The sequence below is a fragment of the Ctenopharyngodon idella genome, chromosome 23 (assembly GCF_019924925.1).
Source record: "Ctenopharyngodon idella isolate HZGC_01 chromosome 23, HZGC01, whole genome shotgun sequence".
Taxonomy (NCBI): domain Eukaryota; kingdom Metazoa; phylum Chordata; class Actinopteri; order Cypriniformes; family Xenocyprididae; genus Ctenopharyngodon; species Ctenopharyngodon idella.
The window spans coordinates 12,904,760-13,401,899 of record NC_067242.1 but is presented as its reverse complement, the minus strand read 5'-3'; the positions used below and the strand labels follow the sequence as shown (position 1 = coordinate 13,401,899).

At 36.7% G+C, this 497,140-nt stretch overlaps 18 protein-coding genes, 2 long non-coding RNA genes and 1 pseudogene across 48 annotated transcripts in view; 9 read left to right on the top strand and 12 right to left on the bottom strand.

Annotated features, from left to right (window-relative positions):
* Window positions 1-965, top strand: part of si:ch211-230g15.5 (polyhomeotic-like protein 3) — an 18,786-nt gene extending 17,821 nt beyond the window's left edge. For all 5 annotated transcript variants that reach the window (XM_051881966.1, XM_051881969.1, XM_051881967.1 and 2 more), the window contains one exon: window positions 1-965. This exon is cut by the window's left edge and continues 99 nt beyond it. In XM_051881966.1, the coding sequence (XP_051737926.1) occupies window positions 1-62 (62 nt within the window). In that variant the 3' untranslated portion in view covers window positions 63-965.
* Window positions 966-1,696: 731 nt separating this feature from the next.
* On the top strand, window positions 1,697-5,648 carry cldn11b (claudin 11b). The gene is made up of 3 exons (XM_051881964.1): window positions 1,697-2,208; window positions 2,445-2,609; window positions 4,520-5,648. The coding sequence occupies exons 1-3, from the start codon at window positions 1,983-1,985 to the stop codon at window positions 4,777-4,779; spliced, it is 651 nt and encodes a 216-aa protein (XP_051737924.1). The 5' UTR covers window positions 1,697-1,982; the 3' UTR covers window positions 4,780-5,648.
* slc7a14b (solute carrier family 7 member 14b) lies at window positions 5,586-13,194 on the bottom strand. Its single transcript, XM_051881963.1, is given in 8 exon segments — window positions 5,586-6,922; window positions 9,005-9,855; window positions 10,606-10,814; window positions 11,372-11,518; window positions 11,632-11,769; window positions 11,771-11,850; window positions 11,948-12,184; window positions 12,723-13,194. Coding segments are annotated over 8 exon segments (2,274 nt in total). The 5' UTR covers window positions 13,021-13,194; the 3' UTR covers window positions 5,586-6,608.
* A 9,754-nt stretch (window positions 13,195-22,948) lies between these two features.
* rpl22l1 (ribosomal protein L22-like 1) lies at window positions 22,949-24,328 on the bottom strand. The gene is made up of 4 exons (XM_051882643.1): window positions 24,200-24,328; window positions 23,756-23,860; window positions 23,284-23,405; window positions 22,949-23,212 (listed from the first exon to the last, which is right to left on the bottom strand). Exons 1-4 carry the CDS (start codon window positions 24,206-24,208, stop codon window positions 23,068-23,070), a joined length of 381 nt encoding a protein of 126 aa, XP_051738603.1. The 5' UTR covers window positions 24,209-24,328; the 3' UTR covers window positions 22,949-23,067.
* Window positions 24,329-26,033: 1,705 nt separating this feature from the next.
* On the bottom strand, window positions 26,034-29,381 carry eif5a (eukaryotic translation initiation factor 5A). Its single transcript, XM_051882642.1, has 5 exons — window positions 29,302-29,381; window positions 28,027-28,217; window positions 27,834-27,938; window positions 27,114-27,245; window positions 26,034-27,026 (listed from the first exon to the last, which is right to left on the bottom strand). Exons 2-5 carry the CDS (start codon window positions 28,192-28,194, stop codon window positions 26,964-26,966), a joined length of 468 nt encoding a protein of 155 aa, XP_051738602.1. The 5' UTR covers window positions 28,195-28,217; window positions 29,302-29,381; the 3' UTR covers window positions 26,034-26,963.
* Window positions 29,382-30,144: 763 nt separating this feature from the next.
* Window positions 30,145-96,007, bottom strand: tnikb (TRAF2 and NCK interacting kinase b). Of its 13 annotated transcripts, none has more exons than XM_051882627.1 (34): window positions 95,652-96,007; window positions 85,336-85,401; window positions 69,357-69,413; window positions 68,716-68,841; window positions 66,682-66,792; window positions 66,482-66,572; window positions 65,050-65,180; window positions 64,874-64,928; window positions 63,820-63,898; window positions 63,531-63,706; window positions 61,843-61,909; window positions 61,550-61,748; window positions 60,427-60,543; window positions 57,139-57,225; window positions 56,545-56,748; window positions 55,489-55,848; window positions 52,693-52,857; window positions 52,367-52,612; window positions 51,419-51,528; window positions 51,110-51,228; window positions 50,924-51,021; window positions 50,370-50,393; window positions 46,691-46,872; window positions 45,542-45,650; window positions 45,086-45,232; window positions 43,819-43,912; window positions 43,405-43,593; window positions 43,121-43,264; window positions 42,862-42,996; window positions 41,657-41,757; window positions 41,249-41,398; window positions 37,945-38,104; window positions 36,043-36,182; window positions 30,145-34,684 (listed from the first exon to the last, which is right to left on the bottom strand). In XM_051882627.1, exons 1-34 carry the CDS (start codon window positions 95,706-95,708, stop codon window positions 34,601-34,603), a joined length of 4,380 nt encoding a protein of 1,459 aa, XP_051738587.1. In that variant the 5' UTR covers window positions 95,709-96,007; the 3' UTR covers window positions 30,145-34,600. The 13 variants fall into 13 exon arrangements, with proteins under 13 accessions (XP_051738587.1, XP_051738588.1, XP_051738594.1 ...); XM_051882628.1 differs by having other exon boundaries at window positions 56,560-56,748; XM_051882634.1 differs by lacking the exon at window positions 37,945-38,104.
* A 4,522-nt stretch (window positions 96,008-100,529) lies between these two features.
* Window positions 100,530-131,484, bottom strand: pld1b (phospholipase D1b). Of its 2 annotated transcripts, none has more exons than XM_051881740.1 (26): window positions 131,338-131,484; window positions 119,009-119,185; window positions 118,215-118,381; window positions 117,442-117,584; window positions 116,567-116,678; window positions 116,424-116,489; window positions 116,262-116,320; window positions 116,058-116,150; window positions 115,787-115,939; window positions 115,535-115,684; window positions 114,247-114,330; window positions 112,501-112,582; window positions 112,194-112,304; window positions 109,675-109,863; window positions 109,065-109,281; window positions 108,009-108,137; window positions 107,474-107,592; window positions 107,022-107,135; window positions 106,832-106,942; window positions 106,557-106,645; window positions 106,149-106,262; window positions 105,282-105,331; window positions 102,837-102,971; window positions 102,225-102,378; window positions 102,011-102,128; window positions 100,530-101,909 (listed from the first exon to the last, which is right to left on the bottom strand). In XM_051881740.1, exons 2-26 carry the CDS (start codon window positions 119,151-119,153, stop codon window positions 101,685-101,687), a joined length of 3,129 nt encoding a protein of 1,042 aa, XP_051737700.1. In that variant the 5' UTR covers window positions 119,154-119,185; window positions 131,338-131,484; the 3' UTR covers window positions 100,530-101,684. The 2 variants fall into 2 exon arrangements, with proteins under 2 accessions (XP_051737700.1, XP_051737699.1); XM_051881739.1 differs by lacking the exon at window positions 131,338-131,484 and adding an exon at window positions 125,402-125,563.
* Window positions 131,485-138,067: 6,583 nt separating this feature from the next.
* Window positions 138,068-141,927, top strand: ghsrb (growth hormone secretagogue receptor b). Its single transcript, XM_051881738.1, has 2 exons — window positions 138,068-139,466; window positions 140,620-141,927. The coding sequence occupies exons 1-2, from the start codon at window positions 138,674-138,676 to the stop codon at window positions 140,925-140,927; spliced, it is 1,101 nt and encodes a 366-aa protein (XP_051737698.1). The 5' UTR covers window positions 138,068-138,673; the 3' UTR covers window positions 140,928-141,927.
* Window positions 141,928-144,096: 2,169 nt separating this feature from the next.
* On the bottom strand, window positions 144,097-212,017 carry fndc3bb (fibronectin type III domain containing 3Bb). Its single transcript, XM_051881737.1, has 26 exons — window positions 211,856-212,017; window positions 197,955-198,086; window positions 197,619-197,694; window positions 180,146-180,222; window positions 177,947-178,178; window positions 176,507-176,791; window positions 174,335-174,393; window positions 170,111-170,253; window positions 169,054-169,113; window positions 168,515-168,653; window positions 167,711-167,764; window positions 166,193-166,317; window positions 165,371-165,545; window positions 163,329-163,415; window positions 162,485-162,620; window positions 162,311-162,382; window positions 160,956-161,083; window positions 160,750-160,855; window positions 158,515-158,693; window positions 157,473-157,586; window positions 156,710-156,859; window positions 155,088-155,374; window positions 152,309-152,518; window positions 150,212-150,378; window positions 149,105-149,232; window positions 144,097-146,131 (listed from the first exon to the last, which is right to left on the bottom strand). The coding sequence occupies exons 2-26, from the start codon at window positions 198,060-198,062 to the stop codon at window positions 145,832-145,834; spliced, it is 3,597 nt and encodes a 1,198-aa protein (XP_051737697.1). The 5' UTR covers window positions 198,063-198,086; window positions 211,856-212,017; the 3' UTR covers window positions 144,097-145,831.
* A 1,825-nt stretch (window positions 212,018-213,842) lies between these two features.
* LOC127506143 (neutral cholesterol ester hydrolase 1-like) lies at window positions 213,843-218,844 on the top strand. The gene is made up of 5 exons (XM_051882288.1): window positions 213,843-214,093; window positions 215,177-215,408; window positions 215,512-215,581; window positions 215,684-215,855; window positions 217,873-218,844. Exons 1-5 carry the CDS (start codon window positions 213,953-213,955, stop codon window positions 218,491-218,493), a joined length of 1,236 nt encoding a protein of 411 aa, XP_051738248.1. The 5' UTR covers window positions 213,843-213,952; the 3' UTR covers window positions 218,494-218,844.
* A 558-nt stretch (window positions 218,845-219,402) lies between these two features.
* Window positions 219,403-225,613, top strand: LOC127506144 (neutral cholesterol ester hydrolase 1-like; annotated as a pseudogene).
* Window positions 225,614-234,274: 8,661 nt separating this feature from the next.
* Window positions 234,275-238,064, bottom strand: LOC127506010 (uncharacterized). Of its 3 annotated transcripts, XR_007927877.1 has the most exons (4): window positions 237,926-238,064; window positions 236,561-236,730; window positions 236,260-236,464; window positions 234,275-236,068 (listed from the first exon to the last, which is right to left on the bottom strand). It is a non-coding gene; the product is annotated as an uncharacterized LOC127506010 (long non-coding RNA). The 3 variants fall into 3 exon arrangements; XR_007927876.1 differs by lacking the exon at window positions 237,926-238,064 and having other exon boundaries at window positions 236,537-237,432; XR_007927875.1 differs by lacking the exon at window positions 237,926-238,064 and having other exon boundaries at window positions 236,561-237,432.
* Window positions 236,330-240,808, top strand: tnfsf10 (TNF superfamily member 10). The gene is made up of 5 exons (XM_051882065.1): window positions 236,330-236,521; window positions 237,439-237,585; window positions 237,815-237,860; window positions 237,943-238,062; window positions 238,594-240,808. The coding sequence occupies exons 1-5, from the start codon at window positions 236,330-236,332 to the stop codon at window positions 239,055-239,057; spliced, it is 969 nt and encodes a 322-aa protein (XP_051738025.1). The 3' UTR covers window positions 239,058-240,808.
* A 781-nt stretch (window positions 240,809-241,589) lies between these two features.
* On the bottom strand, window positions 241,590-246,348 carry msl2b (MSL complex subunit 2b). Of its 2 annotated transcripts, none has more exons than XM_051882062.1 (2): window positions 245,209-246,348; window positions 241,590-244,038 (listed from the first exon to the last, which is right to left on the bottom strand). In XM_051882062.1, the coding sequence occupies exons 1-2, from the start codon at window positions 245,348-245,350 to the stop codon at window positions 242,378-242,380; spliced, it is 1,803 nt and encodes a 600-aa protein (XP_051738022.1). In that variant the 5' UTR covers window positions 245,351-246,348; the 3' UTR covers window positions 241,590-242,377. The 2 variants fall into 2 exon arrangements, with proteins under 2 accessions (XP_051738022.1, XP_051738024.1); XM_051882064.1 differs by lacking the exon at window positions 245,209-246,348 and adding an exon at window positions 244,154-244,461.
* Window positions 246,349-247,864: 1,516 nt separating this feature from the next.
* stag1b (stromal antigen 1b) lies at window positions 247,865-270,063 on the bottom strand. The gene is made up of 34 exons (XM_051882216.1): window positions 269,869-270,063; window positions 261,629-261,767; window positions 261,429-261,546; window positions 261,195-261,332; window positions 261,006-261,102; window positions 260,511-260,587; window positions 260,225-260,429; window positions 259,714-259,865; window positions 259,544-259,617; window positions 259,231-259,354; window positions 259,005-259,103; window positions 258,794-258,873; window positions 258,325-258,432; window positions 258,119-258,233; window positions 256,584-256,701; window positions 256,382-256,485; window positions 256,199-256,291; window positions 254,581-254,670; window positions 254,264-254,467; window positions 254,089-254,159; window positions 253,904-253,991; window positions 253,507-253,587; window positions 253,305-253,397; window positions 252,983-253,157; window positions 252,306-252,445; window positions 252,124-252,225; window positions 251,881-252,029; window positions 251,597-251,725; window positions 250,974-251,182; window positions 250,619-250,793; window positions 250,307-250,420; window positions 249,361-249,475; window positions 249,117-249,197; window positions 247,865-248,932 (listed from the first exon to the last, which is right to left on the bottom strand). Exons 2-34 carry the CDS (start codon window positions 261,655-261,657, stop codon window positions 248,909-248,911), a joined length of 3,771 nt encoding a protein of 1,256 aa, XP_051738176.1. The 5' UTR covers window positions 261,658-261,767; window positions 269,869-270,063; the 3' UTR covers window positions 247,865-248,908.
* Window positions 270,064-271,824: 1,761 nt separating this feature from the next.
* On the top strand, window positions 271,825-288,887 carry larp4b (La ribonucleoprotein 4B). Of its 3 annotated transcripts, none has more exons than XM_051882293.1 (17): window positions 271,825-272,288; window positions 274,923-275,061; window positions 279,613-279,760; window positions 279,858-280,013; window positions 280,178-280,256; window positions 281,415-281,551; window positions 281,685-281,788; window positions 281,881-281,991; window positions 282,114-282,167; window positions 282,292-282,498; window positions 282,582-282,691; window positions 282,940-283,185; window positions 283,371-283,416; window positions 284,317-284,499; window positions 284,858-285,042; window positions 285,701-285,806; window positions 286,532-288,887. In XM_051882293.1, exons 2-17 carry the CDS (start codon window positions 274,975-274,977, stop codon window positions 286,793-286,795), a joined length of 2,223 nt encoding a protein of 740 aa, XP_051738253.1. In that variant the 5' UTR covers window positions 271,825-272,288; window positions 274,923-274,974; the 3' UTR covers window positions 286,796-288,887. The 3 variants fall into 3 exon arrangements, with proteins under 3 accessions (XP_051738253.1, XP_051738254.1, XP_051738252.1); XM_051882294.1 differs by having other exon boundaries at window positions 283,368-283,416; window positions 285,701-285,800; XM_051882292.1 differs by having other exon boundaries at window positions 283,368-283,416.
* Window positions 288,888-290,429: 1,542 nt separating this feature from the next.
* Window positions 290,430-407,523, top strand: dip2ca (disco-interacting protein 2 homolog Ca). The gene is given in 39 exon segments (XM_051881541.1): window positions 290,430-290,802; window positions 345,779-345,850; window positions 351,577-351,687; window positions 353,285-353,410; window positions 355,394-355,639; window positions 364,076-364,210; window positions 365,066-365,185; window positions 365,521-365,718; window positions 368,491-368,582; window positions 369,279-369,389; window positions 371,112-371,235; window positions 372,022-372,131; window positions 373,617-373,719; window positions 373,826-373,890; window positions 373,980-374,073; window positions 375,019-375,138; window positions 378,024-378,138; window positions 379,548-379,687; window positions 379,874-380,010; window positions 381,592-381,800; window positions 383,962-384,076; window positions 384,540-384,741; window positions 384,855-384,964; window positions 388,714-388,794; window positions 389,655-389,778; window positions 390,454-390,575; window positions 390,665-390,776; window positions 390,863-390,972; window positions 391,466-391,596; window positions 393,226-393,394; window positions 395,627-395,797; window positions 398,016-398,045; window positions 401,638-401,699; window positions 403,239-403,296; window positions 403,385-403,459; window positions 403,551-403,676; window positions 403,678-403,726; window positions 403,808-403,931; window positions 405,125-407,523. Coding segments are annotated over 39 exon segments (4,731 nt in total). The 5' UTR covers window positions 290,430-290,723; the 3' UTR covers window positions 405,378-407,523.
* Window positions 407,524-407,644: 121 nt separating this feature from the next.
* zmynd11 (zinc finger, MYND-type containing 11) lies at window positions 407,645-422,482 on the bottom strand. Of its 6 annotated transcripts, none has more exons than XM_051881542.1 (17): window positions 422,302-422,482; window positions 419,975-420,106; window positions 419,400-419,559; window positions 418,146-418,169; window positions 417,765-417,797; window positions 416,276-416,437; window positions 414,497-414,574; window positions 414,271-414,363; window positions 414,094-414,181; window positions 413,936-413,991; window positions 413,693-413,770; window positions 413,492-413,610; window positions 412,743-412,986; window positions 412,580-412,648; window positions 412,205-412,498; window positions 411,870-412,055; window positions 407,645-409,652 (listed from the first exon to the last, which is right to left on the bottom strand). In XM_051881542.1, exons 2-17 carry the CDS (start codon window positions 420,088-420,090, stop codon window positions 409,530-409,532), a joined length of 1,923 nt encoding a protein of 640 aa, XP_051737502.1. In that variant the 5' UTR covers window positions 420,091-420,106; window positions 422,302-422,482; the 3' UTR covers window positions 407,645-409,529. The 6 variants fall into 6 exon arrangements, 5 of the variants coding, with proteins under 5 accessions (XP_051737502.1, XP_051737503.1, XP_051737504.1 ...); XM_051881543.1 differs by lacking the exon at window positions 422,302-422,482 and adding an exon at window positions 422,136-422,253; XR_007927801.1 differs by having other exon boundaries at window positions 409,404-409,652; window positions 411,870-412,123.
* A 6,335-nt stretch (window positions 422,483-428,817) lies between these two features.
* Window positions 428,818-465,514, top strand: vipr2 (vasoactive intestinal peptide receptor 2). Of its 2 annotated transcripts, XM_051882390.1 has the most exons (15): window positions 429,025-429,057; window positions 436,714-436,816; window positions 439,044-439,140; window positions 440,810-440,917; window positions 446,045-446,139; window positions 454,140-454,237; window positions 454,603-454,738; window positions 456,455-456,605; window positions 459,096-459,156; window positions 459,329-459,398; window positions 460,672-460,763; window positions 461,282-461,417; window positions 461,674-461,715; window positions 463,588-463,757; window positions 463,849-465,514. In XM_051882390.1, exons 4-15 carry the CDS (start codon window positions 440,821-440,823, stop codon window positions 463,883-463,885), a joined length of 1,185 nt encoding a protein of 394 aa, XP_051738350.1. In that variant the 5' UTR covers window positions 429,025-429,057; window positions 436,714-436,816; window positions 439,044-439,140; window positions 440,810-440,820; the 3' UTR covers window positions 463,886-465,514. The 2 variants fall into 2 exon arrangements, with proteins under 2 accessions (XP_051738349.1, XP_051738350.1); XM_051882389.1 differs by lacking the exon at window positions 439,044-439,140 and having other exon boundaries at window positions 428,818-429,057; window positions 463,588-463,755.
* On the bottom strand, window positions 448,415-471,089 carry LOC127506184 (uncharacterized). The gene is made up of 2 exons (XR_007927932.1): window positions 468,802-471,089; window positions 448,415-452,340 (listed from the first exon to the last, which is right to left on the bottom strand). It is a non-coding gene; the product is annotated as an uncharacterized LOC127506184 (long non-coding RNA).
* Window positions 471,090-484,961: 13,872 nt separating this feature from the next.
* LOC127506405 (uncharacterized) lies at window positions 484,962-487,927 on the bottom strand. The gene is made up of 6 exons (XM_051882861.1): window positions 487,733-487,927; window positions 486,689-486,744; window positions 486,278-486,568; window positions 486,136-486,168; window positions 485,931-485,972; window positions 484,962-485,836 (listed from the first exon to the last, which is right to left on the bottom strand). The coding sequence occupies exons 1-6, from the start codon at window positions 487,735-487,737 to the stop codon at window positions 485,625-485,627; spliced, it is 639 nt and encodes a 212-aa protein (XP_051738821.1). The 5' UTR covers window positions 487,738-487,927; the 3' UTR covers window positions 484,962-485,624.
* Window positions 487,928-497,140: the final 9,213 nt, after the last annotated feature.

Below are 497,140 nucleotides of genomic sequence, written 5' to 3'. Positions count from 1 at the left end.
AACTCGGCCCTGCTCTCAAAATATGCGCCCGCATCAACTCCCTGAAAGAAGGAGGAAGATAAAGAGAATGAAACAGAGACACAAAAGAAGCTAGGTATATCCTTGTGGACCATAAGAGCACTTGCCAATAGAATAGAGCCATTTTGTGCACTTTAATCTTCAGAGATTTATGCGATAATTTCATTGTTATGAGAAAGCTTACATGTATTTGCTTGAACTAAACTAGCAAAACCTTACAGTTCTTGTAAACTTAGCCTCTGTCTGAAAGCATGGTAGCAATATAATGGTCTCAGTCTGTGAGCGTTTTACAGGATGTATATTTAATCACAGTAGGAGGGAACTTCTAGCATCTCCTTTTTTTGTATGGGTAATCATGATCAGGGTCAATGATTTTATATTTTTGACTGAGAACAAAGGAGATCACTTCCTGTGTCAGCGCGGAGAGGTTCGACAAGGACGGAAGTGCTGTTATTGTGTGCATGTCCCATTGTATATATTTTCCTATCGTATTCCATACCATGTATACATGTATAACAATGCAGTGTTCTGTGTGTATAAATTTAAAAAAAAAAAATGTTTTGTGAAGGATTTGTAATATTTAATATATTTGTCTTCTAAGGCTCTAGAAAGTACAAATGCGAATCATTTCAAGTTTATAAACATTTTTAAAGGACGTTTGAGATACTGACATAAATGACATTTTGTGAAATATCCGCAGTGGTACTGTGTAAATCAGACAAACTGTCAAAGATTAAGACAAGAAGAAGGTACCCAAAGGCAATCGTTTTCAATCAAGGCAGTGAAAAGGTGCCTTTTTTATGAGACCTTATGAAACTACTGTAGGCATTTTGCTGAGGCAAACTATGTACTAGATTGTGTCATCAAGTGTTGTTTCTCATTGTTACATTACCTTTCTTGTGCCACTTTTGATTATTTAATTAAACCAACTACATTTTGTTATGAAACCTTGAATTGGTCATTTATTGTACTTTTTTTTTATTTAATTTTTTTCCCCCTCTTTTTGTGCTTTTTTAGGTGGCAATGTGGCTTAACCAACTTTGTGGGTTACCTTGATATGTTCACTACCATTCAAAAGTTTGGGGCCAGTAAGATTTATTATTTTTTTAATAAATTAATACTTTTATTCAGCAAAGGCACATTAAATTGATTACAAATGACAGTAAAGACTTCTATATTGTTACAAAAAAAACTATTTGAAATAAATTTTGTTCTTTTTACCTTTTTTTATATTTATCAAAGAATCCTGGGAAAAAAAAATGTATCATATATATATTAAATTTAAAACATCTTACTGACCCCAAACTAGTATGTATATGATGTATGTACATGATATTGTAGATCAAATATTCAAGCTGTATGTTTTCTCTGATTTAGTAAGGGCAGTTTCATTGAGCTTGGTATGCCATATAAAGCGCCCAGATATGTTCCTGATGTCAAAAATTTGTAATACCATTTAACCCGCTAGATGGCATCCACAACCAAAATGCTAATTTCATACTTCATCAGAAAGCGTCTTTTAGTTTTGATTGGCACAAAGTTCTGTTGTATTTTGTAAAATATTATCACGATTATTTAATTTGGGAATATGCCGAATAACTATAATACTGGGGGGGGGGGGGGGGGGGGGGGGGATATGAGCAGAAGAGACATATTAATGCTGTAATAAATCAAAGGATGTTATTCTCCAGGTTTTAAGGGAAGGCCATTGTGACGTATCTACCAAGGCTTTCTTCTGATTGGCTGAAAGCTCTGTTGGGCACGTCCACTATAAAAAGTAAATTTACCAAATGGATTGTTTTACAGTCCATACTCAAACTGTTAGTTTGCTAATCTTCTCCAGAATGCGTTTTATATAGGCTCCGTGATCTTTAAATAACTATTTATGTGTTTGTATGTTTTTGATTTGAAGAGTATATTTTAGTAAACACTTTCTTTGCGAACACATTTTACATTCAGTCAGAATGTCTCATAGCTGTCGTCTGCTTTGTGGTTTTTTAATGAGCTGCATCGGCTGGACTGGTATTATAATAGCGACCTCAACAAACGATTGGGTGGTGACCTGTAAGTACAACATGCACACCTGCAGGAAGATGGATGAGCTGGAGACCAAGGGCTTGTGGACAGAGTGCGTCATCTCTACTGCTCTCTATCACTGCATCTCACTCAACCAAATCCTCGATATACCAGGTGAGAACGAGTTCAACATTTTTTTTTTTTTTTTTAATCATTATTTTGTATGCAACATCACTCATGAATTAAAAACAATTCAACGTTTAGTTTAGTTGTTTTTCAAAAAATTTTTTACTGTTTTCCCAGAATATTATTTCTGGTATTTATAGTATTTTTAGTTATGTCGCATGAATTTTTAAAACAATGTAAAAGTTCGTGAATGATATTTTGATATTATGATATTTTGATTCAAGCTTACATCCAGACGTCTCGCGCTCTGATGGTCTCCGCCTCTCTGCTCGGACTGCCCGCTCTGGCGCTCGTGCTGTTGGCGATGCCCTGCGTCAAACTGAGCCAAGAGACCGAAGACACCAAACACAGACGAGCAGTCCTGGGAGGACTACTTATACTGTTCATATGTGAGTCTCTGTCTGTCTGCCTGCCTGTTTAAACAACTATTGGAATTTCAATGGCTATTTCTTAAAGGGATAGGTCACTCAAAACAATAATGTGCTGGTTGCTCTTGTATGAATGTGGACTGAGGGACTCAAGATTGGAAAGGAAACAAAACCAGCATAAAATATGAAATATAAAATTATCTTAAAAGTAGTTCACACGGTTTGTGCGCTGTATGCCAAGTCTTCTGGAATTATTGGATAACTTTCTTTGACGAATAGACCAAAAGTTATTATATATCCCACCTCTATTGGAATCGTTGAGTCAGTGAGTGAACTTGAGAACTGGATCGGTCCAATTGTGAAAAAATGAAGTAAATCAATTGATTCATTTAAAAAAAAAAAAAAAAAAGTCACTCACAAGAATGATTCATTCATGATATCACTACTTTGCTAATAAACTCTAATGCAAATACCAATTAATTAGGATTTCCAATTAATGGGGCATACATAAATAGTGTACTTTCATTTGGAAGTGAACTTTATTTTTTAAATATGTGGATTCAACATTTTAAACTATTTCCCATCAGTGACACTAAGCCTACACTTTTACAAAATAAATGTTGTATGCTTTCATAAAGAACCTTTAAAGGGTGAAAATTAAATTAAATTTCTGTCATTAATTACTCACCCTCACGTCATCCCAAACCCGCAAGACCTTCGTTCATCTTCGGAACACAAATTAAGATATTTTTGATGAAATCCAAGAGGTTTTTTATTCTCCATAGAAAGCAACAAAATTACCATATTCAAAGTCTTGAGAAATAGTAAAGATATGGTTAAAATAGTCGACGTGACTACAGTGGTTCAACCTTAACGTTATATAGGGACGAGATTACTTTTTGTGCACCAAAACAAAACTTCTGCGGCAACTACGCAACAGACTAACAGGGAAGAGGAAAAATTGTTGAATAAAGTCATTATTTTTGTTTTGCACACAAAAAGCATTCTCTTCGCTTCATAACATTAAGATTGAACCACTGTAGTCACATGGATTATTTTAACCATGTCTTTACTGCTTTTCTGGACCTTGAATGTGGTAATTTCATTGCTTTCTATGGGATATAAAAAATCTCATGGATTTCATCAAAAAATATCTTAATTTATGTTCCGAAGATGAACAAAGGTCTTATGGGTTTGGTACGACATGAGGATGAGTAATTAATGACAGAAATTTCATTTTTGTGTGAACTAACCCTTTAACATCCAAAGGTTCTTTATAGGAAAAAAAAAAAAAAAAACGTGCTTCAAATAATTAAAATGCACTTTCACTGAAAGGTTGTTGGGTTTTGGGGGTTTTTTTTTCAAAATTGTTCTTCTGTGGCTTTCCTGAAGAAAAAAAAAAAACTTAAACTTAACTTGTGTAAATTACTACACTTATTCAACCCCATCATTGTAAATGTAGCTTTTACCAAAACACATTTAACCGATTACAATTGTGTACCATTCCTAGTATAGTCATCATGACACATTCAAATGATCCAATTTCCTGTAAAGAACCCACTGGTGTATTACTCCAGAATCTAAAATGCAGTCATTCATTAAACTCTTGAAAATTTAGCAGTTCTAAGCAAAATTCTAGATGTTGTCCTGTGGTTGCTCACATCCTCCCTGAAATCATGCTTTCAACATACAGGGCTGAAAATGTCCTTGACTGAAGTAACTATAAAACATCCAGATTTCCTACATCCTGTTAGAGTGGGAAGAGCCAGTCATGGTCAACTGTCTGGTCCATTTTTACAGGTGTTTTGGGCTGGTTTGCAATTCTGCAAACAAAAAATAAAACTCCTAATCTTATGCTTGTAAGTCAGTCTCTCCATGATTACGGTGCTGTCATTATGAAGATCATTATAGTGTCTTTCCTTTCGTTTCAGCTCTGTGCGGGATAGTGTCAACGGTATGGTTCCCCATTGGAGTGCTACATGAGGACGGCCTGATGTCATTTGGATTCTCCCTGTATGCTGGCTGGGTCGGTTCAGCCCTCTGTTTTTTTGGCAGCTCGATGATGATTTGTTGCTCAAGGGGTGACAGCCCAACTCAGAATCCTGAAAACCGCTACTACTACTCAAAACACAGTGGAGTAACCAACTCCGGCCCTCCTATTAACAGCCATGCCAAGAGCGCACATGTGTGAGACACACTGGATAAGACGAGCTTACCTCAAGATTTGGACACACACACACACACATATGCAAGCTCACACACACCAATGAAATATGTGAAGAATTTGTTTTCCACTGCCATGGTTTGACTGCAAACATGTGATTTGGAGGAAGCAGAGAATTCAGTGGAAACTTGTGCTCGCAGACGTTTGAACATTATAGGCTTTGTTTGAACAGACATGAAATTAATCCAAAGGGAAACAGTTCTTTCTTCCCTAGGCATGTTTTTTCATAGATGGTTGTGATTCAAACTATTCACACAGTATTCATTTTGCTCCTATATTGTATTTGTGACATTATTTTAACATGTTCTTTACTTCATAAGTTTATAAGCTTATACTGTAAGTTCATGCAGACATTTAGGAAAGCATGTACACCCAGATAGACAGATGGACAGGAAACCTGTGTGGTAAAATGACCAGATGTCATCTGCACTGTTTTCCTGGAGAGCATCTCAGCATCCTGCACACAACCTCCTAGGAAATCACCATTTGAAGTTTGAGAAAAAATATATGCAACAGGAAACAGGAGTCATTTTTCAGACCTCATATCGTCGGTGATTGATTTATTGTGATAATGTATTATTTTATGCGTTCTTTGGGAGTTTGAGGACGTAATATTTCCACTATGTTATGCATGCTGAGTTTGTTGAGTGATTTGTTCAAAATCATCATGCCGTCTCCTGATTTAATGTGTCTGAATGAAAACATGAACCCACAAAATATTCTTTTTAAAATGCAAATCATTATTGGCAGATGATGACACAAAAAAGACATCATTTGTGCTTGTAAAATATATTTTTTAATATTTCATTTTAAATATATTTGTATATTCTCCTCAATCATTTAACTCTTGATCTCTGTGTATATACATGTGTTCTGAATCAGAATGATTTTACACACATAGCTGTAGGGAAGAAATGTAAATATCCCTGTGCAAACCTAAACAAGGGTGAAACCACAAGAGCAAGACATTTCTACAAACCAACATAGAAAGAATTTGATATCGATGTCGCAAAATATTTTGAGAACTATTAAGCTTTCACAGGGAGCCAATCATAATATTTCCCCTTGAAATTCAAGGGAGTGCTTGAGATTTTAGATCAAACACAGCTGTGAAGATGATGTAAGGTGAAAAGTCCACTCAATGCATCTTTAGGAGGGTTTCTGCTCATGTAGTAACAACTTGCATTGGTTTTTGCTTTAAAGAGATTTTTTATATGGAGAGCAAGTAATATCTCAAAGTAAAAGAGTACTGTACGAATTTAAATCCAACACTGAAACGGCAGCTCACATCGGAAAAGACATTATATTTAATTTTAGAAGTATAACATTAAGAAGGGGTTATTTAAAGGCACTTATGAAGCCTCAAAAAACTGGTCTAAACATCCCTCTAGATAAGTCACTTATCTATCACAAGGTGCAAATGCATTTAACAACCTGTTTAAAAACAAATATTTTTCACAAAGAAATACACTCAAAAACTAGTGAGACATGATTAACAACACTATCAATCCTAGAAAATCCATCAGTGACTGATTTTGTCAAGTAGAATGTGTTCCTGGATTACAATATCAGGGTACTAACCCTAACCGTTTAACTACCCAACCAGTTTCATGAGTTGTTTTACACCAGCATCACTTGTTTAGCATTAGTTTTGTCTTTTTGGACAAAAATATTTTTTACATTTATTTTGTCATGTTATACTTATTTACATTTTGATCCAGGAACATATTCTGTTTGGAAAAATCATGGTCACCCAAATCCAACCTCTATTGCAACAACAGTTTAGTCTATATTGCTCACTCCGGTGAATACTCTTCATTGACCAGCTCCTCAAAGCCTTTATTGGTCCTGCCTTTGCTTCTGTAATTGTTACTGTTGGATGGTCTCTGTTCATCATGCTGCTGGTAATGATAGCCACGTTCCTCAGCCGCCCAGCCCTGGTACTGTCCCTCCTCTTCATCCTCATGAGGAGGGAGCTCTTCATCAACATTGAAGCTGTCATCGACCTCTGTGTCATACCTCTGGTAAGAGCTGGCATGAGCCGCTTCCTCTCTAGCGCTGAGTTCCAGGGAGCTGTTCCACATCCCATAGCTAAAATAGATCAGCACACCTGTAGGGCCAAGAGATAGGATAAGGTAAGGCCTGTTTACAACAAGGACAAGAACTAGAATGATAAATTTTAACTATTATTCTGATTATATGAGAATAGCGAAGACCAGGGCTTGACATTAACACCCGCCAACCCGCCAAATGCGGGTGGATTTTAGAAGTGGCGTGTAAGGCAGTCACACCTACTAGCCGAGCTGAATTTTTAAACTAGCATCTGAAATAATAAACTACGTACAGTGTAGTGTTGTCAAAAATATCGATTTTTCGATACATATCGATACTGAAATTTCTGAAACGCTTCCAATACTCATTTTCCGCAGAATAGATACACGATACCAGCTGCGCTTTCTCGCTCTCTCATCTCTCTGACAGCGAGTTGACACACAACTCCGCCTTCCCTCACTCACTAGTTTCATTTGCTCCGATGAATATTGTTGGTGTTATAGGGCTTGAATTTTGACGTGGGATTGCACGTTTACTGCTTTTAAACAGTCAAATACACACAAAATAACATCAAAATGCTAGTCTTGGCAAATATTCACGTAAACACAGTCAGTTAAGTGAACATAAAAAGCATGTGTAACAACCCCGCTAAGAATTTTACATTTTCAGAACATCCCCACTGGTGTTTATATTTTGAAGACTTTTGTCATCATGCAGAAATTATTCAGACAGCATCATGTAAACACACACAGACATCAAGATTCAGTGTATGAACCTCAACAATGGTGACAAAATTTTCAGATAAATTCTGAGCATCACAAAACAAGCTACTAAAAATGTTCTGGTTTTTTGTCACCATTGTTGAGGTTCATATGCTGATTCATGATGTCTGCGTGAGTCTGAAGACTCTGCTCAAAACTCTGTATAATGAACTTTAAAAAAAAGAAAAACTCACAATAAAAGAAAAAACAAGTTAACACACTCAGACTCCGGAGAGAATCAGTGATTCTGGACACTCCATGATGATTGAATCACCATCATTAAACAAACAAACTCATCTGATAAAAATTTTTCTTACAATTTTTGCTGTAACAAGCAGGTTTTGGAAACACAGATGAAGCTGCCAGAGAAAATCTAACATTAAAATATCAAGAACCAAGAGCTCATCTAAAGCAAACACTCACCTCCATAACGGTGACTTCAAACTTTATTATTTTCTTTATTATTTTCCCAGAATGTTCAGAGACGGTCACGATGTGGAGTTCTTTTAAGGGTTGGGGGACATTATTTGCTGGACCTTCAGGGAACATTCAGGACGTTCTGGGAATGTTTAGGCAACTATTTTTATAGGACGTTCTGTTAACTTCCAAATGTCCTCTTTGTAACGTTCTCACACAACCATAAAATAACCAAAATAGAACGTCCCCCTAAAGTCATATCTGAAACGTTACTCAATGACCAACAGGGAACCGTGTGGGAACATTCTGTTAATGTCCCAAATGCCCTCTTTGTAACGTTCTTATGTGACCATAAAATAACCAAAATCGAACGTCCCCCTAAAGTCATATAAGGAACCTTGAACTGCAGCACTTTCATTACCAGAAGAGGACGTTTTTGGAACGTCCCGAATGTTCTGTAAAGGTTCGGAATTTTCGTCACCTTTTAGAGAACCTAATATGCCTGCTGCCAAATTGTGAGATAATATTAAAAACATCTATATTCCAGTTTTTCCCCATGGTATCAATGTAAAAATTGTGGCCAGTAAAAATGCTGAGTGGCTAGTAACTTTGGAAAACCACTAGCCACAGTGGCTGGTGAGCAAAACAGTTAATGTCAAGCCCTGGCGGTAACGATAATGGCACAGAGGAGCGATATCGTTGGAATCACTTTTCTTCCAGATGATGAATAATAAAAACATTAACAGTCAATTGGAATCCATTCGACTTTAAAGAGCTTGAGCATTTAAAGCAGCAGATGAGATATCTTCAGTATGTGGTTATTATAAACAGTATCATATATTGGTGTGGATGCTAATATAGTTATCGTTATAGTTATCTTTATAGTCATCGTTCTTGGTTTGAATTGGCCTTTACAGATGATTGGGAATATATGGAGTATATGAAGAGAAGACCTGGCCTACCTAGTGAGCACCACACCACAAAGCGCACCCAGGTGATGCTGGATAGTTTGAGCATGAGGTAAATGTTCACCAGCATGGCAGCTATGGGCACAAAGGGCACACAGGGCGCCATGTAAGGCAGCTTTTTAGGGTTCTCAGGTTGCCGAAGAATAATAACAACCAAAGTAACCATGAGGATAATTATAGTCATTATAAAAGGCAATATTGCCCAGCGGGCTCCTCCTGAAACTCGTTCGAAGCCATAGATGACGAGCGTCCATAGAAAGAAGGTCAAGATGAAGAAAAGGAGGACGCAGGAAGTAACAGTACGTCCTGTTGCAGGAGTGGGCTTATCGCCCACGTTCGGCAGGCCCAATCGCATCCGTATAGTGTAATACTGAGACCCCAATACGCGTTTCAAGAGACTATCGGAGTCGTCCGCCTCGATGCCATTCTCTCCAACGCCGAAGCCAGAACTGTCCGACTGGTACCCCCCAGAATCTGACTTTTCGATCAGCGTTTCATCGTCTCCTTTGGAGGGAAGGTTCTTGGCCCCACAGGGGTTGTCGGCATACCCTTCTCCACAAGGTGAGTTCATGTACTTCTCACTAGCTGCCATCATTTCCTCTTTCCTCTTCCGTTCTTCCTCTTCCTCCTCTGTGAGGAAACTGGTGAAGCCATCTCTATCGGGCTGATATCGCAGAAGCAGCACACACACTGACACCAGCGTGTAGGCCAGCAGCGTGCCGATGGACATCATCTCAATCAGGTCTCTCAGACTCACCAGGAGAGCCAACAGAGCAGCCAGAGACCCAGATACAGCACAGGCCACCATGGGGGTCTCTGTGTGGGGACTCACAAAGGACAGGAACCTGGCATACACACAAGCAAACTTGGGATGAAATTCCAGTAAAAATAAGCATATGAGCATAACAAGAAGAAAAGAAAGGACTGCACACATATTAAAGACTTTATATTACCCAAGATGGTGCAAGTGGGAGAAACTGTAACATGCAATATGGCGGCTCTAGTAATAGAAGTCCCACCTTCTAAATAAAACAGGCAATTGCCAATAGAGTGCATTAGTGAGGTGTTCGTTCCAGAATAATATTTTCCATTCTCTTTCCCATAAGTCTTTTTTAAAGCATTATAAGCCATTAACCAAGCCAACGAGCTATGAGGTAAATGGCGATTCCAAGTTTCTGTTCGTTTTGTTGTTCGTGTTAACCCCGCCCCCAGCCCCTGACGCAAGCGGTTCTTACTTTTAGACTAGTAATGTTTTGGTGCTACTTACAAACCACTTTTTTCTGGTTCAGAGCTGGTTCTTTGGGTGTCGAAAGACAAAGAACTGATTTGAAACTAGGCTCTGGCTCTGAACCAGCACTCAAACTGCCTTGGTGGAAAAGTGTACACAACAACATAGTGTCGGCTCAGATCCGGCCCACATCTGGTACATGTGGATTACACGCGGACCAAATGTGGGCCGGATCTGGGCCGACACTATGTTGCTGTCAGGGTAGGAGTTGGATGGGATAGGCCTTGCATGCCTGAAGTAACTGCACGGAGGCATTGCAAATATGGCTGCCGAGTGAACTGACTTCCCTTGAAAGGGACTCATGTACCTGAAGAGCAGACCATCTCCCGCCATGGCGTAGATGACTCTGGGCATTGGGAACAGAGATCCCAGCAGGCTGACAGTGAGTCCTGCAACAGCACCCATGGCTACAATATACTTCCCTGCCAGGAAGCCATGATCGGCAAACATTTCCATGAGCGGGGCATCTCCATCAATCAGGTTAAATGGCACTAACAATGTCAGAATCACACTCACCTAAGACATATAAACAGGAAAAATGGTTATTATTTGGCAGTTTGTCAAAACAATACATGAAATGTCCTCTAGAAAACATTCTCATTCCAGATTTCATTTATAGGTGTGGCTGTGGATGGATGCTGTAGGATGATTCATCCAATTCCATTGTACAGTAAGAAAACACATGTGACTCGTTGAATCTGTCTCGGGAGGGTAAAAGAAAATCACTTTCAGATTAATATTTGAAAAAGGATGAGCTCTAGGGATAAGGACTGGGCCTCTGGAGTGAGAAGACTTAAATAAATTACAGTCCAGCTCTGAAGTGCTTGAATGATTCATTGAATTGTGTGAATGTGCAATGTAAGCTGGAATACTCGCATGCAGTGTCTGTCCTTTAAATATTCCATATAGCAAATATCTATCTATCTATCTAGATACAGTACAAATATCATAGAACAGTAACAATATCATATTTGGTAAACTTGTTAAAAATTTATGACTGTGTTAAACATAATGAATTAACATCCTAAATTCACAGTTTAGTACTGGTGTATGAGAGGAGTCACTGTACTCACAGAGACGTATGCCGTGAGGCAGGTGATGAGAGAGGCTGTTATGGCATATGGAATGGAAGTGTCCGGACTCTTGGCCTCTTCTCCTGTGGTGGCGATAATATCAAAGCCAATGAAGGCGTAGAAACAGGTTGCAGCTCCTTGCATGACCTACAGAGTGCACAATATTTGTTGATCTCTATAGTAGGTAATTTTGCCAAACATCACATTCAATAAAGACAAATAGAGTAATGCATTTTCTCCCCTACAGTTGAGATTCTTACCCCTGACCAGCCATAGGGCAGAAACCTCCCATCCTCCCAGTTGGCTCCAGAAAGGAAAAACAGTCCGGCAATCACCATGAAGACCCACACGATCAAGTTAATAACATTCAGCACATTATTGAAGCTCACAGAGTTTTTTCACCCCTAAACCCACAATCACCGTCACCACCATAGCGATCAGTAAAGCTAGCAGGTCTGGATAAGATTCCTCTCCTTTACCTGATATGAGATGCATGGAGAAACAAATGAGCTGTATGATGAACATCAACCACACAGGCAAATTGTTCAACATCACATTACTATGAAAGACACTCACCCAGGCCATTCAACGTTCCAAGATGGTTGATCATGTAGCGGCTGATGGTGTGATTGGCTAAAGAGTCAAACATGCTGCTCAGTGCACTGGCCCCTGCTGCTGTACCAATCAGATACTCCAAAATGAGATTCCAGCCAATGAAAAAGGCCACAAATTCTCCCACTGTGACATAACTGTACGTGTAGGCAGAGCCTGTTGTTTTAGGCACTCTCACTCCAAATTCGGCATAGCAGACCCCTGTGTGAAAATCTGAAATTAGCTGTTTGACAAGTACATTATAGAGCAATAGACTTAAAGAAGTAACGATTTTTGAATTTTGATTTTTTTTTGGACATGACTTTTGGACAAGATTTGATTCAGATGGACCTGTTTTTTGCACTGACAAGTCTCAGTCTTGGGGTTAGGATCTGGTCTAGAACTGGGTCTTCATGGGTCTGGTTAACTTTTAATGATCAATTTTTTTAAATAAAATACTTTGTCAAATCACAACTGCTAAAGGCCAGCTGAGAGACCCCATAAAGCTGTGAGTTCATGAACTTTAGACTTACATGTAAAGAATTTGATCTAAATAAAGCAATGAAAACCTCAACACAGCTGCCTGTCATTACAGACAGAGGTGGGGTCATCTCACAGCCATCAGGGCACATATGAAAAAACATAAAATATATTCAATTGTAAAGGTGACTGGAAAGATGAGAGGCCTATTTATATTAGAGCACCAGCAGTGATTTTTTGACACTCTAAACTGCATAAATTGCTAGCCATAAAGTCTCACCTGACAGAATGGACGCCAAAGCTGCAATGATGAAGGACAAGATCACTCCAGGTCCTGCCATTTCCTTAGCAACAAGCCCAGCAACCACATACATGCCAGTGCCCACGCAGCTGCCCACCCCGAGTGACACCAGATCCACTGTAGTGAGCACACGGGCAAGTCTGGTGCCATGCAAGTCATCTGGGCCCTCCTGCATGGAGTCCACAGGTTTAGTGCGCAGGATTCGTGAGTGGAGTCCATACCAGGACGACTCCCACTCAATTCTCCTGGGGTCCAGTTTAGCAAAAACAGCACTCATCCTCCACAACAGGAAGACTCGGATGAAAGAAGGGTGAGGTTTGTCCTCTCTTATGTGACAGTGTCACCTCCCAAATCTCTCGTTCCAGGTGTTTCCTCTAAACTTGTCTTGTACGACTGTCTCCTGCTTTATTCTTTGCTCCCTTCTCTCTTTCTCTCTCTCTCTTTCTCTCTCTCTCTCTCTCTCGCACAGTCTCAGAGAGGATCCATGAGCCGATCAATCAACATAGTGCTCTATATTGAATCAGCAATGACTTCCTACAAAAAAGAAAAGCATGCAAATCACATATCATCCACGGATAATGAAACTAAGAAAACACAGTGACATCAGGTTGGGTTTAATACGGCAGAGAAACATGTATAATAGTCGAACAATAGAAAGTGTCCCTGCATTCATTTAGGTGAAATGTTGCTATGGTGGCACATCTCATTAAACTTGCAGATTAGCATATGAAGAGGATCAGATTTCCAGTGGACATTGATATACTAATAGAGAGAACAATGTGAGCAGAATGTCATATTTCAGCCAGGAGAAACAGTGCAGAAGTCTGTAAATAGAATAAAATTGTTGCTTTAGGATATAAATGTTGATATAAGATTGACAGTTCACTGTTACTGGAACAGACAAGCATGTAAAAACAATTGTTTAAAATGTTGCCAGCTAATATAATGATCAAAACAGTTCTTTCCTAAAATATAATAGAAGATATATAATTTTAAATGATATACTTGTACTGCAATATACTGTATATATACAATGTTGGGGAAAGTTACTTTTAAAAGTAATGCATTAAAATATTGCGTTACTCCCTCAAAAAGTAACTAATTGTGTTAGTTACTTTTTCCTTTTATGGAAAGTATACTACTTTTGCGTTACTTTTTCTCATCTGGGCTAGGCTGCTTGTTTGTTTGTTTTATAACAACAAAAAAGTGCTATTTGGGCAAATGTAAAGGCCTTTTGCACTTACTCCCGATTTCTCTCACATGCGGACAGGAGAGCTGTCAGTCAATAAATAGTAAAATTAAGTAACTTGCGTTACTTATTAGAAAAAGTAACTCAGATATTTTATTGTAAATTTAAAAGTAATGCATTACTTACCTAGTTACTTGAAAAAAAGTAATCTGATTACGTAACTTGCAGTAGGCTACTTGTAATGCGTTACCCCAACACTGTATAGACCTTATGCGCCAGAGAAACGTGCGCGCAGCCATCTTTAGAAATTTGCCTTTGAACTTCCGTTTTTGCGGTAGCTCTGTATATTTCTATTGCATTGCTGTCAAAAAATAATTAGCTGGTGAACTGGATTTACTTATTGTAGAGTTAACAAAAGTTATTATGAACATTGTAATGTTTAAAGCATATGTCTTAACAAATATAAGTAGACCAGGAAGATTGTAAAACAAACAGTTCATTCATAAATACGAAAGATCGCTGTGGAAATATATACAGTCAAAAGACAACGAGCGCAGCGCTGAAAAGGGGTTAAATACAGTAGATATCAATATAATATCAAATTTGGTATATGTGTCAGAAAATTTAGTGTTAAACAATATTTAAGATGAGCCTCAAATATCCCACTGTTTTGGAAATCCGTGTTCCCAATAACATATTTTAGAGATTAGCATAATACTAAAATGTGGATTTACTTTAGAAATGGTCATGAGTTTTTCCATTTTTCCATAACTACAGTTTTTTCTAATGTTTGTTTCCTAACATTTCCATTACTGTCATCATTTCACCATACTACTTTCTGTCGTCTATCTGCATGAAGCCATTTCATGAACCGTCATATTTGATGTTAATCTCACCATCTACTTCTATCCACCATGTACCTCAAGGCCTTCTTTTGTTTTTCCCTGCACTGATAGCATCACCACACAGTGCTATCTTGTTTCTTTCAATCTAATGCAGGCCTGCCGCTCACTGAGACAAGCTACAGTTGCCATCACAGATCTGCTGGATCTGCCTGTTGGTAATTACCAGTCCCACTGCTCTGTCAGAGCCTGCAGGCTCTGTTTCATACAACCTGACAATATCTCAGCTGTTATCAAAACACACGGCGAACTGACACACAGCTGACAGTGATTTACCAGATGATGTCAGATATATACGGAGGGAAGTTATATCCACATTATCTGTGAAGTTTGATAGAGAGAGAATGAGAGTGAGAGACCAGACGTAAAACACTCTCAGGAGTCTCCGTAATAGTGCCATATAATAATAGACATTATAATTATATTGTGGTCTGAGTAACCCATTCACTTTCCTGTTTCTGTTTCACCTTCCGGAATTGAGTCAATAACTGGAAATTGAATATAAGATATAAAATAGAATGAATGCCAGGTCATAAAAGACAGATATATCTACCCAATCAACATTTCTGAACACAAATATAAACTATATTGTAAACATACAAAACAATACATACCCAATATGGCCACAGCTTATAGACAAATATAAAAGATAAAGGCCGGCTCTCATCTTCTCTGTGTGGAAATGATTCACAAAGTCTTGAAAGGGATCTGTGATTACATTTGGTCCTGACAAAAGAACTGATGTCATCAGACTCCAGAGCAAAGGATTTAAATAGATTATGAGGAAGAGGTGAGATGAATGGCATTATATATATGGAGAGAAGCCAGACATCAGTGCAGTCACAGTTTCACAAAGCTTCAGCTAAACACTGTTCCCTAAAACATAAACAATACTGATGTCAAAGTTGTGCCGAATTTCGACCCCCTGCCAGATTATTAACCCCGTAGTATTGGTAGGTTTAGGAGAAGGTGGGTGTGTGTGGGGGGGGGGGGGGGGGGCCTGTCACTCGAAAGTGAAAATTTGTCGTCAAATTGAAGAAATAGTAAAGCACTTCATATGAATCGCATATGGAGTTTAGCTTTTTGGTGCTGATGTGTAAATCATACCCTAAAAAGACTAAAGACTAAAGCTGCACGTTGCTTTTCAGTCGGGCGTTTTTACTGCATTTTTTTGTGAAAGTGGCTAATGACACTTAACCTCTGTGGAAAAAGACATAAACAAACTACAGAAGATTTAGCATACGTAAAACACTATTAAAGCAGCTATAGATGATTAAATACAGGCATACGTTAGAACGAAATAATCAATGATAATGCAGTATGCAAATAAATGCAAGAAAGCAGACCAATTGTAACTCAATATGCAAATGTTGATGGTGCCGATGGATGTCAGCTAGATTTTACATTCTAAACAATGTCAAATGTAATTCCTGAGAGATTTTGAAACTTAAAGGGATAGTTCACCCAAAAATGAAAAATTCTGTCATCATTTACTCATTCTCAAGTTGTTCTAAACCTGTATAAATTTCTTTGTACTGCTGTACACAAATGAAAGATATTTGGAATATTGGAGTATTTTCCTACTATGGTTGACTACCATAGTAGAAAAAAAATACTAAAAATACTACGAGATCTGTTTGGTTACAAACATTCTTCTAAATATCTTCTTTTGTGTTCAGCAGAACAAAGAAATTTATACAGGTTTGGAACAACTTGAGTGGGAGTAAATGATGACAGAATTTTCATTTTTGTGTGAACTATCCCTTTAAATCTTTGAATTTCTTAAAGCTTGTAAAGTCTCAAATTGTGCACGTTAAGCATTTGAGCTGAATTTATGCCTTATATAAGCACTGAAATTAAATTTGTTTATCCTGGCTGTTTTTTCAGCACCTTGGTCAGTTCCATTGTCGTACAGCTATCGTGACAACGTGCAATGACGCTCCTAATAATAGTAAAGTATGGTTCCCTTAGCCTCAGCTTACTGGAATAAAATCTGGGATAATGCACTTAAAGTACAGATTTAACATTAACATTTACCTCTAAAATAATCCTCAGATTTATTATTTCCCTCTTGCTGTTTCTCTTAATCCAAAATATCTAGAGTATGCATGATCTAATTTGGATCCACTAAGTTATTTAAGTTGTGCAACCTGTAACCTTTCCATATATAATATTGATGAGTCTTCTGTGGATTGTCAAGGGAGAGCTGAAAGTGCTATACTGAGCTGAGCCATAAATGAATTGCTCTTAAAACAGACATAGCAAATACAACTCTCTCCAACCCGAGCCAAAGTAAAGCCTGCAACTACTCTGTCCACTCTAAAACAAATATCTCTAGAGTTCTCTTGCTCTGTGAAACAGAAATACAGGTGTCCAGTTTCAAATCAAAAACATTTTTTCCTTGGCAGAAAAGGAGCAAAAACTCACCAGTGGGGATTTTACACTGTATGCTCCATTATATCCATGCAGTGGTACAGGAGGAATCCAGGCAAAGCTTGTAGAGACAGCCAGGGACATAATGCGGAGACATTGTGAATTATTTAGGCTCTTCTCCGTGTGATCAGAGGAGAGTTCATTATTAAAAGATGTGTCCGCCATTCAACAGCTGCCTATAATGGAGCTCCCCGGACCCTTTTAGATTGTCATATCCTGTTAGGTCAATGTGGGGTACACACTTTACATTTCCCTGATGAGATTGATGGTATTACAATAAATATATAAAGATAAATATAAGATACATTCCAATGTGGGTCATGATGGTGCACAAAAGCACAAGATGATTCACAAAATAAGGAAAGCAGGGATTTTTAAACATTAGAAACATTACTGGACATCATACTGATCCACAAAATCAGAGAACAGACAGCCTGTATACTATACAGTTAATCAAATAAACTTGTTGCAGCACATTCATTGTTGTCTGAGAAGTAAATAAGAGCACTGACAAATTCAGCTGTTGGCAGACTGAATAGCATTTCCAAAAAGACATGTGTTCTGAAAAGACACAAAGCCATCAGTTTCATTATTATTGTAGTATTGCATGTCTATTGCATTTAATTCATTTTTAATTGCTCTGCCACTCAACTTCAATGGCTGAGGTTCAAGTGGATCTCAGGTTCCGCGGGAAACAAAAGTATCGTCATGGCGACTGAATGCCAGAATGCAGCAAGTGTTTGCTACGGTCGCAGCTCTCAGTGCAACAGTAACACCATATTTCCCATGCGAATTAATGTCAAACTTAGTTTCTAAGCATAAGATTTGTCACCAGAATTAGTCATAAATGCAATGAAATTCCATTAAATGCATGTTGGCTATATGTAACTCTTTTAGTTCACTGACAAAAATGTGTTGGAATCACACAGTTTATTTATGTACAGGTTTCACATTGAATCAGGCCAGAAATAGGCTACTTAATGCACGTGCGTGAACGCTGCCATGTAAGCACGTTTCCGTTCGGGTTCCCCCCCAATGCAACGACGCGCGAAAAAGGCATATAAAACTTAAAGGGATAGTTCACCCAAAAATGAAAATTCTGTCATCATTTATTCACCCTCAAGTTGTTCCAAACATGTATGATTTTTTTTTTCTTCTACTGAACACAAAAGAAGATATTTTGAAGAATGTCGATAACCATTGACTTCCAACTTTGGTTACCCATATTCTTCAAAATATCTTATTTTGTGTTCAGCAGAAGAAAAAATCATACAGGTTTGGAACAACCTGGGTGAACTATGCCTTTAAGCCTTCTGTCATTATGCTTCTACTAGACTCATCTCTTCAATTTGCAAACTAATTCAACTTGCATTAAAGAGCAAACTGTGAAGTATGGTTGCAAGAAATATTCAAAGAGGTCTTACTATATGAGTCATCGGTGCTATAACTATTGCTCAACTAACTACATCATAACCAAAATGCATACCAAATGCACTATGCACTAATGGGATGTCAAAGAACATATTCCACCTGATAAGAATGAAAGAACACACATTTCTTCTGAAAACAATTATGGCTTTGGTACGAATGTATCTGCAAAGAAAATACAAAAAGAGATTACACTATCAAATAACCTTATTTTCTTTCCTTCTTATTTAGCTAATTTGTCATGAGACAGAAACATATAACAATACAAAATCATTGAGTTAGAACATACTTGACTCCCCCCAAAAAACATTGTGCTCTGTAAAATGTGACAAAATTGGTTTTGGCTGTGCAATATTTTCTTTCAAATATTTCCTTTACATGGCCTTCACTCCCACATCCAAACCTTGTCAGATGTGAATTTAGACACATTTTATAGCTTCTGCACTCTGACTTGTTGACACACAGCAGTATCTGCTATTCCACAATTTCTGTGAAAACTGCAGGATCACAGAGATAACATTTTTAGTGGCTGGATTTTCCCCCCTTAGAAAAACTTCTGAAGAATGGCTCTTGCATGGCATTTCTTTAGAACAAACCTGAATCTTTGCCCACTAGGCCAGGTCAGTGGAACAATACTTTGGGGAAATGATTATTGTTGACACTAACTCAACTTGTCAGAGTTTATTTAACTTTGAAAGGAGACAAAAAGCGCCTGTTTAAACGTTTTTTTAAAAAAAAAAAAAAACGTGCACAGCGGTACAGTTAACTTTAAATTTAGACAAACCAAATAGATCTTTGATGACATCTGGTGGATATAAACGGATATGTTAAGTGTGAACGAGTATGTGGCTTTCCAACGAGACGAATCCTGAGCATTGACTGTAAAAATCAGGGTGCGAATTTTGGGGGAGTTGACCGCCCTAAAGAAGGCTTGATCCCCCTGAAGGACGTCAAAACAAGATGTCGGGGGTCATAGAAAGTCTTACTGTAAAATGAAGCTTTACCTCCCTTAAGAAAATTAACCATGGTTTTTACGGAAAAAACAAACAAACATGGCTTTTGTAATTATTCCATGGTAACCACGAACTAACCATGGTTTAACTACAAAAACCATAGTTTAACTATGGTTTTGTTGTGATTATACAAATGGTAGTCAATAGGCCTATGCCAAAAAAAAAAAAACATGGTTAATTTTCGTAAGGGTTGTAACTATGAAGATAGCTCTGATCGGTTTTAAATCGTATTTTTTCCCCACAGAAAACAACGTAAAAGAGGCGTAATGCAGAGGTGTGCTAAGAAATATTCGGGATATAGGCATATAGTGCACCCCCGACCCCCTCTGATGACCATAATTCACACCCTAGTAAAAAGTAAGAATCGACTCATGAATATTAATTAATCAGGTTACGTGACTGGACACTCTATGAAGTTTCCAATCAACGTCAACATACGCTAATTAACATTCATGGGCTACAAGGAACGCTGTGAATCTATTAAGCTGAATCCTCATGTTTTCATCAAATCATATATGTGACACATCTGAACAAAATACAAAATGAATGGCAGTATTTGCCATGCTTTGGAAATCGCTCGCGAGCAGCGAACTGTTGCTATGGTTGCCTCCTCAGACTAACTCGATTTCTGACTAATCAAATTTTATATCGTAAACGAAACGTTTAAGATACCTGTTGTATATGTATAACGTACTTTTAAGACTTTTGTTTATTCTGACTCTAAGATTTAACCTGAAAAAAAAAAATACAAAAAGTGTTTTGTAAACAATGGTTAAGCGATTTTATTAGGATACACGTACCCTCTTGTAGCTAAGCTTAGGAAACGATGAAGTTTTCATATATTTTGCATTTTCGTTCTGACATAATTTCACCATTTTAAGCTTTCTCACAAAGAAAACTGATGATAACATACATGCCACATAATGTGATTTAATCACAGAGGAAAAGACTGCTGAGGTGTTTTACATGCACTGTTTAATCACATTGAACGATATAACAGATAAATTAGTTTTCTCACATCCATCATGTCTTTAATTTGCAGCTATTTATCACATTGCATATTAGTTTCAGTGAAAAAACTCCATCAACACTGCTTGGTTGCACATGATCAGATTGGTCCAAGCAGCTATCTGTCTCATTGTAAGGTTTTATAAATTTAGATGCCTTTTCAAAGTTTGTTTGCTGTGCAACTCACATCTTCTTTGTTTCTCTGCAGATATGTGGACTGAAAAGAATAAAAGGATGGTTTGTTTTTGTGTAAGGAGCTGGTGCGGTGCATGCCTCTCTTTGGCCGTGAGGGCATCCCTCCATCTCTCGGTGAAGCAGTATGACTGTGGCATTGAACTCGGGCCCGTTTCAAAATGATCTCCTCGCGTTTGTGCTTCTCAAAGTGCATGTTCCTGCCCAAAGAATTGGTGTGTTTTCTGAGTAAGCTGGATGATAAATAGGTGGATTTTGCAAGGCAGCATGAATGTTCTGAAACCTTCCAGGGACGAGCCAAGCCCGGCCTCAACGAGGAGCTTGTAGAGCTTCCAGACAAATGTCTTCCATTCTTTTTCCTGTTATTCTGGGGGCTGTGTGGCGCATATAGGGGACTTTGCAAGGCCACGGCATGCAGTGGACTGGGATAGCGATACACTTCCATGCCCTGGTGACCTGGAAGGTCAGAACGGTAAGTGGGTTGCAGGACCACTTTGGGCTGAAGTATGTCTGAAACATCTGGCCAGTGTGAGTCTGGATACAGATCCGCCACAGATCGGAAACCATCCTCAGGAATCGCCTCATCGGAGAAATGGGATTGAACTCCTCTATGCTCTTGCAATAAAATAGGACGGTGCCTCAGAGTTTCCCCACCTGTGAAACATTCTCTCTCTCCAAAAGAGCTGTATTTTAAGGAGGCCAAAGAGGCGGAGAGGGAGCTGACAGTATCGTCACTGTCAGAGGGGGTAAAAACATCCCCAAAATTGCTGTCACAAAAACCCGAGCTTGCTCTTGACTGACTTTCCATGTGTGAGTGAAGTTCTTGGTGATGCCAGCTGCTTTTCATCAGGCACTGGTGATGAAGCAGGTCCTCAGATGAATGACTGGAACATGACCAAAGTCCTCTGGATTTTCCAGCCTCATGAACGGCCTCCTCCGAAAAACTGCGCCTGAGCTTTAGTCGGAAAGAGTCTTTATCCACCCAGTAATGATGTTGTCCTTGCTGGATATTTGTTGAAGTTGAATCTTCAGAATCAGCTTCGGTTTTTCCCAGGGCCGTCTCCACCATTGCTTTATGTCTGACTCTCAGAACCTCCAACTCCAGCAGCCCTGCCAAAGTAGCACGAAATCGCTCTCTGATACGTTTCCTCCCTGTGCTGGTCCATGGCGTCACTTCAGGCTCTTCTCTGTGCAGAGCGGTGGTTAACATCCTGGCTGAAGGCTCCAAATCAGGCTGCCTTTCACAGTGTAGGTCTTTATAGTAAAGTCGCTCATATCAATGCAAATACATTTAATTCCAGACCTTTCTATTGGTCTACCTCTGTCTATTGATAAGATTTTCACTAACCTTTGACCTTAGGTGAAGAATATGTTCGAGATAAAACTTAATGCTATCAATGTGAGATTAAACTTTAGAAGGTGACAAGTTTAACTGCCAACTAAGGTTAACTAAGATCAATATCACTGCAAGTGATAGCTGTGGCTTTTTGTTAATATTTTTGTCACTGTGAGTACTTTTGCTGTCCATGTATTATGTAAAATTAATTTAATATTTAATTTTGTAACACATTTAAAGAGGTCAAATGAGAAATCATATTTAAAATATTTTAACGCAGCACACAACTCATATAACCAAAAATGCTTTTTGATAAATCAGTTTTTGTATATATTATGTTTTGTATATATTGCTTTCTTCTACCTATAGTTAAATCAATCAGTTGAAAATGGCCTGTAATCCTATTCCTAAAGATTAAAGTAACAGTACGTTGTTTCACCATTTCCTGATGCTATTAAAAATGAAAACATCAAGGTGCTCTGTAGTCTTTAACTTCTAATACTGTTGTTGTATCTCTTTATTCATTCAAATACACTCAAGGGATTGTTACTACTGTAATTATTAACAAGTAGTTTAATCATCATTGCACTCTACTTTATCAAACACCACCAGCTTGTTAATAAATCTTATTTAATGCTTACACTTGCTCCACCTTGATTTACAATCAAGCCCATTACATACAATTGAAAAAACAAGACACTCAATTTCTGTGTGTATCTTTTTATTTACAATCAGATATCAAAACATGTAATCCTGCATTTGAAGATGTGACAGCTTATACAGGACCTTGATACACCCATCAAACATATTTCAAGACAGAGCTTTATTCATCGGCATCAGATTCTTCATCATCTTGGCTGATCTGGAAGTAGCGCAGCTCATAGCTTTCCTTATCAGAAGCCACCACCCTCAGCCAGTCTCGCAGGTTGTTCTTCTTCAAGTACTTCTTTGTGAGGTACTTAAGATACCTGAGGAACATGGGGTTGTTAGTATATAGACAATAATAAACAACAGAATCTGTTGATGTAACAAATCTCACCTTTTAGAGAACTGCTTCTCTGATGTGACATTGATCTTGTTCTTCTGACGCACAATTTGCACTACATTTCCCAGGTTGCCTGTTTTGCCATTAACCTTCACCTTCTCTTTCAGAAAGGTTTCCTGTTAGTAATAAAACAGCATGACCACTAGGGAAGAGAACCCTAGGCATTTAACTAGGGAAGGGAACCCTAGTTATGACACACCATTAGTGATGAAACTACCTGCACACAATTTATTATATTTATAATATTGTTTTAATTTAAGTATGCAAGGTTAAAGGATATTTGGATCAGAAATTAATAGATTTTAAATAAATGTAATTGAAGTGTACAGATCTAACAGAAACAAGTAAAACATTAAGTTGATCATCTAGCCAAAAATACATTGAGTATAATAAGTCTTTTACATGCCCATAAGAACCCTGACAATCACATAAGTTGTGTTTATTATTTTTTTTTAATACAACTTACAAAGTTGGCAGAGTCGAGAATCCCATCCTCCACAGGGTGAGTACAGTCCAGGGTGAACTTCCAGCAAGCACCCTTTTTATTCTTTTTCACAACAGTCTGCCTTTTCTAAAGAAACATATGAATACATTTTATAAATAAAGTTGAACTTAATGTTAACATTTGCTTTATAAACTCAGTCGTGAATTAACACATTATGAAATGCACTACTGTAATTCTCTGTCATAATCAAATACATTTATGTTTGAATTCATGTCATGCTAAAGTGCTCATCCACGTGTCTGCCAATAGTACGTCAAAATAATGAATGAATATATTATTCCATTGCAAAAACTAACTCTGGGTGACATATTACATTCAAATTTAACATATCTGATATTTTGTTCACACAAAACAAAAAATAAAATGCATTTAACACTAAAAAACCGGTCTCCGATCAACACATACCGGTGCCATCTTGGTGAGGTTGGCTTGAAAGAGGAAGTGCCTTGTGTCCGCGCAAGAGTTCACGAAATTTCTCGTATTTGATTGGCTGCCGGTTTGGTGCAGGTCCTCAAATTACTTTTAATAGGTACTCTCTTTAGAGCCTGATTACAATTCATATAAAATCATGTTACGATAAATGCTGTTTGAACTACGTTATAATGACCATAATGTCTGTATCAGTTAGCGTATGTACTAGCATAGCCGATTAGCGACATCCAATTTGTGAACGATCGTTCTTTAGAGTCGGATCTTTTGAATTAATCAGGCTGAACCGCTTCACAAAACCGATCTGAACAATTCGAAATGAACTGGTCTGACTTTCACTCTCTGAGCGGTTCTCGAGTCAAGTAAAACCATTTGATGTGAACCGAGGATTTTACTTTATTAGCACATGTATTATATATGCCACACTGGGGAAGTAATAACATAATTTTGTCTGACGGAAAAGAATCAGTTTTTTGGAACCGGTTCTTTGAAACGAACTGTTCGATTCGCATGGAAAGAGTTAATGTTTTTCCAATATCTTAAAATTATTGTATACAAAACGACTATAAGATTTTAATAATATATTGCTATTCCGTTTCAACATGCAAATCACTTACCATTTAATCGAGTTGATTTTATTTCGGCTTCTATTTCGTGCAATCTCTAGTAGTATTGATTATACGTAGGCTACCTACTTCATGGCTCTGTAGTCATTAATGTATTTGGACAATCCCGTTTAACATACAATGAACATGCAATATATCTTGCATGCTTTGTTTTGGTGATTTCCCCATCTGACTTTCATTATTTAAACATTTCCCATGTATACCCACTCAAGAGTTAGAAGGCAGAGACTGGCCTACTAAGAAATCATGACTCATCCTTACATCATTGTGCAGACATATCAAGACAAACTTGGGTGAGGCCTCAGCAGACACAATGGGTACAACCTGATTTGCCAGTTATTAGGCAGATTTCAAATCTTGAACAAACTTAAATAGTCACATAAAGATTCCTGTTTGTTTGGTTAAATTTTTAATGTCACTCAGCTACACGACAGCAAAATTTGAAATTAATCCATTTGAAAAATTCATGTAAATACATAACTGAACATATGAGAAAGCGCTCACTAGGAGCCAGTTGATTGATGAAGTTTGTGTGTTTGAATATACTGCAATGCCACATGTCTCCAAGACTTAAGTGCAACACTTTCATTGAGTCAGTGTTGTCTGGGCATCCAGCCATGAGTGGGAAATGAGCGTTTGGCTCCACCCATGCAGAGGATTTGGCAGCCCAACCCAACAAAGCTTTGTCTTTCCTTCCCAGTTATGGTCCATGTCCTCACTTTCTAAAATTATGTCCCATGCCATTTATATAAGTTCTTAAACCTTAAATTTAGCATTTAAAACCATACAACAGACATTAAGGAATACACATAATATATACACATGAATGTATATTATTGTACTGTCTTAGTTCAAGAACATAAACATCGCATGTTGTGCTACTGAACACTTAGGTGATGTACCTAAAAATCATACTTCAAAACAGACACTTTCTGAATAAAGTATAATATCTGTACCTTAGTAAATGAAGTCGTCCCAAATGACCAGACAGGTTAGACTAAGTAACTTTTAAACACAAGGATATTCATTCTCCAGAGACTGAGAAATAAAAGAGCTCACGTTAAATATTACCAAAAGAAAAATCAGCTGTATATATGAAGCGGCACCTTAACCAGCATTCAGGAACTTCTTTCAGTACTGATGAAGTGCTTCATAAAAAAAATAAAAAAATAATAATGAAAAGGTAATCTATTAGGTTTTTATTTTTTGCTCTCTCCAGTCAGGTGACAAAGGCCTCGAGTGAACAAAGGAAGATTAGAACTCGCATGAAAGATTCAGTCCTTAAGAGCCTGAGCTCATTCTGGGGCATTCTGATAAGAGCCTACCTGGAGACAAATACAGGCTTCAACACTTTATTTAATGTCATCACTGACAGCCAAAATCAAGCTGGCTGCTATATTGGGTTACAGAGGTATTCGCACATGGCCATCACATCCTTTCTACTTCTGTACAATTAGAGACTGGCATTTAAGAGGACATTTCACTGGAGTTTATTTCTTGGTCATAGCGGTTTTTACTTGAGAAGGTACTCAAAGTACTGCAAGAACAAGGAAGTGCCAACTACCAGTGTGCATCTCACTTTGGGAGGGGGGAAAAAGGCATTCAATTGAGAGAAATTAACCATAGTGCCAGCAATGGCATTGATTATGTAAGGAGAAAAGTAAGAGTATGGCACCCACAGAGGGAGAGGAAAAAAAATAAAGTTCAGTGTCAGTTGGGGGTTTCCTCTCTTCGCAACATGTTGCATAAATCCTGCACACTAGTTACTATTAAGAAATTCAAGAATACAAAAAAATGAAAAATGGATCCCATTATTTAACATTCAGGAATGTAACTGGTAAAAACTTGAGGGGGAGAAAAAAAAAAAAAAAAGTGGAATGGGGGAGGTCGAGGGGTAAACACTGACAATAATAAACTTCTTACCCGAGAGAATGCCAACTGACCCGACAAGTCCAGCACAGTATTGGGAGGAGAAAAAAGGAATACAATCACAACAAAAATGTGAGGTTGTTTGTGAAGGCCATAGCTTTGGTGACAAATAAAACCAAAAAAACAAATGCAAGAGATTTGTTAAAGTGTAGCATGTTGCAGCCTGAGCAGCCCAGTCTCTCTTCCTATTTGGTCATGGGTTTGACAGCCACTGCAGATTCTTCGCCCATAGCTGAAAGCACAGTAACCTGTGAAACAAAAAACAATGAGCGCTTTACATTGACAAGCAGCAGCTAAAAAAAACTAAATGCATTCTTTCAAAAAGGGGCACTTACCAACATCTCTTCACCAGCTGCAAATTTGCTTTCGATTTCTTTGCCCAGGTCACCGTCTGGCACGCGCAGGTCCTCGCGCACGTCACCGTTGTCCATCATAAGAGAGAGGAACCCCTCACTGATGTCAACCAGCTGGAAAAAACAAGAACACTGTTCTTTTAAAAGGGAAGAAATGGTTTTGCATAACAAGAATATCTAGACATCTAAGAAAAGCTAAAGCATTGCTGTGTTGTTGCTCTGGTGGAAAAGATTCACCTCAGGCAACCAATTAAGTTGAAAACTTAAAAGTATGAAATACAAAATATCAGCTGTGCACTGAACCAATAATGCTCTAGAAAGTAAATTGAAAAGAAAACAAACCTAGAGAGATACTGACAATTTCAGTTTGGGACATATGAACATTAAGAGCTCAAGAAGTCTTTAATTTTGCTCCAAAAGCAATGCAAAACATGCCAATAATTTCAGCACACCTACAACCAGCACATTAAATTTGTGTCCAACTAGTTAAAATGACCACTGCTCAATGCACTTAGTAACAAGTAATAATAGAAAGTATGGTGAATTCTGAATAAATCTGACAAACTCACTACATTGGAGATTGTAAAAAGTTCACCTTTATTGCACAAAACTTGGGCTACAGGTAATTTTAATTGAAGGTACATAAGTCACACGTACTCCCTCTAAAAAATCTTTAATTTCATAAAGCCATGCATGCCTCACCTGGTAGTCATTTCTTTTGGTGTTAGGCACATCCATGTTGTGGGTGGAGGGGCAGATATCTTCATACTTCTTATTTGTGAATATGTCAATTCCAACCAAGTGAACCTGCAAAGAGAAACTCGAGTACTTAATACGAACACTCGCAGGTTAAAAACAGCCTAAGCCATGCAAAAGAGCGATATCCAAATATTACCTTTGCATGACCATGCTTGCCAGTCTTAGAGGTGGACATTTCAACAATTTTGCAGGGGCGACCCTTCAGCACCACGAATCCGTTCTTGCGCAGGGCGCTGCACTGCATGGGGTAGGTGGCAGAAGCCCCGGCATCTCCGCTGGTGAAATCAAGATCTGGATCTGCCATGATGGGGATCTAAACAAGGGGCACTGGAGAGGAAAAAAAAAAAAAAAAAAAAAAAAAAAAAGGACAAGGACAAGGGGAAATTAGTACGTTTTAACTTTCTCACAAAAGAACATCATAGTTAAGTCACGTGCGAATGAGTCAGGTTTCCACTGCACGAGATAGCTACAGTCAGGCATTAGGGCTGCCTTACACACTTAATAGCTCATAGCAGTTATATATTAACCATCTGACAAAAAGTTAAGGAGCTATTTTATAGCTAAATCACTAATAAAACGACTTATTTATTAGCACTCAAACCCGCCCCATCTTGCTGCTCTAATTTCACCACGTATCGAATACAAACCAAATAAACGTCAAAACTTGATTCAACTTCAGCTAACAGTTGTTTCTATTGACAAACGTGTCGTTTAAATACTTAACGAGCCACAATTGACACTTTACGGTCGTTATTTTGGACGCAATGAACACAATGACCACGCCGAACAGGCCAGATGGACTCTCAGAAGGCTATACATGCTAACTAGCTTAAATTATAACGCCTTCACCATAAAGGCTCACGAACAAGAATCAACGGAGTAACTCGACAAGTCGTTGATTCAACGTCACCGTTTACAGAAAAGCGAACAGTAAACCGCGCGAAACGTGTCTGATTCGCGTGGCGCACGTCAACGTGGTTTCGCCGCTGATCAATGATTCGGCTAAGAGGCTAACGCCCCATCCTTCCGTGTAACAGAGCAATTGAAACATACATAAATAGAACAACGACAGGTAAACTGTAACTTAACTAACAAAAGCGGGGGAAAAAACAGGTCTCGTGCGGGTTAGCTAAAGTTTCTCACGCGTCTCTTTTTCAGTTAAGTCACTGCGCGCGCGGGGAAAGGCCTCGCGCGTGCGGCGCTGTGTGTGCTTGCGGCCTGCGAACTAGAGAGCCCCTCCACAAGCCGCAATAAAGAACCACAGTAACACGTTTTCTCACGACGATCCGGTTACGTTCACCACCAAGATGCACACGTTCAAGTCTAACAGCATTTAAAACAAAACATAAAGATAGGAAAGTTCTGTGCAATTTTTCGTCACAGTTCAAACACGCTTCCATGCAGCACTTACTTCCAAGAAAAAAAGGAACGTCAACGCGCAAGCGCGGCCAATTTTAATGCGGCATCCGTACAGTGGGCGGGATTCCTCTTCTTCTGCAGAAATGAGGCTGAATTGGGCGTGAAGCTTATGCTTAGTGCCTCTTAGCGCTTAGGATCAGTGGATTGAACTTCATGAATGGTGCCAGCTTCCATATATAGCCTATATAAACACACACGGTGATTGGGACACTTTTTACCATTATATATACATCAAAATTGACCATCTACTTTTTTTTAAATGGAATATTGCAGTATTTCTTAACATGGATATGACAAAACAGTCTATGCATATTATTATTAATATAAAAATATATCATATAATTGTTTATTATTAAAAAATAAGTCAAACAGCACACATGGTCTGGTTTGATGTGTCAATTTATTAAAAAAAAAAAAAAAAGGCAAAGAAAATGTCTGTTTTGGGTGACAAGTGAACACATTGGGTAAGTTTCCAAAATCAGAAATATTTCCATGATGATTCCATCTATTTGAATAAAACGCCATGTCATGTGAAGGACTTCAAGTCTATTAATGGCCGATTCTGCAATTAGAGGCATTTTCAAGTACATTAAATCATAAAAAAGTTCTTCAAATGGTTTCATACAATATTAATTTAACTTTCCAATAGAAAGAATGTGACAGTTGTGTGCTTGTTCTTAAAAAAATATTTTGTGAAAAAAGTTTTTGTGAATCAAAATTCCGGTAATGACACCTAATAATTTGAGTGTGGCGGTAATGACTGGTATTGGAGAAAAATATATCTTTATATTTATATAATTGTTTATTATTAAAATAAGTCAAACAGCACACATAGTCTGGTTTGATGTGTCAATTTATTTAAAAAAAAAAAAAAAAAAAGGCAAAGAAAATGTCTGTTTTGGGTGACAAGTGAACACATTGGGTGAGTTTCCAAAATCTGAAATATTTCCATTTATCCATTTCACATTCTCCTCATTCAGAAACACTTGACTCCATCTGAATAAGACCAAAAACTTGAGTTTCCGTCAAAGTAGAAAAGAGTCTAACATGAAGACTGACAAAATCAGTAATGCTCATTATTGCTAACAGCTTTTCTAGACCGATCAACCAACCTGCTTTGATATGCAGTCTTCAGGGTTTCCTCTTAAACATAAACACACTGAGTATTGATTAACAAGACTAGAACAGATCCACAAACAACCCTCTAATATTCAAACATATTTGCAGTTATCAGGGGTGAATTTATTTAATACAGAAAGGGCACTGAACAATACTGCATTAAAATAAAAAATAAAAAACCAACAACTTATAAAAAAAGTAAAAGTAAAAATTGTTGTAAAATAAAGCACTCATATTAAAGCATCTCTGACACTATGTCATAGTTCTTAGACAAACTAATTCAGAATACAGCTAAAGAAAATCCCTCATAATAAAAAACAGCAATACTACTGCTGCTTTCTAAATACAAGATTTAAGCACTGTACAAAACAATAAATAAAAGGGATCAGAATATCAAGCAAAACTGGATTGTTAAAAGTTTTATGACCATAAAATATTCAGTTTAGCTCTTTTGTGGGTTGAATTACACAAAGGAGATTTTGGTGATTTAGTTTGATTTACACCATAAATTGTAAGCAATAAAATATAACACCCACTACATGGACTAGGCACAAATTTGATGAGATCACCATCTCTTAAAAGTCCGGGCTACATTTAAAGTTACATTTGGAACAAATCTCTAGTTTAATAGCCTTAAAAATCTATTTATAAAATATTACAGCCTGCATTTTTTTGTGAACAAAACATCACATATGCCCAGTTTCAGCTTCAAATGTCTATATCAGAAGGCTTGTAATCTTGAAATCTCACCATTTCTCATTTTAGTGTCAGTATGCTTGTACTACGCATCTAATAGGTGGTTTTACAAGCTTAAAAACATAAAAACGGCATGTTTAAATCAAACACACACACACACACTCAATCACACATCCATACACTGGAGCAACCATAATAAAATAACAGCCAATATCCAGAATGCTCGGTTGTGCTATAAATCTCAGTTTAATACACGCAAAAAATTAAGAGAAATACAGAAATCAAACAACAACTCGCTCAGCCCGAATATAAAGGATGTACTTACAGTATTAATGTCCATATTAAGAAAGAAAATGAGGTCAAGCACACATCAAAAGACTTTCCACACAAAGCAACCACACTGAAGGTGGTGCGTGAGAGAGGATGAAGAAGTCAACCGACCTCACAGTTTACATCTGTGTTGATAATATGGATGGGAAGACCCCATAAGTACTTCAAACCTGCACACACATCCACTCAGTTCACAGTTTGATGGATAAAAAACATGAAGTCTCAAAAGATCCTAGTTGTGTCAAGTGAATTTCACACTCTATTGCCCTTACAGAACAGTAATTAAAATATATAAAAGTACATAAAGGACTCGATGATTCCACCTATTTGAATAAAATGCCATGTCGTTTGGAAGGACTTCAAGTCTATTAATGGGCGATTCTGCAATTAGAGGCATTTTTGAGTACATGAAATCACGACAAAATGTTCTTCAAATGGTTTCATACAATATTTATGACATTTTTTTTTTAAACTTTCAAGTAGAAATAATGTGTCAGTTCTTAAAAAAAATGTTTTGTGAAAACAATTTTGTGAATCAAAATTCCGGTAATGACACCTAATAATCTGATGGTGCTTGGTGTGGCGGTAATGACTGGTATTGGGGAAAAAGACTGCTATAAAAAAATAATAAAACTGTACAAATAATCAAAATAAACTGAATTTATTATTAGGATAAAATAGAGACAAAATAACAGCAATTAATCCCCCTTAATGCCACCCTAGGGTACTGAAAAACTCCTCTAATTGAAGAATCACCCTAATATGAAGTGTAGGCTTGATTTGGCTGTTGCACAAGACATTGCACCATGAATTATTATTATTTTTTTGTTAAAAAAAGCTTCCATTTCTGAAAATTTCTGTCTGGCGCTCTACACTTAAATCACCTCTGAATCTACATGTAATGACAACATAACCTTCTTTAACATTAGTCAATTTACAACATACTTAATCGCCAATTATAATTTAATAAACGTGAAAATTCACTGATCTACTGGTTGCATTTCAAAAAGACATAATTCCCCCTGGAGAATAAATACTTGCCTCTTCAAACTACGATATTGCGTCACTTATGGCATCAATAGTCATTACCGACATAGAAAACTGAACCGGTCCAACAGGTGAACAGAAACGAGGTAGCCTAAAAGGAAGCTCTATAAAACACTACCCTTCGTTCACTGATTCATGTGATTCACACAGAAGAGGAGATGGATCAGAACCACATACAGCATCGCACATTTCTGTCACACCCTCACAGTTCCTATGCATTCGTTTCAGAGGCAGGACTCTTTTCCAGAAAGAAAGTGGATATTTACAGAGGGCGGTAGTGAAAGTCCCCCTAGAAACAGCTGGAGATTATATATCCATCTTGAGGAGAGGTGAGCAATTGACTCACCAGGCTCGATTCCCTTGGCCTTTATTGCACTTTGCTGAAAGTCATGATAAAACAAACTTAAAAATACAAAACTGCAGCACATTCTTATCCTAATGACATGTGGAGGTGTGTTACTCCTGATATGAAAACAATTGCTGGTTTGTTAATGGAAATATATCTACCGTTTTTTTGTACTGTTGGTGGAAAGCGTTACATTTCATCACTCATTCACATATACACACTCTTACACAGCAACTTTCATACTCTAACAGAATAGCAGAATCTTAATGTACTTTTTTATGTTTCAATACAAAGCTCTGTAGTATTTACCAATCAGCTGAAGTATTCAGACTTTCTTAGAACTGATCATATTCAATCCATGTGAAAATTTCTATTCATAGGGCTAGTAAAAAAGGAAGTTCACCCAGAAATGAAAATTTTGTCATTTACTCACCCTATTGTCTTTCAAAACTCAATGTCTCAATGTCCAGGCTGTTATTTTTCCATACAATGTAAGTGAATGGTGACCAGGGATGTCGAGTAAGATTTTCATGATTCATTAGTAAATGATGACTTACATTTGAACCTCTTCCTCACAGAAAACATATGGCTTCAGAGACTAGAAATACAGTGCATAAGTTGTATGGACTACTTTTATTATGCTTTTTTTTTTTTGGGGTCATCTTAATTATATGGAAGAGAGCAGCTTGGACATTCTGTTAAATGTCTCTTTTTTGTGTATGTGTGACTGAAGAGAGTCAGTCCTTTTGAAATGACATGAAGGCGAATAAATGAGAACAGAATTTGAATTTTAAGATTAACTATCCCTTTAACCCACAATATGCATAAATAAGTTGCAGAGACAATAGAAATAAACTGAAAAAAAGTTCTGGTTTACAGCACAATCTCCCTGAGAACAAGGAAAACAGTGCAAATCACAGGCTCCAAATGTGATGTGAATACTATAGAGCTTTGGCTAAAACAAGGAATGCACAGTATGAATATTCAGGATCACTTATATTCCCATTATATGTCCATATCAGCAGGCATCAATTTCCATCCAAAAAATGAGCATGTTCCCTTTCCTTACAGAAAAATGCATAAACATCATTATGGACTTAAAAAATAAAAACGAGCAGCTTTGCAAATTCATTTTTAAGGCATTCTGTGGCCAGCCCGAAGTGTGTCTGCTCCAACATAATGTTTAAAGTATGATACAGGTCTTAAATATCAGTTTCAATTCACACATTAGAGTGATTTTCACATGACACAAACATCTGTGTGCATTCCAAGCTGAAACATAAAAAAGAAAAAGGGGATCACACAAATCAGGCTCAATGGATTCATCCCGCAAGGGAGGTTCACCGACGTTCAGCGCAACCGTGATAAATTATTGTGTCAAAAAGTGTCTTAACAGTACAAATATTCACTCTACTCTGTGGGTCTTATTTCCCATATTTCCAGTCTTCACCTCCAGAAGAATCTAGATACATATTTGTAAGGACAAAAACATCAGAACCCCACATATGTTAATGAAAGAGCCATAAGAAACAACGCAGACCGGTGGTTCTCCTCCGGCACCCCTTGCTGTTTGTGGGGGCGTGTGGATTTTGGGTTTGTCTGACTCTTCTGAGAAGGACCCAGCAAGGTTTGGTCTTTTTGCCATCTGCCAGATTATCCAGAGCACCTGGATTTTCCTGTCTTTCCTTTATTCACACTTTTCAATAAAGTTGAAAAGGTCCACAGATACAATGCAGGGGAGGGCGGGAATGAATTACCAATTCATCATGGAGTTTCTGTTCAAGGTCATAAAGAAAACTTGGCTGCTGCCTCCTGATCTGACCGAGGCAAAGAACACCTGCAGGAAAGAGTCCAGACGGAGGAACGGACGTCATTATATTGGCTCTTATTCACACAAATGAGCAAACTGTTACAATCTACTGCCTTATGTGATTGTCTACATTCAGTTTTGGTTTGTTATCAGTTAAGAGTTATTATATTGAACTAACGCTAAAAATCATACAAAAAAAATCATGAACTGAATAAACATGAACTGAAATAAATAAAATATATAAAAACTTATTTTGGCTAGTTGCCAAGGCAACATGTTTTATTTTCATTTAGTTTAACTTAATGTACTAAAACAACAAATTAAAACAGAGATAAAATAAAAACTATAGACAATATAGCTATAAAAAAAACTAATAAAAATGACAAATAAAAAAATAAATTAAATGAAAAATATAAAAATAAAAACTAATGTAAAATATTAATAAAAACTATGATACTAAAACACTAAATCAATTGACACGACATCCATGATAAAAAAAAAGAAAAATCTTTTGAAAATATTGTTTAAAACAAACAAATTTCACAAATATGCTCTGTGTATTTATGTAGGTTTATAGTTTTGAATAAATTTTATACTATTTACATTTTTTTTTTTTTTTAAATGTAATGACAGCTAAAGGTTTATTCGCCATGTATAAAAATCATGTAAAATGTAATAACGTGTTCCTTATTTTAATTATATATATTTTTTATTTATAGTATTAAAGATTAAAGGTAAAAAAAATAAGGATTTTTTTTTTAAATACTATCAAAATGTATAAATATATATAAAAATATATAGATATACTAATTAGATATATTACTTATAAATAATATTTGATAAATAGTTTTTAAATAATAATAAAAGGTTATGCCAAAATACAAAATGCAAGCTGACATAAAAAAAATATTATAATAATTATAAAAACATATATAATAAAGTTATACATTTATAATAAAATTATACATTTTATTTCTGTTTTAATTTGATATATATATATATATATATATATATAAATAAATAAATAAATAAGAGTTTTAAATCAGAAATGAATTTTATTATATTTTTGAATAAATTATAAATAAAACAAACTGAGCAGCATGTAATTGGCCCACATAAAGACTAATTTAAAAGTGACTTGTGTAATTTTTAAATATTGTTTAATGTACCCCAAAAAAAGGAAATTAAAAGTCAATTATATATGTTAATAACATCTTACAGTTACTGAACAGAACTGAATCAACACTGAACTGACCTTAGCTGAACAATGACACTACTGAGTTGAACTTTGTATCACTTAATCATTATTTTCCTGTTTATTCCTGTAAAGCTGCTTTGAAACAATCTATTATATAAAGCGCTAAAGGTGACTTGACTTGACATACTTTATCGTTTCTCTCCGAAAGGAACTTCAGTCGCTGTGCTCGCTTGTGCATGAAAACTCCGTCGAGGTGTCCCGTTTCCACGGAGCGGATCTCAATGGCTTTCTCTCCCCAGCCCATGATCTGGTTGGAGTGGATGTAGGCTGCAGAAGGGGAGGGGGGGGAAGGTAACGAACATATACAAAAGACAAAAGAAACATGTGACAGGAGAGCGCTGACACCAAATGCAGTACATCATCAGAGCACCCCGTTCCTCAACGACTTCTGACGTCCAACAGCAACTTGAAACTAGCCCAGATCCAATGAAAACAAGCCTGCCAAAGCCACCCCACATCATCAGGAGGTCATTATTGCAGCAGTTTCTGAGCATCACAAATTAAAGCATGATTGAAGTACCAGTAATTATGGTTATTATTGGTCTTTTATTTTGAAACTGATGGCATAAGAGTACAAGGAACTAGCATCCAAATCCAGAGCTCTTTGGATACTCATGAACTAACATCAACTCTCTCCGAGGACTTCCTGTGCCCTTCATAGAGATAGTAATGATCTGGTTGTTTTGACTTCCTTTGCTGCTGATATCTTGTGTAGAAAATGCATGAGTTATGAATTTTAATTTGTTATTATGAATGCAGAATCACTGAAGAGTTGAACATAATTTGGATGAAACATTAATTTGTTCAGAACTGAGGGGGTGGGCGGCTGCTGGTCTACATCTGAACCCTCAGTATCAGACAACAAATGACAAAAGACATCCAACTAAATCATAACATTAACATTCTTCATGGATGAGAGACGAACACACATATACAAACAAACATTAAAGCTGGAAATTAATTTTAGAGACACATGGCACAATATCTGATGCATGATAGTAGTAAAGCAAGAGCTGAAAGACACCAATATCTATACAGACAACAAGAGTTACATCGAAACTGATGATGGTCTCTTTGTCCTGGTTAATGTATAAAAAAAAATAAAAATCAATTTAAATATGTTGAATATATATAATTTTTTAGTTTGGGGTAAATCTCATGAAAACGGGTCACATTTCACTCCAAAATCAAGAGAATGTTTTTTATATATTTTTTTTTTGCATGAAGAAAATCAAGCGTATTTTAGGACCAAGATTTTTTTGAAATGTGAAATGTGAATTTTTTTTTTATGACTGTCCCATTTGCATATGGACATAGTAATGGACCTAAAATAGGCTCTAATAGTTTTCTTAAAGCAAAATCGAGCATATTTTAGATCAAGATTTTTTTAATTTGTGATTTTTTTTTTCATGATAATTAAACAATTTGCATATGCAAACGAAATAGCAAAACATCAAAGCATAATATGAATGTAATCCTAATATAATACAAATGTCTTGTCTCTTTATTTTGATTTTAAGGTGAAATATGACCAAGACATGTTTTCTGACATTCACCCAAGTACGAAAATAGCATAAAAATAAGATCCAAGGTCAAATCAGAATGTTTTTTGGGCTTTTGCTCAGAAAGGAAATCAGATTAAGTGGTTATTAATAACAAATATAAATATATATATATATATATATATATATTGGGTTAACAGTGTGAACAAAACAGTACACAAGATGTGCCAGACATACAGACAAAACATTGCACTCAGTGTCAGGGTTTAGTCTAGGTGGGCCGAGGTGGGGTGGGGCGGCATAGGGCAAATTATATGGGCAGAAAAGCGGTCTAGTTAAGTGAGGGACAGGAAAGACAGAAGAGCAATGAGTGGACAGAGACATGCGTGTTTGTGTGTGAGGACTGATTCAGAGAGGCTTCATTCTGAGGGGTGACGGGGACGGTCGGGTGCACTCGCACAGACCGGCATCAGGGCTCTAGAAGGAGAACAGGAGCGTTTTGTGTGAAATAAACAACCAAAACCTACCAACAGAGGTGGGCATCTCTCCCCACTGGAGCACCACGTCTTTAGTGATTCTGCCGTATGTGTTCACATAGACTCCCTCATCTTCATAACACAGAAGCATCTCCATGCCGTCGGTCTTGGGAAGCACCACAATGGCGTGAGGGGTAACACTGCCCTGAATCTGGGAAGGGAGGGGTGGGCGCAGATGAGCCTTGGGGTGACAAAAACGAGCCGTAGTGCAAAACATTCCCCCCACTAGGTGACGCTCTCCCCCCTCCCCCGGGCCGGCCCTGTCAATCATGTTTTCTGCTCCACTGTCTCGTGCTGTGGGTGGCCAGAGCTTCTCCCTTCGAGAAACTGCTGCAACAATCGAGACTCCTGCACTTTCTCTCCACCACACCTGACGCCTGAGCCCAAAAGCGCCCTGCTAACGGGCTACCATGGGGCATTGGAACGGTTTGGCTGCATTGGTTCGTGTACGTTTGGTTTGTCAAAGGTCGTAGATCGGGGACATGTTTTCCTCTTATAGTGGAGATGCTTTTCTATCACACTTGATAATATTCGAACAATACTTACAATATCATGAAATCTGTTTTAGTCAACTTCATAACCATTCATCTACACACAGAACATTCATACGTGCCGCTCTAAACTGTGTAATCAGGGTCCAAAAATCACTTTCTGCCAAACCAGGTGATTTCAGGTCAATTTAAGACCTTGAAATTGCATTTTTCATATTTTTTTTTTAATTAATAATATACAACTATATTAATATATTAGTTAAGGAATACTTTTATGTATTACTTATAATATGATTTAGCCGTTTTCTTTTATGATATATATGTGACAAAAATTATTGGTCATTGTGGTAGCATCATATACAGGTGCTGGTCATATAATTAGAATATCATCAAAAAGTTGATTTATTTCACTAATTCCATTCAAAAAGTGAAACTTGTATATTATATTCATTCATTACACACAGACTGATATATTTTAAATGTTTATTTCTTTTAATTTTGATGATTATAACTGACAACTAAAAAAAAACAAAAAAACAAATTCAGTATCTCAGAAAATCAGAATATTGTAAAAGGTTCAATATTGAAGACACCTGGTGCCACACTCTACTCAGCTAATTAACTCAAAACACCTGCAAAGGCCTTTAAATGGTCTCTCAGTCTAGTTCTGTAGGCTACACAATCATGGGGAAGACTGCTGACTTGACAGTTGTCCAAAAGACGACCATTGACACCTGCAAGACACAAAAGGTCATTGCAAAAGAGGCTCATTAATAGCCTTTTGGCTTTTGGCTCTATTAATGTGCTCAGAGCACATTAATAGAGAGGCGAAGGGAAGGAAAAGATGTGGTAGAAAAAAGTGCAATAGGGATAGGGATAGCAATAGGGATAACAATAGGGATAACCGCACCCTGGAGAGGAAACCCATTCAAAAATGTGGGGGAGATTCACAAAGAGTGGACTGCAGCTGGAGTCAGTGCTTCAAGAACCACTACGCACAGACGTATGCAAGACATGGGTTTCAGCTGTCGCATTCCTTGTGTCAAGCCACTCTTGAACAACAGACAGCGTCAGAAGCGTCTCGCCTGGGCTAAAGACAAAAAGGACTGGACTGCTGCTGAGTGGTCCAAAGTTATGTTCTCTGATGAAAGTAAATTTTGCATTTCCTTTGGAAATCAAGGTTCCAGAGTCTGGAGGAAGAGAGGAGAGGCACACAATCCACGTTGCTTGAGGTCCAGTGTAAAGTTTCCACAGTAAGTGATGGTTTGGGGTGCCATGTCATCTGCTGGTGTTGGTCCACTGTGTTTTCTGAGGTCCAAGGTCAACGCTGCTGACCAACTTTATGGAGATGCAGATTTCATTTTCCAACAGGACTTGGCACCTGCACGCAGTGCCAAAGCTACCAGTACCTGGTTTAAGGACCATGGTATCCCTGTTCTTAATTGGCCAGCAAACTCGCCTGACCTTAACCCCATAGAAAATCTATGGGGTATTGTGAAGAGGAAGATGTGATATGCCAGACCCAACAATGCAGAAGAGCTGAAAGCCACTATCAGAGCAACCTGGGCTCTTATAACACCTGAGCAGTGCCACAGACTGATCGACTCCATGCCACGCCGCATTGCTGCAGTAATTCAGGCAGAAGGAGCCCCAACTAAGTATTGAGTACTGTACATGCTCATACTTTTCATGTTCATACTTTTCAGTTGGCCAAGATTTCTAAAAATCCTTTCTTTGTCTTGGTCTTAAGTAATATTCTAATTTTCTGAGATACTGAATTTGGGATTTTCCTTAGTTGTTATAATCATCAAAATTAAAAGAAATAAACATTTGAAATATATCAGTCTGTGTGTAATGAATGAATATAATATACAAGTTTCACTTTTTGAATGGAATTAGTTAAATAAATCAACTTTTTGATGATATTCTTATTATATGACCAGCACCTATATAAGAGATCCAGTCTCCGACTTTCTGTGAAAAAGAAAACACATTTTTTGAGTTTTCCTATATTTTAGGCATATATTTTTGATCTTGTATGTTTTTAAAAACATAAAAAACAACACCTATGTAGTTTATTAAGTTAATAAAAAGTTAGTAAGATATATACTGATAATAAATGATGCTGATAAACTTATGATACATTTCTCATTGAGGATCAATTTGTTAGAAGACATAAGTTGCGCCAGATGTCTTTAATAAATGTCTTATATATATTAAAAAATTAAGTTTTGATTTAACTAGTAAGGGTCCGACTTATGTCAGACAATTAATACGTATACCCTCGGTTCCACAGACAAGGCTTAAGCCTAGTCCCAGACTAAAATGCATGTTTGAGCTATTTTAACTGAAAGCAACTTGCACTGATGTAACTTAAAATATGTCAGTGCCAGTAATTTGTCTCAAGATGCACACCAGTAATATTTTTTCCTAAGGCATATTTATAAAAGCTACTTAAAAGCCCTAATTGAACTAAAGCCTAATCCTGGCTTAATCTAAACCCTGTCTGTGAAACTGGGCCATTATGTATTAAACAAAATCATGTATTTTTTTTGCAGTCCCTAAAAAGTTACCAGCCAACTGGAAAGGGTTTTACTTTTCTCACCAAAGCCATTTTTTTAACTTGCATTTGGTTTGAGTGTTAAATTTGGACCCTGTCTGTAATTAAAAGACACATATGTGATACAGACATCAACACTACAGTGCATGCCAGTGTCCCTGGGGAGGAGTCGTCCTATTTAAAGTCCCTTGGAATCAGGGTAAGGAGGGGAGAGCTGCCTCCGCTCAGGCCTGTCGTCACTTACGTGGGATGGAATGTAGATATCGTATGGATTCCCAGAGTCGACATCTATCACGTGAAAACCAACGCTGGAGCCATAGATAACCTTTAACCTCTGACCCTCCTCCACCGTCAGGTCCACAAGCAGAGGCTTGTGCTGAAGATCTGTGAAAGACTTTGGAGAGACAGAAAAGAAACTGAAAACATGACAAACAAGCTACTGAGGGACTACATTTACAACGAAATATGCTCTGTGCAGGAGTACTCTGAACGCTCTCACACTCACTAGGCACTATAGTACTAAAATAGCTACTTAATTTGCACATTTCGTGCTCTGCATTCTAAAGGCCTATTTTCTTATAAAGTAATGCAGTTTAGATGCTCTTTCTTAAAGGGGTAAAGGGGGTCTCTCTGGACTGGACATTTGTCTCACCTTGAAAGCCATGAATTTGTGGTATGGTTTGGGAGCCCAGGCATAAATCTCCACTGCATTCTTCAATGCAATCACCAAGAACTTAATCCTCTCATATTTGACTGTTGAACAACAAATACATGTGAAAATATTAGGATTTTTAAAAAGAAATTGGAATATACCAGACATACAGACAGACGGATAGATAGTCGGAAAGACAGACAGGCAGAAAGACAGAACGATAGATATATAGACAGAATGACAGACAGACAGACAGAACGACAGAGACAGACAGATAGATACTGACAGACAGAACGACAGACAGAACAATAGATAGACAGAACGACAGACAGATAGACAGATACACTGATAGATAGACAGATAGACATACAGATACACCGATAGATAGACAGATAGATAGACGGACAGACAAAACGACAGACAGACAGACAGACAGAACGAATGATAGACAGACAGACAGACAGACTGACAGATAGACATACAAAACGGCAGACAGACAAAACGGCAGACAGACAAAACGGCAGACAGACAGAAAGAATGACAGACAGAACGACAGACAGACAGAACGACAGACAGACAGAAAGAACGACAGACGGACGGACAGACAGACAGACAGACAGAACGACAGACAGACAGAACGACAGACAGACAGAAAGAAAGAACGACAGAAAGAAAGAACGACAGAAAGAAAGAACGACAGACAGATAGACAGATACACTGATAGATAGACAGATAGACATACAGATACACCGATAGACAGATAGATAGACGGACAGACAAAACGACAGACAGACAGACAGAACGAATGATAGACAGACAGACAGACAGACAGACTGACAGAACAACAGACAGACACACCGATAGATAGACCGATAGATAGACAGACAAAACGACAGACAGACAAAACGGCAGACAGACAGACAGAAAGAACGACAGACAGACAGACAGACAGAAAGAACGACAGACAGACAGACAGAATGGACGACAGACAGACAGACAGAATGAACGACAGACAGACAGACAGAATGAACGACAGACAGACAGACAGAATGAACGACAGACAGACAGAAAGAAAGAACGACAGACAGACGGACAGATGGATAGATAGACATACTGACAGATATATAAATAGACAGATGGATGGTTGGATAAAGTAAATTTAGATATAAAAACAATTATTTGGCCAAATTGACCAAAGGACATACCGACTTTATAATGGACACAACCCTCTAGTTCACCAACAGTAATCCATCCTTGTTTTTTTTCTACCTCAGGGTCATTGTGAAGTATCCTGTTTCTGAGCCATGACAGATAATAGACCCTCAGTTTATTCTTTTTGCCTGTGAAAAAAGAGGAATTATAAACCTCTAATTACATACAGATAATACAGAGATCTAACAAAACTAACTGAATAAACAAAACAGATCTTTGTCCAGTCAACTGGAGAGTTGATAATGAACTCACCTGATATGGTGACCAGGACATTGAGACCCTCCAGAACGTCCATCTGTTGAAAGCGCCTGCGGTTGATCAGATTGTAGACTTTGCCCTGACCACTGCGATCTAGTAACATGAGTCCATTTTCTGTTCCTACCAGCAGGTTCACTCCTATAATGATCAAAAACAAGCGTACAAACAATCTGTAGTTCATAATATGGATCTGAAGTGATATGAAGGCATTTATGCTACTCTCAATTAGGAACAGATGTAGAGTATAAAGTCATATAAAAGTTTGAGTTTGGACTCACCCCACAGTGCAGCACACAGGATCTCAGAGTTGAAGCGCTTCTTGTACTTGCGGATTTCCGGTGTGTCGCTGTGTGGCCGAATATTGGTGGGATTGACATTAACAACAGAAATTTTCCGAGCCTCATTCAGTCGAGCTTGTTCCTGTTCCTGTTCCTGCTCCTGTCGCAAGCGCTCGTCTGCAAAATGAGCTGCGTGGCCAAATAAAAAACATTATAATCACGGACTGCTTTTCTTTGCAGTAGGATTTTGGTGAGTGCTCTTCATATCATGTATGTGAAACTTTAGCACCCCCCTTTTTTTTTTTTAAATCAACAATAGGCCAATGCCAGAGCTGGCGCTCCATTCTGAGCATTTCCACTAATGAAAAGTACAACATTTCAGTGAAAAAGGTGCATAAGAGGTGGATAAGTCACCTGAAGCAGGGTTGTCCTCATCCTCTGTGGGGGAGGTCTGATACACTCGTGGGTCCACAAAAGGAGTGAAGGAGGCTTTAGATCCACTCCCAAACTGCAAACAAGGAGAATCAGGATGTGAGAAACAAGCATTCACAAACCATATAAACTGTCTCATCTAATGACTGACTGTAGACCACAACCGAAAAGTTTCCAACATGAACTAAATGCAACATTTGCACAGTTTTGTCTGCAGTTAGAAAAGTCCATTTACCGTAAAATGTTAGCAGGAAAAGCAAGCACTGCAAAAGTTTTTCAACTAATCAGTATTGTATGTGTGTTTATTTTCTTACAGATTTATTTCAAGATTGTCCAAAAGTTTAGGATGTGTAAGAATTTTATTTTTATGAAAGAAATTAATACTTTTATTCAGCAAGAACACATTAATTTGATCAAAAGGGACAGTAAAGATTATAAAATGCTGTCTATTTATCAAAGTATCTTGAATAAAAAGCAATACTGTTTATAAAAGTTAATACTGTTTCCAACTGTTTTCAACATTGATAATAATAAGAAAGTTTTGTGAGCACCAAATCAGCATATCAGAATGATTTCTGAAGGATCATGTGACACTGAAGACTGGAATTATTCACAGGAATAAATTACTTTTTAAAATATATTAACATAGAAAATAGCTATTTTAAATGTAATATTTCACAATATTACCGTTTTTACTTTATTTATGATCAAATAAATGCAGCCTTGATGAACATAAGAGATTTCTTTCAAAATCATTAAAAATCTTACCAACCCAACCAACTTTTAAACGGTTGTGTATTTGTGTAAATATTACACATTTTTTCCGAGTGAATTAATCTTGTTGACATGACGTTTAGATATTTTCACTGAAAAATAAGAAAAACACTGATTAATAAAACATTTTTGCAGTAAAAGCACAAAATCAGGCCACTTACGAGAAGGGAAAATGGGGCAAAAGGGAGAAAGCATCTTATTGACAGGCCACTGTCCTACATGTTTAAATGTTTCAAAAATGTAAGCTTAAAATGATAGCAAATGAAATAAAGAGAATAAATATGAACCAAACAAACAAACAAACAAAATAAAACCAAGGAAAGGAACATGAGTTATGACGAGATCTGGGCTTCAGTGAATCTACAACCAGATAAACATGTGCATCTGAATTGAATGGGGATTGATTAGATGTGTCGGGTTAGAAATTTGAGGGTTGGAGTGCAGGGTGGCTCTAACAGGCTTGTCCGTCACCTACTTCAGCCACAGAGTCCAGGTCCAGCCCACTAGAATGCCGCCCAGGGCCCTCGCCAGGCGAGTGGCTTTCCTGCACTAGATCGGGCAGATTGGAGTTACCGGGGAAACCATTGCTCTCGGCATGACCGAGCTTTCTTTCCCCAAACGTCTGCAGAGAGGAACAGAAAGAGGAGTAGGGCTACACTACTGCAGGCCCCTTGCATGGCTAAGCCATCTTGCAGAGATATTTGGGAAATGCACGGAGAGTGCCTCTGTCAGCAAGTGTGCGACAAGCTTGATCAGAAATTTTGTTGGAGAAATCAGAAGAAAGTGAAAGAAATACCAAAACATAACCCAATAAAACAAGGCTTAACCAAGGCAAAAATAAACATGAGTTGGTAAACTAAAAGAGAAATAAAACTGACACACTAGAGGAATGAGTGTAGGGAAAGGAACCGGTCTAGGCAGGTACACATACCTCTCGCATCATTAGGGTGCCGTCTTGTGAATTTTTGCCAAATGAATCATTGGCATGAGAATCCTCCTGGTTGCCCATTGAATCAGTGCCACCCTGGCCAGCAGAAGGCCTGTTGGGAGAATAGGACAAAAAAAATACACATAAATGATGAAGCTTTCTTTAAGATATTTTGTCAGAATCAAAAACCAAAACCAAAATCAGTTTTGTTTATTGAAATATATATATAATATAAAATATATATATATATATATATATATAAAATATATAATATATATATATATATATATATATATATATATATATATATATATATATATATATATATATATATATTTTAGATGAAAAGCTTAAAGGAACACTCTACTTTTTTTGAAAATAGGCTCATTTTCCAACTCCCCAAGAGTTAAACAGTTGAGTTTTACCATTTTCGAATCCATTCAGCTGATCTCCGGGTCTGGCGGTGCCACTTTTAGCATAGCTTAGCATAGTTCATTGAATCTGATTAGACCGTTAGCATCTCGTTAAAAAATTACCAAAGAGTTTCGATATTTTTCCTATTTAAAACTTGACTCTTCTGTAGTTACATCGTGTACTAAGACCGACGGAAAATGAAAAGTTGTGATTTTCTAGGCCGATATGACTAGGAACTATACTCTCATTCCGGTGTAATAATCAAGGAACTTTGCTTCTCGTCATTTTTTAACGAGATGCTAACGGTCTAATCAGATTCAATGAACTATGCTAAGCTATGCTAAAAGAGGTACCGCCAGACCTGGAGATCGGCTGAATGGATTAGAAAACGGTAAAACTCAACTGTTTAACTCTAGGGGAGTTGGAAAATGAGCTTATTTTCAAAAAAAGTGGAGTGTTCCTTTAAACTTAAATTAGAAATGTTGCCTTGGGTACTAAATAAAATAAGCTGAAGTTGAAGCACTAAAATTTCTAAAATAAAAATAAATTAAAAAGATAAAAAAACTACAATATAAAAATGACAAAAGCACAAATTTACTAAAATTATAAAAAATAAAAGCTAATTCAAAATATTAATAAATAATAGTATACAAATAATACTAAAATAAAACTATCTGACAGACTAAAAGAAGAAGAAGAAAAAAAAAAAAAAGAAATCAACAGTTTTGGTGCACTCACATAATGCGTGGAATATCACTAACAGGCACCGTTCCATCATGAGCCCCGCCTTCTCCATCCTCCTCCTCACTACTTTCTGATTCCTCACTGGATGAGGAATAATCCGTCACTTTAATGGGAGGCCGGTTGGTGTCGTCATTGGGTCGCAGCTCTCGGAGTTCTTTGGCCAGAGCAGTGAGGTCCTTTGGGGCAGGGAATGACGGGTCAGGTCGGAGAAGGGAGAGGAAGACAAAAAAATGGTGTATTTATCTGTAACATTACAGATAAGCATACCAAGTAAAACATTTTATAAAGCTTTACAACAAATCAACTCTGAAGGTGGGATAAAACATCTGCCATCATTTCGGAGAATGATGCACAACTGTATAAACCATCACGTGCACAAGTCAGAGAAATAATAGACCAGAACACATTGAAGAACTGAAACAGAACTAGGGGTTGTTCCTGAGGCCTGTGCCCTGCATGCAGAAGGTTAGTAGGAATCAGTAGCTCCTGCTCTGTGCCCGTCTTACCAGCTCCTCCTGTTGACAGGCCACCAGGCAGCCAGATAGAGAGAAAACATCACTGAGAAACCGGAAGTCAACTCTTGGGCTCTTATATTTAAACAATGATGCTTGAAAGAGATGCTAATTTCCAATTTTGACTGAATGTACAACCTGTACACCTGGAATATGACTCTGTAAACAATCCAGAGCATTTAAAGATGCCATGTTTCATTTGACACAAATGAAAACAAGCTTGAGGAATAGAAGTACAGTACATTCAATATGTTGTACTGTTGATTACCTGAGCAGCTGACGAAAATGTCTATCCAGTAGGGCTGGGACAATACAATGATTCTCGATACAAAGAATCTGATGCAATTGTATCGCGATTCTCTCTCAAATAGATTCTGAGCTTAGTTTTTAACAGCAAATGGCACTACGTGCTTTAGAAACAGCTGTACTCTGCTTGCTTCCAGTTCCTTTACACACACGACTTAAACTTAAAATAATCATTCATACATTTTGAAAAGGTTGAAGTGAATTACAAGGGTGTTCGCAGTGGGCTGTTTACGTTAATCTCACGTCATAAAAGCATTCTGAGCCGAGATGCAAGTATATTTAACCACTTATATGACTCATCCGAACACATGATCACTCTCCAGCACTCTTCTTCATGAGCATTTGAGTGTGCGGTTAAAAACTAGCCTAGAGCGCCATCTGCTGTTAAAACTAAGCTCTGAATTGATTCGAGAGAGAAAATATCAGAATCGATCCAGAATCATTGTATCGCAAATTGCAAATCGATGTATTGTCCCAGCTCTACTATCCAGTAGTCACAGAACCCAGGAAACATGGTACGCGACCAATTGTACGTCATCTAATACCAAAATGATATTGTATCTGACTCATGAAACATGAGCTTAACCAATTTCTGTGCAAACTAAATCATTCTTATGTAAATTGATGCATTGAATGTAATGTGACAAATATGTAAAAATGGGTTTACGAATAAATTTGTTGTAATAATCTGATCTGTATGCTATAATTTATGTAAGAATAGTTTTATAAAATAATTGAAAGAAGTTCATTCTGTTCTTGCTCGCACTTTAATGCATCAATATGCAAGAACATTTTTTCGAACACTTTAAATGACTTTCGATTAGCTTGTTTCGCTCGCAAAGACATCGCAACAATTTACACAAGAACGATTCAAGAAATTCATCAATTTACATAATAGTTTTGTAGTGATTTTCAAAGAAACTTTTAGATTGCATTAATTTGAATGCGACAATTTACGTAAGAATGGTTTTACAAATAATTTACACAAATTGTCTGACACTTTGTATGAATGATAGGGCTACCCTCGACTAAAGATTTTTCTAGTCGACTAGTAGTCAATATTTGTTTTAGATTTGAATCGGTTCATTTAAAAGTAGATATTTCAAGCTTTCCATAGATATATTTCTCATGTCTGTGAGGCAAGTATCTGCTATATTATATTATATTATATTATATTATATTTCTTATGTCTGTAAGGCAAGTATATGAGTTTCAGTTCATTTTTATGACACGCTCAAGTTCACAGAGACGGCAGAAAGCGCATCCTGTTTTCATTCTTTTACGAAAGTACAAGGTTTTGTTATTGTGAATTTACAGAAATAAAAGCAAACCATTTACAGTTTCAAATGTTGGATTATTCTTATCTGTATGACCAAAAATGGAGTATTTTAATCTCAATGTCATGCAGTAAGCGCGCTCTCCACACAAACACTTGGATATGCGCCAAATAATGGAGCACGTTTATCTAGATTAATGTTAGAGAGTTAGACTAGCCTACTTATAAGTTTCAAGTGATAAGCTATATTTGAGGACGATGAATCATGAAAGATAGGCAAATGTTTGGATTTCCTGCCATTAACGATCTGTCTGTGACAGACTGTGTGATTTTGTCACTTCCTGTGGAGTATTTTTTCTTTCTGCGACTAACCAACTAATGCCAATTTTGTTTGACTAAGCCTCTTCTTGTCGACTATTAGGGGGCAGCCCTAATGATAATTACAGTTTACGCAAAAAAAAAAGCTTCAGAAACCATTGAATGCTCTGTACTTCTATCCCTCACTGCTTTGTTTTTGTTTCATGTCAAATTAAATGAAAGGTTTTACTGATTAAGGTCAATTAAAGTTAATATTCTTAAAAAGCTACACAATTAAATACCCTCAATAAGGCCCCGTCCACAAAAATTTTGTATCATATAGGCGTTTCGTCCAGACGAATCCGACGTTTTCAGAAGGTGAAACCGCAATTTTTTCAAACCAGTCCCAGAGTGGATAAATCTGAAAACGACACCCTTGCGTTTTCGTGTACAGCCAATCCGTATATTTTGAGAAACGATGATGTCATCACCCCACGTGTCGACCCTAGTCTGACACCGCTAACAGCACGAAACAGCAACAACAACAACAATAGCGTACTACATGCTTGTGTTCGTGCTGCAGAAGCTACCGAAATTAAAATAAAGCTTTATTTCGAAGCTTTACTAAAGTTTGTATACAGCGTGCAAGGTATAAAAGCGCATGCTCCAAGTCTTATTCTTTGTTTTTAGTGTATCTCTATTGCAGAATTACTGCGCCACAAACTGATCTGGCATGTATACTACATCGTTTCGAGTCGTTTCAGTGGTTTCGTGTGTACGCAGATATTTCTTAAGACAAGGGAAAAAAAAAAAAAAAGATAGGATAGGGTAAGCTCTGGCTTCATGTGGACGTAGCCTAAGATACATAATTGCAGTGTAATTGCATAATTGGGTCCTTTTTTAAACAAAAAACATAACATTACATCTAAACAAAATCCATTTTCCTTGGCCTAGGACAGCTGTTGCCTAGGTAACAGTGAAAACTCTGAGATGGAGTCAAGGATTACTGACACTGTGAACGACTGTGACAAATTGGTGCGATGGAGAAATGTGCAGCTAATGATGGTGACTGACACGGCGTCTGAAGCTGTGAAGAAGACCGACAGACAGAAAGATTGGTGGGGAGTTAAGGAATGAGAGGTGGCATGAAATATTGATGAGAGAAGGATTGAAGACTTGAGGGCGAGTGACAGAAATAGATGAGACAGGCAGCGAACGAGTGCTTGAATGTAAGGAGCACGAAAATGGGCAGAGAGAGATGAAGTGAGAAGATGTCACTAACCTCATCTACGGCTTTCTTATAACTCTGGAGAATTGACAATAGAAAACCACGGGTGGAGGAACAATTGAGCGGATTAGACAAAATGTTAAATGAGAAAATGGTTAGTAACACAAAGCGGCACAGTCTTTATACCTCTGAGACAAATGTGAACATCTACATATCTAAGCTAGCTGAAGGTTATCGAAAGGTTATGAGTAGGTTAGCTCAAATGAGATTTGATTTACTGGTGATATATTAAAGACCCCATAAAATTGCTTGACAAGTTTTATTTGCTGCGTTGACATACTTTCTGCTGGCTTACATCTAGCATATAGATATGGATTAACAGCCACAACACTTTAATTTTGATTTAATGGAGTCTTTAATTGATGGTAAAGACACATTTGGAAAGAACATCAATTGGGAAAACAGTGCAGATCTTAAAGAGATAGTTAGTTTAGGGTTAGATATTTTCATTTTAGGCTTATCCTGGTCTTGGAAACCAGCCCTGTCAGAGCAAAAACATTTGAAGCAGTTACACTTTGATGATACATTTTAGGAAATGTGTTTCTCACCGCTGGTCGGCTGGGTCTGGTCACCTCCCTGTTCTCCTCCTGGTTTTTGGCCTTGGATTCTTGGGACACTGCTGGGGATCCCTCAGGTTTACTGGAGCCTGTGGGGACAACTGAATGTCAAGACATTGTGTGCAGAGGCCAAGTGTATGTGCTCAGGCTGAGAGAATAATCCAGAGGGTCTCTCACCTCCCACCCGGTTCCTCTCACTGGAGCCGCCCTGAGAGCTGGGCGTGCTAGAACTGGAAGAACTCCCACTGCTGGTTCTCTGGAGAGCCGACTCCATGGAAATCCGCAGGTCTGGGTTACTGTGGCAATGGTAGGACACAAGGAAGACGTGGAGTTTATCATTTCGATCATAGAAGACTGATTAACTTACTACTAGCAGTTAGAGTTAAAGGGGTTAAAGTGTCAAGATAAATAAATAAATAAATAAATAAAATAAACATACAGTATATATGTATGTAAGTTAGTGAAAAGTGTGTGGGATGTATAGACCTGGCTCGAATCACATGTGCTCCGGTTCTTGGTCCCAGTCCACCTGGCCCATTCCCTGGAGAATTTTTTCTCACCAGCGCAGGGGATATGGAAGTGGTCCTTTGGGGCACCTGAAGCAAGTTAACAGATGTTACTTTACTAAGATGCACTTTAGAAAAACAGATTTTTAAAAATATAGGCTTAGTTTTTTTATATCCTATATCACATGACATGCACTCTGTAGCAGTGGATCTCAACTGGTTTTGGTTCAGGTTTTCACATTGGGACATCAAGTGATGATTCAACACAGCACTAAACAGATCAGGTTACTCGTATAATGGTAAATAAAAATGTCCTTAAAGGGTTAGTTCACCCAAAAATGAAATTTCTGGAACGACACGAAGGCGAGTAATTAATGACAGGAATTTAATTTTTGGGTGAACTAACCCTTTAAAATAAAACTGAAATTATATTTGCCAAAAACTGCATAAGTTGTGCTAATTATTATTTAAATAAGAAAGGATGAATGACACAAACTAAGAAAATAAAATATGGTACAAAATAATAAATATGGTACAATCCAATGGAACCCACGTTTATTGTAGTTAAACATTTTCTTATATTTTTACAATATTTGTGCCAAAATACTGTAGAGTTTGATTGGATGCACAGCCTTTGACAAAAGATATAGAAGGTGTTTCTCCTCCCTTTTTAAAGTTGACAAGCGTATTAAATTTGCATAGTCCTAACTATCCTCGATTATATGGTCAGTTACATTTGATTATTATTCATATTCAGCAAGGTTTTTTGCTTTCTGGGACCTAATCAGAAAAGACCTGTAATCCACCAGTTGAGACCCACTGCTTCAGAGTGGGAAGAAAAAAAAAAAAAAAGAAAAAAAAAAAGGAATATTACTATTAATATCATTGGATTACAAGGAAAACCACACATTTCATCCCAGATTATCACCTTTGGAGGGACATCATCTTCCTGTCTCAGCCAAGAGCTGCGGTCAAACTTTTCATCTCGGCTGGTGATGCGAGGTGGTGGGGCCGGGGTTTCTGACGTAGGGTCAGAGTTCTGGCGAGGCATTGGAGGTCGGTGAGGTGACAGACCCTCTTGGAAGGCTGAGACGCCCTGAGAGGACTGATCATGCAGCGACTGGGATCCTGTCATGGAGGAGCCATGGGACTTCACCGAAACTAGGTGCGCCATCTGAATTAAGAACTTTGGGGTCAGTGTTTTTCACAACACATCTGAACTCTGTTAAGACAAATCAGGAGGTCAAGAAGTACCTGAGGCTCTACCGGGCGATGCATGGGAGGCGTCCGGGCCTGCTGTATGCCTCCACTGCTGAAGGACTCTGAGCGGGGAGGCAGGGAGGGATCAGAAATACGATTGGCCACTTTGTGCTGGAGAGCCGGAGAGCTCTGGCGGTTCTGCTTGGAACGTTCCTCAACCTGACAGACAGAGAGGATGTTAAGTGTCCATGCAGTTCTTCACAACCAATCTGTTTCCTCTTTGCTTGGGAGTCAGAAAGGACTGCGAAACTACAAAGTACAGTGGCTAATATGAGACAACACAGGATCTACACTAGGCTGTTATTATTCTAACTGCTATATTATTATTATTATTATTATTATTATTATTATTATTATTATTATTATTATTATTATTATTATTATTATAATATTGTGACCTGTAGCACTTTGAGGTGGTTGTACAGAGACTTCTCTCTGGCAATCTTATTCATCTTTAGCATTCACATAATCACCCAAGATTGTTTTTCAATCTTTGTCAAAATCCGCCTGTCCCAAATTCAAGAGATGGCCTCATTACAAGACATTTTAGATATTTTTAGACCTGTTCCCTGAGCTTGAATGAAGATAATCTTTTGTTCACTTCCGCAAGCCCAATTGAAATGACTCAATAAGCAAAGAGGAAACATACAACCAAATGACAGAAAAAGAAAAATCATCAAGTTAAAGACAGAAAGGAAACATATAGTCGATTATGTCCAGTATATTAAAGGAGATGCTGAAAAGTAGCTGTTTCTGAACAGCTGTCTCAAATTCAAACAACAAGCCTCAAAACTGTCATGCACCATTCACAAGCATTTCCAGACATGAAAAGAATCGTTTATAGCCAATCTAGAAGTCAAGTGTCCAATGAGACAGAAAAAGACATGTTAGTGAGAAAACCATGTTCATTTCTTCTCTGAGAATGGGAGGGAGGTTTGGATCTGAAATGACTCAGAGTCTTCAGAGCACAATTTATCTACAAGTAACACACAACCCCTTATCAACAATCCTTTAACTGTAACAATGTCTAAAGCACAGGTTCTCAACCAGGGGGCCAAGACTCACTAGGGGGTCTCAGCACACTTCAAGGGCGAAGCAAATGAATTAAAAATATAAAAAAAAAAAAAAAAAGACAAAAAGTTTACAATGATCTAAAACAGCTAAAAATAAAGATTTAAGCATAAATCACTGTTCATATTAGGGCTGCACAACATCGCTTTAGCATCGATGCCGCGATAGTCAGATCGCAGGATGTGCGATGTCAAGTATTGGGAGCGTAGTTGATCCATATGGATCAGACACCACGGTTCAAAACGCATGTGATTCTCGGATTAATTGCAAAGTTTAATCATCATAGAGAGAAAGTTTAGCATTTCCACAGGTTTTTTTTGTCCTGTCAGTTTAAACATTCAAGTGATTTTAAACCATTTGAGTGAGAAAGCACAAAAAAAACCTCAATTTGGATCTCGCACGCTGTTTTCTGTGTGCACCCACAGCACACGAACACCGAACACTGTTCCCCTCCACGTCTATTTGTGCTTGAACAACAAATTATGTGAAAATGTCTCGGTGAGTATCCTCGTAAACACGGTCGCTTATGGCTTACGTGAACAAACAATTGAGAAAGAAAACGGATGCGTATCGTTATATTAGATCCGTGCATTCTGTCTTAAAGTGACAGTAGCCTAATATTCCTGTTGTCGGCTGTGCCATTAATGTTAGTCAAACAACAAAATACAAAGAGAAAATCACTTTTCTAGCTGTAAAAAAGATTAATTATGTTTAATTTATACAGTGAAGACTATGCAGTGTTATTTTACATTTGATTATTCAATTTCTGTACTGAATACTGTTAGACTTAACTGAAAAACAAAGCACTGTTTATTTCATTTGTATCGTCTATTGTATTTATTGTATGTATTTGTATCTACTTGTAATTTGTTTATTATTTTCTATGCAGATTCACTCCCTACAAAATCACCCTAATAATTCTAGAATGATTAATTCTTTCCAAGCTATTTCATGTCATCTGGTGATTTTTTATTTTATTTTTTAAAATCGCAGAATTTCTCCCCCAGTTTTCCCCCCAAAATCAGTGTTTGCCAATATCATGCAGCCCTAGTTCCCATTTCAATTTGTTCACCCAACAAATACCATTTTTATTTAAAATGAGGGTCATCATGAAATATAAAATAACTTAAATATAAGAACTGGCTCATAAGAGTCATTTGATTGTGAATTGCTTTGTAGTTTTTGCATGAGGTCCACAAAAACAACTAAACAAAGACAGAGTCATGGAAATTAAAAAAATTGTGATTATGGAATTTAATGGATTCAAATCGTCTTTGATAACGGAAGTTGTTAGAGTCAAATAGGTTGAGAACCACTGGTCTAAAGCTACTTTTATAGCCCAACACATCCAAACCTCTCTCATCTTTGCCCCACAAACCCCTGCTCCTCTGTCATCAAATTTCTGTGAGAAGAAAAGGAGCGATAGGTGAGATCAAAGAGAAGATTACTGAAGATTATGGAAAATTAGAACAAGACGACAGCAAGAGCAGAAGCTGTCTTAGGAAAATCCACCAAACTAACTAGGAGACAGGAACACGTTCACCCGGAGAACAAGAGGAAAACAGAGACAAGGCATTCCAGAAGTGATCATCCAAATGCCCCGATAGAAATTTGGGAAAAATATATTTTCCCCCATAAATTTTTTGATAATACACCATGACCAGATCGGTAAGCGTATAGGTCATGATGAAAAAAGGAGTCATGCTAGCGGAGGCAGACCTTTGAGACATGTAAGTCTCTCTCAATATCAGCCCCTTTGCTGGAGGGACCTGAACTGCGGGCCCGGGACTCTTGCTCATGCTGCGGCTGGACCATCCTGAGCAGCTGGGATGGATCTGGCTCACAAGACACACGGATTCTAGGAACGTTCGGCCCACTGACTATCCTGAGCTGAGGCTCGACCAGCTCCATCTCTCTCGAGTGGGAGGCTGCTGGGTAGGAGGGGGGCCTTGTGGGCTGATTAGAGGGGTTCTGGTCAAGAGGGAGGAGGTGGCCGACACGTTTTTCTCCAGGACTGTTAAACGAATGGTGCTTCTTGGGAGGGATTCGAGGGGAGTTACTCTTAGTTCTCTCCATCACCTGTATTCAGATAAGCACAATAAAACCGTTCAGATTATGACCCACAAAACTGAGGATGCAAGGAGGGCCGCTTCAGAGCATGATAACCAAAAAGCATCCAGTGGATTCTGAAACCAATGGAAAAGTTATTCACAGGAAGCAAGATACATCATGTGGGCAATTAGTGGATTAAATGAAGCCATTAGTAAGAACAAATGACATATAAATCTCTGATAATGTCTATAATCAATAACTGTAGAATCTTGATAAAGAGCACTAGGGCTGGGTATCGATACAGATTCCTGGTTCAGTTTGTTTCGGATTCATAAGCTCTCGATGCAGTGCTAAAAAAAAATGTATTTGATTCGGATTCATTTGAATATATTTCACTAAAAAGAACTAAATCACAAGGAGTCCCTTGTTTTGTGAATTGGGCTACGCTAATGTGGTGTAGGTTTTTGATTCACTAAAAAGAACCAATTCATAAGAGTCATTTGATCGTGAATTGCTTCGTAGTTTTTGCATGAAGTCCACGAAGACAACTAAACAAAGACATTTCTTGCCATTATTTCAGTGGTATATTTACTTTTAATTGCAAACTCACATTCAGGATTTTATAACACAATATTGGGATCATTAAAAAGAAGATTGCGATTAATCAGAAAACATAAATTTTCACACAACCTTACATAGTACTAATAAAGTAAGAGTCCTAACCAGATGCATTTGTACCTCTTTGGCCCAGGCCGGTTTGTCACTAGGGTTGACAGAGTCTTTGTAGTGGTACAGTTGTTTTTTGTCAGCAGGCCGTGGCTCTTGTTGCTGTTGCTGCAGCGAGACCAGGTAGGCCCTCTCCTGCTGCAGCTGCCGCTGCAACCGTTCAGCCTGACGCTGCTCCTCCAGCTGCTTCCGTTTATATTCCTAGACACAACGGAGAACGAGAATGAGGTGAAAAGAGCAAGATTTGAGGGACATATGAAGCAGATGCTCCACATGAGACAAAATAATGCTAACAGGGCAAGACTTTTGTACTCCTAAAAATAACTGGAGGCTATCAGAGGTTAGAAAGATCTCAACAGATCTATAAGCTAATCCCACCGATGGCCTGATAGCCATGGATCCTGAGTCTAATATCCCAGAGAACTGAGCAATAACAAAAAGAGCTGCCACAAACCCCAAACACCCCAGATCAATTCGCACAATCGATACTCTCTCTGAGTACACTGGGGACCGACAGATGCCATAAGTGCAGAAGATGAAAACAAAGGAAGTGCAAGTACTTTAAAGGTGATAGTTGAAACGTTAGTTTACCAGCAGAAGAGCTTGTTCTTGGAGAAGCTGCTGTTGAAGAATCTCCAGCTGCCTTTGCTCTTCTTCTAACTGCCGACGGATATATTCCTAACCCCATAGCGCAGCACATCAGAGCGAGAGCGAGAAAGAAAGAGATGAAAAAGAGATGACAGGGCCTTCAAAGAGTTTAAAAGTGAAACAATGAAAGATTAATCAAGCAAATCTGAAGGTAAGAAACCCTGATAATAACTTGCTGCCCTGCATAGATCCCTTGTGACCTTGTGTGGGATAAGCTCACTACCCAGAAGTCATTGGTTTAAACCATGGAATGAGCCATCCATGCACTGGGGAGTTACTTAGTACCCTGATCCTAATTTTCCAGAGCAGGGCAATTAACCCCAGACTGCTCCAGGGGAATGTCACACCAAAGAAAACGTTGCTTTGGAATAAATCCACGTCTGTTAAAATGACAGTGCAGCACAGAAACTAATTCAATGTGCTTTTATTGTCTTCTAAACAGTGGGTGCATAACAGACAGAGATGCCATGGGATGTTGATGGTAATATTTCTAATAATACCTTTAGCAGTAAGTTAATAATTTTTAGATTTAGATGATATTTTATCATCTACTGCAGGTGATAGATCTGTAGGGTGGTAACATACATTTACAGTACAGTTCGAAAAATGTTTTTGAAGTAAATTAAAACCTTTAATCAGCAAGGCTGCATTATGTTGATAAAAAGTGACAATAAGACTTATGTTACTAAGATTTCAATTTCAAATAAATGCTGTTCTCTTGAACTTTCTATTCAAATAGTCTTAAAAGAATCGTAGCACGGTTTCCACAAAAATATTAAACAGCAAACACTGTCTTCAACAGTTTGATATAATAACCAAATCAGCATATTAGAATGATTTATGAAGGATCATGTGACCCTGAAGACTGGAGTAATGATGCTGAAAATTCAGCTTTGTCATCACAGGAATAAATTATATTTTAATATAGTACTGTTTAACATAATATTCAATAGTATTGTTTTTACTGTATTTTTCATCAATAAATGCAGCGTTGGTGAGCATAAGAGACTTCTTTCAAAAACACTTAAAAACTTTACAGACCCCAAACTTTTGAACAGTAGTGTACAGAGCAAAACAGGTTTGTGGCAGTGTACTTGGACAGGAAAAACAAGCAGAAAGACTTTACAAAAAGGTATATGGAGAGAAAAAAGTGTGTTAAAAGAAAGAATCCTTTTTTGAAAGGATGTCTAGGAAAAGATTTTGAAAACAGAGACATCTGGATTATATGTCCCTAAACTGAGACATTGTGGAAGACACTTTCACTGTCATTTGCAACGAAACTACGAAATGATTCATGACAGCAAAAAAATGCTGTGTTTTGTTGCTTTAAAGGCACTTGAAGCCTTGATTTTTAGAGAATGTGGAGAATATCTATTTCCTGGCACATATTACTGAATTAGTTGTCTCAAGTGAGTGCGGGACTTTGAGGTGCTTTTTGTCAGTTTAATCATTTCGCAAATTCACAAGGCAGTCCATATATGTATAGCAAGCTAACAGTGAGATCAGCTTCATGAGCAGCTGTTGCTTTCTCCCTTAATCTCTCATTACAGTGGTTTCAACAGGATCTTTGAAGGGTGGAGTTTGAGGAAAGGGGCATGTCTAATTAAAATTAAGTTACAGAACTGCTAAATCTCTTATAATGCTTAACTTTTGGCATGAATGAGAGCTGGTGAATCTTCACTGTCATTAATAGCTCAGTCATTCTTATTTGCCTCTACACAGACTCTCACACACGGCCCCTGAGATGTCCTCATTCACTACTGAACAGGGCTCAAGCGGCCCAACTGCATTTGAAAGGGTGGATGAGTGCTTTAAATATGCATACCAGCCAGCAGAACATTTCCCTCCCTGAAGGAAGTGAGTCATAGACTGGAGAGAATGCTTTAAATAAGGGACTGAGGCAGACAGTTACCGTTGAGAACAAAGTGCATGTCTGATTACATATGATTAACAGAGGGTTTTGCATGGATAGATACGCTGTCTTCGTGCACGTCTGCTTTAGAAAGTCTGCATATGCCCTCACGTATTCCTAGCAGTAATGTGTGTTTACATGGCGAGACAGATCAAAAATAATTTTTTTCCACCACCTTATTTGACCTAAATATAAAATCTTTTTCTCATTGTAAATTCTTTTTCAACAATATTGTTTTTTTTGTACTAAAATATTCATCAATATTGTGTTTTTAAAAAAAAAAATGCATTTCAATAACGATTATTTGGTTGTCACGGCTATCTAACATAAAAAGAAGAAATAAAACTAAATAAAAATTGGTTCTGCATATCAGTTATTCTGCATATTTGCATAAAATGTTGCATAGTGTTCATGATAATATTAATCAATTTTTAGCGCTGTCAAAAATGCTGTCAAAGCATCCAAAATAAGTTTGTGTTTACATAACATGTGTGTACTGTGTATATTTATTATGTATATATAAACAGACACACATACATACATGTATATATTTAAAAAATATACACACACATATATACACATACATACATATATATATATATATATATATATATATATATTTTTTTTTTTTTTTTTTGTTAATTATATGCGTGTGTGTGTCTATATAGACATAATAAATATACACAGTACACACATATTATGTAAACAATTTTTATGTGTGTTTTTAAGGGCATTTTCTGATAAACAACTTTGATTCTGTGTTGGGTAATGACTTGATATTTAATCTGGGATCATTCAAAATGAAAGAAAATGCTGAAAAAAAAAGCATAAAATAAAATATAATAAAACAAAATAATTAAATAAAACATTAGTTATTGAACACTTGAATACTAATTGGTATCTGTCATAAAAAATAAATATAGTGATCAACCTAATTATATACACATGTGCCATTTATGAACATAAAGTGCATCTCTGTAGTGGTGAATCACTGGGAGTTTGTTAGCGCGGTGTTAGTGTGGAGTGTAAATGTGTGTAAAGCTGCTATGTCACTTCATTTCTTCTCTTCCTGTTCATAAGTGTGCAGTTGTCAGTTCTGGCATGGTTTAGCACCCCTATCTCTTTTTGCATAGTGGATTATGGGTTAGTTTTTAGTGATAGATCTATATATAACAGCCTGAACAATTGTACATTTTCAGTCCTGAAATATTCTCCAAATCATTTCTTGCCTTCTTTCTATTTTATTAATAAGAGCGGCCCAAAAATATTGGTCAACCACAATAAGCCATGTATGACTGTGGATGTGTGTACATATGTACCTGCTCCCTCTCAGCATGCCTCCTCTCCTCCTCTCTGCGGAGCTGCTCCATCTCTTCATAGCGCCTCCTCTGCTCTCTCTCCTGCTGTTTTCGGAGCTCTCTCTCCCGTCGCTGTTGCTGTGAGATTATAAACACAAGTCCTCATTAACAAAACTCCCATTCCTATATATAAATCTCAGTGCTGACTCCAACTTTCGGCCTCGATTCACACTAACATATGCAGTTCCTTTTTTTTACCACTAGGTGGCGGTGTAAAGGACCATGCATTTGGAGCACGCAGCCATGCTGAATGGTCTTTCCCCAGCAGGGGCTGCTGACAGGAGCTGTGCTGAAACGAGGCGGTCTGACAGTGGACCAGCGGGAGATAGATGTATTGAATGAGAGGTTGACGCCCAGCCGGGCCACCTGATTCATCCCCACAGGTTCTCTGCTCACTCCCCTACTGAGAAAACCCTACATCACATAACTCAGGAATATCTCTACCGGCTCAATGATCTTCGTCTTTCTTTGTCTCCTGTTTGAAGAATTCCTAAGATGTCGGGTAACCTTCCTTTGGACTGATCATAGCTCAGTGACATTAAAAAGTGGCAGTCATCTCATGAGCCAAAATAGAATACAGGAAGTATGTGACTGAGTGTAACCGAAATGATAGCAAAGCATATTGTCTGTTTGTTCCGGTATGGTTGCAAGGACAAACAATGCTAAATGCAAATAATAAAATTCAACTAAGCATAAAATCATGCAGGATAGCAGAAGAAAATGCTTCCTATATTTTGTTGTTGTTCATCTGTCACCTGGACATATGGTGAATGCTAAAAAACATGTTTGATCCATGTCTCTGCTGTTGTTGTTGTTAATAATTTTGCATATTGTTTATGATATTATTACTAAATCCCAATGAATTTACAGACATTTTTTGATAAACAACTTTGGTTTTGTGTTGGGTCATAACTTGATGTTTAATGTAATCAGGGTACACACAAAGCCAGTTGAGAACCACTAGTTTAGGATGTTTTGGAAGAGAAGTAAATAAAATAAATGTAATATCACTCTAATGCTGAAGATTTTAGAAACATGGCTGCAAACCCAGTCTTTAAATTGTATTACATCCCTCTCGTCTTACCTCCTCTAGTCTCCTCCTTTGCTCCTTTTGTTCCTCAATGCGTTTCTGTCTCTCGGCCAGTAGTTGGCGCTTGTGTTCCTCGTTCTGCTGCTGTTCTAGCTGTTGTCTTCTCAGGGCTTCGGAGCGCTCCTTATTGGCCAACTGCAGACGCAGGAAGTCCCGCCTCAGGGTCGACTCACCAGGGATGTTTATGATGGAGCTGTAAGGAAGACATTAAATAATCAAGACGTTAAGTAAATCCACTATAGCCACATATACGTGCTTGTGTGTGCGAGCGTAAAAGGTTTACCTACCTCGGTTCTCCTATGTCTCGCTCTTCCTCCTCCTCTTCACTTCCACTGTACTCGTATTCAGTCTCATCTGAAAAAAAAAGAAAGAAAAAAAAACATAAAAAAAAAAAAAAATCACACAACATTGTAAGATGCAGGTTTTTAGAAATGAAACATTTAAGATTAAAGACAAGGAATGTTGTGAGAAAAATGGTCACATATCCTAAAATATCCATATCCACATTTGGATAAAACAAAAAGGTTTTTGTTAAATAGTGGTCAACTCTCACTAATAATAATAATAATAATAATAATAATAATAATAATAATAAATAATAATAAAAAATAAATAAATAAAATGCATTTTAAATGATTAATAATAATGAAAGAATTACAATAAGTTAACAAAATACAGTTATAATTCTTAATGTTCTACAGAAACCAGGGCTGGGTATTGACATTAATCGATTTGATTCTGATTCACAAGCTCTTGATTCAATTTGATTTCAATCTCGATTCGATATTGATTCATTTGGTTATATCTCAAGTACAGAACATGCCAATTTTTCTTAAAGGTGCAGTAAGCAATTTCTGAGAAACGCTGTTTAAAGTGGATCGAACCGAGCACCAAAACACACTTGTAGCCAATCAGCAGTAAGGGGTGTGTCCATTCATGAGGGGGAGGTGCCTGTGTTGCATAGCGTGTTTATGAATTTGGAGGTGGAGCTATCAAGGTAGGGGTGTGATCCTTTTGGGTATAGGGGCATTTGTTTTGGTGATTTCAAATATCAAGCGTTTCTAAGAAATTGCTTACTGCACCTTTAAGGAGAAAAAAAAAAAAAATCTCTCTCAACTAAAGCTGTAATGTACCACAATTGGTCCATTACTATATTAAAGGTTAAAGTGAACAACAGAGTCCAAACTATTATTAAATTACAAATTACACTCAAATAAATAAAAGGAGTTGTAAATAAATTGCTTTTAAATTGCATTAAGGCATTTTTTATATAATCTTCTTCAACGAATTGAAGTAAAAATATAATTTTATCATTTTTTAAAAAAAAATAAACATTTAAATGGTGGCTATAAATATATTTATATAAATACACATTTATATAAGTCACGTACAGGTAAAAATATAACAAATATGTAATATAGTGTATATATTTAGCAAAATGCTCCTCTGTAGAGTTTTTTTTTCCCCTAACTAATGAGCTATGGACATTGAAGTTGTTTTATTGATGTCTTTCCACAGTTGAAACTCTGACTAACTAATTACATGAGCCATGACACATTTCAGTAAGTTGTACTGTTTCTTTCAACACCTTCTGTTGTTCATTCAGGTTTATTTCTTGCTATAACTAAAGAGGAAGAAATGTTTAGTTCACATGTCACTTGAACTGAGACGCTACAGCGATCTGTGATGCCACATTAAAGAACTTCAAAACGAGATGTGTTGTTTGAAATTCAAGATAAAATTGACCGAATTTGAAAGCTGAGACTTTTCAAATCATATCAAAAGTAACAAAGCACAAAGTTTACTGTGCTTATTGGATGGGAGTTGTGCTACAAATAATGTTTGGTGAAGTTCTGTTCTTGCTTAAACAGAAAACAGCATAGACTAAAAGATTGAGCTTGGGATTTAAGAATCAATATGGGTTCATTAAAATGAAGATTGATTAAAATCAATTAAATCAATATTGTAAACTCACCCCTCTCTCCTCTCTTCTTTTTGGTCCGGTCAATGTGGTCTTTGAGCTGAATTCGGACCTGTCTCTCATTGGGGAGGTCTTTGATGAAGGGATGTTTGATGAGCTGTTCAGTGCTTGGTCTCTGATTGTGATTCTTCACTAAACAGCTTTCAATGAATGACTGGAACTTTTTAGACCTACAGAGAATGACAAACCAGTGAGTTTCCTCCGTTTTGACGCTCAGGCCTTTTTATTATCATCAGGCAGTGTATATTCAAAATGATGTGGCGTTCAGGCATGTTTGACTCACCACTTCTTGGACTTGAGTCGGGGTGCTGGGTTTCTGGGTATGAGGAAAAGCGCTCGCATTGGATGCATATCACACAGCGCTAGGAAAACAGCCAAGCGTGTGCATTTAGCGATCACAGTGTTCATATTAAATGTCATATCAAATACACCATCATGTGTTTGAAGTGCCCCTATTATGCTTTTCCAGATATTACCTTTCATGTTGTGTGAAATATAGCTGCTTTGTGAATGTAAAAGTTCTGCAAACTGAACACTAAATGGGGTTATTGTCTCCCAAAAGAAAGAACCGAAGAGTCCAGGAGACGTGTGTGTCACGTTCTTTAACGGTCCGCCTGGAAACAAAGATGCCTGATGCCAAACCCCCTCATGGAAAAAGATCACAGTCGTGTTTACATCTGTGACAATAAGCGCTTATCAGGCTCAACTAAACGCTGGATTTTCAAAAGTATGAGAAATATGTAAAGTTCGTGGCACAGAATCTGTAAAATATTTGGAAAATACGGTTTTACACACCGGTCTGTTATTGTACGGACTTCGATGTTACATTTTCACGCCCCTAAACATGACGCGGGAACAAAACAAACTGTGATTGGTTGCTTTACATGTCAGTCAGATGGCCTCTGGGCAGTCCTTGGCTGCTATGGAGTCCAGACCTTCTGACGTCAGTCTGAAGGTCTGGCTACGCGAGAAAACTGATGGTAAAACTGATTTGTTCATATCACTGTGTATACATATGCTGAGAAAGCCTCCAGAGCTGAAATTCAGATATGGCTTTTCATTTCAGTCATGCGCTGTAAATGGTAGACCAATCACAACAGACTGGGCCATCTGACCAATCAGAGCAGAGTAGGCTCTTGGAGAGACTAAATCCTTTATCAAACCCTTTCAGACACTGTGAGAAAAGAGGCGATGCTGCAATGTATATTATGAGAAAGTGTTTTTTGACCTTGGATGCATGTAAACCTATTGCAGGAGACCTCCAAAACAAAATTAAGAACCTGTAAAATAGCATAATAGGGGCACTTTAACATCATATTACATTGTGTTGGACTTACGAGGGGCTCCTTCTGCCATCTCAATAGCCGTAATTCCCAGCGACCACAGATCACTCTGTAACAAAAAGGTGTTTTAGGTGCCTTTATGTGCCTTAAGCCAAACAAGACCCTCGCACAAAAGCAATCAGGTTCTGTGAGAAGAAAGTGACAGTGTAATTAAGAATCGCTTGAAATACCTTGAAGTCATATGTGGCGTCTGGGTTCTCATCACAGGCTATGACCTCTGGAGCCATCCAATATGGTGTGCCAATAAAAGTGTTCCTCCTACCGACGGTGCGGTCCAACTGTGCACTCACACCAAAATCAACTGTTGAAAACACACGCAATCACACACACACACACACACACAAACACCGGGAAGATTTGGCCTTAATGTGTCTGCGTGCAGTAACGAGCGGAGAGGTCTTTGATGAAGTGCATGCTGCCATCTGCCTCTGTGCCACTCTTCCCTCATCACCGCAGGCAGCGTTGTCATAGCAACCAGCCTGAACTGTCTCCCAAACTCAAGCAACTCAATGACAAGCCCTAATAACTCCAGAGGGTCACAGGTTCCTCAACATACACAGATTGGACCAATTAAAAAAAAAAAAAAAAAAAAAAAAAAAAACACTAATGTTGAAGGAGTTACGAGCTTCTCATAATTTAAAGTACTTACTGATAAAATAGTTAATAGTATCTACACTGAATATCTTGACTATTATAAAATTGTCTTTTTATAATAAAAGTACTAAAGACGTTGTTAAAACAGTCGACGTGACTGCAGTGGTTCAACCTTAATGTTATGAAGCGACGAGAATACTTTTTGTGCGCAAAAAAACAAAACAAAAATAATGACTTTGTTCAACAAACTCATCTCTTCCCTGTCATTATCCTTACGCAGTAAGCACAGGGAAGGCTTCCGTGTTTACGTCAGAAAGCCGGCTCAGTATTGGCAAAAGCTGCACACGTGAGCAGCATGCGTGTGACGCTGACGCAGGAGCTGGCCAATAGTGAGTCGGCATTCTGACGTTGAACCTGGAAGCGCTGGATGTAAACAACGTATGAGAATGACACAGAAGAGACGAGACTGTTGAATAAAGTCATTATTTTTGTTTTGTTTTTGTGCACAAAAAGTATTCTCGTTGCTTCATAAAATTAAGGTTGAACCACTGCAGTCACGTCGACTGTTTTAATGTTTTAACCTTTCTGGACCTTGAAAGTTTTGATTATATTGCTCTCTACGGACGAGTCACATACCTCTCGGATTTCATTAAAAATATCTTAATTTGTGTTCCGAAGATCAACGAAGGTCTTACAGGTGTGGAACGACATGAGGGTGAGTGATTAATGACAGAATTTTCATTTTTGGGTGAACTAACCCTTTAAATACTCAGATGATGCACTTATTTAACTGAAAAAACGAACTGTGGAATGTTGGACACTTACTGCACTTAACTTTCCCAGCTTCCCATCCATAGCGGAGGGGGAGTGGCTATCAGACTGCGATGTTAAATAACAAAATAACTTTCTAACATCTTTACACTAGACAGCATAGTACATAGTGATTAGTATAAGTGCAGAATGTACATTGTGTTATTTGTGTTATAGCTCTCAGGGGTGTGAACTCACCAAGTTTGACTTCTGCATTTTCTGTGAGCAAAACGTTTTGACCTTTGATATCACGATGGATGACTTTATGTTGATGCAAGTGGGTCAGACCCTATCAAAACCAGATGAAGAGGTGAAACTCAACTGGAGAAGGTCATCAGAAATAACACATCTGGAAGCTAATGACATTTTCTAGTGGTCCATAATATACACAAACTCACCCTGAGGATCTCTCTGCAGATGTAAGCTGTCCACTCCTCCTTTAGAGAGTTCCCTTTGGTGTTCTTTATCAGGTCCGTCACTGAACCAGCGCCACAAAACTCCATCACCAACTACAGACACACAATGTCAACCAAATTAGGATAAAACCTAACAAACCACATGAATGATACAATGATAATTTAGAGAACTACATTGGCGCTGTCACACATACAGACTTTGTCGTAAATGTAACAGCATTAGAGGTCATGCGTGAACAGGACCTGATGTTGAAATGCTGGCTAATCAGCTCCAGCAATTAGCTGGTTTAAGGAGCTGTAACATGAAAAGTTGCTGTTTAAAAATAATATAAATCTGAAGACCTAAAGCAAGCGTGTCAAATACCATTGAGGAGTTCAATCCAGCCTTTGAGGAACAAAAAATTAAAAGTAAAAAATAACAAATTTGATTTAAAAAAAGATCTATAATGTTTTTTTTTATTATTTTTTTTTTTTTTTTTTAACTACAGCAGCTCACAAGTGGCAGAACCTGTATTTTATTTAGACGCCACATTCAACACTCACACTCACGAATTTCACCTTTTCAGCTGAAACTAGATCTGTAAGTGACAACTGTCCCAGGGCAACTTCATTTTCCCACTTCGAGTTTTGAAGAGGTTTAAATGACAAGACAGAAGGGTACAATAAAAAGTATTAGTGGTTAAAAAAAGGGGGAATTTCACAGTTGTTTCCAGAGAAAAGAGTCCAAAGAGTAAAGATTTGACACAATAAAATAACTTCAAGCCAAGCAGTTTCTTTTTTCCCCCTTCAGCTCTACCTTTGCGTTAATACAGAGTTTTAGTAAGTGGCAGTGACATGCAAACTTCTAAACCCAGTTGTGTTTTTACTTCTTTGCCTTTACATTTTTACCCAGGACATTCATAAAAAGAGCCCTATTCTCATTAGGGGCCCCTGGGGCACAATAAAAGTCAATAAATGTAATTCATGAGCAGAATATGATGTTATTTCTGAAACACTGATTGGTTTTGAATGCTCTCTTGAGCTAGCCCTCAGATGGGTCTAAATATGTTTGGCCTCTGGGACTCTCCAAAGTCACGACTGCTGAGTTGGCAATGTTTTTATTTTTTTCCTCTAAGGGAAATCCTTCTTGCAAAGACCCCAATGGAGGCTGGTTGTGCTGACAGAGGCTCTAGTGCAAGTAAATGTCTTCAGTGTGTCACTTATCTTTATGTTGCTGGGCAAAGAGAACGACAAAGCTCACCACAGAGGAAATGAGGCTGGCAGTCTACGTTCAAAGCAAGAAGGTGAAAACAACAAGGCCTGGGCAACTCTGTATAGAGTGTGATCACTGCATTTCTGAGTGAGAAATCAGCAAATGTTGGAAAGTGTTACATTCCCAGTGTTGAGGAAGCTATTTTGAGGCAATAGCTTTAAACTACAACATACATTAAAAATATTTTAATGTGCATTTCTGGTCTTATTGGTTATCGGTGCATGTTATTCCAAAGTAAAAATTTATTGTCTTCATAATTTGTAATCAAAATGTAATCCTGACACTTTTCTGATTATGTTACTTAGGCCGATAGCCTTGTGGGCAGCACTCCGACATGTAGCAATTTCGAGTCCCGGCTCGCAGACCCTAAATGACTAAAACTAAAACAAATAAAAAATAAATGAAACCTAAAGAACTACAAAAGCACGTAACAAAATTACAAATTCTTAAAATTAAATACCAGAATTAAATTAAATTCCTCAAATTATGGAAATCAAAAAAAAGTTATGCTATAGTCAAAAGTAAGTTTCATGTGCTATGACTAAAAAAAACCCCAATAATATATGGTAGCATTTTGTCATGCTACACCACCTCTGAATGAAAAATCGACATTGTTTTGAAAACAGCTGAACTACTGGCACACTACTGAAAATGTATTTATCTATCTACTCCCTAACACCGCATTGTACTACACACAAAAACAAGGAAACAATCACAAACTAAATAACCCTGATTCTTTTCGCCTACTACTGGTGAAGACTGACCCAGAGCTGGTCATCCATGCCGGGTGGGTTCTTCTTGATGAAGGCACCATAGTAGGTGGCGATGTTTCGATGGTGGGAGTATTTTTTCAGCATGTTGATCTCAGCTTTGATCTCCTCCTCCTCATCCTGTCAAATAAAACAGACAACACTTGAGACCGAGCCGGAAAATATTGTGTATCTTGGTCTATGAGCGAGTCATTGTCAGGAAATGGCCCCATGTGTTTTAGTTGTACAGTGTGAACAGTAAAAGTACAACTTATATTACTTTTATTTTTTAAGGTGAAGTGTGTCAATTCTGTGCCACTAGCAACAACAAAATTGGGGATAAAATGATTGTTTTCAAACAGGTTTTCCCAAACACTCCCAGAATGCCCCGCCCCAAACTCATGCCATTGGTTGAGTCTGTTGCTATGTCAGGCTGGTTGTAAAACTCAGATAAATGGTTTTTCTATGGTGGTTACAGCTGTGGTACTTTGTTTCATGGAAGTTCTCTCATTTTAAAAAAGGTACAAGTGGCACTGAGAATAACCCATGCATGTTTGTGTGTATGCTTAAATTACATCATGCACAAAGGAAAGTGAGAAAGTGTAAAAGTCAAACAGACAGGAAACTCTTACGGCCTGCCCTGCTTCCACACTTACCCCTGTGACATCCATGACCTTGATTGCAGCGAGCTGGCCCGTTTTAACATGGCGTCCCTGAAGAGAGAAAGATAGGAGAGAGGAAATATCATTTACGAGTATCATACAAAACATCATGCCAGCGTTATTGAACGTGTGGTAATGAGATCTATCTGTGGCAGAAGAATAGGCTGACGTAAGCCTCTCTGGCAGGCACCATCATTACGTAACAGCATAGAAAAAAAAAAAAAAAAAAAGACACTCACTTCCTAAAATGATTGAAACAGACCCAAAAACCTGTGTGAATGATCTCGGGATCTTGGCTGTACCATTTCATGTTTGTGAATGTGTGTGTGTCACAATGCCACCAGATGACAACTCCGTTTGGATTGGATGAACCTCCAAAAGCGTTACGCAAGCTGGACTGTTGCACTGTTATGGAGGAACCGAAGGAATGTGGAAATGGAAATCACTGTCCCAGGTCTCCCCCAATTCCCTCCTGTTTACCTGTTAAGTTCCTCCCTTCCCCTGAGCTCAATTTCATTTCATAACCAGAATGAGGGAAACAGACACCGCGGACACAGATCATCTGCACGCACAGCAGGTCCCGTGTTTCGGGACAATAGCAGGAGATCCCGCAGCAGATCTGAGCAGAAGTGCATTCATCTGAACGGCAGAATCACCCAGTGTGTGCTCTTCAGAATGAATTATGCACACTTCATCTCCTCACCCAACACACTCCCACCGCTTTGATTCTGAGCAGAGGAGATGTTTCGGCGAGAGAAGGAGGGAAGGAGTGAAAAAAAGGTGGGAAACAGAAAGAAGGACATGAGAAGAGAGCATCACACAAGTCCCATCAGTGCTCATTAACAACTTCAACCGCTACTGGAAAGTATTAATGAGTGGAGAAACCCAGACAAACCCCATGGCTATATAAAAATAAGAAAATCACTATGTAGTGAACTTTCGACATATTCAATCAAACCATGGAGCCATGGCGTGATGTGCACAGAGTTCGAATACAGCTCATGTCACTTCTTGATCCCAATATGAGCATCTAATAACTAGATTTTTACTAGTGGTTGACTGCTATATCGCCACATTTAAATTATTAGCATTGACCGATAATTGTCGGAATCGTGACTTAGTAGTATAGTATAAATCTGTTTATTATACAGGCTTATTTTTCCGAATTCAAATTAATTTAGTAAATGTTACACAAAATATAAATTGAACTGCAGCATGTGTTATTTACTATCTTTAAATTAAAAAGTGTAATATCTTATATACCAGCTTTATATCAGCCACCCTGCTCTCTAAAACGGGGCAAAGGCGGAGTTTGTGAGAAGCAGCATTTACTGTGAAACGAGCCACTCTGAAAACACAGTGTTATTTGAGTGTATTTCAGTTTTATTTTGATTTGTGCAGCCCTATTTGTATATTTTAATGTTACATTAGATTTAAAGGCACAATATGTAATTTTTCATCACTAGAGGTCACCTATTCAAAGACGTAGCTTGATGACGTCGAGATTAATCATGGGAGTTGTAATCTTCACCTCACAACCGGTGGAAAAGAATCTGATGGGACTCGAGCAGAAATCATGTTCATAGATGAGATTATTAACGTTACTGTAGTATGAAGCAGAGCAGGGCCGAGTGATGTGAGAGCAGAACGAGGCCACTGGAGAGACTTAATGAGAGACAAGCGCGACACGCAGCTCGAGAGCAGCGGAGCATTTATTATGCCACAGTCGCCGCTTCCGTTTCTTCCAGTCAAGCGTATATGTGGGGTAACACAGCACTGTTTTATCATTAGATACATTTGAGTGTGTTGAAAATGATGTTATAACGTTACTCTGTGCATTCGCTCAGTGGCTGCTATGAGACACTTCTGGCACACTGCAGTAAGCTAGATCGATATAACGCTGCATTCACACAGAGCGTCGGTGTTAACGCTTCTCATTTACTCTGAATGGGTGACATCATGCCAATAGCGCAAACGTTAGCCACTACTTAAAATTATTTCTCTAGATTTAAACATTCTTGGAAACATCTGGGATAATGTATGTACACAAGTCAACAAAATATATAACACTTGTCTGGTGGTTTTTGGATATTTTAATCCAAGAGTCTTACGTATTGTGCCTTTAATTATTAGCTTTATCAACTCACGAACCCCCTGAAGTTCCCTCACAAACCCCCAGGGGGGTCACTGGTGATTGCCATGCTATGTGTTTTAAGTGGTTGCCAGGGTGTTGCTATGCAGTTGCTAGGGTGTTGGCTTTGATATGGCTTGGAAGGGAGCTTGTGAAATGGAAAGACATGTTGACTGGACTAAAATGTGGGCTAATTTGAATACATCTCTGACAGAACACATGAGCCAATCATCATAATAATCCAATCGGCTAATCGTAATAAATTATGCTGGCATATTAATGAATCAGATGTGTGGAAATGGTGAATGGGTGCATGTGTGATGGATTTGCACCCTAAAGCTCCACGTCTTTCCTGATGAGAAGATTCACATGGCCAACTGCTAACTGGAAAAACCATCTGGCATCCTGACAGAGATTAACTGAAAAGTTCTGGATCCTTGACGTATAAGATAAGACTGTCCTCAACTGCCATGAGCCATAAAAAAAGCAAGGCACAAATGTGCCAACGGTGCAATATTAGTGATAAATAACTACAGTATGTTCAGAATGGAATATTAACATACTGCATTAACGTATATGCTGTATACCGTCCACTATTTTTAGAAACAAAATGCAAAACAGTACGCAAAACAGTATGCAACAAAAACTGTTTCAAACGGCTGTTACATGACTTCTTTACATCACGTTACATTTTGAAAATAAATATGGTTATTTTGATAAATATATACAGCAATTTTGCAATTTTATGTTGCTGTTAGAGCACAAACAACATCTGCAAAGATACAACGATCAAAGTTCAATGCAAAGGGAGATTTTCTTTTAAAGAATTCTGTTTAAGGACTACAACAAATGTCTGGTAGAGACTACAACAAGCTTCTTCCTGGGTTTGTGACATCACTAACCCTAAAATTTACATAAACCCTGCCCCTGGGAACATGAAACAAAGTGGTGAGGCCATGTTGGGCTGCTTCAGAGAAGAGGAGGAGTTGTTGTAGTAGAGTGTTGTTGCCATGCCGTCATTTTACGTCGGACTGCTTCACAAACGAGGATCAATTCAACGCTGGATTTGCACAAAAGGTTAACATGATGGCACATGCTAGTCGATGAGTTGAATCAACTCCACAGCAACTACATAAATTTATTCACTAACCATTCAGAAATGTCCAGTTGCATTCTAAGAGTTGTAACTTCTTGCTGAGTCTCTCCATCAGTTTCCGACTCCGGTTTGAACAATGTAAGGCTGAACACCGTTACTGACAATCGTCATTTTGGCTGCGTGAGATTCTCCAGCTTTTTTGTTGTTGAGAAGCGCGAGCTGTTAAAGCTCCTCCCTCTTCTAGAAAGCGGCCAGGAGCAGCAGCTCATTAGCATTAAAGGGACACACACAAAAACAGCATGTTTTTGCTCAAACCCAAATAGGGGCAAATTTGACAAGCTATAATAAATGATCTGTGGGGTATTTTGAGCTTAAACTTCACAGACACATTTTGTGGACACCAGAGACTCATCTTGTAAAAGGGGCATTATAGGTCCCCTTTAAGTAAAATAGGTATTTGAGATTTTAATGCCATGTCAGCAACTGATGCTATTCTCATGGCAATAGTTGTTGATAAAAGATTAAGAACACAGAACGTGTTTTTGCTTTAAAAACATGAGATGCGGGCAGTAAAATGAGTCAAGAGATGCGTTTTTTTAAAAGTTGAACTGATTTTAATTTGAGCAGCACATTTTTAGAACGCCGTGTCATACATGTCCGTCTAGCACGTTTACATAGAAAAACAATGGAAAAGTAGTGCATTGGAATGGAAAAAAGCATTCAGTGTATACGGCCCCTAATGTATATAGTGCACATCTGCAGGAGGTAATCTGGGTTTTTAATACAGAAAAAATATGCATACTGTATTTATTGTACTGCATTACACAGTTTAAAAACATAGGATGTTTTATACTTAAAAAGATTAGCTTTTTCATACTTATCTGCAGACAGTTTTTATAGCCTATGTGTGATGGATGTAAATGCTTTTACAAGCCAAACAGATAAGCACACTATGTGGTCACAGAATCCTTCTAATCTAGAATGGCAGCTGAAATGCATACTGAGGTCTGTTCCTATTATATCTGAAATGACTGTAAATGGCTATCGGAGAGCTTGCGGTATAATGCATTGTAACTGTAGCCGCAAAATGTTGTCAGGAAGACATTGCTGTGCGGTTTCATCATCACAGAACAATCCAATCATGAGAACTAAGACGGTATCTGCAGGAAGGTAGGGAAGCCAAACAACAGCAATGACAGTCATATATATTGTAGAAGTTGTGAAAACGGAACAGTTATTATTGTACAATCAGGATCAGGAAGTCATTTGTCACTGCGGGACTGGTGTATGTTTGTACCGCTTAACGGTAGACACAGGGTGCCAGTGCAAAAAAAAAAAAAAAAAAAAAAAAAGCACAACGCACCACTTCCTCTCCGTAGCCTAGCAACAGGCCTGGAAGGCGGAGGAGGTTTGTGATTTTCACACTCTTCTACAGACAGCTCCTCTTGTTCCTGAGACATGTGACCTAGCATGACCCTCTCAGCTCAGTCTCTGAGAGAGCTTTGGAGGGGCCAGAATCTCTTCACTCATCTTCCATTCAGAGAACAGTCTTCAAAAGACCACATGCCCTGCAGTCACTTATGGAATGCAGGAAGTTGGTGTTTTATTTAGAGCCTCATTGTGGAAGCTTCCTTATTTAACCGTAAGCTCTGTGTTTATCTCATAATGCATGGGTGAGAAGAACATGCTAAGGCATCACTGAAAACGTGGAACCAGATGTTTGGGTACTTTAACTTTGCAAATTTGCTGCTACAAAGCTAGGGTGTTGTGGGTGCTTGCCAGGGAGTTGGTATGTAGTTGCTAAGATGTTTTGAGTTAGAGATGTGCAAAACTACATATATCAAGTCAGTAGGCTGCCTGAAGACTAGGGCTGGGTTATTAAAAAAAAAAAAAAAAAAAAAAAAAAAAATGATCTCGATTTGAATTGATTCACATTTTAAAGAACCGATATTGAATATTGATTCTTAAATCCCAAGAATCGATCTTTCAGATGCTGATTTCAGTTGATTAATGAACAAAACTTTGTTGCGTGCCTCCCATAAATCGCAATAAGCTTCGTGCTTTGTTACTTCTGAAATGAAACAGTCTCAGCTTTCAAATTCTGCATGTCAAAAGTCAAAGGTGGCAGCGTGGTGACCATGTGAAATGTTCATCTCTTCCTCTTTACTACAGCACAAAATAAACACGATTGAACATGTTGAAATATATAGTACAACTTACCGAAATACGTATCATGTCTCTTGTAATTGTGTCATTAGTGTTTCAACCGCAGAAAGACGTCAATAAAACAGCTTGTAAACTAATGTTATGTAATATTACATTTACCACAGAAAAGCCATTCAATGTCCAAAAACTAGTTTTATCAGGTATAAATTAGCTTTAGAGAGTAGCATTTTGCTAAATATACACACTATTGCGTATTCATTGTATTTTTACTTAACCTGTTCCTTAATATTTAATGTTTGAAGAAATCTATCATGTTTTTATTACAGCCACCTATTAAAACGTTGCAACCCCTTCAGCCGTGACTTATTCACGATACAGCACTAGCCTCGAGTACTTTATTGCTTTTATAAAACGGTTACCACACAATACAAATATTAAAGCCAAAAATATGTTTTTATGAAGTAAACTTTCAATAAAAGCCTTCTTTCTGCCGGAAAAAATAGTCCCTGACCGTGAACAGCAACAGAAGTTACATTATTACACCATTAGATGGCGGCAAAGACTGTCTTTATGAGTGTGGCACTCAGTAGCGAAGACTTTTACATTGAAAAGACTGAATTGTTGTGAACACGGAACAAGTCGCAACTGACAAATGCTTTGACTAGCGCTGTCAGTCACGGGAAAACCCCTTACCTGTTAAAAGGACAAGATAATACATCAGACATTTAAACAGATTTTTTATTATGAACATATGACTGACCTGAAGGAAAAGGCTAAATCTGAATGCAAGTAATAAACTCGCTCACCTTAAACTTTTTCTCATAATACTCATCTACATAATACAGTAAGCTTCAATGAACAATATCAATTGAGAACATACAGTTTACGTTGCTAAGAGTGGTTGCTAAGGGTGTTGTGTAGTGATACACAGAACCGTTCGGTAAAGCGGTCTATTGACCAATCAGAATCAAAGACAGGAACTAATCGTTTTATAATTGTCATTAAAAACTTATAACTCTAATATTATTATTATAAAAATTTCACTATGTGTAATTTAAATGCAAGTAGCCTACAAATCAGTTAATTGTAACCATTAATATTATAGTGATGTACCAACTGGAGTTCACTGTATAGTTTACTGGATTAGTTGGGATTGAGTTTTCTTTTTTCCCTTGAGGAAATTTGCCATGTACTGTACCTGATAAGCCACATCACGTGCCCATCACGTGATTTTCTGTGAAATCTGTCATCTCAAACTTGCAGACTGGTTCTGATTTTCGGCAACTAGTGCCAACTTGTCTACACTGTAAATAGAGGCAAAAATCTGGGCAAAATCTGGTGTATTCAAGCCTGAAAGGGAGCACAACAAAATTGAATAGAATGCAGGGGGTCTTGAGACACATTTAAAAGTTAAACTATTTTTAACTTGACATGCCGTCTCAAAAATGCAATGCTCAAAGGCCAAAGATGTCCTTGTTAATGTGTGTGGCTGTAGTGATGGTGCTTTAAAGGGGATGAACTTAAAATATTTTTTAGAGGGGGTTTTACAGTGTAAGCTGTCTAAAACACAGCTATCTAAAGCACTACTGCTAAAAACAATCAAAAAAGAAATCTAGATGAAACTGTCACCTCGGCCACCTCGTCAACAAGTCGCATAATCTAAGGTATCATTCAAGTTACATGTCAAAATTCAAAGGAATAATTCATATTGAAATAATTCTGTCATCATATACTCATACTCATGTCTTTTTTGAAAACTTTATGACTTTTTTCTTCCAGGAAAAAAAAAATGTTTTGCTGAATGTCAGAGCTGCTCTATTCTAATACACGTGACTTAAATTTCAGTTTGTTCCTCACACAAAGCTCATCATATGTTTTCAGAAGATTTTAAATATATCGACCAATTTTATAATGCTTTGATTATGCATTTTGTAGCTTGACAGCCCCTAAAATCTTAAAAAGTGTGAAAAGAAAACTCAGAAGCTTTAATAAAAAAAAGTGTCTTTATTTCCATCTTTCTCCTTCATAGCAGATTTCTCTCAAAAGCAGTGTCATGTGAGTGGGAGATGAGCGCTCCCAACACAGCACATCCTGACCCAGAACCTATTTCTTCTAATACAGGGCACGTTTTTAATGGCTTTCTGGATCTCCCAAGATGGCGCCCCACCGGAGAAAGGGCTGTGTGGGACTTTTTGCAGGGACTCAGAGCAAATCAAACTCCTGAATTTCCTTTAAAGTCAGCATGAAATTAAGTTTTCTAAATGTATATTATAGACAAAAAAAAAAAAAAAAAAATCTAACTTCAAAATGTCAACTGGACCTTCTGGTGAAAACACCAGACTTATTTCTGTTGATGTATGCAGGACTTTTTCAGTCATTTAATCTGATTAAACCTTATCTCTGCAAGCTCATCTTCATCTGCCTCCACTTTTCAGTGCAACAGACACATTTAAAAAAGTCCAATCAACGACGATAGATAGAATTAAGTCCCCACACTACATTTTTTCTTTTCCGATAATCCATTACGCTGTGATGTACGTCAAAAATTAATAAAAATCTGTCACTACTTCAGTTTCATTGTGACTAATGATTGGTTTACCTGCATCTAGTCAAATATAATGATCAGTACTTCTCAGATGCTGATCTGTTCTTGCAGGCCAGTGAGGCCATAACCCATGACCCTTGGACTAATTAAACCGCCTGCCAGCAACGCAGGAGTCCAAGAGTTCAAAGAACCCCTGTTAATAAGAATAAGAACACTCAGCAACCATCTCTCTTTCAAAGTTGACCCAAATTGACAGATCTGGAGGCTGAGTAATAATGTGAATATGAGGCCCTGTTTCCAGAATCTAAATTAAAGTACAAAAAGTACCATGTTAAGATGAACTCTGCAAACTCCAACAGAGATGTGGAAACATGCTGCTACAGACCTACAGAGTGAGGACATCTGTTTAACAAGACTGACTAAAAAAAGAAAAAGGTTTTGCTATGGACCAGCAAATCTGAGCTTCTAAGCAACTTAGTTCTAAAGAAATTACCCTCAATTTATCCATGATGCTTCAGACACCGTGAAATTGGTGTAGGGTAGTGCAGTTGATTTAGCCAACTAATTCTGTACTGATGGAAGCCTGAGGACCTTTTCTGTAGTATTTGGCATTGTTTAGTTATTGTAAAATGTGTGTTGTTCATGTTCACACGTCAATAGGGTCAAAATATGCTTTTAATATTAAATAAAAATAAAAATAAAAAAAAAACACTAACAAAAAAAAACAGTTAAAGGGGACCAGTCAGTTCTCACCACAGTTTTAAAAAAATGCTGCAAAAGTGGAGGGGGAAGAGGGGAGTCTGACCACAGAGCTTCCCACAAATGCACTCTGCAAATTACCATTACACACGACACAATATATGCAATGGTTTTGTAAGCTCACCAAATTACACAAATACACACATATCCTGTGACAGCTATAATTTAATGCACAAATAAATGCACAGCATTTATTCTGCAAGGAAAATATATATGAACACGCGGTTGCATCTCTAACAACCTTTGAGGCTTATTTTTATAAGCCGTTTGATCGGTTAAAGGGTTACACTCACATTGTTGATGAATCATGTTTGTGTAGAAGACTCAGGATCTATTGAAGAGAACTTGTGACGTAGAAACTCTTACAAACACTAATTTTTGATCTATTAATGCATCTCTCACTTACTGTATGAGATCTCACTGTTCGAAGGGCCTGTCATAGGAAATGAATGCATGCTGTTGTGAATAATTAAGCGAGGCGTCTTCTCATAGGATAAGGACACGCAGTCTCATGAATAATTATGAGACACCGATGAGTCATCGATTTACTATAGCGCAAGAAAATGTCAGGCACGAAGACGAATTTAACCCTTAAGTTAAAAATGATTAAAATGAACTAGTCTTCTCCTACAATCAAAACTAACAGATGGTAACATTGTCTTCTATGATGTTCAACACACATAACTCAAAATTTGGTTTAGGGTTTCATGACCCTTTAATATTTTCCTTTTCCTTTAGTGTGTAATGTATCCGTTTGTATACGATCTGCAAAGTTACAGAGCTCACTGTCCCACAAAGTGAGTGAAAAATGGTAATATTGTGATATTAAAATTTATTTGAAATTGTACATTTTTAAAAATTACATAAAATAAAATTACAATTAAAAAAAAAAAAAAAAAAGTATTCTGTGATGGCAAAAACTCTCAGAAATCATTCTAATATGCTAATTTGGTGCTCATTTTTGTGAAAAATGTGATACATTTTGTTAGGATTCTTTGATGAACAGAAACATTTTTTGAGATAGAAATCTTTTGTAACTATCAATCTCTTCACTGTCGTCACTTTTGATCAATGCAATACATCCATTGAACTGAATAAAAGTGTTACAAAAAAATCGTACTGACTTTTGAAAGATAAAGTATATTTTTATTTATTAAATAAATATGAACAAACTTTTATAATCAGTGACTGCAGGAAAAAAAATGAAAATATATGTCTGAACTGACATTACAAATCCACTAGTACACTGAATTAGCATAAACAAATTTTGTATTCCACTTAGCCCATAATATTCACAAAGATAAATAATGACTGATTTCACATTAACAAGAAAACGAATAGGAGTTATAAACCAAGTATTCACATAATGAAGCAATTCAAATCAATAGCCTGACTCAAAGGGGGAGGCTTGTCATCTCATATCAAAAGTCAAAAAAAAAAAGAAAAAGAAAAACTATTCATCAATGCATAAATACCACGATTCGTAATTTCACTGACTCTATTCTTTCTTTTACACTAAACATTCAGTCAATCATGGCTGATTGTGACCTGAATGTGACTTCACCAAAGCCACCAGTGTCATCTACAGAATGTCTAATTTGGTTCAAAAAACTACTCTGATTACACATATATGCCTGCTGTTCTAAATAATATCTGAATTATGAAAGATGACAGGAGGATGCTCTTGTGCTTTTTAAAAACTCCCACACGTAAATGAGCAAGTGTGTTTTATATTCATTTTTATATATATTTGAACTGATTAGCCCACGCAAATCCGGTGCACGAACACTACAGACTGTGCTTTCTTGTTGGCTTACCAGACACATAAATGTACCTTTACAAGGTAAAATAAAAACTAATGCTAACTAAACTAAGCCATTTATAGTGGCTCTATTACAAAATGTGAACCTCTGTTAATTTGGGCTCAGACTACCCCTTTGTCCAAACTATGGTAACTAGGAGGAAGGACAGAGGGAATGTTTGGGAAACATGTTTGCCAAGGAAAGCATGACTATTACTATTGCTATTGCTCACACTATTGCTAAGTGTTAATATTCGGTGAGTAACTCATCCTGTACAGTTTGTGTTACAGATATGAATTATACCTCCAATTGTGTGGCTTGTTAGAGGTGCACTATTACTTCTGATTTGCGATAAACAGGAAAACAATAAAAATGGGAAAGAAATTCCATAGATTTACATTAAAGAAGGTTTGGACATCAAGCAAACACCCAGTAAACACTCAGCTAATACTCAACTAATAGCAACACACAAGCAACCATATTTCTTTGAATAAGCAAGCGCCATTCTAAAAAAATTTTTTTGGTTTATTTTCCAATTCGGTTTGGTGGCGTTAATGGTGTAGACGTGACACACTTTAGCGTGAATTCACGAGACAAGCACAGTTTTCATTTCTGTACTGACATATTTCCTTTTGAAACAGGACAGATCACAGGGCTTCTTTTTTACTTTATTAGTGATTTGCACTGTGTATATCGCCACCTACTGGACTGGACTAATTTTCTCTTTGTTTATTTCCTTTTTTTCTTTCTCTTCCCAAAATTTATTTGCCTTTTTTAGTAGCCAACAGGGGTATAATGGTACACAAAAATGATGGTTTAGTACGTACCTCGGTTTTGAAGTCATGGTTCGGTACGGGTTCGGTACAGCAGGGTGAGAAAACAATTTTTTTCTCTTTTTTGTAAACAATATTTGACTGAACAAACTGTGTCTGTCTTTAAATTTATTCAGTTATAATTAATTTTCTTAGGGATAATAAAAAAAAAAAATAATAAAAAAATAAAAAAAAATCTCTCTCTGCTAATGCTGTACACTATTAGGGAGCCCCTACTTGCACATTACTATAATAAAGGTTGCAATCAACAACAGAGCCCAAAGTATTAAATTCAGTTGCTATTTATTTTTGGATATAATCATCAACACTCAAATACTAATAAAAAAAAATGCATGTATTGTAAACATGTAAATTAAAGATTTTGCATTAACGTCTGTTTCTCCGATTCGTTGTTGAAATATAATCATTTACACAGTGGCTGTCATGACTTGTTTTCATGAAGTATTTATTTAGGCCTTACTTAACTTAAATAACAGGTTAAGTAAAATATAGGCTACTATAGTGCATACATTTAGCAAAACAGTTCATTTCTCTAGTGAACTAACAAGCTGTTGACATTGAATGGCTTTTCTGAGGTAAATGTAATACTACGTGACATTGTTTACAAACTGTTTTACTGACATCTTTCAGCGGCTGTTTTACTTTGAGCAATTACACAAGATATGATACGTTTCAGTAAGTTGTACTGTATCTATCAACATACCTTCATGTTCATTCTGTAGTAGTGAAGAGAAAGGGATGATCGCGTTCACTCGCGCTCCGCACTACCGTTTGAACTGAGGCGCTTATACAGCGATCTGTCACGCCACATCAAAAAGTGTAAAAACGGCATTTATCGTTTGAATTTCGTGATAAAATGGACAGAATTTGAAAGATGGCACTTTGTTTCTTATCGAAAGTAACAAAACACAGAACTTATTACGATTATTGGTGGTTAATGCTGGTTAAAAGCGGTTAGGCTAAAAAGCATTATTGTGCGCGCCCCCTTCTGGATTGTAGTGTGGATCGCCTGTGATTGACTATATTCGTCGTCTAACTGCATGAACCGAACCTTGACGTCCGTACCGTGGAGGTTCGGGATGAATACATGTACCATTACACCCCAGTAGCCAATAGGCTTTACTTACTTTAGAGTGCAGGATGAGTCATAAATATATTTGTCTCCAGAACAGAAGGATTGGTTTTTAAAATGCATATATCTGCTAAAAAAGTGTAAACGTCTAGAAGATACTATGCTATGCTAGATATGCTATGCTTTTATGCTAGATACTATAGCATAAAAATTGACTTAAAGCTAACATATCTGTCGCAAAACTTTTTGATAAACACCAAGATTCTAAAACAACTCTGAAATTACACTGAAAATATGGTTTATGAGCAGAGGAGTTCTTGGTAACGGTATGAGAACACGCGTCTTAAACGGCACATTAATAAAGAAAGAAAGTACAGTGAAGCTGTGATTCAGCTGACAGTTTAGCGAATTCCACTGCCTCACATGATTTTTCATTTTTCTTCTTTTCTTCACGCCGTTTCTCTTTCACTCTCATTAACACATGCTAACTATACACGAAGGGTGCCCGTTCGATTAACTGAGTTAATCTTTTTCTGTCTTGCATCAGTCTCATTTTTTGTCACAACAATCCATTCATGGGAGACTACAGGAAAACAAATCTAGCACCTGATAGGATCTGACCCCTCCATACAGCTTCACAAGTGGGCGACACCTCAGAATCACACCTCCTACAGGTTTTCTCAGTATACTGACTGCACTCACACAGAGATCTCAATGTCAACCCCAAAAAACTTCTGCAAACTGTGGCTTTTATCCGAGGACTCTAACATGACTATTACAACCACATCCTCTTTCACTTTTTACATTTGTCCAATAACTCAATATGTATGTGTAATAAATTCTTATTCAAAAGCAATGTTTATCTAAAACTAAAGAAGTCTGCCATAATTTACTCACTCTCATATTGTCTCAATCCTGTATGACTTCAGTGGAACACAACTGGAGAAGTTTGGAAAAATATTCTGCTACATACACTTCAAAATCATTGAAAACTTTGGGGCCGGTAAATTAAAAAAAAAAAAAAAAAAAAGGAATTAAAAGCTGTTCTCTTGAACTTTATTCATCAATGACATGTTTCTTGAGCACCAAATCAGCATATTAGAATGTTTTCCGAAGGATCGTGTGACTGAAGACTGGAGCAATGATGTTGAAAATTCAGCTTTGCCATCACAGGAATAATAATAATTCAATAATTCAAATAGGAAAGATAAATTTAAATTGTAAGAAAAATCGAAAAGAGAACTAAACACAATTACAGAATGGTAAAGAACTGCATACTACTAGTGCACTGTATTTGAAATTGTCCGAAGCAATATTATAGCCTTCTGCAAGGTACGTGTGTATAAGTGCATAAGTTGTGTGCAGCATCTATCATTTTCTATCTATCATTTTCACAGCATCAGTTTGCATTTGTTTTCAAAAAGAAAGGAGCAGCATGAATATTCTACCATTTCCTTTTGTGTTTCACAGAAGAAAGAAAGTCATACAGGTTTTAAAATGACGAGGATGAGTAAATGATGACAGGATTTTCATTTATTTGGGTAAACTAATCCTTTAAAAGTACTGCATTATGACACTGGGTGAGACTGACAGACTGCTTAACTGCTCCAGGCATTAGTTTTTGATTGAATCTTTGATCAGTGATCTCTTCATTTCAAAAAACAGATCAATAGTATTTTCCTTTTGGCATGCATCAGTCATACCCGAATTAGCAGTCTGATCACTGTGGATGAAGACCAAAGGAATGTCTTTTCACCTTCAAAACAAAAAAAGAAACACCAAACCAAAGAACTTAAAAGTTCAAGCATTCCAACCTGTTCTGAGTGTATCAAACTGTACAACCCAACACAATGACCGTCTGCAACTTAAACCTAATATTTTCATTCATGTTATTTGCATACCTAAACCTTACAAATCACCCCGTTCAAAAATTCACCTAAAGGTTGGCCCACACTAAAAGATTTTAAAAATCTTATCAGATTTTCAAAATGAGACCACAAACATAACGATTAAAAAAAAAAAAAAAAAAAAATCATAGATTTAACAGTTTTGTTCACACACTGACAGATTCCATTCACAAACATAGAAGTGTGAACATAGGAAATCTCACAAAATCTCTCACGGTCAAACGTGACTTTAGAGTAAACAAATATGGCGGACAACGGGCAAGACCAATTGGCGATAAAAGTGTTTGGACTGCTTTTCACAGAAAATTCAAGGAAAAAAGAAGAAAAAGAGTGCATGCGTGTTTGTCCTTGGGGTTCCCCTCACACAACAGGATTTAAAGGGTTAGTTCACCCAAAAATGAAAATTCTGTCATTTATTACTCATCCTCATGTCGTTCCACACCCGTAAGACCTTCGTTCATCTTCAGAACACAAATTAAGATATTTTTGATCAAATCCGATGGCTCAGTGAGGCCTGCATTGAAAGCAAGTTAATTAACTTTTTTTTTTTTGCTAATTTACACACCCAGAAAGCTACTAAAGTTATATTTAAAACAGTTCATGTGACTACAGTGGTTCAACCTTAATGGTATGCAGCAATGAGAATATTTTTTGTGCACCAAAAAACAAAAAGACTTTATTCAAAAATATTTAGTGATGGGCGATTTCAAAACACTGCTTAATGAAGCTTCGAAGCTTTACGAATCTTATGTTTCGAATCAGTGGTTCGGAGCGCGTATCAAACTGCCAAAGTCACGTGAGCCATTAAAATTCCAAAACACTTATGATGTAACGAAGCCTTGTTTACTGAAATCACATGACTTTGGTGCTCCGAACCACTGATTCAAAAAAAAAAAAAAGATTCATAAAGCTCCAAAGCTTCATGAAGCAGTATTTTGAAATTGCCCATAACTAGATATTGTTAAATAAAGTCGGAATTTTGTTTTTTGCCACAGAAAAAGTATTCTCGTCGCTTCATAACATTGATTGAACAAGATTGAACCACTTTACTAACATGAACTGTTTTAAATATAACTTTAGTACCTTTCTGGCCGTTTGAAAGTGTAAATTAAGTTGCTTTCAATGTAGGCGTCACTGAGCCATCGGATTTTATCAAAAATATCTTAATATATGTTCCAAAGATGAACGAAGGTCTTATGGGTGTGAAACAACATGAGGGTGAGTAATTAATGACATTTATCACGCCTCACACCACAGGAAAATCTGATAAGATAATCTGTAGAACCATCAAGATAATCGGGACTTTACCTAGGACTGTCAGAAGGGGAGAATTGGGCCCAAAATCGGCCTGATTATCTTGTAGAGTGTGGGTGCCTTAAATCTCTTTTCAATTGAAAAATCTGACTCACACACACTAGTTTTTGAGCAGGTAATGGAAGTGGGCGAAGGATCTTTCAGAGAAATGGCAAGAAGTATTAAGAAAACACATGAGTCTTGACATGCCTGGACATACCACACGTATGACGCAAAAGCTGCTGAGGCACTAACAGGTAAGTACAGATCTTTGAACCGAGGGAGAGGGAAAACATCTTTTTGAGACTGAACTGGATATATCCACCCAATCACACATATCATATCTTACTAATAGTAAAACATCATTACCTTATATACTTGTCCATAGGTCCCATTTCCCACAAGCTCCACCAGCTCAAATATGCCCGCAGGGTCCTGAGGGAGGAAAAAAAATAATAGAAGAGGAGATTAGCTTGCATTATCCTGTCATTGAACATCAAGGACAATCACACATACTGTATACACTGAGGTCATCATAAAGGCTGATACTGCAGCCATTAGACCTAACAAAGCGTGTCAATTAAAGTTAAATATCTGTTTACACACTGAACATAAAAGCCTATTAAGGTCTCTAGTGAGCCAAAACCAGAAAATGTTTTGAAACAAACTCTGAGGTTAACTTGGAACCGATTTCCTGCAAACCAAAACAACTTAATTTCTTTTTTTTCTATAATTTTCAAATCTCAAAAGCACATAAAGTTACCGGTTACCAGTGTGCTGTAATGCATGAAAATTCTGCCTTATTGGAAATGTCTGCAATCATGACTGACTTTGAAATTATTAAAGATATTATTAGCACAAGAACCAATAATAATAATATCTACCTGACTGTGCCGTTTCTATTAAAAGTGATGCAGGAGTGGGAATATAAAAAGCCAACAAGACTGAAATCAAATCACTCTGACGTGTCATTTTCATTTAATAACTCTAAAGCAGTTATCAAAGCTGTCAGAGTTCAGTTCAGCTCCAACAAGCACAAAATAAGCACAACCAATAAATAATGCAATACACCTGGTACAATAAGCAAGACATGTTGCCATGGTAATCTGACAAAAGCTGCCATTCATGTCACCAGAGGGGTAATTTATGAAATATGGTTCAGTGAATTCACAGAAAATACACATAACCGCTAAAAACAAAATGAGGGAATGAAGCTAGTGGAAAATGAAGTTTGAATTCAGGTTGATTTAGATGAATGTAGATGGATTCAGGTTTATTTAGATAAGTTACTGAATGGGATATTCAGAAAGGACAAGGTGGCATGTAATAAAAATACAGTCGTAACACTATGTTTTTGGGATACTACCATGACTCTTGAAGAAGGGCTGTAATCTACAAAAGGTATAATTGGACAAAAGGTCCATTTTGTCAACCCTCATCAGCGACCCTGTCTTGGGGTGCCATAAAGGCACACTCGACCAATGAGAATCTTAGTGAGGCGGGTCCAAATGTACTTTGTGAAATCCAATTCACTGTATTCCCACTAACTGTCAAACACTCCATCATAGTCTCTTATAAGTACTCTAAATGCCATGGTATGAATAATATGATAGTCATATTACAATATAGTAGGATATATCAAATGTGCAATTATCACCTTCTGATCAAATGGTATTCCAGTAAAAATATCTAATCATTCACACAACAAGATAAACTTAGAACATTTCTGATAATATATCATGAATTAAGTTCAGTTTTTATACTCAATTGACCCTTCGCCAGGAGTTTGATTGACAGGCGATCTAACCAATCATAACGTCGAATCCGCCATTTTGACCGACAAAGCAGTCAGGGGGGTTAGCAGATTAATGTTCTTTTTGTACCATTTCTTTTCTTAGGTTTCTTTTCTTATAGTTTAAATACTCTAGAATCAAAAGACTCAAACTGACAGGTGCATTATGAATTGCAGCCAGAAGGAAGTATGCTGCCTTGGAATAGTCTGAAATAAACATGAATTTACAGTGAATTAAAGGCAAGCGGGTGCAGGCTAAAAGTAGAATGACACAGTAGGAGTCAGTTATAGTCAGCTCAGATTCTTTAAAACCAAGCGTGACTTCTAACACCCAGCCACAGAGTCAGTGTGGGAAGAATGAGGTCAGCACAGCACTCAGCGTTCGGACAGAGACCTTATACTCGACGTCACTGCTGCTAGTTTCGAGCAGAAACCTCAATTTCTCCACTGCTCTGAAACATGACCTTCCCGAAATGACACAACTGCACTGTCACTGTACCTTCTTCCTTTAAAAAATAAAAAATTATACACTCACATTTCCATCTTACTTAACTCTTCTTCACTGCATGTGCCTGAACCTGCATGGTACTTTGTTCCTGACATAAGACCACAAACACACATTCTTTACAAAGCAATGTATAATTCACACACTGGGAAGAAAGAGGGTACAGTATATGCCCATGCTCACCATCTATTTTAGGAATGTTGTGAGACGTTTGCCCTCTCGAACAGAATGTTTTGCCTCCAAAACACAATTCATACAGATGGACAGGCATGAGGAAGAAACTGCTGACCAAAATGAGACCCCCACATTCTGCTTACGGATGTAAAGATGGAAGAAGTGGCGCATGTTTCTCCGAGCATTCAGCAGTTTTAAATGATACACCATTACTTCTGCCAATTCAACTATTACAGGGAAATAACACAATGAGTCAGACTGTTTTTCAAGAAGCAAGTTCACATTTCTCATTGAAACGACACCTCAGGCATCAGACTAACACTGACAGAGCACACCGGCGGTCCACAGCAGTGGAAATGTAGCACCCTGTTTTTATTATATATATATACACGTATATTTCCCCCCATTCATTTTTTCTATAGGGATTTAAAAAAAAAAAAAAAAAAAAAAAAACAGAGCACCGAGGTGATTCACATTACTGATGATTAACAAAAATGTATATGAAAATCTGAGAAAATTGCAAATTGTAAATACTTTAACTGAATAAAACAAACATTACAATATAAAATCCACAAAAGAATATAATAGACAATGTATTTCATTTCATAAAACGGTTAGTTCCTGTCCTTGATTCTGATAGGTCAATAGCTGTTTTATTCACAATAAAAAAACGGCTATGACCGCTTCACCCAACGGTTCTGTGCATCACTAAACAATACCCTTAGCAACGTAAACTGTATGTTCTCAATTGATATTGTTCATTGAAGCTTACTGTATTATGTAGAAGAGTATTATGAGAAAGAGATCGAGTGAGCGAGTTTATTACCTGCATTCAGATTTAGCATTTTCCTTCAGGTCAGTCTTATGTTCATAATAAAAAATCTGTTTAAATGTCCGATGTATTATCTTGTCCTTTTAACAGTTAAGGGGTCTTCCCGTGACTGACAGCGCTAGTCAAAGCATTCGAAGGGGTTGCAGGCACTCCGCTCCGAACAACACCCTTCAGCCGTGACTTATTCATAATACAGCACAGCCTCTCGTACCTTATTGCTTACATATGTTTTATTTAAAAAATTATAATTTATTAGTTTATTACCAACATAAAATAATATTTTAATGTTTATGAATGCAGCTTGACAAGTCTTCAGTGTCACATGATCTTTCAGAAATCATTCTAATATGCTAATTTGGTGCGAGAAACATTTATTACTAACAACAGTTGTGATGTCCAAAAGATGTCCATTTACAACGTTTTTGAAGCCAATCACAGACATTTCTGTTGAGTGTGTGAACACAATGGCCAATCAGAGGTGTTTAAGAATCCGCTCAACAGCGCTTAAAATGCTAGTGGGGAATGCTGGTATTGTCACATTTTTAAAATTGGAGTACCAACTTGGTACCGAAGTCGGCACTTTTGACAACACTATATTAAACCAGTGTTTAGATTATTCAGGTAAATTCTATAAATGTGTAAACAACATTTTAACATTTTATTTTTTTAAATGTTGCTCCGCCATGTTCTGTAGTGGTGTAGTTTTGAGGATAAGGTACCATGGTAATATTATGGAAATGCCATGGTATACTCAACGGTATCAAAGTATGCTTTAATCACACTGTTGCTTTAAACCCCACCTGTGACATTAGCATGTTGGCAGGTTCAATCCCATAAGGGCCATGAATTAAGTGGTCCACTTTTTGAGTGGAGGCCCATTCACTTGATCTCTTGAAAACACCACTAAGGAAGGGGCCCATCTGCAAAGATTCCCATCTACTGTGCTAAATGTTAAGCTTTTAATTAGATGTACTGGTGAAAAACACTTTGTTTGTGCAATGCACGTTTTGCTAAAAAGGACATTACAAGATTTATAGCAAGTGAAAACCTGTGGGCTTTGTATGAACACTTTGTACATGTGGGCTTTATGTGAATGTAATGAAAGAAAAAAAAAAAAAAAAAAAAAAAAAAAACAGGAATACACAAATTACAGCAAAATGGCTGAAAAAAATAGACTAGGACAAAGCCCTGAACCTTATTTACTGCTAGTAAACTGTGAGCAGTCATAAATTTAAACTAAACTAATCTGAGCTCTCCAATGCAGATATTCCATATAAATAAACCCTTATAGTGCAAAGCCATGTGACCGTGCTGTTTGTATTAGAACTCAAAGCCATCTTCAAAGGATCTTCTGAAAGACCATTGGAGACCAGAGCATGTTTAGACATGCCAAGCTGAATGACAGCAAACTGCAGCTCTGCACAGCAAAGAACAGAACGCCTGATAAACAATATACCGGAGAGGGGAAGTTGAACCTGTTGACCGGGGCAATACAGTAATGCAACACTAGTAATTACATTTCTTGTTAATCCTCACTCAGTTAATCACTGGCTATAAGAAAAGCTAGGCATAAAGGGATAATTCACCCAAAAAAGAAAATTCAGTCACCATTTACTCACCACCATGTTTTTCCAAACCTGTATTCCATTCTTTTTTTCCGCAAAACATAAAACAAGCTGCTTTGTTCTATTTAGTGAAAGATCATGGCTCAAAAAAGACCATAGATGTCAATACACAAGTAGCAGCCATGCCCTATTTTCTCTGTTTTCTGAAGTCAAACAATAGCTTTATGAGAAGAACAAAGTGAAATTTCAAGTCATTATTCAATAAAAAAAAGTGTCCCTCTCAAATCTGACGTCAATGATGCCACATGCTATTCGTTTGTGCATGTCACGTGACCCAATGCAGCGGAGAGGCATGAAAAACGACTTAAAGGGGAGCTATAATTCCCCTTTTACAAGATGTAATGTAAGTCTCTGGTGTCCCCAGAATGTGTCTGTGAAGTTTCAGCTCAAAATACCCACAGATCATTTATTATAGCTTATCAAATTTGCCCCTATTTGGGTGTGAGCAAACACACCATTTTTGTGTGTGTTGCTTTAAATGCAAATGAGCTGCTGCTCCCAACCCCTTTCCAGAAGAGGGTGGAGCTTTAACAGCTCGTGCTTCAGTTGCTCAACAACAACAAAGCTGGAGAATCTCACGCAGCCAAAATGACAATTGTCAGTAACGGTGTTCAGTCCTTACATTGTTCAAACCGGAGTCGGACACTGATGGAGAGACTCAGGAAGAAGTTATAACTTTTAGAATGCAACTGGACGTTTCTGAATGGTTAGTGGATAAATTTATAGTTGCTGTGGTTGTTAATTCAATTCATCGACTAGCATGTGCCGTCATGTTAATCTTTTGTGTAAATCCAGCGTTGAATTGACCCTCGTTTGTGAAGCAGTCCGGCGTAAAATGGTAACAACACTCTACTACAACAACTCTTCCTCTTCTCTAAAGCAGCCCAACATGGCCTCACCCCCTTTGTTGCATGTTCTCGGGGACAAGGTTTATGTAAATTTTAGGGTTAGTGATGTCACAAACCCAGGAAGAAGCTTGTTGTAGTCCCTACCACCCATTTGTTGTAGTCCTTAAACAAGAAAATATCTTCCTTTGCATTGAACTTTGAGCGTCGTAACTTTGCAGATGTTGTTTATGCTCTAACAGCAACATTACACACTAACTAAAGTTAAGAAAGTGAAATCATAATCAACCACCCATTTAAAGTTCAACCTGCTCCTCACAAAAAAACTTTTTTTGGCTTCAGAAGATTTGGATATTTTTATGGTCATTTTTTGGAGCTTGACAGCCTGTAGTCACCACTTTATCATAATATGAAAACAGCAACGTCAACATTCTGCAAAACATCTTTTACGGAGAAAAAAAAAAAAAAAAAAAATCATGGGTTTGGAACAATATAAGTGTGAGTAAAGGATGACAATTTTCATTTTTGGTGAAGTATTACTACAAGATACCACAGATATTTCCAAGCATCAACAGGAAAATAGAGACCAAAACAAAGACGTATTATCTTTCCGTACCGAACGAAACCAGTATAACACAAAACCACTGGGTTTACTGGTGCATAAAACATGCTGAATCTAGGAAAAACATTGCAAAAATTTCCATTAATGGAAACTTCTCCCACATATAAACACATCTGGCAGGACCTCCAATGCTCAAATAATCACAGAACCTCATTAGTGCTTCATTACAGTGATTCATTACTCTTGACAGTGCTCCAGTTATCATCCCAAATCCAGGAATCCCCTTACAACCACATCTCTCCCACATTTACTCAGAGGTGAGGAGGTTATGATGAACGTTTGCTCTTTGGTGATAACAGTCCTGATAATCTTCCAACACGTGGGAGGGCGAATATTAGCTTTTCATCTGCGCTTTTATTGAGTAACACTGTCCTGGAGCGCAAGAGGCAGATGTTGCTGACCAGAATTATAAAACAAGGAAAAGACGAAAAACACTGGCTGACATCTACAGCTGGGACTCCCTCCGCCCCCTTGACATGACTCTGGGATGTAACAGTCCTTTACCCATTAATTATTCACTGGGAAACACATGAGGCAGGAACTATACATTATATGCTAGCTCTTCCATGCTGGCAAAACAGGTTGAGCATACACACACACTTCTGTGGCAGGAACATGCAAATGGAAACATGGAATGTTCCCATAATGCACTGCACAAAGCCACCAGCTATTGTGGTTCAGAGAAAAATGGCACATGACATATTCAACAAGACATTTAAACCCAATGGACGATGATAAGTGTTATTTTTCAACGCATATTTTATATTCCACAGAACAAAAGAAAATCATACAGGTTTGGAACGACATGAAGGTGATTAAATGATAGAAGAAGGTACATAAATGTTGAACATGATGTGGTTAACGTGATGTAAGTTCAGTACAACCATCCGCTGGGACTCGTGCACTATATATGTAAGCACCAAACACATTGACCAGATCTGTGTCAGCGAAACATAAAGCATACACTTCCCCTGTGAGGCAAGACCATGCGCACTGTACTGGGTGACCTAATTTTTTAAGCACAAAAGATCCTGAGAGAGTGGCGAGCTCGTGAGCAGACATGAGGAAAATAGCTTTGCCCATGGGTAGCAGAGAGGGAAAAAAAAGCATTAAAGATATACCTCACATGGAGCGACACGGGAAAGCTAGAGAGGGCCGCTGTACTGTTTCTGAGTCTAGAGAGAGTCTCAAATGCCAAACGCCTACACAACGATGTAAACACAGACATGGACGCTCAAGACGCCAGTCAGGCATAGTTAGCGGTTTCCACAGAGCAAGCAAACCGAATTTGACATATAACACACTGACTGACTAATTCAGAGAGGAAACTTTCCATTTGTGATACACAAGTCTGAAATTGTTTTTAGTAAATCTTGAGCCATATGATGCAATGACATTGAAGACAGTAAGGTGATGCTGCTATCACAGGTTAGCTGCTATCTAAACCGCACTACATTACAATATATAGTAAAACCCCTCTCAGCTTCCCACCATCAACTGATTACCTCACAAATCATGTCCAGACGTGACTCAAGCTGCGCAGGTAAGATCATGTTGCATAACTAACATGCCTACAGTCAGGGTCTGTCATCTCACTCAACGGATCTGACACAAGCCCACAGTAGGAACACATTGTGCGTGAGGAATATCACTGATGCAGCCTGAGCGTTCAGGATTCACAGACTCCTAGAGCTTCCAAAACAAAAAGACCAAAGCAAGAATCTCTCTCAGAAGAGGCCAGTCTTGAGAAATGAATGATGATATAGCCAGACAACATAGTGCATTACTGAATTTTGTTTACAAGTTTTGGAAACATGTTATAATGTCCAAAGTTATTTAAAAAACAGAAGCAGCGTTAGGTCTTTTCTTCTGTACTGTGATGTACATCCGAGTATAACGGCTTATCGGAAAAAAATGTAGGGTGGTGACTTCTAATAATCAGTTGTTGACTGGATGTGGGCGTTGCAATTAAAAATGGAGGCAGATGAATGTGAGTTTTGAGGGGTGGGGCCATTTACGTGACATCGTTTTCAATAAAAAATGGAAAACTTTGTGTTTTGGACATTCATTTACACGACAACTGTGTTTCGGTGGCCTGTTAATGCAAACTTTTGAAAACGGGTTTAAAATGGCAAGGTTTTGAAAACAATACCTGTTATCGTCTACATGTAAACTACAAAACTGCAAATTTGCGAAAATGGTGACGTCGCGCGTATATATATGATGTGTTCAGTCTAGGCGTGTAGTTTTTCCTTTACAAAGTGACATCGCCAACTACTGGCCTGGCAGCATAATACAGCGTTTTTAATCGTTTTGGTGGATCCATGTGAAGGGGGACCGTTTTGACAGCGTTGTCATCTCTACGCGAAAAACTCAAAGGAACAACATTTCTGTTTTTGTTGTACACGACTGTTGTCATGTAAACATACGCTAAATGATTGAAGAAGTCCTACATAGTGTCGTTTTTAAATCTATAACATGGATTTAGAAAATGGTGAATTTTCAGTTCATGCTAACTTTAAGCTTAATTTAACATTGTTATATCAGAAATGAGAAAACAAAAAGTGCAAACACAACATACAGGATGTCATGTCGGGCATTTACAGTGTAATTATTCACTGATCCTAATGAGAGCGGTCTTAATTTGTTTGCGTAAAGTGGTGGTCACACTACACTTTTCGTTTCATTCACTTACATTCATATGTACGTGAAGAATTTTCAAATTTCACTGTGTTCAAAGTTTGGTCATGCAAATTAATTTCATGTGTGACCAACAGAAGATTGATAAGTCATGGCGTGAACACTTGGCTGGATTAAAAGAGCACAAACAGTGTTGCAGGAAAGTGGAGGAGACTGTATGTTTTTATATTTTGGATTTATTATTATTGTTATATGCTGAATATCTCGACCACTGAAGTGTCCGAAGAAATTTTCCATGGTCAAAGTCTAGTGTGACCGCCTCATAAGTCTTGCCAGAATCAGATGAATTTAAAATTGTACTTTATCTCGACTCCTGACCCTCATACTTTTCACATTTATCATTGTTTGGCAAAATTACGCTGGCAAAATCCAGTCATTCCAATAGGAATCTTTTCTGAGAGATCTGGAGTTTTAAATGAGGGTGAAAAAGCTCCCCGCTCAGATTCCGTCAATTTTCAAGTTGGTAGTATGAATTTGCCACACTGACCAACAGAAAGCTGCTTGTCTTGAAAGTGACTTCTGTGTGAGCTGTGCTTTATACATCACTACACTATTGACAAAAGCTAATGAATGTTTTTTGCCTGTAAAATTTAGCTAATGTGACCGCACCTTAAGCCTTGTCAGATTCAGAAATTTTAGAATTGTACTTTATCCCACATCCCGGCCCTTGAACATTAGCAATTCCCGGTTTGAGTCCAGCAGGTTTTAAGGGCCAGTGATTTTTACTGTTGTTGGGAAAGGGAGTACCCATCAAGCAGAGCAAAAAAAAAGGGAACTCAGAGTAGCCCGGCACACACCGCTCTGTCCACCCAGTCAGAGGATGTCACAGAGAAATTATCTCAAACAGAGCGAACAAAAGAAAGTCAGACAGAAGCTACAAATTCAACACAATGCCGTGCACATGTTTAGCACGGAACATCTTGATAGTATATCATTAACATATAATGGCGGGGACAAGAAGTGAAGCTGTCTGCAATTTTTATAGGCCTCATACAGCATAGGGCATTTCAGTCGGATGAATACAAGATACAGTCAATGTGTATCAGTGTAAAATATCCAACTATAATTTCCCTCAAGTCTACGCAAAATGCGGATGACGCAAAAAAAAAAAATGCTCACAGTATACAGTGCGAAATTATTATCATAAACACTTGGTAGTGCAGTCATAAAATGAACGCTTAATGGTGACTTGTGTCTATTGAATAGGCTGTTTTAGTATTATCATTCACATATCCATGTCGCATAACCAGGAGCTCAACACGAATTGTGTATTCATAAAAGCATTATTTAGATGCTCGAGGACAAGCATATAGTACTGCAGCTTTGTCGTTAAAAAATATATATATATATATATAAAATATTTGCATTATTCCAAATAACAAAACATCTTTACATATCTCTAAAATGCATCTAATTTTTCTAATAATAATAATAAAACCATTCGTGCATCTCTGCTCAGTGTGTTTTTATCTCGGTCAGGTGCATGAATAACAACTCCCATATTTCCCCTCATCGTTAATGGCGAGATGCTGAACATATTTCACCCATTGTAAGTCAAAACATCTCACTGCACTGTATCCCTCCACTCACCCGCAGAGCAGACAGGTCGATCTCATCCAGACTCCTCGCAGGAGAGTCACTCGCCATGATTATGTGTTATATTCAACAATATAATGCCCGAAATATCATGAATACAGACGCCGAACTGATCCGTGTAATACACCAAACAGGCTGGATTGACTTCAATCGGACCAGATGAAGCTCCCGGATGGTGCGAAGTCGCCGTGCTTCGCAATTCCAGGTATATAAAACCGAATTAGCCGCTATATGGACGCATGTAAAGGAGACATCTCGCGCTGGTACCAATGATCTGCTGCTGCACGAGTCCAAAGCTCCAGCGAGCACGAGTGGACGTGAATCAGGGCTCGGCGGTGAAGGCGTGTCAATCACTGGGGTTTCTAGGGCGTGGTCAGGGCGAGGGGCGGGGACAAACTCACAGTAGTTTACATGGACACTTGAAAATAACTACAACTACAAGGTGCGAGTTAACATGCTTGTCAAATTGGACATTTAAAAAAAGAGAGCAAAATTCCGAAATTTACGTTGACTGTGTGTAATTTGTATATGTATTAGAGCAAAACGCGAATACCTAATGTAATTGCAACCATAGACACAGAAAATGTATTATTATTATTGTTGTTGTGATTGTATGCGTGTGTTGAGCTGCTTATGATGTGTAAGACCAATCAGAAAAAGGAAGCCATATTTCAGACAGTGAGACTGAGCCACAAACAGCATACTTCCTCTCACCTTCCGTTTATGTAAGCAGCGCGATTTATAATACACCTCCCCCCACACCACTTTCCTCTCACGTTTGTCTTGGCAGAAAACATCCTCTCTGACACACTTAGTGTGTCATAACGGCAGTCCCATTGCATGTTATGAGCTAGGCTGTATCTATCTATCTATCTATCTAACTAGTCTGTCTGTGTACATGTATGTATATATCCATTTGTCTGTCTATCTATCTGTCTCCATATCCATTTGTCTATGGGTCATTGACGAATAAGGGTTTTAAAAGTGTCAAAAAATATAATGGAGATATAATTCATTTTGAATTTTTATTAAGTGTTAACAATGAAATTATGTGGTTTTTTTTGTTTGTTTGTTTGTTTTTTTAATAATAAATTAACATTCCTTTTGTCATTTATTACAAAATGGACAAAATTGGTCACCAAAAAAGTCATTCGGTTTAACCAAAATTTTGGTTTTACCAAAAGACACTTTTGGTTACACCGAATGACGATATTTTCAAACAATGCTAACAGGCTGATATCTAGCTAGCTAGTTACCTAGCAAAAGGACAATCAAACATTTTATATTTAGTACAAGTTTTTGAAATATTACAACATTTTCCATGTTTTATAGCAGTTGTACCGAATGACCTGATATTTCGGGACATGCGTATGAGCAAGTGAAAACATGAATTTTTCAAATAGTTAAGAGAGAGTTAGTTACTTTGCTTCATGACCATGTGGTTTTTTGCAGGTGTCTGAATGATGTCACATCCTGTCACATGATACTGACCGCATGACTTGATCCAAAATGGTCCCTTTATATTGGTTACTCTGAATGACATCAATGAAATTTATTTTTCTGGGCATTCTTTCTCATAACAAAGCAACAACTTCTAGACATAATTTTAATACCATTTTGCAGTATGTTGATATATAATGATATAAAATCATGCCAGAATAAAAAATATATACATTTATTACATTTTAATCACAAATGAAATGGATTCAACCTTTTGGATTCAATAAAATAGATGAAGTTGAACTTATATACTTTGGATGGCCTTTGGACAAAAAATGACCCGTCACATCATCCATCCATCCATCCATCCATCCATCCATCCATCCATCCATCCATCCATCCATCCATCTATCTATCTATCTATCTATCTATCTATCTGTCTGTCTGTCTGTCTATTTATCTATTTACAAATGAAAGACATAGTACTACAGTGGATAGTGCTCCATCTAGCGGTTAAAGTCTGAAATAATTTAGTCATTTATGCAAGTAAATGGGGATACTAATTACTCTAAAGGCATTTTGTGCTGGATGAGGTAAAACCAAATTATACTGCTTCTTGCAGATTATGAACAAAAAAAAAAATACAGGCATAAATGTGCCTTAGAGGAATACACCTTGAAATCATACTCTGTGCCTTTTTAAAGCTTTTCCCACAACATCTTGTTTGTAAAAATCCATGTTTCCCCAGAGTGAATCCCTGTCAAGCATTCAGCCAGTGTGAAGCCTCCCTTGCGTAATAGCTTTCATCTTATCAGCACAGACTGTGCTATATGTGTGCTACATTTCTCTCATTCCTCTTCGCTTTTTGCCACAGAACATCTTTTGTTCCTCAGTGACTTTTGCTTGTAAAAACAGGCCGTTTTTGTGTATTTGAAAACCTGATTGTCTTCTTGCCCATCAAAGTGCTATCTGTTGCAACAGCACTATTAGCATTAGCATTGCCTGTGAGAAAAATGTTTTGTGCTGACAATGCAGTCAATGCCATTGCAGTGGTTTGTGCAATAGCCTGTCTTTATGATAAGATCCTTTGTATTTGTGTGGCTTAGCCTAATCACATTTCATGCCTTCAAATCAGATTTGCTCCCATTCATCATTGTCAGTGTTGTTTAGTATTTCTCTGAAGATTTGAGGAAAAGGGTAGTTATCTTTCTTCCCCTGTCCAATGGACAATGAATTAACTAATGGTGTTAGCAGAACAAAATCGTTCACACTAGTACGCATATCATTAAAGACTTCGCTAGACACGTGTATGTTCTGGGATATTTATTAGGAGTGAAACCCGTGGTTATGCAACATTTCCCCTGTGGATTCCTTTGAAGAATGAAGTAGGTTAATCAGGCCTATAGCAATAAATAGGTTCTTGAAAGAGGCTCATGTTGGATTCAATAAACAAAATAAAAAAATAGAGAAAAAAATAGGAAAATATATTAAGGAAAAGTTATTGTTAGGATATTATTAGGATGTTATTTTGAATTTAAATAAAATGTAATTTATTTTAATATATATATATATATATATATATATATATATATATATGTATGTATTTTTTATTTTTTTATTTTGCCATTTAACCATTATCTTTCTGTCTACACCCTTTCTAAGGAACCCCAGTGAGGACCTGACCCATGCTTGTGTGAAACATTGTACCACACCATCTTCCTGTGATTTACGCAAGGACACAAATCAATATATATAAACACACGGTCACTTTTTACATGATAAAAAGAGATCTCACTTTTTTAATTGTAAAAAAAAAAGCTTACTCACAGGCACATCTGAGGGTTTTAGAAACAATGTTCAGACATGCATGAGCTTGAGCACAGGATGACATGCCTTTCTAGTAATCCTGGCCTTTATCTTTCCTTCTCATTTCTTTTCCATCAGACAAAAATGACACTTTGTGTTTGGGCTTGTTCTCTACAACAACAGAGACCTGCTCAAGGCAAACTTTAGGCCAGAACATTTATATGCTAAAAGGTAGATAACTTAATATAAATTTGACAGTGAAATGTAGTATTTGTTTGTGGGATTAAGAGGCATACAAACTCACTCATCAGGTTTTATAGCTTTACAATTGCATTGATGCATTTCTCCCATGTGACGCCCCATAAAGTGATCTCGCACTATGTGAGAGGTAGGTCAAAGGTCAGGAAATTGTATCAGGGACTGTTGCTCAGCTGTAGCTCATAGACCGCAGTCTGCAGGGAACATGACAGCTGTACATATCCCAAAGAAACAAATGTACACACCACACACCCACACAAACCACTGAGACAGTAAGACAGTGTTCACACATTCAGTCATTATCAGAAACCCCAGAGACACACACACAAAGTCAGCAGAACAGACATGATGTTCCAATCAACCATTTGTGTAGTAAAGACGAGATTTAGGGGCTGTACACGACACCGTTTTCAACTAAAAACTTTTTATGCGTTTTGGCCGTTCATTTACACGACAACGGGGTTTCAGGGAACGTTTACACGACAACGATATGCTTAAAACGGAGATTTTTTTTTCCTTTGAGTTTTCCGCCTACAGACGACACCATTGTCAAAACGATCCCCATTCATACGAATCCGTGAAAATGACTAAAAACGCTGTATTCTGCTGACAGGCCATTAAATGGCGTTGAAACCCTATAACGTTAGATTGAACATGTAATGCGCATGTGCGTGACGTCATCGTTTTCACAGATTCGCGTTTGTTGTTTACACGGAGACCGTTTTCAAAAACTTGTACTACTTTGAAACCCGTTTTCAGGCCACCAAAACGCCGTTGTCGTGTAAATCAACAGCTAAAACGCATAAAAATTTTTCCGTTTTTAGTTGAAAACAATGTATGTCGTGTAAACGGCCCCTCAGTGTAAACTGAAAAAACGCGAATCTGTGAAAACGGTGACGTCATGCACATGCGTATTACGTTTAGTCTATCCACATTTTACAGTGTATTTTCTGTGAATGTGCGAGACTTCTGATTTATTAGCCGCTATAGGGAAATAACGAAAAAAAAAAAAAAAAAAAAAAAAAAAATCAAAGTGCAGTAAACTGTAAAAATAAGGTGGATAGGAATACGCGTTTGGCGCGAGTGCTCTGTAAAAGTATGTGCAGGCGCGTAGTCTTTCTTCACAAAGTGACATCGGCAACTACAGCGTTTTTAGTCATTTCGCATCGTTGTCGTGTAAACGTATCATAAGATAAGACAGCCTTATAGACAGACAAACGAACATTCAGACAGAGATAGATATAGACAGATCCACCTACAGACAGACAGATAGATACTGTAACTGTAGACAGACATGCAGAGAGATAGGCAGATAGACAAACACAAACAACAACAGAGATGATACATAGACAGACAAATCCACCTCAGTAGTGTGAAACTCATTGTTTAATCATCTGTATAACATCAATTCACATATTCCATAAACATCCCAACACATAATTTGTGTTTTTGACGATAAATATTTTGTGCAAAAATGCAATTCATGGGGAAAAGAAGATAGAAAGAGAAAAGAAATCAGTTCCTGAACTACTATAAAAGTGCAGATACACAGTCAACAGTGCAAACATTTGAGTGCTTGGCTAACAACAACTGTTAGAAGTTACTTGCTGCAAATTTATAATGCGAACACACATGCTGCGATCTTTACAGTGACATGTAAATCCTGAACAGTTTATTTAAATCTTAACACGTCTAGTTGATTTTGTACTTAAATGGAATGTATTTTGATCGATGGTTTCATTACTTTAAGAACGGTTAGTAAACTTCATTAGAGCTTCAGGCATAGCAGGTTTCTTTACAGTATACTGTACTATATGGACAAATAATTGGAATAAATCTGAATACTAATCTGTATTCTTATTAAATCAACTCAATTTGGTCATAATAGACAAATGCTTTGGTGAATTTCAGTTCATACTCAGCATGAAGTACACAGTAAACAAATAAGGCCACCAAAACATGGCAATTCGTACCATAGGAAAACAACAATTAATGGACCATGTCCACTATCACAGACCCATAAATTACCTTGAGATATAGTACACAAGGAATGTTCGCACTTCATATAGAGAAATGAGAAAAGTTACACAGACAAAGTTGGCACTTAAATGCAGAGAATAATACATATTCAGTGCGTGTTACAGGGCACAAAACCATTCACTAATGATGATGAGCAAGAATCAACATATAGCATCCTTCTCCTGCAGCATGGGTCCAAGGACACTAAAAACTTCACAAAAGCATCCATCATCTTGTGTAGGACTTGTGAGGAGAGTTCATAAAAAATAATATTAGTTTAAGTTGCATAGTGTTAGAATTTACAATCAAGCTTCGAACAGGGACAAAACAAACCAGTCTGATGTCCTTAATTCCAGGCGGGTAAACAACTGAAGGCTGACTCTCCTCCAGATCTCCTTTTCGGTCTCAGAAGTGTCCGTTATATTATAAGAAAGGTGAAGTCATTCCAGGTACATCTGCGAGATTTTCAGTTTATTTTAAGCCAGGTAATGTTGACAGGTTCTCTCACGTCCACACGTCCATGGGCACCATGGCTTCTTTTGATCCGATGGGTGGCAGAAGGTTCTGCTCACTGAGGAACTGGAGAGGGAACTGGACCAGGAAGCCCCGAATCTTCTTCAGCTCCTCTTGAGCACGGGCAGGGTCCTCCTTCTCCAAACCAGGCTTTGAGAGGTAGCCATCCAACTCCAGAATTGCCCGAACATCGCTAGATGGCAAGCAGCGGAACACCTGGAGGAAATGCGTTTCAGTCAGAACATGTGAAAAGCAACTTATTCATTTAATTATAACAGATACAGACAAACAGACAGACAAATAGATAGATGGATGACCTTCTGGTAGATGGTTGCATTCCGGGCAGCTGTGGTCATCCACACCTCCTTGTAAAACTGGTCACTGATGGGGTCCATCACGTCAATGCTGGGGTCAGTGTTGGCACCTAGAATCATCCTATTGATATCAAAGGAAAGTAGAAGACATGTTTGAACCTTATTTGCATGGGTCTAAAAATGCTAAATGCAGACTTGACTTGAACGAGTCCTGAACTTGAAACACTCCAGCCGCAGACTCAATCCGAAGCGTCCGGCCTGATACTCCTGACCATCCATGACTGACTTCACCGTCTGGATATCCTCGTAAATGACGGCCACCTCACTGTCTCTCTTACCCAGCATGCTCCGGTCATTGATATTGGCAGAACCTGATGGATGCAATAGTCAAGTCAAGTCACCTTTATTTATATAGCGCTTTTTACAATGTAGATTGTGTCAAAGCAGCTTTACATTGATAACTGGTACATTATTTGGCTGCACAGCAGCTCTTAAAAGAATAGTGTCAATGCAGGCAGATCAAAGCACTGTTGAATATCAAATGTCAAGTCAAATGTCAAGTAATATACACAATATACATTTTTGATTATGATAAAATAAAAAATTAAAAAGTGCATAAAAAATTTAAATTATTGACATTTAGAATGCAATACTACATCTCAACAGAAGGAGGAGCCATTTTTATCTGATTCCCCCCCCCCCCACATTTTTACCTCACATTCTGACCGCAGCAGTTTCATGATTGCTGCATCATTCTTACTAGCACATGTGCATAGATGATACAGTCATCATGTGTTTTTCCTGTCTGCAAATTCCTATTTTTACTCACCAATGATGACGGTGTTGTCATCTGCAATAAGCATCTTGCTGTGCACATATATCAGTTCAGTCACCAGCCTTCCCTCCAGCTCAGCATGGGTCCTCAGACCCCCAAATGAGATGTAATTCATCCAATGATCACCCACTGCAGAGACAGAGAGATAGAGAGAGCAAATGTTTTTTTCTAATTTTTTTTTTAATAAATACATGTTCCGGTTTCCTTTGATATATTTACGCAGTTTGAAGGAATAGTTCAGCCAAAAATGAAAATTCTGTCATCACTGACATTTACTTAGAACATGCAGTTTTTGTCCATACAATGCAAGTCAATGGGTCCAAAACAACACTGAACAATTTTTTTTAAACTATTTTCTTTTGTTTCACAGAAGGTTAACTAAAACTAAAACTAACGACAAACTAACAAAAATTAAAATGAAAACAGAAAATATAAAAATAAAAACTAATTCAAACTATTAATATGATACTAAACACTGGTTTAGAGTGACAAATAATGACAGAATTTGCATTTTTTGGGTGAACTATCCCTTTAAGGGTTAAGAGCATATGAAATTATTACTGTAATATTCAACAAACATCCATTTTTTATATGCTTGTATTGAAAAATATTGATTAACATCGGTTAAAATGGTCACATAAAATACACTTCAACTTTACGCCTTGTTAAAACTATTTTACACTGTCTTTAAGCAATAACTACAATAATAATGAACTTTGCAACTTCATACTTGACTTCATACAATAATAATTCCTTCCAAACAGAAGAGCATTGTGCTAACAATGCCAAGGGCATAGGTTTGATTCCCAAGGAAAACAAGAACTGCTAAAATGTGTACCTTGAATGCAATATAAGTAGCTTTGGATAAAGGTGTCTGCCAAATGCCTAATAATAATAATAATAATAATCATAATAATAATAATTAATATCCACCTATTTTTCAGAGCATAAGTCATCAAATACTCTGTAAACACCACAGGTGTCACGATTGTCACAGGCAAAGAAAGTTCGGTTTGAATTAACCAAGCTGAATCTGAAAATCACTTCATGTTTAAAGTTATATCATGTTAGTTCATTTTGACTCTGACATGACCAAATGTGGTGATGTCTAAGTGAGTTATTTGCTCTGTAATTATTCTTTCCACAAGTTTAACCCATTTGCTTTATGCCAATTTGGACATTTCCTATGTATTTTGACACCCCTAACATTCATGCCACTTCAATGAAAGTAAAAGAAACACTTCCTTCCTCTGAAACTTTATCCGTTGGTGTTACTCTTGTATAGTTTAGACACTTTAGAGTCACTTTAGAAAAATAAGTGTTTTACTTACAGTTTAATCTCATATCTTAATTCTTTTTAAAATAAATTTTATATGTAAATATATTTTTTGTATATTTTTGTATTTTCTCAACCAGTTTATTTGAGCAGGAGGATATGCAGTTACACAGCACAGAAACTCTTAACTGTGTTTATAACCGCACCAGACCAACTATGTACCCGCAATCGAGCTCCTGCATTTTCATAGAACAGCGATATGTATCTGTATCTGTGTTCGGGACACTGCGGGACTGCTCGGATCTAGTGAATCTGCAACCAAACACCAATGCTGTGCTGGATAATTCAAGCTCAAAAAGAAACTTCACTCCTTCCTCTCTCATGGCAGGGTAATAGATGCAGGCCGAATGATTGTAACACTGCAACGTGTCTGACTGCAAGTAGATATTGCAAGATAAAAAAACGCACACATTTCTACTTCACAACAAGTTCTTTCACAACAAACCACTGAGTTTGTCTTTTACTATTAATTACGTACCAAAAGAGGGCACTGTTGTGTTTTAATGTTCTTAAGGCCAGTGTCCCCTAAGGGTCCAGATTTGGCTGGTTAGTGGTCCTGTTAGCCCCTGCTGGTAGATAACTTAACTACACCATCTGACTAAAAAAAGCATCTTATTCCAATGAAGGACATACATTTTTTGAAAACTACATATAAATTGCAAATATTTTATGTTTTACAACAGCAGAGCTTCTCTAAAGTATGAAAAAGAGAGATGTAGCAAACTTGTTTGAGAATACAAGACACAAAATTATCTTTTTTAATTAATTTCAACGCAGTTTTTGGGATGAGAAGCCTAAAGGCTTTATAGGTAAAAGGTTAGCACAGCAGGAAATACTTGTTTTCTTGCTCTTGTCTGTTTGAGCCTCTCCTTTGAGACTGAAACCCATCAAACAAATCAACAAAGCCATTAATTTTTCAAACTGTGGAGACGGAAAACCACACAGGCCTTTGAGTGTCTGCACTGCATGGGTCTACCACAGGAACTTCACAGAACCCCCAGAAAGAACATCTGGTTAGGATACGAGTCAGATCATCTGAAGAATTTCAGACACACCCTATACAGATTAAACATTGATGGGTATTAATAAATCTTTGTACTCACTTTCTTTCTTCAGCTGTGAGATAATGGAGCAGTCTCCTCTAATCATGGTCCTGCACAAAGATTAGAGTATTAAAAATGACAATCATAGAGATGACCAAATTAGCAAATTCCTGCAATGGAACAGTCCCTGTTTACATGATAAATGATAACTTAATATCTTATATTTTCTTACTACTAATATTAACTAATAATATCTTACCTTTTATTGGTAAATGTAAGAATGTATTGGATTCAATTTCATTGACTCTGAAATGCCTGTGCAAACATATTGTAACTTAAAGGGGCCATATCAAATTTTTCTTGATTTTTAGAAATAAAAGAGGACTATGACATACTGTAAACTTTCAGAATTTCAGAAGAGGGAAATAATTTTGTTTATATATAAAAAATGAAATTAGTAAGATTTTGTAATATTTTTTAAAGTCTCTTATACTTGCCAAACCTGAAAAATGTGATCAAAATACTAATAAAAAGTAATATTGAGTAAAAACAATAATATTGTGAAATCTTATTACAATTTAAAATGAATGTTTTCTATTTTAATATATACTTTGAAATGTAATTTATTCCTGTGATGTCAAAGCTGAATTTTCAGCATCATTACTCCAGCCTTCAGAGTCACATGATTCTTCAGAAATCATTCTAATATGCTAATTTGGTGCTCAGAAATCAATTATTATTATTATTTTTCTTAAGGATGCTTTGATGAATAGAATGTTCTTTTGTAATTTAAATTTCTTCACTGTCACTTTTGATCTACTGCCTCCTTTACCGAATTAAGTATTTTCTATTTATGTATGTATATATATATATATATATATATATATATATATATATATATATATATATCTTAATATTTAGTGTTACCTGTAATTGAAGTGCATGACTGCCTGTATGGCACTGCCACCACCAGTGTTGATATCCCCCTCAAACCCAGGAAGAAGAGGTGTCACCACATACACACGGTACTTTTTACCATCCCTGTGAACCACACAGAAAGAACAAGATTACATGTCACTTTTGAAGAGAGATCAATATGAGAGATGCTTTGCCAAAGTAAGGCCTTATACAGTCTATTTATCATGGCTGGATATTATTTTACAAATGAAGAATATATTTTTTGTCTTTAGACAAACACTTGTCTCTGTGTCCTATTGATTTACAAGTGTTTCATTAAAGAAATAGTTTATCTTTGTGTGTTATAGGCGTGTGGACATACAAAAGATAATAGGTGGTGGACCGGATAAAAGACACAAGTTATTGACCGCAGCTCACCGATACGCTTTTATGATCCTCTTGGCGATGGCGTCTCCAATTTTATTGTGAACGACTTTGTTGTCAGCGCAGCTTATGAAGAACTGGTTCTGAAAGAGGAAATGCACAACATTATCCCAATGAAAGGCTGCTTTAGGACATCCTGTGTTATTCTGTATAGACAGAAAAGCCATAGTCTCTGTGGTTAGCAAACAATTCATCAACACTGTGACAATTAAATGGGGATAATATGAACAAATTTAGAGAATTAGAAATAAGTTCTTTGTGCCACACACCTCTATGTAGATATAGTGTTCGCTGTGTTCAATTGCGTTGACGTAAGCCGTATGAATCGACTCCTCGTGGTATTTTATACCTGCTGACCAGTCTGAGGCGGATCGTAACACCTGAGTAAAGAGAGAATTTGTATTATGAAAGCTGTATGTGGTATTTGTCTGTAGGAGGTCTATTTATATAAATTTTTACCTGGACATTAGTCTGGGTGCAGCCAGGGACCTGATACTTGATCTCATTTGCAGTAGTGTGAGATTTAGGAAGGAGGTACGGGTATGACAGGGATCTGTATTTGGGCTTCATGATCTGAAACAAGGTGGCAATGCAAATACAAACATATATTCAAAGCCATGTTTATGATATTAGCCACAGGGGTTGACACACAATATTTTTGTGAAGTTGAAATACCTTGTGGCGTGGCATGTGAAACAAAACTAATTCCTTTTAAAATATTATGCATGCAGCTTTGTACTAATATAAAAAAAGACTGTGGAATATTTGTACACTTAAAATCATTTTAAATGTCACTCACCAAAAAATGCTGGTCAAAAAATATACACTTTCCATGGACATATTCCGTGTCAACTATCCATATAAAAACTGAAAAGTTTGGTAGATGTTTTGGTCAATATTGATTTCCTCACCTTTGTGAAATTCCAGCGCTGAATAAAATGCCGTGCGACATCTCGGGCTGCTTTCCCATGAACCACTGATGCAATGTCATGCCAAGGCATTCTGGGAGTTATGTGCCTGTCAATGAAATCTGGAAAAATAGCATATTGCAAAAATAATTTAAATATAAATAATTTGAATAAAAAAAATAAAATAAAAAAATAAAATTTAATTTAAAAAATGTTAACTTTTTTTTTTTTTAAATGGTTAAATTTACACATTTTTACAAATATATATATGATTACTTATAATTTATTATTATTAAAATATATTAATTTAAATACTTACATTTTTGTTTTTTTTGCTTTTTGTTTTTTACAAATTTTACATTATGTACAAATGTACGTAATATGAATACTTATAAATTTATTATTATATATATTATATTAGTTTATTTGTGTGTATTATTTTGTATGTATTATATTTAAATGAATAAAAAAAGATTTAATATAAAAACATTAAATGTTGTAATCTTCAGAAAGCTTGACTTTAAATGCAATGATTCACCATCAAAAGGTTTATCCAACTGGATCCAGTCCTTATGTACAAAGTTGCAGTAATCTTTGCCGTGCCAGAACCGGGTGTTCCCCATCAGGCCAATAACATCCGCTTGCAGATCCTGTGCCGCTTCAGTCTCTGATAAGAGTGACACAGATAAAAGAAATTCAACAACAAATAAGGAAGAAAAATGCAACCAAGAGTAGAACTTTTTTCATAAAATCATGCATCAAACCAAAAACCACACCCAAAACAACTTTTTACAGAACACGTGAAGGAAACAATCCATGCTTTCTCACTGCTGAGTTACTACCGCATCAGTCCAAAATAATATACATGCTTGGAATCTGCAAGCATTGAATATTCTCTGTCTCACTCATCTGGAAGAGTCTGCAAGAATACAATCTGACTGTTGAATCACAGCAAACCACACAGTGCTCTGAGTGCCCCGAGTGTTTTGAGAGATTGCCTGTTCGAAATGGATGACATTTGACTTCTAATAAAATAGTTCTTTACAACAAAATCGTTCGGAATCAGAATTAGAGGCAACCTCACAGAGTGCACACCCGAAACATCTCACCCAAGCCTGATTCTTACTCACCACTTGGGCACAAGCAGGAGGGCATGGACACCCTCAGCTCAATCCATTTAAGAGGGATCAAATTTTGGTGGCTGCAAATACTATTAGAATAACCTAAAGAAAAGGGGGCATCTTTACAACCTGGACAACCCTCTTAAAACGTGTGGTGTGGAAGATATGAGTAGAAAATGATGCATTTCAACACAAATATAGATTCTAGACAAAAATTTTCATGAGCACATTTTAATATCACATCTAATCCTCAATAACTTAAGCCTCAACTAAAACCTTAATGGTTCATGTTTTTCTGCACTTATGGTAAATACTGTAAATCATTGCATAAGATGGTCAATCATATGAAACTGCTGCAACGGGCATTACAAAATCAGCTGTGCTGTGTGATAACAGCTGAATGTGGGAGTTTAGGTCAGTAACGTGTCACTAGTCTGCATTCGTGAGCGTTCCAGAGGCGGGGGCGTACTCACTTTCTTCTGAGCTCTCGATGCTGCTCACACTGTCTGCAGGCGCTAGCCCATGTTTCTGCAGGTGCCTACGGATGCTGAAACGGGCCTTCTTGGTCTTCCCATGTCCTTTTAGTTTTGGCTGGTCTAGTGTGTCCACAGGCAAACTTTTGCCGTTAATGTGCACCGCGCTGGGCCCGTTTGATGGAGCGGCCATAGCAGGAGAGGCTTCAGATGCGTTCTGTGACAAATAATAAGAAACGTGTTCAAACTAAGCATATCCCTCATATCAGATCTGCCTCCATTTAGTTATGAACGCCCCAACTTCCTATGATCTAATCAATTCCCGGCAGACAAAAAAAACCCCTGCTCTATATTTTTCTCATTCTAGAAGCCATTTCACTAGGGTATATGTCGCAATATGGAAGAAAAGACTATAGCAGCTTTTTCATGCTGACTTTAAGTTGAAGAACCAAACATAAAAATAAAATTAAAAAACTAATAAAAATGACAAAACACAACAAAATTACTAAAACTAAAATTAAAAATATCATTTAAAATATGAATAAATAATATATAAATAATACTAAAACAAAACTGTATGTCATAAAGCATAAGAATATGAGTTCCAAACCTCTGCAGACACAGGAAGAGTCCTGGTGACACTTCCTATGTCGGTCAGCCGATGCTCCCTATCATCCCAGCGTCCGTACGCCAAGTCAATGCCTCCCACGAAAGCCACCGATTGGTCAATAACTATAATCTTCTCATGATGCGCCCACAGGTACACGGAAGAGGATACGTGGTCAGGGTGCCTCATTACCTAAGAAGAAAAGTTTATTATTGGCGGGTCCTTCCTTCTCTTTGTTTCTTTAGTGTGGTGCAGTGGTTAAAGATCACAAAATGGATGCAAATGCGACAAAAACTACAATTTTGCAGCTAATCTTGTTGCCATTGGTGAGAGGAAGGAAAACTTTCTGTGTGTCCATATGCAGCTGTCAGACATCATATTATTAGAGTGCGAGTTCAATAATAAACATGATTTCTGATTTGTGAACAACTGACTCTTATGAAGCAGTTGTTTTAATGAGTCATCAAGTTTAAACTGAGTATATTCCTCATATCAGATCTGCCTCCATTTAGTTAGCAACTCCCAACTTCCTATGATCTAATCAATTCCTGGCAGACAAAATCAGTACCACTCAGTGAATCATTTAGAGCTTTACTACTGACTCCCTCACTGAACCGTCACTTATTTTCCGATTATGTCACTTTAGTGTAATTTAAAGCTGCAGTCCGTAGTTTTGCCTGTTTGTCGCCATCTCTGTTTGAAACCTGCAATTGCAGTTGTTTGCAGAATTATTATCTGTACGTGCATTGTGCCTCGGCACGGTTCCTCAGCACGGATGAATCTAACGTTTGCTGTCAATCACTGCACCGGTGTTGATACTGTACTTTGGAATCACAGATTGTAGTCTTGAAGTATGACCAACATAAGAATTTTCAAAGGAAAATGTCATCTGAACAAGTAAGTAACGTGTCTGCCACTTTTGTTCTGACCAACTGAGGAAAAAAAACAAAAAAAAAACATTACAGTGAATTGGACTGCCAATGGTGATTAAATCTAACGATCGCTTAGGTCGGATCACGTCAAACTGTGCAAATTATTATTGTTATTCTTTCTCAAATTATTAATGTTAACAACATCAGCATTGCGTGATTATGTGTAGGCTATTTAGTGTGTATTAGCGTTACCTATAGATCTAATCTCCAAGATTAATTTGTCATGCCATACAATTCGCCATCAAAATGATAAATTTAATTATTGCAGCTGCTGTGAGAAGGCTATAAATTATCTTCCTCACATGCGATGTAGTGTACTAGATGGGACTGTTCTTCATGTATACAGACGTGACGCAATGACGCAAAGACATGCTCGAATTTCCCGCGGAAACCCACCAGTACCACCCGAATTATAAAACATTATTACAAGCTTACCGTTGTGAATTGGGCTAAGGTAAGGAGATAGTTTTGAACACTGGCTAGTTTTGTACATGCTCAAAAATAGATTTTGGATAATTTTTAACCAAAAAAAAAAAAAAAGTTATGGACAGCAGCTTTAAGATAAATATTCACAACAGAGATTTGTTGTAATAAAATGGTATTCTAAAAAACACAAATATTTTACATATTTCACAAAATTAATAGCTGAATCAACTGTAAGGGAAACTTTGTTTGAGTGACCTATCAGAACCATAATCTTTACTTTTACATAATAATTTACTTTTATATAATACTTTTCATTCAAACAGGTAGAAATATTCTTTCAAAACAATTTATTTATTATTCATATTTAAATGGCACAAAAACATTCAGGATCACTAAAGCCACAGCATTAAATTGGAACTAATTTATATGAAATACAACTATTTTTACTAGTAAATTTCCATGATTTTCCCATGACTTTTTAAGATATGATTAATTTCAATGACTTTTCCCATGCCTGGAAACCACAACTTATTATTATTATTTTTTTTCATTTTTCATCCAAGTTGCGATGATTATCCCCATTCACAATGAAATTTCACTGGATCAAAGTTGTGCTCCACATACATATTAAACGCCAAATATGCCTGGATGCTCTGTAATATATATATACATATATATATTTTTTTTTTTTCCGATTTGGACAGAAAAAGCACTTGTAGTGTAATGTCTGGTAAGGACATTGGTATTCTAAAGTCAGTATGTCCAACATAGTCTCTGTTGTTTTCTGTTTTTGTCTAGAGCCCTTTCGGCAACCAAACAGCTGTAGGTTTGAACTTCATAAGAGTAGATTCTAGATTAACTCGATTAATTGCGATAATATTGCAAATGTTTTAAAGCATTTGCGTGGATAAGAGCGTGATCATAATGTAACGCTAGCCAAATTATGATTGGAAAAAAAACAAACAAAAAAAAACAAAAAACAAATGCGTTAAACATTTTTAACGGATTAAACTGAAAAATTTAATCGCATGCATTAACGCGTGAATTTTGACAGCCCTGATATATACGCATACAAACTTTTATGTCAGATGCGATTAATCGCAATTAATCGATTTGACAGCACTAGTCGATTCATGAACTGATTTTTTTTTTTTTTAATCTCACCTTGATATTGGGGTGAAGCTGTAGTAGTGTTCGTTTGCTGTATTCGCTGTTTATGCCGAGAGCCAGTTCCACCTCCTTGTACAACATCACAAATATCCGCACACCTTTTTGCTGCAAGAACAAACAGTTCTTGATGATCAGTAAAGCAAATCCACCAGGCAATATTAATATATAACCAAGAAAACAGAAAACACCCTGGAGCGTAAATTATTACATGAGAACAGTGAATGGAAAGGTTTTATTGCTGGTGCAGTAAAGCCACAGATGGATAGTTTTTCCACAGCAGCTATAGGTTGGATTAACTCACCGCTTGCCGTTTCAAAATGCAATCGAGTCGCCAGCGGTTGCCCTCGACGACAGGCCTCTTGAGGAAGATCTCAGGGCTCAGCCTGCATTGACACACAGCAGTGACCTCATGAGCAGGGGAAGCATTTGTAACATCAAATATGCATAAACGTCTAGTCTCACATCTCACTGTCGCTTACATAATTTCAAATGCATTAAGCTAGGGAAAAAAGTAGACACACACACACACGCACAGGAATGTCACACTTGCAGGATGTCTGCCGCAATGACTGAGTGATGCTGTAACACAGCACCAGGCATCTGTCTGATGAAGGTAACAGATCTGTTTGGCCATTGCTCCCAGCTGGAGGTGCCCTCTGAGAGAGTGCATACAAAGTATACAACTATCTTTCTTTCCCTCTCTTTTTTTCTACTACCTTCCTTTGGGCTTTTCTCTCAGTTTATGACCTAAATGTTATGATAGGACAAAGCAATAAAGCAATACATCTAATCTCATCCATCTGAGCTGTTGTGAATGTGACAAGCAACAATACATTGTGATAGTCACTTGTTTCAATTTTCACACTTAAACTGACCAATAAACTGTTGCAGTCATACTTACTAAGATAAGGATTTTTAAAAAAAATCTAATAAAATATATTTAAAAAATTATTAAAAAAATTATTAAAAAAAAAAAAAAAAAAAAAAAAAAAAAGAGGATGAAGGATAGGATTTTTTGAAATCTTAAATTATATCAAATTAATAAATACAAAAGAATACAAATAAAAAACAAAATTCAATAACTTAAATTAGTTTATAAATAAACAAATCAATAATAAATCTTTAAATTATTATTAAGAAATACAATTAAATAACTGTCAAGGATAAATTGAATATTATATATATTTTAAATTTCATAAGTATTAATTTTCAATGACTTTTCCATGCTTGGAAATTACAATAACCATTGCATGTTCCTCATTATCAATAAAATTTCACTGGTTTAAAATTGTCCTCCATATGCACATTAAAGGATTAGTTCACTTCAGAAATAAAATTCCTTCCGCCTACGTCACGCTTGACCTTTCCAATGTGATTGTGTAATGCGTCGTGCATCGCAGAGCAGTACAAGACTAGCATTTGTGGTTTAAAAGTATATAAATTTTTATTTTATTTTAGAAAATGACAGATCATTTTGCTAGATAAGACCCTTATTCCTCATCTGGGATTGTGTAGAGCACTTTGAAGCTGCATTGAAACTGCAATTTGGACATTCAACCCGTTATTTCCCCGTGAAGAACACTATATGGAGAAAAATCCTAGAATGTTTTCCTCAAAAACCTGAATTTCTTTTCGACTGAAGAAAGAAAGACAAACATCTTGGATCACATGAGGGTGAGTAAATTACCAGGAAATTTTAATTCTGAAGTGAACTAATTCTTTAAACATCAAATATGTGTAATTTTGAAGTTTTGTATGCACATTCATTTTCTTTTTGGACAGAAAAAGCACTTGTTGTGTGACACCTGATTAGGCCACTGATATCCTAAAGTCTGTATATCCAACACCGTCTCTGTTGTTTTCTGTGTTCAAAAAAATCCTCTAAGAAATGCTGCCTTCCTAGAACTGGGCAAGGTTATTGATTTTCACCTCCGGAATTTATTGAGGAAACATTAACCAATGCAGTTCTCTGTGCATTGTTTCTGAAATGAATCAATAGTACCAAAAGTAAAGAAGAATATATGGGAGGGGCTTTATCTCAACATACCACCAGTCAGTGATAAAGATCTCCTCCTCTGCCTCCTCCAGCGCATTTGCCACATCCTCCATGTACTGCTTCCCATTCACATACCTGAAACACACACCCAAGCAGTCAAATCAATGGGTAATGCTGATAGTCCCAAGCTCACACTCTCGCTGTTTCTAAAACTTAATTACATAATTTTCATTATTCAGGGAACAAGCATGCTAATAGGGCTTAATGCTGCAACAATGAACAACAAATCATCTGCCCAGACCAGCAGTTAAGCTGCTGCCCTAGATACTATCTCACTCCTCCACAGGGTCAAAAGAGGATGGAGTCTATGGTTACACTTTCCCTCTCATTCTCTCAAGTTACTCCTGTTAAACAGGCTTCACCCGAAGACACAGCAGCAGACAGCTGAAGCTTTCACATGTTTATCTGTTCTAGAAAACCTGAGAGTCGAGACCTGCTTCTGCTAGTTAGATTATTTATTTTTTTCTGGATAGTTCTGACAAACATCAACTGAAAATTGTGATAAAAGTCGAGAAATAAAAAAATAATATAATCACTAATATAATATAATATAATACAATTCAATAGCTAATATAATATAATTTAAGCTAAAAGTTAGCTTTAGTTTGCTTAGTAAACCTTAGCAAACTTAGTAAAATAGATAATATAATAATCATTAATATACTATACTACAATAAAATAATATTATATTATTTTTTATAAATAAATAACATAATATAATCTAAATAAATAAATGTAAAATATTATATAATAGCTAATTTAATATAAAACTAAAGATAAACGTTAGCTTTAGTTCACTTAGTAAACCCAAATTATTTCTTTTTTCAATAAATAAGTAATATAATATAAAATATAATACAAAAAATACGATACAATACAACAGCTAATATAAACTCAAACCCCAATTATTTTTTAATAAATAAATACTAATATAATAACTGCTAAATCTAAAGCTAAAAAAGCTAAAAGTTTGCTTAGTAAACCCAAATTATTATTATTATTCTTTTCAAGAAATAATATAATCAATAATGCAATATAATATAACATAAAATAATATATTATAAAACTAAAGCTAAAAGTTAGCTTTTTTACATTTCCTGAAGAAAATGTGAGTATTTCCTGCCTGAGTAAAAGTTGTTGCCACAGCGCTAAGGCTTTGTGGGGAGGTTGCCAGGGTGTTGCTAGGTAGTTGATTTTTGGCCCAAGTCAAAAGTGCCCACCACTAAGCATCTATGATGATCTTTTCAGTCATCGGATGCACGTAAAAAGCAATAATTACCATTTAGATGGGATGTTCTTCTGTTCATTGGCAAAGGAACCATAGCGGTGATCCTTAAGGAAATTGCTGCCGTACTTGCGCACAAAATCATCAACTGCCTGTCCCCACCAGCGGGCGTGACGGTAACTTGTGAACTTCAACACCAGAGTCCTTTAAGAAGCAGAAAGCTCTTTCATTTTATCAAATAAAAAATTGATGGTGCATGTCAACTGCATTTTGCCTTAATGACCACATGAGGCTCAGTTCACACACCTGGACAGACTGTCTATGCGGACACCATGCTTCGTCTCAGTGTCTTTCGTGTCCATTTTGATGCCGAACGCCTTGTCCATCAGCAGGACAAATGAGATGGCACCTGAGTCTGGCTTCATGAGGAGTAGGGAGGAGTCCTTCACCACCATCCACCTGTAAAGACCAACAGTAAAATTTTACAAGATTTCCTTAAATCATCTTTCTCCATTTTTATCTAGGGTGATTGTTTTGTGAACCTATGCAAGCGGAGAATGAATGATACCCCACTGACCGTTTGGACCAGCGGTAGCACATTTTGCTGTGGCCACAGCAGTTCAGTCCAGGAATACGGTGGCCTCCTGACCTTTTGAGAACCATACCCTCCCTAGGACGGAAACAGCGCACAATGTCAAGGATCGATTACAAAAAAAAGGCAAGAATATTATCTATTAATAATTATTAAAACATCTTTAGCCAATAAACAAAGCGTTCTTACAAGCCTTTTGGTCCTAAATCATGAATGAAGGACAGCTGACTCACATCAATGAATTCCATCTATGGCAATAGAAAAAAAAAAAAAAAGGACAAACTTATTTGTTAATGCATGTAATGTATTAAACAACTAAAAATACTGTACAAAATCCAAATATATACATACTGTTGCATGGTAGTTTCTATACATTGGCATTTTAAGCAGCTTATTCAAGTAGTCTTCAAGTTGTCTCTGTGAAGAAAACAACACTAGTTAGACACAAATCATCTGAAGATGTCAGCAGTGTACCACAGAAACAGGAAACTGACTTTTCGACTAGAGACTTGCTCTTCCCTGGCCAGTTCTTCGCCTCCTCCCCGGGGTAGACTTGGCATGTGCCGTTCAAGGTTCCTGTTTATAGTGTGCCTTCGCTCTGTGTGACTATTGCAAAGACAGAGGAAGAGATCTTAAGATTACCAGAAGATGGCAAACACACTGCATAAAGTCAACACGTAGACCAGTGGTGTTCGTGACTCAATCGCTGCCCTATAGGCGGGATAAGACATTAAATTGATGCACCCTTTTGTTGTAGTACAATTTACACTTATGTTTAGGGAAAAATATGATTACATATACACTAGCGTTCAAAAGTTTGGGGTCAGTAAGATTTTTTTGAAAAATGAATCCAGCAAAAATGCTTTAAATTGAACAAAAACATGTTACAAAAGACTATTCGTTCTATTCATAAATCCCAAAATAATGCATCTTGTTTCCACAAACATATTAAGCAGTACAGCTGTTTTCAACATTGATAATAATAAGAAATGTTTCTTAAGCAGCAAATCAGCATATTAGAATGATTTCTGGAGGATCATGTGACGCTGAAGACTGGAGAAATGATGCAAATTCAGCTTTGATGTCACAGCAATAAATTACCTTTTAAAATAGAAAACTGTTGTTTTAAATTGTAATAAAATTTCAGAATATTACTATTTTTACTGTATTTTTGACCCCAAACATTGAATATTAGTGTATATATAACAATATAATATTATATTGTATATAAAAAAAAATATATTTTCAAATATAACATAATATCATGAAATTAACTAAATGCAATCATTAATATAGTAATATAAATATATTATAAATCCTTTTTAATATATTATTTATATAATTATAATACAATTTATGATCAGGTCACCTGCGGGAGGGCAAAGGAATTCTCAGGAAGGTCTTGTAGGCACGGAGTTCCCTGTGAAGCTCCATAAAATGTTTCTCCTTCCTCTTTACCAACCAGGTGAAGTTTCCGTGCCTCATCTCTATCTTAAACACTGCCGGAAGCACCTGGATACAAGACCAGCCATCAGGGATAGCTCACCCAAAAATGAAACTCCTGTGATCATTTACTCACTGTCATGTCGTTCCAAATCTAAATGCTTTATACTGAACAACACAAAAGTAGAATTGGATGAAAATACATGTAAAACTATAATATGGCCTTAGAAGACTTGGAATATAGTGTACATATATGTCGTATGGACCACTTTGATGGTGCTTTTATGGTGTCTTTTTGGACCTTGAAAGATATGGTCTATATGGTCATTGTATGGCAGGAGCTTTCCTCAAAATTTTCAATTTTTGTGTAAAAAATAAAATAAAAGCATTTGGGTTAGAAACAACATGACGGAAAGCACATAATTAACTATTTCTTTAAGATTTCAGCTATTTAAACCTTTAACAAACTACTTCCAAAATGAGTGACGAGTGTTCATCAGATTCTTTAACAGGGCCTTTTGTCATTATTCTTCTGAAAAACAATTTTGCATGTGCTAAGTATTTTCGTATATGGTGTCCAAATCTCCAGGGCAACATGTAAATTGCCCTGGCAACCTCTAAATCTCCCGGGCAACAAATATACCTCATCAGCCCACATACTAACACTTCATGAAAGGGAACAGGAGTGGGAGATCTCACCTTAGAGACGCTTCTCTGGGTCGTGATGTTGAAGCGATCCTGGGCAGAAGTGAAGCGTTCCACCTCCAGGATTTTGGCAGTGATGGGAAGTGCAGTAAGAAACACTCGCGCCCCGGGCTCTTTAAAGCCTTTTGTTTTATACACAGCCGAGAAGGGGATGCGGTTTTCTGTGGACAAAATACTTCAAATTCATTTCTGACAAAAGCTTGGGGTCAGTAAGATTTTTTTAATGTTTTTGAAAGAAGTCTCTTAAGCTCACCATGGCTTCATTTATTCGATCATAATTACAGTAAAACAGGAATATTGTGAAATATTATTACAATTTAAAATAACCATTTTCTATTTTAACATATTTTAAAATGTAATTTATTCCTGTGATGACAAAGCCGAATTTTCAGCAAACATTACATCAGTTTTCAGTGTCACATGATCAGAAATATTCTAATATTTGGTGCTCAAGAAACATTTCTCAGTATTATCAATGCTGAAACAGTTGTGCTGCTTAATATTTTTGTGGATGTCATAATTTTCAGGATTCCTTGATGAATAGAAAATTTAAAAGAACAGCATTTATTTGAAAAAATTTTTTTTACATAAAGTTGTAAAAGTATTTACTGTCACTTTTGATCAATTTAATGTGGAGCTGCTGAATAAATATTAATTAAAAAAAAAAAAAAAAAAAAAATCTTACTGGCGCCCAAATGACAGTGTATATGAATATTATCTTAACATAACTTTTTTTCTCCTCTGTTTGGATTATTTTGTGATTTTATGTAATTCTTTATTTCTTTTACCTGCACTATTGGGGTCCCGGCCATCAAACTCCTCTTCCCCATCGCCAATGTCAAGTTCTCGTGTGTCCAAGTTCTCCATGATATCGGTCATATCATTGGCCACCAGATGCAGGGTGCTTACCGTGGGTTCTTGCTGTCGCAGCATGGCTAACAATTGGCCTGCTGGCCAGGGCGCTCCTTTGAGACACACAACACTTTTTTTAGCATGAGAAATGAGGAAGTATTAAAACTCTTTGCTCTTGACAAAAAAGCCATAAATTCATTCAAACATTCATGGGATGGTATGAGATATGATGCTCATCTTGTTCAAATATTGTATCCTCAATAAAAAAAATGGCAAACAAACGTGTGTGTGAGCATGTGTGTGTGGTTTGACTTGTGTTTGGGGGAGGAATAGGATTAGAGAAACTCATTCAGTACTGAAACAGGAGACAAGTCTCTGCTGACTGTATAAAGTTGAGGGCTAAATAGGGGACAACAGTGAGCAGTCTGCATTCTCCATCCTGTTCCTCTTTCCTCCTAATCGCTCACAAATAGGTTCAGGAAGCATTAAGACATCACATACAAAACAAAAAAAATCCCTCTTTTGTCCAGACATGCTTTAATGTCACAACAAACCTCACCTTTGCACTGTCCAGTGAAACGGACACAAATCATAGTTTCTGAGTTTAAAGATAACTTATTCTCTGTTTAAAACCAATGAAAAGGCATTTTTGTCCATAATGTGCCATAGTACACTACTGTTCAAAAGTTTGGGGTCAGAAAGACAAAAAGAAGGGAAAAAAAAAAAAATTAAAACATTTGTTCAGCAAGAATGCATTAAATAGTTAAAAAGTGAAAGTGAAGACATTTACAATGTTTCTTATAATGTTTGTATTTCAAATAAATTTTGTTCTTTTGAACTTTCTATTCCTCATAGAATCTTAAAAAAAAAAAAAAAAAAAAAAAAAAAAAAATGTATCATGGTTTCCTCAAAAAAATATTAAGAAATGATTTCCGAAGGATCATGTGACACTGAAGACTATAGTAATGGCTGCTGAAATTCAGTGTATTTAACAATATTACTGTTTTTACTGTTATTTTTATAGCCTTGGTGAGCATAAAAGACTTCTTTCAAAAACATAAAAAAAAATCTTACTGACAACAAACTTTTTTTGATCCTCTTTTACAATCATATAAAAACTTACTTTCTCATATAAAAATCTTACTTTTTCATACCCTCGTTTTTCGTTCATAAGAAACTGATCATAATGAATCATGGTTGAGATGTCACATTTGTAATTCATGACAAAATAATTCATGACTTTATGATACCTGTAACACTTTAATCCACTCTAGACTAAGCATACTGTGTATGTGAATGGGTCTGTGGCTTCCAAGTGAATGTTTCTTGTCTATAATAAAACAAGTCTTGTTAGAAAAGACGCTCTCGAAGTGAAGTTCTATTAAAGCATAACTCTTGTTTCCATGGATGTGACCTGGAGCCATCAAAGCCCATTACAATCATCACATCTTCAATGGTTCAGACACTCCTCTGCTGAATGAGCTGTTAGCTGACTTCAAGTGTGATTACGAAAAAGTGGATTTTCTTAATCACAACAGCAGAACTAAAATAGATCTGCTCCTACTTCCTTTTAGATGATTCGCTGATACAAAGGCTTTTGAAGACAAGTTCATTTTAAAGAACACAATATTGTCTCAAACCAACCTGGGTTCAAGTATGGAGACACAAGCAGTCTCTAGTCACCCTGTGGTATTTCTCTCTGAGAAAAATAATAGAATTACATTGGGAAAACTGATACGAGTCCAAAATCAATGTTGTTATCAAGAACAACACTAACAATGCCTTGACAACTAACACTTGCACTATGCACTAACAGTAAAATTCTGGCTGATATGATTAGCTGATCATTATTTTCATTTTGTAGTCAATAACCGATAAATAGTTTATATAAAAATGATATACTACTTTGTCTAAATAAATTAAAAATAAAACACTAAAAACTAAATTCAATCATTTTAAATAGTTCAACTGAATTTAGGCATCACATTATTATAATGTTCAGTATGACAAATGGATATTCATTTAGAGATTTGATAAAGATTACATTTAACAGTGTTAATAAATTATTAGCTTTTTTTTTTTTTTTTTAAATAACTTAAGCGTTAGATGACGAACAAGGTAATCTACATGTAAAAATATGGGAAATGAGCATGTACTATAAAAATCCAATATCAACCAATACTGTATATATCCAATATTAACCAATATGAACTACAATACTGAGGTGTGTTTCCAGTACAACGACTTAACTCACTGCTTAACTACCATAGTATGATGCATCGGTGAAGAAATCAACTAGCTAGTCACGACTGTTTCCTGAAACCGTACCGTCACTAATTTGTCATTCACCACCATGTTGGTTAATGATGTCATGCAGGGGGTTGAGTAATAACTTCTTTTAATTAATCCATTTAATATCGAAATAATGCTAGAATTTTGCTAATTATGGACATGGCATCTGAGGAGTAATTCTCATTTTCTCAGTTATTTTGCTATATCATAGGCTAAATGACGTAAATGACAATTGTATATATTTAAAATAAAAGATATAGATTGTACTGAATGTCAGCTTGCTTATTTTACTCAAGATAAGGATTTATTAAGCCCACGTCATGCAAACAAAAAACTATGCTTCTAATCACAGCTCGAGAGTTGTTGTTCCAACCACACACTTTGCGATGCTGTTTGCGAATGTTTCCCGAAACCATAGTTCCAACAAACATCGACCCGTTGAACTATGCTGATAACGAATGAACTTGCGACCATAGCTGGCTAACGATGCTTTCGGGAAACAAACCCCTGGCTGATATATTGCACATCCACACTAAATAGTGCTCTGGAAAAATCTTACATTCTGAAAGAGCATTGGCACTGAAGAATATCTATGTATCTATGTATTTAAATGTGTTTAAAGGAAGCTGTGAAGGGAAGATCAGAGGCTTTCGGCTGTTTGAGAGATCCATTTTCACAGAATTATTGGTTCTCGTCCACCAATTCACAAAAAGCTCAATTTGGTAAATGTGGGCTCATACAGTGATGAATTGAAACTTACTATAAACGGCCAAAAACAGGCTGCTGTGGGTAACAGAGCTGAAGAGTTAAAACAACACTTTTGCCAAAGTAACAAATCACATAGGTTTGCCATCAAGTTCTAAAGCGGAACGAGGACAAACACTAGATGTTTTTCCTAAAAATCCTCGTAAAAGCCACAGACGTGCAGACATATGCAGGTCAAAGACTTTATTCAAATATTCCTCGTTTTATGTAAATCAGACAGTCAAATAACCTTGAGTTCCAGTGTTGATACCTGTCACACACGTACACAAATGTCTCTCACAACATGAGGTACCAAAAGCAGCCTTTTACGGTTTACGTTTCAGTGTTGCATAGTCTGCAAAACACAAATTCACACATGCACCACTTCTTGTACTGCCACTGACTTTCGCTGAAAAAGTTTCACCTCCATCAGGATGTGGAAACAGTTCAGTTCTGATAAGATGAGGAATGCAAGCATGCATTCCAACAGTTCTGGAAATCTCCTTTTTTCACTGACGCACCTGCAGGTGTGAGGGCGGACAGTGATAGATTTGCTGAAAAACTGCTTCTTAAATAAAGGAGCTCGACTTCAAAGCAGCATCAAAGTCACATTCCCATCACCACAAGATAAACACCCTCAAGTTCTCAACACCCAACCTCATGCTGCTTCAAGTGTCAAACTGAAGCACACAGTTCACACTGATCAAGTCCAGAAGGTACATCATGCATTTAGTGGCCCATATCTATGTCCTAGCGTTTAAATGTATTGTGAGAAAATAATTTCACACTCTTTAGTACTCAGAGTTTGTTAAAAATCAAGCTACAAACATGACTGATACCACAAATCGTGTACTTATTTGGGAAGGGTGTGCTATTAAGCGATCAGGATTATGATTTATACCTGGCAGACAATAAACTGGATGCCAAATTCTATTAAAAAAACAAACAAACAAACAAACAAACAAAAAAAACACCCACCACCTAAGCCATGTTTCCACCGAAATTACCTAGAACAATATGTCCCAGGAACTTTTTCCCCCAGACCTGTTGCTGTCTACGTTTCCATCGCGGTCTAAAGTACACTGAAGATTAGGCAAATTAGTCCGATGATGACTTTCCAGTTCCCACTGGATTTCGTCCTCCGCATATAAGCTTAATAAAGCATGAACCTAGTCGTCAGTCCTTCGGTTGATTTTTGACGTTCCACTCAGTCTCACACTCAGTTGAGTGTGCTAGCCTTTCAAAGTATACTCTTTTGGCTGTAAGTGCGAAAAGACACATTCGGCGTGTGCTCAAATCACTCACACATGCGCTGTTGTACTCGTACCACACATGCGGACACAAAAATTGGGCTGCATGTGGACAATGCGAACATCCGCGAACCCACCTGATGACGAAAATTGTGTCACGTGGACAGTACGCAGCCAAAGTATATTCTGGGCTTTAGAGATGCCCTAACTACCATTCAGAATGCATTCAAAAACACCTTAGAACCCACAGAAAATTTTCTTGGAAATCACTTAAGAGATGCCTAGCAACCATTCAGAATTTCCCAATTAAGAACATCTTAACAACCAAATAATGTCTTGCAAACCACCAAGAGATGCCCTAGCAATCATTCATAACCCCATAGCCACTACATAAAAAAAAGGTATTGGCAACCACTCACAACACCCTGGCATTGTGACAGCAAATTTAGCAGAACCTCTCACATTCTCCTGAAATTGTATCAATCTAGTTTGGCATTTAATTATTTTGTTTCTGTTTTTTCTTCTTTTATATATGAAAACAAAATGGTAGGTTGCATTTTAATGATTAACAATATGGGCTTTTTGGTAAAAAAAAAAAAAGATTGCATGCTCATTAGCGATCCAGGAACTGCCACGAGTTACTGAGCCATGCATTGTTCCACAGGCTGCTCCAATGGGACTATATCTGTAATTAATGCACAGCCAGTAGTGCTCATTGAAAGGTATCTGTTAAACTGGCAAGTGACCAAGTCTTTTCAAACACAGAAGCAGGAAAAATGGGCACCGTAACCTTGTGTGTGTGAAGCGATGAAAAATGTCCCTCTATAACAGTAAACGGTACAGTCGGTCAAACTGGTATTGCCACAAAAACGTCACTTCCCTGCACAAGTATCCAAACAGAAACTACTACAAAAATACGTTACCCTGACGGAAAACCCACTTCCATAAAGTTTCAAATAACATGATATAAAGGATGAATGAATGAAAGGGACCTGACAATACAATATTATATTAATATTTGGGTTCAGATGCGATACTATTGTGATTATTTTGGTTTATTAGTGCATTATGTTGCAATATCTCATTCAGCAGGACTTTTTCCTAAAAATATGAATGTGAAAAATTAAAGTAATTTGAGGTGAGAATATTAGTATAGTATTGTGAGCTAAAATATGCAGTTGTCTCCAAACAAATTTCAGGCATTTCAGCCTTTTTATCAAAAGATATTTATGATCATGCAAAACAAACAAGTCAAGTGTGTCCAAACCTTTCACTGGCACGGTCTCTTACCTAAAGCCATTTTCCCAAACACCGTTGGCATGTAACCTTATTTTGATTATTGATAAAATACTATGTTCTGCACAGAGAAAAATGCTCTAACAAGCCACATTCTGATTAGTGAGAACCAAATGCAAATAGACAATGTTTTCTGTGTAAATAGCATGAGTTGGTGGGAAGTATATGGTACCAGACACAAATCAGGTAGGTGGACGGCGTTCACTGTAGGAGGAATACATCGCTCTCTACATTCCCCAAGCCTCCTGCAAACCAGGTGCTGAATTCAGATTCTGGACTTCATGTTTTCTACTCATGAAAACAAATCCAATTTAGATGACTTTAAATCAGTCAGCACTCAAATCCAATTCTGCACATATTCATCTCTGATTAATATGAAAATATGTCTGCCTATATTACATTCATTGACATGCTGCAGTGACTCATGCTCTCCCACATACATGTGCTCAAACATCTAAGAAATCACACCCTCTGTGCAAACACAGATCTTTCGGGTCACTGAGTGTGTATACATTACATGCATTTTAAACTATCAGACTAAAATCAAAAGTGACCCTTGACAGAATGAGTTTCTTCCTCATTTCTGCCTGTTTGAAATGCAATGATCTGAGAGAGAAAGAAGATCTGAAAATATGATCTAAACTCTTTCAACTATTTGTAAAGAGGTTTAAATGTTCATTAAAAAAAAAAAATATGCAAAGTTGATATGACAGGAAACTTGATTGTCCTTAAAGAATGTTCACTAACCTGCCCGCATACAGGCAGAGACGCCCCCATCATTTCGGTTATCCTCGGTTTCTTCTTCTCCCCAGAAAAGTCAAACTAACCAGAAGCGTTTAACACAGTCAAACACACACACTGATACAGCGCTCACAGGCAAACAGCAGTGTGTGCTGAAGTATATGTCCAAGGAGGGGGGTAATGGGGGCTGAAACAGTAGTCACATGTCAAGATGGGGAGGAGCCTTACTAGCCCTTCCAGAGATGCACCAACATGCTTCTTGTGTCATATGTTTTGTGTGGGATGCGTTTTTTTATCTCTCCTCTTGGAGACTGACATCTCATGCTCAGAAAAGTGCTATTTAGGTTAATATTTGCCAGAAGATTCTGTGCCAACATCTTATATAACACTACTCTTATCTTCAACATCTCCCTCCCTTATTGCCGAGTGGACTGAGTCTGCACACAAACATATAATTCATCACAGCCTTCATTTGCTTTTATTCGCATTTTAACCCATCAATCTCTAAAGGATGCACATCAGATTCTGGACTGCTAGCATAGCATTTAAAACAAAGCTGCGTTTGAGCCCCACAGTCCTTGTTGAAAGCTGTTATTAAACGTTCATCTCCTGGTAGGACTGCATGGCAGATGACATGACAGTCCATACACACCCACACGGCATACAGTCACACATAAAGAGCGCGTTCCGCCCGTGTTTGAAATGTAACACTTGTGGCTCTGTGGTGATGGAAACCTGAGATACTGCAGAAAGTAACAAAAACTGCCACCACAGATGTGATAAAGGACATAACTGTGATGTTTTTTTACGCAAAGAGAACCAATATCCGTTGAACAACTCATATTACATTGACCGAAACTTATTTACAGCCCTAAATATAACTCAGGAACACCATGGTATACAGTATATTGTATAAAAATATTGAGTAACATATTGTTGCATTTTGGGCCTGACCTATAATAATACGCATCTAGCTAGTACCATATTATTGTATTGCTTGTTTGATGATTACATTTAGAAGAAAATTCAATAATACTGTAAGAATTAGAATTACATAATAGTAAAACATCGTCGTTTAAAAGTTTGGGGTTAGTATGTTTTTTTATTATTCATCAAAGATTCTAAGAGGAAAAAAAAACAACAACTATATCCTAATTTTCAGAAAAATAAATGAAGCAGCAACTCTTTTTTGAACATTGGTAATACTAAGAAATGTTTGTTGAACAGCAAATCAGGTTAACTGACTGATTTCTGAAAGAAATTACTGTACTTTTGCCATCACAGAAATAAATTAGCTTTTAAATTAAAATATAGTAAAATAGAAAAAACATTTTACAATATTAGTTTTTTTAATCCAACAATTTCGTCTCTCCCCTGTCAGTCTCCTACGCTTTCGTCTCTCATCAGTCACTCTCCTCATAAGCAACTGTGTTTACGAGTATATTGTAAGTTTTAGGTGCATTTTGACAATTAGTTTTTTTTTGTTTTTTTTGCATGTATGTGTCCATTCAGGCACAAATAGACGCGGAAGAGAACGGCATTCGGTGTTCACGTGCATCTGCGCGGCTGTGTGTGTGTGTGCGCACAGAAAACAGCCGCATGTTCAGTATTGAGTTCTTGTTTGCGTCTTCGTGAGCTCAAATGGTTTAAAATCACTTGAATGTTCAAACTGACAGGACCTAAAATACGTTCAAATGTTAAACTTTCATTGTATGATTGTCAAACTTTGCAATTAATCCGAGAATCGAGTGTGTTTTGAACCGTAGTGTCTGGTCCACACGGATTAACGATCCCTATCCTGCGATATGACTACCGCAGATGCGCGCATCAGGAATTAGATGCTAAAATAATATATTATGCAGCGCTAGTAGTGTACATACATAACTGTTTAAAGAGTTAGTTCACCCAAAAATGAAAATGCTGTCATTAATTACTCACCCTAATTACACCCGTAAGACCTTTGTTCATCTTCAGAACACAAATGAAGATATTTTTCATAAAATCCGATGGCTCGGTGAGGCCTCCATTGACAGCAAGATAATTAACACTTTCAACGCCCAGAAAGGTACTAAAGACATTTAAAACAGTTCATGTGACTACAGTGGTTCAACCTTAATGTTATGAAGCGACGAGAATACTTTTTGAATCTTTTGTTTCGAATCAGTGGTTCGGAGCACGTATCAAAGTCCACCAAAGTCACCAAAGTCACACCCCCCCAGTGGTGAACCATTAAAATTTCGAAACACTTATCACGTAACGAAGCCTCGTTTACTGAAATCACGTGACTTTGGCAGTTTGATACACACTCCGAACCACTGATTCGAAACAAAAGATTCGTAAAGCTTCGAAGCTTCATGAAGCAGTGTTTTGAAATCGCCTATCACTAGATATTGTTAAAGTCGTTATTTTGTTTTTGTTTTCTGCGCACAAAAAGTATTCTCATCGCTTCATAACATTAAGGTTGAACCACTGTAGTCACAAGAACTGTTTTAAATATGTCTTTAGAAGCTTTCTGGGAATTGAAAGTGTTAATTGTCTTGCTGGCAATGCAGGCCTCACTGAGCCATCGGATTTTATGAAAAATATCTTAATTTGTGTTCCGAAGATGAACAAAGGTCTTACAGGTGTGGAACAACATGAGGGTGAGTAATAAATGACAGGATTTTCATTTTTGTGTGAACTAACCCTTTAATGTGTTCATTTGGTGAAACTGGAGTAAAATATTTTAATAATTAAAATTATTTTATTAAAAAAAAGTTAATCTGTTAAAATAAAATACCATTCCCCTTGAACTCTATGTAAATTCCATAATTTTTTTTAACCATCAGAGCAAAAACTATTGACAAATAATTCAAGTACTGCTGTGGACCTCCATTTTCTAAATGTACAAAACAACGTAATGCATTGTAAATCATTTATTGCCTGGATCAAGCACAGATCAGACATGAATCTTCAATTTAGAATCTAAAACAAGCCTAAGCTTTGTTCAGTACCCATTCCCACCCTTGAACAACATTAGTTGGAGACCGTGTTGATCGGTTTTAGCCAGGCACTGTGTGCTGGTCATATATTAACTGCATGTCCAATAGATTATATCCTGCCTACTGCTTTTCTAATGGGCTTATATAAAGAATTACAGAGGAGGGCTAACACGCCACTGCCAGGAATTTCCTTCCTTATTTATTTATGTTTTTATTGAACATCAATGCACAATGAAGGCATGTTACTAGCTAATGCTCAGAAAGCAGATAAATATGTCACTGCTGAGCACATCTGAAAACAATCCGAGCACATCCAAATTGACATGGCACCATCACTAGTACGATTTATCACTGCAGTTAAATTATTCAAACAAGCATCTCCATATTGTTTGGACCATCTGCAGAAATTGAATTTCATTCCTTTGGTCCCTTAATGAGATTTCTGATAGCACAAATTTCATGTTCTAAACAGTAAAAACAGAAAAAACTGGATATTGGCTATGAAAATCCACGTGTACTCAATAGAAAACACTGCAGACATAATTAAGGTTAAATCTTTGGAGTAAGCGCCCTCTAGCTGTGACCAGCACATACTACTTTTTTATTTTCCTCCTGAGCTGCAAGCAAGTGACTTAATGTTGTTAAAACTCACTGGGATTTGATTAAACACAGCTCGTGATTTAATTTCACACCAGCACTGCTAATTGCAATTCTTTCATCCCTAATAAACATTATTATGCTCATTAAACAGTGTCTCAAGACTCAGAGGACAGTGATATTCAAATGAAATTTTGAAATGGCTGAAAATCCCAAAGAATGTAAGATTTAAAGGGTTAGTTCATCCAAAAATGAAATTTGTCATTAATTACTCACCCTCATGTTGTTCTACACCCGTAAGACCTTCGTTCATCTTCGGAACACAAATTAAGATATTTTTGATGAAATCCGAGTTTTTTTTTTTTTTTTTTATCCCCCAGGGAAAGCGATGTAATCACCACATTCAAGGTCCAGAAAATTATTGAAGACATCGTTAAAATAGTCGACATGACAACAGTGGTTCAACCTTAATGTTATGAAGCGACGAGAATACTTTTTGTGTGCGAAAACAAAAAAAATAATGACTTTATTCAACAATGACGATATCTTAATTTGTGATCATTTGAATATCTTAATTTGTGTTCCGAGGATGAATGTGGGTATTACGGATTTGGAACAATATGAGTATGAGTAATGACAGAAACTTCATTTTTAGGTGATATCAGATCAGAAATTAAATGACTACCCTTTGCTGACGTGACATGCAACAGCATCTGTTTATTGTGTAAAACTGAAGACAGAGCAACTGAGCGTGTGTCTGGTCACAGGTCTTTCATTAAGCCAGCAGTCATTCCCCTCTAATTGAAAGTGGCTCACAAATGCATCTCGACAAGCATCAGGGTGCAACCACAAATCTAAAACCACTAACAAAACCACTGGCAACAGGATATCTACAGATCTGGACATTGCATTGCAACACTAGATCCACATCAATGCTAATTCTGTACGTCATTTCGTAATAAAAGAGGATCACATGAGTGGAGGTTCTAGAACAATCCCAGATACGTGAAGTATAAACACAGGATCACTATTGCTCATCCTCACTTGGTGAACACAACTTCCTGTCCCTCGAGAAAAAAATTTAATACATTTACACATAGACCACAAGCTCCGTTTCCTCTTTCCTCGAGGCTAGCACCCATGCTTGGTCACGTCACGTCACTATTATTTTATTTGCTTAGTAAAATATTAAAAAACAGAACCACTTCTCTAAGGATTGACAATAAAAGGGTTCTCAAATATACAACTACTGTACATAATAGTATCATGTGCATTGCTAAAAGGATCCAAAGTGTGATGATGCACATCAACCACAATGAGAGCAAACAACACCACCAACTTGCTCAACCTGCAAAAGTGGTAACACATCTCGTACAGCCCCCTGTGCTTAATAGAAGAGGAGGAAGGATGATATCGCTACAGGGGAAAAGTGGTTAAGCAACTCTTGTAACCTGGCAACACTTTTATAAATGTAACGTACAGCAGATATGACATGTAGATTAAGCGACTCCCCCTGTATAACATCAGCATTATCACCTGACAGCTCCGCTGTATCAATAGACCTGTCATATCTCATGATCCGTGGATGTAGTACTCAGAAACCACACCCATGGGTCTTGGAAAGTGCAGTAATACACAATCACAGACTGTCTCTATTCAAGACATACACATTATCTAAATGTCAGTTGTTGTCAGATGTGACAATTAGCCTCATTAGGGTACAAAGGGTCAAATAGCAACTCTTTACAACGGCAAACACATATCACACACCTTCCCACTAAGTCAAACAGACACTCCCATTCCGTCCCAAGATCCTTGAGGGGATCGTACTCATTTAGTCATTTTTTACACCCAAATCAAAAGAAAAAAATATATTTTCTTATGCAAAATTACATACGCAATGACTGATAAATGTGATAAACACATAGCTCTACTCTTCTGTTTGTCAGTACAGCTGTAGTAGCTTTTTGTAACTAAGAATCCGTTCAAGTCATAGAAGTTGCCCTGCAGGTACAGCAGGTTGTTTGCCATGCAAAATTAGTGGGTGTAGGCAATGATAACATAACTGCATTATTTGAAAGGTGTCATACTCATACTCTAGTTAATCTAGACAAATCAAATTAAATCCCAAACTGTCTTTTTAATAGACTCATCTGATGTGATGCAGTCCAGATGCAATATATGGCTGCCACCTTCTGTTGCCATGCGTTTCAAACATGTCACTCACTCGTTGCTGCATTAGGACACAAGTCTAGCTTTGTACAGTACCCTCATGTCATTACTTTTCGCGTGTTAAAACTTACTAGGTTAATTTCTACCCAGAGAACAGAGCGTTAGTTAGTCATAAAAGCCATGTAAACATACCTGATAAAAAAAACTGAAGGCACGTCCGCGCAGCTCTGAATCAGCTTCTCAAATATAAAGTCAGCACGAGAGGTGGTGATCGCGGATCATCTGGCTCGCGCTTCCTCTTCTGCACAGTTGGACCCGCCCATTTAAATTATGCATTTGTGTCCGCACCCGGCGAGATGTTATTAATAGTGTTCAAAATAACAATTGTCATGTTCATATGCTGGTATCTGTTTGGTCACCATCTGGTTTTGAAAATTAAGTAAAACGTACACTATGTTTATAACATTTTTAAAAAGGGGTTTAGTTAATGGTCTCGAGTTGTCACCTGTATACAATTTAATTAGCCAAAGAAGCTTTCCAAGTGTGTTGATAAAGGTTTGTATCACTCACTTTGTCTTTGTTCGGCCGCGGAGATTGTTGTTTTAAAATAAAAAGTCAGAATGCAGCTGTGCAGCATCAGAGACGGTCTTATTGGGAGATACGAGGGTCTGTCGCTGTACCGTTGGAAAAGCGTTAACGGCTAACTTGGGATCACGTGTGCCTTGATAACCAATCACATTAGGCTACAGCCTTGACATCGTTGAATTTCGTTGTCAGTCTCGTTTGCGGATAGGACACCATAGAAAAGAATGAGAAGTGCCGTAAACTGAATCGTACCTGTCCCGCAATTGTCCGTGACTCTTCTAATAAAACAGTATTTTCCCCCGGTGTAAACTCTTAAAAATAGACCACTCAAAAACGAATGTTTAAGATTAGTCGATGGGCTATTTATTAAATGATAAGCCGTTTTCCCACAAAAGCAGTTTATTAAGCATAGTGAAGCCTCTCCTCCATTGACATCCATTAAAAAAACGGCCTATTGTCTCCTTCCCTGTGTACGGCAGCGTTAGCACACGTTTACGCTTTTTCGGCTAGGTTGCAGGCATAGACTGTAAAAAAATATGGACGTAGTGTCTGTGACGTCACCCGTAGATTTCTGAAGCGAAAATGAGGCCGCTGCCATCTTAACAGCGCGTCACCGCAAGTCACTCCCGGATAACTGAAAATGGGCAAAGAGGCGGGACGTGGTTGGAACTGAGGTGCCTGGTTACTGAAACCACGCCCGCCCAGCTCGATGTGATCATGTTATCAGGATAAGGAGGTATCAATCTATCTTAGATACTATCTAAAATATTAATAAAGATACCAAGTTATATCATTTGAAAGTTCTAAATGTTTACTGTCAATATACGGTGTCTTTTTTACGATTTAGATGCTCCAGCACCAGTAATTGTAATTCATGTCGGGTTTGCTGAGCAGGGTTTGTTGATGAGTCCGCGTTCAAAGTATATTTTTTCAAAATGCAGCACTTAATATCCAAGCGGTGCTGTCGGAGTTATATATCCTCCCGCTATTGTCGCTGTAGTAACTCAGGAACAAAACTTTTAACCAATGCCACGATCCAACAACGTGTTCTGTTTATCTTCCGCATGTGTGCACATGTACACAGACGCACATCTGTCTCGAGTCTCGACCATTAACGCAGCAAGCCATATTATTTTATAATTGTATATATTATTATTTTATAATTGTATAAAATAATCTTGAAAAAAAAAGCACAAACATGGCAGAGATGCCAAATTCAGCGGCTGGGTAACATGACGGCTCACAGACAGCAGCGGCAAACCTGTCACTCAAGAGACCACGCCCTTAATTATGCAGAACTTTAAAGGGTTAGTTCACCTAAAAATTAAAATTCTGTCATTAATTACTCACCCTCGTGCTGTTTTACACCAGTAAGACCTTCGTTGATCTTCCGAACACAAATTAAGATATTTTTGTTTAAATCCGATGGCTCCGTGAGGCCTACATAGGGAGCAATGACATTTCCTCTCTAAAGATCCATAAAGGTACTAAAAACATATTTAAATCAGTCCATGTGAGTACAGTGGATCAATATTAATATTATAAAGCGACGAGAATATTTTTGGTGCGCCAAAAAAACCAAAATAACGACTTATTTGTGATGGCCGATTTCAAAACACTGCTTCAGGAAGATTCGGAGCGTAATGAATCAGCGTGTCGAATCATGATTTGGATCGCGTGTGAAACCGCCAAACTGCTGAAATCACGTGACTTTGGCGCTCCGAACTGCGGATTCGACACGCTGATTCATTATGCTCCGAAGCTTCCTGAAGCAGTGTTTTGAAATCGGCCATCACTAAATAATTTGTTATTTTGTTTTTTTTGGCACACCAAAAATATTCTCGTCGCTTTATAATATTAATACTGAACCACTGTACTCACATGAACTGATTTAAATATGTTTTTAGTACATTAATGGATCTTGAGAGAGGAAATGTCATTGCTCCCTATGCAGGCCTCACAGAGCCATCGGATTTAAACAAAAATATCTCAATTTGCGTTCCGAAGATTAACGAAGGTCTTACGGGTCTGGAACGGCATGAGGGTGAGTAATAAATGACAGAATTTTCATTTTTGGGTGAACTAACCCTTTAAGGCTTAATATAATTTAAACAGATGAGTTCACCCCCCTCAGAGTTGTCATGAAGGGTAAAATTAGCTGTATAAACCAAAACCACAATTTGATCCAGGCTGTAAACATGTTTTTTTCTGCAGATAAAGTTGGCCATTTTAACATTCTGCTCTCTTTTGGAGCCTGTTTCTAGTGGCTAGTCGATGAATCGCAGTTTAAGTCACTTCCGTATTGGTTTCAAGAGAAACTGGGGGAGGTTGCCGCTTGGTTGCAGGCTTGCCTTCAAGTGGCTTTGGCAGCGATCCCTTCTCCACAACATTGCTCGGCGTGGGTTTCTCTCAGTAAGCGTGGAGTGAGAAAACCCGTAATGGGCTCCGGTCCACTAATTTACGGAGTTCCAGGCTGGGTTTCAGTGTGTGCTCTTCTGTGGAGACATGCAAGTTGGCGAAGAACTAAACCAACTGGCCAATTTTGTTGAATATTTTCTTAAAACTTTTGTTGAATAATGAATATATTAACATATTTCAAAACACTGCTTCAGGAAGCTTCGGAGCGTATCGAATCAGCGGTTCGGAGCGCCAAAGTCACGTGATTTCAGCAGTTTGGCAGTTTGACATGCGATCCGAATCATGATTCGACACAAAAGATTCATTCTCCGAAGCTTCATGAAGCAGTGTTTTGAAATCGGCCATCACTATATAAGTCGTTATTTTGTTTTTTTGGCGCACCAAAAATATTCTCGTAGCTTTATAATATTAATATTGAACCACTGTACTCACATGAACTGATTTAAATATGTTTTTAGTACATTAATGGATCTTGAGAGAGGAAATGTCATTGCTGGCTATGCAGGCCTCACGGAGCCATCGGATTTCAACAAAAATATCTTAATTTGTGTTCCGAAGATGAACAAAGGTCTTACAGGTGTGGAACGGCATGAGGGTGAGTAATAAATGACATTATTTTCATTTTTGGGTAAACTAACCCTTTAAATAAATAAAACGGTAATTCATTTAGGGTTAGTATAAGGGTTAGACAGCTAAAAACAATGCTTTTAAGGCTACAAAATTAGTTTGCGGCAGACTTATCAACAGACCGACTGCAGCAGAGGTAACACCGCGGCTGTCTCAAAGCCCTGTGAGCTGCCTACCTATACAGCGTTCTTTAGGCATCACAGACGCCCTGATACCAAACAAAAATGGCTGCGTAGGCAGACTACTCACAAAATTTCAGCTCATGTTCTGTTTACCACGCACAGATGAGGGGTTCACCTTTTCACTTCTTTTTAAATTTCCTTATCATGCTTTTATATTGTATGTAATAATTCATATGGTTCTAAGATTATCAGGCATTTTATCACAATTAATCTTGTTTACTAAAGCACTGAATCTTATCTTGCATCAGCAGGCATGATAGTCGGGCCCCTTCATGCATGCCAAACGTGCCTATAGTGTTACTACGATTTTAAAGACACAAAGGAAGCATTTTTTCCTTCCTTGCTATTGTAAACATTCTGATGGTCAGAAGAGAGTCTGTACACATAGCAGGAATATTTTAAATTATTGACATTATTTATTTTCAGGATGGTCGTTTGTTTTCAGTAAATGTGTGGCTCCAAAGATGATAATGGCCAAAACATGTCTCAAATGTTTTAAAATATTTTGTGTGTGTGCAAATTATATACCAAACCAGATGCAACTTGCTGTCTGTCAGGGCTGTTGTTATAATCCACACCTTGAAATCCAATATAGGCCAATATATTTAACCACATAGACAAAAGAAACACAACTTTTTTTTGCTCAAATTCTTTACGTTTTCAACATTTCTTGAAATATTTTGAGCTAGGAATATGAGAGGTGTCCACATACTTAAATCACATAGATGCGGACGCACACCCCTTGTCTTTTAAATGACAATGCTGCCATCGTGTGGTGAAAATCGGAAGATTAGTGTTCCTTACCCACCTCATGTCATACATTTTTCCTTAATATAAATACACGTTTAAGAAATGTGAGTAGTTTCAGTTTATCAAAAATGCAGATATTTTAAACAGACATTTTTGAAAAGCAAACCACTTAAAATTCAAAATAAAGCCTCTGTGAAATCTGTGGCGTATGGAAGACCGTTTCATCCACATTTGAGTAAAAAATATAACTTACGTCATAATAATGAGAAAATTTCTCATATTATGACTTAGTATCTCATTATATTGAGAAACCTTCTCGTAATAATGAGAAACCTTCATAATTAATGATTTCTTAATGATAAATTGCACTTTGTAGATTACAACGTGCCATGTTTGCTGTTCTCGCATTTACAGCGATTTGACCAGCAGATGGCGCTAGCTTGCCACTCCCTTCTGATCTCCTGCTTTGCGCATGCATTAAAGTAATAGGAAGTTTCTCATCAGGTGTGTTTGACTTGAAGCTGCGCTGCGAAGACCGATCGGTGTATGACATCAAAGTACCGCTTTCGAATCACTCTCGCGGTACTCTGATGTCATACACCGACAGATGTTTGCAGCGCGGTTTCAAGTCAAACACACCTGTTATTATAAGAAACATAGGCTGTGTCCGAAATCACCTAGGCTACTATACCCTCATTCACTTCTCCCTACATTAGTCCACTAATATAGTTCATTTGTGAGAGTGTACCGGAAAGGCTGCTACTTTTGCATAGTTTGTATAATGTTTAATAATTCTTTGAAAGTTAGCAAACTGGCAGCTCCAGTAGTAAGATTTAAGATTTATCTTGAACTCTGTCATGGAAACTACCAATAAACCTTAATTAAATAATTTAATTACCAAATAAAAAGGAATTTATACCTGTATGATATTACACTGTAGCCACATTGGACCAGGAGTTTGGAAAATGGATTAATGGATGATTCAGCAGCGGGCGCCATCTTCTGGTCAGACGCGGTAATTATGTGTATTATCGGTATTCTAGCCATTGAGCGCACATCGGTTAACCATGCATTGTTGTGGTGCATTGTAGGATTGAATGAGAGCACTTGATAATGTCAGCTATGGTTTCAGACACCCCTACAAATGGCTATCCCCTCAAATATTGCCCTATTTAAGGGTATAGGGGGCGATTTCAGACACAGCCTTTGTCATTATTACTAGAAAGTTTATCATTATTACTAGAAACTAAAGGGATAGTTCACCCAAAAATGAAAATTCTGTCATTATTTAGTCACCCTCAAGTTGTTCCAAACCTTTATGAATTTCTTTCTTCTGTTGAACACAAAAGAAGATATTTTAAAGAATGTTGGTAATCAGACAGTTATCAGTTAGTCTCAGCCTCAGACGTCACGCCCATGGACCGTTGGTTGAACGTCTGATGCATATGGCACACTTAACTGGAAACACTTCAGGACTTTCGAAGTCATGGTCCGCCTGGAAACAAATGCCATGATGCCAAACCCCCACATGGAAGAAGAACGCTGTCGTGTTTACAACTGTGACAACGAGTGCTTACCAGGATCAACTTAACGCTGGATTTTCAAAAGTATGTGAAGTTCACGGTTCCATTGTTGCAGTAAACTTCTAATAAAATAATTTATTAGATGCATGCCAGTCTGTTATTGTAAAGACATCTATTTTACATTTTCTCGCCCCTTAACATGACGTGGAGCAAAACGAACTGTGACTGGTTGCGTTACATGTCAGTCAAACATCCTCTTGGGCGGTCACTGGCCAATGAAAGCTGCGAAAGAGTCCAGATCTTCTGCCGTCAGTCGGAAGGTCTAGCTACGCGAGACTAGTTGATGGTAGACATCGACTTCCATAGTGGGAAAAAAAAAAATACTATGGAAGTCAATGACTACCGTCAACTGCCTGGTTACCAACATTTTTTAAAATATCTTCTTTTATTTTCATTTTTGGGTGAACTATCCCTTAAAGGGTTAGAAGCGACAAGAATACTTTTTGTGCATCAAAAAAACAAAATAATGACTTTATTCAACAATGTCTAGTGATGGGCGATTTCAAAACACCGCTTCATAAAGCTTTGAAGCTTTATGAATCTTTTGTTCCGAATCAGTGGTTCGGAGCATGTATCAGTAAACTTAAAAATGACTTAAAGGTATAACCCTTTAAGTCATAATTATGAGGAAGTTTCTTACTATTATGAGATGTTAAGTCATTATTATGAGAAAGTTTCTCATTATTATGAGACTTTTTCCTAAATGTTATGACATTAACTCATTATTATGAGAAACGTTCTCATTATTATGACTTGAAGAATCAAGTGTGGCAGAAACGGGCTTCCATAGTAGCAGCATAAAATAGATAAGAGTAAAATCTTAGTTGAGAATCCAGCAATGTTTCATTAAGAACCCAAATATGGCCAAACAAACATCAACCACCAAACAACTTTCAGCACCCTGGACAGCAGCAGTCGCCGCTTCACTTACTATTTATACAAGCAAAACACGACGATTTATTTTTCTGTTACATATTCTTTTGTATAAGATGGTCTAGTCGCACCACCAGGTGGCATAAAATGATCAAATATTACCCATCACATTGCAATCCAATTTCAGTCACTCTATTAATGTAATGAGTATCTTATTTGTTAGAAATGTTAAAAACGCTAAGGAAAGTTGCAAACATACAAAATACACCGCACAGGAATAAATGCACAAATCTGCATTTCACAGTACAATTAGTCAAGGTATCCTACGCGCATGCGTGGAGTGGATCGTGTACCCCCCGCGCGCAGCTCAGGGCGCATCATTGACAGGTTACTCGCGTGCACTTCTCATACTGTGCACTGAACACCTGTAAGATGTGCATGGAAACAACAGCTGGGTGGAAATCATGAGGTGCCATTAAGCCCATGCAAATCCTCTGAAACTTCATCATAATGACTAATTGGACAAACGGGTCCAGTTGCCCGTTCAGCATCACTTTATGTGCTGAGGACATTATGGACAGTAATGCCACTGCTGAGGATATTGAGTACCCGGTCCATCTCTTCCCAGTCCCTATACTGACTGGCATCACAGTGACGTGCTCTTTCCTATTCCTCGTCGGAATTGCTGGGAACCTGTTGACCATTTTGGTGGTCACTAAATACAAAGACATGCGAACCACCACTAATCTTTACCTTTGCAGCATGGCACTTTCAGACCTGCTCATTTTCCTCTGCATGCCCCTCGACCTGTACCGGGTCTGGCGGTATCGACCGTGGAACTTTGGCGACGAGCTGTGCAAACTCTTTCAGTTTGTGAGTGAAAGCTGCACGTACTCCACCATCCTCAACATCACTGCCCTGAGCGTGGAAAGATACTTCGCTATCTGTTTTCCCTTCAGGGCAAAAGTCATCGTCACGCGGGGTCGGGTAAAAGGGGTGATTTTACTCCTCTGGACTGTGGCTCTGTGCAGCGCGGGACCCATATTCATTCTGGTTGGGGTCGAGCACGAGAACGGCACCAACCCCTGGGAAACAAATGAGTGTAAAGCGACCGAATATGCCATCCGGTCCGGACTGCTTACTATGATGGTTTGGGTCTCCAGTGTGTTTTTCTTCCTCCCGGTCCTCTGTTTGACAGTGTTATACAGCCTCATAGGCAGAAGGCTCTGGAGAAGAAAGGAGAATCCAGTCGGACCCATTTCTAGTCGGGATAAGAACAATAAACAAACGGTCAAAATGCTAGGTGAGCTCAACGATGCCCTGAAAAGTCTGACAAATACTTTGTATATTGTATTTGTATGTTTGAAAATCATATATATATACATATATATTATATGTTGCGTGGGTTTTATTCAGAAAATCTGACAAAAATATTTCTCTCTTTAAAATAATGATTTAATTTAATAAATATCTATTTACACCTAATTAGCACACTTGCTAATTAAATGCCACGTGCATAAAGCAATAAGCCACGAGATGTGATTTTAGGTTGATTTTGTTTTTTCCAAATATAGTGTTCTAATTTAAAACAATTTTATTTAAAAAGATTTATTTTATAATAAAATTATTGTAATGAATGTACATTGATTTATATTTTGACATTACAATTTACATTAATTATTAATCATAATCAGAATAAACTTTTGTTAATTTTGTGTACGGTTGTAAAGCAACGCAGCAAAAAAAAAAAAAAAAAAAAAAAAAAAAACGCGCCAAACGCTGCTCCTCCAATCAGACATAGGGACTATCTGTCCTGAAAATCTTCATTTTTGATGGTCTAAAATTCGTTATTTTCTGCCATAAACAATTAATACTGCCATACGCAATTAATACTTTTCATTAAACTATTGGATATTCTATATAACAACTTTATAGACCATTAACTATTACTTGGAACCAAGAACTGCATCTCCAACTTCCATTTAAAACGTTGAAATTGTTTATTATTATTATTATTATTATTATTATTAGCAGGAATCAAATGATTTTAATGAGAACACATACAGCGACTAGAAGTAACATGATTCCAAAACAAATGACTTTGTCCGGTTCTGAATCAAAACATATAGCTACCCAGCGAGTCACTCTTCGGGAATCAGATTCACTTCTCTTTAGGGAATCAAAACATACAACGTATGTAGTCCGAAACAAGAACGAATGACTCGAGTTCTTGAGCCGGTTCTTGTTAGCGAATTAGAAACACTTCAGTCGGATCGGTTAACGTTAGTGATTCTGACTCAGCCATAAGTCATTTTCTACTCGAAATAATTGTTACTAAGCATGTTTAAACTTTTTGAAAGAATATCGCATTTAATTTATTTATTATTTATATAGTGTCATTTAAAAAACTTTAAAACATAAAAAACATTAACTTTCTTTCTCTCTCCCTTTATCAGCTGTGGTGGTTCTAGCGTTTGTTCTCTGCTGGCTGCCATTTCACGTTGGTCGTTATCTCTTCTCAAAGTCGTCCGAGGCCAACTCTCCTTTCATCTCCCAAATCAGTGAATACTGCAACCTGGTCTCATTTGTGCTGTTTTACCTCAGCGCTGCGATCAACCCAATCCTCTACAACATCATGTCGAAGAAGTACAGGAGCGCGGCGTGCAAACTGTTCGGAGTGAGGCGCGCTCCCGGACGATCAGTGCAGAGCATCGTGAACGCGGAGAGTTTTTCGGTGTGGAATGAATACAGCTGGAGCACGTGACATAGGAAAAGACGTTTTGAAACGTGCACTTTTCAACACAGACTAAAAAGACGGAAAAAACTGAACGAGAATGAAAAGGACAGTCAACATTAACCTCATAATTTTGGTGATATTGAGATTATGCATTTAATTTCAACTATCCACTGAGTCATCTGATATCATACAAGCCATTGCATATTTTCAATTTAGCCTGTATATAGCAGTAAAAAATCATCAAACTGCTTAGCCCTGATCACATCGAATATATTAAAGTATTTTAATGCTGACTGAAACGTTTTTTTTTTTAAAATTATTATTATTTAAAATAATTATTAAAAATGTACTTTTTTTGATGGTTGCATTTTTACCTTTAGGTGCAACATACCTAGTGCATACACCAAATATTAATGCATTTTATGATAATGTTAATGCACAGGTATTACCATCATCAGCAAACACCAGCAGTGTGACGATTCCCTTTACCCTGGTATCCATGCAAACTGTACATATGTACACTACCCAAAATGCCTTAAACTGTGTGAAGTACTGGATGACAGAGCACTGTAGATGTAAGCACTCTAACATTGTACCCTATGTGGGAGAGATACAATGGTGCTGAATGATAACATCCCATGCCATTGAAAGCCCATCACGAAGCTTGTGTTATTGGATCATGTTTCATAAATGTAGCAGCCATAAAAAGTGCACTTATTGCAGGTTTGTGAACAATGCTGTGTTTGTAAGCTTTGTGTTTGAATTCAGCATATGTTACTTGTTGGCAATGACATTCTAATTAAAATTTTTCTGAAGATGCTTGTAAAACACTGAGAATCTTTGAGTGGAGACATGTTTTTGTTAATGAAAATATTTATGAAAGACATTTGATATATTGTGTCTATATGCTTTTTATTCACACTGTGATACGTTTTCTGGAACGTGTTATTGTGTAATATACATAAAGGTTTTGATGTCATGCAGTATTACTTTTAAAATTAAAATGGATTTTGTGGTATTAACTATACAGTTTGTCCCATATTCTTGGAAATACATATACATATATATACATACATATATATATATATATATATATATATATATATATATATATATATATATATATAATATCTTAACTTTGTTGGTTCTCGAATCTGATTGGCTGAGAGCCGTGTGATATTCTAGCACTCCCACCTTTTCCAAAATCCCTTTAAGACAAGTCATTTCACTCGGCGGCCATTTTTGAAACGCCTGTCGGGCATCCAAGTGCAGCTCCTTCTATCTCTTTGAATGGGGAAACATCAATTTCTCTAAAGCTGTTTGCCAAGCTTTCGATTAAATTTCATATTTGAAATCACCAATGAAATCTGACAACAACTGCCTCATAAATTTTGTTTCTAAACGCTCGAATCAGGACAAAAAACGGTATTTATCCGTCTGGATCAACCTAATGCGCATGCGCGTGCCTTATTTCGGAGGCGCGCATCTGACTGTTTCTATAGAAGCTCCAGGCCGTCAGCGGCCGTTCAGTGCTCGTGTACCCGCCGAGAACAGCTTCATCTCGGCCAGTGCATTTGTCCTTGTACAGTTAAGGGAATTTTCCATAACAGCGATAAAATAACGTCCTTTGTTTACAAAAGTCCCTTTCAATTTAAAAATCTCTTGCGACTGACTCATTTAATTTTGCCGCCATCTAATGGCGTATTAATGTAACTTTCACTCAATACAAATTACGCACTAATGGACCCTTTCTCAATACCAAATACAACATATTATTTATATAAAATAATACATATCAGGGCTCGAAATTAACTTTTTCACTTGGTAGCACTGGTGCTCCTAACTTCAAAACGTTAAGAGCACCACAATTATTCTTCTTCTTTTTTTTTTTTACCTTTATAAAGGCCTTTTTTTTTAATCTTATTAAATATATGCTTCATCTTTCATTTTAAATTCCTAAATTTGATCAATAAATTTGAGACACTATGGGGCTGTTACCAATTAAATTAAATAATTTACACTGAAAAAATTAAAACTGCATTAAATGATGTTATGAATTTGTTTAAAAACAAAAAAAATTATATATATATATATACACACACACACAAATAAGAAATGTTGGAAAGAATGATTCTTTCAAACATGAAACTAAACCGCCAGTAGGTGGCGGCAGGTGACCGTCTTATTGAGTGAGTCATTGAGTCATTCATTCAAACGATTCGTTCAAACGGTTGATTCATTCAAGAATGAGGCAATTGTTTATGAATGGGTCATTGAATCTTTGACTCAAACGATTCGTTCAAAACGCTAAATCATTCAGTAATGAAAACACGGCCGAGTGTTTCTGTGAGATGCGCGATGGTTTTGCTGTGATCTTTGGAGCTATTTTCGCTGCTGAAACAGAACAAAAAAGTCAATATTGCGTCTAAAATGTAAGTGATTTAATTTTAACTACTTGTTTATTCAACTAGTTGAATGAAATCAGTGTCACATTTCCAATCGTGATGGTGGAAGACAGCACTCTTCTTGGTCGTGTGATGTTGCTTAACTTAATTGGTTATGTGATAGAACGGTGGACCGGTCACTGTATCAGCTCACAGCAGGCACATTGTAATTAGCGAACGTTTTGCAGAGAAATGAAAACAGGTCGCAACGCAACGATTATTTGCACTCGCACACATGCTCCCATATATATTTTGAGGTCCCACGCATTAAATTTAGGGAGCATATGCGACTAAAATGGTCGCAATTGCGAGCCTTGCGTATTGAACAATATTTAAATTAACAACGATAGCCATTATAAATGACAATAGGAAATAATCGTACAATTCAGTCAAACATACAAAAGCAATCTACAGGATGCAAGTTAAATATAGCCTTAATATTAAATTATTAAATTACATTAAAAGTTTTTCGCCTGCGGCCTCGTGCCTATGGCCGAATCACAGCCATATCGCATGGCTAGTCATGTGATATTGCTCATATATATATATATATATATATATATATATATATATATATATATATATACACACACACACATATAACAGTCTTATATGACTCCTCAGCACAGAAAATCCAATGAAAATGTTTGTTTTGTGTCCTTCTGTAAAGATAAAATGTAAATAATAATAAAATAAAAACTAAAATATAAAAGCTAATATAACTGATGGTCAAATGAAATACAAACACCAAATTGTTTCAGAAATTTTTAAAAATTTATTGTGTATAAATATATTACATATATGCTACAGATACATAATCATCTTAAATACAAAGGGTAGTATTTTCAATATCTATACATTTAAATTGATATGGTAGTTTTTTTTAAATATAATGTCTACGATTATAATTTACATCAATAAATGTGACAGTTATGTTTAAAAAAAATGGTAATATGGAATGATTTTCATGAAAAAATATGCAAGCATGGAAAACTATGTCTAGGTCACTTATTACCTGATATCCAGCTAAATTAAAAAAAAAAAAAAAAAAAAACAATGAAATGAAAAAGAAAAAAGTCTGTTTTTCACTTAAGATTCTGGGTCTATAGTTCTTAAAGTAAAGTTAAAAAAAAAAAAAAAATTCTTCAAGTGTTTCCACTTCAAGTTTTCTAGTGTCAAGTCATTTCAACTTCTTTTAATCAGAAAACAATGGAATGTATGACAAAAAAAGTTCAGCAATACATATATAAGATGAAGAGTAGTTGAATGAAAGAAAGAAAGAAAAAAAAAAAACTAAAAATAAAAAATCCAAGATCTGGCTTAAACTTGCTGTTTGTGCAGATGAAATCACAAGGTTGATCAGATATCAACATTTTCAGAACCAAAAGCCAAAACAGAATAACAAACAATACAAATATATCTGAAATAAGACAGGTTAATGATGTTAAAATGCTGTGGTATATTTGAAAAAATAATAAAGATTTGTCATAACCCCCCTATAAAAAGACATGCTACATGAGGAAAATATTGAATATGACAGTTCTGATTCTTGTAATAAATAAATGAAGATTGCACTGTGATTTGCATTATAAAGAAAAAGTATATAGCATAAATAAATCCAACAAAAGTGTTACTGTATACCTTTTTTGCTCACTAACTTTGGTTAAGGGCTGATTGAACTGGTAAACACGATCATGTACTGTATGTGGCCAGGGTAAAGGATTAATGGAATACTGTAAGCAGCAGATCTGAAATGATTTGTCATGAAAGTTTGGAATTGCGGATTTAAAGGCACAGGTTCACATCACCTCTGGCCCTCACAAGTCCCTGAGGTACAAACACTCCAGACTTCACAACACTGTACATTGATGATTGATTGCAAAGACTGTCATTTGACTCTCTTTGGACTGACAGTTGCTGGTGTTTTTTGACTTTTTTCCTTTTTTTGTACAGAAGGCTCAAGGACCCCCCTTTTTCTTTTTTTTTTTTAAAGACAAATGAAAGAATAAAGCTTTTAAGAAGCTTTCAGACAGACTTTCCAGGGGCACAGATAAGGGGAAGAGAGCACTGGTGCTGTTTATCTGTCTAGACAGTGAATTAAAGATAATCAAAACTGACCATTAAAAAGAACATCCTCAGACTTCACTTTTGCATAACTTGAGATCCGAAATTCTGAGATCCACTTATTACTTTAGTGTTAAAAATCTCCTAAATACTAAATATAAAAATATGCTACAGCATCTTAAACAAAAAACAGGCACAGACGCCAAACAGTACGTTTCATCATTACTGATTTCTTAAAGCTGTAACTCACCTTATAGAAAAACTGTAAAAAACCTGTAATAAAAAATAATATGAAATCTGCTCAGGTGGCTGTTCTTAAGTGTATTTTGGTCAATGACCAAAAATATAATACTTGCATTAATGGTTTTGCAAGCTTTAGTTTCAAAACTCAAGTGACAGACAAGAACACAATGTTTCATGCCTCTAAATCAGAAGCTGAAGCAGGAAGGCCATTAAGACCGAGAGAGAGGCCACCCCAAATACTATGAGGCCGGCAAACTGTTCATCTGTGAGGGTTTTGCCCATGGGCGCCCTGGTGACGTCTGCTTCCACAACCAGTGTGGCATTAGAGCGCCGCAGGTTGAAATGGGCGGATGGGCTGAAGGACCCAAACAGCTCCTGGTGGGTGTCTGTGCAGCGCCTGCATGCAAACACTCGCACGCGGTAGTCTGTGTTCCACTGCAGGCCGAAGAGCTGGAAGGACGTCTCATCTCCCTTATACACCTAAGACACAGAAGGAAAGGAATGCATTAGCTCAGATCAAGTACCACAATCACAGTGCGTACTTTTGGATACTTAAAAATTAATAATAATAATAATAATAATAATAATAATAATAATATTATATACACACACACACACACATACAGTCAAACCAAAAATTATTCATTTTTGATATATTTTTACTAGTGGGTGCAGGACACTACAGTTCATTTATGTAAGTGAGGATAGCAAAATAAAGTAAACTGTGACATATTATACCCCAAAATTCTTCATACAGTGGACTACCAGTAAAACTGATAAAAATTTGGGACCACAAAAAGTGTTATCTGACATAATTAAGATTAATTTTTTCTGACACAGCTGAATAAACTGTATTAATGAATGAAATGTTCAAGGTGTCTGAATAAATTTTGGTTTGACTTTATATATATACACACACACATACATATTATATATATATATATACACACCCACACCAATTGTATTAATATACCAATTAATAAATATAAAAATGTAATATAAAAATAATGTATTACAATATACATGCAAATGTATAAGTGTAAATTATAATAAATAAATAAATAAATAAATAAATAAATAAATGGAAGGAAGGAGCTTTATAAATATCCCTAATTATAAAAATTATTATTATTATTATTATACAAGATGACTGGCATTAAATATAAAAAAGTAAATAGGTGAAGAATAAATAAATAAATAAATAACATACATACATATACACACACACATCCCAAATTAATATCCCTATTATATATATCCCAATTAATTAAAGTCTTATAGTAAATATAAAAATATAATATACATGTATACATGTAAATTATAATAAATAAATGAATGGCTGGATGGATGAATGAATGAAAGGAGCTCTGTAAATAATATATATTTATATTCTATCCCTAATTATAAAACAATAATTTAACAAAAATATATTGTTTTAGGTAGCTACAGCAAATGCTGCAAGAACAAATGAAGAATTAAACACGGCACAACAAGATTTTAGGTTCACTGGTCATCAGAAAAGAATCCAAGATGGCAATATTTACACTCTGCATCTGACCCACATATTACAAAAGATGAATCTTCAGAGCTCGGCTAATAAAGAACTTCAGTCTGCTCAAAGGGAATCTCAACAAGCCACTATAATCCTTTCATCTGGAGTGTGAGCAACACTGTCAGAATCAATATCATATGAATGACACTGTAGGGCTGTACTACTGTTTGTTCATAAAACACTGATGATTACAGAGTAACAAATGTTCTTACAAGTTCTTTCTTGATTGAAATACAAACCCTTTTTTCCCCTCTTTGTAGTGTATAAAAAAAACAACAACACTAATTTAAGAGAAATGAAACGAAAAATGAAAGAAAATTACATTTTTGCAAGGATGTTTGTATGTAACAGAACATTCTGCATGTGTCCACTGCACTAATGACCATCTGTATGTAGCACAAGTGCACTCCAAAAAAATTCAATTCACAGCAGTAAGTCAGTGTGCTCCACAGTGAGAGCACAACAAATTATCTAATACCTTTTATTGTCAAAACTAAGTATCTATAACAATAGCTCACTGAATGTGGTTGTTGACCAAAAAAGCATAAGCCATTTTTGGGAACATGCACAGAAAAACAAGAGCAAATGAAAAATAAAAACAGGCTTTTATACCTAGTAAATATTGTTGAAGACACATGTATTAAGGCGACTTTGTTCCACCTGTCACACGCAGCTCTCAGAAGGAACACAGTTTATGTCTCCATGGAAACAAAAGAGATTTTAAGCCTCTCAATGAACGGTAGCTCAGTTTTGCTGAAGTCTTGGTATTATTGCCATGAAAGACATACAATTATGTATGTATAATTAGTCTTTTGTGTTTTAAAAATCCCAATTAATTAAAGGCAAGGAAAATATTTACATAATTAATCTTGAATTCTACATGTCTTGCACTAAAAACAAGAAGAAAAAATCAAAATGAATTAAAATCACTACCTAAACACCTTCTAGTGGTAGTTGCATAAACAGGGGGATAATGGCTGCTCAGTTAAATCGTTAATTAAGCTAATATATTGCCTGGGGAACTCCACTCCTTCATTAAATCATATTTTTAATCAAAATTAATATAGCAAGGCATAAATTTAGTAGAACTGAATGAATGACTGTAAAGGCGCCCAGGCCACATTGTTGTACTTAATTTAATTTATATAAATTTTAAATGAAAAAAAAAAATAATGTAATTGTATTAAAATAATAGTCATTTTTCTCATTAAATACACAGCTGCTGGAAGATCAAAGCTACTGTTTGTTGATCTGGCCAGACTGAGCATGATTTCTCCCAATGACAAATGGTCTAGGAGAACAGAGGAGAGAGAATGTGAAGAAGAAGAGAAAAGGAGTGTGCTTTCACATTTTAATGAATAAATCCAGACAATTTCAAATGTTGTGAACTTTCATTCGATTTATCGCACCGTGGAAGTGGCGTAACAGAAGCGATTTCAAAACAAAAGCGACTGTACACACGAATGGACCCAGTCGTGCTGATAACATGTTCTCCACTCTCTGCGTGCCTTTCCGACCCCACAGCACAATTTAATGAATCCTTTGGGACTGTGTGTTCGGGGTAGCACTCAATTTCATTCAAATGTTGATTGTGATGAGTTAAAGCAGATAAAATGGAACGGAGAGCAAATGATGCAAATAGCTCGAGCCCTGTTTCCATTTCCTGTTCAAAATGAATTGTATTCATCAACAGCTGGTCTCCTGTGACTGTGGCCTTATGTAAACCTAACATAGAAAAGGACAGTGCTTCTTATGTGAAACAAAGGAAAACTACAATAAGGTATTCTTATCAAACATTTAAACAAAAGTATCAAACAATTCCAAAATGTCAAAGTTCTTGGTAACAATTTGGGGGCAACAGGTGTTTTAGGAAGTAAAAGATTAAGTATTTTAGATCTTACCTGTTTAAAATCAGATTCTCTGCCTCCTAGCACCTGTAGCACATAGCTGATTCTGTCTCCTCTCATTGGTGGAATACTCTCCCATGTGACCTCACAGGTATTTCCCTCTAGCTGACGAACTCTTGGGGCTGAGAGGATCCAGAAAAAAAAAAAAAAAAAACATTTTTTTTTTTCCTTTTTGACTTTTTTTTTGTTTTTGAATCAAAAATACAGCCAAAAAAACAGTAAGATTGTAAATATTGCAATTTAATAATTTAAGTAAATGTTTTCTATTTATATATATTTTAAAATGTAATTTACACTAGTCTTCAGTGTCACATGATCCTACAGAAATCATTCTAATATACTGATTTGATGCACTTATTATGTTGAAAACAGTTGTGCTACTCAATATTTTTGTGAAAACCATCATACATTTTTTTCAGGATTCTTTGATGAATAAAAAGGTTAAAAGAATAGCATGTATTTGAAATAGAAATATTTGTAACATTATAAATGTATTTACTGTCAATTTTGATCAATGTGTCCTTGCTGAATAAAAGTATCAATTTCTTAAAAAAAAAAAAAAAAAAAATTATATATATATATATATATATATATACATATATACATACATATATACATATATACATACACACACACACACACACACACACACACACACACACAGTCAAACCAAAATTTATTCAGACACTCTGAGCATTTCATTCATTAATACAGTTTATTCACTATAGTTTAAAAAAATGGTAATAAAATATTTCAACTGCGTCAGAAAAAATTAATCTTAATTATGTCAGATAACATTTAAGCAAAACATGGTCAGGTCAAAGTGTCTGAATAATTTGTGTTTCCAAATTTTGATCAGTTTTACTGGTAGTCCACTGTATGAAGAATTTTTGGGTATAATATGTCACAGTTTACTTTATTTTGCTATCCTCACTTACATAAATGAACTGTAGTGTCCTGCACCCACTAGTAAAAATATATCAAAAATATCAAAAATGTCTGAATAATTTTTGGTTTGACAGATATATGTATACACACACACACACACACACACACACACACATACATACATATGCATATAAAGTATAATAAATGTGGTACCTTTCAGTGTTTGTGGCAGGGATTTGGTGGTGCTGAAGGTGTACGTCTCAGAAAACGGCCCCTCGCCCGCCTCGCTCACTGCCTGGATCCGGAAACAGTACCGGCTCGATTCGCTCAGCCTCTGCAGCTTAAAAGTGTGGCTCGGACCTCGGTAAACCACCACAAACCTAACAAGATAGTGAAGGCTTGTTACAAACATGAACAAATAACATTGATTATCATTTTTAATTAATTGGCAGCCTAGTATTTTTTTAAACTGCAAAGGGAAAAAAAATGGATTGATGGCTTGAGATCATATAACACATTGCTTTAATAAATAGTATGAAGGCAGACAAGATTGCGAGGTACAGGCAGGCCTTCATTACCTCCATTCATGAGTCCAGGAGCTGGCTGCATAAACATAGCCATCATGACCCACTAGCAGTTAATCAAGGGGCATTCAGTCCTTCTTTTTGGTATCAAATTAAGCCAATCTACGTTTTTATGTAACTGATTTAAAAAAGTCATGAACAGTCTTGAAGAAAAAAATTTGATGTCTAACTTGCAAGACTACTCTTAGTGGTTTATGCAACCAGCCCCAGACTTTACTGCTTATATGGTTAAAATTTTTCAGAAGTGGAACTGAGGCTAAAAGCTCAAAACCGAGGAAAGAACAGGCCTTCATTTGCTTCTAAATGAGCCATCGGTGGGTCAGTGACGAGCGACTCTGAGAAAGCATTAAGGCAGGTGGTCTTGATAACCCTGAGTCTCCTAATCTAATTCCCAACAGCGCTTTGAGATCGAGTCTTCTCATTAACCAACTCCTCCTTAATGGACCACAAACACAAAATGCGCTTTTCAGATGATCTGCTTACATCAGAGAGAAGAACCTGCCCTACGGGTGCATGAGGGACAAATTAAAGCGAGTAAGCGCATGCATACACACATTACTATGAAAAAATTTAATATTCAAACAAAGAACACTTAGATAATCTGAGCAAAATTACCAAGCTTTTGATGATGAGTACAAGACTAATTTTATTACTTATGAACTAAGGTTATTGTTAACTAAAATAAAACCATAAAAACACTTTCTTACAATTTGCCAAGGCAACATTTCTCATTTTCATTTACTTCATGTTGAAGTACTAAAATAACAAACTAAATAAACTAAAACTAAAAACTTAATTAAAATAAAATATATAATAGTATATCCATAACAGTGTTGGGAGTAACGCATCAAAAGTAACGCGAGTTACGTAATCAGATTACTTTTTTTAAGTAACTAGTAATGCATTACTTTTAAATTTACAACAAAATATCGTTATTACTTTTTCAAAGAAGTAATGCAAGTTGCTTTGTTTTCCCATTTAATAAAGGATTAGTTCACTTTAAAATGAAAATTACCTCATGATTTACTCACCCCTTTTTGACATGCTAGGTGTATATGACTTTTTTATTTCAGACGAATACAATCAGTTATATTAATAAACACCTTGATGCTATCAAGCTTTATAATGGCCGGGGGCCGGGGGTTAATAAAGGCCTTCTGAAGTGAAGCAATGCGTTTGTGTAAGAAAAATATCCATATTTAACATGATGTAAAATAAAATAACTAGCTTCCAGCCAAACTGCCATACGGATTCTACTTACGTCTAAAGCGTAACTTACGCAACGCCATGACTTATTATGCTACACCACGATGTACTACGCGACGTCCTACGTTATACGTTGCTTAAGTTACGCTTTAGACGAAAGTAGAATCCGAGATATGTATTTAATCTCACTTTTTTAACCAATGCTGCTACTGCTATCAAAGCAGCGCTCATTTTAAGGACTATGATATGTTTGTGCAATAAAAGATTATAGATATTTAACCCATATCAGAGGAAATTTGAGTTACATTTTTTCTAGCCCTTTTTATAAAATTTTTATTTATTTTTTCTCTCTCAAATTTTCAGCAGACACCTTAAAAACAGTTTCTAAAAATACACCTAAATTAACCTAATTATAGAAGACTTCATTAAGACCAATTAGTCGTTCAGACAACTCTCAGACTACTTGATTATGAAAATATGTAGTTTCGCACATCCCTAGACCTGCTCTTTCAGTGCTAACCTCTGATTCCTGTCCTCCATCTGCAGAATGTAGGTAGTGTTGTCGGTGAGTTGACTTCGGCTGCTGAAACCCCAACGTAGTTTCAGACTCTGGGGTCCGACCGCTGCACACTCCAGCCGTGGTGGAGAGGGCGGCAGGGGCCTTGTCCTCACTGTTAGGGTCTGACTGAAGGGCCCGGGGCCAATTTCATTTTCTGCTCGAATCTGCAGGCTGAGAGGAGAAAGAAAGGGTTTAAGCAATTTAGTCTTGTTCAGTTATTAGTTCCCTTGGGTTTAAAGGCTAAGTAACTTCTATCATCAATTATCGATTCTCTTGATATGATCTCTCTTCACTTGAACGACCCTATGGACTATTCTCAGAAAAATCGGTGTCAATGATTCATTATTGGCAACTTTAAGGAAACAGATCACCCAAAAATGAAGCTCCATCCATCAACATCATATTACTAACAATTTAAGCAGATTCATCTGCAAACTAAAAGTCAGTAATTTCTGCAGCTTTGCCAAATGTGGCTTTATTCACTTTCTGTCTTGTTCCCAGTTAAACATTGCAGGTATCTTCAGCCTCTGGCTTTCTGTGACCTTTCAGCACAGATGAAAATGATCTACTCCGGCTAAAGGGGTGGTCTTGCATTCGAATGAGGATTTCTGCGAAGTTATCCACCCGATATCCAAGAATCCAATTATTGTAAGTGCACATGGGACAGAAAAACATTTCTAAATCATTTTAGCAGAAGAGCTCAGAAAAGATGGAAAGTTATTACAATACCTTTGATATATTCTAAAGATTAATCCACAAACAGACATTCTGTCTTTTACTCACCCTCATGTTGTTCTATACCTGTATGACTTTTTCTTCTGTGGAACATATATCAGTTGCACTTACACAAATGCATAAGAACCAGTTGTGTTTAGTATCATTTCTTCATTGAATAAAAAAGAGCAGCGTGAACATTCTTACAGATTTCTCTTTTTGTGTCTCATGGGGAAAAAAAAAAAAAAAAAATCATACACATTTGGAACGACTTGAGGGTGAGGAAATGATGACAGAATTTTATCATCCCCCCCCCCCAAAAAAATTTGTTTTGAACTAGTAAATCCTAGCAATACTACGTTATGGGACTAATGGAAACAGAAAATATCACGTGTGGATGTGTAAATAACCTCACGTGGCCAACTGGCTATGCACACTGTTTATGGTCTTCTATAAAAGCTTATTTACAAAACCTGAAGCTTTTTCATTTCTATTAAAAAGTCTCACACAATGTTCAAAACTTATGTTTTAAAGCACTTACCATAACTAAAATAACAGTGTGTGGGGCTTGATTCTCTGGAATTTTTTTTTTTTTTCCCAAAGACATTAGAACATGACAACAGTGTTGAAAATGGTTGTGCTGCTTAATAATTTTGTGGAAACTGAACATTTTTAAAGATTGTTTGATGAGTAGAAAGTTGAATAGGTCAGCATTTATGCATTTTATGGATGTATGAATTCAGTTGTCCTCAAATTCTTACGTGTCCTAGCAGTATCACATTAGTTATGAACATACTACCGCTCATAAAAACCCAAAAAACATTTCTAGCATTTTGAACATTTTAAAAAAATCCATACATCCATTTAAAATCACATTGACTCATGTTGGTAATTGCAAAATTGCAAAAGTTGAGCATAATTTGTTTTCAGAGACCACTTGGCTTGAAATTTAATGCCTTGAAATTCACATAATTTTTGTCCAAATACATTTTGTAACATTGGGTCATTAGGGTGAGCTGGAACATGTTATTTTTTGGACCGCTCAAGAAGGATTTTGAAATCTCTAGTTCCATTAGAGACATTATGCGTTCATGATAATCACGAGTGCATTTGCATTTGCCATATTAATTGGGGATGTGTGTCCATTACCTCATTGGAAAAGTCACTTCTGTGTGCCCATTTAATGTTGTCATTCATCCCAATTTAAAGCCTTTACCTCAGGTAACATTTAACAGACTCGCTTTCTCGAAGCCTATTAGCCCAAAGACCATTCAAAAGAGTCATTTCTTTATGCAAATGTTTTAAGAAGATCCTCCTTTCCATATATATTCCTATTTATACAAGTATGACTTGCATAACCAAAAAAGTACCATAGTACTAAACTCAGGTTCCAAAAAGATGGTTTTGCAGTGATGCCATAGAAGAATCATTTTGGTCCCCAAAGAGCTAGTGAACAGTTCTTAAAAGAACAATTTTTCTTAATTTGAAGAACATTTTAATAATCTAAGAACCTTTTTCCACTATAAAGAACCTTTTGTGCAATGGATGCTACACCTTTTTTTGACACATACTACTGTAATACAATGTTTTTTTGTTTTTTTTTGTAAACAGCATGATGCATGAATATGGCAACCATTTAGTACTATAGTATATATCCAATGTACCGTGGTATTACCATCTGATACATTCACTGTACCATGGTACCACTGTAATTTTGTATAAAAAACAAAATAATAATAATAATAAAAAAAAAAAACAGCAAATATACCCTGCTAACAACTTGCATCCACCCAGAATGCACCATTTTGCTGAACACATCTTGAGTCAGACATAAGTGGAGTCCATTTGTAGAGCTAATAACACTAATTCAGGGACCTGCTCGTGGCTCACCAGCACTCGTCTGTGTATTACAGAACCATGAGAAAATAAGGTCCCCGGTCATTGCTAATGCACAAATATATATAGAGCTGGCGATGCAGGATGGTAGAAAAAGAGATAGAAAGTCTTAAACAACATCTCCGCTCACCTGTACTCGCTGTCCGGCAGCAGGTCCCTGATAATGTGACAGGTTACGTTTCCGGTGGTGATGATGCTGTCTCCCATTGAGATGATGTAGGAGGTGATTTCTGCTCCATTACAGTGGGGCTCATCCCAGGTGAGGGCCAGACAGGTGGAGGGGGAGAAGGACTCACTTTCTGTTGTGGTCAGAGGGAGGTCAAGCAGGTAAACTCCGGATACTAAATCAGGGACTGCTGCAGGTGTCCGACACGTCACCAGATCACTGTAGGGGCCCGCCCCTGCCTGGTTCACTGCCTGAAATCAAAATGGACAATTCTTTTTTTTCCTATTCTATTCTTGAATATTGCTGCATGTTTTATAAATGATTTATCCGTGCACATCATCATTTTTTTATTTTTTATTAATGTTTCCTCTTAATCTTTAATAAAAATAACTTCCCTTCCCTCTTGCAGCAACATCTCTTCTCTTGTCTAATGACGTTTACTGGCGCAAGACCTACATTTCTTCTTGTTCGAGAAGCCGCTTCCCTCGGATATACGTCACAAATTAGGGAAGAAATGACTACCACAGCTTCTGTTTCATGCTGACTAAAGTCAAAAAGTTAATAATCAGTTTTGCTAATTATCTTTTGGCCTTTATATATGTACAATAATGCTTTTGGTTCGTCAAAAGATTTGGAAGGACACTGAGTATTGTGGAGAGTACAACAAGAAATGAATTCTCTTCATTCCAGTGTTGATAGATTGTTTTGCCTCCACAACATAACAGACACAATGATTCAGAGCCAATTAAATGTGAAGAGGAGCACTCAAAGGTTGGAACATTTCCAGAGCTAACACAGCTCCAGTCTAACATTTGAACTCTATTAATGCTTATATAATGTCTAATTGGCACAATTTGCAGGTTTATTTTTCATGCATTAAAACTAGTTTGCAAAGAGACAATGATAATACACACCAATGCTTGTAGGCTGTGTTTAATACAATAATAAAAATAAATAAATAAAAAAAAATCATATAAATTCATTGTAAACAGAAAGTGTTAATTCTCTTTACACTGTGTGATTAATGTTTTACACTCTTCTTGTTTGTTTAATTATAATGCAAGTAATGCCTGCATTTCAATGTGATTATGCTCAAAGCAATTTTATGAGCCAAATTACTTTCAGGAACAATTAGAATACTGTGTTTCCTCGAGTGAGAAATTAGGAAGATGATTGGTTACACTTTATTTTACAGTGCCGTAGTTACATTGTAATTACTTAAATAAGTACTGAGTACTATTAATTAACTACATGTACTTATTATAGTGTTACAGTTAGGGTTAGGGTTTGGTTTAGGGTTAGTTACTTGTAATTATGCATAATTTACTGTTATTGCCATAGTAATAACAGTAATTAATTGCAATTAATTGCATACTTGTCGTGAAATTAAGCATACATCATTTATCTTGTTTAACATTTCGTCATCATTTGCTATATCCAGCAAAGTAAACTATCAGGATTGAAGGGTGATTCACGACTATCATTCGTTAACGCGTTAACGTTGACTACCCTAATATTAATATGTTTGAGCAAACGTCTCATGGTCCTAACAGAAAATAGTTCACATTAAATACATCATGACCTACCTGTAGCCTGCAGCAGTAGTCTGTTGATGCCTCCAGGTTGGAGATTTGGAAGAAGGTTTCCGTTCCACTGTAAACCAGTTCAAGAGAGTCCAAATCACGCCCCCAGTCCAGCCGGTACTCAGAAATGTCTATCCCAGAGCTCTCTTTGTTCTGAGGATTGAGATCAGAGCAAGCGTTACACTCCGGGAAACCAGAGCAACAAACGCATAATCCCAGCAGTACGTGACTAATTACCTGCTTGACACGGTTTCATCAGGACAAACACAAGAGAGCTAATGCATCATACGCACCGCTAATAAATGAAACAACCTCTCAAGACAGCAAACAGAATGCAAATAACTGAAACCTTCGACATTCAGGAAACATCAAGGATAAATCACATTTATTTTCATTGTGAACAAAACACAAAAGGCCCTTTGTCATGAAAAGCAAGTGTCTTTTGAGAAGAAGAGATAGAAAGCGCCACGATTGGTGAAGAAAACATTTTGCGTGGACACAATCTGCCACCTTCACTGGAAAAAAAAAAATAAAAAATTCAATCTTCAATACTTGCTGGGTGATCGATGACGATATTATGATGTACTTTCGATAAAGCAGTTTAGATATTTCACAAATTCTTGCAATTCAACAGTTTTTTCTATGAGTCCCAAATTGATTTCTTTCTCAATGCAGCAGAAAATCATTCTCTGACCATTTTATCATATAACAGCACGATTCATCATTTACTGCATGTACGCTGTGTGAATGGCTCTTGCCAACTCACCTCCCAGGTCACATCAGCACAAGTGTGTGTTGTCACATTGATGGCAGGGGGACTACATTGTCCTGGGGGGCCAGCGGCAGTGCTTATTTCCACAGATTCAGAGTAAGGTCCATACTGGAAAAGAGGAGAGAGAGGAAGCGGCTGAGATTTAGAGTGCTTTAGCTGTCCCAAAGGTAATGAATGGCCTGGGCTCTACAATAAGGAGGGAAATCTGTTATTTCTGTGGCAGGTAAACCCAAAGCGTTACACTGTGTTAGGCATCCATCTTTGGTGATGGCTGAATTAGCTTCTTAATATCACTGCCGAGGGAGACAGCAGATCCCTTAAATTGCCCTGAGGTGATGTAAAGGGTTTGTTATAAAATGTGGATTTCATATAAGAGAGGAAAAACAATGCATTTCTATCCGAAGGGGACAAAATTATAGCTTTTTAAGATTCAACTGTCCTGATTCATTGCTTATGAAAGAGAATAAAGCAAAAATGTCTAAAATACTTGCCAAGTTCCTTTCACTCAAAATATATACTATTTATACTGTGGCACTTAGGAAGAAAAACATTCATTTGTAAAATAATGAAATAAAACCACCTGAATTTGGGAGAAATATTTTTTGAATTGGCTTATACTGGATTAGCATTAAATAGTGTAAATTTAAAACATCAAAAAATACGTCCAAGTAAAAATAATTCAGCAAAAAATATTTCCTAAGGGCCATGAAGCGGTTATTTTGCATTTAAAACAAAGGGGGAAAAAATTGTATCTGTCTCAGTATTATTTTAGTACGTTTTTATAAACTATTATAGTGTTTATAATATGATTTTGCATATATATATATATATATATATATATATATATATATATATATATATATACACACACACACACACACACATATACATATATATATATATATATATATATATATATATATATATATATATATATATATATATATATATATATATATATATAATTTTTTTTTTTTTTTTTTTTTTTTAAATTGTAGTTATTTGGTTATGTACTTTTGTGTGCAGGGTGACTTACCCCAACACTGTTGGCTGCACGAACTTGAAACCTGTAGGTGGTGCCAGGGAGCAAATTACCCACAGTGCACTCTGTTTTGGATCCACGGTACACCTCCGCCGGTTCCGAACCTTCCTCCATTGCACACATCTCCAAGCTAAACTCCACACCTTCACTCTCTTCACCACACAAAGGACCATCTGGAGAAAAGAAGAATTAAGAGTGAGTGGGAGAAATATAGAGACTGGGACAGAACAATAAGAAAGCATTTAAAAGTGCAAGTGTCAAAGCACAACCCATCACTCCAATCCAAAACATTATCACTACATTTGGACTGATTCACATCCCGAGTGGCAAATATTAATTTTGATGGCCATATTAACAGGTTATAGAAAAGTTGTTGAGCTTATTTAGACTGGTTTAAATTTATATATATTTTTTTTATTACTATTAATAATAATAATAATAATAATAATAATAATTCATAAAAGCCTAATAATAATAATTAATTAAATATATTTTAAAAATTGTGACTTGGGAGGATAATTAATAAAAGTTTATACTGCAAAGCAAATAATAATAATAATAATAATAATAATTCATAAATGCCTCAAAAAAAAAAAAAAAAAAGAATAAAATTGTGACCTGGGAGGTGAGTTGACAAGGCTTCTATGAATTATTATTATTATTATTATGAATAACTAATAGAGTGTATATTGCATCAAAAAAATTAATAAATAAATAATGCCTGTATCAATAATTCAAAAATTGTGACCTGGGAGGTGACAAGAAACATTTAATAAATTATTATAATGAATAATTCATAAAAACTTAAAAATATTTTTATAATTTGAATAATAATTGGAATTAATTATTATTATTTTTAAATATTTTATTTCAGCTCATCTGTTGTTTAAAAAAAAAAAAGATATCTATCTGGCTTGATACAAGTTCCACATGCAGACTAAAGCTAATTTTTGTAAATGTCAATTATTTACCTTCCTTTTCCTCATGTAAATGAAAATGGTAACACTTTACAATAAGGTTCATTAGTTAAACATTAGTTAAAGTATTAACTACCATGAACTAACCATGAGCAATACATTTGTTACTGTATTTACTAATCTTCGTTAACGTTAGTTAATGAAAATACAGTTGTTCATTGTTTGTTCATGTTAGTTCACAGTGCATTAACTAATGTTAACAAGATTTTAATAATGCATTAGTAAATGTTGAAATTAACATTAAAGATTAATAAATTCTGTAGAAGTGCAGTTCATTATTAGTTCGTTAACTAATGAACCTTATTGTAAAGTGTTACCATGAAAATCAAATTTGTAATAATTCACACAGCCAATAACAATTTTATGGCCATTATTATGAGAAATATTCAATGTTGCAACCCATAAATCATTTCCTGTATAGAGCTGCAGTTCTGAAACGCTGCTGGTGTAAAACCACAGTTCAATCCTACTGTCTTTACGCTCGCGTGTCCCAGACACAGACTTTATGATGACCTCAAAAGCCATCCATCTACCAGCCTCTCAAAACCAAAACACGATCTCAGTTCCCTCTTAAACTGTGGCTAACTGGCTACAGGAAGGAACCGATCAATTGCAGTGATGGAGAACATGCAGGGAAGCTCACGCCTGCTGTCTGAGCGGTGCGGAGCTCTGAGAGTCAGCATGGATGGCTGAAATCAGCACTGCTATTTCACAGTTATTTATAGATGGTGTTCAGCCTCTTAAATGAGCCCACCTTCACTCAAAAACAGTGAGTCAGGGGTATTATCGCTAACAAACAACTGCATTTTACCTCTGGCTCCCTTAAACACACACACATGGATGCAAACACAGACTCACACACTAAATAGGGTGATGTAATGTGTGAATAACACACAAAGTAGATGCATTCTAATGCATTCTGGGTGATTTGGACTTAAGGCTTCAATAGACTTCTATAAAACCTTCTGAATACTTCACCTGTTGACCTGGCAACAAACATAATTAGTCTAAAAGCAGACAAGTGTGATTCATCTTGTTGTTAACTTCAATTTCTCTTTTCAGATGGATTAAGTGATTTGTTAAACAAGGTCATATTATGGTCATGTGTTGAGTACATGAGGAAAAAAAAAACCTTTTGTGCCACAAATGCCAAACTATTTTTAGAGAATCTGTTTATTTCTTTTGAGACTTGAGGAGGCAAAGGAGAGGAGAAGAATAAAGCATATCAAAAAGAAAAAATTAAGAGCCTCACCCCACTGCAAAATCAGCTCCTTGTGTTTGACATCACCCATGATCCTTGGGGGTTGACAGCGGCCAGGGGGTGGAATATGAGTGCGCACCGTCAATTCATCTGAGCACTGCACAACCAACAACATAAGTCAATATACAACACAAGGAGTACACTGAGATCTTATGAATCAGCCTGGGAAATCACTAAATGAACTTTGCTTCTCATACCTGGCTTTGTCCGCCCACATCCACACAGCTGAGTCTCAGGGAGTAGCTTGTTGCTGGTTTTAGATCCTCGCACAAATGTTTCCTCATTGGTCCTCTATAGAGAGTCTCCCACTGTCTCTCTGCTGAACCTGTCAAAAACATATCAAAGGCATATTTCACATCAAAATCAAAACAAGGAAACCAGAAACTATATTGTTGAAAGAAAATGAAAATATTTGGGGTCAATAAGATGTTTTTTTTTTTAAAGAAGCATGAATTAAAGGGATAGTTCACCAAAAAAATGAAAATTCTGTCATCATTTACTCCCCCTCAAGTTGTTCCAAACCTGTATATATATTTCTTTGTTCTGCTGTACACAAAGGAAGATATTTGTAAGAATATTCGTAACCAAGCAGATCTCGCCCCCCATTGACTGCCATAGTATTTTTTTTCCCTACTATGGTAGTCAATGGGGGGCGAGATCTGCTTGGCTACGAACATTCTTCCAAAATATCTTCCTTTGTGTACAGCAGAACAAAAAAAATTTATACAGGTTTGGAACAACTTGAGGTTGAGTAAATGATAAAATTTTGGGGTGAACTATCCCTTTAAATTGATCAAAATTGAATATAAGACATTAACAAAAAAAAAAATCTAATTAAAATAAATGTTGTTCTTTCGAGTTTTTTATTCATCAAAGAATCCTGAAAAAAAAAAAATGTATCATGGTTTCTACAAAAATATTAAGCAGCACAACTGTTTTCAACAGTGATAATAATAAGAAATAGTTCTTGAGCACCAAATCTGCATATTTGAATGATTTCTGAAAGATTATGTGACTCTGAAGATGACTAATGATGCCATCACAGGAATAAATTACTTTTTAAAAAACATTAAAATAGAAAAGAGTTCTTTTAAACCGCAATAATATTTCACAAAATTACTGTTTTTTTCTGTATTTTTGATCAAATAAAAGCAGCCTTGGTGAGAGACTCCTTTCAAAAACAACAAAATCTTACTGACCCCAATTGTAGTATTCATTTTTTATTATTTATATTTTATTTTCATGTCAATTAATTATATTTACGACCTCAATTCACATTACTATAAAGAAAATAACATTTAAAAAAATAATGTGAAAGAATAATATATTCTTTAAACTGAAAAATTTGTAAGTTTAAAATTGAAATATAAAAGTTTTAAATTTGTTTGGTATTTTGGTACATTGTAATAATAATTGTTTGTTTGTGTGACCATGCAAAAAATATATTAACGGTACTAAAACATTTTAGCAAAATATAATATTCTTTCATTTTTAGGTTAAATGTGACATGGACATATTCATGTCAGATTCACCCGTTTGCAATCAGAAATACCTTCTGAATTCCCTTCTGATTTCTCCAGGATGTACGTCAAGTCTCCAGATCCACCGTCATCTTGTGGAGGTTCTGATTTAATTATAGGTGAAGGTTAGAATGTAATGATAAACGGACAATAAAAAAAAAAAAAAAAAAAAAAAAAACATAAAATAATAACTAAGATTTTCCTACCCCACGTCACACAGAAGCTGTGATATGTGACTGCGTTTACTGCAGGATTCACAGGGGGTCCGGGTCGGTCTGGGGTCGTCTTACACACAAGCAGAGAGCTCGGTGCACTGCGCCACTCACCGCTGCAAGTGATGAGCTGTAGAGGAGAATGAAGGAGAGAGGAGAATGAATTGGAAAAAAAAAAATCAGCCAGAATCTTTTAGAATTCTCTTTCTTGACTCATTATTTGATTTGACAGCCAAATGTATTAATTATTATTGATTAAAAATGCAGATCTATAGTTTTATATTGTATTCAGGATTCTAGTAATTTATTCCAAACATCTCTGAGAGGTCTGAGTGACCTCAGATGACATCACTGAAAAGCGGATAACCTAGGTGGTATTTAAAGATTTCAGGACACACTTTGGTGTACTAGACGACACGATTTTTGCGTCCCAATCACCTACAGCATCACAGGGGGCATCACATTTAAAATCTTGTCTGAAGTGCCTTTCTCCCCTGATAATAACACAGTGTTCTCTGCTTTCTCAGAGATTAAAGTAAAAGCCTTTAACGCACCACCACGGGAAATCAATTCACCTTCCCCCCCCAACAACAGCTGCTGGATCTGAGAAACAGCTCCAGGTTAGCAGACAAACTAAAGTTCATTAGATTATCGCTAATTGCCTGATTAGCGAAGAAGGAAACGAGGAAGCAAAAGTGCTTGAGGACCTTGTGATTTTCTAGAACCCTAGTAACACCTGTATGGATGGTTTGTTTTATGTGCATATGGTTGTGATTGTGAACAAAAGAAATAAAACTTGAAACTTATTTCATGATATGCTGGAAAAATCGTCACTCACCCTGAATTTGTACGGTGTGTTCCTTCTTAGGGACTCCAGCTTGCAGTTCAGCTCCAAACCGCTGTAAACTTCCTGGAAGTCCAGGCCCTGCAAAAAACACATCGTCCTTTAGGTGTCAGGAAGTGAAGTATGGAACAATTATTTCCAGCTTTGCTTTTAAGCCTGTTTAAATCATTGTCTTACACTTGAAAATACTGCAATGTGGCTGACAAACAGAATGAATTGAGGAAGTGTGAAATTTCTGCACCACAAGTGAAAATCAAAAGGAACTGCAAAAATAAGTGGACAACTAACAACAGAATGTGTTTTTGTCAAACTTGCTCGACCTCTGAAACAACTTTCTTGTTGTATGGCATCACCAATACCTCTTATTTTTTAATACCTTTGCTCCAATCTTGTAAGTAACACTACTGTTTACGAACCAATCAAATGCTGATGTGCAAAATAAAGTGGAGTCTTACATTTTTCTTGATTAATATCCTGTTTCACTCTGAAATATGCCCAATTACAAATGTAAAATAGGTAGATGTTGTTGCATGTTCATGACTTTAAACTGGGATAAAATATTTTATAATTAATACCATATAATTATATAAAAATCTGTTAATTATATAATTAATGTTATATAATTATACAATTAAAATTATATAGTAAAATGTAATAAAATATATTTCCCATATTTCCTAACAAATTGGTGGTTTATAATTACTCTGTATGAAAACAGCAATGAACAAGATGAAAATGAGGTTGCATTATTCAGCCTTCACTCGACGGCCATCTTTGAAACGCCTTTCGGTCATTCAAGTGCAGCTCTCATCTCTTTGAATGAGGAAACATCAAATTCGCCACAACTGTTTGCAAGCTTTTGATTAAATTTCATATTTGAAATCACCAATGAAATCTGACAACAACTGTCTCATAAATTTTGTTTCTAAACGCTCAAATCATGACAAACGGTATTTTTCAGGCTGGATCAAGCTAACGCGCTCTCGTGTCTCATTTTGGAGGCGAGCGTCCGACTGTTTCTATAGGAACCGGACCTTCTAACGGCCGCTGCAGTGACGCGATGACTTTACCAATCGGCGATTGGCTGTTATTTAGAAGGCGGGACTTATTTTGCCATATTGCGCGTTGCACTTTCTCCCATTCAAAACAATACTAGTGACGCGTTTTGTGTTATTCTAAAGTCTTTGCGGGCTTTAAGAAAACACGACAAACACATAGAATGCTATCTTAGAAGTGCCCTACTTTTTTTAAAATATCACAGGTTGTGGAGGAATTCCAGTGAGGAAAAAAAAGCCATGTCTCTTCTGAAACATGAAACAAACAAAACCGAACTATGTATTCACATGAGCACGTTTAAACTAATGGATTTATACTGTTATTAATTTGATACGCTACTCCACGTAGGAAGAACAGACATTCCAACAAGTTACTGACCTGATGCAGACTGATATACACATCGCTGAAGCGGATTGATATCGTCTTGGTCTGGAGCGAGGTTTACACAAGGTAAAGAGAAAATAAGCGGGGCAGCCTGAAATCTGCCACAACGGCTCTCAATTAGAGCGCGCTGCAGTTCCATTTTTCACCACAGATTTACATTGGGAAAACTGTGGGGCGCTGTAGAGCTGGGGAGGGCTCAGGCACCCGCTGTCGAAGCCATTCGTTAAATTTGAATATATCCTGCTCATTTTACGACTTAAAATAGTCTAGAAAATCCTAAAAATATTTGTTGCAGAATTCTGAACACGTTTACAATTTATTGTTTATTTAGTTCATACAGAGGTCTATGTTTTGGATGATATTTTCAGAATATTTTCTGCCCGAACAGACATTAGCAATCATGGATCCAGAAGTGTCCATTTACTCTGACAACTGGGGGCAAAGGTGATTAACAAGCAACCAGTGAGGTAGAAAAAAACAGCTAATAGACTTGACATCCAGCGCATTCCCTCAACACTGAGAAACCCTGTTTTCCGTGAAAATTATGACAACAGAGGGGGATTATGGGATGCAGGTGGTAGGGATGAATTCAACACCTTGGTCTCATCCTGCATCTCCAGGGTGTACGTGACCACCTCCTCAGCGCTGCAGCTGTTTGGTCGTGTCCACTCCAGCGTAACCCAGGATGGACCTGCCTGTACCAGCCGTGGAGGCAAGGAAATCTGTGGGAGACTTCCTGTGGTGTAGAAGACGACTTCTGTGCTGAATCCACTGCAGAAAAAGAAAAGATTACGGTAAACAGTAATAAATCCCATCCTTTCTCATCCTATAAAGATTATACGACATATCCGTGTCTCATCAAAGCGTGCGAGAAGCACAAAGTTATGAATTGTTTGGACTTTCTCCCCTGGTAAAATGGCACTGCAGCCACTCACAGTGAGTAGTGAGGAGAATTTTCTCATTTACCGCGCCATTAAACACAAGAACACCACAGGGCCAAAATTCTATTAAACTGCATACAACTAAAAGCACATATGCCGGTGGGTTATATATTTATAAAAATTGTTTTATGATTTACTGCAAAAAATGAATTTAAACCAATATTTCACCTACACCTCAGAAACAACCCTTAAAAAATAAGTACTCTCATGATAAATGGTGGTATCAGATGGAAATCTTACTATATTGCTGATAGATTATTATATTCATTTACCATGATATTTTGATAGTACTTCCAAGGTACTTAAAAGAACAACAGAATTATAGTGATAAATATCAAAAACACACGGTATGTGTTACTAGGTATGATTTAAAATAAAATGTCAAAAACATACAGCATGATATTACTGGTTAATTTAATTTAAATAAAAAAAAAAAAAATGTGTTTTTGTAAATGACATACAGACAAATAAACAAACCTGGCACCAATATCATTTAGCGCTGCCACTCGAAATGTGTACCCAACAGCAGGGCACAACTTCATTATTTTGCAGTGTCGCTGGTGTCCGACGTAATATTCACGGAAAATGCTGTTCTTTTTACCCTGAAAAAGCAACAAGTATAAAACGATGCAGTCAGGAATGACAAATAGGATGACAAGAACAACATAATCATCTTAAAACACAGAAAAGACCAGCAGCAGCCACACGCACGCTGTGTCAGAACAGAATACTCTTTATATGAAAAGAACAACAACAAGAACAAAATTGCTGCTGGAAGCTGTGTTAATTGTCACAACAACAGGAGTCAGAATTTAATTAAAGTTAAAGGCAGAGATATTTAGAATGAATTCTGCAGGGAGGAACTGCTGCCAGCATCTTCAGAGAGCTGCACAGCCACAGTTGAGGAGTTTTAATGAACTCTTATTGAGCTAGAAAATCTTTGAGTAAATGAAAATAACTAAAGTAGACAGACTGTGGCGTAAAGCCTTAGTCTCCTCAGGACCAACATTTCATGCCATGGGGACGGGGATTTTTTTTTTTTTTTGCAGCCATAGCAAAAAATGAAGGCAAATAATGAGGAAATTGAGAGGAAATGAGAGAGAGAGTGAGAGGGAAAAAAAAAAAAAAAAAAAAAAAAACAGAATAGTTGATTGATAGATGGCTCACACAGGATATAAGCAAATTAATTTAAAGGGTTAGTTCACCCAAAAATGAAAATAATGTCATTTATTACTTACCCTCATGTCGTTCTACACTCCTAAGACCTTCGTTCATCTTCGGAACACAAATTAAGATATTTTTGATGAAATCCGATGTCTCAGTGAGGCCTTCATTGCCAGCAATGTCACTGCACCTCTCAAGATTCATAAAGGTACTAAAAACATTTAAAACAGTTCATGTGAGTACAGTGGTTCTACCTCAATATTATGAAGCGACGATAATACTTTTTGTGCAGCAAAAAAAACAAAATAACGACTTTAACAATATCTAGTGATGGATGATTTGAAAACACTGCTTCGGAGCTTTACGAATCTTTTGTTTCGAATCAGTGATTCAGATCACGTATCAAACTGCTGAAATCATGTGACTTTGGCGCTCCGAACCACTGATTCGAAACAAAAGATTCATAAAGCTCTGAAGCAGTGTTTTGTAATTGCCCATCACTAGATATTGTTGAAAAGTCGTTATTTTATTTTTTTGGTGCACAAAAAGTATTCTCGTCGCTTTATAATATTAAGGTAGAACCACTGTAATCACATGAACTGCAGTTTTAAATATGTTTTTAGTAGCTTTATGGATCTTGAGAGGTAATGGTGACATTGCTGGCAATGCAGGCCTCACTGAGCCATCGCATTTCATCAAAAATAACTTAATTTGTGTTCCAAAGATGATTGAAGGTCTTACGGGTGTAGGACGATATGAGGGTGAGTAATAAATTACATTATTTTCATTTTTGGGTGAACTAACCCTTTAAACAGGCGATGCAGTACATACCTCATCCCATTCCAGTACATAATTGGTGATTTTTGAGCCATTGTCCAGAGGGGGCTGCAATAAAAATAAAAAATAAAAAAAAAATAAAAACAATTATATAGTGTATACACTATCATTCAAAAGTTTGAGGTAAGATTTTTTAAAAATGTTTTTAAGAGTCTCTTACAGCATGCTCACCAAAGCTGCATTTATTTGATCAAAAATAGTCAAAACAGTCATATTGTGAAACATTACAATTTAAAATAACTGTTTTCTCTCTCTTTTTTTAAATATATTAATGTAATTTATTCATTACTCTAGTCTTCAGTGTCACATGATCCTTCAGAAATCATTTTAATATGCTGATTTAGTGCTTAAGAAATATTTATTATTATTGTCAATTAATGTTAAAAACAGTTTCTGCTTAATATTTTTTATGGAAACTAATTCGAAACAGAAATCTTTTGTAACATTATAAATGTCTGTACTGTCACTATTGATCAATTTAATGCATCCTTGCTGAATAAAAGTATTAATTTATCTATTATTCAAACTAAAAAATGTAAATGCACCAATACTAAGGACACAAAGTCTAACAAAAAGGAAATATTTATGAATTATATATTATCAATTAAACAATATAATAAACAGAGTTAGTCAATATTGACTAGGGTTAATTTTTTTTATGCAACACAGAATGATCAATAAATAACTACTAATTAATAATTACTAATAGACAGCATAAACTATTCCACCATCAATTACCATAAGGTACTTAAAGATTTAACGGTTTGTAACAACTTAGCACAATAATACAGAACATACCTTCCACTGTAATGTGAGGGAGCTCTTGGTGCGATGGGACAGTCTGGGGGGTAGAGGGGTTTCAGGAGGGGCACTCTGGGTAGTGAAGGCCCTCGCATCCGAACTGGGACCCTTGACAGAGTTACACACTGTGCTTACTCTGTAAAACACACACGGTGAGAATTTCCAAATGAGGTCAAGAGTAATTCATCACGTTCAACTAACACACAGAAAAATCTGCTATTGCCATTTTAAATGAATCATTTAGTGATAATGAATGTATCTAAATGCTGTATCCACTGTAATTACAAAAAGAACACTTTGTGCCACTCCACTCCTTAGATCTGAAAAATTCACATATTTAAGTACAAATCCATTTTTTAACATTCATTATCTTTAATGTAGTCTTGTTAATCAGATATCAGGTCATTCATCTCTCTTCAGCACTCTCATGAAATTCAAAGTGCTCAGTTAATGGAGCGTTTCATCTCATTTGCAAGTCGCTCAGGTTAAAAGTGTGTGCTAGATGAATAAATGCAAATATGAAACACTATTCTTACCGGACGTGATAGTCTGTGGCTGGTCTGAGGTCAGTGAGGATGTACTGAAGTTCCTCACCACTGAAACAAAGACAAATTAAAAGTGACAATCTGTTTGTGGGAGTAGATTAATGAAGCATCAGTAAAACCTCCTTCAGCTTCATAATAGTCTTTATGATTTGCTTCGGGGACCAAAAAAAAATGAAAGCTGTAGACATGCATAAGGTTAATTTCCTAACTGCACGGGGAAGATTACAAGATTGTTATATAACTCTACTAATGAGCATAAAAAAATAGCTTTAGTGACTCAAAAATACATAAATCATAGAGCTGCACGATCCTGAATACACTGAGAATTACAATTTTTGTTTAAAATAGAAAACATGATTCTCCCACGATTCTGAATAGAAAACTAAATAAAACAGCATGTCATTTACTAGAGGAATTGCTGAAGTCTATTTAAACATTTTTGAATAATTTGAATTGTTGTTTTTTAAATCGGTTTAAATGACTCAATGACTCACACATAAAGACTTGTTTCTTCACTGGATTAATCAGCATTTCTGAACGAAACTCTTGAATAAATAATTCAATGACAAAAAAATTTTTAACAGTCACTTGTCGCCATCTACTGGTCTAACAATGTAACTGATACAACTTTTATTTGAAGTATCAAGTTACTTTTAAAAGTTGATTTGCTCTATTCTTATCACTACCGTAGACATCAGTGTTTATATCCGAACTATAAACTTTTATCCCAGTACTTCTGTGATAGTATTAATTATTGTAAGACAAAAATAATGACAGTGTGTGGTTGAAAAGACTGTAAAGCTGTTTAATATCTATATATGACAACTGCTCTCTCTGGATCATTTGAATGTTCCGCTGTGATTGACTGTACTCGTCAAAGGTTTAATAGACAGTCGAATCGTTGTCATTTAGGTATAAGATCATGTGGGTGTTTGAATCAAAATTGCGATCTTTTAACAATTAATCATGCAGATCTAATAAATCAATAAAAAATGTTGTCAAGACTTCGTGTCTGAAATGGAGTAAACAATGTTAAAAAAGGCCTTACCTGTACACAACCTTGTATTTCCCATCACGGCCCTTGTCCTTGAGCTGGAGCTCGTAACTACAGGAAGGGACCCGTCCAGATGATCCCGATACGAAAACAGAAGTCCACGACACAAGTGCGGAGTGGGACTGTACATTAGACACCTGAGGAGCCAAAATAAAGACAGATTTAAGTTTTATTATAAATCAACCACTTGATTTTGAAATTTATTTCTTTTTTATTCATACACACACACACACACACACACACACATACAGCGGCAAGAAAAAGTATGTGAACCACTTGCAGAATCTGTGAAAATGTGCAAAAGTTTAACAAAATAAAGGAGATAATACAAAATGCATGTTATTTTTTTTATTTAGTACTGTCCTGAGTTAGATATTTTACATAAAAGATGTTTACATATAATCCATAAGACAAAAAAATAGCTGAATTTATTAAAATGACCCAGTTCAAAAGTTTGTGAACCATTGATTCTTAATACTGTATGTGGTTACCTGGATGATCTACGACTGTTTTTTTGTTTTGTGATGGTTGTTCATGAGTCTCTTGTTTATTCTGAGCAGTTAAACTGAGCTCTGTTCTTCAGAAAAAATCTCCAGGTCCCAAAAATTCTTCAGTTTACCACCATCTTTTGCATATTTGAACCCTTTACAACAGTGACTGAATGATTTTGAGATCCATCTTTTCACACTGAGGACAACTGAGGGACTCGAACACAACTATTAAAAAAGGTTCAAACATTCACTGATGCTCCAGAAGGAAACACGATGCATTGAGAGTCGGGGGGTGAAAACTTTTGAACAGGATGAAGAGGTCCAAATTTTTCTTATTTCGCTTGAATATCATTTTTTTTCATTTAGTACTGCCCTTCGGAAGCAACAGACAATACTTGCATGTTTCCCGGAAGACAAATTAAATACAATTTACCTTGATCTTCAAATTCCAAAAGTTTTCACCCCCCATCTATTAATGCATCATGTTTTTTTCTGGAGCATCAGTGAATGTTTGAACCTTTTTTAATAGTTGTGTTTGAGTCCCTCAGTTGTCCTCAGTGTGAAAAGACGGATCTCAAAATCATTCAGTCACTGCTGTAAAGGGTTCAAATATGCAAAAAATGCTGGAAAACTGAAGAATCTGCAGGACCTGAAGATTTTTTCTGAAGAACAGAGCTCAGTTTAACTGCTCAGGACAAACAAGGGATTCATGAACAACCATCACAAAACAAAAAAACAGTCGTAGATCATCCAGGTAACCACACACAGTATTAAGAATCAATGGTTCACAAACTTTTGAACTGGGTCAATTTAATAAATTCAGCTATTTCTTTGTCTTGTGGATTATATGTAAACATCTTTTATGTAAAATATCTTACTCAGGACAGTACTAAATAAAAAATAACAAGCATTTTGTATTATCTCTCTTATTTTGTTAAAATTATTAACATTTTCACAGATTCTGCAAGTGGTTCACATACTTTTTCTTGCCACTGTATATATATAAACAAAAGTGAAACATTTCTGAAAACAAGCCTGAAACATCTTTTTTAGAAAAGAGTCTATAAGAACAGTCCAAAACAAAGTGCTGAACGGTAGTAGGCCCTTTCTAATTGTGAATTATTTATGATATCAGGTACATCAATAAATCGAGGCAGCTGTAAATAGTAGTTAATTCGGGTGCCAAGGCTACTGCAGACTACTGCTTGTCTTCAGTGAATGAAGCATCAGACAGCTGACGTCCTTCACAGTTGCTCGGAGCGGAGAGAGACTCCTCATTCACAAAACAAAAACATCTGTGTCTGAAGAGGCTTCAGCCATGGCATTCAAATGAAGTGATTTTGTATTAGTATAGGATGAAAGAAAGAGCTATAAGTAGTATCTTCACAAACATCTTTGAGCGTCACAGGTACGGATGAAGAAAGACACTGCAAATTGCTTCATTTATGAAATTGCAATGCCACAGCACCAATCAGGGAAGCCAGAAACAGAAAGAAGCACAACAAAAGTGGGTTACCTTGTTATCATCTAGATAACACTAAAAAAGACACTTAAATGGTAAAATGTCTCCAAAAATTATTTTGAGACTCAATCTACATTAAATAAATATACAGTAATCTCAAAAATATATTCTACAGAGTGTTTTTGCAGGGGTTAGTAGTGTAGAAATATGACAATTAAAAGCAACTAATATCTTCACAGAATTGGGGTCTTTGGCACCCCAAGTGTAAAGAATGTAAAGGGTTAAAAATGTATAAAGTAACTGCACATTAACCCATAAAACCATTAACCCATATCTGAAAACCAATAACATAAGACCTTCTATCAGAACTAACTGCATTTTTAAACCATTTTTGCAATTACTTTATACCTGCTCCAAAGGTGGACATGTGTAGTCAGTTTCCCTCAAGTTAAAACATGTGTAGTTCATCAAATCTATGAACATGTTTCACTAACATTTGAAAACATGCCCATATGGCTTAAAATCTTTATTTTGAGCAGTATATCTAGTGTTTCACAATTTAAAACCTTACATAACCTTATTGTGCTTGTGTTATATTTGTGACATTCGCTTTTTTGGACGCCTGTATGTTAACGTCACTTTTGAACCTTGAATGCATACGTAATATGTGTTTCTACTGACAGAAAAAGATTAAGATTATGAAATGAGGTAGCAGAGAGGAGAAAAACATACTTATGTGACTAATCAATGATCCGCCGAACCATTAAGTCATTCATTAACTCCTGCTGCCCCCTCGTGAACGTAAATGGAAGTGCTTCATTCTGACCACCTCAAGACAATTACAATCCTTACATTTCAGGCGTTATATCGATGCTAGATGCAGGCTGCAAGGGTGTTTTGGGTGGTTGCCAAGTCAAAAGAGCCCACCTTTCTATGACAATCCCGAGATAGGACTCAACTTAAAGGGTTAGTTCATCCAAAAATGAAAATAATGTCATTTATTACTCACCCTGAATCGAAACAAAAGATTTGAAGCAGTGTTTTGAAATCGGCCATCACTAGATATTGTTGAAAAGTCATTATTTTGTTTTTTTGCTGCACAAAAAGTATTTTAGTCGCTTTATAATATTAAGGTAGAAACACTGTAGTCAAATGAACTGTTTTAAATATGTTTTGAGTACCTTTCTAGATCTTGAGAAGTTCGGTGGCATTGCTGTCTATGCAGGTCTCACTGAGCCATCGGATTTCATCAAAAATATCATTATTGGTGTTCCGAAGATGAACGAAGGTCTTACGGGTGTAGAACGACATGAGGGTGAGTAATAAATGACATTATTTTCATTTTTGGGTGAACTAACCCTTTAAATTATGATTTCTTAACCAAATTTATTGTCCACCACACAAAAAACATACATTCAACTGCTTAGAAGGGAAACAGAACAACTCTCCTCAACAAACTGAGGAATCATGAATCATATATATGCATTATGTTATATCATGATTTTTCACATATATAATATTATATAAAATATAATATAAATGTATAATAAAAAAAAATTATATATATATATATATAAATAGTAAAATCAGGTTGATACTTCAGAAATCACTATTTAAAAAAAAAAAAAAAATCCAACCTAATCCATCCTCCATGAAAAACATTGCGTATTGGGAAACATTTTATTTTCTCACATGCTAACATTCTCTGACGTACTCACAGTAGAGGCACATTGCGGTTAGTTGTTTACTTCAGTTTGCTTTATTGTTTTTTCTACAGTGTGTTTTTGCAAAGGTCAAATTGACCTCAAACAGAATCAACAAATACTGAAAAAAATATTTTAATTAAATGATAATTAAATGAATTAAATGATAAATTAAACAAAACATCTATTTCTTCTCTGCATTTCTTAGCTTGCTTCCTAATCTAGTTGTCTAATAAACCTGGTACTATATATTACGAATATTGTTGTGTCTTTGACAAATTGTTATGTTCCTCTTTTGCAAGTCCCTTTGGATAAAAGCGTCTGCTAAATGCATAAATGTAAATCATAATACTCAGGATTTGTTCATATTTCTAATGCGAAGCACTAGTTAAGTGATGCTTACCTTGGCAAGCAATAAAATATTTACAGTGGAGCGATAATCCTGCAGGACAAATAAAGCAATCACTGGCAAAAGCGTGAAATTACGACATTAAAGTTTTTGATTCCCTGAACTGTCTGCACAAGAAGAGATTTGTGAGAAGACATGTTTTGAATCACCCACCTGGGGCTTGTCCATTCCTGATGGCACAGGCTGAACTCGTCTCGCATCCACATCATGATCTGCACAGAAAAGAGATTAAATGTAGCCGGCCGTCTCCTATCAGTCATAAATCAGAGTTTGTGTGTGTCTGTAACGTTTTCATGCTTGTTTGGAAAGAGAAAGAAACACAAAGAACATAAATTCAGTATCAGCAGACAGAGACACAGATCTGGGGCATTAGAGACATCCTGATGGATGGAGCTGTTGGAGCGGGCCTGCGCTGGGTAGGAAAGTGGCTGTCGGGCGAGTGAGGTTCATAGGTCTGGCTCTTATGGGGCCCAAGGGGCTCCTGCAATGAGTCATCACTGCGATGAAGTCATGGCAACATGACCCCACACTGACCTCCATGGTTTTCCCCCAAACAAGATGTTTGTTGGGACTGGGAGATAGAGGATGTTTTCTGTGGATTCTTTATTTTAATGGTGAGATGGGGAAAAGAGAGTGGAAAATTAGAGATTCCACTCCATGTATGGATTAAAAATGAAAAAAAAAAAAAAATAGGTCAAAGTGCTCTTGAATTACTCATTGGATTCAAATAAAGAGTCACGAAAGTGTTGGAAAATTTGAGGAGTAAATACAGTTATGCTACAAACTACATTTTTCAGTAGAAAGCTGACAAACGTTGCACATTTTTGTAATACAGTAGTGCATGTCTACCAACGGAAGCTTTTTTCCTCATAATTGCGACTATTTTAAATGTTTTCTATATTAAAGATATACAATACACTGTACATATACACATATATTTTTAAATTCTTATCATTTTCAATTCAGATATCAGTCATGTTCCATTTCAAGCAAATATCTTGATTTAAGAATGTTTAAATATTTGTCAAAACCATCCCTAAACTTTTAAACGTTAGTGTAGCTAGCCATTTTTTCCAAATGATAGCTTGACTGTACTTTAACGAGTTTAAACTATGAGTAGCTACAGCTTCAAAGTCCTTGTGACGTCATGTATTTCAGCCAGATCTGAGCATCTTCTCAGACACTCTCCACAGAAACAGATCATCTTCCCGTCTCGTTTTAATTTGCAGTGCCTTTTCCCTGTGCATTTTAACACGGACCAGCCTTGTGTTGTCACTTCAGACAGGAAGAGATCTGCGTCTAATTACGCACAGTGGTTTCACCATGGACCGACTACAGACACACACACTCCCTCTCTTTTACACACACAGACACAGAGGCATGGGAACCAAAGGTTCACAAGAACAAAGACCAGGGTAAGATAAGACATTAAAGAACAAAGAGGAAAACAGCGAGACTGAGAGAGCTGTTTTCAAAAGGAATGATGAAAGAAAAGGAAATGATGATATGGAGAATATGGAATCTACTGCATCTGATGCTACATGTGTTGCACATTCATCTACCATCTGATCCCAGAACAGCCCTGATTGGAATCCTCGGCTATGTGGAATGAAATCACAATGAAATACAAGCTTACTGTATACTACATACTGTACTTTAAATAAATACTGTATACTAAGGTTGGGAATCAAGAACCAGTTCTTCCTCAGAACATTGTTGTTGTTTTTTAATTGTTAAAGATTTTTCAGGATTCTTTGCACAGAAAGTTCAAAAGGACAGCATTTATTTGATATAGAAATCTTATGTAATATTATAAATGTCATTATTGTCACTTTTGATCAATTTAATGCATCCTTGCTGATCAGAAGTACTAATTTCTTGACCCCAAACTTTTGAACAGTAGCATACAAACTATTCCAAACACAGCCTATGCGATTCAAGTGATTGACAGTATTGCACCAGTAGTGGGCACTCTTCCACATTCCTACTTGCTTCCTGTACTATCTCTTGTTTATCCAATGTGTATGTGTCACGCCAAAGAGTAAGTGCTGACACTGATATAAAAGCTCAGAAACAAAGGCTTAGAGGAGAGGACCCATAAAGCTTCATGAGGCTTTAAAGTGAACAGATGTGGACAAGATTGTTGACTCATTTTGAAGAGTCAGCAGCTCTGACTGCTGTTATTTGAGTCCAGCTGATGTTGGAAATATCCTTTGTTTTTGCTTTCAGCTGTTTCCACATGTATGAAAACATTAGAGAGACATGAGAACAAAATCAGCAAGATGTCTCTTAAATTAGACATCTTTTAAATTCAACTTAGCCCACCTTGTGGCTCGGCGTCTGTGTGTTTGGGGCTTCCTCTGGCTCTTCGATCTGGCCTCTTGTTGCCAGGGCTTCCTCCTCCTCCTCCTCCTCCAGAGCTGCTGTGGCTCTTGCTATAGCCGTTCGCTGTGGTGGTGCAGGCCGTGCTGTTCTTGTAGCTGCTGGACAGTGAGCTGGTCACCTGACTTAGACCTGTACGCTCCACTGGCTGTTTAAGCTTCTTGGGTGGAGGTTTACAGTACTCCTCATGACCCATGAAAGTGGAGACGTTATACAGCGGGATGATCTCTGAGATAAGACAAAGATCATAATTACACTATAGAAAGTACAAAGTAAATGTCACAAAGTAAAAGTGCAGCATTGTATAAACATGAGTACAAATGTTAAAAACATTTTTATAAAATATATATTTAATATTACTAATATATTTTAAATTCAACATACAATTTATATTCTACAAGGATAATTTAAGTGTTGTATACATAGGAGCACAAAAATGTTACATGAATCAAAATGATCTTATATTTTAGCTTAATTTTGCTTTACATTTTAGTGTAGTACAGAAATTCATATATTTTAAATTTTATATATATATATATATACACACACACACACACACAGTATGTACAGTATATACAGTGTGTGTGTGTGTGTGTGTGTGTGTATATAATATTAGCATTTTATATTCAATATACAATTTATATTCTAGTCTATGAAACTAATTTTGTGCAGGATTTCATACACATGACCACAAAAATGCTAAATAAATCAAAACATACATTCTAGCTTAAATTTTGTTTTATAGAAATATCCTATATTTTTTAAATTAATTAATTTATATATATATATATATATATATATATATATATATATATATATATATATATATATATATATATATATATATATATATATATATATATATATGCACACAAAATAAATTATATATAATTTACAAAATATAATATATAATTTACAAAACTAATTTTGTGCAAGAATGTATCAACAAAAAAAACACATTTTAGTTTATTAAATTGAAAATTTAGTTTAGTAAAGAAATGCACATTTTATATATTACAATATTTTATATAAAATATAAATATATTCATATTTATATAATTATATATATATATATATATATATATATATATATATATATATATATATATTTAAAAAAAAGTTGTTGTTTTTTTCATTTAAAACAAGAAAACAAGAAAAAAGGTCCTTTAAACCATGAGAAATCAAGCATGTTCAAACTGTAATGCATCTTTGGATTGGTTGTGTTTTCATAGATTTGTGTGGTATTTTGTTTTCATGTTGAGCCTGGTTAGGACAGTGTTATGATTCAGTACAAAGTCATGGTTGCCCATCCTCACTCAAGTATGTTTAAATAACTGAGTAAGACCAGGAACTTTAAGACTGCTATGAACTATGAAGCTTTACCTTCCGGGTAGATGTGTGGCAGTCGATGCTGATAGAACTGGTGTGGGGGCACGTCACCGGGGCTGACTGGGGGGTAGTATGACGTATGTGAGGCAGGAATAAAGTGTGGGTGCGTCAGGTACGGAGGGTGAATGTGGTGGCTCGGGGACAGAGCCGGAGAGTAACTGGGGGGGAAACATTCAGAATGAGGTGTCACCACAACCCTCCGCACGCCTGTGTTGTCCTCGAGAACCTGAAAATACAAACACGCACAGACTTCAAGCCAAACAATTCCTAACTACACAGGCTCTGATGTCAGCCATTAGAACCCCACCCGACAAATAATACATCTCGTCACCGGATATAATGTGCTAACAGTTACGAGGCAACCACAGACGTTCAGTGCCACTTTAAACAAAGGGCAGGAATGCAAAAGTAAACAAGGCCTTCTAATGGAACAGGTATCCAATACATTCCAGTGGAGGAATGGAAGATGCTTACAGGAATCACAGACCTGCTGGTACAGTTCACATGGGAGAAATCAACCCACTGACAGCATCTTTTAACCCAGGGTGATCCTAAAGTCAGTTTGGTCATTCAGGGTTAGAAAGTGAGGTCAGTGACGACAGCAGAAATGAAACCAAAGTGCTCAGTTATGCTTTTACTGGAGTAAACAACTGTTTGGATCTGCAGGGCCTTGTGGGAAATCAGTATTTTCTAGGTTCAAAGAGTGAAATATTAAAACATATAATATGTGTTTCAATATTACAACTTCCCCCTGTGAAGTTCCTACTTTCTAGTTCATAAATTGATACAATGTGCATTTAAGTGATGAAATGACTGAAGATGAGTGTTTTCTGGTGAGCCTTGTAGCTATTCTTCATCAACAGAACATAAAATGCATATAAACTGTACAGCCAACATTCATAATTAAAAATTATGGCAAAAAAACAGTTAGCTTAGAGTTTGTCAAGAGAGAATAGTGACATTTTGGAAAAAAATATGCAACATTTATTTATTAAAGGGATAGTTTACAAAAAAAATGAAAATACTGTCATTAATTACCCAATGTATGTATAATTTATGTACAATACCAGTCAAAAGTTTGGGGTCAGTAAGATTTTTTTTTAAAGAAATTAATACTTTTATTCAGAATGCATTATATTGAACAAAAGTGACAGTAAAGACATTTATAATGTTACAAATGATTTCAATTTCATATAAATGTTGTTCTATTCATCAAATAATCCTAAAAAGTATCATGGTTTCCACAAAAAAATTAAGCAGCACAACTGTTTTTAACATTAATAATAATAAGAAAAGTTTCTTGAGCAGCAAATCAGCACATTAGAATGATTTCTGAAGAATCATGTGACACTGAAGACTGGAGTAATGATGCTGAAAATTTAGCTTTGCCATCACAGGAATAAATTACACTTTAAAATATATTAAAATAATAAAAAATTGTAATAATATTTCACAAAATTACTGTTTTACTGTATTTTGGTTAAATAAATGCAATCCCTGGTGAGCATAAGAGACTTTGTTTGTTCTTACTGACTCTAACAATAATGTATGTTGATTTTATATGAATTTTGTGAAGTGGTTAAGAAAAGTGATAAAGCTAACAAGAAAAAAATAGTTTACGAGGCCACATGCTTGTGCAACAAAACTACATCTCATTCTTTGTGGCAACAGAGCATCAAATACACAGCTAATGAGTATTATTATCACTTCATTTTGATGCATTCATGCTAAAAAGCTTCCATCTTGTTGGAAAGTTAAAAGAGAGAAAGAAACAGGCAGCTCACCAAACATGGGCTGGTCCTGCCCTTCACATTCGGTTGGAATTCGCTAATGAATCATATTTGCACGAATTGACCTTTGTGCCATTATAGCCCCCCCACTGATTTATTACACTCACAACTCAAACCCTTTTCCCTGCCCTCTCGGCAAGAGTTTTTTGACCTTTCTACGGAAATGTCACTGCCGCCGACCTTTAGCAAACTCTCGCCTGACACCGTTCAGTAAAGATGACTAACTTGGAATTTTGTGCATGTCCATCTGTGGTTTGTTTGGTTGCTATATACTGGACCCACACTTTGTGAGTGTGTTTCTAAGAAAGGGATATTCGCATGTGAGGAGTGAAATCACATCCTCATTGTGCGAGAAAGGCTTCGCCACCCTGACGCACAGCCCTGACCCATTCCTGCTGGTTACCTGGGAGACGTAGCCAGGAGGAACGTGGATTGGTGGAATGGAACCGTTTGGTGACATCATGGGAACTTCAGCAGGCCCTGAGGCAGAAAAAAAAAAAAAAAAAAAAAAAAAGAGAAGAGAGCTGTCAATCAAACAGTAACACAATGCTGACTCCGCCCCCTCATTCCACTACGTAATGTAAAGCTAAGCAAAGAAAATTCCAGGGGCAATGAGAAAACAGCAGAAAAACAGGAATGTATTGGTAATAAAGACATGCATATCCATAGGAGATGGAATTACGGAAGTTAATAGTGATATAATTGAGCTATGCTTTATTGTTTTCTATTCAAGCAAAATATACTATGTAGAAAATCTCAACTGCATGATTGTTTATATCGCCAAATATATAACTATATTATCACCCATATATAAAGTTGGATATATAGTTCAACTTTATCCACATACATAGAGTACACTCATGTAAAGCAATATATACACTATATAGCAAATCTCAGCTCCATGATTGTTTATATTCACGCAAAATGTAAACTATATTATCACATAGTATATTCAATTTTATCCACATACATACCGTACACTCACCTAAAGCAATATATACTGTATAGCAATTCTCAATTTCTCAAATTGTTGCAAAATGTGAAAACTGTCATTAATTACTCACCCTCATGTCATTCCAAACCCTAAGACCTTCGTTCATCTTCGGAACACAAATTAAGATATTTTTGATGAAATCCGAGAGCTCTCTCACTCCTTCATAGACAGCAATTTAACCACCACTTTCAAGGTCCAGAAAGGTACTAAAGACGTCGTTAAAATAGTCCATGTGACTGCAGTGGTTCAACCTTCCAGGTTCTACGTCAGAGCGCTGAGTCATTATTGGCCGGCTTCTGCGTCAGCATCACACACGCGTGTGTTGTGCTGCTCATGTGATCAGTGTCGGCCAATACTGACACAGAAGAGAAGAAATTGAATAAAGTCGTTATTTTTGTTTTGTTTTTGCGCACAAAAAGTATTCTCGTCGCTTCATAAAATTAAGGTTGAACCACTGCAGTCACATGGACTATTTTAACGACGTCTTTAGTACCTTTCTGGACCTTGAAAGTGGTAGTTAAATTGCTGTCTATGGAGGAGTCAGAGAGCTCTCGGATTTCATCAAAAATATCTTAATTTGTGTTCCAAAGATGAACAAAGGTCTTACGGGTTTGGAACGACATGAGGGTGAGTAATTAATGACAGAATTTTCATTTTTCATCACGATTTTCTGTAAAGCTGCTTTGAAACAATGTGTATTGTAAGAAGTGCTATACCAATAAAACTGACTTGACATGATTTTTGATCCACTATCCTGTTGGAACTCCACAGGCCTATATTTGGTACTGTGGCATTGGGTTAAACAAACAGTTTAAAGCATTGTTTATGGCTTCACCGCAGTCAACGTGGTAGAAATAGAGCCATCAGGTCCAACTGGTGCGCAGCAGGAAGAAACGGCCACCGCCGACACACAAACCCTCTGTGTTATGGCTCTCATGGGACGCCAGTGAATGAAACCCCTCCACCCACCACACCGACTGTTTATTGTCAGAATATAAAGCCTAGAGAAGCAACTCAAAGCGTGTATGCTCATCCGGGGCTCGTGTAGAGGAGGGCCACCAGCTGTTTTAGACATCGCCATCTCCCCCAGACCCTGCAGGAACCGTGGCGTGACAGCCTCCGGCGCACTAAATCAAATCACCCTGATGAATTTTACAGTTTCTCCTCAGTTTCTCCCCCATCAGTCAATACCGGGGTCAGTATCTCTCCAGCTAGCGGTCGCTGGGTTTGAATAAGACCCTGTTTGTGCTTGTATTGAAGGGGCTTCACAGGAGTTTCTTCAGCAGAGGGGACGGGGGAGGGGTGTGTGTACACAGCGATGTGTGTGGGTTGTTTCACCAGGACATGAGTGTGTACGCACGGCAGCTTAAAATAACCTTTTCACGGGGCGACGTGTACAGAGCACAACAAAATCCATTCAGATTGTTCTACGTGTGTTTGGAAAGGGTCTCGCGCAGGTATGCGGCCTGCAGACCCCCTTCTCTCTCGCTCCTGTGAAAGTGGAGGAGCTAGGTTTGAGGTTTTGGTGGTGGTGGGGTTTAGATGACTGAGTGACAGGATTGTATCACAGGCTCTTAATATGAAGGGCCCTTTCATCCTTGACCCACAAAAAGAGAGAGAGCATGAGAGAAAAGGGAAGAGAAAAGAGAGAAGGAACTCAACAAGCATTCCTCTATTTCAGTTGAAGGGGTTTAAGGGATGGATGGCATGAAGGCTAAAGGATAGAAAGACAGAACAAAGCAAAAATACTACGACCGTCAAAAAAATGCAACAAAATTAATCACACGATCAGTGTTATTAAAAATCAATTTTCATTAACTGAAATAAAGATAACAAAATCAAATATTAAATGAAAAACCTAAACGAAAATTAGAAATGTTGCCTTGGCATCTACTAAAATTGCAAAAAAATTAAACTGAAACAAAAATAAATTAAAGATAAATAGAAATATTAAAAAAAACTAATAAAGATGACCAAAAAATAATAATAATAATAATAATAAAAATCACATAAATTACTAAAATATATATATATATATATATATATATAATCTCCATATCATTGTAGTTAAGTCTATTTGACCAACAGTCCTCAGCAATTTATTTACCAATAGAGTTTGTCAGTTTTTCCGAGGTTTGGATATTAACAATAAAAATAAACTAGAAAAATTATCAAAATGTACATACAAGTCAGAGGGAATACATTTTTGTTGTTATTTTACATATTTAAAAAATATTTTTTATAATTATTAAAAATGAATTAATTGCAATAAATTAGGCTAACATGTTAAACTGGCAGCCTTAATTTTTTACATCATCTGAAGAAAAAAAAGTTAGCGCTGCTAACACTTGCAAACCCTCCGCCATGATGCTAGAGTGTCATGGGAGGTTGCTAGGGTGTTGCTAAGGTGTTCTAGGTGGTTGCTAGATGAATGCTCACTGGCTTAAGTAAAGAGAGCCGACCCTCAAGTTTGATTCTGGTCTATACGATTTTTTTTTTTTGGTTTTATCATCTGCCAGGCAAAAATCACAAGTCTGACTAAGAAAAGTAATAGCAAACATTTCCTCATCAAGCCACAATTTGAGGTATCATTCATGTCCATAACACAAAAAGTTATGCACAGATTAATAAAGGGGTTTGTTCACATCCATAACCGGAAGTGTGAGCAATTGTAAAAGAGAGACAGGCAGAGGTGGACATAAGGAAAAGGGGGGTAAAGCTGCTGGATTGCCAAGCTTCTCAGGAGGCTGTCGAGGAAGAGAGCCTCTTCAGCAGAACAAACCCCTCTTTGTGCTCCAGAGAGAAGCTCTCTCCCCCACTGCAGGGCCTGCTGGGTACTTCATAAAGTCCACTCAGTCCTGGGGGCCGCTGAGACACCACCAAAGTACGTGTGCTTGCACGTCCTCATGAATGTGTATTTTCGTTTATACTCCAGATAAACTCTCATGGAAAAGTTACCAAGTGTTGTTTTCGTTCTTTTTACAGAAACAGTGATTGACAGCATGTACATGCGCATGTGCATATACATAGATTGCAAAACGGAAGTTCAGTGTTCCACAAACTATCAGTTCCTAAGAAAGATCCACTAATTCACATTGGAGGGCTAGCTTGGCCAGACAGGGAGACGACGGGCAGAAAAGAGCAAAAGAAAGGGATGTTTCTGGAAGGAATGTGTTGCATCAATCTAAGGGCCACTGGGCAAAGAAAGAATGCTTTTTCTGCAAGGGATTGCAAATTTGATCTGTGTTTTTAAGCACGCAAGATTGGGAGGGTGTGCGCGTGTAGGACGCCATAGGAGAGGAAAATCACACTTGAGATAACTAACATCTCAGTTGTTTCTCCTAGATAACAATAAGAATACATGGATAGCAGATGGAGACTTTTGATGAGGTTTTAAATGTGTCTTGAACTTCTTGAATTGAGAATAGAACCCTAATGTTCCTAAAAAGAGATAACAAAACTCTCCAACTGCTCAGATTTGCCATGAGACCTTCATTCATTCAAAACTAGAGCTGCATGATTAATTGTTAAAAGATCGCAATCTTGATTCAAACACCCATGCAATCTTATTCCTAAATGACAACAATTCAGATATGTCTATCAAACGTTTGACGGTACGATCACAGCGAACATTCAAAACTGCGTTGGCACTGCCGCTGAGCCAGAGAGAGCAGTTGTCATAGGTATGAAACAGCTTCAAAAACAGCCTTTTCAACCACAGAGTATCATTATGTCTGTTACAATAATTAAAATTATCACAGAGGTACAAAGTTTATAGTTCGGATATAAACACTGATATCTATGATAGCGAACAAAATAGAGTAAATCACCTTTTAAAAGTAACTTGACGCTTCAAAAGTTGTATCATTTACATTGTTGCACAAGTAGGTGGTGACGAGTGACTTTGTCAGAACCTCTAGTAAATTACATGTTATTTTGTTTAGTTGTCTTTTTAGAATCGTGGGAGAATTGTGATCTCTATTATATTTTAAAAACAAATAAATAAAAAACGCAATCTCAATTTATCCAGAATTGTGCAGCTCTAATCAAAACTAAGAAATAACAGAAAAATCTATATATCTATCTATCTCTCTCATATATATATATATATATATATATATATATATATATATATATATATATATATATATATATATATATATATATATATATATATATATATAAACATAAAAACAAAAATTTTTAATTTAAATGAAGTAATTAAAGAAAAGAAAATCCATCATGGCGCATGAAAAAAAAATTCAAAATGAACTCAAACATTTCTCATCAAAATTATTAAGCCATGTTCTCCACATCTATTTTTATGGCTTCATAGTCGTACTTTGCCAACAATTGCAAAAATAATTTGAGAAAATGTTTATATTTCAACTAGATTTTTATTTTTTCTGCAGAGAATGTGAGTAAGGCCAATGCAAAACTTGCCACCACAATGCTTGGGTGTTGTAGGTGGTTGCTAGGGTGTTGCGAGACAGTTGCTAGGGTTACTAAGTGGTTCATTGTCTACAGGTCCAAGTCAAAAGAGCCCAGTCTTAAAGGGATGGTTAACCTAAAAATGAAAATTCTGTCATTTACTCACCCTCAAGTTGTTCCAAACCTGTATGAATCTATCTGCTAAACACAGAAGAAGATATTCTGAAGGATGTGGATAACCAAACAGTTGACAGTAGCCATTGACTTCCATAGTATGGAAAAAAAATACTATGGAAGTCAATGGCAACCGTCAACTGTTTGGTTACCCACATCCTTCAATATCTTCTGTGTTCAGAAGAAAGAAATATATACAAGTTTGGAACAACTTGAGGGTGAGTAAATGACAGAATTTTCATTTTTGGGTGAACTATCCCTTTAAGCCTTTATGATATTCTGGGCCTAGAAGATTTTTTTTTTTTTTTTTTACTTTTATCAAAAATAAAAGTCAAAAATTCTTAGTCTAAATGCTTACAAAGGTGGTTTAGAACAAATCCCAAACCCTAAGTGTGAGTAACAATAATAGAGACACCCCACTACTAAAAGAAAAAGTCCATTAAACCTCCTGAGCTATGAAAGAGCAACATTTCGAGCACATAAAAAACAACCCATATGAAGAACATAACATTCAGCTGCAACATATCAATTCATCTTCATAAACAACAGTGGTTTGACAAATGTTGAAAGACGCACTATAATGTGACCCATCTATCAGAATTTCTTCTGTTTTTCCTTTCAGCCAGATGAAACACCAGAATTCCAGACCTGCAGTCAATCTGATTATGTATATAGGAGATGGTAATTTTCTCTGGAGAGGGTCTGTGTGTCTCTCAGTACATGCAGTGTGTTTTCATGTGTCTGTGATTGCATGGCCCATTGTTCCTGCTGTAAACACTATCTGTCTCTCTCCATCCAACGAGGAAAATTCGCAGCTCAGGGAGCCAAAGTGTTTATCCAACACTGATCAAGGGGATGTATTTGTGTTTCACAGACCCTGGAGGCCTTCAATTTTTTCCCTACACACAATCAATCCTAATTCAAGCACCATTATATAGTTCCACGACTAAACGTTGACAAAGAATTAAATGGCATCTTGAGACATAATCATAACAAAATATGATGCAAAGATCATTTTGTTGTAACTCGCCTCTAGTGAACTCCAAACACTGTTAAATAACAGACAGTAGAGCTTTCCTCACTGCATTTACATAGGCTCGAATCACAGGGTGAAGGGTATCCCAGTCCTAAATATTTACTATGAAATGTTTGTATTCGCATTAATGAAAGTTAGTGCAGTATTCTTGGCCGAAAGCCTTGAAACACACTCCTCTGGACATGCGGACAAACACATACTCTGTTAAAGGTCCCACAGGTAGAGATCTCCGTCAAGACTGCTGGCTCGGATCTGTGAATTTTAATAACATTTATTCATAAAAAGAAAATATGTGTGTTCTTATACATCTCTGTCAAACACATACTCCACTGTCTTGGTATCCATTTTCAACTTATGGTGCTCCAGACCTCCTGACGTAAAATTGATTTCATCTGTATAAGTTTGAACTACATAATGTTTGACTAAATGTTTAAAAAAAAAATAAAAAAAAAATTGTGTCAATTATTGGCATTAATTAATTATCAATCAATCAATCAATAACTGAATAAAAAAATTACAAAAACTTTAATATGTAAGTGCTGATAAAATAAATAAATATTTTTTCTACATATAAATTAATTTTAAATACTTTACTGAAATTTAAGTGCTGGTAGAACCAATCAATCAACCAATCAATCAATCAATCAATCAATAACTGAATAAAAAAAATTACAAAAACTTTAATATGCAAGTGCTGGTAAAATAAATATTTTTCTCTACATATAAATTAATTTAAAATACTTTACTGAAATTTAAGTGTTGGTAGAATCAATCAATCAACAAATCAACAAACAAATCAATCAATCAATCAATCAATCACTGAATAAAATACAAAAACTTTAATATGTAAGTGCTGGTAGAATCAATCAAACAAATATTTTTTCTTACATATAAATTAAAATTTCAAATTAACTGAAATTTAAGTGCTGAATGAACGAACGAACGAACGAACGAACGAACGAACATTACAAATTAAAATTTCAAATACTTTACTGAAATTTAAGTGCTGGTAAAATCAATCAACAAATACATTTTTTCTTACATATAAATAAAATTTCAAATAATTAACTGAAATTTAAGTGCTGAATGAATGAATGAATGAATATTGTTTTCTACATACAAATTAAAACGTCAAATACTTTACTTATTTTACCAGCACTTAAATTTCAGTTAATACATTTTCAGATGGTTACTGAAATTTAAGTGATAGTCAAATCAAGAAAAAAAGAAAAAAATAAGATTAACAGGATACACAGATGTAGCAAGCAAATAAAGAAGCGGCCTAAGATATTAAACAAAGACATTCTCCACTGTGGATAGGGATGTGGCTGTGAACTCTTTGCTATGGGACACTTAGATGTTGATTCAACTGAATCCAAGACAAAGCCCACCTTTCAAAGCTAAAGCAAATCGTCTCATAAACTGCAATATTCCAAACAGTCTGTCTGAAGATCCACCCTGCCTTGGGAACGGTGAGCCCTGTGGATATGTAGCGCTTGGCTGTGAATTCCCAGCATGCTTGGGGTGGGAGGGTGTTGGCTTTCAGGATGTGCAATAAAAATCATCCACAGACTCATTCAGCTCCTGCATGGAGAGCGTTATGCAAACAGCCCTCCAGGAAAACGAGACGACTTCACGGCTACCCTCCAGTCGCTCCCCCTCTCTGTCACCCTTCCGCTCTCAGCAGCTGATTAGTCCCGCTATGGACGAGTCCAAGGAATGACCTGAATTACTCCCAGTGTCGTTGATAAAAGCCCATTCAGAGAATTAGACCAGGGTGTTGCTATCATGCCAGGCCATCTCTGGTTTTTCAAGGCATTGTTTTCATTTCCATGCTTCCCATCCTGAGTTAACAGGCTGAGAACTTTACCCTCTCCCCACCCAACATCCCTGAAAAAAACCCAAAAGCAACGGAAGCTCGAGTGAATCACGCAATGATAAAGACGCACTTCTGATTTATAGCTGCTGGCCAATGACTTCACTATAGCTGGCTCAGAGACACGGTTTGACCTCTGTGGGGCTGAAGGGACTCTTGTGTAGGGTGATTCCCCAGTGGAGGGGAAGGAAAAATTACGTAGGAGGCAGACTGGACCTTCCCCAGCTCCTCTCCAGCCCTGCACGCCTGATCAGCTTGTGCCTCCACTGCTGGGCTGGGCAGCATTGCCCCTTCTGAACATGGGAACAGAAAAGCCTGCGTCGAACTGTGTCTTGTTTAAAAACAAATCCACAGTAAAATGAAGCGAACAAATAATCATTGTCTTACTGATTCAATCTGACTGAAACTTCGTTAAAAATAAAGTTCATCCACGCATTCTTAAAAGGAAAATTCTGTCATTAATTACTCACCCTCGTGTCATTCAACTACTGTAAGACCTTAGTTCATCTTCAGAACACAAATGAAGATATTTTTAATGAAATCAGAGAGGTTTCGGTCTCTCCATTGAGATCCAACGCAACTACCACTTTCAAGCCCAAGAAAGGTAGTAAAAACGTCATTAAAGTAATCCATGTGACTCCAGTGGTTTAACCTCAATTTTATGAAGCGACGTGATTGCGTTGTTTGCACAAAAATGGGAATGGTTGTGAATATTTAATGGTGTTAAATATGGATATTTTTCTTCCAAAAACACATCGCCTCACTTCAGAATGCCTTTGTTAACCCTCTGGAGCTGTATGGATTATTTTTTATAATGGATGGATGAATTTTTTGAGGGGACTTTAAAATCTGACCCACCCCACCCCACCCCCTTCAGCACGGATATCCTTAAATATATCTCTGATTGTGTTCATCTGAAAGAAGATAGTCAGATATACATAGGATGGCTTGAGGGTGAACAAATCATGGGATAATTTTAATTTTTGGGTGAACTCTCCCTTTAAGGTGAATTTTGACGTTTTAAAGTTATGTATGCAAATATAAATGGGCAGAAAAAAATAGTGAGAGGAAACAAGGGAGAAACAGGAGAGTTCCATGGCAGACCTGCTCTGACACGCTCTAACTCAGGAAGGAGTTTCCTTTGCTCAGACTTGATCTACATTTCAGACTCAGAGATAGAGGGGGTGAGAGAGGAAGACATACAGAGGAAGAGAGAGATTCTTGGATCTGCCCCTTCTGGATGAAGCCTGTCACATTCATAAATGGTGCCATTGTCTGTCAAAAAATTCCTTAAAAAGCACAAAATGTGCTCACGTTACTTCAGATATAGATCAGACTCAGTGTGGCTTCTAACTTTAAATATATCCCAGGATTGAATTAAGGAGATAAAGACCAAAAAACACACCAACACAAAGACCTGATTTTAAAGGGATAGTCCACCCAAAAATGAACATTCCTTCATTATTTTCCTCACCCTCATGTTGGTCCAAAACTGTATGACTTACTTTCATCTGTTTGAGCACAACAAGCTTCAAAAAAATGGCACAAAAACAGTGTGTAACCCTTATGCACTACATTGCAAGACTTCTGAAGTTATGAGATAACATTTTGTCAGCATGTTCTTCAAAAATGTGCCACAGAATTCATGGGGGTGAGTAAAATTCTGTCATTATTTACTCACTCTCATGAATTCTGTGGAACAAAAAAGGTACGGTTTTTAAGAAAATGCATCAAGTCTTGCAATGCAGTGCATAATGGTTACACACTGCTTTTGTGCAATTTTTCTATCAGATTATGCTTTTTAACACATAAGTCTGTGATGTGGGTTTGCACAGGAGAGTAAACCAGTGGCGGGTTATGGAGTTCACTCCTGTGAAGTGCACACTCATCCTGTTCAGCGGGCCGGGCAGTGCAAACTGTGCCAGTGCGCTGGCAAGGACCAGAGGTGTCAATCTGCTGGGTTTGTTTTTATGCGAGCCCTTGTTATCCTGGAACTTGAGACTACGATTACCAAACCACTGCCCCATGAAGGCACGCAGAAAGCCTGCAGCAGGACACAGTGGTAGCTGAAAATAGTAGGTCAGCAAAAAAAGAACGGAGAGAGAAATGAGAAAGAGAAAGAGGAGGAGGAGGAAAAAAAACAAACTGGTGGAATGTTCCACTGTGTAATGTTCTGGAGAATGTGGTGGCAGTAGGTTGCAAACCAAGGAATTAGGATACGAAAACTTTTAAACAAAACAAGCGACAGAAGCTGTATGAAAGAAAAATCACAACTGAGATCTCGTTAATAGGTCTACTGTTTCTCCTAGACGACAATAAAACTAAAAGGAGAGTAAATTGAGACTTAAAGGGATAGTTTACCCAAAAATGAAAATTCTGTCATTGTTTACTCCCCTTCAAGTCGTTCCAAACCTGTATAAATGTCTTTGTTCTGCTGTACACAAAGGAAGATATTTGGAAGAATGTTTGTAACCAAGCAGATCTCGGCCCCCATTGACTACCATAGGTTTTTTTTTCCCAACTATGGAAGTTAAAAGGGACCGAGATCTTCTTGGTTACAAACATTCTTCCAAATATCTTCCTTTGTGTACAGCAGAACAAAGACATTTATACAGGTTTGGAACGACTTGAAGGGGATTAAACGATGACAGAATTTTCATTATTTTTTGTGCCATATTACTATATTTTGTTTTTATGCAATATATAGTGATTTTCCTTGAGTTTTCATAGGCCATATTCCCACTTTTTGAGCTATTCAATATTACTTTGAAATTTCTTCATTTTCAAACTTTAAAGGGTTAGTTTACCCAAAAAATTTTTTAAATATTTTTTGTAATGGATGGAAGAATTTTTTGGGGCTTCAAAATGAGCTCAATAAATGAATCGATGCTGAAACACTGGATCATGAGCTACACGAGATATTTTATGAACACTAAACACTTAGACCCACAGCACATATAACTATTCAATTAAATAGTTAACTTCGCATTTGATAATCGTATAAAACCATATTGTAATAATTTTATTTCAATATATTGTACAGCCCAAATCTATACTTTTAATTTATTAATAATCTCATGTTTCCATTTGTATCCCAAGTAATTTTTACAAGAAACATCTCAACCAGAAAAATTCAAGGAGACCAAACTAAAAATTCACAAACCATTTTACTTTCATAATGTGATGTTTTTAAGTGAAACAGGATATTCGATCAGGAAAAAAAAAAAAAAGGGCGGGACTTGATTTTTCCATCAGGAAGTGATCGCTCATAATCAGGGTACAAATCGAAAAGGGCTTGATGATGTAAGCCGAAAAGAAAAATAATTTCCGAGGTGTAGAAAGTTTGGATCACAAAGAGCGATCACAAAGACTTTTCCTCAGGAATAACGTGCACCAATGATTCATGCACAACAAGACTAGGAAAATCTATAAAGAAAACAAACAGAGTCAATTTTAATTCCATGCTGACTTTGTCTCCTGAGGTATGAAAGAGCAAGCTCTGAGCAATAAAGTTTTCCTCTGAGAGCTTTCGTTCAAAAAAAGTACCCAGTGTGCCAACGGATTCCGAAAAGACTGGCATATTCACGAACACACACTGAGAGTACACCATGAAAAGGACGTGACTGAGACACAACGCTGCCCTTTTCCTCAGACCTCTCTTTCTCTCCCTCTCTTTGCCGTTCCATGATGCACAAAAAATCCACTGTTCCTCAGCGGAGTGAGTCAGAGGAATGGAATTGAAGCTCTGCTATGATCATCTGTGCGGCAGAGGGGGTTTCCTCCACCAGGAAAGAGCGCAGACCAGATGAGAACAGTCACACACTAAACGAGGGGGGGGGAAAAAACAGCAAATGCCATAAAAAGCAAAACAGTGCAAAGAAAAACAGGAACAACAAAGAGCGAGATGTAGAAAGCAAAATAACCTGAACTTGACTTGAGTTTGAAATAAACTGCACTTTTATGAAACTAACCACCATCTGTTCCTGGAACTCCTGCTTTCTTGTTCGGGCTACTGTAGGAGGCATCAACGTCTCTCTGCACATATATAATCCACTGTGTGTGTGAATGTCGGTTTGGGTGCATGTGCAGAAAGATGTTTATCTATATAAAGTATTCTGCTGCTCTGATGCTGAACAGTACTACTACTATTATGATGCTTTCATACTACATAAGGGACCCTTTTCAAAGACTGCGATGACGAGTTTCCAAAATGATTAAAGGGTTAGTTCACCGAAAAATGAAAATTCTGTCATTAATTACTCACACTCATGTCGTTCCACACCCGTAAGATCTTCGTTCATCTTCAGAACACAAATTAAGATATTTTTGATGAAATCCGTGAACTTTCTGGTCTCTGATAGACTGCAATGTTATTACCACTTTCAATGCCCAGTAAAGACATCGTTAAAATAGTCCATGTGACTACAGCGATTCAACCTTAATGTTAAAAAATAATGACTTTATTCAACAATTTCTTCTCTTCCCTGTCAGTCTCCTACGCTGTTCACATTGTAAACACAGTGCAGCACTTCCGGGTTCTACATCATTAATTAATGACAAATTTTCATTTATTTTGGGGGGAACTAACCCTTTAACACTGTAAATATAGCAAAGTTTTTATATTTTAATTTTTAAAAAAATTAAACGTACATCTACAACACTACACTAACGCTGCCGAGTGAGTTTTTCTAATAGTTCATCTAATAAATTTTACATCTTTCTCTCTTCTGACCAGTATAATCAATGTCTCAATATTTTTTTCATCTTTTGTAAAGTCATACAAATGCTGTCATGGATTTTTTCTTTTACTATTGGAGCAAATGGGAACACAAAAATTATATTTGTTGTAGCTTCTGCTCACCACATATATATATATATATATATACATATATATATATATATATATATATATATATATATATATATATATATATATAAATAAAGTATGCATATCCAAGGTTTTTGGACGTGATTACATTGGTCAGAAGGTAAAAAGATGTCAAATTTGCCATTACTCTCTCAGCCACTGTATTAGAAACACTCACACAGCAGTGTTAATTAGTTTTCTGTTATTTAATGCCATGCATTGGATTAAATACCATGGTAAAACCATTTCTTGAACATGCCCAAAAACTGGTACAATACCCTTACAAAAAGTACTCCGACAGTACAATGGTAAAGCAAGGGTATCACAATAATACAATGTACTTTAAAATATATCATACTGCTGAAATTCATGTACTACGGTATTTACAATGTACTTCCAAAAACACCATGGTATTGGCATGGTACAAACCTAAAACATTATGATATCATGCCCAAAAACATGGTAGTACCAGTGGTAATCCCGTGGTATTCTCTAAGCACCTTGAAGTACCATTAATACTGTGGTACATGAATATAATGTATATGCTACCAGTCAAAAGTTTGGGGTTGGTCAGAATGTTTTTGAAAGAAGTCTCTTATGCTCACCAAGGCTGTATTTATTTGATCAAAAATAAAGTAAAAAAGCAATATTGTGGAAATATTATTACAATTTAAAATAATTTTTCTATTTTAATATATTTAAAAATTTATTTTTTTCTTGTGATTCTTATTATCATCAATGTAAAAAACAGCTGCGCTGCTTAATATTTTTTTGCGGAAACTGTGATACTTTTTTTTTTTTTTTTTTTTCCAGGATTCTTTGATGAATAGAAAGTTCAAAAGAACAGCATTTATTTGAAAGAACTTGTTTCGTAACATTATATGTCTTTAATGTCACTTTTGATCAATTTAATGAAAGACGGTCCACAACTCGGTTTCTCAAACTTGGCTGCAGACCTCACTCATTACATTAAGGGCATTCTGGATGTTCCACTCAGGTCCTGCAGAAGAATCCAAAACAGAGAGAAGCCAGACATAGTGCATTTTATGATGCTTTAACATCATGTTAGCAATGTGATGTTCATCAAGACCAGCACGTCCCACAGCGAGATCAAACACTTTCAAGGACTCGTACCCCCTAAGACTCAAGTTGCGTGATGACAAAAGCGTCCGAATTTTGGCTCCCCTGAGGCCGTAGGCGAGTGCTGTCTGCACAGGGTTAACCTGGAAAGAGCGAATGCCAGGTGTGATGTGTTAGCGGTGCCTGATCTCCACATGTACACATTCTTTTAGAAGTTTTCCTTTGCTTCTAAATGTCTGCCCAAGGCCTCTTGCTCTCTTGACTGTATGAAGGGAGACACATTTTTTGCATACAGTTTTTCGGGACCGTGGCCGTTAATATTAGACATCTGCCTTTTGGAGTTCTGTTTCTCGGTGCTGGAGGAAAGGGGTGAGGGATTGGGGGGGCCACAGAGAGGGGGGGGGGAGGCCTCCGAGCCACATCAACAGGAAACATATTTACGCAGTCCAAAGAAAATGAGTGAAGGAAAGAGATAGAGATATAATACAAGGACGCAGAGAGCATTTACAAGAATTCGCAAATAAATAAAGTTGAGGAGAGCACAAAAGGGTCATTATTCTGAAATTCAAGCATATGGGATATGTGTGTGTGTGTGTGTGTTTTACAGGCCTCCTAATGAGAATGAGTTGACAATATGTCTCTACGGATACTAATGCAAAGTGACGTATTTGAGCAGCAGAACATATTTTTATAACACCTCACAATATCTCTGACGGTTGCTAGGGGAGGACTGAATCGGTGTCAACCCTGTAGACATCCATCAGAAGCCCTATGCCCGGCAGGAAAGGTGATTCAGGGGAGGAAGTAGAATTCAGATGTTTTTCTGCTTCATAAACCTCTGCATGGCTGGAGAGCAAAGCCCACATGCCCCTTTTCCTCTTGGCCTGTACGTTTCCACTGAAAAACTCAGGGTTCTTACCACACAAACAACTTCACAAAAACAACATAAAAGCTAGCTCTCATAAAACTAAATCACTCACATTAAAATGAACAAAGCGGTCTACACTGCACATGCTCAGACACCCTCTTAGTGTGTGTATATATATACACACACATACACACATACATACATACATATATTAGGTTCAGTAATTTCACTTTAATGGCAATGAAAAAGGTTAGAGAGTTACTGAAATGCCTTATTTTCAAAAATGTCACTTTAGTCAATTCATTGGTATTTAACAATTTTTTTTGCACCTCTAAGTCCACCTCTTTGGACAAAAGACAGTAAAACATCTGTTTTTCTCAGTTTTACAGCAGCAAAAGGAACACTTGTGTTTACTTGTTACTCGCGAAATCCTGTCATTGCCACTGTAACGATGGACAAAACATGATAAAAACTTGCAGCTCAGCAATTGAAAGCCGCCTCATATGCACACTGTCATTCATCTTGAAATCATTTGATTTGATTCGCGTCTTCTGATTGGTTCTTCTGTGGACTTAGAGGCTTTTGCTGACAAAAGGAAGTATATCATCATCTATATTATATATATATATATATATATATATATATATATATATATATATATTATATTTTTATTCAGCAAAAATGCATTAAATTGATTACAAATGACAGCAAATAAATGTTAATAATACATGGTTTCTACAAAATTAAGCAGCACAACTATTTTCAACATTGATAATAATAAGAAATGTTTCTTGAGCACCAAATCATCATATTAGAATGATTTCTGAAGGATCATGTGACACTGAAGACTGGAGTAATGATGCTGAAAATTCAGCTTTCCATCACAGGAATAAATTACATTTTAACAAATATGTATTTTAAATTGTAATATTTATTTATATTTCACAATTTTACTGTTTTTACTGTATTTTTGATCAAATAAATTCAGGCTTGGTGAGCATAAGAGACACTTCAAAATAATAATAAAAAAATAAATGTATATTATATATATATATATATATATATATATATATATATATATATATATATATATCTCTCTTACCAACCCCAAAGTTTTTAACAGTAATGTGTGTGTACATTTATATGTTGACAATTTTCATTTTTGGGTAAAATATCCCTTCAAATCCAGCCTAATTACAGTACACATTAAACCCTAAAAACTAGTTGATTTTGAAAATATGCAATTTTGCCAATTACTGTGATTTATAAGCTTCATTTTGCACTTTCAGATGAAGGTGCTAAAGGCGCTCTGAATTACATACATAGTATGCGATACCTCTTTACAGAACTGTTTTAATAAAGATAAGCCAACTGTACACTGCCCAGCCCTGGGAAAACATTTATCAGCAAATTGTTTGCAAAAACGCAAAGTCAACATCAAAGAATAACAGGGGACTCGCCTTATCCAGCGTGGCACGGCCACCTGGCAAAGATTGAACAAACATTAGAAAATTAAACAAAGTTCTTATCCCGAACGTGCCAGAACATTACCGTGGCCTTCAACTGCATCGTCTCCACACCTGTGAGACTTTCTTTCTCTCCATCTACATTCTTTCTCACTCCTCTGTCAGCCAGCTGCCAGCTCCATCTCTACCATAAACCAAACACCCCTCTGCTGCTGATTCTGCTATTCTCATTGGACAAATTGAATTAAACAGTCATTGCAGCTCCTCTTAGCTGTGTAAACAGTGATGCGAGCACTCAGACGGTCGGAACCAGTATCCTGTGGTCTAGGCTACTGTGACTCCACATTTAATCTCTTACATACACTTGAAAAACTCTTACTGAGGGAATTCAGTGGCCTTTATTTGGTTAAAAACACATTATGAGGTCAGATGTAATTTCGTTTAAGGATTCAGTGACTGAATGCCTCTCCACTGGCCAAACACACAAGGTTTGTAGCACTATCACATGGCCTAGATCCCTTAGAGGTTTGCAAATAATTATTATGGAGAACATTTTAGGGCCGCACAATTTAGGGGGAGAAACATCTACATGTGATTTTTCCTTTAGCCTATAGAAGCTGTTTTTATCTGATTTTTTTTTCCCTGTTTTTTAATACAGCATAGAAATTTACTGTATTTTCTGTTTATATTCTAATAAAGAGAGTGAGAAATAATTATATATGGTCATTATATTACTGCTAAAACAACATCTAATGGTGGCCTAAGACTCTTGCGCAGTACTGTACTTCACGAGTTACGACAGATTGCAGATTCATCTCTGTTCTTGGATTCTCACCAAATGGCAAACCATCCAAATCATATTCCAGACTACATCTCTGAGCATGCATGAGTTTAGAAAGCAGCATTCATGCCAAACAAACAAACTGAACATGAAACAGACTTCAAACGGCACCAAAAGCTTGACTGAAAACACCCTGATTCATTTCAAAACAGGTCTGATTCATTCACATATTTCAACAGCATCATTTAGCAACAGCAATCTACTTCAAGAATACAGTGGAAAATAAATCTTCATTGGACAAACCTTGGATGCATTGCAAAGCCCCATCTTCTGTGCGGATGGTGAACGTCTCACCTGGGTTCACCTGGACCAGGATCACCTGTATAAAAAAAAAAAAAAAAAAAAAAAAAAAGTCACACATATTAATTGTGTCAAACAAGGGGCAATTCTAGGTCTTTAGCTATAGAGTTGTTTTGGCTTGGAGGAATATTTCTTGCTTTTAAAATAAAGAGGTTGAGAGATCTAATGTTTCTATCAACTGACAATTTATTAAATAAAACCAATCAATTAAAAAAAAAAAAAAAATCAATAGGCAATAGATAAACTCCCTAAATGGGATCTATAACATTATGAACTCACCTGCTGTGGTGCATCGCCATTGATCATGTGGTGCATCATGGGAACCTCGTTGCTCAATGGAAGCGGGAGGTCCAGCATTTGGTCCGTCATCATCATGGTGACGAACATTCATGGAGCCCTCCGTGCAACAGCCTGAGAGAGAGACACACTTTGTTAAAATAATATCTGACAGTATGATGAAATGGTCTCTTTAAGCCAGACCGCTCCTTAAATGAGCAATTAGCCTTAATTGAAATCAGCCATGGATGGCTAATGATGAAGACTAAAGCAGATCCTCATCTGCAAACCCATCCAGACACACACATATAAATCACACACACGCTTAAACACATGACTCAGTGAAGGGCTACTGGTCGGTTATGGAAAGGGGTGAAATCATTATGATGTCACCAATGTTTATATGATGATGTAATCTGTAAGGATGATGTAATCTGTATATAAAATGCAGTTATGGGGCGACAGTCTCTCCACCACAGCCAGGAGACTGGACTGAGGGAAAAAAAAAAAAAAAAAAAAAAACGGGATTCTTTGTCTTGCAGTAGCAAGAAACATCTCTGAAACATCATTAAATCTGCGTGCCTTTAAAAATATAAATAAATAAAATTTTATGCAGAGAGAACTGCACATTTTTGCTGAAAAATATAAGTTTTATGATTTAAATCTTTATGAGCTCCAGAAGAGCCATTTCCTTCAATATCCTCTTCTGTTTTTCTCAATTAAAAAAAAAACTTTCTTTAGCAGATTTGTTTCATATAGTACATTATCATATTGTTGTGTGTTTTGTTAGATAAAATTATACAGATTTATAATAAATTATATTTAATATTAATTATATTTATTGCCATTTGTTTGTTATTGGCCATAATATGAAAACAATTAGCAATATTACTGTAAGTTCAGTTTTTAATTTCAATGTACACTTAGCATGTGCATTTGTATGTAAGTGATAGCATCTAGCTCAATAGTTATCTTAAAATTCATTCATTCACATTTAAAAATTAATGTAGCAGCTTCCACCTTGTGTTCAAAGAACCATCAAAAATTCATATAGATATAGACTAGTATATATATAGTACAGATAATCAGGGTGCAGGCCGCAGCCTTTGAAGTACAAAACACTTGCACAACAAACCTGCAGATTAGTCAAGTAACTGCTGTGCATCTGTAAGTACCATATGGTTTCGCTTGATGTAGAAAGGCATTATGCTTCTGTCTTCAAAACAAGTGTAATATTGCACACCTCTCAGAATTTATTCACATGACACTCTTAAAACTTAAAAAACAACCAAAGTTCAGGTAGTGGGAGAAAGATCAGCAATGATAGTGTCATCTCCTCAGCTGACTGGTGCCATTTCCCTCTACGAAAGCAATAACCTGTCCCATTTAACTCCAAACACGCACGTCACCGCCAGAGGTCAAACCCAGAGCAACAAAAATCATTTATCTGATGTTCTGAAGTAGTGCAGGGAAAAAACAACAACTACGGTGATTACAGACAAAAGCCTTAAGCTACGAAAATGTACTGAGGTGGTGTACCATGAGGTCAATATATTTTTTTTACCATACCAGAATGTTCATAAAACATGTTAAAATCATGTTTTTTTTTTTTTTTTTGTTAGAATAATTTCAGCTGGCTGTTAAAAACCACAAAAATCTCTACACACCATTCTCTAAAACTTTAAGACATAAGGAGTTGTAGATGTGAGACGTCCTGTGATCTTCAGGAAAGAGGAAGATGAGAGAATAGAGATAGGGGCTTTTTATTGGGTCATAAATGCCTTCACTTCCACTGCTAAACACACACACAAATATGCAAAACACACACCACCAACAGCCAAACTGTTCACTTGGATTTGACTACAGAAAACATCCTGAAGTTAACATGAAATGGTTCTCAACCCACAATCTCTATAACATGACATATATGTAACTTACACATATTTAACTTTATTCATATATATTTTATGTATATTAACTTATATATGTACTATTATTATAACTTGATTTTACCAAAATGAACAAAACCACACAAAAAACCAAACAGAACCAAACCAAACAAAACAAAACCAAACAGAACCAAACAAAACGAACCAAACAAAACAAAACTAAACCAAACAGAACCAAACAAAACAAAACAAAAACAAACAGAACAAAAACAAACCCAAACCAAAACAAACAAAACAAAACTCAAATGTTGCAAATTTTCTTTGGACCAACATGTATCATTTCAAGGAACATCAAAAAAACAAAACAAAATAAAACTAATTAAAAAGTCACGTTTTGGAAGAATAGTCCGTTGACCATTGTGACTTATCTTTAACAATTACATGGACATCAGTTCTATATTCACCTCAATTCAAGCACTAGTAAGGCATCCTGCAGTCTTTCTCATTCTGAGCATGCTTGTTTTCCTTTCCTCAGTGCTCTTTTGCCATGGCCTGTAATTACCGCCCAACTAAAATCATTAACACTACGGCTTAACACACCAAGGCCTCTGGGGTCCAAAAACCTTCACTCTCTCCTGCCCCCCTCCTCTCCCTTTACCCCTCAAGCTCTCAGTCCATTCTTTTCTTTCTACTCTCCTCATTCCCCTCATTCCTGAGGATGGCTGGAGTCTGAACTTCTGTAGGCTTGAGGGGGGGGGGTGTTTAAGGGCTAAATCCCCTGAGAGAAAAGTTGAGAAGATGCATACAATGTCAGAGCCGAGGGGACTGGGGGGTGGGGGGTGTTGTTGGGTGTCGCACAAAGAGGCAGGACCCCCTACCTTCACGGGTCATGTTGTTGTGACCACGTCACAGCGAGTGTCAATCAAGAAAGACACAGAGAGTCCTTTCATGGCACGGCTAAGGCTCCAGTGATGTGGGGTATTCCCTAGATCACCTCCCCGTCGGCCTCACAGCCTCTCGCACACAGTCAAACAGCACGCCTTTCATAGAACCAAAATAACACTACTGAAACAATCTCAGATCTTCTATATCTCAAGACCTGAATGTATAACGGTTCAGATTTTAGAGTACATGGATCAGAGTGCAGCTTGATATATGTATTGTTTTGATAAAGATGCAACTAAATGCAGTTATTGGAAAGTAAAAAAGCCAAATTCTAAAGATTTTAAAAGGCGATCGCTATAGTATATAGTGCTAGAGTTTCAGAAGAAATCTCAAAAATGTCACAAAGGCAAGGCCGATGTTTCAGAGAAACAAAACTCAGACCTTCTTTAGTCTCCTGAGGTATGAAAGAGCACCCTTTGAGCAATAATTATATCTACAAATGAGCAGATTGCATGCAGTATTTGAAGGAAATTAATCTTAGAAAGCTCTTTTTGTTATACACTACCGTTCAAAAGATTGGAGTCAGTAAGATTTTTGTCTTTTTAAAGAAATCATTACACATTCAATTGATTGAAAGTGACAGTACAGATGTTATAACGTTTCTATTTTAAAAAATGTTGTTCTTTTGAACATTCTTCATCAAAAAATAAAAGCAACTATTACGGGTTCCACAAAAATATTAAGCTGCAAAACTGTTTTCAACAGTGATAATAATAATAATAATAAATGTTTCTTGAGCAGCAAATCGGCATATTAGAATGATTTCTGAAGGATCATGTGACACTGAAGACTGGAGTAATGATGCTGGAAATGCAGCTTTGCCATTACAGGAATAAATTACATTATATTGAAACAGAAAACAGTTATTTTAAATTGTAGTAGTATTTTACAATATTACAGTTTTTACTGTATTTTTGATTAAATAAATGCAGCCTTGATGAGCACACAAGACATTTCAAAAATATTTAAAAACGAACGGTAGTGTACAAACTGGAACTAGGGAGTCTTTCCCCCTCTAGCCAATCCAATTCAAACACTAATGACATATAAACCACAAGATATTCAGGTTTAAACAGACTTATAAAACTCCATAAAACATCAAGAGAAAAATCTACTTTGTACAGTGACATTGTGCAGCAAAAAAGTTTCAACAATGCAAATTTTTAGTAATATTTAGAAGTAAAATGTGTAATTTCTGCAAAGATAATGATTATTTTCAAACAGGTTTCCCCACACACTCATCAGCCAATAGTTGATACAACAGATAGCCCCGCCCCAAACTCACACTATTGGCTAAGCCGGTGTTGCTAATGTAAAGGACAGTCAAGATGCGCAAATAAACAAGACAACGTTTTGATAACACCACAGAGCCACAATGTTTACACTTTTCAGGGGAATCAACCTACTCTTATAGTTGTCTTTACAACTATACATTAGAAAGTTTGGAAAATCTTCACAACAGCACCCTGACACACACACACACACACACACACACACACACACACACACACACACACACACAAGACAGATTTAATTCTTTTTAGAAATCTGTTCTGGCATCTGGCAGGTTTACAATCCCAGATGTGGACCAAGTCTGGCATGGGCCTATAATCCAGCTAATGGCACATAATAACACTGAGGAAGCCGGGAAACCAAGAAAACCATCACTTTTTCCTCTCCATCTCATTCCGTTATTCTCCATTCTATCCCTTCCCTCAGCCCTGATCAGCTGAAACACACACACACACACAAAACACATGCTCAGGCTTGCACACACACATTCCCAGAGAATGAGAAACAATCTAAATGTCAAATTTTTTTCCCCCTGCAAAGTAACTCCATCTCACCTCAGAGCGCTCAGCATTTCCATCTCCCTGATGTTGACTCACGTCTGTGACTCTGATCAGCATTTACAGCCAGATGACATCACCTCTTTAAAAATATCTCGACACAAATATCTCAGCCACAATGGAACTGAAGCGATAACAGTCCAGACAAGGCACAGACAGGAAATTAAGGACACATTGCAGGAGTGTGGCAAAATAACGAACCAACTGGCAGGCCTTTATTTGCGTCTGGTCTAGTAGATTGCTTTAGTCGTGTTGCTGGCCTGGTTGAGACCTAGTAGAGTTACCTTGCATTCCTATCAAGCTAGTGCTACAAGGACGATTATCATTATTGTGATAGTTAAGTTTTAAAAATCATTCTAAATTTAAATTCCCACACCATAACAGCACAGAAGAATGATATAGTTGGAAACACTTTCAGAATAATTTTTTTCCAGCACATGAACAATATAAACATTAACAACCAATCAGAATCCACACGACTTTAAAAGACTTGAGCATTTAAAATGGCAGACGACATGACATAACTGCAGCACACACTTATAATAAACAGAATGTTACCGTCCATTAGTGTGGATGATAATATATTTATCATTATAGTTATCGCCCTTGGTTTGAATAGGTCTTTAATGACCATAAAAGACAGAAATTTAAGTCATTATTCAGAGAAATCTCATTTGTGCATGCACATATTCAGATTATTACTGAATAGTCACATATTTAAGTCTCGTCATAAAGTTATCATATGCAGGGGGTACGATATTAACAAAAATATACAGTTTCTTTGCACTGCGGTGTGGCATTTAGATGGATTTACACAGATTGTTAAATGCTGCTCAGAGGTGGCATGAATGCATTGACACTGCCAATACAGTCATAAATTTGAGACACTCGAATTTACATACTCGATCATGTCAGCTTGCACATCGCTAAAACAACAATTATGATATTATTGTACACGTCGCACACCCCTAATCATATGCATTCAGAAAACTTGTAATACAGCAGACAGAAAGTCATGCAGATTTCATACTAGGGTTGCACCAAAATGAAAATTCTGGGCCGAAACCGAAAATTGAGGATGCACTTGGCGGATAACCGAAACTGAAAATAATTATAAAAAAAATAATACTCAATTGATTAATCAAACTTATTTATTAATCAACACTCAAATAGCTAAAACTGAGCTGTATAAACATTTAAATTGCACATAATGAGGCAGTTTTTAAACTAACTTTTTTTATAACAGAATTCTAAACATTTAAACGACAATAATAACTTGTAGCTTTCTTGAGGTAAATGTAACGTACAGTAAAGTGACATTGTAAAGCCTACAAGCTGTTTTATTGATGTCTTTCCTCGGCTGAAACACTAATTGAGCGATTATTACATGAGACAGGATTCATTCTGGTAAGTTGTAATGTATCTTTCAACATACCTTCTGATGTTCACACATGTTTATTTCATGTTGTAACTAGTAGTAAAGAGGAGGTGAGATGATCGGTTCATGTGCGCTTGATCCATGATGCCGCTTGAACCGAGGTAGCCACAGTGATCTGTCACTCCGTATTACAAAGCGCCAAAATGACATGTATTGTTTGAACCATAATAAATTGACTGTATTTTAAAGCTGATACTTTGCTTCATATTAAAAGTAACAAAGCAAAAAAGCTTTTTTGATTATTTGATGGCAGATGCGCTACAAATGTTTAGTGAAGTTTTGCTCACACATCAACAGAAAAGCACAGACTACAAGATTTTAGATTTACGAAATCATATAGTTACTGATTAAAATCAAGAAATTAATATCGTCAACCCAGAGCTAGTGTCCACACAGCAGACATGTTTAACTGTTATAGCTTATCCAAGTTGTGCGCATGAATTACGCTAAACACGCTGATTTTTGGTAGCTGAAATTTTGGTGCATCCCAATTTGATACAACATGAGGGTTCATAAACAATGACTGTTTTTTTTTCTGTGAACTTTTTTAATTAAGTTCTCAAAAGTTTTTAGATTAGTATGAAGTTTCTCAGACCAAGTAATAAAGAAATAATCAAAAAATGAGTATAGAGCTATAAAATAAATGTGGATAGCCTAGACCAAATAATTTAGTTCATACTGAAATCCCTTACATTTGATTTCAGACTTTGGTATCTTGGTAATCTGAGAACAGTTTGTGACATTGTCTGCGATCTGATACTCTAGAGAGATTACTAAAGTCTATTTCTCAAGAGCAAAATATGTTCTCCAATTAATCTCATTGCTGTCTAAGACATTCATTTGTGGTATTAAATTGTTATTTTCTTTTCTTTTGGTCTATATAACAGCATCAGGACCATCTCAACGCCTCCGTCCTGTTTAAGAGATAAAGGTGTTACCCAACACTGACACCACAGACTCTGGAGCACGACCTGGTTCCTCCCTGAGGGCACAATAATGCAGTTACACACCCAGCCGAGCTCAATAAGCTGACCCTGTTTCTCCATGCACTGAAACTCCATCCACTCTCACCTTACAAAACTTACAGTAAAAGACACAAGAAGAGAGGGGACAAAAAAAATGAGGGACAGTGCAGAGAAAGAAGACACAGATTCCCAGAGATTCCCAGGATCCAAATTCAGTGTTGCATAACCCCAATATGAAATGTGATCTGGCCTCTAGGCACTAAGAAAGGAGCAGAGGAGCATCTTAACTGGGTCAAACTGAGTGAATCATATTCTCCAGTCACACGGAGGAGTTGTGCAGGGACACAGCAAAGAAATTTATACAGTCTCACACCCTTAACATCTTAATTGTGTCAAGGGGCAGAATAAAAAGGAGGTATAGATTGAGAAAGGAAGAGAATGATAGATAAATGTGAAGGACTCTGTACGTTTTTCCCAGGAAAAAAATCAAAAGGATGTGACTTGCTTAGAGATGGAGTCCACAGCACAACACACGCTCCAACACAAATATACAGCTCAACCAGTGTATAGTCCAATATCTGAATAATTCATTCTCATGAGACGGTACTTTTTTAGTGAATCAAAAACATATAGCGCAAACAGCGTAGTCCGATGCCCGAACAAATGACTCTTCTGAGCCAACCCGATCTCATGGCAATTTGTAGGTATTTTACGAGGTGGCTAATTTGTATGAATTCGCACGACCTCACTTGTACGAATGCGTACGTTTTTTTGCTAAATCGTACGTATTTTATGAGTTGCTAAATTCAAATGAATTTGTACGAATGACCTACTCCTAACCCTGCAAGTCGTACACACCTATTAATAATGTGAACAACACAGTCTGATTCCCAAACAAACAACTCTTATGTGCTTGTTCTTTGTAATGAATCAAAAGGTAGAGCATGCAGGAACAATGTAGTCCAGATCACGAAAGAATGACTTATGAGCTGGTACGTTTTAGTGAATCAAAAATATGTAGTGCAAATAGGGTAGTCCGATTCCTAAAATGACTCTTATGAACTGGTTAAAAAAAATGAGTCAAAAAATACAGCGAGAACAGTGTAGTCTGAATCACAAATGAATGATTCAGACACATACAGCTTACAAATAACTGTCATGCTGTGATACAAATGTCAATGTTGTCGCTGAGTGTTTATCACAACGTGTATTTAAAGACACACATTATGCGTTTTAGACAGTATTTCTTAAAATAAACAAATGAAACATGTTACCACATTTTTTTGTTTGTTTAGTATTGATATTTAAGCAAATTATTGGACTGCATTTATGCCGCTTACAAAAAAAAACTATTTTGAAAACTATTTTGCAAGAATTATTTTAAATTTATTTATAACTGAAATTTTTACCTAACTCATCATTTATCAAGTCGCAATGAGCATAATTTTCTTCATAAAATCTTCATAAAATCTTTTCACTGATATTAAAAAAACTTCAGTCTACAAACCTACTCCAGTCATGCCAAAGTGGGAATAAACATGTGCATGTATGTACAGAACGAATAGGCAGCAGTCTCCACCACAGTCCCTTTCCCTCCCTCTTCTTCTAAAGGTCAATAGGTCAAATTCCTTATCCTGATTTGGGCCTCAGCTATAAAGAGGCAGGCTACGTTAGTGTGTATTTGTGTTACAGGACATCTGTACCAAACATGTTACGCTTAATAGCTGTGGACAGTAGAGGTTGCAGGTAGATCACCCAATTCATGAAACATCTAATGCAAAGCATAGCTGGATCTGGCTACATAAGAGGCTCTTATGATCAAACAAGATGTGATGCTTAACAGAAGAGACAAGGACCAATATCCACTCTTCAATCCAGCCTCCAGCAACTGATGGCTGATGGGATAAAAGGGCAGGTAAAGTTTTGTCCCATCACCTAAAAATCCGTTTTGTGCATTCCAATGCACCTATGCACAAAGAGAGCAGGATAAGAAGGGAAAGAAATACAGAATTATGAAATCTGAGCTAAGAAACAGTATTAAGGTCCACCAACAAAATTATTTCAAACAAAGTAGAATAAAACACTGAATGTTTACTACATTTTTTCTTTTGTCAAATCAACTTAGATAATTAATGTGGTTCAGATAACATAATATTTTGAGTTTCTGTTGATTAAACCAATCACCTTCATTGTATTAACTCAATTTTTTAATTTCAATGAACCAAATTTTAAGGCAACCAGGTAACTTCCTTTAAGTTAAACCAACAATTCTTTTTTACAGTTTAACAATACAGTAGCGATAATAATGAATGAATCTGTGTTTTCAAACAAATTAACAGAATGCTTAAAGACGTGCTATCGGAGCTGTCTGCAATTTAAAGCCGCATACTACCGCTACAATTTCTGTCATATAAAGATACGGTAAAAATATTAAGAGCAGTAAGCCATTATGGAATTCTGAATTCAGCCATTGTTGTTCGTTTTATTCCTGAATGAATCTGTTTTATGAATAAATTTGCTGTATGAATGACTCAGTGACTCCCACAAAGACAGGTTGAATTCAAAATAGCAATCTATGAATTCATAAAAGAGTGCAACAGTGCCCACCCACTTTTTCAGTGACCTTCATTCCGGAAGTATTTTTTCCATTCATTATTTCCCATAGAGATAATTAAAAGTAGTCTTTGTTAAAGATTTATAAGCCAAGAACCAAACCAACCAGTTACGAGGTGAATTACTACATTATAAATTGATTTGAAGCAAAAAGGTATTTGATTATCGGACAAAAAAGACAAAAGGTACAAGATTGTGTACTTAACGGATTAAATGAGGGGGAAAAAACTACAATCCCATGAAGCATTGCGAATGATAACTGAATTAAAATGGAGAAATATAAAACTATTAATTTAAGGATTTTTTTTTTTTTACATGATAGATAAATAAGTAGATAGGTAGATATAGCAAGAGTAGTATAACAAATAAATAGATCAGTTGAATGACTGATTCAATGACTTGCTCAAAGACAGTCATTTTTATTCCTAAAAGAATCTGTGTTTTTGAACAAATCGATTGAATTATTCAATCACTTGTCATCACCTTCTAGCATAACAATGTAACCTGCAGAAAGAGTTGGTAAAAATCACTACGACTAATACACGGACTGGAATACTCGAACAGAGAAAAGTCCTAGTGCAGTTGGATTGTATCAAATGGAACTACTTGCTCATACTTACGGGTTTGTTTGAATCCTTAACCATAACCAAAAACAGTGGAAAGAATCCAACAGAATTTCACAGAAGGAGAGACCTGTGGGTTCTTTTGCTCAAGGGTATGATGGTGATCAGGGTTCCCAGAATTTCCTCACTTCATGAATCACCCATTCCTAAACCAGATCTTTAACCACTACCACCATCATCCTTCCCTGTGCTAAATCCTTTCCTAAATTCCTCACAAATGTACCATGAGTTTCTCATTAAAACATCTCAGTTACCCTCAGGGTAGCTGGCATTAGAAATAATTCGGCACAACCGATTCTATAACTACAACAAAGAAGTACTGACAGCTCGACAGATCATTACAATTGTTTTCAGGAAATAATAGAGACAAATAGAGCAAAACAACTGATTATCCAATGCCATTAGCACAAACGCTTAAGCATTTATGTTACAGATAACATCAGTCAAAGTAAAGAGGTAATGGACAAGGGAGAACCTAAAGAACAAACCTGTTGTACTAGACATGACAGCACAGGATGAGAATGAGCAATAGCTATACCTACGTCAACGCAGTGACAAGTAATGTCTTAAGGCCCCGATATATACTCACAGCGAAGTACTTCTTCATTCACCACTTAGGGATAAAGAGAAGTCTGAAATATCTTTTCAATGATATACCATTAGCAAACTTCCGACGCCGACCACGCAGTTGAGAACGGCATTTAGATGAATACATAAATATTTGCTGCACGCTTTCCTCTCAATAACAAAATTGAGAAAAATTACAGTGGTGCGAAAACAACAGTTAAGAAAGCATCTGATCGTAGCGACATTGATATATTTGCACCAGCTCTGCAATTCGGCAGCCCAATCAAGTCACCTTACGTTTATTTATATAGCACTTTATACAATAGACTGCTTTAAAGCAAGCAGCTTTACAGTACTGAACATGGAAAAACAGTGTCACTTTCAATTAGAACCACAACTTTAATTTCTACTATAAAGCAGCTCATGTTTTTACTCGTGTCTGACCTCGATGGACTAAACAGAAGAAATTAACTTGAGAAGATTTCCATGCCAAGAAGGCGGGAGCCTCAGAGCTCACCTAAGTAATCGCCATCGACCAATGGTAGCTCAAAGATGTTTACCAGCTGAAGCAAACTTTTCCAGAAAGTTCCGTTTTGAACTCCCGAAACGAATTCCAAATTAACTTTGTATAGGCCTGATTTTGTTTGAAATTACACCAGTTTATTCTTTGATTTCACTTGAAGTACATCGGGGGCTTTACTTGTTCATTGCAAATGTTCGCTATGCTAGTTTTTACTGAAAAAATGTGATGAAATCTACCTAAACAAATTAAGTGCAAATTGTTACTTCAATCTTCTAGGCTTGTTTTTACAGTGTACCCACAAGCACTGCATTCTTTTAATGTTTGAGTTTGGGGCCAAAGGGCTGTAGGGTTGGGAGGGGGTCAGGGTACGCCTGTGTGTTTTAATGGGGGTGTGAGATGCTGACAAATCAGTGCTCACCCTGTGGTCAGGTTACCACCACAGAAATGTGCATTTCCTTCACAGGACATCATTTAAAGCATCACTTACAATAAAACTTTAGTGCACATTAGTCTGCAAAACCCTATGTTTGACATACACCGTCTCAGATGGGGCTGAGTCTGCTGCTGTAAAGTTTAAAACCTTCACATTACAGAACATAATTTTCACTTTTTGGCTCTATAAATACAACAGCAATGACTTAAAGGAGAGAAATCAAACTTGACGCCAAGGTTGGAGTCTCTAAAGTCTACAAGGCAGCTTTCTGCACCTCAAGATTCGCTCAGGAATGTCACATGACGTCATGTATTTGGGATCGGGTTTCCTCTGACTAAAAGATCCGGTCCACAATATGATCCACAACCCATTTTTGCGTTTTCCTTAAAAACTCCAAAAACACATTTTGTGACAGTCTGTTCTTTTCTTTCACAACTGTTTACATGTGAACACTATCATTCTCAAAGGAAACAGAGTAGAACAAAGTGTCAACACTACAACAGTTGAACACTCCCCTTTTAATCAATGAAGCTATCTACTTAGGGAGTCTATGACTCATTTTGATTCAGTTCAACAAAATGATTCAGGGATTCTTTTACGACGTGACATAATTATGTCATCATGTGACACTTGTCTTTCCGGCAATAATACAAAGTTATTTCGTAAAAACAACTGTTTTGTATGTGCATTGATTAAACAGTAACATAATCAACTCATAAATATTTCCAATATATATATATAGCACACACACACACATGTAGGCTATATATTATATATACACAATTCAACATCTTTAAATGAATAGGCTAGTTTAATCTTCCTCCATCCTTTTTAATTTCACTGTCATTCGCAATGCTTCAAGGGATTGTAGTTCTTTCCTTCATTAAAGCTGTTAAGTATGCATTTATATATACATAAATGCCTAGCCTACGTGTGTGTGCAAAATCTCCTTTTTGTAATATATTTCTTAAGAACTTTACATCCCATCTGTCAAATCCTCAAAACTCCCCAAATACTGTACAGACAAGCTCTATCGTCTGTCGTTAATGTCCAAAACAGACGGTTCTCAGTTCAATGAGTTTGTGAATTTTTAAATTGAGAACCTCAGGGGCTGATCTAGTCTGATTAAAGAAAGAATCGTCCAGGGCTGCCAACAAGAAACGCAGCCCAGACTGTTTTTGTGAACAAGTTCAAGTGATTCATTTGAAAAGAATCGACTCAAAAGAACGCTATTCTACAATGCAAGTTCACACAGCTTCCTACTAGAACACGCTCCCCTGAAGTGAGTGTATGTAGACAACTTTGTTAAAGGCAATATAGACGGAACTGGATGTTATGTATATAATATAAATCATACGTCATACTCACTGAAATGACGTTAACAACCCAGCCGTTACGAAATTATATTATTCGCGTGACGCTTTAAGCAAACAACTTGTTGCTGGGAATTGACGTGTCACTTTCCAACTGTCTTTGGCATCTTTACCAGTCTTGTTCTTATGTTTCATGTGTAAGGGCAAATGAAATGCAAGATGATTATATTATACAAACAGCCCGTGTTGATTAAAAAAAAAAAAGTTTCGTAATGAATCGGTATCAAATTCCAGAATTTTCCAGGAAAGATGCAGTGGACAGAATCACAATAGCGAAGCCTCCTTTATTAATTCTCACTTGGACATTACGAACGTTGTGGAAGTGAATTTTGATAAAGCAGTGTTAATGATGACTACGAATTAGTAGCCTACTTTTTCCTGCATAAAAAAGTAAACAAGATGCACATAGGCTAGCCTAAAAATTGCAGTATTTCTAGTTACAACACAGCTGTCAAAATAAACTCACGTAAAAGTGAAGTAAATTAGCTCACGCAAAAGTTTTAAGAGTAGTTTAAAGCACTAAGTTTCGTTTAGGTTTCGTTTCGTTTTTCATTAAATTCAGGACTTCCCTTTCCCATCAAAGAGTCAACCGGCTCGCGCTTTTCTGCAACTTGAAACTTTGCGAAACAATGTCTCAGCGCGCGTCGTAAAATACATTACTTTGAACAAAAACGCGTCTACTTACCTTGGGTTCAGTAAATCTTGCTTATTAACACTTTAGTCCCTAAATGCCCGAAATAGAAAGCATGTCATTCCGTTGCTGCGAAGTCCACGGTGGACCAGACCAGACCAGAGTGGAATTCCGCCATGTCAATTATGTGGAAGCGCACATGGGGGTGTAGAAGTATTACCGTATTACACCAAATACTCTCCCGATCCATTCCTTCGGTAACCGCATCCGCACGACCGGACAAATGTCTGATGATGATGCAGATAAAGAGGAATGTTAGGAGAGATTGCCCTGTTATGATAGATTAGTCTCGACCAGGCCAGCGTGAAAGCAAAATATGTTTTATACATTTTCTTCAACTAGCTAGCTCTGTTGTGGAAATTTGACTAGCTTGAAATAAAAACAAGTTGAAGCAGACTTTTTTTTTTTTTTACCGCAATTTTTATTTTTTAGAATTTATTTATAAATTATTTTATATTATAAAATATATTATACATTAATATTTATTTATTTGATTGATTTAGGAGGCATCTTGCAACTTAATAAGGCAACTTAATAATAATAATAATACGTTTTGTTATTTCAAAATACAAAGAAGCATACAGTTAATGTAAAACATTACTGGTGTAAAAGTCATGTGCTTTATCCACAAACTTATTAAGTTCCTTTTTTGCAGGTTTCATATCCTCAAATATGATACACAGGATTTTGTTTAGGACTAAGATATCTCATAAAAAGCCACAGTAGTGGAATCTGTCTATAATTTCACTCTTCCATCATCATATTCCATGGCTACACATAATTATGACCGTGCACTGTTGAATGTTCGACTAATATTTATTGTAATATTTAGGGCTGTTCAACGATAATCGTGATTATCGTGTACAAAATAAGAGTCTGTGTTTACGTAATATATGTGTGTTTGTTCTGTGTATAATTATTATGTATATATAAATACACACACATACATGTATATATTTAAGAAATATATGCATGTATGTGTGTGTGTATATATATATATATATATATATATATATATATATATATATATATGCCCAGAACAAACACACATATATTACGTAAACACATACTCTTATTTTGTACACGATAATCACGATTATCATTGAACAGCCCTAATTATGACATTCCAAACTCATGAATCAAATTTTTTTTTTAACAATTTTTATTTGCCTGATTTGTGGGTCCAATGAAGAATCTTGCTTTACTTCTTATAATAATGCGATTGACGTTTACAGTATTAGTTAAAAGCTATGTATTTTTGGCTTTTGTTGAAATGCTATTTAATTAAGTTTTTAAAAAAAGACTATATATTTCTATAGTTATAAAGTATATAGACTAATAAGTGTGGGTAGAATGGGGGTGACCATATCATAAAGAGAAACTACAGCGCCACTTAGTGGCCATTAACATTACTGTAATCAGATCTCATATTAAAACGAGATTTGTTCACAGGCTACGATCAAACAATTGAAGCGTGATTTATCAGGACATTAACAACCACTTTAAAACGAGTAGCATTATCAAGATGACTACTAGCCTATTATACATAAATATAGGCCTATAATATCTCTATAAACAGAATCGTAGTTGTAGTAATAGCATTTGTAGTAAAAGAGTAAAAAAACATGTGTAGAGCTTTTATAGTTGGGCTGACAGACGTCTGATATACAGTACATTCCAATGTGACGTATGCAAACAACTGTTACATGATAAAGCGTGAAGAATATTTCAAAATAAAAGTCACCGTCCACAAGAAGAATACAGTGCAGAAAAAATAAAATCAACATGAGATGTCGTTTATTTAAACATTCGCGTAAATTTCGATTTATTCAACAATACATGATTGGTAAATGAATGCTAACCATCAACGAATAATATCAAATGCACAAAATTAAAAAAAACAAAAAAAGGTGGATTCAGAGTTCTCTAATACCCGAGGACTTTTAAAGTAAAATTTGCTGAGATTTCAAAACCACTGCTCTCTGGGGTCAGATGGGGTATTACAACATCATACGGTCAGTCACTATGTCAACTCTGAGACCGGTGTAGTTTTACAAGTTTTTTTGTGTTCATTTAACTTATTCCATCATAATGATGCGGTCCATTTTGTTCATGGCGATTTTAATGTCAATAGCAGCTGCTTATTATATTTATCTGCCTCTGCCCAGCACTATATCAGAGCCATGGAAACTCATGTTTATGGATGCAATATTGCGTGGTGTAATGCATGTGGTAAGCTTTTGCATTTGTTTCCATTATATAGTCTATGCAGTATATAAATAGGCGTAATTGTAATTTCAATGTGGATACATTATTTAAACAAATAAAAGAGGGATAGCTATGGCACTCATTCAGAAATAGTGTTTAATATTACATTAAAAAAATCGTAAAATGCATGAATGAAGTTTAAACACTTAAGAAGGAAAACTATATGCTATAACTATTTCTGAAAATAACTTTGGTAACAAATAAAAAATGCTACAATTTGTGTAAAAAATGAGAGAATAAAATTATTTATTTGTCTTTTCATCATATTTTTACTTCAGTTAACTGAATTTCACTTCAAAAGAGTTTGTTGCTTTATTTTTTAAATGTTGAACTCTTATGTAGGAAATGCCAAAATCACCAAACATTTTATGTGTTTAAATCTACCAACTTTTCATGCTTGGTTAATTTTAGTTAGATAATACTGTCTAATATCTCTCAATAATACAAAAAATGTGGGATTTGAGCCTGTAATGCTGCAAAAAAAAAAAAAAAGCAATTGTAAACCAAACTATCATAATCTTTAGGACCTTTCTTATGTTCCTTATGTTCCAAATGGAATTTTCTTAAAGGGATTTTCTGACCCTTACAGGGTGTATAACAATCCTGCTCTCTGATCCTTCTAATGTTTAGTCTTTTCTTCATAGAGCTTAGCTTACGATCTTGGACTGAGTCGACCTTTCAATGTTGTAAAGTACACTGAGTCATGGGATGAAATTAGATTATTTGCCGTTTCACCGTTTTACCTCAATTAACTGAATTAAAAAAAAATTTTGTCCTCTGATATGGGAATTGCCAAAACCACCAAACATTTTATGTGTTTAAATCTACCTACTTTTCATGCTTTTCATTCAATGATGCAAAATAAAAATGTGGGATTTGATCCTGTAATGCTTTTAAAAATGCATTAGTAAACTGCCATAATCTTCACGAGGACTTTATGTCCCTTCTGAAGAAATGGAATTTTCTTAAAGAGATTTGCTGACCCTTATAGGGTGTTTAACAATCCTGCTCTCTGATCCTTCTAACTTTTAGTCTTTTTTTTCATAGAGCTTTTTTGCTCACGATCTTGGACTGAGTCGACCTTTCGATGTTGCAAGGTACGCTGCGTCATGGGACGTAATACAGGGTCCACAGTCCATCCCAGCCGTCCGGGTCACAGATACTTATTTTGCAGGGGTTGAAGCACAAGTGTTTGTGCCCACTGCATCAGATCAGGAGCTGCATTTGAAAAGAGGTGTGGTCTATTTCCATGGAGGTGGATGGACGCTTGGCAGTGGAAGTAGGTGAAATGCATGTGATTCATATTAAACATGTATGTTTTAGACAGAAGCAGTGAGAAAAAATACATTGTTTATTTATTTTATTTTATTTTTCTTTAAAAGAGATGCAAACGTATTTCCTTCAGTGCAGGACTATGGCTGAACAGTTGGATGCAGTTGTAATATCAATTGAGTAAGCAATGCACGTTGTCTACTGTATAATTTTATTGCTACATCCTTAACAAACTCAATTATGGTAATTACCGGCCGTCATTTGTATAATTTGTATGTTCAGGTACAGGCTGGCTCCAGATGCACGTTTCCCAGATCAGTATAATGAAGCCATTCGGGCCTCAAAACACATCCTGACAGCCGAGGTGTTGGGTCGGTACAACATAGACACAAAAAGAGTGGCTGTGTCAGGTGACAGCGCCGGGGCCAACCTAGCCGCTGCTGTGGTGCAAGAGGTACAAGAAATCCCTGCAAATGTATTTTCACTATTGAGGAAAAGGAATCCACAACAGCGTTTTAATAATATCAAAATATTATTAAAACGCTGTTGTGGATTCCTTTTGAGCTTTTATTGTTATATTTTTAGTTTTCCTGTTCATTTTAGTTTAAGTTTTAGTCATTTCATTATGTGCTTTTGTCATTTTTTAGTTATATATTCAGTGTTGGGGTAACGCATTACAAGTAACTTGAGTTATGTAATCAGATTACTTTTTCAAGTAACTAGTATTAGTTAAAAATAACATTACTTTTAAATTTTTAGTTACTTTTTCAAAAAAGTAATGCAAGTTACTTTGTTATCCTATTTATTAACTGACAGCTCTTCTGTCCCCATGTTGAGAGAAACTGGGAGTAAGTGCAGTGGCATTGTGTGCGCTGTGTGACGATGCGTATTGTAAATGTGAGCATGCATTTACTCATCTTACTTTCACAAAAACAGATGTATCTCTGGATACATTCATACTTTCAGCATTAGCACTGTATCTACTCAAATACTCTTGAGTGTGTTGTTCTGTGCTCTGCTCAGGTAGAAGTTGAGTAAAGCATTGACTTTCTGACTCTAATTTTACAGCCACATCCTCCATTACAGCAGCTTTAGCTAGAGCAGCTTCTGCTTCCCGCTCTCTCTCCAGAGCATCCAAGGTAGCTTCTAAACTGGCCTTTTCTGCTTTTATTACAATTTCTTTCTTTGAGAACGAAGCATGAGCCAAGGCAGCCTCAGCCTTTGCATGTGCCTTGGCTGCAACCATGCTGGCATTTGAAGTGACTGGTGACTTAGTTGACCCAGTTGACTTAGTCAAATGAGATGACTTAGCTGAGCAGGAGGCAACAGATTGTACTTCTAGATCTGAGTGCTCCATATCTATCAGAAGACTCTGGAATCTCTGGTAGATGTGACGTGTGTGAAACACCTTCAAACAAGACACTTTACTCCTGTTGCCATATTCACATGGTCACAAGTCAATCAGGACATCTAGATTCTTAATTGTAGCTCTTTATTCACTATAGGGGATGCTAGCTGGAGTATTCCTCAAAATGAATAAAAGATGCAAACTCATAATATTTTGCAAACCTGCAATACTTAAATATGTTAAATTACACAAATATACTTTATGTATTTAATCTCACTTTATTAAAGGCACAATATGTAATTTTCGGCGCTAGAGGTCAAAACAAAGGTGTAGCTTGATGAGCGCAAAATCATGGGAGATGTCGTCTTGATCTCACAGCCGGTGGAAAAGAATCAGGATCAGGACAATTAGTTACTTTGTTTAGAGAGTAACACAATATTGTAATGCGTTCACATTTAAAAGTAACTTTTCCCAACACTGTATATATTGCTTTTTAGGTTTAATTTATTTTTATTTCAGTTTTAGATTTTATTTATTTCCAGTTAATAATTTTAGTGCTTCAGCTTAAATTAATTCCAATTTATTGCCAAGGCAACAATTCTAATTTTCGTTTAGTTTAAGTTTTTCAACTAATATTTATATATTTCAGCTTTATTTCAATTAAAAGAAACATTTTAAAGGGTCATGAAACCCCCGTTTTAGCCTGGTCGTTCACACCTCTGAGCTGGAAAAACTCTCTAGAAAAAAGCTCTGGAAAAGTGGGAGTGTAGAGGGGGGGTAGAGGGGACAGAACAACCAATGAAACACAGACATACGTAACACACTCATTATACAGAATAATGAATATGAGCACGGAGAAAAATGACAACAAACTCCCAAGCACAAGGGAGAAATGCGAAAGAATATTTAAAAGTAATAATACTTTCATTACGTTTACGAGCACTACAGTCTCATGATAAACGACATGTAGTTTAACACAGAAAGAATAAAGACATAGTTTAATTGTTGTCCATTTTGTCCATCAGAATAATTGTGTCATCGCGTTCAGATACACCACTGTGTTCAGTTTGCACATATATTTCATTTGAAGAAGACATTCATTTATTTATCTCTTTGTTCACAGATGGCTTTGGACAGTAGCATTCCTATTAAGTTCAAAGTTCAGGCCCTTCTCTACCCCGTGCTTCAGGCCCTGGACTTCAACACACCCTCGTACCAGCAGAACGGCAACATTCCCATCCTTCACCGTCCACTCATGGCCCGCTTTTGGTTGGAGTACCTACACGGGGATCCAAAACACGTTACATCTTTGCTGGCAAACAACCACACGGCTCTGAATCAGAACCAGGAGATGGCAGCGGCCAGAGCTAAGATCAACTGGACCAAGCTTCTTCCGGTGGCCTTTCAGAAGAACTACAAACCAGTGGTTCCGCTTCACGGCGACCCAAAGCTGGCGGAGAAGCTGCCAGGCTTGCTGGATGTGAGAGCGGCACCTTTACTAGCTGAAACAGATGTGCTGAAGGCCGTGCCGCCGGCCTACATCATGACATGTGAGCACGACATCCTGAGAGATGACGGACTCATGTACGCCACACGACTGGAAGAGGCTGGAGTCCATGTCACCGTTGATCACTATGAAGATGGTTTTCATGGATGCCTTAGTTTCGCTTTCGGGCCCTTTCGATTCTCTGTGGGGTTTCGAAGTTTTAGGAACTACATCCGTTGGTTGAAGGAGAACCTCTAGCAGAGCTAAAGTTGTTATATTAAATATATTTAGATTTTAAACCTTCTCAAATGGTTTTTAGATTTATAATGGCAAGCAACATGTCAATGCAACTGATTATTTGTGAAGAATTGAATGGAATAAAAGCGCAGTGTTCAGGCCCAAAGCTACTGAAATAATGTTTCAAAAACAGTATTCTATTGTTTCAGTAGCAGCGGGCTTAAGCTACAGTAATTTGTATTATATGGATAATGCCACATAATGCAAGATGATCCTGATTATATAAATATTATAAATAATTCTGCAGAGTGTGACAAAAAAAGACCATTTCTATTTAAAAATATATATTAAATTTTATATATATAAATTTAATAGTTAAAATGCCTTTTTCTTTTTTCCTAAGAGCAGCTGGGAAGACAAGATAGTTCATGTCTCATGTCAAGATTTGCAGTGGTGTGCATTTTTATGTTCATGCACACACAAGCATGCAATTGTGCTCTCTGCCCTAGTTTTGTGCAGCTGCATCTGGGCGTGAAGTCTGCACAGATGCACATCACCATGACTCAATGATTGTATCTTAATGGGTAGTACATTCTGAATGCATGCATTTATTTCTTTGGGAAATAATCCATCAGTATTGCTGATTTTTCACAGTGGAATCTGTGAAACAGAAAAAAAGAATCTGTAAAATGATTAAATGTAAACGATATATAAATGAATAGCATAAAACCATAAAAATCATGTGCTTTGTCCACAAAATTATTGCAGGTTCCACATTCTCAGGCATGGTTTACTGTACCCAGGACTGTTTATACTGTCAGTACAAATTTCATAATTTCACACTTCCATCACATTCTACTGTGTAAGATGGTGTGTTATATCAATGTAATATTTATTAATATAGTATATAAATGAAAATGTATGATATAATGTCCCAAGATCATTAATTAGAGTGAAGAGAAGAGACAAATCAGAAGTCTCGTCTTGTTGTTCATTTTTGGGGAAATGTAAAAGTAAAAAGCTGTATGACCAGTGTATGAACAAACAATGACTTTGCAATTCATTCATTCAAAATTAATCACAGAGGCAACAGACATTACATTGAGATTATTTCAAAATAAAAGCCTCTATGGCGAATCCAGTCAAAGACTATAGATATAGAAAGACGGTTCACTCCTATTAGTTATGAATGGGAGAAACTGCAACGCACAATATGGCGGAATACGTCCCGACTTTTAAGTAAAAGAGCCAATCGCTGATTGATAAAGTCATTGCATCACTGCAGCTGCCGTTAGAAGCTTCGGTTCCCATAGAAACCCGAGACTCCCGCTTAGGGCTGCACATGCGCGTTGGCTCGTCTAGCCTGAAAAAATAGCTTTTTTTGACGCCATTTGAGCATAAGAAGCAACATTTATGTGACAGTTCATGTCAGATTTTGTTTCTGATTTGAAATATGTTATTTAATTGTGAGTTCGCCAAGCAGTTTTTGAGATTTCAGGATTCCCCCATTCAAATAGATAGGACTTGTACAAATATGGCCGCCGAGTGAACAGACTTTCCTTGAAAGGGACTTTGATCCAGTAGACAAGGAAATAGTACATATTTTAACATTGAAAGGTCGTTTGCTCTTTAAAAAAAAAAAAAAAAAAAATTGTTATATTAGACCCACATCACCACAAAAGCTTAATATAATTGCTTTTGCAGTAGTTATATGCGCTTATAGGAGTAACTGATCTAAAAATATGTAAGGCAACAATAGTAAAACAATTAACAGAAAAAAAAGAAAAAACACAAATAAAAACTCAAAAACCACTGCAGTGAAATAAAAACTTAAGAGGACTTTTAATATAAAAAGATTTCTGTGAATTTCATAATCTCAGCTGTGTAAAATCAGGTGAAGTGTCATCCACTCCACACTGCATGACTGCACACGGTCCATTTTACTGCTCTTTTAACATTAACGTTAATTAATAATGCGGTCCATTTTGATAGGGACGATTGTACTGTCAATAGCAGTTGCTTATTATATTTATCTGCCTCTGCCCAGTACTATTTCAGAACCATGGAAACTCATGTTTATGGATGCTGTGATACGTGGCACGATGCATTTGGTAAGATTTTTCATTGAAATACGTATTTATGTAAATGCTATTACATTGGCGGATATATACAGTTGTAATGAGGTAACACAGGATTTATGGAGTTTACTAAAGAGTTCTGCTGACAAAACACAACTTTTTGAATTTATCTCGTAGAGTTTTGTCGCTCACGACCTTGGACTGTGTTCCCCGTTTGGTGCTTTAAAATACTATACGTCTTTGTCGGAGATGAAAAGTCACCAATCCAGCCCAACCATCAGGATCACAGAGGCTTACTTTGGTGGAGTGGAAGCACAAGTGTTCGAGTCCACTGCTGAAGGGCAGGAGCAGCGTTTGAAAAGAGGGGTGGTCTATTTCCATGGAGGTGGATGGACAGTCGGCAGTACAAGTAGGTGATAGTTTATGTTAAATTGCATATGATTTCACGTAAGCCAAGCCTTCTGTTGAATGCATCAGAAGTTGTAGAAGAGGTAGCGAGAAAAAGAGAATTTCTCAGCAGTCTCAATGCTCCCTCGTGTGGTATGGAAAGGAATACTCCTCAGTTTAAAGACACCATGAAATCAATTCATATCAGGGCCGTAACCACCATAGACATTGAGGGGGACAAGTCCCCCCCTCCCATAATTAGAAATGGCCAAATTGGAATATTGCTTTATTTATTATTAATTATCCCTTCATGCACATACATTTTTTAAAATTGATGTGCCCTTGTAATCTTTAATCAAACTACTTCCATCTGGAATAACTTCCATCTTGGAGCGACATCTCTTCTCTGATGAAGGGCAGGGCAACCTGTCACTCATATGACATCACAGCAATAGCAAACCACATTAGCTACATTTACATGGACATCTTTTGTGTAATGAATTCATTCCGATTGATGAATCCGAACATAGTGATTACATGAACGCTAAATAAAGTGATTGGATTGATGTGGGCGTTTATATGTCACAAGCTTCGTCAAAACAGATTTTTAGACATGCGCACACTGCACGAATATAGTTTTCTGCTGTTTGTGCTTACTAACTATTCTCCTGTATTACTTCTTTTCTTTGTTTTAAAGAGAAGACTTAAAGGGTTAGCTCACCCAAAAATGAAAATTCTGTCATTAATTACTCACCCTCATGTCGTTTCACACCCGTAAGACCTTCGTTCATCTTCGGAACACAAATTAAGATATTTTTCATAAAATCCGATGGCTCAGTGAGGCCTTCATTGCCAGCAAGACAATTAACACTTTCAATGCCCAGAAAGCTACTAAAGACATATTTAAAACAGTTCATGTGACTACAGTGGTTCAACCTTAATGTTATGAAGTGACGAGAATACTTTTTGAGAGAACTAACCCTTTAATATTTATCTATTTCGGGTCCTAATTAGGAAATGACAGGGCGTTTGTCCAAATTTCGATAGCAGCAAAACCTCTTTAATTGCTCTCTCTGTCTTTAAGAGATGGAATCATATTACCTTCAGTGCATGACGATGGCTGAAGAGCTGGATGCAGTCGTGATATCTGTCGAGTAAGCAATGTTGGACATTTTTCTAGATCTTGTATATGGTCTTTGCATTATCAAAGGCCTTAATTACCAGATTTGATTTGTATGTTTTGTTTTGTATGTTCAGGTACAGGCTGGCTCCAGATGGACGTTTCCCAGATCAGTATAATGATGTTTTTCAGGCCTCAAAACACATCCTGACAGCCGAGGTGTTGGGTCGGTACTCCATAGACCCGAAAAGAGTGGCTGTGTCAGGTGACAGCGCAGGAGGGAACCTTGCTGCTTCTGTGGCGCAACAGGTATGAAAAAAATCCCTGTATCAAATTGTCATTGTTACAAATAAACAGTAGACATATTAGTGTGCCATAGTATGTTATTAAAGATATTCATCACAAAAGATTGCTTGTATTTATTTCTTTGTTCACAGATGGCTTTGGACAGTAGCATTCCTATTAAGTTCAAAGTTCAGGCTCTGGTCTACCCTGTGCTTCAGGCCTAGACTTCAACACACCCTCGTACCAGCAGAACGCCCACATTCCCCTCTTATACAGACCACTTGCGGCCCGCTTTTGGCTGGAGTACCTAAACGGCAGTCAGAACCTTGTTTCTGCTTTGCTGGCAAACAACCACACTGCTCTGGATCAGGGCCAGGAGATGGCAGCAGCCAGAGCCAAGATCGACTGGACCAAGCTTCTTCCGGTGACCTTTCAGAAGAACTATAAACCAGTGGTTCCGCTTCACGGCGACCCAAAGCTGGTGGAGAAGCTGCCAGGTCTGCTGGATGTGAGAGCGGCGCCTTTACTTGCTGAAACAGATGTGCTGAAGGCTGTGCCGCCCGCCTACATCATGACATGTGAGCATGATGTGCTGAGAGATGATGGACTCATGTACGCCACACGACTGGAAGAAGCCGGAGTCCATGTCACCGTTGATCACTATGAAGATGGTTTTCATGGATGCCTTGGTTTTGCTTTCGGGTCCATTCAATTTTCTGTTGGAATACGAAGTTTTGGGAACTACATCCGTTGGCTGAAGGAGAACCTCTGAAGACACATACTACAGAGCAAAAATGTATGAAAATTATGTTAAACATATTTTGATTTTAATTTAAATTTAGCATGCAGCGCAATATGAAAATGCTACAAAGAAATGAACTGGCACCATTTTTGTTTGAGTATCAATGAATTATTGTTTCAGTAACAGTGGGTTCAGGGGCTGCTGTATTGGCAAATGAAATGGGTTAGGTACACATTTAAATACAGGGAATTTATTGTCAAAATGATTTATGCAATGTAGAGTTAGGGTACTTGGACTCGGACACACTCGGGTGGGCTTGTATTTGAACTTGACACGATAAGTCACAACATAAAATTAACCCCTTAACTGTTGCCCCCCTTTTTGAGAATTGGAAAATGCACTATCCAAACTCAAATGGTTGTAATTCAAGAATGCTTTGTAATATAGACTTAGGTTTGGTCTTGTTTTTAAAGAGGACATTCAGCAGATTATTGCTGAAGCACTTCAAAAAAAAATTCAAAGTATGAAAATGTTCTGAAAGTTTAAATTTTAAAACAAGTTTAAAGTTTAAAACAAACTAATTTTTACTCTAAAATTACTATAAAATCAAAGCCATATGTCTAACCAAGTTGTGTTCCAAATTTGAAGTTAATATCACAAAAATGTGAGATTTTGTTTAGGCGTTGTACCAAAAATATCCACCGGGTGTCACAGACATTCCATTAAATTTTTTTTTAAACATTCTCCTGTAACAAATTAATAAATTTCTGGCCAGATTTCACACCCATCACAAAACAGTTGCCAAATATGGAACCTTGAGACTCAGACCTTTTCAACGATATGTGTTTTGTCAAGATTAGAAAAGGTTTGATTATAAAGTAGTTAAAACGATTTTTGTAATATGAAACCTGACACCGCCCACTAGGGGAGGAGCCCGCTAAAAGAATTAGAGCACCGTTTCCATGGTAACGTAACGTCCAATTTCAAAACGGTTTTCACAGGATGAACTTTGAGTTCGTAAGCTTTCAAATGATACATAATTTATGATGATTACCAAAATATGTGATATGAACAAAGGTGTTAAATAAAAAGAGCGGGACGTGACAGTTAAGGGGTAAGATGACAAGATATTAATAAACATCTTCCTTGGTTAAGGACAAGGTGGACTCGGACCCAAACCTAATGCAGTGCTACTGGATAAACAGGTATAAATTGAACACTACACATTATTATATTAATTTGCATAAGCATAAATACTTTAAATGGACTAAATGGCACCCTAAACACTCGCGGTCTTTCTACGAGTCCGCACTCTCGTGACGTAATGCCGCTTTGACTGTCGGGAAGATGTCTGCTGCGGAGCTCTGCAAAAGTGCGCATCGAGAGCATATCGACCACAAAGGGGGCGCTCGCGAGCACCCTTCTGAAACCTAAAATTGACAAACGGGACTTAACAGACACGTGCAAGCGGCAGCCATTGTAAGTCCATAAGACCGAAAGTGCTATGAAGTGTGCCATTTGGGACAGGGCCAATAAATAATATAATTTTGGTTTTACATTTTGACAATAAAATAATTTTGGTTTGAAATTTTGACAATTAAACATTGGACTGACGCTAGTTTTGCATATACATAAACACTTGGGATTATGGGATTATGATTATAATAGTAAGAAAAAAAACAGCAATAAGTCAAGTAAAAAAACTGTATTTTTACTTTTTTTAAAAAATGTATTAATAATAATAATACTATATCATTTTGGGTTTGACAGCGCTTTCAGGGACAAATATAATTCTAGATGGATGGCATGTTCATAAAAATATGCCATAAAATCTTTTCTCAAAGCATATCAGCATGTTTACATATAACTTATGTCTGTTAAAATACAACACCACTGGGAAAATGTTTCTTACTCTGGTCTGGGAAGTGCAACTTCTTTGGCAGTTTCTTTGCTGCTGGCAGTCAGCAGTTTTGACAAAAGGGAATTTCCTAAAAACCGGCGGTGTGGTGGTTTAATGAAACACGAGCTGGAAGGGAGTATTTGAGGGAAGCTATCCGTCAGTGTTAGCGCATGGGAAACGCCGGGGGGTTCAGATAAGCGCCGTGGAATGAGCCTCTCACTGTTTTTTCTCACCTGTGAGACCTTTAACTATTATTGCACCTTTGTCTTTTTCCTCTAATTGAGAGTGTGGGGACAATAATCGATTTCTGTCTATGTTTTACAGGCACTACCATTATTCTCAGGGAAAAATGTAAAAGAATGATCTGAGAACCTATTTTTATACAGACCATCTTTGTAATACACCCATATAAATATATCTCTTCCTTTTCAGCTATTGTTGTTTTATAACCACTCTTGCATGCCAGTTTCCAAACTGACACTACTATCTTCTCTCAAGTATGTTGAGTATGTGAGTCACTGTAGGTTGTAATCATGTTTCTTTTGAAGCGGTGTAAAAATATAACAGTTGATTTTGGAACCTTCTTGACTAAGTGATTTCTTGGCTACACAATAAACCACTGACGATGACTTGCTTTGTGATTTTATGTACACAAAAGATGCCACTGTGCTCCAGCACTGAAAGAAAAATCACAAAACGCACATCTGGATCAGCAATAAGATTAAATGGAGAACAAATGAAGACTTAAATAAAAGACCTCTAAGAGATCTTGTACCATTCAGATTGTACCAAAAAAAAGATTTCAATGAACTAAAACATTTCTCATCAAATTATCTGAGCTATCCACGTTCATTTTATTACTTCATTTCAATTTTTCTTTAAATTGTTTTATTTTTTTAAGTAGTGATGTCAAATCGATGAATTGTGATAATTGCATCTAACAGAAAAGTTAAATAAAATTTTAATTTATATAAGAAGTGGTCAAATCGATTAATCGTGATAATTGCATCTAACATAAAAGTTAAGTGAAATTTTAATTTATATTAGTGATGTCAAATCGATTAATCGCAACTAATTGCATCTAACATAAAAGTTAAATGAAATTTTAATTTATATAATCAATTGTAAATATATAATATAAATGTGTATACACACAAACATACATACACAAACTGTAATGTTAAACGCGATTAATCGCGATTAATCGACTTGACAGACTAATTTTAAGTTTTATTAATTTATGTATTGTACATATTTAATTGTTTTATACAATTTGATATTTAGATCAAGTGGTAGAAAATTATCACACAAAAAAAGTCAATATAAACTTCTCATCATATTTGTAGACTAAATTATCTGAGCTATACTATAAATTTTTTATTAATATGATTTTACTTAATTTTGTATATAGTTTTATAAAACTATATATTTCTTACCAAATTATCTGAGCTAACCACATTCATTTTATTACTATATTTCAACAATGTCATTAATTTATTTATTATTTTAAATTGTGTTATATTTTAAGTTTTATTATTTTATGCATTGTATACATTTAATTTTTATAAAATTGTAATATTTAGCTCAAGTGGTAGAAAATCCTAGCTGTCCACTTTCATTTTATTACTATATTTCAACAATGACATTTCAATATAATATATATTATATACAATAAATTGTATAATATACACTATATTTCTCACAAAATTTGTCCTATACCAAATTATATCTGAACTACACTATCCCATTTTTTTTTTTAAATTAATATAATTTCACTTTCTTTTTTATATACTTTTATTTTATGTTGTTTTATGTATTTTATATATTTAATTATGTTTTATAAAATTTGCTGAAGTGGTCGAAAATTGTGCAAGTAATGCTAAGGTCGGGAATTTGATTCCCATTGAAAAACTGCTAAAAAATTATACCTTGACTGCACTGGAGGTCGCTTAGGATATGAACATCTGGCAAATGCGTACATGAACTGAAATGAGTCATAACTGAGAATAATATTGAAATATGAAGGCAAAGTCAGAGCAATAATCTTTTCTGGGTGTGTCTTTGCTGAAATCACAAAATGCAAAACAGAAAAAGTGAAAACAGAAGACTTTTTTTGTCCCATTTATTTATATAAAAAATTGGTTTATTCCAAGTTTGTTAGCTTCCTTTGAAGAGAAATTTGTGCTGTTTTTGCTTTTCAAAGATTTTCCTAAGTGACTGTGACAGAAGGATAAATTGCTAAAATGAACACAGGCAGAGTTAGCCTGCAGGCCGAACCGAGATGATCCTGCTGACTGGAATAACCTGTTATCGTTCATGCTGTGACAGAGAAACTGAAAAAAGCTGAGATGTTTTTATGTGAACCTACTCAAGAGTGTGACATGTCACGTCACATGGCCAAACTTGATCTCAAGAAGCTCGATGGCAAAGTGTGAGGCAGTTCCTGTTCCCAGCAGCTACATAACCCGATACGCGTTTTCAAACTTTGCATAATTTGCCTTCAGGAAGAATTTTTCATGCCAACGTCTCAAATCCCACCTAGATTACGATGGCACAGTAATACGAGTAGCCATTGATTAAACGCTGCGTGATTATTTCAAAGGAAAACAAAACCCAAAGAGTTCACATACCTAGAGCTTGGAGGAATGTTATCTTTCACATTGTTCATTGCTTCCTGAATTTAAGGGTAGTTGCTTGCACGAAGCCAAGCCTCATACTTCCTTGTAAAGCACTTCATTGTCAAAATTTAGAGCAATGTTCCTGAGCTGATGACAAAGAAGCCAGTTAGACACTCATTAAAATTTTTTAAAAAAATAGGGTCGTCTGTTAACTATTTGGCCAGATTTCAATTCTAACAGCTCGATAACAATAAAATAAGAAAGTTAAAGTTCTCTGGCAATGTGCACACAAATAAATACAGTTTCACTCCACTGCTTAAAGTGCCCCTATTATTCTTTTTCAGATATTACCTTTCATGTAGTGTTATATAGCTGTTTGTGAATGTAAAAGGTCTGCAATGTTTCAAAGAACAAAGTGCATGATAAATAGTGTTATTGTCTCCCAAAATTCTGAACTGCCTGAAACAAGTTGTCGGTAATTCTAGTCTTATTAAAAAAAAAAAAAAAAAAAAAATCCAGTCTTATTTCCTGCACAAGTCTACGTAGGTTTTTAACAAATTTGCATAATGCCCACCCTATGGTTTTCATTGGCTGCCCGTGAACAATGTCTACTCTGACCCGCCCTCAAACACTGTAGTTGTAGCTGAGGTCTGGAAAAGTTTGTTTCGTGTTTTTGACATGTTGAGAACATGTTTTTCTGTGCTGCAAAAGAAAATCGCTACACATGCTCTTCCAAAAGATGAGGACTCACGCTCGAATTGATATGGTAAAACCGACTCCATCGTTACTGTTATCATAGTCTATCAAATGTTGAGGAAGTCTTCAGAGCTGAAATTCAGATATGGTAATGGGCGTTTCGTTTCCGACACGAGCTGAAAGCGGTAGACCAATCACAACAGACTGGGTCATTTGACCAATCAGAGCAGAGTAGGTTCTAAAAAAGGAGGGGTTTAGAGAGACTGGATCCTGTATCAAACCATTTTAGACACCGTGAGAAAAGAGGTGATGCTGCAATATATATAATGATAAAATTAAACTGTTTTTTGACCTTGGAAGCATGTAAATCTATTGTGAAGACCTTAACTCAAAATTATCATCCTTTAAAATAGCATAATATGGGCACTTTAACTGTTTTGTAAGTTAATCAAAACCAAATTCATTGGTAAAATATGCCACATACACACTGAACAACCGCTTCCGCATTGATGATACAGAAATTTAAATTACAAATGGTTGTTTGTGAAAATATCTGAGCTCTATCCCAGAAGCCGTTTTCTGCCACACAAGAAAAAAAAATCATGCTTTGGTAAATCATAATTATGACATTCAAGTCATATTTATGAGATAAAATATTGAAATTATGCCATAAAAAGTAATAATTATGAAATTAAAATGAAATATTTCATAAATATGACTCAATTTTGACTTTTTATCTTGGTGTGTCATAATTTTGACTTTTTATTAAAATATGATTTAGTATGTCATAATTTAGACTGTTTAGACAGCACTGTCTAGTGCTGTCAAATTGATTAATTGCAATTAATTGCATCTAACAAAAGTTTGCATATGTATATATGTATAAACATATGTATATAGTGTATACTGTATACAGACACACACACACACACACACACACACACATATATATATATATATATATATACTGTATATTTACATCTAACATAAAAGTTTAATATATGTGTATACTGTATATACACATATAATTTATAATTTAAATTATATATATATATATATATATATATATAATTAATTAAATATTAATTGACATAACTATTTATAACATAACTTTTTATGTTATTTACCAAAGCTGAAGTGCTATAAGATTAACTGTAGTTTAACTCAAGGACATGAGTTTGTCCAGCATTAGCGCTCACAGTACATCGAGTGACCAAGCTTGTATAGGCGAGACATTTTGATGAAAACAGAGCCTGTTTCTTATACTTTTCTGATGACATGTCGGATTACGTGTTTGCACGCAGAGTTTAGATCATCTATCACACCCCACCCAAGAATGACCATTTGGCTTTCAAAGCTTCTTAATAGAGAAACACTGCCAAGTCTAACAGCACAAACCACCCCTCTACGTCTTAACATTTTCATCTACATAAATCAGCTAAGAAAATCTTCTCCTCCTTAGTGGTTCGTGGCAGACATTCTCAGCGATCTCTGACCTGAAGTGCATTTCAGCTTGAAAACTTCAATAAGGGGCTGTTCACACAACACCATTTTCAACTAAAAACGTAAAACTTTTTATGCGTTTTGGCCGTTCAATTACCTGTTTTGGGGCCCTGAAAATGCAAACTTTTGAAAATGGGTTTCAAAGTGCGAAAAAGATACCGTTATCATCTCAGTGTAAACTACAAAAACGTGAATTTGTGAAAACTGACATCATGCATATGCGTATTACATGTTCAGTCTACAGGCGTGTAGTGTTTCTTTACAAAGTGACATTGCCAACTACTGGCCTGGCAGAATAATACAGCGTTTTTAGTCATTTTCGCGGATCAGTGTGAACGGGGATCGTTTTGACAATGGTGTCGTCTGTATGTGATGAATGCAAAGGAAAAACTTTTCCGTTTTTAGTACATCATTGTTGTGTAAACGTACCCTTAGAATAGCATACATTAATTTAAGCTCTGATGGCTATGGACGGAGGGAGGGCAGGCCGCCCCTCAGGACAATCCTCCCACATGGCGATGTGGCAATCAACATCAAGCTCTGCCTTTTTCACCCCAGAGGGAAAACTGGGAATCTCCCTGTCTCCCTTCCCACTTACTCAGGAGTGATGTCACAGAGAAGCACAATACGCCCTTGTATCCCGGCCTATAAGTCTCTTGGCACTTTGATTGCATGGCTTAGGCATGTCAGAATATCATTTTAGCCCCCCCACCCCACCCCCTATGACTTTATAGCTCCCACAAACTATTTTACTCTTTCACCCCTTCTTAATTTCCTCCTGCTCTGTTTTCCATTTTTTGAGCATTTGACACTAACAGAAATTTTTTTCAGATGATAAAGTGGGGCCCCCCAAAATTGGGGGCCTTTTCTCTAGCCAAATTCCTGATTCCCCAAGTGCAATGGAGCATTGAATCAAGGCCTCGTAACTCTCTGTGAACCCCCCCCATGTTCTTCTCAACGGATATGATCACACATTCATCAGCGGTCTGTCAAGTCTTTACAGCCCCTGCAGCTTCGTTTAAAAACCCCTGAGGATGGAAAACCAACACTAAGGTCCTATCGTTAGTTCTCACTTTAGTTTGCTATCAGTTTGAAAAAGCACATAGTTACACAATGATATCACAGTTCAGCTCTATATAACTGCAATGAACCTAAGGCTGATATGAAACAGTCCTGAGGTTTTTGTTATGCAGAATTACATTCAAAAGTTTAAGCAGTGCTTTCCAATGCAAATTCATTGCCACTGTGTCACTGTTTCCACCTGGGAAACAGGGTTTTGGTTGATCGGATCACAAGTCACCCGTTTACACCTGGTATTTTAATCCGTCTCTTTTGTCCACTTTCAACCACTACTGTCCTTATTTCTTCACGGGTGGGCAGGTAAATGTATGGGTTTTTTTCAGATCTTTCGATCTAATTGACAAAATAACCTGGCGCAATTTACATATGAGCGCGGAGAAACATACAGGGAGCAGCAGATTTCGTTTCTGCTCTGACAGCCGCAAGACAGCCGAATGCGGTGAGTGCGTTTTAGAAGGAATGGTGGAGAGAACATTGTGATTGGTACATTTTTCGTCATCAAACCAAACTTGTCTGTCTTCAGCAGAAAAAGTTCCCGTCTGGCTAACGTGCTTTCCATAATGTTTACACATTAAGTGAGTAGGTGACATGAGCGTTTCCCCTGTTTCCATCTGGTATTAAGATTCATTTTGGTCAATCGGATCATAAGTGGACAATGCTAAATACAGGTGTAAACGAGGTGTAAAATGTTTTGAGCTTGTCCACTTTCGACCACTTCCAGAGGTAGTCGAAAACGCATTTGACCAGATTGCTTTCATAGTGTAAACGCTCACGTGGTTGAATGTGTTCGAACAACCGCAAAAGACCGCCTACTCTCCGCCTACTGACCTAATGCGTAAACATTATGGGAAGCGCGCTACCCAGAGGCGATTTAAACTTCGTCAGCTAAAGACCCAAGTTTGGTTTGAAGACGAAAAATGTACCAAGCACAATGTTCTCTCACCATTCCTGATTTTTTCACAGCGTTCGGCGTGGTATTGCGGCTGTCAGAGCAGAAACAAAAGCTAATGCTCTCTGTGTGTTTTTCTGTCATCTCCAGGCGCGTTCATATGTAAATTGTGTGAGCTTATTTTGTCCATTAGATCGAAAGATCTAAAAAAAATACATACATTTACCCGCCCATAGACCCTCCTTGAAGAAATCAGGACAGAAGTGGTTGAAAGTGGACAAAAGAGATGGATTAAAATACCAGGTGTAAACAGGTATGTGTCTCCCTCGTCCACTTGTGATCCGATCGACCAAAACGCATCTTAATACCAGGGAAACAGGGCCAGGGAAACAGGGAATTAATACCTTAATACTAGGGAAACAGGGCCAGGGAAACAGGGAATTAATACCTTAATACCAGGGAAACAAGGCCTTTGACTACCTCTAGAAGTGGTCGAAAGTGGACAAGCTCAAAACGTTTTACACCCCGTTTACATCTGTATTTAGCATTGTCCACTTGTGGATTGTCATCGTTAGGGTGTTGTGTGGATTGTTGCCAGGGCGTTGCTATGTGTTCTGGCTTGTTGCTAGTTGCTAATGCATTGCTAGTTTGTTGCTTACTGGCCCAAGTTAAAAGATCCCACCCAAAATCGTATTAATATTTGCTCCCTAGATAAAGTCTGGGATTTTTCCTCTTGCTGAAAACTGTAAGTGTGATAGTTTACCGTGAGGGAGAGAGAGCGTTCCTGTGCATTCAGGGGTTGCTTAAAAATTCAGCTCCAAGAAAAAGGGAGTCAGTGGGGGAGGATTTTCTCTCCGGTGCAGGACATCGGTCAATCATGGCGCCAGACTACAGTCATGTTTCATGGGGAGAAGAATCTCCCTCCGCTACCTCCCACACCAACACCACCCACAGACTCACACACACACACACACACACACATAAAAGACATCCTCAGATCATTCTGCTTATGTATAAATGTGGCAGGGTCACCATAAGGGATGAGTTTGTCACTCTTTGGCTGCAGCTTTTCCTGGCGTCAGCTAAAACAAACCCAGCCAAATCTACACTTTGCATTCGCTTCTGCTGGAAAATCCCAAGTTTCCGGCCCGTCCACTGGTCGCCTGCCGCTGTGTTTCTTTTTTCTCCTTCTTTGTGTTCCTCCTCCTCCCTTTCACCATGTCTGTGCCAGATATGCTCAGATCCACAGTGCCGCTTGTTGCATTGTTTAGGTTGCCTGCGATTCAGAGCAGGACATGTCAACACCGTGGCCTTCAGAGACCGCAGTCGAAACGCAGCTGGCTGACAGAGATAGAGCGAAAGAAACAGCGAAAGAGAATGGGTGTGGAAACAAAAGAAATATTTGAATTAAGAACAAGGTTCATACCAATTGTTCTACATGCAAGGACATTTTGTTTAGCTGTATAATCTCTAGCTTTGACTCTGGAGTTGCGAATCAGTCTGAACAATCACAACAACAAGTATTGTCATTCAGACTGTTTCTTCTCAATAGAACTGCTGATCCTTTATAAAGAAGCACACCCTCCATTTTCTGCTGAGCTTTACTTTTTAGGAGGAAGTCACAGTCATTGTCCCAGGAGATCACTGAAGTCTGTTTGGTCACCTCTGTTCATCTGCTGTTGATTATAGAAGCTGATCTAATCTCAGCGTGACACATCTGGCACAAACAAGTCCATGAAAAAAAAGCAATATTGGGTAACTTTGCTGACGTTTGTGAAGCGGGATGGAGCTTCAGAAGGCTCTGCTCTGCTGTGAACTCGCATAGGGAGTCGTTTTAAAAGCATCTATAAATGGTAATGTGAGAGAACATGTAAGCACCTCCAGGTTAACGAGTAAATACACTTTGCTGGAAACAGTAATGGTTTTTAAAGAGTGTTATTCATATTCATTATGTATTTAAACTTAATGATCGTACTTGTGGATGGCACAAAAGCAGCATTGTTTTTATTTAAACATTTTGAGTTTGGAAAATTTGTTCATTGGCTTGGGATTGGAGCGTAAAGACTGTGTTACGGAGCACCTGGAATGTCATAAGCAAATAACTTTGTCATGTGAAAAATATATATAGCGTATATAGGAGTTAGACATGGTTGGACAAGAAGAAGAAAACATAGCTTTTCCTTTTTAGACACTGAAATTTAGAATTGACTTTGTTTTAAAGGGGCCCACCAAAACCTGTCAGCTGAAGTTGATGGGAGTAACAGAATAGCTCTTTAAATCAGATGGCAAAAAATGGCCGGCCCTTGAGAAGCACAATACATGAAATACCCCCTAGACTTTCTAAATGGGACCAGATTGCAACCACATGTTAGAAATCAAATACAGTCAGAATTGGTCATGTTTTCTCGAACAAGAACAGCGCATTGTTACATTAGAACAATACATGAATCTTCATGAAAATAAACATGTTTTTAAATGAAAATACATCCGTTTATTAATACAAAACAACTAATTCATTTAAACCCTGTGTTTTGGAAGTTTTGCTGGTTTCTAGCTGGTCATTAGCTGATGCAAGTTGGACATTAGTTCAAGTTCTAGTCCAAGATGTTCTTCCAATTTAGACAAACTTATAGCCAACTTGGACCAGCCAATGATGATAAACTTAGGCCAGTTATAAACCAGCTACCCAAACTGAGCAAAATATACAGTTTGGTGCAGATGTTGTTATTTATATGGCCAAAAAGATAGCTTGTAAATTCAATTAGATTTTGGTAACAATATAGCACGACTTACATAAAATGCATATAATTATCAGTTGTAACTTGGTATCTCCAAATAACATGTCTTAAGCCCGGAACACACCAAGCCGATGGCGACGAACTAGTGGCGACGAAAGCAGACTGCGGGGTTGGCTCACGTCGGCAGTGTCTGGGTCCAAAGTTGTCCTGACACACCAAACCGACGCTCGACACCCGACGGTCAAGTAGCACGTCCGTTCTACGCCTGCGTAAGAAGAAATGCCTTTGTGTGCCACCAGGTGGCAGTAGCTGAATAGCCAATCAGAATGATAGGATGGCCCAACTGACCGACAAGCTCTAACGCCGATTCAAAATGTCGAATCAGCTGAAAAAAAGGACTAACTTCAGCCAACGGTGTGGAACGCACTGAGAAAACTTAGTCGGCCGATGAACAAAAACAAAAACGTCGGCTTGGTGTGTTCCGGGCTTTAGTATTATGATATTTAAATGCTTATGATCAAAGCTCTGTAGTTTTAATTTTGGTGGAAAAAATATATAATGCAAAGCAATACAATGTTGATTGCAGTGTTGCCAAGTCCTGCAGAATTGGGCTACTTTTGCCAAGGGTTGAAAGGACCCCCGATTGGGCTAGTTTTGGCCGTGATTGGCATTGAAGCCATTTGCCTACAGCTGAAAGTAGCAAAATCTGGTCGCTAAATGTTGCCAGATGACTTCATACTGGCGAGTCCACTGATCGATATTAATATAAATATAGATCAGTAAATGTGAGTCACGGAATCTAGATAAGGTTTGTCCAAGAAGTTGCTAGATTTGTCACTAGGCTGTTGAAAAAAGTCTCAAAAGGGGCAGGGAAGTCGCTAAGTGTAGCGACAAAATCGCTAAATTGGCAGCACTGGTGATTGGGCAGGTTTAGAATAGCAGTTGGGCTGGTTTTGTTACAAAAACCTGGCAACCCTGGTTGATTGAGAGATGGACAAACAAATGTTCCTCAAAAGCCATTTTTTATTTTAACACAATTGTTTCTAAAAGGAAAAAAGATGTATGGATAATCAAGTAAACACACGTTGCTTCAGACCAATAAATGTTCATCTTGAAATATTACTACCATAAGTTATTCTTACACTTACTTTATAAAAACCATTAAAGATTTAACAGCAAAAGGAGTAAGACGTGTACCACAACATGAAGGTGGACTTTTTGTACTAAAAGGATAAACAAGTATGATGTATGAAAAAAAGATTAATAAAGTAAACTATAAATCAAAGAGCAGAAGGACCATGTACAACTGCAGAATTTCGAGCTTGTTGATAATTTAGAGGCCTTATAAATGTATGTGTCAAATATGATATGAATTTAGAGACAAAATTCTGTCACTATTTATTCACCCTGATGTTTCAAATCTGTATATATCTTCCCTTTATTCCCATGAAACCCAAACAGACATCTTTACAATACAAGTGAACAGTGATTAAGGCTTGTCATTCTGCCAAATATCTTCATTTGTGTTCCATGGAAGAAACCCCTAGGGTTTGGAAAAACCTGAGGGAGTAAATGATGACAGAATTTAATTTTTGAGTGAACTGTTTCTTTAAACTGAATTTTCCAGCAGGGCAAACGATTTTATGATCAATTTAGACAGGTTTTATGCTTTATAACTACGTCTCAGACGTAATTATTTCATAAAAACTGATTACACTGATCATAAAAGCAAAAACGAAAGAGGTTCTTACATGCATTATCTTTACAGGAAAGCAAATCTTGCACTTTGTTTCCTTGATAGTCAAGCGCTGCCCCGCCTCCATGCTTTTTCATATGAAGAGAGAAGGAATTCTGCCCCAGCTTTTGTCTCGAGCTGCAGTAACACACGCAATGGTCAGCATGACAAGCTCACACACCATGCAGTATATCGGACTTCTGTTGCTGGCTGCAATTCTCCTGCAAACAATAGCAGTGGCTGTAACGTTCATATACTTCAGCAACGTCTTATCGACGGTAAGGGCCGTGTACCTTATGCGTTTTCCTGCACGTTACCTCAGAACTTCTGCAAAGTTTGTCTGGACGCCTTGTTGTGCATGTTGCGACATTGAAATGCAGTAAATGGAAGACTTTGGAGCGAATGAGTGCGTTTCTCTGTTCGTTTGCTGAGGTTTCTGACTGCATTTTGTTTAGTGGACAGCTGCCAACAGGTCGTTCAGTGGAGCCTGAAGTACAAGTTAAGCAACAGCAGACGACAATCAATGGCAATGTAAAGTTGATAAAAAAAAGTCTCTTTTAGGAGAAAAAGCTTGCATTTTATGTATGCAAAATATATCTTTTTATCATTATTATTGTATAATAAATACAAAATAAGCACTGAATGTCTTAATTTGTGCACTATGAATAGAAATGATTTCACGAAATAGCTATTTATAGAATGGATAGGCTTCATTTCGCATTTTATGGCTATGCAAAACATTGTAAGATTTCTTATTCTGTGTATACGATTTCAGTTATCTTGTGACAATATATAATATTGTAGTTATTTCATTGTATGCAAAAATGATACGATTAAAAATAGCTACAATTTGCATTTGATTATAAATACAAAATGTCTTCTACAATATATTATTTTTGGGTGCAAAAATGATCAAACAATCATCATGTAAAAATAAGCCGAAATGACTTAATTTTGCAATGTATATAAACATCATTAAAATCGCATTAAAGTAGTCATACTCATATTTTGCCTGATTCAAATAAAAACAACTACATATAATGTCATAATGTTTGCGTTTTATGTATGCAAAACAATCATTCATATTTCATGCATATGTAAAATGCTTAACTGTGACTTGTGACTTGGTCACCACGCAGAATATTTAGTTATAATTGTTAAAATCATAAGTATTAAAAACATGTTTTATTCACAGATGAAAGAAACCTTCTCCAAGAGCAGCGTGTCGTGTCTAATGCGCGCCAACCTAAGGACGATAAAGGGTCAGGAATTGAACGCTGCAGAGGGAAAAGACGACCCCTGCTGGCAGGTCACGCAACAGCTCCACTTTCTGATTGAAAAGGTATCCGCTTCAGAGGAGGCCCGTGAAGTCATAAAGCTGGCCAGTGTGCAGACAATGAGTCCATTTATGACTTGTATCGTTTTTCGTTTTTTAATTACTACAGGAATTTACTCAATTTTTGTAAGAGGAAACCCAATTTTCAGAAATAATACTGAAGAATTGGTCTATTGACAACTTTCGTTGTGAACACAGAGATTTAATCTGTTATTTTTCTTTCTTTTTTTAACAGTCAATGTCCAGTCGTTATCAGAAAGAAATCTCATCTGCCGTTAAAGGTATTTCAGAGCACATTCAGGTTAAGTTTATACTGTATGAAGGCATGAGCCACGAGTGAATTAACCTTTGGGATTTTTGCAGACGAAGTCTCGCGTGTACTTCCCTCATTGGTGATCCAAGATCAAGATGATTCTCCTCGGCCTAAGATCGCAGCGCATGTGACTGGAAGCTATATACCAGAGGCAGAAAAAGATGGAGGAGGTATGTCTTGTTCCAGCAAATACTTGATTTCGGTTTGTTGATAGCTTGATAAGTTTGACTCTTTTCAGTTTCTGTATTTGTACTGAATTATTACAACAACAACAGCAGCAGCAACTCATTATAGCTTGTTTATCTCTGGGTCATAGTCCACATTCACCTCTAAAGTACATTGAGATATGCGGACTGACTGGATAACATCCAAATCAGATATAAAACCACTTTGCTATGCAAAAATTGCACGAACAATGTTGCATCCCTGGAAATAAACATTGTTTTCATGTTAGCTTCCTGAAAAGGAAGCTCATAAAACCTTTAATGTAGGTCAGAGTACATGCCTTCCTCCTTTAAAAAACCAAACACACTGTTTCATCATATCTCTGTGGCCATTTGCCTGAAACAAAAAGCTGGTTTATAACTTGAGCCGAGTTTTTGAAACAAGCACCCCGTTCCATTCGCCTGCCAAATGCTGAAACAATGCAGCTTTTCTGTCAAACCCGACCCATAATCCTTCTCTTTGGCTTGACAATGCAGGTCTACCAAACAGGAAGGTCTACGGCCAGAAAATCCAGTCGTGGGAGTCCGAAAAAGGTCTGGCTTTCCTCCAGAACGTGGAGTTAAGTGACGGAGAATTGGTGGTACCTCAGGCTGGCCTCTATTACATCTACTCTCAAACTTACTTCAGACACTCGCTCATCGAGGAGGACGAAAGTGACCACGGGGAAGAGGATGGCACATCGGGCCAATCGGTCCGGGGGAAACCGATGTTGCAGTACGTTTATAAAAAAGTAAGCTCGTATCCAGTGCCCATCCTGCTAATGAAAAACGCCCGGACGACATGCTGGTCACGTGACACCCAATACGGCCTGTACTCCATCTACCAAGCGGGGCTTTTTCAGCTTGGAGGAGGAGACAGGGTGTTTGTGACGGTCAGCAACGTAAGCACCATCGACATGGACGAGAAGTCGAGCTTCTTCGGAGCGTTTTTGGTCAGCTAGTGATGCGCAGCCAGAAAAATCACACCTTACGGTTTGTTTTGAACTCCAAGATGAGCGACAAGACTCGGCTTGCTCGGTATTTTTACCTGAGGTTTTTTTTTGAACAGATGCCAAGTGCCTTAAAACATTTGGACGCTCTTGCCGAGATGCTCCGTCTCTTGCCAAAACAGTTAACGTTGATTGATTAGAGCTCGGAAAGGTGCAAACATTTGGCGCTTTTTTACATTCGGCCAGCGGATCTGATCGTAAATCAGTTTCTTGGTGAAATGTGTTGGAGCTCAATCCCAGCACGTCTGCCTGGAGGGGCGACGAAAAGCGAGGGGCTTGCCAGGTCATTTTGGAAGCGAGTTGTTTGGACATGGTGCGTCTGTCCAGGCAGGAAAAAGAAGGTGTGACTTTAAGCAAGACTCTTGCGCCTGCAGAAGAGCTGCGGGCTTTTACTGTGCACTTCTGTCCTCTTTGGACCTGTGATTGCATTGGCTTTTTCAAAGACAAACTGCATATTTGGGATGTAGAAATGCAGTCGGAGAGACGTACAGAATCTTCATGCCTTGACTGTATTATTGACATATTGTGATCATCAGTTTCAGCACTATTAATGTGTTTGTATGTGCGAGTGAAGGAGTGAGCGATTTTTATTACATAATTCATTCCTAAAGCATTAATTTTGCAATTCGCTCAATGTGAAAATCACTGATGGTAAATTGTTTTGTACATAATGTCTTTTGTATATACATTTATTTACCAGCGCTGAACATATACTGAGGAATGTACAGACACCTGAGATGACACTCACGTCTTTTCACCCTTCTACATTTTAGTATGTTTTTTGTAGCGTTTCAGTTTGATTATTTTTGTAACATTTAATCTGAAACAGTAACTATGTACGTTACAGTACACCGTGTTCTCCCCTTCTGGATATTTTTTTCTTATCCAGGCCATAATTTTCATATTAAATATGTACACTATACATAATTTTGGTAAAACAATCATTGGATGATTCATTATATTATATATGATTCATTTTAAGACCATGTAACTGTATTGCATTCAAGTTTGAGTTAATATAAATTTTTTTTTTAATTATTTAATAATTTATGTAAATGTGTGTGTGTGTGTATATATATATATATAATCACACACACGTTACAAAAATATTGGTGTAATACAGTACATATTATTATATCTCAAATATTTGCCACTGTCCACTGGAGCTGTCAAGTTTTTTGTATCAAGGCTATTTTTTATTGCCATTTTTTATTTAGCAAACCCATTTTACCTAGTCATCTCTTTCTTGTTATTATGGCAACGTGAATAAAATGTTTTATAGAAAATTTGATCAGATTTACTACACCCATTTCCCATGAACAAAGAAGCCATGAATATGCAAATTATTGAGGCACACACAGCATTTTATGACAATAGCAGTTCATTTTTCTCTGTATTCTGCCCACTTGTGGTAAATGTTCGTAAATACAATTACTGGGCATAGATCCAGTGCATTACTGCACCCCAAGGTTTGTTTGATTACACTATTATAGACGTTTCGGTTAACCATCTAGTGTTCTTTGGAACATGAGTGATTAAGAGTTATAATTTTAATCTCTGATGTTTCAGGTGCAGTATAGATGGTTCAAAGGTACTAGTCAAAGATGCTACACCAGTACAAATACGGATTTTATCATGGCTGAATGAACCTAAGCTATACTTTTCCTGAGCTGGAATATGAATAAAACTATGCTTACTAATTATGTCAGCCCCTGTAAAGTAATTTTTTGCACTAGAAAAGAAAAGATGCTGTGGATCTGTCTCCTACAAAATATACCCACCTTCATGTTACTTCTGGTTGACTCGGCCAGGAAAAACAACATTGCACATGTACAGTTCATTCATGGACAGCCGTACAAGTTACGCACTCACATATGGACAACATATGCAAAGTCTTGTTGTGATTGTAATACACTGTTGTAATTGTTTGCAGCACCCTGTTTAACAGCACGTCTGTGCAGCTGTGTTGAGCTTATTCCATATATATAGTCACACTAATTAATACATTTATCATTCAAACCACCTTTCTAAACTTGTCAAAATGATTTATAAAACCACCTTCAGGAAAAAAAAACTAGTAGTATGATAAAATAGGGACTTTAGGCAACGGCAATCTGGCGTTCTATTGCGCATGCGCAACTTTTACTGCTACTTCGCGACGTTACACTGTAACCGTCTACTACGGAAGAATAGCTGATTTACCGTGAGATTAATAAAGTTAATGTTATGTGGCATTGTAATTGTCTCTGTGTATCATTAAATGCCCAAAGCAACCATTCTCTTGCTTTTAAAATCACTTTTTTTTTTTTTTTTTGTATTTTGTCAAATGGTTAAATTATCCCCTACGCCGTACTCTTTACTGTTGCTTAGTGATTTTTGTGTTCTTTAGCTATGACAGTTAACCGTTTACTTCCGGCTGCCGTTCCATCAGTAGCTGTTGCTTAAAGTCCCTAATGACTTTTGAAATGAAAAACAAGAGTCGTGTTAGGATTTTTCTTTTTTTGTGGAAATATGTTACATTTATATTACAGGTATTTAAATGCCCCAAGGGAAAAAAATAACAGTTTGAGACAGCAAAAAACTAGCACAATCAGGACAACAACATAATTTAGACAGAAAAACCGTACATACTGCATCTGTGTGACTTGCATCTGTAGAAATGGTATCCAGCTGATGCCCTGGGTGGACCGTAATCTATGTTAAGTGATACCCAATAAATACTGCAAATGTTGTTAATGTAACTTACAAAATATATCATAAAATGTACTTTTTAAATTGTATTCCGTAAGTCTGTGTACAAAAACTGTTTATAAATACAACCAGTCTCTACTGATGCTGTAGGGTACCATTCATTTAACAGGTCTCATCCCCTAACCTACAAACTGAAAATCTTCCACATATGCACATAACGTGACCCACAACAATGAGGTCAGGTAAATCTTGCCAAAGATCATGCCTTATAGATCACTTGTACTAAAATATAAAAAAAAATATTGGAAAGAAAAACCTTTACCAAAAGAAACTCTTGACTTCCATTATCCCATCTCACCGCTCCTAAAGGTGTGCAAGGAAACCAAAAAGAATAGTACAAATGATTTAAAGGCACAAGCTTCAGCAATAACTAGTTTAATTGATAATGTGAACTGGAACAGAATCACAGTAGCTGCCTTTTCGCTGACTCTGCTGGCATCAGCCCCTCGGTACAGTGCCGCCACACTGAAAGCAAGCCGGTTTGGAATACAGGGCGATGTTAAAGGAGAATCATCTGGTACTCAGTCAAACCTCATGTCCAACGGTTCATCGAATCCTTTGTCTTCGTGTGGACCCGTAGCCAAGAAGGAGGCCACAGGTGAGCCAGCTGCCGTGGACACGTTAAGCATCCCACCAGTGCTGCTACCAGTGGCGTTCCGCACTGCGATGCTGGTGACGTTGATGCCAAGAGTAAGTCTTGTCTGCTCGAGTGCCTTCTCTGGCACCGCGAAGGCCTCCAGCTTCTTTTCGCCATTGGCCATGTAGGAGTTCTGGCAGCCCCTGCATATGCAGTCCAGACAGGCTTTACGGTTGGAGTAACAGGGGCATCGCTGTCCACGGCATGTAAGAACACTTGGGTTTTGAGTTGCTCTGCCGCACTTGCAGCCCTTTTTCTCTTGCGCTTTTTTGTACACCACTTTGGTGGGGCTCCCGGGAATGAGGGTGTTTGTCAGAATCCGTTCTTTCGTCTTCTCTTTCGACTTCGGAGTGCCCTGTTTGGACTTAGTGTACGCCTTTTTGGGTCCATGGTGGTCAAGGGTCTTTTTGACAGTTTTAGCAGGCACCAGTAATGTCTTGCCCACCTTAGAAAGGCCGCCACCGTTGGGCACCGCCGCCATATGGGGGACAGTCAGAGCGGGAGATTTCGGTTCGCACTTGACCGGAACAGGGGCGGAGGCGCTCAACGTGGGGCCGCGGATGAAGGTGGAAATAGGTAGGGGTTGAATCTTCTCGCTGTCGCTTTCCGACCGCGAACGCTTCCGGTTGGACCGAGGCATTTTCGGGGTCACGGCGGAACAGGATATTCCCAAATGTTGCGGATTCTTTTGGGATGTCGGGTGTTGGGGCACGAGAACTTCCTGTGAGTCATGTGGGAGCGAGGAGAGTTGTCGGGCAGAGTCAATGGAGGCAAAAGGTCCGTTTAAGTTCCCCGAAGGTTCAAGAGGCGACTGCAAGATAGCAGGACACTCATCCTGGGTGACGTGGTCTGGTTCTAGAGTCCTGAGCACTTCCTCTACACTCAAGAGGAGAGTCCCGCCATCATGTTTAATATCCTCGCCAAAGCCACAAATGTCCATGGTGCTGGTACAAAGCTCCTCGCCAGCAGCTGCCACTGCCTCACACACTGGGATCTCATTTGTGAAACTCTCTTGTTTCACTTCGTCACTCCCACTCTCCACCGAGTCTGGAACACTGGCCTCTAGTGAAGGTAAACTGGCGGTCAATTCCTCCACATTGGTCAAACCATTGCAGTCCTGGAGACCATTCAACCCTAGAGGACTAAGGCCTTGCTCCTTGATCTCTGTCGAAGGGGACTGGCCCTCGTCAGGGAGCGTTTCTGAGGTTGATGGTGTAGGGGACTGGTTTGTCAAGCTCAGGGAGAGTGACTCTTCCCCCTGCCTGCTGTCCAATGAGAGGCCCTCATTCAACAGAGCCAGGATGTCTGGGGACCCTCCCACAGTACTTGAAATGTGCTGGGCGAGAGGAGAATCTGCAATATACTCGCAGAGCTTTCTGTAGCAGTCCACCAAGATGCACAGCTGCTTATTCTCTTCAAACTGCTCATAGTCTTTACACCAGCTGCACGACGGTTTCATCATCATCTTTTTGCCTTTACACGATTTACAGACATAGTGCTGGCACGAGGAATTGGTAGGAGCGATTGGATCTTGTAGCAAATTGCCTAAATAAATAAAGAAAAAATGTTTAGACCATGAAACAACACAACAGGTATTTTGATAATATCAATATGCCTACTACTCAAATCACAGCCTAAATAGGCTGCTTGGATGTTGTACCTTTACAATGATCACTCTGATCTGTAATTAGTTTTGTAGATCACAAGCAACATAATACAAGCACTATATTGTATCACATAGGATATGGTTCTGTAACTTTCAAGAAAATATATGTCCTGATGTTTAAGGGTCATGTGATGTTGCATGATGTGGTTCATATTACATTCTCAGCAGATGGTTAACAGGGATCTCAAAGGCAAATACAAATGCATTGTTCTTATAAACACAAGCACATCGTGTAAACATGCATTGCTTAATACAAATAGTAATCAATTACTTTTGCAATTAAAAAATATGCATGGATTAACAGCAGCTATATATATATATATATATATATATATTATATATATATATATAGCAATATTTATTCCAAATAAAGCATTACTGCAAACAGGGTTCCCACACCTTTTGACCAATTAATTTGACTACAATCAATTATTTGCACTCAAAAAGAGCATTTATAGCTAATTAATTATATAAAAAAAATAATATATTTATAAATAATGATGTGCATGCCTGAAAATATCACAAAAATAATAAATTATATATATATATATATATATATATATATATATATATACACATTTAATATTTTTCAATGTTTGAAACCCTGTGGAAAATAAAAATTATTAAATGTAAAAAAAATAATAAAATTTGCAGGTATCATACACACACTATATGTATATATGTGTGTGTGTGTGTGTGTGTGTGTGTGTGTGTATATATATGCACGTTATATTTATAATATTTAAACCCCGTGAAGCAGGAATCTAAGATGTTGGAAAATCTGAATTGTCTCAAGCAGCCAGTTTTATGTGACTGTGCAGGCAAGGCATTACTATTCAGCCCCCATGTATCTATAAACACACAGCCTGTATGCACTGCTGTGTCTAAATGCCCAGGCTCCAGTTGTCATTGCAGGTCAGGAATTTGTGGACTCAATGGGGGTGTGTCATGGTCGGTGGGGCTTCGAGAGCAGCTATAAAGCATGCAGCGATAAAGCACAAGTGATCATGCAAGCATGCAGTGATGAAGCAGAATAAACGGGCTCTCACCACACACAAGGCAGGCGAGAGACTGTCTGAAAAAAGGCAAGAGCTTATAGATTTCCGCCAAAGCCTGGGGGTCCCGGGGATCGCACTGCAGCACCGACCGACAAGCTGACACGTAGAGAGTGGTCGCATTCACCGGGTTCATCTCAGCAGTGTCGTGCTAGACAGATCCAGTTCGGGGAGGAAAAAAAAAAGAAAAGGAGCGACAGTACAAGACTTCAGTCCCGCCAGCAGCCCACGTATCATCAATGTCGATGAACCTGCGCGTGCAATTCCGTCGTGTGTGAAATGCAAGGGAGATTTCAACAGATATGCTTGTCTTTACATCGCATGCATTAAAACCACTCCATCTTAACGTTTGCCCCTCTTCCACGGCACGAAATACGGCCAAATCATCATCGTCATCGGATAAAAGCCCATCCACGTTGATCCGATTGAAAACACATTCAGCGATGCATTTGCACAATTTTTTGCATTATTTTTTTTATTATTCAACAACACCACACTGGTGGCGCTCTTCACCCTACCGGGCCTTCAATTACCATCAAATTCAAACAGAGCACAGATTGCCTCCTTGTCTTATCCTGGATGAATGCAGTCCTTACTTGCAGTGTTATTCCATATGTTTATTTATTATTCTTGTCGTGCACATACGTGATCAGCCTCAGATCATAGGGGCAACACACAAGCACCGTCACTCTTGTTATTGTCCGCCGCTTTTCATGGCGCTGCCGCTGCAAAAAAAGAAAACAGGCCGCTTTTTGTGCACCAAGCCTTCCAGTGCGTTAAGGTGCCAGATATTCACCGTGCTTGCTTGCGAAGTAATTTCAGGTCGGGTGTAACAAAGCGCCGTGAGTTAAGTGCCCGTTTGATGTCAGTGTGAGCTGCGCCTCAGGAACAAAAACAGGCCGCTTCGCTTCTTTTTAGGATTTATCCTGCCGTTTTCCTTTCGTTTGAGTGCGTCGTAAGTGTTAAGCGTGATAAATATGCGAGTTTAATATCCACACCATATGCACAAATCATTCTTTGGAGAAAAACGTATAGATATATATTCAGTAGCGATATTGAAATGTGTATTTGAAAAGGCTTCTCTCCTCCCTTCCTCTCCGCATTAGAACAAGGAGGGGGCGCTGCTGTCCACATCTCGCGAGAACAAAGTAAGAACGGCTATGGGAGAGGGACGCTTCCCTGATAATGTCGCGATATTTTTCCCGGCTTGTGAGGCTGTCGTTTGGGTTCTCTTCTCGCGAGTTAAACACTAGTGTGGGCGACTGGTTCCCTTGGTTACATAAACGTTATGATGTGGGGCGTGGCCCCTCAAGAGTAAAGATGTCCAATGGTTAACAGAGGCAGAAGAAACACAACAATAAACATAACAAATAATTAGTAATTCAGACACACTAGTAGGATAGCAGTCAAATATATATATATATATATATATATATATATATATATATATACACACACACACACACACACACACACACACAGTAGTCAACATTTGAAGTGGATCAAAAAAGTTCAAAGTTGTCCTAAGAAGGTTTTAAAGGTTTTGATCCACTTCAAATGTTGACTACTAATTATTATATATATATATATATACACACACATATACACACACACACACACACACCTCAGGTAATTTGACTACACAAAAAGTTTTAATATAATTAAATATAAAAGGCGCGTCACTGCTCATAGTAAGAAGATTAATAAAAGCAATGACTAAAAGCAATACTAAAACAGTAAAATTTGTCTATCAATCTATACATACATACCTTGCTTTCTTGTCTTTCTATAACTGTCCGATACACTGAAAACGCACCACATTTGTCATTTCAACAGCGCCATCTAATGCGTGAAGCAATTTAATACCAAGCTTTAAATTTCTTCTTTCCTTTCTGCACACACAGTACATTAGGATCTCTCTTGCGCCAAACGGTTATTACAAATGTATTACAATAGCATTCGAATATTTTAACTAAACTTTAATATATATTTATATAAATATTATATTTATTATTATTATTACTTAGAATAATTAATATTATATATATATCATACAATACTATATTAAAAGTACACTGTAACTTTTGGCGCTCTAGCGGTTAATAAACAAAACTGCATGTTTTGCGGAAGAACATTGTAGCCGGAGCTACTTCTCTCTGTTTATGTCTATGACTAGTCATGATGGTACTGTAATACTCCGCAGCGGTTGGCGTCCCGCTCGGTCTAAAATAGTCCGAATATATTTTATTATTATTGGCGTACCGCAGTGATTTATGATAAGACAGAAACTCGGTTTTAAATTACATTTTTAAATTAAATAAAATGCAGTGTAGTGTTGCACTGAAAACCAGTAATATCTCCATCATGAAACTGCCTCATAGTTTAATTATGTTGGCTGGAAGCCCGTTTCCCAATAAAACCAATGTTTGTTGACACAATCCTTACTGTTCCCTTCCTACGTCTCTAAAACTTCTCTTCATATTTTGAGGAGATTGAAGAGAACGTCATTTTTATGTAGATATGCCTCACAGAATGTTAGTACCAAATTGTCTGAGAAAATTCAAAACAAATCTTGTATGTAGCAACAATTAATGTGTATTAGACAAGAATTTGGTAGGTTTCACAAAATTCTTTCGAAAATACTTGACAATACTTTTAAATACTTTTATTTAAACATTTTTTTTTTTTAAAAAAAGCAAAGTTTTAACAGTGAAAAGGTTAAAATAAATGACAATCCCACTGTTTGATCGGAGTCTGTATCTAAAAGCACCGGTCTAAACAAGGGTTCTGACATCACTCGTCAATACCACACAGGTGTTATCAAAACCTGCTCTGTGGATATTCAGATGGACCTAAAAGCCCAATAAACGATCAATAAATGTTCACAGCAATACAGTATTGTGTGAAAGCTACAATGTTTCCACAAACGCACAGTAAAAAAGGTAAATCACTGAGCAGACTCTAAACAGAGGAGGTAAACATGTCTTTAAAATGGGAAGAAACAAGTTCTTCAACAAAAGGTTTGTATAAAACACATGACCAGTGTCTGAAGTAATGAATACTTCGGTGTATTTCCTCCTCAAATATCCTCATATATTTTTACATTTTTCATTTTAAAGAGTTGTTCTGAACAAACGTGGGCTTTGCTATTATTAATCTGGTAAATCAAGTAATCTAACACCAAATTCAAGCAATAATACATGTTTAAGGCCAATAATACTTCTGAACAGACTTGAAAAGAAAATGATCACGACCATAACATGTTCCTTTCTAAATTTCACCCTGAACAAAACCAGAACATGAACGGACGATAGTCTTAAAATATCTAGAAAGCAGTGGAGTAACAAAACGTCTGTCCAAACAATGTCTGATTAAACCACATTTGCTCTAAGAAATCAATGGATGATATGAAAAATAGGAACTGATACTGCTGAGATGCTGCTGAAATCGTAACACCATTGTAAAACCAGCAGATTACAGCTTTTACAGGCTCTCTTGGTCCTTATGAACTGAGGAAATGCTGACTGACAGGAAAGGCTCACAATGGGATTATGGCCAACCACAGAACTAAGAGAGGAAGCTTACATGCTTGCGTACAGTTGTGTGAAACTGCTATTAAAAAACAAAATAAACATTTAAGATGTGATTCTTGTTGGTTGCTGGTTGTGATCACCCATAGAGGCTGAAATCTCTCTCAAAACATCTGCATTCCGAATCCCTGTTAGAGGAAGAAGTCAACAAGACAAAACAATTAGTAATTCCTTCTCAATAGCACTAAGCTGAATAAAAATAAAGGTTCAAAACCCTGTTTTAAACATGACATGCTTAATTTAGTTATCCTACAAAACAAGTTTTGTTACACCTATATCTAATTTACATATCAATCTCAGAGGCACACTTACAGAATCATCTTCCATTATGGCCGTAGAGTCAAAAAAGTCCGGTCTGAGTTCAGCTCTTTCTCTGCGGTTTCTCGACGCTGGCTAAAATGTAGAACGGACAAGAGAGCAAAAAATGACCTCAAAGATCTAATCTAACAGATGAACAGATGTTGTAATATGAAACGTAGTCTTGGCCTTCACAAAAACATTACAAATACACTAAAGAACTCAGAACGGAGCTCAGCACACATCTGTAAAATCTTACCAGATCTATCACCATGGTATCTTCGAATTCCTCGTTCATGTCCTCTAGCTGACCGCGCGAGGACATCATCACGTCCTCGAAGATGGGCTCAGCGTCATCTTCCATGAGGCCTCGCCTGAATCAAATGACTCAAGTTCAAGGAACTGATAGATTTATTTTTTTGTTTTTATATATATATATATATATATATATATATATATATATATATATATATATATACACACACACTAATAAATAATCATTATAAGTGGATTAAAGTTCACTGGCCACAATTTTGACATCGATACCATGGGGAAAAACTGCCATAAAGATATTTTTAATATTATTTTATAATTTGGCAGCAGGTATATTAGGCTGCTGTCACTTTAAGACCTGACGCACGGACCCATTATACTGTTACACATGCGTTTTCTTTCTCAACTGTTTACGATTACATAAACGCATAACTGACTGTGTTTACATGAATACTCTACAAGATTTTGACATTTTTGACATTATTTTGCGTGTATTTGACTGTTCAAGCGCAATAAGCAGCGAAAAAGAACTCAATTTAGTACTGAGACTCGGCTTTATGTGTGTGCACTTTGGGTGTGAGCACAAAATCTGTGGGAATGAGTAAAATTATGCGCAATATGCGCAATCCCACCCCGAAATTCAAGCCCTGTAACACCAACAATATTTATCCGGAGCAAATGAAACGAGTGAGTGAGGGGAGGCGGGTTTTTGTGTCAACTCGCAAAGCGCAGCTGGTATCGTGTATCTATTCTGCGGAAAATAAGTATTGGAAGCGTTTCAGATATTTCAGTATCGATTATATATATATATATATATATATATATATATATATATATATATATATATATATATATATATATATATATATATATATATCTCACACACACACACAGACACAAAAGCTTTCGGAGATGTCAGTGCGAGTACGTACACCTGCTGTCTCACTCCACCAGTGCGTGATTTCATGTAGTTCATGCCTCCTCTCTCTTTTCTGTTCACCTCCTCCATCTTCTGCTGATCCAACCATGACATCTGCATCGGAGGGCTGAAAATGAGGGAACAAAATGATGCAAGAACAATGTAAGAATTTAGCGGGAGCTCAAATTACATAAGAAAACAGTGCATTCTGAAAAATGTTTCTCCAAAATGTAACTATAAAACATTGAGGAGATCTTTAAGCATCTTTCAATGTAAAAAATATCTCTGAACTACTGCCTGTTTTTATTAGGCTATAACTCCATACTTGTGCATGTAGTCTGGTTCTGAGCCTGGTTCCGATGAGTCTTGGTCTGGGATGTGATCTGCTGCCTGTCTGGGGTTTTCTCTCAGGACAGTTGATGTGAGCTGTGGGGTGTGGAGGCCCCCTGGTGTCTGGAGAGTGTCATTACGCATCACCCACGAACCCTCAACACTCTCCTCTGTCAAATGAAAAAAAAAAAAAAAAAAAAAAAAAAAGACACTGATCAGATTCATCTTAGACGATGCCTAAAGAATAACAGTATTTTTTATACACGTTCTGTGTTAATTAAGATTAAAACATTGTGAGCTTCGTTGTTTTTTAAATTGTCTTGTATGAAATGTTAAAGGTTTTATTCTACCGTCCGGACGTCTTTTGTGCTGTGGCGGTCGGCCCCTTTTGCTGCGGACCGTGCTGGCTTTGCTGGTTGAGCTGGCGCCGGTGGTGACGGACAACCGGTCATCATCTCCTCCTGTCAGCAGGGAGTTCCTGTACGCGATGAGAGGCAGCCAGACGTCCTCTCTTCTCTCCATCATATACTCCGTCATAAACTTCTCCAGATAGGAATGACTATGAACACATTTATCAGAATCAAAAACACTGTAACAGATGCACAGATACAATACTAAAAGTCTGGACACACATGACACAGTTTTGGTAATGTTATCATTATAAATTATGGAAAATAGCAATAAAGTGAAATTTGAAAAATGTTGGTAACTAAACAGTTTCGGTTCCCTTTGACAACCATTGTATGGACAAAAAAATACAATGGAAGTCAATGGGAACCAGAACCGTTTGGCTATCAACATTCTTCAAAATATTTTAGAATAAATCACATAAGGATGAGTAAATGATGACAAGTGTCAATTGTCAATTGTTTTGTGTTAGACTATCCCTTTAATAGGGGTGTTCACATTTTTTACTAGTACTGTACATGATATTTCGCACATAAAACAGCCGCAAAGTGTTTTCCGTACTTACACAGTCTTTTTGTCCTGTCGTAGGAGTTTGGAGGAGAACTCACAGAGAACCTCCAGAAAGGCCAGATTTGGTGGTGGGTATTCTGGTCCTTTTGGATTCGGGACCTTGAAAGCGAATTCAATCCCATCCCTATAGTTGTTGTAAGACGTTAGTTCATGAAAACATTTGCACTAAACCTCCACAGCCAAATGCAACTGAAGGTCATTAAAGAAACACTTGGTCCTGCTCATAATTGCTTCTCATTCTTTAGACACAAACGGATGCTGATCTGAAGAGTTTCTTACTTGTGCAGTGTGGCCACGGCCTCTCTGGTTTTGATTTGGTCCAGCCCAAACGTGAGTGCAAAGCGACGGGCCAGTTCCTTAATGCCGCTGACATGGGAGGACGTTCGGTCCAGGTTGGGTCCTTGGTCCTGGATCAGCTCATTGAAGAGCTGCAAACAGGGAAAGTGTCCGAATTGAAAGTTGTTATAGATTTTTCATAACCAACTGTGATAATGATCTCATCCTAAAAATCACATCCCATACCTGCTGCAAGCTGAGGATAAGGGTCTTTGCGCACTGAATCTTGTCCATCTGTCTGGTCTTACTCAAGGTTTCTTTGATGATGTCTCCATAGTCATTGTAATACTGAAAAATGAACACGAACCATTTGAATCACTTGTTAACCATACAGATCAATGTCGTTTAAATGTATCAGTTTTTTATACCTTCATGTATTGTTTGAAGATGTCAGCAGCAGCAGGCATGTCCACAATGTCGTAGATGATAAGTTTGCAGAAGGCGGCTAACAGATTCCTCCTCTTGTGAAGAGCCTCGATCTTATTGGCTTCATCCTCTTCGTCACCCTCTGAAAGAAACGGCCCAGCATGGAGTTAAAATTTTAAGTTAGAGCCTGTTTAAAAAGTCTTGATGAACTTGCGTTTTGAACAAATCGGGGGAACCAATGATTCAATGGCCTATTCATAAAGAGAGCCATTTACTTCATTCATGAATGAATCAGCCGTTTGAACGAATCGAATGAATGATTCAATGACTTCCTCATTTAGACATTTACCACCACCTACTGGCAGTTTTAGTTTCTTATTTAGAGTATTCATTTAAAAAAAAGAAATCATATTCCTATTAATAAAAAACCCATTAAAAGGTATAATGTCATCATCTACTCACTCTCATTTAACACAATAATGACTTTAAATTATCTTTTGGGGGTAATGTCACAGCCATATTTGATGTGTGATTAATTCGTCATCACATTGTGTAATCGCTTGACAGCCCTAGTTTTTATATGTGCTCTATAAATAAATTCTCCAATTTCTCATTATTTTGCTGTCTTAGTCTCACGATAGTTCTGATAATGTCCAAGTGTATCGGGACAGACACACACCCATGCTCTGATTTTCATCATCCTGGTCGATAAACACATGATCCAGGACAAAATTTAGCAGTTCATTTTGCAGAGAGCTGTCTGGATTGAAGACCAGTGGCTGCAGAGCGTCTCGACCACCGTTGACCAATTGGTGACTGAAGATCATCAGGAGGTCACATAGCAACATAAAGGCCTATGGAGAGAAACCAGACAAACTCTTGAAAACATGACTCATAGTGTACACTGAAACATTTATATATGAAATTTAAGATATGCAATTAAAGAACCCTAGCAAATAGAACTGTAGTTTGTTAAGGTCACTAAAAATGCCTCCGCTCACCTGCTCTTTGACTGGAGTGTTCACATTAGACAGGCACTGTTGGCAAACTGCTAGAAAAGACTTGACCACTCTTCTTAATGCCACAAGATCATCCTGCCAAGGAAACAACTTTTATGTCACATAATTCTCAAAAAGCGCAAGTAAATAAGATTTATGTATTTGGAAAGTTTTTGGCAACTGCATATTATGGGGTCTATTGCACCTTTGATGGAAATCCTTCAGTAATTTTCACCAGCTGCCACAGGATGGAGTAATGAGAGCACTGCAGAGCCTGGACAGCGATCTGACCACAAGACAAGAGAATACAAGATTAATCATTTAACGCACTGGGTTACAAAGGGATATTTCATAATAAATATTTTACAACATCAGACATTTTGATGTAATGACATGTTCCTTGATTGAATTTTTAAAGTTAATGCAGTTTGCCAAGCAAGCACTTATTTTGGTTTGGTATGCACTACCAATTAAAAGTTTGGGGTTGGAAAGATTTTTTAAATGTTTAGCCAATGTTTTATAAGTCTGTGTTTCATGTCAATGTTCAAGTTAGTTGCACCATTGATCCCCATCCATTTTCATAGTTTAACATGTTTGTTTACCTGCTCTGGCATGGAGCCCTGTTCGATCCCCATCTTCAACAATCGATAGCAGTTTTTGAAAAGGTCCCACTTTGTAAGGTCATGTGCGCTGGAAAGCATACAAAACAAACCTGAATACTGTGTAGACGGACACAAACTCTGCATTCCCAAAACAAAAACAAAATCAGAGGGAATCGGTGTCTTACTTATGGAAAGCAGTGAGCTTCTTTAGCGTTGAAAGAACATTATAAATGTCATCGTCATCTGCTTCATCGCCCTAGAAAAAAAGCAAAAATTTAGTTTCAAATACTTAGAAGCCATTCAATAATATTCATACATGAGGAAAAGAGGAAAAGCACTGAAATGAAGCTGCTCTTTCACCTCCTGCAGCAGGTCTTCCACCGAGTGAGCGAATCTGTCCGTGAGCTCGTCAATGAGTTGGCTGCGAGCGATGTCTACGCGATTCATGATGGTGTATTCTTCACTGCACAAGATGCTGTAAGTCTTGCTACACGCCTCCAGAACATCCATCTCTGCGTGCTTCTCCACAACCACACGGATCTGCTTCAGCAGGGCATCCAGATGCTGAACACAGCAGAAAGAGACAGGGTTGAATGAGAAAACTAAACACTAGTGTAAACTGGAACACAACGAATCGGTCTAGATTTTATGTTACAGTTGTTAAAACTCCAACAGACCTTTTCCATTCGTCCTGAACTGTAGACCTCAAGATCAAAGAACTGAGGGATCTGAAGGAGGTTCGCCACCTTTTCAGCATCAGCCTGGTACTAAAGACAAAAGCAGAACAAATGTGAAGCATTTTTTTCTGTAACATTCAAAGTAATTAGATTCAGCATCTTTATACCATCACAAGCTAGCTTTGATGTATTAGTCAAAAGTTTTTCTTATTATCAATGTTGAAAACAGTTTTTGTGGTTTAATATTTTTGTGGAAATTTTTTAGGATTCTTTGATGAATAGAAAGTTCAAAAGAACAGCTTTTATTTGAAATCTATTAAAGTCCCCCTGTGGTGAAAATCAAGTTTTTAATGTTGTTTATATGTCTTTGTGGTGTTTTTAATATGTTTTGAGACAAACCATGTGCAAATTCAGTATTTTCTCGTTAAAACTGCAGTGACATAAAGACAGTTTCAAAAACGCTGTTTGAAATCACTGGTTTTTCTTACATCACAAACTACCTTGTAACCAATCATGTCAACGTGCGGACAGGCTTTAGCATGTCATTAACTATGACCGCTCTCAAGCAGTGGAGTCTCAAGAGAAGCCAGGTTATCCCGGTATATTTTTCTGTTGATATGAAAAATTGGGTAGATTTAGCAATATAGCGGGTGTATGATGTATATTACGATGTTATGATGAACTATATGCCTTTCTCCACTGACGTTCTGAGTTCAAAGCGTTTCTATGGATACTGATTCCCAGAAGGCAGCTGTCTGACTCTGAGATGAAGAACAGGAACATGGTTTGTGTAACATTATCAAACAGCTGCTAATAATGTGTTGCTAATGTAGTCAAGCAAAAGGCTAATCATATTAATTACCGTTATGTCCAAAATTGTAAAAAGCGATACCATTGTGCAGCGCTTACCTCAGTAAGTTGACTGAGTGGATCTCCGAGCTCGTGCGAGTGAGTGGAGGCGGGGCTAATTAGCATATTCATAGATCTACGTATACTAAATAAAGCAAGGGCGTAGAGTTACATTCAAGCTATTTTAAGACATGAAGAATTTTTTTTTTTCCACAGGAAAAAAAATGTTTAAATATGTAATTTTGGTGATCAAAGATGAGTTTTAAGGGACAAAATTATTGACTACAGGGGGACTTTAAAACATTATATGTAACACTATGTCTATAATAAACAATATTATAATAATAATAAATGTTTCTTCAGCACCAAATCAGCATATTAGAATGATTTACGCTTTAAAATATATTAAAACAGTTAAATTATAGTATTTATTATTTTACTTTATTTTTTATCAAATAAATGCAGCCTTGGTGAGCACAAGAAGCATAAGAGACTTCTTATTAAAAACACGTATACTTATATATTTGTAAATTATTTTATTGCAATGGAAAATAAAGTGACTGGATCAGTTTTGCAACATGACAGAAATAGGATAAGGGAAACCACCAAATGAATGTGTGCCATCATGCCACATTGAACGGCAGAAGAGCAGACAGCTTTGTTGATTATAATTAGTGCAATTTGGTTGTGATTTGCATGTAAAATTTTGAAAACTATGTTGTGAAGCCATTCTTTGGCCTCTTGACATTATTGGACCCTGGTACTTTACCTTTGAAAGTAGCATGGGCAGAGCAACAATCAAGTGCTCAGTGAGTCGATTCTTATCGTCAATCTGTGTCTTCTTCTCCTTGGCAGTGAGCACCTGAGGTGAGCAAAGAAGAACAACACACAGTCTTTAAACTCAAGAGTCTATAATGTGTCTACATTAAGGACTAATTCCAAGACAACTTACCCTCTTTCCTGTTCCTCTGCCCACAGGCGGATGAGCTTCGGCTGCCTGCCTGATGGTGCAGACCATGAGCTCGATCAGTGCGCTCTCATGCCGGTCTCCCAACACTACAACAAAACCCACAATCAGAAAGGAATAATGGGCAACACAGAAATACAGGCTAGGTTCATCCAGAAAAATCTGACATAAATGTGAGTTGCTGTACCCTCTTCCCCCTGCACAGGGTCCTCCAGCAGGAGCTCTACCATGCAGTCCCAGTCTTTCAGCAGGTCCTGCGAGCTGTCCCACAGACTGTCCACCAGGTATGCCGCATGCTCGTGAAGCTGCCACGCAAGAAGTCAGGAAGATGGTTAGATAAATAGCAATAACCTGTGTCGGGTAAATGTCAGGAGCTAAGAATTGGCTTCCTTTAATGAAATTGGAATTTTAATCCCACAGAAAGGTGAATTTTCTAGAACTGCTATTCAAAGAAATTCACAGTCATACAAAAATTGCGGCAAAACAATTCATTATTATGACTAAATAAGGAGAATTGTGAATAATGCAAGACACATAAGCAAGATTTTGAACTGATTACAAATATTTTCTTAATTAAAGGGATAGTTCATCCAAAAAATGTAAATTCTGTCATCATTTACTCACCCTCAAGTTGTTCCAAACCTGTACAAATTTCTTTCTTCTGCTGAACACAAAAGAAGACATTTTGAAGATGAAGAATATGGGTAACCAAACAGTTGATATGCCCCATTGACTTCCATAGTATGGAAAAAAATACTGTCAAAGTCAATGGGGCCCATCAACTGACATTCTTCAAAATATCTTCTTTTGTGTTCGGCAGAAAAAATAAATTCATACATGTTTGGAACAAACCGAGGGTGAGTAAATGATGACAGAATTTTCATTTTTGGGTGAACTATCCCTTTAAGTTCAAGACGGTCAAAAAAAAACAAAAAACAAAACAAAAAACAAAACAAACAGATTTTAATTTGGACAGAGTACCAAAAAAGTCCATCACATTGTTATTATACCTTAAAAAAAAAAAAAAAAAAAAAACTAATAAACTGAATATAATATAAAATTTTGTAAAATAAATAGTAAATATTGACAAAACAAATTTGCTGTGAATTAGAATAATAAATGTTCTTTTACCATAAAGTGTTACTTTTAAAGGCTACTTTCTAAAATGTATTACATTTATTAAAATAGGCATATCAAACACGAATTAATAATTTAACTTAATGTTTAGAAATTCCCCATATGTTGATTTAATGACAAAATGTTTGTAAGTCATAACAGCAGTTTGATATTTGTTTGAATTACATTTAATTCTACTTTCTTACATGCCAAATTAAATTACAATTTTGCATCCTGTTGAGTGGCACACAACCCTTTTTTAATCAAAGGCCAATTCACACTGCACCTACAGACACCGACCAATGCAGACAACCGCCAGATTACAGTACGTTACTTCTCAGACGTTCCACGACCCAACAAAAGCTGATTTAACATGTTAAATTGGTGGAAACAAGAGCCGACCAACGCCAACAGAAGCCAAAAGGGGTAACACACCGATCCGACAAAACCCGATGAAATGTCTGATGCCATCTGTTGGTTCAGTGTGATTTGGCCTTAAGGAAATGAAATTCTAAGTGAAGAGATAAGCTAATAAATTAATATGTGGTGAATACAGGCTGAGATCTGCATATAAAAACAATAAAGAAATGCATTCATTTTTCTCACTTCGCTCTCAAGGAAGAAAAGCACCAGCATTTTTATAAGGTTCCCATTGGGGCTGTTTCGACCTCGTCTCTTCGCCAAAGCCTCCTCAGCCTGAGGGTCATGCCTGCTGAACAATCTGCAGCAAGACAACAATCAAAAGATCAAAACATTAGGGAAGTTTGGCATGCTGTGATCAGGTTTGAAACAGACATGTTCATTCATCTCACTTTCTGTGAAGGAACTCTCCAGCTGCCACGGCAACAGGCCGATGAGCCGAATACACTAGATGGTAGACGTTCTCACAGTCTTCATTAGACAAAGCATCCTCACTACCGCTACAGGAGAAAAAAAAAAAAAAAAAAGACAAAAGAAAGAGACTTAAGGATGTAGAAAAAGACATAAGAAATGGTAGAAAGAGTCATACAAGAGAGATCTTATAATAAACACCAGAAAGATTATTTTAGGAACTCTTCTACAATATAAAGTATTATATTTTCCTTATGCAAATACCTACATTTGCCAAATTTTCCAGCACCCAACACTACAAACGTAGCATACTATTGTTTGAAATGTTTAAAAATGCTGTCATATTTTTACGATAAAAAAAAAATTATTGTTAAATCTTATAATACAATAATTAACACAGCCATGGAGTCAAAGAATCTTGAAAAAAGAGATTGTGTAGAAAATACTTACTGCAGAATCAAAGTGACAAGTCGTATGGCCTCTACTGCCACATCATACTCTTTATCCAGCGTCATGGATACAATACGGTCCTGAGAGAAAGGATGTGACATCATAATGCTTCCAAACTGATGCCTACTGCACTCAGGTGCATTTTAAACATTTTAATAGAGGTATAGAAAGACATAATAATAGAATCATAGAGTATTCACACATGTGTTACCTTAAATCTATTGGTGAAGAGCTCAAGCTTGGGGAAAAGCTCTCTGTTGGTGTAAAGGGTCTGAAGGGCCTTTAGACATTTGAGTCGAACTTCACCTTGCTGTAAAGGATTACATTTTACACAATTATTTAAATCTAGATTAACACCAATATATTTTTGTTACATGTGATAGTTATAAGAGATGAACACATAAAACACGCACACAGAGGAAAATATAAACACTTACTCTGTCGTGTAGTGTCCAGCCCACATACTTCAAGTAACTGTCATTGAGAAAAGCATCACTGTATAACTTCATCCAAACTCCAATCTCCTCTATGCAAATAGCTCGAATCTCTGCAATGGCATCCCTGAGAGAAAGCAAGATAACATAACATGAAAAAAACCTGTTGTCTAATGAGTTTCCAGTCCAATGAATGGATACATTTTTGATTCAGTTTGATTCCGACTGATTCACTAATATATCATTCAATCAGACTATGATTTGTGAAATGGTTTGACTTTAAACCATCACAAATGGGTTTCTACCGGCAACTTACCTGTAACGGTGAACAAAAATACCCTTGAAGATCGAATTCATCATGTTCTCAATCTCATCTTGATTTTCTTGGAGCTACAAGACGAATTAAACAAGAAAACACAATGAAAAATCTAATTTATGAGACAGTAAAACAAAAAAAAAATTGGGAAGAAAAGGAAACAATCCCACCTCTTTTCTCTTCTCCAGCAGCAGTTCCAGCTTCTCGTTGGCTCTTTTCCCTGCAACCTTATTCCGTTCAGCCTCATACTGCCTCTGTGTGTTATCCTGATTGATGCTCAGGTTCAGAGCCACATTTACCAGTGCTGTCATCAGTTTCATTGCTGCAGTAGAAACAAGACACATGACAAAACTTAATAACTCAACTGCAGTATCAGGTATAACTTAAAGGGATAGTTCACTCAAAAATGAAAATTCTGGTCATCACAACACAACACAACACAAGAATGTTTGTAACCAAACAGTTATGAGGCACCATTGACTTCCATAGTATTTTTACTGTGGAAGTCAATGGTGCCCCACAACTGTTTGGTTACCCACATTCTTCATAATATCTTCCTTTGTGCTCAACAGAACAAATAAATGTATTCAGGTTTGAAACAACTTGAGGGTGAGTAAATGATGACAGAGGTTTCATTTTTGGGTGAACTATCCATTTAAAGGTCAAAGGTGAGGGACTGACCTGCCAGCGTGCTGGTGTGTCTGAAGGCTCGGACCTGTGAGTCTGAGAGTCCAGTGAGCAGAGAAATAACCGTGTCCATCATGTATTCATCGTAGATGATGCTGTACTGGCACTGACGGATCAGAACCATGATGAACTCGCAAAAGTTATATCGGAATTTCTTCCACTGCGGTCCTGCCATTGTGAGAGGGTAGTCGCCGCTGTCCTGGATTTGACAATCAGAGGCATTTATTAACAGAATATTTAGGAAATCAGGTGGGGGGAAAAGTCAAAAGTAAGATCAAACCTCATCAAATTCCTCTGTCATCTTCCTGATAATTTCAGCATTCTGCATGTTCCTGAACATCTCGATCCTTACAGTACCTGCGATTCACATGAATACATCACATCAGTACAGTCTGATATTTGTAAAATATAAGACAAAAATATACACACAACCGTTCATACATATTTAAAAAAAAAAAAGAATACTTTTATTCAGCAAAAAAAAGAAATCCTGAAAAAAAGTCATGGTTTCCACAAAAATATTAAGCAGTACAACATTGATAATAATAAGAAATGTTTTTTGAGCACCAAATCAGCATATTTAAATGATTTTTGAAGGATCATGTGACACTGAAGACTGGAGTAATGATGCTGAAAATTCAGCTTTGCCATCACAGGAATAAATTACACTTTAAAATATATTAAAACAGAAAGTTAATATTATCTGACAATCACAGTGGGGGTGAAAAGCGGTATTCATTTGGAACTGTAATGAGACGTGAAATACAAAAATTACCTTTACAGCCAGAACACTGAATGAAAAAGTTGATTAGATCTAGGAGTGCAAGGTCTCTGTCTTGCTTGTAAGATTCAATCCAGTCATCAATGACAGACTGGAAACAAAAAGAAGCAACAGTCATTTAATACAATTACACCTCAAATGGACAGAAACAGATTGAAAGACACTTGACATGTTGTGTTTTACCTGCATGGCACTTTTGCCTTGTTTGACCACCTCGAACAGAGTGCTGGGGTCTGGCCCCTCTCCATTCTGATGGGCCACTCCATTCGGCCTCCTCCCTCCTTTATCAACCGGAGATCTTCGAGCCTTCTTATTGGCCACCTGGCAAAATTACAGATTAGAAAGAGTGGTTGACAGTCGGCATTTAAGGTTAAAATGAACGTAATCAGTTGATCTGCTCTGCAGTGGTGGTCTTACTCCTTGTTTTCCAGGCCTTCCTCTCTTTTTCTTGCCTTTTCCCTCCCCAGAGTCGTCCAGCTCACTGACGCTCATGCTCAGACTCATGGTGTCGCCTTGCCCGTCATTTGACGAGTCCCTGCACAGAGTAATGCAAATGTATATTAACACTTATATGAAAATGCATATAAGTTCCCATCAATTTAAAGTGTTTTACTTACTGCAATACAGGAAATTCTGAGTTGATCATGTTGACTCTTCTGACAAAACTAGGGGAATCTAGAGAGGAATCACCCAGTGATGCCGTGAATGTGTTCACAATTCTTCAGTTCAGGCCCAGAATGCTTCAGAACACATAACCTGAGAATTAAGAGCAAACAGAATCATATCAGGATGATGTGAAACATAATTATGTGCAGATCAATGCAAAACAAGTACAAAAAACGGACTGAGCTGTAAAGTGTGCACAATATGACATAAGCAGCTTGGCTTACTAGCCATATTATTTGAACATTTAATAGATTATGCCTCAGTAAATATTTAGACAATATTATTAATAGAGTAAATATAATTTTTTTTAACTTTATTTTATAATTTTTAACATAAATATTTAAGTTAAAAAAAGCTATATATAAGCTAAAATTGCCATTTGAAACCATTTAAATTAAATCAGTAATATCGTTCAGCCACTAGGGACAGCACAACCCATGATTTTTCAATAAAACTAAACTCCAGGATCAGGATCACAAAAATATGCAACAACTCAAAATGCAATCATAATAACCACTTATTACAGCAAACTGACATTTATCTTAATCACTTATACACGAGGCAAAAATATTACATTAAATTACATTACATTAGACAAAAGAAACACTGCCATTAGGGGGCATCCCAAGCATGACTTTTCCCTGTTGCTGTGGAAACAGCAGAAACTGAGGCAGACAGGAAGGCTAAACACATTTATGTCAAGTGGAGATAGGACGTATACGGATCTAAATTAGATCAGACTTTATCTGCGCTATTAAATAATATGAAAAGCAAATATTTTCATCCCTGACTGAATTAGACAATGCACTTGGATGCATCTTCACACATGATTTGATCTTAACCAACACAAGATGGCTCCCCACCCCCAGAGGAGACTTTCCACACCGTAGTAATAGATGTTTCAGTGGATACTGAGGATTCAAACTGCTTGTATGCAACCGTGAAGCAGACATATGGATAAAGTTCAACAGGAATGCACACTGGAATTCCCTTCATTACAAGAAACAGGGTTTTCAAGACCGAACTGCCGTCAGATGGTTTTCTAAGTGGACATAAGGAGAAAATAAAACCCCTTACTTTGCATCTTTACTGCTCCCCTCCCCCATACAGATTTGGATATCTCAGTAAATATGGCCCAGGCCGAAACTGGGCTTCTGCTCCAGAAAAAGACTATGCAGTTTTGTCAAACTCAACAGCTGACCGTTACGTAATCACACCAGAGATGGGCAACAGACACATAAGATAAACAAATACTGATTAAAATAAAATTTTTCAGGCACAAATATCTCTAGTTCAGCAGAAGTGTATACAAGCGGTTTCTCTCTGATGAGTAAGTGTTAGCCTAACTATAGTATGTACTGGGGGTACAACACAGGAAAGAAAATGTAATTTACACCTCAGCGGTGGAGGCTGGTGACAGTGAAGAGAGCTAAATCCTTTTGGGAATTCTAGAATATGAATGTCAATGTCAGCAATATACAAAGGAGGAACATTCAGCAGTACACCTTCAAATGGTTCATGGTAGTAAAAGATCATTTATTTGAAATTACTCACTACTTTCACTATAAGCAGCCAATCTGAAACTAATCTTCAGGTATTTAAAGGTGCAGTGTGAAATTTCTGTAGCATGAGATTAGAAGAACTAAACAGAATTACAGTAAAATGACTATTTCAACAAAGGTTTTTCTAAACATACAAATGCTATTGTTATTACCCCCACCCTAAACTCACACAACCAAACGTCCTTTTAAGGTAAGCCAGTCACTCGGCAGCCATCTTGGTAGCATTTCCAGTCAGGCAAGTACGGTTCCTGTCTATTTGAATATGAAAGAAACATTCAAAACAGTTTAAATGTTTTAAATCCCATTGATTTTAGATTATCATTGTCTCCTACCCATATAATATCTCATTCTGACATTAATTTTCAGTCACAATGGAACTGATGCAGATCATGCAAAAGTTTCAGTTACAGATATAATTGTAGAAATGCTCTATTCAGTCAGAAATGCTTAATTTATTCCACAGTGTCCAACAGCAGGGGTTTAAACAGGTGTTCAGCTAGTCATGTGACCTTAAATGACTGCTCTAATGAAGCTACCGACTACACGTTAAATAACTGCGCATAATTGTAAGTGCTTGTCAAACATACTATTCATTTCTGAGGGGAAAAATTACTTTTAAGATAGGAGAAATGATTTTAAAGGGATAGTTCATACAAAAATTAAACCGTCATCATTTACTCCCCCTCAAACCTGTCTTTATGTTTCTAAGAATGATCTGCTGGGTTACAAACGTTCTTTCAAATATCTTCCTTTGTGTACAGCAGAAGAAATTTATACAGGTCTGGAACAACTTGAGGGGGAGTAAATTATGACAGAATTTTCATTTTCGGGTGAACTATCCCTTTAACATTTACCTGAAAGAAACATCCATTGCTTTACTCTTCAAAACATAAACTGAAGAGATTACAGAGGGGTCAAGACAAGAGTAAATGGTTCTCACGGTAAGGTCAAATTGAAAAAAGAAGTGTTGATGTGCCAAGTAATGGCACTGGACAGAACAGCCCGTGAAAGCAACTCAATGGCTCAGTGAATGTGCTAATGGGCCTGCAGCTTCTCATCGAGCTGGTAGAGCAAGCAGCACAGATTCATTAGAGTCTGGGGACACACTATTAAATGGTTTGCACTGTATGATGACAGTGAAATGAGGCTATTCTTGGCACTGGCCGTGTGAGATGCTTTTAAATTAGACCAATTATGTCCTTTTCCCTGCATTCAAAGATGGTAACTGGCTATTTTCATGTTTGTGCACAACAGATTTCTTTCAAATCACTCTGGGCTCTTAGTTGAATCAGTAATGGGGTTAAATGTGGAAGAGACACTCTGAATCTTCAGTTTGGTTTACATCAGACCAAACTGCCCATTCTAAATGTTGTTTGCATCATGCACAAACCTCTCATATCTGCGTCTGATATCTAGCTTTAATGGTTTTGTTGGATGCAGAGTGCCTTTTCATGCTTATGTTACATAACGACCTTCAAGTTCATCTCTGCTTGCTAAAACATACATATCTTTACCTTTTCAAGCATACAAACATCACATTACCAGAAAAGATAGCTAAATTATCCGATTCACCCCACAGAAAACAATGATTTCACAAGCGTAACGTATCTTACAGTACACAATAACTAATGACATGGCGCAATAAGTAGCTGCACAGAATTACTTTCCCTGACTCAAGATTAACATCGAAAATAAAAGATATTATTGTTTGGATGCAAGTCAAATTCTTCTCAGAACAGGGTTGGATGCAAATGTCTGTCACAAAATAGTTACATTTTACATCAGTTAAAATGTTAATAAGTGAATTATCATCTGTTTCTGCAGCTCAACTACATCATAGCAGTAACAATGTAAAGGTTGTAGGTTCGATTCCCACTGCTAACATGTACAGCTTAAATGCACTGCATCCAAAATCATGAATGTAAAAACACAACCACACAAACCTGTTCACAAAACAAGGCACATTTCTAATAGAAAACCTTATGTGCACATTTCCCTTTTTCCTCAGCAATTATTTATTCTGGTGTCAAAAAGAGAGCAGTGAGAGTGACCTGCCAAACTCAGCCTTTTAATATTGTACTGTATTTGGAGATCACAGATACCTTAGTCTATACGTGCACTGGTTTAGAAGCGAAGATCGTTTATTCAGAATAAATGAGAGTTAATTTATATCTCCCTTCATCTGTTCATCTCATAAACACTAGTGTTAAGAACAGACAGCAGTCTCTAATGATCTGTGAAACACTCAAAATAGCTTGACAATTGCCCTGAGAGTCTGTGAGAAAAGCAGCATTCGCTCTCGCTTTGTCTTGCAGATGCTCGTTGCCATCTCAGTTTTAAAAGAAAACTCAATGTTTTATAGATCAAAACCTGTCTTAAGACATCAGCATAATCAAGGTCTTTTCAAGCGAGTGGGCCGCAACGAAAGGCATTACCAACACCGACTTTCTAAATGATGTAATTACATGTGGCTTGTCAATGTGGAATTTTGCCTTTAGCTAGATGACATAAAAATCTTGTAGATAAGTGTAACATTGTTTGTTTAAACCCCAACACTCTTGCTACTAAACTTGCTCATTTTTGCATCGTTTTAGATCTTAAATTAACCAGGTCTACACAGAATCAGTGCATGCCCACAGAATTTGAACAGCTGTTATTCAAAGTCTGAAACATTTCCTGCCTCTTGAATGTTTATTTATTACATATTTTGGATACCAATATGAGCACAGTACTTTTAGTTTCATTTAACTCCTTCTACTGTATTTGAAACCATTTTTAACTCCAAAATCAGCACAGAAAATGTGGAAAAACTACTAACAGCTAATTAGAAAGTGGAGGAAAATGATTCAACAAATTACAGTGCTACATATTGGAACTAAATATACACAAAATGAGAAAAAAAAAGTATATAAATGATATGATGCTTTAAGTATTTAAACAAAATTGAGTTGTGGGTGAAATCTGGCATTTTAGACTATGATCTTTCTGTGATAGCTTTGGCTTGACTAAGCTCAGATTCAGAGAAAACAGATTATGAATATGATATCAACCAATCATTAAACATGCAAGCCATTTTTCTCAGTTTCATGGTTAAAGGGTTTAGATCAAAATTGAAAATTGTGTTATTTTACCCTCATTTTGTTCCAAACCAGTATGACTTTCTCAAAATATCTTCTTTTGTGTTCCACAGAAGAAAGAAAGACATCCATGTTTGAACAATGTAAGAGTGAATAAATGTTCTGAAACTTTCTGCTGAACTATCCTTTTAATGTGTTTTGCCTTTGTAGGGCAAAAATTCAAATCTAAAGTGCACCGCAAACTCCTTATTATACTAAAATAAACATAGTCAAACCAATGTTTGCTTTATATGAGATTGTACCATAGAGCTAAATTATTCCATACAGGTTTATACTGTAAGCAAGGAAATATTTCTATAAGCATATATAAGGGATATTTAATAAGCATATAAACTTGTCATGAATATGCATGTGCACAGGAATATTAAAGACCCTTTCAACCCCATACATAAGAAAACCTTCAGATAGGGATTAATGTACAAACATCAAAAGCTCATTCACATGGTGCTATTCATACAAAAAAAAAAAAAAAAAAAAAAAAAATCTATATCCATTTCCGTAATTAGAACTATTAATTCATCCCACAGGTGATGTGATTTTTCTTTTCTCTTAAAGCAACATTCATTGATCTTCGTAACACATCCAATAAAATTCCAGGATAAGAGCATATGACCGACAGTGAGGGTGTTTCCATGGCAACAACGGCCTCCTGGAATACATGTCACGCATCTAAATTGCTTGCCAAAAACACCCGCACTCAGGAGAGGGCATAATACTACAACAGGAAGGTGAAGTCACACTAGTTTAATATTAACTATCCAGGCACCATTTAACCTAATAAACATCCGTTTCAAAATAGTTCACTTCTGAAACAAACCTGATGACAATCATAAAAATATTCACTGGAATAATAACCATATAAAAACTATTTTTTATCTTAGCATAACATACACACAAACGCTAAATAATGCAAATAGATGAATGACCAAAGCAGAAAGGTGATATCTATGCTTGTATAATGTACTAAGGGGAGCTTTTCTCTCCGTATATGTGGTTCTCCAGAGGGACAAGCCAAGGACACCAATTGCTGCGGTCTTTAATATGGGATTTCTGCCTACAGTTCAGACTATAAAGGTGAGAGATAATGAAATAAGCACACTTGAGCTGAAGCCTGCCAAGAAATGGGTTGAAAGAAAACAGACTTTAAAGAAATCACAAATTTAAGTTAGCTATCCGATGCATCTGAAGCTGGGATTTAGGTTTTGTTTTGAAGTCTATAATAAGTCCTCCAGGGATAAATCCTAGTCTATTGGGAAATCAACCATTTTACACATCACACAAAGTCTCCCTTGTCTACGCCAAGATGTATAGATGGAATTACAAAACCACAGCCTTCATTTGATGTATTTAAAAAGCCATCAGGTTCCTGGCAACAGTGCAAACAGAAACACTTAAACACAATAAGATTAATGTACTTCTAAATCCAATAATATCTTTACAAATAACGAGCTAACCCTCTGAGGTTTCTTTTAGACACTAAAACATTCAGCATTCATCACAACGATTATAAGTTACACACCTTTACGCTTTTACTAAGAAGGTGTGAGGTATGTAGATGCACTACATATCGAACACTAAAGTGTACAAAGCCTTTTTATACTAATGTGGGTTTCTTGAATCAGCACAGACCCCGTATGAATCCCTCACCACAACAGTCTCAAATCAAACGGCTTGTAGCTTTCTGGCTAAATTTGAAACTGTGTCTTGCAGAAATTCTAATGTTGTACTATTCCTCACGTCTGCCAAAATTCAATACAAGTAAACAGAAACTTGTCAAACCAAATAATGCTGATGATACATTTCTTACCAATATATTTCTGCATAAGGAAATTATTGCATAAGGACACATTCAAAATAAGATTAATTCACAAATGCATCATTCAGAATGATTCGTGAACCAGGAACAAATTTATTTAAAAGAACAATTGTGTCACAAATCAGGAAATTTTGCTCAGGGTAATTGATAGCAGATTAAGATTGTAATAAATCTCATGATTTCTTAAGATGAAAAACAAGGCCTTGATATTTTCAGGTTTTTCCCATGACAATGGGAACACATGAAGTAGCATTATATATATTGTGTGTGGAATATTGCATGTTAACCAACATAAGACTGTAAGACATTAACTGAAAACCCTCAGAAATACAACACTCAAATGATGCACAGTTGCATCCCTTAAAAGTATTTGATGTAACCACATTTCCTCAAAAAGCAACGAAGTGTAGCACTATCATGGTTCAGTGCTGAATCAAGATTTAGAAACTGCACAAACAACATTTGGATAATGCTTGTTCAGTGCCTACTCAGTGGTATGGGTGAGAATTTACAGACACCTGCCAACATATCACCTTAAAAAGCAATACAATCAAAAACAAATGTGTTCACATTAGTGCATTGGACTATAAATAGAAAACGGATTGAAGGGTAAACAAGAGCTCTCACATGATGCTAATCATTGTTCATTCAGTCTGAATAGAGGATATGAACATCTGTGACAACCTAGTTAGCCAGGTTTTTTTAAAAGTTGCATTATATTTTACAAACATGGAATGAAGCCTAAGTTTTCAAGTGGTCAGTGACCATGTTATGTTGTTCAAGATGTTAAACACAACCATAACTCTCTCTCTTTTTGTTTTTGGTCAGAATAAATATAAATAAAATATTGTGACTGGAAGTATTTCATTGCTCATATTAGCAATCAAATACCAGCTAAAGTCCTTAAAATAGCCTAAACTCCTCTTATTAAAAAAACCCCTTCATGAACTAACTACCGGCTAAACTTGGACATCAACGTTTATAAAGTGAATAAGAAGAAACAAAAACTAAACTTTGAATGATTTAACATACACAAGTAACACTCCACACAATGTTTCCTCTCAGATGTTTTACGTTACTTAACCAAGTTATGTACGTGTATGACAAAAAAGTTGTGTTGTTTATCTTTACTGACCCAAATTACTTAACCAACACCAATCTCCATCCCTTAAGTTCGTAAATAAAGCATATTATTCGTGACAACTCGGGTAAGTGTAGGAAACTGGGCAAACTTAGCAGCAAGTACACAAATCAGACATTACATTTCAAACTAGCAGCGACCTGCACGAGCGCATCAGAGAACAACAGCAGTTCAGAGTCTCGCGCGCCTGACTGACTGCCTGTCCGCGTGCATGGCGGCAGGAAGACATAATGTCACAATCGTCCCTGCAATAACACACCAAATCACATACGCTTCAGCTTATTAAGATAATATAGCCGTGAGTGAAAGGGAAGACAGTGCCACCAAGGACAGGGGGCATGAACACACACACACACTGTCCTTCGAGAATTGATCCCATCCCCCCTTCACGCACACACATATACACACGCACGCACACACACACACACTCCCTCTTGCATGTCCTCCATCTTTAATGCAAGCTCGATTTACGCAGTAAGCGCGCACCCCACAGAAAGATTCAGATTCAGTTGTTGCAAAACTAGTACAAACTCACCTCAACCGCTTAAAGGGGTCCTCCGGGACACGCGTCAGTAATAATTGGCGCGATTAATTGACCAAATAGTTTATGTTTTTATATTGTAAATTAGACCTGAAGCAGAACCGCGCCTTTCCTGAGAGAAGCAATCCTAAACTGCCATCTGGCGGCTTTTACCGCAACGAAATGGCGCGATGGGAGTCTGATCTGAGGTCGCCTCCTGGTGGACAGAGGATATTTTTACACAAAGCAAAAATAAAGCAGTGTTTGGAAGAGATAAAGAAATTAAGTTTACTGTGTTAAGATCGTAGATGGGTAATTTCACCACTTGCAAATGTTGCATTTTGTATCCCTCACGATCATATGTGTTACTTTAGACATTATCTAATAACATCAACAAAAATATAGTAAATTTACATGTATTTTTCCATCATTTTCTCCTCTTTGGCCTGTACCCTTTTCTTGAGTAATTTTCTATTATGTAAATTTTAAAAAATAAATAAATATGGAAATGAAAGCTAGCATGTTGTATTTAATCTCTCTCTATATATATTTTACATCATGTTGTTGACAATAGTTTATTAAAGTTGCAAGTATTTTAATTAAAATGTATTGCATAGTTATTGCATAAACACTTCACAAAATTCTTTGTCTTATCGAATGTTTAAAATCATAAACAAATTTACTTTAAAATTGCCTTAAAAAAATAAAAAAAATCATAGAATGTTTACAAAAAGGGAAAATAAAATTGTAACCATTTCAGCCATTTTGTTAAGACTGGTGTTCCCCTTCAATTGAACCCAATATTTTCCCCTTGAGTATTTTTTCCAATATTGAGGGCACAGAAAAACATGCTTTTCTTCTATTTATGTCAAATACTTTTATTGAATTAATTTATTTAAATAAACAACTCCATATTGGCTAAGCATTAAACAACATTTGAATATTATGAAACACAGAAACTGTATATGTCATATTAAAAACAAAATTCTTGTTCCATATGCCTATAATATATGTATTTTGGCACTTTCAGTGACATTTTTTCCTAGTTAAATTTCTGACCCTGGTTCACATCTCGTCATCTCTCACTATTATAATCTTTCACACATATCTGGGATGGTGGTTAGGTTGTAAAAGCATACGTCAACGACTGTTCTAGCACATTTTAAATACTTCAGATAAAAAGGTTTGAGAAAAACACCACCTTTAAGAGATCAGAACTCATTTTTGGCCAGTATCAGTATCCGTAGTCTCTCTCAACCAACCGAAAAATCTCGCAGATGAAACGGAAGCAAAGAATCTTTTATTACAGGCCAGACCGTCCACTCAGACACACATGAGTCACATGCTTCTCAGTGAAGATCCTGATTGGTTACATTCCTTAGCAATGAAGCAGATGTAGTGCTACCAGTGCTGCCATCTTTACAAAAACACAAACATCTTCTAATAAATTTAAAGATTTTTACATATAGGCCTATATATAGTGCAACAAATCGGTTTTTACATCAATGTTTTTTAACTGGTGGGTCGTGACTCTGATCTTTATTATTTAAATAGCCTACAGATAAGTGGGGTCGTGACCCAAACATGATCTGTTGTGATGGGGTCATTGACAAGAGGGAAAACAATGCTACATAAAATATAAAATAAAATAATAAATAAAACTTGAGCACAAGTAAAATGAAGCCATATCAACACGCATACATTTGTTGTTAGCTTGTTTATACAACATACAATCAACCAGATGGGAACTAGTGATTTACATAGCTTTAAATTTAAGCACATTATACGTTCATGCAACACCATAACTGCCAAAAAGCGAAAACTAACGTTTTAATTTTATCCACAATCTCTATGGACGCCAGACACTCACAATTCGTTGTGTTATGTCGCCCCCTATCGACAGCGCTCATTGAACTGCATGTAAACGCAGGTAGAACATACAGCCGTTGAGTTATTGAAAGGGCCGCAGTGGAGAGTGGGCGGGCTAGTCAATAAAGCGTCTCTGGGCGGGAGTTCGCGGTGCGGTTTGGCCGAGAGAGTGAAGCTCAACTCCGGACACAAATACACGGGGAGGGAAGAGACGTGCGACTCCGTTCTTTATCATATCCCAGTTTAACTAGCACGTACACTTATACTTCGTCGCATTTCTCGCACTGTGATTTAAGCCGTTTTGAATAATAACACCTTCACTCTCGTGTTGTTAACATCTCGACAACAAACGTTAGCCAGTCACTTAAACATCACCAAACAGACCTTTAAAGTTCACTATCAGGCCTGCTACCGAGGAGCTGGTGGTATTTGGAGGCTGTTGAACGCGTTGTGGTGGTTTAAAAGTTTCCTGCACGGATTCGTGGATTTGTTTTTCTAAGTTTTGTCCGTGGAAGTCAGACGCTCGGGCCCGCAAACAGTCTCCCGTGCGCGGAGAGCAGATACAGGTAAGTAGAAACTCATACGACCGGTTATTGCGCTTACTTAATCGCATATTTCATCCCTGTATAATTTCAGACAGCCATTTGATCTAAATGTCAATAGCTGGAGTGTTTATTCACCTTTTGAAGTTAGCAACTTAAGCTAACTGTTCAGGCTAGCTGTATTACTTCTCACTATCTGCCAGTCTTTAGCATGTAGGCTAACACATACACACTTATTGTTTTTCTATTTGAATTAGCTCTTTGACGGATATTTAACATTTTCTGTTTGGTGGTTAAAGCTTTTAAGAATTTAAAAGTTTGTTTTAGACATGTTCGTGTGCAGTTAACTTTATAGTTAAGGAGACTTCGACTGATTCAGCTAGCAGCTGTCTGTTGTGTTTATGGGTTTGGCCTGCAGCATTTATGTGCTTTGACATATGGATGGAGTTGATTTGACATCTTCAGTACATTTATTCCATTTTTATCATCATTTATTTTCATGTGGCTATTACATGTCGTTTTGGACCAAAGCATTTTTTGTTGTCGTTTTAGATGGTAACGCATTGATTGCATTGCGCTCATGTTTACGTATGTGTCATACTGTAAACATCCCCCATGTGTCATTTGAAAGGACTGTCTTTAGTCAGCTTTTGTGTTTGACAGATAAAAATGTATGTTTTTATTTTAGCATGATCGAGCAAATGGTAAATAAGATTACCCCCGGGCAACAGATTTGCTGTTTATATTACTGTACAGATATATTAAAGTATTTTTGAATTTCCCATGAATGCAGTCTTGCCAGTAATCAATTTCAGATATCTTGTGTTTCAGTCTTCAGCTGAGTTCCTTTTTCAGCATATTAAGTGTTTGTAGGTTTTGATGATGTTGGCTAGTTCAGAGATGCTTTCCACAGTAGTTATATTGACCAGTCAGCTCTACTGTACAGATTGAATAAAAAAAAAAAAAAAAAAAAAACCTCAGAAGGTTTGATTTCAAGCAGCCGTTGTACATTTTGTCAAAACTAGAAGTAGAAAACCAGAGATTGAGCTCTTGATGTTTGTGGAATGTGGAGTGGTTTTATGTATTTTTTTTTATTTTTTATACCTTAATATATTATTAAAATATGTTATTATAATACACACACACACACTACCATTCAGAAGTTTGGGGTTGGTAATATATATATATATATATTTTAATGTTTTTGAAAGAAGTCTCATGCTCATCAAGGACATATTTTTTTTAAATCAAAAATAGTCAAAACAGTAATATTGTGAAATATTACAATTTAAAGTAACTTGTTTTCTATTTTAATATATTTTAAAATGTAATTTATTCCTGCGATGGCAAAGCTGAATTTTCAGCATCATTACTCCAGTCTTCAGTGTCACACGATCCTTCAGAAATCATTCTAATTAATGTGAACAGTTGTGCTGTTTAATATTTCTGTGGAAATGCATTTTTTCTGCATGCTTTGAATAGAACGTTCAAACCAACAGTGTTTATTTGAATTTTTTTGTAACATTTTTACTGTCACTTTTGAGTAATTTAATGCATCCTTGCTGAATATTAAAGGATTAGTTCACTTTCAAATAAAATTTTCCTGATAATTTACTCACCCCCATGTCATCCAAGATGTCCATGTCCTTCTTTCTTCAGTCGAAAAGAAATTAAGGTTTTTGAGGAAAACATTCCAGGATTATTCTCCTTATAGTGGACTTCAATGGACACCAAACGGTTGAAGGTCAAAATTACAGTTTCAGTGCAGCTTCAAAGGGCTTTAAATGATACCAGATGAGTAATAAGGGTCTTATCTAGCGAAACAATCGGTCATTTTCGAGAAATTTAAATGTATATGCTTTATATAAACAAATGATCGCCTTCAAGTGGTTCCTCCAAAAACACACTTTCGTATTCTTCAAAAAGCTTACGCTGTATGTCCTACACCTTCCCTATTCTACTTACAGAAAAAACGGAACTGGCGCCGCGTTCGTTCCATAAGTTGAATAGGGAAGGCGTAGGAGATACAGTGTAAGCTTTTTTGAAGAATACGGAAAGCGGAAGCACTTCCAAGGCGATCATTTGTGTTTATAAAGCATATACACAGTTGTATTTTTTTTTTTTTTAGAAAATGACCGATCGTTTCGCTAGATAAGACCTTTATTCCTCGTCTGGTATCGTTTAAAGCCCTTTGAAGCTGCACTGAAACTGTCATTTTGACCTTCAACAGTTTGGAGACCATTGAAGTCCACTATAAGGAGAAAAATCCTGAAATGTTTTCATCAAAAACCTTAATTTCTTTTCGATTTGAAGGACATAAACATCTTGGATGACATGGAAGTGAGTAAATTATCAGGAAAATTTTATTTGAAAGTGGACTAATCCTTTAATTTCTTACCCCAAACTTTTGAATGGTATAGGGATTATTATAAATTATAAAGTGTAACTGGTTAGCATAGTAGTGTCAGCTTTCTTGCTTGGTGTCATTTAATGTATCGAATAATAATCAATGAATATTGTACTGTGAATATTGTTGATTCTTATAACAAATTGCTTGTGATGCTCCCCATTTGTAAGCTGCTTTGCATATATTGTCATTTGAATTGATTTAGTAAATGATTTGTAATTGATTTATGTTCTTTGTTTCGTCATCCGCAGTTCCCTGGTGGTCTGGAGAGCTCTGCGTTCGGAGCTAGAACCTGGACAGCTCATGACTTCAGACCAGGAAGGAAAAACTATCGTGGAGCCACAGGTGCAGCAGTCACAGGAAGCAAAGGAGAAAGAGATTCCCCTTTTGGTAAAGTATAAGCTACATATTGTCCGTCAGTCTTTTGAAGTGTGTTAAGTAATTGCGATTAGGGAATTAAAAACCTACTAACGAAACAGCAGAGACGCCCCGCCCAGCTTTGGGTGTTGTGAAAGGGCTTAACAGGCATTTGTGTGAACCACCCTTGTGCTTTGGGACCTTGCCAAGTTGCTGATCCCATTCATATAATGCAAGTACAGCATCCATTGAAGCACCAATCATTGGAGAGTTTGTATTTGAGTGATGGGCCCATGTGAGTCAGCTGTATAATTTTAAATGTGCTATTTTTGGTTTGGGGAGGGGGTAAGCAGCCATAGCGTGCGCCTCTGTCTCTCTTTCCCTCTCTGAGGAGCTTATGAGAGGAGCTACACAAGTTTTTGTTCATCCGTTTACATAGACGGCCTTTCATAAATTAAAATATGGGGTGTTGTTTTAGCAAAGAATTGAATCCTAACCTGGTCAGCGAGAGAACAAGTCTTCTTCAGGCGGCCATTCCTGAGGGCTCCACAGCAAAAGACGTCAAAGACTGTGCTTGGTCTGTCGCAGATCTGACCGACGTTAAGCCTTCTCAAAATGGGAACGTGAACGCTGCTTTAGATACCAGTTGTAATGCTTCCTCCACAAACTTGTCAGCAGCTCTCAACCTCATTAAAGAAGGCGGTAGCAGCATACAGGAAGGGATGGCATTTTGGGACCCACCTGTCGGCGATCCACATATCCACGAGGCTACGGTCCAGAAAGGAAATGCCAGTGAATTGGGAAGAGACCGTAGAGACAATTGCCAAATTAAGGAAACTGAAACTTTGGATTTTGTGAAACAGAGAATAGCTGAAAATGCCATAATGAGAGCAAAGTGGTTTTGTGGTGGTCAACAGTCTTGTTCCACAGATTTAACTGGAGTTGGCAAGAGCAAGAACGAAATACAAAATACACTGGGTATCAGTCCGTTATGCATTTCAAAGGATCAACACTCTGATGTCTCCATTATTGCAAAAGAGGAACAAGTTAAGACACTGTGGCATGTACAGTCAAAACCTGCGTCCACTCCAAAGCATGCCATCTCTCCATTCAATAAATGCTCTGGGAACTCGATGAATCTGGATGACTCAGAAGAGGGAAATTCTGGACTGTTGATCACTGACCGTGGCTTTAAAAAAGAACAGAGTTTCTACAGCATCTGCTTGATTGATTTAGAGGATCTCGGGAGCGAGTGTGGGCACCAATCCATGACTGAATCTGACGCAGTCAGGTACGCAAGCGCACCAGCTGTCTCTGAAAAGGCTTTGTTTGATAATTCATCACTCCCAAAGGACCACACAATATCGGGTTCAGGGCCTTCACATGAAATTACAGCAGCACAACAAACAGAAAAAGGTCCCACAGAGAGGACTCTAGTATGTTCTGAAGGTCTACGTGAAAATGTAGCACTTCCAAATGAGGAACACACCCTCCCAGATCTTCTAAATCCATTTCCTGCCCAAGAAAATGAAAAGCTTTTATCTGAAAATGACATTTCCACTTTATGTAAAGATACAGAAAACACACATTCTCCCTTTACTGCTGTAGAGGACGGCATTGATCAACTCTCCCCAGATCTGCTGCTGCGAAATGTACAGATGCCAGTGTTGAAATCAAGTACAGATACCGCATCGCCACAGGGGGAACCTGCTGACCTACTTAACAACCATGAACTTTATGGTAGCTCTGGTTACAAGGCCACAGATCTGGAAACTGGTTCTGAACTCAACATGCACAACACAGTGTTTGATGAATCAATGTTGAGACCACTTCAGCAAAAGCTCAATGGTCCTCTGGATGAAGTGGAACTGGAAAATCATGATGATTATAGAGCATCCATGGACCTAAAGGAGGAGGAGAAGAAACCGATTGTGTCAGATAAAGTTGATTACTCCATTTCTTCTCTTAGCAACACAGCAGATAGATTTCCAAACTTTGAAGTCGCTATTGAGGAATCAGATCAATGTGCTTCCAAGAAAACCCCTACTGAGAAAGTTTACAAAGAAACGCCCCAAGCTCTCTCAGCTTTCAGCACTGCTTCAGAAAAGTTAGATGATACAGAGGACCATGGATTTCCCTGTAAAGATACCTCTGAAGACATGGAAAATTTAAAGCTTTGCTTTGAAACCCCACTGGCTTCTGATAAAGAAGACAACCTGTCAAAATCACCTTCCTGTCATGGAGTTGAAGTTGAACCAAGACAAATAGCAACACGGGAGGAGGTTGTTCTGAATCCTTGCCAGTGTAATATATTGCAATGTGAAGGGCAGACAAATGAATCTGACATGTTCAAGGTTGCTCAGTGTTTGAGCAGTCCATCTCATGCAGAAAATACTTGTGTAGATTCTACTTGTAATGCTAAAGAAGACAAGTTGGACATGACTTTGAGCACACATGTCTACACTTACGGTGTTTTTCCCACTGACCAGTCAAAGATTGTGTCAGAATCTTGTGACATTCCAAACGGGGAACAGAATGTAGAACCAAATGCAAATTTTACAAATGCTGTACCATGTGACATGAGTCCATGTCAGCTTCCTACGAATGCACCTATTAACTTTGAGCAGTTTCTGGAAGTCACTCATAAATGTGAAGAAGCTGATTATCACAATGTACATTCTTCGAGTTCTTCTGTTGTTGAAGTTCACACAAACACTCCGCCTGTACCCGATTCTGTTTGTCCTCTAGAGGAAGATCTCTCCCAGGGCGATGCCACCTGGTTTGTAAAAGCATCGAACAATGATATCTGTAATAAAGGACATCCAGAAAGCGTTGCAGTGAGTTATTTAATACAAGTGGGATTGGGAAACGAATTGCCTGAAGTAGCACAAGAGCAAGTCGTGAACAGTGAAATAGGAGAGACTTGTTTACAACATGATAAGAAGACGCATATTGCCAGCGAATGCTTCAGTGAGGATGAACAAAAGGTACTGGGTGAGATTTGTTTGCTTACAGATGATGACAAAACCAAAATGTCAGAACTTGAACAGCAGGGACTCGTACCAACATTAGAGCTGCTTAATTGCTCAAATAATGGGAATAACAACAATGACTGTTTGAAATCTGTTTGTTCTGCTAGCAGTGATGTATATACACCTTCTGATCCGCCATGCAAATCTGAAGTATTGGAGACTTTTGATTGCACTTCATTGTCAATAAACTGCACAAGTGAAAGTGCTTTCCAGTACCTGGACTCTTCTTCAGAACAGCCATCCAATGACACTCAAAGATCCTCAGTTTCATCTATTCAGGTGCATGGAGACCTTCAAGATATGGGGGAAATAGGAGGAGATGTTGTCGACTGCAGCATTCCTCTTGTGACTTCAAGACTATCACTTGAAACTGGAGAGGCACAGTCATGTGCCATACAAGGCCACGGCGCCAATTATGCATCAGTTGAGAGCTCGACAACTACCATGCCTCATGTTTCCCAACTTATAACAAGCAGTCTTGGAGTTCTTGACTTTGATCAGTCTGATTTGAAAGTCATTGTTGAAGATATGAATGATAAAGCCACTTATGTAAACGCAGCAATTCCGTTACCAGTAGAGCCTGACCAGGTTGACATTTACGCCACCATGCCATCTTACGAGATACATTTTCTCAATAAAGATCTATTCACAGTTCCTGTGCAGGTGGAAAACCTTCAGGCCTCGGGCTGCACGGATGAAATGGAGGGAGAGCAAGGCATGCTGAATATGGTGTCAGACCTTCTCGGGAAATCAGAGTTGAGCGATGAGGTGGACTCTAGTCACTGCCTTCCGGCGTGGGCTAAAGAACCACATGTCCTGTTTTCTGATAACCAAATAGAGGCATGTGCGTTGGTGTCGGCATGGGACCACGCTGTCTCTGAGGCAAGCCTTGCAATGCAAAATGTTGATCAGGATACAGAATCTAACCTTGTTGTTGGCCCAGAGGATTTTCAGACCTCTATGGATTTTATAGCACCCTACCCTTATAACCTGTTAGCGACTGAAGGATCTTGTGTATGGGACTGGCAGAATGCTTTTTGTGAACTTGTGAGTACTCTCTAACCAGCTTGTTTGGCTTGGTTATACAGTGGTCCATAATTATTTGGATACTTTAGCCACACTCAGTGCATTCCATAAAAATAAATAAATAAATAAATACATTTAAAGAAAATGTATTTATTAAACAGACATTTTATTTATTAAAAAGTATTATTATTATTATTATTTTTTGTATATTTTTAAGACTTTTTATTTATTAAAGTTACTTTTATTTTATTTATTTTTTTATTTTATTTTTGTGTATTTAAGACATTTTATTTATTAAAAAGTTACTTTTATTTTTTTATTTTTTACATTTTAAAAAGGTTGTCTTTGCAAAAAGTGTTAGTTTTTCTCTGTTCTAAAAAAGTTGTAACATCATTTGTTTGCAGATGCTACTTGGTTTTTATATTTTATATAATGCAGTAAAATACATATTTAAGTGTGGCTTAAGTGGCCAGTGTTTTTGTAACGAATTGATAACCCAATTTTTTTTTGTTTGTTTTTTTTACAGGAATCCTCCAAGATCTCAGACCTCAATCCCAATGCGAAGGCATGGGCAAATTACATGCCTAAACCAGAGGCCTCTGCTACAACCTGCCCAGATTCTCAGCAGTCATGGGTAGATGCGGCCGATGACCCATCAAACTGCATCTCAGGAGGTAAACCTCCAAAAATGATTTAACTTAAGTTGTTAATTCAGTATACCGACCTTATCAGTCTGAAAAGAGGTTTGGATCTGTGTTTTGTCCATGCTAGGTTATAACAACAGTGAAGACAAAGGGAACTGGAATGAGGAACAGCAGGTATCTACCTCTGTAGAACTGCCCTTTGCAGCGCAGCCAGAATCAGTGTACATGGGAAGCTCAGCCAGTGAGAAGGGCATTGTGTCAAATCAGAACACCAGTATGAAAGGTAATATCCTTTTGGTCTTTTGTTCGCTGTCGTCAACCTACTCCTGTTTCAGTTGTTTACAGTTGTGCATGTTTGCTGACACAAGAGGTCGGAGTCATAAAGGATTCATTTCAACCATAGCATTTTTTTAAATAATTGATCATTTGATTTATTTTTTTGTGCAGGGGTGAACGATTCAGACTCTAGACAGCTTGAAGACCTTCGGGAACAACTGAAGGCAACACTGGAGTTCTGCCTCTCTAGGTAATTACTCGCATCTTCACAACTGTTCACATTTAAGTTGACTTCATGATTTTCTTAACTGGTCTTGTCAGGTGTACCGGCCTGGAGTTCAATGTTTTTCTTTTTTCTTTTTTCAAAACCTTAAATCAAGAGCAGTGGGTCTCATTCGCTAATAATTGCGTGGATTATTCGTGTTTATACACACAGGACAACTTCTTAAGAAAAAAATTGCTCTCAGCGAACATGATAGGACCACTCAGAGTATAATTTTTTTTTTTTTTTTTGCGTTTGTGTGGTTTGTTGTTCCTAAATTTTTTTTTCATAAATTTTAGAATTCAACTTAGAATGAAAGTTATTGATGAATGATGATTTGTTCATAAAAACGTTCGTATGCAGATTTCACGCACAAATCCGTGCGTACGCATGTTTCATGAACGAGACCCAATGTCTTTTAGACTTAAGTGTTAATATTTCATCAGATGTTACAGCCTTCACTTTTGCAAATGTAAACTAGGAGCGTTTGGCATTTGAATATTTACAAGAACCTAAATTTTATGGAAACTGCGTGCTAAGATGTACACTACCGTTCAAAAGTTTGGGGTCAGTTCGATTTTTAATGTCTCTTATGCTCATTAAGGTTGAATTTATTTGATCAAAAATACAGTAAATATAATATAATAATAATATTGTGAAATATCATCACAATTGTAAATAATTGTTTCCTGTTTTTCATAAATGTTAAAATGTAATTTATTTCTGTGATGGCAAAGTTGAATTTTCAGCATCATTACTCCAGTCATCAGTGTTACATGATCCTTCAGAAATCATTCTAATATGCTGATTTACCAAAGAAACCTTTCTCATTATCAATGTTGAAAACAGTTGTGCTGCTTAATATTTTTGTGGAAACCTTGATACATTGTTTTCAGGATTCTTTGATGAATAGAAAGTTTAAAAGAACAGCATTTATTTGCAAAATAAATCTTTTGTAAAATGAATTAATTGTCACTTTTGATCAATTGAATGTGTCTCTGAATAAGTGTTCATTTAAAAAAAAAAAAAAAAAAAAAAAAGTCTTACTGACCCTTTGACTTTTCAACGGTAGTGATTGTTCTTAAAAGCTTGAGGATGTTGAATCAGTGTAGGATTGATGATGACCAGAGTCTTGTCTTCTTCCAGGGAGAATCTAGCCAACGACATGTACCTCATCTCGCAAATGGACAGTGACCAGTATGTGCCAATAGTGACTTTGGCAAACCTTGATCAAATCAAGAAACTCACCACCGATGTTGATCTCATTGCAGACATCTTAAAAAGTAAGTCCGTCACTTTTATGGATCTCAGTGGTGTGTTTTTTTTTTTTTTTTTTTTTTTAAGGCTCTCAAAATGGGGTTGGTTACACGCAGCAGTTGGCTCTGACATTTATACGATGTATTTTTGATTCACCAGCGCTGCCTCTCGTCCAAGTGGACAAATGTGGAGAGAAAGTGCGGCCCAATCAGAACCGCTGCATCGTAATTCTCAGAGAGGTTCCCGAGGCCACTCCTGTGGAGGTACACATTATGCCATTTCTCTTGTTCAGTAAGATCTTTAATGCCCTTACCTTAGTTTTGATCTGTATGACATTTGGCTTTCATTTGTACAGGAAGTTGAAGCGCTCTTTAAGAGCGATAATTTGCCCAAATTCATCAATTGTGAGTTTGCCTACAATGACAACTGGTTCATCACCTTTGAATCTGAGGCAGATGCTCAACTGGTAAATGTTTTTTTTTTTTTTTTTTTTTTTTTGCCCGCAATTCAATCATTTCGATTACAGCCTCAGGATTTTTAATAAACTTGCTGCTTATTGCTAAACATTGGCATACATCACTTTTTCAGGCATACCAGTATCTCAGAGAAGAGGTGAAAACTTTTCAAGGGAAGCCGATAAAGGTAGAGTGCATTGTTGCATATGGGACAGCACTGAAGGATATTTTATTTTTTTATTTTTTTTATTTTTTTATGAATCATGGCCGTTGAAGTTTTAAATTTTTTGTCCATCAATGTTTTATTCTAGGCTAGAATAAAGGCCAAGGCCATTGCCGTCAATACCTTTGTGCCAAAGAATGGGTATCGGCCCGTGGACGTGTCTTCAAATGTCCAGCAACGCTACACCCCTTACTACATCCCACCTGTGTATGGAGCACAGCAACAGTTTCCTCTTTACAGACTTGTGACGCCTCAGGGCTGGTCAGCTACCCAGAGCTACCTGGACCCGACTCTGGTAAGTGCCTTGTGGTCTGTTTGGCTCTGAAAGTATCCGAATGGAGTACTAGAGGTAATAATCAGATTTTTTTCTATCAACAGGTTACTCCGTTTCCCAGCCCTGCATTTATTAACGGCTTTGCTGGTTCTCCGACATTTAAATCAGCAACATCTCCACTAACTGTCAGACAATATGTACCTCGAAACAACAGGTATAATATTACAGTGAAAACATCTGTTATACATTTAGACTACCATTCAAAAGTTTGCTGTAAGTAGGATTTTTAAAAAACTGTACACTTAATAAAATTAATAATAAAATTTAATTTATTCACTTTTGAACGGTAGTGTAAAGCCCACCCCGTAATATAACTGATTTGTGTCAGTGTAGTGACATTTGATCTTTTGAAGAGCTTCAACTGAGATAAAGCTGTGTATAACCATCTTTTCATCCGAACAGGAACCATAACAAAACACACATTCGACTGACAACAGACCGTGGAACCACCCTGCTGGAAAACCCTGCTGCTTTCTCTACTTTCCCTTCGGAGAGAGTCCCCAATGGGACGCGGCCTCCACAGGTTCATCACTTGGGTAGCCGGCCTCGACTACCGAGCGGTCCAGGCTATCCACGCCGGGACCAGGTGGGAAGTGGACGGATGGAAGTGAACGGGGCTGATTACTCTCTGAATGCGGGCCGTGGAAGGTAACGCTGCACATCTGTATCAGCTGTTTTTTAATTTCATACATATTGTTAATACAAAATCCTAGATGGAGGAACAATTCTTAAAGAGCTCTGTAGAGCTTCTCCCATAAGAAATTGTGGTAATTTTTTTTTTTTTTTTCTTCTCCATATTGCTTTATCTTGATTGTTTGTTTCTTTTGAAGAAGGGGCGGCTATGGATACAGGAAAAGGAGAGATGACAACAAGTTTCCAGTATGTAATTTGCTTTGTTTCAGCTAACACTACATAGATGAGTGTTTTGTGTTTAGCTTTGCTTTTGTTATGATAGAAAACTTTATATACTTCAAGTGAATTGTAATATACAGTCAATCCTGAGGGGCTGAATGTATATTATCTCACTTATTACACAGCCAAGTAAACAAACAAATGGACATGATATATTGATTTGAATAAAAAAATTCAGTAAAAGAGGCCACAGAGTGATTTGAAAGACAAACTAGCACATGCATGTAAAAACAACAACAAAAAACAGTGGGCTGCTGCAATTGACCAGAATCCAGTAATCCTGTAGTGCTGTGTAATAATGTAGGATATTGTTCTGAAATTACTGAAAACATTTCTATCACAGCAGGCAAAGGGTTAGAAATAAATGTGCCAATATGTTTACAGCAGGGGTGTCATACTCGCAGCCCAAATTAAATGCACCCTGAGGGGTATTCTAAAAGCAGTGGGTATTCCAGAAAGCAGGTTTAGTTTGTTAACCCCAGAAAAGGGTAAACTCATGGTTTTCAGTTCCTATAAAACACAAAACTAAACCTCTGGGTAAGTTACCATAGTAACTTACTCTGTGAACCTAACCTAGTCGGGAGCAGGTTTTTTTTTTTTTTTTTTTGGTAAACCCAGGGTTTCTTTCGGTCTCCTCCCCCTTTTTAAAGCACAAGCGATGTTTCGGAAAATGCCCCCCAGGTTAGCCATGTAGTGCAAGTTACCATGCTAAAAACCAATCCACCTTCTTGAGCCTGAAAAAACAAGCTAATCTGAAACTTAAACTGGGTTGCAACTGAAACTGGCTTCATGCAACAGGCCTCTTGTTTACAGGCTCAATTTGTTGTACATTTTTCAACTCATTTTCTTCACCTGTGTGTTTAACAGAGAGCAGCAACACAGTCGCCCCCTCCTGTTCAGGAGCGCACCCCTTCCCCTAGCTTTGAGCTGGGCCTGTCCAGCTTCCCTCCTCTGCCTGGAGCCGCAGGAAATCTAAAGCCTGAAGTAAAAACTGAAAACAGCCTCGACAACCGGCTGTCTGATGTTGTCACCGGAGCGGTTAAAGACAAGGTTGACTTTCATTCCTTAATACGTGTCTTTTGTGTTTAAGTGCTGCAGCATTAAACCCTCTTTTAATATTTTGAATTTCAAAAAGGAAGAGTAAAAGGCTTAAATTATAATAAATCTCAGGCTTAAATTATTTGAATTCTAGAGAAGGTAACAGATGCTCTAAACATTAACTTGCACTAAGCATGGAATGCCATGTTCGCAGCAGACCTTGCTGTCAGTCATAACCACAAGTCCTTGGGTGTTTTGAGTGCTTTAGAGTGAGTAAGTGTCTGTGTGAGTTCCTGCTGTCCAGCTGTTATGTTTGTTCATGCTGTCCTTGCCTTAGGAGTTTCACAGAGGCCCCTTTGTCTCTCCACAGCCTCTAAATAAGGATGTGGTCACCAGCCGTGTGATCTCAGGGACCTCCAAAGAATCTGTGCAGGCTGTTCCTGCTCCTGCTCCTGCTCCTGCTTCTGCTCCTGCTCCTGTTCCTGCTGCTGCTGCTGCTCCTGCTGCTCAGACCCCAGTGGACCACCAACACTCACCCTCTCCAGCCCTTGCAAAGTGGGTTTTCTTACAGATATTTATGAATAACTGATCAATAAATGTGACAAATCACTTTTCACTTAAAAATGTTGCAAATGATTTCAGATGTTAACTAATGTTCAGCTATTTTGCTCATTTTAACCACACTGTATCTTAAAAACTGTACTTTCACAAGACTCAAAATGATTCACAGACATATTACAGTATTTCTGAATGGCTTAGAAGCAAGGCCTCCTTACTACTTTGTTTTTTGTTTTTCTTCTAAAGTAAGTTTACAGCTGTCACAGTGACAGGTGTGATTTCTCAGGATTCCATCAGAATGTGGGGATATATTCATGTGGCATTCCAAAATAAATTGCTTGCAGCACTTTGAAGATTTCATTGAGAGAAACACTTGTCAACACTTATTCAATATTCAGCATTTTTTTTTTTTTTTTTTTCAGAGGTGGTGTTACTGCTTACACATAGAATGAGTTTAGCTAATCATAACAGAAAATGTATATACAGTGTTAAAGGTACAGTAGCAAAACAGCTTTAGTTGTTGGTAAAATAATCACATGAAGTTAAATTGATTTGCTGCAAATAACATAATATTAGAAGTGGAGGGGGGAAAAGTACATGTTGTAAACTGTAGAAAATGGCACTTTCTAATATATGGACCTTGTTTTTTTTACAGCCTGACAACTGTAGAAAAACCTAAAGAGATGCAGACACCTGCAGAGAAATGCTCCGATACACACGCTGCTAAAACTGCACCACTGAGCAACCCAATAACAGTAAGTGTAAGTCATTGATTGAGTCACTAAAAAACAGTACAGTACAGTCGTTCTTTATCGGAAATTCAGCAGTTACTCTATTTTTTTCACTATTGAACTCACCTGACTTGTGGCTTCCACAGAAGAATATATTATATGGAACTGTTGCGCTCCATTGCATCAGTTCCTGCAGTACTTTGTGATTAAAGTCTTTAACAGCAGATGTACACCACTATTCAAAGTTTTGGGGTCAGTAAGATTTTTATTCTATATATTAATAGTTTTATTCAGCAAGGACGCATTAAATTGATCAAAAGTGACAGTAAAGTCGGAGCCATAGCCATGTTGGCAATTGCTCTGACATAGGGTGCCACTTCGAGAGAAGTCCCAGCTCAAGGACCTTTCCCGGTCCAATTCCCCTCTCTCCCCTCCCATGATTTTCTACTACTGTTGTATAACTGTTTTCAACATTGATAATAAGAAATGTTTCTTGAGCAGCAAATCAGCTTATTAGAATGATTTCTGAAGGATCATGTGACACTGAAGACTGGAGTAATGATGCTGAAAATTCAGCTTCGCCATTACAGGAATAAATAACATTTTAAAATGTATTCAAATAAAAATAATTTTTCACAATATACTGTTTTTACTGTATTTTTGATAAATGCAGTTTTAGTGATTTACATTTCACAATGCAGCTATGCAAGATTAATTGCCTGTGTTGATTTATTTCATTTATTGCGTTTGACCAGGAGCCTCGGAAGCCGAGCTACGCAGAGATCTGTCAGAGGATAAGAGAGGCACCAACACAGCAGCCGTCAGCGGATCCCCGACCTCCCAGCTCCACCGTCGAAGACATCAAGACTCCTGACTCGGCAGAACGCAGATGCAGAGAATCAGCACCCGCACCTGCCAAATCCACAGCGACGGCTTGTCCCAGAGAGACAGTGAAATCTCATCAGAGCGCTGGGGAACGAGCGAGCGGCGGCACGACAGCTTCCTTCCACCAATCCTGAGAGTCTCCGCTTTGCTTCCAGGACCGAACAGGAACGAAAACTTTGTCAGGGCTGCTCAAAAAAAAAAAAAAGAAAGAAAGAAAAGTCCCTCTTATCTCACGGTCTCTGTGAGTGCACACACAGACAGCTTGTCACTGGAATCAGGGCCTACAGACAAAAGCACTTGTGCATAAGGGTTCTCTGAATATTTTTGTTGTCCTTTCTGTCGTTTTGTTTTTCAATTACAAGATCTTTTGTTGTTTTTTCTAAGGAAAATGGGATTAATGAACCAGCACCAGTTGGAGATTAACTATTTAAAAATGTTTTGTCAGAGCTCAACTTTATTTTGGGGTTAACTTCAAATAGTGCTGTTGGGAGGAAATACTGAATTTTTATTTTTTTTTTTTGAATAGTGCTGATCCTGAAACACTTTATTTTTTTTTTTTTTTGTGTGTGTTTTCCTTCTTCTTCTTCCTTTTTTTTTTTTTTTTTTTTTTTTTTTTTTTTTTTAACTGATATGTATATAATTTTGCTAACCTTGAGTGTCTTGGTACTGGTGCGATTCCGTACGTGAATCTCGGCGGTCCCAGCCATTACAACTGCATGAGTGAGACTTTCGTGTAAATCTGTTTTGTGTTCTGTTTTTATGTTTGGATGTTCCAGCACTGGAGTGATGTTTTTTTTTTTTTTTTTTTTTCCTTTTCTTTTGGAGCTCTGAATTATTTTTTTACATGCTAATCCTCTATCAAATTGTACTGATGTGATATTGTAGCAGGTGTATGTATACCTGTTCTTGTGTGCATGCTTTCTTTTACTTTTTTCTTTTCTTTTTAACTTTTTAATGGCACACATTGGTTTGCTGAATAATTTCTTTTCCTTTTTTTCCTATTCGCCAATTGTTTGGGAAGAATCCACTCTGATGCCTCTTCATTCGATCCTGGAAGATCTTCACACTGCAAAGTCCTCAGGTTGCGAGGGTGAAGTGTTCATGTGCCTAGTCTGCTGTGATCTAAATGATAGATGGATATATAATTTGCTTCTTAGCCTCGTTTGTTATCCTGGTGTGGTGCTATGGTTCGTCACATGGTTTCTTTGGTGCTTTTATCTATATTAAAGGAGGGAAAGTCACCAACACGCACCAACGTCTGTCGTTTGACCTTAACCGATTCGCTTTCATATCACCACGACTATATGAGTGGGATCGTGTACATTTATATAGTGACGTATACATCAAGAGCAAAAAGATCTGAGCCTTCAGCACACATGGACCAGCGTTGTTTTGTGGGGGTTCTCCTTTATGCAGACTTTGCGTTTGAGTGTCACTCTCGTTCACGCTGTTCATTAGTTCAGTTCATTGGTTCTCATCCGAGTTTGAAACCGTCTTGGGCCGAGCGAGACAGACCGTTTATTTTGTTTCGATGTCTTCCTGCAGCGTGGAGCACGTGCAGAATGCTTTGAGATGTTTGTCATGGCGTCTGTTGTTTGTTTTCTTGTATCTTCCCTGTGAGTATTTGTTTTGTTTTTTTTTCTTCCTCGGTTAATCAAAAAAAAGTTTTTGTCGATTTTTCTGACTCTTCGAATGCAACTGATCATTTTTCCATCAATAAATGAAGCATACCATGGTTGAAGTAATGGTTTCATTACATAAACCATTAAGATGTTTAAAAAAGAAACAAGCTAAAAAGAAACATCACATATAAATTAACAGTGTTTGAAAACTTGAATTTTATTTAAACTTGAAAAAAATGTCTCTGCCTTAACTTTTTAGATGACAGTTTGGAGGGTTTTTTTGTTTGTTTATTTTTTTCTTTCTTTCAATTCCCAAAGTGTAGAAAAAAGGATGATGTGGTAGAGGCGTCCGAAGCCTTCCTCACTACATTTGTGTAGCACAATACTTTTGGGATTGAGATGGGATTATTGTTTTGTTTTTTGTTCTCCTCTGTGTAAATGCTTGTAGTCTAAACTGTAGTACATGTATACATACACATATACTTGTATGTGTGTGCTTTCTCTGTACAGATGTAAATAATTGGAAAATGTTAAAAAGGTACCCTAAAATTGGTTATGAGAAACTGTATGGGAAAAAAAATAATAAATAAATGTTAATGAGAAATCCTGTGTCTAAGTAGGTCTGTTTTGTTTTGTGTACTTAAAGGGATAGTTCACCCAAAAATGAAAATTTTGTCATTTACTCACCCTCGAGTTGTTCTAAGCCTGAATAATTATTTTCTTCTGTTGAACACAAAAGAAGATATTTTAAAGAACGTCTGTAACCAAACAGTTTCTGGTCCCTGTTGACTTCCATAGTAATTTTTTCCATACTTTGGAAGTCAGTGGGGCCATCGACTGTTTGGTTACCCATATTCTTCAGAATATCTTCTTTTTTGTTCAACGGAAGAAAGAAATTCATACAGGTTTGGAACAACTTGAGGGTGAGTAATTGACAGAATTTTCATTTTTGGGTGAACTATCCCTTTAAGTCATATTTTCAATCTCAATGTTATGTTTGCTCACAATTATGACCACAAGGTGGCAGAACATAAGCGTTAATAATAGAGTTCAACCTTGTTTAAGACATCAAATGCAATAGGTTTACCACCACACGAATAAAAGAGATCTCCAGGTCTTTTCAGTATGCGGTTAAAAAACCATTTTGAGGTGTTAATGCAACCAACAGAATTATCAGTCAAATAGTCTGAGAACAACAGTTAAAATGCTTCAATGTAGCATATGTGTGTGTGTGTGAAATGTTACACTGAAAATGTACATGAATTTATTAGAATTTGGTTTGTCCCACTTTTGCTTTATTTGACAACAGCAATCAAGCTGCATGAACAATGTCAAATTTATTTGATTGGTGGCCTGAAAATAGTGCAGATTTCCTAAATATTTCTTCATTTTACATCATGACGTTTCTTTGTTTTGAAGATGTAGATTAAAAAATCCCAGATTTTCAATGTGATCACAAACTTTAGGACACTATTTCTTATATATTGCATATGGAATGGTTATTGGTGTATACACCACTGTTGAAAAGTCTACGGTTGGTAAATTTTTAAAATGTTTTTATAAGAAACCTCTTATGCTCACCAAGTCTGTGAACAGTAATACTGTGAAATATTATTATTATTACAATACATGTTTTCTATATATATATATATATATATATATATATATATATATTAAATAATGTAATTTATTCATGTGATATCAAAGATGAATTTTCAGCATCATTACTCCAGTCTTCAGTCACGTGATCCTTCACAAATCAATCTAATACGCTGATTTGCTGCTCAAAGAAACATTTCTTATTATTATCAATGTTGAAAACAGTTGTGCTGCTTAATATTTTTGTCTATTTTGTTCAGCATTCAGAAAGTTCAAAAGAACAGCATTTATAACATCATAAATCTTTTGTAACATTATAAATGTCTTTACTGTCACTTTACCGGCACTTTCAATATTTAACATTTTATTTCGTAATTTCGTGTCTGTTTGTTTATTTATAATAATAACATAAATATATATTATATAAATGTAACCTGAACAGGTATTCTCAGTATGAAATAATTATTTATGGACACATAAACAAAGGCGTTCTGTCGCCCCCTTGCGGCTGTAAAAATCACACTCGCCTTGCGTCATGAGAGAGTGACAGAGAGAAAGAGAGGGAGAGACGCACACACCGCTCCGATCTGCGAGCTTCACCGCACTGACAGTCCACATCTTACACTGCTGACTCTAACGGCGGAGCCCTTCAGATATGGCGGGGCTTCGTTGAGAGGGACAGAAAATCTCCGAGCACTATCGTTCACACAGAACAGTTTGTTTTTGGACACGCGTCTCCCCCAGCCCTCCTTATGCACCGCTGCGACGCGGAGAAACGGCAGCAGCGCTGAAAGAGTCGAAGAAAGAGGACGAGAGTGATTTTTACCCCCTTGAACGGACAATGGCGGACCGCGATGCGCTGCCCCTTCCATTGGAAGTGCGGGCCAGATTGGCTGAGCTGGAGCTGGAGTTATCCGAAGGTATGATTGACATTTTAAATGACTTATTTCGTTCGACAATATGGTTGTTGCGGAGGATACTTTAACGGCCCCCTCTCCTCCTCCTCCCACCCGAAAACCCACCACTACCTCCACCACCATACCAACACAACCAACACCAGATGTTGGAGCCAATTATTATCCCCGCAGCAGCACTGAGGTTGTGTTCGTAAAGGCGTTCTCTCGTTCGTCTGCTGTAACTCCCGCCGCATTTTTCTTTGTTACAATGTATCTATTTGACCTTGAGGAAACCATTCAAAGACTTCAGAATTGATTTTTCCGTTAGGATTTTGAAAATGCGTTTCCCTAGAGACCAGCGGTCAAAATACTGCCTTGGAATCTTCATGTACCCGTTAATATTTTTTGAATTTCTGTGGCTGCGTTGTTATTCATGCCAGTATAACGTCTTCAGTACACCAGCATTTAGGTAAACAAGCAGTTCCTCACAAATGCATCGCCATATATGCCATCTTTACACTGCAAAAGCTGCATCTGAAGCTGCATTTATACCACAAAAAGACACAGACTGTCTAATGCTGCATAAATTAATTTACACAGGATTATAATTGAAATGAACGTTTTTAATGTGAAATATAGAAACATGAAATTATGGATTCATAAAAATATGGAAACGTATGCTCTTGTCATGACAGGCAGCAACAAAGTTTAAAGCTGTTCTGATGCTGCATCCTTTGCACAGAACCAGAAATGTAAAAATATTATTTTTTCATGATTTATGCAGTGTATTTTAATGTTTAGATACAGAATAGTCATGAACAGACTTTTAATTATTGCTTTATTTCAATTTTTTCATTTCATTTTAATCGATAGCATTTATAAATAATTATTGGACTTCAACAATAAAAACATTTTTTATTCATTAATGTGACAGTGCTAATTTCCCTTCATATAAAATTCATGCATATTCATATTCGTAAAACAACAAAAAACTGGGTTTACCAATAAATCATATTAGTTAGGGAACAAACATAATGATATCAGTCATAAAGAATCAGTTATCGCCCAAACCAATTATTGGCGGCTCCATGTTTTTGTATGGCTCTTGTGCAGCATTGTGATTTTGCACAGAATTTGGAGTCGGACAGAATACAGACATGTAATATTTAAATCATTTGTCATGTTGAGAATTTTGGCATCTGACATAAGCAAACTGAATTGAGTGAACTGTTTGCTAATGCTCCTTTTTCCATTTTATTTGTAGTGCCTGGTGGTTCTTGTGTGTGTGTAATGTGTGTGTGTGGCATGTGCGATTGTCTGCTGTGTGTAGATCTGAACCATTTAAGGCGATAAGTGCTTGTGCATTTGTTAACCCTGCCTCAAATTTCCAGGCCTGTATCTCCAAATGATCCTAAAACACTGCGCCAACCTGTGTAGGGGAAACCAGCATCATTTTATACCAAACAAATCACAGTCAGTGGATTTAACGGGCCATCAGTAGATACATCTCAGATATTCTTTGTGTTTAGTGTTGAGTTTGTCTTACAGAAAGCTGAATGGGTACTAAACCCACAGTTACATGTTATGATTTAGATACTGATGGGGCGGGTATGTGTTCATTTAAACATTAGATTGTTAAAAGGTAGATTACAACCCTGCTAAAAACATCTTAAACTAGCCTAATGCAGTTTGTTGGTTTTAGCTAGTCTCTCAGTCTGGTTGGGTTGATCTGTTGGCTGGTTTTGGGTGTTTTTTTAAGCTTAGAGACCAGCTAGTTAAGCTAAAGACTAGCATGGCTAGGTTGGAAGACCAGCTGAAACTAGCTTAGAATAGCAGATCATTTTAGGCTTAAACGGGAGGGATGTTAGTGAGAAAGCGACAAACAGACGGTTGTGAAAAGTAGTCACGTTTGCCTAAGGAGGTAACCATAGTAACAGCTGCTTGAGTGCTTAGTATGGGATGGTACTTTGATAAAATATCATTATTTGTCACTTTAATATAGATTTGCATAATAAATATGTCAAAAATATCAGTGTTTTGTTTAAAATGTCTTAAGATGGTTAGCCCACAGGTTTCGCGAAAGTCATTGAATAATTCGCTCACTGCTTAAATATATATCTCTAAGTAGACAATGTAAACTAAGCATGTAGGACCACACCTTTTATAAACCAGTCATGGCTTTCATTTATGGATAGGTGTGCTGTATGTATTGTCTACAGTTATCAATTATATCGTAGGCGATGTGGAATGCAGTGCTTCCCACACGTACGTTGCATCCGAAATCACGTACTGTTGAGTAGGTACTACATTTGAATTTAAATTTACTTCACGACCGTTGAAAAAGTACGTTCTATATAGTACAAATGCGTGTAGTATGAATGAATTCGGACGTACTGCATCCTCCACGTTGTTACTGTCACATGACCTACCAGCGTCAGTTACGTCCTTTCAACTTTCAAAAATCTTCTCCCGTGGCCTTATGGGATAGTAACGTGTCCATCGTATGCACACTTCAGAATCTCACCGGAAGTAGTAAGTCATCCGGGTACTTTTCGCCTACTGTTTTTCGAATACTATGATTTCAGACATACTACTCTGTGCGCATACAGAGTTTTTTTGCGCACTATATAGTATAAAAGTATTCTTTTTCAGATGCATCTATAGACTTTGTGAACCCAGGTATATTAACGGCCTCCCAAGAATATTTGGTGACACATTTTTGCTTTTATTATTTTTATCCTCTTATACTTTTTATACAGTCGATTTATAGGCTGTTCATGTCTCATCTAAAAATGTGAAAAACGCCGGCCACTTTCTTTCTTTTCAAAATCATGAGCCGCATTCTCCATGAAGACGGAGAACTTAAAGCAAGGATAAATGTATTTCCAGCCCTTGCATTAGCTCTACTACTAGATATATTTATGGAAATGAGAAATAAAAAACCCCGCCCTGTACAGCTGTGATCAGCTGTTCGTCCATCTTGGCTAAGCTTTCGCTGTTATGGAAAGGCCGAAGCTGATTGGTTGGTTCTTGTCACATGACCTGCAGTGCACTTGCGGCATTCTGAAAAGTCAAAATCTCGCTGCAGTGTAGAGTAGATGTGCCTGGGAAAAACGAGCGCGTCGCAACACTCCGCGTTGCTCTCTATTTGAGTGCACTTGTCGCGCATTTACATTTAAAATATAACGCGATATAGGTGATAATCAAAACCAAGCAGATGTTTTGTTAGTATTTGGCAGAGTATCCGATGCAGGCAGGATAGGGCTGCGAAATAAATTTATGCTTCTCGATTTGTGGATCGATTCTGAGATTTTCTGAATGCATCGCAATTCTCTCTCGAATCAACTCTGAGCTTAGTTTTAACAGCAGATGGCACTCTAAGCTAGTATTTAACCGCGCGCTCAAATGCTCATGAAGGAGAGCGCTCGTGCATTCGGCTGAATCTGGGAAAGTACTTGCACCTCAGAATGCTTTTATGACGCAAAATTCATGTAAACAGCCCACTGCAAACACCCTTGTAATTCGCTTCAACCTTTTTGAACTTTTATGAATGATGATTTTATAGAAGGTTAAAGTGGTGTGTGTAAGAAATTGGAAGCAAGCAGAATACGGCTGTTTGTAAAGCACGCAACGCCATCTGCTGTTAAAAACTAAGCTAACTATTCGAGAGAGAATCGTGATGCATTTGGAAAATCTCAGAATCGATCCAGAATCATTTCTCGATTCGAGATTGCATCGATTTATTTTCCCATCTCTAAGGCAGGAGCTATTGAAAGAAGCCCTTCCTGGAAAGGGGGTGGGGAGCAGCAGCTCATTTGCATTTAAAGACACATGCACGAAAACAGCATGATTTTGCATGCACTCAAAATTGGGTATTTGCAACATGGTATAATAAATGATCTGTGAGGTATTTTGAGCTGAAACTTCAGAGACATTCTGGGGACACCTGAGACTTAAATTACATCTTGAAAAAAATGGGCATCCGATGTCCCCTTTAAAGATGATCACAGGCTGCTCCATCTGCAAGTGGACACGAGTATTTTTAGCTGCCCTTCAAGCTTCGTTAGCCTTAATCAGCTCGTTTTGCATTTAAACGTTTTGCCTCACTTTATGACTGCGGTGGAGGGAATATTCTGGCTCGATTCCCTCTTTCTGCAGCCCTGTATGATTCTTCTGAACCTCTGCTTGTGTTTGTGTTTGCCTTTGTAGAAATAAGATGCTCCCTTGCCATTCCAGCTTAGCTTGTGGTGCTGTTTAGCACTGCGCTCATGGAGAGGTGATTATCTCAGTGTGTTGGCACAGGATGAAAGGCCTGGAAATTACAGAACGTCTGCTCATCAGTTTGCAAAGAAAGATTTGCGTCTGTTTACTGACCTATGATGTCCTTAAGGGCAATATTGTGTTTCCTAAAGTTTGCATACAATGTAACAAAGTTATTGTGTGTTTCACTGCCTCCATTTATAAGTCAAACATGGTTTAGTTTTAAGCAACAAAGGTTTTATTTATACTACGCATCGTTTACTTACACATGAGGCTTGTTTGCGATAGAATGGTTGATTTTGATTTACGTGGCTTGGAAATCATCCCCAGATTGCTGAGAGTTTCTCTCAGTGGTCTTCTGTCTATGCTGGCAGACTCTTAATGGATACTGATTCTTCAAACTCCGTATTAGTCTCGTTCATGCCAAATAAAGAATGAATGGATCTCATTTCACCCTTAGGGTAACACTGTTAGTAAGTGAAAAGGTTAAGTTGTTAAACAGGGGTCATGCTGGTTGTGGAAGAAAAGAACCTCTTTTTGACCCCTGATTTGAGGCCTTGTCTGTTGAGAATGTCAGCACAAAGGACTATAAATGTATGTAAAGATGTTTTATTGATGTTTTGAAATTATTTTTGCACATTTGACACTAATATTCAAAGATTTATATTGTCATGGTTATGGACTCTTATTTTGATATTCTGTTTTGTTTCCTTTAGTTCCTGTTTCCCTGCTCTGTTTAGTTTCAGTTTCCTGGGTTACCACTATATATAAATAATTTCTCTTGCAGATTTGTAGTGCTATGTTAGCCTGTAAAGAAAGATGCTGGATTTTTAGTGTAAAGTATTTAGTGTTGCTATTTGGTCAGTAAAGAAGAAGATAGAGGAAGTGATGGAATGTTGTGAGGTATGTTATGGGCTCTGATAAAGGCTGACAGGGGTTGTGCAGTGGGGTCGCGACGCCACGTGTGGTGCAAGATAGCGGTGCTGAGGTTGTGTCACTGCCAGTCACCTGTGCGTGGACATGGGGAGATCATGACATTTGCTAAATGCCATAAATTATTCGTAAGCTGTGCCAGACAGACGGCATCTCACTGCTTTACCAGCAGTTTTAATGTTATTTTTGACGTTTGTTAGCTATTGGTTGATTTTTGTAAAGATTAAGTAGGACATGTATGGTTTGTTTACCTATAAGTTATTAACAGATTCTGTGGCATCTGGTATGACTGACATCATTTCCTCTCTCCGTCTCTTTAGTCTCTGTGGGAGCAAATACCATGAGTCCCGGTTTCCACCCTCTCCCAGTATTCCATAGAAAAATTAATATTAAACAGCACTTCCCTGTTCACGATATCACACCAGCAGGTTTTTTCTCTTCCTTGGACGTCTCACTTCCTCATGATGCAAATGTAGGTTAATGAGCTGAAACATGCTGTTTTTTGCCTTTTTACCTTGCCTTATATTGAGTTGTTCTAGGATGGATGAATCTCCGGAAGCTTCAAGAACATGTCCAGATCACATTTAATTTCACCCCAAATCATTAAGAAATTATATTTTGCATATTAAAAATGAGCCAGATTTTAAGACATTTTCATGATAATTAGGCACATTCCCTCATCTCATTCCCCAATTCTCATTACCATAACATGAAGAAATCATATCATATTAAACATTTAGTTGTAATTTAAAAAAAAATATATATAATGAGAACCACCAATAAAGGGGACCTATTATGCCCCTTTTCACAAGATGTACTATAATTCTCTCTGGTGTCCCTAGAATTTATCTTTGGAGTTTCAGCTAAAAATATCCCACAGATCATTTATAGCTTGTAAAATTTGCCCCTATTTGGGTGTGAGCAAAAACACGCCATTTTTGTGTGTCCCTTACACGCAAATGAGCTACTGCTCACGCTTCGGTTGCTCAACAACAACAAAGCTAGAGAATCTCACGCAGTCAAAATGATAATTGTCAGTAACGGTGTTCAGCCTTACATTGTTCAAACCGGAGTCAGACACTGATGGAGAGACTCAGGAAGAAGTTACAACTTTTAGAATGCAACTGGAGGTTTCTGAATGGTTAGTGGTTAAATGTATGTAGTTGCTGTGGAGTTGATTCAACTCATCGACTAGCATGTGCCGTCATGTTAATCTTTTGTGCAAATCCAGCGTTGAATTGACCCTCGTTTGTGAAGCAGTCCGAAGTAAAATGACGGCATGGCAACAACACTCTACTACAACAACTCTTCCTCTTCTCTAAAGCAACCCAACATGACCTCACCCCCTTTGTTGCATGTTCCCGGGGGCGGGGTTTGTGATGTCACCAACCCGGGAAGAAGCTCGTTGTAATCCCTATCAGCCGTTTGTTGTAGTCCTTATAAAGCGATTTCTGTAAAAGAAAATATCTCTCTTTGCATCGAACTTTGAGCATCGTAACTTTGCAGATGTTGTTTATGCTCTAACAGCAACATTACACACTAACTAAAGTTAAAAAAGTTAAATCGTAATCAAGGACACCTTGAAGAAAATTGACAATAATAATTTTGTAGTCGAAATTACCTTCAAAATTAGGTCACAATGCTAAATAAGGCTTAATTTACTTAATTTTGGGGTGAACCATAAACTAGACATGTTCTTGACATGTTTCATAAGGTACACTAAGAAAGCGAACTCGCACTTGCATCTTCATGAAGCGTGATAAAGGAGATCTATTACCACAAATCTCCTTTGACTGCTGTTAGCCTTGTGGGATTATGTCATCCTACTGACCTCCAAACTGCTTATCCGCCGCTTTCATCCAATCACTGTTGTCCGCTGACCCTGTGACCCCCCACTCAAAGCAGATGTTAAGATCTAATGGAGAGGATTCGTCTGACAAAGTCAGTTTTTCTTTGCCTAAACAAACATATTGTATTTCACGAGCACATACAAATTGAGATCACACGAGAGACTTCAAAATCCTGTTAGCATATATGTTTCATGTGCTCTAACTCCAAATAAGCTTTCTTAATGATATGATACTGAGACCAAAGTTATACAAGTTCTGTACATGCCTGTACACATCAGTTTTCCCACATGTTATGCATGGATTGTCATTTTTTTTCGTTGTTGTTGTTGTGACTGTTGGAAAAGTGTCATAGGATGCCTATGAGATAATCTTGTAGAAATCAGTCCAACATAGCATAACTGGAGCCATCGAAGAAGAGGGAGACGTACGGACAAGCTCTTCATACTAATCCAAGCTGGATTTTATTCATAAACACTTAATAAACGTTAAAACTTGCACCATTTACCGGTATTAGTGTAGAAGCCACTTATAGCTTTATGAAAGGCAGTAAACAATTTCACACCTTGCTGACTTGCTCTACAGCTTCAGTGAAGCTAAATCTCCTCCTGCTCTTGAAAGACATTTCTTATACAGGGAATTGAGTGCATATTTTTTGCTATATGACTGTGTTATCAGGCTGTAACTTAATGCTGCATTTGTAACCAAAGCCTCATTCGAGGACACAGCTGCCTCAGAAGAGCGCCTGCTTGGCCCGCTGACCACTCTGCAACCACATCCGGCTCACAATGACCTTTAACCCCATCACTAAGTGAAAGGTGCAAGCTTATTTCCTCCGAACCTTCTGTCTGTCCTGATTACAGAAAAATGTGCCAAGTAAATAGACAGAAAGACACCTGGTGTTTCATAATGCTGTAAATAATGCGCTACTGAAATAACATTTGCTTCTTTATCGCAGCTGAAAGTAGGGCTGGACGATTATGGCCTAAAATCAAAACCTCGATTAATTGAACATTTTACCTCGATTACGATTATTTAGTTTGTTTGTTGTTGTTGTTTTTTTGCCCTCATAGTTCACTTACAAGGTTTGTACTGTAAATTTACTTGACTATTAAAGGTGGGATATTTTTTCCTTTTGAAAGAGTGATCTGACGTAACAGCTCACTTTCAGCAGTTATTTTATCTATGGTTCGTAACATTTCTTACAGATTTCTGCTTGTTGTAAATCAGATAAAGATAAATTAGCACAATGCAGCTGCGCGAGCACGGTAGCTCGATATAATAATACACATCCGATCGTCTAAATCGCTTGAATGTCTAAACTTGCAAACCTTAAAACACATACAACTGACAAAGTTTAGTGAAGGCTCACCGCTCGCGCGCCGTCTCTGTGTTGACTCTGCGTTCACCTGCGTGTTGACTGGACGGGGCGGAGTCACATGGCTACACACACGGTAGTATGTTTTTAAGTGGGAAGTATTAATAGGATTAAAAAAACGAAATAACCGACATGGGAAAATTACGTCGTTAGAGGTTCTGAATTTCGGTTTCGATTACTTTTCGATTAATCGTCCAGCCCTAGCTGAAAGCATGTCCCAAATTTTGGGGATGTAACTCGGACATTGTTTCTATTTGAGCTAGATGAAGAAAACACTGCTAACTGGCTTGAAGTGTTTTTGCCTGGATCTTCCAATGTCTCTTACAAATAGCTCCAGCGCTAAACTTTTTTTTTTCTTGTGTTATAGGGTAACTATTCGGACTAAGAGCTCTAATTCAGCCGTTAAGCCTTGATACACTCGTAATTGGAGGTGAAAGTGGCGTTGAATGAGTTTAATAAGTGAAATATTTTACCACATTAGATTGCACATGTGTTCAGTTTGGTGTTAAAACGTAACAGATGTCTGTGTTGCCCTTAGTGAACCTTGATAACTGCATGTAGAGAAGAGGCTCGATTTGTTTCAGATGGAAATCTTGAACCCTTCTGAAGAAATCTGCAACATTCAGGTCTTAAAGCTGAAGTGTGTAATTGTTTCGTTATGTGTACTTGCTCCTATTCCAGCTTCATATACAGAGACGGCTATAAGCATGACATTCGTAGGTTGATTCCCTTTGAAAAGTATAAACATGATGTCACTATTAAAACATTGCTTTGTATGTTTGAATGTCCCGACTACAGCAACATTGACTCAACCAATGGTGTGAGTTTGGGGCCGGGATATCTGTGTATCTGATCAATGAGTGTTCCAGAAAAAGGTTTGTTTGGCAACACTAGTGCTTTAGAATTGACACTAGGGTTGGACGGAAGTACCCGCTTTTTGGCGTGTTCGCACCGCAGGAACTGGGAGTGATTTTAGTTATTGGAACGCCTTTTGGGGGACTAAATTAGCTCATACTTTAGAGTAGGGTCTAACCCAGCACAATAGGTACTACCATTGACGTAAGTGTACGCTGATTGGATAAACGCATGCTATACGAAATACCGTTTCCTTCCATTTTTGAAAAGCTTTTTACGAACACACAGTTTACATAATCTTACTCCACAAACATGGAAAACAGCGATAGATGGACCGATGGCGAAGTCCAGGCACTTCTCAACCTTTACGCTATGGACGAGTTGATATTGTGAATGCCGCGCTTAAATGACGTCGCTGTCGGTTGTCTAACGTCACAAAGTTCAGAGTTCCTACTTGTGGTGCAGATGCAACCAGGAATATGGCCCTAGGGGAAATTTTGTTCTCGGGGGATGGCCCTGGTGACAAGTTCCTATAACTAAGTTTCTATAACCACCTGGTGCAAAAACCCTTTAACTGGTGATTTTTGTTTGGAGACGATAAAATGGGTGAAAAAAAATCCCATATGTTTGCACTGAAGGAAGGACCCGAGCCACCAACCAGTCACCAACTAACAAACCTTACTAGCAAGTACCAACCATATAGCTAAGCCCTGGCAACCTCTTACAACACTCTAGCATCACGGCAGGAAGTTTTGCGTGGGCAAGCACCTCTCACATTTTCTGTCCTGACATATTAAATAGCTGACATGCTTTGAGAATGCTGTAGTCACGTGATCCTGCAACAGACAGACAGGCAGCAGGGCTGACAGACAGGCAGCGGTTGCACAGCTGGACAGCAGCAGCCGTGGCAGTTTTACTGTCCATCTCCTGTGTGTGTCTCTGAAGCTGCTATAGGAATGCAGTCATGTGGTCTCAATCAAGTCCTCTGTTTACATCACAGTGCTGCTCAGGAACAATGTGCTTGTGTTTCCAAGCCTTTAGAGACCCGTTCCTTTTCTCTTATCTGTCCGCAGCGCTTTGATTGGTATCATCTCTCATTTTTAAACATTTCGCTCACAGTGAATGTGAGGCAAAGTTAAAATAATACAGAAATGGGTGAGTTAAAGTGAGGAAAAAAACGATATGCATAGGCAGACGAATATTTTTGGTCATTATGCCGCTTTGAAGACACTGCGTCAAGTAGTGTTATTATAGTGTTATAATAGTGTTATTATATCATATCACTGAAATACAATTATTGTTTTATTAATATTTTTAATTAGAATTTATATTTTCTGTTTTCATTTTAGTTTTTGTTGTGTTTTTGTAATTTTTATTAGCTTTTTTTAAACATGTCTATAGTTTTTATAATTTTTACGTTTTAGCTGCACGGTTCTGGATAAATTGAGAATCACGATTCATAAATAAGTAAATACTTGAAGAATCTGTGTTTTTTGAATGATTCTCTTAAATGAATGATTCAATGACAGATACATTTTTTAACAGTCATTTGTCGCCACCTGGTGGTGTAACGATGTAGTCGTTACAATCGTTATTTGAAGCACCATGTTTCTTTAAAAAGTTTTTTACTCTATTTCGATCACTTCCATATACATCAGTGTTTATATCCTGGCTGTAAACTTTTATTACCATTCTTCTGTGACATTCGGTAACTTTGTAACACAGAAATAACAATACTGTGTGGTTGACTGTTTTGAAAAGACTGTTTGTGAATTTGTTTCATACCTATACCTAAAAATGAGAAATGTCGTTTTTGCAACTAGCTGAAATAAAATGTTTGTTTTTTGTTTAATTAAAATGTGTATTTTATTTCAGTTAACTTTTTTTTGTTTTTAGTTTTAGTTTACTCTAACAAGTAAACAAATGTAAAAAGTTTTAAAGGGTTAGTTCACCCAAAAATGAAAATTCTGTCATTAATTACTCACCCTCATGTCGTTTCAGAACCCGTAAGCCTTTTGTTCATCTTCTGAACACAAATGAAGATCTTTTTGATGAAATCTGAGAGCTTTCTGTTCCTCCATAGACAGCTACACTTTTGAACGGTAACACTTTGTTGTTCATGAAGAGATCGTAAAACTAATCCATATGAATAGAGCGGTTTAGTCCAAATTTTTTAAAGAGACTCAATCGCTTTATGTGATGAACAGGTTTAATTTAGGCTTATATACACATATAAATATTCACACATCAGTTGTGGTAAATGGAAGCTCAAGCATGTTTTCATGATGTATGCGAGAACCAATGAGGTTCATTCTCGTGTGTTACGCAGCACGTTTGAGCTTCTGCAAGAGGTTTGTTCTCGTACATTAAGCAGGTTTGTTTGAGCTTCTGTTTATGTTCGCTGAACAATATGTGTGAGTAAAAGCCTAAATTAAATCTATTCATCATATAAAGTGATTGTGTCTCTTCAGAAAATTTGTGTAAGTTGCGTAGCAGTCTATAGAGGGACAGAAATCTCTCAGATTTCATCAAAAATATCTTAATTTGTGTTCTGAAGATGAACAAAAATCTTACTGGTTTGGAACGACATGAGGGTGAGTAATTAATGACAGAATTTTCATTTTTGGGTTAACTAACCCTTAGAAAACGTATATTTTGTGTATCCAGAACCATTATCCATTTTTTATCCAATGTTTGCTCATTACGCAAGACAAATAAACATCAATTGCAACAACAAAGCTAGGATTTCACTTACAAATCAGTTTAGTAATGATGAAATCAGGGTCATAGTTTTTGTTTTGGGTTTTTAGTATAGACTTAAAACCTTTAAGAGATGCGTTAGTATTATGCTTAAAGACAGTATGATTTCTAATTGATTAAAGCTAGAAGGCCATTTGTTTAAACAGGACAAATGGGGTGCATATTTGATCCGTGTGGAATGGAGAATGTGCATAGATGCTAAGCCAACTGTAATTTGAAATGCCTGTCCAACCAATAAGAATAAAAGGCATTTCTGTTATTTAGACCATTTAGAACGGCACTATTCAGTGTAGTCGGTATTTGCGTGTGTTCACGGGCCCTTCCCAACCGCTACCCGCAGCTCATGGATCCAGCCCGGGCAAGCTGCCAAATATGTGACTTTGTACATTGTACAAGTTTATATATCAATGACAAATTCTGGAATATCAGCAGTGGGATGCTTTAAGTCCATATTTAAAAGAGACTCTGCTTAGGATCTCTCTACACGGACACAAAAAAAAAATAAAAGAGGCGAACTGTTGGCTAACGCTCGCTGTTTTCAATTTCACATTCCCAGCTCGGGAAAGAATGTTCTTTTGTGTTTTTGCACACTGCAGCATAGGTTGTTAAAGTTTTAGCAGCCACGGATTTTTACATTTTGTTCTGGGGCACATTTCTAGTAGTTGGACAATTGAGAAAAATGAGGCGTTGAGAGTCGGAGAGAGATGCCATGAAACTAAAGGAGAGTAAAACGGGAAATAGTGAGCTATATTGTTGTCTACTACCTACATAGACAGCTAACTAATCTCTTTAAAATCTCTTCCAGAGAAATCATAGTTTGTGTTATAATCAGCTGTGATCACTGCAAGTGATGAGTGAAAGTACATTTTGTCAATCGCTTGACCCCGCCCTTTGTGAAATCCTATTGGTCTGCTCACTTTTGACTCACTTTTGAGTTCCAATAGTTTGACATGTTGCTAATAACACAGTATTCTCATAATCATTAACATATTTTCTTAATTATTAATAATAATAAAGAAGCACAAGAATGTTTTTTATTTAAAAAAAAAAAATATTTAGCTTGTAGATGCTTTTTAAAATTGAATGAAATATAACTATATTTATAGTCCACTGATTTTAATGCACAGTACTCTCATAAGCATCAACATTTAATTTTTATTTATTATTACTTAATATTATTCAATATTTTGGTAACACTTTACAATAAGGTTCATTAGTTAACATTAGTTAACTACATTAGTTAACATGAACTAATAATGAACTGCACTTATTTATTAATCTTTGTTAATGTTAGTTTCAACATTTACTAATACATTATTAAAATCTTGTTAACATTAGTTAATGCACTGTGAACTAACATGAACAAACAATGAACAACTGTATTTTCATTAACGTTAATGAAGATTAGTAAATACAGTAACAAATGTGTTGCTCATGGTTAGTTCATGTTAGTTAATACATTAACTAATGTTTAACTAATGAACCTTATTGTAAAGTGTTACCAATATTTTTATTAAATATTATATATTATAAAACGGTTAGTTCCTGTCCTTGATTCTGATTGGTCGATAGCTGTGTGTTATTCACGATAAAACACGGCTATGACTGCTTCACCCAATGGTTCTGTGTATCACTATACAACACCCTTAGCAACCACTCTTAGCAATGTAAACTGTTTGTTCTCAATTGATATTGTATATTGAAGCTTACTGTATTATGTAGAAGAGTATTGTGAGAAAGAGATCGATTGAACGAGTTTATTACCTGCATTCAAATTTAGCATTTTCCTTCAGGTCAATCCTATGTTCATAATAAAAAACATGTTTAAATGTCCGCTGCAATATCTTGTCCTTTTAACAGTTAAGGGATTTTCCCGTGACTGACAGCGCTAGTCAAGCATTTGTCAGTTACTTCTTGTTCCGTGTTCACAACAATTCAGTCTTTTCAATATAAAAGTCTTCTCTACTGACTGACACACTCATAAAGACAGTCTTTGCCGCCATCTAATGGCGTAATAATGTAACTTCTGTTGCTGTTTACGGTCAGGGACTATTTTTTTCGGCAAAAAGAAGGCTTTACTGAAAGTTTACTTCATGAAAGTTGCGTTGATACATATTTTTGGCTTTAATATTTGTATTGTGTGGTAACCGACCGCTTCGCGTTGTGCCTAACAATGCCCTTCAGCCTTGACTTATTCACGATACAGCACAGCCTCTCGTACCTTATTGCTTACTTATTTGTTATTTATGTTATTAATTAAATATATTATTATTTTATTTAGATATAGCTTATAGATGCTTTTTGATATTGAATTTCATTAAATATCCACTTTTCTCTTACTTCATCCGCCATTTTTTTTTCTACTGAGCTTGCTGAAATTCTAGAATACTTTAGAAGTTCTAGGATTGCCTTATCTATTAACTATGTATACAATAATGCCATTGAATTTGTCTCAAGTGTGGTAGTGAGTTTGCTGCCTACCTTCGCATGTGCCAACTTGGTAGGCAACCTACTAGAATGTAGTACAGAACTATTGTGGTAGGGTAGATATTTTGTATCCTCTTCCAACAGATGCTGACAGAACACTTGGCTTGTTATCCAAACTATCAACTCGACGAGCCCCTCGCTGAAGGACTCGGGAACAATCTCATTTTACCAAGGCAAACACAATATCATGGGCGGTTAGTGCTTCTGGAATGGAGAGCGATAGAAAGAAAGAAAGAAAGATTGAGGCTCATGAGCCATAGCAGACCGCCTGCCGCTCTGCACCCTGACTCTTTCAATGCAGAACTCTTCTTTAATTATTCAGCTCCACCAGCCCAGAGGCCCTGCCTCTATGAAACCGTGGACACATTAAGGCCTGTGGATGACAATGCGCTCTATTCATAGGCCGTCTCTGAGCAGGCCTTTTTTAGAGCTCAGGAGCATGTGAAGGCTGTGGTATGAGAATGCGCTGGGCTTTGTCTCATGGGAGTGTGGGGATGTGTAGAACTGCTCTCTTTCTGGCTGTGCGTTTTTTGCCATCAGCCAGGCTTGCTACGAGTCATGAGGTTTTTTATGCTTATTCGAGCTACATCTGTGACTCACTGTGACCTAAATTCACGTTTAAAAACACCTTTGAGCTAGTACGTATCTACAGTGTGTTTTTTGGATGTCACTGTTGTGCCGTGCACCAGGTTGAAACCTCTTTCTGTCATTGTCGATAAGTCGTTGTGGCTGAGAGAGATTTTGCGAGCAGATTTTGATGTGCAGTTCTTCTCCTCTGAGGCCTGCCATGTGATGAATATTACATGATTTTGTTTGACTAGAAGTTTTTTTAGAAATGCCACCTGGACATATCTGTCTAGACCATCTCGCTGTGTTCTCAAAAGTTCATCTCGGCCATCATTGCAGTTTTAACCTTGCTGGCGTCATCCTGAGCACACACCTTCTGTAGGCAATTAAGGTGTTCATTTCAATGTGGCGTAAAATGCAGGTTCTTTCATCTGTGCTGTAATGCACTCCAGGCACTTTGAGAGAGAAACATGTGCCCAGAGATAAGACTCCAACGCTGATATCGGTCTCACCGGTATCATAGACCCCCTTACTGATGGATCTGATCCTTGCGTTATCACAAGGAAAGAATTTCAGAAGGAATCACATACTTTTCACTGTTTTTCTGCACAGTGTCAGAGGTTCTCGTGCATTTAAAGGTATAGTTCACCTAAAATTGAAAATTAATTTCTTTAATTTCATTAAGAAAAAACCTGCATGACTTTTTCTATTGTAAAACACAAACACGTTTAACAAAATGCCAGAGCTGTACTTTCCATGCATTGAAAGCATACGGTCATCAGGCACTTTTAAGCTCCAATAAGCACCATAGTAGATTGTATGAATTGTATTCCAAGCTTTCTGAAGCCATATGTTAGCTTTTTGTGAACACACCAAAAAATGAGTCAATTTAAGAATTGGCTGACTTTCATTTCATGAGTGGAATTTGAATTATATTAGCTATGCAATTTGAATCTGAATGATAAGAAAAGGAAAAGGAGATCAGGATGAGGAGATCCATCCTGATCCATCCATCCATCCAATATATAATGTACTTTGTCCATCCATCCATCCATCCAATATATAATGTACTTTGTCCATCCATCCATCCATCCATCCATCCAATATATAATGTACTTTGTCCATCCATTCATCATCCATCCATCCATCCATCCAATATAAAATGTACTTTGTCCATCCATCGCTTTCAGTGCAGACGTAAGTATCCATCCATTCATCCATCCAATATATAATGTACTTTGTTCTTCTATCCATCCATCCATCCAATATATAATGTACTTTGTCCATCCATCCATCCAATATAAAATACACTTTGTCCATCCATCCATCCATTCATCCAATATATAATGTACTTTGTCCATCCATCCATCCAATATACAATGCACTTTGTCCATCCATCCATCCATCCAATATATAATGTACTTTGTCCATCCATCATCCATCCATCCAATATATAATGTACTTTGTCCATCCATCCAATATAAAATGTACTTTGTCCATCCATCCAATATAAAATGTACTTTGTCCATCCATCCATCCATCCATCCATCCATCGCTTTCAGTGCAGACGTAAGAATCCATCCATCCGTCCAATATATAATGTACTTTGTTCTTCTATCCATCCATCCATCCAATATATAATGTACTTTGTCCATCCATCCATCCAATATAAAATGCACTTTGTCCATCCATCCATCCATCCATCTATCCAATATATAATGTACTTTGTCCATCCATCCATCCAATATAAAATGCACTTTGTCCATCCATCCATCCAATATAAAATGCACTTTGTCCATCCATCCATCCATCCAATATATAATGTACTTTGTCCATCCATCATCCATCCATCCAATATATAATGTACTTTATCCATCCATCCAATATAAAATGTACTTTGTCCATCCATCCAATATATAATGTACTTTGTCCATCCATCATCCATCCATCCAATATATAATGTACTTTGTCCATCCATCCAATATATAATGTACTTTGTCCATCCATCCATCCATCCATCGCTTTCAGTGCAGACGTAAGAATCCATCCATCCGTCCAATATATAATGTACTTTGTTCTTCTATCCATCCATCCATCCAATATATAATGTACTTTGTCCATCCATTCATCCAATATAAAATGTACTTTGTCCATCCATCATCCATCCATCCAATATATAATGTATTTTGTCCATCTATCCATCCATCCAATATATAATGTACTTTGTCTATCCATCCATCCATCCATCCATCCATCCATCCATCCATCGCTTTCAGTGCAGACGTAAGTATCCATCCATCCATCCATCCATCCATCCAATATATAATGTACTTTGTCCATTCATCCATCCATCCATCCAATATATAATGTACTTTGTCCATCCATCCATCCATCCAATATAAAATGCACTTTGTCCATCCATCCATCCATCCATCCAATATATAATGTACTTTGTCCATCTGTCCATCCATCCATCCATCCATCAAAGATATTTAAACTTGGCCTGCCAATCAGTAATGCCATTGGAGTCAAGCCTGGTGCAACATGTCTTCATGTGCAAAGATTTAAGAATTGTAGTGAACTTTCCCTTTAAAATGCTGAATTGCTTCCACTTCACCTAACACCACCTTTAAAAGGTCATCTGTGATGTTTTGTCTCCTGTAGTATGCTTTGCTCACTTCTTAACCTATTCTTGATTCTTACACACTGTAATGGAAGCTAAATGTGATGGAACGCCAATGAAGCGTTGAAGAATTTTGTTCAGGCTGCTTTTTTGGGGGTCCCAAAAGCAGTGAATCTGAATATCATTGATAGATGGTGTTTTGGCAAGGTACGGTCGACAGACGCTGGCATTTTACACCTGGCACCGTGATGCGTGAGCAGCCTGTTTTCTCAGGGGCGAGTCCACAAATCTCAACCCCTCTGCCGGTGCCTCAGAGATTCCAGTCCGCTCTCTTCAGTTAACTTGTTTTCCATGAATCCAGCTGCTCACCTCTCGCTCCACAACTGCACTTTGAAACTGTTCGCCACATCCATGTGACAGGAAGCATACCAGAACCGATCTCAGTCTGAGGGACTCTCGAAACAAGAGTCATTTCCACATGGGCCTCTCGAAATAAATCGATACCAGGCTTTAAACAAAAAGCAGAGTTTCTTTTCCGAAAGAACTTGGGGGGATACAAGTGTGGTCTTTTTTTGTTGAAGTAATCCCCTTTTTCAAACCAACAGAGAATCCGGAATCTCAAAAGAGAGACTAAGCTTCTTTAATCCTTTGTCATGGCCAATAGCCACTGCTCTTCTGCAGGACTCATATAAAAGCCTCGGAAATATGAATGTAATGGAGAGAAGCTATGAATTGTGGGAGGTGGGTGGGGGTAAAGGCATGCACAGTTCTCTGAAGTTCTGTCAAATGCGTCCACACAGTAAGTCTGTTCTGTGAAATAAGGAACGCATTGCTTATGATAATGCGATGGCTTGAACTTGGGTTGGGTTGACATTTTATTCTGTGGTTAGTCAGTCAAGCCCCCATTGGATTCCCTCACCTCAAAACAATGACCAAATGTGACTCTTGCTGCTTTGTAACATTGGGACCTCTGTTTCCTTGTGCTGAATACGTCATGACTCCTACACCTACTTGACTTGAATCATTACTTCTGTCCTTCACAAAGACGTACTATGACATTGCCATGGTTTTGTTGTCATGGTAATATCATATTAAAATACAAATGGTAATACCATATTAAAATACAAGTGTGTGTATATGTGTGTGTATATGTGTGTGTGTAATATATATATATATATATATATATGTATATGTATGTATATGTATGTGTGTATATGATAATTTTTTTTATTCTTTGTTTTTTTTTTTGGTTGTTTTTTTATGTATGACTATAAAAATAATTATTTTTTGCATTTTTATTTATTTTTTATTTAATTAGCATTTTTATTTTTGCTTAGAAATTGGGGTATTATTTTTATTTCTTATGGTACACACACATTACTATTTTTTTTAAAAATGTTTTTGAAACTCTCCAAAGCTGCATTTTATTTGATTAAAATACAGTAAAAACAGTAATATTGTGAAATATTTTTATTATTATTATCACAATTTAAAAAACAATTTGTTTTCTATTTTAATATATGTTAAATAGTTATGCCTTAAAGGGGACCTATAATGCCCCTTTTACAAGATGTAATATAAGTCACTGGTGTCCCCAGGATGTGTCTGTGAAGTTTCAGCTCAAAATATTGATTTATTATAGCAAATTTGCCCCTATTTGGGTGTGAGCAAAAAAAAAAAAATGCTGTGTGTGTCCCTTTATATGCAAATGAGCTGCTGCTCCTGCCCACTTTCCAGAAGAGGGTGGAGCTTTAACAGCTCGTGCTTCGGTTGCTCAACAACAACAAAGCTGGAGAATCTCACGCAGCCATAATGATGATTGTTAGTAATGTGTTCAGCCTTACATTCTTCAAACCGGAGTCGGACACTGATGGAGAGACTCAGGAAGAAGTTACAACTTTTAGAATACAACTGGATGTTTCTGAATGGTTAGTGGATAAATTTATGTAGTTGGTGTGGAGTTGATTCAACTCATCGACTAGCATGTGCCATCATGTTAATCTTTTGTGCAAATCCAGCATTGAATTGACCCTCGTTTATGAAGCAGTCCGAAGTAAAATGACGGCATGGCAACAACACTCTACTACAACAACTCTTCCTCTTCTCTAAAGCAGCCCAACATGGCCTCACCCCCTTTGTTGCGTGTTCTTAGGGTCAGGGTTTATGTAAATTTTAGGGTTAGTGATGTCACTAACCCGGGAAGAAGCTCGTTGTAGTCCCTGTCAGCCGTTTGTTGTAGTCCTTAAACAGAGAATTCTTTAAAAAAAAAAATATCTCCCTTTGCATTGAACTTTGAGCTTTGTAACTTTGCAGACGTTGTTTATGCTCTAACAGCAACATTACACACTAACTAAAGTTAAAAAAGTGAAATCATAATCGATCACCCCTTTAATAGCTGCATAATAGACTTGAAAGTGACCATGGTAACTGCACACATATGACACACAAACACACATACAGCTTGTCTCATGAACACGAGCCTGTTGCTCTTGTGTAATGTGTGTTAAAAGGCCTTTTTCTCTGGTGCACACAAAGCAGGAAGGTGGGATAATGTTTCTGCCCTCCTCTGCTCCTCGCTTTCTCTTTTGCTGTCCGTCTCTCTTGGTCTGTTTTTCTCCCTCGACTCGGCGCGGTCAGGCGTGGCACCTTGTTCTCTGGGTGTTATATTACTTCTCTGCAGGCCCGCTCTGTATGTATGTATGAGTGTGCTTGTGTGATTGTATGTCCACTGTGAAGAACGCGTCTTGAATTCAGCTCAAACCCCAGCCTCTCCCAGTGGCCCAAATGCTCGGGGATTAAATCGTCCTCGTGAGGGACATTTTGCAGATTTTATTCTGCGTGTCATTCATTCTCTGCAGCAATGATATGACCAGAACTTTTGAAGTGATGAATCTTATGTCCTGTGTGTGTTGATGGTAAACTTGCTCTGCTTTCTGTACTGGATTGCGTGTTTACAAAATCCAGTCAGTGCATTATTTTAGTTTTGCTCAGTTCCTTAGCCAGAGAATTAACTATGATGAGCAGCCAAATAGAGATGACTGGGTTTTTTTTTGTGTGTGTGTGTGTGTGTGTGTGTGTGTTTGTGAGTTTAGTTTTGACTCATAGAATTTAATTTTATTTCTTTTTTTCTTTTTTTTATGATTTGTTTTATGATGACTACATTTTACATCTATAACATGACATAGTAAATAAATGTCAACTAAATATTCAGCAAGAAAAGGGGTGGGACTTAATTTTTACTTGAACATCATGACTTAAAGGGATAGTTTTTCCAAAAATGAAAATTATGTCATCATTTACTCACCCTTAAGTCTTATGGGTTTGGAATGACATGAGGGTGAGTAAATGATGACAGAATTTCCATTTTTGGGTGAACTATGCCTTTGAAGGCACTTAAGGGCATCACATTATGGAAGTAAAATGACATCCACTTGTGCCATATCATCCTAAGTAAATAATTTATTTTATTTTATTCAGCATCATTCAACTTAGGCTACAGATGTTGAATAAAATAAATTATATTTGGTCATTGGTTAACATTATTTTCCCCACCACGGGGCCTAGCTGATGTCAGCTGGTGAGGCAGAGCTAGTTAAATTTTGATACGTTGTGCTAGGGCTGCACGATTATGACAAAAATCATATTTGTCGATTATTCCCTTGAAATTATAATTGCGATTATTAATTACGATTATCACAATTTACATTGAATGTTGTTTTGAATAGCTTTATACCATTGTTTGAAGCAACTGCATGCCATATATATATATATATATATATATATATATATATATATATATATAAAAAAAACAAGCTGAAAACACTGTTCCTGAAATGTTTTTATTGCTTTTCTATAGCATTAAACCTCAAATGTCAACTGTACATTGGTTTGGTTTCTTTAAATAAAAAAACAAACACACATATGGGCCATTTTCCTGTTTGCATTCGCACCACCAGTAGGAACTCTGAAGTGACGTAAACTGCACTTGTTGTTGTGACTTTTATTTTGGCGGCACTGAGAACAGCTCATCCAGAGCCTGAGCACACAGTGCTCGCATTCTCCGTCTTCATTAGTTTACGATCTGTTCAACAGTCCGTTGACTCCTGTCTAATACGCTATTAGATAGAACTGTTATACAAAGAAAGTAGACAGTATATGAAAAAATATTAGTGTTTGCCATGTGGTTGATGCCCAATGTCGCTAGCTGAGCAGATGTCGCTTGGTCTGCCCAAAGTAGCGCTGGATTTTCTTCTTAGTGTAAGGTTGAGAGATCCATCTATCACTGTTTTCCATGTTTGTAGAGTTAGTTTGTGGAGTAAATATATAGGCTGTGTACACGGCTTAGTGTTTCGCATGAGTTCGACCAATCAGCATACACTTACACTCTGAAGTAGTCCTGATTTGCCTCTCACAACGTAACATGCTCTCAATACACTTTTTTTTTTTTTTAATCGTGCCTTTGAACGATTACGAAATCGTGGCATCCGTAATCATAATCGCGGTTAGAAAATTGATTTATTGTGCAGCCCTATGTTGTACACAGAAATACCAGAAACATTCAAAAAGTAAATGAGGTCTATTTTGATTTACTTAACGGTGTTTGTGATCTTCAGCTGATCATAAGGCAGTAAAAGACTTGAGATTCCCCAAGCCCCACTCAGAACGCCCCAAGGACCCATCTTCTCCCACTGTATTGGACGTAGTTGATTACAATGGATGTCTCTGTGTCTAGGGTTATGTGCTCCACGGGGGAACATTCCTGCCCTTATTGGCTGTGTTTGCCCACAGTGGGGCTTTCATCTGCAATATGTCTTTAGAATTGACTTGTTGTAAGAGAAAAGAGATGTACTTCCCCACAGAATCACTCTGGGTGTCCCTTATTACCCATGTGCAGTGTCTTGTCCTACCCTGTATGAACAGTATTTGGAAACTTTGAGTCCTAATTGAGTCTCCTGGTGGTGTTTTCCCATTTGCACATGAAATACATTAGCTTTGACATCAATACTCGCCTTGTGCATTGCTTTAGATTTGTGAGGCTCCAAACTGGAACTCAGAGCCCTCTGGTCATTTAGCATCCTGTGTTCATTCTGCCAGGGTTTTGTGTTTTACTTACGTAAACATTGGTATCGCTTGTTTCTAGGGATGTGCAAAACGAAATACTTTCTAAATCAACTAGCCTGTGGATTGCCTGAAAAACAAAGCCTCACTGATCAACTAGATGGTTGTTGGTCGACTAGTAGTTGTCCATCACGACACATCCTTAGTTGTTTCTGAGTCATGTACAGTCATGCTTTTCTTTCTGTGACCTTATTTAGTGACCTCACTGGGACTATTGACCTCTTCATTAGGCTGTAATGGGCTTGTGTCGAGCTTACTAATTACCCCTCTTACTAGCTTTACTGGCACAGCTCTCTAGATTTAGAGGTCAGCGCGGGTGAAGTTACTGTAGATAATACCATGGTTTATTACATGTAAATACCATTGCACATGTGGATATGATAATGGATATTAACACCATGGTACTATATCAGAGCAACATGGTACCAACATTTTTTTTTTTTTTTTCTTCACGGAAGCAAGGTTCATGAATTGTGACATTATAGAGTTGATGACATAATAATACACTAATTTAATGAAATTATGTAAATGTTTTTAATTTCTGTGTTGGAACTGAGAAAAGCCACTTGATTCCATACGGCAAAAAATTGAGATTTTTTTCCCCCCAGTATATTTAAAGAGAATGTCAAAAAACATATTACTAACATAGATATTTAAATATATTTACAAATGCATATTTTTTTCTCCATGTGTTAAGAAAAGCCATTTGATTCCACACACACACACACACATATATATATATATATATATATATATATATATATATATACAGTGGGTACGGAAAGTATTTTCAGACCCCCTTAAATGTCACAGCAAAGGGTCTGAATACTTAGGACCATGTGATATTTCAGTTTTTCTTTTTTAATAAATCTGCAAAAATGTCAACAATTCTGTGTTTGTCTGTCAATATTGTGGTGCTGTGTGTACATTAATGAGGAAAAAAAATTAACTTAAATGATTTTAGCAAATGGCTGCAATATAACAAAGTGAAAAATTTAAGGGGGTCTGAATACTTTCCGTACCCACTGTATATTATTTATTAAAAGATAATGTGTATATATATATATATATATATATATATATATATATCTCAAAATATACAAAAATATATATATCTCAATATATACAAAAATATAAAATAAAAATATAAAAATAACGATTATAAAATAACAATTATAAAATAAAAATGACCAACAATATATAATCTATATAATAATAATATAGATTTTAAAAATTATTTGCAAATGCATATTTATAATTGTATTTTTTGTCCCTTGAACTACATTTTGTAACATATTTTAGTATTTGTAAGTTTAGACAAAATATATTGTGCATTTAAGCTGCTTTGTTTACATGATATAATCAAATATATTAAAAAAATGTTCTTTTTTTTGGTCACAATAAATATTTCTGCTGAAGGTGAAAGCCTAAGATTTTAAATGGCATAGTATTAATGTTTGTGGTGTAGTTTTTGCTTGTAAATAATTCATAATTTGATCATTTAATTTGATTATTCTGTTAATGGGAATATCAGAAACAAAAGCCCCTTGCATCCAGTATGTATCAAGACCCTCAAATCCTCAATTCATTAGCACATAGATGCAACATTTCTGAATGTAATTTGGAGGAAAGAGCGTGATTAGTCAGATTAATTGTGTTAATCGTATTTATGTGTGTACATGCATGCACGCATACGTGCGGACACACACACACACACACACACACACACACACACACACACACACACACACACACACACACACACACACACACACACACATGCACTCATTTCCCTCTCTCTCTCTCTCTCTCTCTTTCTCTCTCTCTCTCTCTCTCTCTCACAATTATTGCTATTAGATTTCAAATCTGAAACTGAAAATGAAAAATGGCTGCTGCTGCCTTTTTCCAAGAGCCCGGTTGCTAGGCAACTCTCTCTCTCTCTCTCTCTCTCTCTCCCTGTGAGTTGGACTTTCTTGCGGGTGGAAGATGGTTTCTCCCTGCGGAGCATGTCAGAGGGAATTCAGATGGGGATGGCGCTTGTGTGTCGTCAGCTTGGCCCAGTTTATCGCCACAGAGAGATGTGTAAAGCAAGCTGCCAGCTTTATGTCAATGTGTAAAGTTATGTCTGAATGACATGACAAAGTCAATTTTCCAGGCATGAGATTGGTTAGGAAGTCAACGAATGTGTATTTTTAATTCCGAAGACATTCTGCCTGTAGTCTAATAAATATTTGATATCTTAGAGTGGTTTATTATCATCTTTACTGACAGATTCAACTATGGGACTGACATGACAAACTATGCCAGGAGTGGCTGTGTTTAAAACCGAGTGAGCTGCCTATCTAGACAGCATAGTGAACAGTTGTTGTCTAGGTATGCAGCACGCTAGGTATTGAGACAGTGTATGTTGTACATCTGAAAACAGATGTTCTCTGTGTTATGCAATACACTAGCGGTGCAATTTCAGCTGTGATAATAGTTTTCTCTATTAGATTTTTGTTTACTTAAAGGGTGGAATCCTATTCTGTAAATCTGCCTCGGTTAGTCCGTATGGTTGTTGCATTGTACAGAGATGAAGAATCAGAGATATATATCCAGCAGCCGTGAGAAAATAACAAGCCTTTGTGTTGCATGAATGAATGCAATATAGACCATCGTCAAGGCAAACAAAGGTTTGTCTCCTTCCCCTCCCGCTTTGACCTGAATTCTGTCACATAATTCACAATAACGGATGTTAAAAGGAGGCAAATGAAATAAATGGGTGTTTCTAATCATCTCCTCATAGTGTTGTTGTTATTGACATTTATAATGGGCAATTGTCATTTAAAAAGGGGATAATCGTTTCAGGAAAAATGGCTTGTTCCTGTGCCAGAAAACATGAGGCGCAGCTAATGCTAGTAGGTTCATATTAGAGTGAAATGCTGAGGTAAATAAAACAGCTAAGTAATGTGCCGTTCCACCTAATGGGCATTAATTGTGTGAAATGTTTTTGTTGTTCTTATTAGTCAGGTCTTGTGTTCATCTTTTTGAAGATTGTGATTAGTAAAATATATTTATTTGCCTTGTTGTTTCAGCCTGAACAACAATGACAATTTAATCATTTAGTCCGATAATTATGTAGGTTATGTATTATTATGTATTATTGTCATTTTAAAAAGGACAGCCTAAATTGTTTGAATAATGCTAAGCAGTATTGTTGTTGGTAACATAAATAAGTAGCAATTTTCATTAATTGAAATAAAGCTGAAGTAAAATAAAATATTAATGTTAGATGAATAACTAAAAAATGTAAGAAGAAAAAATATTAGAAATATTTTCTAATATTTGGAAAAATATTTTCTGTTTCTTTTTTAAGAAATGTTGCTTTAGCAACTAACTAAAATTAAAATTAACTTAAAGAATTAGTTCACTTCTGAATGAAAATTTCCTGATAATTTACTAACCCCCATGTCATCCAAGATGTTTATGTCTTTCTTTCTTCAGTCGAAAAGAAATTAAGGTTTTTGAGGAAAACATTCCAGGATTTTTCTCCATATAATGGACTTCACTAGGGTTCAACAGGTTGAAGGTCCAAATTGCAGTTTCAGTACAGCTTCAAAGGGCTCTACATGATCCCAGACGAGGAATAAGGGTAAAAAAAAAGGTAAAACAATGATGTTGGACAATTTTGAAGTTGGAGGAGAAAATTAGATGAAGTTTTTTGCCCTGCTGCGGTACTTCTGCCTACGTCACGCGTGACCTTTCAACATAATCCGTGGCGCATCGCAGAGCTAGTTCAAGACGAGCATTTGTGGTTAAAAAGTATATAAATATATTTTTTTTTTAGATAAGACCCTTAGTCCTCTTCTGGGATCATGTAGAGCCCTTTGTAACTGCAATTTGGACCTTCAACCCAGTGAACCCCACTGAAGTCCACTACATGAAGAAAAATCCTGAAATGTTTTCAAAAACCTTAATTTTTTTTTTTCGACTGAAAGAAAGAAAGACATGAACATCTTGGAAGACATGGGGGTGAGTAAATTATCAGGAAATTTTCATTCAGAAGTGAACTAATCCTTTAAGTACTAAAATTACTAAAATAAAACTGGAATAAATAGAAATTATAGGTAAATGGACAAATATAAAAAAAAAAAGATAATTAAAAATATTAATAAATAATACTAACACTGATACTAAGATCTACATGTTAGAATTCATATTAGAGTAAAACGTTGAGGTAAATTAAACGCCATTGCTAAATGTATATGGTTTCAACTAAAGTATAATTGTTTTAAAGATGTGGTAGAATGAATTGATTTAGTTTAGTTGTTTTTGTCTGTAAAATATTGATTTAATAATTATTACATATGTGTGTTAGACGTTAGTTAGGTTAGGTTTTTGAGAAGATGTATTTCATCAGTTAAACTACCGCCACAACATTTTTGTAATATAATGTAAGCTTGCTGTTGTACTTCTATCCTTCAGCCTTGTTTTCATGTCAAATTAAATATTTTGCTTGGCGCTAATGCTAATAGCTTCACATTAGAATGAAAGGCTGAGCTAAATTAAACGCCAAGCTAAATGCAAACTAATGTACAGTTTCACATTTGTTTAATTATGTTACTTAGTCGGTCTTATTAGTTAATTAGGCCTTTTGTGGCTTATTTATTTGAATTAGTAATATATTTTGCTTTGTTGTTAATTCCTGTAAATTGTTAATAGTTTAATCAGTTAGGCTTAAATACGCGCTAAATTGTTTAGTGAAAAATAACTAGCTCCTGTCCCCAGCTAATGTTCGTAGCTTCATATCAGAATTTATATTAGAGTGAAATTCTGAGGTAAGTAATAACTCTGCACTAGTTCTGTACACATTTATCTAATCTTTTGTGTAATTGTGTGAAAAGCATGTCTTAGTCATTCTTTTGACAGCTCTTGTGCTTATGTTTCTTTCAGTCAGAGAAATGAAGTCTGTCATGAAAGCTAAAGAGTTTACTCACTGTTAACATATAGGGATTTGAGTGTTTAGTCAGTCTTTAAAGCTTTTCAACCAAAAATTACAACAAGGCAAAGAAAGAGGGGAGCGTGTTAACATTATTTGCGTTCTTTAACAAGAGCCCTCGGCTTTGCCAGGAGAGTGTTTATAGAGATGTTTGGTTCTCCTGGGACAGCTGGCCATTTTCAGTAACGTACACCCATCTCACCCTGAAAGGCTCATTTCATCCACTGCTAAAAATAACCAACATGTGAGGAAATACCTTATTATGTGACATACTGATCATCTGCATATATAGAAGCATTAACATTCTGTGGCACAGACACAGTGGGGAACGTATTGTGAGCTAATTTTACCCCAAAAATATGATCTCATGAATGATGAGGCGGTTCACAGGATATGTACAGTTTCCCTTTTTAGAATCCGTTTTTCTATTCCCATGGTAACGGTTTTGTTAAGGGTTCTTCGTTGCTATGAATACTGACCTGTGGCAAGAACACTGGCATGACACTCTTCCACACCCAAATCTTTTCTTCTCCTCATCTTCTACATCCACTCATTAAAAATGCATCAAGCCATCATGTTTGGATGTGACACTACTGTAGTCGATTGCTTAGTCACAGATGATAGCTGACGGCTTCTCTCTTAACGAATCATAACTGATTGCATCCTTAAAATCACTCTTTTTAGTAAAATTACATCATATTTTGTGTCATACGTAAGAACATATGTATTTGTGTAGGGCATTTGTCTCAAGCCTGGCTAAGCAATGTATTAAGTATTTATTCAAAATATATTAAATATTGTGCAAAGTTTCCTAAAAACTAGGTTTACATCAACTCACATACACACTCTTGAGTGCATATGTGCATTCTGTACAATAATTGGCGCAGTCTGCTTTATTAGTGGGTTTTTTCGTTCGCTCCGTCTGAGCTTAAATATATTTTTTACAGACATTGTTTAATGTTTTCAACTAAAAGAATACCTCAAGATATAATGTAAGATTGTTGTGTATATTGACTAAAACCTTATAAGCTTTTTCATAAGCTTGTTCAGAAATGGTGACAAAAACTTAATGACTAAAAAATAAAGTCTTTCTCATTAAACTTCATTTAAATAAACAAATAATCGAATATATCCCTTTTTATGAGCCCAAATATTCGAATACAATATTTTTGAAAAATGGCCATCCCTGATTCTTATTCGAGTAATTCTGATAGATGTAATTCTGATTTGAGTAATTCTGATTCAATTTATTCTGATTCTGATTCAAGTTATTCTGATTTGAGTAATTCTGATTCAAGTTTTTCTGATTCAAGTTATTCTGATTCTGATTCAATTTATTCTGATTCAGATTATTCTGATTCGAGTAATTCTGATTTGAGTAATTCTGATTCTGATTCTAGTTATTCTGATTCAAATTATTCTGATTTGAGTAATTCTGATTCTGATTCTAGTTATTCTGATTCAACTTATTCTGATTCGAGTAATTCTGATTCTGATTCAAGTTATTCTGATTCAGATTATTCTGATTCTGATTCAAGGTATTCTAATTCAACTTATTCTGATTCAAGTAATTCTGATTCAAGTAATTCTGATTCAAGTTATTCTGATTCAACTTATTCTGATTCGAGTAATTCTGATTCTGATTCAAGTTATTCTGATCATTTTGCATGATCACTCAAAATGTTCACCCTTTGTGTGTTTCTCATATGTTTGGTAAATTTAAAGGTAAATAATGTACATTTATATTGGGGCATATAAACATTTTTTTTTTTTATTAAATAGAAAATAATATATTGTATATTCGTCCTTGTTCATTTAGTAAAAAAAAGTATAGGAAAATAATGCCTTGATTATTTTAAACTAGATTTTTTTATGTTATATACTCTAGTAGTTAAAATAAATATAATTGGTTAGGTTGTTTTTTTGTTTTTTTTTTCAGATTGAATAAAATCACCCTTTTAATCCTTTTCAGAGCAACTGCGTACATATATCAGAGATATATATCAAAAGTCATCTAAAGGCTGAGAAATATTTAGATGCAATTGTTTTAGCTAGAACGGTGAAGGTGTCCGTATGTGTGTCTTTTTGTTTACCAGCCCGTCTGTCAGTCTCTAGGTTTCTCCATGCAGTTCTGACACGCTAGAGCTGGCATGAGGGTGTGTTTGAAGCCGTGCACAGGGCGTTGTGTCTGAGCAGCCCTCCCGTGCTCATTTAGAGCGGTCTGGCCTCTGTTGTTTCCGGCTCCGCCTTGTACGATACAGGGCGACAGGGATGACTGCTGTACCAAAGCCATCCTCTCACAGATCACCCTGCGTGTGTTCATCTCTCTCCTCAGTGTTTGGCGGGAAATAAACAGTGCGGCCATGCTTGATTTCCTCCATTTCCTCTGTCTACCTCTGATCCTCAGGCGAACCTGGATGTGGCTCGCTCTTCATGAGGGTGTCGAGGAGGAGAGGAAAAAGATTTGTCTAAGACGCTTAGTGCCGTTTCCAGCAAGACGAGGGCAGCGGTGCGTTGGCTCCTTACCAGATTGGTGATTTCAACTCTCTGCAGCCCTAAAACAACGGCTGTGGGGGAAAAACCGGCATGGGTTTACGTGTGTAGATGAAAATATTTCGAACAGCTGGTCGGGTCACCACACTCGGCTCACTCTCTCTCCGCTCAGGATGTATTTGTTGATTTGCAAAGAAAACAAAATGGCCAAATAAAGGTGAATCTTATAGAGAATAAAAAATGCATATGTCAAAACAGGAAAATGCTAGCGCAGAGCTTTAAAGTCAGAATAGACCCTATTTACTTTCTTAATAATGCACATTGCTGCTCTTGTTGTGCACGATTCATTGGCCCATATTAGGGGTGGACAATATGACCACAATCTTATTTCGCAATACAAGAAATTTTATTTCACAATATAGTTATTAAGGATGTGCGCCACGACTAATTTACTTAACGTTTAAACAGACATTTTGTAACCAATTTGCTGACTAGTCTAACAAACTCTTAGAAGTTTATGTGCAATCCTTTTGAAATAGCCTAATTAATCTATGAATCATGTGTCATGATTTTGATGTCTAAATAATATATGAATCATAATGTGTCACTTACATACCACAATATAAACAAAATACATTAAAGAAGGCATATGGAAGATATTTTTAAGCATAGAATAAAATACAGTGTCTTCTTTTATGTTCCACAGAAGAAAGAAAGTCATACAGATTTGATATAAGGCTAAGTAAATGATGACAGAACTTTCATTTTTAGGTGAACTATCCCTTTAACATAATTAAATATGTACTTTATGGACCTGAAAAGTGGACATTTGGTTGTAGCTCTTATCTAAGGTTTTTAAGCTCTGTAATAAAAAGCCTTTATGACCCAGAGTCAAGCCTAATACACGGCTTTATGTTGGTCACCACTGACCGACTCTACCGGATTAAAGTGATCCGGCTGGTGGGTATTTTTTTTGCAGCACATGACATGCGGATGGGATTGCTGGAGCAGCATATGTACATGCATAATACACGCTTGCACATATGTGCAGACTCGTATTCAGGCTGTTGCGTAAATTTGCTATGGTGGTGAATCCTAGTCCCAGTTCTTATGGAAAAAAGGCATTCTTGCATGAAACCTTGTGTTGTTTAAGCTCAGGAATTGTTATTTACATCTAGTTCAGCGAGAGTGCATTGCAAAGCGGATATGGCACTTTGAAAAAGCTATTATACCGAGCTTCAAAGACAAACTGCCAACGCAAGGACAGTCCTACAGCACTCATAGAGTCTACACCTGTGGTGGTACAGCCATCGATGACTATTCCCACAGGAGTAAGGTACTCTGTCTGTTGCTATGACGACCATTGCCCTGATTATTTTGTTCTCAGGCCCACACATTTGTGCCACGCTGGTTCCTAAGCGCACATTCAGATCCCATAATTCAGCTGGCGATGGGCTCAAAGAGGTTCTAAAAAGATCTACTGGGTATTGTGGCTGTTTGATCAATTACATCACTTCCTCTGTGACTGGAAGAGAGCTGCTCTTTCAACTATACAGGAGAGAGATGTGACAGAATAACAGCCTGGCTCATGTTCTGCACACTTTTATGACTTTTTCCTTTGTTTGGTGTTTACAATAGTCGAGTGAACGGGGATCAAATAACTTGGAGAGGTGTGTGTGTGTATATATGTATATATATAATGTTGCATATTAAAATAGACAGCCATTATATGTATCTCTAAAGAGCATGCTTGCAATATTTTAAAGGTGCAATAGGTGATTCTCTACAGAAACATTTCTTGTTATACTGGTTGAAAATCTCCTCATATCCTGATAGCAATCACTATGTTAAATGGTCTAAATGTATTTTTACAAATATATATATCATCTGTGGAAGGTGTAGGACCATAAAATGTTCATCCAATCTTTATATTCGGTCCGAATGAAATAATACGACGTTCTACCTGCCGGTCAATGTATGTTTCGCACCCTGTTCGCGCAGACATCATACGTCATCGGCGCGTTTCGTGCTATGTAGAGTTAATACAGACAGACGTCAGTCACGGAGCACCGCAAACAAACAGCAGCAACCTTTTACTGTTCCTGCCGAATCAAAACAACGAGCTTATGCTGCGTTCACTCCATAACTACCGTAATTAAGAGATGGCAACCTGTGATGTTCTAACCGGAGCTGTTGACGTCCTCAGACTCGAATTTATGTGCATCCATGTCAACAATATCAACACCGAAATGAATCTGTAGCAGTCAGGTACAAACTCTCTAAGTTGTTTATGTTCATTATTATTATAATGTTATGTGCTTTGAGACATGAGGTAGTTTAACGCCATCTCTTGTGATGCTTTGCCCAGAGCAGCTGTGTGTGTGTGTGTGTGTGTGTGTGTGTGTGTGTGTGTGTGTGTGTGTGTGTGTGTGTTCATGTGTTTTGGAGGAGGCGTGGATTTGGACAGCGATTTGCAGGGAGGGTGGGATCGTATGCTTTCAATGCTAGCAGGCTGACGTTAGCATTTCCCAGATCTCCTACTGCACCTTTAAGGGCAACTTATATATATATTTTTTTTTAATCTATATATTATTCTGTCCTATCAGTTTTGTATAAATGCTTAGTTATTCAGTCATACTATGTGACTAAAAAATAGGAAGAGAGATTTTCAGCATAAATAAGCATAAAATAAATTGAATCTTTACTTACTTGTGTGGATGTTGTTGGCATATGTGAGTCTAACTGCTGGAAACAATGTGTCAAAATACATTAACACCTTCAAATTCCCTGCGGTGTGACAGCAGTATTCTGTGCTGTGACTATGCTAAACTCTAAAACTATTTTGAAAATAGAATTATTAAAACTATTACTACTAAAACTATAACTATTTTACACCAGTATTCAATCTCAAATTAATTAAGATACTACATGGAATGTATTTTTTATAATTTTTGTATAAAACTCCATGTCAATGTAGAGTATTTAATGCTCTAACATGGTTTAAAAATGCTTTTTTGTATAAAAGCATTTTAATGCAAGAAGCACTAACAGTAATAGGCATATTTTTCACTCAGTTTTTTTTTACTAAATGCACCCAATAATTATATTTATTTTGTTATTAATATTTCATTTAACTTACTATTTTTATTATTTATATGCATAATAATTACCATCAATATTTGCCATCACATATTTATATTAAGACAAAAATATTTGAGTAAATGAATCACTTAAACTTTGATTTGAACTAATTAATTTGAACTGATTCATGGAAATGAATCAAACTTCCCAACTGATGGAGAATGGATGCTATTAAAATATCCCTGTTTTAAAAATGTCATACTTGCGAACCGTCACATGACACAAGAAAAGGGTATGAAACTAGCCCACTTGCTGACAAGAAACAGCAACTTGGTGCCCTAACTGCAACGGAGCTTTTTGGTTGAGTTACTCTTGTTGCTTTTCAGTATATAGTGAACCTGACCTAAATTTAAGGCATCAGCAGATCTCAAAGCCTGTGGTCCAGACCTCCTGTGCAAATGCAGACACAACTGTTAAAAGATTGATATCACCATAGATGAAATGGCCTAGAGTACCATCTTCTGTGCTAAAACACACAACACATAGACATGCGCATACATGTGTTATAGTTTTTCAGCTGTTGATAGTGCAGTGCCTGTATTGCTTTATTTCAGTGCTACACCTCTGATCCTGTTTTTGGGGTGCCATCCAGCATTTTGAAGCTGTATTTCACCTTAACATGTGCGACCACCGCCCATCCTACCCCAGTTCCCCTAAGATCCCCTGGACCGTGCATGTGACAAAGGGATCACAAAATCACATTTTGGGATCACAGGGTTCGCAGCCTGAGAAATGTGCCATGCTTAAATAATCCAACAGGTCAAAAAATTTCAAGTGCTGAATTATAGATGCCCGGCTGTCAGTGGGGAGATGTGTGGTGGCTGTATAAGAGCAGGGCCGTATTTGAGGCTACAGGCTCAGTGCGTAAACCAGCGGACCCTGGCGCAGGTTATCAGATGTTGCTATGGAAAAAGGAAGAAAAGCCTTCTGGGAGTTTTTATTATGGCCATTTTGTGGTAGTAAACAGCACAGAACTACGCTGAGAGGCCTGGACTTCACATCTGAGTGCTTTTGTCCTGATATCATGATATCTTCATCACTCCCTCTTTCTGGCAGTGTTTGATTTGTGTGCTGCTCAGCCGGACTCTGTCTGCAGTATTAATTGGTTCCATTAGTCTTGGCTGTCTCACAGTCGTTAGGAACACCTGTGAGTTACAGGTTAAGGTAATAACGGCAGGCCATAAAGCAAACTTAGAGCAAACTGACTTAAAGGGTTAGTTCACCCAAAAATGAAAATAATGTAATTTATTACTCACCCTCATGCCGTTCCACACCCGTAAGACCTTCGTTAATCTTCGGAATGCAAATTAAGATATTTTTGTTGAAATCCGATGGCTCAGTGAGGCCTGCATAGCCAGCAATGACATTTCCTCTCTCAAGATCCATTAATGTACTAAAAACATATTTAAATCAGTTCATGTGAGTACAGTGGTTCAATATTAATATTATAAAGCGACGACAATATTTTTGGTGCGCCAAAAATACAAAATAACGACTTGTATAGTGATGGCCGATTTCAAAACACTGCTTCATGAAGCTTCGGAGCGTTATGAATCTTGTGTGTCGAATCGGCAGTTCAGAGCGCCAAAGTCATGTGATTTCAGCAGTTTGGCGGTTTGACATGCGATCCGAATCATGATTTGACACGCTGATTCATAATGCTCCGAAGCTTAATGTGTGTGTTTGTGTGTGTGTGTGTGTGTGTATATATATATATATATATATATATATATATATATATATATATATATATATATATATATATATATATATACACACAACACGCACATTCCCAAATTTCTATATATCCTAATTATTGTTAATATGTAATTCATTTTTCCAGGATCTCTTTGCTTCTACCTTCAATTAAATTGCTAACAGTGATTGTAAATTAATTGCCTAAATTATTACATTATTAGCTAACTGCATTCTCTAAATTGTAATGATGACATGCACTCTCTGTAAAGCTGCTTTGAAACTAAATGTATTGTGAAAAGCGCTATACAAATAAATGCGAATTGAAAAAATAAAATGTGAATATATATATATATATATATATATATATATATTCACATATATATTCACATTTGTCCCACCCCTAATGTCGCCCGTGTGTGTATAGCATACAAAAGGCTGGTGTCCAGCTTTACTGCTCTTTTTAGCAGGTATGACGCTGATCATGGCGCAGGGTTTGCCTTTGCACGCTCATATTTTTGACATGCTGCATCCACATCCATCACGTCACGCAGCGTGAGGCGATTAATATTCCGTGTGCTGTGCAGATGCCGATTTCAGACGGTTGATGCAGCTCAGACTCACTCAGCCTACTTCAGAGGGAGTTAGGTAATGCTCTGATTCACCATGGATACTGAGACCCTCAGAGAGCCGAGCGTTTTCATATTCACTATGTGTTTTCACGTCGAGCGTTTGCTGTGTGTGTGAGCCGCTCAGAGGATCAGCGGGGCCTGCAGGCTTGAGCTAAAGCCTGTCAAGGTCACCCTGTAACAGTATGACAGGCTGAGACTGTCCTCCTCGCTGCAGTCAGTAAGTGAATTGAAGAGCAATCCTCTTGATTTACCGAAGCTGTTTACACCTGTTGATTGACAGCTTTCAGCGGCGTGCTGATGCGCACAGTGTAATTAAGGACTGAAAAGACTCTGTTAGCTTAATTAGCTAGCTCTGATATGACAAGATGAGGATTGTGTGTGTGTGTGTGTGTGTGTGTGTGTGTGTGTGTGTGTGTGTGTGTGTGTTTCTGACCTAGCTATATTTTGAAAAACAACATGACTTTAATTTTGGTATTAGTCTATATTGTGTTTAATTATTTGTTGTATTTTTTACATTTGATTACCTTTTCCATCGTTTAACTCTCTCTTAAAGTTAATAACATTAATTTTTTAACATATGAAATTTTATAAAAAAAAAAAGAAATAATTTAATAACACTGTTAAATGTAATCTTTTGCAGATCCATTTTTCGTACTGTACCTTATAATGTTGTGATGCCTAAATTCTTGAACTTGTAGGATTTACATGACTGATTTTAGTTTGTAGTTTTTTTTGTTTGATTCATTTAGACAAAATAGTATATAATTGTAATATTGACCATTTATTATCTACCGTAACATAAAAATTGGCTTGTCATATATGCCAAAATGTTATTATCTGTGCTTCCTTACTTGAATACTAAATTATGTCTTTTATTAAGTCAAAAATACCAGATGTTTTATTGTAAGGTTGGGATTTTTATATTTTTAAATCAAGATTGTGTTGCTTTGCTTCAATATATGATCTTTATGGACTGAGGAGGAAGTTCTGAAGCTGATACATTAAACTCTCTCTCTTTTTTTTTTTTTTGTTAAAGTTAAGCTTGAATTTGATTATTTGATCCCTTGAAGAACAATAGAGGTCAATGCAAAATCCCCATTTAAATTTGGTTAGGTGAACTTGGTATATTAAGTACCAGATCCTCCGTGGTTTCCAAAGTGTTTTGAGTAGAAGACTGTCGCCCTGATTCCAGCAGTGAAGACGGGTGAGTGCCTGTCTCACTATTCAAACCGTCACCTGATGGTCTGCTCTTGTTCATCCAGAATATATAAGAGCCAGCCGTGATAGAAGCTATCCAAGATGACAAGAGGCATCTCCATGGCAACTTGTGGAGGATTTTGATGTTGCCAGCCCTCCATCATGAAAAGACTTCGATCTCAGGAATTAGAGAGGCAGTTAGTTGTGACCCTTCTCAGATGTTCTCCTTTACTTTCCCTCTCCTAACCTTTTTGTTACTCTCTCTCACTCACGTCATGCCTTCATAAGATTCTTCAGCTAAGGGGATTTTATATCTCAGTTGTTGATTTTTATTAATACTCATTAAAAATATTTTTCAGCTATTTTGCATGAAGGTCACATTAAAACTGTCTAGACACTTTTCTCCTTGTGCCTTCATTTTTATTTTTGCTACTTTTCAAATGCTTTTATCCATATTATTTTATTAATTTACCCTTCATCTAGACCCAGACTAAAAATCATACAATCATTAAAATATTAAATATTATATTCATATCTAAACAACAAGTAAAATAAAGATTTTGTTTTTATGGTATCAAGCTGTAATTTTGTGAAATTATGCAAAAAAAAAAGTAAAAATATTATTTAATTGTGTGTATTTAAATTACATAAAATGCTAACTATGAAATTACCCTTAAGATTCGGTCACATTTACCATTGTTTAGTGAATTGTCGTTGGTGAAGTCCTGTCATTAAATTAGGAATTCATGCGATCAGGAATTTCGAGTGAGGGTGAAAGATTTGCCCCCGCAGATTTTGCAACGGGTTCAAGTTTTTCAAGCGAATTTGCCACGTTGACCAACAGAGAGCTGCTTCCCTGTGAGCTGAGCTTCGTACAATGCTACAGTATTGACAATAGCCAGTAGACATTTTTTTGGCCACAAAATTTCACTGAAATTTCAATAAGACCTCACCTTTAGACTGCAATTTTATTCCATAAAAGTTATTGACATTGTGTTTATACTTTGTTGATTATGGAACTCGCGCTGAACAAAAACTCTGCCGTTTTGAGCAGACTAATTTAAACACATCTGATTGGCCATTGTGTTCACACACTCAACAGATACGTTTGTGATTCACTACAAAGCTCAGCGCTGCAAAAACGCATTGTAAATAGGAACCTTTGACTCTCTTCACAGAGCGCTTACACAAACACACATCATCGGGTACCAGTACTGCAGAACGACAAATATTGTCATATTAAATTAACAAATAAATCGTTGGCGGGACAAAGAATCATTTTGGTGGCCTCCAAAATATTTTCAATGCAGGAAAAACCCTGGTATGGTTTACTCCTACATTTACTGACATTGTTTGTTGTTAAATTAAATAAAAGTGTGTTTTAGGGTTTAATTTCTAAAAGTCCACAGGGCCAAAGTGCTCATAGTTGAAGAATCGGCCAGTTGCCGATTCTTCGGCCACTCATCACTTCTCCCATCCTCCTCGGCCCTCCTGCCGTGAGCGAATGCCTGACCTTTTCCTCATCCCTGGCGCTCATAATGGTCCGGCTTGTCATATTATTATTTTTCTACTTTGATTAGCTTTCACCTCGCAGACCCTTCTCACTGACAGAAATATCCTCGCCTAATGTTCCCTCTCCCCATTAGAGCTCTGTTGCACTCCTGGAGTCATTTGTTTGGTGACAAAGAACGTTGGCGGGAATAAAATGAATGTTGACTTTTATCCAAATGGGGATTTGAACTCGCTAGTTTGGTGAGGGGGGTCTAGCATGCCAGACTCTATTATGACTCAGTCTGCTGAGTGTAAATAGCCATTTTATTGTTATATCTTTAATTCATAAAACAAGACCCATTCACCTGCTGTCTCTGAGGTTACATAACTAGACCATAAAAAATAAAGCTATCTTCTCTTTTGTCCTACCTTTTCAGGTCTGCATGTTTATTTGTAAGGAAGTACATATATGTCCCTGTGTTTTGATTTATTAGAAATGCATTGTTTGGCTTAAAGGGATAGTTCACCCAAAAATAAATTGATGAGATATATTTTTAAGAATGTTTGTATCCTTAAAATGAAAGTCAGTGGGGTCCAAAACCAATTTGGACCCCATTGACTTTTAATTGTATAGACAAAAAAAACTTAAAAATTGTTTTCCACAGTTGATCAAATTCGGAAGACACAAGTAAATGATTTTTGGATGAACTATCCCTTTGAAGATTATTCAAAATACAAAATTTCTTATTGATTGAGCTTGATCTATATATCTTTAATTGAAGGTGTGAAAGTTCATTTTGGATCAACAAACTCTCAAGCTGAAAACTGTTTTTTATGATCATTTTCACCTTGTAATGAGGTTTGAAAGAAGGTTTCCTCGCCTAATGCATCATGACAGACCTGCCAATAACCAGTCATGCTCTTATTTGGTCTTGTCCTGCGATCTTTAGCTCCTGTCTGCATGCACCAGATGCTCAGCTGATCTATAAGGCAACAAAATTGACATTAATGGTTTTATTACTCCTAATGGTGAATGCAATTGTTGCCCCTGTCAGGCATAGTCCTCCTAACAGACTGCTTAAGTTGAACACTTATTTATTTATTTCTCTCGACTGAAAAGAAGATTGAGCTTTTAAAGTTGTTCCCGTGAGTTTGACGAATGCAAACGCTGGAGTGAATTAATCTTCCCGGTAATGCGTTTTCATTTGATTGAATAGAATCCGGCGCACTATGGCATTCGGGGAGTCGGGTTTATCGAGGCCTGGCTAAAAGCGCATGGGTTCTCCGTGCCAGCGGACCACTCACTGACCCGGGACGGGGAGAGGGGATGTGTGGGATGGAATCCCCAAAGTGTTCGCAGTTCTCTTCTAATTGATTATGTGTCACGGCGATACGTCCAGAATAGGACCGCCTCCTTAAAAGCTTCTGGTTGTACGCCTACTGATTTACGTTGGAGCATTTGCAAAGAGAGACACAGAGATGGAATTCTAAACTAAGACCTCAAATAATGGCATGATGTGATTTGTGAATGCACTCAGTGTGATTACCTCTGTGCTGTGATAGATCCATGCAAGCTGTTGACTGCGGGTTCCAGCACAAGAGCACATGAACACATGCCGCTAGACAGTCTGTCTCCACTATATGCTGCTATGAAAACTTTATGTGCATTATATAGGCAGCATTTTTCACTTAAAATTTTTCAGCCTTAATACTTTCCCCTGTCAAATTCTGTCTTTATTACTCTAATGTTGTTCCAAACTTGTATGATTTTCTTTCTTACATAGAACACAGAATGAGGTATTTTTAAGAATCTAGTTGGTGGATCTTGTCCAAGCAATTACATTAAATTGTAAATTATAGTGTTCTGATGCCTAAATTCAACATTTTAAACAATTTATTTGACTTTTTATTGTTTTATTTTTAATGAATTTGGATCAAATAGTATAGAATTTCATTATCGGCCATTTGTAGGCATTTTGGCCATAAGATGAAAATAATTATTTTTATCAATCTATTATTGGTTTCAACCTTCAAAAACGTTGTACACTACATTCCAAATCTTCTTAAAGGGTTAGTTCACCCAAAAATGAAATTTCTGCCCTTAATTACTCACCCTCACGTTGTTCCAAACCCGTAAGACCTTCGTTTGTCCTCAAAACACAAATTAAGATATTTTTGATGAAATCCGAGGGTATCTGATCCACACATAAGCAGCAATTACACTGCATCTTTTGAGGTCTAGAAGGGTATTAAAAGACATTGATAAAATGGTCAGCGTGACTACAGTGGTTCAACCTTAATGTTATGAAGTGACGAGAACACTTTTTGTGTGCAAAAACAAAACAAAATAACGACTTTTCCAACAATATCTAGCGATGGGCGATTTCAAAACACTGCTTCATGAAGTTTTGAAGCTTTATGAATCTTTTGTTTCGATTTCAGTAGACCGAAGTCACGTGATTTCAGTAAACGAGGCATCGTTACGTCATAAGTCTTTTGAGATTTCAGGGTTTCCTGGGTTTCCTACATGCTCCGAACCACTGAATCGAAGCAAAAGATTCATAAAGCTTCGAAGCTTCACGAAGTAGTGTTTTGTGTAAGAAGGAGCTGAAATTGATAAATTTAAGTCATTTTTTCACTGAAAACCTACTTGCTTGCTGAATGTTTGATTTTGGGAACAATTGTTCTTTTTAGTGGGTTCTTTTCAATAAATCAATTGTTTTGGTTCACAAAATTAGCCTGAATGATTCATCCACAAATCTTGGTTCAACTCACTGACTCACTGATTCATTTTCACCTTAATTTAAGTCATTATTCACTAATAATTACGGAGCACCGCACATGACATGTGGAAGAAAAAAATCGATATTGTGGCCATGAATAAAGAATTTCTTCCAAGGACTTATTAATTCATGGTCAGGTTTTATTAATTTTTCTCCCTTTGTTTTAGTTAAATCATGGCCACGTAGTGGTAATTTGTTCCCTTTTTTTAATTTAGTTAAATTATGGCCAACTTATGCGAACTAATTTGTTCCCAACTAAAACGAGGGAATGAATTAATAAATTGTGGGAACAAATTATTAATTCGTGGTCACAGTATCTTTTTTTCTTCCATATATCATGTGCGAGCCTCCGTAAATAATCTACGAATAGCCAACTTAAAAAAAGACTCCACTAGAAGAGGCTTAGTCGACCAAATTTTAGTTAGAACCTCCACAGGAAGTGGCGCACGTTTTTTGTGAACTGAACTGAATCAACGGATTCATTGAAAATATCTGATTCATTCACGATTCAGACACCAGACTAAGCACATTTTCAGTGAATAAACACTTGAAATGTTTCTCACACAAAGCTATCGTATGACTTTATATATTTTAATATCACACAAGTCACTTTCATGGTATTTTTATGAAGCATTTGCATCGCAGTCCCAATTTATTGTAATTGCATAGAAAAGACTGACCAGCTACATTCAACTACAAGCAATGGCAGACAGAGAAAGAAGTTTTTTTTTTTGTTTTTTTTTGTAATTCCTTTAGATGACACTAGTGACACTGAAGTACAGACTACATCTTTAAATCAGTTGCAGTTTGTAACAAATCCAGAGATCATATGGAGGGACCTCATTCTATTCAACTGATGAGGACTTTAGAAAGTCATTTTGATTGCTGATATTGTCAAACGTGATATCATAGCAGGGGTTTATAGTTTCTCTGAACTTTCATCTGTTCTGTGGCCACAGCTGCCTGTGTAATTCACCACACAGAACAGGATTTGGATCGATTTACTTCAGAATTATTCCTGTCATCTTATCGATGTGGCAGCCATTGACATGGTTGGTCTGGAGTCTCCTCAGAGTAAAAGTGATTTTGGAAGAGCCCACCGTGGGGAGTCTGTCATTTTAACCAGCTAATCTAAATGCAAATGAGCATCAGGCATGACCCCCATCTCCGGGAAAAAAGGTAAAATGTTTACTGAGAGGAAGAGGTTTTTCTTTAAAACCAGTTCTGGAAGCAAAGAAAAAATTGCATGTGAAGTCATAGCTGACAAATGCTAAATAAAATCAATGTGGCAACTGGCATGTTTTTCTGCATGTCATGTATTTAAATGTTAATAATATTCATCCCCACTTCACTCATTCACAATCAATCAAAAGTACATGCGAAACCAAATGAGACTGACAGCCACTGACAGTTAGTGTGACACTCTTGGTTGTGTTACGCCTCTCTTTACACTTTTGTGTGTCCGGGTTCAAACGAGTTTCTTGCTCTCATCGACAGTGTTGTTGAGCCTAGGGGGCAAGCATAAAATACAGAGAACGGCTAGCTGGAATCATCTTCTGTCTATTTGAAGAGAAAAGGTTCTCGTGCAAGGTCGAGCACATCGAGATGCCAGTCTCTATTCTTCCTTCCCACGCTGTCACAGACAGATGCAAAAAAAACAGGTGGCAATATTACAGCTCTGCTGCTTTTCACTGATGAGAGATGCAAACCTGGTCTGATGATCCTTATTTGATTATTACAGTCCATATTAGTTAACAAATTGCAGCTTAAGGTCAAAGAGACGTCCTTAGTTTTAATAAGCAACTCTGAGTAAGGCTGGAGTATTCAAATAAGAGTCTACCTTGGAGTCTGATTCTAAGCTGAGTTCTTCTCCTTGACCCTGAGCTGCGTGTTAAGCTCTGATACTGAGCTGAATGGTACTGTATGTAGAATAAGAGCTTTAGGCTGTGGATTTATGCTGTAGTAGTGTGACTCAGTGGACCAAGATTTAAAAGAGCTTTACACAGAGCCAGACCACTTTATTGACCCACAAACGGCTTGCGGATCCAGCCAAACCACTTCTTTTTAAAGTATCGTAAGTGTAATATGCAAATCTCCAGCTTTTGTAGAGCCTAAATATGAGGGCTTTTGATGTTTTTGAAAAGCAGTGGATTTTAGGGTGTTTAATTGAATTGGACCTACTTACTCCCACTAATCTGTTACTCAATTTTTAATTTTCACATACGGTACCTTTAGGAGCACATTTGAAAGAGTCTGGCATGTGGGACGTGGTAAGTCTATTGGTCTTTTTTCCCTGCCACATCTGTGTTTTAGAGCTCCAACAGTGCACTGGGACTGATTGTTATTTCATCTGCCTCCGTTCCAAAGCCAGCAAATCACTCAACAGAGCGTCAGGTTGTCCAGCAGCAGGACTAATCAAGCACTGTGTCTTTATTAGTCAAGTGGACAAGGGTTTCCATCAGCACTCACTTTCAGTGATTAGCAATTCTCTTCAGGTCATCGATGTGGTGATAGTGCTTGTTCTATATGCATGGAACTTTGAGTAATGAAATTGACCCTATTTAATTTTCTTAATGTGGGTTTATGGTGCATTATAGTAATAAACATTACATGTATATAAAAAAAGTTGTTTTTAGTTTGTAGAATTTTATTTTTAATTTATTTAGGCATATAGTATAGAATTTTAGTATCAACCAGGGCTTGACATCAACACCCGCCAACCCGCCAAATGCAGGTGGATTTCAGCAGTGGCGTGTAACGCAGTCACTCCTACTAGCCACTTTGGTGGGTTAAATTTTAATTTATATATAGGCTAAATATACATTTTTTGAATTGTAGTCTTTTAATAAAAGGCATCTGAAATAATATCGATACATATAGATACTGAAATATCTGAAACGCTTCCAATACTCAATTTTCCAATACATGATACCAGCTGCGCATTCTCGCTTTCTCATCTCTCCAACAGCGAGTTGACACAAACCCGCCTCCCCTCACTCACTTGTTTCATTTGCTCCGGATGAATATTGTTGCTGTTACAGGGCTTGAATTTCAGCGTGGGATTGCATGTATTGCGCATAATTTTACTCATTCCTGCAGATTTTGTGCTCACACCGAAAGTGTGTGAGCATAAAGCCGACTTTCAGTACTAAATTGTGTTGTTTTGCGCTTCTTATAGTGCTTAAACAATCAAATACACACAAAATAATGTATTCAAAATAAGTATTCATGTAAACAGTTAGTTATGTTTTAACGCATATGTAGCAGTATAATTGTTCCATGTGTCAGGTCTTAAAGTGACAGCAGCCTAATATACCTGCTGCCAAATTATGAGATAATAAAAATATCTATAAGGCAGTTTTTCCCCATCGTATAAATGTCAAAATTGTGGCCAGTGAAAATGCTGAGTGGCTAATAACTGAAAACCACTAGCCACAGTGGCTGGTGAGCAAAAAAGTTAATGCCAAGCCCTGGTACCAACCATTTATCAGTTGTTAACAATATCGGCCAACATTTTTATTTTAGTGTTTTAATCACGATATAAGAACTTCCTCTTTCTTTTCCAGTGGTTTGCACACAGGCTAGATTCAAACTTTTTTTACCCAAATGAGCACTACTTGGTGTGAACAGTGTGTAGAGTATGAGATTTTACTATAATCTAGACAAGTTTTCAGTCTCATCACAGCACAAGGAAATTATAAAGTTAAACGACAACCTGTTCCTCTTTATAATGAATATCAGAGTATCACATTCCTGCTCCACTGAACTGCTTCATGAAATCGTGTTGGTTCAATTTCATCCGTTAACATTTAGATGGTATGAATGAAGACGTGTTCCAGAAAACAAGTCTTGCATGAGCTTTCGCTAAGGCCTCAGTGGATTCAATATTCTGTGAGACTAATGGAGAATTATCACTCTGGTGTTTGCTGACTCTTGCTTTCTCTTACAGTCACCATAGTTACCTGATCTCCCATGACTACAAGTGTTCCATCACCTCAAGGAGCGATGCGTTTATCATTATGAAAATTATACCTGAATAAACACAGTTATATATATGAGACAATTCCCTTTAATACAATAAAAAAACTGCTTTCCGACAGTCTCTCAGCCTTTATATCTATGTTTTGATATTTGTTGTATCCTCTGGATGATTGTGTGGGGAAAAACAGTCTTGATATATCTCATCAGATAAGGTCTATCGCAACTGAAACCATCCACATCGGCCTTTCCTGTCAATGTGCTGCGCTTCCTGTTATCTTTTTTTTTTTTAATGTTTGCAGTGCTTGTTGATATTGACACCTCTCTCTCACTTGTACAATGCTTGCGGCCTTATCGCCGAGCTTCTACAAAGGGGTCAAGGGAAGAGTACTTCCTCTGGGAAAGACATATTTCAATTTAAGTATGGTTTATTCATCGAGTTGCCGGGGCAAGGCTGAGCGCTAATGTACCTTCTCTGCCACAGAGAAATGAGGCTTTTACATGTCCCGAATACCTGGCCTTGCATGCATTTCAAAGATTTGAATGACCTTCATTCCCACAAGTGAATTTTTCATGTGTTTTTGTTTTATTTGAGAGATCTGTGTCAGTTGAGTAAAACTCTCATTGATGGGGAGGTTTATTACTAGCGCATTGGAGAGACCATGCCTCAGCAGTTTTCTGATATACCCCCTCCCATGAGGATTTACAGGCAAAGAAAAACATGTTGACTGCGTTGTTTCCATATCAGACAACGGTTTTAACTGTCAGAAATAGCAGTTAGCCCTTCAGGCACAACCTTTTGTTTAGTAATTTGATCCGTGTTCAGCTGTTCCGGGGGTAAAACACATAGCTCATTGTTACTTTTTAAAATGCATCATGGGATGTGTGTGGGTGAACGATGCAGTTGATGTGTAAATATAAGGAGTGATGTCATTTAGAAGGTCAAGGAGTTTGGGGTTGATGTGCTGAAAAAATGTGATTTTGACACTTTTGCAACTTAAAATTTCTGAATTTCAACTAGGGATGCACAAATAGGTATATATTTTTAATAATATTAATATTTTAATTTCTTTATTTTATTTTATATATATATATATATATATATATATATTACAGGCTGAATCAGCCTGTAATTTATTACTATATATATATATATATATATTAATTCCATAATAATATGCTCATTTAAAGGGTTAGTTCACCCAAAAATGAAAATTCTGTAATTTATTACTCACCCTCATGCCGTTCCACACCCGTAAGACCTTCGGTAATCCCACAAATTAAGATATATTTGTTGAAATCAGATTGGCTCTGTGAGGCCTCCATAGCCAGCAATGACATTTCCTCTCTCAAGATCCATTAATGTACTAAAAACATATTTAAATCAGTTCATGTGAGTACAGTCTTTCAATATTAATATTATAGTGACGAGAATATTTTTGGTGTGCCAAAAAAAAACAAAAAAAAACGACTTATATAGTGATGGCTGATTTCAAAACACTGCTTCAGGAAGCTTCGGAGCATTATGAATCAGCGTGTCGAATCAGCGGTTCGGAGCGCCAAAGTCTCGTGATTTCAGCAGTTTGGCGGTTTGACACGCGATCTGAATCATGATTCGACACGCTGATTCATAACGCTCCAAAGCTTCATGAAGCAGTGTTTTGAAATCGGCCATCACTATATAAGTCGTTATTTTGGGGTTTTTTTTCGGCACACAAAAAATATTATCGTCGCTTTATAATATTAATATTAAACCACTGTATTCACATGAATAGTACATTAATGGATCTTGAGAGAGGAAATGTCATTGCTGGCTATGGAGGCCTCACTGAGCCATCGGATTTCAACAAAAATATCTTAATTTGTGTTCCGAAGATGAACGAAGATCTTACAGGTGTGGAACGGCATGAGGGTGAGTAATAAATGACGTTATTTTCATTTTTGGGTGAACTAACCCTTTAACCTATTTTTACATTTCGATTTCCCTTGCCATCATCTAACGCTCACTTAAAATTAATCTTTAAAAACATTAATAACAATGTTTAGCAAAATTATTAGCAAATCTCAGAATAAATATCTGTACTTTTTAATGTTTTGAAATTAATTTGTTGCGATTTGATTGATTCATATTCTTTTGTGTTTTATTTTGAATTTATTTAGACAAAATTATATTTTAATACTTTAATTTTTACTAGACCATTTATCAGTTATGGGCCATAACAATTAATTATGTAAGTCGAAAATAATTATTGACTTATCAGTATTGGCCAGTATTTTAATATCTGTGCATCCCTACTTTAATCAAAATTTAAAACTCACTGATTTTTGACCCTGGACCACAAAACCAGTCATAAGTCTCACTGTTATATTAGTAGCAATAGCCACCAATACATTATATGGGTCAAAATTACCAGTTTTTCTTTTATGCGAAAAATCATTAGGATATTAAGTAAAGATCATGTTCTATGATCCATATTTTGTAAATTTTCTACCGTAAATATATCAAATTTATTTTTGTGAGCGGATATGCATTGCATTCATTTGGACAACTTTAAAGGCGATTTTCTCAATATTTTGATTTTTTTTGCACCCTCAGATTCCAGATTTTCAAATAGTTGTATCTCGACCAAATATTGTCCTATCCTAACAAACCATACATCAATGGAAAGCTTATTTATTCGGATTTCAGATGATGTATAAATCTTAATTTAAAAAAATTGACCCTTTTGACTGGTTTTGTTATCCAGGGTCACATTTGTGCAATTTCAAATGCACAAAATATCATTCCAAATGGCAACTTATTTTTTCATAACTAATTCAACTTTCCTGAGCTATTTTTGCAGTTACATTTAACCAACTGTTCCCAGCATGATTTTTAGTATGAAGTCAGTTCCTCAAGTTTACACAGGTGTCCTACCAAAATACTTTTTTACTTCTTAAAACATTATATTAATGTATCACTTAAACACAACTTAATGTGAAACGTTTTGCTTTTAAATGTGCTATCTTTCTTTAAAATAAATGCCACAGGCTTGACATTTCTTTATCTAACGCAGTGACATTCATACATTTTAAAATGTGTTTTAAGTTTCCAAAAACTTTTTGAGGACGCTGTATTTGCTGCATATTTTGCCCTTCACACTCCCTCGCACACAAACACAGGTAGATTATCCAGCACATCTGACGACTCGGCCTTTTGCCTGATTAGATCCCTGTGGAATACTCCCTCACACCAAACAGGAAACCAATGACATCACAATATCCTGTCTTTTTGGAACACAGCCCTGTGACATCATATTCCTAGCACTGCACTGTTGAAAAACCTTCATTTGAATAGAGCTAAAGATGGGTTATATTATACAAATTGATGCAAAAGCTCTGTCAGCTTTGGTGTAATGCTATAACACTAGACCCTAGCATTGCTTGTGCTCTCATAGGGCCTAAAAAGGCCTATGAAGGACTTGTAAATATTCTCCGAGCTTGTAATCCTCTTAGATAAATAGAAGAGAATTTTTGCTTGTGAGGTTGCGATTTCCATAGAGGCAGATTCTTTCCACCGAAGCCCATTATTAAGACGTTTATGTTGTGGAAGAAGCAAAAGGATGGTTTCCTGTATTCTGTGAGCCATAAGCTCCATCACCTGGAACGTGTAATTACACTGTGCGCTCGTGAAAAACGAAGAATTGTAATGTAGAACTTCTTACTGAGTGGAATGAAGCCATTTTGTTACACATTTGCGTAAGATACCATCATAGGCTCGCTCAGTGTTTTTCAGCTGAGAAGAGATTCATATACTGTAGGGTTTTTTTCAATGTAGTCACATCCAGATGTAAGCTCATCCAGAAACACATGGGGTAATAGGATCTCCTGGAGCCCGGCCTGTTTTACATTCAGCTCAGAGTCTGTTCTGAAGGAATTTCAGATGTGTGGATTTACAATCATATCCCATTCCAGTCTATAATGATGATGGTAACAAGAATAAGTCTTAAATAGAGCTGGATAATATATTGAATATTGATGATGATTTTGCTGATATATATGGGTCAATGACGTGACGGGTCATTTTTTTTGTCCAAAGGCCTTAATAATAATTAAAAAAACAAAGATATGACATCCAAAGTATGTAAGGTAGTATAACTAGATCTCTTTTATTGAATCCAAAAGGTTTTAATTACATTTTACTACATATAAAAGTATTTTAAAGATTTTGAAGTGTCAAAAGGTCATTCGGTTTAACCATCCAAAGGCCAATACAGCCATTTCATTCATGATTAAAATATCTTAAAATGTAATAAATGTATATATTTTTTATTCTGGCATGATTTTATAACATCATATATTAACATAGTGCAAAATGGTATTAAAATTATGTGTAGAAGTCGTTGCTTTGTTATGAGAAAGAATGTCCGGAAAAATGAATTTCATTGATGTCATTCGGAGTAACCAATATAAAGGGACCATTTTGGATCAAGTCATGTGGTCAGTATCATGTGGCAGGATGTGACATCATTCAGATACCTGCAAAGGACCACATGGTCATGAACAAGTAACTAACTCTCTCTTAACTATTTGATAAATTAATGTTTTCACTTGCTCATACGCATGTCCCGAAACATTAGGTCATTTGGTACAACCGCTATAAAACATGGAAAATGTTGTAATATTTTAAAAACTTGTACTAAATATAAAATGTTTGATTGTCCTTTTGTTAGCTAGCTAGTAAGCTAACTAGCTAGCTAGCTAGATATCAGCCTGTTAGCATTGTTTAAAAATATTGTCATTCAGTATAACCAAAAGTGTCATTCGGTAAAACCGAAATTTTGGTTAAACCATAACACTTCTTTAGTGACAAATTGTGTCCATCTTGTAAAAATAACAAAAGCAGTGTTAATTGATTATAAAAAAACACATAATCTCATTGTTAACACTTAATAAAACTTCAAAATTATTTATATCTCCATTATGTTTTTTTACACTTTTAAAAACCTTATCCGTCAATGACCTATATAATAAAATTAAGCAACATTGTAAATATTAGGATCTTAATGCAGTGTTAAGTTTCCTAAATTCTGTGTCATTAATATAATTTCACAGTCATTCCCTGTTGTGAGACTAGGGATGTGCACCATGAACAATTGAATTAACATTTAAACGGAAATTTTGTATCTGACTAGTCGACTAATTTAGCAAACCCCCAGTAGACAGTCAAAAAACAACAGTCTGGATAAGTGATCCATTTGAAATAGCCTACTTAATCTATGAATCACTCAAATCCCATACTGAATCCTGTTAAAAAAAATAGGCCATATACATGCAAAGTGCTTGCCTTGCATTATTAAACTTAGCATCCACTTAATCAATATTAGCCAATATAGACAGTTCAGGACCAATATGTACAAACTCAGTATTCCTAAAATAAAAGTTAGATTGCACATCCAGGTTTGAACGCGCTTCTCTTGTATGAAAAATACCTACATGACAGGTGGCAAAATCAGAAGTAAAGCTTGGCATGCACCGGCAACTTTACATTTAAGAGTATTCTATTCGTTAGGATATTGATATAGGATCTGTTGTTGTCAAGTAAGTTTCATTCATAATGTAATTCATTCATCCAGATATACACTTTTCAAAATAATGTATCATTTTAAAAATGTAACATTAACATGACAGCAATTTGAATGTGGCCTTTGTGAAAATATAAAACATAATGTGGAAAAAAAATGTATCTAAATGCCTAGTATTTCCAGTGTCTACTGGCAGCAGCAGAATTTAGTCGACTAGTTTTGCACATCCCTAGTTGTGACTCACAAATATGACAGTATTAAGGCTTAAAATGTGAAAATTCAGTACCAAAACAGTGTTAGAGTTTGATTCTTTTCAGTGAATCAGTTCAAACTGTCAGTTTTAGCAAATAGATTCAATACTATGATTCAATGATTTGTTTTCATCATTGACTTAAAAATGACCAGAGAAGTCATGTGTATAGGTCCTATTTATCAAAAATTAAGATCTATAGAAATTTTGAAGAAAATAATGAATCAGTCAAATTCATCTTTAACTTAGTTTATTTTGTGTTTTCTTTGTTGTGGCCAACACTATATGTACACACACATTATCCTATATCTTATATTTTTCCATTTGCTTTTTTTAGTGCATTTGCAACTAAATATTTAGAGAATCTTAAACTGACAGATTTCTGCTAATGAAAAGGATGCATGTGGCTATCTCCAGTAATTTGCATTGATGCCTGTGCAGAGATGTTTTGATTGCTGTGCTTTTTAACACAATTAGATAAACATTATTTAGACCCGCAGTGCTCGTCTGTCTCTCCTGTCGATCTACAGTGTGGTTGTTCTTGGCCGAGTCCTGTCTTGGACTATGTGAGATGCTTGTTGTCTTTGAAGGTGTGTGATGTTACTCACAGGAGTCCGATGTCATATAAATCTGTCAGCAGAAACATTGAAGTACATACCACTCTTTCTGCAGATCATATTGCTTGTGGAGAACAACTAAAGTTCCTCTAACACATCAGAAGTATGCCATAGCACAGTTGAACCGAGTTATGCACCGAAGTTAAATTCTTAGGATTGAGGTTTGTTCAAATCCTCAACTGTGGGTTTGAGCAATACTAATAGTAGTTGCTTTTGAAAGCACCACTAATGAGTAAAATATTATCTTTCATTCAACTCTTGATTTTGTTTGTACATCTGTTTAATTTTTCAGAAAATATGAGATTACAGCATACGCAACAAGTCTGACAGCTGCTCTTTGTTTCGTACGACATGTTTTCGGTTGGCAGCTGCCAAGTACGCGAAATATGTAGCCAACGTCACATCCCCAGCAGATTAAACAGCGGCGTGTCACACACCTGGAGGATAACTGTCCGGTAGCCGCCTGTCATTCCTGCCGCCCGCGTTTCCACTCTCTTCACGATGGAGGCTGCTGCACTCTCGTTTTCTTGCTTTTAATGGTTACAGACTTAGGCAGAGGTGTCAAAATTTATAAGGGACTCGTCCCTCAGGGAAGGACATGGAGAGAATTAGATGATGAGAGAGAGAGCGTGTGTGTGTGTGTGCGAAGCAAAGAATAAGTAAGCGAGATAAGGACAGGCAATGCTATGAATCTCCTGAGCAGAAACCACCACATAAGGCGGTTTGATTGGCGGAAAGTGGGTGTGAAGAAATGAATCATCCAGTCTCTGTTTTAAAAAAAACCTTTTCCTTTTCTTCTTCTGCGTTTTCTTTCATCCCAAAGCCCGCTTCATCCTCCTCCTCATCAAGCCTTTAGCCTCCCAGCCATTTTTATTGGGCTGTTAAAGAGGTCATTAGGGGAAACAGCCTTCACTGTCACTATTTCCTGTCCTTCCAAGGATCCAAACAGTGGTTGGTCACTAGAACACTTCATTGTAGAATGTGCAGGAACATTATTTTGTTGATTAATGTGGAATCATGGGTGAGGAGGACGAGATTAACTTTCCAAAACATACTGAGCTGCCTACCTAGACTGTATTTTAAGGCATCATCTTCTGAAAGTGGTTCCAAAAGGTAGGCAGCATAATGTTGCCTATTAAAGGGGTGGTTGATTATGATTTTACTTTTTTTAACTTTAGTTAGTGTGTAATGTTGCTGTTTGAGCATAAACAACATCTGCAAAGGTACGATGCTTGAAGTTCAATGCAAAGGGAGATATTTTCTTTGAAAGAATTTGCTGTTTAAGGACTACAGCAAATGGCTGGTAGGGACTACAATGAGCTTCTTCCCGGGTTTGTGACATCACTAACCCTAAAATTTACATAAACCCTGCCCCTGAGAACACGCAACAAAGGGGGTGAGGCCATGCTGGGCTGCTTTAGAGAAGAGGAAGAGTTGTTGTAGTAGAGTGTTGTTGCCATGCCGTCATTTTATGCCAGACTGCTTCACAAATTAAACGAGGGTCAATGATTTGCACAAAAGATTAGCATGACCGCACATGCTAGTCGATGATTTGAATCAACAGCAACTACATAAATGTATCCACTAACCATTCAGAAACGTCCAGTTGCATTCTAAAAGTTGTAACTTCTTCCTGAGTCTCTCCATCAGTGTCCGACTTCAGTTTGAACAATGTAAGGCTGAACACCGTTACTGACAATCGTCATTTTGGCTGCGTGAGATTCTCTAGCTTTGTTGTTGTTGAGCAACCGAAGCGCAAGCTGTTAAAGCTCCGCCCTCTTTTGGAAAGTGGGCCAGGAGCAGCAGCTCATTTGCATTTAAAGGGACACACAAAAAACGGAATGTTTTTGCTCACACCGAAATAGGGGCAAATTTGACAAGCTATAATACTTATGGATAACTTATAATACTTTGAGCTATTTTGAGCTGAAACTTCACAGACACATTCTGGGGACAGCAGAGACTTATATTACATCTTGTAAAAGGGCCATTATAGGTCCCCTTTAGAGGTTCAGTGTGTAAATTTTAGCAGCATCTAGTGGTGAGGTTGTGAATTGCAATATGGAGAAGCTACGGTGGCCAGCACAGGACAAAAATGTCATCGTCTGAGACAGCAGAGAGTAGCTAGTCAAGCAAACGCACTCTGTAGAGCAGTAAGGAGACCCGTGGTGTATGTAGATAGAAATGGCTCATTCTAAGGTGATAAGAACATAACAGTTCATTATGCTAGGTCTTTATACACCACTGAAAACATAGTTATGTATATTATATTGCATTTTTGTCAATAGATCCTCCAAAAATAAACACATTGCACCTTTAAAATATCTTTGGCCTTATTATATTTCAAAAACGAGTTTGAATGCATTCTTCATTGAGAATGCAATCCTAGAATCCATTGCTCAGTCAATAATGTCTGTCAGTAAGATTTTTTGAAAGAATTGAATACCTTTTATTCGACAAGAATGCATAAACTTGATTAAAACTTTTACCCCTGATTTCACAGACAAGGCTTAAGCCTAGTCCCAGACTAAAATGCATGTTTGAGCTATTTTAACTGAAAGCAACTTGCACTGACATATCTTAAAATATCAGTGCCATTGTTTTGTCTCAAGATGCGCACCAGTAATGTTTTTTTCCTAAGGCACGTTTATAAAAGCGACTTAAATGCCCTAATTTAACTAATCCTGGTGTAATCTAAACCTTGTCTGTGAAACCAGGCCTTAAATTGTTACAATGTATTTCTATTTCAAATAAATGCTTAGTTTTGCATTGTTAGCATAGCACCATGTTAACATCAAACTTCATTGGAATAATTTTTGTGTGCTGCACATGAGTGCAATTTGTGTGCTGTTCACAATTAAAAGTCTGAAATAAGTTATTTTGTTTTTTATCCTAACTTACAAGGCAGCTGTCTATGTAGACAACAGACAGCAAGGCAGCTCTCTAGGTTCTGTAACAGAACTATTGATTCATCGTTGCTCTCGCATTTAGTTATTCTGTCACTTGCCGAGTTTCCGTCGCTCTCTCATTATGCACCAGATCTTTTCTTAATTTCCACGCAAATGTGACGGCCCAGTCGCCTAATGCTTTGTGACAAGTCACAAAACCTTGTTACATTAATCATTGCAAGATGTGCTCTCTGTCACCCACACCATCCGGATGGTTTCCTCAAATATCTGCCCATAAACACCTTACTAAAAAAAAAAAAAAAATGGATATCCTGAATGAAAGAAGAGGTGTGGTGTTGGTTTAGTGTTATAATCTCCTTAAGCAAAGAGGCGATTGTGATTTGTTTGTTTTTTACATTTATGAATGCTCTTTGCACATTTTGTGATGCTCCCTTTCTCTTGCAGGCGACATCACTCAGAAAGGATATGAAAAGAAGAGGTCAAAACTGCTCGGAGCATATCTGCCACAGCCTCCAGGTAAGAGCCACAACTCTCACCTCACATTTAGAGGGTCACAGAATGCGTTTGTACCCACAGACTTGCATTTGCACGGGTTTAAGCAGCTGACTGAACCAGCTTTTCTACAGCAGATGGGCTTGCCTTTCTTTCTCTCATTTAAACCAATCCCAAAAACCTGCAATGGGAATCTGTTTCCTGTGTCCTAATATTCAAAGCCTTAAGATCTCAACAGATGGATTTCACAGTCGTTCTCTCATACATAAACAAGCATTGACTTTTGTAGGGCATCCTAGGGTGCATCACTATGCAGTTGGTAAGATATTCAGAGTGGTTAGCACACCTACATATGGATCGGGTTCCAACTTTAATACAGGCATATGGGATTTAATTTCCCATTTTATCATCTGACAAAATGATAATTGATTTCTTAAAGAACTTGTATGATTTGAAGTATCATTCATGTCTGTAGCACTTAAAGTTAGAGGTTTGTTCACATCTCTAACCTTAAGTAATAATATGAATGTTTAGATGTAGGTCATATGATCATATATCCGATTTAGAAACATATTTGAAAATGGCCCAAATCAAATGTGAAAAAATTGTCTTCTTTGAAAAAAAATCAGAATCGGTTGAAAGTGTAAATTTAGCCTTAAAGTCTGAAGTTTCAACAGCTCTATTTAGTCTTTTTACTCCTGTGAAAATCTTATTTGGAAAGCGAGGCCATCCATAACCCGGTCCGGCCCCAGACTTAATCAGTCTATTTGCCCGCTTGTTCTTCAGTGCTGCTTTAAAATGAGCTGATAAGTGACTGTGGGCACCAGAATTAAGAGGCTCCTCTAAGCTCTTCTCAAGAGCTTCATAAAAGGTGCTTAGAACTTTTTTCCTCTTTTTTCATTGAACTGAAACAACCTCCTTTTATGAATATTACTGGGAACGAAATTAAATGTTCAGTGTTGCTTTTCAATACATGGTTCCTCAGTTGATCAGCCTAGTCACCTGTTTAAGTGCACTTAAATAAATACTTTGCATTTAGACTACTGATAAAACGCAGTGTCTCCAGCTTCAGATGGCATTAGTCTTTAAAAGTGCGCCTCAATCATTAAAAGGAAGAGCTAGGTAAAGTAATTGCTTGGCGTTGAAGAACGTTTTAAGAAGAACTGCTTTTTTTCCCCAATGAGAAGATTTATTCTCTATTACAGTTATCCCAGACAGTATTCACAATATATTTAGATTAGTTTCACAATCTCTCCTTGCTTTGTGATTTACGAGTATGAGTGTGTTCCATGAATCAGTTCAAATCAATTCAAAATTCATGTGCTACATTTCTCAAAAATATCATGGAACTCTTTGTGTGACATTTTTTGTTTTTGTAAAAATATATACAGATAAATATTGCTATAATTAGTTTTATATCAGTTCATGTAAATTAAAAGAAATTACATTTTGTGCATGAATTATGTTCATTGTTAAAGTGTGGAAAATTTATTTTTAACTTTTATTTAACTTTTTTTACTTGATATTTTAAAGGGGAACTATAATGCCCCTTTAATTACAAAATGTAATATAAATCTCTGGTGTCCCCAGAATGTGTCTGTGAAGTTTCAGCTCAAAATACCCTGCAGATCATTTATTAGCTTGTCAAATTTGCCCCTATTTGGGTGTGAGCAAAAAACACGCTGTTTTTGTGTGTCCCTTTAAATGCAAATGAGCTGCTGCTCCCGGCCCCTTTTCAGAAGAGGACGGAGCTTTAACAGCTCGCGCTTCGGTTGCTCAACAACAACAAAGCTGGAGAATCTCACGCAGCCAAAATGACGATTGTCAGTAATGTGTTCAGCCTTACATTGTTCAAACCGGAGTCGGACACTGATGGAGAGACTCAGGAAGAAGTTACAACTTTTAGAATGCAACTGGACGTTTCTGAATGGTTAGTGGATAAATTTATGTAGTTGCTGTGGAGTTGATTCAACTCATCGACTAGCATGTGCCATCATGTTAATCTTTTGTGTAAATCCAGCATTGAATTGACTCTCATTTGTGAAGCAGTCCGGCGTAAAATGACGGCGACAACACTCTACTATAACAACTCTTCCTCTTCTCTAAAGCAGCCCAAAATGGCCTCACCCCCTTTGTTGCGTGTTCTCGGGGGCAGGGTTTATGTACATTTTGGGGTTTGTGATGTCACAAACCCGGGAAGAAGCTTGTTGTAGTCACTACCAGCCATTTGTTGTAGTCCTTAAAATGCAATTTCTATAAAAGAAAATATCTCTCTTTGCATTGAACTTTGAGCATCGCAACTTTTTAGATGTTGTTTATGCTCAAACAGCAACATTACGCACTAACTAAAGTAAAAAAAAAAAAAAAAAAAGTGAAATCATAATCAAGGACCCCTTTAAAGTCACCTTTTTGAAGGCAATTTGCAGGCAAATGCATAAATATCAAGATATATATTTTCAAATGGCTGAAAAAAATATTAAGATATTATATTTTAGCTATATCACTCATACCTACTTACAAAGGTAGTGCTGCTTTTAGAGTTTAGTAAGAATTTATGTAACTTTTGAAGGTCTCTGATTTGTGCTCGGCTTGTCTGGCTGCATTGTTGATTAGCAAGGCTTCTGTTGCCATAGCAACAGGCAGCCCGCATATTCCCAGTCTGGCTCCCGGCGAAAAAAAATACATGACATCATGCTCGGGCACAAAGCATGTATCGTGGCATGAAGAGCGGCATGCGCCAGACTCAACGCGACACCTCCTTTTCTGCAGGAACTCATGTTATTTAACAGTCCCGTGACGGCATGAACTAGTTTAACGATCAGTCGTTTATGTAGTGAAGCAAGGGAACGTGGCACAGTGACACCTCCCTCAGTGCCCAGCCTGATTGTGTGTGTGTGTGTGTGTGTGTGTGTGTGTGTGTGTGTGTGTGTGTGTGTGTGTGTGTGTGTGTCTCCTAGTTTTTAAGAGCATCAGGTTACTAGCACAGAGGAGAGATTGTTTCCGCCGCTGCCTTCGACTGAATGACAGGCGTACTTAGACGTTAACCCAATCAGTATTGATCGGTGACTGTTACCCTTGGCTTTTTAGTAGGAGGAAGACTGTGTTCATTGTACTTGAGTCAGAAAATCACATCCTCTGCTGCATGAGCTGGTGTATGATTCTGACTTAACCTGCTGTCTCACCTTCTGCCTTATTGAATGAATAAATCCACCGGCTGATGTCTTCGGCTATGTCAGCACGGGGCCAAAATTGATTTCTCCGGCCTGCACGCAGAGCTCTTGGCTGGAGCGCCGAGCGCAACCTGGGCCATCTCACGTGTCCTAAAATCTGCCAGGAGGAGCAGAGTGGTGCTAAGCTCTCCGCTCAGAATCCAAGACAACAAAGAACAACAGAACAGAATAGAGCTGGCTCATCACAAGAGCCACTGATATATGAGTCATTGTGGACTATTCGCTGCTGTGTGTGCCTGGAATTAAATATTTTATCTATTCTCAATTAGGGCTGCATTGGCTTAGACATTTTGGCAATATGGATTGTCTATAAATGGCCCACATGAAATCTGCAGCCACAGAACTCAGATTTCTGCAGAATGTCATTCATAAAATAAAAAAAAACAAAAAAACTCTGCTCTGCAGAATTAAAAAAAGTAAAATTTTAAATAAGTTACATAGGTCCACAATTGTTTTCATTTTGTATTTTACATTATTTTATTTTATTTTATTTTTTATTTTATTTTATTTATTTATTTTTTTTAATTATTTTATTTTATTTTATTTTATTTTGCACTTCCGCACAGGTGAAATCAAGCTTCAAAACATTACAATGTATAGTAGAAAGGTTAACTTGACTGTTTAGCACTTTTTATCTTGGCATTGAAAAAGAATATACTGTTTAAGTTAAATAAAATAAATTGGATAAAATAAGATATCTCCTTCAATAACTACAGATAATTCATATGTGTTTTTTGTGCTTTTTTGGATTGCATAGTTTTTGCTTGAGTTTGTTTGGAATTTTACGTGTCTCCTAACAAAATCTTTAATAAAACATTATAATGTACTGTAAAGGGATGCTAATGATTAATCAATGATCGATTGATTGTCGATAATATTTTAATTAATTAAACTTATTAATTTGTCGATTAAGCAAGGTCATCATTAGAGTGAATAGTTTTGAAATGCGTGCGGCTCATGCAGAAAACGTGCAGCAGACACACAAGGAACATTGAAGCGAGCACGCCTTAGTTACGTATTCTAAATGTATTATGTCTTCAAGCCATGCAATGGATTAGGTAGTCTAGCCATTTATTTCTAAACATAATTAACCAAGGGTCAACTACATCGCCACAATAAAAGTAAATAGAATAAGCAACAAGTAATAAGATCCTGGTTGATGAGTGATGATCTTCCAGTGCTGTTTCAGCTGTGTGCTCCTATTCTATGGCGCATAGTAAATCAAGACCTGTCAATCTGAGCAATCAAACAAATCCAAGCATCCGATTGGTCTCTACACATCGTCCCTACCCACTATACCCACCCACCACACAGGGATCCAGTTTCTATTGGTTACAGACAAAAACATGATGCAAAAGTATCATATGAGTACTGTTTACATGTGTGTCTGCGGAGCTTTTTCATACAAATGCTTGGTGTAGTTTGGTCTCTATCTGAAACAAATATGCTTGTAGTATTCTACTATTTCAGACCTAATGTGTCAGCAAATCTCCCCAACTTCGGATTTAAGAGGTTACAGTTAATTTAAACCACAATCGATTATGGGAATTTATGTAAATTGATATTCCTAGTACTGTATATTAGAAAAGTTAAATAATAGTTTGGCTTGTTTGTATCTTGTCATAGAAAAAAAATACTGTTATCTATAGAAGCTTGTTTCTGCCACTGAATAAAAAATAAAAAAGGTAATTGCGACTTTTTATCTCGCAATTCTGACTTTTTTTTCTCAGAATTGCAAGATATAAACTCACAATTGTGAGTTATCAAGTCAGAATTGCGAGTTATAAAGTCAGAATTCTGTGATATAGACAGAATTGAGAGATATAAACTTTTTCCCCCTCAGAATTGGCCTTTATAACTTGCAATTGCGATTCTGAGAAATCACAATTCTGAGAAAGAATTGCAATTCAGAATTGTGAGAAAATTCAGAATTGCAAGATATAAACACAATTCTGTGAAAAAGTTTATATCTTGCAATTTTGGCTTAATAACACACAATTGCAACTTTATATCGCAATTCTGACTTTAACACGCAATAGAGACTTTATATCACACAATTCTGAGGAAAAAAGTCAGAATTGCAAGATAAAAAGTTGCAATTATCCTTTATATTTTTTATTACGTGACGGAAACAAGCTTCCGTAGTTACAGTATGTATTATCTTTTTCTTATAATAAATAAAAACTCTAATACTGGCCAATGCCAATATATTGTGCATCTTAATCACTTCTGTATCAGATACTAATAAACATTTGGGTCTGAAGGAGTGAGAGATAAAGAAAAAAGGCTGACACCATGTCAGAAAGAAAAGCTACACTGAACTTAGAATAAGACAAGATAGTAAGTTGTCAATGAGAAATTGAAAGAAGACGCTGATTAAAACAAGATCAAATCAGGGTCTCTCTTAGCCTGTATATAAGAGAGAGTGTTACAGAAAGAGATCAATGTGGTGGATATGTAATAAATGAGTCTCTGGCTGAGACGTGTAATTGTCCCTCTCTTGCTCTCTCTGTTATTTAGGGCTAGAGGCATCCATGGCACACGAGCGCCGGCCGCCCATGGCGCCCTCCTCCGCTTCTCGATACCACCGTAGACGCTCCTCTGGCACCCGTGATGAACGTTACCGATCAGGTGAGTCCGCGGCAGGGCGGCAGCCGGGAGTTTATTCCAGCAGTGCAATGAGTGATCCCTCAATGATACTGTCACTGGAATGATGGGAAGTCTTGTAGCTGCCCAGAGTTCTTGTACCACAATAATAGTTATACAGCAACTAAATAAGCTGTTTCTCACTGGCTGCTTCCTAAAAAAAAAAAAAGGAGGGGGGATTAATTAATCCCCTTAAAAAGGGGATTAATTCTGTTTATTTAATTTTGAAATTATTTATCTCCACTGTGGAGTTTCAGGGTTAAAATGCCAATTTCTTTATATACTTTAAAAATAAAATCCAGATAATTTAACTATTTACAGCATATATGAGCCTGTTAAAATGTCATGTATTTAAATCATAAACAGTGTGTGTTTGTGTGTCAGATTATGGATGTTTATTCATCTCACTTTTCTCCCTATTGGCAAATATACAAATATTGATATATAATATGTGTGAGAGACAGATTTATCTGCTATGAGCTGTATATATTAAAATGATATCTATCTGGTCTCTGTGTGTTCAATAGACAGCCACACATCCAAAATATAGAGATGAAGGAATAAAAATAGGGTTTCATAGTCATGAGACTTTTATTGAGCTTTTCCTTACTGAAGGTTTTATGATTTATGGTTCATTTGAGGCAAGTTTTTCAAAATAAATTTAGTTTTTGTTTATTTGTATACATAAACAGCACTTACCCGGCCTTGACCATTGTCTAACTTTAAAGACAACATGGAATCAAAATTGACCCTACTTAATATTTACTTTCTTATTGAATGTCCCTGGTCTTATAGTGTATGATTCACCAATGCACATTCTTGGCCTCTGAAACTACTTTTCTCTTCTGCTGATAGCACACTAAGGCCTTACAGTTAAAGAAAAAAAAAAATTCTGAAAATTGAAAATTCTGTTTTAAGTTGTCTATTAGAAAAGAAAAAACAGCATCAATGCATCACTTCCTGTAAAGATCAGTTCTAGCCATTCAGTTAGAGCAATAAAAAAAAAACAATGACCTACTTTTGCATGCACAGCGTTTCCCCTATTAAGCTATATATTCTGGTTATGTCTTTATTCTGAAAAAGACATTGACATTTTCCGTTGCCATTGTGATATTGTGGTTTACATCATTTAATGAACATACACGTTCTTTTCTAGTTCCCTTTAACTGCATTTGGACAGTAATTAAATCAGAATATGACCAAATTCGCATCGGAATATTCTTGTACGTGTAAACACAGTCAGTGTGTTGATGGAATATGTTGTTCTGTATCTCATTAGAGAGTCCAAATAACAGCTTGGATTATTAGAAGCCGTGACTCTGCCAGCGTGAGGAGTTCAGCCGTGGGTACAACGTACAGTCAACCATCTCACACAGACACACACACACGCACACTGTGATGAGTCAGTATTACAAGATCACAGAAGGGCTGGAGGTGGTGGCTTGGCTCTCGTCACACACTCTCACGACCATCAGCCAGTGAGACTCATCTCATCCACGTCACTGTAAACACCAGCTTGGAGGTCAGCAGCCAGTTAATATAGATTCACTTCATTTCATTTCTCATTTTTTTTTATCCTCAGATGTCCACACAGAAGCAGTACAGGCAGCACTAGCCAAACACAAGGAGAGGAAGATGGCCGTTCCCATGCCTTCCAAACGCAGATCTCTAGTGGTACAGACGTCTATGGATGCCTACACCCCCCCAGGTGAGCTTCACACCTGATTCTAAATCATCATTCGTTTAAAGTCAACATGAAATCAAAAATAAATGGATTCTTACTTTCTTAAAAAGATGGTTCACCCAAAAATGAAGATTCTATCATCATTTATTCGCATTTATGTTGTTACAGACCTGTATGACATGATTTCTTCTGTGAAACTCAAAAGAAGACATTTGGGAAAATGATTTTATTGTTCATACAGTGAAAGTCAATGTTATTTTGCTCCTCTTCTGAAACAACTTTTTCAGCTAATGTCATTTAGGCTGTGTAGGCAGGGAAAATAGCAGTAATTAATAGCCAAATTGCTATATTGTTTTGGCTACTTCTGTATGAAGTGCAGCCTTTCTAAAATGCTCAATTGTTGAACGCCCACTTTTCATAAACTAATTAATTTACTGATTGGAAATTACGAGAATGCGAGAATGATTTGTGATAGTCTCAAAATATTCAGTTAGAATGGGTTGAAAATTACACATAAGTGTGAACTATATTATTTTCCAGAAAAAATAATTTTTATACTGTATAAACTGTATATTTTATTCTATCCTCTAACCCTAAGCCTACCTCTAAACCTACCCATCACAGAAAACTGCATTTTTTACATTTTCTAAAAACATCACCAAGTATGACTTATAAGATGTTTTTCATCATGGGGACCAAAAAATGTTCCCACAAGGACAAGGATTTCGGATATTGGCATCTTTATGGGGACATTTTGTCCCCATAACGTTGAGAATACCTGAACCCCACACACACAAATCACTATACTAGTGAAGCAATTGCATAGAGTTCTTTCTTATATTAAATTGGTAATTGTAAACAATTTAATATAATTTAATAATGTACATTTATGAATTTTATGTGAATGTATTAGGGGTGTGACAAGATCTCGCAAAATTAAAATGTGACGAGATTTCTCGTCGAGGTGAAAAGCTGTCTTGTGTTATTGCCATGACGGAGCATGAGGGTGAAATTAGCATAGAATATGCCACTGCTACGTTTACATTACGTCTACACTGTCGTTTTACTTTCTATAGAAATAAAAACCATTTAATTCAGTTGGATAACGGTCACTTCAATCCCATCCATCTCATCCAACACGAGCTGTTGTACATATTTCAGCAGGAATGGGAGTTCACTGATCACATGACGAGAGTAAGTGACGAGATGACTGACGAGACCATGGCGGAGGATTTGTTGCACAACAGAGCCTAAGAGTCTGACTAATGTCTTATCTTGTAGAATGCGCGCTCAGCACCGCTGCTTCCTGTTCACAGAGTATGCGCGTTTGCGAAAGCGAAAGTAAAGCGCGAGCGCGCATTCAAACGCGATTTCAATACCCTGCATATTTAAAGTGGCTCTCTGATACATGTAAATATCTCCCAATTTGACAGCCATCTTAGACTGGGCTGTGTAGTTGTAACCATCTCTCAGCTCTGTATCATAATGAAGAAAAATTTGCTCTCTATTTGCACTTCATGCAATTCATACTCAGAAAGTAGAACTGAAATGACATCCATTACAAGATGATTAATTAAAACATTTCAAATGCACCGGCAGACTATTTTTCTAGTCATGTATTTCGCCATTGAGGATTTTCTTAAAAATACTGTGTAAAAATCTCGTCTCGTTCTCGTGAACTCAATTTTGTGTCTCGTCTCGTGAGCTGACTGTCTCGTCACACCCATAGAATGTATGCGTTTAATAAAAATAGAAATAAATTACTTTGACACACGTAAAAACCTGTTGCTAAAATATATATATTTTAAAAACATTTATAATTTATTATTATTATTTTTAATATTTCATTACCCAATCAATTCCTTATGGATACCATTTTTGTAAATTTGTCTATTTTTCATTCTAAAATCCATCTAATGGGTTGCAAATCCCTTTTCATGTTGACTTTAATTGCACTTGTCCACTTTCTGGGCTGAGTGTTGAGTGGGTCTGAGTGACTCTCACTAGGCCTCTCCCCCCTCTCCTCTCTGCCCCCCCTGACAGACACCTCGTCCGGCTCGGAGGAGGAGGGCGGCCAGGGTGAGGGTACCCCCACCTCCAGCCAGGGCAGCGTCAGCATGGAGCACTGGATCAGCCGGGCCATCCACCAGGGTTCCACCACCTCCTCCTCCTCGTCATCAACGCAGAGTGGGGGCAGCGGAGCGGCAGGGCGCCTGGCTGACGTCCTGGCTCAAGCACATGTCGGCAAATCAGGTAACACCCCCCTCAGCAAACTTCGCTTCCACATCTATCCCTCAGCCAGTCACTCCCACAATTCCTGCCATGCTTCTAAACCCTGCCTCCCTCGCCTATGTGTGTTGTCCGCACCTTCTTTTGCTTCTTATTGTATATCTGTGCTGTCGTTGGACCACGCTTGCTGTCATTGACGTGATTCAGTGGTAATTGCCTCTGAAATTGTCTGTCGAGAGGTTTAACTGTTTAATCAGTAAATAATCATTAATCTTTGTCTGCATGGCTCAACAATAAGGATGGTCCGCAGCCAGTTTAAGAGCATTTTGGGACAGAGAACAAGACTGTCACAGTGATCACAGTTTTACATTTGTTGATCACGTGTTTGTGTTTTTATGGCTTGCTAACCCAAACATTTTCTGTGCTAATTTAGATGTCGTCGTGAATTCTGATGATTTATGTCACCAAGTTTGTGTCTTAATTGTGCAAATGATTTATGATAGTCTTGCAGCATCAGTTAGAATGGGTCAAATCATAAATCACTGTAAGCTATTTTACCTGCAAAAGTGCATTGAGTTTATACAGATATAATTTGTAACTCCATGTTATTATTGTTTAAAAACATAAATGATATATTATTGTAAATAAATTCTAAACTGTTATACATGATATAATATTGTAAATCATTTCTAAATAAAACATTATAATCAATCATTAAAAAATAATTTATATTTATTTTAAATGTTTTCTTTAGAAAACTTTACATTTCATAACAAATAAATAAATATATTACTTATAAAAGCCTGTTGCTAAAAATATACGTTTAAAATATTGTTTTAATTTGTTATCTTTTCATGACCCAATCAATTCCTTATAGATACATTTATATTCTACCCTAAAATTTCTTGTAGAATTTTCTTTTTTTTTTAAATTAACATTTAATAAAAATATATTTCTGATACATTTAAAAGCCTGTGTAATTATTATTATAATTTAATATTTACTATTTTAATATTGTAATACTATTGTAATATTTGCTATTTATTTATTAAATATTTTTCATAATATAATTTATTTCTTCTTTTTTTTTTTTTTTAATTTATATATTTTTTTTATTGTTGTTGATGTGGGGCACAACAAAAGCACAAATCTACTGGCCTGACTGGACCAGCAGAAGATCCTTATTGTTGAGCCCTGTGGTGGCAGTTCAGTCAATAAAGAGCCAGTTACACCTCCCCGTTTTGTCTGTTTAAAGTAGTCCTGACTAGCCTGTGCTGAACAGATGTTAAATCAATCCATCCAGCTGATTTTAAATGTAAACAGAGAATGTAGCAGGAAGAGGAAAGAGTTTTGTTGCCACTTTCCCCTCCTCCACTCAGAACCCAGAGAAAGAAAGACGCCTCATTTTCAAAAACCTCACGAACCCTCTGTATCCAGAGGGCTTTAAGTTGTAGACTGTGGCTAAGTGATGAACTCTGGTGTCTTAATAGAGCTATGATGTTATGTAGGAGTGCCCTGTGGAGCAGTTTAATGTCTGAAGAAGGGAACTCATCTCTTTCACACTGTCCTGTTATCTCTCTCCCTTCATCTTTTTATTTCCCCTCACGATTTGGTTCTCAGCGTTCTATCTCACTTTCCCTTTCCTGTATCAACTTTCCTCCCTGTTCTATGTTTCAAATCACTCTATCCTCATTTCTTTCCACCCTCACCATTTTGTTTCTTCTTAAAGGCATTTTACATGGTGCACAATAGGCAACAAGTTTTCTGTTTTTTTACCAGCGCTTTTCCATACACATAAGAGGTGGCAAATGTTACTGATTTAGCTCAGTGTTAGCGAGCGAAAACTGAATGAAGTGATTACTGTAAGTATTATTTTCAGTGTTTCATATAAGATCTAGATAATTAAACTACCCTGTTAAAAAAATCCAGCCTTTTTTTTTTTTGCTGGTCTTAGCAGGTTCAGGGCTGTTCACACCAAGAACGATAACTATAAAGATAACTGTAACTTCACTGGCGTCCGCACGAACAGACAGTAATGATTTGTTTGTTATAAACGCACACTGAAAGTGTATATTGACTTGGTACCGAAGTCGGTACTTTTGACAACACTAGTTACAGTTATCATTCTTGGTCTGTCAGCCTGGCTAAGCTGGTCTTAGCTGGTTTAGCTAGTCTCAACCCCTGAAAAATGCCCAAAACCTCTTTAAAACCAACTAAACAAACTAGCTTGACCAGGCCTGAAGGCCAACGCACCAATGTAGGCTGTTTTTGTTGAGCAGGAAACATAATAAAATGGGCTATAAAATAGGCTAACCATGAATAGAAATAAATGTGATTGGTGGGCAGACATTTGCCGTGTCTAAAATCACTCATTCTTTTACTCATTCACATTGTGTGGGCAGCAGGGAGCGATTTTAGACACATCAATTCTGAAAGTGACTAAAAACATTAAAACTCAATGCAGTTTGATTGGTTGGAGAATACTGACACATAAAATCTTCTGATTGGTCAATGACACATAAAATCTTGGCAAGATTTCCTTGACGCCTCCGCTCTGCCACCTTGAAAATAAACTGGGAATTTGTGGTCATCGTGTAAAAGAGCCTTTCGATTCTCTCTCTCCCTCTTCCTTTTTGTTCTCCTACATGATAATGTTGTGGTACCATCTAAAAGCAGACAACCAACCTCAAGAGACTCGGTCGTGTTCGGAGCTCTCAGAACATTGTTAGTGCATATTTAGGAACACGGCAAGGATGCTTAATGTCTCTCTGGGACGTTTTTAAACACTTTGGACCAGGAACAAAGTTCTGCAAGTGCTTCCTAGGTTTTTGCTTTTGTCCCGTTTTCCCATATTTGTCATGTACCATTGGGAGAAACATGGCAGTGTGGGTGCTCCTGTAGGAATGCTCAATCATTCCCACCTCCTCAGTTCCCCCTTCCCCTTCCCCTTCCATGCAAGATATCCAGAGTCCTCAGTACTCTGTTGGGAACATGGCACCGTCCATGCTCGGCTCATCAGTCCCCGTCCCTCCTGCCCATCCATGCCTGCGGTCAGTGAGGAAGTGGACGGCTCTCAAGGTTCTGGTTCTCCCCCTTCCTCCCTTCCCCATCCAGGGCCGATCGCTCACCTCTCGTTGAAAAGGAAAACTATGCTTGGCGTAGCAGAGAACGGAAACTCGCTGCGGCGCTCCTGTGAGTTCGGATCAGATCTTCTCTGGCCGCCACCCTTGGAGTCGGAGGGTCAGTATACTGATGCCGCACACACACACACACTTACATCATGAACTTCCCCCAATCATCCGACCATCCAGACAGTCTTTGTGTCCTCCATGTGGTTTTCTCTGGAGTCTGGGGGACGACAGGCCCCTCGGTGTGTTTGTGTTTGGAGTTGCGTGCTGTGAATTTTATGACCTGATGTGTCTGAACGTCAATTCTGCTGTGTATGTACGATTAAGTGAGCACAATTCTCTTACAACAGTTATGAGACATTGTCTGTGCTTTGAGATATGGTCTATCTGTGAGTAGTAGTGACTGTATACCTTGTGTGTTTACTCAATATTTATAGTTTTTTTTTATTAAATTATGAAGTGTGAAATGCTGTTTTTTCAGGCTTCCAGTCTGCTTTTAGATGTCCATTCTTTGTCTCTATGTGCTTATCGTTGTTGTTCATTCCCGACCTTGTGTTTTTCAAGAAATAGTTCACTCAGAATTGAAAATTTTGTCATAATTTGCTCACCCTTTTAAACTTTCCGAACATGTATGACTTTCTTTCTTCCGTGGAAAACAAAAGAAGAAATGTTTATGTTCACACTACCTTTTTCCATACAATGAAGGTGAATGGTGACCGGAGGCTACCACAAAAAAGCACCATATAATCGTAATAAAAGTAGTCCATAGAACTTTGACACAATTTTCCAAGTCTTCTGAAGCCATGTGATAACTGTGTCAGAAACAGACTAATCATGCTTGTCACCTATGGTCACCATTCACTTACACTGCATAAAAAAGAGCAGCTGAGACATTCTGCGTAATATCTTCTTTTATATTCCACGGAAGAAAGAATGTTAAACAGATTTGGAACAACATGGCGTTGAGTAAATAACAAAGTTATCTTTTTTGTGTGCGCTATTGCTTTAAATGTCAGTGTTTTGTGCTACCTATCACTACCTGTGTGTTTATTTGTTAAATATGCATGATTATTTCCCTAAATGTTGTTATCTGCATTGACATTTGAAACGTTTTTTCAACCATTGAAATCATTTCCTCATTGAAACACAGGCACATGTTTGTCATATACACTATTCAAAAGTTTGGGGTCAGTAAGATTTTTTTATTAAAGAAATTAATACTTTTTTATTCAATAATGTTACAAAAGTTTCTATTTCAAATAAATGCTGTTCTTTTGAATTTTATATTCATCAAAATATCCTGAAACAAAGTATCACAGTTGACACAGAGCATATTAAAATCTGAAAGATCATGTGACACTGAAGACCGGATTAATGGCTAGTGAAAATTCAGCTTTGCCATCACAGGAATAAATTACATTTTCAAATATATTAAAATAGAAAATGGTTCTTTTATATTATAATATTTCACAATTACTGTTTTTACCATATTCAGCCTTGGTGAATATAAGAGACTTCTTTCAAAAACATTAAAAATTCTTACTGATCCCAAACTTTTCAACTGTAGTTTATATTGGTGTTTTGATAAATTGCTTATATCACTTACTATAGGCTATATATAAAGTGTACCAAATGTTTTTGAACAGTACTTAAACCAAAACTGTTCTCATTTTAATGAATTGATGAATGAAAATTGATTATTCATTCTCATGCATCACTTCAGACTAGAAAGGTTCTGTTTGTCGGGGGTTTTCTAGTCTCAGTGACGCAGATGTGCCAGCAGGTTCCCTCACGTGACACAGGACGTCATTTTTATTTGTTCTCCTGCAAGCACCTCTGGGCTTTGAGGAAACTCCTTTTCCAGCACATTAGTGTCCGTGTCACTGAAGAGCAGAGGGGAGAGAGAGAGAGAGAGAGAGAGAGAGAGTTTAGATGTGGGTTATTTTCAGCCTGTTACGCAAGGGCTCTAGCTGCTGGGTGTTTTCTCGTACACTCATCACTGATAGAGGCAGGAGACGAGGCAGAGAGGCCAGTGATGAAGCAGGAGATGAGGTGGAATACAAGGCAGGAAGGTCAAATATGAGGCAGGAAGGGAGTCTGGAGATTAGGGCTGGAGATCGATTTCCCAGTTTCGATTCAGTTCAGATTCACAAAGATCATGTCAATTTGATTCCGGTTCTGATTTGATTAGATTCCAATTCATTTTGGTGTATTTCATTTATGATATTGATTTTGCTTACATATTCTTATAGGTGGAATAAAATCTCTCCAATAATGCTTTAAATGTTTCAGACCGGTAACTTATCTTTTTGAACTTTTCTTTAAAAGAACTGGCTTATAGAAGTTATTTGTTTCAGGAATCGGGCTCCACTGGTCATGCTGTATGTTATTGATTCATTAAAAAAGTAGCAGCTCATAAGAGTAATTTCTTCATGAACCGAACTATTCTGGTTGCGCTCTACTGTAAGTGTTTGATTCACTAAAAAAGAACCGGCTCATAAAATAATTCGTTTCTGAGTCATGCTACGCAGGTCGCATTATATGTTATTGATTCAAAAACAGCCAGCTCATAACAGCCATTTGTTCAAGAATCAGAGAATCAGTTTTGATTCACTAAAAAGTCATCTGTTTGTGAATCAGGTTACACTGATGACACTGTATGTTTTTGATTCGCAAAAAAGAACCTACTCGTTATTGTCATTAATTTGAGAATCAAGCTACACATCATACTGTATGTTTTTGATTCGCAAAAAAAAGAACCAGCTCATAAGAGTCAGTTGTTCATGATTCAGACTACACTTATCTCAGTGTATGTTTCTGAATCACTAAAAAGAACAGGCTCATAAGAGTCATTCATTCGAGAATCAAAATACACGTTGTGCTGTATGTTTTTAATAAGCTGAAAACAAACCGGCTCATAAGATTCATTTGTTTATAAATTGAGCTACACATCACACTGTATGTTTTTGAGGCACTAAAAAGAACCGCCTCATAAGAGTCAGTTATTCAAGAATGAGACTACACTGGTAATGTTGTATGTTATTGTTTTATTTGCTAAAAAAGACAAGAGTTATTTATTCAGGAATTCGGGAATGTTTTTGATTCACTAAAAAGAACCAGCTCAAAAGAGTCATTCTTTCATGATTCGAACTACCCTATTCATGCTTTATGTTTTGATTCACTAAAAAGGACCAGTTTACCAGAGTCATTTACACTGTTACCGTTGTATGTTACTGATTCGCTAAAAGGAACCGACTCCGTGTCATTTGTTCAAGAATCAGACTGGTAATGTTTTAAAAGAACAGGCTCATAAGGATCATTCAATCGTGAATTGAGCTGCACTGGTAGTCAAATCAATATTTTTACCCAGCCCTCCTGGAGATGAGAGAGAAGTAGGAGTAGAGGCACTTAGTACTGATGGTGGGTGGAAGCCCGGTCCAGGGGTCGTGCCCTTCCTTAGTCACATCCTCCATCACAATCCCCTTCTGTGCTTGGCACAATTCCTCAGACAGGAGGCATCTCGCTTAATCACGTTCATTCTGTTGACTTATCTCTACCAGATTTATGACTTGTACTTCAATTTATATTTATACGTGATAGTACTTTATATATATTTTTATGAGTCAGAAACAAAATGATTTATGAAATAGAGCTATAAATTAACTGTGCTTCTCTACTGTGTAAAGTAACGCACTGAAATACGCCTCTCTATCTAGTTTTGATATTAATGTATCATATCAGTCAGATACGAACTCAGGGTCTGCATGAGGTTTTATTACATTGCATTTGAAAACCATCTATGCTGAACTAAAGTTAAGCAGCTAAAAGCCTTGGACTGTGTCGTCCTTGATCACAGTGGACGTTTCTGTTAGGGCCATTTTGGGTGTTTTATGGTGAAGGGGAAATAGTGCTGCCTCATTGGCATTCTCCTCATTCCCGGTGTCGAAATTACACACGGACGGTTATTTCTCTCTGAGCGGCTCGATTGGAGCGCGGGATGAAATGGAAGGAAACTTGTGACACTTTATGAGCTTTTAGCGAAAGGCTCACCCACTGACTTCTGCCATTTGAAATCGTTCAAAACAGGAAAATGACATTTATTTACTCAACATTAGACCACACAAACTCTGTAGGAATATCATAATGGTAATATGTGGCAGCCAAGGGCACCGAATGTGAAAGAGACGTTTCAGGAGTGAGCTGAGGGGAATGAGAAAGAGGCCGCAGACAGCTGAGAATTTATGATCTGAGAGGGAGGGTGAACGGTGAGAGAGATGCCCAGCGGACTCACCGAGTGGAAGTAAAAGGGACTGTAATTAAGGAAAGGATGAAAAAGCTCTCCTCTGTGTCTCTTGCGTTCCATCCGTCTCTCTCTCTCTGAGACATGTGCATGTTTTCCTCAAAATCACTTCCTGTCTGCCTCCCACCCTCTTCCTTTTAATCGTAAACAATGTGCCAAGTGTGTCAGGGCTCTTTATCAAAGCCAGGTAGGACTGAAATCCTGCTAGAAAATCCAGTTCAAATGTTTTTTTGGAACATGATAGTTGGTTTAAAGCTGGCCCAAGTTGGTCATTAGCTGCAAAAACAGTTGCCAACTGGTTTATAGGTGGTTCAAGTTGGTCACTGGATTGGTTATTCAATGTATAATATAGATTGATCAGCCATTGACCAACTTCAACCAGCTGTACATTGGTTGAAAGCTGGTCCATGTTCATCAATAGCTGCAAAAAATCAGTTTCCAACTGGTTTGTAAGTGGTTCAATTTGGTTATTGGATGGTCAAGCTGGTTATTCGCTGTATAATATAGATTGATCAGCTAATGACCAACTTGAACCAGATATTAATTTTTGGAACATGATAGTTGGTTTAAAGATGGCCCAAGTTGGTCATTAGCTGCAAAAACAGTTGCCAACTGGTTTATAGGTGGTTCAAGTTGGTCATTGGATTGGTTATTCAATGTATAATATAGATTGATCAGCCAATGACCAAATTCAACCAGCTATACATTGGTTGAATGCTGCAAAAAATCAGTTTCCAACTGATTTAAAGGTAGTTCAAGTTGGTCATTGGATGGTCCAGCTGGTTATTCGCTGTATAATATTGATTGATCAGCTAATGACCATCTTAAACCAGATATAAATTTTTTGAACATGATAGTTGGTTTAAAGATGATCAAAGTTGGTCATTAGCTGCAACAAACCAGTTATCAGCTGGTTTATAGCTGTTGGTCATTTTCTTTTTAATATATATTAACACTTTCCATGCTCCAAAACAGCTTAAGCTGGAGTTTCTCATCCTGCATTTTGGTTCCTTCTCATATTCCCAAACCCAGAGAATCACTCAGCCCCTCCGGACGTCACCACCTACACCTCCGAACATCCCGTTCAGGTTGAGAGGCCACAGGTGTCCACCGTACCCCGGACCACACCCAAATATGGCAACGCCGAACTCATGGAGACCGGAGACGGTGAGGGCACAATAATGTGTGTGAAAGAAAAGAAGTGATGTTTTAGAGACAGTAATGACGTTTTCATTTCAAAAATTACAATGAGCTCTGAAAGATTTACATGAACCATTTTCCTCAATCATTTTGACAACCCATCTAGCATTTCTCTTCCACCCTAGCCTTATTTATTTTGGCAGATGGTTTTATACAGAGCAACTTTCATATAGTCCCTCTGCAGCAACCTGGGGTTAAGGACACAGTGGTGGTAGCTGGTATAAATACTGTAAAAGTATTGTTTATTGTTAGTTCATGATACTTAAAGCATTATTTACACCTACATTTTTTATCAAATGATTTTTGGTAATTGAAAGTAAAGCTGAAATACTATAAAATAAATATTACATGAAAAACTGATTAATATCTAATCCATGTACATATGCTGTGTGTATGTGTATATATATCACACAGTCTGTGATGTCTGCTCTGATTGATCCTCTGTTATGAAGCTGTGATTGAGGGCATTGATCCCACTCTTATATTAATACGCTTTAATGTGATCTCTTGGGGACGCCCCTGAAGGCTGGATTTGACTGCTTCTGTCAGAGGTATAAATCAATTTTTGTAAAATTGATTTGTTAGGGGTAAGATGAAAATTGAGGTGTTTGATACAGAAGTAAACACAACAGTGGGGAGTTGAAACATCTTCATTGTGCACATTCGGCCATCCATCTAATCTGTTTACGGCCAGTCGTTTAAACCCAGACAGCCCTGTGTGTGTGTTTATAGGCTCGTTCAGGCAGATTCAGGACATTTGGTTTATGTATGAGTGATAATATTTGTTTTGTTTTTGTTTGTTTGGTTGAATCCTCTTCATAGGAGTCCCTGTCAGCAGTCGTGTTTCAGCTAAAATCCAGCAACTTGTGAACACACTAAAGCAGCCCAGGCGACCTCCACTTCGAGAGTTTTTTGTTGATGATTTTGAAGAGCTCCTAGAAGGTGAGTATTTGACTCATCATCACAGTTTCAGAGTTATTCTTATAAACAAACACATACACATAATGATGCCTGATTCGCAAAAAAACCATTCTTTTGAATCTATTGTATTGAATCAATCAACCAAATCACCTACAGGAACTCAGCTAACTGAAAACCTTGTAATGAACATCAGTATTTAATTAAATGTCTTGACAGAAACACCAGTGATGAGTGATGATTTAAATGAACCGCTGATTCAAGGATTCCCTGTTCATTGAACCAATTTTGCTAAAATACGGATGATTTTTTGCCTCCTAAATGGCCATGTTTTGCCCCTTCCATCTTGTATCATTCAGTCCAGCAGCCTGACCCCAACCAGCCACGGCCGGAAGGCGCTCAGATGGTCGCTATTCGAGGGGAACCGCTGGGAGTGGTCACTAATTGGCCGCCATCTTTGGAAGCTGCACTGCAACGCTGGGGGACCATCTCGCCCAAAGCGCCCTGCCTGACCACCATGGACACCAACGGCAAACCACTCTACGTCCTTACTTATGGTAATATAACCATATTTAACTACAGCCATACATATAATGACAAATATCTGCATACAAACATACTGGAACAAAATAATAATATAATATTATAATATATTAGAACAGAATAATATAATATGTAATACTTTTATCATACTATAAACTCTCTCATATTTTGGAGTATTAATAAGAGTATTAATAGGGACCACACAGTCCGATACAGTGACCCCAAGTCGTGCTTAATGTATAAATGTATTTTTTTATTATTATTTTTTTTAATCATAAAATATTATTTATTTTATATTAATCAAAGTAGCACTTATTTATTTATTTATAACACTTTACAAGTCAAACCTTTCACAAGAGGAAAGTTATTTAATTTCAAATTATATAAAATATTGTTTAAAATTAAGACAAAAAATATTTGGACACTGAAGTCACGCTTAATGCACGAATGTCTTTCATTTTATTTATCATTATTATTATTTTTTATTATTTTTTTGCGTCAATAAATACAATTTTTTATCAGTGGGAAGAAATATAGCACAAACATTTGACAAAAGGGTAGTTATTCCATTTCAAATTAAAAATTTGTTTAGAAAATCTAGTTAGTTCTGAGAAAAGCATACATTTTTTGGCAAATGCCACTTGTTTTTATATTTTTTATTAATGCATTGGCATTTTTAAGTGTGACAAAAGTGTCCAGATATTTTTGGGGCTACTGAATATACTGATATATAAGAATGTTGATCTTACATTAACAGAAATACCCTTGTCTTCTTTTTTATATCTTATTTATGCTCAGTCATGAGAGGGAGATCATTATAGGGCTTGTTTTGTGTAGTGTGTGTGTGAGGTCTCAGTCTCTCAGCTGATTGTACTCGATGAGGATCCTGCCAACAGCACATCACGGGTGAGAGTGTGAGGAAGGGTTTGCAGTGTGTGTGTCTGCTGTAATGGATTGGTATTTCCTCTTTTCTTTTTTCTGAAAATTGAAAATGATCATCAAGCCACCTGAGCATAATCATTTCTTCATCTTTACAAACACACACACACACACACGTCATCAGGATTCTCAAAACCCTGACCAACAGACAACCTCCACTGCCACTCACACAGGTTGCAGTGTGAGCCAGAAAATTAATGGCAGTGGCTGTTTGTGTGGTGCTTTAACTCCCCCCCCAGAACTCACCGAGGAATATCACCCTCCTCCTCAGCTCGTTAAAAACCTCGCCCAAATCAAAAGAGTAATTAACTTTCCACAGAACGCAGCCGTGGAGCGAGATCACTATCTCATACGCACCGTTTGGCTTTCACTGGGGCTTCATATCCATGAGTTAAATCCTGATAACAGCAGGTCAAAAATTCAGCAGGACAGAGAAGATAAACTGCTGAAACGCCCTGTGTGTGACTCATCCAGATGCTTAAACTTTGAGAAATTTGGCTATTTGGTCTCAGTCCATGTTTGTCCTTCGCTTGCCCTTCAGTGTGTGGAATCTGTTCACTTTTTTCTTTTTCTTTATTTCACAGTTTCTTGAATGTAGAGATTAGTTTTCTTATGCACCATTAAAAAGTACTCCATATGACTCCGAAATCAAGTCTTCTGAAGTCATACGATAGCTTTGTGTGAGGAACAAAAGGGAACTGACTTCATTATTCACTGAAAATCTTCCTCTCTGCCTTTAGTCTCATTTGAACTTCCATATACATGTATTCAAACTGGCAGATATTGTTTGGTTATGAGATGTAACAACCAATAGCGTTTCACATTCACGTCTTCTCTACCGTTCAAAAGTTTAGGACCAGTAGGATTTTTTTTAAAAGAAATTAGTACTTGTATTCAGCAAGGATGCATTAAATTGATCAAAAATTGCATTTATAATGTTACAAATGATTTCTATTTCAAATAAATGCTGTTCTTTTAAACTTTATATTCATCAAAAAATTCATCAAGAAAATCACGGTTTCCACATTTAAAAAAATATTAAGCAGCACAACTGTTTTCAACTTCCATCAAGGAATAAATTACATTTTAAAATATTTAAAAATGGAAAACTGTTATTTTAAATTGTAATAATATTTTACAATATTACTGTTTGTACTGTTTATTGTTTAATTAAAAACAGAATTTTTAGTCTATATTGGCGCTTTTCCACTGCATGGTACTACCCGGCTTGGCACTGCTAGGTACGGCATGGCTCGGCTCGCTTTACTTTCAGTTTGCTTTTCCACTGCAGTTTAGTACCACTTCAAAGTGGGTGTGATTATAGACTGATCGTATTGTTGCGCCGCCTCTATTGCCGTGGATCTGCTCCTCGGCTACGAACGAGTCTGCACCTCGTCTACTGACCATGATACAGCCATTTCTTTTTTCAAGTTCCGTGAGACGGTCGTTTAAAGCAAGTCATTTAGCGAACAAATGATACTGTGGTGGCTGTTACTGACTATATAAATCTAGCAGGTTTGGTGTCTTGTGTTTCAAATCCATTGACGCTGGTTGTGACGATTCTTTCTGACCAATCCTTGACTTGCAGTGTTTACACGTCATATTTAGTATCGGTACGGCACACTTGGAACCTCCACTGAGGTAAGCGAGCCGTACCGTTCCGTACCGAGCCGTCCAATGCAGTGGAAAAGCGCCAAAAATTGAGCCGTACCGAACAGTACCATGCTGTGGAAAAGTGCCATATTTGAATACACTGAGATACAAACGAGGTTTGATAACTTCAAGGCATTTTTGGTGAACTGACCCCATAAAGTACAGTCATTTAGTATGTATTTCCTTCTACACAGGTAAACTTTGGTCTCGGAGCATCAAAGTAGCATACAACATCCTCCACAAACTGGGCACAAAACAAGAACCAATGGTCCGACCAGGAGACCGGGTGAGTGTGACAGAACCTCTTAAAACCAGATCACCTCATTAGAGGAAAGTTGGAAGTTCAATACAAGTTAACCTCTACATTACCACAGAGAATTGTCTTGTTCCTTCATTTTCAAATATATAAATATTGTGTGTACACTAATGCACTCTAAATGAAAGCCTATGAGGCAAGGTTTGAGTGCTAAAATACAATTTTTTTCAAAATGAACCAGTTAAATGTTAAAACTAATTAAATACTTATTTAATATGAAAAGTAACTTTTAAATCTGCCTGTATAAAATTTTTACTGTGTACTGTAAATAGTAGCCTACACTGGTAAAAGGATGATTTAGACAGCTTCACAACTTAATAACTAAAAAAAACGAATTAAAGCACTTTAAGAAAATGACACAAAATTCGAGCTGCTTTGAAACCCTCTGGAATGCCTTGCCCCATAGACTTCCATTATAAGTGAAGTATGTGCAATTTTCTGTTTTAACATACCGAGGGACGAGTCAAAATGATTGCCTGTGGTAATCGTCAACATGCTGCAGATGCTGAACATAGAACATAACTTGTTTTGAACCCAGAACATTCCTTTAATGACAGTGTGTCGTTTCCTGCTGCATGCCTCGGTTTTAAAGCATGTCCCTGTCAGATTAGCATACGCTCGTGTCTGAAGTCTGACACCTTTCCTCTCTTATCACTCCACGAGCAGGTGGCTCTTGTGTTCCCCAACAACGATCCCGCTGCCTTTATGGTCGCCTTTTACGGCTGCCTTCTGGCAGAGGTGGTGCCCGTACCTATCGAAGTGCCACTTACCCGAAAGGTGAGACTCTGAATATACCACCATGAGACTCCATGAATGTCTGTCACGTTTTCAAGCCTACGGGTCTAAATTTTTGACGCCGTAACAAGTTATAGTTCCTACCCACAATCCTCCCCTGCAGATCTTTCTTCTCAGCATGGAATCACACTAGCGAGTGCCAACCTAACAGTCTTTACAGCGCAAAATATTTATATTTATTTATTATACATGCTTAATGGTAACGTGTTACAAAGGCCTTCTGGAAACTTGACCTTGTAAATATTGCAGGCTCTCCAGTCAGCTGTCTATTTTGAGATCCATTATCTTTTCAGAATGTCAGGCTGAATGTATCAGCTCAGACCCCTCGAGGCTGAGGTATTGTCTCAGATACGTATGTCGAATTTTAATGGTTGAAGTAAAGGAGGAGACCAGCTTTGGCAAGAGTCAGCCTGATCTCTCTTCAGTCCAAACATTCCAGGAAAGGACCTGGAAACTGGCAGAACACTCTCTGGCTTCCTCTGCATGCAGTGCACTTCGGAAACCAATAAACTTCTGTCCAGTCCAATAGCAGCTGTGTGTTTTTCTGCATTTTTGGCTTATAGCACAGCAAAAGCCTTACAGAAAAACTACTGTGGGAGAACTATGATGCAATGTCTGATGATAATACCGTTTTCGTTTACATTTATGCAGCTGGCAGATTTACATTTTGACTTACATTGCATTCAAGCTACACATTTCATAAGGAAATCGAACCCATGACCTTGGCATTGCTAGTGCCATGCTTTACTGTTTGAGCTGCAGAAACACCAATGTTATGGGATTAATGATTACCATATTCAAATACCATGGTATTTGCATGGTTATTAAAGGTACTTTGTAGAATATTGTGATAATAACATGGTACATATGCAAAAAAAAAAAACATGATAATAATGTCATAGTACTTTGACTATATTCCATGGTACTTCTGAAATTATACTCCAAAAACAACTGTAATACTATATTAATGGTAGAAAAAACATGGTAGTGCCATGGTACTTCTGGGTTCTTTTTTTTTTAAAGGTACTCTGATGAAAAGTACTAAAGAGTACCATGGTTTTACCATGTTTTTTGACCAATGTAAATACCATAGACCATGGTACATGTGCAAAAATGATAGTATCATGGTACTTTGGTATATACTACAGTACTGAATGGTATTTACATCATACTTCAAAGTACTTCAAATATTACAATGGTACCAGACTTTGATATATACCATGGTTCTGAAAACGTACTCCAAAAATATCCAAAAAGCAATGGTAGTACTATGTTGACATGTCAAATAAACATGGTAGTCCCATGGTACTTTTGTCTGCTTTTTTTGTAAGGTTACTCAAAAAAAGTACTAAAAACTACCATGGTTTTTGAACATGTAGTTCTCAGTAATGTAGTAAACATGCAGTATATGAATTTCAGTATCATGTTATATTTCAAAGTAAGGTATTTTTATGTTTTACTATGTTAAAAAGGCAACATCAGCATTTGTCAGGTGGAGGTGATTTTAAAATTCTACCATCAAAGATAAAAGAGTTATTCAAGTATTACGGGTAAACATCATTTCTCAGTCTTCTGTCTGTAATAAGTAGGCCGTCACCTCCCCTGCAGTGTATTTTGCTGCTGTACTGATGATGGATGTTAGCTGGTCTTAGCCTATTTGTCTGTGTGTGTGTGTGTGTGTGTGTGTGTGTGTGTGTGTATTAGGATGCAGGAAGTCAACAGATCGGCTTTCTCCTGGGCAGTTGTGGGGTTACTGTGGCTCTGACCAGTGACGCTTGCCACAAAGGCCTTCCAAAAGGACCCACTGGGGAAATACCACAGTTCAAAGGTCAGTGCGTTAATACACAACTCCAAAAGTGATGTATAGTGGCATGTAGTCAGACTATAAGTATAAAGTCTAGTCCACTTTACAGCTTAATATGACCAAGAACCACCCAGTGAGACAGGAAGAGACCATCTGATTGACATGTAAACAACCAACCACAGTTCACATTGTTGTAACTTCCCATTCAAATCAGATTAGAGTCTGTGTACATTGATAATAATAAGAAATGTTTCTTGAGCACCAATTTAGCATATTAGAATGATTTCTGAAGTATCATGTGACACTGAAGACTGGAGTAATGATGCTGAAAATTCAGCTTTGCCATCCATCACAGGAATAAATTGCATTTTAAGATATATTAAAATAGTGAGAATCTGTGTGGATCGGCGAGCAAACATCAAGAGCATGATGGGCCGTATCATGCGTGTGATGTTATCTGAGACAGACGTGCTAGCAGTCAGCATTTTTTGCCCTGTCTAGGCCGCAGTAAGATGAGAGAAGGTATAAATAGAAAATGTAGAGGTAATGATTCTGTGATGTTGTAATGATTAAGAAGTCCCGAGAGGATAGTCATTTATTCCGAGACAGAGAAAAGTCGGACTTATTCTCATCTTGACGCACATAGTCATTTAGCCAGTCACCCTAATCACTCACTATCATTCTTTTGAACGATAATCTCCACTAATAATGGTAATGATAGTCATGGTTGACTCATTAAGCTGCATGAATATTAATATATTGGTATGAATATTCATGTGTTCTCTCTGTTTGGTCCCACCCACTCATCAGGATGGCCAAAGCTGCTATGGTTCGTCACAGAATCCAAACACCTGTCCAAGCCACCACGCGATTGGTTCCCTCACATCAAAGATGCAAATAACGACACCGCCTACATAGAGGTGAGCTTGCCCATGGAACTATGTCCATTATGGAAATATCAGTTTATTCAAATCATTTTACCGGCCGTACATGCACAAAAAAAGTGGAAACCGACAGTCTGGGATTGTTTTTCCATATGCTGCACCCCACCAGCCACTTTAATTGTTTTATGATATCTGATTGGTAGATATTCTATGTCTCGAGCCACAGAAATCAATATTTCCTATCAGCATGCCGGGCACAGCTGCCTCCATTAGAGAGTCGCTGGATAATGGATGATAAATGATTAATGTTTGTTTAATTGTGAATCAGGACTCTTGTAGGAGAAGCCGGTTGATGGAGTGGGGCTGGTCTCGTGTTATTGAACCAGTTTTGAGTGAGCTATCTCAGTGTTCCTCACCAGATCCCAGAAATCTGAGAGTCTGTGCAAAGTGGCTGGGTGTCAGATGTCCACGGTGCTGGGCCGATGTTTGCTTTCTGTCTTACTGTATGCCTTTTCAGTACAGTATGAAAAACATGTCCAATAGAAGTCAGTTCCCTACTAAAATTAAAAGAAAAATAAGAAATTATATTTTACTTAAAGAAAACCAAGCCTTTTTAGGACCATTGAGATTTTGGCATAGTGGCATTTATCTTTATGACAACAACAAATTTTCCCCATCAATTCTTATTACTGTAAAGCAAAAAAGGTCATTTTTATTTTTAATTATGTAATATGAAAGTATTATTATTAAAAGTATACAAAATTAAAGTACATTTTCCCCCAATTATCACAAAAAGAAAGAAAAGCTCATTTTTATATACATAAGATGAAAAAAAGTATTATTTTTCAAATGTAAAAAAAAAAATATTATTCAATAAAGCACATTTTTGCCTATTTATCATTACTGGGAACAAAAAAATAATATTTTAAGATAATTTTAATAACATTTTCTCTAATTATTATCAATTACAATCATCAAGCAAATTGTTTGATTATATAATATGAATAAAAGCATTATTAAAAGTAAGTAATTACATAGTATCCCTTCACACATCCCTTTAATTTATGCTTATTTTAATATTAAATTTTAAAAAATAAAATAATTTTCTCCAATTATCATTATAAATTACAATTAGCAAGCAAATTGTTTGATTATATAGTATGAAAAAAATCATATATCCCTTTAATTTATGCTGATTTTAATAATAATAAAAAAAACAATAACATACTGTACTAATATAATTTAATAATGTATTACAGTGATGAGAATCTAATAAGAATAACAAAAACCTCAAAAGTTAAATGTCTACAGGCATTATGGTAATGAGAATTGTGGGAAAGATGTCATGAAATTGTCCTGAAAGTTAAAAAATACAGAATTACTTTGACATTTTCTTCACAGGTTTCACACATTCATCCTTACAGTAGTGCGTTAACGGCCATGCAAACTGTGTTTGTAAAAGGATTTGATGCGTTAATATTTGTTAATGATTTCCCTGTATGACTGTTTATTGATTTACAGTATAAGACCTGTAAAGATGGGAGTGTTTTGGGTGTGACGGTGACACGGATCGCACTTCTTACACACTGCCAGGCCCTAACGCAGTCTTGTGGATACACAGAGGGTGAGTCCAAAGAGAACAAACGCACACCGCATTATACCTCTAGTTCAGTCCCCTGTCCTTCTCGGACAATAATATATTACATCTGTCTTCTCTCTTTGTCTTTTAGCTGAAATCATAGTGAATGTATTGGATTTTAAAAAGGATGTGGGTTTGTGGCACGGAATCCTAACTGTAAGTCATGCTTCTGAAAAAAATAATGTAAACAACAGATCATATGTTCCACATTCAGGGTGGTAATATGTCACTTCCTGTTTCCCCAGAGTGTCATGAACATGATGCATGTAATTAGCATCCCATACTCCCTGATGAAAGTCAACCCTCTGTCCTGGATCCAGAAAGTGTGTCAATATAAAGGTCTGTCAGCCAGTTTTTTTTGCACTAAATCCAAATTTCCAACAAAACTATTTCCACCTGGTCAGATATGAATAAACCATAGTAAATTATGTAGTAGATTTCTTCCACACTAAAACTGTTTTAGTACGACTAAACGACACAAAAGCATATTGTATTTGTAAGCAGTTTTTATCACCAAAAGTGTTTAGTCCAAGTCCTATATAAATAAACTAAATCAAATTTAAATGGTGTTGTCATTAAGAAAATCAACCTAGCTTCCGAATAAAAAAAGTAACAAATATTTAAAAATTTATAACAAAATATTGTTACACAAATTGTGTGAACATAATTTTTGGCCAGGCTGGCTTGAACTTTTTGTTTTTCTATGCTTTTTTTTTTTTTTTTTTTGTATAGTAAAATAAAACCTGTAGCTGAGTTTGCCTTTTTTTTATTGCCAAATAATTTTGTCAGGTAAATACCTTAACCAGGTTTAGTGTTTTGTTCTTCCCTTATATGTAAAATATTTAAAAATATGAAATATTTTCCTCATATTTTAATGGTTTAATCGAACTTGTAGGGTCATTAAAAACAAATATCCCTTCCTGGCATTACTTTTGACCACAATAAAATATTTTCGACTTTATGTGAAGGAATTTATGTGTATGCATTGTTTTGTTTTAAAATATCTTTTTTTTGGTGCTAAAAATTTAGACTTGATATGAATACACCTCATTGTTAATCTTTAATCTTGTCATTTTTCATGAAACATGAACAGGACAAAATTCTGAATAAATCTTTTGTAAAAATCTTCATTGGGACCATTTAAAAGTTTGCTCAGAAATTTGTTCTGCTCATGTTTCATGAATTAGTCATATGGAAGTGACAATGCTCTTTGATGCAGTTTTGTATGTGTCCAAGATGGCCATTGTTGTGATTTTTATAGTAAATTTGTGTGTTTGTGTATAGGTAAAGTGGCTTGTGTCAAGTCCAGGGATATGCACTGGGCTCTAGTCGCTCACCGAGATCAGAGAGACATCAACCTGAGCTCCCTGCGCATGCTGGTGGTTGCCGACGGATCCAACCCATGTGAGCTTTCTCTCTTTGTTTCCTCTCTCCTTTTAACAACTCTTCCTTTCCCTTCCACCTTCAACCTTCCTCTTACACCTGTTTGTTTCTTGAAATACTCCTCTGACTGGAAACAAGCTGAGGTTTAAGCAGCTGTTTACACACCGAGGAACCTGAAAAAAAGCTAAAAGCATCATTCATAAGTGTGTAATATAAATGTATACACTCCTATATGCCCTCTGGGATTATAACTCACAGAAGAGATGAGTCAGGCTAGATGATGCCCAGAAGCCATTTTCCTTGCATATACAGATACATAATACAAATGGATGGACGCACCGAAGGACAAAACGTTCCTTCTGCTGCCTGTTTCATCCTAATGCCAATGTAAATGCCAGTAAGATACAGTCAATGTGTTTCTGATGGAATGTTCAAGAAGTAAAACGGTTTTAAAGGGTCGTATGAGGCTTTTTCCTGGTCTTTTGAGATGAATAGATAGATGTACTGTGTAGACATAGCTGAACATTTATAACATAGGGATCCCTTTCCAGTTTTTATTTTCATTTCGGTAACTTGCAGAGATGGAGATATAAGCTTTGTCTGTCATGTGAAGGTTTTAGATTCGGTCTCTGACTTCCTTATTGTGTGGTCTCAAATGCTTCACTCTCCACTCAGGTATAAAAGCTGCTATCGGCAAGATTTGAATGATGAACTTGCACCGTTTTGATGGTGATAACATTTCAAGAATCAGATATGCAAGTAAAAACAGTTGTAATTTCCAAACAGTGTGAACGTAGCCATTGAAAAGCAGTGCATACGTAAATTGGTCGGAACAACTTGAAATATTATCGTAAATTGACTTCATTAACTTCTATGGGCTGCACAACAAAGGAAATGTAATTGACTTTGTTTTCTGCAGGAAAATGATCTCTAGTGATGTGTCTATGTTTTTAATGATTATATTGCTGGTGAAGGGTGAGAAACCTGATGAGCCGAACAATTTTTTGTCAAAGAGCCACAAGTTCCCGACCACTTCTATAGATGGACACAATTTTTACATTTTTTTTTTAGAAGAAAAAAATAGAAAATATATTTAACTTAAAGAAAATAAAGCCTATTTTTGGACTAATAATATTTTAATTATCAGTAACTATTATACTGAAACATCTCATTACTGCAACATATAATATAATTATATATTATTTAAAGGTGCAATATGTAATATTTTTACAGTAAAATATCCAAAAACCACTAGGCCAGTGTTATATATTTTGTTCACTTTATTACTTACAATATCCCGAATGTTTGTAAATCGTGAGAAAATTGCAATTTTAACCAAGGCTCCGGGACGTGTGAGGAGTCGCCTGTCAATTGTCATACCCGCGTTAACCCTCAGTCTGCCTCGGTTTCCGGTTTTATTTTGTAGAAACCATGGAAACACCAAAGACGCTTTAATATATTACACTTTTTAATAGACAAGGGAACAACTGTTTTGATATATATTTATAGACAGAAAAATAATTGTTGTTATATAGCTCAACACGTTTAGTCTTATTGTTTAAATCTAATTTTCTTGATTTTTTGCGAGTACCATGCTTTACCGCGCCTCAGAGAAAAACACTATTTTGTCAAGTAGCTAACATAGCATAATCAGATGCATCTTTATTTTTAGTAACAGTAATACAGAATTTTCTCCATCATACAATACGTTTTAAAATGAATTTTTCAACACAAGCCATCCAGCATTTAATATGATCGATCTAGCTTACTGCAGTATCTCAAACAAGTGTCTCACGGAAGCCACAGAGCGAACGCAAAGAGTAACGTTATAACATCATTTTCAACACTCTCAAATGTATCTAATATGATAAACACAGCTGCGTTACCTCATACTCATGACCGGAAAAGCGGAAGCGGCGCCGGCGACTGTGGTATAATAAAAGTTCCGCTGCTCATGAGGCGTGTGTTGTGCAATCGCTCCAGCGGCCTCGTTCAGCTCCCACAACACTCAGTCCTGCTCTGCTTCATACTACAATAATGTTAATAATCGCATCCATGAACATGATTTCTTCCCGAGTCCTATCCCTATTCTTTTGCACCGTCCGTTGAGGTGAAGACCACATGTCCCAAGATTCCGCGCTCAAACTTGGCGTCATCAAGCTACGCCTTTGTTTTGAATAGGCCTCTAGCGACCTCTAGTGGACAAATTTTTACATATTGCACCTTTAAATTTATTAAATAATTGAATTAAAGTGTATATAAATCATAGTTGTATTTGTTTAACCTAATTTGTACCTAATTTAAAAATTACATTTTTTACATTACTGTAATGAGAAATTAGATTTTTAATTTCTTAAATTTATTTTATTGTATTGAAATAATGATAGTTTTAGAAAAAATTGTGCTTAATTGTAATGAAATTAATGCCATAATGCAACACATTTAATGGTCATAAAAAATAGGCTTGATTTTCTTTATGCAAAATATAATTTCCATTTATTTCTTGTTTTAACATGAAGTATGACATTAGAACATGAACACTCAGATTTATATATTCAAATGTATTCTGTAATTTCACCCAGTGGGTAGACAAAATGTAAACAATCATAATAGAAGTTATTTACATATAGAAATCTTAAAGGTACAGTAGCAAAATCAGTATGTTTAATTCTAAGGCTGGTCATGAAAAATTGTATTTGTTGCAAGAAAGCTTAAATTAGCGTAAGTGGTCTTCAGGAGGAAATACTTTACGATATGGCCCCTTTAAACTGGGTGTTTTTTAGTGAACTGTCCCTTTAAGAGCTCTGTTCCTATTGTACCCTACAATGTTAGGATACTTCTAAAGGTGAGAACTGTTTAAATGTTAAATAAAATAGACGTCACGTTTATTCTCTCTTTCTCTGCAGGGTCCATCTCATCATGTGACGCGTTCCTCAATGTCTTCCAGAGTAAAGGTTTACGGCCAGAGGTCATCTGTCCATGTGCCAGCTCAGCTGAAGCCCTCACCGTGGCCATCAGGAGGTGGGAGGAGTGCTGACACATTGACCACTCACTCACCCTGTAACTTCAGCTTGTATCCAAACTTCCATCCAGAACATTTAGATCTTTCTGTCCCTTTTACGAGTTTGGTATTCCAAAAAATTCAGGAAAATGATGGAAATATGGACACAAACAATTTTTCTGTTGGTTAGACAGACAGATTGAAGTTAATGGTTCATCCAGAGAGCTTTACCAAAGTCTGTGTGTGTCTTCAATGCAATTTTCCAAAACCTTTTACAAGAAAATAATGTTTTTTTAGGCTGCCTCCATAATTACAGCCCTGAATAGTCCTGACATCTTTGCTTTGTGACCGAATCAAACTTGTGACAGAACGCAGAGCATATGGTTTTCATTCCACAGGATTAACTCCATCACTGGACGTTTTTACAGACCTTCTCTTTCTCAAGACAAATTTGAGGATGAGAATAGCTTGTATGAATTTGAACAAAAAGTAAAATGAATTGAAAGCTAATAAAAGAGCCTGGTGTCATAGAAGAAAACATCACTGTCTAGTGAAGTCAGAGGAAAAAGTTGTTTGAAAGGCGACCAACAAAACATAATTCCACTGTTTCTGTCATCAAAGAAGTTACGTCATTTTAAATTCGTGGATTTACCGAGCAAACTAATAGTAACCTCATTTTTCACCTTTCACCCTCATTCGGTTTGGCCCATGTGGTTCGCAGAATATTTCTCACTCTGGTAATAATTTCCTTCCTCATTATATTTCAATTTTATTTCAGAGCTCTAGATGATTGGGCCAACATTTCTGCATTTTTACTCTGTTCCAAAACTTAGACAGCATTTTAAAGAGTCAGACAGTATGCACACACCCAACATGACGGCTGTTAGAAAAAAAAGTCACCTTCTAAAATACCTCATTTTGACCGAATGTCCTTCACAGATGCAATCCCTGTATGCATTGCAACAAACTTTGTGGAAAAAGATGCTGTACAGGAAATGTTGATGATAAATATACTTGTATTATATTCGAAACTACTAAATATACAAAACAGAATGGTGAGTCAAATGCTGTTGGAACCAAGTTCCACATCAGTTTATTGTAAGGTTCCTTGGTAGGCAGCATCCTATGTAGTGTGCAGACAGCAAGGCAGCACACTAGTTTTAGAACAGAGCTATTATTTCCAGCATACTGCATCGGCACACCCAGTTTTATGTATTTTGGTCAAATAAAGCCTGCTGTACCTTGCCAAACATATCTGTTAGCTCAGACGGGTGTCTTTTAGAGGACATTATGTGTGGGTGGGGCTTAGAGCTGTCCAATAAAACTAGTTGGACCAATCAGCTTCCTCTTCAGGTTTACATTGCATTAGCATCACTGAGAAGCTTGATTCACAACCGTGATTCCATATGATCTTTATTTCTCATTTTAGGCCCACAGATGACAGTAACCAGCCGCCAGGTCGAGGAGTGCTGTCTATGCAGGGTCTGAGTTACGGTGTCATCAGAGTGGACTCCGAGGAGCGTCTGTCCGTACTCACCGTACAGGATGTGGGCACTGTGATGCCAGGAGGTACACATATGTACATGCTCGAATGGTTCTGAGAAAGTCTAAAATGTGCCTTTGTAAATATTGTTGTACGTTAAAGACGAGCCATTAAAGAAGGGCGTTTTGTAATGTGTACGCCTCTGTCTGTGTGCTGTATTTACTGCTGCATAAAATGTGTGTAATGTGTTTATTGATGTTGTGTATGTGCAGCTCTGATGTGTGTGGTCAAACCAGAGGGAGTTCCTCAGCTGTGCCGAACAGATGAGATCGGAGAGCTGTGTGTGTGTTCCATCGCCACGGGAATGTCATATTATGGGCTCTCGGGCATGACAAAAAACACCTTTGAGGTTTGTGTCCTATCAGAGTGAGATCGATTTGGCTGTAGATTCTCCTTCCCACAATCCCTAGATCTCTGCTCGAACTGATGCTAAAGTGCTCTGATCAAAGTCTTTTCTTTGGCTTGTTTGTTAAATTGCTCTGAAATAATGAATAGGGCATTTTCACACAAAGGGCCAGATTTACTAAACAGGGCAAATTTGTGTGAGAGTGCAATTCCAAAAAAACGCAGATGGGAGTGGAAAGTTCTGCGTGTGATCTACTGACAATGACCACATCCACAATGACCAACACAACCTAGCAAGAGCAACGCAAATTAGCGTCTGGTTTAAGACTCGCAAGCTGTTAGTAAATCTGGCCCAAAGTCTGATATCTGAAGCTTGATTTCACCTCATAGAGTACAGAAATAAAACAAGTGATTGTGATATAAATTATAAGAAATGAAATCACAAATGTGAAAAATAATATCACGCTATGAGATATAAATTTGCAATTACAAGAAACAGTCACAAATGTGAGAAAAAAGTCACACTTGTAAGATAAAAAGCCCCAATTGTGAGATATAATGTTGCATTTGTGAGATATAAAATCGCAATCAGAAAGTTGCAACTGTGAGATATAGCTGCGATTATAAAATATAAATTCACAATTGTGAGATACATATAATTACAGTATAATATAGTAAGATACACTATAAAGTTGCAAGAAAAATTTATTTCTCAAAATTGCAACTATTTTCTAAATTGTGTGACCAAATGACAAAAGTATAAAAATATTCACTATCCAACTATGTAGGTGGCTATTTTCTCCAAAAAAAAAAAAAAAAAAGGTTCAGACACCCAACTGAATTGTTTGGTAGCCAAATAATTAAACTTCACCCTAGCCTCCAAATAAAATAATGCCAGATCATTTAAATGCAACATTTTGGATTCGGCCAGTGATGTATGGTAAATCTTGGATATTTTTATCTAATCTTAGATTTCTGTTATTTACAAAGTGAAAATCTGTTGCATGAGCTACGTGAAGTCTATGAGTTTAAATCTAAATGTAAAGATTCAATTTTCAGTAATCGTTTCACTGTATTGTTAAATGGGAGAGGAGTGACTCTGTACAGCTCCTGCCAAAAATTGTTATATTTTATCCCACTCCCGCCCGAAAGTTTCACATTTTGTCTTGTTCCCGCCTGCAAAAACCCGTAGGAAGAAGTCTATGTGGATTTTTCAGTCCCGGTCTGGTTAGATTCTGTCTCGTTCTCGTATTTTTTCCAATTTCCACACACACACGTCACTTCAGATCTCCAGTGACAGACTTCTTCATGCTGTTATTATTGTATAATTATATTATGTGGCAGCCCACGAGTCATTTCTTTCTCCCGCTTTCCGCGCACGTATCAGTATCTTCCCTCCCGCATCCGCACTCAGCAATTCAAAACTTGTCCCACGCCACACTCTTTTGCGTCAGATCCCGTGGCCGTGCAGACCTCTACTCCATAGCCAAGATTATAAAGTGAACTTCCACATTTTTATAAAGTATTACATTTACAAATATATAGTTTGATCTACATTTTTGTCTTTTGTTTTGTTGGCTGTCAGGTTTTTCCCATGAGCAGCTCTGGGGCTCCTATCAGCGAGTACCCCTTCACTCGTACAGGGCTGCTGGGCTTCATAGGCCCGGGTGGGTTGGTGTTCGTCTCTGGAAAGATGGACGGTCTGATGGTGGTGAGTGGACGGAGACACAACGCTGATGATATTGTCGCCACCGCGCTAGCGGTGGAGCCCATGAAGTTTGTCTACAGGGGCAGGTGAGAATACATTAAAAACAAACAAGCATAGCACATTCTTCTTCGTCATCAAAGACCGGGTGGTATATATAGAGCATGAGTTTGTTTGCTTTGGACATGCTGAGTGCAAATTAAATGGATTTAACACCTGCTGGGGTGGCAAGAGCAAGAGTGTGTGCTCTGTGTGTTGTGCTAGTGTTGTTCTGTTTCAGTTGCCTTTGTGAAAGTACCTCAGGTTTTATTCATCAGTTTTCTTAAAGCTTTACGCAATGTGGTATTATACTAATAATATAATATTAGTGCTGCAGGGTTATTATCGTTAACTAAAACTAAAGCCGTAAAAATACATTTTCATTACTTAAAATATAAAAAACATTAACTGAACTAAAATAAAATATAAAATATTTGTTTAGTTCAAGTTGAAGTACTAAAATAAGTGAGGAATAATTGACGACGAGCCGTTGAATTATTAGAAAATAATGCACACCCGAGGTAGTAATGCGGCCACAATGCGAAGCTTCGGGAGTGCATTATTTTATAATAATTCAACAGACCGGAGACAATTATTCCGCTTATACTACGGTTACCACACCTCAAGACATTGTTCAGAGAAAAAGAGTATGTGTTTTCCATAATTTTGTGGCAAAAACATGGCAATAATTTGTTGTTTTTATCCTATCATTTACTATATTTATTTGCTTGGTCATTGTCGTTGTGGGTTTTGGTTCTTTTGCTGTTGTAGGCTGTAAGGATCTTTGAAATAACTGAAATCATTTGGCAAAGTGATATGTAAGCAATAAGGTACAAGACATATTGTAAGCAATAAGTCACAGCGGAAGAGGTGTCGTTTTGCGTCGTGCCTAACAACGCCCTTCAGCCGTGACTTATTCACGATACAGCTCTAGCCTTGAGTATCTTATTGCTTTTATAAAACGGTTACCATACAATACAGATATTAAAGCCAAAAATATGTGTCAATGCAATTTTCATGAACTTAACTTTCACTAAAAGCCTTCCTTCCGCCGGAAAAAATAGTCCCTGACCGTGAACAGCAACAGAAGTTACATTTTCACTGTCTTTATAAGTGTGTAAGTCAGTAGCGAAGACTTTTATATTGAAAAGACTGAATTGTTGTGAACACGGAACAAGACGCAACTGACAAATGCTTTGACTAGCGCTGTCAGTCACGGGAAAACCGTTAAACTGTTAAAAACTGTTAAAAACTGTTAAAAGGACAAGATAAAACATCGGACATTTAAACAGATTTTTTATTATGAACATAGGACTGACTTGAAAGAAAAGGCTAAATCTGAATGCAGGTAATAAACTCGCTCACTCGATCTCTTTCTCACAATACTCTTCTACATAATACAGTAAGCTTCAATGAACAATATCAACTGAGAACAAACAGTTTACGTTGCTAAGAGTGGTTGCTAAGGGTGTTGTGTAGTGATACACAGAACCGTTGGGTGAAGCGGTCATAGCTGTGTTTTATCATGAATAAAACACGGCTATTGACCAATCAGAATCAAGGACAGGAACTAACAGTTTTTTAAGGAATTATAATGTGGTCAAGACATGCCTGGAACTACTTTAGCCATGCGTTTCCCTGAAAATAATTGCACACCTTAGAACGTTCGTAAACCAATCAGATTCAAGCATTCAACAGTCCCATAGTATAACTAAAACTAAATAAACTAATACTTAATAAAAATTATATTGACATATTTGAAAAAATAATAAAAATGACAAAACACCAAAATTACTAAAACTTTAACTAAAATTAAAATAAAACAGAAAATCAAATGCAATTAAAAAACGTAATCTTTTGCAACACATCAAAAAATCCTTTTGCGACACATTTTTGTAGTAAAAAAAAAAAACATTTTTGATTAAATACTGCTGTTTATCACTTCAATTATGATTTGTGATTTGAATTCATTCTAATTCATTGTTGTAAATTATTATTATTAATCATTAATTAACTATTATTATTTTCATTATTAATCATTATAAAATAATTAATAATTGTAATTATTAAGTATTACAATTATTATATATATATTTTTTTTAAATATTTGTTTTAATAATGTTCAATTAAATTAGACTCTGGCCACTAGTTCCTGGTTCGAGATGTTTTAGGGGTCGGTCTGATATCTCCTTTCTGTATCTCCATCTTCAGGATAGCAGTATTTTCTGTGACGGTCCTGCATGATGAGAGAATTGTGGTCGTAGCCGAGCAGCGGCCGGACTCCACAGAAGAGGACAGCTTCCAGTGGATGAGCCGTGTACTGCAGGTATTTGTCCTTTTTATACCCACCCTTGCCGATCGATTCGGGCAGCGACAACTTGCTATTCCCGTCCAGTCTGACGGGAGTCACCTTAATCGCTGCGTAACCCCAGTCACCATCCAAACTGAATTAGAGATCACGCTATTGCTGACCTGTGTACTTTCTGTCAGCACTTTATGAGTCCTTACCGGCATGTAAAAATAACAAGATGCATTCAGGCACAGAGGTTGGCCTTCATTTCCACCCACCCAGACGGTTCCATTCCACTCTTTTGTTGTAGGTCATTAATCTTGCAAATATGGTATTTTTTCCTTCCACTTCCTGAATTCCTGTTTGGTAATTTGGTTCTCCCCGAGGCATCGATAAAGGTCAGCGGCTGCATCAGATCTCAGCTGGCAGCCTCTTCTCGGCTTCTTACGAACTCTATTTTTAAACCTCACCTGACAATCGAATACGTCTCTTTCTGCAGGCGATAGACAGCATCCACAACGTGGGGGTGTTTTGTTTGGCTTTGGTGCCTGCTAACACTCTTCCCAAGACTCCGCTGGGAGGGATCCACCTGTCGGAGACCAAGCAGCTGTTTTTGGAAGGCTCCCTGCATCCCTGTAACGTCCTAATGTGCCCTCACACCTGCGTCACTAACCTGCCCAAACCCAGACAGAAACAGCCAGGTCTGTCTGCGGCAAGGTCACCTCAGATGTCATACGAAATTAGAAGTGCCAGAAATGCTGTGTGTGTTGTCGCCTGCTTGTTTGTGATGTACTTCCTCTGCTCGGTCCTGTAGAGATTGGACCCGCCTCTGTGATGGTGGGAAACCTGGTCTCAGGGAAGAGGATCGCTCAGGCCAGCGGTAGAGATCTGGGCCAGATTGAAGACAATGATCAGGCAAGAAAGGTGTGTGTGTGGTACCATGGGGCCTCGATTTTCATCTGTCACTCCATTCATTCTCCCTCCCCTCTCATTCATTCCCCACCTCCAGCAAACCATCCAGTCCCATCCAGCTAAGAATATGCACAGAAATCGGCACATATTTGTCTTTAATGCCAGCGTTTCAATACATTAAACTGCCTCAGGGGGCTTTATAATTGCTTTTAGAGGAGATGTAGCACCTGAGTCCCAAACTGAGAAAAAATGCCAGGTGTGTTAGAATATTTAATAGTTAAGAAACTATATTTTACGTCTTATTTTTATTAAATATATCTATATATGTGTATATGTGTTTCAATGAATATATTTTTATCGTAAATATTTGCATGCTATATATATATATATATATGGGTCATTGACGAATAAGGTTTTTAAAAGTGTAAAAAAATGAAGAAGTTTTATTAAGTGTTAACAATGAGATTATGTGGTTTTTATAATCCGTTAACACTGCTTTTGTCATTTATTACAAGATGAACCAAAAAAGTTGTTTTACCGAATTACATGACGGTATTTTCAAACATTGCTAACAGGCTGATATCTAGCTAGCTAGCAAAAGGACAATCAAACATTTTATATTTAGTACAAGTTTTTAAAATATTACAACATTTTCCATGTTTTATAGCGGTTGTACCAAATGACCTGATGTTTCGGGACATGCGTATGAGCAAGTGAAAACATGAATTTTTCGAAGAGTCAAAAGAGAGTTAGTTATTTTGCTTCACAACCATGTGGTCCTTTGCAGGTGTCTGAATGATGTCACATCCTGTCACATGATACTGACCGCATGACTTGATCCAAAATTGTCCTTTTATATTGGTTACTCCAAATGACATCAATGAAATTCATTTTTGTCTGTAAATTTTTTCTCATAACAAAGCAACGACTTCTACACATAATTTGAATACCATTTTGCACTATGTTGATATATGATGATATAAAATCATGCCCAAATAAAAAATATATACATTTATTACATTTTAAGATATTTTAATCACAAATGAAATGGCTGTACTGGCTTTGGACGGTTAAACCGAATGACCTTTTGACACTTCAAAATCTTTAAAATACCTTTATATGTAGCAAAATATAATTAAAACCTTTTGGATTCAATAAAAGAGATCTAGTTGTACTACCTTACATACTTTGGATGTCATATCTTTGTTTTTATTATTATTAAAGGATTAGTTCACTTTCATAGAAAATTTTCCTGATAATTTACTCACCCCCATGTCATCCAAGATGTCCATGTCCTTCTTTCTTCAGTCGAAAAGAAATGAAGGTTTTTGATGAAAACATTCCAGGATTTTTCTCCTTATAGTGGACTTCAATGGACTCCAAACGGTTGAAGGTCAAAATGACAGTTTCAGTGCAGCTTCAAAGGGCTTTAAACGATACCAGACGAGGAATAAGGGTCTTATCTAGCGAAACGATCGGTCATTTTCGGAAAAAAATGTAAATGTATATGCTTTATATAAACAAATGATCGCCTTCCAAGTGCTTCTGCCAAACCGTACTTTCGTATTCTTCAAAAAGATTATGCTGTATGTCCTACACCTTCCCTATTCTACTTACGGAAAAAATTTAACTGGCGCTGCGTTCGTTCCGTAAGACATGAACATCTTGGATGACATGGGGGTGAGTAAATTATCAGGAAAATTTTATTTGAAAGTGAACTAATCCTTTAATGCCTTTGGACAAAAAAATGACCCGTCATGTCATTGACCCATATATATATATATATAATATGTTATATATATGTTATATTTATATATATATATATATATATATAACAAACATTATTTATATTTTTTATATATACTTATATTTGTATGTACTGTATATATAAGTAATAAAAAGAAATACAATTAAATATGTTTTATTATAATAAAAGTAATTTCATTAAAAAAAAAGAATAAAATTCAAACAGCACATACATATTTTTTGTTTTTTAAATCAAAATGCACGTAATAGAAATAAAAAAAGATGTATTTTTAGACAGTAGAATTCCCTTTTTTCTTTCTTAATTTATACAGTGTTTTTTTTTTTTTTTTTTTTTTCTCTGGTCATTTTCTCAGCATGAAATATATGAGATGATTCATTCTTCTGCATCTGTCACAAAAAATTTGAAGGCAGATTTTGATTTTCTTCTCTGTGTTTTCATTTTGGTGGCTTAATGTTTGGAATATTCCACACTTTTCACCACATGGATAACTTTAGGCCTCTTAATTAAACCTCTGATGGTAAATTTTCCAGGTTTCTTGACGATGGGTGATTCGCAACAGATGTTTTGTATTTAATAGCTGGTGTGGATTTGAATCGCTTGTGTCACTTACATCAGCGGGAGTCAGATAATCAATCTTACAATTCGACTTAAACATGTTGCAGCCCCTTATAAAGTTACCGGCCAACTTATTACACACATTTGGTGCTCGCCGAGCATTCGTTATGGACCCTGTGTGGCACGCAGTAATTGTCCCGACTGGATTTGTGGTAGAGGAACTGACCCCTGACGGCTTGTCAGACCTCTTCCTCTCAGCCAGAGTCGTTTCATACCCAACCCCTACAGAGAGCATTCTGGGAAACTGTTAAAACATTATGTCACCAAACCAGAACTTGACAATTTTCTGCTTCTAAAACTTTTTTGTTTTGAAAGTAAGGATTTTAAAAGCAGTTTTGTGGAAAACGTACTGGAGTACTCCATTAGAATAATTATTGCACGCTGGGCTCTGTTTGGGATGGCTGGATTGGTTGTTTTTTTTGTGCTGTTAGTGTTGAGTTGATGTCTTTGGTTTTGCTGTGCTGTCAGTCAACCACCTCGACGTGAATACAATCCATTACGCTGCCCTCTCAGGCTGAAAGATGGCAGCCATTATTCCGTCAGCCTGTCTGCTGTGCACAACACCGTAACCTTAACACACACATACACAGGAGCACAGCTGTCGGCCTCACACACAAACCACATATGCTCACACACACTCAAACAAACATGTGCACAGGCTCAAAAATGCACACACATTCACAGTACTGCAACAGTTGTTGGCTGCTGCCTCTTGCATTGCATTCCTCATCCTCTCTCTTTCGCTCATTCCTTCACACCCTTACAGCCCTGCATGGGTATGCGCTGTCTGACACCAACAAATGTTACCTCCGCCATCTGCGCTGCTCAAGGAAACACAGCCGTCCATGACTCTTTTCCATTTTTACACCTCGAAGCTTGTGTTGTTGTTTTTTTTTCGTTGCTTCCATCCATTCATGCCTATGAAAATCGGGCCCGCTGAGTGAATGGAAATAGTTTTATTTCATGCTTTTAAGAGGAGGAATGCGATCCGATGTGAGAATAACACTGGGAGTTGAGGTAACACACGACTGCATTCACTTCCAACCTTAAGATAACACCAGCACCGCTTACTAATGACTTTAATAGGTCTTGCTAATTGCAAAAAAAGCATTCTGTGTTTTAACAGGTATAGTCAAATGTCATGTTTCATTTATAATATTGCATTTGGCAAAACAATAGATTGAATCAGGTTATAATTAGACTTGTTAACACCCACCTGTTTATCCTACTCATATGTGAATATTTTAATAAAACTGTGTGTATTAATGTTTTCTGATTCAACAATTATCACATTTTGGGAATATCATGTAATCTCCCTTAAATACTTAAATCTCAGATTTTGTAATAATCATCACAGGCTTCCTTTTTCCACCCATAGTTCCTCTTCCTGTCTGAGGTGTTGCAGTGGAGAGCTCAGACCACCCCGGATCACGTGCTCTTCACCCTCCTCAGCTCAAGGGTATGACATGTAATAAGTAAGATATATAGATACTGTACATACGCTACCGTTTATAAGTTTGGGGTAAATAATATTTTTTTATGTTTTTGAAAGAAGTCTCTTATGCTCATCAAAGATGAATTTATTTGATCAAAAATACAGTAAAACATTAATATTGGAAATATATTATTACAATTTAACAGAGCTGTTTTCTATTTGTATATATTTTAAAATGTAATTTATTCCTGTGATAACAAAACTGAATTTTCAACATCGTTACTCCAGTCTTCAGTGTCACATGATCCTTCAGAAATCATTCTAATATGCTGATTTGGTGTTCAACAGCATTTATATTAAAAAGAAAAATATTCTAACATTATAAATGTCTTTACTGTCACTTTTGATCAGTTGAATGTGTCCTTGCTTTATAAAAGTATTAATTTATTAATATCTTACTGACCCCAAACTTTTGAACGGTAAATATTATTAAATAAAATATATATATATATATATATAATTTAAATGTATATTTGATTGCTTATATGATTGTTTTTGCGTTTTGTTTATATTTTATTAAAGAAAACCACTTTTTATTAAATACCACTACCATTCTGGTGCTAAACTGATGCATGAGAAAGTGTACAAAGAAATATCTCAGTTTCCCCCACTAGGGAGTAGGAATTGGTATCATAAATGATTTTGCCCTGGTTTTCAAGGGATACGTTTTTTTAATATACTAAAACTGTGACCATTTGTCATCGCAGGCTATTTTGAACACCACATGCCCTCCATAGAAGAGCTGTAATGTGATAACTCATCCTGAGCTGAGAACTGTGAGGAAACTGTGTCGTTGACATGTTTGTGTATGCATGTGTACGTAGGGAGCAGTCCTGAGCTCATTGACGTGTCTTCAGTTGCATAAGCGGGCGGAGAAGATAGCGACCATGTTGATGGAGCGAGGCCACCTGCAGGACGGTGATCACGTTGCGCTAGTGTACCCGCCTGGTAGGACACTATGAACTACAAATCTACAGCTCTAAATCTGTGATCAGTCCCACTATATTCATATTATAATACTCTAAACCAGGGGTCTCTAATTATCTTGAGGCCGCTAGCATCAGGTGAACAGTTTAGTGCAGTAAATATTATATTCCTTGACATTTTCTGAGATAGGACACCAGAAACATCACAATATGGCTTTAAAATAATGGTCAGAAATTATTTACAGAGGACCTATTATGCTTTTTTACATTTTTAACTTTCTTTAGTGTGTAATGTTGCTGTTTAAACATGAAAAAGGTCTGAAAATTTACAAAGCTCAAGGTCCACTCCAACCACAAAGTGGTTGACCAATCAGAGCACATTACGCTTTTTGGAAGGACGGTCTTCATCGAGACAGGAACTAAATAGAGTGTTACTGACAGACTGGGAAGAGAGGTGCTGCAACAATGTAAAATATGTGAAAAAATAATGTGTTATTTGAACGTTCATGCATGAAAACCTATTCTAGTAGACTCAAAAACAAAATTAAGACTTGTAATAGGGCATAATAGGTCCTCTTTAAATATGCTTGATACTTCAGAGGCCATATGAAATGATCTTGGCCGATAGTTTGAGACCTCTTATCTAGGATAAAAAATATATACTACACATATATGTATATGTGTTTATAATTTACAGGTATAGATCTGATTGCTGCCTTTTACGGATGCCTGTATGCCGGCTGTGTACCAATTACAGTTCGACCACCACACCCCCAGAACATCGCCACCACCCTGCCCACTGTGAAGATGATTGTGGAGGTGAGTTTTGACCTGAGATCCTTCCCTAGTATGTAGTATATGATTTGTGAAAAACAAAAACAATCGCTAATATATGAATTCGCATCCAGGTGAGCCGATCAGCATGTGTGATGACCTCACAGATCATATCCAAGCTTCTGAAGTCGAAGGAGGCATCTGCCGCAGTTGACGTCAGGACGTGGCCTCCTGTTCTGGACACAGGTGAGAGTGGGTCAAAGGTCAGATGGCTTCTTCAAAAAATGTGAAGTTTAAATTCACATTCATTTAATATCTAACATGTTTTCAAGATGATCTGCCAAAGAAGAAGCCCCCTCAGCTCTACAAACCCTCCAATCCAGACACGCTGGCTTACTTGGACTTCAGCGTCTCCACTACCGGGATGCTTGCAGGAGTAAAGGTGAGTATTTATTCTCTTGTTTTGTGTGAAATGAGAAACCCCTGCTCTTTACTTCCCCAATACAAAAAAAACGGAAAGAAAATGTTTGAAAACCCTCTCAGTTTACAGTAGGTGAGATCAGATGTCATGTGCACAGAGGAACTTTTCTATTTTATTGTGTAGAGATGAAAACCAGGTTTTGAACAGACGGCTGCTATTATGTCATAGGAGCCATGAGTGTTTGTGGCGTCCACCCAGTATTGTTTAGTTCTTCTGTCCTTTGACCAAGAACTGATCTATTCAGGCCCCTGGAAATCCTATACAACTCCACACTTTTATATTTGCTAGCATTTCCACTTCAAACATGGCAGCCCAGTTGCAGTCCTCACAAAATAACTCATACCTCATTGTCCCATTATGACCAAAATAAAGCACAATTGTGTTTATTTATTTGATGATAAATGCATTTAAGTCGACTAATATATAATTCTATATTTTGCATACATCTTCTCAGATGTCCCACACAGCCACCAGTGCCTTTTGCCGCTCTATTAAGCTCCAGTGTGAGTTGTATCCCTCTCGTGAGGTGGCCATCTGCCTGGATCCATACTGTGGCCTCGGCTTTGTCCTCTGGTGCCTCTGCAGGTGAGAGACCACCACGTTCACACATGAATTTACAATTTGAAAAACATGTACAACAAGATTTATACTTGAAACAATGCATCTTTATGAGCTCATTCACATTGTGTCTGTAATGTTGTTCATTGTTGATTTTAAAGGAATGGTCAGGTTTCAATACAAGTTAAGCTCAATCTACGTAGAAAATAATTTCCATATGCCTCAGTTTGTAAAAACAATTTTTACCATTAGAAAGAAAGTATATGGGTACATTTTTATTATTTCTTCATTATATTTTTTTCTTTCTCGCAATTGCGAGTTTGCATTTCACAGTTTTTACTTTTTATACAAGTCAGAATTGCATGATATAAAGTCAGAATTACTTGTTATAAAGTCAGAATTGCGAGATATAGTCGAAATTCTGATCTTTTTCTCACAATTGCAAGTTTTTATCACACAATTCTGACTTTATATCACACAATTCTGACTTTTTTCCTCAGAACTGCGTGATATAAACTCGTCTTAGCGTTTGTCTTTCACAAAATGTTCTTCTCCAAATATTGGACATTATATTTCACAAATTCTGACTATAACTCACAATTCTGACTTCATATCTAGCAATTCTGACTTTATATCTCGCAATTCCTACTTTATAACTCGCAATTCTGACTTCATATCTAGCAATTCTGACTTTATATCTCGCAATTCTGACTTTATATCAAGTCAAGTCAAGTCACCTTTATTTATATAGCGCTTTTTACAATGTAGATTGTGTCAAAGCAGCTTTACATTGATAACCGGTACATTATTTGGCTGCACAGCAGCTCTTTAAAGAATAGTGTCAGTGCAGGCAGATCAAAACACTGTTGAATATCAAATGTCAAGTCAAATGTCAAGTATATCACACAATTCTGACCATATCACACAATTCTGACTTTGCATCTCGCAATTCTGACTTTATAACTCACAATTCTGGCTTTATATCACACAATTTTGACTTTATAACATGCAATTCTGACTTTATAACTCACAATTCTGACTTTATAACTTGCAATTCTGACTTTGTATCACAATTGTGACTTTATATCTCGCAATTCTGAGGAAAAAAAGTCAGAATTGTGAGATATAAACTCGCAATTGCGAGAAAAACGGTCAGAATTGTGAGAATAAATGTCGAAATTACCTTTTTTTTTCTTTTTTTTCTTTTTTTTTTTTTCATGGGGAAAACAAGTTTCCATATTTAACAAAAGCTCCACATTTTTCCTTTTAAAGTCACAATTCAGAACAGTTCTTTTAATTATTTGGGTATCTAACAATTCAATCATCCTTGTACAGCTCAGCATCAGAGTATTTTTTTTAACACTCTGCAGGCTGATGAGCCACACAAGTACTGAACCAGTTTCTCAATAGACCGCTGCCTTTAAAAATCTTGGTTTTGTGCTGCGTTCACATGAGTGTGTGTGTGTTTTTATGCTGTGCTGTGTCTTCTCTAGCGTAAAGTGTGTACTCAGCTCCTGTCTCGCTTGACTGATGTGTTGTTTTCCCGATGTGTCTTATTTGTCAGGGTGGGCAGGTTCCTCTGCTCTCGTGTTGTGTTGTGTTGTGTTGTGTGGTGGTAATGTTGCATTCTCCTCTGTCTCTTCCTACTGGGTGAAGTGTGTATTCAGGGCATCAGTCCATCTTGATTCCCCCGTCCGAGCTGGAGGTGAACCCCGCTCTGTGGCTGCTGGCTGTCAGTCAGTTCCGGGTCAGAGACACGTTCTGTTCGTACTCCGTCATGGAGCTTTGCACCAAGGGGTTGGGCCTACAGACAGAATCCCTCAAGGTACCCGATTCTCTCTAAAGTGTCAATCATTTGCTTCCTCTCCTTCTTGAGGAAGCTCTAAAGCATTTTCCGTTAGATTTCATGTTATATTTGCAGTAGTGACAGAAGGTGATTGTTGGTGGTCTTGCGTGTGTGAGTGTTCTGTGTTCAGGAGGTGTGACTGTATAATTAACGTCTGTTCTGAGTTAGTGAAGGAAAGGCCGCCCGTGCCTCCTGGCGAGCCTGTCTTGTAAAATCTTGTTTTATTTACTCTGATTTAGTCATTGAGATTGCCATAGTTACTAAGTGCAGTCTGGAGCAGAGTACAGTTTATTAACATCACAACAATCAATGAGGAGGAAAAATGAGTCCCGACCGAAAGACATTTTTTGGTATAATGAGGTAGAACTGGGAAAATGTTTTCTCTTACCCAGACTTTGTCTTCCTGCCATCTTCAGCTTAAATGAGTGATAAAGAAAAACATTAGATATAAACTGACCCTATTTACTCTTTATTTGTTTATTAAAATTACACTATCCATTAGGACATGTTAATTATATTATATTATATTATATTATATTATATTATATTATATTATTGGTTGATTATGAATGTGAATATTAATATGATTATATGAATATTATGTGTTGAATTAATTTGATAACACATCCTTGACATCAGCAGATAATAAATAATTATTTAAAATAAATTTATATGAAATGTGTTTAAATTAATTAATTATACAATAATAAATTATTAATTAAAATATTAGATAAGTAATATATAAATAATAATTTTATCAGCTGATGTCAACAACACTGTGTGGGCTAGGAAAAATAATATCAACCAATATTATCATATTAGGGGGGTATGATAATAAATATGATTATAATATTAATATTATATCATCTATAATAATAAGACAGCCTTGACTTCATCAGCTATTAGGAAAGAATAATTATTACATTTAAATATAAATTATTCAATTTAAAAATAAAATATATTTAAAATAAATATATATTTATTTATTATGTTTTATATTATATATTTTATATATACTAAATATGTTATAGTACTTATAATATATAGTTATTAATATTATAGTTTAATAGCTGATAACATTAAGGGCACGTGGCCGGGATAAAGTAAAATCAACCAAAAATAATTAGCATCCAGAATCCAATCCTGATAGGTACAATCAATCCTGTGTTACATTATTACCCTCTGAATATTTAGTTTGACTAGGAAATGTCACAGAAGTTAAATGTGGTGCAAATACTGTTTCATGTTGCTTTTTTTTTTTTTTTTAAATGACGATAAATGTTCTTGTTGTTTTATTTAGGGCTGGACGATTATGGCCTAAAATCAAAACCTCGATTAATTGAACATTTTACCTCGATTACGATTAATGAACGATTATTTTGTTTCTGTTTTTTTTTTTTTTTTTTTTTTTTTTTTTTTTTCATATTGAAAGAGTGATCTGGCATAACAGCTCACTTTCAGCAGTTATTTTATCTATAGTTCGTAACATTTCTTACAGATTTCTGCTCGTTGTAAATCAGATAAAGATAAATTAGCAAAGTACCAGTATGAGTGATTGTGTGTGTGAATTAGTCATACTGTCTCTCTATTAATTGTGAAGCTGTGGGTTGTAAATAGTTCCTTCAAAAGTAGAAAAATATATGCTATAATAAGTTGTGAGTTTCTAAGCTACTTTAGTCGTAAATCACTGGACAGCGCTAACAACAAGTTTCTGCGTTCCTCTCTGTGCGCGCGATCTTCACGTTTTGCGCAGCTGTTTGTATGATTGTCCGTGCCACAATGCAGCTGCGTGAGCACGGTAGCTCGATATAATATACATCCAATCATCTAAAATCGCTTGAATGTCCAAACTGGCAAACCTTAAAACAAATACAACTGACAACGTTTAGTGAAGACGCAAGGCTCACCGCTCGCGCGCCATCACTATGTGTTGAACCGGGGTTCGCCTCCGTGTTGCTTTTATGCCACTGACTGGACGGGGCAGAGTCACGTGGCTACACACGCGGTAGTATGTTTTTAAGGGGGAAGTATTGACAGGATTAAAAAAACGAAATAACTGACATGGGAAAATTACGTCAGTTAGAGGTTCTGAATTTCGGTTTCGATTACTTTTCGATTAATCATCCAGCCCTAGTTTTAGCTACACTTGACAAAATTTAAAGGTTGATCACTCAGATTCAAAGTTCTCTCTCTTTCTGTCCTGTCCTTCAGTCCCGTGGACTTGACCTGTCTCGTGTGAGGACGTGTGTGGTGGTCGCTGAGGAGAGGCCCAGGATAGCCCTCACCCAGTCCTTCTCCAAACTCTTTAAAGACCTGGGCCTGCACCCGCGAGCCGTCAGCACTTCCTTTGGATGTAGAGTGAACCTGGCCATCTGCCTGCAGGTTAGTTGCATTTGACTGCGTGCGTGCCAGAGATTAATCTGGTGCTGACCAGAAAACACGAGGCAGAGATTGGGCCGTAATCCCAATCCCAGCGTTGTTTTAGCAAACCGACTGCAGCCAGGATTAGTGTTCAGGGTTTGCCGAGAGGATTTCACTGTGCCTTTTAGTTTACATTCTGAGTCAGAGTGGTGCAGCATTATAGGATGTCCTTATATTGTAGAGGTAAAATCGGGTCACCACTTATGTAAACATATATGTAGCTCACAATGTCAAAAATAGTACTAGTCAACTGATATGGGGTTTTCCAAAGCTGCTGTTGAGTAGAGTGGCCAATTGACTGGGATATTGTACGGCTCTTTAGAATACTTGATTCTGATTAGTCAGTCACAGCATTCTGTGGTCAAATACTTTTGTATAATGACTGCTAAACTGAATAATAAACCATCGTCCCAGACACATACACCACCGTTCAAAAGTTTGGGGTCAGTAAGATGTTTTTGTGAAAGAAATTAATACCTTAGTTTATATAGCAAGGACACATTATATTAATAAAATGTTACAAAAAATTCCTATTTTAAATAAATGCTATTCTTATGGACTTTCTATTCATGAAATAATCCTGAAAAAAATGTATTACAGTTTCCACAAAACAATTAAGCAGTACAATATTGATAAAAGAAATGTTTCTTGAGCAGCAAAATAATATATTAGAATGATTTCTGAAGGATCATGTGACCAGTGTTGGCAAGTCTGCATTTTTTTTCCTGCGGAATTGGTCTACTTTTACACTGTTGCCACAGGTTATTTTTCATGTCCGCAGGTTGAATCGACAAAAAAAATAACGTGATATTTAGTCCCTGGAATGCGAATTTTACCAGGGGAGCCCTGCCAAAAACGCGAATTTAACCCCCTGGAACGCGATTTTTACCGTGGGACCCCCCTGAAATGCCATTGGGCTAGTTTTGGGCTAGTTTTGAGGAGTAATTGGGCAGGTTTTGTTGTGAAAACCTGGCAACCCTGCATGTGACACTGAAGACTGGAGTAATGATGCTTGAAAATTCAGCTTTGCCATTACAGGAATAAATTACATTTTAAAATATAAGAAAACAGTTATTTTAAATTGTAGTTATATTTCACAGTGTTACTGTTTTTACTGTATTTTTGATCAAATAAATGCAGTTTTGATGAGCATAAGAGACTCTTTCAAAAAACATTAAAAAACCTTACTGACCCCAAGCTTTTAAACGGTAGTGTGCAAAATATAATAAAATAAATGATAATCAGCATTTCATGCCCATTTATTTATTTGGTAAGTATCTGTCCATTAATGTACAGTCAGACAGCCATTGTCACAAAATAAACCTTCTTATGGTAAGACTCCGCTGTGAACTCTGGAGTTTATTTTGCAATAAGAACAGTTTTAAATTGCTTTCATGAAAAAAATGTTGGATTTTTTTTTTTTTTTTTTTTTTTTTTTTTTTTTTTACAAGGCAAAAAGCACCACAACACTTTATCATACTACAGATGTTTCCATAGCTACATTCTAGAGAGATGAATTATTTTACGATTAAGAGCATAATGATCATTAAATCATAAGATACTCTAAACAACCTCACAGTTTCTTCATCATCTGGGTTGTGGGAGGGGCAGAAATTAGACTTTGAAAAGACGAGTTCAACTGAAGTCAAAATGAACCACCAAATCTTCACATATTATTATATAATATATATAATTATATTATAAATATATAATATTATATAATAATAACACAGCCTTAGTGACATCAACTGATAAGAAACAACTAAAATTTAAGGGAAAAAAAAAAAATATATATATATATATATACAGTGTATATATGTGTGTATATATATATATATATATATATATATATACAATAATATTAGATAGTGATTATTATATTTAAATATAAGAAGTAATATATAAATAATACATTTCAACCATTTTTTTTTCCTGTTGGCAAATGTCAGTAAGAGTGTGTGGGTGGGCTAAAATAATAAACAACCAATAAAATCTCCTTTTATTATCTGTATTGTTTTGACACTGCATGTTTTTTTTTCTTCTTTTGCCCCACATTGTTCTTATATCCTCCTTTTATATTGCATTTATTCCCTTTCTTTATCACATCCACAAATCTTCACCCTGTATTCCTCTTTCCTCACTCTCTCCCTGTCTCTCATCTGCTCACTGGCTGTTGTAGCCCCACAGGCTCGGGAAGCTTGCAGATCAGGTAGGGAAGTCCAAACGCTCCCCGCTCGATCTGGCATTGGGTGTGGAATGGGGTCCGACTAAGCTTTTTTTCACCCCTCGGCTGCTGGGCTCTTGATCCTTGCGGTGTGTGGCTTTTGCTAATGTAGTGGAAGCGAACGGCTGGATCCATCTGAATCAGTGTGACTAATTTATCAGACTAATGGCTGACCTAAAGGGCTGCTTAGTTTTGAACAGGAAAGACACCCTCAGAGCGGTGAGATCCAACCCTCCTCCAGTGAGATTGCCGCTCACCTGGACTTACACCGGGGTCAAGAGTTGCGTGTTATTGTGCAGCTGCAGTCATTAGTAGTGCTCCCGTAGCGTAGAGCTCTATAATCACAGCCATTAGGTGGAATCGTGCCTCCCCTCCCTTGTCCGCCACATTGTTTTACCGTGACATCACAAACACAAGGGGCTTTGTTCAGAACATGAGTGCCTACACATGAAATATCACAGACTCCGGCACTGTGTGAGTCAGTGATCTGAAATGCGTCTCTAAGGACCGTGTCTTGTCGAGAGAGCCAGTTGTTGTTCTTCAGACACAGGGAGACCTCTGCTGGCCCCGTTATGTTTGTGAACTGCAATTGCAGATATTTCCTCATTTAGATTGAGTTGGGGCATCTGAGTGCCTCATAATGAACAGTCATTGCAAGTTCAGTAATGATCAGTCATGAAAAATAATTGCGCTCATTTGATCAAGATGATGAGTGTTCATTTGTAGCTGGCACTCAAAGGCAGCAGTTGTTTGTATTTTGTCTGTTCATTTCTCATTTGTATTGTTCCATAAAGGCCATTTCAAATGACTCACGTTAACGGCCCCCAAATGCATCAAAAAAGAGCGACGCATTATGCAGCAGTTTAAATGCTGTAAAGTGATGCTCTCAGACAGTCAGTTCGCTGCTGACTAGGGGTGTAACAATATATCACAATATATCGCAATACAAAAATATGTATCGTGGATAGTGACAATATGTTTTGTGTACAGTTCACCCAGAATGAAAATTACTGAGAAAAAAATTCAAGTTTACAGAGTTTTAGTGTCAGTCTACATTAAACTACTATATATAATGTTGAATATAATGTATAATAATGCAATGGGGGAATATTTGTGCGTCCTGATAATTCCAAATGTCTTATGTTACCAGTAAACATGTATGTATTTTCAGCTTCAGAATCATGAATATTTTTATTCTGGTGTCACCATTGTCCCGTGCGTTGGGTTATCATTTCCACCCCTAGTGTAAAATCAGATTTAGCATTTTAATCAACAGTTAATTTTTTGTTAACCTTTCACCTTATGTCTTGGAGTATCACAATAATATTGTATCGTGAGTTCAGTATCGTGATATGTGTCGAATCGTGACATGAGGGTATCGTTACACCCCTACTGCTGACCTTGCAAAATATTGCCAATGATTCACCTGACATAACGAAAATCTGAACATAAAGAGAGAAAGATCCTGTACATCAAGCTGTACGATATATCGTCAAAAGCATATTATGACATTCAGAAATTGGATTATGACAAAAAAAATCAGGCATGTAAGTTTTGTTTGCTATAGGGATAAACTAATATAACTAATAAAATTCTGCTTGTGTGATCAATACTATTTTGTGTAAAAGAATTAAAAACACTAAAAACTAAAATCAATCCTAGTAAATGCTACAAGTGAATTTAGACATATTTATGTACAGTATAAAATATGGATATTCATTTAAATTACAAGTAAGTATTAGATTACGTAATCTAAATGTAAATAAGAGAAATGAACATGCCATGTCATGTCAGACAAAAGTCAGCAAGCTGTTTGTCAATTATTGCGCCTTTAGCCCCAACAATGGGGCGCTTTTTACCCCAAATATCATGCTTTTACATATTCTTTGGTTATTAAAAAAATGTTGATTTAATACTATGAACAAAATTGAAAATCATTAAAGAATTAGTTCACTTCAGAATTAAAATTTCCTGATAATTTACTCACCCCCATGTCATCCAAGATGTTTATGTCTTTCTTTCTTCAGTTGAAAAGAAATTAAGGTTTTTGAGGAAAACATCCCAGGATTTTTCTCCATATAGTGGACTTCAACAGCTAGCAATGGGTTGAAGGTCCAAATTGCAGCTTCAAAGGGCTCTAAATGATCCCAGCCAAGGAATAAGGGTCTTGTCTAGTGAAACGATAGGTCATATGTCAAGCGTGACATAGGCAGAAGTACTGCGGTAGGGCGAAAAATCTCTTTATCTCCTACAACTTCAAAATCATCCGACATCATTGTTTTACCTTTTTTTATAAAGTGCGTTTGACTTAGTCTTTGCACGTTCGCTTTGTAGACACTGAATCGGTACTTCCGCCTATGTCACACGTTACCTTTCCAACATGATTACCTAATGCGTGGCGCATTGCAGAGCTAGTGCAAGACGAGCATTTGTGGTTAAAAAGTATATAAATGTTTATTTTTTTTAGAAAATGGCCGATCATTTCGCTACTTAAGACCCTTATTCCTTGGCTGGGATCATGTAGAGCCCTTTGAAGCTGTACTGAAACTGCAATTTGGACCTTCAAACCGTTGAACCCTGTTGAAGTCCACTATATGGACTGATATGTGTTCCTTTTCGACTGAAGAAAAAAAGACAAACATTTTAGATGACATGGAGGTGAGTAAATTATCAGGAAATTTTAATTCTGAAGTGAACTAATCCTTTAACAAGACCTTTGTCTCCAAATATATTTAGTAATTTTATCAATTCTGATTTGCTACATAAATCTAAAAACATTTTAAAATTTCATCAAGTTTCTCAGTGCATAATGAACGCGACTGATCATAATGAAAGTGCTGTGATGAGTTTTTGTGCCATCTAGAGTTTTTTTTTTTTTTTTTTTTTTTTTAATCAAATGTGCTTTTATACCCTATAACATAAAGGCAAAAAGCCTCAATTTTGGCCATCTGTGACACTATCTGCAGCACTTTTCTTGTGTAGGTCAAAGCATCGCATTACGCTTGTTTTGCGAGGTGCATTGAAGCTCTGATGGGAGTCTGAAGGAGCCTTAAGGCAGACCTCAGTTTATAAAGCAGCTGGTAAATGCTCTCCCGTTCACCCATTGGAAAAAGTTCTGCAATGCCAGGGCGCTTTCACCGCAAGCAGACATTCAGATCTTTAAAGGTTCCGTCAGCTTTTATCTACGCCTGTCTTTTTCTCCACTTCACAAACACCCACACATTTGTCATCCCGGCTTCATAAACGATTCCTATTTTTCGCTCTGCTCTCTAAAACGCCTCCGTTCACAGCATCATTTATAACCATGTGCCTTTCTGGGTGATTGTTTAAATTTTGGGTTGTTTCTTCCTCAGTTTGCTGCTTGTCTCGCCCTGTTTTTTTCCCAAACCCCTCATCTTTTTCACCATTTTCAGTCTGTGATCTCTAGGCTCTGCTACTAACTAGTTAACAGCTAAAGAGGAAATTGACCAGTTGAACCCTTCCCTTAGAAAAATCACTAGCTAGTTTTCTGTACAGTATACTGTAAACTGTATTAGTGTGTGTCTCCTGGTTAATGGCTTTATGTTGTGCGTTTCAGGGGACATCGGGACCAGACCCGACTACTGTGTACGTGGACATGAGAGCTCTACGACATGACAGGTGAGAAATTTAACAAAAGTGGAGAAATCTGTAAAATACTGGTAATGGAAATTACTCGAGTTAGCTGTGATTTATGGTCAGACAATATGGGTTTAATATTGGCCAATGCTGCTGGTGATATTTAGAGAGTAGAGTGAATTATGTTTGATAAAATGCTGGAATAATGATATCATTTATCATATAATAACAAATTAGCTGTACTTTTTCTTTATACTGAGGTGTTGAATAATGAGAGAGGTTTTTTTTTGTGGTGCTGACAGACTTAGCATACATTTGTTATGAATATTTGTTATGGTTTGTGTGCATCAAGCAAAATTAAGAGGACGTACAGCATTACCACATGGTTATTGAAGTATGAACAATTTATTTGTTGAATTTCCATCAATATATAATAATTTTTTTAAATTTATTTGTTATTTTTAACTTATTTTTTGAATTTCCATCATATGTGTGTGTATATGTGTGTGTATGTGTGTGTGTGTGTGTGTGTGTGTGTATATATATATATATATATATATATATTACTTTATTACTTTGACACAGTGTATCTTTTTTTAACCCACACCTTAATTAATGTTAGTTGAATTAAACATTAAAATAAAAATCTCTTTTTTTGTTATTTTATTTCTTACTGTTAAAAATGCCTGTCAATAGAATAAAATAACCACAAATAATGTCATGATTTCTGAACTGTAATAATAATAATGAAACTATTACTGAATGAAATTCAGTAAATGTGTAAAATTTATTGTTAAACGTATTTCATTAATATCTTAACTACATTTAATGGATATCAACTAAGGCCTTTTTTGTTAAATCTTTTAAATTTTGTAATAAAATATATAATAATCAATAATTAAGTTTTTACGGACCCCCACACATGACATGAGACCAAACATATATGATTTGTGGTCACGAATTAAGAATTAATTCCCACAAATTAAGAATTTGTTCCTTCATTTTAGTAAATCACGGCCACATTGAACTAATTCATTCCCTTGTTTTGATTCACTTAAAACGAAGGAACAAATTAGTAAAACGTGCTGATGTATTAATAAGTATAAACATATTTATATACATATTTTCGCCCCATGTCATGTGTGGTGCTCTGCAAGTTTCCTACTGACAGCATTTTAAAAGATTTTTTTTTTTTTTTTAAGATTTTGGTCATGCCGCCCACTCGTAACACAAGGGGGTGCTAATACTAATGATAATCAGCCAATCTGGTGTGGGTTTTGGTCGATAAGCTCAAAATGGCCAAGTATCGAACAAGTAATCTGCATGGCTGATATTGATCATTTTCCAACTCTGGCATTAGAAAAGTTTGTTGTGTGATTGCTGTATTTGTTTGGTACTGTATGCATATGGATTTTTTTTAGTGTTATATTACTCTTACTTTGAAATATAATTTTGTGTTTATTTACTCATGAGTGTCAGGTTTTGTTCTTGAAAATGACATTAGTCATGTCTACGCTTGTGTTTATGAGCTGGTAATTGATAGTTGGCCAGGAAAGCAACAGTGTGCTTGTTTTTGCTCAGAGTGCGGCTGGTCGAGCGAGGCTCCCCACACAGTCTCCCCCTCATGGAGTCTGGAAAGGTACCTGCAAACAATTTCTCTTTGAGTCCATCTGGCTGTATATTTCTCAATTATTACATTACTGAATCTCAATTTTATCCTCTACCAGATTTTACCCGGAGTTCGAATCATCATCGCCAATCCTGAAACCAAGGGCCCGCTGGGAGACTCCCATCTAGGGGAGGTGAGTTCATATTGCAGGATTAAAGGTGAAGTCAAAATCATCTGTGGCTCTTTACGACTTCACATGTTCCTGGTCTGTTTTGTGTCACTAGATCTGGGTTCACTGTGCCCATAATGGCAGCGGTTACTTCACGGTGTATGGAGACGAGGCCCTGCAGTCCGATCACTTCAACTCACGCTTGAGCTTCGGAGATACGCAGACGGTGTGGGCGCGTACCTGGCTACCTGGGCTTCCTCCGCAGGACCGAACTCACAGATGCAAGTGGAGGTAATTATGCACCTTTGTTTATTTAATTTTTGGCTTTAATTTGAAGTCTAAGAATGATGCTAACATCCTCTGTGTATCCAGAGCGGCATGACGCTCTGTATGTAGTGGGCGCTCTGGATGAAGCCATGGAGCTGAGAGGAATGAGGTATCACCCCATCGACATAGAGACCTCTGTGATACGCACCCACAAGAGCATCATGGAATGGTACGACCTTCTCACTTCCAGTCCAAGTACCTTTTTTTTTTTTTTATTTATCTATTAGGGATGCACTGATATATACATTTTGACAATTTATTTATTTAGACATTAAAATGTATACCATTTATACTATTATGTCTAAATAAATGAAAAATAAAACACAAAACTAAATCAGTCAAATTTACTTATTTTGATATTAAAATGTATATTTTATCTAAATAAATGAAAAATAAAAAACTTAAAACTAAAATCTGTAAAATGTATTTATTTTGATGTTAAAATGTATACTATTTTATCTAAATAAATGATAAATAAAACACTTAACTGAATCAATCAAATGTATTTATTTTGATATTAAGATGTATACTATTTTATCTAAATAAATAAATATTATATATACTATTTTAACACTTCAAGCTAAATCAAATGTATTTATTTTGATAATAAAATGTATATCATTTAATCTAAATAAATTAAATATATGTATACCATTTTATCAAAATAAAACATAACTAAAATCTGTCAAATTTATTTATTTTGATAGTAAAATATATACTATTTTATCTAAATAAATGAAAAAAAAACTAAAATCTGTCAAATTGTTTTTTTAATCTGATATTAAAATGTTTATTATTTTCCTTTTTTTTCTAAATAAAGGAAAAAAGAAAACACTTCAAGCTAAAATCAAATTAATTGATGTATTTATTTAATATTAAATGTATGCTATTTATACTATTTTGTCTAAAAATTAAAACTAAAAGCTGCCATTTTACATTCTACAAATTTATTTGGCTGTGACAATATTATAATTTACAGTATGAAAAATGGTTTTTAATTTTTAGATTTGTAAAGATTACATTTAAAGGCTTTATTATATTTTTAACATCTGTATTATTTTGTATTATACATTTATATTACATATAAATGTATTATTTATTCATTTAACAGTTTTGTTCTAATCAGTTGCCACCAAAAGGCATCATAAAGCATTTTGTCAGTCAATTATTTTAATGATTTCTTGATCTGAAATCAGCAGCTGTATATTAAACATCGCTTATGTTCTGATGGGTTAAGATATATTTTGTCACCTCAAAACACCAATTGTCATTGAAAATGAATGACTTCCTGTTTTTGTTGTCAGTGTGAACGGCCCATTAGAAAGGACGTGTTTTAAATGAACTGATCTGTGTTTATTTCAGTGCGGTGTTTCCCTGGACCAACCTGTTGGTTGTGGTCGTGGAGCTGGAAGGTTCGGAACAGGAAGCTTTGGACCTGGTTCCTTTAGTGACCAACGCGGTCCTGGAGGAGCACTACCTGATCGTGGGCGTGGTGGTCGTGGTGGACATCGGCGTCATTCCCATCAACTCTCGCGGAGAGAAACAGAGGATGCACCTGCGAGACGGCTTTCTGGCCGACCAGCTGGACCCCATCTATGTGGCATATAACATGTAGCATGAGTGTATGTTTGCGTGCGTGTGTTTTGCCGACTGCACATGACCGGTCGGGCGATCTTCAGCGAATGAACACTTACTGGGAGAAACTTTAAGAAGTGTTGACAAAGCCAAACAACAAACTCTGATTGGCGGAAGAAGAATCGCCTCTGCTTCTGCTTGTGTGCGTGTCGCTTTTTCACGTGAGGTGTCGCGACATCATTCATTTTTATTCCGCCCTACATGAGCGAAGGGTATTTTTAAATATCTGCATACTGTGGCGAAATGTGCATTTTAAGTTTCCCGATTATTTGGAGTAACTTGTTGAAAGTACACGTGATATCAGACACTTTGGACACCATTTCTGTTCATTCATTTAAAAAAAAAAAAAAAAAAGGTACAACGACAACTTAGTTGCATTTGTACGTACGTTGCAGCCGTCCTTCAGCAATTTGCCGGTTTAGTTTTTCAACCTTTGTAAATGTTCTCGAGCAGCAGGAAGCAAAAAAGAAGAAAAAACATCCCCTGCTTTTTCGATTCCTCCATGTTTAATATCATTGTACAAAACTGAAGGTGAACACAAAGTCGGTTGATATTGTGTAATTATGTACAGATAATAGTTCTTATTTATTTTGCTCTTTTTAGAATTGGTGAGCGAAGACATTTGGAAATGTTTTCCTCATTAAATAATATTGCTGATATAAAACATTGTATCATCTTGAGTGAGTAGCATCACATCAAGTCTATGTAAAAATATAAATATACATACAAATATATATAAAAAAAAAAGAAATATATATATAAAATAAGATCTACGAATCACCAATGAAACATTTCTAATGCAGTACTTCCCACTTGCATGGTGTCTGTTGTAGAGAGAATCAACTGACCGATCGAACGTTACCCACACGTTTAATAATAATAATAATAATAATACCAACTTTCAAGAATTTCAAGATGATGTCAAATGTGCGGAACAAACGCTTCGTTTTTTCTAATTGAAACTAAATCGCTACGCCCTTACTGAGAGAAAAGGAACCCTAAAAATGTGCCTGGAAGTTTGTTTACATTTGCTTTACGACTCGAATCTGCACCACAGTTTGTTACGTTGTGTTTTTATTTGCTTGGATTGACTTTTTAACTTTTGTATCATTTTCTGTGGGATTTCATCATTATTTATTGACACAGGCTTTTTACACAAGTGCGTTTTTGTTGTTTACCGCTCAAACATCACAGTGTTTTCATTTATAACGTATCAGACTGTAACAGATTTTGGTATTTCCATGAAACATTTACGTTAATGACTCACACGCAGTTTACTTTCAGCCCCGATCAGCTCACGTGAAATGGATTAAAGTCTCGTTTTTAATCGGCTTATGTGGGAAATACATGCTAAATAAATGCCGGCATATTGTTGGCGCATGCAATATGGGCAAAGCATGAAACACGACCGACTGGCTATAATAATGCAAACAAAAAGTGAAGAGAGAAAGAGAACCGTGCCATTATTCTCCATTGTACCAGCTGCATTAGAAGAGACGTGTTTTCTGAACTGCTTTTCATAGCGCTGGAAATCCGTTAAATCGTCATGACAAAACTGAGTATTCAGGATTTTATTCTTTTCTTTGCCACATCCTGCCTCACCGATTGATAACACAGCAGGCGTCAGGCGATAATCGTGGAGATCTACTGCAATCAGATATTAGCACCCTCTGGCCTCATTGAGGTCGTAGTTTTAAGGCGACGTTTTATTTTATTTTTTTTGGAATCGGTGTCATAGACGTCAATACTGTGTATGGGAACTGAGTTTACACTTATTCAGAGAGTGACGATGCAATGTTCACTTTTTTTTTTCTTTTTATTTTGTCTGTTTGTTTTTAAAAATGAAGGAAAGAAGTCTTAACCTGTTTGGAAGCTTTAGTGTTGCCATTCCCATACAAGCAGAAATGTTTCCCCATTTTAAAAAGAAAGAAATGTGCACATAACTTTCAACCTGTGAAGTTATTTCCCTTTTTTGTTGGAAATCTGGACTTATGTGAGAGAGTCTGCATGGTGTATGTAAATATTGTTGGTTAGAGAGAAAAAAAGACAAAAAACAATTTATTTTGTATGGTGCAGGTGTGTTTGAAATTCTGTTTTGTACACATAATTAAAAGTATTAAATTACACTTTTATAGAAGCCTGCTTTGGCCTACGTTCACAAAATATGGTGCAATAAAGTGCTTTGATTGGTAAATTTGTCTTTTTAAATTTGAGAAACTGCAGTTCAAAAAAAAAAGCAAAACTATCACCGGTTGATATGTTTTATTTATACATAGTACTGTTACATAATGTAATGCAAGAAAGGGGAAAACGTTTACACCACATTTTAATTCGTATGCACATGAAAGACAGGTGTTTGTATAGCAGACTTGTCGCTGGGTGTCGGAAATTCTCAGTAGTCATTACTTTGTCCGCATAAATATAAGTTAAAAATAAATTTTAAAAAGGGTTACTTGCAATTACAAAGTGGCGTCAAATTACCCTAGAAAACCAAAAAGGAGACATACTGCATCACTGATGACACTCAAGAACGTAGAGCCCAAAATAAGGTACACACAACCTGGTTTCATGCACACTGGAATGGAACATATTACCGTTATATCACAAATATTTTTTTTTCTTTTACTTTATCAAATACATAGTTAATGCGCTCATGAAATGTACATATGCTAACGTGCAAACGTTATCAGTCACGGTTAGCGGCAAACAGTTATTTACATGTAGTGCAACAGTGAGGTTGGGAAGGGAGCGAGAGAGAAAGAAAAATAGGGCAGGACAGAAACTTGGATGTATTAGACGTGATTTAAGATCCAGAACTTCAGAGAGAAACAGAATACAGGTGCACGCACATATGGATCTGTGCAAAAACACAAAGAAGGACCTCACGTTCCCCTACATCCTTCAGTTGATTGATTCTCCTGGTCGACAGGCAAATTACATCTCAAAAACACTCTAAAGATAGGTCTTACCTCATTTGTACTTAAAATTTTTTATTGCAATATTTAAAAGGATAACAATTCACCTAAAAATTCAAATTTTGTCATTTACTCGGCCTCATGTCATTCCATAGGCATTTGACTGACTTTCTTGCAAAAAACACAAAAGGAGATGTTTAGCCGAGTGTTCGAGCTGCTCTTTTCCGTACAATGAAAATGGATGGAGACCAAGTTCAGCTATTTTCTTTCACACATGAGGTTTGGAACAACTTGAGGGTGAGTAAATGGTGGTTGAATTTAAATTATGTATACTATTCTTTTAACTTCTACCTCAGGTCAGAAAGTGCCATGAAAAGTCATTCTCCATGATAAAACCCTAAAGCGATAATTTCTGATTGTTTAATTTACTCTGATCACTGTACAATCTTAAATCTGATTAAACTTTGCTATTTAATGGGATCTTGACATATGAAAGCATCAGGTTTTGTTCATTCTGTCTGGTACAAGCGAATTTGCCCACGCTTATAAACCTCACTAAAGATCCCACTTGGCAAAGATTTAGTACACTTAAGGCTACAGAAATGGACCCCAAAATTAGCACATAATTTAGTTTTTTCGCTACAAATTAGAAGGCCTATTTAAAAGTGTAACCATGAACTGTGCATATTCATTAATGGAAGATTGTATCATTCAGACAGACATGACCTGCCATCTTTAAACCCTGTTCCCAACAAAAATGACCATCACAATCACTGATAAAAACCAACCGTCGATTTTAAAAGCACCAACTTCACTCAATGCAGGAGGCTGACATGATTCGCTCATATAAAAATTCAAATATCTACATAGCTTCAGATTAAGTTGTTTAAAAAGATTACTAGTACTTCACATTTCAGCTAGTCTGTATGCAAGCAAGGCTGATTTCCGTCATACAGCAAATAAAAGGGTAAAAAAAAAGGGATATGTAAAGAGATACTGTTAAAATCCAAACATAAAAGCCATCTCTACGAGGAATATGTGAAATCCCGTGCTCACTTGTCCTGTTAGCATTCACTGCAACCCAGTAAAATGTCCAGGTAAGTGTCCTAAGGAGCTGGGGTTTAAAATCCTGGCTATAAATCAAGAATCCATGATCTATCCAATAGCGTGGCTTGTAGATGGGTGGAGTCGAGAGGAGGGGCGTGGCCAGCGGCAGCTCATCTCTTCCGGCGGCAGGTACGTTTGTGATCGGCGTGCCAGTGCTCCTGCTGACATTTGATGGAGCAGTACGACGTGTTCCAGCAGCAGTGGTACATCGCCTCTTCTTCACAGTTATAACACTGAAAAATAAAATCAAGAGAATACTGAGACGCTACAAGACTTGCACACAAGAGTTGTCAAGTAAAATTCCTAATGAAACGGAACGTTTGGGTGGGACATAATCAAAGGGCTTTTCCTCTTTTAAAAAAGTAAATCGGTTTAAATTTACATCATAGCAGTGATCATGACTTGCTATGTTGTAATCTGTTGAAGGGGGAGGGACATTTTCAGTCTAGAAAGTATGAGTTGGAAAATGAGATTATTTTCAAAAAAAGGAGTGTTCCTCCAAGTATACAGTGATTTTTATTAAAGCTAGAAAAGTTATTAAAATTAAGACCATAAGTGATTCCCTCTTTTTCTTTTGTTGTTTGATTAACATTAAAGAAAGCAGCAGGTAAATTAGGCTGCTGTCACTTTAAGACAGTATTTCATGTATTAACAAACAACAGATTATCCCAACTGTTTGCGTTCACTTAACATATAAGTGTTAACACTTCATATTAACCGATTGTGTTTACGTGAATACTCGCCAAGACGGACATTATATGACAATTTTATGTGTGTGTGACAGTTTCAGCACACTATAGTTTTGAAAGACGATAGTCGCGCGCTGTGTAAAGAGCGCGCAAAAAGCTAGTCAACGTGAACGCGTGCGAGTGACGAATGCAGTCTGGAAGTTTCGTCTAAAAGTTGCGGTTGGTGGATGTACGTTTTTGACCAACGTTTTCCACATTTTGTGTCATTTCTAACTAGATATTACTATTGTGTGATTAAATATTCGCTCCATTTCTCTCTGTTTTGCTGTAGATCACTGATTACGCTGCCTCAGAATTCTGGCCGAAATTAGTTTCGTGATTTACCTTCGTGCGCAAACGCTGCCTCCAAAGTCATTGCCTGATAGGGCAGCCAGTCAACAAGATATTATCAGCACACGATGTCACATCGCTCAGAAATATATTTGTTAATAGTAACATTGCCGCACCAACAAAAGGTATGGATCCAGGGCAGGGACACTATCTACTGGACAAAATCACGGTTACCCAAACATAAGGTACTGTTTCAGAGCTTGACGGAGATCAACAAAATGGGCTGGTAATGGTAGTTTTTTTTAATAGTGTCATTATTCCGGGTAACCTACTAAATCCGACTCTACAGAATAATAACACAACCCCGCAACACAGTATTGACTCAGCCAGGCAATAATTGTTCTTCATTTCCTAATTCTGCCCTCAGAGCTGCAACATTTCCCAGAAGAGAATTTTGAAGTTCAGGTAAGTAATATGCTGGAGAACCATTTCTCATCTCCTAGCCACAGGTGAAAGCTCTAAATAGACTGTAAATACAAGGCAGGCAAATTAGGACTTCTGGGGGGAAAAAGTTCTAAGACGGAAAAATAATGAAGTTCACATACTGACACCAGGAGGAAATGCTCTTCAGCAGATCATGGGTCACATTTGAATTAATTTTGCCTGATTCAAACACTCAAGACTATTTTAGTATTAATTAGCCTAACCTACGCTTTCAAAATATGCAAACAAACACCTGACCTGGTGGAACATAAGCTTGTAAATTGATAAGCTTGTGATTGATAACTTCTCAGTTTTTGAATGTTTCAGTGTTTTTACTATACTTACCCCCCTTTTATTAATTAAAAAAAAAAAAGTTTATTTGAACTACAGAGAAACCACTGATGCAAGTCTGTTTGGAAACAGTCCAAATTTATGAAACCTACATATTGATTTTCTAACAAAACAACATCAATATTACCCTGGAATGTTAAAAAAAAATATATTTTTTTTTGCAAAACTTTCACTTGCAGATGAAAAAGATTATCATATTCATGTTTATCAACAAAATTCAGACCCCAAAGCATGTCTGAGAAATGCAAAAGAGGCAAATATATTTCACAAAAGTTTTTTTTGTTGAGGCAAATCTAACTTATAAATCAAAGTCTGAATATCATCATGTAAAGCCTCAGCTGATACCAGGGTTAAAATGGACCCAGAAGCAAAAGGCGTACGTTTTTTAATGATTAAATCTTTTAAAATACTCTTTTTAAAAAAGTTATTGATAGTCTTGACACATTTTCAAAGTTTGGTTCCCTTAATAAAAACCATGCTCTTTTTTTTTTTGTTTGTTTTGTTTTTAATTAAGAAATTTTTATGTCTCTTCTGGGTGAAAACAGACTCAAGTGCATAATTGTATCTACACTAAAGATGTTCTGAAGGTTGACTCACCCACTGCTTCTTCTTGGTCTGGGAAATAAGTTGTTTATGCTGAGCTACCATCTTCTTCATCTCCTCCATGAGCTCCTCTTTGCACTTCTCCTTCACCTGTTTACACTTTCTCTCCATCTCGGCCTGTGTGCTGGACACTGCTTTGTTCACTGCCTGCCTTTTCTCCTCTTCCATCTCACCTCGCAACTGTAAGGACGACCACATTGCTGAGTTTGCTGCGATTTTTCCCCCCTTTCCACCAACAGTGTGGCTTTCTTGGAGGAAAAGGGGTATTTTTTAAATCTGGCCACAAGAGGGAGCCAAATATAAGTCCAAAATGAAAAAACATTGCTCACCTTGTCCAGAGCCTCTTTCAGGACACGTTCAGTCTCCCGCTTGTTCTCCGCTTTCATCATTTCTTTAACATCGCTGAAGATCTTGGTGTATTTGTCATGGCACATGTTTTGGCAGTTGCCCTCGTTGACCGTCTGTGTGCCTCGGTGTACCATGCGCGGGGCTGGTGAGGAAGAGGAAGAAGGCGAGCCAGACTTTTTGGTCTGGGTGGAGACGGACATACGCTCGGGCTGATGTGGAACAGCTGTTGGGATCTCTTGGCTGGAGCTGACGGCTTCCATCTCGGGCTCTGGTTCCTGATATAGCAGCAAGGAGATTGTAAAGGTGACGTGAACTCAAAGCCACATCTCACTCAATAAACACGATGCACTACAAACCTCTTCTTTGGGCTCGGCAACTTGGGATCGGCGGCTCTTTTTAGCTTTGGGCTCTTGGTTGCCTTTTGACTGTCGCAAAAAGCACAAGATGCCAAATTAAGCAAATCCAATCTTGCTTATTTAAAGGTGAAATGTGACATTTCTGTGGCACCAAAGTGCTAACCTGCTCGTTGGATGTGGAGGAGATGCTTGACTCCGCCTCTTCCTGTCTGTCTTCTTGTCTTTCGTGCCTCTCCGACCTGTCATGCTTCTCCTCCGGCTTCCCCTTCCAGGTACGACCCTCCCTCAGGAACCGCTGGTGAAGCTCCAGCTCATCACACGCCTTTTTCCAGCCCGAGCTGCGCTTCACCTGCAGCTGCTGCACACTGACCGTGATCTCCTGGATGTTGTCAGAAGGAATCCATGCCCTGCAGCAAAACAGACATGAGCCTGCTAGTTTCACAAGCTAGTTTCCCACTATTATGTCTTGAAATTTGGAATGACATTGCTGTGTATAGGGAGATCAGAAACCTCTTGGATTTCATCACAAAAATCTTAATTTGTTCCGAATGGGTCTTATGGGTTTGGAACAACATGAGGGTGAGTAATTAATGACAGAAATTTCATTTTTGGGTGAACTAACCCTTTAAACAATTCAAGCACCACAAGACAAACGAGAACTCATGAGCACAGAAAGGCGCGCGCCAGTATCGAGTTCTCGTTCACACTTGAACAAACAACAACACACAGAATTATGCCAAAATGCCCGTTGTGTCGAGTATCCTCATAAAAGCTGTCATAAATGAGTTAAATAACATCATAAACGAACTATTAAGGAGTTGTGAGAAAATGAGATGCGTGTCAGATCTGCGTCACGTTCGGCAGCGACAGGTCTTAAAGTGACAGCAGCCTAATAAACCAGTTGAGGCTCACCTTTGGTGCTGGTGACCAAAGAACCGAACATCCACCTGGCTGCCCTCCCTCTGCATCACCTTGGCAGGCCAGTAACCAAAGCCCTTCATCCTGGCCCAAACCAGCTCATGATTCGGACTCTGATCACAGACAAATATTGTTTATACACTCACAAATCACACATAAATCTGCAGGAATGAGTGTGTGTGTGTCTGTGCTTACACATGGGTAACAGAACCAGTTGTCGGGTCGTGCATTCGAGAGATAGAAGCAGTGTCTGCACAACATTAACTCGTTCAGCTGGAACAAATAAATAATTGCACAATTCAATGTTCAAAAAGGGCGCAAAATCTTTTACACATTATTAACATAAGAATGTTGTCAAAAACCTAAACAGCAAAGCTTAAACATGTTTGTCAAGTGCATTAAACAAGCTTAAAATTCCAACTGTTTGCTCAGTCTGACCTCATGGCATGTGTCGTTGTAGAGAAGTCTCGCAATTTCAGTCTGATCGCTGTTGACTGTTGACAGAGAATGTGGAATCGGTCAAGTTGACACTTGAGTTGAGCGTACACATGCCGTTTCATAAATCACACTGATGACTGCGGTACAATAGCCCTCACCTCCGTGCAGAATGGCTGTGTTGTGAACTATAAGCTGAGCGTCAGCCCTGAACTCCTCAAAGCTCTTGTACTTCCCCTCTGAGATGTTCTGTAGGAGAACAGAAGACACATGAAAACATGCTGAGGCTGAGGGAACATGATCTTTGAATTGTTTCTACTGGTGTGTGCTCTGTGTACCTCTTGTATGTTCTCCACATCCAGAGGTGTGTGGATCAGTCTTCTGTACACGGGTTGCTTTGACTCCTTGCCTCTCTTGTGCAGGTCCACAGCCTGAAAGAAGATCAGGAGGAGGAAGAAATCTGCTTCACAACTCAATAGAAAAATGCATGTGGGGAAAAAGCTTCATTTCTACATGATTTAGAGTGAAAAGTGTGAGGCAAGAGTGAAAAAGTGTGAAACGCACCCTTTCCTTCATGCGTCCAAGAATGAACTTCAGGTATGTTGTCATTTCCTGTTTGTTCAAATTCTTCCTTTTACTGCCCTGTTAGTAAACATCACCACAAGAAACTAATGACTCAATAACCACATCATTATATACGTTAACTTACTCTTAAAACGCATTTGGGGTTTTAATGGTCATAAAACCACATAAAAAAAAAAACACATATTTCAAATTCTTGAATTTACACAAACACTATTTTTTAAAGAAGTCTCTTATGCTCTCCAAGGCTGCATTAATTTGATCAACAATACAATAAAACAGTAATATGTTGGATTATTATTACAATTTAAAGTAACTGTTTTCTGTGATGGCAAAGCTGAATTTTCAGCATCAATACTCCATTTATTTTATTTATTTATTTATTTTTTAAAACGTCACGTGTCACATGATCCTTCAGAAATCATTCTTAATATGCTGAGTTGGTGCTTAAGAAACATTTCTTATTATCATGTTGAAAACAGTTGCTTAATATTTCTGAGGAAACCGTTGATACATTTTTTCAGAGTTCTTCAATGAAATTAATATTTTTTTCAAATTGAAAACTTTAACATTATACATGTCTTTACTCTAACTTTTGATCAATATAATGCATTCTTTCTGAATAAAAGATCAATTTCTTTAAAAAAAAAAAAAAAAAAAGTTACATTTTTATGCATGACATGAAGCTATACAATTATTTGGTGAATTTTCTATGCTGATTATTACATCAATGTCATTACTATTTGGTGAAAATAAAAATATGTATTTTTAAAAAATCTGATCATTATACCCACAATAAAATAACATTTTTTTCTAGTTTTAGTAAAAATCAGAATAAAATTCTTCTATAATTATTATAATATTGTTCATTATTCTAAATATAAGCTGTAGCCAAGCAACATAACAGTCAATGGGCAAATTAATATAGCATATAAAACATAGCTAAAATGGTAGAATTTACAATCTGAACTAGCAATTTTCTAATGGTCTCTCTATACCAGAGATGCCCAAACCAGGGCCAGTGGGCCAAATTTGGCCTTTGATTTGGGCTGCCATGCCATGAGGGGAAAAATATAGCCTAGGGAAAAAACATGCCATTGAAGTAGGTGTGTGCTGGTATTCAGTAATACTGTTTATGCTCGCGGCAATAAATATTCAAAACTGTGAATAATTCTAGATAACATATTAGCATAATTGTTTTCCTTTCTCTGAACTTACAGTAGCGTAATTTCCATCAACGAGTCAAGATTCAGAATGCAATTCTAATGCAACATGCCTTTGCAACTTTTACTTTCAACCCACAGACCCCAGTTTGATTTTTGGCTCTTCACTGTAAAGTTTGGGCACCCCAGGGTTGTCAAAAGTACTGACTTCGGTAGTAAAATTTTAAAAATGTGACGATACCAGCATTTCCCCCTAGCATTCTGAGCGCTGTTGAGCGGATTCTTAAACGCCTCTGATTGGCCATTGTGTTCATGTGCTCAACAGATATGTTGTAAATAGACATCTTTGATTCTCTACACCGGACGCTTACACAGATACACACAGGAGCGTTTAAAACCAGGTATCTATCAGCGGATCCCTAATATATACACTGATAGAAGGATCTGCTGATAGACGCCTGCGTTCAAACACTCCCATGTGTATCTGTGCAAGCACTCAGTGTTTAAGAATGCTGGTACCTTCACATATTTGAAATTTCAGTAGTGACTTGGTACTGAACTCAGTACTTTTGACAACCATTCTCTGCTCTATACCCACCCTGCAGATGCCGCACTGCCAGTGAGAGGTTGTGTCCCGTGGCCGGTGGTCTTCAGACAAACATCGGAGGTGGTAGACACGGAAACAGCCGTCACACTCCAGCACGTCTCCAGGAAGGTGACACTCAAAGCAGTACCAGTCATGACTTTCTGCTTCCCAGTCCTGAAACACACAGAGTATAGTAATGCACATCCCCGCCCACCTGGGCCACCACCAAGCTCCCGGGAACAACACCACTGATCCAGAAAAGCTTTGTCTTTTCAATAACCTGCAAATAAAATCTTGGGAAATAGATTTAAGATCAGCTCTCTTACTTTGAAATGCTTTTTAAGATATAGACTTTGGAGTTTTTAAAAAATTAGTGACCAGAGCCCTGAGAGGCAAATAATAATAATAAATAATATTTAGTCTGTATACTGTGTGTATATATATATATATATATATATATATATATATATATATATATATATATAAAATCAATGTTTGAAGCTGAGAAAACAGAGTATGAAAGCTGTTCTTATATGATTAGCAGTATTTCAAAAGCACAGAGAGAGCAAAAGTATAAAACCCCCCACTCATTAGTTATAATAAAGAAATAAACATTAATCAAAAGATTGTAGGTGTTTAATATGTTTATATTATGAGAGGAACATAGGCATGTTACATTTTTGCATTATGGTTCAATTTAAATGGCCATTTTTTTATGTTTTTACAATTGAAATGAAATGTTTCTGAACAATACGTGCTTCACACAGGCTTGAATAAAGCCCGTTCAACACGGATTAAACACTTTCAAAAACTATGAAAGCTAAAGATTTAAGACAAAGAAAATACTACTGTATACTTTGTCAAATGGCTATTTAAATCAAACCTCAAATATGACAAAATATTCTTTGAAAGAAACGGTGAGCAATCACATTCTCACATGCCACGATCACATTCACCATATGTTAACACTATCCTCTAAAAATATCATTGATCTATAGTACATTTCTCAAAACACACCACCACACACCAGAGACATTCCACCATATTCACTGTTCTGGTTACAGTACAAAATCTCTAGGATTTGGCAAAAGTTTTACTTCAGAAAATGTCTGCAAATTGTCTTTATTCTTACCTTTAAAATGGGTCTAAACCAGTGTAAGACGTTAACAGGGGTTTAAAGCAAAAATGCTAAAGACAGTGACAAAAATTCCATATATTTATTTACCATTTTAGGCCTATTTATGCATAATATTTCACAAATATGAGTTGATTTAATTTCACAAGTAATAGATTTCTCATTATTCAGATCAAGAATATCATCCTTGAATGGAAAAGCTAACTTCTGACACTGGTTTTAGCCCAAGTAAACAGCTTGCTAACTCTGCAAACACAGGTCTAACTGGTTCTGACATTGAACTGTTCTTGACATTGACATTCAAATCTCGCAAAAACAAAATCTTGATTTAAAAACATGTAAGATTAATGTGTGAAGCATACGCACATCTTGAAAAAGAGCATCAGAAGGCAAAGAGGGCTAGAGAAGAGAGAAATCACTAAAAATGAGCATTCAGTGGCAAAAACAAGGCGCACAAAACCTCACACAGCACAGCACTGAAGTGACATTAAGCTTGCTGATGCCAGTATAGCTGCAGATACCAGTATAAATGGTGTGTATTATCATAATATTTAGATTGATAGTTATATAGAATGAGCATTATCGATTCAAATTTCAAATTTGGAGGCAAAAGTCTGATAAAAGCCATACACCATAGAAGCTCCTTTCAATTCAGCTGCTGTCCCATGCGCAGGTTACACATACTATTAACTAAGGGCAGATTATGTTGTTAATTAAAGAAATCACAGCAACTGGATGTGAACATACCTTGCTTCCTTCTGACATCTGCTCCTGCGATTGCAAGTGATCCAAAAAACATTGTTTAAAATCCTAATCTGAGAGCTGGGATTGGCTGAAACTAACCACAGGCGCTCCGTGTTAGGGACTCGCAGGTGGGTGTTTGGTGTGAGAAGTACCGGAATTCAGCACAGTTACAACATGAACATTAATCTACACTGCTATCATATTCATAAATATGCTGGTTTTACGTACACTTCAATTCAAAAGTTTAGGGTCAGTAAGATTATGTTTTTGAAAGTCGTTTATTATGCTCATTTGGCCAAAAATACAGTAGAAACTGTAATACTGTGAAATCTTACTACAGTTTCAAGTAACTGTTGTCTATTTTAAAATATTTCAAAAAAGTAATTTATTCCTGTTGTGACAACTTTCAGCATTATTACTCAAGTCTTCAGTGTCACATGATCCTTCAGAAATCATTCTTATATGCTGATTTGGTGCTCAAGAAACATTCTTATTATTATCGCTATTGAAAACAGTTGCTGCTTAATATTTTGGTGGAAAGTAACCATGGTACATTTTTTTCTGGATTATTTGATCAATAGAAAGTTCAAAAGAACTGCATTTATTGGAAATAAAAATGTTGTAACAATGTAAAAGTCTTTACTGTCACATTTAACCAAATTTAATTCCTCCTTTTTTAATAAAAAAAAGGTGTATTTCTTTATTAATTCAAACTTTTGAACAGTAGTGTACATGTAGGAAGGTCTTTCATGCAAATAAGCAAAGACTCAGCGATTTTTTTTTTGAATGAAGAGGACACATATGGCTGACGAAGCCTGGGACGAATGCGTATATTCCTAGCTGTAAGCCATACCCCAAAAACAAACAGTGCTTCCTTCAAACATGCTCTCTCACACAGCAGAGGAATGTCTCTATGTGCTGGTGAAGGCACTGAAACATCAGTATCTACCATTACTAGTGCATATGGAGGAAGTTTACAACTGAAAACTCACTGTTGAACATTAAAGTCATGAACTTAATCAACTGATTTTTTGGTCCATATAAGCTGAGGAACTATTCAAATATTTCTTACTGATGGACTTCAGAGGTTCATGGCTGTGTTGGAGCCAGCAGCATATCTACATTTTGAGCTCTTTATTTCATTTGATTAATGTGTAGTAAAACCAAGCCATGTTTACCTTTCACATTTTTATCTAGGAGGCGTGTAGATAAAAGTATGCTATGTTTAAAATAGACATGCTCTGTTATATGTCTCACCATCTCGTCTCCTGGGAGCCAGTATCCCTCTTGTTCGATTCCGGCTTTAGAGCCTTTGCAGCCCACTGTGAGCGTCTCCACCACAAGACCGTCTTTCACAGCCAGAACCAGCTGCCTGGCCGTGTCTTTAGGGTGCATCCCATACACACGACTTAAATATCTGCATCAAAACAAGGCCATCTCTTAAGATATTTCAAATGAATACATTAAAGGGATAGTTCACCCAAAAATGAAAATTCTGTCATCATTTACTCACCCTCAAGTTGTTCCAAACCTGTATAGATTTCTTTGTTCTGCTGAAGACAAAGGAAGATATTTTGAAGAATGTTGTTTGAAGAACAGTTGTGGGGCACCACTGACTTCCATAGTATTTTTTGGTGCCCCACAACTGTTTGGTTGCAAACATTCTTCAAAATATCTTTGTTTTTTGTTTTAGCAGAACAAAGAAATTTATACCGGTTTGAAACAACTTGAGGGTGAGTAGGCCTAAATGATAACAGAATTTTCATTTTTGTGTGAACTATCCCTTTAAAACGTGATCGTGTCAGTAAAGGGAGTGGAGTTAAAGCAATTACTTTGAGATTCTGTCCATGTTTGCGATTTGTTTCTGATTGCGGATGACTTCAATGGCCGACCAGACATATTGAACCACCTTGGGGTCCGCTTGCCTCTTCTTAACCACCCTTGACATTGTGGCCAGTTCCAACCTATAGAAAGAATACCAAAACCCTTAAACAAAAACTCACGCTTCCAACAATAAACAAAGTACAGTCTTAAGAGCTTAGGTGCTTGCATATAAAAAAGCAAAATGCAAATATTTGTTAGTTTTGTCAGAGAGCATTAAATTACACCATTTCTATAAAGAGTGCATCTCACGAATGATTACTCATTTCATCACTGTGGACAAACAATAGATCTTCTCAGAAAATGGCTCCAAAATAAACACAACTTCTTTATTAAGCCTCCATCTAAATAGACTCTAAACTCTGTTCTCTTCATAAAGAGCTCTTGCAACTAACCACATGTAAACCTAGGGTGGAAATTCTTCCAGGATCTTCATATAAAATACTGATGAGGTTAAACATTAAGCGTTCTTATAAAACTCCTCAGAACAGTGCTGTTAATGTCAAAGGATATCAAAGACAACAACAAGAAGAAAAACTAAATCTAGTCCCTTTCATCATCATTACAGAACAGCAGAGATTTACAGTCACAAAGACATGTAGAGAGCAAAACAAGTTCTATAAAAACCCTCAACAGTATTCACTCCTCAAAGTGCCGCAGTATTTTAGGTCTCCATGTGGCATGGAGAACAAATAAAAATGACTGTCACATTTATTGCTGTTGTGCATACTGTAAGTTACAGCTTCTACAATCAACTGCCAGATGGTTCTGAAACTCCTTCTGTAAGCTGCAATTTAGTAATGAAAGTGCATTCTAATGAGTTTCCAGGAATAAGAACAAGACACACTCATTAATTAAATTACGGAAATAACAGTTTTCGAGGTACAAGACATTAATCTAACAACTCTTAAACATAATGTTGCAAAGCGTTAGCTGATAAATGTTGTTTCCATTTGAATAAACAAATAATTTAATGTCTGGAAAGAACAGACGTAGAAAGATATGCAACACCATAACATTATTCATGTGGCAGAAGTAAAACTTTAAGTCATTTGCATTTTACAACATTCAAAAGTGCACTCAGTTTGTTCATGTCTAGCGCTTTTTGTTGCAGTTATACTGACTCCTATTGGCCTGGATGCATGAAGATTGAATACTAAATACTGCTGGTTCACAACACACCTGTCTGTCATTAAACTGTACACCTTGGTCAGGTCTGAAAGTGTTGTATGTAGGTAAAACGTTTACTAAATTGGGAACCACATACTAGCGTACTACTCTACTTTTACCAAATCTTTCTATGGCAGAAATAGCAAGATTAGTATGCGGTTCGGAATTCAGCAAATAATATTAAAATGACTACCAACTTGGTAATTTGCATGTCTGGTCACGTGACGTCAACATAGCAGCACCTATAAAGGGGCGACCCGCTCCATGTAGAATAAAAACGCCTTTGTAAGGCCTTCTATCTACAACCTTAATCATGCGGTTTTATAAAATTTTAATTCTATTCATTTCTTTATGTATAAACATTTTCAGTTAGAAAAAAAAAAAAAAAAAAAAAAATCACTGAGTGCAGCTTTGATGTCACAAGCAAGACCTGTCGCTTTATTGCGCAATACACATGCAGAAAGGATGGTAACCGATCGCTTCCTGATCGAATATTACCACAGCAACGTTATGTTTTTGTGACAATCTTAACTTTTATTTACACTGTTATAGTCTACAAGTGTTGCCACTGGTTTTTAAAACCCCCACAGATGGCTACAGTATCCACAACAGCTCATGTGATCTACAGCCCGAGTGCTGGAATGTATGTCGCAAAAGCATTAAGAACACAATTATATTAACGAAGCGACCAAAATAATGCAATTTTAAAAACCATGATGACTTTGACAGCTGCCTGTCACATTTGTGATCAATCAAACCCAGCGCAGATCCCGCTTTTCGGTCACAGTGCCTAAAAGAAACAACAAACGTGTCTAAGAGTCGCAAAACTACAAACATTAGGACATCGTAAACGCTCGAGCTGTTTTTGTCACGCGCTTCATATAATCAAACCGAACGGAATCACGATGAATAACCTAATGAAATTGCAAATGGAGGGAAAACCTTCATCGGTGCCTAGACATTCTTGTTGGTTGGTTGGTGAGCTACATGGACGCCATGTTGATATCCCTCCCTCGCTTCTAGACAAAACCAAGCAGTTGGGAGTGGATTTTTTGTTCTTCTTTGCTGCGAATGTCATGAAATTAAGCCGGTTTGTGCGCTTACTTACCGCTGTCCGACAGCTGATCAAACGCCTTGCCGTTCAGTCTCACTTTAGGATGTAACGCAGCGCTGGTTACATTTGTGTTTCCGGAGTTAAATGTCAGAATTGTGGTTGGTTGGAGGAGCCGGGCCACAGTTGAGAGCTCGGAGGGGGTAAACACACTCTCATACAGTCACAGGCTGTGGGAGAACTCTAGTGGTAGGACGCAGGAGTTGCGCGCTTTACTTTGCACGTCTCACCTTGAAGCTTTTTTTCTCGTACCTTACTACACTTTTTTACTAGTTTTTACGCATTCATAAATGTAAAATTCCAAGTAAAACTTCACTTTTCCTAACTTTTAGAGTTGGTAATCATTCATCTGACTTATGTTAGATGAGCACATCATCTCAAAAATGGATGCATTATTATAAATCTGCAATATATTATATGTTTTGGGACTTTGCAAGAACATATGATCAAATATATGAGCTGTTTAATTTTTCAGTTCAGTTTATATGAAGTTTGTTATTGTTAATATGGAGCATGTTTGAGTACAAAACCTTTTTCTGTTTTCTAGCAACAAAAAAAAAGTTAAATTAAAATTAAAAATATAAAAGATACATAAAATATAAAAACAAAATAAAAGGTTGCAAGTAACAGGGTTGCAAATTTAGCCTGCGGTAAATCAGGGCTGGCTATTATGGGACCAAATATTGGTTTGTCGTAGTTGATAAACATATATTTCCTATAAATTAAAGAAAAATATATTTTGTGTTATAATTTTTTTCTAAGTCTAACAACTTAGGTAACATTATTGAGCAACAAATTTGTGAAAAAATGAATAATGAATAATAATAATTTTGCAAAATGTGGGTCAACTAAATATGACTCATTTTAATAATAGAAATAAGTTCATAAATAAAGTAAAACTTCACATTGAAGTGTACTGTATGCATAAATGTGCTATAATGGGTTCTTTCCTCACTTACTTATGTAATGTTGCATAAGTTGTTATGAGCAATAAGTAATGCTACTAATAATGTATCACTAATTGCAGCTCACACAAATATATTATAAGACCTGTTATTTCTTTGGACTGGAGTGAATGGGATGGACAGATTTTCCCAAAATAATTCTCATTACCCTTAAAGGGATAGTTCACCTAAAAATAAAAAAAATATGTCCTCATTTACTCACTCTGAAGTTGTTCCAAACCTGTAGGGTGAATAAATGATAACAGAATTTTTATTTTTAGGTAAACTAGCCCTTTAAGAAGAAGCTCCAGCAGATGGTGCTAAATTAACACAGACTGACACCAAAATGTCTGCAACCTATAAACAAAGATGAATATACAGGTAACAAATACTAGTGGTTCATGTCACCTTAAACAGACAATGTCTGTTTAAAGTTGTTCTTTTCCCTTTGGGTTTTTACTGTCAATGTACATCTGTCGAGCATTAATATTTAATTCATTGCTTAACATGAACAGAACAATGTGAGTTTTGGTACTTACAAAAGTATGTTATGACAGAATGAGAGAGATATTGCGCAGTGATTGTATAGTCTGAACTAGAATTAGCCATGTTCCTATGAGCTGCTGTGTCAGAGATCTGAATGCATTTTCATAGGTAATATCCTAGAAATGTAAAGTATTCGGCTGGTTTACCATTATGAGGGCTGGACTGCAGTGAATGTTCACAGTTCTCTGTAAAAGTTTGCATAGCCAAATTTATTTGGATCCTCTTGTGCTTACATTTTCCCTCACTTTAATATCACAACAAAAAATTGAAAAGTCTAAACACATCTCAACAGTTGACAAAATGTTTGTCATTATTTCTATTACTCTGGCAAAGTCTGCTTATATGTCCTTTTTTAAAGAAAGAATTTGCCAGGAATGAGAACACTCAGAAGACACTAAATAATTCTGTTCCATTTGTATACATCACTACAGAAGTCATATATTCTTATGCAAAGGCTAGTTTTTATTGTTGATGCTCAGGCATAATGCATAAGTTACCAGCGGTTAGACATATTCTTTTCAATAATTATATATTTGTAGTATTGTACAATCTTAGGCCCCGTTTACACGAGTGCGTTTTCGTTTTAAAACGCCTAAGTTTTACTACGGTTACGCCTTTTCGAACTTCGAAAACGGAGACTTTCGAAAACGCTGCAGAGCCCGTTTTAGTTTGAAAACGCCGGGGTTTCGTGTCGGTTTAAACGGACCAAAACGGGGACTTTTGCAAACGATGGCGTGGCTGCCCAAGTTCGCTCTGTGTATCCTTGACGACCGCGTAAACAATAACATGGAGCATGAACTGCAATCTTTGCTGGCTTTGTTGTAATTTTTAGCAACCATTGTGCAGTTAGACGCTGCAGTTTTTTAATACTGCAGCTGTCTACATGTACAAGAGGCAACTGTTGTATGCGCATGCTCAATATGCATTAACGGTCATGTGACATGCGCTTTCGGCCGCGTAGTGTAGATTGAGATCGTTTCTGAAACGCCAGTGTAGACAAGGATCGTTTTCATTTTAAAACGCCGTTTTAAAACAAAAACGCATTAGTGTAAACCGGGCCTTAAAAATAAAGTTTCCAAAAGGGTTTTTTTTTTAACAGCGATGCCATAGAAGAACCATTTTTGGTTCCTCAAAGAACCTTCAGGTGAACAGTTCTTAGGCCCTGTTTACACTAGTGCATTTTCGTTTTAAAACGCATAAGATTTGTTACGGTTACGCCTGTCATTTACGCTACGACGGCATTTTCGAACCTCAAAAACGGAGACTTTCGACAACACTGCAAAGCCCGTTTTAGTTTGAAAACGCCGGGATTGCATTTCAGTATAAACAGACCAAAACGGGGACTTTTGAAAACGATGGCGTGGCTGCCCACATTCACTCTACGTAATCCTTGACGACCATGTAAACAATAACATGGAGACTGAACTGCAATCTTTGCTGGCTTTGTTGTAATTTTTAGCAGCCATTGTGCAGTTAAACTCTGCTTTTTTTAATACTGCAGCTGCCTACATGCGCAAGAGGCAACTGATTACACTTGTATGCACATGGCCAGTGTGAATGAACGGTCATGTGACACCCGTTTTCGGCCGTGTAGTGTAGACGGAGATCGTTTCTGAAACGCTGTGGAAACGTCAATGTAGACAAGGATTTAAAATGCTGTTTTAAAACAAAAATGCACTAGTGTAAATGGGGCCTTAAAATAACCTTTTTTTCTTAGGCCCCGTTTACACTTGTGCGTTTTTGTTTTAAAATGGCGTTTTAAAATGAAAATGATCCTCATCTACACTGACGTTTCCACAGCGTTTCAGAAACAATCTCCGTCTACATTACAAAACCGAAAACGCATGTCACATGACCGTTCATTCACACTGGGCATGCGCATACAAGTGTAAACAGTATTAACTGTAGTATTAAAAAAATGCAGCGTTTAACTACACAATGGCTGCTAAAAAATGACACCAAAGCCAGCAAAAATTGCAGTTCAGTGTCCATGTTATTGTTTACACGGTCATCAAGGATACGCAGAGCGAATGTGGGCAGCCATGCTATCGTTTTCAAAAGTCTCCGTTTTGGTCCGTTTAAAAGACAGGTGTAACTGTAGCCAATCTTACGTGTTTTAAAATGAAAACGCGCTAGCGTAAATGGGTCTTAGAGAACTTCTTAAACTGAAAAAACCTTTTTCCACTTTAAAGAAGCTATTGTTCGTTTTTTAGGTCCTTCATGGAACCATTGATGGCAATAAAGAACCTTTATTTTTAAGAGTGTGGCAACGTTCTTTTTGCAAGGCGGATTGTTTTGTATGATGTAATAGACTATTTTTTTTAGAACTTTAGAACAGAGTGTACATAAAAGAAAAAAAATTAAAAAAATATTTTATATTTTATATATTCAACCCATGAAATATATGAGACTATCAGTCTAATATCAGATTACAGAACCCTGTCTGAACTGAATCCCTTCATAATGACATGTCCAGGATCAGTCCACTATCTGTAGGAACTATCAGTACAGGCCTTAATCTAGACTCTATTCAGTGCACTCTTTTCATTTTTCCTTTTCAGACTTTTTGGGAAATGATAAACCATTGAATTTCCATAGAAGGAGAAATCCCGTCTGGGTTTTATTTTAATATACGCATCTGACGCAAAGTGCATTTTTGGGGAACGTAAAAGCATACGCCAGTATCAAAAGCCATAAATGATGATCAACTACATGTCAGTATTTTCTTTTGTGAAATGTTCCAGTGCAGATGGTCTGGATTTGAGAGAGTAATGTCTTCTGTTCATCTTTCTACATTGTCTATGATCATCCAGCTTACTGCAAAGTAAAACTTGCTACTCATATCTTATGGAAATGCTTTTATTCAAGCCTAATAAAATCCTGCGTAGTTTGACTGATCTCAAAATACACTGATTAAATTGTGTTTTTATCTGTCTGGCTAATGTCTGGTTTGCATTTGAATGAAATGCGTTCTCAATCATCACATTTGGGATGGTTTCATCCAAAGCTCATTATATGGCAGGATGGTTTATAATGTGTCACATTAGCCCTAGGACAACCAGAAGAGGTCACTGTCATGTCAAATCCAAGCCATGCAGCGGAATAACTATGAAGTTGTTAATGAGCAAATTCTTGTATGTATTTTTGAACATTATCCTCAAGTAAATGTATGCATGAGCTGTACTTTATAACGCCTGGCCTTATAACAATTAAGACAACTTGTATATTACTGTATTTCTGTTTGATACACTCTTCCTCCGATCAGCTCAGACAGAGGAAAACAGTCAATGGCTGCTTTTTGATTTACTTATTTCCACATCTGTCTCCAAACTCCATCACATGATGTTCACACAGTCACATTAACTGACCAAGAACAAACACAATGCGTATAAATGAGGTGATTTCCTGGAACTGCACTTTAGTGCTGAGAAAGTTGTGATTTGTTAAGCTGCCATTTAGCTCAAATGACCCACTACACACACACTGACGCCGTCATTCATAGCAGATCTTTCAAATATACATTTAGCTGTTCTGTATTTGACAGTTTTATCAATGATTAATCATAAAATGTATCAGGTCCATCAGCTTATAAAGTGTGAAACAAAGAATTGCAGTGTGAACATTGAATTCATAGTTGAAAAACAGTAAAACTAGACCGGAACAAAAAGGTTGTATGTGGTCTATATTATCTATATGAGCTACATACCTTGTGGTTTGACATTTACAGAAAGAGTCTAAGTAAGCTATTTATTCACAGGTTCGCCCACAACATTTCCTCTTTAAGAAGGTAGTTTATTTAAGTTAATGCTAAACTAATCAGCAAAGTTATTTGATGCACAATTGTTTGGAGTTGCAATAATAATTAACGAAGCAAAAAGAACCATCAAATCTTCCACTGCTTGTTAGTATCCAAGAAAGACTTCACACTTACACTCATTTTCATGCTTGTTACCCGAATGTTCTTCTCTCTAGAGTCCTAATGAATTGTGCTTTTCACACCAAGATATCAAAATGTTGTTTAGTTTCATATAGCATTGAGCTCAACGTTTATAAGGTTTAGTCAAAAGTCCACTTACACAAATATAAGAGCAGGGCTGTCCTTAGGGCAGTGCAACTGTTGTGACTGCATCAGGCCCCGTGCTTTAGGGAGCCCTGTAGCGAATGTGCACTGTAAAAAATTATTTTCAGGATTTGTTATCACAACATTTTTTCTTTTGTCAAATCGACTTAGATAATTAAAGCGGTTCAGATAACATAATATCTTGAGTTTCTGTTGATTAAACCAATCTCCTTTATTGTATTAACTCAAATTTTTAATTTCAATGAACTCAACATTTTAAGGCAACCATGTAACTTACTTTTTTAAGTTAAACCAACAATTCTTTTTTTACAGTGTGAACGTACAGTATTATTTTAAATTCTGTCTTTATGACAGGACAGGTTATTTTTCATAAATGTCAAGTTGAAGCGTATTTAATGCAATGTTTGTTGGATAAAACATTTATATTTTTGTATTTTGGATAAAATTTTTATATTTTTGTACTTTTTAAATTTTGACGTTTCATGAATTCTTTTATTATACACAATTATTTACTAAATGTTGCTGAAAAGCCTATAAAGGCCGTTTCTATTGGAACAACTTAAATTGGGGCATGTTGTCTCAAAAGCTCAGTGACCCATAAGTTTTTCCTGGGCAGTGGAAATGTTCGATCACTTTTTTTTTGTAGTCAGTGATTTAGGGTATGTGTCTATACAGAGACTGACTTTCAAAACTAAACCTACTCAGAAATATTTACTGGAGTAAAAAGTGTGACAGCTAGCCCTATTTAGCCCATAATCAACAAAATCACCCCAATTTGAGTGACCTCAAAGCAGATAAACACTCAAGTGTTTGAAATGAATGCCAGTTAAATATCTCTCCAAGTGCTGGCAGTGTAAGATGTGTGCATAAGGCGCTTATGATGATCTAGAGGAGGAGGAACAGAATCAACAGCCTCCCCTCAGTGGACAGGCGCACGCGCGCGCTCGCGCGCTCATCCATCCTACACTCTACACACGAATTTTGCGCGCTCAGAAGTGTTTTCACCGGACATCTTGGCACAAGTGGCGTGTTGTCTTCTGTCCTCCAGCATGACTTCTCGCTCTTGATATTGAGGACCGGCTGGAATTTATGCTAACGAGATATTATTTATGAAACCAGCAAGAAATGAACATGAACCTCGTGAACTGTTTGGTTCTTCTCTTAGTTTGGCACGCGCACTCGGTAAGTAACCTACCTGCACCGGTAGTTTCTCAGCCTCAGGTGCGCGTTTCAACTGTCAAAATGTTGTCATAAGGACTGTATTTCAGTAAATATGAGATTTTTGAGTGAAAAGTTCAATCACAACAAATTCGAGTTTTCTTAAGTTGTGGTTTTGTATGTGGGTTTCAAACCGAGTTAAAACACTTATCCATTACGATGTCTGTGAATTGTGTCTTCCAAACTATCATATTTTAGCTATAGCTGCTAAGTAAAAAATTGAATACATTAAAACCACGGCAAGTGGTTTCAGACAAGTGTCAACTATATAATGAAGGCACATTTAAATTAAGAGGTTGAACTATGTTCTCATAATTATAGTTTTATGCAAAGTATGAATTATAGAGATCTATTAAATAAATACATGAATGACATATCAAATGTATTTGATGCAATACAATGCTACAAAAAAACTTTTGAGCAATTTTCTGCTCTAAAATTGATGAAAGTTACAATTTAGTCAACTTACATATCAGCTTATGGTGGTCAAGCTGGTTTTAGAACATGATAGATGGTTTGTTATTGGTACAAGGTGGTCTACCAGGTTGATCTCAGCCCTGCTGGATTGCCAACTGAGCCATCATTGAGATCTTCATCATTGAGAAATGACCAGCTTGGACTAGTTAGAAACTATGTAAAAGCCAGCTACTATCAGAAGAATAACAAACAGATTTTTGCCATTTCATGAATCATTTTGTGCTTCGTAATTGTTTTAATTTTTAAAAAGCTTTATAATAGGCTGTCAAGCTATGATGTGACAACATACCCCATTACGACATCCCCACTTATTGCGACATGTCACAGAAGGACAACATGCATTCTTTTTTCTTTGGCATTTTTGGCTTTTCTGAATAGTATGTGTTTATAAAGTATAAACATACTTGAGAAATATTTACTTGAGTAAAAGTTGTGAAGCCACAGTCTCCTCTTTATGCAAAAAGTCAGATTTTATGCAATCTAAGATTACTCTGAAAATGTTATTTGCAGAGTATGCCGTCCATTAGTGTTAAAAGTGCATAATTTCTATTGTATGTAGATTTGGTTTATTGATCTTTACTTAGCATCAACCTTGAGTCATTCAGACCTTGAGCTTTCAGTTCTGTTTGTACTATACACTCTTATTCAGCTTTAAATTAAATTACAATTTAAATGAGTCTTTTAAATATGCTTAAAAGAGAACATATCACAATGTTTTGAAGAGAAGTGGGTCAGGGCTATTCTAGACGCTCTCTCTGTGGTGATTCAGGTGTTTCGCCCAAAGGGGTCTCACGAAAAGGTTCATCGGGGCACAAGCTACTCAATTTCTTGCTGTGCAGTATAAAGCTGGTGGCTTGCAGACAAGTAAAAACCTAAATGCTGTTTTCACCAGCTACAATTATAATTATTTTCGTCAAACATTTTAAGATGCGCACGCAAAAGTGCTTTAGAAGTACTTTCAATGTTGGTCTCCTAATGCACTTTTACAGTTATAAATCCGGAAGAAAAAAAGTTAAAAAAATTTAAACTGGATACATTCCAAAAAAGAAACCCTGCTGTTAGAAAGTACACAAAAATACCAAGTTCACTAATATTCAAGATACATTCTCTTATGCAGTAAAGGTAAATTCATGTTGTTTTAAGGCTGTTTAGATATTCTTTGGAAAAGGTACTAATCAAAAATAGTTTTTTTTTTTTTGCAGTGTAAATACCAATGTCAAAGATAAATAGTTTGGATATCGCAGGAAAAGCGATGCACCATAAATAAACTTATATAATCTATTGTTTACAAGCTCTGCTGTTAATCTCATTTTAAATAAGCCTAAGCTTATCTATTCAAAAGTCCATTTATCAGTTACTTATCTTGTAGATCACCGAGCATCTCTTTATGACCTTAATTAAAGTGCAACACTCTGTGTCCATATGGCTGCATCCCCAGAGGCAAAAGTACACACAAACTCAATGTTAGTAAGCTGCAGAATTTTTCAATTGTGCCATATATGTAACTGTCTTCTACAGGGATTACGATACAAGATAACTGTCCTTGATATGTTTTCTGCTCTACAGTCTCTGTCATGGATTAGTATTGAGAATGCACCTAAACGTAATTGTTTTGTGTGCAGCACTGGTTTTATTTATATAAAATAACATTTTCTTGTTGTACTACTTTTTTTAATTTGCAGTGATTTGTAAAGCTCATGCAATATCTGGCCCCAAAAGTCCCTAAAACTAGGTTTTCAATCCGTGGATCAAGAGGTATCCTCAGATACTGAAGACATATTACACAGAGATCCCATCAAAGCTCTGAGAGGAAGTTGTGTGTGGTTGTGCTCTATTACAATTCAATCCATTCAATCCCTGACCAATTTCATACAGCAACATTTAATGTCATTTTTTTCCCTTTACTCCTCATCCTCCTGGGGTTTGATGGCATTTTATTGTATTTCGATGACAGGCTTTTGCTGTTCTGAAATGTTTTAGTGGCAGAAAGAACAGTTTTTTTGTTCAGATTAAACTTTTTTCCCCCCAACCTGTGCTAAACAAAAATGACAATAATCCAGAAGATCTTTTTCTACTAAATACTTTGAGTAATCAGACAAAAAAAATAGTCTAATATCCTTTTTTTAATGAATTCCCATTGTTTATGATAGTAATAACACAGCTTTTTGTGTGGAGCGCAACTGTTTAAACAAAGCAATAAAATCTCAGAACGCTTTTGACCTTTAAATGCATTTCTTATTCTTGTTAATTACTTCTAAAACAATGTTTTATGCTCTAGTGTGAGAAATGGAAAGTTGGCTTGCAAACTGATAACAGTTGCACAACTGTTTTTTGCCGTCAACACGAGACCACACGTTCTCAGATAATCAGATGATGACATTTGCAAAGTTTCATGCTTTCCAGCTGACCCACCTCAGTTCAGTAAAGGACTGCCAGAATCCAGATTCACCTCTTGCAGCTTAAATCACCTGACTGTGTCAGAAGAGAAACATAGTAGCACGAAAACAAGATGTTTATCATGTTAGGTTTAAACTTGAACAGTCACACCACTTTTGTGTGTAACGTTTTAGAGAGTTTTAACCACCCGCAATCTAATTTAACCAGATGCTATCTGTGCTGTGCTTTGCCATTGTTTTCGGTGAAAATAAATTACCAGTGACTACATTTTATTTGAAGTAAATTTCCCCCATAACCTTCAAATAAATCGTCAGTCCTAAAACAACTTATGGAAATGAGTTTGTGGTGGCAGTTACTCCAGTGGGGTTTAAACATGAGCGAGCAGGAAAGTGTGTCACACATGCACAGCAGTACAGCAGGGTGCAGAAGGATATTGCAAACAGAATAGGGTGACTGAGTGACATTACTGACACTGAAATTAAAGATCACCTTTATTTAAAGGGTTAGTTCACCCAAAAAGGAAATTTCTGTCATTAATTACTCACCTTCATGTCGTTCCAAACCTGTAAGACCTTCGTTCATCTTCGGAACACAAATTAAGATATTTTTGATGAAATCCATGTTTTTTTTATTTATCCCCCATAGAAAGCAATGTAATTACCATCATTCAAAGTCCAGAAAGGTATTAAAGACATTGTTAAAATAGTCAACGTGACTACAGTGGTTCAATTTTAATGTTATGAAGTGACGAGAATACTTTTTGTGCCCAAAAACAAAACAAAAATAACGACTTTATTCGTAAATAACGAATTACTTCTCTACCCTGTCAGACTCGTACGCAGTTGACGCAGTGAACGCAGTTCAGCCCTTCTGTGTTTACGTCCGTGAATAAAGTAATTATTTTTGTGTTGTTTTTGCACATAAAAAGTATTCTCTTCGCTTCATAACATTAAGGTTGAACCACTGTAGTCACGTTGACTATTTTAATGATGTTTTTACTACTTTTCTGGACCTTGAATGTGTTAATTTCGTTGCTTTCTATTGAGGATAAAAAAACCTCTTGGATTTCACCAAAAATATCTTAATTTGTGTTCCGAAGATTAACATAGGTCTTATGGGTTTGGAACGACATGGGTTATTAATGACAGAAATTAAATTTTTTGGTGAACTAACCCGTTAAAGATGAAAATGCACTGGATATGCTGCTGCTCCAGCTTCTGCCTATTTATATGAGACCGGGGCAAATCACAAGAGCTATAACTCATAGTAATAGAGTCAAGAGTCAAATACACATTTTTGTTTTCTCTAGTAGTTTTGTTTGTTAGTTTCAAATCTCTAAAAATCCTCAGGTTGGGGGAAGTTGTCACATTTTTAGAAAGTAAATTTGTATATTGCATATATACAACTTAAATTGTCTTATGTCTTATTATGTCATTATGTCTTATGGCTTTTTTTTTTTAATCAATTACAATATTTGTTGGTCAAAACAAATAGTTTGATATTTATGGATGTTATGTTTTGCTATTTCATTTATTGCTTTAAGTTTCATAAATGTTTTACTTTTTAATATTGCTGAAAAACCAGTAATAGGCTGTTTATGTTATAACTTACTCCGTATAGCTAGGACGTGGTGTGTTGTTACAAAATGTCAACTTATGACCATTTTTATAGAATAAGGATAAAAGAAATTCATATTTTATTCAGCAAGGACACATTAAATTGATCAAAAGGGATAGTAAAGACTTACATTGTTAAAAAAAACCTTTAATTTTCAAATAAACTCTGTTCTATTGGACGGCTATTCATCAAAGAATCCTGTCACAATTTCCACAAAATATTAGGCAGAACAACAGTGATAATAATAAGAAATGTCTCTTAAGCACCAAATCAGTATATTAGAATGATTTCTGAAGGATCATGTGACACTGAGACTGGAGTAATGATGCTGAAAATTCAGCTTTGCCATCACAGGAAAAAATAAAACTTTAAAATATATTAAAATGTAAAACACTTATTTTTTAATTGTAATGATATTTCACAATACAATTTTTACTGTATTTTTGAAACAAATGCAGCCTTGGTGAGCAAACCTTTGAACTGTAAATGCCTATATAGAAATTATCTTTAAAAAATAAATAAATAAACTTACAGTCTTGCCTGTATGGTATTTAAAATGACCTTTTCAGGTAAATGTTGGTAATATTTACTTGAAACATCCTTTCAACTCTGATAAGTGTCATTTATCTGATCATCTCAAATATTCATCTCATTTTGACATTTTTTGCATCCCTGTCACTTAGTTTACTTTTAGAAAGCATCAATCTCAGGTGGAGCTGTTTTACATGTTTATTGCACCAGATGCTCCCCTTTCAACTACAAAGCCTCTATTCGTTTTCTCAACAAATTATTTTTCGAAAAACATGTCAATTCCCATGAAGCAGAAGGATGAGTCATATATGTGCCCTGGCGACCGGCTGCTGACGAGACTCAGTCTGCTAAACCGGGACAACAGACTATCAGGACTGATACATGTGATGCACTTTTCTCACAAATGTCATTAAGATATGCAAAAGGAACACTCTTGAAGCTCATTTGGATATTTTTAGTAATGCTGAGATGTTTGGATTCAGAGTTTAGGTAATCCACATACTAAATCCATTCTCCCTTTGGAAGCTGAGAAAGCTAAAAAAAAAAAAAAAAAAAGTGAGAATGTCAAATCTGTTTTCGACTTGGCTATAATTGCTCTCAGCCTGAGTTAATCTCAACCAGCGTGCGTTTGCTCTGACAGTAATGATCCAGAATAATCCTGATACAATCATTCATATCATTAGTGTGTGTGGCGATCGTTCTAGCTGTGATACATAATGGGAAGCTCTGCTCAGCTGAGTACTGAGATGTAGCTCAAGATTTTGAAAGAGATGAGCAATGACAGACTTAAAGTGTAGGCTTATGTCCTGTTCTGATCCGAGCTGATTTGTCTCTGTGCTGTTCATTTGGAAAAACCAGAAGCCAAAGTGACTAAGAGTTCACACGCAGCGCAAACGCGCGTACGGTGAACTTGTGTTTCAAACATTTGGGTTTCTTTTTTTTTTTTGTAAACTTTCTTACGGTCTTTGATGTCTTTGAATACTTGCATTTTAAAAATTCAGATTTTAAATTCTGACAGCCTGTGCTTTTAGAATGATTTTGTAGCATTTTCCCCCCACATTTATAAAGCAAAAATCCATGACTAAGCACCAAGTGATGAGATCTTTAACCGAAGACTTCATGTGACTCTGGTTAATTCCTTTGATATCATTACAGTTCTTATAATAGAGGAGTTTTAGTCCATCAGTTGAACAGGCTTTGTGGCGGCTCTTTGATCACGCTAGCTTTGAGTCCAACTGTGTTGATCAGTCATTTTGGATGATGTCACCAGCAAGCCGTCTTAACTGAGTTAGCAATTCAGCACTGCTTTACTTTAAACCCTGCCTTCAGGTGACAAACCTCATGATGTTTATGTAGATCCCAATAAGCTGCAGGGTGCATGCCTGTGCAGATATGCATTGTTACTGAAACCAGGGTTATTACAGTTTACTAAATCCATAAAAAATTTTTTTTATCATATTCATTTAGTTTAATTTGATGCACAAAAATAACTTAAAGGATTAGTTCACTTTAAAATGAAAATTACCCCAAGCTTTACTCACCTTCAAGCCATCCTAGGTGTATATGACTTTCTTCTTTCTGATGAACACAATCTGAGTTATATTAATAACGTATTCCGTATTCAACTTACGAAGAAAGTGTAACGCCTCTCGCAGTTCAAAAAGCTTATGTTACGTCCTACGCCTTCCGTATTCAACTTATGAAAAAATTGAATACAGAAGGCGGTCTGGCGGAAGCTAGATATTTTACTTTATAATGTTAAATATGGATATTTTTCTTACACAAATGCATTGCTTCACTTCAGAAGGCCTTTATTAACCCCCTGGAGCCATGTGGGGTACGTTTATGATGGGTGGATGCACTTATTTGAGCTTCATACTCGTTGGTCCCGTTCACTGCCATTATAAAGCTTGGATGCGTCAGGATATTTATTATTATAACTCCGATTGTGTCATATACACATATAAGATGGCTTGAGGGTAGTAAAGCTTGGGGTAATTTTCATTTTAAAGTGAATTAATCCTTTAAACTGAAAAAAAAATTACTAAAAACTATATAGACTTTAAAAAACACATTTTTTGTAAAGTATGTGTATGTGTGTTTGTGTGTGTCTATATATATATATTATGACTTACTACTTTTAAGTGATTTAATTTTTTTTTTATTTAATAATTGCAAGATTTGTTGTCCAAAACAAATAGTTTAATATTTTTTGTATGTTACCTTTTGATGTTTCATTTAATTTTTTTATGTTTCATAAATGATTTACTGTTTAAATATTGCTGAAAAACCTATAATCGGCTGTTTAATATAGCAGGTTTCATTGTGACAACTTACCCATGTATTGATCCCTAAAACTGTATATAGACTTAAAAAAAAAAAAAAAAAAATTAATAAAAATAGCAAAAACACAACTAAATTACTAAAACTTTAAAAGTGAAATGAAAATGCAAAATAATTATTTATAAATATTTAAAAAAAACTATAATAGTATCTCAATGATACAAAAACAACACTGACTGAGACATTTTTCACTACTTTTTGGGTGGCAGTAGCATTGAGATCATGCGGTTGATTTTCTTTTCTTTGCCCCTGAAGGTCAGCGGGAGACATGCAAACTGTCACTTTCTGTATGAGCTGCAGATGGCCGAGAAGGAATGTTTGGGCGTTCTGGCAGATGAGTTTTCTCCGCACACCAAAGGTACTGTATTAGTGTGTGTATTTGTGCACACGCACGTTACATCATCTTCTAAATCCACTTACAGCATCTGTTGTGCTGTATGGCCAGAATGTGAAACAGCATTTCACTAGTAGGCAAACACTGTATGATGTGTAGTGTTGTGTGTGTTTGTGTTATGTTTCCCACACACATTACAGTGAAAGAAATCTCTTGCCGCAGTGTTTGTCCCACATAATCAGTTAATGTCTCATTGTTTTTCTGTTGGTGTGTAGCAATGCTCTGGCAGATGTAGAATCACATTTACTGTTGGCTGATAGTCGTTGAGTTGCTTTTGGCTCCAGCTTTTAAGGTCAATGTTGAATGTGATATTTATTTTGTCTGGATTGGTGTGGTGGAGTGGTGCAGGGATGACATATTTTTCTAGGCCAAAACCCGGAAACGAGTTCCGGTTCTATCGTCCTGAAATTAATAGGTTTTTTTAATGTGTTTTTGATCTGTGGTGAACACAAGCTCAAGATATTTTCATGTTTTATTTTATGACATAAAACACACCAGTAATACCCTACTTGTGATTTTTTTTTAAGCTTTTATGTGTCTTGAAAAAGGTGGTTGCTAACAAGTGGCTAAATGGGACTACAGAGGTTGTCAAGGACATTAAACATAGTCACAACAAACAGAGTCATCTACTTGCTAGTCCGCTTACACAGCCTCGTTGTGTTTATAATTGTATATTATAACTCGAACTTTCAGGGAAAATGTTTTAAAGACTGAAAGAGTTGTCGGAAGCTTAGTGATGGTGATGTTGAAGTCATGCCAGCGTATTTCATTTACAGTAACCTTTTAAGTTATCTGTACTTAAACATTTAAGTTAATTCAATGAAAAGACCACATTAGGTCAACTCAATTAAATTGAGTTGTCAATTTCCGCATTATTCAATTGAACTGAGGGAATCACTTTCCTCAAATCATTTGAGTAGTCTCAACTTATTAGGGTTTACAGTGTACGTTTAGCTTTAGCCAATTGTATTTACGCTTCAAAATTCTTTATGATTATCACGATGAACAAAACATGTAAAAATCATAAGCTTTTGTTAGTCACAGACCTTATTTTCTGGAATTATCCGAAAGCCAATGAAAAAATCCTTTTGGGATTTTATTGAGGGAACCAGGGTGATGCTAACTTCCAGGCTGGCCTGCAAAAATATGTCATCCCTGTACCACTCTTATTGGACATGACCCACATTTCCCTCTCAGTGACTTTGTCTCACAATTGTGACTATTTCTTAACTTTCTTATTTATTCTTAACTTTATCTCACAATTATGTCATTTTTAATGTTTTTGAAAGTCTGTTATGCTCACCAAGGCTGCATTTATTTGATCAAAAATACAGTAAAACAGTAATATTGTTGAATATTATTACAAATTAAAGTAACCGTTTTCCATTTTAATATAATTTATTCCTGTGATATCAAAGCTGAATTTTCAGTATCATTACTCCAGTCTTCAGGGCCACACGATCCTTCAGAAATCTTTCTAATATGCGGATTTGATGCTCAAGAAACATTGTTAATGTTGAAAACAGTTGTGCTACTTGATGTTTTTGTGGAAACCCTGATCCTTTTTTTTTCAGGATTTTTTGATGAATAGAAAGTTCAAAAGAACAGCATTTGTTTGAAATAGAAATGTTTTGTAACATTGTAAATGTCACTTTTGATCAATTTAATGCATCCTTGCTGAATTAAAAAGTATTCGTTTATTTTCTAGGGTCATCTTACTGACCCCAAACTTTTGTATGTTTATATGTACTTCATACACTATCCTAACAAACTAAATTGATTTAAGTGAGCCTGGATGAGGTAACGGAAGATATATCACTTTCTTTTTTTTATTGGAACAGAGATACTCATAGTTTTATGATGAGAGCTCTCAGATCCTACTTTGAAGCTTTTAACAAGCCAGATGTTTTAGTGATGACTCAATGTTACTGATGCCTGTGTTTCAAAGGGCCTTTTCTTTTGCATTTTCCCAGCTCGTATCATCTCTGGTCATTGGCTGTAATCATACAACCCGCGGTCAATAATCGCCAGGGACCGTATCTGGCATTTGTTTATTTATGTGACAATTCTAATGTTAAACAGCTAAATTTAAACACAAAAAAGCCTTAATTAATGTGCAATCATAGACAATCTTTTCTTTATTTTTACATGTTGGTTTTGCATTGTTCTACATGCTTTGCATCCACTCTAGAACAAAATCAGAAGTGTGGGAACAACACTGCTTTGCTTGGGTTTGCCTTGATGACAGCTGCATGGTGTTCATCAACGGACAGATGTTCCAATTAATGGTAATTATTTGGCAATAAATACACACAGGACTTGACCGTTCGAATGGGTGAAATGAGTGACAAGTCCCTCTGGAAATGACTGCAAAAAAAAGCGGTTTGGGCCACTTAATGTATCCCACATTTCTGATGGATAAAAGGGCACAGTGGACTGACCGCTGACCAATCAGAAGCAATGTTTACTGTGTCTTAAACAATGCTTGATGAGTGACGTGTTTTCTCTTAGTTTAGATTCCTTATTTTTCCTCTGAACTGACCAGCTGTTTCAGAGAAGACGCAGCTGTTTAAAGGAATAGTTCCTAAAAATGAAAATTCTGTCATTATTTACTCGCCCTCGTGCCGTTCCAAACCTGTATGACGGACTTTCTTCTATGGAACACAAAAGCTTTTTTTACATACACACAATACTGTTTTGGGGTCATTGATTTGTTTTTAAAAGAAAATAATACTTTTATTCAACAAGGATGCATTGAATTGATCAAAAGCGATCAAAGATTTGTACATTGTTTAAAAAAAATGCTGTTCTTTTGAACTTTCTCTTCATCAAAGAATCCTAAAAAAAATGTTTTACGGTTTCCACAAAAATATTAAGCAGCACAACTGTTTTCAACATTGATAATAATAAAAAATGTTTCTTGAGCACCAAATCTGAATGATTTCTGAAGGATCATGTGACACTGAAGACTGAATGATGCTGAAAATTCAGCTTTTGCCATCACTGGAATAATTGCATTTTAAAATATATTAATATAGAAAACAGTTCTTTTAAATTGTAATATTATTTCACAATATTACTGTTTTTAATGCATTTTTGATCAAATAAATGCAGCCTTGATGAGACTATAAGACTATATCACTTCTTTCAAACATTAAAACAAATCTTACTGCCCTCAAACTTTTTAATGGTAGTATATAATGTAAAATATTTTATTCTGGTTACTCTTTTCCATATACAGAATGGGCATTTGGCCTCTCAAGTTCCAAACTGACAACATGAAAGTATTATAAAACTTATAAATATGTAACTTTACATTATATTTCAAGTTCAAGTGTGCTATATAGTATTCCACAAATGAAAGAAAGTCATACGGATTTGGATCAACATGAGGGTGTGTAAATGATGACAGAATTTTCATTTTGTTTAGGTGAAATATCCCTTTAGTACACAGAAACTAAATGCCCTCTTTGCTGTGCTGTTTATGAGAGCGTTTGGAGTTGTAGATGGATGGGGTGTGATTTCATTGTCAAACCTCTTTGACCATCTTTCTATTTATGTTCAGACCTTCACAAAACACTCATCTGACCATAGATGCTGGAATGCGTCCCGTCCCTGTGGGCTGGTCTCAAGAGATTCAATGACTTTCTCCTTTTTTGGGTTTTTTGGTTGTACTGTAGTACCTTTACTGCTAAATGAAATGCTCGAGGCATGTTTCATGCAGCGTTTGTGGTGTGTCAGCTTAAATGAGAAAACATTTACAGATACACACATAAAAGACTCTCAAGAACATTGGTAAATGAATGCGGATCTTATCTTAACCTGAATTTTCCCAGATTCCTGTCAAACACATGTCAAGTTTCTCATGTGCAGTGCTACAGTAACTTTTGTTTAAAGTTCAGCTATTTCAGCATGTTTTGAGCTTTTATTTTGTTTTCTGTGTCTACGTCCTTACAGGTTGCAGAGGGATGTGGGACAATATTTCTTGCTGGCACCATGCCGAAATTGGAGAGGTGGTCGTCAATACCTGCCCCGCTGCCCTAAAAAATTTGTTCACCAGAGATGGTAATTTTTACTTTAATATTTGCAAACTGTCATTTATCCATCTACATGATGCTGAGATCCAAAATTGACTGATAATATTGGTTGTTATAAAGTCAGAACCAAATTTTGGAGAACCACTAGATGCCCCTTTGAAGATACCTAATATATCCCATTATGTCTTTAAAGGAACTTCATTACTTCAGTATATATTTCCAAAATGTTCCCTTTTGGGGTTACGTTTGGGGCAACTTAAGGATTATTGACAGTCTTTCAAGAAGTAAGTGTAAGTTCCTCAGAGAGTTGCCTAGATTTTCTCCAAAGTGTTGTATATAGGAACCTAAAGAGGTCTTCTAATGGCATTAAGCTGTAAAACCCTATTTTGAACCTCAACGTTTTGAAGTTTATCAGCACTTGAGCTCTCATGTGCACAAAGCAAATAATGACAATAATACGCTGCTATTATTTTCAATTTGAAGCCGAGCATTATGTAAATGAATAGAGTGAATTGTGCTGATGTGATTGTGAGTGTGAGTAAATTAATGAGTAAGGGAGTAAACCGAAGGCTGGAGTGAGTGAATCATGTCTTTCCCCTTCTGCTCGGACATGCTCATTGACCCGTGGACCCAAGCCGAGGGCACAGAACCAGCACACTCGTTCTCCCCCACAGAGAAGTTGCCTGTCAAGCTCCAGAGTGTGGGAGCATACAGCCCTGATTCCCCAATCAGTCTATTTCCAGCCCTTGTGAGCTTTCTAACCTGCTGGCACAGAGAGGTCATACAGGAACACATGGTTCTGCTGGATATCTACAGAGTTAAGGAGCCAAATTAGCCCAGAACATCTGGAAACACATGCTGACCTGTGGTTTTGTAGCACATGATTATCATTTCCAATCAAGCTTTCTAATATATGGCTGAACTTTTCACAGATGAATCACTGTCATCACCATCAGCATCATTTATGCTCCATTAGCTGTTACCCCAGATATTATCAGCTGTTTTTTTTCCTGCAAAGTAGCTCTCAAAAAAGCAACGCGTTGCACTTTCTCAGCCTGGTGTTCAGAGGGGTATATTTTCAATCATTTGACAGAGGTTAATGGATTGTAAGGGGTAGAACAGATATATATATCACCTGCTTTCATTGTAATAGGTAGATTCATGTGCCTTGGGGTTGTGTGGGCAGTAAAAGGTTCAACCTCCCATTCCTCTTCCTCAGCTGAGCTCATGTACGTTACATCAGGGGTTTTCAATTTGTGGTCCAGTTTTAGAGAAAGAAAGTGCAAAAACATATGTTCATTAATTACTCACCCTCATGTCGTTCCAAACCCGTAAGACCTTCGTTCATCTTCGGAACACAAATTGAGATATTTTTGATGAAATCCAAGAAAGTTTTTTTTTTTTTACCCCCCATAGAAAACAACATAATTACCATATTCAAGGTCTAAAAAATTGTAGTAACACAGATATTTGGGAGAATGTCAGTAACCAAACAGATCTCATCCCCCATTGACTACCATAGTAGGAAAAATAAATACTATGGAAGTCAATGGGGGATGAGATCTGTTTGGTTACTGGCATTCTTCCAAATATCTTCCTTTGTGTTCAGCAGAACAAAGACATTTATATAGATTTGGAACAACCTGAGGGTGAGTAAATGATGACAGAATTTTGATTTTTTGGGTGAACTATCCCTTTAAGGTTGAACCACTGTAGTCACATGGACTATTTTAACAATGTCTTTACTACTTTTCTGGACCTTGAATGTGGTAATTATGTTGTTTTCTATGGGGGATTAAAAAAAACCTGTCGGATTTCATCAAAAATATCTTAATTTGTGTTCTGAAGATGAACAAAGGTCCTATGGATGTGGAACGACATGAAGATGAATACTTAATGACAGAAATTTCATTTTTGGGTGAACTAACCCTTTAACACTGGGGGATGTACAGCAATATTATTATTATTATTACATTTATTTATATATAATAATTAAAAAACAAAGCCCCTGCATTACATCACTGCATTACACCTGTCATTTCCACAGTAGCCTTCTGGAGGATGTACAAAATTATTCCACATGTAGCCTTCTTCCTGTCTTTGTTGCTAATGTCATGTTAGATGTGAAGGTTTTGGACTGATGTGCCATGCACGGAATGGAAAGTAGCTGTCTGTCAGGCTTCTGCCAGCACAAAGCTCTGCGCCTTTGCATTTGTGTCCCTGAATGGCAGTTAGAAGCAGCAAAGCAGTCCCGCTTTGTGCTCCCGCAAAGCACTTATGCTTCTGGACAAATACATGTTTGATTACCCTTCTGACAATCTGAATTGAAGATAAGAGCTCACATGATGACGTAAATTAGCAGATCCATGTGAATAGGACGAGTAAGGTGGACCAGGATTTCAAAGATGGGTTAGTTAGCACCTTTATAAAGCCTGAATCTGTCTGTTTGTACAGACAGACCCTTTTGTTAGGCTTGTGCGTGTGTTTGAGTGCCTGTATGCACATGTGTAAGTTCTGATCTGCATGGCTGGGTGTGTGTGAGCAAGTGTGGGTGTGTATTTGGGGGATTTGTTTCAGGCTGGACACGGACAAAAATAAATCTCCATGTTGATACATGTCAGTAGAGTTTACATTCTCTCTCTCTCACAAAGTGCTCTACAGTGATGTAGTTGTGCTCTCCCGCATATTCGGCCCCATGAAATGCAATTAAATATTCATTCTGCTTTCCTCTCAGTCCTAAAATATACATAGAACATATACACATCACAAGGAGCTCTGAAGTCTTCAGAAGTGGTTTCACTTGAAGTGTTTTTACAATCACTATTGATGTTAGTAAATATACATTATTATCTAGCTTAGTTGCTTTTAGGTCAATGATCTACTGACCGAGTCCAGTGTGTGTTGGGTTTGTGAAGTCAGGAAGAAAAGTCCTCTCTCTGTTTTTTTTTTTAATCCATTAAATTCGCATCAAAACTGAGGCCAATTTTTTGCCTTTCTCTGGAAAAAATGTTTTCACAAAAAAGAAAAAACAAAGCAAAAAATAGCTTCCAAATTAAGATGGATCGCCGTAAATTAATGTTTAGAAATTATTCATGCTAAAAATATGAGTGCGAATGGGTATTTACTCTGTAGAAGTACATTGTACATGATATTTTGTGAAAAGTGTTGGACAAATAAAATTTACCTTGATTTTTTACTTTTTTATTATTTATATAATAAATAAACATCATATATGTATATGTGTGTGTGTGTGTGTGTGTATATATATATATATTTATAATGCATTTATTATTTTTGCATTTTCGTTATGTAATAAAATAAAAAAGTAATTATATATATATATATATATATATATATAATTACTTTTTATTTTAATTATTATTTTTATTACAATTATTATTTTTGCAATTTCGTTATGGACAAATAAAATTTACCTTGATTTTTTTTTTTTTTTTTTTTTTAGTATTTATATAATAAATAAACACACACATATATATATATATATATATATATATACATAATGCATTTATTATTTTTGCAATTTTGTTATGTAATAAAATAAAAAAGTAATTATATATATATTTATATATATATATATATATATATATATATATAAAGTAACAGCAATTTATCATTATTAAAGTTATTATTTTTGCAATTTCGTTATGTAATAAAATAAAAAGTAATTATATATTTGTAATAAAATAAAAAGTAATTATATATATATATATATAATTACTTTTTATTTTATTACATAACGAAATTGCAAAAATAATAACTTTAATAATTATAATTTGCTATTATTTTATAATAATAAATAAAATAACAAATTTACATAATTTTACAATAGTTTTCAGGTAAATCAACACTCTAAAAAATGCTGGGTTGAAAATGGACAAAGCCAGCAATTGGGTTGTTTTAACCCAGCGGTTGGGTTAATTGTTTGCCCAATCTGCTGGGTAGTTTTATTTAACTCAACTATTGTTTAAAAATGACTGTATTGCTTGCTTAAAATCAACCCAAAATATGTTGGAAATTAACATTTATTAATATTTAATGAATAATAATTAAACAATAGACATTTATTAAATGTCTTATTAATAAAATTAACCTTTTGATTATTATTGTTGCCTCTAGTAATTATGTGTCTGATTTCTAATTTCCAACATATTTTGGGTTCATTTTAAGCCAGCCATATAGTAATTTTTAAACAATAGTTGGGTTAAATAAAACTGCCCAGCACGCTGGACAAACATTTAACCCAACTGCTGGGTTTGTCCATTTTCAACCCAACTTGGGTTGTTTTTAACCCAGCATGTTTTAGAGTGAACCTACAGATTGTTTACTTATAGTCTCTGCATATTCAACTGGGATAGAATAAAGTATTTTATCATGCATTATCTTTAAAGTACTTTATTCTGTTGGTCTTCACTCTATCCAGGACTATTTTTACATCAGATGTTCCAAAATGTATCTTTCAGCCCACTTATTTTCTTGTACAGGGTCTGTTGGGTGTTATAATGTTTGGTTGATGTGTAAATGTGTTCATGTATTCTTTGTTAGCCTGCCAGCTGCTCTTCTCCAGGTGTAATGGTGGTCATTGATGCAGTGCAACGTGTAGGAGGCTGTTTTCGCTACTGAGAGGATTAACAAGCCTACACGCAGATACTTTAGTGCATGAAACACAAATATACTGTATTTATACTTCACACTCAGCCTCTGCCTCTCAGCCTTGACTGAATCCATCAGTGATGTGCAAAACTATTCCATTATCACTGGTGCCATATGGATTTACAAGTATAATGAGTGAGTGCAGCCCATGGAGATGGAAATGTACAGGTAAATTGCACCTAAAGAAAAAGGCTGGACACAGAATAAAGATGTATTTCAGAGTCATTTCACATATAATCAAAAGGAAAAAGATAAGAAATCATAGCTCTCATTATCAAAATACTAATAAAAGTTCATATTCTCATTAACATAACTTAGTTATATAGTAATATAGTAATATTAGTAGTGTTTTTAGTATACTGCGATGTGCAGCGCTGCGAAGCGTTACCCACCAAAACAATCACTAATGCTCATTGTCAGACTAAATTGCCATTAATCAGTTTGATAAATTGGCTGTTAATGAAGCGATGTCTGTTTGTTCTAGGGACCATTAATAGGAACTGCACTACGGAAGGCTGGTCCGACGTGTATCCCAGCATCCACAACGTTTGCTTTGAGCCCACCCCGAATGCAACCAAGGTGAGTGACTGAATTTATGCAGTCAGATCTTTCCCAGAATTACTTATAGTCATTTGTCCTGAAAACATAATGGGACATTTGATTGTACACAGTATTTAGGATCATTGCGCTAACCATCCTGAATGAGCTACGCATGAATGACAGTGGTAAAGGAAGATATTTTTTCTGAAAGGCACTGTTGTTCCCTCTCCACATGTACTACAATAACATAAAAATCACTGTGTGTGGACGCTGAGGACATTTCAGGACCCTGAGCCTTTTAGTGCCTGCATCTATGCCAGCTGGGACTACCTTTGGGGCAGAGACCGTGTTTGTGCGCATTTGGAAATGCGAGTGCGTACATGAATGCATGTGTGTGTTCATGCGTGTGTCAGACAGAGGCAAACAGTCGTGGAAAGCACTAGAGTTTTAAAAGAAAGCAAGCAGCTGGCTCAAGTGTATTTTCATGGGCTTTCAACCAATTTGCTCTCAGTGTTATATTTCTTCCCAGGATCCCGAATTTGGAGACAAATGATTTTAGATGCGTTTGAAGTTGAAAAGAGTGCCAGAAAGCCAAAAAAAAAAAAAAAAAATGAAATAAAAATTGAGATGATAAAAGAATCAGAGCAGAGAGGTGCTTTTGTTCCTTTATGGCAGCAGAATTAAAAAAAAAAAAAAACACTATAAATGCCCAGTAACATGTAACGTTTCTCATAATAACATTAGATTCTCTCAGTCCATTAAATAGCTTGTCGTGGAACAGCAGTCGCCCGTGAAATTTACAGTTTCATCCTGTGATTGTGCTTTAGAGATATGAATAATCATGAGCTAGTGGAATGGAGAGAATCTCTGCAGGAAGTGAACCATGGCAATGCCAGTGTCAAGACAGACTGCCAGAGCGGAGGAGTGAACTGAATCATTTGGAGTTTTTCCTTGTATAATTCATATTTTTTGTATAATATCCTATTCTATTCCATAACTTTTTAAGGAACTATGACATAAAACATGATTCAGTAATTCAATCTAATTGTCAGAATTACAGGCTGACCCCCACTGATGTAAGTCGTTAGTTATTCAAATCAAATCATGTAATAAAGAAAACATCTGTCATGATGTACATAATCTAAAGCTTCCTAAAAAGTTTTTTTTCTCCATATAGTGACACATAAGCACAATGTTCCTCAGACTAAACCACCAAATTGAAATATTATGAACAAAACAGATAAATATACAATGTGCAAAAATATAGACACTACTGTTCAAAAGTTTGGGGTCAGTAAGATTTCACTTATCCACACAAAAATGCAGTAAAAACAGTAATATTGTGAAATATTTTTACATTTAAAATAACCCTTTTTAATATATTTTAAAATGTAATTTATTCCTGTGATGCAAAGCTGAATTTTTAGCAGCCATTACTCCAGTCTTCAGTGCCTTCAGAAATCATATAGTATGCTGATTTGGGGCTCAAGAAACATTTCTTATTATTATCAATGTTGAAAAAAAGTTGTGCTGCTTAAAAGATTAGTTCACTTTCAAATGAAAATTACCCCAAGCTTTACTCACCCTCAAGCCATCCTAGGTGTATATGACTTTCTTCTTTCTGATTAGCACAATCGGAGATACATTAATAAATATCCTGACGCATCCGAGCTTTATAATGGCAGTGAGCGATACCAAGTATGAAGCTGAAGAAACTGCATCCATCCACATCCATCCATCATAAACGTACTCCACACAGCTCCGGGGGGTTAATAAAGGCCTTCAGAAGTGAAGCGATGTGTTTGTGTAAAAAAAAAATCCATATTTAACAAGTTATAAAGTAAAATATCTAGCTTCCACCTTCTGTATTCAAGTTACGAAAAAAACGGAACTGGCGTCGCGTCAGTTATGCTTTTTCCGTAAGTTGAATAGGGAAGGCGTAGGCTTTTTGAACTGGGAGAGGCGTTGCACTTTCTTCCTAAGTTGAATACGGAAGGCGGTCTGGCAGAAGCTAGATATTTTACTTCATAACTTGTTAAATATGGATATTTTTTTACACAAACGCATCACTTTGCTTTAGAAGGCCTTTATTAAACCCCCTGGAGCCGTGTGGAGTACGTTTATGGTGGATGGAAGCACTTTGTTCAGCTCATACTCGTTGGTATCGCTCACTGTCATTATAAAGCTCGGATGTGTCAGGATATTTATTAATATAACTCTGATTGTGTCATATACTTCTAGGATGGCTTGAGGGTGAGTAAAGCTTGGGGTAATTTTCATTTGAAAGTGAACTAATCCTTTAATATTTTTGTTGAAACCATGATACATATTTTCAGGATCCTCTGATTAATATAATGTTATTATGCTCTCTCTTCATTGCCATTGCAGTGGCATCAGGGAACATCCCATAAACTCTCCCTACCCTAATAAGAATGAAAAATGAAACATTTAATCCCCATCTTATTTTTGTAACTTTTAGTCAAACGAAAGTTGTGAGATATTTTTAACTCATACCCATGATCTGTTTTACCATAAGATTTGTAGCATCGTTAAGTCTTCATGGCATTGTTTATTAAATAAATGCTCTTAATAGTTCTGTGCTATTTTATAAGGGTAGGGAGCCTTGGGAATGCAGGGAACGATAGGAACGTTGGAAACCTTAAGCTTAAGTCACGTATGTTGTTGTCTCCATAAGTATGTTGGAGGCCATATGGAGAAACTGTCATTTTGACAAAAAGGAAACATCTCCAACATAATCAGATGAAACCTCCCCTGCATTCTAACTTAAACAGCCGTCTGAGGGAAAGAAGAGCATTTAACACAAAAACCAAATATGGATTTAAATGCAAATGTTAAATATCTTATACTCTTTTTAAGTAATTATGACAAATAAATGTCCTATTAAGTATTAAAATGTCCCAGATTAACATAAGTCAGTTGGCAAGAGCGAAAGTTCAGCCAAAGCATTTTGAGTGTAAGATTGTACAATTTAATAAATTAAAGGTGTCTGAAGCGTCTAGTCTCGGTAATACACCAAACTGACATTAAACTGCACCGGGAGGAATACTCTATTTCAGAGAAAACGAATACTTCAAGATGACAGAGCTCAAATCTACTTTAACTTGAAAAAGTTGAAACGAAATCCACTTTTATTAGAGGGATTTTCTATAAAAACGTCAACACATGTGTTGTGTGTTTTATATTGCCTTACTCTGTCATGACCGTGTGGTTTTGAGCGTTTGTGGACAAGCGTCGTCTCCAGCAGCGAGGGCAAATGCCTCGTATGGCTGGATAATCAGCCCTCTGAAGCGCAGTGAGTTGTCAGTGCGACTTGAGGTGATACCAAGGATCAGAGCAGACATGCTGACACATCGGCCTGCTCTGATTGGCTAAATGTTGAAAGGAGATGCATGCAATGACTGAAGCAGCCTTGAAATGGTGCAAATCAGCCTGTCTGAGGCTATAGACACAAAAACGGGATGATCCAGCATATAAATTGGATTTAAACTGGATTTCATTAGAACCTGTTTGACATCTAAGCAATTATTTGCTTCACGTATATAGTAGACTGAAGTGGAAATGGGTTTCAGCCAAAAAAAAAAAAAAAGTAAAAAAATAAATAAAACATGATAATTTTTTTCACCCTTTTTCTAAACCATAAAGTTAAACGGGCACTTTTAACACTGTATGCACATTAGCTCTGTTATCATTGGCTAACCTCTTTCATGTGATAAACAGCCTCATTTATCAAAGTGGGCCATGTAATCACTTCCATTTCAAAAGAGTTAGGAAAATCCTGTTTTATTGTACTTGCGTATTGTTCTTTAATGTTTAGAGAGACAGTACATCTCCCTAGAAATGTTTTCCATCACAACTATCGTCAATGGACTTTTGACATCACCCAGAGTTCAGCACGTGCTCCGCAGTAAGATGGTTGGCAGCCGTGTGGTTTGGGATGGTGCCCAGTTGACTCTGCGCTGCTCGTTTGAGCGATGAGGGGACAGTTCGCTGTTTTTCCTGCTTATCCTGTGTCGGGGGAAATGAAACATTAAAGCAATTTCCTGAAGGGTAGAGAGACAGAAGCAGAGGGCACATTCCCATCCTCACAGAGTTCTCTCGTGGAAATTAGCAGAGATGACTGAAGTCGTCCTCCTTAAGGCGTTAATAAGAACACTGATCGACCTTGAGTCAAACCTGTCTGAAACCTGATTTGTTGAGCCCCATCCTGCTTCGCTTCAAAGAAGTGTGCTCCGGGCCACTTCAGAGAAATTAAAACAAGCCCATTGATGAATTAAATCAGACATTGATCTTTTAACCTTGGGGTATTGACTCTCTTTAAAAGGACACCTGATATTCATTTTAGGGTTCACTGCAAGCGCTATTGTCTAATGGATGTACAGATATGGTAGATAGACCAGTTTGTCTTTAATACTTAAATAAGCACTTTAGAGTGAAGGATGTATTTAAATTCAATCATTTATTAATCGCTTCAGAGGAGCTTATAATAGCTTCTGGCTTTGATTTGCTGTGCAATTTCTGCATCGCTTTTTAAAATGATGATAATTAAAGAATTTAAGTAAAGAATTTTTAAATTAATGACTGTTTTCAAACTGGTTTTTCAAACATCATCTGCTGTTGGTCAGAAAATCGGATAATCCCGCCCCTGAAACTCGTGTCATTGGTTGAGCCAGCATTGCAATGTCGGATTAAATATTGCAGAACACTTTTCAAGATAATCAACCTATTATTTTAACATAAAAGTGACACACATCACCTTAAAGTCTAAATAGACTACTTAGACATTGTCTAAATAATGCTTACCTTTTCCTAGCCCTTGTGCCGCATGTTGAGGTCCAAGTGCCATATTAGTGTCACTTTTAATCTGAAGTTCTCCAGAAGTTTTCCATGGGCATTCCCTGAAACACATACCGCATCCAACAATAAATAAGAAATTGTCTGAAGAAGGAAACAATCCCTCATCTCATCTAAAGCCAGCACAGAGGCTGGTTTCTGTCTCTTCCTTTTAACTGCTACAGCTCAGTTAACCTGCACATCACTTAGTTGTTTATGGATGATGTATTACAGCAGACCTAGTATTAAATATACATCTTAAAGACAGCAAAATAAAATAAAAATTCAACCAATGGATTTACTTCTGTGTGTTGATATGGGTGTTTTTTCCCCCCGGCCCTTTTTTTTTTTTAACAGATTAAATTTTTTATTTTTTTTTATTTAAAACTCTCCTGGATTATTTATATGCATTATGACTTTTTTGCGACGTGAATAAATCAAGAAAAAAAGTAAATATTATTTATTATTACTATATTTTGCCAAATTATTCAAAAAGTGTGAGCTTTTTAATTGTGTTTATTTATGATACATAAAATGCTAACTACGAACTTAATATGGAAGTCAGAATTGCGAGAAAAAAAGTTTCACACAATTGTGAGTTTATATCTCACAATTGTGTGAAAAGTCATAATTGCGAAAAAAAAGTCAGAATTGTGACTTTATATCACGCAATTGCGAGTTTATATCTCCGAATTCTGACTTTATAACTCGCAATTGTGTGAAAAAAGTCAGAATTGCGAAAAAAAAGTCAGAATTGTGACTTTATATCATGCAATTGCGAGTTTATATCAGAATTCTGACTTTTTTCTCACAATTGCGAGTTATAAAGTCAGAATTGTGACTTTATATCATGCAATTGCAAGTTTATATCTCGCAATACTGACTTTATAGCTCGCAATTGTGAGAAAAAAAGTCAGAATTTTGAGATAAAAAGTCACAATTACTGTTTTTTTTTTTTTTTTTTTTTAGTGGCGGAAACGGGCTTCCATAACTTAGCCCATAGCAAGACAAATACTATACATACTGTTTTATTTTTGTAATTTAATGTCATACAAAGACGAATGTTTCATGTCAAAATGCTCTGAAACCACAGACACACAGACAAAAACCTTCTTAACGTACAGATTAACCAAAAGTTGTAAAATATTCATCTCACGCCAAATTCGTGAGTATTTCTGTCAGCTTTATGTTTAAATAGTGCAGAAGGAATGTTCCTGGTGTTGTTGAGTAGGTGCTGTGGATCCAGTGTGCCAGGTAGTAAGTCAGACTGAAAGAATGCTGTTTATGGGGGATGAGTCTGTCTGAGCTTCATCACGCTCTTCCACCACCAAGCAGCCGTCTGTCCAGCAAGCCGTTTCCATGGTTATTGGTCATCCTGTGATCCTTGATCTATGAGGGAACTCACATTTAGCTTGTGAAAATTATTTCATCACATTTAAAACATGGAACAGAGCTTAAGCACAATGCATGTATTGCTGATTGGTGTAAATGTAAATGAAATGTTTTATTTTTCAGACTTATTTTGTGCTGTTCTCTTTAGTATAGAAACAGTGCTATTGACATCATAATGCAATAATGTTTTTGTGTATAATCAGTACTTTTTTAAAATGTCATGTATAATTTTGGTTTATGTTAATCTGTATATCTTAAATTGTATCTAAACATATGTTAGAGAAAATGACATGAGTTTGAACAGATAGTACAGTTTTTGAGAAAGTGGGATAAATATGTGACTTTTTTTAATCGCTTTTTTCTTTGATTGAAAGAAAGGGATATACGAAAGTTGCTGGTACATGTCCATGCTACAGCCACTGGATTTGTCCAAAAAACATGGTATTGCTCTGGCACTGTTACAGATAGTCTGTGTTTGTTTGAGTTTTACACTGAGTTAAACACTGCTCTGTTTTCAGTTTCCTTTGTTCCTTTTTTCCGCTTCTAGTTAGTCTCCTAGGTTACTCATTGTTTGATTATTGTTTGCACCTGATGTTCATTTAGTTGATTGGTTTGTTCAGTGTATTTAAGCTCTGTTTCCTTCTGTTCATTATCAGTTCTTGTTGCATGTTAACTTGGTTGTTCTGTTCCTGAGTTCTTTTGTTAAATAAACTAAAATTGCTGCATTTTTAGATCCTTTTTTCCTCCATTTCAACCTTTTTGTGATTGTTCGAGGGGCTTCATAATTTATTTTTTGGTGCTTACTTGGTACCCTAGGTGAGATATGACCAAAGGTGGACTTTTTTTTTTTCTTTTTTACTAATTGTGACCCTGGACCACAAAACCAGTCATAAGTCGCCTGGGCATATTTGTAGCAATAGCCAACAATACATTGTATGGGTCAAAATTACCAATTTTTCTTTTATGCCAAAAATCATTAGGATATTAAGTAAAGATCATGTTCCATGAAGATATTTTGTAAATTTCCTATCATAAATATATAAAAAATGTATTTTTGTGAGTGGATATGCATTGCTAAGAACTTAATTTAGACAACTTTAAAGGCAATTATCTCAATATTTTGATTTTTTTTTGCACCCTCAGATTCTAGATGTTCAAATAATATTATATAAATAATAAATAATTATATATATATATAAATATATATATAAATATTTCTCGGTCAAATATTGTTATATCCTAACAAACCATACATCAATGGAAAGCTTATTTATTATTATTTATTATATTTATGATGTATAAATCTCAATTTCATTTTTTTCATGTAAATGAAATGATTGTATAGAATGTTTTTTTTAATAAACCACGTGAAATTGCAACTGTTAACCATGCATTTATATTATATGAAATGGCAGCTTTGACATTTTGTTCTACTAGAAAAAAGGTATGATTTTCATGCATCATGAGCGTGGGTGGGTGATGACAGAATTTAAATGTTCTGGAAAATGTGCAACATGATTGGACTAGCCAAATGTAGACATGTCATTGAGTGTTTCAGACAAACACTTTTCCAGTACCTACAATCATCTTTTTTGCCTACAATAATCAGGCAAAGATAAAGTTATTTAAAATCATTCAAAAGCACTTAAAATCCACTTTTTTTTTTAGACAAATGCATAATGGTGTACATGTCTTGGAGTGAATAGTTGAATTTTATGTGGGGTGTCTTAACCAACTGAAAATAAAATATTGCAAATATGAAGTGTTTCTCATCCTCTGTTACTATCTCTTTCCAGCTTGTTTTCTACACAGTGATGAAGACCCTTTACACGCTCGGACACAGCCTCTCTCTCATCGCACTTATCACCGGCAGCACCATCCTCTGTCTGTTCAGGTTTGAAACAGAGCCTTAAATAGTTCCAGTAGTTGTCTCTGCTTTATATTACAGCACACTTTGTATGGATGGATGAGCCTGCCTTATATTAATTGTAATCATTGAGGAGTCCAATTTGGCAGGCTTCTGAACGACCATATTTTAAACTTTTTGACATTGAGGATAAACATTATGCTTGGCGCACAGCTTTAACCCGATAATGTTTATCTTGCTGGAATGAAATTATTAATTTAAGAAGTTGTCTGGAGATGTGATGAATGGAACAGCGCTTAAGACGTCTTTGCATTTTTCTTACAAACTAACCATGAGCACAATTAAAATAGAAAGAGGCCATGTTTATTTACAGCACTGTCACGCTCCAACAGAAAACTGCACTGCACCAGGAACTACATCCATCTGAACCTGTTCTTCTCGTTCATACTGAGGGCCATCGCTGTGCTGGTCAAAGATGCCATTCTGTTTTCCCACGAGAACGTAGAATGTACAAAGCAGCCATCACTGGTGAGTGACTCCATTCATACAGATGTTCCACAATTAAATTAAAGGGGACATATCATGAAAATCTGACTTTTTCCATGTTTAAGTGCTATAATCGGGTCCCAGGTGCATCTACCAACCCAGAAAACATGAAAGCATGTGAAAAAAGAGCCACTCAGATTTCGCTCCCCTTGTGACGTAAGAAGGGGATCTTATTATAATATTACTGCCCCTTAATCTGCACGTTTCCACCCACGGCGCCGCCATTTTGTTTTCACAATTGTCAACGGTGTACCAGTTCTAAGGCCATGGGAAAAGTTTGAGCAAAGCATGCTAACTGTTCTGTCGTTGGCTGCACAGAACGCTGGTTAGCCTGCAAGTTGACCCTGGCAAGCTTGATTGCTAAAAAAGAAGCGTTTCTGTCTGAGAGATATTTTGAATATGACCATTCACAGCATTTGATAGCAATCATAAACGTTAGCCTGGTGTGTATGGCTCTGTTTGGCAAACAGGTACACTATGTATAGTGGGCGTCTATATGGGTTTTGTACAAAAGATTAACATGATGACACATGCTAGTCGATGAGTTGAATCCTCCACAGCAACTACATAAATTTATCCACTAACCACTCAGAAACGTCCAGAAGCATTCTAAAAGTTGTAACTTCTTCCTGAGTCTCTCCATCAGTGTCCAACTCCAGTTTGAACAGTGTAAGGCTGAACACATTACTGACAAATGTCATTTTGGCTGCGTGAGATTCTCCAGCTTTGTTGTTGTTGAGCAACCGACGTGCGAGCTGTTAAAACTCCGCCCTCTTTTGGAAAGCGGGCAGGGAGCAGCACACAAAAACAGAGAGTTTTTGCTCACACCCGCATAGGGTCAAATTTGCAAGCTTTAATAAATATGTGGGGTATTTTTAGCTGAAACTTCACAGACACATTCTGGGGACACCAGAGACCTTGTGAAAAGGGGCATAATGGGTCCTCTTTAATGTAATTAAAGGTACTTTACACAACAACGACGTACAAAAAATAGAAAAGATTTTCCTTTGCATTTTTCACATACAGACGACAATGTTTTTGAAACAATCCCATTCACACAGATCGGCGAAAATGACAAAAAATGCAGTATTATGCATTCAAGGCCAGTAGTTGGCGATGTCACTTTGTAAAGGAACACTACGCGCCTATAAACTGAACACGTAATACACATGCACATGATTCACGGAGACGATATGGCTATCGTTTTCAAAAAATCTTACCGGCGCCAAACTTTTGAACAGTACTGTGTAATTTGTGCACAACTAGTGACACTAAACAAATAAATAGTGATTGATTCCCAACACAACGTCACCCCATAATCCCAACCTCAATGTCACAGCATTTGTTAAACCAGAGGTTGACATACCAGACAGCTCAAACAAACATTGCAATGTTTGAAAGTGCTAATACTTTTCAGGAAGTCAGCCTTACAAATTGTTTACTTTCAGCTGTCTGAGCACATTAAACTGGGATATGAGACAGTATTTTAACATCAAAATAATTACACACTTCACCTTTAAGGGTCTGAACTGAGCTAAGCCAAAACATGTATAGTCAACTAAACACATTTTATGCTTCAAAAGGTGGTTATTTCTGTCACTGCAGACACTAAAACCCTAAATCTTTACATATGTTTTCTTGTCATACAGTCTCTGGTGTTTCAGAGATATGCAGTACACAATGTGTGCTTGTGTTTAGATTGGTTGCAAGGCCAGCCTGGTCATCTTCAACTACTTCATCATGGCAAACTTCTACTGGTTGCTGGTGGAAGGTCTGTACCTACATACCCTACTGATGGTCATCTTCTCCGAGAACAGACACTTCATCATCTATCTCCTCATTGGATGGGGTAAGTCTTCATTAGAAACACTGACACTGACCTTTATAAGCTGTTTTCTTTTTCTAACCTATTTGTTAACCTATAATTTCTTTTAACGCTATTCATGTAAGTGTTTTCAAATATAAGCAGGTATTTTGAGTAAATAAAGGGTTATTTGAGTCTGAAGCCTAGAAATGTTCCACTTCCTACTGCATTTGATGCATTTGCTTTCATCCTTTCTGACATGAACAGATGCGTGCATAGAAAATAATTTGAGAACACACACCTCTTCACGGTGTAGCACTGAATGTCTCTTCCTTAATTCATTAAAACACTTCTGAATAGATGTCGCTCACTACTCAGAGGAAAAACAGAGAAGGGAACAATATGACGTGCCATCGGTCTTGTTTAGTCTGTTTGTCTTACATTATGTATTAGTATGTCTTTGTAGTTTGTTGCATCCCTGGAGTTTCCAGGCGAGAGAAAGGAGAGCAGGATCTTCATTCATATCTAGAGGACAGGAATGGGCGTGGCTTGCTAGACTCATCATATCAACACCTCATTAAGCTTCTCTTTCATCATGACAGTGACAACTAACATGGCCCCTTTAATCATGTTCTGTTTACCAGCATTTCCTCTCCAGCTCTTCTTCTGTCTAGAGATAGGTGCCCACCTCCCAACAGGAAACTAAAGTTTTTCAGCAGGTGTCCGAGCAGAGATGTTGTCTCCTAACATCACATTATCTATCTGTTTGTCTGTCTCATTATCTGCCTGTCTGTCTGCCTATCTATCTCTCTTTCTCTGTCTGTCCATCTGTCTGTTTGTCTCTTGGTCTATCTATCTGTCTGTCTGTCTGTCTGTCCACCTGTCTATCTGTCCACCTGTCTGTCTGTCTCTTGGTCTGTCCATCTATTTATTTATCTGTCTGTCTGTCTCTTGGTCTGTCCACCTGTCTGCTATCTATCTATCTATCTATCTATCTATCTATCTGTCTGTCTGTCTGTCTCTTGGTCTATCTATCTATCTATCTATCTATCTATCTATCTATCTATCTATCTGTCTGTCTCTTGGTCTGTCCACCTGTCTGCTATCTATCTATCTATCTATCTATCTATCTATCTATCTGTCTGTCTGTCTGTCTGTCTCTTGGTCTGTTCATTTATTTATTTATTTATCTGTCTGTCTATCTATCTATCTATCTATCTATCTATCTATCTATCTATCTGTCTGTCTGTCTGTCTGTCTGTCTGTCCATCTGTCTGCTATCTATCTATCTATCTGTCTGTCTGTCTGTCTGTCTCTCGGTCTGTTCGACTATTTACTTATCTATCTATCTATCTATCTATCTATCTATCTATCTATCTGTCTGTCTGTCTCTCAGTCTGTCCATCTGTCTGCTATCTATCTATCTATCTATCTATCTATCTGTCTGTCTGTCTGTCTGTCCGTCTTTTTACTTATCTGTCTGTCTCTTGGTCTGTCCACCTGTCTGCTATCTATCTATCTATCTATCTATCTATCTATCTATCTATCTATCTATCTGTCTGTCTGTCTGTCTGTCTGTCTCTTGGTCTGTCCACCTGTCTGCTATCTATCTATCTATCTATCTATCTATCTATCTATCTATCTATCTATCTGTCTGTCTGTCTGTCTATTTACTTATCTGTCTGTCTCTTGGTCTGTCCACCTGTCTGCTATCTATCTATCTATCTATCTATCTATCTATCTATCTATCTATCTATCTATCTATCTATCTATCTATCTATCTGTCTGTCTGTCTGTCTGTCTCTTGGTCTGTCCACCTGTCTGCTATCTATCTATCTATCTATCTATCTATCTATCTATCTATCTATCTATCTATCTATCTATCTGTCTGTCTGTCTCTTGGTCTGTCCACCTGTCTGCTATCTATCTGTCTATCTATCTATCTATCTATCTATCTATCTATCTATCTATCTGTCTGTCTGTCTGTCTGTCTGTCTGTTTCTCGGTCTGTTCGTCTATTTACTTATCTGTCTGTCTGTCTGTCTGTCTGTCTATCTATCTATCTATCTATCTGTCTGTCTGTCTGTCTGTCTGTCTGTCTGTCTGTCTCTTGGTCTGTCCACCTGTCTGCTATCTATCTATCTATCTATCTATCTATCTATCTATCTATCTATCTATCTGTCTTTCTGTCTCTCGGTCTGTCCGTCTATTTACTTATCTGTCTGTCTGTCTGTCTGTCTCTCGGTCTGTCCGTCTATTTACTTATCTGTCTGTCTGTCTGTCTGTCTCTTGGTTTGTCCACCTGTCTGCTATCTATCTATCTATCTATCTATCTATCTATCTATCTATCTATCTATCTATCTATCTATCTATCTATCTATCTATCTCTATCTATCAGCTCTCTCTCTCTCTCTCTCTCTCTCTCTCTCTCTCTGTCTCTCTCTCTCTCTGTAGCCTATATTTGCATTGATAATACATGAAGGAATGTCACCACTAAGTCTCTTGATATTTGATTATTCCCTCTCCTTCCCTCAGGATTCCCCACCGTGTTTGTGATTCCATGGATTGTATGTAGGATTTACCTCGAGGACACAGGGTGAGCAGTTGAGCACAGCATAATCAGACAGTGACAGAACTCACATGAGACTCTTAATAGCGGATATTTAAACCTGAGAGATTAAAATGAGGCAAAAGAAGATGAAACGCATTCCCATTTGCTACTGCTGTTATGAAAGCACTTGTAACTCTTTGATGTCTCCTCTTAATAGATGCTGGGAGAGAAATGATGCTCCCATTCCCTGGCGGGTGATCAACTGGCCAATCATGGCATCTGTGATTGTGAGTATAACCTCACACCAGTACTTATAAACACACTGAGACCAGCCTCATACTGTATGCATTATGTCAGGCAGGGAGGGATTCTGCCAGCAAAGCAGACACAGGGATGTGCTGAGTCTCACGGACAGTTTCCATGTCCTGGATGAGACGTGAGCGCAGGCATGTCAGGAAGAGCGAGCAAACACGCTGTCACAAATGCCTCTCTCAGCACACGTGCCAGAGCTCTCTCTTGGGTCCAATGTGCCATTTCCATTTTGTAAACCTTCACCTGCAAAAGATCAAATGTCTTTGGACAGCATGATGGCTGTGTTTGACAGCTTTGCCCGAACACATCCAGGTCAAAATGTTCCTCAGCCAGAATGCAATAATAATAAAAAAACGTTGTTTTCTTTTTTTCTGGCAAACATGCTCGGTTCTGGTAATCCACTTATTTAGCTAACTCTCTGACATAGCATTGCTCATCATGCTACCACGTCTCTTTGCTACCCAGAATGCCACTAGTCAATGAACCTTTAGCCAAGATGTTCTGTTTGTTTTGGTTTGGGTTTTTATGGTGGAATTAATTATGAGGAACAGAAACAGGTGCCCTCTTTTGTTTTTACTATCTGTCTGATGGATTTAAGCAAGATGGAAATTCGGAGATGATCATTTTACATTTGAAGTTGCGTTTGGCCAGACCAAATCCAAAACATTTTTTAGTGCTTTCAAGGCATATATTCTATTCATTCAAATGTTTTCTAAGAATCAAACCTATGATATTATTTTTTTGTAGTGTTATTTTAAAGGCCGGATCAACTCCTTAAAGGGATAGTTCAGCCAAAATTGATAATTCTGTAATCATTTTCTCACCCTTATGTCATTCTAAACCTGTATGACTTCTGTGGATATAAGAAGATATTATTGTCCATACAATGAAAGTCGGCACTGGACCCATTTAAGTTTCATTGTATGGATAGAAAATCACTAAGGCATTTTTTTTACACAGAAGAAAGAAAGTCATATAGGTTTAGAATGACTTGAGGATGATTAAATGGTGACAGAATTTTCATTTTTTTCGGTGAACTGTTCCTTTAAGGCAGCAACTGCACATTTTCACGTGTTACAGTGTGTGCAGTAATCCTGTAATCTGGTTCAAATCTTACAGAATGTTTTGAGAACTTCTTGTGTCAGATCCAGTGAACAGGATTCAGTGGTAATGTTTAGTCTGGATAATGTCATTGTATAAAAGAGGAACGATATAAAATCTTGTTCTCTTCCTTTCTGTGTTCTACAGATAAACTTTATTCTGTTCATCAGCATCATTCGAATCCTGGTCCAGAAACTGAGGTGTCCTGATGTTGGTGGAAACGATCAGTCTCAGTATAGGTATTGCAAATGGCTGCCAACTAATATTCTATTCTGCAAACATGGCATCAGCCACCATGGTTGAATCCTCTTATGTGCTATTCAGGTCATAGCTGAGATCTCCCTTTTAAATTTACCAAGAGTTGCATTCTAGCATGAATCTCTGAAAAATGCATGGCTGCTTTCCATTTTTATCCAAGTCTTTCACTATCTCTTGTGCAGTGCTAAATGTGTTTGCATTGAATGGAGGTGAAATATTTATGTCGTGATTTGTATCAATCTGAGTTTTTGTTATGCTGAGAGTGGCACGTTCTGCGTTTGAGTGCCCTGCCGCTAATGCATGAGAGGCTGTTGTCTATTTGATGGCTCTGCCAGATGCACCTTTCGCTTTTTGTTCTTCAAAAGTTGGGATTTCAGTTTGAAGCTCTCCTTTGTGTGCTTGGAAATAACTGTCAATTTGACAAAAATTGCTATCATAACAATAGGGGTCCCTCCTTATCACTCTGTCCAAATCCTGTTACTCTTCTCTCTGTTTTCAGGAGGTTGGCAAAGTCCACGCTTCTCTTGATCCCTCTCTTTGGTGTCAACTATGTTGTTTTCGTTTACATCATAGAAGAAAATGGAGAGATGGAAAACTACAAAATATTCTTTGACCTTGGTCTGGGATCCTTTCAGGTGAGGAATATGCCTGAGTGTTCACATTAAATTGATCAAAAGTGACAGTAAAGACATTTATAATGTTACAAAAGGTTTTTATTTTAAATACATGCTATTCGTTTTAACTTTCTATTCATAATAATAAGAAATGTTTCTTGAGACTGGAAATTCAGCTTACCGAAGCGTCAATAAAATGTTACCAAACCCAAACTTTTACACAGAATATGATGCTCTTTATGTTGTACCACATTAACTCTCTATGTTCCTTTCACAGGGCTTGGTGGTTGCGATTTTGTATTGTTTTTTGAATAGCGAGGTCAGTGTGCAATCTTATTGATTTTATTGACACATCCCATTTTGGCACTTCTCCAAAACCTACTGCCTACATAGGTATGAGACCTCAAAATTGAGCGTCTTTGGAACACATAAGCAGCAACACAAATAGCACTACCCTTTGATGTTAGCTTGTTGCTAACATAAGCAAGATATTCTAATAAGCATATGAAATATTCTTTATTTATAATCAACATTTCTATCGCCTTGGATGCCATTTTTGATTTTTTTCACTCAGCTTGTAGCAATATTTTCTAGTATTGGCTTTTGCCTTAGAATTTGGTCAAAACAAGGTATCTTAAAAGGCAATATGATTAAGTCACAACACCCTTCATTTCAGTGACTATGATGTTTAAAAATGCTACTGCCACCTCCTCAATAGGTTTTGGAACAGAGCAGGAGTATAGCTTCTATTTATAGTCAACATGAAACATTCACAACACATAGGCCCGGTTTCACAGACAGGGCTTAGATTAAGCCAGGATTAGGCCTCACACGGATCCGTCATATTACTAAAACGCTGTTACGCATGCCAGACAAGTAGTTGGCGATGTCACTCTGTAAAGAAAGACTACACGCCTGCACATACGCAGTCTTTTACAGAGCACAAACGCGCATACCTATCCACCTTATTTTATTGCACTTCGATATTCTTCTTGTTATTTCCCTATAGCAGCTAAAAAATCAGACATCTCACACATTCACAAAAAACACCTTACCTTTGCGTTGAAAAAGAGGGATAGACTAAACATGCAATACACACATGCTTGCCGTCACCATTTTCACAGATTTGCATTTTTGAAGTTTACACAAAGATGATAACGGTATCGTTTTCTAAATCTTGCAGTTTGAAACTCGTTTTCAAAAGTTTGCGTTTTCAGGCCACAAAAACGTTGTTGTGTAAATGAACGGCCAAAAGTTTTTAGTTGAAAGCTCAAAAAATCAGCATTCATTCTATGGAAACTCTTTTGAAATTGGACATTGGTTTACCATGGAAACGGTATTTTAAATGTCCTCTTAGCGGGCTCCTCCCCCTAGTGGGCATTGTCATGTTTCATGTTACAAAATTGTTTTAACTACTTTATAGTCAAAACTTATCTAATCTTGACAAAACGCATATCGTTGGAAAGGTCTTTATCTCAAACTTCCATATGTGGTGTCTGTGTTGTGATAGAAGTGATATTTGGACAGACGTTAATTAATTTGTTACAGGAGAATGCATAAAAAAAAATTCAATAGAATGTGGGTGACACCTGGTGGCTATTTTTGGTACAGCGCCTAAACAAAATCTCACGGGAACTTCAATTTTTGTGAAATCAACTTCAAATTTGGATCACAATTTGGTTAGACATATGGCTTTGATTTTATATCAATTTTAGAATTTTTTTTTTTTTAAATATATGTTATATATATAAAAATTATAACTTTTTAGTACAGTTCATTTGATTTACAGTACATTTAAACTTCTATATAACTTTTTCATACTTTCATTTTTTGAAGTGCATTCTTGAATTACAGCGATTTAAGTTTGGATAGTGCATTTTCACATCTATGCTCAAAAAGGGGGGTGACAGTTAAGGGGTTAAGCCTTGTCTGTGAAACTGGCCAATTATGTAATAATAATGTAATAAATGTCTGAAATAAAGAGGCTAAAAATTGAAAAAAAAAAAACCTAAGCTGGACACCATCTGGAATTGATTGAATCATGAAAAGTAGTCTAAATGATGTTAAATAAATTACAATAATTCAAGGAATGTGTATTGTGTACATAAATGGATTTATTTATGATTTCATGTTGACTTACCATGCTGTGCATGGCTGTGCTAATGCTAACTGATTTTATATTTGCCTGCAGGTCCAAAGCGAACTCAAAAGAAAGTGGCGGAGTTTGCGTTTAAAGCGTTACATCGGTCGCGACTACCGTCTGCACAGTTCATCCATATCCAGGAACGGCACAGAAAACATGGCCCAATTCCATCGGAACTCCAGAGCCCAGTCTTTCCTACAGACCGAGACCACTGTGGTGTGAGACATCCCAAGAACAGAAGCAACGCTATATGAATCATGCTCTTACTTCACTGCCCCTCAGCTAACAACTCGTTTTTTTTCCCCAAAGCTTTACGCTGAAGAGGACGAGGCTTTCTGAAGCATGAGATTGACATGTTGGAGACACGATGAGGATTCAGCATCTCTATCTCGCTGTGTTGTCGGTACAATGCAAAATCTCGCTTGCCCACCAAAATAACGTTAAACCAAACCTGTGAGTGAGAGTACTGGTGGCATTAAAAACTATAATTCAGATCACAATATATATTGCTTTTTTGTAAACAGTTTCATAGCATTAGGGTCAGATTATATAATAGTGTTATGTAAATGCTACTTAAGACCCACAGCAATTTTCTTAGATGCTCATGGAGACGCAGCGCCATGCTATCAACACAAAACACAGCCGCCACCCAAGAACATGTCTTGGGTGGATTCAAGAAGTGGGTCACCTCTATACCAAACTCAAATGTGAGGTTTTTATAAAGAGGACATTACTCCTGGAGGCGTCCAGATTAGCCTGGGACTTATTTCAGGAGAATATGTCTTTCTTCAGATACACTCAGACACTGACCTAAACTGAAAAGACAGTCGTGCACTCAACTGAAAAGTGTGATTGTAAGAAAAAGCAAAAATTTTTGCTCTGATATTGAACTGTTCTTGTTACATAATGCCATTTTGTCATTATACGACCCTCTGGGATTTTTTTCTCCTCTTTTATACCTTCTGAAGAAAAGCCACAGTATGAAAAAAGCATTAACTCTCTCAGATATAAGATTATACCTGTTCCAGGATATGTATATTCTAGCATGTGAATGTAATTCATTTCTTCGTTATTATGCGAGGAGATTCTTATGAATGAAGTTTTGTTGACAAATATGTGGCATAAAGATTTAGTTGGCCTACAAAAAGATCCAGTGATAAACCAAACACAAGTCGCTGTTATTACTTCTTAAACTCTTTTATTTCATATCCCACTGATCAGTCGTTTCAACGGAAGGTGTTGACGGTGTTTCTGATTATTTTGATTTTGTGTTGCTCTGCCTCACATTGTCAGGGGGGTTGGGGAATTGTACACTGCAATGAATCCTGCTGCCTGTGCTCTTTTCATTCAACTGAAAAACAGATAATTAATCCAGTAGACAGTTGGACGCAGATTTAGGTCAAGTGAACTGACAAAACACAGCGAGTATGAAAGTGACATTTCAGTGCGAGCTGTGTTCTGCGTTATTGTCGCAAACAGATTCTGGGAACTGCGGTCCACGGACTGCACAATGCGTTGGAGAAGAGATCGGATCTCTTACAGCCGGGCCTGAAGAGCGAAAGGTCCCCGGGACACCACGTGCGAGGTTGCGTTCATCTAAAGTGACACAGATGCCATGGGCAGGGGCATTCAGCATCATTATCAGACTGTCAGAGGGAGAAGAAAAGATGGAGCTTTAATTAGACCTGGCAGAAAGGAATTGCACGTTGTATAAATGAAATATTGAAGGAGGGTTTCCGGGTTTATTGTGGTGGACAGTATGTCTCTGTGAAGAATCTGGTGTGTTTGGCAGATGCATTCGTGATGTATAAACTTTCATGATGTAAATAACGTTGTGCACTTCTCTTATATTTAACCGCTGCAATGTTTTAATTGAAAAATTGTTCTGAGTTTTTGCAACTGTTACATTTTTGCTGAATGTTTCTTGTAAACTGTATTGAGATTTTGCATTAAATGTGGAAGTTTTTAAACCGTATTCAGTCATTTTGATTGGTATTGATTCTTTTTTATCACTAATAATTTTGCTGATTTAATTTGAAATTAATTTTCTCCACTACCAGCAATTCAAACTGTGGTAATTGAAATCTATTTAATATGCCAAAATAATTTGGAAGTGCAATGTAGATGTGGTAGATAAGGTTGTTTTTATGATCCTGGTCTGTGAATGGAACAATAAATGAGATGCTAAAAAAGGAGCAGTGAAATACGATTACACTTCTCCCTTGCCGATCAACAAATCAGCTTCACCATCAACACAGATTATATCACACACAGATGATGTTGTTTTGACTCATTTCCTGTTCTATTGCTGTCTGTTGTCTTATCATCTTCCTGTACCCTCAAAAAGGAGTGAACATGCTCCTTGGAGACAAGGAGAAAAGGAACAGTGAATAATAACTCATTTTCAGACCACTGACCTCCACATCCACACTGTTCTTACAAAGTGCTGTTTCTACAGCAGAATGTTATTTCACTATTTTTCCTAAGCAGATACGTTTAGATGTGCCATCAACTCTGTAAAAACAATTGAACTGACAGAATGTCACAAAGGAAATTTCACGGTAGTTCACGCAGCCTGATTATGGAGTTTCGCAGCTTTCAGTGTAACAGTTGTTCGGGTGAAGATTAGGCCTTTGGGCCAGCTTTCATGGACGTGATAGTGTCCAGTAGGGAATAAAGGATGGCACACTGCCATGGCAGAGATGTTTCAGTCCTCTTGCCCCATGCTCATTAGCAGCGTTTGTAAGCAATTTCCTGCAATTAACTAATGATTTTTTGCCCAATCGAATCTGTGTTATTTTCAGTGTTGGGCAGTAATGCGTACTAGTAAGACGTTACAGTAATCAGTGTTGGGGGTAACGCATTACAAGTAACTTGAGTTACGTAATCAGATTACTTTTCCAAGTAACTAGTAAAGTAACGCCTTACTTTTAAAATTTACAACAAAATATGAGTTACTTTTTCAAATAAGTAACGCAAGTTACTTTTTTTTCCCATTTGACTGACAACTCTGTTGTCCCAATGTTGAAAAAAATCTTAAGTGCAGAGGCATTAAAAATGATGTAAAAATTATGGTTATTGTAGTTCTGGACTAATCGCACTTGCAAAAAAAAAAAAAAAAAAAAAGATTCAGTGTTCCTCAAAATTAATAAAATCTGTGAAATGAGTAAAATCAAAGTCCCTTTCAAGGAAAGTTTGTTTATTCGGCGGCCATATTTACAACGCCTCCGGGCAGCTATTTCGGGCATCCAAGACCAAGTCCTATCTATTTGAATGGGGGAATCCTGAAATCTCAAAAACTGCTTGGAGAACTCCCAATTAAATTACATATTTCAAATCAGCAACAAAATCTGACATGAACCGTCCCATAAATGTTGTTTCTTATGCTAAAATAGCATTAAAAAGGCTATTTTTTCAGGCTAAATGAGCCAATGCGCATGTGCAGTCCTATGCGCGAGTCTCGGGTTTCTATGGGAACCGGAAATTCTAACGGCAGCTGCAGTGACGCAGTGGCTTTATCAATCAGCGATTGGCTATTGTACATAAAAGGCGGGACTTATTCCGCCATATTGCGTTGCAGTTTCTCCCATTCATAACTAATTGGAGTGAACCGTCTTTCTATCTCTGCGTCTCAATCAGCTCACTAGGTCGTGAATCAATATATCGTGAAAATGAATGTGGCTGACGTATTTGGTAAAATCCGCGTCCTATTCTTCCGTTATCCAGAATGGCAGCACAGCTGAAAGGTTTGTTTGAGCTGCTCCCTCTACTGTACACGGGTGAATGTGAATTTCCTTCAGCCTGAAGCTTATTATTTCAATTTTGGTGTGAAAGGGTCTTTACATTTACTTTTTTATTATATAAAAAAACAAGCCTAACCCAGGTGAAAAAAGTAACGCAAAAGAAAAATAATGCAAAATTAACCAAGTGACGCAATTAGTTACTTTTTAAGGGAGTAGCACAATATAAGGCATTACTTTTCAAAGTAACTTTCCCCAACACTGACAGTAGTAATATTACTTTTTAAAGTAACTATAGTGTAACTTATAGCTAACAATATTTCAGTAATCATATTACAGATACCATTCATAAAATAGCTTGTTACTTTACTTTTCTTGCCTTAACCCCTAGTGATTTAAAATCCAACAATCAAAACATTTTACGACATACAACCTTACATAAATTCTTTTGACAATATCCATCATGAAATATAATCTGGATAGCATCTGGGAAACAAATGAATTATAGCTACAATTAGCATTAAGCTACACATGACCGCTTCCGGATTAATGCTACACTTTTACTCAAAACTCACTGTAAATCACCGTTGAGTGTTTGTAATAACTTCTGCAATCTAATGTGGATTTTGGTTATATGATAAGAGAAATATGTAGTTTGTAGCATTTTAAAATAAGCTAATCGCTAACTGCTTAGCATTTCTCATGTTAACATTCTTTATTCTTATAAAAATAGCCCAAATCACATGTAAATCATATGCTGTCATAATTGTAATTAGCTTTTTTTACATGTTCAGTTTTCATTTAATTTTAGTTTACGTTTATGCTTTGTCATTTTTTAAATATTTCTGTTTAGCTTAAATTTATTATTTTAAGTTTCACATAGGCACATACAACTTCCATTTTCTTCATAAAGTGTAAAATAAGCCAGTTGAGAGCTACAATTTTGCCAATTTGTAAACATTTAATGTATTGTTTTTATGACATATAGACTGTTGTTATTATGAGAAAATGCCATTTCAACGAGAAAAATATTGTTTTAACAACATAATATCTTATTATGAAAAAAAATATGTAGTTTTAACATACATATCTCATTATTACGAGAAAATATGTTGTTTTAACAACATAAAATCTTGTTATTACAACCCAGATAGCACACATACATCTGTTAAAGATCACTTCATCTGGAAAGCATCTGCTGTTTACAAACATCTGATAGATGTCTTTAAGATGTCAGTTTTACATCATAAATGTCTTAAAGACATTTTCTAAACATCTATTTGACATCTGACAGGAAAAAACCTACTGCAGACATATTGCAGATGAGCAAACACGTCTTCAAAAAAAATACGTCTTCAAGATGTAAACATACACATCAAATAGATGTCTCTGAGATGTACGTGTGCTATCAGGGGACATAATTGAGTGAGAAATATAATGTGTATGTGGCAGCAATGCACCACCGTAGTATTCTTGTGTCACAACTTTAAGAAAATAATCAAATTAAAAGTTTTTTACCCACATTAGACAATCTCTTGCTAATTAACACCTGTGCCTTATCCCTTCACCCAAAAAATCTCCAGATGCTTCACTTTGGCAGTGATCCATCATGATTCGTCTCGACTTATCGGTGCTGTTGACCTCTGTGCCTCAGCTAAATCATTTGACATGGGTATTAGGCCGAAATGACACGCATCCAATCCTGTGACAAGAGCTGAGCTGTCAGCCTGTGGATGTGGCAACCACTGAGTGGCTACAGTTAGAACAGTGTGCTCAAAAGCCAGTGAGGTGGAAACCTCCACACACTATACTCTTGGGAACTGCGAATCTGCTTTCAGAATCCTTGCGTCGGATGGAAATAGACAGGCATTTCAAATGTACACCGTCCAAATTGCTGACTGGTATCTGTAACTGGTTGGCACAAGCTTTAGAGGGATAGAAATGGCCTTTTGGGTTGCTATGACCGGTCATTGACCCCTGTTCACACATACAATGTCTGGGAGTCTTTGAAAACATGTTGTCCATTAGGAACAGCTGTACTTTTGCATTTGGACCCTTGCTTGTCAATGTCACCACACAGTGAGGAGCTCCTTCTGTTCATCAGTCAGAACGGTGGTGCACCATGAGCCGTCCTGTTCTCCTCTGGAGCTCAGGCTGGCCTCGTCGATATCTCCTGCTGTAAGCAGAAACCTCTCACTGAGAAACTGTTCTTTTCTGAGTGGACGTACGTGCCCAGGTGAGTCAAGAGTTTATATGCTGTTATTGACGCACTAAAAACAGCCAAATCAACAAACATTTTCACTAACTACATACTATTTTTAATTGGAGATGGCTTTTGTTTACCATTACATTACAGTACATTAATTGATAGTACATTAATACAGTACATTACATTGATATACCATGGTACAGAAAGATTACAATATTGGTATACTATGTTTTTACATATGTAATCAAAGGTACTTTAAAGAATATTACCATGGTAAATGTCCAAAAATTGTGGTATTAGCTTGGGACATATAAAAAAACATGGCATTATCTTGATACTGTCACACTGGTGTCAATGAGCAGGCAAAACAGCGGATCTAAACACAGGAAAAGTTTAATAAATGACATTGAAAACACTAAGAACAATGACACGGAAGGAAGGAAACCACACATAACACCTACAATGACCAACTGCACACAAATGAAACACAAACACTATATAAACAGAGGGAAGCGTAACAAGATAACAAGGGGATAAGGTAAATGGAAACACCTGGGAAACCTAATCGACATGAAAAACTACAAAGCATAAGACAGGAAATAACTAATGTGTCCACAAACAGGGAATACATGACAGATACATTCACAAAACTACAGTATTAACATGGCATTATCAAAAACATGGCATTATCTTGATTCATATAAAAAAAACAACAACATGGTATTACCATAGTACATGTCGGTACATATCCAAAAACATACTATTACAACAAATTTACAAAGTAAAAAAGGGGAAAAAAAGAACAGATAAACAAAAAACATGGTTTTACTAAGGTACCAAAAAACATAATATCACTTTGGTGTCAAAAAACATGGCAGTACATTGACTGATACCTTTCTTTTTTTATTTTTTATTTAAGAAATGTCTTGTTTTGATTCACATCTAAAAACTATTGTATTACATGATATATCACGAAAAATGTGGTATTACCTTGGTACATATTTAAAAAACGGCATTATAAAAAAGCATGGTTTTACCATGATACCAAGTCCAAAAAAACAACATTATATCACCTGTCCATGTCACAAAAAAATACAATTCATTACCATGTTTTGGACATATACCAAGGTAGTGTTTTTTGGACTTGGTACTATAGTAATACCCCAAGTCCACTATGGTAATACTATACTTTTTGAATATGAATCAAGATGATGCCATGTTTACTGGACATTTGCCATGTGAATACTGTTGTTTTTGGATATGTATCAAGATAAAGCCGTGTTTTAGATGCCTTTGGAGGGAGAAATATCAGATCAACAACAGGTGATGTTGAATTTATGAACGTGTGTGATGTTTGTGTTTGTGGCACTGCTACAGTGAGGTGATAGAGTCAAACATTTCCACTGGCTCAGATGGACAGTGCAGTGTTTAAGCCAGACAGGCAGCAGATGGAGGGTTTATACACCTTGAATAATGAATTTTCTGACCAGGAAAAAAGAACGCTCGGAGCTCCGTCTCCAGGGACAGGTCCAAAATATCCATGAGGTAGAGAGTAAACGGGCTGTTGACGTTACTTAAATGCTCAACTCTGGCAGCACAACACAAATAGGCCCTTTAGTGTGGACACACATGAACTAGAGCAATGCAATTGATTGAATTGTTCAATTAGATTAGAGGGTTAAATAATCCATAAGTGACTATTGTTAATTATCTTAAAACAAGACTCTCTATGTCACCACACAGATTAATGACACAACAAATGACGTGTAGATGATTTTCGTTTCCACCACATTGTTTTTGGCATTGCTTGAGAAGTTTGGATAGGCGAGTATCTGTACTATAAATGGATCACAGCAGCAGATGGAACAGAATTCACTCCAGATAGACCATAGCAATTCTTTTGCAACTTTATTTTTTACTTGTTCTCAATTTAGCTTCCATTAGTTGGCTTAAAAGGCATATTGATTGTACAGAAAGTTTGACGACTGAATATTTTATTTTAAACTACAGGAGCTAAAATTATAGAATACACCACATCATGTTAATAAAATATTTACAATTACATTATGTGTGAATGAGTACTGGATTTAATCCACTGATGAAAAGTTATTCTCTTATGGCCACTGTTTTGTAAATACTAAATAGCTGCTTCCTATCCTTCAAAGGACAAGAGTCAGATATGAATGGCACAAAAAGTCCTGAGAAAGGACTACCTTAAGTTTGAGGAAATAGTTCTTGTTCTGTTAGTGAAACATATTTTTTTTAAGCTGATGATATAAAGAAGAAAAGCAATGGAGAACAGTAAGATGCTCACAAGAAGCCTGAAATTTTCCTCTTTCATTCTAGGAAAATGCTCGTCTATGACCTTATTCTCTGTCCCCCTCTAGTGGCACACACAGGAATAATACATAATGTATATCTAAATTTTTTTTAATACCAACACTGACACAGTTGTGTTAAATTAAATTTCTAATTCTGCTTTAAGAATTTAATATTGATATAAAACAGCAACCTTCTGTATGAAAGTCTTGCTACAAACACGTGCAGTATTGTGACAGCTAGATAGATGCTAGATGCCACATTTGACATTTTAGCTAAAATTATTATTAATTATTTTAACATCTACAGTTCATTCCCAAACTGTGTAAATAAATATCAAGTATACATAGCGATATTACAACCTACCCCATCACCGGGGTGAGTTGTAACAGTATGTGAGGTAAATATGCAAATCATTGGTTGTATTTGGTTATTCAAACTACCTTGTCCCTTAAGGACTTCATTGGTCGGCAGTGAAGCACCACCCACTAACGCTTGCTCGGCTTTCGAGATCTCCCGGGAAAGTGTTGTAAACACATGAGTGGCCACATGAGAAGGATTTGGAGATAGATGCAAGTCAAAGGAACTGGAAATTGCAATGGGTCTCGGCAGACCACTTGTGATTAAATCACAGAAAACGCGTCTTAATACCACGTGGAAACGATGTAAGTCAGAAAAAAAAACTGTTATGTTGAGATCGCGAGAAAGACAAAGTAACGCATCGGCTTCCGTTGTGAAGTGTTGTTGTTTCCTGTTTCATTTGGATGAGCATGAACACTCTTTGCGAACTGGAATTTCGCTTAATTGTCATGTGAATTTTTATTTTGAGTTTCGCAGTTTGCAATGAACCAGCGGGCGTTTGGAACATACCCATTTAAAAAGAAAGGAAATCGTAAAAGGAATTTTTTCGACTTTTAATTCCGTTTAATTTCGAAAAAGGTTGTCGTCAGCAGAGGACCAGCGATCCCGGTGAGGAATCAGATTATATAGCCACAATATAAGTAACAACAATGTTTATTGTTATTTGCTGTACGTTGTTGTAGATGCAACGGAACTGAAATCCCCGGCACATGAGATAATAGGCCAGACCTCGTTGTTTGTACAGCTTCAGCTAAAAGTGTTCGTTTATAAAGTGATATCATATGTGATATGTAAAATTATTTTGGCTATTCCGAAGATTTGGCTCTTTCAGTTGAAAAAAAAACAAAACAAAAAACTGCTTGTTGGCTTTGTTCTCTCAGCCCGACTAGATGAATTTAGGCAAAACCCCACTATAGCCAGTGGACCTCTCTGATCAGACTGGGAGAGCAATTAAGACCAGCAAACCAGCTTAGTCTGGTTAAAAAAGGGTTTTCAGCAGGGAAAACAAACAAAACTAGCTTGAAGCTAACAGCATTGGCTAACATTAGTGTGCAGTAGGACCTAATTGTCGAAGTGATAAACTAATGTTTTAAGGTGAATTGACTGCAATTATAGTTACTTTAATTATTAGCATAATTAGCTATATTAATACAATTAATATTAATTACATGAGCTCCAACAGTACTGTCTTACTCACATTATTGGGTTCATGTTAACATAGTAGTAGACTAGATACTGTACTTTGCAATATGTGCCTCTAGAGTGCAGCACAGTATGTGTGTTAGGCCATACTTTTTTGTGCACTACAGTGCTATTTTGCAGGTGATTAATGTTCAGGGATGGTTAAAATTTTGGCAGGCATGACGTCATGATAATTTAATAAAAAACACTTTCAAACAGCGAGTGTGAATATAAGCGAGTGTGAATACTACCCTTATCTGAGGGTTGCCCCCCTAAAATGTCATTAAAAACCACACTATATATAATGATATATCCTTAAAATAATTGTGTAAGTAGTAAAACAATACAAACGCAAACGGGACAAAAAAAAAAAAAATATGTTTTAAGTTTATAAACATATTGAGTCCCCCTCCTTGCCTCTGTGCTTTGGTCCATGTCTGGTGGGAGAGAACAAAGTTCTTCAGTAGTTGTGGAACTCCAGCAAGTAGGCTGTCAGGGTTATTTTATTCACTTTAAACTTCAGATAAAGTTATTGTTTTCTCTTTAATACAGATGATGCTGAGTCCTTAACAAAGTAGTCATTTTTCCATGAGTCTGCCATGTTAGCGATTATAATGTTACCTAGCTTGTTTGGAAGCTTATAGGATTAGTTCACTTTAAAATGAAAATTACACCAAAGCTTTACTCGCCCTCAAGCCACCCTAGGTGTATATGACTTTCTTCTTTCTGATGAACACAATCGGAGTTATGTTATTAATATCCTGACGCATCTGAGCTTTATAATGGCAGTGAATGGGACCAACGAGTATGAGCTGAAGAAAGTATGAGCTTCCATCCACATCCACATATCCAATAAAGGCCTTCTGAAGCGAAGCGATGCATTTGTGTGTAAAAAAAAAAAAAAAAAAAAAAAAAAAATCCATATTTAACAAGTTATAAAGTAAAATATCTAGCTGCCTTCCGCCAGACCGCATTTCGTATTCAAGTTATGAAGAAAGCGTAAGGGGCTGTTCACATATCGCGTCTTTTGTGCGCGCAAGGTCGTTATTTCAAATGTAGGTGCGTGGCAAGCACGCTCATAATAGAAGCGATGCGGTTGCAGTGTGACAAGAACCAACCGATGAGCTTCGGCCTTTCCGTAACAATATCGAAAGCTCAGCCGAACAGCTGATCATAGCTTTTTGATCTGCAAGAGATTTACACTTTCTTCATAAGTTGAATACGGAAGGCGGTCTGGCGGAAGCTAGATATTTTACTTCATAACTTGTTAAAATATGGATTTTTTTTTTTTTTTTTTTTTTTTTACACAAATGCATCACTTCACTTCAGAAGGCCTTTATTAAACCCCCCAAAGCCATGTGGAGTACATGTTTATGATGGATGGATGCACTTTCTTCAGCTCATACTCGTTGGTCCCATTCACTGCCATTATAAAGCTCAGATGCGTCAGGATATTTATTAATATTTCTCCGATTGTGTTCATCAGAAAGAAGAAAGTCATATACACCTAGGATGGCTTGAGGGTGAGTAAAGCTTGGGGTAATTTTTTATTTGAAAGTGAAATAATCCCCCCCCCCCCCCCCCCCGGGACACTCATGAGGGTTGTTTTTATAATAATAAAAACAACAACTGTTTGCCTCAACCTTTTTGAGTCATGACAACTTCTAATGAAATTATTCAACTGATCATTAAATCTTTTTCAGCTAAAATCAACAGCTAGCAAAGCAATTGTTAATGTAACTTATTTAGCATGTAAATTTAATGAAGATATTACTTGATTGTTTGATTAATTACTTGATATTACTTGTCACTGGCATTAGCACAGTCATTGCTCATATAGAGTCAATGTTTACTTTCATGTAGTCTACTGTTGAGCACAAACCATGCACAAAACTTCAACATAACAGAAACGCTTTTAAATGTCAAACATAACAGCATTAAACACTAACAGGTTTTTTTCCTTCACCAAAAAAACACATAAAACAACACTTAAGACAATTTTAAGTTATTACAACTTATTTCTTTTAAGAAAATCAATTAACAGAGAAATTTGAGTTTACAATACATGCAGTTATCAACATTATTATCTCAACAGAACTAGTTTTGTTTTGTTTTTTGTTCAAGATTTTAATATTTTGATGTACCTTTTATACCTTAAAGTTAATTCAAATTATGGGAAAATAGTATGTATGCATCATTTGAAAAGGATGTTTGTCTGTTTCAATGTTTGTGGAGGGTGTGTCATGATCAAACATTTTGAACAAAAACTTTGGATATACAGCTTGCTATTGGTTGGCACGTAAACTGTTGAATGCATGCAGCTGTTTCAACTGTATGAGCAGTATGTACATATTAAAGTTTCTGACAGAATTCTTCTAACAAAGTTATGGCAGACTTCTTACCAAGACCAAAAGTATCTGGACTGTGTAGAATAATAAAATAAATATTTTACCTGTGCACTAATTGTAGTAGTCCATTGTGTTGAACAATATAATTGGGGCATGCTAGCTAGATAAAGACATAGGCCTATTTTATTATCTCAGGAGTAAATTTAAATGTTTTCATTGGCTAGTCATAACATTCAAATATCATTATGATTACATCTCTGTAGTTAATGTTCTTCCTCTTTTTGTAACCCCATTTTTCTCTCGTTGTGTTTGGATCTCAACTTGTTTATATGCATATGAAATGAGAACAAACAGAAAATGAAATAAAACTGTGAAATGTCCTGCTGTGACTTGTATAATTATGTTGTTGACGAGCAGTTCTTTTGTTTCATTGTTTGTGGAGGGTGTGGCATGATCAAACATTTTGAACAAAACTTTGGATATACAGCTTGCTATTGGTTGGCACGTAAACCATTGAATGCACGCAGCTGTTTCAACTGTATGAGCAGTACATACTGTACATATTCAAGTTTCTGAAAGAATTCTTTTAACAAAGTAATGGTAAACTTCTTAAAACGTAAACTTCTAAGACCAAAAGTATCTGGACTGTGTGTAGAGTAATGAAATAAATATTTTACCTCTGCACTGATTGTAGTAGTCTATTGGGTTGAACAACATAATTGGGGCATGATAGCCAGATAGAAAGTCATAGGCCTGCTTTATTATTTCAGGAGTAAAAGATGTGAAATGTCCTGCTGTGACTTATATAATTATGTTGTTGATAAGTGCAGTCTGACATGCCAACTCAGCAGTCATGAGATTTATAGGAAAGCCACTCCCAGGCGTCTTATGTTTCTGTTTTCAAGAAGTGGCATGATAAATGATTAAGTCGGTAATGAACTTTGAGCCATTACAAAATAGCCTGGATAGTGCTGACCTGAATCAAACTGATTCAAATAAATCCCTGAACCATTATATGCTAAAGTACCAGGGTTCCCATGGGTCCTTGAAGTGCTTGAATTTATTTTGTGCAAGAAGTTTTCTGGAAAAAATTCCATATTATTCGCTCCGATCCCCTGATGTGTTAAAGGGTTAGTTCACCCAAAAATGAAAATAATGTCATTAATTACTCACCCTCATGGCGTTCCACACCCATAAGACATTTTATAAGATAAGATATTTTTGTTGAAATCTGACGTCTCAGTGTGGCCTGCATAGCCAGCAATGACATTTCCTCTCTCAAGATCCATAAAGGTACTAAAAACATATTTAAATCAGTTCATGTGAGACAGTGGTTCAATATTAATATTATAAAGCGACGACAATATTTTTGGTGCACCAAAAAAACCAAAATAACGACTTATATAGTGATGGCCGATTTCAAAACACTGCTTCATGAAGCTTCGGAGCTTTATGAATCAGCGTGTCGAATCATGATTCGAATCACGTGTCAAACTGCTGAAATCACATGACTTTGGCGCTCCGAACCACTGATTCGACACACTGATTCATAACGCTCTGAAGCTTCATGAAGCAGTGTTTTGAAATCGGCCATCACTATATAAGTCGTTATTTTGTTTTTTTTGGCACAACAAAAATATTCTAGTCACTTTATAATATTAATATTGAACCACTGTACTCACATGAACTGATTTAAATATGTTTTTATGTTTTTCATTAATGGATCTTGAGAGAGGAAATGTCATTGCTGGCTATGCAGGCCTCACTGAGCCATCGGATTTAATCAAAAATATCTTAATTTGCGTTCCGAAGATTAATGAAGGTCTTATGGGTGTGGAACGGCATGAGGGTGAGTAATTAATGACATTGTTTTCATTTTTGGGTGAACTAACCCTTTAATTCGCCAACACTTTGTGGCCTATGCATACAAGCTTGCTTGATCTACTTTAGTTATGCACATTTACGCGTTACGTTAAGTGTTTCCTGCGTGAGGTACTTTGTGTTGTACGTTGCCATGACGTTCCCGCGCGCACAAAACTACTACGATGGTACCTTAACGTTTCACAGATGTAAACCCATGAGGCAAGAAAAACTTAAAAGCATATTCATATATCTTAAAACTTCTGGTTACATGAGCCTAAGCTCTTTTTTTTTTTTTTTTAAATAAAATCCATGCAAAAGTTAATATCAGATAATTTTAGAATACAGTATACCACAGGGGTGTCAAACATACAGCCCACAAAGGTGTCCAATCTGGCCCGGGGGATGATTTGAACTACAATAAAAAAAATAGAGATGCACTAGTCCACTGGCCATAAATCCAAACTTTTTTTTTTTTTATTCCGGGTTTGCAAACAAACTGCTTTGTAATAATTTCCCAAAATGTCATTTGTGTTGTAATACAGGTGCTGGTCATATAATTAGAATATCATCAAAAAGTTGATTTATTTCACTAATTCCATTCAAAAAGTGAAACTTGTATATTATATTCATTCATTACACACAGACTGATATATTTCAAATGTTTATTTCTTTTAATTTTGATGATTATAACTGACAACTAAGGAAAATCCCAAATTCAGTATCTCAGAAAATTAGAATATTGTCAAAAGGTTCGATATTGAAGACACCTGGTGCCACACTCTAATCAGCTAATTAACTCAAAACACCTGCAAAGGCCTTTAAATGGTCACTCAGTCTAGTTCTGTAGGCTACACAATCATGGGGAAGACTGCTGACTTGACAGTTGTCCAAAAGACGACCATTGACACCTTGCACAAGGAGGGCAAGACACAAAAGGTCATTGCAAAAGAGGCTGGCTGTTCACAGAGCTCTGTGTCCAAGCACATTAATAGAGAGGCAAAGGGAAGGAAAAGATGTGGTAGAAAAAAGTGCATAAGCAATAGGGATAAGCACACCCTGGAGAGGATTGTGAAACAAAACCCATTCAAAAATGTGGGGGAGATTCACAAAGAGTGGACTGCAGCTGGAGTCAGTGCTTCAAGAACCACTACGCACAGACGTATGCAAGACATGGGTTTCAGCTGTCGCATCCCTTGTGTCAAGCCACTCTTGAACAACAGACAGTGTCAGAAACGTCTCGCCTGGGCTAAAGACAAAAAGGACTGGACTGCTGCTGAGTGGTCCAAAGTTATGTTCTCTGATGAAAGTAAATTTTGCATTTCCTTTGGAAATCAGGGTCCCAGAGTCTGGAGGAAGAGAGGAGAGGCACACAATCCACGTTGCTTGAGGTCCAGTGTAAAGTTTCCACAGTCAGTGATGGTTTGGGGTGCCATGTCATCTGCTGGTGTTGATCCGCTGTGTTTTCTGAGGTCCAAGGTCAACACAGCCGTATACCAGGAAGTTTTAGAGCACTTCATGCTTTCTGCTGCTGACCAACTTTATGGAGATGCAGATTTCATTTTCCAACAGGACTTGGCACCTGCACACAGTGCCAAAGCTACCAGTACCTGGTTTAAGGACCATGGTATCCCTGTTCTTAATTGGCCAGCAAACTCGCCTGACCTTAACCCCATAGAAAATCTATGGGGTATTGTGAAGAGGAAGATGCGATATGCCAGATCCAACAATGCAGAATAGCCGAAGGCCACTATCAGAGCAACCTGGGCTCTTATAACACCTGAGCAGTGCCACAGACTGATCGACTCCATGCCACGCCGCATTGCTGCAGTAATTCAGGCAAAAGGAGCCCCAACTAAGTATTGAGTGCTGTACATGTTCATACTTTTCATGTTCATACTTTTCAGTTGGCCAAGATTTCTAAAAATCCTTTCTTCGTATTGGTCTTAAGTAATATTCTAATTTTCTGAGATACTGAATTTGGGATTTTCCTTAGTGTCAGTTATAATCATCAAAATTAAAAGAAATAAACATTTGAAATATATCAGTCTGTGTGTAATGAATGAATATAATATACAAGTTTCACTTTTTGAATGAAATTAGTGAAATAAATCAACTTTTTGATGATATTCTAATTATATGACCAGCACCTGTATTTACGATGTCTGTAACAGGACGTTAATACAGGCACACGCTGAATATGGACACAAAGAGGAGAACAGACACGCCAGCAGAGAAAAATACTGTACCATTCACAAGCTCACTGTTCGTGAAAAATAGAATAATATAAATACTGAATTGTGGTTGATATGAATGTATTTCTGAAGGGAACTGTCTTCAGAAAGGTTTTGAGTAGCCTATTTATAAATACAGCGCTGCTTTGTGTGTAGAGGTAACCTTGAAACGCTATATCACTGCTGTTCCATATGCGCCACCTACTGTCAGAGAGTGAATTTGCATTTTCATTCAGTCCGTCTGCTGATTTTGTTTTGTTTATGAATGAAGTTTCTTAGTATAATTTTACTAAGCTAAAGTCAGACCATGCTGTTTTTGCTGTTAATCTTGAAATTATACAGTAATTTAAATTAAAAACAACTGCTCATGCTCATGTGCATAACATCTTTGCTGGGATTGTGATAAAAACGCAGTGTTTGCCTCTGATATCAAAGAGCTACACATATTTTTTGAACAAATAAACGACAAATACATTTGCTTTAAAAAAATCTGCAACCAGTATCAGAATCAGCTAATTTGCTTGAAATTGGAATTGCCCATATAAAATCAAAATAGGTGCATCACTAATAAAAAAATATTGATTAGATTTTTAAAATAATGCTTTATTTGTCATTTTGCTGTAAAATCAAATCCAGTTTTAAAGAGCAGTGTAATAATTCTTGCAAATTAATTTGTTGTTTATATGGTTAATATTAATACTTTATTAATTCGGCCCGCACATGGTTAATTTTTTTCCAATCCGGCCCTCAACCTAAAATGAGTTTGACACCTCTGCAGTATAGAATGTACCGAATATTCTTCAGTTTTATGTAAAACAGAAATACGACAAATAGAATATCAGATCTCTGTCATATGGCAAAAAATAAATGCTTTTTTGCATAGTTCTGTTTGACACATGAAAACTAACAATAATCTTACAAGGTAACACGATGTAACCTTGCTCTCACTTGAAATGTGTTCCTACATTAAGTCCTTGAATTTGAGGGCATTGGACCTGAAAAGTCCTTGAAAGGTCCTTGAATTTGAAGTTAACCAAGGTGTGGGAACCCTGAGTACATGCATTCAACAACAACAAAAAATATGTTTAGCTTTTGTGAATATCATGTTTTGGCTAAACCAGTTTAAACCAGACTTGTTTGACCTATCTGTTTGTTTTACGTCAAACTTTATTCCATTCAGACAGAGGGACAAAAATGTTTACACTGTATATAGTGTAAAATGTATATAGTGTAAATGCAGCCATACATCACATTCAATCAAAAATTCTGATTACTATAAGTTATTTAAAATGTCCACCATTGTTTCTGATCAGTAGTAAAAGATGAGTGAATTTGAATTTGTATGTTCTGTCAAGAAAACTTTAAATCATTTGTATTAATGCAGTCATGAACACATACATCATTGTAGGTTTGTTTTGAGTTGTATGTTTTTATATCTCTCTTTTCCATGACACAATGGAAGTGGATTTCTCCTTGGGGGGTTGAGATCTCTAGCTCAGATCAGGTTTTAATGCTGTGCCACACCTGGTTTCTGAAAACAAATTCACTCTATGCAAATATAAAACCCAGCCCTCCTCCCTCCATTACAGGAATCGGAGAGCAAAACACCCTTTGTGATAGTTTAACTGGTTGTACAATCGTTTGTTCATAAAAGTTTAACAGTTATATGACATTTTAAAATGACAAATTATTGCTTAGGTCAGAGAGAAACTGAACTTTTTAGTGCACTTAAGTGTAATGACAGTGCAGTAGTTGCAGTGAGATATCAAACCTTATGCAACCATTACAAGGTTTAATGTGACCGACAAAGCGGCAATGTTTTTTGCGTGAGCACCATAATAACCCTGTGAAAGATTAGAAATAGATATCTGTCCCAAAACAACGCAGTGCATTGAATAAATTATATATTGCTCATCTTAATTTACTTACTATTTTCATAAAACCAACGTTTTCATATAATTTACATAGGTATTTACATAAAATTTTCCAGGAAGTTACACAACATTTATTCCGAGAGACCTGTCCATGATGATACCTTGTTCCATGTCATTACATGAAACAAAACAAAAAGCTGATTAACGTCTGAGGCATGGAATTCCATTTACGGTTTTGGTTATGACTGTAGTATATGATGTGTTTGTGCTAAAGGGAAATTATACAGAATTTTTTCTCATCACCTTGGATTTTTCCCCTTGCTACAGTCACCTGGCTTGCTCACTGTTTAAAGACATTAATACAGATCTCCTCTTAAACATGGAAACGTACATGTTTTGTAAAGCTGCTTTGACATGGTGTATTTTAAAAAGCGCTATACAAATAGACTTGAATTGGCTTAGTCATTGTGCATGATGTGTGTGTGTGTGTGTATATATATATATATATATATATATATATATATATATATATATATATATAATGTATATGTGTGTGTATGTGTAATATATATATATATATATATATATGTATATATGTATATATGTGTATGTATATGTATATATGTGTATATATATGTATATGTATATATGTGTATATATATATATATGTATATATGTATATATATATGTATATATGTATATATGTATATGTATATATGTATATATATTATATATATATATATATATATACAGGTGCTGGTCATATAATTAGAATATCATCAAAAAGTTGATTTATTTCACTAATTCCATTCAAAAAGTGAAACTTGTATATTATATTCATTCATTACACAGACTGATATATTTCAAATGTTTATTTCTTTTAATTTTGATGATTATAACTGATAACTAAGGAAAATCCCAAATTCAGTATCTCAGAAAGTTAGAATATTGTGAAAAGGTTCAATATTGAAGACACCTGGTGCCACACTCTAATCAGCTAATTAACTCAAAACACCTGCAAAGGCCTTTAAATGGTCTCTCAGTCTAGTTCTGTAGGCTACACAATCATGGGGAAGACTGCTGACTTGACAGTTGTCCAAAAGACGACCATTGACACCTTGCACAAGGAGGGCAAGACACAAAAGGTCATTGCAAAAGAGGCTGGCTGTTCACAGAGCTCTGTGTCCAAGCACGAGAGGCAAAGGGAAGGAAAAGATGTGGTAGAAAAAAGTGTACAAGCAATAAGGATAACCACACCCTGGAGAGGATTGTGAAACAAAACCCATTCAAAAATGTGGGGGAGATTCACAAAGAGTGGGCTGCAGCTGGAGTCAGTGCTTCAAGAACCACTACGCACAGACGTATGCAGGACATGGTTTTCAGCTGTCGCATTCCTTGTGTCAAGCCACTCTTGAACAACAGACAGCGTCAGAAGCGTCTCGCCTGGGCTAAAGACAAAAAGTACTGGACTGCTGCTGAGTGGTCCAAAGTTATGTTCTCTGATGAAAGTAAATTTTGCATTTCCTTTGGAAATCAGGGTCCCAGAGTCTGGAGGAAGAGAGGAGAGGCACACAATCCACGTTGCTTGAGGTCCAGTGTAAAGTTTCCACAGTCAGTGATGGTTTGGGGTGCCATGTCATCTGCTGGTGTTGGTCCACTGTGTTTTCTGAGGTCCAAGGTCAACGCAGCCGTATACCAGGAAGATTTAGAGCACTTCATGCTTCCTGCTGCTGACCAACTTTATGGAGATGCAGATTTCATTTTCCAACAGGACTTGGCACCTGCACACAGTGCCAAAGCTACCAGTACCTGGTTTAAGGACCATGGTATCCCTGTTCTTAATTGCAAACTCGCCTGACCTTAACCCCATAGAAAATCTATGGGGTATTGTGAAGAGGAAGATGCAATATGCCAGACCCAACAATGCAAAAGAGCTGAAGGCCACTATCAGATCAACCTGGGCTCTTATAACACCTGAGCAGTGCCACAGACTGATCGACTCCATGCCACGCCGCATTGCTGCAGTAATTCAGGCAAAAGGAGCCCCAACTAAGTATTGAGTGCTGTACATGCTCATACTTTTCATGTTCATACTTTTCAGTTGGCCAAGATTTTTAAAAACCCTTTCTGTGTATTGGTCTTAAGTAATATTCTAATTTTCTGAGATACTGAATTTGGGATTTTCCTTAGTTGTCAGTTATAATCATCAAAATTAAAATAAATAAACATTTGAAATATATCAGTCTGTGTAATGAATGAATATAATATACAAGTTTCACTTTTTGAATGGAATTAGTGAAATAAAACAACTTTTTGATGATATTCTAATTATATGACCAGCACCTGTGTGTGTGTGTGTGTGTGTGTGTGTATATATATATATATATATATATATATATATATATAATATAGCCTATATCACAGTATATTTTATTTATATTCAGTGATTGTTAAATGCTGAAACACTTCAGTTTCCCCCAGAGGATTTATAAAGTCCAGTTCTATCCTAAATGGGCCACGATGCCCATCCAAATTTGGGAAATTGCCCCTCCTCTTGCCTAAGTGATTTGAAGCTTCTTCAGCATTCCTTCATGAAGAACCACCATTGTGTAGTTTTCTACAAAGTAAAGAGAAAATCCTGGATCATGGATGTCTTGGGTTAGTGTCAATACTATCCATATGCTTCAGTTTTTGAAGTTGCATTTTATTAAAGAGAAGTGTTTTAGTGAAGAAGGAAATTTTTTTTAAGAGGAACAAAACTCGAAAGGTAAACACATTCTACCTCATCAGCCTGGAACGATAAGCATGAAGTCAGTCTCTTATTTAGAATGCTTTAGTCATGGTTGTTAATAAACTCTTTGTAAATGCATAACACCTGACTAACTTCATGCTTAATTGACAGACCCCAATCACAAAGACAAATGTGCTTCTGGAGCAATCAGTAATAAAATGACCTTGCTAGGAGGCAGTTACAAAAGCCTGGAATATAAATTCTGAAAAGATCTGATGAAGATCTTGTCATTGTAATTATGGTTTAATTCCAGTTTTAAAATGTGCAGCTTTTGTGTAGGATGAAGCTATGTTCAAACAGGCCTCTTTAAACAGTTTAAGATTGTGTGTGTTTTTAGCAAAAACATCTACTTGCTTTGACTCGCCAGAGACATAAGACTAGTTGTTACAGGTAACAAGAGGCAACACACAATATTTGGGACCATCTTGTGGCTTGGTTCACCATAATATGATATGTTATACTGTTACCTCTGAACACATGTAGTAAGTAAAACAAAAGTCAAGGATTAGATTTATGTACTTTATTAAAGAAGAAGCTGTATAACAGCCAGTCATTATAATATAAAACTTTCACAAAATGAATATGTAATGTAAGATCTTGATTCCATAAGTTTTCAGTAACTGGAAGAAGATATGCCTCCACCCAGATTAATTCTAGAAGATCTTTAACTTTGCTATTTAGAGCTAAAACAGTGTCTAATAATTCTTTCACAGTAAGAAATGATATAAAGTGTCTTATTAGGCATGTGTAAATATTTACAGTTCTCATTTTAACAGCTGCTATACAGGGGCAGATATATATTGGCAACATGTCTGAACTACATTTGCCCACCTGTTTGTTTGATACGGTGCAAAAAAATGTTCTCCTACTCTTTGTGGTTGTATTGCCTTTGCTCTCATCATTGGTCTTTGGGGGCCCCAAGCAAAGACAATACAACCATAAACAGTAAGAGAAAGAAAATTTGCACCATATCAAACAAAATAAATGGCAAATGTAGTTCAGACATATTGGGGCATAACTTGGGTCATAGCTTTTCTTTTCTGACCTCAGAAGAATTATGAAAATGTGGTGTACTGACATAAGTCTTAATTTTATTCCTCTGGGTCTAACAACCCGGTTCTGATGTTCATCCTTATGGTAAGCTGTTGTGTTATCATTACATTTAAAATCATGCACTGGCATAGCTACTCTGTATATCTTTGTGAAGCAGTTTAGATCCTGACTTGTCGTTTTTACTTGTTTCTTCTCTCTGGATGCATGCATAGACAACCAGCAATAAGACAATGAGCACAACGAAGCATGGTAATACATAAACAACCCATCTGATGTAAGTATTAGGCTGACTGGTTTCAGTGTGCTGGTGATTTTCATCTGTGGCAGCTATTAAAGAAAGAGGGGAAAAGCATATATTATAAAGACTGGAGAAGCAAAGTGATAGCTCACAAAATGAATTCTTGTTTATAATGTTTTATACTTTGTTTCTCCTTAACATCTGCAGGGCTTCTAGTTGATTGTTCTGTGGGAAGATACAAACAATTTTGTTCAGTGAGGCTCACTCAATTCATGACTCTTGCTAAAAACATTAAACGTGAAACTAATGTTTAGAAACACTAAAATATGAATCCCTGTGTGAATGAGACAACAGATGTTCAACAAAAATAAAGTCTTTTTCAACAAACCTGGGGATGTTTTTGGTTTGCAATGGTTTGAGTCTGTAAAAAAAAAAAAATACAAATTTATTTTAATGACACCTTTAATTGGCATCATACCCAATACTTTTATTAAAAATAATAACATTCATTTGGAAACTGAGTTGTTTACCTTTGACAAATAGCCTAACTTCACAGCTAGGTTTTCCATTTATGCAAAAAATGTATATGCCTTGATCTGACAGATCACATCCATCAATGGAAAGAGATAAATTATCATTCAAATTTACTGTCCTGTTCTTGAACGTGTCTCCTTTTTTGGTGTGTCCGTAATATTTCCAGATCACCCTTTCACCAGAACCTTTTTTCCAAAGTGCATTTATCTCCACTTTGCTCTCAGTATAATTCCTTGGGTCGAGACAGGACAATGTTGTAAGCTCACCCTCACAATGTACTGTGAAATCTTCATACAAAACAAAACAGAACTTATGTTATTCATTATTATAAGAACAATAAATTTGACCTGACACAGATTTTAAATTGAAGTAACTCTGTAAGAAATCAAATGTGCATAAGAGCTTACCACTATTTGCTGTGCTGATTGGAATCAGAAGAAGGATGCATGAGATGGCTTTTAACCTGTAATTAAAAGGTGTATATTTAAGTATTTTAATAACTGAATAAATTATATGATATGTACTGTTATATTTGCCCAGGATATGTAATTTAATTTAATTTACCAGAGGCCTTTGCATCATCATAATCATGGAAAAAATGTTAACAAGTAAAAAAAAAAACCCAAACAAAAAAACTGACTGCTTTTAATAATTTTATTAGATTTAATGAACATTAACTCAAAATTTCCCAGTAAAACTCTGAAGGTGTTAAATTGATATTAATGTATTTAAATAACAATCCAGCACTTTTACACCACATTTATATATCCTGTCCATGTCTATGCTGTCATAAACTTCAAAATGGAGTGTGTTGTTCTGAAACAGTTGTCACCCAGATATAGCAGCTTACACTGTAAAACTCAATAAGTTCAGAATACTTATTGAGTTTTACAGTGTTTGTCCTACTCAAATGAATTAAGTATTTTGAGCGTTAGGGTTTACAGCGGATTAACGCAAGTGCTGAAAAAGCTTTTCTTTCTCTTAAAAAATGGAAGCTCTAACATGCAAAAGGTAAATCTGTTGTTTATCTGTCCTGCTGGAGCTAAAAAATATTTTTGTTATGAATATATCACACCTATGCAATAAATAAATGAGAAATTGTGGAAAAGTATTGGGGAAAAATAAAGCTGCTCTGTAACAACAACAAAAACTAGTCTACTTTTTCAAAAGTATTCACAAAACTGTAGGCAATTAGGCTCACAGATCTTATGAATATTATTATCATATACTATATGAATATTAAATCTAAAAAACGCCCATATACACTAACTACAAAACACTGTGTAAGCGATGTATTAAATGCAGTTTGTTATTCAATATTATACTCAATTCCTGTATTTAGTTTCCGCGATGTTTCAGACTCGTTGACGATGTGCAATTTACTACAGCTAAACGCCTCATAGTGTAGTAGACACTGTAACGTTACCTATTGTGCGAGGCTATATACTCACAACATTTCGTGCTTTCATGAGTTCGGTCCGATTGACTGTCGATAAATCTCCACCCAGTCCCTCTTGTTAACATAGTCATATTCTGTGACTTACTTTAAGTTCTCTCTCCTATATATCAGCAAAGACAAAAGCGAAACGAGCACTCGGAGTACTATTGGTTGCGAAGTAGGGTGGCGACATCGGATAAGCAATGCTTGGTCATGTAGTCGGGAGGCACTGCAGAACGAGATTCAGGGGGCGGAGGATCTAGATCCAACTCCGCAGAGAAGAGCAACTGGAGAGGTACTGAAAACAGAGACGTTAAATTGGACACTTTCTGCTTCCCTTGACGCTCGCGCTGTGTTTGCATACTTTATCACAGCTGAAGTGAAATAAATGCAATATTTGTGAAATACACAGATGTGTCAGAGACATTTTCATTCAATATTATGTACTGCTTAATTCAGCGTCTCTTTATACAAGAATAAAGTTCAACAAAAGCCTCTTCTATTACAATTGCAAATGGGGTCTACGTTTTTTAAATCAGTTTTATTTTGATAAACATGACACAATATAATATCGTGACTACATAAAAAGAGCTTTAACTGTTATAAAAATAAATAAAGGCTATGTGAGTATTAGTGGAACTGAAGGTGTTAAAATAAACACTAAACACACGTGATCGTTGTCATGCGGTGAATCCGGCTAATCGTAAAACAGTTGTTTCGTTATCAGAGCTCGTGCAGCTGCTTTGGGGGTAACGTTATTCCAGAAAGCAAGGTTATTTTACCGTCAAACATCTACCCATGTAGAAGGCGACGTTCTCAGGACCTTGCGCAACGTTCCCTAAAAGTTCTCTAAAGGTGATGAAAATTCCGAACCTTTACAGAACATTTGGGACGTTCCTAAAACATCCTCTTTTGGTAATGAAAGTGTTGCAGTTTAAGGTTCCTTATATGACTTAAAAAAATGCACTTTGAACTCCACATCGTGACCGTCTCTGAACGTTCTGGGAACGTTACTAGGTGACAGGTTACCCCACTAGAAATTTTTACGTTCCCAGAACATTCTCAGAACGTCCCCACAGGTATTAAGGACATTGTCTAGTAACATTCCCAGTACGTTCAGAGACGGTCACGATGTGGAGTTCTTTTAAGGGTTAGGGGACGTTATTTGGTGGACTTTTGAGGGAACATTCAGGATGTTCTGGGAATGTTTAGGGGACTATTACTAGAACATTCTGTTGACTTCCCAAATGTCCTCTTTGTAACGTTCTCATGCGACCATAAAATAACCAAAATAGAACGTCCCCTTAAACTCATATCGGGAATGTTATTAAATGACCAACAGAGGACCGTGTAGGAATGTTCAGTTAATGTCCCAAATGTCCCCTTTGTAACGTTCTTATGTGACCATAAAATAACCAAAATGGAACGTCCCCCTAAACTCATATAAAGGAACCTTGAACTGCAGCACTTTCATTATCAAAAGAGGATGTTTTAGGAATGTCCCTAATGTTCTGTAAAGGTTCAGAATTTTCGTCACCTTTAGAGAACTTTTAGGGAACGTTGTGCAAGGGCATGAGAATGTCACCTTCTACGCGGGTGTTTTATAGAAAATAATAAAGTTTGAAGTCACTGTTATGGAGGTGAGCGTTTGCTTTAGATGTTTCCAAAACATGCTTGTTACAGCAAAAATTGCAAAAGAAATTCTGATCAGATGAATGTGGTTATTTAGTGTTGGTGATTTAATCATCATGGAGTGTTCTGATTCACTGATCTTCTCCAGAGACTAAACTGAGCGTGTTAACTGTTAGTTTTTTTTTTTTCTGAAAATTGTCACCATTGTTGAGGTTCACATGCAGAATTTTGATGTCTGTGTGTCTACATGAACCTGTCTGAATAATTTCTGCACAATGATTAAAAACTTTCAAAATATCAAAGCAGGACAGGATTTTGTGCATTATAATAGGGTGGCAACAGCATGAAAGGATACAATATTCAGAGATCAGTGAATAAGGCCACTGTATGATGAAATCATCAACAATGAGCAACCAAATCCATTTGATCAGAGTTTTTTTTTTTTTGTAACAAATGTGCTTTAGAAACACACAATTATAACAATTGGAAAAAAAAATTAAAGTTAAAATGTCAAGGGTCAGGAGCCCAACTAAAGCAAGTGCTTACCTCCATAACGGTGACATTTATAAAATTGTAAGAATATGACTAATAGGCTACTGATGAATAAACATACAGCAGTCCCAAACTAGGCTAGTTTTCTGTTAATATAAAAAAGTAAGTTGGTATGATCCACCAGTCATTTAAAAATATACAAAATAACACAAAGTGAATTTTTTTTTTGAGGTGAAACTTTTTATTTAGTAACAAGTAACGAAAATAACATTAGAATAATAACACTGACATAGCCCAAGACCTCATCTGACCGCAGATACTGAATCGAGAATTCTGTCAGACGAAAGAGTGCCTGAAAAAAACATTAACAGCTTTCACAAACGTCTTTCAAAATAAAACTCTCGCATCAGAAAAACAGAATTACATTTGTTGTTGTTGTTTTTTTGACTGCACACTTCGCAACCACCAGTTGAAAAACACTGCTAAAATTGGGTTGTGGCCTAATGGCCATAGGAAAACGTGGGTCCCATGGCCAAACCAGTTGAAAATCCATGGCCTAAAATTAATAAATAGGTGATTTAAGATAAATATCACTGCAACTTTATCAACCATTTAAAAGAAAATCATTCCACAGGGATTTTTTATTATTCTGAGATGTACAGTAATGGTAAATAATTAATAACAATAGTATAAATGGTAAATATTTTGTCCTCATTGACCTTTTTCAGGTAATTTTTAAACTATTTTTTCTCAATGCCTCCTATACTTGGCATTACTAATTTTGCCATTGCCATTGACGTCCTTAATGTTTACTTTGTTAAAGTATCTCTAGGCAATATGTCACATTAAATAGAATGTTCAGGTTGTTATTGAATTTCCTATTAGAGACAAAATGTCTTGCAGCAACAGAAATATTTGATTATTGAAAATTATTGTTTGTCTGTCATTTGTATGCTTAAGTAGATAAGAACATGTTATATCCAGCATTTTTTCATGTATAGGCTAGTTTTTATTTATTTTGTACAAAATGAGAGCAGAAATTATAAGGTTAATGCATGTATTTTCATTTAATGCGGGCATATACTGTGTCCTGTGTCAGATGATGCTGTCCTCTGTTTTTTTGCATTTTGTTTATATTTACAGATGCATATGTAATTTCATCAGCTTCATTCTCCTGAAACAATAGAGATAAGTATGTTACCAGAAAAAGGTTTGTAAGACTCTTATTCAGTTTAACAGGCCAGATCACTAAATAGTTTAACTTTACAGATATCAAGTGTACTTAATATTTACTTTTGCTAACCAAACAAAAATGTATTGAATTCCACTTGTTTAGAAATGTAAAAGATGAATACCTGCTCGCCCTGTGTACTTTTATATAATGTTTTTGATGCCTTTAAGTTTCCTGAAAAAAAATAAATAAATAAAATAAATGTTTAATTTGCACAGCTGAATGTTTAAACTGAATTTAAGCTTGATGAATTGTGTTATGTGCTGCTAACCTTTTTTTGCTCTTATTCTCCAGCACATGCACATATTCAACATCAGTGACAGTAATAGAAGCACACAGATCACAGGCACCCATATCATGGTTCTGATTTTTGTATCCTCTATCCATTTTGTATTTTGCTGCTCTAATTCTGGATAAGGAGAATTTTAGGATCTGAATTGTCAGTTCAGTTAAACCACATAAAATGCCATATATCATAAAATATTATATAGCATTTTAACAAATGTAATGAAATTAGCAATGACATTCTGTCAAAAGACATGAATTATTTTACTTTTTCAAAGTTGTATTCATATGTGCTTTTCATGTTTTTATTGTTCACCTTTGGTCACTTATTTTAAATGAATAGGCCTATAATGTTATTAATGGAAATGTCCAAAATCCTACCTTCAAAGTCCAGTTTAGTGCAGTGAGTTTGCTCAATCTTATAGTCCATGCAGCAGTAGAGCATCAGATCAGTGTCAGAGATGTTCATCAGAAGCAGAGAGTGAGTGTTTGTGGGAGAACTGAGAGCTTTTATCCGTCCTGCGTAACTTGGGTGAATATTAGAGGGCTCTGGTTTAGATTCTGGCCCATAAACATATTCAAGCTTCAGAATTCTGACAAATGTTTGGTTTCCATTTATAATGATCCATGTAATCTCTTTATCATCTTTAATGTTACAGAGGAGTGTTGTGTTTCCTCCTGGATGAACTTTCACTGATGATCCTTCAGTGAGAATCATTAAGACACCAAAACCTGGAGATGAAACAAAAACAAGTATTATGACATTAACTTTATACTTATATCTACTCATTAATTTGTGACTTGGAAATTGATGCAATTTTTCTTTAAACATTAATTTTCTTGGTGTTATGTTTTGTTGTTATTTTATGCTTGTATGAACTGTAGTTATTTATTATTTATGGACAGCATGTTGGTCCATTCTAATGGTTTTGAAAGTCCTTTATAAATAAAAGTTGTTGAGTTGAGAACATATTTGTTTTGATAACAATAATTTAATAACCTCAATAACCTTTATTAACTTAAGTTATTAAAATGCAGCATTGTTTTTTCCTAGGTTTTACCTAAGTCTATCCTAGAGTGTGGAACACAGTTATATATCTGAGTCTTCTTCTGAATTAATAAGGGACCAGTTTAGAGTATTGGAAGAAAAAATTATTATTGTTAATTTCTGCACAATGATAAAAACTCTCAAATTATCAAAGCAGGACAGGATTTTATGCATTATCATAAGACTACAGCATAATGAAAGGAAAACAATATTCAGAAATCAGTGAATAAAGCAACTGTATGATGAAATCATTAACAATGAGCAATCAAATCCATTTGATCAGATTTTTTTTTTCACAGTTTTTTTTGTAACAAATGCATTTTAAAACCACACAGTTACAACAACTGGAAAAAAAAATTAAAATGAAAACATCAAGGGTCAGGAGCCCAACTAAAGCAAGCGCTTACCTCCATAACAGTGACATTTATCAATTTTAATAAAACATCAACACCTCATTAAGAAGTTTTGAATGAAAGAAATGAAGCCAGAGTGGTTTGTAATAAGTGAAGATGCAGAGATCTAGAGAGATCTGTTAGTGTTTAATATTCTGTTTGTGTTGTGAGTTTTGTGAGGTTACCATTATGCTGGAGAGTAGAGCCTGTGCTTCAGTCAGTGATGAGCTGAGAAACACTGATGCTCTGCTGCATGTTGCTTTATTTAAAGACAGTAACTGTGTAGTTGCTGATGCAGTGATACAGTAGTTACATTAGCTCATGTGTGTGCTGTTGTCAGCTAATGAGAGCTGTTTTTTTTTTTTTTGTAAGACATTTAAAAATATATTTATTTTTTCCACAAAAATTTCTACCAGCTTCATTTATTACTAATCACACTGATACATTGAGTAATTTTAAAACCATGCAGTGCATTAAAAAAACTTGAATCTCAACAACTGAATCTCAGTCAAGAAACCAAAGAGAAAAAGACCTCTTTGTGATGCTATTTTGAAACAGCTTTCAAGCGGCAAATTCAAGCTGATCTGCTTCTTTAGTCTTTTGATTTAACAATGTACAAGTGTTTGCTGTAAAACACAATTGCAATTGCTTAAACACAAATTATTTTAAAAACATAAAAGGGTCAAGAGCCCAACTAAAACAAACCCTGACCACCACGATGGTGGCATAATTTTTTGACCAATAAAACACCAACATCTAAACCTCTGTTAATTCTCAATAAGAAATTATTTAGACATGTGAAATAAATAAAGTCAATCTGGTTAGTAATTAGTAAATCAGATCTTTTAATCAGATCTTGACAGATTTAATGTCTTTTACCTTCAGTTGATTTCAATTAAATGGTTTTGGCTGAAGTCAGCTGTAGTTCTTGTGTTTCTCTTTTCTTCAGTGATTCTGCTTGTTAGCAGCAGGTGTTCATCACTAATGTTCAATCATCACTTAATTTATAGCTTAATTATCTCATTAACTTTAACTCTGCTTCAGTGTTATTTTAACACTATTCAGAGAGGGACCAAATGTACTCTGAGCAGAGTTGATTTAACTCTGGGGATTTTACTGTGTGGTTATCACAACAACCCCATTTAGGCTGCTCTTAATCCTACACTACACATTTGTTGTATCTCTAATCTGTTTTCATTAATTTTCAGATTAAAAAGTGCTACACAATGATGGTTGTTCTTGCATATCTTCTGTCACTGTTGCCTGGAAGTCGATGCATTGTTAAATCTGAAATTTCATTCCTTCAATTTAATTTTGTACCAGTAAGTTTTACATGGACCGTTATTTTTGCAATGATGCCTTGATGCATTCTAAACTTCATTTTGTTCTCAGTGACCAAAAACATTTGAAAAGTAACTGACACTACTGGAACTTCAAATGGGACGGGTTCTATGGTTTGATAAGACAAACAAACAAACAAAAAAAAAGAGCTTTTTGGCAGCAAATAGTCGAGATGGGTTTGGTGCACACAGGGATAAATAGTACCTCATGTGTAAAATGAAATATATACTGCTGGATCTGGATCTTTAATGTTGTGGGCCTATTTTTCTGCTGGAGGTCCTGGACATCTTGTTCAGATACATGGTATCATGGATTCTATCAAATACCAACAGATAAAAAATCGAAACCTGACCGCTTCTGCTAGAAATCCAATAATGGGCCATGGTTGGATCTTTTGTCAGGACAATGATCCAAAACAAACATCAAAACCAACACAAAAATATGTCACTGAGCACAAAATGAAGCTTCTGCCATGTCCCCTGAACTGAACCCTAAAGAAAATGAGTGGAGTGAACTGAAGAGAAGCAGCAGCACTCTTCTCAAAAACATTGCTTGAAATCTCTTGACAAACTAAAATATGTAAATGACATTTGTATGTACTTGAAATAATAGATATACATTGTACTTAATTTCAGCTTGCTTATTTTGCTCAAGATGACAATTTATTAAGTCCACATGTCATAAAAACAAGAAACTATGCTTCTAACCACAGATCAAAAGCTGTCATTCCAACCACACAAGTTTACGATGCAGTTTGCGAATGTTTGTTTGAACGATGGTTGCGGGAAAAAACAAATTGTTGAACTGTTAGTAACGACGGAACTTGCGATGTTTGTTAGCTAACAATGCTTGTTTCCCAAAGCGAACTATGGTCGAAAGTTCCGTCGTTACCAATAGAGTTCAGTGGGACTTACGACCATAATTGGCTAACGAAGCTTTCGGGAAACGCACCCCTGACTGATTGTTTAGTTTCCACAATAACATCCTTTTGAACAAACATCATGAAATTAAGGTTTTTCATTTCCATTTCTCAGTGGTCCAGAAACTAGTTTCAGAAAAGATCACATGTATTCTTTTAACCTGTTTTTTGTGTGTGTGCTAAAAATGCCCTCTGTGACTTAAAGCTTACCAAGAGAAAGCATTCACAATCAGACTCAAATCAAGAAAAAGATTACTTTCTATAGCTATATATTCTTAAGAAGTTTTATCACTTTTTACTGTGTTCGGTGTAATTCAGTGATATAGGTTATAGTGAAATATATCTGAAAATTCATTATTATCAATCAAAGCTTGTTCTAAGAAAGATTCTTCATGATGCCATATAATAATATTCCAAATTCAGCCTTTCTTTCTCCTAATACATTAGAAAATGAGGTCAGAAAAAAGAAATGATGCTGTTTTTATCCATTGCTAATTTCAGTCCATCATTCACAGAAAAAAGACTGAATTATGCATTCATATGAGTACACATATGATACATTAAACAAAAGGAGGACACACAAAGTCTTTGGTATACTCACTTATCAATCCTCTCAGCATAATTTTTTCTGGGCTTCTCTCTCTGTAGTTGAGAGCAGAATGAAAGCCACTTGTGGCTTTTTCCTCTTTTATTTTTTAGCGTCATAGATGCCTTTAACTCACCAACAAGCAATGACCCTGTGATAGGACATACACAGAGAGATGCAAATTAACGTTCAGGCAACCCAAAGGACGGATCAGTATCTTACTGGCCAGGTTGTTTACAGTTATTTAAGCACTAGGAGTTCATCATCATCATCAACAACAACAACAACAACAACAACAAAAGAAAATTCTGTCATTAACAGTATTCATCCTCATATTGTTCTGTATGACCCGTATGACTTATTTTCTTTTGTGGAACTCAAAGATATCTTGAGAAACAGTGAAACAACAACAACAAAAATGAAATATCTTCTTTTGTGAAAGAAAGTCAGATTTGAATCAGTATGAGGGTGAGTAAATGATTTTTGGTTTTGGATGTACTATCCCTTTAATTATACAAGCTGTCATATAGTTGTTAAGTATTTTAAGAGGGTAATAAATTCCATGGTCTTTGAAATCAACAATTTGATATGACAGATAACAAATGTTGTGTAATAATGTATCATTTATGTATCATTTTATATCAAATAATAATCCTTCCTTTGAAAAGTACATTATGGATGACTATAAACTGCTGAACAATCGAGAAAGATCAAGAAAGAAGCCAATGTCATCATGTTACTGTAATGTCATTAAGTTATAACACTTTTCTAAAACTATTGCAATTGTGTTTCATTAAATAATCTAATTTTGCAGCAATTTTCAGCCTTAATCTTCTGACAAAAAGAACCTGAGGACTGTACAAACCACAATTTCTATTAAAATTTACAATACAAAATGCAACACTGGTGAGAGCATTTGAGGTTTAGACCAACTGCATGGCAGGGTTAGTTATAATGAATGTTTATGCGCATATGCTGAGTTCAGTGGAAAAATTTTCAAAGAATTAAATGGCTGTTGTGGTGAAGCTCTGTGCGCATAAAAAATCAATGACCGCAGAGAACAAAAAACAAAGGTTGACTAAAGTTTCAAATGTATGCTTGCACGATACATTAAATGTTTCATTAAAAAATGAATTGATCTAAATTAATTTCAGTTGCAATACTATAATAAAGCTTCACAAAGGCTTTGATCATTGATGATGCTTTATTATTAATAAATTATTTTATGTTTCAAACATACACTTACTTTTCTTGTCTCCAGTAGCTATTTCCTGTGTAGAAGCCCCTGAGTTCCTGTATCAGGAAATCCATGCGCATAACAAAGAACAGTAAGACATGACTGAGACTTCTGCAGAAGGTACTGTTTGCCTTACTAAATGTCAATTACTTAACAGTGGCATACAGACCTTTACCACAATTGAACTCTTTAAAGGATTTATTGTATATTATCCAATTAAGACTAAAAAAATAATTATGAATTAAGTGTATATATATA

What these genes read in the sequence shown, in the direction of transcription:
- cldn11b (XM_051881964.1), top strand. Translation starts at nt 1,983, where the DNA reads ATGTCTCATAGCTGTCGTCTGCTTTGTGGTTTTTTAATGAGCTGCATC. An exon ending in CCAAATCCTCGATATACCAG is followed by an intron (nt 2,209 to 2,444) that starts GTGAGAACGAGT and finishes TTTTGATTCAAG; the next exon opens with CTTACATCCAGACGTCTCGC. An exon ending in ACTACTTATACTGTTCATAT is followed by an intron (nt 2,610 to 4,519) that starts GTGAGTCTCTGT and finishes CTTTCGTTTCAG; the next exon opens with CTCTGTGCGGGATAGTGTCA.
- rpl22l1 (XM_051882643.1), bottom strand. An exon ending in TTCTCGACTCTGCCAACTTT is followed by an intron (nt 23,406 to 23,755) that starts GTAAGTTGTATT and finishes TATTACTAACAG; the next exon opens with GAAACCTTTCTGAAAGAGAA. An exon ending in GAGAAGCAGTTCTCTAAAAG is followed by an intron (nt 23,213 to 23,283) that starts GTGAGATTTGTT and finishes CATGTTCCTCAG; the next exon opens with GTATCTTAAGTACCTCACAA.
- eif5a (XM_051882642.1), bottom strand. Translation starts at nt 28,194, where the DNA reads ATGGCAGATCCAGATCTTGATTTCACCAGCGGAGATGCCGGGGCTTCT. An exon ending in CCAAAAGAAATGACTACCAG is followed by an intron (nt 27,246 to 27,833) that starts GTGAGGCATGCA and finishes TGTTTTTTCCAG; the next exon opens with CTGGTTGACATCAGTGAGGG. An exon ending in CAGCTGGTGAAGAGATGTTG is followed by an intron (nt 27,027 to 27,113) that starts GTAAGTGCCCCT and finishes TTTGTTTCACAG; the next exon opens with GTTACTGTGCTTTCAGCTAT.
- tnikb (XM_051882627.1), bottom strand. Translation starts at nt 95,708, where the DNA reads ATGGCGAGTGACTCTCCTGCGAGGAGTCTGGATGAGATCGACCTGTCT. An exon ending in AAAGGAGGAGACTAGAGGAG is followed by an intron (nt 60,544 to 61,549) that starts GTAAGACGAGAG and finishes ATAATCTCACAG; the next exon opens with CAACAGCGACGGGAGAGAGA. An exon ending in TGTCCTGGTCACCATATCAG is followed by an intron (nt 42,997 to 43,120) that starts GTGAGTTCATTA and finishes CTTTTTTCACAG; the next exon opens with GCAAAAAGAATAAACTGAGG.
- pld1b (XM_051881739.1), bottom strand. An exon ending in CATCGAGAGCTCAGAAGAAA is followed by an intron (nt 108,138 to 109,064) that starts GTGAGTACGCCC and finishes CACTCTTATCAG; the next exon opens with AGACTGAAGCGGCACAGGAT. An exon ending in AGCGCTGGAATTTCACAAAG is followed by an intron (nt 107,136 to 107,473) that starts GTGAGGAAATCA and finishes ACCTTGTTTCAG; the next exon opens with ATCATGAAGCCCAAATACAG.
- ghsrb (XM_051881738.1), top strand. Translation starts at nt 138,674, where the DNA reads ATGACTAATTGGACAAACGGGTCCAGTTGCCCGTTCAGCATCACTTTA. An exon ending in ACAAACGGTCAAAATGCTAG is followed by an intron (nt 139,467 to 140,619) that starts GTGAGCTCAACG and finishes TCCCTTTATCAG; the next exon opens with CTGTGGTGGTTCTAGCGTTT.
- fndc3bb (XM_051881737.1), bottom strand. Translation starts at nt 198,062, where the DNA reads ATGTTCGTCACCATGATGATGACGGACCAAATGCTGGACCTCCCGCTT. An exon ending in CAGGAATGGACAAGCCCCAG is followed by an intron (nt 170,254 to 174,334) that starts GTGGGTGATTCA and finishes TTGGCTCCTCAG; the next exon opens with GTGTCTAATGTACAGTCCCA. An exon ending in AGATGCAGGATGAGACCAAG is followed by an intron (nt 163,416 to 165,370) that starts GTGTTGAATTCA and finishes TGTTTTTTGCAG; the next exon opens with GGCCTGGACTTCCAGGAAGT.
- LOC127506143 (XM_051882288.1), top strand. Translation starts at nt 213,953, where the DNA reads ATGATGCGGTCCATTTTGTTCATGGCGATTTTAATGTCAATAGCAGCT. An exon ending in TGCGTGGTGTAATGCATGTG is followed by an intron (nt 214,094 to 215,176) that starts GTAAGCTTTTGC and finishes TTTTTTTCATAG; the next exon opens with AGCTTTTTTGCTCACGATCT. An exon ending in ATGGACGCTTGGCAGTGGAA is followed by an intron (nt 215,409 to 215,511) that starts GTAGGTGAAATG and finishes TTTCTTTAAAAG; the next exon opens with AGATGCAAACGTATTTCCTT.
- tnfsf10 (XM_051882065.1), top strand. Translation starts at nt 236,330, where the DNA reads ATGCTTTTTCATATGAAGAGAGAAGGAATTCTGCCCCAGCTTTTGTCT. An exon ending in AATCTCATCTGCCGTTAAAG is followed by an intron (nt 237,861 to 237,942) that starts GTATTTCAGAGC and finishes GGATTTTTGCAG; the next exon opens with ACGAAGTCTCGCGTGTACTT. An exon ending in GGCAGAAAAAGATGGAGGAG is followed by an intron (nt 238,063 to 238,593) that starts GTATGTCTTGTT and finishes TTGACAATGCAG; the next exon opens with GTCTACCAAACAGGAAGGTC.
- msl2b (XM_051882062.1), bottom strand. Translation starts at nt 245,350, where the DNA reads ATGAACCCGGTGAATGCGACCACTCTCTACGTGTCAGCTTGTCGGTCG. An exon ending in TCTCGCCTGCCTTGTGTGTG is followed by an intron (nt 244,039 to 245,208) that starts GTGAGAGCCCGT and finishes TTATTTATTTAG; the next exon opens with GCAATTTGCTACAAGATCCA.
- stag1b (XM_051882216.1), bottom strand. Translation starts at nt 261,657, where the DNA reads ATGATCAACTCAGAATTTCCTGTATTGCA. An exon ending in AAGGCAAAAGTGCCATGCAG is followed by an intron (nt 261,103 to 261,194) that starts GTAAAACACAAC and finishes TTTTGTTTCCAG; the next exon opens with TCTGTCATTGATGACTGGAT. An exon ending in GCTGGACACTACACGACAGA is followed by an intron (nt 259,104 to 259,230) that starts GTAAGTGTTTAT and finishes AATCCTTTACAG; the next exon opens with CAAGGTGAAGTTCGACTCAA.
- larp4b (XM_051882292.1), top strand. Translation starts at nt 274,975, where the DNA reads ATGACTTCAGACCAGGAAGGAAAAACTATCGTGGAGCCACAGGTGCAG. An exon ending in TCAGAACACCAGTATGAAAG is followed by an intron (nt 280,014 to 280,177) that starts GTAATATCCTTT and finishes TTTTTTGTGCAG; the next exon opens with GGGTGAACGATTCAGACTCT. An exon ending in CATTGCAGACATCTTAAAAA is followed by an intron (nt 281,552 to 281,684) that starts GTAAGTCCGTCA and finishes TTGATTCACCAG; the next exon opens with CGCTGCCTCTCGTCCAAGTG.
- zmynd11 (XM_051881542.1), bottom strand. Translation starts at nt 420,090, where the DNA reads ATGTCAAGGGTGGTTAAGAAGAGGCAAGCGGACCCCAAGGTGGTTCAA. An exon ending in GGCTCCCAGGAGACGAGATG is followed by an intron (nt 418,170 to 419,399) that starts GTGAGACATATA and finishes TTGCAATCGCAG; the next exon opens with GAGCAGATGTCAGAAGGAAG. An exon ending in TTGGACGCATGAAGGAAAGG is followed by an intron (nt 414,364 to 414,496) that starts GTGCGTTTCACA and finishes ATCTTCTTTCAG; the next exon opens with GCTGTGGACCTGCACAAGAG.
- vipr2 (XM_051882389.1), top strand. Translation starts at nt 429,001, where the DNA reads ATGAACATGAACCTCGTGAACTGTTTGGTTCTTCTCTTAGTTTGGCAC. An exon ending in GTTTTCTCCGCACACCAAAG is followed by an intron (nt 436,817 to 440,809) that starts GTACTGTATTAG and finishes ACGTCCTTACAG; the next exon opens with GTTGCAGAGGGATGTGGGAC. An exon ending in ACCATCCTCTGTCTGTTCAG is followed by an intron (nt 454,238 to 454,602) that starts GTTTGAAACAGA and finishes ACGCTCCAACAG; the next exon opens with AAAACTGCACTGCACCAGGA.
- LOC127506405 (XM_051882861.1), bottom strand. An exon ending in AGTTAGGCTATTTGTCAAAG is followed by an intron (nt 486,169 to 486,277) that starts GTAAACAACTCA and finishes TTTTTTTTACAG; the next exon opens with ACTCAAACCATTGCAAACCA. An exon ending in AGATGTTAAGGAGAAACAAA is followed by an intron (nt 485,837 to 485,930) that starts GTATAAAACATT and finishes TTTCTTTAATAG; the next exon opens with CTGCCACAGATGAAAATCAC.